This window comes from Cucumis sativus, chromosome 5 (assembly GCF_000004075.3).
Source record: "Cucumis sativus cultivar 9930 chromosome 5, Cucumber_9930_V3, whole genome shotgun sequence".
Classification (NCBI taxonomy): Eukaryota; Viridiplantae; Streptophyta; class Magnoliopsida; order Cucurbitales; family Cucurbitaceae; genus Cucumis; species Cucumis sativus.
Genome location: NC_026659.2, coordinates 31,375,973 through 31,913,682, shown reverse-complemented (window position 1 = coordinate 31,913,682; position 537,710 = coordinate 31,375,973). Strand labels below are relative to the sequence as shown.

Genomic DNA, 537,710 nt, shown 5'->3' with positions numbered 1-537,710 from the left:
TGCACAAGATCAAAGGAACACAACCAAACCATGGAAGAAAAGTATCTGGAGCGAAAATAAAAACTGAGTCTGGCATCTCCGAGTGTTTTTGTGGGAAAAACTTCAATATTACTCAAAGTGAGGCCGCCTAGTAGTTATCTGTGAGTTTTCGGGACGTTTCTCGCATGGTTAAAAATCGGCCGATTTTTCGTATGGTAAAGCCTTGGCCATTTTTGGACTGTTTTTGGGCGGCAACCGTTGTGCACCCCGAACGAGCCCCACCCGACCCCTATGCCCTGAGATTTTTTCTGTGTCATACTGGGTGCAATATAGATGGGTTTCTCACACCTATCCGCGGCTATCATCGTCTAAATAGGCTGCACAAGATCAAAGGAACACAACCAAACATGGGAAGAAAAGTATCTGGACGAAAATAAAAACTGAGTCTGGGCATCTCCGAGCTGTTTTTGTGGGAAAAAACTTCAATATTACTCAAAGTGAGGCCGCCTAGTAGTTATCTGTGAGTTTTCGGGACGTTTCTCGCATGGTTAAAAATCGCCGATTTTTCGTATGGTAAAGCCTTGGCCGTTTTTGGACGTTTTTGGCGCAACCGTTGTGCACCCCGAACGAGCCCCACCCGACCCCTATGCCCTGGGATTTTTTCTGTATCATACTGGGTGCAATATAGATGGGTTTCCACACCTATCCGCTGGCTATCATCGGTCTAAATAGGTTGCACAAGATGAAAGGAACACAACCAAACCATGGGAAGAAAAGTATTGGGACGAAAATAAAAACTGAGTCTGGGCATCTCCGAGCTGTTTTTGTGGGAAAAAACTTCAATATTACTCAAAGTGAAGCCGCCTAGTAGTTATCTGTGAGTTTTCAGGACGTTTCTCGCATGGTTAAAAATCGGCCGATTTTTTCGTATGGTAAAGCCTTGGCCATTTTTGGACCGTTTTTGGCGCAACCGTTGGGCACCCCGAACGAGCCCCACCCGCCCCTATGCCCTGGGATTTTTTTCTGTGTCATACTGGGTGCAATATAGATGGGTTTCCACACCTATCCGCGGTCTATCATTGGTCTAAATAGGCTGCACAAGATCAAAGGAACACAACCAAACCATGGGAAGAAAAGTATCTGGACGAAAATAAAAACTGAGTCTGGGCATCTCCGAGCTGTTTTTGTGGGAAAAAACTTCAATATTACTCAAAGTGAGGCCGCCTAGTAGTTATCTGTGAGTTTTCGGGACGTTTCTCGCATGGTTAAAAATCGGCCGATTTTTCGTATGGTAAAGCCTTGCGCATTTTTGGACTGTTTTTGGCGCAACCGTTGTGCACGCCGAACGAGCCCCACCCGACCCTAAACCCTGAGATTTTTTTCTGTGTCATACTGGGTGCAATATAGATGGGTTTCCACACCTATCCCGCGGGCTATCATCGGTCTAAATAGGCTGCACAAGATCAAAGGAACACAACCAAACCATGGAAGAAAAGTATCTGGACGAAAATAAAAACTGAGTCTGGGCATCTCCGAGCTGTTTTTGTGGGAAAAAACTTCAATATTACTCAAAGTGAGGCGCCTAGTAGTTATCTGTGAGTTTTCGGGACGTTTCTCGCATGGTTAAAAATCGGCCGATTTTTCGTATGGTAAAGCCTTTGCCATTTTTGGACCGTTTTTTGCGCAACCGTTGGGCACCCCGAACGAGCCCCACCCGATCCCCTATTGCCCTGGGATTTTTTCTGTGTCATACTGGGTGCAATATAGATGGGTTTCCACACCTATCCGCAGGCTATCATCGGTCTAAATAGGTTGCACAAGATCAAAGGAACACAACCAAACCAATGGAAAGAAGTATTGGGACGAAAATAAAAACTGAGTCCGGGCATCTCCGAGCTGTTTTTGTGGGAAAAAACCTCAATATTACTCAAAGTGAGGACGCCTAGTAGTTATCTGTGAGTTTTCGGGACGTTTCTCGCATGGTTAAAAATCGCCGATTTTTTCGTATGGTAAAGCCTTGGCCATTTTTGGACCGTTTTTGGCGCAACCGTTGTGCACCCCGAACGAGCCCCACCCGACCCCTATGCCCTGGGATTTTTTTCTGTCATACTGGGTGCAATATAGATGGGTTTCCACACCTATCCGCGGGCTATCATCGTCTAAATAGGTTGCACAAGATCAAAGGAAACAAACCAAACCATGGGAGAGAAAGTATTGGGACGAAAATAAAAACTGAGTCCGGGCATCTCCGAGCTGTTTTTGTGGGAAAAAACCTCAATATTACTCAAAGTGAGGACGCCTAGTAGTTATCTGTGAGTTTTTCGGGACGTTTCTCGCATGGTTAAAATCGGCCGATTTATCGTATGGTAAAGCCTTGGCCATTTTTGGACCGTTTTTGCCGGCAACCGTTGTGCACTCCCGAACGAGCCCCACCCGACCCCTATGCCTGGGATTTTTTTCTGTGTCATACTGGGTGCAATATAGATGGGTTTCCACACCTATCCGCGGGCTATCATCGGTCTAAATAGGCTGCACAAGATCAAAGGAACACAACCAAACATGGGAAGAAAGTATCTGGACGAAAATAAAAACTGAGTTTGGGCATCTCGAGCTGTTTTTGTGGAAAAAACATCAATATTACTCAAAGTGAGGCCGCCTAGTAGTTATCTGTGAGTTTTCGGGATGTTTCTCGCATGGTTAAAAATCGGCCGATTTTTCGTATGGTAAAGCCTTTGCCATTTTTGGACCGTTTTTGGCAGCAACCGTTGGGCACCCGCGAACGAGCCCCACCCGACCCTAGGCCTGGGATTTTTTTTCTGTGTCATACTGGGTGCAATATAGATGGGTTTTCCACACCTATCCGCGGGCTATCATCGTATAAATAGGTTGCACAAGATCAAAGGAACACAACCAAACATGGGAAGAGAAGTATTTGGACGGAAATAAAAACTGAGTCCGGGCATCTCCGAGCTGTTTTTGTGGGAAAAACTTCAATATTACTCAAAGTGAGGCCGCCTAGTAGTTATCTGTGAGTTTTCGGGACGTTTCTCGCATGGTTAAAAATCGGCCGATTTTCGTATGGTAAAGCCTTGGCCATTTTTGGACCGTTTTTGGCGCAACCGTTGTGCACCCGAACGAGCCCCACCCGAACCCCTATGCCCTGGGATTTTTTTCTGTGTCATACTGGGTGCAATATAGATGGGTTTCCACACCTATCCGCGGGCTATCATTGGTCTAAATAGGCTGCACAAGATCAAAGGAACACAACCAAACCATGGGAAGAAAAGTATCTGGACGAAAATAAAAACTGAGTCTGGGCATCTCCGAGCTGTTTTTGTGGGAAAAAACTTCAATATTACTCAAATGAGGCCGCCTAGTAGTTATCTGTGAGTTCGGGACGTTTCTCGCATGTTAAAAATCGGCCGATTTTTCGTATGGTAAAGTCTTGGCCATTTTTTTGACCGTTTTTGGCGCAACCGTTGGCACCCCGAACGAGCCCCACCCGACCCCTATGCCCTGGGATTTTTTTTCTGTGTCATACTGGGTGCAATATAGATGGGTTTCCACACCTATCCGCGGGCTATCATCGGTCTAAATAGGTTGCACAAGATCTAAGGAACACAACCAAACCATGGGAAGAAAAGTATTAGGACGAAAATAAAAACTGAGTCTGGGCATCTCCGAGCTGTTTTTGTGGGAAAAAACTTCAATATTACTCAAAGTGAGGCCGCCTAGTAGTTATCTGTGAGTTTTCGGGACGTTTCTCGCATGGTTAAAAATCGGCCGATTTTTCGTATGGTAAAGCCTTGGCCATTTATGGACCGTTTTTGGCGGCAACCGTTGTGCACCCGAACGAGCCCCACCGACCCCTATGCCTGGGATTTTTTTCTGTGTCATACTGGGTGCAATATAGATGGGTTTCCACACCTATCTGCGGGCTATCATCAGTCTAAATAGGTTGCACAAGATCAAAGGAACACAACCAAACCATGGAAGAAAAGTATTGGGACGAAAATAAAAACTGAGTCTGGGCATCTCCGAGCTGTTTTTGTGGGAAAAAACTTTAATATTACTCAAAGTGAGGCCGCCTAGTAGTTATCTGTGAGTTTTCGAGACGTTTCTCGCATGCTTAAAAATCGGCCGATTTTTCGTATGGTAAAGCTCTGCCATTTTTGGACCGTTTTTTGGCGCACCGTTGTGCACCCCGAACGAGCCCCACCCGACTATGCCCTGGGATTTTTTTTCTGTGTCATACTGGGTGCAATATAATGATGGGTTTCCACACCTATCCGCGGGCTATCATCGTCTAAATAGGTTGCACAAGATCAAAGAAACACAACTAAACCATGGAAGAAAAGTATTGGGACGAAAATAAAAACTGAGTCTGGGCATCTCTGAGCGGTTTTTGTGGGAAAAAACTTTAATATTACTCAAAGTGAGTCCGCCTAGTAGTTACCTGTGAGTTTTCGGGACGTTTCTCGCATGGTTAAAAATCGGCCGATTTTTTGTATGGTAAAGCCTTGGCCATTTATGGACCGTTTTTGCGCAACCGTTGTGCAGCACCCGAACGAGCCCCACCCGACCCCTATGCACTGGGAATTTTTTTCTGTGTCATACTGGGTGCAATATAGATGGGTTTCCACACCTATCCGCGGGCTATCATCGGTCTAAATAGGTTGCACAAGATCAAAGGAACACAACAAAACCATGGGAAGAAAAGTATTGGGACGAAAATAAAAACTGAGTCTCGGCATCTCTGAGCGGTTTTTGTGGGAAAAAACTTTAATATTACTCAAAGTGAGGCCGCCTAGTAGTTATCTGTGAGTTTTCGAGACGTTTCTCCGCATGCTTAAAAATCGGCCGATTTTTCGTATGGTAAAGCCTTGGCCATTTTTGGACCGTTTTTGGCGGCAACCGTTGTGCACCCCGAACGAGCCCCACCCGACCCTTTTGCCCTGGGATTTTTTCTGTGTCATACTGGGTGCAATATAGCTGGGTTTCCACACCTATCCGCGGGCTACCATCGGTCTAAATAGGTTGCACAAGATCAAAGAAACACAACTAAACCATGGGAAGAAAAGTATTGGGACGAAAATAAAAACTGAGTCTGGGCATCTCTGAGCGGTTTTTGTGGGAAAAAACTTTAATATTACTCAAAGTGAGGCCGTCTAGTAGTTATCTGCGAATTTTCGGGACGTTTTTCACATGGTTAAAAATCGGCCGATTTTTCGTAAGCTAAAGCCTTGGCCATTTTTGGATCGTTTTTGGCGCAACCGTTGTGCACCACGAACGAGCCCTACCCGACCCCTAGGCCGTAGGCTTTTTTTTAGTGTCATATTGGGTGCAATATAGATGGGTTTCCACACCTATCCGCGAGCGATCATCGGTCCAAATAGGTTCAACAAGATCAAATAAACACAACTAAACCATTGGAAGAAAAGTATTGGGAGAAAAGTAAAAACAGAGTCTGGTTCATCTCCGAGCGGTTTGTGGGAAAAAACTTTAATATTACTCAAAGTGAGGCCACCTAGTAGTTATATGTGAATTTTCGGGAATTTTTTCACATGGTTAAAAATCGGTCGATTTTTCGTAGGCTAAGGCATTGGCCATTTTTGGACCGTTTTTGGCACTACCGTTGTGCACCACGAACGAGCCCTACCCGACCCCTAGGCCCTGGTCTATTTTTCTGTGTCATACAGTGTGCAATATAGATGGGTTGCCACACTTATCTTTAGGGTTTCAAATGAAGAAGTAAGTAAGCAGCAAATTCCAAGGAAAAAAATGATCACACTGTAGAGATTTTAAATTTTGCAATTATGAAGTGAAGCTTCATAATAATGGCAAGTTTTCTAACTTTATATTTTTTAGAGGAATTTTTTATGTAGCATATGTTATTTCAATTGTAGTGTAATTGAAGTTTATGTTTTTAGGTAAACAGTTTGTATTTTTCAGTTTGGATAGGGACATTTGAGGGATTGTTTTATTTATATATTTTTCTATTTCTTATGTTTTGCTCTTTTAACAATTTGAAACTATTTTTGCTATTTTCTCTAGTAAAACCTATAATTTGTTATTCTTTTTTACAGCCTTTTCATCAAACCCAGTCATCTTTTAGAATCTCAAGCATGTTTAGAAAGCCACAATCACAAGCCCAAAACTAAAAGAAAAACATAAGGGATAGTTGAAAATTTAGCAATTAAATTCAAAATTATTATGTATATAGCAACATTTTAAAAATATTGCAAATATAGCAAAATTTGTCAAAATCTATCAATGATAGAGTCTATCACTAATAGATCATGTTGTAAACATTGGTCTATCACCGATAGATCATACGAGTCTATCAGTGATACAAGTCTATCAGCGATAGTTTTGCTATATTTGCAATTTTTTTAAGATGTTGTTATATCCTTAATTATTATTCCTCAAATGGTCATCCATTACAATTACCCAAAACATAAAAATAAAAACCAAACCAATCTTCATCCATCACTTAATTGAATAGAGACCCGTTGCACTTATTAACTTACGGATCAAATTGACCATTTTAAAACATTAGGGATCAAATCCACCACTTTTCCAAAATTCAGTGTCCAAAATAGTATTTATCCATGTACCAAATATTAAAGGGATAGTTGCAAATTTAGCAATTAAATTCAAATTAATTAAGTATATAGCACAATTTTAAAAAATGTGCAAATATAGCAAAATTTGTCAAATTCTATCAATGATATAAGTCTATCACTGATAGACCATGTTACAAATATTGGTCTATCGCTGATATATCATATAAAGTCTATCAGCGATAGTTTTGCTATATTTACAATTTTTTTAAAATGTTGCTATATCCTTAATTATTATTGCTAAAATAGTCATCCATTGTAATTTTCCAAAATTAAAATTTTGAAGTTCATAAATATAATATGATTTAATGTATGATTTGATAATCCTTTGTCGTTTCTCCTCCTCTCCCTCTGCATCTCATTTTGTGTTCAAACCTACTATGTTTGTTGGCCGTCCTAAAACTTAAGTCCTAAACCTCTCATTTATTCAATTTGTTCTTCATTTCTACGAAGGTTCAAGTGCAAGATTCCTTTTTCACGTTTCTCATTTCTTGTTTATCGTTTCTCGTTTTCTGTTTTTTGTTGCATGTTGACTATTTCTTATTTCGTGTCTCTTGTTTCTCGTTTCTAGTCGTATGTTTCTTGTTTATCTATTTTATATTTCATGTTTCTCATTTCCCTAAACCCTAGATCCTAGGATTTAAGGTTTATTATCCTCAACCCTTTTATTCCAAAACGCAAGTTTTACACACAACCCTAAACCCCAAGCCCCATCTCTAAACCCTGAACTCTTGACCAAACCTCGAACCTCCACCTCTAACTTTCAACCTTGAACCCTAAAGTCATATTAATAAGGAAAAAACTAAATATTTAAAAAAAAAAATGTGACAGTTAATGGAATTAATGATATATTTTTTAAAAAATTGTATAAATGTATTTGAAAATATTGTATTTTTATCTTAAAGTTTTACGAAATTAAGATATGAGAAAATATACAAAACGTAAAATCGTTCTAAAATTTTGTGAAAATCTAAAACGAAATATTATTTGATTTTAGGACGTTTGTAAAATTTTGATAACTGTTACTTGTTTCTTGATTTTTTTAAGATTTATTTTTTATTTTATTCAAATTTAATTCAATTAAACATAAAAAAAATATATATGTCCTCCATTAAACGTAAAAAATAAAGTTATCAAACCTAGATTGGAATGTCTTCTTGTAATCTTATGGTGGTCGAGATGAAGATTGGGATTTGAAGGACAGAGCTGGCAAGAGGAAGACAAAAACTCATGACGAAGAGGAGGACCGAAACCCACGACAAAAAGGAAGACAAAAATTCACGGCTAAAACATAAATCTGGCAAAAACCCACAAATTTTACGAAAACCCATAGTGAAAACACAATTCACGCAAAGAGGAAGAGGAAAACCCATTTCTAGCAAATAGGAAGACGTCTTGAAGAGGAAGACGATGAGAGAGGAAGAGGAAAACAATGATGACGATGAGAGGAAGAGGAAGAGGATGGTTATTGGGAAAGATAATGGAGATAAAAGGAAGAAAAAGGAAACTAGGTGGAGGGTGGTTATTTGGAGAAGATGATGAAAATAAGAGGAAGTAAAAGAAAATCATGAGAGGAAAATGGAAAAGGAAAATGAAATTGAAAAAAATTAAAAAAAAATTGAAAAAAGGAGAAGAAAGCCGATAAAAAGAAGTGAGAGAAAGGAAAAGAAAATCAATAAAAGGAATTTGAGAAAAATGAAAAGTAAATCAATAAAAAGAATTTGAGAAAAAGAAAAATGAAACCAATAGAAATAATTGAGAAAAAAGAAAAAAGAAACTAATAAAAATAATTGAGAAACGGAAACAGAAAAAAAAAATTATTTCCAATAATTTCTTATAAAATGAAAAACGTTTCTATTTTTTTTAGAACGGGAAACAGAAAACGTTACCAAACAAAAAATGAAAATAGAAACACTTGAACATGTAATAGTCACGTAGTATGTTAATTTCACCGTTTTTCGTTTTAAAAAAATTGAAGTTTGATATTTTTTAAAACCACCATCCCGTGTATTATCCTACAATTTCTCGTTAGAAAACGCACAACGCCCCAAACTAAAACAAAAAATAAAAACCAAACCCTAGTCTTCATCGTTCATTTCCCCCCACACTGGGTCTTCTTCGCTCGTCTCTCCCTCTCATTTTCTTTTCTCCGACGACCGACCGGCACTCTGGCGTGCCACTGACGCCACTGCGGGCCTTCTTCGCTGCCGCCAGCTGTTTGCTTCTTCGTTGACTTCACGCCTGACGCCCTGGAATCATCCTCTTCGTATATTCGTGCTTCTTAATTGGTAAATTTCTCTTGTGCTTTTGGTCTTTCTTTTTCTATTGAATAATAAATAGAAACGTGTAATTTGTTCGATAGTAATTTCTGTAATTTTGTTCTGTAAAATTTAAAATAAAAATAAAACGAGAACTTGATTTCAAAGTTTTTAACGGAAAGGTTCATTGAAAATAAGAAATAAAAAACAAGAACAGTCTAATTTCTTTCATTTCTAAATCCATCAACAAAAAACAGAGAAATTAGCGCTGGGCTGCCGCACTCTCAGCTTTTTCTTGGATGTGGAAATCGAGTTGGACTCGGGAAGGGATTTAGCTAATTTTGGCTGTAGCTCATTCTCCTTGTTTTTATGCACTATATTTCTTCTGAAAATATTAGACTAGGTTGCTGCTTTTTTGTATATAAACTAGTTGGTCGGGTTATTTTTAGAACATTTCCTATGGCTTTATTTTTTGGTTCCTTGCATCTGGGTTGGGATTTGGGAAATAGAGAGGGTTGTAGCTGCCCATGGTCACTGAGATTGTGTGGCTGAATGTTTGAAGTGTTGATTATGATGAGAGGTTTGATGTGAAAATGTTTATTCCTCTACGTTTCAATTCTTCAAAAAAGTAATTTCGTTTCAGAATAAAAAAGCTATTGTTTCTTAGAATAATACTTTCATCCAACGAAGCCTTGACTTGTCACAATGCTTCAATGACATCCCTTCTCGTTAAAAACAAAGGTTCGGTGACTTTAGGTTCATTAACTCAAAATTTGAAGTTCAAAACGATGCTCTAAATGGAAGATCCTCAATGATGTCCTTTTTATGGGGGATGGATTGAAGTTAGAAATCTTCCTCTTCATCTTTGGATAGTCGATCATCTTTGTGTGATTGGGAACAAAAGTAGAGGTTTATTTAACATGCAACTAACCTTTCTAATTGCCTTGAACAAGTTGGGGGATCTTTTTGGTTTTTGTGGTTCAAAATGGTGCATTGTGGGGGACTTTAATATCATTTCATCTCAAGCTGAGAGAGCTCCTCTAAGGAGAAGCAATTGTTCAATGAGGATGTTTAATGAGTTAATTGAAGGTGGGAATTGGATCAATCCTCCTCTTTTGAACGGTTTGTTTGCCTGGGCCAATGGGAGAGCAAGAAGTAGGTTAGATAGAGTTTTGTTATCTTCGGGCTGGATTCAATTGTTCCTTGGTGGTAGGTTCAAGAGTCACTTCGGATCGTTAGCCTATCATTTTGACGTCGGAGTTTCAATATTGGGGGCCTTGTCCCCTGTCGTTTTGAGAATATGTGGTAGCAACACGCTTCGTTTAATTCTTAGGTTTCTAGTTGTTGATAGGAGTTTGTGGAGGGGAATTTGGGGGGTTTTAAATTTATGGGTAAGTTGAGGACATTGTAATGAAAGTGAAGAAAGTGGAACAAAGAGGTCTTTGGTGACATCAATTCAGAAATAAGAGGTATTTGCTAAGATTAATGGGTTTGATGATTTGGAATTGGAGGGCCTTTGGATGATTCAATGAAGGTGGAAATGAACTTCTATGAGGTTCTTTTTGTAGAGGTGGTTAGGAAGGAAACGTGGAGTTGGAGGAAAAAGTGAAGGCAGTGTGGGTCAAGTATGGAGATTGAAATTCCTTGCTTTTCCACTGTGTGACGAGTGGTCGTTAAGGTAGGAATAGAATTGGCCCCTTGGTCACTGTTTCTAGAGAGATGATTATGAAAGAGAAAAGGATTAAAGAGGAAGTTATCAGGTTTCCCATCTCGTCGAAGGAGGATAAGGAGTTGGTGGTACTGTTTACTTTAGAAGAGATTAAAAAGGTTGTTTCAGTTGTGATGGTAACAAATCTCCTAGCGTTGATGAGTTCTATGTGGCATTCTTTCTAGAGAATTGGAATCTTATAAAAGAGGATTTAGAGGGTTTTTTTTAAGGAATTCTTTGAAAGAGGGATTTTGAATAGCTCGATGGTGGAAACCTTCGTCTGTTGATTCATAAAAAGCAAAACGCAAACATGGTGAAAGAGTTTCGGTCTATCAGTCTCATTACTAGTGTTTATATGATTTTGGCTAAATCTCTTGCTGATCAATTAAGGAAGGTGCTTTCGTCAACAATTTTTGAAGTTCGGGGTGCTTTTTTTACGAGAAGGCAAATCTTGGATCAAGCTCTTGTAGCTAATGAAGCTAGTGAGGAGTATAGGTCGAAGAATTAGGAGGGTGTTTTGTTGAAACTTGACTTTGAGAAAGCATACGACCATGTGGTTTGGGATTTTCTTAATAGAGTGTTGTTGAAGAAAGGTTTCAGATATAAATGGAGAAGTGGATGTGGGGGTGTGTTAGGAAAGTGAAGTACTCCATTCTCATCAATGGATCTCCAAGAGGGTCAATTCAAGCTTTCGGGGGTTTTGTTCTTACTCGTGGATGTCTTAAGTCAGATTATAAGCAAAGGTGTGGAAGGAAATATCATTGATCCTTTTAAGATTGGCAGGGATGAAGTTACCTTGTCGCACCTTAAATTTGTTGATGATACAATGTTATTTTGCTTTGGAAAAGAGGAGTTCTTCCTCATCCTCAATCATATGGTTGCTTTCTTTGTAGATATGTCGGGGCTGAAAATCAATAGAAGCAAGTGCACTAATGGAGGTGTTTGATTGTAAGGTTGGGTCCTTCCTTTCTTATTATCTGGGGGCCTCTCTGGAGGGTAATTCGAGAGTTGTGTCCTTTTGGAATCCTTTTTGTGAGAAAATCAATAAGAGATTGGCAGTGTGGAAGAAAGGGTTCTTCTCAAAGCTAGAAGATTAACTTTGATAAGATCCATGTTGAGTGAAATCCCGGTGTATTACCTGTCACTTTTCTGGACCCCTAGTTCGGTGTGTAAGAACATTGAAAAGTACATGAAAGATTTTCCGTGTGGGGGTGGTCTAAGGTTACGACTCCCATCTAGTGAGTTGGGAGATGGTGGGGTGCCTTGTGAGTCAAGGGGTTTAGAGATTGGTAATCTTAGAATCTACAACAGGAATTGTATGATTTATTTTCTAAAATTTATATGGTTTCCTATCTTTTGGTTGGATATGAGAATCTTGTGTCTTTCTTTTGGGTTTCGTCATAATTTGACCAATAGATAGAGGTGGCCTCTCTTATTTCTTTGCTTGAGGGGTGCATTTTAGAGAGGGGAGAAGGGATGTTTGTGTTTGGAAGCCTAATCCTAGTCATTGTTTAATTGTTATTGGATCCCCCCCCCCCCCCCCCCCCCCCCCCGCGAAGTCGCTTGTATTTTGCATGCTTTGTTGGAAGGCGGAGGAAGATCTTGATCATCTTTTTTATGATTGCCATTATGCGCTGGCTGTGTGGAGCTCTTTCCTCCCAGAGTTCGATGTTAGCTTTTGCTAGAATGCAGAGTGTTAGAGCAACGATCGAGAAGTTCCTCTTCCATCTGCCCATTAGAGACAAAAGGGGGTTTCTTATGCCTTGTTGGGGTCTGCATTGTTATTTGGGACATTGGGTGAGAGGAATGATTGGGTTTTCTGGGGTAGGGAGAGGATGCATGGTGAGATTTGGTCTGGTTAGATTTCACTGAAGAACTTCTGTAATTATTCCATTGGCAACATTTTACTTAGTTGGTCCCCTTCTTTTAGTGGAGTGTTTTGTTGGGCTAGTTTGCTTTGTATGCCCTTGTATTTTTCATGCTTTTTCAATAAAAGGCTACGAGAGTTTCGAGCCCTAATCCTTTGGAAGGGTACTTGTGTGTCTTTTTTCCAATGTTTGGATGATTCCTCTATTACCAACAAGTCTGCCTTTTCGTTGATGTGGAGGGTTAAGATTCTTAGAAAGGTGAGATTCTTCCCTTGGAAGGTTCTCTATGGTCGCATTAATACGTTGCATAGGCTTGTTTGGAAGTTGCCTTTGTTCGTAGAGCCTATTTGTTGCATCTTGTGCGGGTAGGTAAAGGAAAAACCTGGACCATATTATTTGGCACTGTGATTTTGCGAGCTTTGTTTGGGACTCTTTATTTGGCTGTTTGGTTGGATCAGGATGTGTGCTCGTCACAGAGTTAGAAATATGATTGATGAATTCCTCCTCAATCCACCATTTGGGAAGAAATGCTGTTTTCTCTAGCTTGCTAGTGTTTGCACTATTGTTTGGGATTTAGGGGGTGAGAGGAACATCAGGGTTTTTAAGGGGCAGATAGATGCCAAAGAAATTTGGTCTTTTGTTCATTTTCCTGTTTCTTATTGGGCTTTGATTTTGAAGGTTTTTTGTGATTCTCTGTTGGACTTGATTTTGTATAGTTGGAGAACTTTCTTGTGGTGGGATCAGTGTTTTAAAAGGCTCACTAAGGTGCATGCCTAGGCTCAAGTCGTGCAGATGGGGCTTATTTGTGAAGAAGCGAGGCGTTTTCACTAAAGCTCGGTTTAGGCGCGCGCCTTCCTTGAGGCGTGCCTAGGCTCAAGTCGCATTAAGCGTGGGCTTTTTTATAACTAATGGGCTAGGTTTTAATTAAAAAATTATTATATAGGTTTTTTAAACCTATTACATGAAAGTTAAGAAACGACTCTTCTTCTCCTGCGCGGCTTTTCTTCAATGCATGTCTTCATCTACCTCTTCCGTTCCCTTTCTGCTTCTGCTTCAAAGAATATTTTATACATTTCAAAGAGTAGTTTTCTGTTGTGTTTTGTTTTTTGGGTAGAAAACTAATTTTATAATTTTTATAAATTAGAGTTAAGTTTCAATTCCACCTTGGTTATATACTTATATTTTATACATTGTTGCTCCACTCAACATATGTGTGTGTATATATATATTTTCTTTTTATGTATAGTGCGCCTTCTGAAAAAAAGCCCGCGCCTTGCGACTAGGCTCCAGAGGACTATTGCGCCTTAGTGCGCCTTGAACCTTTAAAAACACTGGGTGAGATTCCCCTTCTCTTTGTATGTCCATGTATTCTTTCATTTTTTCTCATTTTGTCAATGAAAGAGGTTCTAAACAAAAAAAAACCAACCTTTCTAATTTTCTTGAAGCTTCCATTAACGTGGTTGGGAATTTTGGGGGTTTCATCTCAACTTAGGTTTTGTTGTTGAGGATGAATGGTGAGGTGGTATTAGATCACTTCTTTGAAAGGTTTGTGTCGAAATCCATCCGAAAGCTTCTCTTTCCAAGTTGCTGTTGATTTCCTCTATGAATGCAAGAATCCCCGGGATATTGCCTTGAAGTCAAAAGCCCTTGCTCTAAGACAAAGTAAACTCACAGTTTTAGATAATCTTTTGAGGAATGAGAACAAATTTTACTCCTTGGGCAAAGAGATTGTTCTTTGTCCTTCTGTGCAACATAAAGGTAAGCAAAAAGTCACTTGTGAGTCCACTATTCAACTTATTGTTGTTCCCTCTCCAGTTGATCTTGATTCTTGACGAGGCATTCCCTCCAAAGAACTCTCCAAATATTACTGTCATAAAAATGAAAAGCCTTTGGCAAAAATAGGAAGAATAAGTTTGAGATAGAGGACCTTGAAATGAAGCATATTGAGTTTTGACTTTTTAATTAGAGAGCTGGAAGAAGGTGATTTAGAACTTATTCAACAACTCTTAGCTACTGGCATGATGGTTAAATGCATAAGCAATCACTAGGACAATCTTCAGCTTATGGTGATGCCCTCGAAAGCCCAAGAGCTTGTTGTTCAAGAGAATATATCAAACCAAGTCTATAGAGAACTTTGTAACCTATTTACCTCTATGAATTTTGACAAAGGCAGCGGATTTGAGACTTCAGAGTGCATTTCTCGTATTTTATGAAGATCGTCTCTTAGAATGATAGAAATTTGGGTGCTGCCAATGAGGAGCTCTTGGTAAAAGATGCCTTAATCAAATGTCAACCTCATATTGTTATTCTTCAAGAAATAAGTGTAGGTGGGTGGATCGTGCAATTTGTAAAAGCTATTTTGAGCTCTTGCTTCGTGGTATTGCCTTCTGTGGTATGAAACGTCTATGACAGTGGCCGACTCTACAATGGGTGAGTTTTCTATAACTATCAAGTTCCAATTAGTTGATGATTCTTTCTTCTGGATAGCAGGTCATCATTTATAGAGATGACTTTCTGGGGACTTGCACTAAATCAATATTTCCAAATTTTATAGAAAAATCACCAATTTTATGATCTTGTATAACCATTTTGGAATAAAACCACATATATTATGTTCCACGTTTATCAAGGCTAATGAGCAATCTAACCCTTTAAAAGTTTGTGAAGGAATACTCATCAAACCCCCTAGTTGCTTGCTAATGGCTTCAAAAACTGATCTTTTTTGCAAAGGAAGGTTGTTGGTACTAATCCTTATATAATTTCCATTTTCCTCTTTCAAACACAACTTTCAAATTACCCGTACTCAATCTGGTAGAAGGAGAAGGTTTCTACATAACCACGTCGCAACCTTTTCTTAACCATCTTGGGGAGCTAAACGGAGGGCAAGGCTAAAAGGGTTGAGGAAGAAGGAAAGAAGGGAGGAGTGAGGAGAGAGCATTATGTTAGGTACTAGACATTTAGTATGATATCAGTTAAGGGGTACGAGGATAAATTGGATAGATAGGAAGTTACTAGTGGTTATTAGTTGTTATTGTGTAAGTGTGGTTACTTGGGTGGTTACAACTTGTTATAAATAGAAGGAGGGTAAGTGAGAGAAGGGGATTATGTGGAGTGATCTAGGGCTTGGGTGAGAGTATTCAAGAGGGAGGTTCCAAGTGCCTTGTACTTGGGTCTATCTTGTATTCTCTTATAGTTACATTATAATAAGTTCAGATCTTGTTCTTGTTGGGAGGTTTCCTAACAAATTTGTATCAGAGCAACAACCTGTGTGAGAATTGGAAAAATGGTGCAAAAAGGGATGAAAAAACGGCTAAATGTGATTGGTCAAGAACGTGCTGGAATTGTATGAATGTGCTAGCGATTGAGGAGAAGTTGAGATCCTTGGCTAGGAGCGTTGAGTAATTGAGCATTCAAATGGAGGAACAGCACTTCACAACAAATGAAATTAGACATTTACTGATTGGTCATCACGCGTTTGGATCATTGTTAGTGGACGAGTCGAGCGAAGTAAAGAAGGATGACGAAGAATTAGGAGAAACTCCAATGTTGGTCAAAGAAGTGTGGAAAATAGAGACAGATCAGAACAAAACAAAAGAAAGCAAGGAGAAGTCGGTGAAGACTTGAGGAAAAGAGAAAAAAATATCTGCAAAGAAGAGGAAAGGTAGTTGAGAGATTGAGATCTTATTGAAATTGGATGGACGAAGAGACGACCATGTTCACACGATGAAAAAGAAAACCAAGCGCGGGTGGAGGAAGAAAGTTATAAAAAGTACCTAATACTAGCAAAGATATGTCAAAACAAGAGGAAGGGAAAACTGCGAAAACAAACATGGTCGAACATAAAATCTCGTGGACAGCATGGTTTCAACGGCTGTACAGAAAAGGTGAAGAAGTGGGAGAAGAAGTGGCTGCCCACGTGAAATGTCATGAAATGGTGCCAATGTCGTGTAAAGGACGAGGTGTCTTTGAAGGGTGGGGTAATGCTAGGTACTACATATTTAGTATGATGTCGGTTAAGGGGTATAAGGATAAATTGGATAGATAGGAAGTTACTAGTAGTTATTGTGTAAGTGTGGTACTAGTGTGGTTACAACTTTTATAAATAGAGGGAGGGTAAGTGAGAGGAAGGGGATTGTGTGGAGTGATCTAGGACTTGGGTGAGAGTACTCAAGAGAGAGGTTCCCATTGCATTATACTTGGATTTATCTTGTATTTTCTTATAGTTACGTTATAATAAATTCAGATCTCCTTTTTGTTAGGATGTATCCTAACAACACATTACCTTCTCTTTTGCTGTGATTTCTATCACTATCCTGTTCAATGTTGAAAATGAAGCATTGATATCTCTATTAGTTACAATACAAAATAACCTTCTCCTACTTGTTTGTTTTTCCTACCTTTAAGTGTGTATTTTATTTGGAGTCTATTTCAGTCTTTGTTATTTATATGTTGTGGATTTTTTCCGATCATTTTTCCTCAGATTTCTTGCCTGGGCATATTTCGAAATGGGTAAGAATCAAGCATACAAAGCGATGCAGAAAGCCAGACTGGGATCCTCAAGCTCTACTGGGCCAGCTGAGATTGAAGATGGAATGGTTTGTACCTTTTCACGCTACTAAGCCTGAGTATTCACTTTCTATTGAGATATTCATAAGTGAAAATGTCCCTATTGTGATGTTCAATTTTTGTACTGATCAATATGCTCATATTTTCATGCTAGGGAAGTTTATAGATTCATGGTACAAATTGACTTTGATTGTTTGACTTTATACAATGTTAACTGTTAAAAAGAAAACATTGACATCCTTCTTGAGGAAAATAAAACAATTATGATTTATATCAGTAGCGTTTTTTTCCTAGGTGGTACAGAACATATGCTCTATAATACTCATTTTAAGTTTGGAGTATAAAATTTGGAGTGTTTGTGAACCACTCAAAATCATTTTGAAGTGTATTTTGAGAAGTTCTTATCAGAAGAGTTCAAATAAAAATGAATTTTTCTAAAAGCGTTTTTCAAATGGACCCTTAATCTTCTAAATTAGTATTGGGTTTCTTTTTCCATCCTCTATGACATTTATCCTGCCATCACTTTCTCAAAATAAACAAATGGCTCCTGTATGGATTCCTTGTTTAGTTATGGATGGCTTCTGTTTCTCGATTCTCATTTTAAATAAAGATATTGATGACTGTAAAGTTTGACATTTTAACTGGAAGGATTGTTTTTCATCAATCACTTGTTTATTATTATAATACTCATTTTAAGTTCATACTTTTATCTGGCTTTAGTTTTATTGAACATTTAGTGACTACTCTTATATTGGAACTCCTAAAGGAATGAGAAGATGTTTCTTTTGGGGAAACGATATATGTTGACTTAAGTTAGGCTAGTGTTGTTTAGAAATAGCATAGTAACCCTGCATAAAAATAAGAACAAATAGTTATTTTCCCTTTATGAATGATCAATAAAGTAGTCTGACTCTGTCACTGCTCGGATTCGCATTTTGATGACTAATCTGTTGGAGAACAAAATCCAAGTTAGCCCTGGATAATTGGTTGATGATAGGCCTGTTATTGATGAAGTAAGATCTTTTATTTATATATACAGTTTTTTTTTTTGTGTATAAGTTGAGATTCTTATGTTAATTATTTATCAGTATAATAGGGATATTATCTTCTCCTTTATTGTTATTGATGAGGACTATCTCAGGTGGATGGTTCATTTCATTCACCAGCGTGGCATGCTGCTCGTTTGGCCAGCCTTAATACTTCTCACACGATTACCTGGGAGGAGTATAAAAGGAAGCAAAAGGTAAGTCTCTGTGGACTAGATTTTCCAATTGTTTCCTCGTCCATTAGCATCTAAATTTGGTTGTTTCAACTTCGTTAATCCTTGCAAATGCTTTACCCAAGTGTAGTACTATCCATGACGATATCATATTGGTGTCCTTGTTTTCTCAATTTGTCAGCAGCATATTCTTATTCTTAACAACAATAAAATTGCCCATCATTATTTATTATCTGACACAATCTCTTATTGTTAGATTGAGACAGACAGTTTGATAGACCCCCCTATGATGAAAGTTTACACTAGAAAGAAAAAGGGAAGTAATCTAGAACCGGGAAAAGAGAAAAGTGTGGGGATCAAGAGATGGGAAATTGTGTAATTAAGAGTGGGGAAGTGTGGAAAGTTAATGCCCTTGGTCACAAGTAAGAATATGAAGGGTTGGGTAGTAAATACTAGGGGAATACAGGGGTAAACACATGCTTATCTTCTAATTTGTAATCACCGTCTTGTAAGGAGAGACAAGGGACTCAAGTTCCCCTAAAACTATATCACAGCTCTTACTAATTCTATCACAATTTCTCTTTCGGTGTCTATATTTATCCAGATTTGCCCTAGTCCAATATCTTGGTGACTTTTATGTTGCCATGTTTATTAAATTTACCTGCATTTTTTGGTGCTACAGGAAGATGAGTTGAAAAGGGGGGAGCTGGAAGCAGATACAGATAGAATGATGAAAGAATATAGAGCACAATTGGATGCTGAGCGTGCACGAAAACTTGCTCATGGAAGAAATCGTTCCAGTAGCAAGATTGGTCATGAAAAGGGTACGTTTGATGCATTTTGATATTAATTAGATAAATGAGATTTTCTAAAGCGGTCAGCATTACAGATAGGAAGAACAGAGAATTAAAGAAGCGGAGCAAAAAAAAGAGAAAGGTGCTGACATTGTTAAACTCTTACTACCCGATTCAGCTATACTGCTTTTTGATAATGCTTGCTCCTATGAGTTGATAAGTGTTGTTAAACTTGATGCTACTCAAGTTACTTTGGTCATTTTGGTAGAATGAGCACTATGAAATCTTGAAACATCCCACCAGCGTATTTAGGTGTTTAGGTTAATTTAATCTGGTAAAATTTTGGTGATTTTCAAGTCAATAAATTCTTGTAAACCGATTGCTTCCATTTTATCTCCATAGTTACATTCATATAAAAGAGTTATCAGAACTAAATTGAACTCTCAAACATAAGTCTTGTATATCATGCTTTAAGTAATTAAAAATTCTGCAAAGTCTAATCAACCATGATTATTTATTCTCAATTTTATCTTGTTAACCATCTTGCTTCCTTTTTGTCAGTAACTATGAATCTCTTGATTATTAGATTATGTAAAAATACCGTCCTTTTTACTTTTGCTGCCATAGCATTCCAAGAGGAAATTGTCCGAGTGTAGCTCCTCAAGTTCATCCTCTGATTCATCCAGCAGCGACGAAGAAGAAAGAGAATCTAGAAGATCCAAGTCTAAATCAAAGAGATCTAAGAGGGAGAAGAAGCATAGGTCGAGAACCAAGCACTCTTCCAGTGACAATGAAGAAGAGACTGATGGTCCTGTGCCACTTTCAAGATTCTTTGAGAAAGTGAAGAATTAAGGGGCATTTGTTCTGTAACGTTTATAGAATTGCTAGTCTTGAAATAGCATATTTGATCCTGTTCATTTTCTTTTGAATTTGCACTTACACGTTTCAATTATCAGTTTTCTAATGTGGAGTGGTCCATGTCGCAGAAGATTGGACCCACGTGATGATGCGAATTACCGAATGTGAACGACCAAGTGATCAAAACTGCAAATATTTCAAAGTTACTCACACAGCAAGAGTCAATTATGTTCCATTTTCATTAGGATAATGCTTATGATGTAAAAGAAACTATTGCAAGTGAAAATGGGAAAACTTAATAGGTTTTATGGATGAATCAAATGTAATAGACCTCAATCGTAAGGTAGATTGCTTTGTTTGCTTAACTGTAAACATAATGGATTTTTTTAATATTTTATTGTTATAAAAACAATTTTCCATAATGTTGGATTTTTTTTTAATGTATCAAGTAAAAAAATGGACTTTTTTTTTATCAACGTGATTGGGCAAATAACATTGATAATGTGGTCTTATTGATAAAATAAAGATTTAGACAAAACCTAAATTGAATGAAATTCTACAAATATTTTAAATTAAAATTTATTTTCGTCGATAGGATTTTTAAAATTAAATTTAAAAAAGATTTCGTATATTTTTTTGGGTAATTATATGTGTTTTTAAAATTAAATTTAAATTATTTTTTTATTTACATTACATGTCATTTATTATGAAATGATAATTTTTTTATTTATGCATTTAATTAATGTCTAAAATAAATTTAAAATAGTTTTTTAATTAAGTATAAAACAAAACTTTTTTTAATATAAAATAATTTAATAATTAAGGATAACCCTATATCATTTATTCACACCATGTTAATAATCTCACTGCTTTCTATCGACAACAACTTCATCCTTCAATTTTTTTTATCTTTTCTTTCAGCAATGACTAGATATATTTCGGTCATGTTTCTCCCTATTTTTAATTTTATATTTTTCAGTTCATCTTTCTATCATGTTCGATATACCACTCCATACACAGATTATATATCTGTATTTTTTTTCACAGCTATTAAATAATACATTTATGTTTTGTGTTTTATTTCATATATTCTAATGCATATATTCAATAATACATCCACAACTTCTTTTTTAGTTATGTATTTTTTTTTCTTACTGAATTTATATACTACTGCATACACATATTATGTAATGGATCATTATTTTTTTTAATTATTACATATATACTACTGCATAATACATATATTTTATATATACTATTCATAAACCAATTTAACAAGTTGATATCATAATCTTTCATTCATAAAATATACAATGTATTATTTCATATATATTATTCATAAACCAATTTTTCACTCAACCACTTTTTAATACAATTTCCTAGATCTTCAATTCTTTCATCAAAGTTCCTACATCGCAAACATATTCAGTTTTTTTCAACATTACATATACTAGAGAACAACTAATGTTTTAATGACATATATTACATATACTCATCATAATTTTTCTCATTCATGTTTTATAAACATAAGTAACTTTCATACATAATCACTATTGTTTCAAACATAACATATTATTTACTACGTAAGATATGAATATTTAAATAAAATACATAAATAAATTGATATAAAAACTTTTCATTCATAAAATATATACACTATATAGTTATGTGGAATATATGAAACTCAATGCAAAACGAAATAAAGAATGGACGGAGAGAGAAATTGGAAAGTGAGAGAGGGAATAATTTTTTGAATAAAATCATCAAAAGAAAAATAATTAAGGGATAATTTTTATTATAATATTATCATAATAGAATTAAACACTTATCATACTTACATAGGATATCTAATAAATGCAAATCTTAATCATGGTTCACTTTTCGTTTTTCTTTTTCTATTTTTTAATATATTATTAATAATAAAGATGAGCAAATTGGTCATTTGAACCCTATATTTGTGTAAAATATTAGTCAACTTATGATATCTCTAAAAAATTTAAGAAATTTGGTTCAATCTTGTAATATAGTATACCATTTTAGGATCTTAGTTAAAGACTCTTGATAAAATTTAGCAATTACCCACAACACGATACCAGACCACATCTGAAGATTGTTAACAAAAAATATTTTTCAAATATGGTTGGTCACCTAATTTTAGGGGCGGATTGGGAGACATTCTCGACCCAATTCATATTTTTAGGTTGACACGAATAATTTGAATTAAGTTTTCAACCCAACCCAACCGGTAAAATATGGATAATTTTACGAGTGTAATCGGGTTGGGTTGGGAGACATTCTCAACCCAATCCATATATATATTTTTCGTTTCTAAATTCAAGGCGAAGATGAGAAGACTAGCGGCTGAGAAGAGGGAGACCGACGAGGAGAGGGAGGAGACCGACGACGAAGACAAATGGTGAAGACTAACTGAGTCATTGAGATTTCAAATCTGAGAACTGAGAAGAAGACGGATGACACGCACGAGGTGGAGAGGAGAAAAGAGAGAAAACGAGAAATTAAGGAAGAAAGTCACTGAGATTTCATATCTAAGAAACGAGAAGAAGATGGACTCATGCGCGAGGCGAAGTGGAGGAGAGAGAAAACATGAAATTGAGGAGGAAAGGGAAAGTGTGCGGCTGACTTAATTTGTTCTTCACTTTATTAAATAAAATTAAATAATAAAGTAATATATATATATATATAAATTTGGGTTGGATTAAACCGAAAATTTCAACCTCCCATTCGAAAACATTCAATTTTTTCAACCCAACCCACATTTTTATCTAATGGGTCATTTTTTCAATCCAACCCACATTTTTTCAACTCAACCCACATTCTTACACACCTACCTTATTTTCACATGGTTACTTAGGTCATTTTTATCTAATGGGTTGGGTAGTCGAAGTTGTCGGGTTACTTGGTAAGTTGAACTTTATGTAGAGACATAAACGTGAATCAAGTTCGAATATATAGCTCAAACAGTCTATAATATATGAATAAGGTTAGACGCTTTATTATGGGGACACTATGAATGTGACCCGCTTTGTAGTCAGTATAAACAATGTATTCCCGAATCATTTATGTAGAGACATGAAAGTTGGGGCATCCTATGTAAAGAGTTTACATAAGGTTGGAACCATAAAATAGTAACTTTTAAGTTACAACATGGTTGACGGTATAAAATTGACTATTTTAATTATTGATGACTTAAGTAACTTAATTTTAATCTTGAGCTAACTATGAATTTCTGTTGAAACAAAATTATTCAAATTGTCCCATTTTACCTAGTCTAAGCGATCTTGTATCTAGTATAAACAATCTTGCATCTAGTATAAACGATCTTATACCAAATCCAAATGATATTGTACCAAAGCTAAACAATCTATTAATGATAATGGTATATATATGTCTCTTTGGGATATGCAACTTATCGTTTAAATATTGATACACGGTCATTTAATCATGTACCAATATTATTTAGATATTGTACCAAAAAGAAAAAAATAAGATAAGAAATGAATAAGAAATAAATGATGCGAGAGGAAATGAAGAAATTGCAAACAATAAGTAAAAAATGAAGAATGAGAAGTAATAATATAAAAAGTATAAAAATAAATCACAATGAAAAAAAAAACTAGAAAATCGTCCCACAATAATCGAAATCTAATAAAATCAAATTTGAAATTTATGAAAAAGTAAATTACTTCGTAAACTTTTCTTAAATCGTTATAACATTCATAAATATTTAACATTTTTCTTATATTTATGTAAAATTGTCTTTAATTTATATATGATTATAATTAAGATTATAATAATATGTCCTCAATACACAAACCTTCCAACTAAAACAATGAGCACCTCACATGATAATATTGTAATCAGCACCTCACACAATAATATTGTGATTTATTATATTATGCACCCTAATGAGTGACATATCCATAAATTTTATATATGGGACACCAAACACTATATAATAAACACATTGAAAAATGTTTAAAAAAATATCTGGAAGTTTTACTATGGTTCAATAACATTCACTACATTTGTACCAATAAATAAAAACCTACAATTTTCGCATGATTTTTTGAAATGTAAATATGTGAATTTAAAATTTGAATACAAAAAAAAGAATAATATTTTTTTTCGTGAAATATTGTTGAGAAAATGTAAGTTTGGATCACCAACTTTGTTGCATTTTAAAAAAAAAATAAATAAAAAATGCGGGTTAGAAAATAAGTTAGAGTTTTATCTCACGTGAGTTTTTTTCCTCCTTTCAGAAAATCACATTATAGTTCTTTTAAAAAATCATTAAAATTTAGAAAGAAATTTGATATTTTAAAAAAAATAAAATCTATTTTTGATTTTATGACAATTCACGAAGAAATTTGATATTTAAAGAAAGAAAATAATTGATTTTGGAACTCATAATCAAGAAGTTGCGGAAAGGGGACAGAAACTCTAACTTTAAAATTAATATTAAAATATATTAACCTAACATTTTAAAATTAATATTAAAATATAAAAATTAGTAATAGGAATGAGATGGAGGGGTGTCATGGCCCCAACAATAAATGCATTATTATAACCTAAATAACAAATGCATGTTAATGTCTATCTAGATGGAATCTGCCGTTTACGTTAATTTCCCAAAAGAAATTGAAGAGAAAAGAAAAACCTCGGCAGCCCAGCAGCCCTAATCTATTCACCGTGTTCCACGCCACCTCCTTCTTCACACCATCTCCTCCTCTGTTTTAGCAGCTCAGAGTCACCGGTATCTCCCTACCGTTCACTGTTGCCGCCGCAGCCTCCCTCATAGCGGTTTTACATTGATTTCATATTCTCGCGTTGTTACCGGTATTCTCTCAGTCTCCATCTTTGTCTTTCTTCTCAATCGAAAAAATAAATTAGGACTTGCTCAATGAAAGATTGGAGTAGTCGTTTGATTTTCTAATTTTATTCTTTGTTCAATAAAATAGCCGAATATCATTCTTATTTTTGTGGTAAGTAGGGTCGTGGTTTGTGTTTGGCTGTTTCAATTCGAACGTGGTTGTACCGCCATTTTGATTTGTTGCATATGTCTGTTCCCCCCCATTTGAAGCCCGTCACTTCGTCGCACTCATCGAAACTCAATTGAATAGCGGTAGAAGCAAAGAACTGCGCCTCCCCCGCTCGTTACTGAGCTTACACTATTCCTCGATTTTGTTTCTCTTGCTCGGTTCTCAACAGTTGGATGTATTAATCTGTCATTTCTTCTTTTTGATTCACCCATTGCCTTTCCAGGTTCACTTCGTTATTTTTGAGATTTAGTAATGGACTTCGAATAGTCGTCTGCCCATGCTTGCCTTGTATTTAATTTTTTTTATAAAAAAATTGTATCATTTGATGTGTTTTATGCCTATACAGGTGTCAAGGATGCTATAGATTTAATTTTAGATAATGAAACAACAAAATTTTATAGAAAAGTGTCGTGATTGCCTCATTAGACACTCATGTTGGTGAATCAAAGGGAAAACTCCCGGTTAAAGTAGGACTTCTGGGATGGTTTAGATCCCAACTTTATTGAATTCCCACTTCCCATATCTTTCTTCTTAAATACGGGTTTGGCAGATAGAAGTTTTGTCATCTTACTTTCACGTTTGAGAATATATTCTTGAAGTAGAAATGTCCGTATCACCAGTATTTATTCGCATTTTCCCAATAGACCTATTCTACTGTTAACCAAATTTTTGCTCATATTTTCTTACTTATCATTGGTGGATACGATCAAGTACTGGTAGTTCTCGTTATTTTAATGCTTTGTGTATGCACTAAAGATCTTTTTGTGTCGTGCAGCTTTTGAATCATCATGTCTTGGTGCACAATTGAATCTGATCCTGGTATACATTTGTTTGGTCTTTGGTTTTCCTTATTTATTTAATTATTACATTCATGCTTTTCCAATTTCTCTATTTTAACGTTACCTCTTGATTAGATATTAGCAAAAAAAATTGATAACTTGCTCTATAGCATTCTTGTAAAAGTATAACGTCTAATTTATTTTTGTAGCAGTAAAGTAGTCTTAGAAATGGTTTGTATTGCAATTATGATTTTCAATTGACTTAAGGAAATTTTTGGATCATGTTGTTCCCTTTCCAGGTGTCTTTACGGAGCTTATTCAACAGATGCAAGTTAAAGGTGTTCAAGTAGGTTTTATTTGGATGCCAATGTTGTTTTTCTTTTTATATGCCATTGATGTCGTCTTTTGCTCATATCTCTAATTATGCATGCTATTGTAATATGAAGATACATATGTCAAATTCCCCAGAATTAGATTGAAGAGAAGTTGGCCCTATTGAAACGTACTTCAAATACTTTTGATTGATTTATTTGATTTCCTTGTGATTGGAATTTTTGGTTTCACAAAAATGAAAATTGATCAAAGTGGATGTGATAATTGGATATTTCGGATGGAATCCAAATACCATATTCAATCGAAGAGTGACATAAGGCATACATTGGATGGAATCCAAAGCCACTTAAGAACACTTATGAATTTGCATGATTTATGCGGTTTTGTGGCAGATTTGGGGTGAATCAAATGCAAAAATCTTTTAGGATAGTAGCAAGACTTCAAAGGACATTATAGATTCTACCATCTTTAATACCTTTTTTTTGGTGTAAACTTTGAAGATATACTGGCTATAAAAAGCCATAGTTTTCTTTCCTTATTGCAAATGGAAAACGTCTTTTGTATTCCCAATGAATGGTCCCCTTTTGTTTTTTTTTCTTTTTGGCCTTTTTTGAGGAGATGTCGGGGTTAAGAATTAATGGGAGTGAGTGCTGTGTTCTGGGTATTAATAGTGAGGAAGAGAAGATCAAAAGATGGGCTGATTGGATCGGTTGTGGGGTTGGGAGTCTTCCCTCTTCCTATTTGGGCCTTGTGTCTCTTTTTAGGATACTGTGGTGGATAAAATTCACAGAAGGTTGGCTTCATGGAAGAAGAGTTTTTTTTCTAAATCTGCCTGTCACTTTGATTAAGTATATTTTGAGTGGTATTCCGATCTATTTCTTTTCCCACTTTAAACCTTAGGGGAAGTTTGTAAATGTTCGGAGAGGTTGATGTGCGACTTCCGTTGGGAAGGGGTGGGTGAAGGAACAAAGGCTCTCGTCATATAAGATGGGAGGCAATTGAGAAGCTAATATTGTTGGGGCGGGGGGGGGGGGGGGGGGGGTGGGGCTGTGTGAAATTTGAAACCTAAGGACTCGTAATAAAACCCTGTTAGCCAAATGGTTGTGGCACTTCTCTGTTGAGCCCAATTCTCTTTGGCGTAGTATTATTGTGAGTAAACATGGTCTCTATCCTTTTGAGTGGTTAGCTAAAAGGGTTAAAGGCACCTACCGGAATCTTTGGAAGGACATATCGAAAGAGCTTCCTGATTTTATTACTTGGGTTCATTGTGTGGTGGGGGACGGTAGAGAGACATATTTTTGGGAAGATCTTTGGGTGAGGAACAGACCCTTATGTGGGTTATTTTCTTGGTTTTATTAGTTATCTTCTTTGAAAAAGCATTTTGCGATGGATTTTCTATTTTTTGGTGTGGTATGGGAGCTCTTGTTCATTCTCCTTTGGGTTCTATCGGGTTTTTTCCAATTGGAAATGACAGATGTCGTGGCTCTTATTTCTCATCTTGAGAGTCATTCCTTTTGTCTTGGGACCCTTCTGTGTGTAAGTCTTTTTTCTAGTGTTTGGTTAACTCTTCCTCCTTGGGTGAGTCAGTTTTCTCTTCGGTGTGGCAGACTAAGGTCTCCAGAAAGGTGAGGTTTTTTACTTGTCAGGTTCTTCACGACCGCCTTAGCATGTTGGACAGGCTTTTGAGGAAGGTGTCGTTAGTTGAGCCTTTTTGCTAAATTCTTTGTCGGAAGGCGGAGGAAGACTTGGGCTATATTCTTGGGCATTGTGCGTTGGCAAACTTTGTTTGGGATGCCTTTTTCCAGACTTTCAGCATGATGTATGTTCATGCCTTCGTCATAGAGCTGTTAGAGATATGATTGATGAGTTTCTCATGAATTCGCTGTTTGGGAATTGAGGTTGTTTTCTCTAGTGCCTAGTGTTTGTGCCATCCTTTGGGTATTATGGGATGAAAGAAATCAGAGGGCTATCTCACATTCAACTACAGAGAGGAAGAGTTTGAAAGGTAATTTCTCTCCCCTCTCTCCTTTCCTCTACTCTTCCCTTGTTTAGCAAGCCGACGACGAAGCCTCTTCCCTGGAATTTTCTTCAACCGATTGTACCTTTTAGACTAAACAAAAAACATAATGGAAGTGGTCAGCTGTAGAGTTCTCCAGTGGCATTATTGTTTCTGGAAGAAGGAGATAGATTTCATCTCGAAGATGTGGAAGCTCACAGAATTTTGTTAGTTTCTGAAAATCAACTAGTATGGTTCTTCAAAGCAGTCTTTGAATTGTTAAGAGGTCCAACAGATAGATATTACCAAAAGTTTGAGGACTTGGATAGAGGAAGAATTAAGATGTCGAAGTTTAAGACAAAGATTGTTTGGGTTTAAGCTGCAGTCTTGGCCAAAATCAGGAGGTCACTCAATCTTAAAGGTGTGTTCAGAGGAATCAAACAGGGATGGAGGTCTTTTCACATGTTGAAAAATGTCATTTCTAAGGTGGAATATGTTAAATAGTTCTCGCACAAGCACTCCAAGGCTAACATTTTGCCACTAGCCAATATTTCTAGCTATGTAGACAAGGTCAAATCAAAAAACATCAAAGACTTTGTTAAAAAGAAAGGAAAGTTCGATGACAGAAAAACAGAGTCAATGGGTGATTAAAAATACTGAAGTTATTAGAGGAAAGTTTGAATATCTTTGGATTGTTACAAGACTCTTTGCATTCAATGACTGGACTGGAGAGAGATTCGGAAAATGCTGGAAATTTATATTCAAGCAAAAATTATCATCAACCCTCCGTTTGACGAGAATGCCCTCATAAGTCCAGACCAGGGCTTGATAGAGGATTTCACCGTTGAAACAGGGAGATGGGGTCTTTTCATGTCAAATTTGAGAAATAGGATGAATTCAAACATAGTCAGCCGCCTCTTGTTACAAAAGGTTTCGTAGGATGGTTAAGAATAAAAAACCTTTCCTTGGACTATTGGTGTAGAGAAATGTTTGAGTTATTGGTGATCACTTTGATGGTTTGGAGAACATCGCTATAGAAACATCAAACCTCACAAACTGCAATGAGTCATACAAAACAAAGGGTATGAAAGTTCGATTCATCTAAAAATAAACTGCAGTGACGGAAGGATTCAAGTTAAACAAAATTTATGCGGTTTTATGCCTTCTACCATCAAAATTACAGATTTTAATAGGGGCAACATCTTCTTGAATTTTGGTGATATTGAGAATATAGATCCCCCTAGTTCCACCAAAGGTTCTCTTATCATTAAAGACTTTAAAAATCCCATCGATCAATTGAGAGTTAGGGAGGTCTTGAAAGATGAAGAGGTCGATGTTTCCTTCTTCCCCCATGAACTAGACATCCTCAAATCCACCTTTGCAGCTCCCCCCTAGCAAGAAACCCTTTCAAAGCTCTGAATCATATTCACGATCCCTCACCAGCATTGGAGAAGACAACAGAGACGGACGTTCAGACCAAAAAAGTAATTAATGCTCCAGAATATGAAGAGCCACGTTTAAAGGGGATTGACGAATCAGTAGAAGACAGTTGAACGAATAATTTAGTGGCCCCATTTTGCTGCTAACAATATCATTTTTTAAAAGTTTGGTGTTACGAAGATTGGAAAAAAGGAAAGAAAACCAAATAGCACTTTTATTACAGAGAAACTTGCCGCCAGGTCACTGCTAGTTTTTTAGAAAACAAACAGCCTCCCTCCCAAAGGCACTCCAACAACTGGATCTCTGTGTCGTCCTCTGAAGCTGAGGCCCTCAATAAGTCGTGCCACTTTAAAGGCAGAAAAAAAGTTTGTTCCTCGAAGTTCTTCCTAAAACATTTTGCACGAAAAAAGACTTCTTTCAACAATGTCTGGACTGCTCTATTAAAATATGAATCTTTAGGAGTATGCTCTATTGGAGCTCTAAAGTTTGCTCCCCAAGGGAAACAACCACTCAAACCCTCACTCTCTTAAGAAAATCCGGATCTTTTGGAGGTTTGCAGTTCCAAAGCTCAAGCTTCTGTTTGTAATATCATGTCAGTAATTGCTCCCCTGCTCCTAACTTTTTCAATTACTCAAGCTTCACAGTTTCTAATACAAAGCTTTATTGAGAGGTTCTCCATGCCATCCTCCTTTAACCTCAAATTTGTTGTTAGTTGAATGAGAAGTTGGATGGGTATGAAGTTGAGAAAAGGCTTGATTTGTTCTAGGAGAAGTCGGGGAGAAGGGCAATTCTGGTTTCTAACAAGGGTACTCAAAGGGACCCTTTTAATGGGAGCTCATTTTAGTCTCTTATAGTTGTTAATACAAACCGTAAAGCTTGCTAGGTAAGTTCTTTTGCTTGCCTTTGGTGTTTTATCCTTAATTGTTGCTTCTTGCCGGGAGGGGAGGGATCTTTTTCCTTTTTTGAACCATGGCCTTGCTTTTGGCTATGGGTGTGTCGAGGAGGGGGAAGGGGCAGTTGGAAAGGAAGAGTCTTTTCTCATATTTGAGTTTTTTAAAACCTTTTTGTGGTTTTTGAGTATGCTTTGGCTTATTCTTTGGGAGAGAAGTGGCCTATGCTTGCTCCCACCGGCGGATTTAGTATAGGCCCGGGGGGGCTCGAGCCCCCCCTCAACTTTATTGTGTTTATAAAATATGTATAAACAAGACCAATTGTTGTTTAATATTTGTAGGTAGTTTAATGGTAACTATCATTGTCAGCCCCTTCCAATCAGAGTTCAAGTCCCCATTGTGTAAGTTTCTTTTTAGATTTTTATTTTTTCGCTAAGTTACAACTCGAAGCCCCATGTCAATCAATTTTCTGGATCTGCCACTGCTTGCTCCAGTGGTTAATTTTGTGGGTGATGGGATGGGGGGGGGGGGGGGGGGGGGGGGGGAGTATGGTTTTATTTAAAGGGTTGATCGTTGGCAAACCTTATTTTTGATTTAGCTCTTTGGGTTTCCTATTTTCTCCTAGTAATGTGTTTATTAGGGGCGATGGTTCTCACGACAGCCTAGAGTCAATTGGTACTAAACACGTGGAAGCCAAGGAAGGTTTAAAAGGTTTAGTTTTAAAAGGAAATTCTCTTTCAAAAAGGAAAAAAAGGTGGGGAGGGTAGTAATTGAAGCTCAACAATCTTTCAAAAAAGGTGGGGAACTTGAAAAGCTAGATTGTTCAATCAAAATTATATGAGGAAGAAAGCTTCTAAAGAAGCTCAACAATCTTTAGCTCAATGTTGAAGACCATTTTCTGGAGTGTGAGGTTGTGGCATCAATATTGCAGAAAACAAGGTTGTTGAAGAGGCTACTAAACTAAACTGCAAAAAGTGGAGTGCTTCTTAAGAAACTTCCTATGGGAAGGACATTCTTTGGCAAATTGAATCACTTAGTTTGGAAGGTGGTATCACGTTTGCAAGAGGATGGGGGGCTCAGTGTTTGCACTCTAAAGTTAAAAAAAATTTAGCCCTTCTTTCCAAATAGGGATGTAGAATTTTTTAATGAAAAGAATTCCCTATGGGTTCAAGTAGTGAAGAGTATCTATGGAGAAAGTTTATTTGGATGGCATACTAAAGGAAATAGCACTCGTAGTCTTCGTAGTCCTTGGATTAGTATTTTGAGGTGTTGACTTCAAGTGGATTCCTTGGCATTGTTCAAACTCGGTGATGGTTCAAGAATAGCATTCTGGAATAATTCTTGGGGAGATGTTGTTTCTTTAAAAAGTTCTTCTCCAAGGCTATTTAGACTGTCTTTGCATCCTAATGGGGCTGTAAAGGACTTCTGGGACACTACTACTACTTCATAGGCTCTAAATTTAAGGAGACTTTTAGAAGATGAAGAGGTAGCTGACTTTCAAGCAACCATTGGTCTTATTTCTAAAAGGAGGATCTTGGCCAACCTAGATAGAAGAATTGGAAGTTAGAATCAAATGGGAAGTTTTTGGTTCGGTCATTAGTCAACCATCTCTCCACTACCTCCCCTATTGGAAAGCAATTATACTTGACAATTTGGTAGACAAAAAGCCCTCAAAGAGTGAATACCACATTCTAGATAATGCTGAATAGGTTATTGAATTGTGCAGCGGTTTTGCAAATGAAACTACCTTTTGATAGCTTATCTCCTCATGTTTGTCCATTATATTTGCAGGTTTCGACAGACCTAAAACATCTTTTCTTCTCATGCTCATATGCAGAGAACTGCTGACTTGACTTATTTGGCTGTTCTTATATTAGTTGGGTTTTTTATTATAAATTTAAGGAGAACGTGGTGCAGCTTATTTCCCGTCCCAATTTCAAAAAGTCGAGATTGATTTTGTAAAATGCAGTAAAGGCCAATTTCAAAGTGATGTTTCGCTTTAGACTTCGATTTCGAGAATTTTTTGTAATTATTCCTTATTCAATATCTTACGTAGTTGATACCCCTTTCTATAGTGAGACAATAGGTCTCCCAGTTCTCTTTAGATTCATGTTCAAGTCCCAACTTTTACACTTTTTTTTCAAATTATTTTTACTAAACTATAAAGCCCCCCATTGACAAAATTTCTGCACCCGTCACTGTCACCATGAAAAAAATTGTTTCCTTTTTAAGAAATCCAAGAGTGTGGTTGGTCTGGGAATAGCCATTTCCTTTGACTATTATGAACATTTCAAATTAGGTCTCCAATAATTACTTTAAGTTAAGACCATTATAGAGCCAACTTATCCTATAACGGCCTTAAGCAATCTCTCTCTTTTTCCTCCCTCCTTTCTTAGGTAAACTCATTGGTACTTTCTTAAATGCTCCTTCTAAGTCCTCGTTGAGGAAAATATTTTTAATATTCAATTGATAAAAGGGCTAAGCATGACTAAAAGCAAGGGATAGAACACTTTCAACGATAGTTAATTTACTATCAAGTGCAAAGGTTGATTCCATGAATCCTACTCAAGGGTCCTGGTAGTGATATTAGTATGGTATTAATAAGGTTATAAGGGCAATTAACTCAAAGTTAGTTAGGGTCTTTGGTTATAAATAGAGAGGGGGGATTAGGAAGGCAGACAATTGTTACTGATCTAGGATTCTTAGGCTTGGGTTATCATACGCAAGAGGTGAGGGTCCATGTGCTTTAATACTTGGTTTATCTCGTTGTTTTCATCCTTTATAGAATTAGAATGTACCGCAACATCCTAGATGTGAAACCTGCATTAAGTATAAGTGTTGCACGTTTTGAGGAAGGAAGTTAAAAATGTGCAAGGACTAGGCATTTTGAAGAAGTATGCGTTTTGGCTAGGGAACCCGAGGAAGGGTAGTATGCGTAATGAAGCTAGGTGACGTGCTAAGACAAGATAATAAGACAAGGGAAGGCAGCAACGGACACTTTACCAATCAGGAGGAGTTGTTTGAATGTTAAATCTGAGTGATTAGTTAGCTAAACACGTGTTAAGTTTAAATTAAGCATAGATTAAGAAGGATACTAAACTACCACATGTAAAGCACTAAGTAAGAGCTGACGAGCTAAGATGAGATCAAGGATGACTAACTCAGTTTAGAACTATTATAAATAGATCTTGTAAGTTCAAAAGAAGTTATAAGGAAGTTCAAGTGTTAAAGTTCTGCCAAGAGCATATTAGGCAAGAAGAGGAGAGCTTAAGTTAAGTTAGGTGTTAAGAAGGAATTGGGAGAAAGCACTCGACTTTGTGAGTGACCCTTCCAGAGAAAAGAAAAGAGATTTCTAAAGCTTTTCTTTCAAAGTCATGTTATGTTATGTACAGTGTAATGCACATTATAATCTTGTTTATGATTTATAAGAAAAGCATGATTGTTTGAGAGTATATCTACGAGTTAAGGTATGTGTTTTATGTTGTTTGAAAGAAATGCTTGTATGCAAGTAAACCATTAGCTTTATTCCTATCATAAGCTAGTTGTTATGTGCACTTAAGAGTCAAGGCAACCATGCGTTAAGTGGTCTGCGTGGCAAGAAGTTGGTTGGATGTGTTGAGAGGTCCACATTCGAATTGACCATCTGAGCAACTGGAATTGAATGAGGGTCTGCAAAGATGGTGGTGAAACGAGAACCATCATAGTAGTCTATGCGTTGAGGATGTTTAATGTCTAGGCAAAAGGAATAAGTAATGGCTAATGAGGCATTTCTTATTCTCAGCACGTGCTAAGGAGTTGAGGAGTTGACTTGTAAAATGATTTTATGCATGTGCGTGTATTCCCCATGAGGTTTTCTTAATGTCACTCATTAAGCACTAGGCTTACGTTTTAAGTTCCCTTGTGTACGAAAGGCGAGCAACTGCATTGTGCCAGGCGATAGAGTTGTGCAAGGCGTTCGAGTTTAAGTTTAGGAGTTTAGGTTGAGTTTTAGTTTATTTAAGTGTTGCTTTTAATTGTAACAAGATTGTTAAAGAAGGAATAAAGTTGTTCGGTTCTTCCAAGTCTAGAAGTGTTGCATTTTCATATTGCTGAGCAAGTTCTTATTAAGTAAAAGCTTAAGAGCACGCTCTCATCTAAGTAAGGTTCAAGTCTAGGTTCAAAGAGTGGGCGTTTTAGCATTGTGCTTAGAGGCGTCAGAGCTACCCAAGTCGCGTCCACATCTGGAACGCATCCTCTTGCATTCCTGGCGGGGGCGTGACATTGGTGATATTTGTTAATAAATAGTGCAAAGATTTATTCCATGAACCAACTGCTAACTATAAAGGCTGAAGGGGAAGTGGTCTACTATTTGAGTGACCCCTTGAGGTTGCTCACTTGATGTCTGGTGGCGTCTTGCAACTGTTCAACTCACCTGGCATCACTTTGAAAATGCTCCACTCCATCTATGTTATTTTCAGTATTGAACTTGGGCATAAAAAACTTATCCAAAAAATCTTGGACATAATAAGATTGAATGGTTTTTAGTTAAACCAAAAAACAAGTTTCTATTTGAAATATATGTACCAACATATATGTCGTGAACTCCAAGAAAAGAAAAAGAAAAGGTGAAGTATTTCATGGCCATCTCTCAGGAACACTATGCTCAAATTAGGCAACGATCACTTTGATTGTTCAGTAGTTCAATATATTTGGTGTGTGTATTTAGAAAGAGAAATATGTTTACTTTACATGTGCTTCTTTTCCATAATTCTTCTCTTTCCATTTGGGTTAGGGTGTTCTAATATTAAGTAGCTGCTTTGAAAACACTATTTTTTCAGGTTGAAGAGTTGTATTCGTTGGACCTCCACTCTCTTAACAATATGAGGTATGTATGGCGTTCGATTTTTGTGTCTTAACATATTGTTGATAAGATATGTATTTTAATCTTTTCCTTCTTCAGGCCTATATATGGTTTGATATTTCTATTCAAATGGCGTCCAGGGGACAAAGATGATCGTCTTGTTATTAAGGATCCTAACCCAAATCTATTTTTTGCGAGTCAGGTTGGCTTTATGATATTGAACATGGAAGATTTATCACTTATCAAGTGATAAATAGGAATGTATAACTTATTTGTTGACTTTTTCTAACATTCAGTTCCTTTGGCTTTCCTTGTGTCACAGGTAATTAACAATGCTTGTGCAACTCAAGCAATCTTGTCTATTCTGATGAATTGTCCCGATATTGATATTGGCCCGGAGTTATCCAAGTTGAAGGATTTCACTAAGAACTTCCCACCTGAACTCAAAGGTTTGGCTATTAATAATAGTGAAGCTATACGTACGGCCCACAATAGTTTTGCGAGGCCAGAACCCTTCGTTCCTGATGAGCAAAAAGCTTCTAGCAAGGATGATGATGTGTACCATTTTATAAGCTATATACCTATCGAAGGGGTACTTTATGAACTTGATGGGTTGAAGGATGGACCTATTAGCCATGGCCCTTGCCCAGGCAGCCACGGTGACCTTGAGTGGCTGAAGATGGTTCAACCCGTGATTCAAGAACGCATTGAAAGGTACTCAAAGAGTGAGATAAGATTCAACCTCATGGCCATAATTAAGAATCGAAAAGAGATGTATACTGTCGAGCTTAAGGAGCTCCAGAAGAAGAGAGAGCGCATTTTGCAGCAGTTGGCTGCCTTGCAATCAGAAACACTGTTGGAACATAGCAATAACGAGTTTTTGAACAAATCGTTGTCAGAAGTAAATGCTGGGATTGAGAGTGCTACAGAGAAAATCTTGATGGAAGAGGAAAAACTCAAGAAGTGGAGAACTGAAAATATCAGAAGGAAGCACAATTACATACCCTTTTTGTTCAACTTCCTAAAGATTCTTGCGGAAAAAAAACAGTTGAAACCCCTTATCGAGAAGGCTAAGCAGAAAACTGGTGGCCCTAGGTGAAGCTTGCTTTTGGGTTACTCTTGTATTATCTTTGATATGTAGCTTACCTTTTTGGTATTCTTACCCTACACAATAGATAATCTAATCGTTTTCAACTTCTCGTCTCTGGTGTCACTCTGCACAAGACTCTTTTTATTTGTTTGAATATACACTTAATGATCTTCATGCTTTAACTCTGGGTAGTAAAGAAATTAGACTACACTTGGATGTTCGTGTTTTTATTAAACTAGATATATATAAAGTACCCTCAACCCTCGAGTACTTGTTTTGATAATAATACTCCTGAACTTTCTTTGAAACGTTGCATTATTACTTGATCACAATCTGAGCTCTCAAGACTCCACCAGGGTAAGTTATTTGCCACCAGTCTCCATGAGTTCATTACATTTTGTAATTGTGTTACATTAGATGCATCCTTTATATTTTTTCTAACTAATACAATTTGTAGTTATAAATTGAAACATATATGCTTTTTTACTAGTGATTTGTCGCATTGTTGTTATTCTTGAAGTTTGAAATGGTATATTAATTAGTGTGCCGTTAGATACATTTTGTGGTGTTATTGGAGTTTGGACATTGTTTGGGATTATATACTTTCTTTGCATGAAGAGTGTTATCGTTTTATAATTGAAATTTTGCTGCAATGTTTATGATATTCTAAAAGCAAATTTGTTATATTTATGATTGGAGTCTTTTTCAGAAACCTTCGGGGATTGTTGGCTCGAACGTTTAGCCTTGAGTAAGTTAGGCTTCTTGATCCAAGGTTAGTCTTGGCAAATCAGTGGATCCAGTTGTTAAGTTATAGGGGAAGTAGAGTTATGAATTCAGCCTACATAAAAAGAGTTGATTGAAAACGTAACATTGATTTTTTTTTACTATAGAGGCCACAATATTTTTGGTCAAAAATGGAGTTCACTTTCTCTTTTCTAACTTGGTGAAACACATTCAAGAATTGGAATAATTTTTTCGTCGAAGTATAAGATTGTAATTTTCTTATTTTATACTTAAGTACCATTCACCACAAATCAAATTTTTATTTTAATATTAATTTTGAAATGTTAGATTACAACTTATACTAACTAGTGCTGTATTTAAATAAAAACATAGTTGTAGCAAAGTGAAAACATAGTTGTAGCAAAGTGGTTGTGCCCCACAAAACTTCAAAGGCACAAAACTTCAAATCAACCTAACTAAGATAACTCCCTCCATTTCATCTTCTCTTTTCTTTTTTCTTTAAACTAATTCATCTCTCCTCTTGTTCTTTGTAATACTTAGGGGAAGGCAAACAATATGCAAATCGATTTTGCCAAACTTACTGCATGTCACTCTTTGCAATGCCGGTTAAGGTGGTCTCTTCCTTGGAAAGATTACTGAGAAGTCTCTTTTGGGAAGGTCACTTGGGTAGCAAAATTAATCACTCGGTGAAATGGAATAAAGTCACTCGTTCTCAACTGAATGGCGGCCTTGGTTTGGGAGGTCTGAGCAACAAAAATATTACACTCTTAGGCAAATAGGGATGGGGATGGGGATTCATGGAGGAGGAGGAAGAGTCTACGCGCCAAGTAGTTCGAACCATTTATGCAAATAACCTTTTAATTGGCACACCATTAACAAATCTAGCAATAGCCTGAAAAGTTCAAAATGAATTGTACTCATAGTGTTATCGGGATAAGGTGCCCAACACTATTAGTATACTGTATAAACCTTTTAGATTATCACTTGAGCATAGATTCTCTTGTGTCTCTACACAATTTAAGCTATTTAAAATAATTTTGGATCTAAATTTACTAGATTGAGTTACACAATTTTGTCAATAATAAAAAGTTGCTTAAACAAAAGGATAATGTTTCTATTTATAAAAAATTGGAAACTAATCATATTCTTAATTAATCATCAAAACTATTCTCAATCCCAATAAACTAAGAAAACTAATCCTAAATCTATTCAATAGTGGAAACTAATACCAATTCTAATTGATGATTTAACCATAATACTCTAATCCTACTGCATCACTAAAAAAAACTCGTCTTCGAGCTCTAAAATAAAAAATTAAGGGAAAATTAAAAAGATAATCCAAGAGAGTGAAAATTCTCACCCTTGAGTTCAAGGTGATAACATGAAGCTTTCTTGTTTCAGCTCTTCGGGTGTGGTAGTCTTTAACTATTCCAAGTATTTTCTTCAAGTTCGGGTGTTGCCGTGTTATGAGAATATCAAGGGATATTTAGGGAGAGTAACTCTCTTGATGTTATGACAATTGTTTATGCATAATTTATATTTGTAAAGATGTGTGTACTTTGAGCCGTAACATTGTAGTCATGAGATATTGCACAAAGCAATATATAATCTCTTATTATGGATCAAGGATCCCCAAATGTAAATATTGAGTTAACAAAGTCCAAGTTCTATACGTGTTGTTTATGTGTTTTTTGAGTTGTTAAGATCCATTGGATGGGAAGGATATGTGAAATTTTAGGGTCATCCGCCTAAAATTTTCCAAGAGAAATGGGAAAACAGACCGAAAATCAATTCATCCTAAATTCATGTGGGTCATTTTACGGTAATTTTTTTTTTTTTTTTTTTTTTTTTTTTTTTTGCTATTTTCCAGAATGGGATAAGAGTCAATTTCCTAAAAAGAGTTGGATGTCCATTTTGATATTGCAGCCTTCAATCCTTTAAATATCAATGGGCCCAAATACGAAAGAGGCCGGGCTGAACCTGCTTAGCAAACAATGCAATACAGGGGTCCGACGGAAACCCTCGTAATACGGCTATTACCTTTTTCCCCCTTCTCACAAAGCCGAAAGAATTGCAGGAAATTCAGAAGAAGAAGAAGGTTGAAGAAAAGAAGTGGGAGAGGATATCATACAACTTTATCCCTTGATAGCGTCTGACATTTCCTTCCTGGATATGGCTGAGAACAAAGGGGTTGTTCCTCCACCCCACGATTTGAGTGCCAAGTGGGATGCTTGTCTTGATTTGACGCTGCGTCGATTCGTTTACTCTTCCTTCGCTGGTGCATTTGGTGGCCTCCTTTTCTTCAGTAATGATAATCATAATTCCTTCTCACCCTTTCTCTTTTTTTATTTTCACCTTTTTATACTTTCCTAATCTTCACATGGCGGATGTTACAGTTTTAACCCAAGCATTTCTTTCTCTCGCTATTATTTCCTATAAATTGGAATTGCATGTTATTACATTGGATCAATCGTATATTATGATTTTTTTTCGTCTGTCGATTTGGAATGTATGTTTATCAACAAATGAAAGAGATGTACAGATTTATTCTGCGACGAGACTGTAAACTTAAGAAATTTAGGTTCGCTTAACTTGGCTCTTCACATATTTGGTGAGCATTTTTTTCTGTACTACTCGTGTATCCATTTACAAATATCAGGATTTTCTACGTTTTTGTTAAGCAAACTTGTGAATTTGAACCCAGTCAGCCAATTTCGGACATGCAGGATTTTTGCAAAATAAACGGCCTCTTTTGTTGTTTATGTTGAAGTACCGAACTCGTTAATCAATGTTTTATCATGTTTCTGAAACTTCAGTTGTTTGATTCTAATAAACTCACTAATGAGCACTGTATCGTGATTTACGACTAGGGAGTCCGGTGACTCGTTGGGCTTCTATAGCTTTTGGCGCTGGATTGGGCATTGGATCAGCATACACAGATTGTAATTCTTTATTTGAAGGTTCCACCGCCAAATTCACATCTCCAAAAATCACAGAGGCTCAGCCTTCACAGGTGAAATTCAGATGTACAGTAAAACCATCTCCTTGAATTAGAGTGTGTTTTGAATACATTCTCAAATGTTTAATTTAAAAAATAAGTTATTTTGGAAAAAATTTAGGTGTTTGAAAAACACGGGCCCTTAATCTGTTTAATGTGATATTATTTGATCAACCTTTTTTATTTGATAATGTGAAAAACACGTCCTAGAAGTACATACAATTTGTTTTTGACGAAGTGTCTATGTTGGATACGTCACCTTTTTTTTTTGTAATAAATTGCTCATATGGTTGACACATCATGATCATACTAACATTTAATAAATTGTCCATGTGGTTGCACCTTCATTTTGGTAAGTTTAGATAGGTGGTGGGGCTGAGAGTGACATTAGATCATTGGCCAATCATTCTCAGCTCGAGTATTCAGAAATGTGCACCTGACCCTTCAGGTTCGCATATGTGATTAAACATCTTTCCTCTAAGTCCTCTTAATCATTAAGATGGAATGAATCAGTAGCTGGGAAGTGGAAGCATTTTGATTTATTGGAAAGTTAAGATACCTTAAAATTTTGCTTACTTCTTGGAATGCAAAGGTCTTCTGGAACAGTAGGATTAAGAAACAAGAAATCTTTGCAGAGATTAAGTTGATTAATCTGGCAGAGACGAAGGGTCTGTTGGATGATTATTTGAAACAAAAGCAAGAATCGATAAAGGTGGAGTTTGTTGATCTAGTTAGTGGTTAAACAAAATGTTAGTTGGAGGCAAAATATGGTCATTTGGACTAAAGGAGACTAACATCTTTTGGTCATAGGGTGCCCAGTGGTAGGAAAAGAAAAATATATGGGTGTGGCAAATCCCGAGATCCATGTGGGTTCACTATGGTCCTGGAGATTGTCTAGAGGGGGATATTGAGGGACTTTGTTGGATCTTTGGCGTGTGAGGAATGGTAGAATTCCTAAAAGTTGGGAGAACCCTTTGGATGTTTGGTTCCTCGTTATATTTCATGTTTCCCTTTGAGTTTTGATTTCAAAGAGCTTTTTAAATTATTCTATGGGTTCTATTCTGCACAATTGGAGCCCTTTTCTTGAATTGTGTGTTTCCTTTTGAGGGATTGTCTGTTTTGCCCCCTCGTTTTCTTTCCTTTGTTATCAATGAAAGTTATTTCATAAAAAAAGTAATCAACAAACTTTTGAGAAATAAAGTATCTCCAACGTGTCTGCCCAACATTTCCCAAGAAATTGACTTGTTGCCATGTTTGTGTCTGTCATGTTTGATGTTTGTGCTTCTTTGGTCTTAGGTCCCTTGGTGGGTATTATATTGTGAAGTTGTCCAAAAATTAAAATCCCATGTTTATTTCTATCCTTGTTTATGTAGCCTTTGTGAGTAAGTAAAACTGATAGCAGCTCTTTTATTCTAAGAAGCACATACACGGATACGAGACACAAATACGACACAGACACGGATACGAGACACAAATACGACACAGACACGGATACGAGACACAAATACGACACAGACACGGATACGAGACACAAATACGACACAGACACTATGACATGCCATATTTTAAAATTTTATTATACAACACGATAAGGAAATGTTTATTAAAATATTCATTTTCTAAAAATATATATCATTTCTTAGTAAAAGATGCATTTATATGCTTAAAAGACTTATCTCGATGTATTCCACACCCAAAGTTATTATTATTGTCATATGAGTCTTTAGTCTACTCAACAAGTGTTCTATGCATATCTAATGCATTTGTTGCACTAACAAGTGTTCGATAGATGTCCCATCCAGCATCGAAGTGTCCATGTGTTGCACAGGTTCATGGGCACGCTAACCAAACTAAATGGTCTATGCTTCTTAGCTTCTATTTGTTCTTTATCCAGAAGTTTCTTGTACCATTTATTCAGTGGATTTGATCTTTCTTGGTGCGTTGGCATCTTCTTAGGGTAATAGAATAACAGAATAGTCACAGAATAATGACAATATGATGATAGGTGTTCTGATGGTCCTTGTTAAGGTGTGTTGGTAGGGAAATATTGAGAATATTATTTGGGGTTATGTTCGAGTTCAGGATTATAAATAGGAGTTCAGGCTTTGGGAGGGAACTGGAGTTCTGGGAATGCTGTTGTGTGAGTGAGATAGCCTCTCTCAAAAGCTAAGAAAAATACAGATACATAAAAAATGACCACTCAATTTAAGGTGCCTATACTTTGACAAGAGGAAATAAATGGGGTGGAAATTTGGTACCTATTAAGCAAAATATAGGCACCTTAAATTGAGTGGTCATTTTTTATGTATCTGTATTTTTCTTAGCTTGGGGTGGTTTCTAGACACGGAGAAACATGTTGAAGTAAGGAAAAGAACCAAACCCAGCCCACTTAATTATGGCCGTAGTGATTAAAATTAAAATTAAATAAATAAATAAACCCAACTATGGAATTGTTTGTCCTCGTTGTGCAAGCACATTTTCTAAATTTGCTTCACAGGAATAGCTAGTCTTTTAGCTGCTACCTTGTTGTTGTTGTTGTTGTTATTTATTTTAACACATACTTGGGTTTCTAGCCATTATTCTTTCCGTTCACATTTTTTTGTTCATATGTTTGTAATTGAAGGAGAATCCAAATGCCGTTTCCTGAAGTTTCTAAAGCAGATATGATTTGTCTGCACTTTTATTTTTTAATATCTGGTTGGCATTTGGTTTTGTCCAGGAGGGGCAAGATTAAGGACAAATACTGTGCGAAGCAAGCTGTCTTGAGATTGAATGGATGTGAAACCGTAATTTTACTTGAGATTGTTTAAGCTTACTTTTCCCATGTTTGGTTTCAATTGTGTAATGCAAACTTTTTTGCTTGTTGACATTATATTTCACCTCCATGCACGCTACAGATTTTTGTAAGCATCTGCAACTTTCCCCTGTTGCTTATAGAGTTTCGTGAGCTGGAGAGGAAAAAAGAAATCAATAAGTACTCTTCTCGCCACCCTCACTTTGGTTATCTAATTCATGCTTTGACAACCATCTTTTGTATTGTACTCTTTGCAGTTTGATGGCTTGAAGTAGTAGGGAAACGTGATAAAATATTTTGGACTCTGGTTAATGAGACTTAGGTTTTGTTTTTGTTTTTGTCGTTAAAATTATTACTCGATATGGATCATTGAAATTTTAGCAAAATCAATTCTACCCTAAAATTACGTACACATATTGATCTCACCAATTGAAAGTATGTGTTTATTAATGACGGCATCGCATTGCTGAATTGCGTAAAAGTGTGGCATCGCCCTGGCCTTGGGCATTTTGGTATCAAAGTAAAGGGGACCAGAATCATTGATTTCATTTATTACTATATTACCCATGGCAGTTAGCTAAATTATTAATTGCAACCAAGCCGTGATGTAGCCAATTTCTAAGCATTAGAAAAGCCTTTTCAGCATCATCATCTTCTTCTGGAGATCCAGGATTGTGAACAAAGCCATGGCCTCTTCCCCCAAATATCACTAATTTGGAGCCTTCTCCAATCCCTTTCTCCAAATCCTTCATGACACTCACTGGACAAAGTGGATCATTGTCCCCTGAGATGAGCAACACAGGAACCTTGACTTTGGTAGCAAGTGATGGATCTACCTGAGTGCCATAGATGGAGGCTCCAATCAAGAAACAGGTACCCTCGTCTCGAGCTAGAACATCTATTACTCGGCCTCCCCCGTACCCAAATCCAATGATCCCAAGCTTCATTGAGAGGCCTGCTGCTGAAAACTCTTCGGTCAACCATTTTGTTACTGTTCCTATATCTTCTGCAATCCTCTGCATCTCTTGTTTTGCACAGTGTTCAGCTGGCGGTTTCTCCCATACATCTTCGTGAACTAAATCTGGAAGTAAGACACTGCAGTTCAACTTCAGCAAACTATTGTGGCGTGGTTAAGAGGAAAAAGATGCATTCTGCAGCAAAATGTTACGTGATACATAATTTTTAAACCCTGTTTCAAAGTGGACATTTTCAAATATAAAAAAAAAAAAATTATACTTATCCATCAGATAGATTCGAAATTTCTTAAATTCGAAATAAAAGTGCGATGAACATTTCTTCATTATAACATAAATTTCGTTAACTTTGATGTATTATTTTAACATTTTCATATTATTTGATACAAAATTGGTATTGAGAGTGAAATTGAATGTGAATGTTTGGGCAGCATACTTGAAGCCAATGCAAGCAAGACGATAAGCAAAGTCTCTAATGGAAGAATGTTGAAAGGCAAAGAGATCGGACAAGAGAAGAATAGCAGTTCCATTATTGTTCTTGACTGCCTTAAAGAGATATGCAGGGATTGAATGATGAGGTTGTTCCCCAATTGAAAGCTCCATTCCATTCACTAGTTCACAAGCATCATCATCATCATCATCCTTCATTCGGCCCTCTACGCTATAACGCAGTTTACCCTTCCATCTCCAAACACCCATATTACTGTATTTCCTCTATTAAAAAAAAAAAAAAAGGCTCAATCCTTTAACCTTAAGAAAATCAGGATTCCATCATTGTAGCAAACATGTTGGAGAATAGATTTAAGGTAGAGAAGAAAAGGAGAAATAAACATACAGAAGGGAGAGGATAAGCAAATTTGAAGTAAGGTGGTTGAAATGGCTTCCCGACACGGCGGCTACTGCTCCCAGTTGGTGGAAGGGAAATCAACTGCGCTCCAGCAGAGGCAAATCCCATTCTCTCTTAGCCAACAGAAGATTTGCAGTGCAGCCAATGGATGACATCCAAAACAAATATCCTAAAAATATCCTGTTGGGAGTTGGGGGGATAAAACCCACAAACACAACCTATAAGCTTCCATGTAAATCACCAATTTCTTATCTTCATTTTCTTTTAAACTTATCTTCTTCTTCTTCTTTTGTCCTTCCTAAAATATCTAGATGGACTCCATTGACACTAGACAAATGGATCAACAATCAATTTGAGGGGAAAACAACTCAACCCGCGTGTGACAAAAATAATTGTGCGGTGTCTAGCTCTGCACACCCCAACTTGCTAGTATTAAGTTCGTATAAGTTTAAACAGTAGGAATGATTGTAAGTCTCTTTCCATAACAACAATGGTAGGTATTAAATGTCATCAAAACAGAATAGGATGAATTAGACACGAGGTCAATTTACCGCCGTTATTTATTAGGTATACAATGTTATTTACAAATTGCCATAATAACTAATTGTTTAATGGGACGACACTTTTCTTTTATTGTAAACATAATGGCATGAGATGTGATGGTGATGATGATTCTGAACTAAAATCATAGCTAACCTTCGTCACACAAGTATGAAGTCACAAGATTTTATGCTGGTTATGTGTTGTCATCACAAGTAATCGTCATCACAAGTGATTAATGCTATAGCCTAGTGATAGTTTAATTTACATCTAACTAGGAAGTGATTTAATTTTGAAGAATTGCTGGACGTTTTTACCAAAATAAAATGATCAGTGATGCCCCTTGCACAAATTTTATTTTTGCACAGAAACTAGTCATTCTATTTTATCTATTTTGAAGGGCTACAATTGGCCTCCCCAATGAGGTCCTTTCATTTTTCTCTTTTGTAGAGTGCAGATGGGTCTAAGATATTTCCATGGATAAGACTCCACATGTTCAAAACCCATTATTCCTTAATAAAAAACTCGTAACACCAAAAAAGAATTAGTTTCTTTATTTATTTACTTTCCTATATTGATCTTGTTGGAACCTTATATTTGGACGAATGTTTAAGAAATTTAAACATGAATCGAAGAAAATAACATTAGGAAGGGTAAAATGATATCAAGGCCTGATGAAACAAGCAAAAAGGAGCTAAAAAAAGTGTATAAGAAACCCTACAATGCTAACCTTAATGCTGAAAGTCGATGCGGCAACACAAACAGTGCCTCGTCTCTATAACCTAGCACCATCAAGCACACACAATGCCGCAATAATAGAAACACGTTATCTTAATTTTGGGCCAGTATCCCATCACCATTGTTATTTCAGCTCTATACAATTTCTTAGTTTCTTCAAGTTAGGACATGATGAAGACTTGGTGATTTGGAGGCCGAGAGAGAAAGTAGAGCTATTTTCAAGTGCATTTGGAGCCTGAAACAATCAATATTACCTCGAAAATGGAGTCACATTCATGATTGAGGTTGGTTACCACGATTAGCGATTGTAACCCATAGTTTACTAGATCAGTTTTAAAAAGAACAAAATATTTAAAACAGCATAAATACATTTTAGGATTGCATGTATGGCCAACAAAATAATATGAACTCCCACGTTAACAACTTCACAACCTTTCATGATTGGGGTTGGTTATCCCTTATCACGACACCACAGAATGCCCAATCCATAGTTTTCACAGGCTACTAAATTTCAATTGATTGTATAGCAAGTTTGGCTGCCACAATGGATATATTTTCTTTTGTTAATTTCAATGATTTATTTAGCCTTTCATGGGTATTCTTCATATCCATTGCCTTGAGTTTTTTTAGCTGCAAACTCTGCAACTCAGATTTAGTTGATCCTGAAAAATTAATTAAACCATATTAACTTTAAAACTTAGTTTTTTTACTGAAAAGGAAATTGGACCATCTATTTTAGAAACTCAAAATACAAGTTAAACTAGAAAATGAAAGTAAATGGGTGGTGTGATTCAAAGAAAACTTACCTGAAACTGGTTGGAAGGCTGCGAAGGATACTCTTTCAGCCAACGATGGTACAAAATTTTGATCAATGTCCACATATATACCCTTTTCAGCCCAATTAAGTGAGTTCAGTATTTGAGTCTGCAACAATTCGTCCTTGGGAGCCTAGTCATACGTAAAAATACTTCAGTTAGAAGGAAAATGAAATGATGTACAAAAGGGAATACCACCAAAGCAACTACAAAGCTCCTTCATGGCAGATTCCCTGAAGGTGTCTCACTTGAAGGTTAAGTTGTTCATTTTTCCCCAGGATCCCACTGCAAATGGGACATGGCATGGGGAATGGGGGAAAAAATTTCCATTAGCCAATCGGAGATGGGGACAGAAGAATCTAATCCTCCTACCCCCCACCCCTTTTCCCTCTTTACGGTTCAAGATTATGTAACCAAAAATCATGAAATTGAAATTTAATAGAAATGACTGCTGCTGAGAGAGGGAAAAAGTCATACCTTCAATTTGATCTCCAAACTATTCAAATTATGAAGAACGTTTTTGACGTCCATCACTTTTGAACTTAACAAACATTCATCTTGAACAATATTATCCCTCACAGATAAAATTGTGCCACGTAAATAAGGATCAACCTGAAAAATAGTATACCAAAAGATGGTTAAAATAACCACAAATCAGCATTCGAGTTTAATTCATAACTGGTAAATAAAAAACTGGTTTGAATCAATTCACTTGTCACTTGCTTGCAGAAGCTCAATGATTTTGACACGTCCAATTCCTCTGATGGTAACTAATGCCCCCACCTGCAATCTCTCGACCTGCAGTTAGCTGAAACTGATTGTAGATCAAAATATTTTCATGTGTTCCCATTAAAGATATATATGTGTATATACATATTCAATGTTTTGAAACTTACATTCTCAATGAAAACTAAACAAGCATGTCTAGCTGCAAATGATATTTCCCTTGATGAGTCACTGACAGCGACAGGATCCAACACAAAATGCACGAAAACTTTGTTCTTCCTAAATAAAGACTGCAACTAGTATGCTCAAGTCAGGGCTGATTTTGATTAAATAAAGCAAGTAAAAATCTTTTTCTAAAAAAAATGATGACATTACATACATCTCGTTTTTTTTTTTTTTTACAAAAAGCAAAAATTTCATCGGTATATGGAAAGGAAGAAAAAAATCAAAGATAAACTCGCCTCGAGAGAGAGAGAGGGAGAAAAAGAAAAAGAACCAAGAGTAGAGGAACCAAACAGAAGAATAAAAGAACCAAAAATGCCAAAAAAGTAAAACCTAAATACAAAGGCTAACCAACCAATCAACCACAGTGGGACTGAAGCAATCACCACCAACAAAATTAACTGAAGAATATGATAACATCAATAAAGGAAAAGTAGGAAGTAGAAAGATCATCAGCAAGTCGAACAGTTTGCGGGCTGGGAATAAGTTCCATCCCTTCCAAACTAGGAGAAATCACTCATCTTCATCGGCTATTTGCACAAACCTCATTCCTTTGGTTTGCAGCAGAGAAACCAAAAAGAATATGAAATATGTTCCAGGTAGAGGAACTGCATGCAGACTCAAAATCTTATCATAGAACAAGGGCCAAATTGATTCCAGCAGCAGAACATACCAAGGAGTTAAGAATACATGATTACATGGAATTTGAAAGCAAACATACATATATGTATACACACAGAACTTAAGCCACAGATAAGTAGAAGACTTACCTTGTTTCCATCCCACTTCACTCAAATAGAACTTAAGGTCGATTTGGAATGACTTTATAGATTGCCTAAAATACTAACTCTAAGTGCAAACAAAAATATTTTATAAACAGTTCAAAAATAATTCCAAACATGCTCGAAGACTATGAACTTACTAGCACATTAAGCTTATTGGAATTTAAAAAATCGTACTGCAAAACCAAACCCAATTATCATAATAAGTAACAAAAACTTGGTATCTTCCTGTTTTAAATTGTCCCAACTTGTAATGGAGATAGATCCCACCAAGATGTTAATGCATAACAAAAGATTAAAGACGCAGCTGATGGACAGCCTCACAGATCAGAACACAAAACAATATGATTAGCCAATCTAAAAATGAAACAGCTAAATGATGTTAAGATTTGTACACCATAAAAGACAGAAATTTGAAAGCACGTCCATGCAGAACAAACATGCGCAATGTGTACATAGCATCAACCAGACTTAATACACAAATTTGACATTATATAAGATAAAAAGTGTCTAAAAGTGTGTACCTCATCCAATAGAGCTAGATACCTGGCTTCATAGAGATGCAGTGTTTTACTCTCCGACGGAACAAGAACCTGCAAAGCAGGTAAGAAACTGGAATACAATTTTTAACGAACTAGAAAGAGTGGAGTATTGTAGCAGATGATGAAAGGTAAGGAAGATTGGTGGGGATGAAAAGACGTTATATTAAAGAAGAGCTACAGAAAGCATTCAAGAGATAGCTAAGAACAAGAGAAACAAAATCCACCATGGACACAAAATAGAAAGTAAAAGAAGTAATTGACTTTTGTTCAGATTACATATGGTTGGGGATTTGGTGCAGAACTAACAAAACTTGAAGTAAATGCAGAGAAGGGGTTGGTGATTTACGTCATTGACACCAAAGGGAAGCAGCGGAAGGTCTAGAGAGGTGGTGGCATACACGGATAAATTCCATCTTCTCTCGGCAGAAAGTAGGGGAGGTTGTGCTTGAGAATGAAATATTCTGTTCTTGCTGAAGTGGCGTTCAGTAATGATCAGGGGGACCCTACTTATACTTCTACTTCTGGGAAGGAATGAAGAAACTCTCCCCGGATTGGGAATGCCAACCAAAGTGAAGGAACCAGCAAGATTCAGAGAAACCCCAGTTTGAACGCTGCAACTTATGGGACCCATTAGCATTATCCTCATCCTAGATTTACCATTTCTTTTCTTTCTCTCTTTATTTTTATACGATACAACTATCACACGTCACCCAATACGTACAGTTGAGCTCAGAGTTGTATCACCGCGATATGTGGTGGAGTTTTTTCTTTTTTGTAATTTAGACATTGCCAGTATTTTCTCTTTCCACAACCCCTCAAAGTCACCTACAAATTAATTTGTTTGTGGAATCTCTCGACAATCTTCTGCAGATCGGTCATTTAACTCAAGTATCATAATAGAAGCAAATCCCCTCCATCTCACGAACCCTTAAACTCAAAGTAAAAAGTTCAAATTCACACTTAGAAAAGTTTAGAGTGAGAGTTGACAATGAATTCAGAGAGAGCTTGAGAGATCAAATATGATGGAGGAAGCACAAGAGATGGAAAGATCTTGGACGATCAACCGGAAAAAGCTTGACAGATATCGAGAAAACTGAGACCTGATAGAAATTGCAAAGAAGCGCGAGGAACGTGAAGTAGAAACCCCAAAGTTTTATATTTATAAATAGTCAAACCAAAAATCTGGTTTAGTTCAACTTCAACTAGCCAAAAGAAAGAACTTCTCAACCCTCGAATCAATAGAGTTTTAGGGTCATCTATCTATGTATTTACCTTCAAGAAATTATATTTATGATAAGACTTATCAAAACCCATCAACATGAAAAAGAGAAACTTCTGTTGATATGTGCTTTGGCCAACTCTCTCTCTACAATTATTTTGGTTCATCCAACAGAGTCAATATCCTTTAATAAAATAGTCATTTTCCACAATTTCAAAACTCCATTATCAAAAGCCAGATGAGAGAACAAAGACAGGCTGGATGGCTTTGAAACTTGTCGGTCAAGTCATTGGCAAAAAGCTAATCATGCCAAGAAAATACAACTGTATTAACAAACATGAATGATCAAAGAAGAAAAAAGAAACTAAGGGCGACAAATATTTTGATTTAAGATAGAAAAATAAACCAATACACAAATTGAAGGAAATAGAGTAACAAATAAATAATACAACAAATTTACACAAATTTTACAGAATACTATCAAGAGAACCAACACAAAGCCCTCTCCTCTTCCTCTTGTTCCTGGGAGTCCAGACAATTTCAGACAGTTCTCCCTGCCAATTTAGCAGGCAGCGACCTCAAATGATCACAACCAAGCAAACATAGAAAGAAAGAAGGCATACAAAAGAAATCCAACTCCCACCCACCAATCCTGTTTGTAAGACTATCCAAATTGGAGAAATAAGATTTAAATTTTTCAACAAATGGAACAAGAAAAGAAAAAAAAAAAACATTGTATCATTCATAAATAGAGAACCCTGCTTATTGTGTCTGCAGTTTTGTATTCATCATCAAATTGAAATAGATGATTTGATCAAGCTTTTGCAACTCCATCAATCAGAAACGGGTTTGGTCTTTGATCTGTACAACAAGATCTTCTTCTTCTTGGAGCTCAAATTGTCGATGGTGAGCACAATTTTACCAGCTTCACCAACCCTGTAGCTGTTGGAGATCACAGGTTCATCAGCTGGCCCAAGCTTCGTTGTCTTCTGTACAATCACAGTATAGCCACCTTCAGCACTGGGCGAGAACTCTGCCCCATAGCTGACATCCCATCCTACAACTCTCAATTCCCAAACCAGAAGGCTTGGCTACAAAAACAGATGGATCTTCTTTTATAATCAATTCAAATAAACAGAGAAAAAAACACGAGCATTCTGATAAGAACATGTCCTCCTACCTCAGAAATTGGGAATTCAACAGTGTGTTTCGCTGCAGCCTTTATGGCAACTTCAGTAACAGGGTCTTCAACGGAAAATTCTTGCTCGCCTTCCCTGCTTAATCCACCATATTGAACTGGTACTTGTTCAGGAGCAACGTACCTGAGAGAGGAACACAAGGAAACAAAAGTAAAGGCCAAGGCTAGATGAGATTGAGACATAATGGCAGAAAAATGAGAAGGGCAAACAAAACAAATCAAAACAAAATTTGTAATTACACACTCACTTGAATAGGGTCTCAGCAGTCTTCGATGGTCCGGCGAACACAAACTTGCTCTTCGTTCTCTGAGTGAAAAAGGGGCTGATCATCCTGTTCACGGCTAAATACCACCATGGCACGTTGATGAACACCTTCAGAGGAATTAAATCCATCCGTCGTAAGATCAAACAATTACTTAATAAAAATTGTTTTGCAGGGGGAAAGAAAAATGGATTGAATACGGCAATACCTGTTTGGCAGCGAATTCAGGATAATTGTCTTGTAATAGTTGCAGAGCTCGCCTGGTGGCGTTTCTGAGCTCCCACTTTGTGAGTCCAGGCGAGTTTTTGAGGTCGTTGACTTGAACAATGGTGGAGATGCCACTGGGGCTGAAGTCGAGTTTTATGATGCTCTTCTCCAAAAACTGAATCCTCCATCGCAAGAATTTGAGGCTCTTTTCGTCGTCAGAGAAGGTGGCTTGATACAAGTCCTTGTTCTCGAACTCACCGAACACGTTGTAGCAGACAGGGTGGCCTTCCCTGTCGACGCCATGGGAGAACACCACTTTGTCCCACTGGTTGCCCAAGTCCTCGTCCAGAAGAGCCTCGATGCCGAATTGTTTTCGCCAACGAACGGTGTTCTTGATCATAGTGAAAGCATCTTTCACCTTGAAGTCTCTGGCTCGGAGGAATTTCAACAGGATCACATCGCTCCTTTCGTCGCCGAGGAGAGGAATTCCCCAGATGAACACCTCCTCTGGTGGAGGTGGCGGCACAGGCTCTGCCGCTTCTGCTTCGGCCTCTGCCTCCGCCTCTTCCGTGGGAAGGGCTGGTTCCTTCGGCTCCGGGGCGGAGACCGCAACTACAGTTTCCTCGATCGCTTCCACCGTCTTGGCACCATCTTCGTCGATAACTGCCACTTTTTCCACCACCTTCGACGTCTCTTCCGCCTTCTCTTCGGGTTTTGGAGCCAAGGAAGTCTCGGGCGCGGGATTAGGAGTGATTGTATCTTCCACCGTGACCGTGACGGTCACAGTCTCTGGTTCTGGTTCTGGTTGGGATTTGGGAGGCTCTTCGACCACAGCTTCCTTGAGAGGTTGTTCCTGGGGTACAGCTTCGGATTCCTGTTCGATTTTAGGGTCTTCGGCAGGTTTGTCAGAGTCTTCCTTCTTTTCCTCGGTCGGCTTCTCTTCTTCCTTGGCCGGGGGAGGGGGTAGAGGGGCAGTGAAGTCGTGGTTATTGAGAGCTTCCTGAATCAGAAGCTTAAGATCGGCCAGCGCCTTCCTCTGCGACTCCGGAAGCTCAGAAACAACGTTGGTCTCCTCCTTGAAAGAAACCGACTGAGAGATCTTCTCAAAGTCGTCGGCCGCCTTGGGCTTCTCGGCCTCTGCAACTTCCTCCACCGAATCAGGGTTGGCAGGAGCAGGAGCAGGGTCAGGTAGTTCCTTCTCAGGGGCAGGAGGCGGAACAACAGCAGGCTCTTCCGGGACAGGCTGAGAAGAAGGCGGCGGTTCGGCAGCAGCAGGCTTCTGGGTTTCCTCAGCCATGATTAGAAAGAAGGAAGAAGGAGAGAGTGGGGAGTGGGGAGTCGGGAGCAGAGAGAGAGAGGAGAGAAGAGAGAACAAGGAGTATGTTGTGAGACAGAGAAAAGAGGGAAGGAAAATGATGGAAATAGAAATAAGTGGAAATGGATTGGCGTGTTAATGTTGGAAAATGATTTTTTTTAGTATTTATTTATTTTTATTGATATTTAATTGTTTTACGTAAATCAAATGTATGGAATATTAAGAAAATATATGGAAACGATAAATTAGATTGAGCGACACCTCATCATTATTCAAATATTTATATTTTTATTATTTCAAATTAGATTGATTTTATTAATTTGAAAACAGTTCGAAAATCAACAATTGTATGATATTTATTTTATTTTTCTATATTAGTGATTTGCACACCCTAGCAAAGACGAAGAAGAAAAAGTATGTGTGTTGTTTGCCGTTGTAATGATAAGAGAGAACAGACTGTCAGAGCCCTTCGCCAGCTGTCATAGCATTTTGTTTGTGGGCCCTTCTCCTCTTCTCCTCTCTTCTCCCTCTCCTTCTTTTTACAACCTTATTCTCCCTTCTCAAACTTCCAATCATCAATTTCATTCCTCCATTTTTATCCTACTTTTTCCCTTAACCCTCAAAAAGAAAAGGATAACTCTATTTTTAGCTTCTAACCTTTTAAAACTGAACTCATGTACATAAACTACACCACTTTAGTTAACCCAGACTGAAGTTGCTACAAATCTTCAAACACACTTTGGTTTGTGATGATAATCAAGGAATTGTCTTAATAATTAACATATATTGTTGGGGTATGTTGATTGCATAAAAAAAGGGATTGAGATAATTCCATTTCCAGCCCGTGGTTTTGAAAAATGGAAGCAGATGGGGGATTGGGGAAGGAGATAAATTGGTTTTCCTTTGCTGGGCGTTGAACCCGATTTGTATAATGTATAAGGCCATGGGTGTGGCAGAGAATAAAATCTTGGATTCCATTCCTGCTGGGACCTACTTCTATTTGCCACTCACGTTTATCTCTCTACTCTTTCCACACCTCTCCTCTCTCCTTCTCACAGCCTGTCCACTTGCCATACCATCATCATTATTTCCCCGCCGGCACTTTCCTTTTTATATCTTTTTAGGTTCAAATTAAATCTCTAATTCTACTTCCCAAACTTTTAAATCAAAAACCTTTTTTCATCCCATTTTATTAATTCCTTAACAAAATCATTCACATCATTTCTTTCAATTATCTTATTACTTAAGTCCATAAATAATCAATATATTATTTTCTTTTATAAATCTTTTATACTAAGTCATAATCTATACATTTATTTGCAAACTAATTTTGCACTTTCTTTTCTCTAAACCTCAAATCTTTCATCTTCCTTCCATCCACTTTCCACTCTTTTTTTTTCAAATTATAACCTTAAACCAAATCAACACAAATTAGAATAAGAAATAAAATAAAACACATATATTAGCGTTCACATATGTGATGAGATAAAATAAAAAATAAAATAATTACAACTCATATAAGTATAAGGCGAGCCTTTCCAAACGGAGACTATATCATTTATACTTTTTTTTTCTATAATGATTCGAAAATCATTTAGATTATATTGTTTTATAGTATAGATATTAAATATATGAATTTTAAAAATGTGAAATAAATAATTTTTGTGTTTGGATGGAATTATTAATGTTTAGAAATTTTGGTGTTCAATTCAAGGATTTAGAGAAAAAAAATTAAATAGTTATTTGACTAAATGTTAGAGATCAATTAAGTTTAGCATAAATAAATTTATTGTTATATTAATTAATCGTTGAACGGAAGATCAAGCATCTTCTTTCTTTATATGTAATTATCGTACTTGAATAGTCAAAATATTATTGTTTTATACAAATGACAAAATTATAATGTGTTGTACAATAACATAAAATGAGGAAAATTTAAACATTTGACTTCTAAAGATGTAAGTCATTGTTTACTTTGGCTACAATGAACTTTCATCTAAGTGGAACGTGTGAATGTAACATGCATACAAAAAAGGTATGTAGTTTAGACCTTCTTGTTACATTATATATGATCAATTCGAGTTAGCGTTAATTATGCATGTATGTTAACGAGGAAAGAATGTGATCAAAGTCTCACATTTGTTAGATAAATGACGATCATGAATATATAAAGTGACAACTAATGTTATTGAGACATTTTGAAAATCTAAATAAAAAAGTGAAAAGACAATTTTTTTTTATCATAAAGTCATTTGCATCATAAAATTTCTACAATGTGTCTGCTTACAATTTTTAAAAGTTTTTCTCATACACAAGTTTAATTGGTTAATTGCATGTCAAAAAGTATTTCCATTCCTATATAAGAAAACTACTAACCATTTTGAAAAATCATTTCAATCCTATATTTAAAAACACTTTCATTGGCCAAGTTTTTTTGTTTTTATTTTTGTTTTTTTCATATATGATCATTTGAGTCGGCCTTTAAAGCTAGTTATGGGAGATGATCAATTGAGTTGGTAGTCGGAGTTGGTCTCTATAAGTGATTGTTGAAGTTAGACCCTGAAGTTGGTAGTAGCACATGTTGCTATAGGAATCTTCGACCATTAATAAAAGAAAACAACAACTGAAATGTCAAAATAGAAACTTATTAACCATTGAGTTGGATAACTCGCTCTTTTTGAGACGTTTCATTACCACCTCGTCCAAAGGATAAAAAAATAAAATATATATATATATGTGGTCAGTGTCAAACATAAATATAAATTATTTATATTTTTTATAAAACAAAAATTTTGTAACAAGGAAAGAGAAAAATGATTTGTTGTGATAAAAGGAGATTGAGAAGAGATCCTTTTATAGGCCACCAGGTCGAACATATGGTTTGCAGATGTCCCCATAAGGGGTGAGATCCACGGAACATACGTTATAACAACCTTATTTTGAAACGTGGAAGGTTAATTTTTAACAAAAAAAAAAAAAAATCATTTTCTTCCTATCACCAAGCACTTGTCTATCTTCTCACCCTTACTTCTTGGGTTCATCAACAACGGAATTAGATATTAGAGGCCAAAGGTGATTTTCATTGGAGGTAATCCTTATGAAGCATGTAACTAGAGTGAGGTGATAAAGTTGGTTGCTAGAGGTAGCCAGTAAAGTTGGTCATAGAGCATGTAGTTAGACCCTTGGTCGTGGATGGTTATCAATAGGACAGGGAAATATTAAAGCGAGGGAGAATAAAATTTGTTGATACAACATAAATGGTAAAATTAAATTAAAATGAAGTTATTTAATATAGACTTACGAAATTGAGATAGTAGACATTGAATTGAGTTAAAAACCTAATTGAAGTCAGGTTATGGCCTAAGAAAATGTAAATCAATCTATTTTATAACATAGACTTAGTTTTATTTAAAAATAGTTGAAAAATACAATATGGTATAAAGGTAGGGGTATTTTTGTCAGGTGGTTAGATGAATGCCGAGTCTACGGTCTACAAATCTATCTGGTTGCTGCCCCCACTGCCCAAGCAAAGCTGTAGTTTGTTGTTTCTCTGCTGTCGCTTTCTCTTTATTTTGAATTTTTATATAAACCACCATGATAAATTAGGCTGTTCTTCTTCTTCTTTTTTCTTTTTTTTTAATGAAAATAAAGTAAACGCATTACAAAAGCATTATAATATAATTTGAACTTTAAAATTTTAGATTACGTGCTGGAATGAGTTTAAAGGACATAGAGGAAAAATTCATTAATATCATGAATATGACATATAGTCTTATGATGGAGAATTAAAATAATTTATTACAGATGTATTTAAATGATTGAGTTAAGCAATTCTAACCAAACTCTATTAATTGTAGACACGTCTTTATGTTTATCTTTAGAGGTGTATCAGCTTTTTGGATTTTTTTACGGATTACCTATTTATTCCTTCTGCTTATATCATCATACTGTGAAATTCCCCAAAATATCCTCCCTTAACCCTCATCCACTCTCAACCCTTCTCTCCCTGATCTCCGCAAGACCTACCTCTAAACTCCATTGAACATCGTCATGATCATCCGCGATTTCTGCCTCTCTCCACATCGCCCACTCTTCCACTCCCCAACAGCTTAGGCTGCATGCGTTTCTCCACGCACGCTCCTTGCTCCGCTTCACTTTTACCCTCGGTACAAAAAAGCCTCTACTTCTTCTACTCATCTAATCTGCAAACCTCATTACATTGAAATCTTTTGATTTCTTCAAATTTTCACCGTTACCGCCTCTATTTTTATTTGCTGTTGGGAATTTTAAGATTTGTTGCCGATGGGGGAAAAAAAAATCAAATTAGAAAAGGATAAAAAATATCCAAATTAAAAACTCCAACTTGGTGTAGACTACATGATGGCAAAGAAAAAAGAAAAAACTTATGCTGTAACTTGCTGCTGTCGAGGGGAGGAAGATCGTGGAAGAAAGATATTGAAGAAAACCGAGAGAATTGAGGGATGAAAGTTGAGAAATCAAAGGACGATACAAAGACAATGGTTTAAAAATGTAAGGCCAAATTTCATTTCATTTTAACCTCTCAAAATAGACTATCCGTACAAAAAGAAAAAAAACCTCATTTTTCAACCTTCATTACAACTCTCTCAAAATATTTACAATGCATAAAATAATTATTCACGTAACATTAAAGTTGATCGAGCGTCAACAATATATGGTTTATCATTTACTCTGTTCATTCGATCTTCTCTTATTCTCTGTCATCATGTTCAACTATAAAAAACGAAATACATTAATAGGATAACTAATTATATCTTACATATTATCATTAATTGTAGGAGACGTGCTTACATATTTTAGTATAACTCTCGTGGTTGGATTATTTTCATCTATATTTGAAAGTCATCACTTGTCAACTAGGTTCCTTTAACCAGTAAGGTTTTAGCAAAAAGAAATAATAATTAATTGTAGCATTTTGGAAAGCGTGGACCTGACATTCATATTATTTAGGGCATTACCTTGGTCTTTTGTGGTCGTTTTTGGTTCTGTCAAAGGAAGTTGAATTCAATGAAGATTGGTCCTATGCATATTTTAGTATTTTTCAATGATTAGTTACGAGTATTATAAGAAGAGTACAAGGTTATATGTAGTCCTTTGGATACACAAATACAATATAATTCAACATTACGTCTTATCGTTCTAAAGAATGCGTAGGTAAACTACAAGTTCAACAAACAAAATTATTCTAACATCGCAACTAAACTACACATTAGTTGGTTCAGTATGTCAAATACAGTGTAATTTGTAAATTCTTTATAATTCAAATACACAATTCTTAGAAGTTACAGGTTCTTGATGATAACAAGCCTATGTCATTGTTACACTGTAATTCACCACAATCATATTCAATATATTTCAGAATACATGGAGTCATAGACAACAGATATTCACAAATAATCTAAAATACAAAACAATGCAAAAATATCAGTAAGTGAAACAAAACAATGGAACAAGATCTTTAAAGTTAACTACACTTCAAATTATCTCACTCCATAACACATAACACTCCAAACATAATATACAAATACATTGTAATTCACATCAATCAGATTCAATAGAATCTAGAATGGATGGGATCATAGACAACATATATTCACAAATATAGTGTAATTACCCCCAAATACAATGTATTCGATATCAAATAGCAACCACATATCATGTTTTCTACGTATACATAATTCATGCATACAAAGTATATATCACACGTACCTCAGTTTTTTCTTATGTCATTTGTGCTTTCCCTTTCCATCTTTTATCCTCTTTCGCCTTTTCTTCCTTGTTAGCACTCTTAACCTATGTTATAAAAAGGAAATTGATAGCAAATTTCCATATATCTTTTACATTTATCATATGTTATGGAATGTTGCATTCTTTCCCTTTGTTGTATCCTTTTTTCTTTTTTTATTCTCTACTGATTTTTCATTTCTTCGTTGTTTCTTTCGTCCCTACACTACATTCTCCTTTCGCATCTGTCTCACCTTGTCCTTCTTCATCTTCATCTTGTTCTTCTTGTTTATCTTGTTCACTTCGTGTTCAACAAGATTTGTTGGGTAAAGGTTATGTTATGAATTTACTAAATATAGTACATTTGATTAATTGAAGTACAACAACGGAGACAACACACCTTCTCTTCATTCTCTTTGCTTCTTTCTCTTCTTCTTCATGTTTCTTCCTTCTCATAAATTGCCTTTTTGAAACCTACACAGTCCCCAACTTAAAAAATTTCACTGTATTCATTAGAAAACAAGTTTTAATAAGACAGTTCACCAAACTCTTTATCCTATGTTTTTTCTTCATAGCAGTATTTTCATTTGGAGGTTCATTCCTCCCCTCTTTATTGAAGTGTTTTGACTTTCATGCTTGCTTCCCGACCCCTCAACCATTGGATGTCTTGGTCTCTATTGTAAGTATTCATACAAGAAGTTATCAACATTTACAACTTTTGTGTAATTGAAATTTTTTTACATTAATACCTCATCAAAAGAACTTGACAAATATTCAACCTTCTTTGTTAATTAATATCTCATCAGAAGAACTTGACAGATATTCAACCTTCTTTGTTAATGGTTTTTTGGAACAGTGATTCCAATAGCTGGTAATCTATAGTTGGTCTTGTTCTTCCCTTCCTCCTCCACTTATTTTCATTTTTAATTTTGCTAAAAATTATAAAAACAATAAACTTTATAAATATAAAACAAATTCTAGTTGTTGTTCCTGTTGTTCCTAAAATCAAGGGGATATCTTTTGATATATTGTTTCTGTAGTTTAAAAGAATAAATAAATAATTTATATCCATATCTATATACAACCTATAATTAAAAACGAAAAAATATTATACCCTTTACATTTTTGTTTGTGACCTTGACAAAATTTCACAGATCAACTTGAATGTGTTTCGTGAACAATTTTCAGTTAATATTGTTGTACATGCCACAATTTAAAAAGAAGTATAATGGTGTTCGTAAGAATTAAGGTTCAAACAAATGAAGAAAGAACTGCGAAAATAAACATTTGTGTTGATGAAGAAGCTCACCTGAATCTTGATGAAGAAGATAGTCGGCCAGAAGAAAATTCCTTGATTTGTGTGCCGAATGTATTAAGACTTTGAAGAATTTCAAAAGTATTGTTGCGGCCTTCTTTTCCTCAACGTTTGAATGCCTGCATATGATTTGAAGAAATATGAAATATATGGAGAGACCAATAACGTGCACGATTTGAAGAAATATGAAACAAGTGTAGAGATTATATAGAGTTTGAGGATGGTAGGTGTTAATTTTTGGTTTTTAGCCGTACTTTTAAATTCGAGTCGGGGCTAGAGGCAACTTGCCATCGATGGGATGACAAGAAGTCAAAGTCAAATCTCACACGTTACATACGGTTGGATTTAAGTAAAGATCGTATCTCTTTATCTTCCACGTCCCATCCAACTCCATTTCTTCTTCCACTGTTTCTCCTCCGATCAATAATGGAGCTGCCAACTCCACTACTCAGCCAGACTGTGGAGGGCGCCGTGGATTTCAAAGGTCGGCCAGTCCTCCGATTCTGCTCTGGTGGTTGGAGGTCCGCCTCTTTCATGATAGGTTTCTATATTATTAATTTGTACTATTACATTTATTTTACCCACCAAAACTCAATTCCCAGTTCCCAGTTCCCAGTTCCCAGTTCCCACTCACATCTATATATATATATTCTCCATTTGATTTAGGGGTAGAGGTGGCAGAGAGATTTGCTTACTACGGAATCGGCTCCAACCTCATAACTTATCTGACCGGCCCACTCGGCCAGTCTGTGGCCACCGCCGCCGAGACTGTTAACATCTGGTCAGGCATCTCCATGCTACTCACTCTCCTCGGAGCCTTTCTCGCCGATTCCTTCTTCGGACGATATCGCACCATTCTTTTTTCTTCTGCAATTTACGTCTTGGTCTCTCTTTCTGTTCCTTCTTTTTCTTTCCATCTCAATTTGAAGATGATCCTACTCCTGATCCTCTTCAAAATTCCTTTCAGGGACTGTCACTCCTATCTTTCTCTGCTATGCTTCCTACAACCTCCTCCCAGAACTCCCAGTTTCAGCTTCTCTTGTTCTTCGTCTCCCTCTATTTAATAGGGATCGGGCAAGGTGGGCACAAGCCTTGCGTACAGGCTTTTGGAGCTGATCAATTTGACGCCCTACACCCTCAAGAGGCAAAATCCAAAAGCTCCTTCTTCAATTGGTGGTTTTTTGGTATCTGCGCTGGCACCTTTGTAGCCATTTTGCTGGTAACCTATACAGAGGAGAACCTTAGTTGGAGTTTGGGATTTGGAATTCCTTGTATTATGATGATCATTGCATCGTTTTTGTTTCTATTTGGGACCAACACGTATCGTTATAGTATCAAAATATATGCTCAGACCCCATTTCTGAGAATCGGCCGAGTATTTGTGTCTGCAATCAGGAATTGTAGAGCTTCTTCTACAGTCATCTTTGATGAAGAAGGAGATGGTCCAGATTTGTCACAACAGAATGCTGGACAGTTCAGGTAAGAACATTAAAAAATCCTTGCCCTATATGAAGTAATTACAATTTAGTCTATCATATTTATTTAATTTTTTGAACTTTAGATCATGGTTCTATTTTTCTCTGGTTGTCATTACAGCTATTGAAATGCTAACATAGGTTAGAGGTCATAGTGACTTGACTTCAGTAATTAGAGATTTCATTAATTCAATAAAAAACTTCAGTTGCTCTCAACTAATGGAAATGAAATGGGTGGTGTGCAAGTTAATCCAATTGCATAATTACCAACATACAGTGTTAACAATCGATGGATCCTCAAATTTGGCAGATTTCTTAACAAAGCTTGCATTGTGCCAAAGGATTCCGACAAACATGGAGTGATGTGCAGTGCCAGCGAGGTTGAAGAAGCAAAGGCAGTTCTTAGAATTTTTCCAGTATGGATTACAGTCCTTGTATTTGCTATTGTGTTTGCACAGGATTCTACATTCTTCACCAAACAAGGAGCTACAATAGATAGATCAATTCGATCAGGCTTTATCATTCCTGCTGCTGCACTAGATTCATTTGTTCCACTTTCGATTGTTATCTTTATTACCATCTATGATCTTTTATTTGTTCCTATAGCCAGAGCTTTTACAGGATTACAATCTGGTATCACAACACTGCAGCGTATAGGAACTGGGCTGGTTGTGTCTGCCTTTTCAATGTTGGTTGCAGCCATGGTTGAGAGGAAAAGATTAAGAGTTGCTGACGAACATGGTCTGGTTGATAGGCCTGACATAATAATTCCAATGAGCTTTTGGTGGCTAGTTCCGCAATATACCTTGTTTGGTTTGGCTGAGGTTTTTACATTGGTTGGTCTCCAAGAGTTTTTCTACGATCAAGTTCCAACAGATTTGAAAAGCATGGGTCTTGCCTTTTATACTAGCGTATTGGGCATGGGAAGCATTTTAAGTAGTCTTTTAGTTTCTTTTATTGATGAAGTAACTGGAGGCAGTGATCAGAATAGTTGGTTTTCCAACAATCTGAACAAGGCACATCTTGATTACTTTTACTTCCTATTGTCTGGGCTCAGTGTTGTAGCCTTTGTTGCTTTCCTGTTTGTTTCCAAATCTCATGTACACAGCAGGTAAAAAGGTACGACTGCAACAATTCTCATCTATTGTAAGCCTTGTATTATAATATTTACACTTGGCTATACATTTTATGTTGTATGAGACTTGATTAGGTCTGTTTGAACTGACTTTCTATGTGCTCAAAAATTCAATTCTTTTACTACCAGGAAAGTCTCTTTTTAATCTATTGAACAATATACATGAAGATCACATTTATCGTCCATAAACTTTCAGTTGATGCTGAGAACATCTTTGAATGGTTTGTCGAATGAATCTAATGAGGCCACAACCTCAATTTATTTATCAACAAAGGGAGAAGGCTTTGAGAGCTTCTCAATCTCCACAATTTGCAAAGTGAATTCTACTATAAGTCTGTTGACCCAACGAACAATATTCCTATGGGTCCACAAGATAAAACTAACCATTACTCTCTTTTAGCCTCTCTTATTCTTTCTAGTTTCTAGAGTAAACCTCGAGTCCCGGGGTCTTATCAGAATCTCTTAGAAGTCTCTGTTGCAGTCTTGCAGAACTTCATGTTATGCATGAGGTTAAGGAGAAAACCATGGTACATCTGGATAGAACTATGGGAATACTAATTCGTGCGAGGAATGGATGAGGCTAGTCGGCAATGCCTCATCAACAAAATTTTCTATTACGGCGAAGTCCATGATCGTACCTAAGGTTTCTCCTAAATTGGGTCTTTTGGGCTGATGGCTTTGTAATAGGTTATAATTCCAACCTCGTGTTTGGATTGATTTCGTTTGTAAGTCCTATTACATATTCTTCCCATCGTTATCAACCTAGGAAACAGCCAACATTCCCATCGAAATTACCATCAAACTAACTTAATAATTTGAATTTAGAGAAGCAAGATAAATGGTGGATAATATGAAGGGAAAAAGAAAAGAAAAAGTGTTACTGTTAGTGTCCACTATTTCTCCTTCCTTACAATCAACTTCGAAGTCGGACGGCTTTCTTCTTGGAGGTTCCATGTCCTTCTGAATTGGCAGCGTTACGGTGGTTGCTGCTCTTCCAACTATGGACCTCATCGACTCGATGGACCACGCAACTCCGCTGCTTACCGACATGGTTGACGGTGCCGTTGATTATAAAGGTCAACCTCTCCTCAGATCCTCCTCCGCCACTTGGAGATCCGCATCTTTCATCATAGGTGAACCAAATCTCTCTAATATATTATCCCTACTACCTCTTCGTCAATTCATTCTTGATTCTCATTTTAGGGATGGAGGTTGCTGAGAGATTTTCTTTCTACGGAATTGGCGCCAACCTCATAACCTACTTGACAGGCCCACTTGGCATTTCCGTCGTTGCGGCCGCCGAGATTGTCAATGTTTGGGCTGCCACCTCCATGCTCCTCACTCTCTTTGGAGCATTTCTTGCTGATTCCTTCTTCGGACGATACCGTACTATTGTTTTTGCATCTATTTCATACATCTTGGTCTCTACTCTCTCTCCCTCGTCATCATTTTCTTTTTTATTTCCAAATTAAACCGTCTTCTTTGGCTTCTGATTATGTTTTGATCCCCCCGTTCCCTTACTTGGGAATTTCGAACAGGGACTGGGGTTGTTGGTTCTGTCTACGCTACTTCCTACTCCAAGCTCCTCCATCTGCGCAATCCTCAATAAATTCACACCCTGTTCCTCTCCCAAGCTTCACCTCATTTTATTCTTCTTATCTCTGTGTCTAATTGGAATAGCACAGGGTGGGCACAGGCCCTGCGTCCAGGCTTTTGGAGCCGATCAGTTTGATCCCCAAAATCCCCAAGAGGCCAAATTCAAGAGCTCCTTCTTCAACTGGTGGTATTTTGGTGCGTGCTTTGGAATCGTAGCAGCCATTCCGACTGTATCATATGCGCAGGAAAATCTTAGTTGGGCTGTGGGATTTGGAATTCCTTGTGTTTCAATGCTCACTGGTTTCATTCTTTTTCTACTTGGGACCGAGACTTATCGATTTAATACCCTGAAGCAATCGGATAAGAGCCCGTTTTGGAGAATTGGTCGGGTGTTTCTGGCTTCTATTAGGAATTTGAGAGCTTCTGCCTCAACAATCACCTTTCAAGACGAGCAAACTGCCAAATATTTGTCTACTTCTCAACAATTCAAGTAAGAATATACATCCATTTTACCAATGAAAATGAAACTGAAAGTTCTTTGATGGCTTGAATCATGACGGTTCTGTCTTTTTCTTAGACAGAATGCATATAATGCCTACTGAGGATGCAAGTTTTCATGTTTGGTGTGACAGGTTTCTCAACAAAGCTTGTATTATTGTTCCCATTGATTCGAACCAAAATGCAATGACGTGTAGCGTCAGTGAGCTTGAAGAAGCAAAGGCAATTCTCAGAATTCTTATAATATGGGTTACAGTTGTTGTGTTCACCATTGCGTTCTCACAAGATGCCACCTTCTTCACCAAACAAGCAGCTACATTGGACAGATCAATCATGTCGGGTTTCATCATTCCTGCCGCTTCACTGGAAGCACTTATTTCTTTCACAATCGTTATCTTTATCGTGGTCTATGATCTTTTGTTTGTTCCCATTGCCAAAAAAGTTACAGGAAATCCGTCTGGCATAACGACATTGCAAAGAATAGGAACTGGGATGGTCATATCTACTATCTCTATGGCGGTGGCTTCTCTGGTTGAGAAAAAACGTTTGAAAACCGCACTCGATCATGGACTGGTTGATACACCTGAGATGACAATTCCAATGAGGTTCTGGTGGTTGGTTCCTCAATATGTGTTGAATGGTTTGGCTGATGTTTTTACGGTGGTTGGGCTTCAAGAGCTGTGCTACGATCAAGTTCCAAAGGATTTGAAAAGTGTTGGGCCTGCCATTTTTATCAGTATACTTGGTATGGGAAACATCTTAAGCAGCCTTTTGATATCGGTCATCGATACAGCAACTAAAGCCAATGGGCATCGCAGCTGGTTTTCTAACAATCTTAACAAAGCACATCTTGATTACTTTTACCTCTTATTGGCCGCCCTTAGTGTTTTTGGCTTCGTTGCCTTCCTTTTTGTTGCCAAATCCCACGTTTATAACAGCTGACTCAACTTATAATCTCTCTCATTATTAACAATTATTTTTCGGGTTAAATTTAAGTTTAATTCTTAACAATCGATGTTTGTGTCTAGCTGATGAACTTTCAAAATTGTCTACTGGATCCAATTCTGTAGTTAATAGATTCGAAAATAACTGTGTGAAACTTATATACTAAATTTTAAAAAACAGGACAGTTTAGAGTTTCTTTTTCATTTGTGTAAAGTTTAAGCCTAGAACTCTTTCTTAAGCAAGATTAAAAATCAAACAACGATCTATTGTTGATCAAACATCTAATCCAATAAGCATACGTATGATGAAAAACAGTATTATAAATTCAGCCCAAACAACTTTAAGTAAACATCCACATCCTAATTAATATGGATTCAATGTAACCAGAACTGAAAACAAAGTTATCCACCCATGTTCAAAGCATCTTTCAACAACAAGTTGTACAAATTACAAAAGAGAAAAGTAAGAGAAGAAAGAGTTAGCCATTGATCTCGATCTGTTGCCAAGCACTGCATCAACATCTTTCACTGGGTCTATCTACTATCAATGTCGATGTTTTAAGCTTCAAAACTCTCTATGAATAGCAGCCTTCCAGTCGTTTTCCCTTGATAAAAGGACAAAACACTGATCAAATAGATGAATAACCCACAATCGAAGCTTTGTGGTTTAAAATCTATGTCAAAGAAGAGCATACATGAACCCCATTAAGCAATAAAACTAAGGAAATTCTAAGCTTTTATAATAATTAGTGTAAGATGAAGAAAACAGATGAGTAAATGATAAAAGAATGTATAATGATTAAATTTAAAGTAGTGCTATGGTTAAGAAGAGAATCAAGGGAAAGCATGCAGAATGCAGAAGGGGATAATACAAGATAATAACTAGTAGGTGTAGGTGTAGGTGCAGGTGTAGGTGCAGGTGCAGGTGTAGGTGTAGGATAGGAAGAAGGATATTTAGAAATCAACGTTGGAATTTCCGAAACAAGCATGCAGTGAGACATGTATAGGAAGAATAGGAAATGAAGGAAGAGTATGGTGGACACGAGGGCTTCACCCAACTGTCCGTCTCTGCTTCTAATAAATTACGACGGGGATGGATGAGTTTCATTTCAAATTTCGATTCCCAATTCCCGTATATGGATGATTCGCTGATCTTAAACGACGCTGCCCCGGACAACCGACGATCACAGTCGGGAGGGTGGAGAGCGGCGGGGGTGATAATTGGGGTTGAAATTGCGGAGCGGTTCGCATTCTTCGGGATAAGCACCAATCTGGTAAGCTACTTGACGGTGGAGATGGGACAGTCCATGGCCGACGCGGCCCAGAATGTAAATCTGTGGGTTGGAACCGCTTCTTTGCTCCCACTGCTTGCCGCCTCTTTCGCCGATTCCTTCCTCGGACGCTACCTTACAATTATCCTCGCCTCCGCTCTTTACATCCTGGTTCCTTTTCTTTTCTTCATTCTTTTAAACACTTGTATGATTTAGTTTACATATTTACATTTCTCCCAATTCTCATAATTTATCAAGTGTATGAAACTAGATGTAACGATATTTTTTAACAAAGTTTAGTAGTGACTTTGAAACTTTTGAACGTCAAAGACAAAAATTTAGGACATTTTTTTCTTCTTATTTTAGCATACTTTGAAGCCTTTAGTTAATTTTTATCTTATAGCGATTTTTATAGTTAATTTTTATCTTATAGCGATTTAGCTTTATAATTTATAAATAAATGTGACCTTCACTTAGTTAATGATACTTTCACAATACAAATTTTAATTCACTAACTTAGGGACGTTATAATTAATGTAAGTTGAAGCACTAAATAATGAGTGATTTGATATGCAGGGACTTGGCCTGCTCACACTCTCAGCTATACTTGCTTCACCAAGCAGTTTCCAGGGTTCTGGCTCTGCTGCCTCGGGAGCTTCATCTCGGCCTGTTCTCCATGTCTTGTTCTTCTTCACTTCTTTGTACTTGGTTGCATTTGCACAAGGTGGTCACAAGCCTTGTCTTCAGGCATTTGGTTGTGATCAATTTGATGGAGAAGATCCTCAAGAATGCATAGCCAAATGCTCCTTCTTCAACTGGTGGTACTTTTCCACTACTCTTGGATCCTTCATTGCTCTCATCATTTTAAGCTATATTCAAGATAATCTCGGTTGGGGTCTGGGCTTCGGCATTCCCTGCATCTCCTCCTTAGTTGCCCTCCTCGTCTTCTTACTTGGAACTCACACTTATCGGTTCGGTAAGATAGCTAACGATGAAGAGAAACCATTCATGAGAATTGGTCGGGTTTTTTTCAATGCGGCTCGAAACTGGAGAACAAAATCTTCGGAGATTGATATTTTAGAGGAAGGTCAAGACGCAATGCTTTATCAAAGATCTGGACAATTGAGGTAAGCTAATTAACTGAGATTTGTGTTTCATCTATTGCTGTTGATTAAGCACTGTTTCCCCACTTTTATTTCATAAATCTTTTTTTTTTGTTTACAGTTAAAATGTTTCTTAATCTATTTTTATAATTTTATTTCAATTCCCAAAACAGAGAGTTGAGATAAAGCACTAACATGGTCTAGGAAGCAGCAATTCTATATTTGTCTATTCCATGTCTCTTATGTATAATGCTAGGAAGCAGCAACGTAATATATATATATATATATATTATATATATTTCTATATTGATTATTTATATTTTACTCGTACGAGTGACCTTTATATTTTGCTTATTATGAATGTTCGAATAAGATCTGGATTTACCTATTGGACATGTGAATTTTCAATATGGAAGTGTAGCTCTACCCGCAACTCACCCAGCTTTAAGCTGATAGGTTCCTTAACAAGGCTTTGGTTGCTCCAATGGACTCCGATGAAGATGGGAATACGTGTAACATAGTCGAGGTTGAGGAAGCAAAGGGCATCCTAAGGCTCATCCCCATTTGGATAGCAAGTTTGAGTTATGCCATCGTTTTATCACAATGTTCAACCTTCTTCGTCAAGCAAGGTGCCACCATGGACAGATCAATCACACCAAGCTTCAAAATACCCGCTGCTACAATCCAATGCTTTGGCTGCATTGCTGTTGTGTTCTTTGTTCCGATCTATGACCGACTTCTGGTTCCAATAGCGAGAATATTCACCCTCAAACCCTCTGGAATCTCAATGCTCCAAAGAATTGGAGTTGGGATGTTCATATCCACTCTTTCAATGGTGGTGGCCGCTCTTGTTGAAGTGAAAAGGCTAGCAGTCGCTCGAGCACATGGGTTAACTCAAAACCCAAACTCTACAATTCCTATCACCATCTGGTGGCTAACTCCTCAGCTCCTCCTCCTGGGAGTTTCGAGCGTTTTCACAATGGTAGGTTTGCAGGAGTTCTTCTATGACCAAGTTTCGAGCGAGGTAAAGAGTGTGGGACTTGCACTATATCTGAGCATCTTTGGCGTCGGGAATTTACTTAGCGGTATTCTTGTATCCGTCATAGAAGATGCAACTGGGGGAGACGATGGAAGAGGTGGGTGGTTTGCTAACAACATAAACACGGCGCATCTTGATTACTTCTATTGGCTTCTTGCTGGCATTGGTAAGGTAGGATTACTTGCATATATGTATTTTGCTAACTCCTATGTATATAAATACAATGTAGAAAGATCAACGGTTTAATCCTCATCTCCATCAAAACGTGGCTCCTATATTTTTTAACTCAAAAATTAATGATCACATGAACACAAAAATAACCCTAAACTTATCCTTTCAAGTACTTTTTTCGGTTTACCTTGGCTTAAAAGAAAGTACACATCATCCTTTCTTATTTATACATTTTAATTTTCTTCAAGCAAAGAGCATTTCATATTCCTGAAACTGTTATACATGGATGTTATAACCCAACCCAATGCCTATTTTTGTGATGTTTTTTTACATGTTAGAGTTAGAATTCATATTTATGAGTTTAATTTTTTAAATTAAATTAAATGTTTCCAGTCACGAGGTTTGATTGACCCCAAGAACGAAGTAGTAGTTTTACTCCATTACAAGCATGCACAATGAAGTACCATTTTGTAAAGGACTGAAGGGCTATTTTTCTTGTGGTTAGAGCCTCTAATCTCAACATGATTTCTTGGACTTTAACAAACACCAAATCAAAGTAATGAGATGGGACAATTTTGAATGTGAAGTTAGATATTTGAAAAAAGAGGAAGGAAAAGAGAGAATGAAAAAGAATAATATTTATGGATAGGAAGCACCAAAAGGGAATGAAAGTGGAGACCCAAATAAAAAGGCAAAAGCTTTGTGGTGGCAATGAATGTTTGATATGCTATGCTTTCCTTCTTTGCCCTCCTCCTTAATTTTACCTCAAACAAACACACAAACATTTCTAATTTTATTGGAAAGACAAGAAAGTACACTCAATCTTAACCAAAAAGCAATCAATTCTCAACCTTTCCACGCGCCCTTTCTTCTCAACTGTATTGCACTGCCTTTCCTCATTCATTACATTTTTATTTCATCTGATCTCTTTACCTCTCCATCACCAACAAATCTAGCATTTAGGAGAAGCAAAAAATTGATCACTTTTTTTCTTTTTTGTCCTTCCTCAAACTCCTTGCATACCATAATCTTTACTGCTCTTTGGCATAAACACAATCTTCTGATTTCTTATGGTCACGGTAATATCGATTATGATCCTGTTTTGTGGGCTTTAATTTTCATGTTGACTTGTTCCTCCCCTAGGAACGTGTAAATCAAATTTTGAGGGATGATAAAGTGGGTATAGATGCTATTGTTCTGGATGTTTTACTTGTTGGAGAATCACTTTGCTATGATGCATTGAGTGGGTCTCATTGAGACCACTAACCATGTTTAATAGTATCTGCACAGCTTTTGAGACTGATTGTTAGATGATATAGAACTAAATTTATATTTAGTCACTAACTTAAATTATTTTTAGACAATTGGTAATTTAAAAACTCCACTTTGGGTTCAATACGATTAAAAAATCTTTTGATTAGGAATTGTGATTACGTGAATGAGGTTCATGTGATTCGAGATCTCTATTATTAAGGTTTTGTCCATGTTTTTCGTGTGTAACTATGTTGCACTTGAGTTACCCATGCTTGAAAACCTCAACTTTCACCTATTTGACTTGAAGTCCACCTCACCATGATGCGTTCGATTTTAGTGCCTAAGCTTAGTTGTTTTGTAAATAAATAAACAAACTTATGATTATTAATAAAATAATTGTTATTGTGCTTTGTGTCTTAATATTACATAACAACTCACTCAATCTAATAAACAAAATTGAAGGTTGTTTACATGAAACTAATAAACAAAATCGAAGGTTGTTTACATGAAACTAATAAACAAAATTGAAGGTTGTTTACATGAAACTTGAACAACATGCAGGTGTCATAGAATGGATTATCTTCAAATAATAATTTGAAGAGTTTGTAGTGATGGATAAAGTTGGGTGTTTATCCTAATAACATTATGGGATACGACTCTGTGACTCGACTATGGGATACGACTCTGTGACTCGACATATGAGTGAGTATCATATCCAATGAGTTTGTATAAGATTGAATCACAAAATAATAATCTCTTTATAATTACGTCAATATTATTTCAAATAATGATCATATATTACTAGATATTAACTTGAAGGAGTTATGAACTCATGTCTATAAGGGCTCATCCTTTTATTTGCATGAGTGATATGAGTCACTAATTCAATATGTTTATCATTTTGAGAACTCGGTTGAACAAAGAGCTAGAAATGTAATTTCACAAGATAGAATTCATTCATTCTCGTACATAGGTAGGTAGATGAGTAGTTTTCAAATGGTGACTTTAGGATTTGAACAATGGAGTCTACCTTCGCATCGACTAGAAAGGGACTTAGTTTATGATTAGACCATGAAAAGTATTTGTTCATTAGATAAATAATAGTGTTTGGGTTAGTTGCATAAATGACAAAAAAAATAAGATATATAACACAAGGATAAAATAATTGCATATATAACATAAATTAGTAAAATACTAAAATACCCCCGTGCAACCATAATTTTGGACTATTTTTCTTGAATTTCTCAAATTAAAAGCTATATAATTGATGGTTGCTATCTTTAAGAGTCACTTCTAAACTTCTTTTCTATTTTCTCACATTGAAAGATATTATTGATAGCTACAATTAGTTAATATCATTGATAACTGCTATGAGTTGTTATCATTAATAGCTACTATCAATGGTAACTTTTTATTTACCACCATTACAGTTGTTTTTTTTCTAGATTTTCAAATTTAAAACTATCATTGATAGAACTTAGAATATCAATAGCAATTAATAGTTGTTATCACTAATAGATGCTATTAGTGATAATTTTTACTTTAAGAAATGTATTGTTAGTTGATATCATAGATAATGGCTATTAACGATAACTTTTATCAATGATAGTTTGATTAAAGAAATGTGTTATTAGTTGTTTTATTTGGGTGCTATCACTAATAGTTGCTAGCAGCGACTGCTTGGAATTAAGAAATGTGTTATTATTTTCTATCATTGATATCTTTTATGTGATGTTACTACAAGTGAATATCATTTATTGAAATTTGAATTCTTTTTCTCCTCTTATATGTTGTCCAATCAAAGAGGATACATAAATGACATTTAAGCAAAAAATAATTGAACATATAACACAATGATAAAATAATTGTATATGTAGCACAAAATTAAGCTAAAGACTAAAAAGATGAAGACTATCAATAACTATTATCAATAATAGACTTCTATGACAAAAAGACTTGATATATAGATATTAGTGAAGTTGTATCGGGGTCACTAATAGCTCTTCTTAGCTTTAAACTGTTTGATACATAAGTTGGAGAGCATAATATTAGGTAGGGGGTAAATGTAAAGGAAGCTTTGGATCATGAAGATTCAAGCGTTGAAGATGACAGGAGTGATTAGCATATGGTGAGACCCCCACCCGCTTGATTGAAGGTAAATATTGAAGCGGCGGTGAAGTAAAAAGAAGAGGAAGGGGACGCGCTATGAATCGCGTTGGAGAAGCGTTGATTGAATCAAGGCAGTTTGATGAGATCCAGACAAGTAATGAAAGAGGAGGGGGAGGGGAGGGGGAGGGGGAGGGGGGAGTTGGGTTACCTTTTCAATGGATTATTTAATTTGATGATATTAGTTTGTTTGTTGTGTTGAGGCGGAGTTCCCGTGAACACGTCATCCAAACAGATAAAAACTGGGATCATCGTTGATGAGTGGGTTAGGAAATTAGAGAGATGAGGGATACCGTACACCTGAGTAGTAGGGGATCATGGGATTGGGTTTCCTTTCTTTCCTTTTCTTTCCTTTCTCCTTAAATCAAATCTCAACTCAATCCCCTCCTTCTCTGCTGCTGCTGCTGTCGTCGTCGTCGACTCGTCGTCGTCTTTGTGACTGACTGACTGACTGTACCACCACCCTCGGCAGATGCAATCCACAACTGGTGCTGCTTCTACTGCTACTGCTACTGCTAGTAGTCGTACCTCCGCTGGCGGCGCCGGCCTTGCTCGCTTCCGCTCTGCTCCTGCTGCCTGGTTGGAAGCTCTTTTGGAGGACGACGAGGAGGACCCTCTCAAGCCCAATCCCTGCTTGACTCAGCTTCTCGCCGCCAACTCCTCCGACCTCGATTCAGCTCCCGCGGATCACCCCTTGTTCGACCCCAATCCCTCTCCCGCCTTCCACAGGCAGAATAGCTCCCCACCTGAGTTTCTTGCTCCCTCTGGAATTGCTGAAGGATTTTACACCTCCTATCCTCTCAATTCCTCCCCTACTCTCGACATCTCTCCCACCTCCAAGCCATCTACAGATGTCGACGCCCAAAACTTCTTCCCCAAATTTTCACCTCAACTGGTAATCGTTTTATTTGCTGCCTTCTGTTTCACGATGCCCACTCATGATTTCTTTTCCCTTCAAATTATTTATCTGTAAATTTTGGGCAGAAAAGGGAAGGAAGTGGAGTTTCCAGTTTGATAGACATGGAAATGGAGAAGTTATTGGAGGACTCTGTGCCCTGCCGGGTAAGAGCCAAGCGTGGCTGTGCGACGCATCCTCGGAGCATTGCTGAGAGGGTTAGTTCTTTTTAAAAGCTTATATCTATCTTCCTTCACTCTTTTCGTTGACCACTTTTCAATAACCAATCTCACTCTGCATAACGTTTGCTGACTTTTGAGATGGATTTTTTTTTTTTTTTTTTTTTTTTTGCTCTATTCACCATTCATCATCTGTGCTCTCTTGTTGCGTCTGTTTCATTCTTACTTTCTACCCCTTTCTGTTATTTGTTGCCAAGCTATGCTAAATCATCACGTTTGTCTAATCACTATAACAACACACAGCAAAAAAATATTATTTACTTTTTTTTTTTCCTGATGGTAGGTTCGTAGGACTAGAATTAGTGACAGAATAAGGAAGCTTCAGGAAGTTGTCCCCAACATGGATAAGGTAAACTATGTCATGGTTGATCGTTATGAATGAATTTGGATCTATCTTTTATGATACGTATTGAAAATTCTTTTCTGCCATGTGGTTCTTCTTGCAGTTCCTTCCTTGAATTCCATTTTTATTTTTGGCTTCTAGTTTAGGCTGGAACTTTACTTTATGATTAATGAAGTCTAACATGTTACAATTAGTTGAGTAATGGGGACAAGATTGTGTGGTTGGACGTGGACCATCCTTACTAATTTCAGATAATATTTTTTCCCTAACCATTTCTCATTGGTTGATGAAGTAGATTACCCAAAAAACAAAAAAGACTATCAGTGAGTAATTACGAAAACCACCTACATACCTACAGTGTGCTATGAGGGACAGTAGACTATATAATTACAAAATGCATTTTACATCTTCCGAGCAACAAAGCCATCTTACAAATTTTTTGGACTGATGAAGTTTACCAAACTTCACTGGAGTTGGTCTTAAATGGATGTGGCACGTGTGCTAATATATTGAATTTTTTTATCTTCTCATGTATCAGATGTTGGGAATGCCGGTTTATTAATATGTAGGAAATAAACATTCATCTATTTTTTGGATAGTGAACAATTTTACTAAATAATGAAATAAACAAAATCGAGATACTATCCAAAAACGGAGAGTTTACAAAACCCTTCCCAATTGAAAAGGGAAGAATTTAAGCTGTCATTGTTGAAAGGAAGTATATTCTTACACCAGTAAAGAGCTATAGAGACAGTTGTTTCAAAGTTTTCTTGGGGATAAGTTTCTGTCTCTTGGAAAATCCTAAGATTCCTTTTGTTCCATATCTTCCATAAAACTGCTCTGATGATACGTAGCCAAAGAATACTCTTTGTAGATTTGAATATGTATTCTATTTATAGCAATTCAAGTCAATTTGTAAGTTCTAAATGGTGGGACGACATTCCAACCAAAGGCACTAAAGACTTCAGTCCATATTTTTGCAGAGAAGGGAAGGGAAGGGAAGGGAAGGGAAGGACAGGGGCAGTGAATGAAGATGTGCCTTTTAAGATTCTTCAGCTTCTTAATACTAACCAAACGATCTAGACCTCAGCTACATGCATTATGCCAATCGGCCCACCAATGGGGGAGCAACTTAAGATTGAACGTGTGAGGGTGAGGTTAGGATTGTATACACATATGCATTTGTTTGTTGGAATCCTGGAAGAACTTCAATGCATTTTGGTGACTTATCTTTGATGGTTGATTTTGTGATGAGAACTTCTGAATATTTTTATGGAAAGACAAACTTTTGGGTCTCCTCCATGAGGTTTCAAAGGAAAACCTTAGTCCTTAAAGTTTCGAAATAAATTCTAAACAGTGCCTAGGATTTGACCATTAGTTGACTAACGGAAAAATGCATTGATTAATCTAATGGTGCAGAGCTTGGGAGCGTCCACACTTCAACATGTTTTCTTTTCCAGTTGAGCTAAAAATTAGGTAAGCAAGGTGGAATGGCAGAGACGAAATTAGAAGCAGACTGAAGCTTCAATTCAACTAAGAGAAAACTGGAATCTGCCACCAACTTTAGAGCAAAAACAAAGGGTTGAGTTGACTGAAAGAGAGTTAGGAAAGAATTCTCAAAGTCTATTCCTGAGAGAAATCCATGTGCGCTATTCGAAAGGTGTCTAAGTAAATTCACATAATCTTTTTATACCCACCCTGATTCTATCTCTCTACAAACAAATAACCCAAAATAATAATTGATAATAATAATTCTTGTGAACATACATGGGTTTACTTTTAGCATGTAAACAGAGAAATGAGTTGGAACTGATAACTTGGTTTGGGTTTAGTGCTATTAGGATTTTTGGATGGAGGGACTTTCTTTCTAGATCTACTGGCAAACGAGCGTGAAGGTCATCTGCTCAGAACAAGCAAAAATGTGGTGGATAAGAGACAATGATGAAGGCATATGTCTTCAGATGATGATGGTGATAACTAGGAGGCATAGTAGGTAATTGTGGTCAGAGAAGAGCGGCGCTAATGACTAGAAGGGGAGAGAGTGGAGAACGAAAAGGGAGAGAGGGAAGTTGGCAAGTTGGAAAAGCAAGTCACTAACTTAACCGAACACATTTTAATTCCGTTTGCGAAACATCATTTTAAACCGAGGCTCAAACTTCAGGACCGATGATGCAAAATTACCATTTTAAAATTATTATGGGTAGGAAGGATGACATATCTTTCTTATTTCTGCAATGGTTGTTTATTTCAGGCTTGAACCCACGTGGTTTTCCTACTAGACATATTATCCTCTTATATATTCAAAAACTCTCTTTACTGTTTCTAACGCTTGTGAGACTATGTAAGCATTGTTTTCATTTCATATGGACAAAAGATTCATTTCCATTAACTTTAAACTTGAAACTAAGATCTGATTTATGGAAATTGTGAAACTATATGATGTCATCTATATTTGTTAGCTGAAGCATAAATAAATTTATCGATTTATCATTTTCAATCTTCTTGCAGCAAACAAACACTGCAGATATGTTAGAAGAAGCAGTAGAGTATGTCAAATTCCTTCAAAAGCAAATCCAGGTATTCAACTGAATTAGCTAGACGCTGTCTTTAGATTCATCTATGACTACAAGTTTATGTGAAAACTGTTGGAGCCTCAAAAATCGTTTCTTCAATTATTACCTCAAATGATATCAGTTTGGAAACCTAATCTGTAACGGAGAAATATCACTTTGCTTCAAGTTACTACTGAAGTTAATGAAATTTATACGAACTGAATTGTCCCGAAACACCCAACAGGAACTTACGGAGCATCAGCGCAGGTGTAAATGCATGGTGAAAGAATAACAGGTTGAAGGAAGAATACTACTCCAGCCTGCAGAAATCGCCCTTCCACGATTAGTGTAAATTAGTAGGATTTCTGGGGACTTGAAAGGTCGTAAAAAGTAAATGAAGGTGTTTTAGCTATAATATTGTTATCTCTTTGGTTCTAAAGAAAATATCAACCTTGTAATGCATGCATTCAATATATATTGCATTCGTACGCAATAAGCAGGTGTAACAAAATGTTGGGGGACTCTTTTTTTTTTTTTTTTGGGAAAAAGAAATTGTTGAATAGTCCATTAGAACATTAGGTCTCTAATTTAAGGTACTTGTTCTGTGTAATTGTATTTTCAACATCCATCCAATATTATCAGGAGAAAGCTTTAGGAATCGAAATCACAGATCAATTTTTTCGTTTCCCCCTTTTTCCCTTATATTTATTTATAGTTGCATTTTCTTTTTCATTCCATGATTGGCATTACAGAAATACATACCGCATTGGATAAACAAAGATTCAATTGTCACCTTTAATTTTTAAAAAAATTAAATGAAATTAGCTCTCGACACCTCCAGCAAATATGTTTAGTAATTACACTTTTAAAATATGTTTAGTAATTAGACTTTTAAATTTATTAGTATTTTTACAATTTATAATAAATTTAGAAAATTAATTACACTTTTAAAATATGTTTAGTAATTAGACTTTTAAATTTATTAGTATTTTTACAATTTATAATAAATTTAGAAAATGTATTGCCATCAATCTTATTATCATATTTTGTTTTTTTTTACTATTTTTGTAAGAGTTTCATATTATTTTTGGTCTCTACAAACTGCTTTAATTTCTTCTAACTGATTTAATTCTGAAAATAACATTAGTTACATTTTCTCAAATGTCCAAAAAAAACTCATTAAAGTCATGAAAAATAGTTGGGTATAAAAATTTGATGGAAGTATGAAATTTTCCATTTTCAAAAGTTTATCGATAATATAAGCTTATCTTTGATAGATTTGTTTTTTTAGCGCTAATTACAAATTTAGCAAAATTTACCTTTAATTATAGAAAATGTTAAAAAAAAAACTATTGAAGGAATGAAATTTTCGAGTCTTTCAAGTTTATCATTGATACCTATCACTAGAATTTTTGTAGAACTATTATAATTCAATCAACTATCATTGATTTGCAAGGGTAGGAGTGACCTAAGTTGAGTTGCCAACATAGTAAGCATGTCATTTTGGGTACTTCACTAAATAGAGAGGTGAAAACATAAATTCACAAGATATAATTCACTTCCTTCTTATAAGAGTAAGTGAGTAGTTTTCTTATGTTGAGTATTTCGAGTCTTTGAACAAGAGGTCTCACCCTCTCACTAATCCAAGAGGAACTTTATTTATGCTTGAACCATAAGCAAATTGTTCATTATAGAAATAAGTTGTACTACAAGGATAAAACTGAAACATACTATCCAACTACAATCGTGAAGAACTTGTGAAGGATCGAGTTGCTTATACTAATTATATATATGGACACAATTTATCTTACAGTGGGTAAGAGAGTTTAACGTAACTATAATTTATTAATTATAGCTAGATTATTAAATCTACATAAAAAGTTGGTTTAATTTGTTGCATGCATGGTAGGGGATGTTCAAAAGTATTGTTCGGATTCTAAAGTACTTTAAGAAGAGAAAAAGGAAAAAGAAAAGCTGCATTGAACTCTCTAGTGTGTGTGTGCATCATCAAATTAAAGAGAAGAACAACATTTATAAATTGGAATAAAGAAGCAAAAGAAGCAAAAGAAGCAAAAGAAGCAAAAGAAGCTAAGAGGAGGGGCCATCTGCATGCAAATGAATATTCTAATCGATCATACAAAAACAAATTTCCAAAAAGGATATAAATGAGAGGTGAACAACAACTTTACCTCTTTGCCCAATATTCGTTCTATAAAACTTACCTTCCATACTAACTTTATTTTTCTCTCATCCATTTCATTTCATTTAAGATTTACTAAAAGTAAGAAAGATTAAAATTGTATGGACTATGAGATTAAAAATGATAATTGAAAGAATAACTTATAGAATGGAGGATAGAGAAATTGAAATAAAATTAATTTTTTTAGCTATTAAGACGTAGATATATACCAATAATTAAAGCGTGTAATTTGTTAGCTTCTTCTTTCTAACTTTTATAAAAAGTGAAACCATATTGTATGGAAAGGAATTTGATGCAAAGCAAAGCAAAAAAAGAAAATACTGTGGGATATTCTATACTATTTCTTTTCTTTCCCTATCCATTCTTTTCCCATTTGTCTGTTGGCTAAAAGGATGAATCTTTCAATGCATATTTTTAAAGGTCAATACATTTATTATTGTTAATTGTTTTCATGGGCAAAAGCATAATGGTAATTTATAATAGTGCTGACCTTTTAGGCCAAACAAATTAACCATCTCCCTAATTATGTTAGTATTCATATACTTATTATCACCCTAATTCTTTGAAAGGGAGATGTCTATTAATCAAATTCAGAATATTGTTTTCAAATAAATAACATTTTGTTATAAAATAGAACAGAGTTTTCTTGTTCAAATTTCTATTTGTACGAAACTTAATTACTGCATGAATCCAACTACAGATGTTAAAATTAGTTGAGATTAATGAGAGTTTGAATGAATGAGAGTTTTCCCTTTTTTTTTTCTCGACAAATTGAAAATATGATCAACTTAAATCAACATAGTTCTAAAAAGCAGAGAAATATATACAACTAAACTTGATAATTCATTCTTAATCTAAACAAAGTAAGATATGGACCATATTACACATGCTGGTGACCAAAGGTTAAAAGGAATCTCTTCTCCCTAACTGTTGGGTTGTACTTGAATAAAAATCATTTAATCCAAAAATAAAAGATGCTTTCAAATAATAATAAATAATTTCCCTAATAATAATAATAATTCTTGCTACCCCTCTACCTAAATCATTATTTTCATCAACCCCACCATTATTTATCATCTTTTTATTTTTTTCCTTTTTTTTTTTTTCAACCCCCACTATTAATTATTATCATTACGTAACTGCTAATATGCTATGCTGTACCTGTACCGAAAAAGAAAACAAAGAAAAGAAAAGAAAAGAAAATCTGAAATACACATAGAAGAGGGGAGAGGAGTGGCTGATAAAGAGTTTGAGCACATTAGAATCTGTCTCAAACAAAGTCGCAATCCACTTTAACACCACCAAACAAACAAACACACCCTCTCCTCTCTCTCTCTCTCTCTCTCTCTCTCTCAAACCACCATCTGTATCTGTCTTCATACTCCAACAATCCCAAATGATCATCTCATTCTCTTCATCTTCATCTTCATCTTCTTTACTCTCACTCTTCCTTCTACCAACCTCTCTTCTTCTTCACTCCTCTATTACTGATCCCAATCCCTATCCCTATCCTTCCCTCCGCCATGACCAAGCTCGTAGTAGAAATCCTCGACGCCGGCGACCTCATGCCCAAAGACGGCGACTCTGCCAGCCCCTTTGTCGAGGTTGATTTTGACGACCAAAAACAGAGAACTCATACCAAACATAGAGATCTCAATCCTTACTGGAATGAGAAGCTCCTCTTCAACATCTCCCACCCTAAAGATTTTCCCAACAAGACCGTCGATGTTGTGGTTTATAACGAGAGGAAATCCGGCCACCGCCGGGATTTTCTCGGCCGTGTTAGAATCTCCGGCATGTCGGTGCCTCTTTCTGAACAGGAAGCTAATGTTCAGCGATACCCACTTGACAAACGTGGCCTTTTCTCTCATATCAAAGGCGATATTGGATTTCGAATGTATATGATTCACGATGATGATTCGTCTTCCTTTTCTCCTCCTCCTCCTACCCATCCAGCGCCACCACAACCTCCCCATTTCGAAACGCCCCTGCAAGAAATCAATCCCAACATATTCGATCAGGAGGAACTGCAAGTCCCCACTAATGGATACGAGAGTGCGAAGGTCAAGAAGAAGAAGGAAAAGGACGTCAAGACCTTCCACTCCATAGGAACAGCTCCGGCTGCGGCTGCGACCTCGGTGGCTCCACCACCGACAGAATTCAAGCGGCCACCACCAATGGCAACCCGGATGGACTTCGCTCAAGCAGGTCCATCTCCGGCGACAGTAATGCATTTACCAATTCCAAAGCAAAATCCAGAGTACTCTTTGGTGGAGACCAACCCCCCGTTGGCAGCAAGATTGCGGTACGGCTACAGAGGAAAAGACAAGATCATCAGCACCTACGATATGGTGGAGCAGATGCATTTTCTGTATGTGAACGTGGTTAAAGCTAAAGATCTCCCTGTCATGGATGTTTCAGGGAGTTTAGACCCTTATGTGGAAGTGAAGGTGGGGAACTACAAAGGAGTCACAAAGCACTTGGAGAAGAATCAAAACCCAGTTTGGAAGCAGATTTTTGCCTTCTCAAAAGAGAGATTGCAAGCAAGCTTACTGGAAGTGATTGTGAAAGACAAGGATTTGGGGAAGGATGATTTTGTGGGTAGAATTTTCTTTGATATCCCTGAGGTTCCATTGAGAGTTCCTCCTGATAGTCCATTGGCTCCTCAATGGTACAAACTAGTGGACAAGAAGGGAATCAAAGCAAAAGGGGAAGTGATGCTTGCTGTTTGGATGGGAACTCAGGCTGATGAGTCCTTCCCTGATGCTTGGCATTCTGATGCTCACAGCATCAGCCACAGCAACCTCGCCAACACAAGATCAAAGGTTTATTTCTCTCCTAAACTCTACTATCTAAGAGCCCAAGTAATCGAAGCTCAAGACCTCATTCCATCGGACAAATCCAAGCCCCCAGATACATTCGTGAGAATACAATTCTCCAATCAGGGTAAAGTAACCAAACCTTCTCAGATGCGAGTGATCAACCCAGTTTGGAACGAGGAGCTAATGTTTGTAGCATCCGAACCATTTGAAGATTTCATCATCATCTCTGTTGAAGATAGAGGAACAGGGGAGATTCTGGGAAGAGTGATAGTCCCGTCAAGAGATGTTCCACAGAGAATCGAGTCCACAAAACTCCCAGACGCCCGCTGGTACAATCTCCACCCTCCATACATCGCTAAATTAGAGGAAACAGAGAAAAAGAAGGAAAAGTTCTCCAGCAAGATCCATGTCCGTCTCTGGATCGATTCCGGGTACCATGTTCTAGATGAATCAACGCACTTCAGCAGCGATCTTCAGCCATCCTCCAAAGTCCTCAGAAAAGACAGCATCGGAGTACTCGAATTAGGGATTTTAAGCGCTCGGAATCTGCTACCAATGAAGAGCAAAGAAGGAAGAATCACAGATGCTTACTGCGTTGCCAAATATGGCAACAAATGGGTTCGAACCAGAACTCTATTAGACACCCTCGCCCCTCGCTGGAACGAACAGTACACTTGGGAAGTTTACGATCCTTGCACTGTAATCACAATTGGGGTTTTTGACAACGCTCACACAAACGGAAGCAAAGAAGACGCAAAAGACCAGAGAATTGGAAAAGTAAGGATTCGATTATCCACATTAGAGACAGACAAAGTATATACGCATTATTACCCTTTATTGGTTCTTCAGCCCTCTGGACTGAAAAAACATGGAGAGCTTCAATTGGCTTTGAGATTCACCTGCACGGCCTGGGCCAACATGTTGACACAATACGGGAAGCCATTGCTCCCCAAAATGCACTACCTGCAACCAATCCCAGTCCGCCACATCGATCTACTCCGCTTCCACGCGATGAACATAGTGGCTGCAAGGCTGTCTCGAGCCGAGCCCCCACTCCGGCGAGAAGCGGTGGAGTACATGCTCGACGTCGATTACCACATGTTCAGTCTCAGAAGAAGCAAAGCGAATTTCAATCGCATAATGTCGCTTCTCTCAGGAATCACCGCAATTTACCGATGGTTCAACGATGTGTGCATCTGGAAAAACCCAATCACAACCTGCCTCGTGCATGTTCTGTTCTTGATTCTCGTTTGTTACCCCGAATTAATCCTCCCGACCGTCTTCCTGTACCTATTCGTAATCGGAATCTGGAATTACCGGTTCCGGCCGAGGTATCCGCCGCACATGGACGCGAGATTGTCGCAGGCGGAGCACACTCACCCAGACGAACTGGATGAAGAGTTCGACAACTTTCCAACGACGAAGCATATTGACACGGTGAGGATGAGGTACGACAGGCTGAGGAGTGTGGCCGGAAAAGTGCAGACGGTTGTGGGAGATTTGGCGACGCAAGGGGAAAGGGCTCAGGCGATTCTGGGGTGGAGAGATCCGAGGGCCACAGCACTGTTCATCATCTTCGCGTTGATGTGGGCGGTTTTCATCTACGTTACGCCGTTTCAGGTGGTGGCGATTCTGATCGGACTATACCTGTTCCGGCACCCGAGATTGAGGAGGAAGTTGCCATCAGTTCCTGTGAATTTCTTCAAGCGGCTGCCATCAAAAGCCGATATGATGTTATTATAGATTTATAAAGAGGCTCACAAACAAATGACCTCTGAGATCACTTCTCTTGATCTCTATCCATCTTATTTGTTTTATTTAATATTATTGCAAATAAGTTCAAACACAAAACCACCAAAATCATAACAATCTATATATCCTTTCAGCTTTTATTATTTTTATTTTTTATTTTTTATTTCTTTTTAAGTTCAATTTTGAGCAAACTATGTCCATTCTATTTTCTTCTTCTTCTTGTGATTACACATAATATAAATCTTATTGATGCAATTATCCATCATTCATCAGAAATTCTTTTGTTTTCCTCTCTTGCTAAAAGGCATGATTTAAAGATTAAAAGGGAGTTCTTATATGATATGATAAATAAATAGTGAACACCCCACGTTTATTGTGTCTCGTACCTAATTATCATTGCTTTAGACTACCGCTTTTAGATTATAATATAGGCTATAGCTAAACATGCGTGGTTTAAGCTACTCGTGGATTCCATAAGCATTCTAAATTTTAATGTCTTAGGAAAGAACCTTGAGTTTTTATTAAAAAGCATGTCATGTTCGATGAACAATAATTATAGGATAGAAGATCGAACTTTCAACCTCTAGAGAAAAATGTCCCATCAAATACCATTTCATTAATTTTTGTCGTGTTAGATTGAATTCAGATTCTTGACAGTGCGACATAACCTTTCTTTAAAAAAATTATCATTATAAAATCACTTCAGTTAAAAATCTTTTCTAAAACATTATATAATAAATATATAATATTAGAAGTCTATTGATTATTGATTCTAAAAGTGATACCCATTATAATCATCACAGAGACACTTCAATTCCCTGTAACATTTTAAGTTGTTTGACAAACTAAATATGAGATCTAATGTAACCTAACAAATTCAAAGTCAATGCAACTCTAAACAGAACCGTGATATGGAAACAAAATCGCTGAGATCTCAAGTTACATTCGAGATGGTGACCGCGAAAAATATCACATCTCTGGATGAAAAGATGAAACAAAAATTGTTACAAACTTTCTTAAACATGATTAAATACAAATTGGCATTGTATAGTATCACCAACTGGAGGAGAATGTTGTGGATCCAAGATGAAACAGTAGACCAAAAATAGTGAAGGTACTGATTAGTATTCCACCAACAAGAATCTTATCAACCACGCCCCACTCATCCAGTCTTCCTCCAGCCAATGTTTGCTTTCTTTCAGTTACTATGGGATTTTCTGTCTCCTCCCTTTTGGGCAGCACATGGCTCTTCCGTCTCCTCAATACCCATTCAATCAGATTCTTCCTTTTTGGCTCTTCAGGCGAAGGGACATTCCTTGAGGAATTAACTTCATCACCCACAGCGACTGCTCCTTTGCAGCTCTCCAGTCCACATGCACAAGATTCAGGCTCCGTGGAACATGCACAAGTTTCGTGAGTGTTAGAGCAGGGAGAAACTTTGTCTTGAGTCAGCGTGTCTTCCAGAGTAGTTGTTTTATGATGTTTGGTACTGATGATTTCAATCACTTCCCCAAAAACAGACCACCTTCCAATGGATGTTATCTTCACCGTAGCAGAAGTTCCCAGCATAGTTTCCGGGGCAATTACAAGCACTTGGATGTACCCCTTGGTATGGCCAACCTAGGGAAGCAAAATAAATTGAGTTAATCAAGAAAAGAAACAGAAGTTCTTTGAAACATTAGATCACAGCTTACAGAAACAGCAATTTTAAGAGTACAGATCAGAAAATCTAGTTCCATTGGGAATTGACATTTATTAAAAAGAACTTAATGACAATGGTTTCATTTTCACAGAGGAAGAACAAACACAGCTGCCATTAAGAAACAGAGAAAAGAAGAGAGAGGATTTAATCGCAAAAATAATTTCACAAATTTAAAATTAATATCCTTGATGCAAGTATACCAGCCTTGCTTAATAAAGGTCAATGCTTCGGACCATCTTTCTTCCAACGTCAAGTGGTTGTGGGGAATAAATTTATGTTTCCTTTGTTTCATGGCCTTGGTCCATGACTGTATACTGTATAGCTCAATTCTTGATTGACTCTTTGTACCTCTTACCATCCCGTTGATTCCGCTTTCCAAACCTATGCTCATACTACTACGTGTGAGTCTATGATCCATTTTTATGATAATGACTTATGGGTCTAAACTTTTGAGTACTCCCCTAGTACCATTGAAAGGTCACTGATATTTCATGTCCTAACGTTTGGACTTTGGCTTCTTCCTTATTACTTGGTCAACTACATTCGGCGGTCCACTAAAAAAAATAATGAAACCTCGTATCCAAAAAATAGAACCCCAAGGATAAACAAATTATTTCTATTACTATTCAGAGCTCTTCAATCAAAATACATCCTTTGGATCCAACTGACAAGCTAAGTAAAACCCATTTACAAACAAAGGACCAATCAAATACCACCTTAATGTCTTGAAATCCTAATTTGGAATAGGTTAACCAATTCTAATTCACTCCAAGATCAACAGATGATTACCGACACCGTTCAGCTGGGCTTTTTCCCTCCGTCCAAACGCATGTAGAACACTACACGGTGGGTTTAAATGTTTAATTACATTTGCAGTAGATATTTTCTAATGTTAATTTGTTAAAGAACACAGACTCGAATCTAAAATATTTAGATTCTAAAACTGTAACAGTGGATTCTATCAGTTCCCTATTCTATTTTCTCCCTGTTTTGTCTGTAATTGTAAATAAAATATCATTTCCATTAACCTAAAAAGACCAATTAAAAACCTAGCTGTCTAAAAATTTAGGCCAAAACTGATCGAAGCAAATTTCTTACATCGTCCGAACTAATAGATAGTACTTAGTAGTCACCTGAAACTAGCCACTAAACTGTAGGCAAATTACAAGTTGGTAGACTTAGAAAAGATAGACATTAGGCAGTATGACTATCTTACCAAGTGAATGCCATCTGCAGCAATTTCTGTTATCCAAATTCTTTCCACTCTGCCCTCCATTCCATTATATGGTGTAAAAGCTTCAAAAACTGAAGTCAATTCACGGCTTCGTTTCTTGACAATAGCACTTGGAACTTTCTTCATCCTGGCAGCAGGTGTCCCTGAATGATAATAGAGTGTTTTTTCATTTTAAATGTCTGGCTGCTGGAAATATTAGTTTTACAATCACGTTCTATTTAGTTTTATAGATAAGGGAAAAGTTCCAAAAACATTAAGCATAGTTTAGACGGATATATCAAGACAATCAATTTATTGAAAGATATTGCTACAACCAGGGTTCTAAGGTAAGATATATCCAAACTCTTTAATTAATCCACATGCATATTATTATTATTTATTTTCTAGTTCACCAATTACAAGGGTGGAGATAGCTCGAATTGGTTTGCATACGCATACATAACTTGTCATACTGTGGCTATTATCACACCACTTCATCTCAAAAAGTTGATTTAATAATGCAAAGATCCAAAACTAGCGATTGAAATTTGAAAATTCTGCCATTCAACCCAAAATACTTTTTGGATATTTGTTGAGCTCTTTTTTGAGGTTGTTTCTCTTTACTTATTTATTTTTTCATAGAAACAGCATCTTTCATTGAGAAAAAAAATGAAAGAATACAAGGACAAACAAAAAAACCAGCCCACCAAAAAACACCCAAACTAAAAGGGGGTCCAACTAATTAGCCTGGAAGAAAGCCATAGAAAAGCTATCAACACCTAGAGATTTGCTTCTATCACAGCTGAATACAGCCTATTTAATCTCGTCCAAAGTAAACAGGGCCACCAAATCCTCATCTTCCCTTGTCAAGATAGGGTTCCAATCAATGCCCTCCACAAACGGCCCTGACATCCGAGCTATAAAGATTTGAGAAAAAACTAATGATTTCCTCCTCAATCTCCATTCCATCCCTTGTGCTTTCACCATTGTCTGACTCTAAAAGGAAAAGACCTATATGATTCTAGTTCCTTCTACCATTTTCCACTTTATGGAAAAAACCAATATTACAATCCCCTTCCTTAGCCCACTTAATTTTAGACTTTTGGTTCCAACTAACATTTTCCTTCCTAATCATCTCTGCAAGATCCAATTTTAGAATAACTCTCTCCTCTTTAAGGGGACTATCCAAGAGACCTTCCAAATCCATAGCAACAATCTCATCAATCCTAGCAATTGTTTCCTTCTTTTTAATCTGAACATCTCGATAAATATATCTATTCCACCCTTTAAACTGACCTTTAAGGTTGTTTCTCTACACTCTTCTTTTTTTTTTCAAGCTCTGTTTTTCCACTTAAAAGAAAAAGAATCAAATACATTAATATGGGAAAAATCCCTTTTTCCTCACCTAATTAAATAAGCTGCAAGCAAAAATAATATAACTAAATGGGATGGGTTCAAAAAGTGTTTGGACTAACACAATGTGTGCGTGCGTGTGTGGAATCTTAAGCTAGTCCGCATTCATGTCAAATCATTCCCATACTTAAATTCTAAGCAAAGAAATAAAGAGGTAATAAATGATCGCATTTGCATACCGGGTCGAGGATAGAACTGTGAGATGTGAACTTGAGGTAAATTGTACTCTTTAATAAGGTTGATAGTTTCACAAAAATCTTCATCTGTTTCCCCTGAAAAGCACAAGAATTGACAAATACATAAGATAATAATAATAATAATAATAATTGAAAAATAAAGCCTAAAAACTTACCACAGAAAGGTACTTTAATGTGATAAAATCAAACAAAGATCAAAATTACAAAAAGGTCCATGACCTGGCCCTGACAAGAAGGCATAGTATCTAGCCCTCTCCCAAACCTCCTCACACGATCTATCTCTCTCTCTCTCTCTCTCCGATAATCCTGTTATTTCTCTCAATTCAGATACCCCACAAAAAGGGGAAAACAACTCAAATATTAGTATATTACAGGCTACCCAAATGTGAGTAATACTGTATGCAAACATTGATGGAGAAACAAATTCAAGATGATACAAAGACACAAATGGGAGGAAATGGTTATGCAAACAATAAATCTTCACACTGCCGCATGAAGACCAAAACAAACCATTCAGGCTTGACCTTTCAACAACCAGGGACTCCGATGTATTTTCCAGGTGTTTCCAAAATAATATAATTATTTTGTGTATGGTAAAGAGAGTGGGATTAACCAGAGTTCCACTGCTAAAAAAAGGGGATATGAGATGTCTCCATAAGGCCAAAGGGTTACATTTCCATATTAATCAGATATGGTTTCATCATTAGGACAAATTTATATTTTAAAACGTTTTTATGTTAGGTTCAAATATTGCATTCAAAGACAATAATTTATAGATTACACTGTTCCAGTAGTTGATATCTTGTAACATAGAAATCAATGAATGTGGAAGCATATATTCCCAATCCAAAACAGTATGCAAAGAACAAAAAAACCATGCACACCTACAGAGAGACAAAGATATGAGTACAAGAAAATCAATACATAGCCTTGAACCCACTTACTAACCGGGAAATCCACATATTATATCAGTAGCAATCTGCATCCCAGGAACAAGCTCAGTTAAGGTATCTACTACAGTCCTGAACTCACTGACTGTATATTCTCGATTCATTGCCTGGGAGAAAATATAACCATTGTTCCTTAGAACTGTTCTGGCATCAGGAATTCGTCAAAAGAATATATATAAGGAAATTAATGTGGAGACAATGCTTACACTTAAGATTGCATCGCTTCCGGATTGAACTGGCACATGCAAAAAGGAGTATACACATGGATGAGACAAGACCTTTGCTATCTCTTTCAAGTGCTCAAGAATGAAAGGAGGATTTGTCATCCCAATCCGAAGCATTGTGCTTGCATCAGATGGAAGCTCAGAAACAATTGCATTTAATAAAATTGGAAGATTGACCCCGATGTCACGGCCTGAAATTTCATTATACGGCATTAGCAAGAACAAATGTTTTACAATTTTAGCAACCTTGGATAATATACATTATTTCAACATTCAAATTCAATAGTATCATAAAAGATATATCAGCCAATATTTAAAAATTATCGTAAGATTCATGATACAAAACCAGTCAATGGTTAGTCGGCCAACTTGTCCATTTTTTTTTATTATTCTTACGAGCGCCAAGAAAATCGACATAAGGATCTAGACCTACAGTCGTTGGCTAATTGTATCTCAATTTGTAGCTTCATTTTGATCATTAGGCTAACCTGTTTGAAAATACGATAGTACAAACAGAAGCACAGGAAAGCACTAGGAAAGAAGAATAACAAAATAATAATCAACAGTCAAAACTCTCCTCGAAAAGACATGTAAAACTCTACAATAAACCTTTTATTGTGCTTTTGGAAGAAAAACTAATCAAATTGGCGGATGAATCAAAGTTTTCAAGCTCTGTAATCTTGGCTTTAGTTTTACACTTAATTTCTTCTTTAACCTGGAAACTACAATTTAACTATTTCTTATAAATTTTTATAATGCGCATCAAAATTGATAATTTGAAGAACTGATAAATGTCCACTATGATGAAAGAACATAATCTTCATACAAATTTTCATCAAGATTAACTTTTTTAGAAAATCCAACTTATATTTAGGTGGATTCAATGTAATCTTCCAATCTTCCATCACAACAACTCAATCGACACAACAAAAATTTACAATAAAAAAAGTATCAGTTTGTCATATCCTATAAAAATGAAAAGCAATCTCAGATGGATGTAGTGCAATGTACCATAGGCCCCCGTGTCTTCACTGCTCAACCATATTTCCCTGACTCCTTCATTGATGACAGATCTTACACGCCTTACCTACAAATACAGTTTTCACAAATCATTTTTCAGACAGAACAACATAAAGTTTCCGACTGAAAACTGGAGTATACATGTCTTACAAAAGCCATACATTAGTTTAAAGTCCTTACAAGGCTATCAACAGTGTAACTTCCCAAGTGACCACGAGCATGTTTTGTCTTGCAATATGTGCAAGCACCTAAACAGCCAACATTGATTGGAAGTATTTCAATGAACTTGTTCTTTCTCACCTGTTCAAATATCAAATATAAATCATTTATTTATATAGTTAGCCAAAGGGTAAAAAGAAAATATAAGCTACGAAAGCTTTTATTTAAAAATAAATACATGAATAAATAAAAAGTCTCAAACAGCTTGAAAAGGAAACAATTCACACTTTTGGAAGGTCAAGTGCTGGCAGTGTCTTGCGATTTAACAGCCTTACTTCATGACCTTTTAGTGTCTCTTCCACAACTTCTACCACGCGATCAATCTGCTGAACTCCTACGATACTGACCCCTTCTAACTCCTTTAAATCTCGACTACCTTGTGGTACACACCCAGCTACCACAAGAGGCTTTTTTGCATTTTTGCATTTTGTTATTAGAGTGTCCATAGCAGACTGACTAGGGGATTTAACTGTGCAACTGCAGAAATATTTATCAGGCTATATTCCAAATATTGAGCCTTTTGTACATGAGGAAGAAAAATATTTCATGATTTATATGCAAAATTATAGGTCTGTGGTAAAGCAAATATGTGCACAGCTATCTACAACAAAGCAAATAAATGTGGAGCACTATGAAGAGAACGTTGAAGGTAAATGTCTTCAAGAAGATGTAATAACCAACAAGGGAAAGAAACAAAAAATTATTGAATAATTGCTGTCAAGAGCATGCTAAGGCCCACACCCCACACCCAAAGTAACAATCCACGTTATTAGAGGCACATAATTTCTTTGATCACAGAATCAATTACAGCACCTGTAAGCATTCACAGGCAATTTATGATGACACAACTTTTAAACTTGAAGGAGCAGATCATACGTATTTATAAGCCACAAGTCTGCATCTTCAGGATTGTCGCTTAACAAATAACCAAATGCTGAAAGCTGACCAGCCATGTATTCGCTGTCACTCTGTCAATGAGCACAACAATGAGAAAATTGTATCAAATTTTTATTTTAGCAATGATGACACAACTAATCCAGATAATATAAGCAACCTCACAAATTAAAGTTATTGTTAAGATTAATAATAAAAAAAATTGGCGTATTAATACCAAAGTCCAAATATTGGTAACTTCCTTTTCCAATTCAAAACACTAATCTCATAATTTCATATGTTGACTTGGTTTAAGGATTCACCCTAAGATCCATGTATCTGGAATAATTGCACGACCGACCTATTTTAGAAATCCAAAATGAAAAATGCCCCACTTTTTTAAAACAGTGTTAATTGACCTCCTGTTGACGTCATGGTAAGTGAAGTTACGAACTTGCCATTGATTTCTTTCTTCCTCTTTCCAACTTCTTCTCCGGCCGACCACAACTTCCAACATACCATGATGTAACTAAAAAGGCCACCTAGATAACTAACCAAAAGCTGTTAAAGTTGTTACAACTAAGCAATTACCCAACTGTAAAATTCTAGTATAAATAAACATCTTCACCACATTGGGAAGATAAGAGAAAATTTCCAGAAAACATACTTGGATTTACACCATACCAACTTCTGCAAAATCACGGTCAAGTATCGCTTCCCTATTCCAAGAATTAATGATCTCCTTGATCAACTTGGAGGAGCTCTTGTTTTTTCAAAGGTAGACCTAAGAAGCAGATATCATCAAATTAGAATACGGTCAGGGGACGAGTGGAAGACGGCCTTCAAGACTAATGAGGGGTTATTCGAATGGTTAGTGATGCCTTTTGGCTTATCAAATGCCCCAAGTACCTTTATGCGGTTGATGCACCAAGTGTTACATTTATTCTTAAACAAATTCGTAGTAGTCTACTTTGATGATATCTTAATCTATAGCAAGAATGAACAAGATCATATGCAGCACCTGAAGCTAGTTTTTGAAGCCCTTCAAAAGAGTAAGTTGTTCACTAATTTGAAGAAATGTATTTTCTGCACGGAAGAAATATCTTTCCTATGCTTTATTATATCTGAAAATCAAGTGAAGATGGATGAAAGCGAGGTGGAAGCTGTAACTAAATGGCCGATACCTAAATCAGTAAAGGAGATTCAAGCTTTTATGGGGTTGGCATCTTTACAGGACGTTTATTAAGAACTTTAGTTCTATAACAACTCCTATGACTCATTGTTTCAAGAAGGGAGCCTTTTATTGGGGAGAAAAACAGCAGCACAGTTTTGACTCCCTCAAAAGAAAGCTTGCCAGCCAACCAGTCCTCAAATTACCGAAGTTTGACAGCCCTTTTAAAGTGGCAGTAGACGCCAGTGGAGTGGGAATTGGTGCTGTCCTTTCCCAAGAAGGTCATCCGGTAGAATTCTTTAGTGAAAAATTGAGTCCTTCTCGGCAAAACTGGAGCACATATGAGCAGGAACTTTATGCACTCGTTAGGGCCTTAAAACAGTGGGAGCATTACTTATTATCTAAGGAGTTTGTGCTGCTTACTGATCATTTCTCCTTGAAGTATCTCCAAGCACAAAAAAACATTAACAAGATGCATGCCAGATGGGTATCTTATATCCAAAGATTTGATTTCTTAATCAAGCATCAAGCGGGGAAAGAAAACGGAGTTGCAGATGCCTTAAGCAGAAAAGAGACTCTCCTCATTATGCTCTCAGCTGAAATTACAGCCTTTAACCATCTTCCAATGCTATATGAGACTGATGAAGACTTCGGTGAGATTTGGAGTCATTGTACTGCTCATATCCATGATCGAGATTATCATTTGGTGGAAGGTTTTCTCTTTAAAGGAGACCAATTATGCATTCCATATACTTCCTTAAGGGAAACCCTAGTTAAAGAATAGAAGATAAATAAATAAAAGACATTTCATTTTCTCCCCAAAAATTTGGGTCGTCCTCCATACAAATTTCCACATGTATTTTATTAAACTACTTAAAGTTAATCACCAATGATGCAAACAAAGGACTTCTTGTTCAATTTTCCTCCATGATGCCCGATGCATTCTATGTAAAAGGGATAACATGACGAGAATCGTATATTAAACGTTTGTGCTTTTGTTTTGCAAATAGAGTATTGTAGATTTCCACAGAATCAAGAACCGAGTTCCTTGGGCACTGCTCATAATTCATAAAGATAAAGTTAATTCATAAAGATTGCAAACTTTTTAATGCTTAGAATGCTATCAAAGGGCTTTCTATTGTAGTATTATGAAAATCTAGGCAGTGTGCATAGAGTGTCTTCGTAGAAATATAATTTGATGATTTCAATCTTCTTCCATTCAGCTAGAATCAAAGCTTTCTTTTCCAGGACTTTTCCTCTTGCAAATTTGGATCACATCATGATTAAGGAGAAAAATTTGTTCTTCATTAGGAAGAAAAAAAATATATATGTGTGTGATGTGTCCGCGTCACCCATTAAATCTGCTGAAAAAAATTTCTAGTTTTATTGTTATATATTTATCACATCTAAAAGCTTTGATTCTAATCAATTTGCATCATTTGAAAGCCTTAGGTAAAACCCATAAAAGCCAAAACAATGAATACAGGATGGAAAAGTAAAATCCAGTTAAAGAACGCAATAAATAGCAAGGATAAAAAGCTAATGACCAATCAACCTCTAACTGGATTAAGTGTTCATCAGATAACAAACAAACTCTAAAGGAGTTAAAGGCTTGGACCTGCATTTAAGCCCGTGAAATGACAAAATCAATTGAATATGCGGGGATGAAGAACTAACCTGGTTGTGAGAGCATCCAAAGGTTTTGACATAAATTGTCTGCCAAATTACATCGAAGTAGACACTTATTAGTGTCCGCGAAAGAAATGTGAAAATCAAAAACAAAAAAGATACATTTAACGCGATACAAGGAGGCCTGAAGAGGAAGACCTGTGTGCCTGGAATCTTAGGTACAAGTGGATTTTGGATCGGAGAGGGCTCGTTGCTGGAATCATCAGCACTTGCATTAGATTTGAACATGTTCTTTTTCTTCGGCTTTACACCCACTGCGGTTATCGGAAGACGGTAACCAGGGGGAGCTCCGCCGCCGCCGCCGATGAGCAAGTCTTCTATGTCTTCCATGGCTTAGAACTTCCGCCGCTGGAGAGACGAGAGGGCAGGCGGGCGGGTCACTGCTGCTGCTGCTCGTCTTCTATGTGTTGGGCTTAGTAGTAAGTCTTAAAACATATCAACCCAGGCCCATCCTCGGTAGGAAGCTATCAAATATTGATAAATAAATACCCTAATCATAAATGTCTACAAATTGGGAGTATTTCCAATTGTTTTCTTTTTATATGTATAAAATTTTGTTGTGAATATGTATTAAGAAATAAAAATGTACTCAGAGACAAAGTCACAACAGAGATTTACATTCTAATACTAATTTGGTTGTATTTAAACGAGTTTGATTAGATAATAAATAACATATTCTTGTTGATATAAAAAATAAATTCATGGTTGACTACAAAGTATAAATAGTTTTTCTTTTATTAACTTTCACCCTATCTCATAAAAAATGTTATAAACTTGCTATCTTGCTATACTTTTTATATATTTAAAATTAGTTTTACTCCATTTTTAAAACGTATTTTAAAAATGGTAGTTAACAAACTTTAAGTCCATATTTATAATAATAGGTCCATTTGGTACCTCAATTTTTAAAACATACCTTTTAAGAAAATTAGAGCGTAAATAAGTTGAATCTTATAGACATAAAAAGAAAAAATTTAGATGAGACCAAATATGCTTCTTATTTGTCGAAAATGAGGACTGAAAAGGTAAATTTTCTGTATAAGAAGAACTGTGATCGTTAAAAAATTGGAAGAGGCAACATTACACACAAGAACAAAGTTTAGGTAACTAAAGAAAAGAAAAAAGCCTCTCTCTAACCATAGAATCGTTGCATAGCACGAAGCAAAAGTCGGGGAAAAAAGAAAAGGGAAGGAAAAACGAAACAGGAGAATTCTACAGATTCTTTTCTTTGTTGCTCCGTTGCGCTTCCTCTTTCTTTTTCTTCAATTCCCCCAAAACCTCCTTTTGAAATTCATTCAATGGTTCTTTAATTCTAGTGGGAGCCAACTAATCTTGATTGAAGATGAACAATCACAGCAACATTAGCAACAGCCTCAATAACACCACCACTTCTACTTCTCCCCAAGATCTCGGATTGCACTTCTTGGAAATGGCTCGATTGGGGCTCCCTCGAGGGCTATGCGACATGGACGAGGACGAGGATTCTCCTACCGAGCTCAATACCATCAACAGTTCCGGAGGTTTCTTGCTGGTTACCCCCGATAAGCTCTCTGTCAAGTATACAAACGTGAATCTTCACGGCCACGATGTTGGGGTCGTCCAAGCCAACAAGCCAGCTCCAGTTAAGCGGCTTGTTTACTACTTCGAGATTCACGTAAAGGACGCTGGGGCAAAAGGCCAGATTGCCATTGGCTTCACCACCGAAAGCTTCAAGATGCGAAGGCAGCCCGGGTTGGGATATGCTTCCCTTATTTCTTTCTTTATTTCTCCATTCTCTTTGATTGCCTTCATTGTGTCTACCATTTCTCTGTCACTAGGAAGTGGTACCAATGTAACTTTTATTGGAATTGATTGATAAAAATGCATTTGATACAGTATCTGCAATCATCGAGTCAGTGCTTATCTTATAATCTTTGAGTAGATGTAACTCAGTCTGGCTTTCCTTAGATAATATCCCCCCCTCCCCTTCCGACTCCAATCTTCAAAAACACTCATATGCCTTGTCTTGTTAATTTGGACGCGTAGGTGGGAGCCCAATAGCTGTGGATATCACGGAGATGACGGACTACTTTATCGTGGATTAGGTAAGAAAGAACCTTTTGGTCCAACATATACATCTGGCGATACGGTTGGTGCTGGAATTAATTACGCCTCACAGGAATTCTTTTTCACGTAAGACATTGGTGCACTGTAATTGTTCAGTTGTAAGGTATTGTTGAAGGTTATCTTCATGAAACTTTATGATTATTTCTGTCAATGTACCAGAAAAAATGGGATCGTAGTCGGAGCAGTAGAAAAAGACATGAAAGGGCCCTTATTTCCTACTATTGCCGTTCACAGCCAAAACGAAGAGTATGCTCGTCATCAAACTTTTATCCCATTTGATACTTCATCTGCATATACCATGTGTATTCTGACAATTTAATTAGGATTATATGTGCTTAATTAGGATTGTATATGCGTTAGGGTTTTATAACAACACGATGGAGCTCTACTGGTGATCTAGTAAGTCCTGTCTTAAACTAAATAGATGTAGTTGGAAGTTGGAATCAGCGTGAAGTATTTGATGTTTCTTTAGTGAAACAGAAGGCTTTCATTGCTTTTGTAATTCCTTCATAGCAATCCATTACTGATGTTACTAGTGTGAAGTAATTGAAACTTCTACAGCAAAACTTTCATGATTTTTGGGCAGCAATGTGCCTAAATTTAAGGTCCGTTCCTTGGATGGAAAGCTTAACATGTGAGCCCTTTATTTCCCTGAGCTAGCACCAGGCACATGGAATCTTTGTGTGGAGTAGTTGGATGGTGCCAAATACTACGGCTATAAAAAATCCACTCGGCCTAGGTTTTTTTTTTGTTATTTATTTATTTAAATTATATATATAATTTTATAGGGATGAATAACCATACTTTCATTGAGAAAAAAAGAAGGAAAGAATACAAAGCATAAAAAGAAAAGAAAATTATAGAGCCACATACAAACATAGGCTATAGAGCCACATACAAACATAGGCTAAGTGCTAACCAAAAGAAGACCTCTGGTCGAGCAAGTTAGAATTAAGTGGATAATTACAAAAAATAAAACTTCATTATCCTAAATTAGGAGCCAAAACAACCATTCTAAGAACAAATAATTTCAAAAGGTATAATCTACAGAACAAGCTGGGCAAAATACTCCAAGAGGGCCCATGACATTATCAATTCTCCAAATAGAGCTAACCAATTAGACAAATCAAAGCTGGACAAATACTAAATGTTGGGTCTTCCCATTTGCATAACAAACAGAGCACATGACCAGCTTGGTTTAACCATCATTTTAGGAACCTCTTCCGAATCACCTCTCGGATGTTAACTCCACAGAGGAATGAGGTCCACAAAATTTCATTGGCCCTCTCCTTTTCTCTTTTGTAGGCCTCTAAAAGTTTTTCAACTTTTTTCTTGTGATAAATGATGATTGAAGTCTGAAGCCTTTGTTTTTATATTGGCTTCTTTCTGACGTTGTGCAGCCTTACAAGTTACAATGTACAGCTAGTTGATTTTTATGTTATTAATATATTTAAGATCCTTGTGCTACCAAACTGAACTTGTTCATTGTTAATTTTTATGAAACATTTGTTTTATAATTTTTATGGATATCTTGCTTATGAGATACATTTTATTTCAATTTGGCAGGGTGCAAGTCAACTTTGGACAGAAACCATTTGCGTTTGATCTAAAGGTCAGGTTTGCATTTTGGTTCCCATAAATATTTGTTTACCTCTACTATAGTCTAAGTATTTTATATATATATATATATTTTAAAAGGATATGAGTTTCACTATTATTAATATTGAAAATAGAGAGACAAAGCTCAATGTACATAAGGGGTATACATAGAGCAATAAGGAGAGGGGGGATCAACAAGTGTACCCATGTATCTCAACTAGGTTGACACCCCCTTAGCGCCCTCATCACATCTCTTGTACCTTTCGAGTAATGTTGAAATCCCCTCCCAAAATACCAAGCTCCTGGATGGAGGTTTGAAAGGTCTGAGTATTTTATATTCATTCTCGAGAAGCAGAAAATGCGTCTCTATTTTTTCTCCCACATTTTGTTTCCAACACTAAACCCAAGCATAACTAATTATACCAACACAACCTCCGTTTTTTTCTCCCCAATCATGGGTATTTGGGTTGATTTTGTAGGATGCTAAGCTTAATAGTCTATTATACTTCTGGTACTTTTAGGGTTTGTTTGGTAATGTTCCTGCTTTTTGTTTCCTGTTTCTGTTTTTTTTTTTTTTTAAGAAACAGAGGTGTTTGGTAACATTCCTTGTTTCTCGTTCTAAAAAAAATAGAAACGTTTCCCATTTTACAATGAATTATTGGGAACAAAAAAAGTAGTTTCTCCTGTTTCGTTTCTCAATTATTTTGGTTTCCTTTTCCTTTTTCCCAATTATTTCTATTAATTTTTTTTCATTTTTTTCAATTATTTTTATTGGTTTTCTTTTCCTTTTTTCTCAATTATTTTTATTGGTTTCCTTTTCCTTTTTCTCAATTATTTTTATCGGTTTCCTTTTTCTTTTTCTCAATTATTTTTATCGGTTTTCTTTTCCTTTATCTCAATTATTTTTATTGGTTTCCTTTTCCTTTTTCTCAGTTTTTTTATCGGTTTCTTTTTCCTTTTTGTCTATTATTTTATTGGTTTCTTTTTCCTTTTTCTCAATTATTTTTCTACTTCCTTTTCCATTTTCCCATGTGATTTCCTTTTTCTTCCTCTTATTTCCATCTTCTTCCCTAAATAACCACTCTCCACGTGGTTTCTTTTTTCTTCCTCTTGTCTCCATCGTCTTTCCCAAATAACCATCTTCTTCCTCTTCCTCTCATTGTCTTTGCCATCTTCCTCTTCGTCGGATATGGGTTTTCGCCGAATCTGTGGGTTTTTGCCAGATCTGTGTTTTCGCCGTGGGTTTTTGTCTTCCTCTTCGCTGTGGATTTCAATCCTCTTTATCGTGGGTTTTCGTCTTCTTCCTCGCCGGCTCTGTCCTTCATATCTCAACCTTCATCTCGATCTCTATAAAGTAAACCTTTGAATTGTCCTCAACAATTTTTAGACAAACTTTTCATTGACAATATGAAAAGAGAGACTAGAATTTTTAGGAGTTATTATCATAGTTTATTATGTGATATGTCGAGTTTTGAAGTTACAGAAACGGGATCATGCTCCCAAAAATTTCATATGAGCTCACGTTGTTTTTGTTGTTTGGTAATCCATACTTGTGGTGTAGTACCTAAACATAGTGATGGTGAACCGAATTGCATATTAAGATTTTTCCTGTGTTGCATTGTTGTTCGTAGTTATTTGAAGCACAAGAGAGGATGAAGCAACAAACCACCATTGAGAAGTTATCTTTGCCATCAAATGTCAGTTATAGGTAAAGAAAATTGTTTTTATATATCCTTAGATCCTGTGACCCTTATAATTTGACATTGTAATTTATGAAGTTTGACATTGTAGAGTAACCATTTGACTGTACAACATTTGGTTGAGGATTAATTTCTCAATCCATGGGTAGTTGAGGAAGGTCTATTAATAAATTGTAGCTAGCAACAGGGTACCTTATAACCTTACAGCCTTTTCATGAGCTTTCAACCAATTTGGCAACTCTCAACATTCAAATAAAGAGAAGCAGATTTCTCTGGCAGTCATGTTGTACAGATTTATAAAATGATTTGTTATTTGATAAAGTAACAGAAGTTATTGAATTGGTGTTTCAATGATAAAATCTATGAGATTGATTAACTATAATAACAACCTTCCATCAGTCAGAAACTATATTAATTAATTAATTAATTATTCATATTCATTCAGAAGCCAATTAACTAGCAAGTACTGTTGATATATACATGCATGGATGTATGTGCCCACTTATGAATATAAGGAATTAGCATTTCATTGAGCATAGTGACAGTACAGAAGAAAGCAACATGATAGAGCTTGAATGAGGGACCAGATTTTATTTGTGCATATTCATAAGCTACTTATGTTTCATGTCAGAACCGAGAGTGTGATGTGACTGCAGATACTTTTGTTTTTTGTTATCAGAATAGTGCGCTCATACTTGCAACATTATGGTTATGAGGATACCCTCAGTGCGTTTGATATGGCTTGCAAAAGCACTGTCCCTCCTATCTATATAGCTCAAGAAAATGGCTTTGATGAGCAAGATATCATGTATGCTCTAAACCAGAGAAAGACTTTAAGGCAGGTATGAATTATTTCACCAAAGATTCCTGTGGATTAGGATTTGTGAGTTCACATCTGTTCTTTATGTGTGGAGCTTTCCCTCAATTTATCTGCTCTCTCTCTCTCTCTCAAATAAATTTGTTTATAATTGTCAGAAATGTGTTTGAAAAATAATGTTTCTTCCCTGCTTTTTGAAGCACTGTTCAATATTTTATTTGAATTAGAAAGGAACATTCTTTTATTGATTTTTTTTTTAAATGGAAACAAGTCTCTTTATTAATATAATTGAAAGAGAGAGACTAAAGCTCAAAGTATAAGATACATATACCAAGAGCAAAAAGGACTAAAAGAACACATACTCCATAAACCGGGACAAGAGAGAACATAAAAAATTTCAACGAGCTGGACACCCTCTAGAATCCAAGCAAAAAGAATATTCTTTTATTGATGAAAAAAGAATAAGAATGATGAACTTTTATTAGAGGGTGCAAAAACATTTTTGGTCCTTGAACTTCCAAAAAAGTTACAATTTAGTCGAATTTTAATTTGTAACAATTTTGTCCTATAAATTTAAATTTATAATGATTTTGTCCGTATAGAAAGTTAGTCTCCATACTTTCAAAGGCTTACTCTAATTATTCTATTCAAGATATTAGTTAGAATTGGAGTGCTTTTCTTTTCTTTGTTTAATCTTGTTGTATCCTTTGATGTATTTTCCTTCAATTATTGTTTTTTGTACGTTTGATCATTAGACTTCTGTTTCCATTTAAAAAAAAAAACACTTCAGTTGGATATTTCTCATCAAAACTAGGTATCAATGTTTATTTTGTAATGGCCTAGTCTTTAAAGTTTATAAACACATTTGATATCTAATTAGTTTAACAATCTACATGTGTAAGAAATTTTGTTGAATCTTAATAATATTTTGCGATGGGAACTAAATTGTTACAAATTATAAATTAAAATAATTTATTGAGGCTTAGGGACTTGATTGTTACAAATTTAAAAGTATATGGGCTAAATTGTTACAAACTGAACTTCACGGTAAATTGATACTCCTGTAAAAATTCATGGACTGTTTCTTAACCTTTATAAGAAACCTGTATACGTATAAAAATGAAAAAAGAAAACAACCTAAGGGTAGCAAAAACCTTTTCCAGCTATGCAGAAACATAGAAGAAGGATACTTACAAGTTAGAACAGAACTTGCTGTTCATATGGCCACCATGATGTGTTTCTTATTTTCTTGGAGACTCTATCTTGTTCTATTTTCTATATGCTAAAGACAGTGCTCCGACCCATACCAAAAAAGGGAAAAGAAAAAGAACAATCAGATTCAACTGAACTTATATAATCTGCTTAGCATAGTTACTTTCTTCCACCCATCATACCACTTAATTTTGTGTAACAAAAAAACAAATACAATAGCTGCTACATTTTGGAGAGAGAGGGAACTGCTCATAATTCAACGTGTTATGTCAATCTGTTAGCTGTTATAGAACTTTGCTTTTGATCAGTTTTCTTTTTTTGATAAAGCTTATCCGGAAGGGGGAGATTGATGCAGCACTTGGAAAGCTTAGCGAGTGGTATCCGCAGATTGTTCAGGTGAACCATTGTTTTTAATCAATTTCGCACGTTCGTTTTCCCAGCTCCAAAACACATAATACCCAATTATCTATGATTTCTAATGTAACACTAATCTTGGAAGTTTCTTGGAATTATTCTTTATTCCACAATACCTGAATACAACATGTTGGATACCCATTTGCCTTCCCATCTTCTGACATTCCAACTTCAGAAGTTACAATGTGAGCATAATACTTACACGTAACAAATCAGCATTCAATTATTGAGGGAATTTTCTTGAAAAACCTCTAGATGTTCCAAGTTCCACCACATTGGCTTCAATTGGATTTCCTCCACTGCCGACCTCGTGGGTTTCAACAAGGTTTTTCTCAAGTTCGACTAGATGAGTTTGGATTTGATTATTTCGGACCCACAATTTTCTTTCATATCAGTAAAAGCTTCTTTCCACACAAAATAAAAGGGCCATATTCATCAAAATATTCAGAAAAACTTGAAATTCATCTTCTATAGTCGTCACTTCTAATTGTAATGTCTTGGTGAAAAAGAAAAGAAGTTGGGAACAAAGAAGAAAAGGCTAGAGAGATTTAAAAGAGAAGAAAAGAAGAAGAGAGGGAAGATGCCGCCGTTGGAGGAGAGGAAGGAAGAGAGAATGGGAAAAGAGAGTTAATTATTTTGCGGGATGGAAGGAAAAAGAAGAGAGAATCAAATGTTTTGAATAGGGATAAAATCAGTTTTTTTTTGGACAAGGGGAAAACATGCGTGTGTCAGGGGAGAGAAAAAAGTAAAGATTTTAATTATTAAACTAAATAGTGGTTTTTATCCCAAAGATGGGCACACAAGTGGTTTTTATCCAGACTCATGTATATATGTCTGTGTATGTATACACACACACATGCATATGTACATATGTATGCATGTATAACTTGAAATACATGGTTTATGCTCATGCATCAATCAAGGTCGGCAATGACGAGTGTTCGCTTTTTTTTTTTTTGAAGGATGTATGGACAGGAAACACAAACCGTCAACATTTCTTCCCTAGATTTTACCAACACAGAAATTGGGAACTACATCTTTGTAGTAACCTCACAGAGCCTGAGATTGATGAATAAACTTACCAACTATTGTAGTCCCCCCAGCCCCTGCGATAAGCAAATTGTGAAGACACTTAGTATTGGGTTCTAGAAATGGTTTTTTCTTGGTTTTCCTGTTCTTATTTCCGCATTGCCAAATACAAATACATATCCCATAATTTACTTTTCTAATCAAAAGTCAAAGACAGTCTTCTTGCAAAGATCTTTTCATTTATTTATTATTATTATTATTTTGTCTAGATTTCAAGTTTGCTTCTTGCAGGATGAAAAATCAGCCACTTGCTTTCTCCTTCATTGTCAAAAATTCATTGAACTAGTCAGGGTATATTTTTCATTCTAGAAATATGTAAATGTCACATATTTTCCAATTGTAATGTGTTATCGGAATGTTTATGTGTTTTCTGCTGTTAATATTTGCAGGTTGGAGCGCTGGAGGAGGCAGTTAAATATGGAAGGAATCAATTGGGGAAGTTTTATGGTCTGCCTGGGTTTCAGGATCTAGTTCAGGTACTGAAAATTTTCTTCCTTGTAGGAAGTGTGGAATCATTTATTACAAGTCACAATACCTTATATCCAAGTATTTACATGCGTATGCAATAGTTTTAGGATTTTTTTTTATAAAAAGGAAATAGGACGTTTCATTGATAATAATGAAAAGAGTCTAATGCTAAAAAGTACAAGAAACAGTAAATAAAAGAAAATACACCGGATAGCATGATTAAATATAGAAAATAAAAGCACTGCAATTCAAACGAATATTTTTCAAATAGAAGTGTTGATTGCGAAGGTGATGAAACCTTTCTCTTCTTTGTTTACACCACATTGTTCACGAACGACCTACTAGAAATTACCTCTCACCCAACAGATGGGCTTTTACAAATGTTGTATATTATTCTCGGTTTGTTTAGTGTTCTCCATAAAGACTGCAAAAGTTCATGGAACATATTTTGCGGTCACCCTCCAAAGAAAAATTTGAGATTCTTTGGTTTACAATTATACTGAACCACTGTTTCCAGAGATCTCTTTGGGGAAGAAATACAAATTTTTGAGAATTATAAAGATTTTCTAATTTTTGGTCTAAGCGATATTTTTTAATTTTCGCTAGGTGTACTCACTCTACAATTTTGTAATTATGCGTCCTTTTTTAAGACCAGTAGAAGTTCAATGTAATCTCCTTGGTTGCTCTTACTGAGTGGGAGGAGACTGATCTTACACTCTTTTGAAACTTTTTTCCCTTCAATGAACTGTTTGTTTCCTGTAAAAAAATGGAAAATCAACCGGAGTGGTTCTTAGAGACAACATGTTGCAGCTCCTGTCTGTTTTTTGTTGAGTTCAAATGCATGTTTATTATGGACTAATGCCAATCAAAGCCCTCCTTCCAAGTTATGGGTGGAATGGAATCAATGTATATTTCGAAGTTCTTCATGTTCATGTTTTGGGTGTTATGATTCAGCTCATTTAAAGATGTCATGGTGCTCTCGATAAGAAAGTTTCAAGGATTTTTTCATCCCAGACATCAACAAGACATATATAGGGTAACCTAAGTAGTTGAAAGTGAAAAGATGGTAAAGGACACTATGCCAAGGATATCTACGACAATATAATAATATTAATATCAGCACTATAATATACAAGTCCAGTTGCTAAACTTTTAGGTCTATATCAGATAGGCATTTGAACTTTCACAAGTGCATAGTTGGTCTCTGAATTTTTGTTTTTTCTCTAATAGATCTCTAAACGTTAAAAAAGTGTCGAATATGCCCTTTAACTTCCAATTTTGTGACTAATAGGTCCTCGACCTATTCCACATATTTAAAACTCATTGTGGATATTTATCAATGAAATTGTTTCCATAGAGATTTCTTTCAGCTATGGAATTATTTCCATAGAGATTTCTTTCACCTATGAACTTATTCTTAGAAGAAAAAAGAGAACAATGTTGGGAATAAGTTCTAACGTTCTTGTGGGCTTGTCATTGATGTTGTGGAGAGTAATCCACCTTAGTTTTTAAAAATAACTTGGTGTGACAATATTGTGTCAAATTTCATTTAGAATTATTATGCCACGAACGTATTCATAATGGTAAATCCTTGAAGTTAATTGTATGAAACACGAGAGTAAAACCTATTTGTTTTAAGAACAATGTCCTCCATTTGAAACACAGATTTCTAGTGCACGTATTTCTGGTAATGGATCTCGATATGAATGAATAAGATCCTGTAACTAATCAATTGAACTCTCTTTTCCTAGGACTCTGTTGCTTTGTTGGCATATGAACAACCTCAAGAGTCCCCTGTTGGTTATCTTCTTGAGGACACACAGCGTGAAATTGTAGCTGACACGGTTAACGCCATGGTCTTATCAACTAATCCAAATGTGAAAAATTTACAAGGTTGTTTGCATCCGTATCTCGAACAGTTATTGAGGCAGCTGACTGCTTGCTGCTTGGTGAGAAGATCTTTGAATGGGGATCAAGGTGAAGCTTTTCAACTGCACAGAGTGCTTAACAGCATTAAAAAGTCTAAGTGCTAGTGCCTAGGACACGCCCTGTTATATGCCTCATTTACCTTTCTGATCATTATGTTACTGTGCCTGGAAATACTCTATACCTAATAGGGGTCCAGTAGTGTTTCATTTCTTTAGGAAATTGGGGTTCTCTCTGTGTATGCCTGTAATCTTGTAAAGTCAGGACTCTACACTATATGAATTTTATATCTACTATAAACATGATCAGGTTTAATGAAATTCTTATAATGCACATTTATTGCGCACTGTCACAAAGCAAACAATTGTGAATGAGTGGAAATAATAGGCAATGATGTTGTCAAGACAGTGATAAAATGGCCATTGAGCTGTATAGAGCCCTCGGATCGTAGGTTTTTTGTTATTCCTTTACCATCTCTCCTTCACAATGAATCAAACAACAGGTGATAGTCGTTCCGGGCTGTTGAGTTTTGGTCATCTGCTTTCGACTTGTTTTTGTTTCCAGGACCCAAATTTAGGCCACAGCCACACTGTAAGTTGTCAGATTTATACGATTAAATAAGTTGAAAGTTGAAACACTGGTAGGGAAGGAGAGGAAAATGAACGAAAATGATTTGCAAGTCCTCCGAACCCCGAGAGTAGGTATGAAAGAAAATGAATGTTCTGTCGAAAGTGGAAGGATAGTTCAAATCAACTAGGTTGGAATTATTGTTTATAGGTATGGGGGATGTATGACACCTCTATTAGCATGCAATTCGACTAACTAATTTGATTTTCGGGAAGATGAAATATTGTTGTTGGAAATGTGTTTATGTTGAATCTTTAGTTCTAATTTTTGAAATCTATTTTGATAGATCATGTTTTTTGGTTGTTGTATGTTATATTTCTTGTGTGCACATATTCATTACGCTCTTTATGTAATACCATTTCATGAATGAAGATGGAGAGGATTGTCTCTTGATGTTCGTTTAGGAGAAAGTTAGAACACACATCCACGACTGTTATGGTCCCTAAACTTGGTGAAAGTAATAATTTGGTTCATGAATTTTAATTTGGTCTCATACTTTTAATTTTTGTAACAGTTTAGTCCTTAATCTTTATTATGTAACATTTTAGTCCTTGTATCTTTAAGTTTGTAACAATTGCTTATCTCTTGTAAAACAACTCATTAACATTAAATGTCATTTTTTAAATTTATGATTTAGACTTAGTATTTTATTAAAATATCAAGTCTATTATTAGTTAATTAGCTGGTTTATGAAAAATAATAAATTGTCAACAGTAGCTTCAACCATCAAAACTAAATTGTTACAATTAAGTGTAATTAAGGGTAAAATGTTAAATTGTTAGATGTTAAAATGAAACTAGAAGAATTAAATTAGTGCATCTATAAAAATAAATAAAATGTGTTTTTTAATCTAATACTTAAGATATACATGCTTATGCACACAAACACCACAGCTAAGTTAATAATATTATTTTTTTACTTTTTTTTACGACGAAAATCTTAACTTAACTGAGACTTGTACATACATAAAGATAAAAGATTCAGATTCAATTCTTCACCTCAATTTGTGCTTGAAATAAATTAATATTCTTTTACTATACCGTTTTAGTGTATAATAAATTAAGATTAATTTTCATAAATATAACAAAACACAAACTTTCTCCTTTCTTTCGACTCTTTCATTTTTTAAAATATTTTTTAAACTAAAAAGATCTATTTTTTTTCATTGTTTGATTAATAAGATTATTGTGAAGAAATTGTTAGGATATAAAATAGTGGAATACCAAAAATAGCATACTTAATAAGTATTTTGCCATGAATTAATCTATTGGAATTTCCCTATTTTCAATATCTGGAATGTAAGCAAAGGGATTTAGCCATCGCCAAGTTGCGCGCGAATTTGAGACCATTTCCCGCTCCCTTTTAATAAACAAAGTGTAATACGAATCCGATCATGGGTGCTCGGAGAAGAAGGTAACGGCCCTAATCCGATTCTCAATTATGTTAAAAGGAAGAGAGAGCTTGGTCCGATTGGTAGGCAAACGTAGACGCTTTCTTCCTAATCGTCTTGCCATTCTCGAGGTGCCCATTTATCTCATCCTCTTTCTTTTGTTGCCTTTTGAAGATTCAATTCTTTCTTCACTTTTGTCTTATGTATCCCGTTGTTCGAATTTTATAGAGCACTCTGAATCTCTGCTCTGATGACCATTGCAATCCCCTTCCCGCTGAGAAAAATCTGGACCCTTGTGATGATGGGGACATTGAAAGCAGAACCTCCCGGGAATATGTTACTTGCCCAGTTTGCAGTTGCAGAGTAAATGGGGAAGACTCCATTATCAACTCTCATCTGGGTATACTTCTTATCTTAAGATTATTATTATATATAGATACTTTGCTGATAAGATTTGCCTCAGTGAAAGTTTGTCTGCGAACTGTGCTCAGTTGTGAAAGAATTTTAAATGTGCATCTATTCATCTAATGAAGTGTAGCTTTCTATTAGGTTCTATTCTTTGGTAGGGTTTATGTGTCCTTACATACTATATGATGCTGAAATTCGTCAAATCTTTCAAATTTCTGAGATGTTCAGCAGTTGAAAGAAACTAATCTTTGCCATAACGATCAGATTGGTGTTTCAAATTTCAAGTTTTTCGGTGCAAAATATTTGTTTAAATTGGAGTGCGTTCATCTTCCTTGTTCAGTCGTAGCCTTCTCTAATTTTGGATTGTTATGTTTTGCTCTTCCTAAGGTTTATGTTATGTATCACTGTATGTTGAGCATCACCTCTTTTTTAAGCATCTTGTAAGTGCTTCAGATGAAGTTTGTACTTCTTTTTTGTGATGATTTATTAGCATCTGATTACTTACTTCAAAACCTTATCCTTAAATGGAATGGATATATGAAGTGAAAGCAGTGTAGTGCATATTACCAATTGTGAACCATAGGCAATACTGTGACTTGAAACCTTGTATCAACTGTTTCTGGAACCTTCACTACATTCTTGAAGTGCTGTGGAAGCTAAAGACAACTCAAAAGTAATAAACTGTCATTACTACTATATTTGTTTAATATGTCTCCTTTGATTTTTACAACTCAAAAGTAATAAACTGTTATTACTACTATATTTGTTTAATATGTCTCCTTTGATTTTTACAACTCAAAAGTAATAAACTGTTATTACTACTATATTTGTTTAATATGTCTCCTTTGATTTTTATAGTGACTGGTCAGTGTAATATTGTGATTTCCAGATGAATGCTTATCTAGGGGAACGAAGAGGAAGTTGACTCAAAGCACTCTTCTTCAACTAAACTTCTATTCCCGATCAAAAGTTCAACATCAGGCTCATGTTCTGAAATCAGAGAAAAAGGAGTCTTCTGTGGGTCCTGGTGATGGTCCAATGCCCAATAATATCCATAAATTGCCCAAAGATGCATCTTATATTGAAAATGACGAAATTGTATGCGACTCATTAGTAGAATGTGCAATGCGTCCACAAAAGGACTGTTTATTTGATACCCTAAATCATTGTGAAGGAAGTAATGGTGCCTCAGAAATTTGCTGCTCTCCCAAGAATAAAATATCTGAGATGGTTTTGGGCAAAGATGATTTATCTGGGATGATTCTTCAAACTTTTATTGTCGGTCGTAAGTTTAGTAATGAAAAAGAGTTAAATCTTGGGGAAAGAATCTCTCTTGAAAGAGATCCTACCAATGTAAAGGATCCCAATGCCATCAAGGTATGATTCTTTTGTCATTTTCTCTATCTACATTATTGCAGGAAATCTACCTCCAATTTACTTGCTTAATAGAAAACTTATGGAAATCGACTACTTAAATACTGAAGTGTTTATGTTTTCTAATCGTAAACCTATAATGGTTTTAACTGCTGTAAATGGATCCTAAAATAACCCCAAGTATTGGCAAATTATAACACATTTGACCAGGGAAACAATGAACTACTGAACCTTGAGAACTCCTAGCAGGAAATTTTGGAAATCAAACTCTTGACTGCTGGAGATTTATTGAGTTTCTATGATCCCCTGGATTTCTATGTAGTTATCAATTATTCCAAATCCAAGCATGTTAAAGTAGTGTTATAGTAAACTCTTGGTCGTTATACTAGCTAATTTTTCACTGTTTGAACATAAGGTATTGCAACTGTAGCCTCAAATATAGATTATAGCATTTTCGTGAATAAGCCATGGGTATGAGAACTTGCCATATGGCACATGAGGGACGACAGCTAGCTAAGTTCAGAGTTCTGACCAAGAAAGTGTCGATCCCAAAAGCAAATGACTCTTCCTTACTTTTGAGTCACTAAAAGGATGAGAATGTAATATACAGTGGATCGCACTAAAAGCCTTTATTGTTTAGTCATTTTGTTCATGAAAGGATGTTGATGTAAAGGTCTTATGTTTTCGACCACTTTTATTAGCTCTATGTCATTGCATTATCTTTATTTTTGTTTTTGGATATGTGAGGACGCTAAGGGGGTGTCAACCTAGTTGAGATGACCGGGTGTGTCCATTGATCCCCAAATCTTTAGTTGCTCATTGTATAACCCTCTTGTATTTTGAGCTCTGAATCATTATTTAATATATGAGATTCGTTTCCTTAAAAAAAAAAAACATTAACTCTCTGTTGTCATGGGGTTGGGGCCTGAGTTTCTTGTAGTATGTAATGAGCCATGATGTAAACAAGGGACAAGTTGTTTTCTGATAGCAGTTATAATTATTTTGGTTTGTATAGGGTGTAGCCTCTGAGTGAATATGAACTGTATAGTCCATGTAAAATGTACTATTGCTATCAAAACATCTCAAAGAATCTTCATTTCTAATTTGAGTTGGTTCACTGCAGACTAATCATATGGTAGCTATTTGGTCCATCCTTATGCCAGTACAACTCCCTTTTCTTCTATCTTCACTAAAGGTTTCTCGTTTGCAAAGCTCAGGAGCCTTGGATATTTGATGGTGCTTGATGACTCAAGCCTGGTCAATGAGAAAGAGCAAGAATACTGTCCTCTAAATCCTCTTAGGTTGGAGAATGTCAAAATCCTTCTCAAATTTTGGTATAAGCGTCTTTCTTGATAGAGAGAATGTCCATAGAAGACTTCTAAGTTCACCCTTAGGTGATCTCTGGCTCCATGTACTTCGCCGGCCACACCATGAGCTGAATCCAGTGTCTTGAATAGCATTCAAATTTGTGCAGGTTTCTCGTACTTGAGTCCGGTTCTGTACATGAATGCTGTGCAAATGTCTCTTCATTCCGCTTTTGAGTCATCTTTAATGGAGGATTCTCATTGCTATAGCTGGACCACCTGCAACCCTAGCATACTCTGCTTCCTACAAATCTAACTGCTTTGATACTTGCTGAAAGTATGACCTCTATATTAATTTTTTGGTTAAGAGAAAAAATGCAGGAGAATGACCACTTGAGTATAGACCTTCATAGTAATTAAAGCCAAAAAAAAGAAAAAAGAAGAAAGAAAAGGACTGCTAACAGGTCTAGGAGAACTGTTGAACCTGTTTAGCACTTCAAATGAAACCGTTGAACTAGGAATGTAGAACACGCTTGGATGAGTAAAGAAACAATAGTTATGCAACTTCTACTGTCATCTGTACCTGTATATTGTGAATGAATATACTTTTACTCCTGTACATCTGTAAATCTGTATACATTTAAACCTGGAAGATAAACTTTAAGCACCGGGACACAAACAAGACTTTTACTGCTAACAGCTAGAAGAACTCTGATTTTTTACAACATACCAACCATTTTCTTTATTTGTTAAAATAACTGCTGTCCTTTTGATATAGGTTATTTCTGCAGATTCTGAATGTTGTAAGATGCTTGGATATCTCCCACGTGAATTAGCCCAGTTTTTGTCTCCCCTAATTGAGAAGTATTGTCTGAGCTTCAAGGTACTTCTTTGGCCCACTAGACACTTGAACGTTCTCGTGCATAAAAAATTGTGGTATGATTTCAAAAGAGCATTGGAATACTCTAATTGCAGAGGACACAGATATTCAAATAAGGGATAGGAAAAAATAAAATAAAAATGTAATACTGTCATTATTTCTTTGTTGAAATATAAGTATGAATTTTCAAACAATGACACAGAGGAGTTAACACTTTGGATTGACTTTTGAGGAAGTTACCTTGTTAGTTGGACCATGTTGTTACACTCCTTGTCGACCTAGTTGAGATGTCCGAGTGCACCTTCTGATCCTCAAGTTTTTCTTTCGCTTATTTAAACTTCTTTATTACGCCAATTGTATAATTTTCTTGTACATTGAGTTCTTATTGTTAACAAAAGAGTTCGTCTTTGTTTTGAAAAAAACTACCCTTGAGCTTTCAACATCACCCAAGCCCACTATATCTAAAATTTTTTATTTGTTCTCTTGGAACTTTTGCATCTGGGATATGCTGATGGTGCTAAGGAGGTGTTAACCTAGTTAAGATGTTTGAGTGTGCCTCCTAATCCTCTCTTTTTTAGGCTTCTCTATTATTCTCATTGTATAATTCTCTTGTACTTTGAGTTTTTATATCAATAAAGAAGCTTGTCCCATTCTTTAAAAAAAAAAAAATTCAAGGGCACAATAAAACAAGTCCACCAAAGCACCCCAACTAGAGGAAGGGGTTCCAACTAAGTAAAATGTTTCCAAGTGAATAATTACAAAAGGTATTCGTAACTAAAGCCCATAGGGACACGTGAAATCTAGCTAAGAACCACACCTCACAAGGGTCTCTTTCCCTACCTCTAAACACCATATCATCCCATGCCCCCATAAATATCCAAAGCACAACACTCACCCCAACAGGCTACAAAAAATGACATTTTACCTGAAAGACGAATGGAGGAAGAACTCCTCGATCGTCCCACAAACGCTCCTCTAGCCAGCCAAGCTAAGGTCAAACTTCTGCAGAAAAGAGTTCCACACAGCCTGCCTAGGAAGGCATGATCATAAATTTAGGATGTGAGTTTTTGAGATCTATTAGGAGGTCCTTTTAGATGTTGGACTTCAGGCTAGCCCATCATAGAGATATTGGTGATATGATTGGGGAGTTCCTCTTCCCTATGCCTTCTCATAAAAAGGGTTGGTTTTTGTGGCTTGCTGAGGTGTGTGCTATTTTATGAGATCTTTGGGGTGAGAGAAAAAATAGTGTTTGGTCCCTATATTTTAAAAATTGTAACAAATAATATGTTATCTTTCTGTAATTTCATCTAATCAATGAAATTGCAATTTCCTGTAAATTATAACATATATATTTTTTAAATCAAAGATTACATTTCTACAAATTTGTAAGTGCAGAGACTAAACTCCGCCTAAAATAAAGGAAAAAAGTGTTTTTCAACTTAAGTAAAACAACTCATCTATAGCAGTTAAATTTTTGTATAAATGAGTGGTATTGCTGTTAATATATTTGTGCGTGTCTCTCTTATGTGGGTATGGTCTTGGTTCTTTGTGAAATTTTCTTATGCTCTTATTTATCATTCAAGCCAGTTGGTTAGTTTTCTGTGACTTCTCTGGCTAGCTTGGGGAGATGTCATTTGGCTATCAATTTGCTGACAACTATTTTCTTTTGCCTTTATTTTAATTTACATCATAAACTAATTCCTGCAATAAGAGGAAAGAAAAAGAGTTTATAGACTCCGATATCTTTCAGGGACTTGTGACAACTGCTCCCAGAAGTTCTGTTGACGTTGTACCCATTGAGGTCATGTGTGACAACAAATTATTTCATGAAAATAATTTTGACAACGAGGAGTTCAAAAGTTTATGGACAAGCATTCAGAAAGCAATTGATTCAACGAAAATTTTTACTCCTATTGCATTGAAATATCAGAAGAACTTTTCTCTTTTGATACAAGAAGTATTACAAAGTTATTCCCATTTATTGTCCGGTGATGAAAAACATTTTCTAGGTAACTTATCAAAGTTAGTTATCATCAATTATCTAGTTTGTTTCATGCTTTTTCTTGTCTTTTATGGATTCTGCTTTGAACAGATGTCTTCAGTTCACTATCAGATGACAGTCAGAGGCTTTTTATCCGTCTTTATTTGCGTAAAGGTTTGGTTTCCTTTTTAGTTTTCTTTGTATTGAACCATCACTTGCAATTTCCATTTTGTTTTCTATTTTTTCTTTAAGCAACCACTCCCATTGAGAAAAAAAGTTTAAAATATCAATAGCATTGCGGACTAAATTTAAAGATTTATTGAAAGTGCAAGGACTACCATTAGGCAATTAAAAGTATGGGAACAAAAATAAAAAAACTTCTAGGTATAGGGACTAAAATGGTATTTTAACTTGAAACCATACACATACAAAAAGACCAAGCTCCTAATAAAGTGTAATCGAGTCAAGTTGACATGTGAGATTTATGGAGGGGTTCAGATGTTTCAACCCCACTGTTAACCTTCTAATTTGGACATGATATTAGAAGGTTCGGGAGCAAGTAAGATCAAATTAGATTTCTGCATTGATTAGGCGGGAAGATGTGACCAGAAAAGGCGTGGCCGGAGTGAAGGGAGAAGAGGGTGGGTGAGAGGAGAGAGAAGAGAGGCTTGGCTAAACCGGGGGAAAGGTGGAGGTGATTTCTGCGTTGATTAGGATTTCATGCTTTTAAGCTTTTCGGTATTCGGTCCAATAAAAATTAAATAATAACATGCAAGGGTTTGTGCAAGGTGATAATTGCTTTCATATGCTCATATATCTAATAAATTGCACTAGTTGGAGTGTCCTTATTCAGTGGGAACTTTTTGAGCTTAGTTTTGTTTTTGTCTGTGTATTCTTTCATTATTTCTTAATTAAAGCAATTGTTTCTATGAAAAAACAAATAATTAATAATTAATATTTAAATAAAGAATTACAATGTATCTTTTCTTTCTTCATGTGATTGTCCTTCCCACAATCAGCCAATGCACAAGACCACCCAAACCAAAGAAATTTTGTAACATCTCCATTTGGCACAGATCATAGAAAGACCATAATCAAATTTTTGCTGCTTGGTTTTGGAAAAATGTCTCACTGCAGTTTCCCTTTCGCATTCTCACATACATTTTGAGCTAATGCCCAATAGGTGTTTGGTTCATGGGTATGTCACATAAAGAGGTAGCCGTGCCAAATGCTATCTTAATGGATTACCATGTGTATCATAGAAATACTATCGCAAAGAAAGATTAACAACGGCTCAATTTAAGATTTTGTACCAATAAAAATTCAAAGGAAATGGTTGACCTATTTTTCTTCTAATTAATTTCAGTAAGCAAGTAGTCATCATAGCACCCTCATCATATTCATGGTTTTCATGCTCATTGTTTAATTCTATGATTTACTTGCTAGTTGAGATGAGATGTCCAAGTGCACTTTTTGATCCATAATTTACATGCTCATGGTATAATTCTCTTATACTATGAGTTTTTATCTCATTATTGATATATTAATAAAGAGATTGTTTCCTTTTAAAAAAGTAGGCGAGTAGTTCCATTGGCCATTTGAGAGGCAAGTCATGATTAAAGAATGCAAGTGGCGATGGAGTTCTCTATTTAATGAAGCAAATTTTTGAAGAAAAATCCAGTAGTTGTTCGAGAGTCTCCTAACCATTGAAGAAGAAAATTGATAAATTGAAGTGTGCTGTGAGCTGAAAAAAAAAAATGGAGAGCAATGAGTCTTTTTTCAGCATTTTAGGGAGGGGAAGTGCACTTACTATTTGAAAATACAGTGTGTATTTCTATTTGGGTTGAGAATTTCTCTTATTTTATTCCAAGATATGACATGTGGTTTTTGGATTCAAATAACTTTTGTCGATCTATTTGGGGAAAGAGATTTGTAAGCGTGGATTTGGGTTTCTTTCAATCTCCATCATAGTAGAGCCAGCAGCTGCAGAAGACGACATAGTCCCAAGTTTGGGGCGAACCAGTATAATTTTCGATGTTCTCCTTTTTTCCCTTTCGCTTTATTATTTACAATTTTATGATCCATTGCTTATTTGGTTCTAACCTGTGAAGTGGGAATTTGAGATATAATTTAGTTTGTTCCGAGTTTATTTATATCTCACCTAAATTACCAGCAACCTTTCCTAGCCAAGTCACAGTGCAGAAAAAGGTGATCAAGAGTTTCATCACTGTTCCCACATAAGCAGTAGAGGGGGAGAGGCCGATGACCTTAAGCTTCCTCTGGAGTTTGTCATGGACCATAAGAAGAGTTTCACTTTTTTAGGAATTTTGAGCTTCCATACAAGACTGACCAAAGGAATGGCTGGCGTAAAAGTTCTTCTAGCACTGTTCAAAAAAACCGATTTGGTCATAAAAGTCTTGGAGGCATCAATCATCCATCTAAGACAGTCCGGACTGTCAAGAGGAGTCCAATAATTTAGAACCTCCAAAATAGCCACCTTGTCACCCATTTCTCTTTAAGAAAACTCACCTTCTAAGCCCCATATTTCCAGTATTGATTAGCAGCACACAAACAATCAGCAATCATGGTCTCCTTTTTAAGAGATAAAGCATATATTTTGGTGAATTTTGCCGTTGACTATGAGATCAATGAAGATAAATGGAGCGAAGGATCTTTAAGCCAATTAGGTTACTTAAAACAGTTCTGTTTGACCAACAATTTTTGTTAAGAACATCCTATGAGTACTATGTTGGCACAAATACAATTATGAACCGGGATAACTGCTCTTTTCTTTTGGTTATTGACTGTTAATTCACAAAAAGAGAAAGATAAGCTATTATTTTGTTGTTATACTTGCATGTTTTTCTCTGAGTGCCTTCTATTACATCATCTAAGTTTTCTTCATGACTAAAATATTTATTTTCTTGTGTTGTTTTGTTTTTAGGACCATGGTTTCGGATGTCTTGTACTTCTTACAAAGAAGTATTGGATCCTAAACGGGCAGCCAAGGAGCTCTCAGGTAAATTGTCTTCACACACAAGCACAATCTTCCTTGTAAGGGCAATTAAATTTTGGGATTCTCCTTAACCCCAGCCCACTTTCAGAAGCAGGTTATCTATGTTGCTTTGATACAACTGAAGCTGATAACACTGACATGATCCAGATTTTGAATATTCTCGCTGTCTCTGAGCTTCGTGAAATTATGCACCTGCTTAAGAAGGTTTGCTAGTTAGTGCTCCTTTTCTCTATAACTTGCTAGTGAGTGCATCTTACATTTAGGGGGCCTCTGGGGTCAGGTGTAGAGTTGTTAATTCTGGAGAGATATGTCGTCGTGATGTCCACGAGGGGCTGACCAGGAGTGGAGTTTAATTCCACTCTAACTCTAACTCCTTGGGTTAAACACCCCCTTTAAGAGTTGAATAGTACCATAAGCTCAAAATATTTTTTGGCTGTGTCCATAGGCCATTTGAACAAGTCCACAAGGGGCAAGTAGAATCAAAGGTATAATATCTTAAGATTTCATTAAAGCAAAACTGCTGCTGTTTTGTGCATCCTCAATCACCTTTTATCGCGTGGATTTATGTTATTTTTTCATATTAGAAACTAAACTATTGTATGAACTTATATTAAGATGAGCTTTTTGAGTGATTGAAAACTCCACCACATTAAGGTGAATATCTGCAAGTTTTGAAAGAAACCATATTTTTTTTCTAAGGAAACAAGATTGTTTGATCATCCAGAAGTTTGCAGATAAAGAAAATCTCTCTTCAAGCATATTACAACATGAAGAGCTGTGTATTGCATAATTGTGTTTAGATTAAAATATTAGTCTTTTATCTTTTAATGATTTTTTTCTTTGATAATTAGCATACAAAGTAGATATTTCTCTTGTATTGTAGTTTATATTTACTCATTATTATGTTCTTTGTCTAATGAAATGTTATTCCCAACAATGCGAAGCATCCCAACAAAAAGAAATCCTTGAAGGATATTTTAAAAACAACCCCTTTTGATGTAGGCCTAAGTACTAAAAGGAGAGAAATCTATAAGAAACTAACGAAGTCTTTTTTATTATGAATAAGAAGATACATAATTTGGTAATCAAAATGTAATGATTTTACCAAAATATCCCAATCCTATTACATCACCTTTTATGACTTTACTTGAAAAGAATTTGTTCTATAAGTTGTACAACAGTGTCCTTGAGTTCTTTTTATTGAAACAGAGACAGGCTAATGATAATATATGAGATTTAAGCTCAAAGTACAAGAGTATTGTACTAAGAGCAAAAGAAATAGGGAAGAATACAATCTAAAGTGAAAACTTAGACAACAAAAAGAAGACAACTCTTTCAAGAGGAGTCCATTCAAATATAGTAACTTGCACATCCAAAACTTCAATATGAGAAGAGAAAGAGAAGCTGTCGGCCGCCTCCAAACTATTCTTGTCAGTGCCATCCAGAACCCAGAGGAACTCGAATAAATCTTCCAAAACAAGCAGAAACTGATTCCTAAAGAACTCCCCAGAAAATACTAGTCTTTGGCAAGCCATAAAAACGGAAACCAAAACACAAAAGCACAATCAAGTAAGCTACCGCAAACAGCAAGACTTAAAATCATCCACTCATGCGAGAGAAATCTGGGAAAGGCAGCACGGTTCAACAACTGGAGGGTCTTCAATGGACATTTGAAGAATCATACTGGAATAAGACCGCAATCAGCAACTATTGACTTTAGATGATTCGGTATTTTGCAAGGCTGGGGAAAAGGGCGAGTAGCAGAGGCAGTTTTTAAAAAATTGGGTCTTTCTCGCACTATAAAAGGGCATTTAGATCTGTTTCTAGAGGCTCAAATGTCTCTCTCCCTCAGACTCGACTGTCTTATCAAAATGTTCCATTTCCTCACTACTAATGCTGTTAGGAGAGTTGAAAGAGGACTCCCCCTTTTTTCTAGAGAGATGGAGAAGGGTTTTGCTTGGGGAGCCCCTCAAGAATTTCACCTTTGAGTTGGGTACAATGTCTCTCTCCCTCAGACTCGACTGTCTTATCAAAATGTTCCATTTCCTCACTACTAATGCTGTTAGGAGAGTTGAAAGAGGACTCCCCCTTTTTTCTAGAGAGATGGAGAAGGGTTTTGCTCGGGGAGCCCCTCAAGAATTTCATCTTTGAGTTGGGTAAAGAAAACTCCGCATACTTAAACTGCGTAGGATGAGAGGAAATAGAACTTGACTTTGTAGAACGGGCTGGAGCTTGCAATTGGGTACAACTAATTTTCAATAAATTTGGATTTGTCTATAAAAACTCCTTGAAACTGTTGGAATGAATTGAGGGATGGGCAAAGACACGGTCTGCAGTTAACAAGTCTGGAGCTTGATCTTCGAGAATCTGGACTCTTAAGGAACACTTAATCGAGATCTTCCTTGTTTTTTTCCTTTGAATGAAATACTTTGGAAAGGGCTTGAGACAATGTGGGAAGACCTTTGAAGATTTCTTTCTTTCCGGTTTTAATCTTGACCTCGATCTAGCTGATGAGTGGAGGGCAAAAGAAGAGAAAGAGCCTGATACTGAAGAGTTGACAGGAGCTTGGCTAGAGGAAACTTCGAAGGGCTCTAGAGCACTCAATGGGGAGGGGACAAAAGCTAAAGCTTTGATGGTGCAGAAGATGGCTGTTGGTGACTTGAAGAAGTCTGAGCATCATGCGTGTGACTTTTTGCCTTTTGGCCTTCCTTTAATAAGGTACCAATCAAATTAATCTGGGAGGGATTTAATTTAATATTTAATGGCACAGTGACTTTTGGGTTCTCATTAGGCAATGCAAAAGTCTTGGCCGTAATTTTCTCTCTTGTTAATGATTGTAACTCTTCGTCTATTTAGACAGTTTCCCTCCAACATTGAATTCCTTTTTTAGATTCACATCGGAGAGATGAGGATTTTGGTGGGATGAGGAAGGATCTCGATTTGAAAAGCTTGCACCAAGTTGATAATGACCAACAAAGGGGTTTCTTGAGAAGCTTGGCTTTGAAACAGACGAAGTGAGAAAATCCCATTCCGGATTTAGAAATTCAAATCTAAATCTTCATTCAAATTTTCTAATATTTATTTTCTTTGTTTTGAGTAGTCTTATATCCGGGATATGATGTTTTGGTGCTAAGGGGGTGTCAACCTAGTTGAGATGTTCGAGTGCACCTTCTGATCCCCTAGCTTTTTGCTTCTTTATTATTCTCATTGTATATATCTCTTATACTTTGAGATTTTATCATTAATAAAGAAGTTATGTCTCCTTTTCAAAAAAATACCAAGTCAATCGGATTTGAGAAATCCTTGATAAAAAGGGGATTTTAAAGGCCCTTCCTTCCTTTCGTCCCTAACCACAGTCCGCCCCCTTTTTCTCCTTCAGCATTTCTCATCCTTCTTCTCCGGTAAGTCCCCTAGAGCTTGTTCTTCTTGTCCATCCCTGTTTAAGTGGCAGTTTGATTTTGGTGATAGTGGAAGTAGAAAGATGCAAAGTAGTGAACAATCTTTACTGTATTTGGTTTGACAAAGAATACTTCCATATAGAAGACGTGGAAGCTCGAAAGATCTTGACATTATCAGACACTCAATTCAGATGGTTCTTGAAGGAGATTTAAGAATTCTTGCGTGGCCTTGAGAATGGGTTTTTTCTTCGAAACAGTTTTGATGATTTTATAAGTACAAGATTCTTAAAATTTAGGTCAAAAGTAGGTTGGGTTATGAGGTGTGTAGCTTCGAAGAGGAACAAAAAACTATCCTTCATCCATATTTTTTCTGGTGTCTCTCGACAAGGTTGGAAATCCTTTCACAAAATGTTGGAAAGATTCTTGATGAAGCACGATTATTTGATTTGGTGCAGAAAACATCTTTAGACCTTCTTGCAGCTTCCTTCCGGGTCACTAGGGGCAAGTTATGCTGAAAAGGTGGTGCTTAATGGATCCTCTGTTCAAGAATTGGTAAAACAGAGCACTTCTTCCCCTGTTCTGACCTCATAAATTAAGAGTGCAACTTAGCAATGGGTGATTAAAAATCTGGAAGTTTCAAAAGAAGTTTTCGATAATCTATGGATTATTTCAAGATTATTTGCGTTTGATGATTGGAAGGAAATTAGAAAAACCTTGGAGGATCTTTATCAATAAAAAATAATCATTAATCCATTGTTTGCAGAGAATGCTTTGATTAAATTGGTGAAGGATCTCTAGAAGAGTTCGTTGGAAAAGAAGAGTTATGGCAAGTAATGGGTCCTCTTCATTTAAAGTTTGAGAAATGGAGCAAAAGAATACATAGCAGACCTTCCTTTTGATTATTGGAGCTATCAGACTTTCAAAGTTATAGGAGATCATTTTGGAGGTCTGGAAAATATTGCTTCTAAAATGCTTAACCTACTAAATTTGTATGAAGCAAAGATTCAAGTAAAAAGAAACAAATGTGGTTTTGTACCAGCTACATTAGAAATAGCAGACTTCAAACAAGGGAATTTTTTCTTACACTTTGGTGATTTTGAACAGTTTGAGTCTCCTCCATTAACCAAGGGCCCTTTATCATTTGAGGACTTTTCAAACCCATTTGACTTGCAGAGATTAAACTAGGCTTTTGAAAGATGAATAAAGAGAAGAGGCTAGTATGCTGCCATTTACCTGGAGTCCCAACCAAATCTTCCAACTTCCTTTGGGAGAGGCGAATTAATGCCTTATCATCATATAAAGGATTGATGCTGATTTTGTCTTGAAATTGATCCTCAAGAGTTTTGGCAATATGTATCCACTCATTATATACAAAGAGCCTGGAAATAATCTATAGAGTGCTGATATCTTCCACGAAAACCTCATCATCCTTATGCACCCAATAAAGAGAGGTGGATTACCCAAATGGTGAAATTGCAGATGACCTGAGTAAATGCTCTGTTTTGCTAGTGCCCAAACAGAGGTTGAGGAATCTGTATTCCTAACTTCGAAACAGGGGAGGCTGTAAGGATTCAAGCACGCCTTTGCTATGTCTCGGGTTCCCTATATTCTGGTCAATATATGTAAAATCCATGGACTTAACTTTATAAGGCATAAGACAATCTTTGGAGCTGTGAAGGGGGTTGAGTTGGAAAGTGATGGCTCGAGAACCATTTCTTATACTCCAAGTTTGATAAGAACTGTTAGAACATCTGGAGGAAGGATGGCCAACCCTTTTTGTATTCCTTTGAAAAAACCCTGATGGTTGAACGACCACCTGAAGCCAGCCAGAAGTCGCAACATAAAACCCAGCCAATGTTGGATCTGAACTTTGAGAGCTTTGTATTAAACCACCAATTCATCCAAAAGCTTAAGCTAGTGGTTGAAGGCAAATTTAATTATATATCACCAACACTCCCCCTCACTTGTGGGCTTGAAATATCTGAAAGGCCCAACAAGTGGAATCAATTTTAATTGGGGGAGGAAACGACAATGCAGGGGCTTGAACACAGGACCTCCCTGGACCACCTGCTCTGATACCATATTAAACCACCAATTCATCCAAAAGCTTAAGCTAGTGGTTGAAGGCAAATTTAATTATATATCACCAACACTTTGTTCTCCCACGGTCAAGCTCCCCAAATTTCAGAGAGAAACAATCCTTCGAGCCTCTGACTAACTCTGCTATTGCTGTAAGGAACCAAATCAGATGGGCTTCTGATACTACTAAAGATTGTTGAAGTATTTTGCAACTTGCTACTTCCATTGTGCAAGAACTAAGTCGAAGAAAACCCAGAGAAGGTTGAAAAAGATGCCGAGAAATCACTGGAAAGGTGCAGAAAATCAATGGAGAAGACAGTGGAGGAAGGAGAGATGAGAGAGCGTACTTTCCCCATTGAATGGCAGAAAAACTGACTTGGTATGTGTTCGGGGTCCTTGAGTTCTTAAAAAGACATCTTCCCTTTAGAACTATTTCTACATAAAAAATCTAACCCTTTAGACGAAACCCCTCATCACTCAACACTACAATTTTTTCCCTACCAACTCCACAAAAACTTAAAAAAGAATTGAAATTTGTTCTCCAGAAAACTCAAGCTCTCTTAACCTTTCTGAAGAATCTTGGTAATCTTTATGGACTCTAGTAAAGTGGAGAAATGAAGGTCTTGAGCATTTTTGAGAGGAAGCCTGAACTTGGAACCAAAAAATTGAAAAGCTCTTATACTACTAGAAAAAGCCTGAAACTTCACCCAAAGCCCAAAAACTTTGAGCTGACAACGGAGCCTTCAAGTTCCCTAGGCAACCAAGAAGATAATAAAATACAATTTATTTCTGCCACTAAGTTTCAAATCAAACCATTGAAGAGATGATTGAACTATTAGCAAGAAGTTGGATTACTTCAGTTTGAAACGGGTAACTGTGCAATTCAAGCTTGCTCAGACCTACTATCAATTCACTTACTAGACATGTGTACTTTTGCATGTTTATCTGATGTTTCTTCCATACTCCTTTCGAGGTCTCAGAATTGCAATAGCGTCATGAGAAAGGATGATCTTGTTGCCTCTCTTTTGTCGGCTTATGAAGATGGGCTGTGGTATATATGCCTTTTCTTTTTGTTGAAGACATCAATTATGTTGTAAAATTAGAAATTAGAAAATTTTCTTTCACATTGTTTCTGTAGTCCACTACTTCCAGATCTAATTCTGCGCATAGCTGGTATTTGCGCTAGGATAACATCTAAAGCCGAACTGCTTATCTGGCGTGCTGAGGTAGCTGTTATCTGCATTTTGTTTTCAATTTTTCATCTTTTCATCAGAAAATTTTAGCCTGGCCTATTTTTTAACGCAAAATGTTAATTTTGTTCCTTGTGCAGAGGCTTTTCTTCCTCAATGGAGAGCAGAATTTATCATCCTTTCTGCTTGTTGATATGGGAGTAGTCAAGTATCCAACTTACAGCTGCATAGTCTCGGATCAGATTTTCTTGGATCGAAATGATTTGCTTGCTTATGAAGAGGTTTAACTTTTTTCTTATGCTAATTTTGTCTTGTTACTCTTTTTATATTTTGCTTTATGTAATGCTTATACTTTATAGGCTATGGAAGTTGCACAATTAATTGATCAAGCTCTGGATGAGAAGGACGACAAAATGGTTTTAAGATGTGTATCAGTTGCTGACTCTCGTGTGCAGCCAAACCAGTGCACTACCTCTGAATCAGTTCCATTCTTTTCATGCTTTTCAGCATCATGGATCTATTCAAAAGTAGTGTCTCTTGGAGTTTCCTTTCTTGAACGTGAGAATAGGTCAATGTGCATCTTAAAATTTCTGCTTCAGCCCCATTTTATTTACACAACAGAGACACATATGCACAGATACATATTCATGCTTTGGCCTACCATCTTGGCCTTTTCTGCCCTTTGATATTGAACTAACGGTGACTACTGAAAAAAGCTGTATTGGATGAAATATCACCATTGATCGTAAAGGCAGTAAGAAAGGATAGTACGAATGCTAATGGATTGTTATGTTAACGCACCATAGGAGAAGAAAGGGAATAGAGAACACTCCATACATCCTTGCCTTGAGAGTACAACACTTTGCATTTTGACATTAGCCGTTAATATAAATAGAATGAGTAAATCCGCACTTGGCTAGAACCTTATCTATCCTTCCTTTGTTTTGGCAACTATTTGTGATCCCCTTACCCTTGGCACTCAACAAGCTGTTGGGCACTCGAGATTTCCATATAATTTGATTATATCCAACATTTCTCCTTTATACTACTTCTTGTACTCATTTAAAAATCAATATTCTAGTATGGATTTTTCTTTCTTCTTTTTTCCAACTCGTAATGTATGTTTATTTTATATACCACTTATTACATTTATTACGGTGGGAAGTAGAATTCTTCCTCTTTTTATCAACCCTGAGTTCCAACGTTTTGACAAGACCGTTATTGGCACTGATTTATATTTTCTTACGCCTTTACCCATTCTTGTTACCCCAGTTTTTATCCCTGGATCTTTCTCACTTTGCTCCCAACTGATCAGTAGTACGAGCAAGCTATCAGAATTAGCTTCATTTCTTTTAGCTTGATAACCAGAAGGCTATTCTATTTGGTCAATAAAACGTGATAACGGTAAAGTTTGGTGTCCAGTAACTACCTTTCTAATTGCCAATTTGATAAATCATGCAGAAAAGGCTTTCTAGAGTGATCATTACAAAAAATGGTCAATATGTTGATTGGAAATAGTTGCCTGTTCATGTAACTTCATCATTAGGGACTAAAAAGGAACGTGTATTTCTGAGTAGGTACAATGATGCAGTGCTACTACTAAAGCGTTTGCTAAATTGTTACACTCGTGATGGAAGAAGAGGATATTGGACCTTAAGGTTGTCAATTGATTTGGAGCATTTGGGCTATCCCAGTGAGAGCCTGTCAGTTGCTGAGAATGGATTGTTAGATCCATGGGTTCGAGCTGGTTCAAGAATGGGATTGCAAAGGCGCATCCTTCGGTTAGGAAAACCACCACGGCGGTGGAAAATCCCTAGTTTTGCTGAGTCTATCAAGAGGAAAATCACAGAGGTATTAACATATACATGGCTGTTATTCTGAGGTTTAATGTTTATCTGATCTATTATCAAAGTTGTTGGTTCTGGTATATGTTAGTAACTGTAGCATTGCATTGCAAACAAGTAGGTACGCATCCAAGGGCGACCATTGAACCATGAAACAGGTATGAAGAGCAGGTTTTATGGAGAAAGTGGCGAACAATGCTCAGTGGAGCAGCTCGCCCTCGAGTATTATAGTGCGGAGGGAGGTGGATGGCAAGGTGTTCATTCAGAAAGTGGCATTTGGTTAACCATTTTTGGGCTTCTCTTGTGGGATGTCATATTTTCCGATGTCCCAAATGTCTTTCGTACAAAATTTCAGGTATTTTTTAGTAAAGAAAGCCAATAAACACTAGTCTCGATTTACAAACCGTCTGATCCGCACTTTCTTGCGGGTACATGGTTTGCAATGCAGACGATGGTGTGAGCTGGTCAGCTATATTTATTTAGTGGGTTTTACATTCCTTGCAGTCTCATGGAAGTCAATAAATCTCGAGTCAGAGTCACATGCACTTTGAATTGTCATTAAAGGTGTCATGCTGAAACTATGTAAGATAAATGTTACGCATTGGAAAAATGATCTACTCCACTTACTAAGCTTTTATTATGTAAAAGCCGCGTTCGTATTAGTCTGAGGATGAGTATTTTATCGTGTCTGTTGTTAAATATAAGGTTTTATGAGTTCTAATATTTGTCTTTTTTGAGCTAAGAGGTTCTTTAACATTGGAAACCTGTCATTTGCAGACTGCTCCCCTGGATTTTGGAACAGATAGCTTTTATATATTGAGACAGAACAGTATAGAATCTCAACTTCAGAAAATTCAAGATGGCATGGGTGAGGAGATCCTCATTACGTCTTGGGAATCACACAAGGGAACATCATGTAATGGAGTTAACTGGGACCGACACTCACTAGCTGAGCTTCGGGCAGCTGTCACATGTATTGGTGGCCCTTGTATGGCTTCACTATGTCGGCATCTTGCACAAGATTATCGAAGTTGGTCGAGTGGAATGCCAGACTTGTTGCTGTGGCGCTTTAATAGTGAATACAGTGGTGAAGCTAAACTTGTTGAAGTAAAGGGTCCCAAAGACAGACTCTCTGAACAGCAGCGGGCATGGATATTACTTTTAATGGATTGTGGTTTCATAATAGAAGTCTGCAAAATCACCCCATGCTAAAATCAGCTTAAAAGGTCGATGAACACCAGAATAGGCAAAATCGAGCCTGTCTTTAAAGTTCGGCTACCTAAGAAACAATGGTACCTTGGTTGGGAGATGTTACAAGGATGATTGTCATAACGCACTTATTCATAGGTAGAGAAGATGACTTAAATCTGCCAATCAGTAGGCATGAATTCTGGGAAGAAAAAAATGAAGAAACGATCCTTTAAAATCCCAAGTAATGCATTGAATCATACGGTTTGTGAATAGAAGATGAAGCGGTTGTCACTTAATGACATGGAAGTGCTTTTTGGATTGGTGGCTGAAAGGGGAAAACCTTATGAAAAGTTTGTGAAAATCTTTCAAGAGCTGTAACTGAAACAACTAAGAAATGGGGTTTGTGGTAAATACTAAATTAGTTCACTTCATAGGAAAAACAATCCCCAAGTAAGAGAATTTGTTTGGGGATAATATAATGTACTACATTATCATTTGATATTACAGCAACTAATTTTATGATTATACAATTGTTCACTCCTGAACATTGATTTTCACCCTGCACTCTACATAATAAAGCACATTCCATTTCAATTTGTCGAGTATCAACATCTGAGTGGTTTTTGTTTTTTTTTCTCTTTGCTATACAATGTCATTGCAGGTTGGTCAACGTCCTTTTCTAGGAGTTTCTTTTGAGGTAAGAGGTTTGACAACTTCACCAGAGACTAACTTAAAAAATCAATGTCATGGTGTTTTATTTTTGTTATTCATAAATTTTTTTTCATGATCAAATTTTATTGTAATTATCTTTATTGTAGTGTATTTCAATTCATTTTATGTATATTGTCATGTCTTTCACACGTATTCATGAGCCTCTTACTTGGGCTCTACCTTTCAAACTAGATTTGGGGATTGAGTAGTGACATTCATAAATTTTCAATTCTCATGGAGACTCAAGAAATTCTCCACTTCAGCTATCTACATTGTTTGATTAGTTGGGGAGTCTTGAAGACCATTATTATTAAACATATTAGAACCCAAACTTAACTTACACTTTTACATTTTCTCGTTTCCTCCGAATAATGATTGTTCAAGATTCTTGACAAGAAATAATTGAACTTTCAAGAGCTCATCAATTTCAGAAACATTTGAATGATAAAAGCAGTGGAAAACTTCGATAGGTTTGATGTTTTGGTATAGGAGAATTTTCAACTTTTCCCTTTCTTTCAAATTTGAAGTTTTTTTCTTTTTTTTCTTCGATTCTTTTAGGACAATTTGAGATGGAAGAATTTGAACTTGAAATCTATCGTTTTTAATACGTACAAGTGTCAATTGAGTTAAACTCACGTTGACTTTTTTTTCTTCCATTCTTTTTTTACAATTAAGGTCAATTGATATTTCTTAAGGTCTATGAACTTGTCCTAATTACACCAATTGTATAATTTTACATATCGATACATAATTTTATCTCAAAATTGAATCGATATGAGTTATATTTTATTATCCAAAGCTTTCATTTTCAAAGAAACCAAAATGGAGAAAAATAGCATATAATTATTATCAACTTCTCTCAAACATTTTTTCTGTTGAATTTTCACTATAGATCACAAGTGGGTGGCAAAATAATTGTTGTTATTGGTAAATCATTTAATTGACAACAATATGCAAGATATTCCTTAATTTCAATTATAGATCGGATGATCCTAAACAACATTAATACAAAACAAAGCTACGGTCAAAATAGTTGTTCTTACTCAAATTATTATGGTATTTAAAAACTTGACCACAACAATTTTATGTCAAACTTTTCATATCCATTGGAAAGAAGAAGATTATCAACCACCAATGAGATGTATCCACCAATAGATTGTTGTACGAGTTCTATCATTTTCATTTAAGTGACTATTCAACATTTTCAATATAGGATGACATGAGAATATTTTACCCAAAATTATCAAGACTGAATTAGATGCTTCAAGATCATTTTTTGGTATTAGGCAACTAATTCATAAATATTATGTATGCAAACATTGCATTTCCTTCGATTTTACAATTAATATTTCTTCTTTTATTAAATAAAATCTCCTCACATCGACACATTTTTATTATATATCTAACTTCATAGAAATGACGATCAAAATTTCAATAAAATAAAGACCTTAATATTTCGAACCTTGTGATATAAGAAAGATTTACGGTTTAATGTTAGCTTTTTGACAATTGAGGCATGAAACACAATGGAGGAACAAAAACTAGAAACGAGTGTAACAAGTGAATCAATGGGTGCATTAGCAATATTTTGACAGAATTGACTTTGAATGAGTCTTTTGTTTTGGGATTTTCATTTGATCGTTTGTACACGGAGAATTCTTATGACACAATTTTTTTAAAAAAAATATTTATACCCAGAAAGCTATGTTAGCAAATCAGTCATCATTTGTTTGTTTTGATACATTTCCAGATATGTTTCTTTTTCTTCCATCTCAACACTGCCAATTTATGTGATTTCCATTTGCGATATTTTCGTCTATTCTTCATCCACTGCGTATAATCCTTCCCACGCTTGCACTCCACAAAGTCTGCTATATCATCATGGGATGAAGAGCCCAAACATTTTAGAAATATCTCCCCACTCCAAGTTTCTTCCGCTTCCTCTACTTCAATACTACTTTCCTTTTCACTGCTATGAATGGCTGCAGTTCCCAACCATTGTCCTGACTCATCCTGTTTTCTACTATGGCAGCTTTCGAGAGAATTCGTACTGCAAGATGATGGTTAAATAAATATACCCCTCACACAAAATCTCTTTACAGTAATATATGGTCAAAGCATTTCATTCCACCCAGATCCCTTTCTGATATGTTAATGTCACGAGAATGACAAATTAAATACGCAATAAAAAAGTGCTAATAAGAAATGCAACTTAAACAATATAACGTCTTAAAACAAGGCTAACGGTACAGAAGAGAACAATTTAGTCCAGTCAGCTGAAGAATTTGGGTTCAAAAACATTTTTCTCGTTGTTCTACTTGTAAAATGTCATTAAGAGAAACGTTTTGAAATTCTCTCTAAAGAAGAAAAACCAACTATGAAGAATAGTAATCTATGAGATGAGGAAGCAGGAACAAGTACATAAAAGAGAACCACATGATATTTGCATTTTTAAATGTAAGACGGTTATCCATAAAGAGGAGTGGCTGAATTCAGACAACCAGTGACACAAATACATAACAGTAAAGTATAATGAACCCAGAAAATGAGAAAGAGAGCTTCCTTTTGTCCATATACAAAATAGTGCTAAAGATATTGTAAAAAGTGGCTCCCTGTACCTTACGTGAATTGTCTGAATCTTTTTGAACTCCATTGCAACTGTTTTACTAGATTTTAGGTGGTAGACACCCTGTACGAAATGTTAATAGTTAAAAGCAATTGCTGTAATGGAGCCAATGAATGATGAAGTGAAAGAGAGGAAAATTAAAGAGCACAGCAAATCGAAGTGATTAAAAACAAAACAAAATAAAATGTACCTCGTTAGCTTTCTCAGAGCCAATGAATGATGATAGGGCATCTAAATCTCCCTCTTCAAAAACAAACAAGTTCAACGTTACCATAATTACAAGTACACAGTCTTTGACTAAGATGTCAGAGCCTATAGAAAAGCTTAATGCCAGTAGTCCTATAAAATGCAGGAACATCCACTTGGAATTCTTATGCCTCTTTGGGTAAGATTTCATCACTTCAGATATGAGATTCTGATTTGGTAAGAAAACATCAAATTCCTGAAAACAGCTAATGATACTCGAAATAAAATTGTATTCCTTACAAGAAAAAATGTCTCGTAAGGTTTTAAGGCCACCAGAATTTCCATGGTGCCTTAGACACCAGATAGTGGGCAAAAACGATGAACTCATCAACTTCAATATAGAAGCAAGAAGATAAATATCATATTGACTTGAATACCCAGTCTTGTAAATCTCAGTGTCATTAACATCATCCTGAGAAGCGCCAAGAAATATACAATGTAAGATTGATAAAGAATCGTCTTCAAGCGATTCATCCAAAATATGTCTGTTCTCCTCGACATACGAAATCGACAAGGCTAAAAGCTCTGATTTTTCCCTAAAAAACAAACGTGTGTTTTCATATTTGGAAGAAAGATTGTTAATTTTTCCTCTCCTAACTTGATGAATATAAGATTCAAAAGGTTGCTGAATCCATGGCACACTTGGATCGGAAAAACATCCATTGCAATTCAATGGGGTATCTTTCATATAAGAATTAGACATATGTTTATTATACAACATGATTGCCGTTTCAAACCCTATAAGGTACCAATCCATAAGCCTCTGATCTGGGTTTGAGGATTTCAAGAAAATGCCATTGCCAATGACTTCACAAACCAGTGAAATAAAATGAGCTTGGAACAGTTTGGGTGCAGAGAGCATGACAGGATTTAGAAGTAATGATAAAGCTGAGGTCAGGCTTAGTTCAGGAGCTTTAAAATCCCCATAGCGTGCCCAATATAGTCTATTGAGGAAATTATGAAATGCCTGTTGATCAGAGACCGACAAGATAAAATGAGCAGAAATGACCTCCAGCACTGTCCCAATTCCACCATGATCTAGGTTGTGCACAAATACCATTTTATTAGTAGAAGATACAGAATCTACCAGCATAAAGTATTCTCTTAACGATCTATGCATCAGAAGCTCATCCACAAATACCTAAGAATTAATATCCCAAATTAATTGTGGTGACGGATCAACACAGGCACATGAGTAATAATAATATATAAGCAAATCAATAAAGCCAAAATGGTACCCCAAAAATAAGAAGCTTATCACAACAAGGTGAACAGTTTGTGCAAGACAATCATGAGAATTGACTGCCCGCTGAAATCCATTCCTCCACTAAGAAGACATTATGTGAACACACGAAGATTATCAAGCTGAATGGTGGGCGAAGAAAAGCCAATCAAAGATCAGAGAGCAAAAGTGATAATGCTATGAACTAGCCATAGCTGCCCACCCTTTAAACCAAGGGCATTTATTTTTCTTTTGCATAAAACTTGTTGAGAACACTAATAAGTTGATGATCCAACTAAAGAAATTCTTGATATATAAATGTGAACTAGATGATAAATATTAGCAAAAGATAAAAGTGCACTTCATGTGAATTTGTTCAGTTTAGCTTGTGCATTTCTTTTCTCTCTTGAAAATAAACCACGTTTTCGTCGTAAAAAATGAAAAACCTTACAGGGCATACATAAAACACCAGACCAACAGAAAAGGAGTCTTACCCCAACTATAGTCTATAGAAAAGGACTGACCAAGCTCATAATTACAAAAGGATTTAGTGACAAGCATCCACAAAAAGGACGTTAAATCCACCACTTCCCCAGGTGAGTGCAATTGTGCATGTGAGTTGCGCATAATATTCCAACACTACGACATTCTTATCTCATTGGTAAAGATATCAAAATATTATATCTTTTTAATCAAGGTAATCGATAAATAACTTGTTAAGAAAATATATTTCATGCAAGGGAAAAAAAAGGTGAAAATCAGCAAATGGCAGAGAAATGAATAAGACTCTAAAGAGAGAAGGAACTTCTGTAAGAACCTCAAGGACTGCACATATGAATGGATGGCATGGATCAGAAGGTTCTAAAATACACAAGGAAGCAAAAAAATCCTCAGAGACAAAGGTAGTACAATCAGATTCAGTGATTCTGCATTCGTGTAAAAAAGACTTTTCCAAGCTGATAGACTCTTCCTCCTTTCCACTTGTAATCAAATGGAGCAATTTCCTGAGAACTGAAAGAAGGATACCGGCCTTTTCCAGTAAAGCGTCTTGTTCAAAATCAACGAGAGTCATGATAACCAAACAACTTCTTAAGAGCAACATAAACTCTTCAATGGTATCCCAGAAATCAATATTTTTATGAGCAACTTCAGGAGAAGGGCTAAAAGAGTCATTTCTCAAATCATGGAAAACTCCTTTAAACCTCCTACCAAGTTCTTTGAACAAAACATCTGCCAGACCCAAAAGATCCCGAGAACTTCCCTTGAATCCAAACTGACCAAATTCGTGGTTCAACTCGTTCAACGCAGCTTGATTTCTAGATAAATCAAACTGTTCACCTAAAGACAATTGGAGCAGGAGACAGTACACACGTTTCATGACGGCGGGAGTTACAAACCCTGAAGACAACACAATGTAAGAAAAGGATGAGTAACAATCATAGTTACCCAAGATTAATGCAAGAAAACAGAAGAAGGAAAGGAAATGGCGAAAACCGCCAGGATTTGGACCATACTTGTGGAATTCTGTACAGCGGAAGGGGCGGAGATGGACGTTGAGCAGTGCAGGAGGTGGAAGAAGGGCGCGGTTGGAGGGTGTGGCTGGCAGTCGCGGCTCGCTCCATAACTCAAATGTGTTATTTTTCTTTTACCATGGTGACTAAAATAAATCTTATAAAGACCAATTACAAAAGATTAAGAGTATAATTAAGTTAGTAGGGGATATGAGTACATAAATTGTTGGGTGATAAAAGAATAGAGAACAGTGAAAGAAGAAAAAGGAAACTATTTCTATTTTGTGCAATAAAGTGAGGAACTAAATGATATTACCATCTTAATCCAATGTATATGTATTTGTTGAGGATGTGGACAAAATGGTTAATACTCCCTTAATAGAAAAACAAAGAGACACCAAACTTTATATACATTAAAATTTTAAAACTTTATATATAGAATTGGCATTGAAAAGGTTTGTAGTAAAAACAAAAAAGAAAAATGGAAAAAGCTCCGGCGTACGCATTGAACAGTTAACAATCCCAACTGATGAGCTCTCTATCAATGCATTATGCAATGTCCTGCTCTTCCCACTCCAATTTATGAATCCTGTCTCCTCTTCGTTTCTCCCCTCATTTCTTTCTCCCATTGTAAGCAACCATTTACGGGATTCCAGGACTCAACTCTCTGAATCTTGATTCAACATGTGTCGTATGTCAATTGCAACTTCTGGGGGCTGAGAATTGAGGAACTCGAACCCATTTTCACACCAAAAAGAAAAGGATGAATATTCGATTTCATGATGTCAATTTCCGATCTCTGGGAACCGATAATTTCCCCAGATCTTTTGTTTCTTTCGTAATTGTGAGGTTCGTGTAATCCCTAACATCGACCATTGCCGCAATGCATGGCTACAGCCGCTTGAACACTTCGCGTTCCAGTGTCTCGCTGTCGCCGCCGGCCTCCCCTCGGCATCGGCAACTAAGAAGTCGGACTGGCAGTGATAGTGGTAACAGTTCCGGCGGTTTCAGTGTTCGTGACTCGAAGCAGAGCAGCATTATGGAGAAATTGGTTTTTCTTATTTTGTCGGCGGTGTTTAGAAGAAAAGGGCTACTTCTGTTTGCTCCCTTGTTGTATATTTCAATGATGTTATTGTATATGGGCTCCTTGAATTTCGATGTTTCCATTTCCAATCTGAAAACCAGGGTTGTTTCAGTTAGCAAACGCGCTCCGCCGGGGACTGTGTATAGGAGTCCTCAGGTTTTTGAGAAGCTCTGGCCTTTCATGGAAGCTGAGAGCCGAAATAGTACCACACATGCGGTATTTTTGTGCACTCTTTTCTGTTTCTTGTCTTTTTCACCTGGTTCTGTTGTGGGAATGATGATTTCTAAATTCATTGAAAATCTACTTTGTCAGGAAGTTCTATCTCTTTTCCCTTCCCTCCACTATCTCGTGTCATTGTATTGTTTCTATGAAAAGTAGTGAAATGAGAAGGGAATTTAGAGATTTATAGACTTATGATGGTGTAATTAAAAAAATTTCTACCTCGCTGCTAGGATTTAGTGGATTTTTTGCTACAAAAAATCTTAATAGTTTCTCATTTAATTAAATATTTTAGAAACAGTAAGAGTTTCATGATTTCCCGAAGGCTGTTTACACGAAGCATATAGATGCGGAAGCAAAAAATTAAAGATATTTATGTATACAGAAAAAAAAAATGGTTAAAGGGTGTCCCAAATTGAAGGTATTTGTGAGTAAGATTTTGAAAAACACTTCTACAACTAAGACTTTGAAGATTGCTGTTCTTTTCTATGAATTCTGTCTTCTTATTGAAATTTTATGTTCAGAATTCCTATTGACGTTTCTTATCAAAAAAAAAGAATTCCTATTGACGTTGACCTATGAAAATTGATTGGTGGTTGTGCAGTTGTCAACTGCATGGAATTCGAAAGTGCACCATGTTTGGAAACCATGCATCAGTAGCAGCACTGTGACAGGTCTGAGACTTGTTATTACTCAGTTCTAAGCTTTATAATCAAGTTCTAAAGTTACAGAGTTCAACTCACCCCTATTCCAGAAACTCACTTCTACATCTACTTCAGAAAATTGGTCAAAAAATGTGATCTAGGAACTCTCATTTTTCTGTACAACAGTTTGTTTTGAAATAATTGATTTGACTATGTCGAGTTTACTCTAAGTTCATTATTTTATGACGTGATTTTGGAAGAAATATCAACTTCAGCTGTTCTGTAAAGCTGGCCAGGATAAAACAATTTTTAAAAAGTTTCCAAATACACTAAATTAGTTTTCTTAGTTGATCTTCCCCTCTCTTCTGTCAACTTCCAAACAGTCTCTATCACCCCTCATTGTAGTTACCTCTTTATTAAATCGTTTCACATTTTTCCTCTTAAATGATCTGCAGAGTTGCCAAAGTCGAATGGTTTTCTTATCATCGAAGCCAATGGTGGGTTAAATCAGCAAAGATTGTCGGTGAGTTTTAGTTCATGAAGAAGAACACAGCTTTTATGTATTGTTGGTGCGCAAAGACTGTAGGGGAAAAATGATGGTACTGTGATTTGTAGATTCCAAAGCTGCTCTTTAAATTTTTTCTTCCAATACCCTGCTGTTTTGCTCATTCTAAATACTCTGGAAAGTAGCTGATCCTGAAAACAAGAAGGTGAAAGAGGGTGCTCATTCCAAAACCTCTATGCCGAATTAGTCTTCAAATCAATTATATAAACAACAATCTACTCCAGCATTGTAACCTTACATAGCTTTGTTGAAAAGGATATAGGTATAGGGACTGATTTGAGGAAAATACGACAGAGAAAAAAGGCTTGCAACTGCAGGAGATTCAAAGAGACTAATGACTCAACCCCAACCCCCCCCCCCCCCCCCCCACCCTACCAAAAAAAAGTAAATAAATAAATAACGATAAAAATAAATAAAGAGGCAACCTAGACACAGTTAGGTTGGGAGGAACAAAAAGAACCATCTCTTAACCAATGCTTCTCCCGAAACATCCTGTGAAGTAGAAACGGGGGAGATATTTTCATGAATTCTTGTGAGTAACCCCAATTGCTATCCTAAGCTCTCTAATAATTATAGCGATGTCTATACCTAAAATGATTGGTTCCAACAAAGAATCAGGGTCCAAGAGAAATTCCAATTTGAGACACAAAGGCAATGTTGTTGCTAGCCAAGTTTCTACTCTCAAGCCCTCTTGCCTCACGTTTTAACCATACTAACTGTTAAAGAAAATTAGGGTTTATTGCTAATTAGTATTTTAGGTTATTCCAATTTAGTACTTTCCCTTTATGTGTAAAACGTATTTTTTTTTATTATTTCTCATAGAAAAAAAAGAGTTTTCCTAAATAGAAGAAATAGCCAACAAATAAGGAAAATATTAACAATAAAGGAAATAATCAACACTTCCCCTCAAGCTGGTTTGAAGATATCATCCATAGCTATCAATCAAGATATTGAATTGCCACTTTGGAAGACCTTTAGTAAACACATTTGAAATTTGTTCTGTTGGTGGAAGATAGAGGATGCATATTATTCCTTGATCAATCTTCCCCTTTGTGAAGTGTTTATCAACTTCAATATGTTTCGTCCTATCATGAACTATGGATTGTGGGCAATGGGAATTCTGCCTTGTTATCACAATAAATATGCATCGACATTGTCTGAGAGAATTTCTATTCTTCCAATAGTCTTCTTATCCATATCCAAGTATCATGGGCTAATGTCCTAATCAGCTTCTGCACTACTTCTTGCAACCACACTCTATTTTTTACTTCGCCAAGTCTAGATTTCCTCCAACAAATGAGAGCAATAACCAAAAGTGGATCTTCAATCAGTCTTGCTACTTGCCCAATCAGCATCGATGTACACCTCAACATTTAGGTGGTCATGCTTTTTAAACAATATGCCTTTTTCTAGCATAGCTTTCAAATATCTCAGAATTCTACAAACTGCATTAAAGTGAGCTGGTCCAGGAGCTTGTATAAATTGACTTACCATACTAACTGCAAAAGTGATGTTAGGACGTGTGTGAGAGAGATACGTAAGTTTCCCCACAAATCTCTGGTACTTTTCTGTTTCTTTTATCTCTTTTTCAGTAGCGGCTTCCTATTTTAGGTTCTGCTCAATGAGAGTTTCTGTTACCTTGCAACCAATCTTTATCAGTAGATCAAGAATATACTTCCTTTGGTTGACAAGAATACCACTTTTGGACATAGCAAACTCCATGCCTAGGAAGTATCTAATGGTTCCTAGGTCTTTAATTTGGAAATCAATAACTAGTTTTTTCTCCACGAAAGTCAGTCCTGTCTTGCCATTACTTGTAAGTATGATATCATCAACATACACTACAAAAACAATAACCTGGCAAATTCATAGCTTGTGACTGCTTTTTCAAAGCGTTCAAATCAGGCTCTCGGAGACTGTTCAAGGCCATATAATACTTTCTTTAACTTGTACACTTTGTTAATCTCGAGATCCACCTTAAAGCCCGATGGCAAATCCATAAATACCTCTTCTCCAAGATCCCCATTGGAAAGACATTGTTAACATCAAGTTTATAGAGGCAGTAGACAACAAAAGTCTAATAAAATGAATTTTAGTATTTAGAGCAAATGTTTATTGGTCGTCAACTCCATAGGTCTGAGTGAACATCTTAGCAACCAATCTGGCCTTGTACCTTTTGACACTACTATCAACTTTACATTTTACAGTAAACACCCATTTGCATCCCACTGTCTTCTTATCTTTTGGTAAAGCAACTATGTCCCTGTGCAACTTTGTTTCAACACATTCATCTTTTCCATCGTTGCTAATATCCAATTCAAATCATTTAGGGCCTCTTGTATATTCATTGGAGCAAACAAGTTGGTTATTTTGGATGGGAAAACTTTATGACTATCATACAATCTATGATAAGAAAGATAGTTTACAACGAGATATTTGGTACATTTATGAGTGGCTTTGTAACGTCCAAGATTAGGAGGGAGACATGAATGAACCGGTATCACATCTGAATGAGAGGGATCCTGAGGTTATGAAAGTAATGTTAAGAAATACTTAAAAGAATTAAAAGTTAATACCAATAGAAACAAAGTGTACCTTCCTTTTCGATGGCTTGATCATAGGATTTCCAAAGTTAAGCGTGCTTAACTTGGAGCAATTTTATGTTGGGTGACCTCCTTGAAAATTTTTCTAAGATGCATGTGAGTGAGGACAAAGCATGCTGGAAAGACTCGTGTTGGTTTGTGGGAAGAACTTTCACTCTAATAAGCCTTAAAGATAGTAAGGATGATGTTGCTAGGTCGTAGGGGATACAGGGGAATATCGGAGATCCGAATTCCAAATCCTGGTTCGAATCCTGGGCCTGGGGCGTTACAGGCTTGCCTATGGGCAATTGAAATGTCATGATCAGAGACATTAGGTAAAGAATTATGCAAAGAACTGGGAGAATTATGAGAAAACTACTAGAAGAATTATGGGAAGGAGAATTTATGTTACTTGGATTTGCAAAATCATTCATCGGAATATTAGATTGGTTCTATGATAGATTAACTGTCTATTCTTGATCCCTCTTGATCCTTCTGAGTCAAATTTCTTTTAATATAAGCCCAGAGTTCAGGTTTTCGACTTGTCAAATCAATCTGTAGTGTTTCTCCCCCTAAAGAACTTTCCAGTTTTCACACTTGGCATCGAAGGATTAGAACTCACAATTTCAGAACCAGGTGCTTGGGGTAGGTGAAATGTCTTAGAAATTATCTTCAAGGTTTGGTGTCTCCTCCTGAAGAGAATCGGAGCTAAAAATATGGTTGATTTTCCAAGAAAAATACGTTCATACTCTTAAAATACCTTTTCGTCGAAAGGTCAAAACATTTGTAAGCCTTCTTATGGGAGACAGCCTACAAAAATGCATTTAACGGCTCGAGGATTAAATTTAGTCCAATTATCATGACAAATATACTAAATTTTTTTATTGATTTTTGGAAAGTTTTTGGGCTGATTAAAGATCAGCAATGTAACATTTTCAATATGGACTAAGTCTGAAATATAATTATTGTCTTATTGAAGTGTGGGTTAAAAATGGGAAGAAACCTGGTTTTGTTTGCAATTAATATCATCACTCAGATTGTAATTCTTAGAGTGTGTTTGGCCAAGTAGTTGGGAAAGAGGAGTTGTGAACTCCACACCCTATTTGGCTCAAGGAGTTGGTGGGTCCCATTACTAAAGAACATCAATTTTATATCTTATTCAACTCCTTACAGATGTAAAGAAAGAAGGTGATTATGATTTACATATATATGTATATATTGAAACATAATTTTCATTGAGAAAAGAAATGAAGGAATCAGGGGCATTAAAAAACTAACCCCACCGAAAGAAAGAGGAATCCCTCTAAAATAAGGGAAGAGACTCTAGCTATATAAAATAGAACACATAAGAGTAGCCAAAAGGTCTTTGAACCCAAGGAGAAACACAATATCTAACAAGAGACCAAACTCCAAAAAGCCCCTCCCTGGCCGCCTAAACATCCAATTATTCCGTAGTTATAAAAGGTATCAATGTCTATGAATGTTAGTGGTCACTCTCAATCTTGACTTTAATGGACTGAATGATTTTCCTTTATGTTCATAGGGAGGTGGGCTGGGAAAGAGAGGAGGGATATTGATTTGCAATTTCCACGTGCGGAATATCTCATAAAATTGTATATTTGTTGGGCTTAATAACTGATTGCTAACTCTGACCGTGTTCAACACAGATATGTGATGCAGTTGCAGTGGCTGGACTACTGAATGCTTCTCTTGTCATTCCAATATTTCATTTGAATAGTGTTTGGCGAGATTCAAGGTTGAAATCAAGTTTCCATTACTTAATTATTTATAATTTTCAGAATGTTACTTGTTTAGTTAGTTCTAGTGAGGCCTGTCTTCTTTCCCATAAAACCATATCATTGCTAATTAACACCGATTACTTTCTACATATTTTTAAAGAAAAAAAATTGTATTTTTCTTTCATATGAGAGAAATTAAATATTTTTCTTATATTAAAAGATAATCATTATGATTGCTTACTTGCTTTACTTCTCTTGTGAGCATGTTTTTTGTTCCCCCTTCCTCTTTCTTTCTTTATTTTCCAAATACCTCGTTGATGAAATGGGGAAAGAACTTTACTTTTTAAAAATCTGACAACTTCCATTTTGTTCTCTTCCTTCAACTCATTTGGGGGATCTCTAGTTTAATCTGCAAACCCTTTTTTATTCTCCTGCTTTTGACTCATCTCTGGGGAGTAGTTCATTGCCACTTTCTTCCAATCTTATTTTTCTAAATCATCTTTTCTATCGTGCTTCATTTTTCATTGACTATTTTTAGCATTGTTGTTTGAGATGGGAACAAGACTATTGTTAGACCACTTATAATATTACAATACAGCAGAAGGGGGAAGAGAGAGATGGTATGTGTGAAAGGGGGACCACAGTGAGGAAAGTCGGTGGGTATAAATAGAAAGTTAAAAAGAGAGGGAAAGGCAGTTAGCATTTGGAGTGTAGAAATTCTGTTTCATCTTTGAGAGATGAAAGTTTTTTTACTGCGAGCACTGTAAGATATATTCATTTTAAAAATTATTTCATGCAACACTGTTAGGTATCCAACTGCTCCTGCTCTCAGAAAATACCCAACAAGATGGAAAACAGGGAAACTACTTCATTGATATTATGATATTTAATCAAGAAATCCAGCCAAATAACCATAATGAATGGTATGATAATGACAAAATAAAAATAGAGCAAATATGGTAAGGATTCAAGATCACAGAATGTAAATCTAAGGGCTGATGTTAGAGTGCCTCCCTCGCCCGAAACTGCTTCAGACCAAATTCTCCACACCCCAAAATGATCCTCAAAACCTCTCTTAAACCCTCACAAAATTTTCCCCACTATTGTAACTGTAAATTCCATGTCCCCTACATCTTTCTCTCAACCAATTTCCCCTTTTTACCCCTTCTTTCATACGTGTGGATGATGGGAGGGCTTAGGACACACATTTTTGAAATATGATGGATTCTTTTTATTAATTTATATCTTGGTTCTGTGATGTATTTATTCCCAGGCTTGACTGAGAACTTCATTATTTTAATCTTCTCTGGGAAATGTGTCCTCTATGTGTCTTGAGTGTGTCCTAAGGATGTACCTTTTCCATGTCATCTCTGAGAATTAAAAAATAATCTGAAAAGCTAGAGACTTCAAAATGTGTATTTAACCTGTGTAAGGTAAGCAATCTCCATGATAGCTTAATGTTGACCCATGCTTCCTACTTTAGTTTTAAGGCAATAGGTGTTCATTATTCAAGTCCCCATGTCCAAAAAGCCTCCTCAGCTCAAATTCTGCAGGCTGAAGATTATTTTTTACATCAAATACCATGTCCAGTCAATTTGTAAAATGATTTTTTTTGTTTTTGAAATGGAGACAAAAGTTTGTAAAACGATATTATTAGAGGCTTCCTGTAATGTGGTCTTATTTGGCACTGAACACGGTGTTTGCTCCTGGTGCCTAGTTGCCACTGGTAGTTAAATCTTTCAAATGGCAGAAGTAAATGCTTTTTTATTTCTTTAAAATCCCAGACGAGCAGAAACCATTCATGCAGTTTCCTTCCTTTTCCTACTTGTGGCAGCAAATTTGGTGATATTTTCGACGAAGATTTTTTCATACAAGCATTAAGCAAGCATGTTAATATTGTGAGAGAGCTCCCAGCTGATGTGCTGCAGCAGTATAATAATAATATAAGCAGTATTGTGAACTTAAGAGTAAAAGCGTGGTCAAGCCCAATGTACTATTTACATAAAGTCCTTCCGAAGCTCTTGCAATTGAGGTATGTTTTCCTTGTCTAAAAAGAGGATTTTGACTTGAGAAGTTTATCCCATTTAGATCTCTGGCGGTCCCCATTCAGTTTGATAACGTTCATCAAATGTATTAGGACAAAATCTTGTATGTTCTTGATTTCAACAGTTTGAGACAATGACAATAATCACTTCTCATTCTGTGGTGTAGGGCTGTAAGGATTGCCCCATTCTCCAACCGGTTGGCTCATGGAGTTCCTTCTGATGTTCAAGCACTTAGATGCTTAGCCAATTTTGAAGCTTTGAGGTTTGCAGAATCTATAAGAATGCTGGCAGATCTCATGGTTGATCGAATGATTAAAAAAAGCTCTCAAAGTGGAGGGAAATATATTTCAGTTCATCTTCGTTTCGAAGAGGTGTTGGTCATGGCTTCTTTCTTTTCTTTTCATTCATGTTTACTAAATTGCCTTTTATATGTAATATACGACTAAAAGTAAGTATTCTGCTTATAAAAGGATATGGTTGCATTTTCGTGCTGTGAATATGATGGGGGAGAGGAAGAGAAGCACGAGATGGACCTGGCTAGAGAAAGGAGCTGGAGAGGAAAATTCAGAAGAAGGGGGAGAGTAATAAGGCCTGGTGTTAATAGGGTGGATGGAAAATGTCCTTTAACCCCATTGGAGGTGAATATACCTGGACTTCATCTTAATCAATTATCTGTTATCAGTTTTCTGAAATAATATTTTTAGGATGAAATGTGCATGTCGTACAAACGCCATCACTTAAGTACATCACATAATGGACCCAGTGATCACTGGTTATTTCAAAAGGCAACCCACAGATGAATCGAGATATACATCTTTAAATATTTTAACAACTTTATGTGATGAAATTTGGACAGAAATTTCATAAAAATATTCATGTTATAAAAACTGGACCTAGTTCGAAAGACAAAATTATGAACTGCAATTTAATAATAAATTGAACTTCCAAACAGAAAAATAATGGAGTAATACAAGGGCTTCTCAGAAAATCCAAGTTTACAAAAGGGAATCCATCCAACTACAGAGATGAAATAAAATAAGTTAAAGAATAGTTGCAAAAGGCTTTTGACACCTTTAATGGGGTTAGGACTCGAAGAACGGATATCGCGTCTCCCCACCTTGAGGTAAGACTCTCCAATTAAAGATACGAGACCAAGACGTCCATCATTTCCCTATCAGATAATGGATGATGGAAACTAAGTGAAGGAAAGAGAGAGCTCTCAGAAGCCACCAAACAATCTTTCATAGAGCACAAAGTTACATTCCCCTATTCAAGCCCGCCAAGATTCATGGGCATCTTCACCGTCCCCCAACTCACCAAAAATTTGCATTCCTCCCCTCATCAACCTTTCCTACTAAATGTACCTGGTAAGTGTCTCTAAAGTCTTACAAACCAAACAAGCACTAAAGAGAGTAAAGAGACAGAAGGAATATATGGGGGCATTCTTCATTTTGCTTCTTTTTGTAACCTTGTATGGCCTCTTTACCTTTTTTTTTCAATAGTATGTGGTGTTGAGGATGTTAACATTTAACCTCTTAGTCCAAGGTATATGTCTAAACCAATTGAACTATGCTTAAGTTGGTTCCTAACTTTCTTTATGATTAGTGTCTTGATTGGTTGTCGAGAAGTTTCCTTCGGATGGAGTTTTCTCTACCCAAAAACCTTAGCCAGTTTCTTTTTTGGATTTTTGATGCAGTAATTGCAAAGCTTAGGAGTTCTTATGAATAATACTTCTGATATATGATTTATTAATGACAGCTGAAGCCTTTTTATAGGCTGGAAGTTCACAAGAGTTGTTAGAAGTTGTTTCAGAACTAACTTGGAGTTGAGTTATTTTATTTATAACTAACTCAAGATACAAGATTAGTAACTCAAGATACACAAGCTTTAACTAAAGAATAACTAATCCTAAAATACAAGAATGGTAGAATTAGCTAAAGAACTTCAAGAAACATCAAGAAAGAAGAATGTTCTACATCAATTTTGTTGTTTAAAGCACATTATTTGTTTAAACTTCAAGAGAAATTCTTACCATTTCTTATATATTTGTTTGTGAGAGTTAAGAAAGTTACCCTAGAGGTTTGGAAGGGTCTATATAAATAATAAATGGTTTAGAGGGGATAGGTTTAAGCCTATAGTGACCATCTACTTAGGATTTAATATTTTCTTAGCTACCAAATTTTTTAGTTGCATATAAAAGATATATAAAAGAAAATTTAGAACCATTTCATGGTCAGTTTGTTCACGAAATTTCAAACCATCTTGTTATTTTAGAGGTTGTTTGGGGCACTGAGTTGGTTATTATAATTAGTGGTTTTTATAGTTTGTTGGTTATAATAATATGTGTTTGGAGTGCAGATTATTTTAATTTGGGTTTTAATGGTTTGTGTCTGAGGTGTAGACTATTTTAGTCTGGGTAGGTGAAAGTGTAAATGTTGTAACAAAGAAAAGAGAAGATGAGTATTTTAATTTGAGTTTTAATGGTTTGTGTTTGAGGTGTAGACTATTTTAGTCCGGGTAGGTGAAAGTGTAAATGTTGTAATAAAGAAAAGAGAAGATGAGTAGGATCTAGGAAGTAGAAGTAATAAACGCAATAACAAAGAGACTTTGAATAGTAATACTCTAGTTAATTGTAGGTTATAATAGTTTGAAACATCAACTATTATAATTGGAGCCCCAAGCATGGAATTGGGTATAATAGCCCACTCCGCCCACTTGAAGTTGGGGGCCTAAACACTCCATTAGCATGAATATTTCTGAATCATTCTTCATGGCAGTGAAAAAAATCTGTTAGTGTTGATCATTCATGAACCAAAATACCTAGTGTTAGTGATATATAATTCAATTTGCCTTCATCCACTAGCTTAAGCTTTTAGGTCAATTGGTGATTTAAGATGGTATCAGAGCAACATGTTGTTTCAGGAGGTCTTGTGTTCAACCCTTTTCAATGTTTTTTCTCCTCAATTGAATTGATTTTCTCTTGTTGGACCTTTCAAATAATTCAAGCCTACAAGTGAAGAGGAGTGTTAGTGATATATAATTAAATTTACCTTCACCCACTAGCTTAAAGCTTTGTTGATTTGAGTCATCAGTTATTGCTATTTTATGAACATGTTTTTGCTGCTTGAGAATCTTTGTGAAAACCCTTCATTATGTGCTATTGTAAAGCTAGAGCGATCATTCACTCGTCTCCTTATCTCTTGTGATTTTGTTGATAAGTTGCCACATGAAGAGGGCAAGATTTAGAACATTCTGCTGCTTCTTTTGTGGTCCTTGCATCTGAAAATTACTAGAACGCCCATCCTTTATTCTTTCTTTCTTCCTTTGTTGGTTATTTCAAAATTTACTTGTTGATACTTTGTTTTGTATTATTGTTGGATTTGTCTGCCCTCGGCCAATTGTTGTTTCACAATAATGTTCTATTCCGATGAAAACTTTTCGTCCTGCAAGAGATCTATCCAGGGCTAATAAATATAATGCTTTCATAGCCTTAAAACCTGCTTTTCCAGTCTGCTGATTCATAATTCACCTTTATATGATATTGTAGGTCGGAATGATGCTTAGAGGAATGGGTTTTGACAATACAAGTTCCATATATGTTGCAGCAGGAAAAATTTATAAAGCAGAAAAGTTTATGGCCCCACTTAGGCAGATGTTTCCACGTTTAGAAACGAAAGATACGATAGCTACTAAGGAAGAACTTGCTCCTTTCAAGGTATTTTATCAATTTATTCTTAGGTTTATCTGCAAACAAGTTGATCGTTTAGCTCAAAGAAAGTCTGTGATGCAGGGCCACTCTTCTAGATTGGCTGCTCTTGATTACACAGTATGTCTTCATAGTGAAGTCTTTGTCACAACTCAAGGTGGGAATTTCCCCCACTTTTTGATGGGTCACAGGCGCTATATTTATGGCGGACATGCAAAGACAGTCAAACCAGACAAGAGGAAACTAGCGTTAATTTTTGATGATCCTAATATACGGTATGCTGAAGCTTGACACACTAATACTTTTTTCTTTTTTCAATGTTTGCGCCTCATTATTGGGTTACAAAATTGGTTCAATTAAGTTCTGTAACTTTAAGATCTGTATTTTGGATACTTCGAAACTTTTTTACCATTATCTCCCTTAACGCATTACCTGGTTATGTCAGGTCAACTTGTTTGTATTTTCTGAAATAAGAACTATATGCATAACCTTACCAAAGAATATATGAATTATCCAACTGCTTCATTGTCAAGCATAATAATGGTTACTTAAGTTCCAATATATGATTTCATGTATTTCAAGGAAGAGAATCAAATGGACAGTATGCGGCATTGTTACCCAGAAACGTTCACTGTAGTTTTGATTTATTATTTCATGAAGCAATTCATTGATTATATCTTGCTGGTTATACTGACATTTATTTGGTAACAAACTCGAATCTAGATGGCAGAACTTCGCGCAACAAATGCAAGACATGCTTCGCCATAATGATCAGAAGGGAATGGAAATGAAAAAGTCCAGTGGATCGCTGTATACGTTTCCCATGCCGGATTGCATGTGCAAAGTACCGAACTCGAAGAACCATGATTAGGCTTTTGGACATACAGATCTTTTTTTTTTGGTCTGCAAAGGTACACATTTTTCTTTATACCTATATTTTTTTCATCGTATTATTATATGCAATTGGAACACATAAATATTCTTTGAAGTTTGATTTAAGTTGAGAGGGGATAGTTTTGTAGGCTGTGATTGAGTGGGGTCATTTTAGCAGCTGGAATTGGTTAACTGACAAAAAATTCATTGTATATGCAAAAAACATAACATTCTGATGTGAAATGATTTGAAGATATTATTCTTTTTACTCATCCACAATGTTTCTGTCCCACATAGTAGCAGGTGCTCTATGTGCAACCATTTTGTTGTCTTAGCTGTCTCTTAGCTAAACCCACATGGTCAACAACCAATAAAGTATAACACATGTTGATGACTCTGTTTTCTTTTTATTCCTGTCTTCTTCATATGAGTTGAGGAAAAAGAATTTAAATCATAGACTAATCAGAATTTTATCACCCCCATAAGCTTTACAAGTCATGAAACATGTCCATTAGCAATTATTCACGTTCTTCATGTATGGTCTCCCAGATTTTCTCCTGATTGATAAACTAGGTCGTTATTCTTATTCTTTCTTTATGGCTCAGCTAAATGTGAACATTCAGACAAGTGTTAAGAATATATACGTAGAAAAGATTAAACTTGTTCTAGCACAAAATTTATACTTGAATCAGAACTGGGTGTTTCAAATCTAAGCTCCTACATGCTTTTTGGTTCAGTGTTGTTGAAGTTTCTATTATAGTATAGAGATATAGGGATTATGTGTGGCGGGAGTGTTAAGAATATATTGAAAGTAAATTAGATCTATCATAATATATCTATTAAAATTTAGGGTTTATTGGTAAATTTGAATCTCTTCTAATTTATCTTTTGTTCTATAAATCATAGAACTATACATGAACTAGAGTAAGGAGTCCCAAGTTCAAGCTTTTAAGCTGATTTTTTGACCTCGAACTTTTATAATGCCATAGTCGTTTTATTTCATATTAATTGTTGAAGGCTATACCTTCTGGTAGTGTTGTAAGTTCACGAGTGAAGGACTTAAACTTTTCGATGTGTAGTAATTTGGTACCTCGACATTGTACAAACTCTAGGACAGCTTCTTCAATTCTATGAATCTAAGAACGTGCAAACCTAAAATGTTGAAATTGGGAAGCCCAGTTGGTTGAAAATACAATTTGGTGATAGATTTTTTCAAACAACTGAAGGAAAGTTGAAAAGAAAGATTAGGGGAATTTGTTTGTTTGTATGTATTTGAAAGTTTGTGAGCCACAAAAAAAAAAAAGAGTTTGAGAGGGAAAACCAACCAAACACAGGTCTCCAAAACCTAAAAGTTAGGGATTTTGCAATGAGGACAAAAAAGACCGACCTTGCTTGTTCTACCTACTTTTTTTGCTAACATACCCCCTCCTATTTCAGCTCTTTTGTTTTCTTTGATAATTTTTTATATTACCCTTTTGTGTCACTCCACAATTACTTGTTTAAAACTTTTATTCAGGAAACCAAATCTACCAGCAAAACTCCAAAACACAAAGCAACAGCAGAGTAAAATTTATCTTTCCAATTACTTTTATTAATTAGAAAACTATATATATATTAGAGCATGTTTCAACATCTTGTTTAGAAAACTTATTTGGTAGGATAAATCATTTAAAACAGTTCCCATAATATAAATAAACAAAGAAAGCAGGATTATTAGTTTGTTGTTTTCATGTGTCTTCTCTGATGTTCTTGAAATAAAATTTTCTAACAGTAATGATTATTTTCATATAAAGTGTACTATATGTTTAATTAAAATAATGTGGTATGACCAAAATCATATTTCTTAGTAGTTTTCAACGTTAAAAACTAGGAAATATATTCTTCTCTAGTTGGATAGATCTCTGATGCCATATTCATTTCAATCAATTGAAGGTTGTGAGTTGAAAGGAGGGAGAATACAATAAATATGGTTCACGTGTGTGATAATATGGCTTAAATTTACTGACATGAGAAGATGCAAAGATAAATTTACCAAGTTCAAAATTCAAATATTGAAATACAACTTTCAAAGTCCAAGTCCTAAGTTCAAGGATAGTTTCGATATTTAATCTACAAAAAAAAAATTTTCAATTATTTGTTAGAAAACTTTTTTTTTTGTTGGAATTGAAATCAAAGTAGATAAAAATGATGAAACTCTAGTGATTGTACCTACTGATTGATCTTGTTTTGGCAGTTTGTGAATTTTTTGGTTTGGTCCTTTTGTTGATTGTTCTAAGTATCTTTCCTCTTATGAATTGTGAGCAGCATATTATTTTTACCTAAACATCAAACTCATTTTGAAACCCTAAACCTTCCAAACCTTTTGGTTCACTTTTCTTAATCATTTTCTTTAATAAAAACAACCACTAAACACCAACACATTGGTCACCAAACACACTATCCTAAACTAACATTTTCTTTTTTATTATGTTTTTCAAGAAACTTTTGTTTACTTTTCAAATTCAAAATTCCCATTCCATTTATCTTTCCATTCTATTGTGAACCTTTTTTTGGTTTGAATTTAAATTAATTTCAAATGTTTTGACCAGCTTTTGGTAAAATGTACTCGTTGTTATCTTTCCTATTAAATTGTTGATTATTATATATATATATATATATATATATATATATATATATATATTAAAGAAACATCAATATATACACATATGTACACGATAAGAAGAGAGAAGTACAACACAAAGTTAAGGATAAAGATTAAGAAATGAGAGAATATACCGTCGTTGGTGGTGATTTTCAAATCAAATTATCAAAGAATCGAGAATCGATGTCTACCTAACATGTAAAGTTGGCCAATGAGCAATTGATAAAAGGAATGTGACAATTAATTATAGATTTAAAAGGAAACGACCAAAAATAAATCATTACTCACCAAAGAAGAAACAAATAGGTGAAAAAAATTACTATTTTAGAAAAGAAGAATAAAAAAAAAGCAATCAAAATTATAAGGGTGCTTTTGAAGTAATATGATCATAAATTCATAAAAACTCCAAACTTTTGATTAACTTTTCTAGATATATATGTGTGTGTAAATGACTTTCAAACTATTAGTAGAATTAGTCCTCTAATTATCATGTAGGGTATGAATTATGGTAGCTTTGTTCCATTCAATTTATTTGACATTTACATTAATATTAATATTAATATGGATATGTTTGGATTGATTTGTATGAGGAAAATGTTTATGTATCCAAGCCATTAAAAACAAATATAATTGACATATTAGGAATGAAATAATAACAATGATAATTAATTGGATTAATTTTGTTGGTTGGGCAGTCATTTTTGGAGGGGCTCTCTGATCTCTCTCTACACACAACAATTTGTACAACAAGGTCTCCATAAATTTTGCAAAACTTCATAATAATATGCATAAATGTGAATGAGAGAAATAATAATCTCATACTGTTCAAATATATCAAATAAATAAATGCTGTTTTGTTTTTCTCTTTCAATTTTGATTCTTTATTATTTGAAAATGATATATACATTATAAAAAAATGAGAAATAGAAAGGAAAAAAAAGAAGTTCCAAGAGGGTATATTTGGTATGCAAGAATGAGAATCTAGATGTTGGTAATACCAATATGAAATTAGAAAATGGAATATTGTCATGTCAACCAGGTTATTTAATGAATGAAAAAAAGAAAGAAAAAATAAAAAAGGAATTTTTCATTATTCATAAAAGTTTAGGACTAAACTATGTCTTTAATTTCATATTTATATTTAATTTTATGGTGTCAGTTGCTTTGATTAATGGTTAATTATAATGAGATGGTTTGAATTTGTAATATAAACTAAATGTCCTTTGGGAGTAATTGGGGCTTTGACATTGGTATCTAAAGTCTTGGGAATTAGATGTTATTGGGTATGTGATCAGAGGAGAGAATCAAATTCCAAAGGAACTTAGATGTGATTGTACTCAAGAAGAAGAGCTTGTGAAGATAGAGAATTAATATGTGATTATTGAGATTCAAATATTTGTGTGTTGAATTAGAATGTAACCAAAAATGAATATATGTAAACAACACATTATTAATTATTAGAAAAAAGAAATGAAAAGATCAACCATATGTTGTCTCTGAATCTCTAAATTATAGTGAATGCTTTGCTGATATACATGATGAAGATGTAATGGATACAACCCTAATAACTTGCTTCCAATTACAAACTCTTCTCCTCTATATATTTCTTCACGTATTAGGTACATCTTAAAATGCATTATATATGAGAATAGTTAGTCTCATGTTGAGTTTAGTTTTTTATAAAGTAAGAAAATGCACAAAAAAGAAGGGTGAGTGTGAGATGTAGATGGAATGATGAAGTGAGAAGTTGATTGAATGAATAATGAGCTGTAGGTAAAAGGGAAGGAAAAGAAGAGAGAGAAGAGAAGGAAAGCAAAAAAGTCGGATACTTAATGAAAGAAGAGAGAGAGAGAGAGTGTGTGTGTTTGTGTTGTGGTGTGGGGTTGGATTTGACCAAGTTGGTAAGATAGAAAAAGAAAAGAAAGAGAGAAGTGGTTAGTGGTTACACATAGGCATAGCCATACATAACCTCCATTTGCCTTTCATTTCTTCTATATATCCCTTTTACCCCTTTTCTTTTTTCATCTATACACCACATATATATATATGTAATATATATATATATCACAATAATCCCTCATCCCAAATATATATAAGAAAGGAAGAAAAAACAACAATACCCTCTTCTTCTCTTCTTCTCTTCTTCTTCTTCTTCCTCTTTACTCTCTTGTTTTTGTTGATTAATAATATTTGGATTGAGTTAGAGTGTGTGTGTGTTGTTGTTGTTATGGGAAGATCCCCTTGCTGTGAAAAAGCCCACACCAACAAAGGCGCTTGGACCAAAGATGAAGACCAACGCCTCATCGATTACATTCGCCTCCATGGTGAAGGCTGTTGGCGTACTCTCCCTAAGGCTGCTGGTTTGTATTTCTTCTAAACAAAAACTAAATTTTCTTTCTTTCTTTCTTTCTTTTTCTGATCTAATTAATCTTATTTCAATTCTTTCATTTTCTATATATATATTAGGATTGCTTCGTTGCGGCAAAAGCTGTAGGCTTCGTTGGATCAATTACCTTCGTCCTGATCTCAAACGTGGCAATTTCACTGAAGATGAAGATGAACTCATCATCAAACTCCATTCCCTTCTTGGAAACAAGTATGTATCTTTTAATTATTATTTCTCATCTTTTCATTCCTTTTCTTAATTTCTTCCAATCTAATCTCATTTGGGGTTTTCTTCTTCTTCAATTTTCATTTATCAGATGGTCTGTGATTGCTGGTCGATTACCTGGAAGAACAGATAACGAAATTAAAAACTATTGGAACACTCACATCAAGAGAAAACTCATCACCCGTGGCATCGATCCACAAACCCACCGCCCTCTCAACGAACCCCCCACCACCGCCGCCGCCCTCTCCCCACGTTTGCCTTACCAGAACCATCACCATCATCATCGTCGTCATCATCATCATCTCACGCCCAACGACCATTCCTCCTCTTCTTCCTCCTCTCTTCCCAACATCGCAGAACTTCCAATTATGAAGGCTGCAACCAACGTCCAGTCCTCCGACCCCGACGAAGAAGGAAGCGGCACCACCACGGAGATGGATCCGCCCCTGCCTGCGGCGGAACCCACGTTGGGAGTCCATGTGAAAACAGAGGTGAACTTGGAGCTCTCAATTGGGCTGCACCCATTTCAAGCAGAGGCAGTAAGGGGGTCGTCGCTGGGGAGCTCAGCAGAGTCGAGATTACGAGAAGAGAGAAGGGCGTTGGTGAGGTGCTTGTGCTGGGAATTGGGATGGGAGAAGGGGGGAGAGTGTAACCGGAATTGTGAGAGGACATACGGGTGGTTCCGGGCAAGTGCTATGGGTTCTACTTCATAGAGACATTTTTAGAAAGAGGTTGTAGGGAGATGGGAGAGAATAATATGAAATCTAAATCTCCCCCACTTGCAATACCAAAATGATTAATTATTGTTAATGTAGATATAGATATAATAGATCTATTGTAGATTGACAACATTTTATTCACTCAAAACTCACAACCCAAAACCAAAAAAATGAATTAATACTTATTAATTAACTTTGGGTCATTTTCCATTATTATATCTAAACCTAATGTCTAAATCCCCATTTGCATATCCTCTTGTTGTTACTAAAAACAATGATTCATCTCTAAATTTGATCATCATCTTCTCCCTTTCACTTCTTTCTACCCATTTTTACTTATGTTCAATTTGATAATGTGACGAAACTAAATAGTAATTTATGATGACTCTTACCTCTTAAAGATGTCAAAAATGTCAAAAAAGTTTGAGGTGGAAAAGTTATCTACGATACCAACTCAATTAAAAAAGAGGCGTCTAATAAGAGAGTTTGTATCTTAAACTTTTCAATTTGATAAGTCTTTTGATTTCCATCCAATTGGGTTTGCTTGTTTTTTTTTCCTTTTATTTTCTTTACTATAATTTTCATTTTGACATGAAAACGTTTTATTTTGGAAGACTATATAAATTGTTATTAGAAGAGTTGTTCATGAACATGAAAAAGGTCAAAACATGGCTCCATGTTATGAATTGACAGAAGTTTTCTTATAAATTTCTTTATTTAGGAAGAGTGAGATTAAAAAAGAAGAAGAAGAAGAAGAAGAGTATTTTGGGTGGCTTTCTTCTCTTGCAACACAAAGTTTGGTGGAAAGAATTTGGTAATATGGAAAGTGTCAATTCCCAACCCAATAACTATATATATATAGATATATAGTTTAAAATGCATAAAAATAGATTAATTAGGTACGTATATGTTTAGGGTAATGATCTTATTTTGGAATGAGGTAAAAGTGTAAAAGAGAAGGGTATAGATATTTCAGTTGATGGTGTCTTCTAAGTTACATGAAGGGGTGTGAGGTTCGTCATAATGCTAATCTGGAAGAGGAGAATTGAAGAAGTCTGGGGTTTGAATAATAATATGAGACAGTTGCACAAGTGGGAGTGGGGCTTACTAAATTTATTAGCACATGACTTTTGATAATGTGTGTAATTCATTCACCCCTTTGTTTCAACTATTATCACATTTCATCATATTCAATGCACAACATAGATACACCAATAACCACATCTTTAATTTCAAACATGTATATAATAATGTTTGTAAAACGAAAGAGTTGTAAATATGAAGATTCAGTGATATAATAATATATATACACTTTGCTCATCTCTACGGCTCTCTCATTATCTTTCATACTAACCCCTTCTCAATTTAGAATCATTATATTTATTTTAAACATCCAATTCTTTTTTCAATAATTTCCAAAGCAATAGTAGCACATGATCATGGGGCTTATGGTATAATATTAGTTAATTGCTTAAAAGAATTATATTTAATTAGTTGGGTGTTTGGGTTAATTAGAAGGGAGCCATAGGGGTTTTAATTTTAATTTGTTTTATGATTTAATTTGTATATATATATATTACATCGATCTACCTATTATTATCTTGGTTTTATATGTTAATTATGTACTTACATCAATGTTAGGGGGAGAGACGTTTTACTTCTCACATGATATTCCTCTCTTCTTTCATTCCTCCAATAATAATGTTCATAATTATATGTTTGGTGTGATTGAGCTTCAACTACAATCAAATTGGATCCATATAATTATCTCTTGCATATGCATGGATGATGTTATAAAAGTTATTCTCCTTATTATTGAGTATTAATGAATTTAAAATAATTGTGAAATTGAAAACTTAAAATATAGTGATCATAATCAATTCTTTTAATCATTTTAATTTAATTATAAGATATTAACACTAAAGATATAGAAAGTGAATAATAAATGAAATTTTTAGTAAGAAATTGTATATATCCTTTCAACCAAGAAATCAAATCAAATTCAAAACAAATTGAAAAAGTGTTATTTAATATGCCTAAAATTTTCATAAATATTTCTATGTGTTCATGAATTTAACATTATCATAAGAGATGGATTAATATTTATAATACTAAAAGTTTTCTAAGTAATATAGTTTAAAGTTTGAACTTATTTTAAAAAAGTGAAAGGGTTATTTGTGTTCAATTTAGACATTTTTAAGATAATTTTTTAAATGTTTAAAATGTTTTCTAAAAATATTAATCATCCACCTTAATATTTTATTCATATTTTTATAAAATTGAGATATTAAATATATATTAATATTACGTTCAACATTGGCATTTAAAATGTTGTTTGTATATTCCCTCACGACTTAGTAATTGATTTTAGTTCATATTCTTAAAAGCTTAATTACCATCGTTTTTTATTCTAATTATAATTACAACTTAGAAATTCACCCACATATGTTTACTTGTTTAAGCACTGCAATTAACTTCCTCTTAAATTAAACATTAAATATATAATTTAGAAGTCAAACATGCAAATATTGTTCTTAATTACCCCTTAATTCCCAAATCCATGTTTGACACTGTAGAGAATTTTCTTAATAAATTATTTATTATGACTTAATTAGATATTATATCTTTACCATTTGATTGAACAATTATCATATGCCATTTTGGTGTATATATCAATTTTGGTCATAAAAAAGATAATTCATATAACGAGAAAATAAAACACAAAACTTGTCAAAACAAATACACATGTGTTTTAATCAAGTTAACCAAATGATAAACGTAACTTAGATTAATTAAATTAGAGGGATTATACATATATTTATACCATAAATTCAAATTTAGCTAACAAAATATCAAGATTAGGTTATTTTGCTGACAACTAAGACATTAAATATATTATATACTTAATTATGGGGCTATGTGCCCAAGGTGTCAATCACATGATACAACCTAATTGTGTGTAAAATGAAAATATTCATTTTCTCATCACCTAGCATTTTCTTCTTCTTCATACATATATATATATATATATAGCTTGGATGGTGTGTCAAAATTAGTGGCTAATATATTAATCACCACAATCAGGAAGATTAACTTAATATTCAAATTTTATCAAATACCATAGTATTACACATATATTCAATAATATAGTTATATATAAGAGTTAAATTATACGCCTTCATATTTAAAGCCTTAATATGTTTTTAAACTTGTTTAAAATCTAAAACATAACTAAGCCGGTTAGCATAGCTACTTTAGATTCAAATATTTTACACATCTACGTGTCGAACTACAATAAAGTTTCATAACTTAGGTTTAAGATTTATCATATATCCCTAGTTCAATTGATGCATGTGTAATGAATAACAAACTTTTGTGAATGAAGCTAATATATATAACAAGATCATAAGTTTATCCAAATTAGTTGTGATGGTAGATGTCAATATCTCAGTCTAATAAAAAGAGAAGGAAGAAAATATGAATAGAATAAAAAAAGTTAGAAACATATAGGTGGATGAAAGTTAAATAGAGGAGAGGATAGGTAGGTAAAGAAAAAGAAAAGATATATATGATTGATGAGGAGGGCTGAGAGGAAGGAAGGAGAAAGAGGAAAAAAGGGAGCATCTGAATGTGATTGGAAGAGAGAAAGAGAACATGTGATGTGTTTGGAGTTAGGTAAGGCAATGAGTGATTGGAAAAATAATTGAAAAGTAGAAAACAGTTGGTTAGTTTAAAAGGTATTAGATAGACTTAGGAGTTAGGGGGTGGTGACTGGTGACTGCTACGTGACTGGTGACTGGGGACTGGTGGGGGATTAGGGATAGACTATATACATATATATATATGATATTATATATTATATCTATATATATATACACACACATATAGGTGGAGAAAATATATAAGAAAAGAGGAATCATACAAAAAATTAAAGGAATTATTAGAAGTGATGATATGACATGTGCAGTTACAGTTCATGAGTTCAGGGTATGGGATTCTACACATTAATAAATGGGTATGGAATTTCAGATTCTGCTCACCTAAACACAACTCTCCCCTACCATCTCTCTCCTCTGAAATCATTCATTCATTTTCTTCACCTCTATTATCTTCCAAAACCAAATATATATATATATATATATATTACAATATTACGAGGATGAATAAAGTTTAAAAAAAATGATGAAACACCTGGTTTTGGTTTGTACTAAATTCGTATATTCAATACATTCAATACATGACTTCCTTTGATCCAATTACAATCTACATGTCCAGCTCTGTTAGAACATGTAAAGTCGTATACTCGATTCGATGTACAACTTAAGTATGAAATTGTATATGGATTCACGATTTTACTTAAATTTTTAAATTTATTTAGACTTGTGTGAAAATTTTAGTGAGATTTACTATAGATTTCATATTTATTATACTTTTCTATTATTATCATTATTCGATTTCACCCAAAACTCCATTTATATATATATGTTGGGTTGAAATTGTGTTTAGAGGCCAGATGATGTATATTTAGAGAATCTGATGATAGTACAAAGTGTGTATACCCATTCTTTTCTTACACACTTTACCATAGTTTTCATTATATAAATTGTATTGGGAATAAGAACATTATTGGTTGATCTCTACACATTCCATAAAAGTAACACCACCATCAATCTCTACAACACAATCAAAACAATCCATTCCCTATCCTTATGATATTACATACTTTTTTTCGAGTTACATTACATACAAAGGAAAGGAAATATTCTTCCTCTTGATTGACTTAGTAACTTTTTAAAAAAAGAATTGACGTATTTTTATTTAAACTCTTTTGATAAAATAGGTTTAAAATACACTCCAAAAACTATTTACTTGAAAATATATTATCTATAAATCATCCATAGAAATTTTATAAGAATATCGAAATACTTTTTTTCTTGCATGAAAATTATTATTAATTATCACGTTATTACTATTTTGATCGAATTTTATTTTATCTTCTCATGACATTGTCTTCGAAGGTTAGTGATTATTATCTTTATTTCTTTTAAAATGAAATAAAAATGGAGTGAAACTTAAATATAGCAAAATATTGAGTTAAAATTGAAAATATAGACACTAAAACAGTATTTAAATTTTATTATTATTTATTAATAAAAAAAACAAAATATTTTGAAATTACATATTCTAAAATTAAACAGAGTCAAGAATTACACAAATCAAAATTTTATATGAGCATTTTCAAATATTTGAAAGATATATATGTGTGTGTGCTCTCCAATTTTGTAAATTAAGGTCAAGTTAAGAAAAGTGATTCTTCATATATAACTTTCTAAAAATAGGCAATAGTATGTTCAATAAAATAAAAAATAAAAAAAAGAAACCATGTGATTTACTTTTTTATTTTTATTTCTTAAGTATCAATTTAGTCATTAGACTCTTAAAGCAATTCATTATTATTCTTATTCTTCTTTTAAAGTTTGCTAATATCTCTATCATAAGAGAAAAAGAATAACATGAATTTATGCCAAGTTGTTTACGAATATTTAAAAAGAAAAAAACAAGCTTTACAATGTGACAATTCTTTTACTAAAAAGTAGAAAATATGACTAAACCAATGTTGTGTTTTTGAAAGTACTAATTGCAATTAGAATAACTAATACTTTTTAGCATATTACTTAAAAAGTTATACAAAACACATTACATTAAGAATATGTTAATAATCTTTCAATAAAAATATTAATGACATAACTCTCAACTAATGTATATATAAAAAGTAATGGTTCGGGTAAAAAAGAGTTCATCAACTTTAATATTATAGTCTATATAGATTATATGAATGTAAAAAATAATTATAAGATATGGTCGGCTAAGGCAAATGAATTAAAAAGATAAAAGGAAGGAAGAGAGGGTTTTGAAAAAGAAAAAAAAAAGATGAACACACCTAATATGCAACCAACCATGACCATGACCATATGACTAAGAGGGGAAAAGTGGGAAAACAAATAAGATATGCCACACCTATATATTATTACTCATCTCATAACTTAGCTATCTACATATTTTTAAATAAGAGAAGTTACATTAATTGAGGTGAGGTGTTCGTATAGTCTAAACAATTCAATTATTTTATGTTTTTATGTCAACTATATATATATATAAACTTATAATCTTTATATATGTTATATGCTATATGTTAGACGGTGTGTGTTTCTTCATTCACATGTGCCAACTTTAAGCTTCAACCAAAGTAATATATATATATATGATTAATTTTATCTAAACATATATAGAAGTTTATCTGGAGAGATGGGGGAAGAGAGTGAGAAAGTTTTTATGTGAAGATGATGAGTAGTAGATTAGGGTTTGATTTGTTATGTGTTTTAATTGGATATATGAAATGATATAGTCATAATCCACAACAAAATGTGAGAAGTAATATTGGTGGGTGAAAGTTGGTAGGGATATGATGTTAAAAGCATCAACTACCTATTCCACTTTTTCATTAAAATCTTTGGCCTCTACTTTTCTTTCTTTCTTTCTTTTGTTTGCTTCTTTCTATCCTTTTCTCCATTATTATTCAATGTCTTTTAAAGATTGGCCTTATCTTTCCAGTTTCCACCCCCCCTTTGGCCCTTTCCCATTATTCACATAACCTCTCATTTAATTTAATTATGAATATTGATTTTATAGGTAATTAAGAACAACTTTAAACCATTTTTTTAATTATCTTTTTTAGGATTAATTATATATATATATTGATTTTAGAGGTAATTAAGAAATTGGTTATGTGGAAGGAATTCCAATTAATCCACGCCATTCCCACGTTATTTCCTACCTAATTTTCTTGGCTCCTTCCTTCTCAAGATTGCTACACTTTTTTTCTTCTTTCTTCACTCTAATTTTATTATATACTTTTCATTGTATCATACCATCAATTATTTCAATTATTTAATCATATATATAATGTATTATTTTAAGTCTCGAATTTCCAAGTCTCACGTCTCATTAATAATTGTTTGATAGTTTTGGAGACTTCTAAATATTATTGTATTCTTTAAACACAACACAACGTATGTACAAGTTTATTAATTTAATTAAAAACTCCATCAAGACTTCTAACCATCTACCTATTATTTATCAAATAGTTTATATTAAGCATAAAATGAAATAAAGTAATGAAGTTTTGAAGTTTTGAAGTTTTGAAGTATTAAAGTAATGTGTGTGTTGTTGTGATTATTGCTTAGGTAGGCAATTATAAATTAGGTTAATTAATATAGAATGATGAGATAAATAATTAAAACTTTTTTTGGATGAAAAAAATGCCCAAATTGAGGGAAGTTAATTTAATTTAGTTTGTGTGCAAACTTCACCTAATACCTTATCTTAATATATCTTTTTGTCACATGCCATCACCATATTTTGCTCACATTAATTCCATTATTTGATTATTGTATCTTATTACTTTCCCATACCAAACCTCTTTTTAATTTACTTTTATCTTTCCTTTACTCCCCCCTCCAATACCAATAGGGCTTTTTTTTTTTTCTTCAAAATTTTATTTTAATACTGTGATATGTTTATACTTAAACAACACATTTTATCAAGTCATTGTATAACTTGATCAATACGACACAATTATTATCTAAGATTTTAATGAATGTATTGATTTTCCAATCCGGCCTAACAATGGTTGAACAAACAAAAACTTCCCCTTTTAAGATATTGATTATTTTCTTCTTTCAACCGCATAATTTATAGATGAAATTTTGCAAATGAATAGTTTAATTAGGTCTTATTTGTTGAGCTAAAGTAATATAATGTGTTGAGATCTCAAGAGGGCATGGCCTACTCCAAAGTCTAAATGGGTAATGAAACTTTCAAAAACTTGATGCATATTATAACCCAATGTTTCTCGTCTCCTTGGCCCATACAATTCCCAATCATTTTTATAATCAAGTTGTATGTTTTACAAAATAAATAAATTAATCAATCAATCAAATTCTTGTATGAAATTAAATTCTTGTCACGTCAGGAAAGGGCCCATGAATTGGGTTGAGTGGGTTAAAAGTAGGGTAAGACCCATGGTAAAAATTTAGGGCCAAGAAGACATTGTGTACAAACAAAAGCCTAAGCCCAATAAAGCCCTTGGGCCTAAGCCCATTTAAAGTCGGCCTTACCCCTTCTTTTGGAGTGGATAAAGGAAGAAGCAGAGCAAAAGAGGTGATAGCCATTAACAACTCTTAAGATCATTCAACACTTGAACTTTGAACATCTAAACAATAATCATCGAACCTAAAGACTGGATAGGTCAATTCTCTAACAGATCAACAAGCCAACAACCGATGAAAGAAGATGATTAAACTCAAAGATCAATAAGAAGTCGAACAAATTTAAAAAATAAAGTTTATTTTCTTTTAGAGAAAATATAAGAGGATCAAATATTAAGGATGAAACTATATTACTTCAAAATCAATGTTAACACAAATTCATGTTTCTCCGAAAACTACGTGAACATAAACGTTCAAACAATAAGAAAGTAATTTTATTTTAATCATACCGCTTAATTCATTTGTAACTATACTCTTTGATTTTAAAATATTGATCCATAATCATTTGACTTATATTTAATTTTAAAAATCACCATTTTTATGATTTTTGCTAATTATTTTCAAATTTATATTTCAATTTTCACGTCCTCTCATTTAAGCTTTTAATGTTTTTTTTCTTCTTTCAAACTTTCTTTTTTTGTAAATGAAAGTTGTATTATTAGTTCTTTTCTCAAGCCTCACATAATAGGTGTACCTTTTGAAAACTATAAAGTTTTTCGATTCTTTCTTACAACAATTTTAATCTTTCATATACTTCGTTGGAATTCTTTGAATATGTTATCTATATTCGAACGTAAATAACTAATCCCTTAAGTTTATTGACTATTCAGTATCTTTGTTTTATTCTTTTCTCTTCAAATTAGGGGTGTAATCGGATTGACTTCGTAAACATTCTCAACTCAACTCATATTTTCAGTTAGCAACCCAAATAATATGAATTTAGTAGAGTTGGGTTGGGTTGTCGGGATGACCGGAGATGAGATCTAACGACGCGAGGTGGAAACTAATGAGAGAGGAGACTCGCCGTCGGAAACGGAGGTGGACAGTGCAAGGTGGAAATGAAGGAGACTGACCGTAGAAACGAAGATGGACGGTGTGATTGTGAGGAATAAGCCCGAAGACTGAGGTGAGATGAAAGAGAAGAATCGAAAATAGTGAAGAAGGGTAAGCGGTGCACGCGAGGGGATGAAGAGGGAGGAAGACCTAATTTTTAGATTTTATTTTATTAAACAAATTATATATATATATATATATATATATATATATATATTATTATTTTGGGTTGGGTTAAGTTGAGTTAAATTTTTAAACCCTTCAACGTGAGACTCAACCCAACCCAACATAAAAAAGTTCAATTTTTTTAATTCAATCCAACTCTTATAATATGAATTGGGTAGTTGAGATTATTCAGATTCAACATATATTCTTACCCTCTAAAGTTTTTTCCAGAGTTGTTAAGGAGGCACGAGAATGATAAATGTTGTTTTAATGCAGAAAAAAAAAAGGGGTAAATGAGGAGTTTTGGATGGAGAAGGTGAAAAATATGAAAAATGTGGGAGAAATTAGAAGAATGAAAGTGGATGATTTTTGATATATATTATTAATGTTCATTACCTTTGTTACCTTAAACAATAAAATCGTGGAATGCATAACAAACATACATCATTTAATTCCCCTCATAATCTCATTTTGCATTAACCATTAACACTATATCATATCCCTTATTTATTAAATATATCAATACTCCCAACTACCCCTTTCCTTCTTTCCATACTATACAACAAATGTGCCCATTTTTGTCTTTTCATTTTCTTCTTTATCTTTTCCCTTTCCCTTTTCTTTTTGTCAAGAGATCTTTCGACTGTCTGACGAGACCTCTTTAAAACAAACGAAGCATATGCTAACATAAAAGAAAAGCAAACAGTGAAAAAACCTTTTAGAATGTGTTTCTTTTGTTAAAATGAAAATATTGGTTAATTTTCATCAAGTTTTGTACATGATCCCCATAGTAAAAAAATAAAATTTGACGATCCTATATTTTCATCGATGATTTAAGTGAACCATTGCGGTGTGTGGTTTCTTGTTGTTAATCTTAAAATGCAATGGATAATATTCTCTAAAATGGCCAATGTTGTCCCTTTCAAGAACGACAAAAGGAAAAGTGGGAGGAAAATACCTTTTGAAGTATACTTTTTTTTTTTGTTTAAAATATGGATTCACTTTCATGATCAAATTTGAATATCCCCGAGTTAAGCCACAAAAATTATGATTCTAACCACAAGCTTTTAACTACTAGTAATGGGTTTCTTTGTTCCTTCTTGTGCTACAAATCTTTTATTTATAAATTATTGGAACTTTAGTAGTATAATAATCTCTAAATAATATACTTAAGTTAAAATGGAGCATACAAATCACCTTTTACAAATGTATATGTACTCTTGTCAAACAAACGAAAAATGACCAATGTTGAACCTCTAGAAAAATAACCGAAACATTGCTTGAACATAAACCTTCTTTAATGTTTTTTTTACTCAAAATATGAGTTTATTGTCATTGATGTTGAACATCTCCAAGAGCGAGAATGATAAACAGATGATCCTAACTTTGTTTTTCTTTTCACAATGTTCCTTTATTATAATCACAGTGAATTTTTGTTTTATTTTGTGTGCTAGCGCTACAAAAAATGAGAGATGTTTTACAAATTTGGAAACTTTTTTTTTATTTAACCTAGGGTTTTTGGCCAACACTATAATCCAATTTTAGAGTTGTTGTAGGCCTAGACAGACATGTTAAAGTAAAATTTATTGGTTACTTAATCTCAAATTCAAATTTAGAGCATTAAAGGGTGGCTTGTAAATGTATTTATTGTTTTAATTGGTTAGAGAGTTAAACCAATTGAGTTTAAGAATTGGATTGATGAAATTAGTGTGGTAGAAGGTGTGTTTGTTAATAATTTAGTAGAGATGGTTGTGGGGGAAGAGTATTACTATTATAGTGTGTATCATAATTTGAGAAATGGGGTTACCCTTTTGGCCATACTCCTAATATACATTTATGAACCCCACAAAATCCATTACAAATACGGCCTTGTGTTATTTCATTTGAGGTCAATACCAACGAAAACCAAAAACCCTCTGCCAACGGGTGGCAGTGGCACATCACTCATGGCCGCAACTTTAAACCCTTAACCTCCTTCTACAGTTTCTCCATTTCCATCGAAACCCCATTCTTCACCTCCCACTTTCCCGCTCTTTGTTTCTCTATAATGTCCCTCTCTCTTCCCTTCCAACTCTTTGAAACCTTTCTTGCTCATTGAGATGCCCTCAACAACTACTAGAGATGCAGAAGCTGTTGCGATTAAACCCTTCCTCTTCTTCCTCAGTCCCCATTCTCTGTACTGCGGTTAAACCCTTTTCCTCTCTACCTTCCAACACCACCCCCTTCATCTTTAAACCACCACACCCCCTTTTAATGTCTGCTGCTTCCCCATTTCACACCGCTGGCGCTCCCTCCCCCTTTACCTCGCCGTCTCTTTCCAGAAACCCTTCTTCTGCTGCCGTCTCTTCCCGCCTTTCCGCCGCTAATTCCTCAAGAAATTGCTACTTGTGCAGATGCGCCGTTGATACCCCTGCCGCGTTGCGGGCCTGGGCTGTGTTCAAGGATGGTCGAAATGGGTTGCGCCCGGCGTGGCTGCACACGGATTCTGATGGGTTGTTTTCTTCTTCTGGTGAGGGGTTGAAGAGCTCGCGAGTGAGTGTATCTGGTGATAATGGTGGAGGTGAAGATGGATTTTCCTGTGATAATGATGAAGAAGGAGAGAAGGTTTTAGAGGAAAAGGGGTCGAAGTCGACTAGGAGGCAGCGGAGTTTGGCTGGTGGAGGCGTGTTGGTTGGTAATCCTGATTTGTTGACTATTCCAGGAGTTGGTCCAAGAAATTTGAAGAAGCTGGTAGAGAAGGGGATTGCAGGGGTGGCTGAGCTCAAGCAGTTGTATAAAGATAAGGTGAAATTTTTTGCCCACTTGCGCTTCTAAATACTGCGTTTATGAGTATAGTTTTCGAGATTTTTGTGCCTGATGTTAATTTCTTCTAGCTTCATGTAATGCTAGAAGTATAGTAACGTTGGGGGTTGACTGTGTTTCCTTTTGAAGCTGAATTAGGTATGACTTTTGAAAGAGTGGAAGTGTCTTTGGTTGATTAAAGTACTATTCTCAAAAGTGTTCTGTGTAAGCGTGCTTATTTAGAGGCTAGCGATTGCTATTGTTACAGTTTCTTATACATCTATAATGAATTAACAGTTTCTTATACATCTATAATGAATTAACAGTTTCGTATATGTCACAAATTAAATTTCTGAAAAGCCATGTTTGTTTGGCTGATTAACGTGTACTTAGAGAGCAACTAATTGTATAGCTCGAAGAACATTACTTAAACTGTCATGAAAAGCACTCTCTGCCTATTTGCAGTTCTTTGGTGATTCAAGCCCGAAGATGGTTGAGTTCTTACAGAGTTCTGTTGGAATTATCCACAGAAATCATGCTGAAAGTATAACCAGTTATATAAAAGACAGTGTAGATAAGGAGTTGACGGAGGACAGTTCAAACTCAGATGCAAAGTCATCTCTGAAGAAACGTTTAACATTCTGTGTTGAGGGAAATATTAGTGTTGGAAAGACAACATTCCTTCAAAGAATAGCTAATGAAACTCTCGAACTACGTGACCTGGTTGAAGTGGTTCCGGAGCCTATTGACAAATGGCAGGATATAGGACCTGAACACTTCAATATACTAAATGCTTTTTATGCCCAGCCTCAGAGATATGCATATACTTTCCAGAATTATGTATTTGTCACAAGGGTTATGCAGGAGAGAGAGTCATCTGGTGGAATCAAGCCACTCAGGTTGATGGAAAGGAGCGTTTTCAGCGATAGAATGGTAAGAAATTTAATATGTAATTCTTTTTTTTTATTCTCATACATTCAATCATATCTTGTGCCATAGCTTTATGATTATTCACTAATACTGAGTTTTCAATTTATTCTAGAGTAAGTTCTTTTGTTACATTGAGACTGGCAATGATGAACTAAATACTCCTGCATTTTTCTTTCTTTGTCCTTACTTGACTGTTCATTTGAGAAGAAGAAGCACCCTAACTTTAATTTAAAGCATGACGCTTTTGTTTCATTGACACTATTGAAGGTGTTTGTGAGGGCTGTTCATGAAGCAAATTGGATGAATGAGATGGAGATCAGCATCTACGACTCATGGTTTGATCCAGTTGTGTCAACCTTGCCTGGGCTTGTCCCTGATGGTTTCATCTATCTTAGAGCAAGCCCTGATACTTGTCATCAAAGAATGAAGTTACGTAAGAGAGCTGAAGAAGGTGGGGTCAGTTTAGAGTATCTCCGTGACTTGCACGAGAAGCATGAAAGCTGGTTGTTCCCTTTCCAAAGTGGTAACCATGGGGTTCTGTCCGTCAGTAAGCTACCATTACATCAAGACAATTCTTTACACCCTGATATCAGGGACCGTGTCTTTTTCTTGGAGGGCGACCATATGCATAGAAGTATTCAGAAGGTGATTTGCCACAAAAAAGGCCCACTATTTTCACTATTTCAAAATTTATATCCAGGTTAAAGTAGGTTATGTTTTTCTTTTTCCCCCAACTTTTGATCCTATTTTCTGGGGAGCAGGTGCCTGCCTTGGTTCTTGATTGTGAACCAAACATTGATTTCAGCAAAGATGTTGAAGCTAAGAGACGGTATGTTGCATTTTGCAGTACTAATGTTGATATTGAGATGTTATGTTTGTTCCATTTGATTCTTATCCACTGTATATGTGGCTTGTTAAAGGTATGCTCGTCAAGTTGCCGAATTCTTTGCATTTGTAAAAAAGAAGAATGAAGCTTCTTCATCAACTGCTGGCCAAGACGGTGCAAATGTTTCCCAACCACAAGTAATGCTGGGAAATAAACATTTATGGGTACCGGGCAGAAATCATTTCCCAGAATCAGCTCTAGGATCATTGGAATTCAGGCGGGCAATGTCTTACATGTCTGGTTAGAGATCAGAACCCTCCTCGTCGGTGTTTCTTTTCCATTGTCATACCCAGATTCATCTCAACAGCCTACTTGTTCTATCTGTTGTGTTTCTGGTGATTGTGGACCAATGTGTAAAAAAGGCTTGCTGCTTTTAGTGCTTAGGAATGTAGGGAAAGTTGTATGGTTTTAGTGTTGGATTGGTTTAGTAGGTTGTAAAACCCTCTTTCACTGTTAAAAAAGTTTGTGTAGTTATCTTTAATGAGTTGATGGAATCTCGGAGCATCACCTATTTTGTTGCCTTTCCCGTATCCTCTTGGAGATGGCAAGGTGATGGGAGTAGGCCATCAAGTTAACACTATCATACTTGTAGTGCTCCTACATATAAACTGTTTCTTAGGTTGAAATTTTACAAGTATGCTTACTGTAACTTTTTAAGTTTTGAGCTGTTGTGCAAAGTTTAAACTCACCAGGATAGTGATTGTAATTCATGCTTGGGTTGTGCACTGGGGAGTCATTGCGATTGTGAGCAGGGATGAAAACGTAGGTTGATTCTCAAGCCCACAGTCCATCACTTGGGGTTCGATCCGTTATAGAAAGCAACCCATGACAAATTGACAATTGAGAGCAAAGCTGGTCAAAGGCTATAAACTAAGGGGTGGTTCGAATGGACGCCGAACCGAATTCATTAATCTACTTTTTGCCGACCTTTTATACATTTCGTTATTTTAAGTTATGAAAATATTCCTTAGGCATATGTTTTCAAATAATAACAAACTTTTTTTTATGTTAAAATCAAAACTAAAATTAGTCTACTCGTTCGGTTTGGTAGCTTGGGTCCTTGAGGTTGTCAAACTCAACTCAATGGCTTGGTTGATTTGGATGGATGTACTCAATTTGTCTCCTTAGTCCATTCAACTTTGTAACGATTCTAGTTGGCATTCTAACTAATTTGGTTTAGGACAATTTTTATTAGAAGTAAATGAAACTAAGTCGGTCAGATTTGAACCAAATTCTAATTTTTGTTTAAGGACTTTAGCTATAAGTAATGACTTAATTATAAACACTTATATAAGAAATCTTAATAATATTTCAAGTTTGTTTGACCATGTCTTTGTTTTCTGAAGAAAAAAAAGGTTAAATTACTGCAAATCAAGATTTATGGATTAAATTGAACCACACCCAGTTATGGGACTAAATTCTTTTATTGAAGTTGAATGATAAACTGTATTTTAACCTTTAAAACAGCATATGATATATAGTTTTCATTATCTTTCTTTAATCACAATTATTCTTTCAAGCCAATCCTTCTTTTTTTAAATATATATATATATATATATATATATATATATATATATATATATATATATATATATATATATATATATTTATTTATTATTATAGTGATAGGTTAAGAAAGACTAGAAATGGATGTCCAGAGCTGATGTTGACTCAGATTTTGGAAGTGATTACCAACCACAATTTTTAAATCAGATGGAAACATTAATACCTATAGATATTTGTTGAAGTTGTTTGAAATAGACATTGTAATTGGTAGAAAAATCATTTAAACGGTTTGTATGGGAATAATTCTTCTCTTTTTTAGTACATCACTAAGGATGAACATCAAACATTCTTCCTCTCAAAAACCTCCTGCCAATTATATTCAACTAAACCCATTTTAGTGAAATAATTTTTAGATTTATATGTTTAGTAAACTTTAAATGTGATTACTGTTTTTTTAACAATAATAATTTTTTGCCTCATTGATGTGTCTTACAAGATATTTGATATATCACAATATTCCATAGTCCAATACACAAAAACAAAAGCGCTCAAATTGAATTTTGGAGAGATAAGAGGCTTAAGAACAAAGATAGAGGCATGTGATGGCATATTAAGGCCAATAAGATCTACACTTCAACCAATAACTACTCGTGATCTTAAAAGATTGATTCAAGTGGATTGTTCAAGATCCATAGATGAAATACGAAAGAGCTTGAGGGAGACTCAAGGGCTCTAAAAGAACCCACGAAAAAGTTCAAATAACCCAAAGGGAATTAGAGGACCTTTGGAGGATCTTTGAAAAATGCATGGAAGACCTTCAATTTTTTAGCTTGGAAAAGTCCATGTTCTCAACCAACGATCCGTAAATAAGCCATCCACAAGTTGAGTAGATGATGCACTTAACCCTTGCTAGTGTAACAATCCATCGAGTAATGACTGAATGTTTTACAAAAGTTAAGAAGAAAAGTTATAAACCCAAATATTGATTAGTCTTTTTAAACAGTCGAAGTCATTGATGAAAGATATGTTTAAAGTCCTCTGCTATATATTATCTACCGTGAACTTACTGACAAGTCACAAACTGGGCTTCTCATTGAGAAGGAAGGGAATGATACTTCATACTGTGGCAGTTGATGGTAATATATTAGAAGTTTGAAAAGTTATGATTATTGATTGAATGAAATTTGGTGTTTAAATAGATAGCAGCACGATTGTTTGGAGAGCTGCAACCGCCAAAATCGATGGAAAATTGAATGAAAAAGCTGCATGGCTTTAAAAAGTAGACAAGTAACATTTATTATCCTGAATCCGCTGTATTAATTTAACCAAGAGTAAACAATTCTTCTTCCATTGAACTCTCCCTCTCCCCCTTCACGTTTTCAACTGCAATGTTGCTGTTTTTAGCTTCTTCCCCATTTACAACCTCTTCTAAAAATTATCAATGATTCCCAAAATCAAATCTTGCTGTTTGTTACACGTCTGCCATTATTATTCCTTTTTCTTCCGTTGAGTAATACTATTAAGATTCTGAGGTGATTTGTAAACATGGGTTGTTCTTTTCATTTCACACGGATTCACCATTAAAAAGTCTTTTTGCAATTTCCATTTTTTCAAAACCTCAACTCGCCACGACCCTTTTCTTTCTTTTTTGTTTCCTTTCCTCTCTCTTATTCAACAACTCTCCCTTTTCTTCTTGCTTTTCCTTCTTTTTCCACCCACTCTCTCTAACTAAACTCTTGACCAAAAAAAATCTCATGCTGAATCAAATCCCCCTCAAGGGGGTGGACAAAATCCCCAATTTCTCTCCTTAGACTTCGTTTTTTTTTTCTTTTTTTCAAATTCTTCCTGATTTCTTTTGGTTTTGAGTTCAAAAACTTTGTGGGTTTTGTTTGGAATTAGGTTCCGAATAATGGGTAATAGCCTAATTTGTAAGTCAAAGAAGGATGTCAAAGAGATTGGATCTCGAAGCAAGAGAATGGGTCGGTCTCAGAGGAAGTTGCAGAGTGAGGAAGAGTATTTGCAGAAGCAAGCTCTCTCATTGGCTCTTCAACAGCTTCAATTATCTCAGAGGTTTGATGGATCCACTTCCAAAAGAATTGGCTCGACAAGCTCTCGAAGACGCAATCTCTCCGATCCATTCTCTAATGGGAAGCAGGTGGGACTTCATTTTGTTTGTTTGTTTTTTTATACTCTGGATTACATATTTTCGGGATGATTGAATCTTTCAAGAAAAGTGGCTCATCGTGATTAACCTCTGTTTAATTTTATGGTCGATTGCCTTTTAGGAGTTTTTCATATTTTATAATCTTTGTGAGTCTACTTTTCAGTTTTAAATAGTTCCTTTTTCCCTTATGGTTGACCTTTTCAGGTTATCATTACTATGTTCTTTTTATCAGTATGAAGAGAATGAATGATCTTTGCTTGCTTAATTATAGACGTCAGAAAGTAACTTTTAGGTCATTAATCTACCATGTGATGCAAATTATGAGATGTCTACCAAGCCATGAATTAGAAAGTAAAAGACTATTGCAATGTAATCAGTAGGATCTTAATGAGTTTTGGACCTCGTGAGCTATGGTTTCATGGCCATATATTGTAATAATGACATTGATGCTTGCTCTGAAGAGCTGCCATTCAGTCAAGCAAGTTTATCGTTGTTTTTGTGACCAAGATCTATTACATTAGAACTTACAGAGACTCGTGTTGTCTTCCTTTCTGGGTCAGGGGAAGAAAGATTCAAAGTTGTGTGGAGCAGATGTGGCTTCTGGTGAAGCAAATCTGCAGGTGAGGCTTAGAATGTCTACCTTTTTCTTTTTCTTTCTTCGATTTTTCCTTTTTTTGTTGTAGTTTTGCTGAATTTGAATGCAGTTTACATGACATGTTTCATTTTTCTTTTTCAATTTTACTTCTTGCTACTTCAATCACTAGGGAACAAGATAATCTTGTGTATGAATGGCAGCTTCTTGCTTCAAATCTTCTATAATTTTCTTTCTCTTACAATTGTCCTGAACCTTAGTGTTTTACCCAATTGCTGTCTATGCTAGATCCTCACTAGGGGTGTTAATATTTAGTATTTTTTGCACCGGTGAAAAGAATTATGATGAATTTAGTACGCTTTTGGAACCAATAAGAAATGCTTACCTACAAACCTTTTATTATTTTTGGTTATAAAGTCAAAATGTATTTTTTTGAATTCTAAAAGCATGTAAAGGAACTTAAAGATGCTTATAAAAGCATGTCATTGTTGTTTCTGAAAAAGTGCTTATGGAAAAAGTAAGCACTATTCTCAAAAGTTATCCCACACGTATGACATTAAACAAGTGGATTCTTAAGTAAAGTACTTTTTAATATGCACCTTGAGAAAACACTTAAATTTTTATTTCTAGTACTATAGATTGCTTAACTAAATGCAATAAAAAAGTATACACTTTTTAGAATGTAAAAGCATTTTTATCAATCTTGAAACTCATGCATATCCCGTGCCCAATATCCACCCTGGAAATATTTAGCAATGATCAATAATGGTTAGTTGTAATAATTAACCTGCAAATTTGTTAGTTAGTGCCCATACTCCTTACCAAAAAAAATTTTTCTTGATAAAAAAAAAGGAAAAATAAGAGAAACATACAGTTGCTAGCTTACCTGTTATGAGATTCTGTACCCTTAACATTAATCATCTCACTATTTCATGTAGAAAGGAAACATGGTGATCTGTTTCTTCAGTTCCACTTTTTAATGAGACAGACATGTCTGTTAAATTTTGGAGGTGTATAATGTTAAATTTAGCGATCATTCTTACCATGAGTGGGGTTTGCATTGATGGAGTTTCACATCTTTTTTCAGGCACCAGATTTTGTGGAAAATCTGAAAGAAAAAAAGTTTGTTTTAGTTCATGGTGAAGGATTTGGAGCTTGGTGCTGGTACAAAACTATTTCTCTACTAGAGGAAGTCGGATTGTCTCCTATAGCCATTGATCTCAAAGGTTCTGGTATTGATCTAACAGATACAAACAGGGTGAATACTCTAGCAGAGTATTCAAAGCCATTGACTGATTATCTACAAGATCTTCCTGATGATGAAAAGGTTGGATAACAAATAACAAGGGATTGTTTGTTGGAGAGCTTAGTTTAAAGATTTTCTTTCAAACAGTTGTTTTTCTTAACTTAATCTTAAGGTTAAGATGGTTTTAAAGACAATCAACTTCGATGGTTGACTTCTTAGGTGTTTATAAGTATAAATTAATAATGTTTATAAACACTTAGAAAGTCATTCCAAATGGGCTCTTCTTCTAGTTGAAATTTTAGAAAGCCATTTTTTAAAACGCCTGTTGCCTTTTGGTTGTGTATATGTTAACAATTGTTGGTATTTTGAAGGTTGTTCTAGTTGGCCACAGTAGTGGAGGCGCTTGTCTTTCCTATGCATTGGAACATTTCTCAAATAAAATATCGAAAGCAATTTACGTCTGTGCAACGATGGTGGCTACGGGCCAGAGACCTTTTGATGTATTCATGGAAGAGGTATGTGGTTAGATATAGAAAGTCGCTTGGTTTGACATTTTAGGAACTCTCTGTTATTTATATGGATGATATAAACCAACGAGCAGTTTCTATGGCTAAATATTGGACACTCTGCAACTTGTAACTACGGATAACATTTTGTTATATGATATGAGATTATCACAAGCAAATGAGCTTTCATTTTAGGCATACATGGATTTTGTGGTCTAAATTTGTTTTTATATGTTCCCTTACGAATAATTGTTTTGCAGCTAGGATCTGAAGAGATTTTTATGAAAGATTCGAAGTTTTTGATCTATGGGAATGGAAAAGATAAACCGCCTACAGGATTCATGTTTGAGAAAGAGCAAATCAAAGGGCTGTACTTCAATCAATCACCTACCAAGGTATTTTCTGACCTTTTATACATAATTGCCTTGCAACGGTTTTTTGTTTTCTTTTTAAATTGCTTTTGTTATCATTTCCTGAACTATTTGAAACAACTGTGACTAGGTGGCTTTAAAGGTTATTATCCCATTCATAACTTTGGGAAGATATATGTGTTCGATGTTGAAAATGAATTGTGAAACATACCTGTATGCTTTATTTTCCTTTTTTGTGTGGCCTACCGAGGATCGTTGAACAGTGTTATTTTCCAATCAATCAATGATTTATTTTTGGTGAAATATCAAAACTAGGTGTTCATGAACTCTGAGTTTAGTTTAGAATCTCTTCCGGTCATTCATATGTATTTTCTTCTGTTTTTGAGTAGTAGGAAGTTGTTCTACTTCACGTTGTATATGCTAGATTTTGACTAGGGGTTAATATTTATACGTTTGTCCATTGTATATTCGTTTCTGAGTGTAAATATACATGGTGATTTGATGTGAGTGAGCTGAAAACTAAAATGGTTGGTGGCGATGCAGGATGTTGCCTTGGCAATGGTTTCAATGAGACCCTTCCCATTGGGTCCAGTCATGGAGAAACTCTTACTATCCCCTGAAAACTATGGAACTGGGCGCCGATTTTTCGTTCAAACACTAGATGATCATGCACTCTCACCTGATGTTCAAGAAAAGTTGGTCAGGGTAAATCCACCTGAAAGAGTTTTCAAGATAAAAGGCAGTGATCATTGCCCTTTTTTCTCTAAGCCACAATCACTACACAAGATTCTCCTGGAAATTGCTCAAATACCGTAATCTAGGCTCACTCTCCATCTGTCTTATAGAAAGAACAAAAAGAATTTTTTTCCCTTGATTTCATTTCTAAGTTATTTATTTATAGCAGAACCCAAAAAATCAAAAACAAAACGAAAAAAAAAAAAAACTTGGATCCAGACAACTCATCTCCGGGTGTTAGAGTTTTCAGTGGTATAAGAAAAAAAACCATAATCTTTTCTATTGAAATATAAAGTTGAAATAAAATGAGAAGTAAGAATAGGATCACCAGAAATAACAAAATCATGAGTTTGGGATGTGAACATTAGAAACTCAATGAACTTGCTGTTCCTATTAAAAAAAAAAGCATACCATAATCTGTAGGAAATATCTCAATGGTTTTAGAGACCAAAAACGTTTCAGTAAGATGATAATTCAACTCTATAACATAGATCCTGGTATGGTAATGTATTTACTTTTACTAAGTTGACCTATATTACATCTTAGACCTCAAACTATGACAATAAACAGGCAAATGCAACTGATCTTATTAATTCTAAAGCAATAAAAGGATGTTTGGCTCATGAATCTTAATTAAAAAAAAAAAAACTACGTATCCATTGACGGAATCAAGACTGTGATGTAACACTAACATATGAAGGAAAAACCTGTGCAATCAAATGAATGGAGGTCATCAGACCAAATAGTACAACCATAATATGAAATTATAGCACAATGGAAAATAAATAAAACTGATATATATTAGTCGATAAAAACACATCATCATAATCCATCACATTTTTCATATACGACATGAAACAGTATAACTTTGATGTTTCTGATTCACTGCCCCACGCATAGAATCAAAGTACAATTGTGTACCAACCACCCCCAGTGAGATTATGGTAAGTAGAGCACTACTAAGTACTTCCTACATTCAGCTTCCAAGGGAAAAAAAAAACTTGGCTCGTGACCAAAACATCAAGCAAAGGGAAAGTTGGAATCTCCCTCTTGGCTTTGATCTCCTGTCATTCGAGCCACGTATGTATGTACCAGCACGTTCCTCCAGGTGAAGCAGTCACACTTGGTATGTTGGGCAAAAAAATCAGATCATACCAAACCAAAATCCACAACCATATTTGGTCTTCAACCAAAGAAACTTCGATTTCGTAAAACCAAAAATCCATAGAACGCACATTCGGTCTTCAACCAGAGAACCTTGTGTTTTGTAACCACCTGTATACGACGAAACAATTGCAAGTCTTGCAATCCAGTTCACGAAACCTATTACTGTTACCAACTGCTTCCAGGGCGTATCTCCATTTTACATGATGCCTTCTGAGGATGTGCATTAAGTCCTCAGAATGGAGATAATCCCCCTGGAAGTTTGAGGAACCATAGTCCTGTCTGGATGCCACTATCTGTTGGATAACATAGACATCATTACGGTCATGATCCAATGGAAAACAATACACGTCCTTGTTGATATAATAAACAAAAAGACCGAAAGACCTAAAGACAACAAACAACAATATCTAGCCAATGATCGGTGAAAATATGACCGTACAGCAGGCATATGATGAATTCAAGGAGAATGCATAGCAGCAGTGAAGATGGGGAAGTGAGGAATTACATTAAAGGTCATAGTAGGTGAGCAGTACATCTTTCAGCGAAAGAATAATAATATAGAAGTAATATGTAATAACCTTCATAGCAAGACATACAATAATAAACTTCCCCCTTCTGATAAATTTGTCCGTCCATGTTGTGTTTTAATGTACATGCACACTCATATCCTTTAAGAAATAACAGTATATGCCAACTTTTTGTTGATTGTTAGACCTTTCTGTCATTCTCACTAACTTGACGTTTCCTATTTCTTTCAAAAATAATAATAAAATAACGAAGTTCATAGCAATTAAAACATACAAGAAGACATTACCATAAACAAGCTAAATTTACATGCCAAATTATCGAGTACTAAGAATATTAAAAGTGCTAAGAGCCATGAAACTATCATGAGTTGCATGCCAAATTATGTATCTGACAAATTTCAGCATAATGGATTTAACATGTGCTATATGTACTTCAAACCAGAATCTTTAGTTAATTTTGAACTTCTCAGTAATTCAGTTGGATGTCCCTAGAGAGAAAAACCTCATAAATGATACGCTCTTAAAAGAGATAAAAACATTGCTAATTTGTAAAAGAACTCACATGATTTAATTATGCTAAGAACCTGAAGATGACTTCTGAACCCATACTTGTTTCTGCATAGGCATGAAAGAGAATGAATTTTTAAAAAAGAAATGATCGTGTAATACAATACAGACACTAGCTTGGATGCAGACGCGAACCTCATGACCACCAGCAACACCTCTTTTGGATGGCTTCCCTTCATTTGGGTTCAAAGACCCATCATCCTTCATAACATGGCCAGCCCCACGACGTCCAACATGTCTAACAGAACCTAAAGAGAGCACAACGAGTTTTAGATTACCTAAAGTAGAAAGTACCTGGAAATTTTCTTAAAATAGTTGGACAACGTAAGAAAAGTGTGAGAAAGTACAACCATTTTCCACCGAACTGTTACGCCCACTCACAATGGTTGTAACATCCCCAGTCCTGCTTCCATGAATATCTTCTTTCATTTCCCCACGGAATGCTGTAAGTGCATAAAGATATATAGGGTCATAATTTCATATGTGAAACATTAAGTACCAGTATAAATACACAGCTCATCAAACAGGATGATTTGACACAATGATTAAGGTTTGATACTTCAATAATATGATTGTATATTATAAGCAAGTAGTCTCTTTATCTCCATTCTCCAAAGGAGTATAATAGTCGAGCACCTTCAACTGAGTCAGAAAGCAAATGACTAGATTGTGGAACAGAGGATTCCTCAAGTTGTGAGACTGAGGCATCTGAACGACTGCGTGGTGCCCAGACTCCACGATCAGGTCTATCTTTGTTTCTTATTCGTTTCTCTTGCTTCTCACTAGCACTACCCAGGCCATGAAGTTCCTTTTTACTAAACTTATTGTCTGAAGCCCTTTTTCCATCCCCTTCTGAACCAGATGGATTTGGTTCATTACTGGAGATATCATTAGACCCAGATCGAGCATTAGTGGGACGAGGTGGACGCTTCCCGTTGTCCGAGTTCAGGATCTGAATCTTTTGATGAGACTGAGCTACTGATGAACTCTGTCCATGACGTGCTTCATTATTTAAAAGAATGCTTCTGATCACGCCTCCACCAGCCTCACGCCTATGATTATGTTTTGATGCACTTGCAGGAGAATTCCCAGAAGATGTAGCACTCTGCAACTGTAACATGTCATCAGAAACCTGGAAAGTATCATTATCCATCAAATGGATAGGTGTTAAAATTCAAGGAAAGAAAAAGAATGAAATTGGTGCCCTCCCAAAATAAGCCTCGAGTGAGATTGGAAATCATTCATGGAAGTAAATAGTTCTGAAGAGAGAAACAAAAGTTGTAATCACATAATTAGTCAAGAGAACAAAAGAAACATACATGAGATATATCTCGCTCCTTTCCCTTGAGAAGCAGAATTTTTTTCTTTCCAAAGTCAGCTGTTACAGATACATATGAAATAGAGCCTTCAAATTCTAGACTGCAAGTTCATTATAAACATGTAGAACATATTGATGAATTAAAAGAAATAAGTTTGTAGCAAGTCCAATGCAGCAAAAGAACATAATTCAAAATTTCAGACATGTGTTATCTACTGGACGACCTTGTTTATTTTTTCCTTTTCCTGATAAAATAATTTGATAAGACAAAGCAAAGGTGCCCCCTTCCATCTCTCAAATATATCACTTCCAAGTGTTTAAGGTAAGCCAATTGTGCCTATGTTAAATGTAGGTCCAAATATTATAATTCTAAAACCTGCACATCACAATATGGAAAAATCCCAGCAAGAAACAACGTGATAATTATTAATAAGGAGAAAAATTAGATTTTCAAGAGCATTACTACAGGGCTCTGGGTAATTTGAAATGGCAGAAGCGAAAAATAGTTCTGAGAACTCCTCCACAAAGAAAAATAACAGAACAAGTCGCATCATAACAAGCATGCATAGGAAAAAGTTATTTAAAATTGCAAGTTGGCAGCAGAGTAGGGCATAAAGTGTTTATATATTAAATCAAATAGGCAACGTTCCTCTGCTCCTCAATGACTAGTAACACTGAATTGATAAGAGAGTTTAAATCACTCATTCTCAACAGTCTACTAATAAAATTTTGGACCAATAACTTGAACAAAACATGACAATTTAAATGACATAGCCAACCACAAAGACATAAATAGATATACCTGTACCAACATCTGAAATTCCAATTGCACTTGAAGTAGCCGACTGATCCTCTCGCCTGGGCACCAAAATGAAATTTGACTTGTCTCTGCGGTTTGTGTTCTTTACACTGTCCTTTAAGATATACTGCATGTATAACAGAAATTATAACTAAAACCTTCAGACCAAAAATATAGAAGACGCAAGTTGTTCACAAAAAAGGATAGCCAAGTCTGACATCTAAGGGCCAAAAAACTAAACCATCAATTCCAACATTCATGGTTCATGACCTTGAGGTGGTCTAGTTGGATACAGTTTAGGTTGGTTTCTGCACAGTCAACAACTCAACACCATCAATATCATCACTTTCAACTCCACCTCACCGTAAAGGAAGAAACTTCCAAGAATGTCAAGGTTTTAGAGTGGCATGATTAGAAGCAAGGACTTGCAATAGGTAGTTGACATTATAGATTATATCAGAGATGCTTCCTATCAAAAAAAAAAAAAAAGATTATATACAGGGACAATCTTCCTTGGTGTTCGGGCTGCACCAATGCATTCATAGTAGGGGAGCATTTGAGGATTTAGATCATATCACATCCTTTAGAGATGACAGTTTGCTGCCTTGATTTCCAACTTTTCTCGAGGCCTTCAGAGTTAGTTTGGTTTGTAATATAGATTGTGGTCTTATGTGATCAAGGTTGTAAAATATTTCACTAGATTTATTTTAATGGAATACTTGACTAAAGAGCAAGGGTTTTGAGAGGTCTTGGGAGGAGATTGAGACCAATGCTGGTTTGATGCCTCTCTTTAGGCATATGTAACCAAGAACTTTTGTAATTCTCCTTACGGCATTTGTTAGTTAAAAATACTGCCTTACCCCTTGGATCTACGACAAGCCAATAAAGCTTATTTTCCCAAAAACAATAGGGCAGAAATAATGAGACACTAGCGAGAAACAAATTAACACTTGGGATCTTATAACGTTAGGAAAAGAAAAACATTGAAAGTAGCACATGCCTTCTTTTTCTCCATCCCTCGCTTCATGGAATTCGACTCAGGCTTTCTAGATGATGCTGCCCCACCCCTTTTAACCTTCCGAGGTACTGAAGATCCCTATTGAATCAAAACACTTAGCATGAGATAATGAGAAATTGATATATTATAAGTTAGAAGAGGAATAAAAATCTTCAAGACCACATAGGCAACCATCCTAAGACCCTTTGGATTCATAGAATGCATGAAATTAACCCACATGAAAGGAAAAGAAACTGAAATCATTACACAAGCAACAGATAAATTCAAACGGAGGAATGTCACCTCAATGAATGTATTAATATTGATTTCTATATGGACAGAACCAATATCTTGTGAAGTAGAAAAAATAGAGTAAAACTAACTGGTTCCAACCTTCAGTGAACAAGTAGATTCTAGAAATAGCACACATACAGGTCCATTCTATTAAGAATACAGCAATCTCACCTGTGTTCCGCTTTCAACTGCTCGTTTCTGGCGTACAAACTCCATGAGAGGGGTAACAATTGGAGTTTCTTTTGCAGCACCTAAGAACAAAAGTGGATACATAAAACATCTAGAATTATCCAAATTTGGAGTTGATAGTGTCCCTCTGGCAGTTCATAGCAAGGTTACAGAATGACTATTCAGGAACTTTTTGGCCCTCTATTTTACATCATATACATATTTGGTAATCTTGCAATGAGTAATGACTTTACGAATGCAAGTAATGTCAATAATCCAGTAAGTGAACATAATAACAAACCAGATTGCTCTGCTTCTTTCCTTTCCAATTGTATTTCAGCACTTGGAAGATGCTCGGCAGGCTTTGCAATAAGTTTGAGAAACTCCAAATAATCTGGATCTGCTTTCATCGAGAAAAGAAAATTTACAAAACAAGAGCAATCACTTATTCCATCTTCTCACTAACTAATCAATACCTTTGTATATTGTCCCCTCACGACCATCCTTCTTGGTAGATGATCTTGGAACACGCTGTGAAGGTGCATATTCAACTACAGCCTTATACTGAGCACCTGTAATCATTTGATTAGAATAAGTTAACTTCAATCAAAACTCTAAGCATGTTGAACGAAACATGTTTTGAACAATTAAACATTTTCACTGTAGCGAAGGTGATATGTAGTCAATTGGAAAATGAACATCAGAAAACATAAAGGGGAGCAATCTATATTAAGCATTGGTGTCATTCATAAAATTGTTATCTCCCACTTCTCAGAAATGGGTTGAGCTTCAGTGAACCACCCACAAAATCCATAAGAAACAAGAAGCCACCGATGAGTTCAATACAGGAAAAAGAGAAAAAGCTTTCGGCTTTACCCTTCTCATTAACGAAAACATGGCCATCAAAGAACTCGGCAAACTCAAAAACATCTTCAGGTCTGGTAAAGTCTATGTAGGCTCGAGCGTACCTCTGGTCCTTCTGACTGCAAAATTATTTCAGAAGAAACCTCTGAATGAGTAAAAAACCTTCAGTATTGTGAGCTGTAGTCCATAGAAACCAAGAGAAAAGAAGAAAAAAAACACAAAGTATAGAACACGATTTTTTGATTTAGTATCCGGAGATGACAATCATAAACAACAATTGAGCATGAAATTGAAGGGGCGTCCTAAAGCAATCATTCTAATGACACCAGCCCCCAAGGAAACCACGCAAGGGGGAAGAAAGAGGATAAAGCACACAAACGCACAATACGAGAAATACCCAGTTGGCGAAAAGCGTTAAAGAACATCCAGATTTCTGAAAATAGAAGGAGGACATGATAACAACATAAAAGTGAAAACCCAGTTGGGAAGAGTAATTTTATGGAGAATAGAGAAAAAAGGGGGAAACCTGGTCTTTCCGGGACGATAGTAAGACCAATTAAAGCGACCAGCGAATCGATCATGAATATGGTGGAAGAGATCTGAGTGAGAAAGAGAAGGGGGCAAGTGCCTAATCACTACTTTGGTCCTCTCCAACGGGTCCTTCATCTGAAAAACCCCCCCGCACTCGCACTGCGAACACCAACAAAAGAATTCGAGAATTTCCCCTCCGGCTTTTGGTTTCTAAAATCTCAACCAAGTCAAGAACAACAAAATGTTTTTTGGGAATTGGGGTTACTAACGCTAACGACGAGAGTTCGGAGAAGAAGAAACGACCGAAAGCTCGCCTAACTCTTTTGGGCTTCTTTCATCTTATCAGGCCCACTACTACATCACCTTCGCCCCCAACCAAAGGCCCAAACTCTTTTTTTTTGTTTACATCAACATTTAGAACGTGGTCCATCGCCCATCATGATAGAATTTGACAAATTTTACTATATTTATAAACTTTTTAAAATGTTGTTATATACTTCATTGAAATGATAGAATTTGACAAATTTAGCTATATTTGTAAATTTTTTAAAATGTTATTATATATACTAAGTTATTTTGAATCTAATTATTATTCCTTTTCTTTTATCTACAAATCTACAATATTATGATAATTTAGAGTCTATATTTTCAAAAAGAAAAAAATTATAATTTAAAAAAGATATCATTGACCTAGACAAGCCACCCCTAAACTTATAAGATTCACGTATAAAAAAAACAACAACAAAAGTAGATCTAACAGAGGATACAATATCAATACAATAAAAAAATCACAAGTAAACATAAAAATAACAACACTAGGATTGATAGCCCAAAACCCTTCATACCATAGGAAATATAGAGCTTGTTCTCAACACTTTATCGTAGAAAAATGTAAAATCTATTATATTCTTATTTTTGTTTATGTTGTTGAAGCTATATATATTGAAAATTAAAGTCTGAAATGATGACAAAGGTATTGTATATACTATATATGAGCCCTTTTACCTTAAGCCTACCTAAGTGAAAAGCTTCACCACATACCTAAGGAAGAGGAAACAACAACTACTCCAAAATGACAGATAATGGCAGCTACAAATGTTACTTTCGAAACATATATATATAGGAATTTCTATTTGAGACATTTAATGATATCCAAACCCCCCATTAAGTAAACTATATGACAAGGATATGCATATATAACTGCAACACACATAGCAATTGTTAACAAAGACGATATGCACAAATCCTATTCTTTTCATAGCAAAACCACTTGTAATGAACATAATCACACTAACTACTGATGCAAAGAATGACATGTAATTTGTAACCAAATAAGCTGTGTGTAACCATATCGTTACTGTAACCAAATAACGATATGCCATGCCACCATTGTTGCAGTTTCAGCTATACGAAAATTTTCAAGTATTGGTACTGTGAAATCATATTTAGCATATTTTACTTACCAGAAAAATGAGAACTCTGTTTGCATATTTATTATAACACTCTAAGCCTAGGATTCAAAAATCAGATTTAAGCAATGGATCGAAGACTCTAATACTCCTCTACGTCCCATACGATATCAGTAAAGTATATCTCGTTGGTATAGGTAAGTAACTTTTACTTTTTTAAGTCATTATCTTTACCTTACTTTGATCATGTTCTAAGATTTTTCGTATTTAAATATGATATCGGTTCAATCATGTCCCCATTCTAACTTAGAACATTACATTACATTTATACTAGTAATATATATATATAAAAAAAAATATGTGACATTTCATCAATATATGAAGATTCATATTAGTGTCTTTAGAAAATTCATGTATGCAACCATTTGTATATGTAATTAAATCCATTGTCATTCTGTAAAGCCCTATTTATGAATTTTGCATTATGCCTTGATATTATAAAATATACTATACCTACAAAATAATGTGTATAATATATAGCACTTATTTGAACAACAGTTTAATAAGAGAGCTATATATTCTCATAAACAGAAAAGAAAAAAAGCTAAGAGTTGAATGGATTAAACTTAGATAAAACCATATTTAAGAGAAAAAGCAAGAAACTTAAAAGTTGCCAAAGTTTCACATTCCTACATATTGGTCCATGTAGCCACAAAAAATCATCCATAGAATTACATATCATTAGCATTAGAGTCATTGTAGCATATTATATATATCATATCATATGTATGTAGTATATATAATAACATTTATATAGAATTTGAAACACACAAACTGCAAATTAAATCACATCTCACGCTCTGATCATCACTGATCATTGAGTAAAATTAATTAAATTTTGTACTTCAGAGAATGATGGGCATATTTTATTTTAATTCTTTTTTGTAATCTCAATGATTTTCTGAATATTAATTAAAACAAACAATTGTCCCCATCATTTTGGTCTCCAAAACAGCATCACCTGTGGTATCACAAGAGAAAAAAAAAAGAAAAACTCAGAAGATCAGTATTGACTTTTTGGTTTTATCCAATTGAATCTTTCTTAATGTTAACATAGATTTTGAAGATGTGTTGATGAGAATAAATTAAAATAAAGAAAGAATACCCAAGATGAAGCATTTTCTTGTCTTGATGAGAGTAAGAAACAGGTCCAGCAGGTTCCATGATATTGGGAGAGAAGAAATTGCGAGAGTTAGCCAATGCTTGTATTGCATTCAGTTCTTGTCCAGATACCATGTTTGCTTGTTGAACCCTCTCTACTTCTGCTATCTGTTTGATGTTTGAAACACATTATATTAATTATAGTCACCAAATGTAGCATCAATCCTATAATATATATTGTCCATTTCAATCTCCCATCTCTCTGATCTATATGTACATACATATACAAGGAATCATAATGTTTGATATGTATACATACCTTGGTTCTAATACACACATTTTCGTTCTCCAGCTCAATCTCCTAATACAACGAAAAGCATCCCAATTATATATCTAAAGTTTTATATAAATTGAAACAAGAAATTCTTTCGTTTTCTTTTACCAAAAGTTCAGGAATTTAATTAGAAAGGTATATGTGTGTATGGTGGTTTCAGTCTAGATTACTTACCCTTTTCTGAAGGTACTCAATTTCTGCTAGCAACATTTCGTGCTGTTCAACAAATTAAGAAGACAAATATATATATATTACTTACTCTTAACTTTATATAATTAATCATGAGACATTCTTGGAAAAGAAAATATAGCATAGCTTAAACTAATATAGTATTTGTTTTTATCAAGCTCGCAAAAGTTAAATGTTGTATTTTTTTCCCACCCCATATTGTAAAACAAAACAAGACAAATATACAATCTAATGTCATGATCACAAAATTCAAAAAGAGATGTAACGTTCAAATGTTTTGACAAAGAAAACACTCACATCGCCCAAATACTAAATATATATGCATAGAACTAGAATGCATATTGTTCAATCTTCAACTGATAGAGAAGAATGTATATATAAAAACCTTCTTTGATCTGATTCTAGTGATGCCTCTTTCAAGCCTATTTTCAAGCTGCTTGAGTTCTTTGACAGTAAGAGCACTCAAGGAGTCCCCCATCAAGTGCCTAACAAGATTGCTTCAACACATGAGAGTAGCTTATTCAACCCCACCTTTCATTTTTCTTTCTTTTTTGGCTAAATATATAATCTTTTTCTTTTTCAATATTTTATTTCCCTCTTTTCTTTCTTTTTCTTTTTCTTTCTGATTTCGTCCCTAATCTTTGTCTTTAATACCTCTATACTTAACACACACACTCACAAAGAAAAATTAGGGACGAAATTGGAGAGAAAGAATACAAACAAAAGAGAGACACAAATATTAAAGATAAAACTATATATTTAGCCCAATATTATATATTATATATGTTTATAAATGGAATGGCGTATTAAAGTCACTAATAATAATAACCTGTTGGAATTCTGAAGCATTTGTATCTGTTGACGCAGTTTAGCCGATTCTTGCTGATAATACTTCATATATCATATCATAATAACATGTTAGGCTTCATGAATATTAAGAAATTTGTGAAAAAAAATCTATATCATAGCTAGAGAAAACTTTTAAGACCATGAAACCAAATAATTTAACTTGTTATATATTATAACCTTATGAATTTATTGAACATCGTGTATGTGTTATAACACTCACTTTTGAATGTCTAAAATTACTCTCGAGATTTCAAAAATAATTAATTAAGGAGAGGGAGAGAGAGAGAGAGAGAAGCTGACTTGAGTATTTAGTTCAGTGACAGAGCTAGTAGCTGAGCTATCAGAACAAGCCTTCTTGTACCTCTCAATAGTTGTTTTGATGCTGCAATTTTCACATATAATTACACAAACCAATTTCCATTGTTAATATTCTTCATTACCAAACATTCATTCACTCTTTTTTTTTTTTGTTTTTCTAATCAACACAGCATATTTAATCTTAAAATAATTACCAATTCAACGGCCAATTAGTTAATATATAATTGGAAAATGAAATGACATTGGAAACCAAATATCACTATGTACTAATGTAAGAATTGCGGCTTCAAACCCGTTTTACTACTAGACTAGCTAATTACTACTATACACAAACAACATAAAGTCGAAAAGACCTCGAGCTCTTGGATCTACACTCAAATTTTGCAAGTGCATTTAACATGTGAGCTTGCTTTTTTCCATAAATTTAGGGGAGGAAAACTTCAAATAATCTGCAAAACCTTTTAGGTTTTTAATATACTAAACTTTTGCTACCAAATTCTCAATGTTCTGCAACCTTAACTTTGATTATTTTATTTTAGTGTATCATTTAGGAAAGTCTTACACTTCTAATCATAACAAATGAGTTGCCTTTTTGTTCAAAAGCAAGGCTTACCTTTGCATTACATTGTTAAAATGAGAAGAACAGCTTAAAATATATATTACAAGTAATTCTACATACTAAATTAAAAATTTATCGATTAGTAATAATACATACTAAAATTTTGTTATATTTTGGAAATATATTGATTTTTTCCCCTATATTTTGAACACATTCCTATTAAAATTAAAGTGTCAAACATATTTAATCAGAAAAATACAAAAACAACAATAATAATAAAAGTATTGGCTAGATTTTTATTTTCTTCCTTCCCCTAAAGGTTTTTTTTTTTTTTTGAATGGACGACAGATATAGATTTGTACCTTTACTTTTATTTAGTTAATAATAAAATGTCTTAATCAATTGGTTTGTCTTAATTAATTGATGAAAGCAAATAAATGTGTGTGTGTGTGTGTGTGATGAAAGTGACTTTAGAAAAGCTAACAGAAGATATTTAGGAGCAAGATTTTTTTAATGGCCAAAGCAGATGCAAAATCACTTCCAATTATTGCCTAATATATGTAAATGTGTATGTTCAGACACAGATCCTTCAATGAACTGAGCTTTGTCATGAAAATGATGAAATTTCAGAAAACAGACTGTACAATCATATTATTTAACATGCTTCATTCTAATTTCTTTATATTCTTTAATACCAAATTTAATTGCCAGTTTTTTTTAGTCCCAACAATCAATAAATATAGACCAAGATGGTTTGGATCAGCTGTGTTCTCTGAGAAGTTTATAAAAGGCCATCTTAACCCTTCTCTCTCCCCTTATCACGTATTTGCAAAATAAAATAATAAAAATGGAAACTCAAATTTTTAGAATCACTAATAGAAGTCAATTAAGAACAAAATCATCTCATTTTAATATTACTGTACCCTTAGTTATTAATAATATATGGCTATGATAGTAGGAGCCACTCACCCAAAACAAGTTGGAAGGTTTACAGTTTACATATGAAACATTCTTTCTCTCTTTGTATAATCAGTATGTGAGTGTGTTCAAATCTAGATATTCAAAGCATATGAGAAGACTGGTAGTATAATGGGCAGTCTCTGGTATTGGTCATTTATTTTTTCTCCTAGCAAACCCTACAAAAATCTCTCTAATGTCAGGAGCTTAAATTTTTGTTGACATGAGAATAGGCAATGGTACCAGTAGGTTTTGTTTTGGAGGGTTTTTCTATAAATTTGAAAAGAACACCCCATGGAAGAAAGAAAAAAATAGCAAAGAGAGAAAAAGGGAGATATGGGGAATTGAAACAAACTTAAACTAATTATGATAGCTTAAAATGGAAAAGTGAAAGAGAGATGGTGTATATATGTATGGGCTATAGATTCTGTATAGAGATTATGTTTATGGATATTTACACAAAGAGGGAAAAATACAAAGGGGTGTGAAAAAATGGATATGCAAAAGACAAGTGTTTTGAATAGTCCTATAAAAATTTAAATGCCATTGGAAAAGCTTGTTTCAAAGCTGTTTTGTCAGACCTCACACTCTTGGTTTTCTCAAGCTTCACACATAAATAAAACTAATACTGATCTTTTTACAGTTTACAGGTTCATTTTTTTTTTTAAAAAAAAGGTTTAAACGTAGGTTTGAATTAGTACAATTTCAAATCTTAGTTATTAGTATGAATTGATACTTTTCATAATAAAACAGAAAAGGAAAGTTTTGAACAAGTTAAACAATAATACATTTCTGATAAGAAACATTGTTCTAGAAAACAAAATAATTAACCATATATAGTTATTAAAAATATTGATGGGGCAAAAATTTGACAGACAATAATCTGATTCATTATTAAAGAACATTAAAACACACACTCACACAAACAAGAACAGAAAAGCCAAAGAAATAGGAAATGTTCTTGGAAATCAACAAAAACAAGTCCAGAAAAGCAGATGATACATAATAAGAGAAGAAAAAACATCTAAGTAAAAAAAGATCAAAACATAATGAGGGGAGAGAGACTAAGCTAGGAATTGGATATGGAGGACGTTTACAATATATATTTACAAAACACGATGATTAGATTTTCTTAAGCTTATTAATTTGGATACTTTTATAGGTTTCATGATTATTCTAAGAATATGTATACTTTATCAATATTTCTATTTTCATGAAATTTTAAAGAGTTGTTTGTGCAAAATGAAACAAAATATTTACAACATTGATAGATGATTTAATAGATCTTATAATTTAAAACAATGTCTCAAATTTAAATTTGGAAAAAATAGGACAAAAAACTTAATTTTTAAAACCCAATGAGGTTATTTTTAACAAGAGACAAACAAGGTGATTGAGAAGGTGCACTCAAATATTTCAACTAAATTTGTTTACAAAAGGACTTCTAATTCTGTAAAAATTAAAAAAGTTGTTATTTATAATGTTATTTTGAAGGGTTGGTCGGAGGTGTAAGGTTTGAAACCCTAGAAATGAAGGGAACATTGAGTTTGAAAAGGGAAGAAGTGTTTTGTTTTCTTTCCCTTTTAATGTAAAATGAACAGTTGTTTCATTGTTGAAAAAAGATGACATATTTAGGGCAGAATTTTGTTAAACATAGCTCATGCCTCATAAATCTAAACTATACAAGGAAACCACACTTTTGATGAATATCCATTCCAAATCCAACACAATGAAAAATGGGGTTTTGGCAGTCATATATATGGCCAATTTTTTCTTACTTTTTCTTCCTCATCCTTTGTTCATATTTCCCTCTAGGAATAAACCATTAGGAATAATTACAAGTTTAGTCCAAAAACTTTACGTATCGGTGTTGTCATTGACATTGACTTTGACATTCTAGCCGAGATTCCCCTTGCTCACATGTGAAAACTCTCAAGATCCATACTGCTTCTTTTCACAGTGGGTGGGTTGAAAGTCTGTTAGTGAGTCTATCAAATTTTGTAACTTCTTAATAAGTTGTTGAATGTTTAGGTTTGTGTATATTTAGTTGTTAAACATTATAATTTGTTAAATAAATTACCCTGTTAACCATTAAATTTTTGCATCAGTATAATATTTCCTTGAAATTTCAATCTTGTGTCTAATCAAACTTCTTAAAAATTCATGGAAATACTGGGTAGATACTCATGTGAAAGTTGAGGTTAAAAGGGCTTTTGAAAGCAATTTTTTTCAGAAATAAAACTTCCAACTTCGAGATGGCCGATAGAAGAAGTTGTATAAGAGTTGAGTTACAATAATAATGATCATTTTGAGAAAAGCAGTTAGGAATAAGTATAAAAATCTTATTTTTATGGACACAAAAGTTAAAAAGTATATAAACCAAGACTAAATCTATATTATTACTTATGGAGGTGATTAATTAAACACAATATTTCTTCATGTATGCCCCTAAAAACCCAAAAGAAAAAAGGAAAAAAGAAAAAGAAAAAGAGGATGAAGAAGATGAGGAAATAATTAAAAGTAATAATTAAGTAGAAGTTGGAATAATATTAATGGTGTGGTATAGGTGTTGGGGAATGAAGTAAAATATGGATGAAGAGGAAAAGAATAATAATAATAATGGAGGTAGGAATGGAAGAACCTGTTATTGGAGTATTCATAGAGACGGCCACGGCTGGAGAAGACAATGAGAGCAACTTCAGCATCACAAAGAACAGAGAGTTCATAAGCTTTTTTCAAAAGTCCATTTCTTCTCTTACAGAATGTAACTTGTCTATTTGTTGTGTTCTCTATTCTCTTTATCTCTATCTTTCCTCTCCCCATTATTTATATGATCTTCCAATAAAAATCCTTCTTCTGAATTCTTCTTCTTCTTCAGCTTCTTCCTAACAAAAAAAATTAATCAATTTTAATAATTACTAAATTCATTTACAACAATACATAATAGATCTTAACAGATCATCATCAGTACCTAAAGTAGAAGATGATGATAAATGATTTCTTTAGTTTTATGGATGAACACTAGATCTAAATGATAACGGAAAAAAAAAAGATGCATGAAGGGGAAGAAATATAGGAAATTAAAGTTTTTTTTTTTTTTTTTTTTTTTTTGAAGTAGGGGTTTGAAAAAAGATGATGAATGGAAATTAAGAAAAAACAAACCTTGGAGAAATTGGGGTTTGAGGTGAGAAGGAGAAGTTGATGAATGGGAAAGAATTTCCAATAAAAAGAAAGAGAGAAAAATGAAGCTTCTTTACTAAGCAACTTTGTGTAAATACAAAAAAAAAAAGAAATAAAAAATGTGAAGTGGGAGTTTGCCTAAAATTGATATAAGACATTGGAGTTAATAGCTGAATTAAAACTTCTCTGCATCTGCAAATTCCCACCACAACCAGCAATTCTTTCCTTTACTTTTTCTTTTCTTTCCTTTCTTTCTTTCTTTTACCTTTTTGCCCCTTTAATTTCTCTCTTCTTAATTCACTTACTTACTTACTTCTACAACAACACAATCTATTCTTACATATGGTCTTCTCTCTTTTAACTCATCACTTAATGCTCACAATCTAATCAACCCCAACATCACTCATTCCATCCCTTATCTCACCACTCCATATACAAACACACCCAGACCAAAACCCCACTAAATTCTACTTGCAAACCACACACCCTTTTCATTATATCCCTACATATAGAGACTGATCAGAAGAGTCCCTTGATTCAATATGATTCGAACAACTCCTCCACAAGATTAGGATATATCAATTAATTCTACTGCAATGTGTTGATCTTTTCTCATGCAACTTTTTTCTTTTAACAATATATGAAGAAAGGTATGATGGGATCCGTAAGCTCAAAGGCTAAAACTCAATTAAGACATCTAGGCGTTAGTGTGACATAGTTGAGATATATTCTATTGCGTCCATTGTTTTTATTTTCAGTCCCCACTCTCTCCTTTGATTATGTTGCTGGTCATATTAATTATTTACTGTCTAATCTTTTTTGTTTTGGCATGAAGTGCCCTTTTCATTTTTGTAGTTTTTTTTTTTTTTAATTGTATAAGTTATTAGATTCTTCTACAAAATAGGGTTATATGAATGTTGAGTTTTTGTTTGGAGCAAATCAAAGTTTCTGCCATGTGACCTAATCAAGAAAGATAATTCTATAACTATTTTTATGTTTTCTTCCATTTTCATGGTTGTTGTTGTAGATAATAACATAGGATAGAGGATGTTTATATTGAAAAATTATGATTTACAAATTACAATTAGTAGTTTATTCTAACATGATCACCATTACATCATGGATATCGATCTTTAGTATGATAAAAAAATTTGTTTGCTTTTTTGCCAAACATTAGTCATAGCTCAACAACAAACGTAGAATATTTGTTAGTAATGAAAAGAAAATGTATTATTCTCGTCTTTTACGTAACCCTTGAAAGTGTCACAAAAACATGAATATTTATATATAGATTTGAGACAAACTATACCGAAAGATATAGATTTTTTTTTTCCTTTTTTTGGGTTTCTATTATTGAGGTTTTTGGTTTGGTTGCTAAGTCAACGTAGATAAAAAAGAAAAAAAAATTGAATTAATTGATTACTTTTTGTTTGGATCACATTCAACACAACACTTTCTGAACATATAATAATTTAAATAATGTTTTTAAACTTATATAACTAAAGTTATTTACATACAATACATTCCTAAACTACCTAGCTTAGAGTTAAAAGTGGAGTTGTTGATTAAAGTTTGAATGGTTAGTAAAAGAAATTTTAATTAAAGAAATATGCTTATAATAAGAGAGAGGGAGGAGCATATGTGTAAATGTGTGTATAGATAGATATGGTGTTGCTGTTGCTACTGCTGTTGCATGCATGGTGTAGCTAAAGTACGTCTATGACGAGAGAGGATGGTAGTATTATTATTGCTAACAAGAAATTGAAACATGAAATAGTACCAAGTCTCTCAAAACTATTCTCCATACATTATCCCTCTATTTAAATGTAATTTCTATAGATTAGCTGACTCTATTTCTATGTCTATAAGACAATAACTATGTATAATATGAACAAAACTGCAGGTGATCAGAAGTGTCATATATGATTAAGTCATGCATGGTTGTAAATTAAATGTCTCCAATCTATTACTCAAATTTGATTATTATTATTCAAAAAGTCATAAATAATACAGTGTGCAATATTATATGTTTCTATCAGATGCAATGGGGATTATGCTTTTTTTTATTTATTATTTTCCAACTTTAATTGAAAATGTAAATAATTGTCCTTATAATTAATTTGATCATTCATTTAGAGAGAATAATGAAGGAATGAGGTATGAAAATGTAAAGAAGAAGAAGAAGAAGAAGAAGAAGAAGAAGAAGATGATAGATAGATATTGAGATGTTGTGAGAGAAAGAGGACCACTTTGGTTTTGGTTTTGGGTTTAGGGTTACCTGTTTTAGCTAACAAACTCAAAATCTTCAAAATCAATACTTTTATCTAAATTAGGGTTTGGTGGGGGGAGGGGAGTTTTTGATTCCTCACCAAAAATGGTCCCTTTCTTTCCCTTTTCTTAACCCTATTTTCCTCTCCCTTTTTTGGAATCCCCATTTTCTTTTTTTCTTTTTTTTTTCTTTTTTTTTTGTGGTCCATCAAAACAATCAATGCTAACATTTCTTTTTTATTATTCAAAAACCCATTTCATATTTATTCATCAATTAGTATTTAAAACAATAATTAATATATTTTGAACCATAATTAAAACACTATAATTTTAATTTAAGATTAAATAATTCAATTAACTTCCAATCACACAACGGTATTTCTTCTCTCTTTACTTATGCTTTTTAATTAATTTTCTCTTCATATTTTCAAATATCACAAAATAAAAACCAATTACTTCATTTCTACACTTTGTTTTATATTTTTGTTTTACTAAACAAGTTCTCTATAAATAACTCAATGCCACTCAATATCTTACATATATATATTTATATATGTCAAGTCAATTTTAGTCTTATATATAATATATGTTCAATTTTAGTCCATTATTAATTAAGAAATCTTAAATGAAATAATGTAGTTGGTATATATTATTATTATTATTTTGTTTGAACATTTTTCAAACCCTGAAATCTTATATATGTGCATTTGAGAACGGTAAAACCCTAAAATCAAATCAGTTTCTTATGATTTTAATTGTTTATATTTACAAAAATGTAGCAAAATATTATAGTTTATCGACGATAAACCAAGATATACAAACTATGAATTTGTTATAACCATGTTTTAATAAAAAAGAAAACCCATCTTGAGCTAGAAAATGAGTAGGAATAAGAAAGAAACGTTACCTGTTGAAGCTAAGGAAAAAACACTACGAATGATGCTCGTATTAATTACTTTATTTATGCCTTTAACATTCTTTCTCTCACACTCGTCTTTATATCCTTCTTTACATTTGTTTATTATAAAAAAAAATAAATTACAGTTACTAATTAGTAAAAAAAAAAAGTTGTAATCAAATGGAATAAAACCAAGAGTATATGAAATGAATCTTTGAATTAAAGAAATTAGACATTTTTGAATGAATGTTTTTATAAACGAAGCAGCCAAAAAATCCGTTAAATAATATAGATAGATAGATAGATATGAAAAGATAAATTATTGTTATTAAATAAAAAAATTGTAGAAATAAAAGAAACAAAAAGATATAATTGTTAGTTTGTATTTAGAAAGATTTGTAATAGTAATAACAATAATAAAGAAAAGAGGGGGTTTGTTTATTGATTGAAAAATGGGAAAAGTTGTGAGTTAGCTAAAGAAGAAGTGAGACCAATTTAAAATTAGAATCTAGTGGGTATGAATTTATGTAGAAATCTCACTTTCTTCCATCCTTAAATAGAAACCTCTTTTTCCAATATTTGTTTGGGTTATTTTGGGTACTCATTATTACCACAACAACCAATCAATTTGGACCCCTATTGCTCCCTTCATCTCAAAGGTCAACTATTATGATCACCCTTAACAAAAACCTTTTCTTTTTCTTCTGCCCTTCTCACAACCATTACCTAATTATCAACTCTTTTTATAATAACAATTCAAATTTTAGTTTAGGTGACTTTGAATTTCAATCTCTAATGGTTGTTGTTTAATCTAAAAAGATGCTTTTACAAAATGTATCATATTGATCCCCTCCTTGTTTGGGTGGGTTGGCGTTGTGTGTTAATATTCTAAATAGGTGGAAACAATAGAGGATTTAAAAACCCATTCTCTTCCCAATGACTTTCTCTTGTCCCAATAACTATTAGAACAAAGTCAGAGAGTAGTTTGTATTGCCCAAAACTATTGAAATAGCTTTTAAAGCCATCAGAAACTTGCTTCACAAAGGGCCAAACTTCTTAGATGAAAACTACCTGTGCAAAAATGCTTTACATGCTCAGAAAAATCAGAACATAAAATATATTACTTCAAAGGAAATCCATTTACCATATGGCTTCCCAGCTTTCTAACTTTCCAACCAACCTCCTGAAACATTTCTTATGCAAATTTGAAATCTGCAGCCTACAAAATTAGTTCCAATAATAATAATAATAATAAAAGACTTTTTCAATTCAACAACCTGAAAAAGAAAAATAGATGGCTTTGACAGTTTCTCATCAGTAAGCAGCCTTGTTCCAACATATAAGAAAATTGCAATTTGGTGATGGTCATCTTTTGATTTTCATAAGTCAATAATTGGTACAAGTTTGACATTGCATCATGAACATCAACTCTAACTTGGCAGCGCCTTCAACTTGGTGAGATTAGCTTATCTATAATGGCTTTACACTTTCTTAGCTCTGCATCAAAAGGTAACTACTGTCGTATAACAATTTTGCTTATCTAAAGTTTCGGTAACTATTGTTTATTACCAACGATTCTGAAATGGTGAAACTAAAACTTTTCTTCAAGGACCAAATGTTTTGCTCACTTTTCATCCTTCAAAAGCATATGCACCAGAATTGAAGTGCTTAAAGATGGAAATGTATAATAACAAATATCGGCAGGACTTACGATCTACGGTCGTGTAGAATAATATGCAGCAGAAACAGTTAAGAAAGGGATTTAAACTAACAACAAGGTCTTCCATTTTGAAAATGAAAATCGTCTCATTCTTCAGAACATCGCTAGCTCAACAGCATATACTATCAACCACCATTTCCCACTCCCTAGAAAAATGTAACATGTATTTACTATATAACTTGACCAATTCACTAAACAACGATTTATATTTGAGACATGCCTCAGATATCATAAACATGTTACATGTCTAAGATGAATGATTGAAGGAGGAACAACATTATTCAAAACTAATTGACAAGAAAGAATTTGCTATGACATTTTAGGAGCCCAGCTTATCCAAAAACAAAATTGGAATAATAGCTAAGAGCTTGTATGCATCATTTAAACAAAAGGCAATTGAATCCACAAATGTGCACCTCCTCTTAATTAATCGGATAGAGTATGAGTATCACGAAGCTCAATCTCGAAGTCCAAGCTCGACTTCTAGTTCATCATCATCTTCAAACAGCTTGAGAAGACGAGCATGTTGTTCTTCTCTCTTCTTCTTCTGCCATATCTTGAATAGAATTACAGAAAAGATAATAACAGTCACAACTCCTAGACATATGATTAGTATCTTGATCCCCATCGACGGGCTCCTCCGAGCATCGTCCTTTTTAGTTTTACCACCATCTTTAGCACTTGAATTTTCCTTTGCCAACACTAGAAATACAAGAAAAACCAAACTAAAAACCTCGTACGTTCATTCAACTAGAATTTGAGGTCTACAAAAAAAAAAAAAAAAAAAAAAAAAGGAAATTCAAATTGAAATTCATCGACTTTCTTCTTCTGTTTTTTTTTCCCTTTTCACAAAAGTAAAGAACGTATAAAATTAAATCAAAATTTCAATGCTTCATCAAGAAACAAAATTACACAATACACATGCAAAAAGGGTATTTTCGATATTGAAGTAACGCTCAAAGTAATTGCAATGAAATTCTTGAATCATCTCTCCCACCATTCTTTTTGCTTATTTCAATACAAATAGCCATGTATCTTAAAAAAAGACAATTCCCCAAATCATTACAAAACAGAATAATGTTTACCAGAAAAGCAATCAATAATGATAAAGTAATGCGAAAAAAGGTAAGGAAAAATCATGATAGCTACAAATGTTAAAAGCAATTGAGGTGGGGGGGGGGGGGGGGGGGCGGGGGTTTAGGTAGCATAGATTAAAAGAGAAATCGAATTAATTAAGAGAAATTTGAAAAAGGGATATATATGTACCTGAAAGAGAATGGGAAAAGATAAAACTAAAAATGAAGAAGAGGAATTGCAGAGATCTGGAGCTTTGAGATCCGGACATCCCTTCCCCGATCTCTGCAACTTCTTGGAGTAAGATGAATTGGTGAGAAATTCTTCAGAACGAGATCGAGGAAGGATGAAAATGGCGGACTTTTCGTTAAATCTTTTCTATGTGAGGATTTCTGGGGGTTGGATGTTTGGTAACGGTAACGGCCACCTCTCCTAAATTCAATTAAATTCCCAAAACTATATATAAATAAATAAACAATCTCCTTCTTCAATACTTTATAATAATTAATTTTTAGTTGACCAATTGACATTTGAAGATTCAACATTTTCCAACTCCTAACGTTCTTCTATTACAATCTTATTGTTAGATGTTAAATTATTATTCATAATGTAAATTTCAATTTTTTATTTCATTGATGCCTTAGATAAGTAATTATTTTGTTTCCATTAGAATAATGTTTAATCAATTAAAAGATTTCCCCCACTAAAATGGTAACTATTTGATTATCAAATTTATTCTCCCACAAATCCCTATAATGATATCTCTTTTAAAAAAGGGGGCAATTCCATCTTCATATGAACATCCCTCCCCATATATTAGAACTTATAAGTACTTGTAAATGTAAATAATGGCAATCAAAATATTTGCTTCCATAAACACTCGACTAAATTGAGTCCCTTCATTCAAGGGTACAGAATTTTATAGTAAAATGGCTTCTGGGACTTCCTAAGGAGCCTACCTCTATGTATAATTATAAAAACAAATAAAGGGGAACATAAAGAAAAAAGAGCAAAATTGACATGACGATACTAATTGACATACTACCTAATAAGTTAAGATGAGGGGTTGACAATGGCATCTCCAGCTCCTACGGGAACAATGACATCAAAATCACTTACACTCCACTCTGCTGTTGCCCTCTCACTACCAATATCTAATTTATATATCTCTACTCCGACGTTGATTGAAGTCCATATCCGCCTTGCAGGCTTCGTTCCCGGATCCTACATTGTAAACAAAATTCAAATCATCATTTGAACTTCAATTTTATTACTTAGACAACCATGCATGGCCTTTCAATTCTGATCCTATATATGTAGTCTCTGCTATTCATATGGATTGTATAAATAATGGTATGTCAGACCTATTTGAACTAATATTTTATTTGAAGGCTTAGAAAGTGTTTCCAAAAGGTATTTTTTACCTGGTAGAAGTACAAGCGGTTGGACAAGGCTCCTACGTCAAGAACCCAAGTTCTAGGATCTCCAACCCATCCTTCTCCTTTGTTCTTTGGATACCCATGTACAGCCCATTCAGGATGTGGAAGAAGTTGCATCAACTCTTGAGCCATTGGGTTGCTATATGGATCACAAATGTCATATGGTTCCTCCAAATGCATAGCATTTCCAGGGGCGCAGTAGAGGTGATAAGCTGAATATGGAAATCTTGATGTCTCATTCCTATGTATCTTCTCGCCTGAAGCAGTAACATGATAAGGTGGACACGACCTGAGATTGTCTGGACTACACCGCGAACCAGTTTCGGGGTTGATAATCATTTCACTGTATCGAGTTACATCTGTAGTAGTATCACCATCGCAAGCATCTCCATTGTTCTTCCAACAGCTACCAATGTCAACCAGATAGAATTGGCTGTCTTTTCCACCTCCATTTTTAATGTCAAGTGTTAATTTCACTTTGAAATTTGGGGACTCGGGCAACTGATCAAAAGAACAATTGAAATCATGAACATAAAATATAGATAATTAAAAGGACAGCAATATAACTAATATACGGATAATCATGGAACCTTTCTCATAATGCCACGACCATCGTAGTGATATCCACCATTGAAACCCCTTGTTGCATCGGATCGAAGGTACAGCATAAGCCAAGGATACTTACTAGAGGTCGCCAATTGATGTGAAAATATCCAACTTCCTGTGGTAACATTCTTGTGCCATGAGACTGAATAGTAAGAGTTGTTCCCTATACCTTGTCTTAGATCAGCATCAAGTTCATACGTTCCATAGAAACCACCAGTTAAAGACAACTTTCCTTTCCCTAAATACTCCAACCTCGAATAGTTATGGTAAACAAGAGGCTGGTTCATACAACCTTCACCAAAACAAGGGAATTTTCTGTCAGTTATAATTTTACTGATCCTTTTACCATCTTCAGGGCAGAGAGTAGAGTTCACGTCAAAATTCCCATTCTTTAGCATAATCATCCAGAAACTCCATGGATCCGAAGAATCGTCATTCTCACATAGTGAACCAAGATACCTCTCCTTCTCCACAACATACAAATCTGGATTCAGGTATGGCTTAAAACCCTCTGATGGGAACTTCTGACCAGCCCCAAGTTTATTGTCCCATTCATTTACTTTCTGAACTACAAATTTTCTATGACGACCTTCAATACCAAAAAAAACTAAACATTAGATTGGCTTATTAATTTAAACATCAAGAATAATGACTCTCTAATCTAGTTTTGCTACTTCTTAGAAAGCAACAGACAGCTAGTCCAAGATAATCATAACCTTTGTTAATGAACCTTTAATTTTAGAACTTATAAATTCTACTCAAAAGGTCTATTAGAAACATAGAAAATATGCACAAGAGATTCGTATTGCCAAGAATTTGCTCAACAATTAATGTGGAATCCGAACAAGAGAGTCAAAGAAGAGTCACATGCTAGAAGTGTAAGCAGTGACAAAGAAATTCATAATGAATCAAATGCATGCATATAATAATAGTGAACAACTGAATGATGATGTTTAAAAAGAAAAAAAAGAAAAGAAAAGAGAAAAAACAAAGCCAAATTAGAGAGATATACTGAGTTAATGAAAATAAATTAGAAAGCATAAACAGAAGAAGGAAACCAGAATAGCATACGAAAAGGTAGAATTTTCAAATCAGCACAATCAGCCAATCTGGGGCTCCCCATGTTAGGAGCTTCAGCTCCAACTTCATTGCAAAAATTCCATGCCTCAAATCCAACTCTAACATTTGGGTTCTTCATTCCAGGGTCTCCAACAGCAGATATATACTGTGATGAGTCATGAGTGGGCAAACATTCGGTGGATTTATGAGATGAACATTGAGCAAAAGATAGTTGGGATAGAAGAAGGAGGAAGAAAAAGCTTGAAAAATGAGAACCCATTTTGAAAAATGATAATCACACAGAAAATTCAGGTGATTGTAAGTGTTTAAATAGGGGAAGAAGGAGAGTAGAGAAGCCATTGCTTTGAAGCAACAAATATTTGAAATAGAAGAGAATATCTGGGGTTGGTAAAAAATCATAAATTTTGTTGGATAGACAGAATCAAAGATTTAGCTGAAAAACAATTCAATTTTTTTTTATCCTATATATATATATAAAAAAGAATATATTTTAGGAGATTCCGGGTGGTGTTGGTGGAAGATGAAGAAGAATATGAAGAAGAAGATAGTGAAAATAGGGAAGGGTTTAGTGAAGATGCAAATGGGAAGAAAATTCACTTATAACTTCAAAATTCAAACTTGAAGATCACAAATCTCTTATCCCAATACTCCAAATTGAATTATCTTATCAAATAAATTAAATCTTAAGTCTCAAAATCACACACTTCTTTAATTTAAGATAATTGTTCAGTTTGTGGATTGGATGCCACATAATATATTCATTGCCAAAAATACAATAAAGTATATTAAAATAAAACATTATTATAGTTTTTTTTTATTATAAAAATAAATTCTATTGTCTCTAATATTTGATTCTAATTAGATTATAATAATTCACGTTATTTTAATTTATTTAAAATTATTTATAAGTAAACTTTAAAAATTTTGATTATCTTTTTAATTAGTTTATACTTCATTCCATTTTTAATTGGTTTCAATTTTTAATTAACAAATTTTCTTCATCCACCCACCACTCATTACCATTAATAATCTTCCTTTTATTTTTCCATTTTTAGTATATCAATAATTATATTTCAACTCCACCGTTAATTATAAAGTTAAACCTTATTATATTTTATATCTCAATTTTGTTGTTCACACAATTTAATTCAATTAGTGGCAATTTTAAATCTACCAACAATACTTGTCATGATTAAACTAATAATATGTCATTCATTGTTTATTTATATATGTTTCATTTTTCTAACCTAAAAAAGCAATGTGCATTTATAGTTTCCATTATTATTATTATAATTTTAATTTACTTAATAACATATTTTATTGAGTTTTTTTAAAAAAGAATATATGTATAATTTTGATTAAGAAATAATCGAATTAAATTAGAAAAATGAATTTAATAAAAAAGTGGGATAATTTTGATAGTCCATATATATATATATATAAAGAAAAAACGAATAAATTAAAATTGAAAAAGTTAGATATTAATTTGAATAAAAAATATATTTTTAGGATTAAAATGTTTAATATATATATAATTAAGAAAGGAAGAAGTTATGAAGCCATATATATATATATAAAATAAAGAAGGGAGAAAAGTGTGAGATTAATATATATAAATAATAATAAAAAAAAAGTTATGGAGTCGAAAACTAACCTATTTTTCTTAATTTTTATTAGTTTCTCCATTTAGATTATTTTAGAAAAAAAAAGTTCCCTAACATTAAACAAAGACGAAAAAGAAAACACATAAATATCAGTGGGCGGGTCTTCTGTGTATAGGAAGGGTGGATATCACCGGCGGTGAATCCCAGTTTCAGAGGCGAGCAGTGATGTGGGTCCCTTGTTGAAGGAAGCTGGAACGCATGGTGGGTCTCATTTCGCGGGGGATGGTGACTTGCTTTTCCTCCATTACTTCAGGTGGCGTTAGAGCACCATTATACGGTGCAGTTGATTTCTTTTGTTTAATTTGGAGGATGCTTTCTTCTTGATGTTGGTTTGTATAGCTCAGAAGCTGAAACGCCATTGAAGTTGCTTACCTATTTTTCATACCTGGTGTTATAAGCTGGTTTTCAAAGTGGATGAACTCCCAAAGTTTGAACCATTACGTCTCTTGTTCTTTTGTCTCCATTTTATTGCTTTCAGTTTAGTTCTGTGTTCGGCCGGTTCTTCCTTTTGCTTTCAGTTTTTACAAGAATTTTGAAGGTACCTGGATTTAGCATTCTCACTCCCAAATTTACATTCGTCAAATTCTTACTAAGAGGCCAAATGATGCTTCACGTTGGCAATTGTAGAGAATTAGGGCAAGATAGTTTCACTGCTCGCTTATTTCAAACCAACTTTTCTCCTTCATTCATGGACTGTGTCAATGCGAAAGGACAACGCTGCCTTTTCCTTTACACTTCATTGACTAGCCGGGAGCTCAATTTTGTAAATTTGAATTCTCAAAAGCATGTTAATAGAGACCTGAAGGTTTCTTTAGGGTTTAAGCTTCAGTGTCATTCAAGAACGTTGTCCATGGCCTCCCAAAGATTATCGACTAATGGGAAGAAGAAGAGCTACGGTGGCATATTGCCCTCAATATTACGCTCTTTGAAGTCCGCTAGTGATATTGGGAATATTCTAAGTTCCTCGTGCCAAAATCTGAGTCCGAAAGAACAAACTGTGATACTTAAGGAACAGAGTCGGTGGGAAAGAGTCATTCAGGTATTCCAGTGGTTCAAGTCTCAGAAAGATTACGTTCCCAATGTAATTCACTATAACATCGTACTTCGCACTCTGGGGCAAGCTCAAAAATGGGATGAGTTGAGGCTTTGTTGGAATGAAATGGCTGAAAATGGTGTTGTTCCGACTAATAATACGTATGGAATGCTCATAGATGTCTATGGCAAGGTGGGTCTAGTAAAAGAAGCACTTCTCTGGATTAAGCACATGACAGTAAGAGGCATTTTTCCGGATGAGGTAACCATGAACACTGTAGTTCGGGTCTTAAAAGATGCTGGAGAATTTGATTCTGCTGATAAATTCTACAAGGACTGGTGTAGGGGGCTGGTTGAACTGAATGATTTTGATTTGAATTCAAGGGTTGAGGATTTTGGTGTTAATTCTGCAGTTGAACCAATTACTCCCAAGCATTTTTTGTTGACTGAGCTTTTCAGGATAGGCACGAGGATTCCCAATCGAAAAGTGTCGCCAGAGGTGGATAATTGTGTACGAAAGCCAAGACTAACATCTACATACAACACATTGATAGATTTGTATGGAAAGGCGGGACGCCTCAAGGATGCTGCTAATGTGTTTGGAGAAATGCTAACAACAGGTATCTCAATGGATACCATTACTTTTAACACTATGATCTATACCTGTGGGAGCCATGGGCATCTTGCAGAGGCCGAAACTTTGCTCCTTAAGATGGAAGAACGTGGATTATCTCCAGATACCAAAACCTACAATATATTTCTTTCTCTATATGCAAACAATGGGAATATTGATGGGGCCCTCAAGTGTTATAGAAGAATCCGAGAGGTAGGTCTTTTTCCTGATGTCGTAACTCATAGAGCTCTCCTGCATGTATTATCGGAGAGGAATATGGTGGAAGATGTGGAGAACGTGATAGCAGAAATGGAGAAATCTCATATACTTCTTGATGAACATTCACTCCCTCGTGTCATTAAGATGTATATTAATGAAGGCCTGCTTGATCGAGCCAAGATACTTCTAGAGAAGTATAGATTGGATACTGAATTGTCACCTAGGATATCAGCTGCAATTATAGATGCTTATGCTGAAAAAGGATTGTGGTTTGAAGCCGAGTCTATCTTTTTATGGAAAAGAGATTTATCAGGGAAAAAAATGGATGTTATGGAATATAATGTCATGATAAAAGCTTACGGAAAGGCTGAACTCTATGAAAAAGCATTTCTTCTCTTCAAGAGCATGAAAAACCGTGGCACTTGGCCCGATGAGTGCACTTACAATTCTCTGATTCAGATGTTCTCAGGAGGTGATTTAGTGGACGAAGCAAGACGCCTTTTGACTGAAATGCAGAGAATGGGGTTTAAACCGACATGTCAGACGTTCTCTGCTGTTATTGCAAGTTATGCTCGCCTAGGACTAATGTCTGATGCAGTTGAAGTATATGATATGATGGTACATGCAGATGTTGAACCAAATGAAATCTTGTATGGCGTTTTAGTTAATGGATTTGCTGAAATTGGTCAAGCTGAAGAGGCACTTAAATACTTTCGCCTTATGGAGAAATCTGGAATTGCAGAAAACCAGATTGTGTTGACATCCCTTATAAAGGCGTTTAGTAAGGTGGGTAGCTTGGAAGATGCAAGAAGAATATACAATAGGATGAAAAACATGGAGGATGGTGCAGATACCATTGCATCAAATAGCATGATCAATCTATATGCTGATTTAGGAATGGTATCTGAGGCTAAACAAGTTTTTGAAGATCTGCGAGAACGGGGCTACGCAGATGGTGTATCATTTGCAACTATGATATATCTTTATAAGAACATAGGCATGCTTGATGAAGCCATAGAGGTCGCAGAGGAAATGAAAGAATCAGGTTTGTTGAGGGATGCTACATCATTTCGCAAGGTAATAGAATGCTATGCAATTAATGGACAAGTAAGGGAATGTGGTGAATTGCTCCATGAGATGGTAACGAGGAAGCTTTTGCCAGATAATAGAACCTTCAATGTATTATTTACTATATTAAAGAAAGGAGTTATCCCATTAGAAGCCGTATCACAGCTAGAATCAGCATTTCATGAAGAGAAGACTTATGCGCGGCAAGCTATCATAGCTGCGGTATTTTCTGGTCTTGGATTGCATGCTTCTGCTCTCGAGTCATGTGATACATTCTTAAAGGCTGAAGTGCAACTTGACTCGTTTGCGTACAATGTTGCCATATATGCTTATGGGGCGGCTGAAAAAATTGATAAAGCCTTAAACATATTTATGAAAATGAAGGATCAAAATCTCAAGCCAGACCTGGTAACTTATATAAATCTGGTAGGTTGTTATGGTAAAGCTGGTATGATTGAAGGTGTGAAGCAAATATACAGCCAACTAAAATATGGAGAGATAGAGCTCAACAAATCATTGTTCTTTGCAATCATTAATACATTTAGAAGTGCCCATAGATATGACCTTGTCCAAATGGTCAAACAAGAAATGAAATTTTCTTTGGACTCAGAAGTACATTCTGAATCTGAGCTCGATAATCTGTCTGATGAAGATTCCCCGTCTGATAAAGATTCTCCGTCTGATGAAGATTGCCTGTCTGATGAAGATTGCCTGTCTGATGAAGAATCCCCTAGGCTTTTGAAATCCTAAAATAGTGTAATCTTTGCAATTGGCGTTTGTTTTTGGTGTATTGTATATAGTACACGAGCAGCGTTAAGCAGGTATGTATGTTGTGTATCAATGTAGACATGCAATTGATATATCAATATTAAAAATTCTCTCATGCTGTCATGCAGCTTTGTCTTTAATTTTGATTCTCTGAAAGTTTTCCCCTTGTAAGGTTACAAAACCATTCCTCTGCCTGCGTTGATGTGCACTACAAAAAACAAAACTTTAATGGTAGTCTCTAAATGACGTGTAGAAATGATTGCACATCCATTTCCATTTCACTAAGCAGGATTGCACATCAATTGTAACTGTTCAAGTTTTTGCCGCACCAGAGACCACATGCAAAATTCTAGAGCAACCAAACCAGCCACAAAATGTGCGAACAACAACAACAACAACGAGCAAAATCACAACCAGAATAAATATGAGCTTCAATACTGGATTAACGTATCTCTTAACCAATCTTCTGGCTTTCACCTTCCAGCAGCTTTCATAATAGCAATTGATGTCTTTAGCGATTTGAATCTCAGCCATGTTCATGATTGTACAAGACTTATAATAGCTTTTCTGATGAAGCTCCAATACATTTCTTAGTCCACCAAACACTTTAACTACCTCTTCTTCACTGCATGAATGACTCTCAATAATTCTTTCTTGCTTTAATATCTTGACATCATTGGCTGTGGTTATCAACCAGCTCATCAATGCTACATAATAGCTAAAACATGGAGGGTTTAGTTTAGTTGCTGCTTCAAATGCCATCAAATTTCTGAAAAGAACTTCGGAGAAGGCATTTATGGTGATCGTTGGTAACTCTAAACAAATTTTTCTGGGATCTTGCTTGAATCTGGTTAAAGAATATGAATAAATGATTAAATATGTGAACCTTTCAACAACTTAAATGGTAGACACAATAATTAATTCAAAGTTTTTTAAATGGTAGAGACAATAATTAATTCAAAGTTTTAATTGATATAACTTTCAAAGTTTAACGGTATAGGAACCTTTCGAGTTATGCTCTTAGATTGAGTGGTGATTTAACAAACCTAATGCTGTTATGAAAGTCTTGGTAGTTGCCTTGTAACTTCACTCCGACCCTTTGAAGTTCACTGGCGGATGGGATCAATGGCGGGGTGTTGATGTCGTTGTCTGTGGAAGAAGATGACGACCCAGTTCTCCCAAGCAATCCAAACAAGGTTTGGATCAAACCCGCAGCTTCACTCAGCTGTTGTAAGAAGGCAATTTGAAGAACAGAAGCGAAAATATTTAACAGTTCCACACCCAAAGAAGCAGAACATAATGCCATTCCAACAGGACAATCAATACTTGAACTTTTATCCAAAATCAAAAGATAAAGAAAGTGAAGCAAATGATGAGATTGTTCAAGAATTTGAGATAAATCAGTATATCCCCTGTAACGCATGAATTCGGGGATGTCATGAGGAGGTAGTTGGATGGGAGAAACAAAGTCACAAAATTTGAAGAACAACAAATCCAGTTTGTTGCTAAAATTTTCTGGTAAAATGTTTTTGAGAACAAGAAGTGGGATTTGATTCTCAAGCATAAGGATATCTTTCACAATCTCATCATGGGTCATCAAATTTCCTTCAATTAGACAAGAATACAACTTTTGTTCAACAAAGGAAGGAAATGGAGAGGGGAGAAGAACAAGATCAGGAAGCAATCTTCTGGTCTCATCCTTTTCATTGTTGGAAATTGGTAGCAGCTGAATCAAGAACAACCCATCAATGAGCATGATCCAAGCCAAGGCCTCAGACCCAATTTCAAGAAAGTTATCGAAACAAGATCTGATTTTGATATCTAATTTCTTGAGTTGTTGAACAATTTGGTCGAGTTGAGGAAGTTGGAAAGAGTGTGTTGAGTTGATTGCATTATGGAGCTTGTGTAATTCCATTTGATAGAGGTCATTTCTGAAATGATGGTAAGGCCCAAAAGCAATATAGCGAGGGAAGTAAAGTTGTGGGTTGTTGTTGGTGATGGAATGGGGCAGCTTAAAGATTGAAGTGGGAGTTTGTAAGGCTGTTTGAAGGTTATTTGGTTCAATAAGTTGAGTGATTTGAAGAAGCCATTGGGTTTCATGAAGATTTTTGTGAAGTTGTTTGGAGTTGGAGGAGGCCATGGTAAGTGAAGTGAAGATGTTCTGCATTTACAATTGATCAGATAGCAGAGAAGAGATAAGAGAGGACAGGAACCTGTCTACCATCACTGTCTCAACCATAAGCCTTTCGTGCATTAATTACTTCAACCTATTACCTGGCTTAGGAGTTTGCATGGCAAGAAAAATTATCTCTAACCAAATCTACAAAATATGTGGAGCGGAGGAACCGGACCTTCACTCTTGAATGTTGAGGTTGAAAGTATAAACCTTATTTTGGTTGCTTTACGCTAGCTAAATTATACTCATTTTGACAAATCCAAATCCAACACCATGCATAAGATTCCAAAAGAATTAAAGAAAAACATGCATACATAGATGATAATATATATCATTATTGGAAGAAGACATAAGCTTCATATAATTAATGATAAAACTAAACACCATTGGCTGACAATGCAATTAGTAGCAATGTATACATTGTCATTATTTGCATAAAAACAACATTAAAGTTATCAAGTCTGCTAAAATATGAAAACCAACACCCTCAACAACCTTACAAAGAGTAAATAGGTAGGTTTCTTCATGGTTTTTTTCTTTTTTTACATTAAAATAGATAACATGTTTCTCTAAGCTTCTAAACTTTTTAAGTGCAAAGCTGAAATAGCTCATCCTGTATAGTTAGTGGATATTGACAGTTAGTAATATTCACAGGTTCCATGTTAGTTGTGTTGCTAATGTTTTCGGCCTCCATCTGTAAAACCACAATTCAAAGGACAGAGTTAATGTTTCATTCCCTTCTCCAAAAAAACAAATGATAAGAATATATATAAGCATTAAATTCTTAATTAACTTGATTGATTTATGTATGTATTCCAATCTCAATTTAAAAGTCGGTTTATGGGTTTGATATTGACACACCCTACCTCGGGTTACTACCAATCATGATTGAATTCCAAGTAGGTGTTTAAGATAACAAGTGAAATAGTAAAGGGTATAGGCTTATGAAGTTTTACAAATTCCTCAGGCCAAAACAGGCAGTAAATGAAGTTCATAAATCCCTACTTATTGACTTTTACTTCCAACTCTTTAATCCAAACATACTCTAATTGATTATAAGACGTCGTTGCAAGTGAGAATTTAAGGGTTCCGTTTCCTGTTTTCTATTTTTCTTTCCATATTTCTTTTCTTACAACAAGAATCCATGAGATTATGTTTGATAACTATTTTACAAAAACTTGTTTGATAATCCTTTCGTGTGTTATTTTCCTTAACATTTTCTCTTATTTTTATAGTTTAAGTATAATTTAATTTTGTAAAATAAAAAATAAATAAAATTCATTCCGATATAAAAAAAGTAGTTATGAAAAATTAACATTATCAAATACACATATATCTCCATGCAAAATTAATAATTGTAATACAATAATTTTTATTAACTATAGGTTACTAAAATTTGATTTGAAGTATTATTTTTCATTCAATTCATTTGGTCTTAAATGGTGTTGATTTAAATTCAGTAAAATATTAAAGATAACCTAAATAATCTAAAAACAAACTATAAATGCAGACGTCTTGAGCTATATATACTCATCGCTCAAATACCAAACTGTCACACCACATTCTAATTAAGTTGTTACAGACACCATGCAGTACGTTCGATATAACATGAAATTCTATCTCAAAATTGATTGAAAACGACGGGAATTCAAACAAGATTCTCAACATTAATCTCAAATTCAAGTTAAAAGAACAAAAGAAAGAAAATTAAGTAAGTATATTATACTCTAAGTTACCTTATCATGAAGATATTTGTTGGCAGCTGTCAGTATGAATTCCTTCAAACGTACAGAAAGAAAACTTAGACTTGATACCAAAATTACTGTAATGGAAGCACAATTTTAGGGTAGAAACTGATTACAAAACAATCCAATTTTTAGATTTGTAATCAATGGTGCATCATCCAATAATCCATATATAGTGCAATATATTATTATACCACTAAACAAGAAGTGACAATGGATGAGGCTGCTGCTAATTTAGACTGATTTTGAAATCTCATCAACTTCTTTAGTTTCTTCACAATATAACATTAATTTTATCTTTTATCTTATCTATCTATATATATATATTTGAAAGAAAGATTAAAAAAATAATTAACGCCAACGACCAACCTGGTTCCTCAGTGCTTCAATCTCTTCACACATGAACTTCATCTACATGAATGATGATGATGATATGATATCAGGGAGTATAGAACGCAATTAACAGTACAGATTGATTTAATGGGAAACTTAATTAATTTTACCTTTGTAGAACGCACTTGACAAATCCAAATCTCAAGTTGCTTCTCAAAGATATCAAGCTCATCCAATGTCATTATTCCTTCCCCTCCTCCTCCTCCCAAAGCATTCCTAAAATACATGCATGCATACATTTTTTAATATTTATAAACTGTTCTCTCTCAAACTCTCGAAATATATTAGACTCGTTTTTGTATCAAATAAGAGCACAAAACATAAATATTACATGGTTAAAAGATGTTCTTTTTTATACATTTTGCTCCCTATATGCATGCTACTATATATTTGTGTCTACTTTAGTGTATTTGAACAAACAATGCCTAGCAAAAATGTTTGATCAATATCTATTGTGGAAGACATAGATGTTGTGTCCAACAAGTGTCAGTATCCCAAGTGTGCATGACTTGTGTTGAACTTGAAATGTTAGCGAAGCTAAAGCAGAGGCAATTTACAATCAAATGAACATGTTTGGAATGAATTCTTTTAAATTGATAGCTCTATATACCTAGGTAGATCACGTCTCAAAGTTGCACATTAATTATTTGGATATATAGATAAAATATGTGTTATACCTGAGACCCTTTAGGACTTCAATTTCTTGTTTCAGCCTGATGATCTCCTCTTTTACTTCCTATATAAAACCAAAAACACAGGAATCAAATATATACATATAAATGTATATTTTTGTTCATTAAAGACAAACATACAAAAACCAAATATATATAAAACAGTCAGATTCGGATAATTATTTAGATTTTTGAAATGAACTTATGAACCTTCTCATTTTGTGTTTTATGTGTACTTCTAAAAGTATTTCCAACATTAAACTAAGTTTTGATAATACACATGCCTATACCTATTTGGGTCTTCGTATTTTGTTGTCTGCATATATACAAAACATACTTTTAAAATTCAAGTCAAACTTCAGAAAAATATGTGGCTTTTGTTTTCTTATTTTCAATATTTTCCCATTTTCTAGAATGCCCCTATATATATATATAGTGTTATATATTTGTTTTCTTGTTTCTAAAGTGGGGTGTTTGTTAAGTTTGAAATTATATGGTTAGGATTATTAAAATCAGAGATTACAGAACCAATTAATTTCTTTCTCAGAAACATAATATATATATACTTTGATGATTATTTTATCTGAACACAGTCTCTTTTTATTTAATTCCAATGGTGTGAAATCTCATTAATGGGAATACTTAAGAATATATATATATATAGAATTGAAGTAGGCATCAGATTCAGCATATCACTTAGTAAACAAATTCACTTAAAAAACTAAGGACTTTGGTTGGGGAGAAGATGCCTTTCTTTTCTTTCTTTCTATTCTTATTTTAATTTTGATTAAGAAATTTGAAAGAATTGTATATAATATATTATAGGAGTAATAAGCAAATTGTATTTCATTATTAACAATAATGGTTCTTATCCATAGAAAAACAATCAACTCTATTTGTCACATCCAAATTAAAAAGAAGAAAAAAAGAAAAAGGGAGGGAGAGAGAGAGAACCAAAGTTTGGTGATGAATTGGTGGGTCTGGTGGCTGATTCCCATTGGTGTGCTTCATGTACCTTTCAATAAGCCCTTGCATGGTTCTATATCCCTCCAACATGAAATCAAACCAATACTCAAAAAGAATATTTTTATATATTTATTTGTTTATTCTACACACCACCAAAGTTCTTCCATCCCCCTTTTTCTTTTCTTAAAAAAATATCATTGTATGTTAAATACTGTGATATTCATGGTTTCAGTTAACCGCTTTGATCTCATGAAAAGTGTATCAGATCTCTCCTTTGCTTCATTGACATATGGCACCCAATCAAATTGACACTTTTTCGTAATATTTTGGTGTAATTTAAATTGTATCCAAGTGATTATAAGGTTAAGTTGTAACATGTACGTGCATAGAAATGAGTGAACAAGCTAGGTAGGATTTAGACATTCACTGCTACAACATATATAACATAGTTTTTGACTCTTATTCAACAAATGACTATCAAAGATATATATAAATTATGAACTCTCTAGCCGTATAGAAGAGAAGCAGAAGCTGTGTCTGCTGTAATATGTAAGGTAGAATGATGGAGATCAGAAGGAAAAGAGAGATGAATATAATAAGGAAGGGGAGGGGGGCCGGCCGGGTTATATTATACGTACCCTTTAGTGGCGAGTTCATAGAGCTTTCCATGAGCGGAGAAAATGAAGAGTCCAATTTCAGCATCGCAAAGCACAGAGAGCTCCTTAGCCTTCTTGAGGAGCCCAGCTCGACGCTTGCAGAAAGTAACTTGTCTGTGCACTGGATTCTCAATCCTTTTCATTTGAACTTTCCCACGAGCCATAGTTATGAATAATTAATCTGTGTTGGTAATTAATTCTTCCCAATTGATAGTACTACAGTACACACAACCTTCAACTAGTTTGAACTAGCTTCAGGTCGCTGCAATAATAATACTATCCCCTTCTTCACTAAATAAAACCAACCCTTTATAACTCATTAAGCCACAACTCTAAACCCTTTATATACTTCCCTTTCCTCCTACCTCCATTTTCTTTCTCTTTCTCAGCTTTCTCTTTCTCTTTCTCTTACACAGAATATAAATTTGGTCGGTTATTTCATTTCTTTATGTATTATATATATATATATATATATATATATATATATATATATTGTTAAACTCCGATCTACACAACCCTTCATCCATCACTACCACTACCACCCTTTTATTTATTTTATTCAATTATATAATTAACATTACTCATCTTTTTCTTTGAATCTCTAAACTTTCTTTCTTTTTCTTCTCTCTCTCCCCACTACAATAATAATCTATGACCCCTCACATTCTCTCCATTGTTTATTGTTTATTGTTTATTGTTTATTGTTTCTTCTTCTTCTTCTTCTTCTTCTTATATATATATATATATATATATATATATATATATATATATATATCTTAGCTCCTAGCTCATATATATAAACCAAATAACCCATCTTCCGATTATTTCAATGGAAAAATAAATTAATTTTCTCTTCTACAACTCTAATAAATTATATTCATTATTTTCTAACCTTCAGATTTTAAACTACACACATATTGGGATACGAAGCTAATTATATTAATAAGTGTACTGTTACATGGGAGTACTTTACTGAGAACTTAATGAACTCACAATTAATTTAATTTCTTTCAGAAGATATAGCTAGAGACATATAAATATATCAGGCAATTAATATATTAATAAGGCAACACACACACACACATATAAGACATAAACAAGGAAAATATTTTCTGACCATAGGAATGGAAAAACAGTTTCTCTATTGCCTCTATAAAAAAAGCTATTCAAATAAAAATGATCATAAGTGTTGTTAATTCGGACCCGACCGTCTTTGACAAGCTCGGAGAAAGTGCAAATTTTTTCTGTGGACCATTCTCCATGAATGTATCAATACGGCCGACTGTCTCCAAAGAAACTCCCATACTGGTGTTTAAAATCAATCTGGTGTGTTTTATGTAAAGAGACTGATGAAGACATAAACCATCTGTTCATAAGATGCACCTTTGTTAAAATTTTTGGGAGAAAATGGAAACATTATCAAAGTAGAAAAACAACACTTCCAAGAGACCACATCATTGTGCAAAAGCATATACCTTCTCTATCAAAAAAGAGAGAAAAAATCTATCCTGATCTTTTCAACTTGGTGGCTGTCACTCTTTGGTCTACATAGAAAGAAATAACAGAATTTTCAAAGGCACTGTGATTTGGGAAGATGTCAAGGCTCTTACGGGTCATTGGTCAAGCACATCTCCTCTCTTCAAAAATTATTCTACTTTTGTTTAATATTGTACTGACTTTGGGCTTTTCTTGAGCTTTCCTTAGTCCTTTGTTTTCGTTTTTTGCTACTCTGTACTTATCTTTTATATATTAATGAAGCGGGAATGATGGTGCTAAGAAAGTAGATTCTGGTGCACCTACTAACACATTTTATGTCTTTCTTTTTAAAAGGACAAGATGTAGAACACAAATGATTATAAACAATTTCCTTTTATATCAGTGCACTGACCATATGATCATGGTTTTGTTTTATTAGATTAATGGTTTTTGTGATCGTGATCTACTACAACATAGTCTATAGTATAGACCATTAGTCGAAGTTTATATTATAGACAACAACAACCCTAAACACAAACAGTACAAATGCTCCTTGTAACGCTAGCGCTAGGCCAGCAAGTATTTTGAATTAGGATTCAAACAACCTACTTTCCTTGACTCTTGCTCATGAAAAGTGAAGATTTTCCTTATAAACTACAACAATAGTTCTTCTATAGCATGCCTTTTCCTCATATATATAGCTCAAATTCCTGCTTCCTATTTAGCTTCGTCTATGAGAGCTCGTATTAAATAACTGGAGTTGTATCTTCAAACCAATTAAAAAATTAAAGAAGAAACATATATATCTAGTTTACAAGGAGTATGGAGTCTCTTGATTATTTCAATGTGAGACGATTTTGGTCACCGCTATCTAGGGGATCTAATAATTAAGAGGCTTCTACCCATATTCAAATACATACATTATTCTTCCCGCAAGCTAATTCGAAGTGTTGTCAATTTAAGTTGAGATATTATGGTATACACATGTTGATTCCCTTTTCTCCTTTTGTTTCTTGTTAAAAGAAACTTTGTATACGTCAAATTTAGAAGGGAAAAAAAAAAACTTTTAACTCATGAACTATAGCAAAGAATAACAAGAAACTGAAATCTATAAGCTGTGTGCTACTGTTTCTGTCAGCCCAACTTTTGACAGACATTACATTATTTGGATAATCTTAATATAGATATGTTGCCACAAGAAGTGCAATCATAGTCTTTCTTTTGTAAACTTTAAGAATATATAAAGCTGTATAATTAAGAATTGAAGCAATTAAAATCGTAGCATTGAATACTCTCTCAACACACACTATTTCTTTACAATATATATATTATATGTTGGTAGAGTTAGTTCTTTTTATTTATTATTCATATGTTGGAACTTTTTATTCCCAATAACAAAATTTAGGACAATAATTAAGGGAGATTGTAATAAATTAAATACAAGTTGAGGCATGGGAAGTAAAAGTATAATATTCTCATTAAAAACACTTCATTAGTTAATTAGAATTAGAATGAGAAGGGCATATTAGCAATGAGTGGGGATCTAAGGGATCAGATATGCAAAGAAAGCAAAGCATGCCTACAAAAACAGACTAAAATTTTAATAACCCAATAGAAACTGCCCATGATGATCAGTTTTGTGTTTAATTATTATTTGTGTGTTTCAACTTTTTCCAAATTTCTTGGTTGTCACGCTTTCTACTTTTCTGTCTTATGATTATTATTATTATTATTATTCAACTTTTTAATACATTCTACCCTCTTCTTTCTGCTCCTTAATTATACCCTCCAAATATTTCTACTTCAACTATAACTATGACTTTCATTTCAATCTAATGAACTATTCAAGTTGAGGGTAAAATGATAAATGTAGCTCACTGTTCACTAAACATTTTTCTAATAATAATAATAGCAATGAAGTGTAAGAGGAGTTTGTGCCACAAATTGACTACAAATTCGAGAACCTAAATTGTAAGTATGCATATGCAACAAGACATTCTAAGTTAGGAGATTTGTGAACAGATGCTAAATTTTTATTGTTATTATCTAATTTAAATGTTCATCGTGTGGCCAACCTTTGCATACTTTAATTGACATAAAGATTTTATTGTTGATCTCAAAACGTGACAGTTCATTTCCTCTAGAAAAAGAAAAAAGAAATAAAAGGTGAAATCTGTAAAGAGTTTGTTAAGTGATAAAGTATAATGGTGTAGAGGTAGACTCGCTCACATAAAACTATTGCATACAATAATCTCTCTTCCCTTAATTAGCTTAATTAGTTTCCAACTCTCACAATTTAAAATTAAGAGTTTATCACCTTAATTAGTGAACGGAAAATTTAGAATCATGCAAAGTCGTTCAAATAACTTCAAGTTTTTTATATGTTGCTTTTGGGGCTGATCAGAGGGTGCATGCTAAGATGATTGTGTCGACTTTGTTGAGACGTTCGGGTGTTCGTCTTCATCTCTTGATGTGTTTTTGTTAAAAGAAACCTATTGAATAAATGATAGCAATATAATCGTAGTTTTAATCTTCTATATATTGTGAATAATATGTCTTTTTTTTTTTAGAGAGATATGAATTTTGTGTTAGTAGATGTATTAGAATATCTAACTAGGTTTGAAATATTTTTAGCAAAACTGAATCCACAAAAGGGGCTAGAGAGAGAGAAAAAGAAAGAACTAAAGAGAAGCTCACAAGATCAAGTAGAATGAATAATAATAATTACAATGGAACAACAATATGAAGAGCTATTAAGTTTGCAATATTATTGCAGTATTCTGTCATTGAACTTGCGATTATCCCTTTTGAGAATATAATTTAGGTTAAACATGCATCATGTTCTGACTTAATATACATATATATATATACAACTAAGTATGATTAGTATGATAAATTAAATGAATAAAAAGGGGGATGTGAGAGAGTCTTGAGTTGGAAGCCAAGAATATGTTGTCAAATCATACGGTTGCAGTATAATGGAGGCCTTAAAAGAGATCCGATGAACATAAATTCAAAATGCTCATTGGCTGTATCAAGATGCTCCATTGCTTTTAATTCCCATATGGACTACTAAATCCCATTTCTAATTAATTATAATCTAATTCACATTTCTTCCTATTCATTAATTAGGTGTAAAAGCTTAAGATTCCCTCATCAATTTAAATTAAAAACTAAAACATTAATCAATTTAAAGCCAGCCCTTAATTACATATAAGCATTTCTTTAGGGTTTGATATTGAATTCTTTTTTCATTTAAAACCAAAGGTGAAGCTAAGCCAACTAAAGGGGTTTTCCCATCTTTCCTTGAAAGCTTCCTATGATCATCTCTTAATTAATCCAACATACCATAGAATATCTACAACTCAATCTAAATCAGGCCCAGTGGTCACTTTTACCTATAAATTAATAAAACTGAAGTAAATAAATGTAAAATGCTACTATTTAATTAGTACACACAACATATTAAATACTTTAATAGAGAATATCTTCCTCCTGATGTTTTTATGAGTTTGATATAATTGAATAGTACTCTGCTAGTACGGACTAATTTGAAGTTGGCCAAACTTCCCCATTCAGTGACCAATACCATATTTGGTTTAGGATCTTTGAAGGCTTTTAAGCCCCAATATTCTATGATGTGCAGTTCACAACATCTCTATGCCATTTAGCATTAATGTTGTTGATAGGCTCAACTACGAGTGAAATAATTTGTTGTGCAAATGTGTGTGCAACGCCCTAAGCAAGTAAAACATTATTTGTGAATGTTAAACTATCAGATTTGAACTTAGGAATTCAAGTACTTAGTACACAACAATTAAGCTGCATATTATTATAAAATATATTTAAGAATGTGACCGAAGTTTTATACTATCTAGTTAGATAAATTAGAAATGAAATCCATTATTTTTTTTTTTAATTTTAGGTATGATGACTATTGCAGATGATACTGTTTCTACAAAGGAAAAGAAAAGAATTAGTTTTAGGTAATGGAGATGGTTTTAAAAGCAAGCTAAGGAAATTTGCATTCCCATATACATATATATATAGTGTTCATTAGATTTAAAGAATGTTTTAGTAGTTCTTAAATTAAAATGAACATATACTTTGTCTATGAATTTTTTAGGCTTACAAAGATAAAAATGCATGCTTCTGCTAATTTAATACTAACTAGTTTTTGTATGATGCAAATGTAAACTATATATTGTTGCTGTTTTAGCTGTTTGAAATGCCCACAGCTTGTCTTAATCTTTATAACATAAAAGCTAAGGATTTAGGCCACACCTTAATGAAGGATGATCCGTAAAATTGTTGAAATAAAAGTAACCTCATTACGCTATATATCATCGATTGGAACAAACTTTCTACATGTATGAGGTAAGCATGCCGATTAAGTAAGAGTTGTAGATCTGCCAAGCAGGTTTTCCTTTCTTCTTTCACAAAATGCAATGTGACGACTTATGGGCATTCTCTCAAGTTTTGTCTCAGTTCTTTATCAAACAATTCATCATTTTTTTTTTCTTTTTTGGTTAAAACTCGAATTTTTAATGAGATATGCAACTAATACAAATCTAGAACAGTTTTCTTCATTAACTATCAAATAAAAAATGATGTTCTCAAATTTATAAATTTAGTTGTAAACAAACTGATCATGTTCTACCATTTTGAAATCAAGTCACTTTTCTATTGCATGTCTTTTCAAAGCTTAATTCTTCTAATTCATATTTCTTGTCTAAAGCTTCCAATAATTCTATAGAACTTTTAGTTGTACATAAAATATTATAAACATATATATTCTCATAAAATAATATTGTAAATATTATCAGATAACGCACTCAGAACAAAAATATCAACAGTAGTCTTAGTTTACATGGTTGGGTCAGAAGTGTTTCACTAATTTCTTTTCTTTCTTTCTCTTTTCTAGCAGAAGATATTACATTATAAACACATGTGTGGTAGTGAGCCAAAATTTCATCTATATATTGTTGGCATCAATTGAAATACTTGTTTTGTCCACTTGATTTTCAGGGTTACAAGAATTATATATATTTTGACATGGACACACAAACAAAATAGAATTCCACGTTTTCTTTATGGTTGTGGACAAATGATATGATATTGCCTTTTCTAAACCAAACAAATCAACAACCAAAAGTTAATTAATCAGTAAGAAGGTCTGAGAAAGCCTGTAAATGAATTAAGTTGTGGTAGGTTACTGTTGAATTAATAATAATATTCCTGTATTGATATAAGAAGAAATTTGGTTTGTGATTGGGAGTCTCTCTTGTCAAATCAATGTTGATATGTGCTTTGACCATTTTTAGAGGAAAAGACAAGAAGAATCACATTGAGACTTTTGATTATGCAAAGTGTTATATTGAAAGAATGAGATATGGGTTATTGACCACACATTCACTAAGTCTTAATTTCTTCATTATACTATGGTTTTCCTTTTCTCTCTTTCTTTTCTCCTTGTCTCTTCTTTTTTTGTTCAACAAGAGATAAATGAAAAAAATATATGTACATATATCTTCACATTTTCATAAGATAAGAAAAAAAAATGTTAACGAACAAAGATCAAAAGATCAAGTTATTGGTCAAACTGCATTAAAAAAAAAAAAAAGAAGGCTGGGTTTTTGTATGATTCTTGATGAAGAGAATGTATAGGGACAAAAAGTTGCATCTATGCACAAAATTAATGAACTTTTTGGAAAGATAGAGTAGCCATAGCTATATTGTGTAGCCACTTCTAAATGTTTTGGAATATATATAAATGTGTGTTGTGTGTATGAATTCTTTTATATTATCCTTAGCTTTTAACTTAGCTTTATAATAATGTTTGGAGTGTGAGTTTATTCAAATAGAATAGTAGTGTAGTACTAAAATCCAAAAAGTCTATTTTCTTATTCCTTCCAATAAATTGTTGAAATTTTAATTAGAAAAAGGGTGTTATGTTCAAATATATTTTTTTAACATATGTTCTTATATATATCTATCTTTTATAATTGTGTTTGAAAGTAGACGTTTCAATTTTTTATCTTTCATGTGATGATATGAAAAGAACTTCTAAACTTCTAAACAACAAACCATGACAAGCACCTGGAATTATTAATTAAGAGCTCAATTAAACTTAATGTTAGATTAATTAGAGGCAATAATAAAGTTTCGTAAGAAAATCTCAAATTCGGTATGCTAAGACAATTATTAGCCATTTGGATAGCTTAAATGGTATTAATTTAATCGATCTTATGCAATGTTGTAAATTGGATTATTCTAAACGAGTAATGCATCAACTAAGAATTAACACTCAACCATATGTTTCAATTTGAGCTACTTGATAGTTAAAACCTATAGCTAACTATCACCAAGGGTAGATCTTTAGCCTACCAAGTGCTTAAATCAAACCTAAACATACCATAGAGCACTTAAATGAAAATGAGACAAACTAAAACAAAATTCAGCAAGAGATAAAAAAAAAAAAAAAAAAATCAAATTCATTTCTCACAACAAATAAAAGATTTCCTAAGCTAGCAAACTTCCATCAACTACTTAATGAATGTCCAAGGTAGACAGTATCATCCAAATGGCCAATACTCTGACTTAAAAAAGAGAACATAAAGAAAAAGGGTTTAGGCCAATATTCCAACCTAAAAAAGAAAAAGACCACATATACTGGGCCAATAGTGTTGCAACGCTCTAAAGAAGCGTTCCAATGCTGCAGCATCGATCGATATTGCACATTGAAGAAAACCTAGAGCGTTGCAAAATGATTTTGCAGTGGTGTGTTTTGTTTGAGTTACTGCATTGTGCACTGTTTTACTCGTTCTTTCATCCCCTCCAACAATGGTGCATAATGTGATTCACTTAACTACATTATAATTTTGTTTAAAGTTTCTGATGTACTTTCACTAGTTGTTACATTTATCTAGCTTGCATAAAACTTGTTCGGCTATTCTTCTAGTCGTGTAATTTGGTAACTTATACAAAAAAATTCCTGACAAAAATGTACACATTCTAAACTCATGACGAGAAAGAAAATAATTGATTGTCATACAAACAATTCAAACATCGAAGAAGAATTGATGGGGGATATGAAATTGAATGAATATACCATGCTGCATCTAGTTGGTAGACTAAAAGTACACTAAACATGGTTTCTTGCAACAAAGTCTGGTATAAATCTAAGACTTCAAACTTTTGCTTTCTTTGTGCCTGTATTTGAAGCTTCCCCTTTACGCTTTATCCCCAAGAAATGTTCAACCTGAAAATAAAATGACAGGCAAGAATTGAAATGAAAGTCTTGAAAGAAAAAATGCTGATACAAAGGAAGTGCTTTCAGTTTGGTATGCCGAAAAGGTTAAAAATGAGAAGTTTGGTAACAAAAGGCAATTGAAAATTTGAACGCCTATGCTTAGAGTGTGTTGAAATGAGATTGGGATACTATGGAATATAGCATTTACTGTTCCGCATGTAACAATGTTATACTATAATCTACACCAATTTAAAAATGAAACTGTTAGGATACTAACAATAATTTAGACCGAAAGGACTGTATAAATGGCTTAAACAGAGGCGGTACTCTGGTTTACTTTATTTATATATAAAGCCAAATGATCCAGATTCACAAGATGAAAAGAAATAACAAGAAACAACAAGGAAAAATGCAGAAAAGATCATACCAGCCTCTTGGTTTTAAGAGACCCTGGTGGCTGCTGTAGCCCTACCTCCTAAAAGATAAAAATACCCTAGCTACTCCAACCTAATAATCCTATTTATAGACTCACATATTCCTCAGCCCAGTGGGCCCTACCACTCAGAACGTCCTTCCAATCATTTCTCCATAATAATTCCCTGTGCAGTTACTTTTCTACCCTTCCTCCTATAAGTATGGATAATTGGGGGTCTTACAGAAACATATATTATATCTTCTCAAACTGGAAAAAGAATTGGCATAAAGTTGAAATCCATTAGATTTTTTATAACCAGTAGATCTCAAAATGGAAAAAAAAAAAATATTGGCATAAATCTAAATCCAATATTTTTTTTTCTTTGCAGCAAAACCATGGAAAGAAGGGGTGGGTAAATACGAGATAATCTTTAAAGGCAGCCTGACAATATAAAAAAGAATGAAATGCTTGTGTTTCGTTTAGATTACACAAAAATGGGATTGTGTAACAGGGTACGTGAGAGGAGGAAGTTGTTGAAGTTGCAAGCATGGAAAGAGAAACAAGTAGCTAACAAACTTGCCTAATATAAGAATAATTGATACTGGCAAGAGATTAGGCTCTAAATGTGTTATAAACCTCCCACCATATTGAATATGTTTCTAATTTATAAATAGCTATCAAATCTAGAGAATTTCTTCAGTAACATAAATTTAATTAAAAGGATAATACAAGAATACTCACTTTTCTGTCACCAAGCATGGGTGTCAAGCCACCTGGGAGATCCTTTTCAACTGTAGCAAAACCACTTCTTGGATCGCTTGTTTGGCTAGAAACATGGAAGAAATGGAAAAACGGTTATAAGCTGAATGGGTAAAAACCAAAACACAAGGAAAAATACATGTTCAAATGAAGCCAAGCATACCCAGGTTTAACGTGGCCGCTGAGGACAAGATAAGGGGTCTTTAGTTGTGCTTGAGCTTCCCTCATTCTCTCCACTGATAAGGAAGGAGTATCAGCATTTTTCATCTGCTTCAACTTTAACTCTTCTTGGTATTGTTTCATGCGCTTTTCTTGCTTCATTTTTCCAGGTCCCTTCCCATGGAACTTGTGAGAGAGTTGACGAAATGACTCCTTTGGAGTCATCTGGTGCAGTAAAAAGGCACAAATGAGAACAGAAATCTCCTTGATCGTAAGCATAGGAATATTGTCACATTCTACAGCCGCCCATGGCAAAGATAGACTAGAAATAATAATCAAACTCCATTGGAATGGGAGAAGATAAAGGTTTAACAACTATAGGCAAAAGCCCTACCCAAACTGTTATTCTAGGCATCTAAAAACATTTCCCTAACTGTTAATCTAGGCATCTAAAAACAAATCCGTCTATTAAGATTTTAACTTGGCGCACGGCTCCTTATTATGCTACCTTTAAAAATCTTATTCTAGGTCTGTCATAAAAAACACACTCAACTTACCATCATCATCTGTCAATCACCTGGCATACATCGTCTGTCAAATTTACACTACTCTTGCTATTCTTCCTCTATCTCACATGCAGATATAACTCTTGCTATCCTTTCTCTATCTCACATACAAATACACCACTAATACTAAAACCAGTAAGTAAATACTGAATATGTGATGCAAGTAAACTAAATATGAACAACTTGACCAGGTAAATTATACAGTCAAGCTAACTTACAATTCTTCCAAATTCATCAGTCCTCTCAATGTGGATCTCCTTTTTGTAATCCACCAAAGAAGATAAACGAGAATCCTTTGACTTAGATTCCTTTGGTTCATCTTCATCAACTATACCAACAAGTTTGCTCTTTCTCTTGTCCATGTTTCTGCCGCCCCATTCAATGCTTTCTTTCAGAGTTCCTCGGTCTTTAAGCAGCTTCAGTGCACTGGATAATCCCTTTCCAACAGGAACTTCGTGGATTGTTTCATCTGGAGCAACTGCCTCGTTTTCCTCAGGAGTGGATTCTTCCATGGCAGTATCTTTGACTTCGGTCCATCCACCATCTTTATCCTTAACATCTTCATGATATTCTTCTTTTGGTATTTCATCATCATCCATAAAGACATCATCTTCCTCTGGTTTATGAGCATCTGAAAGAAAAAAACTGACGTTAATCTTCATGGTTTTCCTTATGTACTTCACTTTTTGAAAACCATATACAGAATGATAAAGCTTTAAAATGTGACATATCCATTTAGTATAGAAAATAGCATGTCAGAATTTCTGTTTTACTTAAATCAAGGAATAGCCATTATAATTCATATTCAGGAAGCACTAGAAAAAAAATCCTCCCGGGGATGATAAAGTGTACATTGAACATCCAAAAAATGGGCAAGGCAGGAAGCCTACAAGAACCATTAACAAAACCAGAAGCCCAAAGCCCAACGAGGTGGGGAAGGGGGGAGAGAATAGATACCAACAAGTGCCCTGTGTTCAAGATTGAACAAGATTGATTGAGGGACTTGTCACTTATAAGGGCAGTCAATTTGAATAGCAATACATGGTAAATCAAAAAAAGGACCAAGGAAAATGATACCTTCATCAAGCTGGAGACCCCAGACAAATTCTTCCATTTCTGTAAATACAACCTTATTTTCCTGCAACTCTCCAGCTTTTGTGCTTTGATCATCAGTTGCCTGACTGCTAGTTGTTGCCGTAGCAAGAAGAGCAACTGCTCCTGGTCCGGATGCTGCATCCTGTTTCTTAAGAGCTAATTTTCTTGCTCTCTCCAATGACTTGTAGAAATCTTCATCATCATCTGCAATGAGAGCATCATCGTTGTCCTCTAATCTGGCAGAGCTATTTTGAACTAATTGTAGAGATCTTGATGCCTCATCTGCTTTAGCATAGGCTGACTGGTATGCATTAAGTCGCATTTCTGCCTCAGATTTCTCTTGTTCCTCTTTTTTCGCTTGCCTTCTAGAATCATTTCGAGAACCAAGGTCTCCAACACCCAATCCAGCAGAAATCGCTTCCGCTTCAAGGGCATCAATATCCAGCTTTTCTTTCTTACGAAGGGATTTCTTTTTTCTGGGCTTCTTAAATTTAAGCATCTCATCTTGAGTGTAATAATCATGTGAGACTTTCGTTGATACATTAAGATCTTCAAAGTGCTTAACTGACGAAGCTCCCTGTAATCTTCTCCGAAGCTGGCAAAGTGCAACCACAACAAGCTCAAAACAAAACATTATATATACTGAACCATTTCCGATCATCATGGGTAGAGAACAAGGTAGTATATAAGAATAGTTACTGGAATAACATTAGGAAGAAACTCCAATTCAAAATGGAGAAACAATCATCTGTACAAAGGCAAAGTACAAATTACCTCCTCAAGCTTCTTTTCTGCATCATTATTAAAACCCCCTCTTCCATCTAGGGTTAGGCCCTGCAACACAATTTGCAGTCCTTAGCGAATATTTATGATCCTATTCTAGAAATGGTTCGTGTAAAGTGTGTGAATAAGATATAGAGGTCCTTATGTTCATAGAAATAGGCAAACAAATGAAAGAAAAATAGAACACCTCATCTGCATCTGCTGGATCATCATACTGTGGAAGCATCTTCTTCTCACCATAATTTTCATCATTAAACCTATAATAGAAAAATGAGCAAGAAGTGAGGCAGCCTATAGAACACCTCATAGAGCACTTCAATAAATGACTTACTTGTCATCATAAATCCCTGTTTTCTTTTTTGCTGCTTTATAGGCTATGTCTCTCTGCTTCTGTTCTCCAATTTCCACATTCTCAAGCACATCTAACTCTGAGGCATAAAAATATACGAGTACTTAAGAACTTTGGGCAAGAAATTAAAGAAAAGAACCAACGTATTTACCTTCATTAACATTGCCATCAGCTAAGATACTCTGATCCTTGAGGGTTAAGACAACTGCACCACCTTCTAGTACTTTGTCTACGCCATGGAGTACTTTAACTCCAGCTAGATCATGATTATCTGACAATTACATACAGAATTAGATAAGCCACCATTATAGAAACATCAAATAACCTCCCTTGCCTTTTTGAAGCATAAACACCTCTTTAGAAGTTTAAAACCACTTACATTTAATTAGACATGGAAGTAATAAAAAAAAGTAAGATTGCACGAAAAGAAGGGGGTGTGTAAGGACTCATACTAGTTGTATCTTCTGGTGCAATATCATCATCGCTTACACCTTGATCTATATTGTCCTGAGAAATCCCAAAATGTCACAATTACAATCACACATGAGTGTCGTCATTATAAAAGAAAAAACTGCAAATGACTCAGTGTTATGCAGTAAACTAACTTGTTCCTCAAAAATCTTTGAAAGCTGTAAGGCTTTCTCTTTTTCAGAAAGTTTCTTCTCCTCAAGTTTACGACTCCTTTTAACCCATGATAAAACCTCAGATTCTTCAGTTTGCTTCTTTAACCTGTCTTCTTTCATGCTGCATCAAGAATTTGATTGAAATGGAGCTTTCAAGTCAATTCACGTATCGGTTAAACGACAAGTACATTTATATGTAAATTCCTAGTCATAACATTAAGTCAGAAGTTCACCTGTAGGGAGAACAAAACTTTAAACAACTTGCTATGACAAAATAAGTATCCACAAACCATCATAGCATCTAAGATAATCATATAACCCTATGTCCAAGAGAGCACAGGATGTTTTAGCAATGCTAAAAACTAAAAAGTTGTAGTTACGTACTAACTTCAACTTTTTTATGAACTCATTGGGGTGAGGACAACAAGCGCTTCTTTCGAGATCATTTTTCCAGATTTGATCTCTTTTTGGATTTGGTTATTTCTAATGCTTCGTTCTAGTGCAAATTATAAGCACCCTTTTAAAGCTTTTAAGTCTTTCTTATCTTGTCTCTCATTTGCATTATTTTCTGTAATCACCTTTGGGTGTTTGGGCTCTGCCCTTTATTGCATTCTATCAATGAAATGTTTCTATTTCAAAAAAATAAAAAGTTGTAGCTATGTACTAGTGTTTTCTTTTAATAGGAGGTTATGTAATACTAATAGTCTATCAAAACAATAAAAACCAAGAACTTCTGGGTCCCTTATCCCAAGAATTTGATCCAAGACTAACAAGTACTAGAATTTCATTGTGGAAGATGCGTGATTTGAACATGTATTTTGGTAACCACATCACAATTTTTTTTTTTTGGCAATCACTGTCTCTTCTGGATTGATCTCATCTGAGTTTTTCACAATAATCCTTGGTGGGACGTTTCACTTCCCCTGCTTGAATTTGCATCACTTATTTTAATTTTTACCATTTATTTTCTTTTCAAATAACTACATATGGTAATCTTTTCAATTCCATATGATGTTGGTCCAGCTCAAAAGTTTAGAAGTAAGAAGGTCATCAACATGACTTGTTAACAAAGCAGCAAGTCATGTAAACATATTACCAACATTTTCCAAGTTAAGTCTAAAACTTCTCTAAATACTAAGTAGGATAAAATACAGTATAAATACACTTGCATTGATTCAAGTTCAATCTACCGAAGGAAACTCTTATTATCACATTATAATGAAATAAAGAAAAACTGAGCGAAATCTACATGGCATCGCATCATTATCAAATTCTGCTGAAATACACCTCACTGTTCATTTTTACCTATCCATGCACTTGATATTCAAAAACATTGACACAGATGACATATTTATAGAAAGTAAAGGGTGAATAATCTACTCACTTCCGAATGCGCTCCTCAAGCATAGTCGAAGAAGCATGACTTCCAACTTTCAACCCATCAAAATTTTCTTCAACTCCCAAATGCTGGACCATGTTACCTTGGTTAACATCTCTGTCCCTGTTATTCTCACCATCACTTTCTAGCATATAATCCTTACCCTCATCTCCAATCCGACCAATTCTTTCCTCGTCATTTTTGCTGCCAATTCCTTCTTTATCTTGTAATTTCTGCTTGTTTTGATCTGTTTTCCTATCATCTTCCAAAATTCTCTCTTTTCCCCTGTCCTTGTCAATGTTCCTATAGCTTTCCTTGTCCTCTTGGTCTCTGTGTTTATCTCTTCCCTTCTCCCTTTCAATTTCATTTGATCGGTCCTTGTCCTTGTCCTTCTTCTTCCTATCCCTATCCCTGTCTTTGTCCCTGTCCCTGTCTTTCTCCTTTCCCCTCTCTTTGTCATGTCCTCGAACAGTATCCTTCTCCAGCTCTCTTTCCCTCTCACGCTCTCTATCCTTTCCTCGATCTTTTCTATCTCTCTCTCTCTCATATTCTTTATCCTTGTAAATATCTCTGTCATAATCTTTGTCCTTAACTTTGCCCCTGCTCCTTTCTTTTTCATGCTCATCTCTGTCTTCCTTCCTTTTTTCCCGACTACGAATCCGATCCCTTTCTGAATCTTTTGCCTCTTTCTCCTTTTCTTTCGATGCATCATCACTAGATCTCTTAGATCGTTCTCGATCTTTACTTCTATGGTCTTTTTCCTCCCCTCGACTACTCTTTCGATGATCCTCACTCCGATGTTTACTTGACTTTTCTGCTCCACTATAACCAAAGTCATCGCCACTTCTCTCATCAGGTGCGGATGACCGTTCCCAATCCATCTGCAAATGTTCAATAGTTTGCCTCTAAATTTCCATTAATGCCTAAAAAGGATAAGTCATACATAAAGATATATACTGAAAAGAAAATTGGAGCAGACTATAACAACAACAGCATAGGGCATTAGTTAAAAACATTGAATGCACGATACTAGTAGGGGTGGTCTTCATAGCAAACAAGGACATTATGGTAGGCAAAAAAACTCACATATGAAGCAGAGGTGAGAGGGAAAGTAATGCAACTTAGTTGTTCTGTTTTTACATTGTCTTTACGGGGTTAATGTTTACGCTTTATCCTTTCCTTTTACTGCACTGTAAATGTTCTATTATTTAGTGCTTGTTCTCGGTTAAATGGTAAAGATAGGTTAGTTTTGTTAGTTTAATAGTGGACTCCCTAGCATTTAAGGTTTTTTTCTCTATTCTTCTGAGATAAAAAATAGATTTGAGATAATCTTTGAAGTTGAGATGTACATAACTTTTTATAAAACTGAGAAGTGCATAGGAGGGTAACTGCCACTAAACTAAATAAACTACGACATGTAACATGCAATAACGAGGTCCCACAATCAAGCGTATTCGTCATGATAAAAACATGGAAATTTCAAAGTGTCAATTAGCAATGCATTCAAGCTATCATGTACAAATTGGTTGGCAAAGCCATAAGCTCGATCAAATTCTGCCCAACCTAGCACCAGGACATTCCATAAGTAAACCACTAACCTCACAGTTAAACCCCGACTATGAACAGAACAATTCTCCTTTGGCTTACCGAATCCTCAATCTCATCCTAAAGCATAACTTAAATTAGTTTCAAGATTTAGGACCTAAATATAGACTGTAATTTAACTCCAAAAATCATTAAAAATTTTGCCCAACCCGTCTTTGATCCAAAACTTCTCTAAAACCTTTAATTTAACACAATCCAAACCTAGGCATAATGAAATTTCAGATATTAAAGCCCAATTTTCAGCAATTTGCAGTGAATTCCGAAAGGACAGAAAAAAAAAACTTCGATACTTACTGGAAATTCCCCAAAACGTAATTAACTTTTGCTGGAAAACACGATAAAATCCTCCAAAACCTGAATCTAAAGTAAAAATAGGATGAAGTCGAAATGGAGCCAACCAAGGATAAACAGCAGACTTCCACACGGCACTATCAATGGAAAACCAAGCCCGAAAAAACCCACTATATTCTAATCTCCGTCGGCAGCGGCGGCGAAATGGCGCTCGGGCAAGGAAGGAGACCTGTGCGCAAGTGAGAAAGAAATTGAGAAGGAAAAACTAACAGAAAAAAAGGAAAGGGAAGAAGAGAGAGAAAGAAAAGAGGCACTAAGAAGCGTGAGTTGCGGTAGCAGGCGGAGATGGGGAGAACCGGGGGGAATTGAAACAAAGAGGAGGAGGGCGGCGATCGGAGATGGGGCATAAGGAAAAGATGGGAAACCCGGGCGCGTGATGGGAAAAGAAAACCTGAGAGTGAGGGAGAAGACGCGCGAAGGATTAACTAAAATCAATTTCTTTTATGGAAATGATTTTTTTACTTAGTTACTATTTTCATTAGACTAAATTTTTATTTTTGTATATGTATACATATATATATTATTAGAAGAATAGACAATTTAATGGATAAAAATCTCAACTTCGAATAAGTGGTTGCATCCTATCTCGAAGAGTTGCATCCCGGTAACATTGAAAAAGTCGCAACTATTCGATAAAAAATTTGTTGTGCATTTATAATTATCATTGGGTTGAAAATTATATAAAGTAGATATTAAATATTAAGTTTAATATTTATCATTTGATTTTAATTTCCTCACCAATCCAAACATGCCACAATAAAATTTTGAAAAAAAAAGTCTCCATTATTCGAAATTGAACCCAACGGACGCATTCCTTCTAATTGTCATATCTTATCAATTTGCATTGGCATTCATTCCCATGCATGCATGTATATTTTCCAAACCAATCACTTTGCAATGGCCACACTCCAAAAAAATCTCTTTTTCCAATGGCTCTCCTGATCTTTATATATTTATCCCTTAACACTGCCAAAATACAGTATTTCTTCCCCATTTCATGAGCCCATTTGAGACAAACATTAACGATATAATGGCAGATGATGATAAAACCACAACCAATTGCAATATCTGTACAGACGACAAAGCCTTGGTGAACATGTTCACAAACCACGAGTGCTCCCATTCCTTCTGCAAAGATTGCATCTCTAATCATATCGCAGCCAAATTGGAAGATAACATAGCCAACGTCAAGTGTCCACAGCCAGGCTGCGAGGCAGTGCTACATCCGGATGTCTGTCATTCCTTCGTCCCCAAAAACGTGCTTGACCGCTGGGGATATGTGTTATGCGAGGCCTTCATTCTAGGGAACCATAGACTGATCTATTGCCCCTTCATGGACTGCTCGGTGGCGCTTATCGATGACGGAGACGAGGCAACGAAGGAAGCAGAGTGTCCGGGGTGTAACAGAATGTTCTGCGCCAAGTGTAATGTGGTGTGGCATGGGGGGGTAGAATGCGAGGAGTTTCAAAAGCTGTGTTTGGAGGAAAAGGAAAGAGATGATCATTTGTTGGCAATAAAGTTGGCGGAGCAGGAGAATTGGAAGAGATGTCCACATTGTAGGACTTACGTGGAGATGATTGAGGGTTGCCCTTATATAATTTGTAGATGTAGAACTAAATTTTGCTATAGTTGTGGAGCTAAGTGGGGTGGCAGTCATGCATGTCCCGAATCTGCTGAGGCACGAAAGTATCATAAATAAAAAAGAGAAATACTTGAGTGCATTGTCAACAAACTCAAAGTTAGAGCTAGTTGTATTCAACTTTGTTTATTTCTAACAATTCATCATCCGTAAAGTTATTGATAGTAATATATTGATGATACATTAAACTTTATCCAAGTATAAATCATTAGAAAGTTCACATAAATAATAATCCTTTAGTAACCTTAACACACATATGTTTGTAAAAATTATGGCTAAATCTTTACTCGCCACTTATGTCATATTTGGCGAATAGTTGATAATAACGACACACATAGATAGGTAGACTTACTTTTTCATGCACTACAACAAAAATGGACTTTCATTACCCATGAATAATAGTAGCCAATAACAAATATGAAAAACAAGTCATTAATCTTTGCTGGAAAAATGTAGATTTTCAGAAATTTCATCTAACAAGTTTGTATTTTTGCTTCATCAATTTATGATTGAACAAATTAAAAGTACACTAAAATGAAAAAGGCATCAAAAGCACGAGAAGATGAAATTTGTTGTAAGTTTCCAACCTTACATGTTTCTTGTGTTGTAATTTAACTATTATAAAACAAGTTCATTAAAAAGTGATCATTTTGGATAAAAACATCATTTTTTCTCGAGTTTGTCTGTACTTATAATTACAATTTTTTAACATCAATACATGACAACGGTAATTAATTAAGTTACAATCGATTATAGAATTAAAGTTGTGACTAACCTTTTTTAATCAATCGAAAATTATCACAAGGAACGATTCGTCGATACATAATTGTGATGACAATTATTTTCATATTTGATGTGAAATCATTTCATTGACGTAATAAAAGTAAAATTATCGTGAGGGACAACTTATTTGAAAAATAAACTATATAATGTCATGGATCATGGAGGTTTTGATCTTGTGTTGTTATTATCTATTATTATTAGAACTATTGTCTATAAACCTTGTTAAAATTAAATAAGTAATTTATTAGAATATTGGTTAACTAACTATAATATATTATAGTTTATGTTAAAGAGTTAAAAGATAGCAAATAATATTGATGGTAAAGATATTAGTAGAAATTTATTAAGTCTAAATAATATGTTTATATTTAAAAATTAATTTTTAGAAGAAACTTTTCATTTTAAAAAGTTTTAATGCGGATTTGATTAATTTAAAGCCAAATATTTCTTCAAAAACAGTAAGAATAAAAGAGCCAAAGAGACGCAATAATTGTGATTAAAAGACTTCTCCATGCACTATTTCCAATGAGGCCATGCAAGAATGCAATGGAATTGGAAAAGACCCTTTTTTTTGTCAAATGGCTCTTCAACTTCATCCTCTCTCTAGTTATATATTTAGTATATTTAACCCTTGCGGTTGATCACAAACGTAAGGCAGTAAGAATAATAATGGAAAGAACATTGAAAGAAGCGTCGGGAATAATGAAGTTGGCGGAGGAGATGAAATGGAAGAGATGCCCAGATTGCAAGAACTTAGTGGAGAGGATTGGGGGTTGCTCTCATATTATCTGCATATGTGGATCTCACTTTTGCTATACTTGTGGAACTCACTGGTCTCCACACCATGAATGTCCCATCTAAATCTCTGTAACATTACTTTTCTTCTCACTGATTATATATATCTTACTTGTTTCTAATTAATAAAACTCTAACTCCATTCTCATGATGATCATCTTAATTGTTTTTTGTTTGCAGGCAGTGCAGGACTAAACCTATAACTATAAACCGATCACACAAGAATGGAAGGATCCTTGGCTTTTCACTCTTTTTTATTAATAGACCACACAACAATATGTAGTCACAAAATTGTACAAATTTCTACTGTAGATCATTGCAGCATACTTGCAATGACAACAAAATTTGCTGCAAATATGACAAACCTTTGATGCTCATCTCGGCTGTCTATTTTTGCAATGATTTTTTTGGTTTATCCATATGTTTAGTTTAGCATACATGTGAAATTTCAATTTCTAAATCACCACACAACTAAAAGAAGTAACACCAAGAGATCTTGTCATCAAAAAAATTGAAAATTGAAAAAATAAAAAGGTCCTACCGGGAGTCGAACCCAGGTCGCTGGATTCAAAGTCCAGAGTGCTAACCACTACACCATAGAACCTTTGGATGCTCAAACAATAATACCATATGTTATATATACAATAAATTAATATATGTATGGAAAGGATTAACTAATAAGCTTTGATTTTCTTTATAGATTAAATTGAGGTTACTTAAATTAAGAAAAAGATAATTAAAAATGTTATCGCTGGCAACAAATAAGGAAAAGTGTATTCTCCAAAAGAAAAATAATATTACAGATAACAAGAATTACAACACGATGACATACACAATTGCACTAACAAAGTTCATCAACTAGTAGTTGATTTTCAAGTTACATTCTTATAGCAAGTAGTATTTTACAATACTTTAAACACTCATTCTACCTATGAACATAACATAGTAGGAGCTTGAATATAAAATCTCTAGGACGTAATAGTCTAATAACCTTACGTCGCAAGTTACTTATACATCTTGGTAACTTCAATATTGTACCAATAGTACTTAATTAACTTCATAACATTTGGTGAAGAGCAGTGGTATTCATAAACGTTCCAAAAGGGCAGCTCAGGAAATTGCAAACAAATCTAGTAGTGACAAGAACAATGAGGAAGACAACGACAAGAACTGCAAAACACTTGTATACAACAGACACAAACTTCTTCATTTTCATTCTCCAGCAATTACCATAACAATTGTTGATCCTCTCGACCATATCCCCCAACCCCATTTCAATATAGCTGCTTTCAACTTCTTGAATAAACTTACTTCCATTCTCAAAATTAAAACCACTATTGAGATGGATTTTCAAGAGGCTTCCTTTCTTCAATTTGCTGGTTGAGTTCTCAACCCCATAAAACAACTCCGCAGCCTCTTCTTCACTGTTCAAATGGTTATGAACAATCTCTGCTTTCTCCAAAACCTTCAAGTCTTTGGAATTTCTCAACAATCCATTCATCAGCGCAGTGTAATTAGCCAAACAAGGCGGATTCAGCTCTGCCATTGCTTCAAATGCCACTAGATTCTTGAGCAAGACATGAGTAAACCCATCAAGATGAATACAAGGCAATGTTAGAGTGAGTGTTGTCTCATCAAAATTACTCTTCAGGATGCCATTTTTGGTGGACTTGAAAGTGAATCCAGCAGATTTCAAGTCTGATGCAGAAGGGATAATTAAAAGGGGGGTTTTCTCAGCCAAATTTGGTTTAGTTATAAAGCTCAAAAGTCTTAACAAGCGTTGGATTAAACCAATGGTCTCTTTGATCTGTTGAATGAAGGCTATGTTAATAACAGAGCCCAAAATGTCCAAGCACTCGCTAAGAAATTCAACAGAAGAAGAAGAAGAAGAAGAATTATCCATTCGAAAACAATGAGCCACAAATACAACCCTCTCATTGGGAATAAGCAAAATTAGAGAATAGAGAAAATGTAGTAAATGATGAGACAAATCGAAGATTTCAGGCAAATAAGAAGAGAATCCAAAACATTCCAGTCGAGGGTTAAAACAGGGCAATTGAAATGGGGAAACAGATACACAAAATTGGTACAGAGAAGGAGCCAAGAAGTTGATGGGTTCTTCGGGGCAGATTTCATTAAGAACAAACAATGGAATCTGATTCTCAAGCTTTACCATATCACAAACAATCTCAAACTCAGACCATAACTTCCCATAAAATATCTCTGAAGGGAACGTAAGGGGACAATTCATATACTCATTTTGAAGTAGGTAAATTAAAAACAAACCATCAATTAGAAGTAGCCATGATAAGGTTTCACCATTAATTTCAAGGGCTTGGTCAAAACAAGCTCGGATTTTGAGCTCCAATGGCGTAAGCCGATCTGAGAGCTTATGGATTTGGGGACCCCATTTCAGATTCTTGGCTTTGCCAAGTTTGAACAACTCCATCTTGTAAAGCTCTGGCTGGAAATGGTGGAAAGGTCCGAAGGCAACATGGCGGGGGAGGTAAGCAGTGGGGTCGACGTCGTGGACGGATTCAGGGAGCCGGAAGACGGAAATGGGGATCTGAGAGGCTGCCAGGAGGGCATCTTGGTTGACTAGATTGTTGATTTGATGAAGCCACTGAGATTTATCGAAGGTTCCGGTGAGAATGGAGAATCCGGAAGCCATTGGCGAGGAAGTGAAGTACGAGGTATCTGCACAGAGCCAAATTTCTGATTGGATTATTTGAATCAAGTGGATAAGATTTTTCCTCTCAACGTAGATTCTGTCACGTGCTATTTTAGTATTTGATTTATTTATTCCGTCACGCCTTTATGTCTTCCCATAGTCTAGAAGGTGACTTTTCAACATTTTTTTCAAGCCAAATGCTCCCAAGTGTGATCGTAAGAGAATTGAATGCTATGATCTCCTTTCTGTTTTTTTGTTTCACCCTGCACACTTCTATACACGAAGATGATGCATTTTGTTGTTTTGTATTCCAGCTTTAGCAACAGCTTCAGCCTCTCGCAAATAGATGAAGCATAGGAACAATTTAAGAAGAAGTGATCCATGTCCTCTTCCTTTCTTCTACGCATCGTCACACACCAGTTTGGATTTAATGTCATGTTGGGGAGCCTCTTTTGTAAGATTGCAATCTTGTTGATGCTTTCATGTATAATAGACCATGTAAAAAATTTACACTTTTTCGAAATGCAAGAACTCCACAGATTTTGAACTATGGCTGGATCATAAATATTCAAACATTGATCAATGGTGTGAATCATCTTTTTTATAGATGCGACAGTAAAATCCCCGTTTTTGTTTAGGTTCCATAGGGGGATGTCACGACCACTTCCTTGAATCAAAACATGAAGAGAGGATTTAAGGTCGATCCATTGACTGACTTCCTAGCTACGAAGAGATCTTCTAAGATTAAGATCTCAGTCAAGAGTGTCGGTGTTCCACATATCTTTGATGGAGCTATCCTTCCCTAGTTGTGTGCCAAAAAAGCCTAGGCTTGTGAAGATAGAGAGGACTATTTACGTCCTAGAGGGTCATACCAGAAACACATACTATCACCATTTTTTATTTTCCAGTTTGTCAGTTTGTATGGGAGCTGAACCAATCCACTCCTTTAATAATTGTTGCTACGACGGTATTTTCTCTTTAAAGGAAAGCCTTCCAGATGAGATTGTTCATATTTGGCCAATATAATACGTTTCCATAGAGGATCTGTTTCATTTATAAATTGCCATAGCCATTTACATAGAAGAGCAAAATTTGTTTCTTTTATGCGACTAATCTCAAGACCCCTTCTCCTTATGGAGATGTGATAATTGGCCATCTGATGAGATGAATATTGCGATTGTGTCTTTAGAATTTCTCCAAATCTTCTCAATATCCTTACAAACTGATGATGGAGCTTTGAATACCGAAAGAAAGTTGGTAAGTAGGTTGACTAGCAAGAGTGAAGTTTGTCAATGTAATTTTGCCTCCTTTGAAAAGATATGAATATTTCCCATCGTTGATTTTTCTGTGGATTTTTTCTATGGTATTGGCCTAGAAATGCTTTGTCAGTAGTTTACCACCCAAAGGAACACCCAAGTAATTACATTGATGGGTAAGAGTACTATGCAGTGTAATACTCCATATTTTAGCCACCCTATTCAATCTGTTTGAATTCACATTAACCGGAGAAATAGTGAATTTGTTGTGGTTTATATATTGAGGCCAAAAGCAAGTTCAAAGAGGTGAAACCTGTATTTCATAATCATACCATTTAATTCTCTCAGTACACACTATATCTTGATATTTGTAATTACGATTTCAAGTCATTGTCGCATAAATGAATTAAAATATCCTTACCATTTGATATGATATAGTTCATTTCAATTTCCAAAGCTAACTAGGGTAAACTAAAGCTGACCTAGTGGTTTCCACCTTGGTGAAGAAAGCTGAAAGAAAGATAAAAGATATACTCTTCACACCCTTCGTTGACGTATAAAGCATATAGCCAATAATAATAATGGAGTAACTCCATTATATTAAAGCCTTCTCTCTGATTTGTGATCAGAGAGTTGAATAATACGTGGTGCCTCAAAACCAGATTGCTTTTATTCAACTACTACTACTACTTGACCGCAATTAAATTATTTCTCAAGTTGGACATTATTGTTTCTATATGTTTATGGCAATAGTCAATAATAGTACTGATACTATTTCAAGAAATATGTATACTGATACTTGTAGTAAACTCACTCTCTTTTTTTTTTTAATAATTTTTTTTGAAGAAAGTATATTTTTCTTTATTATTATAAAAAATGCATAGAAGCAGATGCAACGACTTAGTATTACTTAGTCAAATAGGAAGATTTTGTTGTAGAAGAAGAAGAATAGAATAGTTTAATAGATGATGATCGAGTTGACTTTGTTGGGGAATGGGAACTTCAGAAAGCCGTATGCATGCAGCTGCTAAATATATATTTATTTCAATAATTCTCTCAACCTTCACAACACTTTGCCACATCCTCAACTTATTCAATTTCCCATCCATGTTTTCAAATATATGCAGTAAAATGAAAAAAAAAAAAATGTCAAATTTTGAGCACATATGTAGAGACATGGTAAAGATTGAGTGGAGTGTCAACAAAATAGGGCAAATGATAAGGAAGAATTAAATTAGTAGGATGAACATAGGCAAGGGACAGGTGAATTCATTTATTACTTCTCTGCAAGCCACCGCCTTGTTCATCCTATATAAATAACACCAGTTCCTTCGTATTTCTTTTAAATTAACTCATCATCATCATCATCATCAAATTAGAAAAAGAAATATCATCATCATACAAATAAGTAGATAATAATAATAATAATTCCATGGTTGAGTTGAGGTTGTTTAGGATATCTTCATTAATAATAATGTCGTTGGGTGGTGTTTTGGTAGTGTTGATTACGGCGGCTGCAGCAGTTTCCGGGCAAAATGGTAGTACATACGAGGGAAAGTGGATGGGGGGAATTGGAATGGTGCCAGCCATGTTCATATTTGGAGACTCTCTGATTGATAATGGGAATAATAACAATCTTCCTACCTTTGCAAAAGCTAACTACTTCCCTTATGGTATCGATTTTCCTCAAGGTCCAACTGGTCGTTTCTCCAATGGTTACACTATTGTTGATGAAATAGGTATGTGCTTTCTTTTCTTTCTTTAAGCTATTCAAAATTTATTTGGTTTATAAGAAAATTACATTTAGAAGTGATTTTTATGCACTATACCCTTTACACACAAATTTAACTCAAAATGATGAACTCGTATTAATTCCCATTTTTTTTTTATTAATTGAATGACCTTTCAAGCTTGATGAACTCTCACATACTATATTAAATAAATATTAGGGTTAATTTTTAAAAATAATAAGCAATATGATTGTATACAAAGATTATGAGAGCATATATATTCAACAAGTCTAAAAAATTGTTGTATACTGTTAAAAATTCCTTTTTCATTGGCTAATTATGGAAAGATTAAAGTAATTAGATAGTTTTAACTATACTTTCAAATAAAAAAAAAAATTAGCTTAGCATTTAAACATTGTTGTTATTATTATTTAAAATCTAACATAATTGTATTGTCCAAAATTATAAAAAATGTGTATTAGAAACATCAAGGGTCTATAGCTCAGTGGTAGAGCATTTGACTGCAGATCAAGAGGTCACCGGTTCGAACCCGGTTGGGCCCTTAAATTTAAGATATTTTTTTTTAAATTTTTTATTGAGAAATTCAAAGGAATAAAATGCAATAACCCAATGGGAAAAGCTTAATTTCACTTAATCACAGTATTTAACAACAATTTTCAACCAAAATAATTGATTAATTAAGTTGTAAAGTTCATGTAGAATGAAATTTAGATGATAATTGGGTTTTGGTTGAATAATTTTTGTTGGTGTAGCGGAGTTGCTGGGGCTTCCTTTAATTCCTCCAAGCACATCTCCAGCAACCGGAGCGATGCGTGGACTCAATTATGCCTCTGCAGCTTCTGGAATCCTTGATATCACTGGAAGAAACTTTGTAAGCCACACACACACACATACTACATTATATGTATAATTGAATGATCAATGTGATTAACAATGGCGAACGTGCAGATCGGTCGCATACCCTTCAATCAACAGATAAGGAACTTCGAGAACACGCTGGATCAAATAACTGGAAATCTTGGCGCCGCCACGGTGGCTCCATTGGTGGCTCGCTGCATATTCTTCGTCGGAATGGGTAGTAATGATTACCTTAACAACTATTTAATGCCTAATTATCCCACTAGAAGCCAGTACAATAGCCCCCAGTTCGCTAATCTTTTGATCCAACAGTACACTCAGCAGCTCACCGTAAGTCAAATTTTACTACTTTAATTTAATAAATTGTTAGATTAAAACAATATTTTGGTGTTCGTAGAGGCTTTACAACCTTGGAGGTCGGAAGTTTATAATCCCAGGGATTGGAACAATGGGATGCATTCCAAACATATTAGCTCGGAGTTCTGATGGAAGATGCTCAGAAGAAGTGAACCAACTGAGCCGAGATTTCAATGCAAACCTTAGAACCATGATTTCAAACCTTAATGCCAATCTTCCTGGTTCAAGATTCACATACCTTGATATTTCTCGCATGAACCAAGATATCCTTGCAAACCCAGCAGCTTATGGTACTGCTTTATTCCAACTGATCAGCTTCTTAAAGTTTAGAGACTAAATAGATAGTTTATATATAAAAAAGAAAAGCCTAAAAGTTCTTTTGGGGTACGTCTAAACTTATTTTGTAGGATTCAGAGTGGTGGATCGTGGGTGCTGTGGGATAGGGAGGAACAGAGGACAAATAACATGTCTTCCGTTTCAAATGCCATGTCTAAATAGAGAGGAGTATGTGTTTTGGGATGCATTCCATCCAACTCAAAGAGTGAATATCATCATGGCAAGAAGGGCTTTCAATGGTGACTTATCTGTTGCTTACCCTTTCAACATACAACAGCTTGCCACTCTTGATCTCTAATAAACTTCAACTGGCCTTCATTATAAATATATATATAAATATGCGTGTGCGCGCAATTAGCTATACATAGATAGAGAGAAAATAGAGATTAGAGGGTTGAATAATTTTAGCTCTTAGTGTGTTGGTTTAGTTGCAATATATATCTACTTGGTTTGGCTGTTTTTACCTTTTTTTAGTGTTAAATGTAAATATACATAGATAGATTGTATATGTTCTTTGAACGTGCTACTTTTGTTTTTGTGCTATATGAATCCCTCTTGACACATGTTTGTATTCGATGACAAGATGTCTCAGGTTCAAATCAATTTTTTATACACAATTTAAAGAGAAGGGTGAGAGGTTTGAACTCGTGACCTATTGTCCTCGGACACATATATGTGTCAGTTGAGCTGAATTCATGTTGGTAATTTAAAATATATTTCTATATGTGTTATGATATATATGGTATAATATACCTTAGTGTATATTGGATATACTAAATGTGATATATTCTTATCAACCGTGGTATTTATTATACGTAATAATACCCGCTTTTGTTTTAATATATACCTAGGTACCATTTTCATATGTTAATTGTATATCCTTTATTGAGTACGAAGAATCAATTATCCTAAAAACATAACCCTCAATATATACTACGGTATATCCTAAATTATTTGAATAATGACTATATAGTATATACCTTAAATATATTAAAAAAAAATCAAATGTGGTTAGAATATATTGTATACCTTAAATATACAACAACATATATTAAAAAAAAAAAAAGCTATTCTAAATAGTAATTGTGCCCTAAGTTTATTGTAATTTAGACGTTGTTGTAAACAAAGTATAAGTCCCTTAATAGAGTTTAATGCATGTAGACAGCTTTGATCTTTTTTGGTTGTTTCAAGAGGTTTAAATGACCGAAAGATGAACAACGTATTGGAGCCTTGCTGGGCCGCTCAAATACCTCACCTTCACACAAGACCATACATAACCTATTCAGTTAAACAAAGTCTGGGAAAATATGCAACATCAACCTGCAAGCACACCACATACAATAGATAAAGTAATTCACATGTCATGATATATATTCAATGAAGAAAACACCCCAGCAACTAACTCACCCATATATTAATTAACCAGCTGAAATTAATAGTTTGACTTGATCTCCAAAACAGTTTGGATTTTGACAAGCTAGCTTCTTCATTCCTTTTTTCACCAGTTATAGTATATGATTGAGAGTAAATCAATGGCTTTGGTATATTTTATTCTTTGTAGTCATTTTTTAAAATTCTTTCTTCTTGTTGCAGTATTTGAGAGAGAGGAAAAGAGAATTGTAATGCAATGTGTTTTATAAAATGTGAACAATCTTGGAACACAATCAATTTTAAAAAATAACAATAAACTACTGCTAGAGCAATTCACTGATATACATATATAAAAATGTTCGATATATCAGTTAAATTTGTAAGAACGTAATAATAGTCTACTAAACATGTGTATACATTATGTCATTGGTGCATAAAAATAGTCTACCAATAAATAATTAAAAGAAAAGTCACCTCTAAAGACACATTAATGTTTTATCGATAATATACATAGAAAAGAAAATAGAGTCTTAAAGCCAAAATCCAAACTGCAAATCCTTTTCTTTTTTGTTGTTGGATGTGTCCATAAAATTAAATTTGTTCATGATGTGATCAATGAATTAAAAAACTCATCAGAAGCAAACTCAGATCCATGATCTCCAAGTAGCCAAATATATATCACGAGAAACACTTCAGCCACCGCTGGTTTTTTAAGTAATTTGAAGGAACCCCAAAAACACTTTTTTGTGAAAGAGAAACATGAGAGCTTCATTAATGCGTAATATATATGCCAGTACCCATCCAGCTCATGATGAACCTAACTAAAACAGGGCTATAAATGCAAAGCATTTTGAGAAGAGCGATTTTGTGAGTTATTCAAAATTTGAAAGATCATATTGGGGATGAACATGAGGACATCATCTGAGCCCTTGATTTTGGCTTCAATGATTTTGACAATTTGTTTGTGTATGAGTACTACTGCAAACGCTTGTTCTTCACCGGGGTATCCACCCGGGAGTGGATCAGTTCCTGGTTTCTTCATATTTGGAGATTCTCTAGTTGATAATGGGAATAACAATGGGTTGCTTACGCTTGCCAGAGCCAATTATAGGCCTTATGGTGTTGATTTTCCTCAGGGTACCACTGGCCGCTTTACTAATGGTCGAACCTTTGTTGATGTCTTAGGTATATATGTTTCCTTACCTTCCATTCTTGGTAGTTTTTTTCTTTCTACAATACCTTGAAGTGCTGACTTTTTGGTCATTAGGTGGTACATTTCGGTCGAACTATGCTGATCTTCTTTTTTTTAACAAATCACTACAAGGGAAAGAAGAGATTTCAATAGGCACATTTGTAACAACTCAACTAGACTGATATTCACATTACTTCTTTCTTTTTTGTCATTTAATAATATAGTTAGCTAGGTTTTTACATAATTTGTTGATGTGGACATGTGAGGTTGTGAGTTTGGTTTTGGACTTGCAAATATGTCAAAAAGCTAAGCTCTTTCAATAAGAAGAATATTGATGGCCAAAAGGACAAGACTGTTTCTGAAATTAAAGGTTTTTTTGGCAACTGTATGTGGGGTGGGGGAATGAAATTATATACGAGTTTTTCACTGAATAAATCCATATATATAGATGAAAGAATATTTTAAAATAAGATAATTGAAAAGACGTCCTCAAAAAAAATCTGAAAAGAGACATTAAATGAAATATTCTATACACTATTGCAGCTCAACTACTGGGGTTTAGGACATTTATTCCACCATACAGTAGAACTCGAGGAAGAGCCCTTCTAAGAGGAGCCAACTTTGCATCTGGTGCAGCTGGAATTAGAGATGAGACTGGAAACAATTTGGTATATACATGTATACATATATAATTTTGATTTTTCATACACAAAATCAATTATATTCTTATTTTAAATTGACATTTTTTGTATATATATATATGTTGGTTTGAATTAATTTGAAGGGTGCTCATTTATCAATGAACAACCAAGTGGAGAATTTTGGGAGAGCAGTGGAAGAAATGAGTAGGTTTTTCAGAGGAGACACTGAAGCATTGAGTTGCTATTTAAGCAAATGCATTTTCTATTCAGGAATGGGAAGTAATGACTATCTCAATAATTACTTCATGACTGATTTTTATAATACCAAATCTCAATTCACACCTCAAGCTTATGCCTCTTCCCTTCTTCAAGATTACGATCGCCAACTCAGGGTAAGTATATTTTCGTCATTGTATGCACCGTGGGATTATGTTTCCAAACGCTCATACACTAGTTGCTTTCAATCCTAAGTGATCAGTTAATTCCAAAACCATTGATTTCATGCCATATATATCATTTTGATGGCATTTGTTTGATTTCTGAAGCCAAGGTTAAAACGGATTTGCATTTTTGTTGTAGCAATTGTATCAATTTGGAGCTCGAAAACTAGTTGTGACCGGGGTCGGGCAGATTGGTTGCATTCCTTACGAGCTTGCTAGATATCAAGGTAATAGTAGTCGTTGCAACGAAGAGATCAATGGTGCAATTACCCTTTTCAACTCAGGCCTCCGCAAGCTTGTTGATCGTTTCAACAGCGGTCGTGTTCTTCCTGGTGCTAAGTTTGTGTACCTTGATACCTACAAGAGCAACATCGACTTGATTGAAAATGCCTCCAATTATGGGTTTACAGTGGTAGACAAGGGATGTTGTGGAGTAGGAAGAAACAATGGACAAATAACATGTTTACCACTTCAGCAACCATGCCAAGATCGAAGAGGGTATTTGTTTTGGGATGCATTTCATCCAACTGAGGATGCAAATATTGTGTTGGCTAAGATGGCATTCACATCCCCTTCAAGAGCCTATGCATATCCCATCAACATTCAACAATTAGCAATGTTGTAATTATTATAATATTTACCCAACCACAAACCCTGCACTGTAATTCTCTTTAATTACTTGTTGCTTTCTATAATTATATATGCATGTCAAATAATCCATCGTCTAAAGTTTCTTTCTTTAAAAGTCTTTGTTTTAATTATGCTGTGTTAGCCATGAATGAAATGAAATCCATTATTTCTTTTGCTTTTTGTTTTTCGTTCGTCCAAGGTGTGTGATAAAAAGATGGGGTCTTTTGTGTTAATTTCTAAGGACACCCTATAATAATTATTATTGTCTTTGTATGTATGTGAAAGAAGGAGATTGAAGAATAACAATGTTATGATTTAGCTCATGGGATGGGTTAAATTCTAATGTAATATAGTTCTAGATTTCAAAATGTTACAATTTTATCTTTCAAATTTAAGATTTGTTTCGTTAGGATTAAATGGGATATAAACTTAATCATTATAATTTGTTTTCTCTTTTCCTTTGCAATTACTCCATTTAATAACTATAAATTATTATCATTATGGTCACCTCACCCACATGGTTCTTTTTCTTCTTGGTCATAATGCCATTACAAGTAGTAGTTAGAAGTCTCATGCTTGTGTTCATATAAAAGAAACAGTAATATGGTGTGCAATATCTTCTTACAACCTTAATCTATTATTTGAAGTAGAATTATTAGAAGAAACGATTGGTCATAGCAGCAGCACCACCAAAGGGGTTCGCAAACTTGGGCATAAGATCATGAATAATTGCAGCATTGCTGAGAACTTTGACATCAGGAACTCCTGCTTTTGATTGAAACCATGATCACCACATACATATGGAAAACAATTAATACCATCCAAGATTACAGAACCAACACGATATATATGCAACGTATTATTATCATACAATTTTAGTATGGCTATTAACGTACATCGTGGGATAAATATTTATAGAATAAAAAGAAAATACTGTTTTAGACCTTAGATTTTAGGTCAAGTTTTCTTTTATTACTTCTGATTTTAGTACCTTTCAATACAGTCCTTACTCATTAGATATATCATCATCAGGTAATTACAATTTAATTTCAATGTTGAGATTCAAATATTATTTCATTTTTTTAGTTCTAGGGTACAAAATATACAATTTTAACTTGGATTTTTTTAACTTAGAGACTAAATTTAAATTAAATTAGTTTGGGTGTATGGGGATGTGGACCTGGAAACTGAGTTTTGTACTGAAAGTAATTCATGAAACAAAAAATTCTCATTCTCTCTCTAACATGCCAAAGGCCTAAACCAGCTTTTCTCTTCCACTCTCTGTCTTACATGCAAAGGATGACCTAATTAACTCATTCCTTTCCCTTCCTTCTCTAACGTACAAACTTCCCTTCTCTCTCTCTTACATGCAACACCAACCCCTTTCTTAAAATCTCCACTTTTTCACTTCTAAGGCAATTTTTTTCTTTTTTAAATATGTTTGTGTTTAATTTTTCTATATTCCATCTGATATTAAAGCTGTTGCAGCTGCAGTACTATTATTGAACAAACAGAAATACAAACACAAACTTTAACTAAAAGATCATATATCCATGCCAGGAATTGAAAGCCATATACATATTCATATATAATGACTGTCATAATATACTTTGGGTATATATAATAACAATATTTTAATTTACATGTGTATTTCTAAATGGAAAATAAGTAAAATATAATCTGGGTTTGTTAATTAACCAATAATTTTAGTAGTAATTAAGAGTGTTGCATGTAGAGAAACTAAAGGAATGAAGTATAATTAAAAAATTGGGTTTTACCTTTGGTAGAGTAAACAATGGAAAGAAGGATGAAGAAGAGAAGTGCAGATAGGAGACGAAGCAAACTAAAACTCTTCATCATCATCTTCACTTGTAAACTTTTGCTATTTTCTTTCACTCTTTTCTTAGGGCAAAGAGATGTTGCTGTTGCTATTTATAGAGTGTTTACGTTGAATGCTATTTTGTTGTCTATCTATACACTTTTTTTAACCATCTCTTAAATGAGAAATGGTTGTATTGTCCTTTGGAATTAATACACCATTTTTGGATTTGGTGTATTATTTTATTTCATTCACACTTTTAAAACGACACAACATATCAAGTCTCCATTTGGTAAAATTGTTTATTTTTTTAGTTTTTAAAAATTAAGTCTATTTTCTATCATTTTCTTACCATATACTTACATTTTAACATTTTTCTTAAGTAAGTAAACTATTAGCCAAATTAGATAATGTAGCAATTTTTATTTTAATATTCTCATATTCTCATATATAAAAAGTGAAAATTTGTTCTAATAATTAAATTATGAAATTAATATGGTAATATTTCATCATAGCAAAAATCCAACTCCAAGTGATCAAGAAGGAAACAAAATAAGTATACTTCTAATTTCACCAGCAACGCCGAAAGGATTCTACCACACGTAGGAAAGAAATTTTGGAGGTGGTTGAAGTTTTTTTTAGAAGAATGGAGGAAAGAGACTACTTGTGTTACGGAACACTTCTAAGTTTTTGTTTGATATACGAATGGTAGGACGACGTCCCTCCTATTTATACTAGTTGGACAGCTAAAACGTTGCAAACACATTCTTGATCTAATAGTTTTTTTTTTTTACTTAGAAAAAATATATGGTTGGATCATTAGGTGTACTATGACATTTTCATTAGGTGGACACCTCCTTATCACCTTCATCATTTCCGCTTCATTAATGAATAAGGGTTGAGTACAGGAAGCAGGAGAGAACAAAAAGGGCTAGAAAAGCCCCTAACCCAATCAAATAAAGGCATTTAAATTTAAAACTATATTACAATTCTTGATCTAATAGTTACAAATGTCTCTCGAGAATATTACAATTCTTTCTCACATTTTGTACTTCAATCTACTATAAATATCCACATGTTTGATGATATATAATTTGTTGATCGTTGAAGAATGTGGGTAGAGGTAGTTGATGATATTTAGAGTACGAAAGGAGAGGGTGAAATTTATGCATTCACAACAGTTTAAGTCGTCATTTTGGTAGGTTAAAATTATGTAACGACAATTAACAATTGAAATCATTTTGCAAAACTAAGGAGAGAAACACAAATTTTAAAATTTGAAGACATTCATAAAACCTAGCAAGAACTAAACAACACATATTATCCGAGGGGAGGTGTACAAGAGAAATAGAAAATCTTTTCCAAAATTTGAAAAGTTAAAGAATTATTGTGAAAAATAGGTGAGACGATCAATAATATCCACAAGCTATGACTAACATGATTAACGGCATGAATAGCTAATGTAACAAAACGAATAAATAACACAGAAGGCTTTGATAACCCAGTTCGACAAGTTCGTCCTACGTACGTCTGACGAGTTTCTTTGCTCAGATAAGAAATATTATTGAGATTCAAAAATCAGCAACTTAAATCTAAAGCTACTTTGATAAGTTATCACCATAACTTAAAACAAAATCAAGCTTCCCCTGAATATAATCGTGAATCTCCTCGAAAATGAATTCAAGCTCCTCTAAGTTCATTGACGGTAGTACAATTATCTCAGTCTTCATTCATATTTCTTATCAATCGATACTCTGTCAAATCACTTAATGATCTTCAATAATCTGTCATATCGCATAAGGTAATTGAGATACTTTCGAAAACTTTCTTCGAATAAAAATCCAGTAACCTGCACACAAAAACTTGCGAGAAGTTCACAATTTAAAGTCTTTATTTATCAAATCTTCAAAATCTTTTTTAAATCTCTTATCTCGTATACACTAAAACCACTTATGAAGATATCAAGAATTCTTCATAACATAAAGAAGATAATCAGTTTACCTTCGTACAAATTCTTCACCAAAAATATAAACTTCTAAACAACAAGTACGAAGAATTAAAAAAGTTTTGTTTTTTAAAAAGCCAAGAAAGAAAAACTTATTTACGATAAAACATTCCTAAATATGATGAATATGTTTTATCTTCTTCTTAGAGGAGATCTCTTAACTATTTATTAAAACATATTTATAAATGATTATAAGGTAAGAAAGATATTTTATCTTTTTTTAAAATAAAAATAAAACTTATTTCATATTCAAACAAAAACAAAACGGTAAGAAATCGTTATGATATATATATGAAATGATTATAAATATATTTGCTGAGTCTCCCCATCTCGAATTTACCATATCTATTCTCATTCAAAGCCTCATATTTTGTTTCCATTTATACAATCTGTCAAACTACTATATATATACGAATTAGCATCAACAGCTTGGATATGTTATCACAACCACAAAGAAACTTAAAGTGATTATGGAGAAGAAGACATTCATTTCCCTTCCTCTCTTATCTTTTCTTCTTCTCTGCCTTTTTTCCATTGCTCATTCTCAAGGTATATAACCTTTTCAATTATTTCCATTCAAATGCTACAAATTGACTATGTTATCTGCATTTTTTTATTGTAATTTGGATAATAACATGTGTGTTTAATTACGTTCAAAATTGATGTATGTATGGCGGGGGGATTGCAGATTCTGAGGATCAATCAAAAACATGCCCAGTGAAATTTGCATCAACAGGGACATGTTCTGGGCCATTTGGAGTATCAGAATGTTACCATGAAGCAATGGCAAAGTATGGAAATATCCCACCAAAGGGTTGTGAATGCATTCCTGATGGCGCTAATTCTCGCTTCTGCCTATGCAATATCATTTGTTAATCGATACGTACCAATATGACAATCAAATAAATGATGGAGTTCTTGTAATATACAAAGCCCAATCAATGCATGTTAACTCATTATATGTTTCATCTACTCTCTCTTCCTCTTTGTTCATGCTTTTGTTAATTGTTCAAAACAATTTATTTTATACATCCATGAATTACGGATCAACACACACACGTATATGTATTCACGGCCCCAAGAGGTTAGACGTTCGACTTTGTCTCTCTCCCCACATATTTTTGGACTAGAAAACAGAAAACAATCAAAGAGTTCAGGAGATATCTAACTGTGATTGTTGGACTCCAAACAAACAAACAAATAATAAGAGCATGAAATGGGTCATGAAGCATAAGAATGTATTATCAATCTCTCCACGGTTACCTCCCTCCTCCTATAGTCCATAATAATAAAATAGTAAGTCAATACAACAATATGGTTACCCATTTTAATATATCAATTTGTCTATATAACATTTCTAATCAATGGATAATTAAGCTACAATTTAGTATATCAATAATACACATTAAAACTTGATTTATAAATAGAACAAATATTGTATGTGTTCCAAACAAAAATCGTTCAATTTTTCGGGTCTCAAAAGGGGCGTGGAAATACATAATAACCTTTGAAATTTTGGAAGTTTAGGAAAAATTTTAGAAGAATCAATTAAGAAAAGAGACTACTTGTGTTATATGAGCACTTCTAGCACATTTTTGATCTAATGGTTACAGATGTCCCTCAGTATATTACAATTCTTTTTCTCATATTTTGTACTTCAATTACTCTAAACATTTAACTCTTTGATGATAATTTTTTGCAACGACACTTAGAACACGAAAGGAGAGGATGAACTTTATGCATTCATAACAGTTTAAGTCATCATTTTTAGGTTAAAGTTATGTTGGGAGTACAAAATTGACACAATTTATTAGAAATATCATTATGCAAAACTAAGGAGAGAAACACATATTATAAAATTTGAAGACACTAATAAACCTTGCAAGAAGTAAACAAAACACATATTATATCCTAGGGGAGGTGTACAAGAAATGAAAGATCTTATCCAAAATTTGAAAATTTAAAGAATCAATTTAAAGAAAAACGTAAGAAATCGTTATGATGTATATGAAATGATTATAAATATATTTGCTACGTTTCCCAATCTGGAAATTAATTACCATATCTCTATTCATTCAAAGCATCATATTTTGTTTCCATTTATACAAACCATCAAACTAATATATATATACGAATTAACATCAACAGAACTTGGATATTATCACAATCACAATATCACAACCACAAAGAAATATAATAATATCACCAAAGCAGCTAGCAGTGATTATGGAGAAAAAGACACTCATTTCCCTTCCTCTCTTATCTTTTCTTCTCCTCTGCCTTTTTTCCATTTCTCATTCTCAAGGTAAGCTTTTCAGTTTCCATTGAATTGCTACGAAAATCGTGTATGTTATCTATCACTGAGAATACCGATCGAACCCATGTAGAAAAATAATATTATTTTTGGTGTGCTTTTGATTGTTTGGATAATACAACGTGTGTGTTGAGATTTGATGCATGTATGTATGGCGGGGGGATGCAGGTTCTGATCAGGATCAACCAAGAACATGTCCAGTGAAATTTGCATCAACAGGGACATGTCAAGAGCCATATGGAACAGCAGGATGTTACGACGAAGTCATGGGAAAATATGGAAATTTCCCACCAAAGGACTGTCAATGCATTCCTAATGGCGATAATTCTCGCTTTTGCCAATGCAATATCTATTGTTAATCAATACAATGTGACAAGTACGTACCAAATAAATAATGAGAGTGCTTGTAACATACAAAGCTCATTGTTAACATTATATGTTTCACATTGTATGTTCATCTTCTCTCTCTCTGTTCATGTTTTTGTTATTTATTCAAAACAATTTATTTTACACATCCATGAATGCTCCAAGAGGTTAGACGTTGAATTCGTCTCTCTCCCCACATATTTTTGGACTAGATAAAGAAAAAAACAATCAAAGAGTTTAGTAGATATTTAACTGTGGTTGTTGGACTCCAAACAAACAAATAATAAGAGCATGAAATTGGGTCATGAAGCATAAGAATAAGTCATTACATATTTCTAACCTAAATAATATAAGTCGATTTTGTTCTTTCAAAACCGTTTATAATTTTGATCTATCACGACAAGCAATGATCTGAAATTTAGCGATACCGGCATAAAATTTGTCACGAAATATATTTTTACTTGCAAAAGCTTTTTAGCGACTTAATTATGTAAATCGTCGCAATTATTAGTCGTTAAATTCAAGTTAGAGAATATCATTTGTGGAGTTGGCGTATTACAATAAAACGTCTGCAGTTAACCCTACAAAGTGTTGCATACGATCTGACGTCGGAATAAAAGTTGCAACATGCCACGTCTTACAATATTATATAACTTCATTTCTCTCATCTTTCCTACAATTTCTCTTTCATTTTTTTTCCCAAGTATTACATCTTGATTAATACATACATATAAAATCAGAAAAAATAAAACCAATTAACATTAATAACTCACTTAAACGACTATTATGCTCTAGATTTATTGTTGATTATATTGGTAAACTTTACAACAATCTATCTAGAACAAAGCGTTTACGAAGTTAAGATATATATAATCAAATGTGGTAGTGGGAAGACAGATGATGATGATAATCAATTCGCTCACTCTGCCTTCAACAAGTATATGATTTACTTAATCCTATAAACATATACACAATTGCATATTAGTCATGATGATATTATCTTGTAGTTACATTGGAAAGAAGAATCACATATTTAACACTGTACTATGCTAAAACAAAGAACACAATCCAACGATTTTTTCTTTTTAAATTTCAAGACTAACATATGAACCTTGTCAACTTTATTAAACCTCGAACTAAAATAGCATATACTGTTGGAGGGAGGTGTAAAAGACAAAAAGTTTATCCAAAATTTGAAAAATTAAAGAAGCAAGGAAAGAAAAGGAAAGAAACCATTCCAATGATCTGGATTCGTTATGATATGATATATATCAATATATTTGCTGTCTCTCCCATATGGGAAACTACCATATCCACTCATTCAAAGCATCATATTTTGTTTCCATTTATTACAATAGCCCATCAAACTAATATATATACGAATTAACATCAACAGCTTGGATCATCACAACCACAAAGAAACATAATATCGTACCAAAAACTATATTATCATATCAAAGCAGTGATTATGGAGAAGAAGACACTCATTTCCCTTCCTCTCTTATATTTTCTTCTTCTCTGCCTTTTTTCTATTTCTCATTCTCAAGGTAAGCTTTTCAATTTCTGTTGAAACAATTTTTTGAATGTGTAGATAGAATGACCACATGCACGAAATGCTATCTAAATATACTGATATATAGTGAAACAAATAAATCTTTGTAGAGAGAATGACCACATGCACGAAATTCTCGATTGTTTCAATAATAACATGTGTGTTGAAATTTGATGTATGGCGGCATGCAGGTTTTGAGGATCAATCAAAAACATGCCCAGTGAAATTTGCATCAACAGGGACATGTTCAGGGCCATTTGGTATCTCAGAATGTTACCATGAAGCAATGGGAAAATATGGAAACATTCCACCGAAGGGTTGTAAATGCATTCCTAATGGCGTTAACTCTCGCTTTTGCCTTTGCAATATTATTTGTTAGTTAATATACAATGTGACAGTTCCACAATAAAATAAATAACGTGTGCATGTACGTAGTATATATATATAGTACCAAAGCCCAATCAAATAATGAAATCATATGTTTCACATTTTTCATCTTCTCTATCTCTCTCTCTTTGTTCATGCTTTTGTTAACTGGTTATTCAAAACATTTTAATTATTTTATACATCCATGCATGCGTGAATTTCTACTACTCAACGTACAAATATATTATCAACCACGAGGTTAGACCACGTTCGAACTTCTCTTCCCTCTCCCCACATGTGTTCTTAGGGGACAAAATAACCAAAGAGCTAGTAGATATTTAGCCCTTGGACTCCAAATAAATAAACAAATAATAGGATACACAAAATTTAATTAATATATTTTGTCTAAAGTTTATTGTCTATATTTTGTTGTCAAATGTATTATCTTAATAGTTAGCTAATATTTTGTCTATACATTTTATATACAATTGATAACTAAGCTACAAAAAATTCATCAAAATATTCCAACAAAAGAACATATAATTAAAACACAGAAGATTAAAACATAAAATGAAGATCTTACATAGTCAAAGAAAAACAAATGAAAATGAAAAATAAAAAATATTTGAAATGGACATTGGAATTTTATTTTAATGAAAATTGATGAAATATTGAATTTAAGGAGAGAGAAAATGGGAAAGGCCAAATTTCAACGGTTTGTGTGATGGAAGTGAAGGTGTGGCAGAGAAATAGAGCACACCGTTTTTCTCTTCTTCCACACTCAACTCCTCCTTCTCTAATTCTTAGTCTCAGGTATTTCGCTATTCCCTTAAAATCTCTCTTTAACACACCCATTACTCAAAAACTTTGCTTTTTCTGCTTTTTTTCCCTCCCCAGTAATTGGGCCAACACCAAAAAATCATTCAACAACCAACTCAGAGGCATTGCTCTGGTATGTTTCCTCTCCATTCAACTTGGGCTTTGTATTCCTTTGTTTTATCACATACCCAGATATTGAATAGTCATTTATAGTTTGAATTTCTTTTTAATTCACCTTTTCCTATGATGTTTTGGGATTGTAAAGAATGAGTTTGTGATTAATGGTTAATCTGTGTTCATTTTGGCAGAGATGGAGGTTTCAACTTCTGGCCGATATATCCAAACATCAACTCTCCACCAAACACCACTTTGTTCATATTTTAGAAGGGTAAGAGGAAAAATAAATATTAGTTACTCTGCTTTAAGAATTTGATAGTATCTGAACTGAAATGTGTTTTTCCCAGCCTCAATTACTTTGCTTTTTCTAGGGTCACTCTCCTTTGTCAAGAACATGAGCTTACCTTTGTGCTTGATTTTCAGTTTAACCACTCAAAATCAGTCTACTATTTGATTTTACACTTGTATATGCAATTTGTATGCAATCAAAATTATTACGGATAGATTTGTTTCTAGTTCCACAGTGGGAGTTACCAATTGAAGTAATTGTTAGTACTTGGATTTCTACACTCCTCGTGGGATTCTACTAAGTTAGCAATATCAATAAATATACAAACTTTGAACACCGTTCAAGTTGTTAGAGTTGAGTTATTTAACACCGATTGATTTGTCAAATTGGTGGGTCAAATAATGAGTGCTATTTTAATCGACGCAAGTCAAATTGGTGGGTCAAACACCCACTTTAGTTGTGAATGTAATGATACGGTGTTTGCTATTCAAGATATGAAAGTATTTAAGTTTCAAATGAGTCATATGGGAATCACATAGTTAAATGAGTTTGTACTTGAGGAAATTCGTTGAATTTCATTTCTAAATTATTACAGTTTCATCTAAGTGTTAAGATATGGTAGGAACGAGAGCTTAACTTCAACTTCAAACCAGAATGGAGATCCTCCACATTCCATTGTCATGGCTAATAAGAAGATAATGGACACGGATCTAGAACAAAAGCGGCAGAATATCAAGATTCAAAACCCTCGAGAAGTAAGAAAGGTTGCACTTTTTTCCCATTTTTAAGCGATATTCTAAACTCTGCAGGTTTTGTTTTGTAACTTTCCTTTTTGAGGTTTCTACTTCTAGCTTCTTGTTGAATTGCTTCAGAAAGAAATTGATAGCTCAAAACTTTTTTATACAAGTCATTTTCCCAACTTTGATATCATGGTTGGTTATATTGTTTAAATGATGATTACGTATGGAATTTAGTTTACCTTTATTGCAACGAGTTCACTAATAATGGGTGCTAGAGTATAAATTATAAGATAGCTGCAAACTAATTGCTGAATGTTCAAATCTTCCCACTGATGTAAAAGAGACAAATCCCATTTGTCTTTAACAACCAGATTTTCTTGAGTTGGGTTCATAATTTCCAAAACTCTGCAATACTTGAACAATTGACAAAAGCACTTGAGCCATTCTGAACTGCAATTTATGGTTGTATCCGGAGTAGTAAAGGGCATTGTTATCAGTTCAAGATTGAATTATTCTTGTTCTTGGCTCCTTTCTTATGTTTTACATAATCACTGCAGATTAGAAATGCATTTCAATTAGAAGAAAAGCTCCAAAGTGCTTTGAATGGACTTCGAATCTATAAGAAGCTTTTTGCGCTAGCCTCTTCTCATCAACCTCCTGTAAATTTCTTTTTTTCACCACAAAATTATATTCTTTCATTAAGAGTTATATATCATATTTGCATACTTATTTGGATACTTCTTTGACGTTTATCCAGAGAAATGATAATTCAACAAACTTATTTGTTCTCTTTTTTCATTTTTTTTTCCCTGTCAGGCTAGAACCACTAGTTTTATAGTTTTGGTTCCTCTTGTAATATTTTGTGCCAGATGCATAATTGGTGCTTCTTATGCTAGAGCTTTTGGAACATTGAAGCTTAAAGCCATTGATAAACAAGAGGGAGAACGTCGCAAGTTTAGAAGCGGGCACTGGAGATCTGCTCTTCGTGATATAAGGGAATTGGATGGTTTGGATTGTGAGGCCCCCATAGATTCTACTGTAAGTAACGTAACTTCATGCTTCTACTTTTACCCCAATTCACCACCCTTCCCTTATATGAAGTTTTTCTTCAGTTTTTTTTTAGCATGATGTAGTTAGATTTCTTATAATAAATGGGGCAGAGGTAATACTTGCAATAAGTAATGGGAGCAAAATTGACTACTACTAAAGTTGTTGAATTGTTGCTTTCATTTGTTTGAGCAGCCATCTCACCATGCCTTTAAAAGCTTATCATTCAATTTTGTCTATTCCTAATGGAGTTCTCTGGCCATCCACTTCCCTTTCTTCTGGTTAGCCTCATCTTTTTGTTTCAACCAGATGATAATACTGCCAAAATGGTAAACTATCTTCAGATAACAACATTGGATTTCCACATGGGAGCGGTGACCACTGGCCACTGACCACTAAACTAAGAAGGGAACAGAGCAGAAACATGTTACTGAGAGTAGGTTTAAAATGGCCAGAAAAACATGGCACAACCTTATTTGAATCGAATCTCTTCTATAGATTGTACAATTGAATTTCTCTAGGTTGTACAATTATGTTCTTGGGTTAAAACAAGAGAAGAGCCAAATTTTGGTGGATGGAACCACTGCCTTGTGACTAGGAGCGTGATTAATGGTTCTGCGGCTATAGAGGATAGTTAACCAGGCTATCTAATCTTGCTCTGTTGTTCCAGACTGAAGAGAAAGAGAGATGAACCTATTAGTTTGATTCAAGCTTTTGAGAGTTATCATTTGTCTTCTAGTCTCCATTCCAGTCAAAAGTTCAAAATTTGATAACAGTTCATGGTTTTTGTTTTGCAGAGTCCTTCAGAAGACGAGCAGATCTCAGTTGAAGAATTGTCACATGCTTACAAGAAACTAGACCAGGATTACGAAAAATTTCTATCAGAATGTGGACTAAGTAAATGGGGTTACTGGCGTGGGGGTACCCAAAGACCTGAGCAGGAATAGGCAATATTTATAGAACTTTTCTGAGTTTCCTTGCCAGCCAACATGGGGCCCCTATGGAGTTGTGAGTTCTCTAGGAGAAAGAAGCATAGCAACAGTTTTTCTTGTGTATTCTGATAGAGTAGATTTTCAACAACCCAACTGATGTAATTAAACTTGAAGTTGAACAAAATTTATGCATAATGCAGCATCCCATTTACAACTCTTCACAATGTTTGAATCCAAATACACTTGATTAAAGAAATTCATCAAATTTCCAGCCATTTCCCTTCTCCAATTAACGAACACGGCGGTCTTTCTCTTCCTGCCCCAGTCCAAGTGATTTCTGAGCATTTGCAATACCTTCAGGGTCTGGTATGGGATCAAATGTGTTAGTGAACAAAACATTGAATAGTGGCAACAGATGATTTCATTACAATGGAAATAAAATATTATCATGATAAACAGGAGCATCAACAGGTTTCATTTCATCGTGGTAAATACTGTACCCGTGGATGTCTCTCAAACATGGAGAAATTAATTGTATTTATTTTACTAACAAGTGAAATGATAAGAAACAAACGGACATAGAAACTCAAGTATTCATATAAGTGCTTATTGGGGGGAGGGGTTAAGCCTCAGAAGCTATAATTATCAAATCATACATTAAAAGGAAGGTGCTCTCTCCTTCGACACTTGAGATGATTCACATTGAAGAAACAATCTCCACAAGACAAACTAAGAACGTGTAATCATTAAGTTTCTCATTTTAACCAAAGCCAGAATCACTGTACACTTAACCAAGCAATCAAATCCTTTGGTAACAATTTGTCGTTCCAGCTCAACTATAGAGGTATTCAGACAAAAAAACAGTGACATGATGAACTTTTGGGATGTGACAGTGTAAATGCAATTAAAAAAATTATTAGCAAGGATCATACCAAAGAACTGCGTAAAAATTCGAGTGAAGAAATTCAAATTCCGGGAGGCATTGTAAGCCATGGCTGGTGGAAGAGGTTTGACAATTGTGTCAATGCTAAATACTCTTTGAAGAAACTGCACCACAAAATTTTAAGAACTTGCAATTTGTTAGAAAACAATTTCATAACTTCATACAAAAATATTCCCAGGGTTATTTACTTCCTAATGAATATGGAATGCACTCTAAGTACAGTCAAAACCTATAATTTGGTGTGCTCATGATTGTCTAAACTAGATTACATCATGCCCTTATACTCCTAAATTAAAGATGATTAAAGTACAGCAAAATAAAAGTAGCCTGTATACCGGTCTTTAACCGCTGGGGGTGAAGCTCAATGTAATGCGTGGTAGAACTATGTCTAGGAAAGAAGTTGCCTAGAAACCCTGCCTGCCTAAGCTCAAGTGCGTAGGCATGATTCCCTAGAGGTAAAAACTCGTCCGTAGATGGCTCTGTAGACTCTTCAGATGATTCATACATAGGCGACTCTGTAAATGCTGGTTCTACAACCTCAAGTTCACTAAGAACTTTTGTCTTGCATGACAAGAGAGATTTTCCCTTCATAATTTACAATGGAAGAAAATAAGAGGAACCGAGAAAATTTCGACCTTTTAAAGCCCAAGTTAAAAATAAAGGCAAGCAAGTCATTGAAAAGAGTTCGCAGTTGGCTCTACTTTCATTTTTATAACCCATAGAGAGCCCCTTGTCGAAATGCCAACCATCTCCTGGATTTCCAACACCACTCTTTCAACTTCTTTTCATTTTCATTTAATGTTTTGTCTTTTCTCTGCTATTCCGTTGTCCAATTATAAATTCCTTCTCGTGTTTTGTTGACCCCATTAATACTTTCACCAAAATCAATCTTGAGCAAAATAAATTACACATTCAAACTATCATCAGGATAACTAAAGCCCACCTCATAAATGCCATCCTCATTGTAAATAGTTGCTTCGTTAATATTCTGAGTAACTTTTTATTTATCCAACATCGTTTACTTTAGAATAATCAATCAGCACCCCTCTCACTTTGGCTCTAGCCTCTTCAACTTCCTTCCTTGGAACTATCATTATTTCATCTATTTTCCTTCTCTCCTCCAATTACTCCAAGCCCTTATATTATATTATCAACTGCCAACTTCCCCCGATATTAATGGACTGTCATTTGATTGGACCAAGCCACCTACATCCCTTTGTTCTTCGAGTCAACTTATTTTCAACACATCTCTATTTCCATTTAGTGTTACTTTCGAATTATCGCCCAAAGGTCCTCCAACACTTGGTAAAGAATCAATCCTTTGAGGTTTTGTTTTGAACTTACTAGCTGTTTCTTGTGAAAACTTTCCATGGGCACTCCAGTTATGATGAGTAAGAGGCTTAGTAAGCTTGTCAGCATGAATTTGGAAGTCAATAATCAAAGAGCAGATTAATTATAAACAACCCTACAATCTAACTATGGAATCTATGACAGAAGGAAGGTTATCATTGAAAAATTAGTAAACATATGCAGATGAAAAGGAGAAATGAATAAAACACATACAACAGCTACGAACAGACGAGAAAAGATGAATTGGGTGATGACTAAAAACGCACAATTATTCACATGAGAACTCCAATGAAACACATACAACAGTCTCAGCAAAAAAACACAGTCGACAATAAGAGAATTAAACCTGGTAATTGCGTTGGAAACTGTAGCGAAGCTCAGGGTCAATCTCAAGAGAATCATCCTCTTCTTTTGTGCTCTTGGACTTGACGCTCTTCTTCCGAGGAACGTGCATTACCGAAGTCTCCCCAGGATTCTTAGTCACTTTAACCTTTGCCCCGGCGAATTCATCCACTTCCTCCTCCCCCCGCCAAGGAGCTGAAGATGCCAACTGCTTCTTCTTCGCCATTTTCGCTCAACCCAAAATTCTGGAGACAGCAGTGAAAAGCAACGAACTTGTACAAGATACGATAAGAGACCTCGTTTGGATAAATGTATAGCACGTCCCTTGTCTGGATAGTTTCATTTCTACGCCGGTTTTGGCCCGTTTAGGAGTGTTTGGACACGACTTTACGGCCCAGGCCCATTAAAATTTTACAAAATTTCCCTCCGTCTCTCCGGCGAGGTTCAATCGGTGACTGAGAAATGAGAGGGCTGTCGCCGTCTACGATCATTAGATCGTTCTCATTGTTGAGGAGTACAAGATGGCGAGATTCTCCAAATTCAATTCTTTGTTGTTCTTTCTGTACTGGTGATGATAATTATGACGGTAGAATTGGTGATGGAATGCAGAGTTCAAAGGTTAAGGTTTTTGATCGTGATCTTAAGCGTAAACAGGTAAGCCAAATTTAATACCTTTATCTTTTTTTAGTTTTTTTTTTTTTCCTCCTTTGATCTATTTGTGTTAACCGGAACAATAGGAGTTTTTTATTTTATATATTTGGAGAAAACATGGTGATATTGTGTAGCTAATTTGTAGTGGTCGTCTGTATAGAGGACAATTCTAGGAGTATTACTTGTCTTTCCGTGATGGGGTTTGTCAATTCATTGGTTCATATGTTCGGATTCTGCTTTGGTTATGCTTATTCTGAGCGAATCACTTTTAACAAGTAAAACTAAATGGCAAGAGCGTTTGTACTACATTACTCCTCCATAAGCTTTCTGATATGTGGTGCCTTCGAATTTATTTATTTGTTTGTTTTTCTTGGAGGATTTCTATATTTTGTTCTTGCTGAAATTGCTGTTTCTTGGTAACAGCGGGACCGAGCTGCTTGGTTGATGCGCCCAAAGGATTCGCTTGTTGACAGTGTTGCAGAAAACTTATTGGATCGTTTGGAGGTATTAGCTTGTGATGTTCTGAAGTTGTGTTCATTTTAACTTGTGAATTCCAGTCAATGATCTCTCAGTTATCCTTTTCTTAAGGAAATGTTGCACTTGCACCTTTTAATGAAATTTTTGTGACAGTCTTGAATATGAAATCATAACTCAAATGGATACTTGACAGAGACTGGAAAACCACTACTTTTTCTTGGTGGTAATAACAGGATGAATGCTCATAGTTGTATTGTAAATGTAACATCTTTTGGAACTTGATTGTATTATCTCGCTAATATCTAATAAATATTACGTTGTTAACTTGGATTAAATCAACTACTCTTTTGTTTGTAGTACTTGTTGGTTCTTTGAAACAAAAGTTGTGTGCTTATTTACAATGTGGAATGTAGTTTACGAAGCTATTCCTTTTTTTCAAAACTTAAGAATGAGAATGGAATGTTTAACCGGGATTTTATCTTATCATGGGTTCAACTTTCAACACACAAATCTGGATCCTATTGACTACAAAATCTCAACTAATTTGATGAAGTCAGTTTTTAATAGGGCAATTATTGTTGAAAATATTTAAAAAATATGTCTATCTGTGTGTATCATTGATAGAATCTGAAACTTAGCTATATTTTGTAAATATTTTGGTTTGTTTTACTGTATTTGGAAATGTCACTTTTTAATATTTTGTATGTTTCACATTGTACGTCTTGAAGGATTGCAAGAAGACATTCCCTACAGCATTATGTTTGGGGGGTTCATTGGAGGCTATCAGGAGATTATTGCGTGGCCGTGGTAATTAACTTATTTCCACTTTCTTCAATTGTTAGGAAAAAGAAGAACCGACTTTGAGAGAACAAGGGGCAATCATTCATATATTAAGTGCATCACATAAGTTTCACAAAATTATGTTGACTTACCTTGAATTAGGATGAATGTTTTGTTTGACCTTTTTGCTATGGTGTGTATCTGTATGTAGTAAAAAAGTGCAGTTTTAGATGGCAAACTGAATCAAATTAATTTGCTATTGTTAAATATTTTTTCTAACCTACAACTGTTAAAAGTCCAATTCTTTTACCTTTTTATTTTTGTCTTCTTTTAAGCCCTTGGGTTTCAGGTTCGAACTCTTGTCACTTTTATTTTTTAACAAATACATCACTCCTCATTTTGGATGTGAGTTATTCCTATGTTAGCCTGTGACCTATTGAAGACTAATAATGAAAGTTTTCATTTCTTACAAAAAAATTTTTTTTTTTTAAAAAATCTTCTACTGAAAATATTTAGGGATTTCATTTTCTGAGTTTAAAGGTTGAGCTCATTCATAGCATCTGATCCAAAAAAAAAAAAAAGCGTGAGCACATTCATTTCTTCACATTGGATAAATGATGTCTTAATGATCTTTAATTTCTCTGGTCAAGGATAGTCATGATTTCTGACCTTATTTTTTCTACATTTAAGTTTCTTTAAATCAATCTTCTGGCTTTTTATAAAAAAAAATAAAATGTATAACTACTGTAGCACAATTGTTATGATAGTTGAATGTTGTAATGTACATGTTTAGTTATGAATTGTGACATTGATGAGTTGGAGCTTGCAAGATTGGATAGTTGGGTTATAGTTGCAATGGTTATATGTTTGGTTTTTGAGTTTTGTCCTTGTCGTTATATTGTATATTGCTCAAGTTCATTAAGAGGTTGCTATTGGCTTTACGTTAAGAGAATTAGTGAATTTGTAAGCACTAGCATCAATAAAATCTAGATAGTTCATCTTGTTGATTTTGTATTGTATTAAATTGTTAAAACAAAATTTTACCCATCTGCCAGGTTCTGTTGAAAAATTGATCATGATGGATGCATCACATGACATGATAAAGTTATGCAAAGATGATACAGATGCACATGTTCAGGACGTTGAAACATCGTTTGTTGTGGGTGATGAAGAGTTTCTACCGATAAAAGAAAGGTGTTCTTAAAGCTTGTTTCTTTTTCAATAATGTACTGTCATTGGTTGAATGAAACTAATGCTTTATCATTTCTTCCATGTACTTCTGGTGTGAAGTTCAGTAGATCTAGTTATAAGTTGCTTGGGTCTTCACTGGACAAATGATCTTCCTGGAGCCATGATTCAGGTTTGTCCCACCACCCCCTGCCAAAAAAAATGGTGCTGCATTGATTCTCATCTTCAGTTCTGAACCTAACGTACTTTAGATAGGCTCAGATTCTGCTAACGGAAATCCTTGTTAATTTACTTTTACAATTTCTTAAAAAATTAGTTTCTTTAGCTTTTTAAGTGTCTTATGTAATAATTGGAATTTTTTATGATTGTTGAAGAAGGAAAAGTGATATCTCAAATTCAACCTTTGTACTAGAGAGAGTTCTTACCAGAGTTGTTAGTGTGATGACTGTTGGATAACAATCCCAAGTGTATTGCAAACTTGTTATGGGTTGATGTCCTGATATGTTTTTCTTTTCTGCATGTTGTTTTTAATCGTCTTTAAATTTTTGCTTGGTCGTTATATGCATCATGTCATGTCTGGGAGGTAGTATGTTTAGTGGTCTTTTCTGCATCTTTTTTCTTGACAGAGTAGATTGGCAATGAAGCCAGATGGGCTATTTCTAGCAGCGATCTTTGGAGGGGAAACCTTAAGGTGTGTCTCATGTTTCTTCTGGTTTGAATTTTTAGTTCATTGATTAAAAACCCCAGCATGATTCTTTTGCATATACTTGCGATTAGAGAACTGAGAATAGCATGTACTCTTGCACACATGGAGCGTGAAGGAGGCATCAGTCCACGAGTATCACCATTGGCACAAGTATGATATTTCAAACTTTCATGCTTTTTTTAATTGTAAAAGACTCAAAACACCTCTCTTTTCTCAAAGAATTCTTAATTGAATCAAGAATTATGAAAAAAATTTTGTGGGTCTTGATTGTATGAGTATCAAAGAATTTCCATTTCTGAATCTAATTGTGGTGGGTGGTTAGATTCTGAAAGAAAAACAGCACATTCATACGTGTATCTTGTATCTGACTGAAGGAACTACACGTTGGTTTACTTCTTTAGGTGAGAGATGCAGGCAATCTTTTGACAAGAGCTGGTTTTACCTTGCCTGGTGTAGATGTCGACGAGTATGTAGTTCGCTATCCAAGTGGTGAGCATGCTTATCTCACTATTTATTGTTTAGTTCCATAAATATCGCCAATTAGAATGTCTGTCTAGTGTATATAATAAGTAGTAGTTTATTAAGCATCTGTCCCATTTTGATTCGTTGCCTTGCCTGCTGCGAGTGACTAATTGGAAGATTACACATTTAGCTTAAAAAAAAACATTGTGAAGATGATTCAACTTGAAATAGTCTCTGCAAAGTCTTATACATTGTGTTTCATGATCTTTTAATTTATTTTTTCTTTTGTTCCGTCAACCTAATATTAAGCACTGGAGCTGGTGGAACACTTGCGTTCAATGGGTGAAACAAATGCACTTTTACAAAGGAACCCTGTAAGATTTCTTCCTTCCTCATCCTTAAGAAGTGTATCATTGACTCTATGTTATCACCTTTAATATTAGCTTGTGTTCATCAATAGGCTTGAGTATAGCTCAACCGTAATTGGCATTAACTCCTTCCCTTCTCTCAGACAAAAAAAGAAACAAAAGAAATTTAGAATTGACAAGTTTGTGTTGTTTATCCAATATCCGTATATGATTGATGTTTAGTTAATGAAACTCAGATCCTGAAGAGAGAAACAGCCCTTGCAACAGCAGCTATTTATGATTCCATGTTTGCTGCAGAAGATGGGACCATTCCTGCAACCTTCCAGGTCAGTTTAGTATAATGCTCCTTGTTAAATAATTTTAGTTAGTAGAATGCACCTTGTTAAGCCTTTCCTATGGTTTGAGCAGGTTAGTTCTGTTCAATGTTAACCCTAATAGACTTAGAATCAAACAATGAACATTTCTGAAAAATTGAACCTGGCTGTATGTCCATAACTAATTGAACCGAAATCAAAACTGACTGAGATCAGATCAAAAGATGTATCAAATTTGAACCGACTTTTTCTTTATTTTTGACTTGCACCCTTTGGTTTTACCCATCTCTGCCTCTCAAATGTAGAATTGATTAGCGATGATGGCATGAGGTATCTTGAAGGAAGTAACTGAGTTACAAATTGTTTTGATTTCAATTACAGGTGATTTACATGACAGGATGGAAGGAACATCCTTCCCAACAGAAGGCCAAGAAAAGGGGATCCGCAACCATATCCTTCAACGACATCCAAAAACAATTTGGAAATGACAATTGATGTTTTTCTATATTTCTCTCACATTTGTCTCCCCTGTTTGTTGTTTTTAGTACAACACAACGTTTGAGTGGGAGCTTGAGATTTAAAAACCATTCTTACATTGACGGTCGCTTTTTCCTAAATAATTTGTAGTTCTGAAAGAATGTTCCAATGGGAAAACAATGGTGTTATGTGGTCAAGGAGGAGATAAGATTAATGGTTATCTCTTCTGAAATCCGTAATTAATGGTTATATGAAACCATTGTTACACACACATTTCCTCCCTCTATTTCAATATATTGTTTATAATTTTCTACTCATTTTCCCTTCCTGTTATTGTCTCCAAACTTAAACTAAGATAGTTTGCATGGTAAACATGTGCTATTATAACTATAATAATTCCTAGTGTTTGCTTTTACTATCAAGGAAGATACTACTTAGTTCATATATTTTACAAACTATTTAATTTTATTCATTTTACTTTAGTTTTTGTATTTTCACCGAATTATAAAATTAGTCTCTCGCTATATTTTTCTGATTAACTCCTCAAAGAAACAAAATTCTCTATTATTCTTCCTTATATAAATTTTGGAGTGATGTTAACTGATGTACATGTCATTTTTAACAGGAAATAACTGCAATGAGTTTACTGTTTTGATAAAAGATTAACTTCAAATAAACAATCAACAATAACTAGTTTTAAGATTTATTGAAAAATGACTAAATTTGGTCGTTCACAAGTACTGAATTCAAGAAAGAAGTAGCTGAACTAAACATTAACAGTACTCAACATTGTTGAACGCAATAAATTTGAGCATGCACCCTGGTTAATAGATACCAGTGTCTAATATTTTATAGATGGCTTGAAGTAGGTATTAAAAGAAAGAAGAAGAGATACGTAAAGTTATGTATTATTTTAATGATGTTTTCTTATGAAGCCATTCCCTCTCTCTATACAAACAAACCAATTCCCCACCCTAAGTATTTTGGTAACAACTACACAACAATTCCTCTATCCCTCTGGCCTTATCAACAGTTAGAAGCTGCTCTGTTCTACTTCTGGGGAAAATTTTAAAAACAAAAAAAAAAAAATTAATAAGAAAAAAAGGCTGTAAAATCCCTGAGGTAGATTTAATTATCAATCCTTATTGTTGATTTATATACAACACTAATATCAATATTATATTGGTCAAGGGTTTTTATGGTTCTTTGCAGACAGTGGCAGCATTCAGTTTGAGAGCAGAAGAACCATCTTCTACCTTTAATGTTACCAAAGTTAGTCTTCAATTCTGAGAATTGTCGAATTTGTTCAAAGCTAATCATCGTAACTCTTGGTCGTCTTTGCTTTGTCAAGTCGTGCCTTTCGAAAAGCCTGCTGTATTTGTCTCTCGTGCTCCTTCAGCATGTCTTCAATGGTTCCCCCTGTAGGCACCAATGGTCCTGAGTAGTGTATTCTGTTCTTCTTTTGAACATAACCCTACACAACGCAGGTGTTTAAAGTCAGATTCGATGTCAACAAAAACTGAATGATATATAATAAAGAATATTGCACTTCAATTGTACCAAAAAATAGACAAAACTATTTCTTCTCGAAACTTGTTCTATCTTGTCATTGATTTTCTGTTAATCATGTGTACCAAGAATCTTCAACTTTCTCAAAATTTGAAACTCTACCAGTAGCATACATATGACTTCAAATACAAGCCCCAAGTAAACTTTATACTAATCATGCAAATAAACAACAAACAAATTTATGAGAGATTTCCTCATACCATTCCGGAATCTTTATTAGACACTGAATCTTCCTTCTTAAGAGAAGAGGCTGATAAATCTCCCACTGACCGATGCATCTGAGATTTCTGTGTCTTCAACTCTGCATGATTTCTCAAGGCTCCAGTAGGCTTACCCCATGAACCTGCAACGGTTGGGTGCACCATAGATGTTGAATGGTTGTACCGATTCTGCACAACTCTCGAAGGCTCACCGTCCTCTTGAGGGTTGAATTTCGTACTCGTTTTTTTCGAGATTGGGAGTGCCTGCAGTTTTAGTCCATGAGAAAGATGTGTTATCGGGTGAATAGTGCTGTTTTCAAAAGCAATGTTTTTTAGTGAAATGTTTGATTCCATGAGTCTGCACAACTAAAAGCATTTTTCACAATTCTTTTCAGTACTCGTGGAAAAACTAATGTGCTTGAAGAAGACAGTACTTTCAAAAGTCAACAGACTCGTAGACAAAAAGTTTCCAATTCTTGGCATATACCTTTATAGGAATATCTCCTTGAGTATTGAATTCGGGAGTAGGAACTGCTTTTGTGTCCCTTGAGCCCCTTCTTACTGATTCAGGATGACGTCCCTTCACAGCTTCTGCTTTTTTCCTGAAATTAAGAGATCTGAAAGTATAATGACATCTCCAAAAGGTAGTTTAGTAGCTTTAGTTTCATTTTTTTTCTTCAATCTTCATAAATATTTGGCTAGAAAATACTGTTTTTAAATAAGATGGATTATGAAATAACAAAAAACAAAACACAAGGACAACTAGAGAAACGAGTTTGGAACCGTACTTTCTTTCTTCTTCATTCCGCAGCTTAGCATCGAATTCTTTGCTCGGAGGATATTTTGGTAAGCTTGACGGGTCGCAAGGGAGAGGTTCTGTTCTGAAAAACTGCAGAACCAGACAACTAAATTTTTATAGTATACCAAGCAGCATCATAAGAAACAACACATCAACAAGAAGCACTTTTATTTCAACTCTAGGTAGGGAAAAAAAAAAGAAGTGTATTGAGGTTAATGCACATGATTGTAGACATACCTCACTTCTGAGGGCTAAAGTAGCCGATCCTCTGTGCTCTGGTTCAATAGCAAGTAGTTTATTCACAAGAGCCAGAGCTGAAGGAGGGAAACTTTTAAATGTCTCAGAAAGGCAGCTTTTATAACGGTGTTGAGGTTTGAAGCTGGTTGCATGTGGCAACTTAGTTCTCCGCCAGAACTCCTCAGATGGTGAACCACAGAGCTTAAAAATTTTATGCATTTGCTCCACCTGATAAAAGAATTAACAATTCGAACAACGAAATGAATTTTATGGTGATTTCAAGAGTCCGTATGAGATGCCATGAACAAATAATTAACATATACATACACAATTCCTGAAAACTAAGAACCTAGTGTTTTCTCGCATGTTCTTAAAAATTACAAGAAACTGAACAGGCAACGAGTAGATGATAGAACCTCCGTTCTTCCTGGCATAATAGGTTTTCCAGCAAATAGTTCAGCGACGATACAACCACAGCTCCAGAGATCTATGCCAGGTCCATATTGGGTAGCACCAAGCAAAAGCTCGGGTGCTCTGTACCACAACGTCACAACCCGACTCGTCAATGGCTGCTTTTGATCAGGCTGAAAAAAGGTAGCAAGACCGAAGTCTCCAATCTTGAGCACACCATTATTGTCAACTAGAAGATTTGAACCTTTGATATCCCGGTGCAGAATTCCCCGACTATGACAGTGTTCGAGTCCATGCAGCAATTGTTGCACATAACATTTAATCTGCAAGCACAAAATGGCATACCTTAATTACGATGATTTTAGTTCCTTCAAATGTCGAATCTTTCTATTAGTTCCTTGTTTTCACTACTTTAGATGGCTCAGTTTGAATAAGCATTCATTTTCAAAATGATTCTAGTTCAAGACAAAAATTTCATATGCTCAAGAGAAGCCAAGAAGATACCTGAGCCTCAGTAAACTTATGTCCAGGAACTGCTGCAAGGCCAGCAAGGTCATGCTCCATGTACTCGAAAACAAGGTACAAGCTGCCCGACATTCTGGAAGTGACTAGACTCTCAAGCTTCATAACATTTGGATGATCAAGTTTGCGCAAAATATAAATTTCCCTAGCCATGAAACGGACACTTTCGGGATCCATATTTACAAATCTTACTTTTTTCAGTGCCACGATTTTACCAGTTTCAAGGTCACGAGCTTTATATACACTGCTGTAAGTTCCCTGTCCAATCTGCATACAGTAAACGATACAATGGGAGAATTAGCACATATTGATGCAAAATGAAATAGAGAGACATTTGTGGCAGATGTTATAATGAAATTAAAGAGAAATCACAATATTTCAGAAAAGAGCTCTTTTTCGAAATAATGAAATTAAAGAGAAATCACAATATTTCTTAGTGATCGAGATCCAAATGGAGACATTGAACCTAACCAAGACCCAAATCTCCTCCCAAGTCTCATGAGTCTTCGCGTTTCTGAAAAACATCCTATTTTTCTTAAGTCAAGTATTGCAGACGATTGCTAAGAAAACAGCATGTGAAAAAAATTCTCCCTCTGTTTCAAAAGGGATGAAAGTATACAACCTCAACTTCATCATAGACCAATCTGTTGAGAGCCATTGAGACACCAAAAGTCTCAAAGAATCTATCCTAAATACCCAGGAAATGTCGTACTCAGAATAGACTAGTCTTTAACTTGGAATTCCTATCTACAAGCTCGTGCCGGGGCTATCATGGAGTTGATCTTTTGTATAATATAAGCTGTATATAGCTCGCTCCACCCTTCTTTTAACGGGGCCAATAATGTCTGCATAACACATTATTCTAAGGATAGCTCAACTGGTAAAAGCTATCCTTCATCTTTTCATAGGCTCAAATCCCCGACCCAGTAGTAAGAAATCCATGTGAAGGGAAAGAACATGCTATACAGAACACTAACTAGATTGTAATTCATTATTGTTTAATAAATACAAATAAGAAGCATTAGACTCATATGACTCTAAGGACACGAAGTAAAAGAGAACATAATGAATGAAACTAACTTTATCCAACTTTTCAAAGGAGTCAGCCCGCCGAGGCACCCACCCTTTGATGGCTTCTCCAGCAACAGAAGCTAACCATGAAGGCCATCCAGCCATGACAAGTTCAGTTTCAGCCCCTTTAGACAAGCTAGCTAACCTAAATATGTCAGGCTGCTTTCCACCTACTGAAGCATTATCGTTATTTGCTTTTGCAGCCTTTACAGATTTATTCTCAGATTCATCATCCTCCTTTGCTCGATGGACAGAACCTCCATTGACCTTTGCTTTATGAACAGAACCTCCATTTGCTTTAGATGCCTGCCTTGTCAACTGAATCTCTAACAACATATCCTCTCTTTTTGAGGGAGAAGGGGCAACCAACTGGACTGATGATTTGTTCAATTCTTTTTCAGGCTCTTTATGACTGCTATCCTCTGGTTCTGAGGAATCTCTTGAGCAAATACAGCCCATACTCCCTCAAATTTTCCACTCTGTTTCCTCACGTTTATTCAACAACGTTTTCTACCATTGATAAACCTGCATTCTCCTGGGAAACCCCAAAGTTTCCCCTCTCTGTCAAAACATTTACACCCTTGTCATCAATCTTCTGTTTCTTCAACCCTCAAATATCCTCAATACCTTGGCATCAATTCTAACAAATTCCAGATTGAACCGAACACAAATTCAAGAATTCCCCAACAAATATTTCTAGAAATTCAATATGCCAAGCATCTGGGAAGAGAAAATGACACCCTGAATGCGCATGAAACAACAATGATCCCACGGATTGCAGAGATAACACAAGAAAACAAAAACCCAGATTAGAAATCCTCTTCCCTGATCAGAAAAACCCAGAAAAGGATTCTGGGTCGAAAAAAGAAAAGAAAAAGAATTAATAACCACGTCGTTGAGGAAATAAGAGAAAGAGAAGGGAAATGGAGGAGGGAAAATAGAAAGAGAAACAAAAAGAGAAAAATGGAAAGGGGAAAGGGGAAAGGGGAAAGGGGAATATTGAAACTGAATGTGATTTGGCAAAAGGGGGAGAGAGAGAGAGTTGAAGTGGGTAGTGATGAGGTCCTAGAAATGCGAAGGACCAAGCATGTTTGGGGTTTGACAGAGTGGCTAGGCTGCCAGAGCTTTTCTTTTCTTCTGTTGTGAAAGATGAAAACAGAAAAGGAATGTGAGCAGTTGAGAAGGAGGCGTAGATTTTGCAAGGAATACAATAGAAAAAGATTGTTGAACCCTTCCATTGACAGTGAGGAAGAAGAAGAGAAGAATTTTTGGGGTCTTGTTTCTTCTCTTTGCGTGCAATGCCGCAAGACGTGCATTCCAGTACTGTCGTGCTCAAAATTCAAATCCTCTCGATTCAACTAACTTCCATGGCTGCTCTATTCTTGGAAAATTCATTCTTCAAAGAAAATCTTACAAAAATCATTTCTTTTTTTATGGATACATAAAAATCCGCTTTAGTGAAGATTTAGAATGTTCCTGTGAAAGCGTGGATGTGAATGGACATTTTATTTAAATAATTAATAAATAAGCCTTCTTCCCTTCTTTATTTTTACAAAAAAAAAATAGCAACAATAAATAAATTAAATTATGAGAATTAAATTGTCCAATGTCACCAAAACAAAATTCTCTTTTATAAAAAATTATAAATATAGCAAAACCAAATGATTATATGAAAATGAAAAAAGCTATATATCTATGCTTGCTTTGAATTGAGAAGACTAAATGTGTAATGAATATTGATAAGCTATCAAAATGTCATAGAGCTTTGACTTGAGTACATATTAAACACTTTGAAATTGTATTTAGAACGAGTGTGTGATAGAACAATGAATTATATTCAACTCAATCATATAGAAATTAGCCAAAATAAACATATCTTGTATTGTATTATCAGATATTACATCAGTTTTCACTGTGCAGTATAGTATTAGTGTGGATATTTATATCAAATTTTCTTTTACTTAGAGCTTTTAAATTAATGGATGATGATATCTGAACACAAAGACATCCATATCCTTAGATATCTGGAAACCACAAACCTCTTCCCTTTGTATTCTTTTAGATAAAACTCCCTAAAGAGAAGATATCAGTTTGCAAGCATTTGTGGTTAGTCTCTCCAAGTGCCCCCCCACCTCTCTCATGCATCTCACCACCTGTTGTTTTTGCACTCGACTTTTTGACTTGATTAGTAAAATTATATTGGTTTTCACAACAATATTATAAACTAGACAAAAGGCCAACTAATATGAACAAACTGATAAACAGAACAAAAAAAAACCCATCTGATATTACATTAGATAATCCTCCTACTCTAAGTTAGACATTGCTAATTTTTGTACATCAAAGAAGTAAAATATAATAATATGCACATCATCATTCCTAATATAACACAACAGGGAAAAGAAACGTCGTTTGTTGTATTAGCAGGGATTGCATAAACGTTGGCTCAAATACACAAGATGCCAAGTAAGAGCCATCAGAGTGAGCAAGTTCAACAATGACGAATATGAATTCAACTTCTTTAGCCTCTTGTTCAACCCCACAATTCTGGACTTCACCACCTCTCGATCTACAACTTGTGTGGGTGTGCTACTTGTTATTGCTGGAGAATTATCAATCACATTCCCAGTTTCTTCCCTGGCTATGTCCTCTATTCCTCTTCCTTCTTCCTTCTCAATTTTTAATCTCTCAAACATTACCTGCACAGTAACAAATATAATATAATACACAACAACAGGACATTAGGACATGGTAAGGAGTCAGAAGATACCTTAGTGGCTCGAGGCTCCATGTAGAGAGAATTGGCAAAAATCATCAAAAGTGCAGCTACAAGAACATATCCTTGAACCACTTCACTATTTTTCGGAATTGGAAACGTCCATTCTGTGCGGCTGAATAGATGCCCCAACAGAGCCATCCCAATGCAAGAAGCCATGGCCTTAAAATACACAGGATATATCTTGCTCTGTACCACACCCAACTGTTGTCTTGGCAGCACACTCGCCAACACATAGCTAGAAATGAAGGTAACCCACACACCCATTCCTAAAGCCATTGTAAATCCCAACAAACCCAACGCATCCATACCAAAACCCAAGTGCCTAAATAAATAATCTATTACCTTAAATCCTCTATCAACTAAACCCATCAAATTCTCCTTCAGCTTGTTTTCCCCTGTTTTTATCTTCTCCCCTGTTTCCTTTGCCACCCGTTCAGCGCCTTTCACAACCTTTTCTTCTCTTGATTTGGCCATTTCCAATGTTTCCTTCGCACCCTCTTTCAATTTTCCTTTGGCTTCATCAAATGTTTCCTTCGCACCCTCTTTCAATTTTCCTTTGGCTTCATCAAATGTTTCCTTTGCACCCTCTTTCAATTTGTCTTTAGCTCCATCAAATGCATCGGTGACAGACTCTCCAACGTCGTGGGCTTCTTGCGCCGTCTCCGTAACCATGACTTTAGCTTTCTCCACAGCGCTGGCTACTTTATGCTTACATTTTCCGTAGACATCGCAAATAAGATCTTTGGTGCGGTGTCTTTCGGAGTTTTTAGCATCTTGGTCGGGTTCGGAAGAGATGGAAACTTTCGTATTGTGTTGACCTTGGTCGTCGTACTCAACCACAACCATTCGATGGCCTTCCTTAACGATAACATTTTGCGGAGGAGGAGGAGGAGACCAGAGTCCGGCGGCAGTGAAAGTAGTGACGATGAGAAACATAGCGAATAGGTTGGTCATATTGAAGCAAAGTGTTGAGAAGAGATTTGGATGAAGAACAAAATACATTTACATATGAAGTAATTGGAAGAAGATTTATGTTGAGAGCGATGGAGGTGTCATGTAAGAGAGACAGATGTTTCAACCATACACTTCAACGTGTTGAGTTAAAGAAGAACAAGTCATACGTGTCTCAATAAACCTCTAACACGTGTTGGCTCTTCCCCATTTCCACTAATGTGAAATGCGTCAACCAACTGAAGCTGACCAAACTTTTGTTCGGAGTGACGACGGTGAAGTACTTCCGGCGAAAGAAGAGAAGGAAAAACGTTCTGTTTTCTTGAGAGTTTGGAATAGGTGGGAGTAAGAAAGAGAACAAAATTAGTTGTTTGTTTTATAAATTTATTTTGGAGAAAGTTACCATTGACTGTAGCTTTGAGCATCAATGAGATGTGATTAAAACATCATTGGTGTCGATAGTGGAATGATCTGTGATCTAATGTAAGAGTTTTGTGTTAGGTAAACTAACAAACTTATTTTGTTTCCATCACTTTCCATCCAACTTTCTTTTTTCACCGTTTTCATACTTTATAGTCTCACTTTTAATCTTCCCAGAGGAATTAGAGGGACCTTATTGCTTTAATACAAAGGGACCAAGGTGGATTGGGTGGATTTTAATTTGGAGAGTTACATCTATTTACGAACCTCCTTTAGACATCCCCAAGAGATGACATGCATCATAGAGGTGGGTGACGCGTGGAGGGACTGAATATCATTTCGACCTTTGATGCTTTTTTCCTTTTTTGTTTAGTTCCATCTAAAGGATTGTAAAGAGAGTTTGTTTCATCATAAACCCCAAACATATATTTTGATCTTTTAAGATAAAACTTTGAGAAGAAAAGAAAAAATCGAAATACTGAATGATTGTTTGAAGGCATTTGTAGCAGTCCCTCCACGTGTCTTCCAGCTCTCTCATGCATGTCACCACCTGTTCTCTCTTCAAACTAATCCCCACTCCATTTTCACACACTAGCTACTCACTACTCTTTACTCTTTAGTTTCTTCCGTTTTTGGGTATTGGAATTGGGACGATTTTAGTTATATTTCTCAGCTGGTTTGATTTGTTTGTGTAAAAGAGGAAAAAAGAGAGATGGAGTTGATAAACTCGTTTTTGAATGTGGTGGTGCCACCGGCGAGTTTGTTCATGCTGGCTTTCTCCTGGCCGGCATTGTCATTCATCAGTGCTTGTGAATGGATTTATAATTCCTTCAATACTGAAGATATGGAAGATAAAGTCGTGATTATCACTGGAGCTTCCTCTGGCATTGGAGAGGTACTATCAACACTACCCTTAATTGTGAATTCCTTCCTATATACCCTTTTTCCATTAAGATTTAGATTTAGAAAAATGGGTAGAAGGGGCAAAAAGTAATCCTTTTCGCTAGAAGGAGGGCTTGAACCTCCGACCTTGTGGTTAACAGCCACACGCTCTAACCAACTGAGCTATTCCAGCATCCTTTGATCCATAGATTACTTTACAACATTAAGTACTTAATATAGTTCATTAGTTGGTAAATCAATTTGGTTCTCCATCAGTTTTCAATCTAAATCACTACTTGATTAAAGTTTAGGGAATAAATTTTTAACATAATTTTTCTTTTAAGGTATGAAATTTCTGTGAATCCATGTCAGAAACCTCTTACAACTTAGTTGAACAGTTGAGGGAGGAGAGATTCAAAATTTTGATTACTTTGTCAATAGACTTTGTTAAGAAAAATACTTGGTGCAAAGTTACATCCATGTGCTCTGACCGTATAATATATATATGTAATTTTAACTTTTTGTTTCGTGTGCCATTAAGAAAATGGATGCATCAACATCTGTAGTTTATGTTAAATGAAATGTGAAAATGCAGCAAATAGCTTATGAGTATGCAAAGAGGAAGGCGAATCTGATGCTGGTGGCGAGGAGGGAGAATAGACTACGAATGATAAGTGAGAATGCTAGGTTTATAGGAGCTAAAAGAGTTTTGATTATGGCCGCTGATGTTGTTAAAGAAGATGACTGTCGACGATTTGTTTCCGAAACTATTCAGTACTTTGGTCGAGGTTGTATCCTATCTCCCTTCTTCCCTTCTTATTATTATTGTTGTTGATCTTTTTGCAACTCTTCTTCTTGTGCAGTGGATCATCTTGTAAATACTGCAAGTTTGGGGCATACATTCTACTTTGAGGAAGTTACCGATACATCGATATTTCCTCATTTGATGGTATGGCATGATGACCCAATAAATCGAAGTTGGGGTCTTGAGAGAAGATTATCAAATGTTCATAAAATCTTTGCTTTGCCTTCTAACTAGTATTTGGCTAATGGTGTTTCATAATGCAGGATATAAACTTTTGGGGAAATGTTTATCCAACTCTGGTGGCTCTTCCATACCTTCGTCAAAGTAATGGTCGAGTCATTGTTAACGCATCGGTCGAGACGTGGTTGCCTCTGCCACGAATGAGTCTGTACTCTGTGAGTTCACAATTATTCACTATCAATAGCCTCTCTCTGGGAACATAACATATCCATTTTCGAATAAATAAGTCTCCATTAGATTTGTTGATTCATGATCATTTGATGTTAGTCTTGATTTCGATTATAAACAGGCTGCAAAGGCAGCACTGGTGAACTTCTACGAGACATTGAGGTTTGAAGTGAAAGATGATGTTGGGATAACAATTGCTACACATGGTTGGATTGGTAGTGAAATGACCCGAGGAAAGTTCATGGTAGAAGAAGGTGCAGAAATGCAACGGAAGGAAGAAAGAGAGGTAAAACAAAACAGCTCTTTAGCTTGGCCAATCTATCAATGATCGATTAATGGTGTACATTTTTCCATTCAGGTGCATGTGGCTGGGGGCCCGGTTGAGGAGTTTGCAAAGTTGATTGTGTCAGGGGCATGTCGGGGAAATACATATGTGAAGTACCCAAGCTGGTATGATGTCTTCCTGCTATACAGGATGTTTGCACCTAATGTCCTGAACTGGACATTCAGGTTTCTACTTTCTGCTAATGGTTCGAGGAGGACGTCCCTTGTTGGGACAGGAATGCCTGTATATGAAGGCAGTGCGAGCGGGAGGCCTGTTTTGGAGGGAGCGTCGCCTAGACGACTACTGCTTCCTGCTAATTCACCACAAAGCAGCCCACAGGCCCAGAAGCTAGAATGAAAACCTTTCTTGCATAGAGGTTACTGCTGATTTTGCTATAAAATCTTGTATATGAATGTTTTGCTCTTCTGATTTTATATGATTGCCAGTTTAATAAACAGTATGCTTTTGAGGTCATCTGTAAACTTCAATAAAAGAATGGAACATTTTTTTTCTTTTTGCTTCAACAAGAGCCATCTAATTTCTTGCTGTGTATATGTATAGTATACAAGAACAGATACTGGTACTTCCCAACCGGAAAAAAACTGAACTTACATCTATTTGAAAGCGTCTGAAACAGAATAAATGAAGTCCAAGAAACCAGTTCCCTTGAGAAGACCCTTACCAGTTAGGAGCTCAAAATCTAACAATAACAAGAAGCCAATCACTGCCGCCTTTCCATTTATCACTTCATTCTTTCCAGTGAAACCAAACCCTTCAAGATCTTCATCAACCACCATTCTCACCTTGAACAAAACACAAGGCAGAAGTTCAAGAACTGAAGAAAACTATGGGAAAGGAAAAAAAAAGAACGGATTCGATTTGTCTTAGGGTTCAGCATTCTCTAGTTACCTCGTCCACATTGACATCAGTTGCAGTTACACCAGGTTGAGCTTTCCCACTGAAGACAATCTCAGCAGATGAATCTGATATTACATTTCCTCTCATGTTGATATAGATGTTATTTTCATCAGTTTTAACAGCGTATATGAAAAGCTTCCTTAAGGCTGGTGTGAGGACCCTGAGGACTGGGTTCTTTGGATACCATTCCTTTATTTCTCCAGTTTGGAGGTCAAATGTGCTATCTGTCGTTGGACAGACAATACAGCCATCCTGAGTCGGGAAAGAGTGATCATTCAATGAAGTGTTCTAAATTGCAAGCATATATTATAACTCATTACTGTTTGAAAAACTAAATGGTGATAAATATTAAGAACATTGGAGTCTTAAAAGAGTATAAAAACACACTTTTCGGAGAAACCCATCTGACAGATACACATAAGTTGGTTTGAATACTTATATTCAAATCACTAAATAATAGACTTAAAAAGTACTTATCAAGGGAAAGAACATCTAAAAGTTAATTTCCACCATGCAGTGCCAAAATTTTGAGATTATGATAGCATACATCTCTACTGTAGGAGGTCTATTAGGTTAAATCAAGCTTGATCCACACTGTACACATGAGAATAAAATTTCGATTATATGAGGCTTTTAAATGAAATCAGTTTGACCCAATTGACAGTATCAAACCATTGCAAGGAAAAGGAGGGATCTACTGTCCAAACTCGACTAAAGCAGAATGGGCTTTTTCAAACTTCGTTGCTTGAAAAAGGAGTATTGAAATACTTTGTTGAATCCAATAATGAACATAATCTTCTCTAAATCAGGACCAATTGAGAGCTCATCATCCTTACATTTTTATCTAGTAACCGTAGGAAATAAGGAATGCAAAGTAGCAAAAGAATAATCAATAGTTCAAGTGTGTGCAACCAACATATCCAAGTCCAGAAAGCACACAGATTTGAAATAAGGAGTTCTTAGTTCTCGATAAAAATCAGAGAAGTCAGAAGCAAAAAATTTAACCTTAGTGAGCTTAGCATTGAGGAGGCCTTCAGTGTAAGCACCTTCAGCAGGGGAGCGATTCTCAATAGCAAAAATCCTATCCTTATACCAAAGAAGCAAAATAGTTTCACCGCCCTGAATAATCACGCGCCGCTCCCCTCTGGGCAGCGCCGACAACGGAACCACCGGCACCCAGTTACCAGAGGCGGAAGATTCCTCGGCCACCGAGATCTCGGAGGCTTTGCAGGAGATTTTCCGGGCAAGGGGCAGAGGAGAAGCGAAAAGGGAGCGGTGAAGGGCGGGTTTGAGAAGGGGCAGTGCGGCGGTGCAAGGAGCGGAGATGGGGTGGATCCGGCGGAATGTGGAGGCAAAATGGGAAGTGAAATTAGTGGAATTGAGGGCCATTGGAAGGTGGAAGTGGAAGAAAAATGGAGAGGGAGAGTGATGGTGAGAGAAGAAGCAGGGGAGGAGAGAGAGAGAGAGAAAATGGAGGATTTTCCATTGACGACCACATGAAATGGATAACAAAAGGGTCAATGAAAAAGGAGGGCCAGTAATGAGAAGAAAGGTGATTTGAATATCGATCAATATGTGCACCAAATTTTTATACGTTGTGTGATTGGTTTCGCATGGACCCTCAAGTTTTGTTGTTCATGCAACATCTTGAGTTCCACGTCTCCCTTAAAACTATCATATTTCCTCTTCTACACTTCTAAACTTTCCAACCTCAATTTCTTTTTATCAAGGTAGGGATTTTATACTTTATCTTGTTACAAAACGTCACACCAAAACAAAATTTGGAATGAATGAGTTTCGAAGTGAGTCTGAAGGACCCCTATGACAGAGTAGTATGAAATCTATTATATTAACATGTGGAATGAATGAGTTTCGAAGTGAAAAGAAAGTCTTTCCTCCGTCCCTCTGACTTGTTTATATTCATAGTAAGAACTTCTGCTCCGCTTCTTTGCTTCTTCATACTTCCAATTGTAGGAAAAAGAAAGAATTCTCCTTTCCATTTAAGAAGCGAGAAAAAGGGAAATGATCATTGATCATAGACCCACTCACACGCTTCTTACCAACTAGGTAACAATATGTAACGACATTAACTGTTTCTCTTAAATGTTTGGATCGACTGGTTAATAGTTGTTGAGTTAACATTGTATCGAAAGAGTAACGAAATAACGAAATTCTAACAACTATTTTTAAGAAGTCTTTTTTTTTTATAGGATTAAATCTTTTAAACTATTTTTATTACTTGTGTAATTTAAAACATTTTTTCTATAAATTACACATTTTTCAACAATTGCCTTAATAATTAACCCTAAAACGTCATCTCCTTGCAATTATATCAAAGTTTAAAGTTTAAACCGCACTCACACAGCACCAACTCTTCATGACCTCCATCATCTCTTCCATAGCTCCAAATTACCAGACTATGATCCAAGAAAAAGAAGGGAAGATGGAAGAAGACAGGATTAGCCTCTTACCAAATGACATTCTCCATCAAATTCTCTCCTCTATGGATACTCAAACTCTCATCAAAACTACTTCACTCTTATCAAAAAGATGGTCAAATCTTTGGACTTCAATCCCAACTTTACTCTTCGACTTTCCCTCCTTCTCATGCCCTCATTTGAATCGTCAACGGGAAAGATGCTTCCGTCGTTTCATCAAACGGGTTTTGTCCCATCGCCGTATGCATCTTACTTCACTCTCTAAGGTCAACAAAATAACTATGTTTTTCGCCACCGAACCCATAGGTTGCCGTGCTAGGGGCGAAGAATTGACTGAGACACAAAGGTTCGCCAAGGAAGACCAACTAGTTTTCAAACTATTGTTTTATTTCGCTGCATTGAACAATGTCGAAGACCTCTCCATCGACGGCGGGGATTTGGATTTTTCGAATTGGTGTCGCCATTTTACGACATGTCGTTCCCTAAAGCTCTCAGGGTACTACGAGGGCATATGGGTTCCTCATAGTTTCGAATTCTTGAAGTCTCTTGAGATTGAAAATTTCTATACAGATTTCTTTTTCGATGAATTTGAAGACGGCATGTTACCCGATTATCCACTTCTTGAACGTTTGATTCTACGAGGCTCTTGTTTCGAACATCTAGACATCTGTGCTCCAAAACTTGAGTACTTGGAATTGGGAATTCTATCTTGTCGTGAATATAGATGCGGCATAGAGATCTCTTTGTGTACTCCTAATCTGAGATTTGTCAAATTAGATAATATTGTGCCTTGTTTGGACTCTACTGATGATTTTCTGTCTTTACAAAAAGTTGAATTTTCTCTGGATTATAAAATACCAATGCTTGACATGTATGAGATAGAGAATGAAATTGTAGAACATCTAAGAAGTGTGTTTTATCTACTTCAAAAGGCAAATTCAATAGTGATTAATACTGTTGCTGTGGAGGTATTATTCATATATACATGTGGTTTGATTATATATTCTTTTTGTTGTAACAATGTTCAACTTTTTGAACTTTTGTTTGGTTTCAGGATCTTTCGGAGTATGTTATTATTCCTTCTACACTGAAAGATGAAAGCTTCATGTTTGAAAAATTGAGGGAGTTGAGGGTTAGGGAGGGAGGCGTTTGTGAAAGTGATATTGAGAAGTCAAATGAAATCTTGAACAAATTGCTAAACAACAGCCCTTCTATGGAGACATGGTATGTTCAGGAGCATTTGGAATATGGATTTGTTAAAACACTACTTTATACTAGGATTTAAGACCATCGTTTTACTACTATCTTTTTAGGATTTTGGATGTTAGGTTTTGAATTCTTGGAGTTGCTTTGTTTGGTTTGAATTTTAGCTATGACCACACACTCCAATTGCTCAGTTCTGAAGAACAGTAACTGAGGTAGCTTTTTTTTCTTTTTTTGTATGTATATATTTGTTTAGAACGAGAAGTTTGTTTTGGTCTGTCTTTGAAAATAGAAAGAAGTTTGTATTGGCCTATCATATCATCTCTTCAACTCTTGATTAAACAATTTGAATGATCCTTTCGTGACGTCAAATTTGCGTGAAATTATCAAAATTCTCTCATAAATCACTATTTTCCTTTTTTGCACTCACTTGGTCGTGCTCTCTCTTCCTTTTCTGGCTCGTGAATCACTATTCTCTCTATCTCTCACTCTTCGGTTTCTTACTCGTAAATCACTTTTCTTTCTCTACATCTCTAGCTCTTTGGGTCTCACTCTCGCCCTCTCTTGTGAGAGCTTATTTAATATGTTGGGTCTCCCTAGAACAAAGAAGTTACATTCCACTTTTTAAGTGTTGTTACATATTTGTTTAAGTCCTTATTTCCCTAGTTCCCCGGTGCAAATGTAGGTTGGGATATTGTTTTAATGATCTCCACATTAAGACTTTAAGTAGCAAATGAAGTGAAGAGATCAATTTAAAACGATAATATAAATCTTAAAATAACATAAATTATGTGGATGACCATGAAAATACGTCTTTTAGGGTATCCACCAATAAGAGGTTTTTAGGGAAATTTAGCTTATAATAACGAGCATAAACGCAAACTACTTCGAGAATGAACTCATAACTACATAAAGAATAAAGAATGTAGAATGAACTGTATGGATGCCAAAATAGGAGAGTTGGGTTTGGAGTTGGATGCCAAAGTGGTGTGGGTGTTCATGGAGTGATTGTCACAATGGTGGCCAAAGATATAGTAATATTTAAAAAAATTGTAAATATAACAAAATTATTGATGATAGATCAATATTTGTAACATGGTCTATCGACGATAGATTTTTGTCATGGATAGAATTTGACAAATTTTGTTATATTTACAATTTTTAATATATACTTAATTATTGTGAATGTAATTGCTAAATTTGCAACTATCTCTTATAAAATTATTATCAAAATATTAAATGCTTTACTACTAACCCTCTTTTTTTTTATTATTTTTTGTTATTAAATGTAAATTAGAATATTTGTATTAATATAATAATTTAATAATTTTTTATAATTTCTTTTAAAAAATTTAGTGTCTCACTTCCGAATGACTTTAGGTTTATGTTTGTCTTGGTCTCTCTTGATTCTCGGTTGTTGGTCTTTTGGTTGCACAGATGACTCCATAGACGCTTTATAGTGCAAATAATCGTTATACTCTTTACGATCACGTTCATGTCCATGTATGTATGAAAATGATTGATTGATCCCTAAACAATAATAGATTTTAATTCAAAGTCTATCGATTAGTCGATCCTTGAACCACAATATCTCATACAAAAGGTTAGTGTCACCATCATTGAACTAGTCTCACTTTCTGTTTATGTCATATGAGACACTACTTTCATGTGATTGTCAACTTCATTCAACTCAAGCACATCCTCTTTAAATTAGTGCAAAAATAATAGGTCCATACATATATAATATATATTGTTCATGCACTATTCATTATCAATTGCATATATTAAGAACACGTTGTGAATCATCCACAATAATACAAAGTCATCTATGAAAATATTTAAAATAAATTTATATTAAAAATAATTAGATAATATTTAAACGCTTAGTAAATGACTCACAATACCGATGAATGTTTTATTACGTCCGCCTATAATTGCTAAAAGGCTCCATGACAACAAATCTCCTACAATTTAACTATAGTATTATTAAGTATCAAATTTAAATAATAACAAAATCACCCTGAACAAAAACTTATGAAAGATTTACTCAAATACCAAATAATGCAAATATCATAACATTAAACCAGCAAATTAAATATTAAATCTACTCTACTATTTGTAGAAAGTTAAACAATCAAAAAGCAACATTTAAACTTATAATATGATTGATTTAACAAATGCATATTAGAAAATATACATTCAGTTAGGAAAACTTACAAATGTAACAACTATACTGTTTTTCTCTTCAAAGTGATCTCTAATTCTTTTGTTTGTTGATAATCCACAACCACAAAACTACACGAAATAGAGTGAGAACATGATCTATATCTTTCTTCTACTTAGTTGGACGAGAATATGTTCTTGCTAATCTGTATCTTTTTTACTAACAGTCACAAAATCTAGAAATAAAGTAAAGGAAAGCACAAAGAAATGAGGCATTTTGAAGATGAGGAAAGACAGTCATGAGTTGATGATAGTGTGGGGAGAAGGAAGTGGGGAATTTGTGAAGGAGAAGATGGGCGAGTCTTCAGGACTCGACCCTCTTTCAATTTTGCAGGTGGCGTGGGAATCTTGATGACCAGCAGCACAGTGAGGCGTTGCAGGTGGCTGTTCATGACTTCTTCCATCAACCTCATCAACTTCCTAATATCAAGAACTTTTCAAATTTAAAACTGTGTACACACCCCATTTCTTCCATAACCCCATCTCCTCCTTAACCCCAAGTTACCAAAACAGAGAAGCCAAGGATAATGGAAGAAGACAGGATTAGCTTCTTACCAAAAACCATTCTCTATTACATTGTTTCCTTCATTGATACCCCAAGTGCTCATCAAAGCCACTCCTTTTTCTTTTTATCAAAAAGGTGGACAATTCTTTGGACTTCAATCCCATCTTTACTCTGACTTCCCCTCTTTCTCATGTCGTCATTCAGATCAACGTGAAAAATGCTTCCGCCGTTTCATCAAACGGGTTTTATCTTGTCGCCTTAACCATTTCGTCCATAAACGGGTTGTATTGCCACGCATACAAGAAAGAAGGTAGACTAGAGAATGACAACCATCTATGTGGGAACTTGATACATACAAACTTACTTAGACCTAGGCATGCTAACATTTTCCACCTTTATGTGAAGTCAATGATTTTATAATGGTACACTTTGAATTTGAAATTGTGTTAAATGAAGATGGTCCATTGGTTCTGTGACCCTGTAAAGTTGAATTCATGAAGTTCCTTGGTCGTTTGGGTTTTGTTTAGCTCGAGGCAGGGTTTGTGGCATTATGACTGAGGAGGTACTCCATTTTGGGATGAGGGCAGGATTTTGTAGTAGGTTTGTTTATTTGTTTAGTGTGTATAATGCCTTGAGAAAAATGGTGGATTATTAGGGAGGTTGAGAGATCATGAGAAAAAGGTTTGAGGTTCTGGTTGCTAGTTTTAATGCATCCATATGGGCGTTTGTAACCTAACACTTCTGTAATTATGAGCTTGATTTGATCTTTTGCAATTATTTTGTGGGTGGATTCCTTTTTTTTTGTATGTTCCAGTATACTTTTATCTCTCCATGAAAGTGCAGTCTCTCACCAAAGATAAAACAAAACAAAATTTGGGTTGTTGGTTGTGTGAATTGTACTAGGAAACCTTTTTAAACTTTGATTGGAAAGAAACTAATGACTTGGAAACTTGAACTATAATGAACTCTGCTGGTTGGAATTGTCTATTGGGCGCCTCTTGAAATTCTAACCTCTAAAATCCCACCTTCAGTACCGTAAGCGCAAAGTATTTTATTTGCCATATACTTCTAGTTGGACAGTTTTTGAAACCATTTATGATTTATTCCACATTTTTGTTGTGGTTCTAGGTGTTGCATTAGTTATTTGTCAAGCAGATCCAGTGCTTAATGATGGTCAGTCTGGAAACGATGATGATGATGGATCGAGACAATCTGTACTTGAAAGTGTATGCCAAAAGATAATCGAGAAAGTGATGAGAGATCATGAAGACGAGAAATTGTGTGCATGCGCATTCCTGTTTCTATCAAACGTTTTGTTATATTAGAATGGTTATGTGATGTATTGACGTTCAGAAGTTTTGGAAGTTAAATGATTTTGGTATTTAGGCAATTGCACCTACCAAACATGAGAATTCAATGAAAAATAGTTGTGTATTGTCATTTGAATTGTAATAATGCCATCTTATCATCATTTCCCATGCATTTGAATTGTAACAATGACTTCCAAATAACTAAATATGGGAACTTTAAACCCTTTCATTTACCTCTTGGCATATCCTCTGTATTTTTAATAATTTTTGTACAATGTGTTCATAAACCACTTCTTAGTTCTGATCATTTCAATGTCGAAAAGAAATGATCTGGTTTATTTGGACAGAATCAGCCCTCTTCTTCATGAAATTTTATCCTTTTTAGACACAAAACAAGTTGTTCAAACTTGTGTTCTATGAAAGAGGTGGAGAACCCTGTGGACTCACATTCCCACACTCGACTTTGATTTCAACTCCTTCCATAATAAATATTTTACATCAAAGGTGTTTTTCACGAACTTCCCAACACTTCATGAATCAGATTAATAATGTTAACAAAGGTTGGAAACATATTTATTGCAAGTTGAAAGACGAGTAGCAGATAGATATAACAAAACTAAGTTAATTAAAAGGCATTGGTTTAAACCACGGCTTCTCGTTTCCACTGCTATGTTTTCCCAAGCCCAATTTGTAGTAATTAATGAATTCACATATTCCAAAATTGCAAAACCAAAAACACTGTTTCAACATCTCTATATAACAATGCCCTGTTCACAAAACTTTTCCAACAATATTTCTGATATCATCATGTCAATATACCAACACGATGATGTGGACAGAATCAGCTGTTTACCAGATTGTATTCTTCATGACATTCTATCCTTTTTAGAGAAAAAACAAGTTGTTCAAACTTGTGTTCTCTCAAAGCAATGGAAAATCGCCACGCTCGTTCTTGGATGTATCAACATCCTTTAACCGTTTCATGTTGAGAGCTTTAACACAACATGGTGGTGAATTTATTCAAAAATTGATTTACTCGTATTTGGAATTTGGTGAAGAGAGTTTCTTGACAAAAGCCTTACCTTATACCCCATTCCACAAGGCTCAACAGCTTTACATTACCACTGACTATGCATTTGAATCAATGTGGTCATGTTTATCAGCTTGTAAATTGCTAACTGTGTTGAACGGTAAATGTTTCGTTGGATCTCACTTGGAATCCATGGTGTTACCTTCTTTGAGAATGTTTGTTTTGGATATTTGTGATGACTATTCTGACTACTACGATTATCAGGTGGCCAATGATCAGGACGTCTATGGCATACTGTTGAATGGAAATAGAAAGACGTTATTATCAGGTTGTCCAAACTTGGAATACTGAATTTTTTTAATTGGCGGAGAAATGCATATTTTTTTGCTCCATAATAGATTATCTACAACTTGTGTGCACAAAATCTTAGGAGTGTAAAGTTTAAGAATGGTTTACATTGTTGGAAGTCTTCTTTTGAGTTTGTGTGTGAAAATAATGCAACCTCCTTCACTCTAACTCCCAATGCAGCACATAAGGTATCTTATCTCTATTATATATCTATCTTGAATTACTTGTTTTATTTCGTTAGAATTTTCTAACTTCACATTTGTATTTTATTCTCTGTTTCTAAAGGTTGACTTCAAAACCACTTGTTCAAAAGAATGTTGTTTTCGCAATATGGAATTCAAAACATATTGGAGCAAAGAGTTGATACAGCTGCATGTTTCTCGAGAAACATACGACAATTTCTTAGACTGCTCTAAGTTACAAACCTATGGCATCGTCAGCTGAATTTTTAGCACAAAGTATAGTATCTAATTCTTGGCTGTATTAGCCAAGTAGTGAATGTTATTTTCTACATGCTGGTTTATTAGTTGAAAAAAAAGCCCTTGTTCTATCATTTTGTTGACTCATCCCAATGGTGAAAAGTTTGATGCAAAGAGTCATCTAGAATCCAAAGAAACATCGTTTAATTAAGCATTTTATCTCCCAAGTCTTATCTAGACATCATAGCAAATCTATTACAAAATTGTGTTACTCTTTCTCCAGCCGTAATGAAGAGGGTTTTGTAACCAAATTCTTATGCTATGAGCAATGCCAAGGGGCTCAACATCTTAACATTGGTACCTATACTATGCTGATGAATCCATGTGGTCATCTTTATTGGATTTCAAATTGCTTACTGTAATACTGAAGATTAGATACCAGTTTGTAGCTAACGTAGAATCTTTGGTGTTACCTTGTTTTTTTTTAGTATTTTAGAGATTAAAACGGTTTTCTTTGAGTTCGGGTTCTGGATTGATGACATCGTGCTCAACACCATCCCTATTAATTGTCCAAGCACATCAAATTAATTTGGGATGTTTAGTTTTGTTTGACTGCATTTTTATATGATGATGATTGTATTTGTGTTCTAAAACTCGAGAATTTGGAGCCAATTTCTTTATTATGTTCAAGTTGAGTTGTGTATACCAAATCTCTAAAGAGTCAAGTTTGGCACGTTGTTATACTATGTGAACTCAAGTCTTGTTTTGACCTTCTGAACATACAAAGTGAGTAGCATTTTCTTATGGTTGTGACCTTGAGAGGGAATTATGCAATAAAGAGTGGTGAAAAGATATAGTTGTGAGCTGCTTCAATTAAAGTTTTTCATAACTAAAGTCTCTTATTCTGCCTACATATATTTTCTTGTTTATCTTGTATAGTTTTCTAACTCAACTCATCTTTTTTAATCTCTGCTTCGTTACAAGGCCATCTTCAAATGGGCTGCTGCTTCAAGTGGATTGTCATTTCAAAATTTGAGGCATTTGAAGAAGTTCCAAGTATAATGGACTTATAAGTAAGTAGTATTGTATCATTAAAAATCCTAATTATGACTAATCATTACTATTACAAAATGTCTTGCACTGTGCTAGATAACGTTAGTAACTGGTGATCACTATATTTATCATCTTACTATAAAAAAAAGTGATTTGTTGGTTTGTAGATGGTTTTAGAACACATGAGATGCCGTCATTAAGAAATAGGAACTTTGAAAAGAAAGTTGAAACGTAATAGGACTACTAATAATCTGAATGATGTTAAAATGAGAGAGAAATCGAGGACAAAACGAAAATGAGATCGTGAAACGTGATGAAAACAATAAAAAGATCAGAATCGATAAAATGAAAGAGTTTAATATTAGCTCAATCCAAAGCTGTGATTTGAATTACATTCCATCAAACTGTGATAGTGAAGGAGTAAACACACACAAAACAGACACATGCGTAGCCGATCCAATCCAACAATCTTCACACACACTCACACACACATAATGAAACAAAGAGAGGAGAATCCCTGCATTAGTTCCTTTGCCATATATTATAAACCCATAGTCCAAAGTAATTAAATACTAAAACAAAAACAACATAAGCCTAAGTAGAAAATCATAAAAAATCCCACCAAAAGAAAGCGTAAAGTTAAAGGGCATTATCCTCCATGCATGGCAAGCCATTCGACAACGACGTCTCAACAAAAGGAAGACGAAGCATCCCATGCAACAATGTTTCTATATATATATACATATATCCTCATTAATTATCCTGAAAAATCATATGAACACAGTGTAACGATTTTAAGACCAGAATTGAATTGAGCTAGATGCCCTTAATTTCATATATAACAAAAAGAAAAGAAGATACATGATTTTATAACCTCATTGATCAAGAACAACAATGGTCTCCAATTTTGGGGCTTTTAGTAAATGCTTCAATAGTAAGTCAGACTCGTTTGTTTTCAACCTCAAATGTCTCATATTGTGAAAAGATAGTTCATTATAGGACGAAATGACCTTGTAAAACAAACAAGTTCAAAGTTAACTAAGAAAGATGGTGATGAGATGATATTAATCACTAAAACAGATCGACCCAATCAATGGAAATAGAACCCATAGACCACATTATTAAATCAAATGGGGTGAAGTAAACTTAATGTATTATATCATCTAAGAAATAATATAATAAATATAAAAAGAAGACAGTTCGATCAAGATGTACCTGTGTTGCCTTCGAAGGTAATGTGAATGACCTTGCATTATGCAACAGTCAGTAAATCTATGAATTTTGATTTTAACTCTTGTGTTTGTGAGCCATCGGTTGTAAAAACAGAATCTTCAAGTTGTATATCTACTTTGTGTATGCACGAAAATTCTGAATCAGACTGGAGAATAGGCAACATATTGACAAAATTGACAGTTTTGAGAGTGGGTGTAAGCAATTCAACCTGGGGAAAAGTTAATTCCATGTCATGAGAAGCACATAGTTTAAAGATCTCAAGTCTAGGAGCAGAAATAGTAGCAGTCTCAAAAAGATAGTCAACCAAAACCAAAGATTCCAAATTTGGACATCCAGAAAACATTGTAATTCCATTGTAATTTGCTCTCTCATCTCGTGCAGACCAATCACATTGGATCTCTAATATTTTCAAGGATGGTCAGGCCAAGACTCCCCAATCATCCACAAACCCACATACCATCTTCAATTCAATGAGTGATGAACACATGGGAAAACAGTAATCCCACTCATAAATACAAATATTGTAAGTATTTATGCAAAGTTGTTGGACTTTGTGGGATCCAGCATAGCATATCAGCAGTTCAACTAAAACACATTCATCTCCGTTTGGAGAGGAAGTGTAGGTGAGCTTATGAATGTTAGTGGCGCAGTGTATTGATAAAACTCGAAAGATGAAGAACTTGAAGGATCTTCGTTTGGATTCCTCGTCGTCATATTTGAATAATGAGGAGGAGGAGAAAGAGTTGTAATCAAAGTTGAGAGTGGGGATTAGAGTCCAAAGGGTTTTCCATCGTTTAGAGAGAAGACAAGTTTGGACAACGAATTTTGTGTTCAAGGTGGATAGAATGTGATGAAGAAGAGTGTCTGGAAGAAGGCTAATTCTGTTGTCATTCATTCTTCTTCAATTCTTCACGTTAGTATTGGTGATTGACCATTGGAGATGGTGGGTGGTTAGATCGTCGTGTAAGGTTAAAAACCGCTTCGAATATCAACGAAATGGGCGGCGTTGTAAACAACTTTGGATTTCTATGGTATTCTCCTATTTGCATAACATCTTTGAATTTTTTTTGTTAAAACATGAAAAATGAAAATGAATCACAAACTAAACATCTGGAGCCATAGTTTCTTAAAATATATGAATTCTAAAGTAAGAGCTAAGTATCTATAAATATATAATATATACCATATGAGCCATTACTTTTCCATAACTATATGCACCTCAAATTTATGCTCGATATGCATATATAACTAACCTTGTATTAATTTCTTTACTTGACTTAGTGTATTACATTACTTTGTATGTGAACAGTAACGTTGATTATACCATTATTTTATATTCATTTTTAATAAAGTACTAGAGGTAGAGGTTGGATTCAGTAGATGATCTTGGCATCTCAACTAGGTTTACACACTCTTAATACCTTCATCATATCCTAAATTATCCAAAATAGTTGTATTCATACAAAGATAATACATATAAAGAAGCATGCATGAGGCTCAAAGTTTAATTCAAAATGGAGAGGCTAGTGGTCTGGTCGAACAATCATCCAATCAAAGATACATAAAAGAAGAAGCATCATTATTACAAAAGAGATCTGATCTAGAACAACTACAGCACACAACAGAGATGTAAAATATCCTCCCAGAGGTGTCTAGCAGTTTTAGTCTAATATATCTTTGAACGTCCTATATTGATTATATATTGTTGTTACTTGGGTTTCATTTTTCTTCTTCTTTGTTTTGCTTCAAAATATTGTTGTTTTATATTGCATACATAGATAAGGTGAATTTTACTAACCCATTTTGAAAAGCACGAATGGAATCTGATCAAGTTTTAAGGAGTATGTTTTTTACCTCAAGATTACATCCTTACACACACACACAAACACCAATTAAGGAAATGATGATCACAACGAAATATTGTGTCTGTTTTGTGCATCCGCATCCATGGATGGAGATCTAGAATTAGTAATATATTCAAACTCTAATAGTTGTGAAAAAGTAAACAAAGCAAAACTGGATACATCATGCATTCAATCCAACTACGTACAATGGAACAAAGAGAGAGGAGAAACCTTTGGTTAGTTCTTAAAGGCCATAGTTCAACATATATATTAAAATAAACATAACCCTAAATAAAGCCTAAAATGTTTAAAAGGAAACCTCCATTTGGTAACGTCAATAAAAAGAATCCCATACAGTTCTATCCTTGTTTTCCTGAAAAACTCATGTGTAACGTAACATTAAGATACAGTTTAAATTGCAAAGTTGAACACAACTTAAATAAGTAACATACAAGTGAGTAAATTAATAACCACAAGTTTTGTAATCAGCAACTATGATTCCAACATAGTTCAAAATTCTCAAGTTTAGGAGTACGAATGATAGTACCCTCAAAAGAAAAGTTAACCAAAACCAAAGATTCCAAATTTGGACACCCACCAAACAGGATAGTTCCATTGAAAATTGCCATGTTTTTATCACAATCCAACGGCAACAAAGACATTCAATCTCTAAAAATTTTAATGATGGTAGAGACAAGCTTTCCCAATCATTCACAAACCCACATACCATCTTCAATTCAACGAGTGATGAACACGCGGAAAATGAGTACATCGAATCAAAAAGATCAATATAGCGAGTCTTGATGCAAAGTTATTGAACATTGTGACATCCAGCATAACATATCAGCAATTCTACTAAAACCAATTCATCTTTGTCTCCGGAGGAAGTGTAGGTGAGTTTTTGAATGTTTTTGCAACAGTGTTTTGATAAAACTAGAATGATGAAGGATTTGAAGGATTTGAAGGATCTTTGTTTGGTTTCCAGGTCTTCAATATCTACTTCCCATGCTAACAATGAGTAGGAGTTGTAATGAAAGTTTAGTGTGGGGATATGAGTCCAAAGGGTTTTCCACCGTTTAGAGAGAACACAAGTTTGGACAATAATTTTTGCGTCAAGGGTGGAGAGAATGTCATGAAGAAGAAAACCTGGGAGAGAAGGCTGATTCTGTCTTCCATCTTCTTGGTTGACATTTGCCTAATTGCTAAAGAAATGAAAAGACATATGAAATTGAAAACAAATAGGAGCAACAAGTTGATAGCAAGACTTGGCCAGTTGATGCATTGGCCTATTCAATAAAGCTTCCCAATTTAGAAAGGTTGGCTAATTAATTAATTACCATATTGTATTTCCAATCAGTTAAATAGCAAAATAATTTTGGAGCCCGCTTGGTAATATTTTGGTTTTTGTTTCTAAAAAATTAAGTCTCTTTATAGCTCCATTCTAATGAGATACAAATGAAAATGTGTACTTTAATTTGTAATTAAAGCTAATAGGTGATAGTACATATTGATCCGCTAATAAGATTGATTCATAAGATTAGTCGATATTCACGTAATTATATGCTAGCCTAGGCATTCACATTTGTGAATTAAAGAAAGAAAAAGTACAAACAAACACGCAAAAGGGACAAATGTGAATATATATCCAAATTCCATATTCCCATGCAACGTATTGTAATTAATGGAATTATATTCACACAGTTACATAATGGAACTCATATAAAGAGCCATAGTTCAAAAGAAACATGAAAACAAACATAACCCTAATTCCTAATAATTAAAAGAATGCATAAAATCAAAGGGCAGTACATATCCTCCATGGCCAAGCCAGCCATGCAACGTCTCAATAAAAAGAATCATCCCATGCAACGTATACAATATATATCCTCGTTAACTATCCTGCAATATATAATCATGTGATGAGTAATTGATGTAATAACCATATATAACACACATAATTTGAATACTTAATTGATCCTTACCTCTTTGACAAAACGAAAGTTCTCTAAATTGGGGGCTTTAAGTAATTGCTCTAATAGTAACCCAGTCTCCTTGGTTCTCAACCTCAAATGCTTCATATTATGAAAACATAATGCATCAAAATTATCCAACGACATCACCTTGTAAACAAACAAATTCAAATTAGATAAGAAAATGTCGACTCATATACAATGAGTGAAAGCAAAGTTAATATTATTATAGAACATATAGTACGTACCTGCATTGTGAGCTTTAAAGGCAGTGTGAATGACCTTGCCATATGAAACACACTAAGCAACTCTCTAAACTTTGATTTTCGTGAGTTTCGGTCATCCCTTTCAAATCTAGAGACAAGTTGTATATCTACTTTATCTATGCGAGAAAATTCATAATCAGACTTGACAGTAGGCAACACATTGACGAAACTGATATTTTCTAGGGTTGGTGTAAGCAATTGAACTTCGGAAAAAGTTGGATCATTGTCGGGAGAAGCACATAGTTTCAAATTCTTAAGTTTAGGAGCAGAAATAGTTGCAGTCTGGAAAAGATGAACAAAGAAAACCAAAGATTCCAAATTTGGGCAACCAGGAAACATTGTAATTTCTTTGTGATTTGCCCTCTTATCAGGTCGTTCCAACCAAAGAGATTCAATCTCTAATATTTTCAGTGAGGGTAAAGCCAAAACATCCAAATTATCCGCAAACACACATACCAATTTCAGATGAACGAGTGATGAACATGTGTTCACGTTAATACAAAAATCCCAAAAATGGGATTCAATAACATTGAAAGTATTGAGGAAAAGTTGTTGAACACTGTGGGATCTAGCATAGCTTATCAAAAAGTCAGCTAAAATGGTCAAATCATAACGGTTTTTGGAAGAAGTGTAGGCTAGTTTTCGAATGCTTTTGGTACGGAGTTTCGATAAAACTCGAATGATGAAGTTTTTGAAGGATGTTTGTTTGGATATATCATCTTCTTCGGTTTTGAAGATCGAAAATGAGTAAGAACTATTGTAATCAAAGTTGAGAGTGGGGATTTCAGTCCAAAGGGTTTTCCATCGTTTAGATAGAACACAAGTTTGGACTACGGATTTTGTGTTTAGAAAAGAGAGGATTTCATGAAGAAGGCAATCTGGGAGAAGGCTGATTCTGTCTTCTTCAGTTTGTGTACTTTTCCTGATCGTCATCTTCTTCTTGAGGTTACGTAGGACACTCTTAATTATATATAATGTGGAGATTTGTATTAGGGTTTCCAAACTAATACGATGAAAATATTAAGGTAAATAATTGAAATGAAATTGGGGAAAATGGGTATTTCACCTAAGAGCGGTTCTTTTTCTCTTTCCTCTTTTATTTTCTTTTATTTTTTTTCACTATTATTGCTTAATAATTATATATAAATATATATATATATATAATAATAATAATAATAGAGTTTATGTCACTCCATTTTTTAAATTGTAAAAGTAGTAAATTTAAAAGTCAATAACACTGTGATTACCGTATGATAGTCCTATGATTAACGTTTGATTGTCGTTTGATATCACCAATTTTACCACATTCTTAATATGCAAAAGAAAAGTATGTGTCATGAGTTGTTTTTTTTTTCTAAATATTTTTATCATTTGATGCAATTTTCTTAATAATATTAGGGTTGCTATTTCAATTCTCTTTTGTCAACTCACTTAAAAGTTACTTTTTTTTTTATTGTGTGTTCTCTTCGACTGAATTTGTGATAATAATAAAGTAAAACGAGAGACTCTCGTTGTAATAAGGCCAAAAATACAACCATTTTTTTTAAGTAGTTTTAAATATATCATTTTCCCGAGTTTTATTTCAAAACTGTCCCATTGCATCGTAGGTATCTATCTATCTTAAACTCTACTTGTTTTTTTCTAAGCATTTTCAAACTCTAATTTGTAATTGAATGTCTCTGTTATGAAGGTTATGTATTTTTAGAAGTTGTTCTTCAAATGGATATTATCGTTTTCACAATTAGAGACATTTGGAATTCAAAACAAATTGGACAAAGCTAAGGAGATGATGGAGCTAAGCAGCAGCATGCCACACTTACTTCAAACACATTTTCCAAATTCATCCTTTAGTACTAAGTAGTCTCATATGATCGAGTTAACATGATACTTCCCTTTGGAGGACACTCCTTTCCTCTTTGTTTCTCTTTATTTAACTAAACATATGGTGTTGATCTGTTAAGCTCTTCATCTTTCTCTTTCCATGTGGATTATTTATGTTAGAATAATATAACCACACTAACTAAAAGATTAATCGATACATAAAAAAGTATAGCTTATGAATGTTGCAATCTTTTATCGATATTTAAAGGATAGCTTAAACAGACAGATGACACATTCAATTAACTGAGGAAAGAGAATCAAAACAAATATATACATGTTAATGATAAAAAAATTCTAACAATGATATTTCTGTCATGAAACTTATCAACTGATGCTATCTTTGATATGAGACAAATACATTAGCAGAATTACAAATACAGAACCACAGTTGTTAGGGCTTGAAAATTAAGAAAAAAACAAAAAGAATTACAAGCCAAAAATAAAAATAACATCTCCTATGATTATAACCCAACTCAAAATGGTTACAACGCAACACATCTACACATCTACGGAAACCGAAGAGCTTGAATTTCAATCAACCCTTGAAGTTGATTTTAAGGGATACTTCAAAAATGAGGAGATGGTGACCTACAAATAAGGTGAGAGAGTCCTAAGTAAAATTTATGGGGAAACACCAAGAGCACAGCATGTAAACCCCACCCCAACAAGTCCATGATCCATTTAAGAGGAATGTGGAATTACTACGGTAATAAACAGAAACGGTGTCGTCATTGTTTCTTGGTTTGCTCGACTTTGGTTTGCTCGACGGTAAAGTTTTCTTCCATTTGCCGTTTCCAGAAGTAGTTTGATGCTTCTATCCACCGTGGATGGACCAGAAACTTCTTCTCCTTCAAAGCCCAACGTGACTTTTCTGTTCCAGCATCTGTCGCGACCACATGTGTCACGGATTGGTCGAGTTCGGTTGAGCAAGTGCCTCCTAACTGCTCAACCATCTTCCAGAGTTGATGGTTCTCAGCCTGGAATTTGGTAGGAAAAACACGGCTGAAGACGACTTTGCATCCCTCAAGAACTTCAGCACGAACTGTCTTTAGTACCTATTTAGTTGAAGGCAATTTCAACATTAAGTCCATGCTAACAGTACCACCATGCCATTGAATTTCTATCTCACGCAAATTTTCAATTTTTATCTCTTAGTACTTTGATATATTAAAATTAAAATTAATTAACCTATTAGACATAAATAAACTTTTCTAATAAATCATCCAACTTAGAAAAATTATTTTAAATGATAAAACTTCAAAAAAAATATTTAGAAATATAACAAAATATCACAAACTATCTACCATATACTATATTAGACCAACTAGAATAGACCAAGATAAACTACTATTAGATGCATCTATCCTTTTTTGACGATGAGATTATTCCTATATTTTAACGTATTAACCGTCCACTCATTGTAGATAGATTATTATATTCCTATATTTTATAAATACTTTGTAGATATTTTATTCATTTTGCTACATTTGAAAATAACCCTACAAATTAATTAATGTTTATATCATGGACAATTACATGATGAAAATAAAAATGTAGGAATCAACTAGAAATGATAGTCATCACAAAAAGTATTGTGGATTATCGAAAAGATAAAACTGTAGGAATCAACTAGTAAGGATAGTCATCACAAGAACTCAAGAAGCATTATAAATTGTCGAAAAGATAAAAATGTAGGAATCAACTGGAAATGATAGATCACAAGAAGCATTAGATATCGAACTTTAAGTTGGCAACAAACTTTTACCTGTCTCACATCTCTATCAACCAAATCACCCGAGACTTCCTACAAAAGAAATCCTAACGATGAGATTGAGGTTAAAAAATGGAAAAACAAGAGTGTAACAATAGAGAGGGAGAGGGAAATACATTAAAGAACATATGATGGACTTGTTTCAGAACTTTCAGGATGGTTGTCAGTGCCCCATCAGTTTCGCTCTCATCATTCTTCAACTCAGATAGAGATTTACAGTTGAAGCCAAATTGACGACAACTTGAAGCAAAAAAGTGATATCTCTCCATCAATATCAAGTTTTCTTTATGTTTTGTCCATGCCTATTGTAAGAATTGATCGTGTTTAGCTCCACATGTGTATAAAGAATAGGTAGTTCAGCAGCCCAAAAATGACAAAATCAATGTTCAAAGACGCAGACAAAAATAACTAAAACTGAATCACAGAGAATATAAAACAAGGCTTATGGGATGTTTTTCTTGAGGAATTAAGACACTAAGTATTCACAAGCAATCCCTTTGCAAGATTCCATTGTTTAACAAGAGGATCATGTTGCATTAACTAATCCTCAGATGTAAAGGAGGGGGTTCCTTAAAAAGTTTAAAAAACACAAAAAAAAAGAAAACAAAGAAAACAAAGAGAAACTAAAGATTATAGAAAACATCCCTAACCTAATCAGTAATGAACTAAAAGTATAATAAAATAAGTTTTGGATTTAGGGAACCAAACTGTAGAATTAAATTTAAGAATTTCAATCCTTCCTTTGCATAACATAATTTTCTTAATCTTCTTATCCATCAAACGTATTTAACCTTCCACTCAAGTATGGAAGAAAACAATTTTCCACTGAGTGAACTACGCAATTTATCAGCTTTTTCTTACTGCATGATGGAAATCTCACGTTACCATTTAATTACAATAACTAGGGTAGCAACAATAGATCAAGTATACAGAAGTATTCATCGAATTCTAGATGCACTTACATTTTCAGTATCATCGAGGATCAGAACAGCACTTTCCTTACCCAGCACCACATCAAGACCTTTCTGATGCTTTTGAGTGCCATCATCCCGAGAAATAACTTTGGAACTGAAGTACTCCTTCTTGGGGTCTAACAACTTTGCCATTTCAAAGGCATATCTTCGCTCCCCCATAGTGTATATATACATTTCAAACAACTTACTAGCTTCTTTCAAAAATGAATGGACAAATGGCCTCAACTTTGTCATTGTATGAACGGAGTTCAATAGGAAAAGGCTTCCTTTCGTGACATCTATTCAAAAATTTTACCACAGCATCAGAAACAAAACGTCAGAAATTTTCAGGAAGCTTAGATAATTAAGCTAAATTTTCAAGATTAATTACTTGACAATATATAAGAAGCCATACAAATTTTAAATTAAACACTGCTGAACTGTTAGTTAAGACCCAAGAAAGGGGGCAATTCAACTTCATGGTTCAACAGAGCGATGAAAAAAAATTTCAGATGCACAATCCAGAATTTATAAAAGGAAATCTATGTCAGAACCCTCATCCCAAAATGGCCCATTCAAACTCAAACTCTTGCATATCTCTCAAGGGGCATTCGGCAAGGGAGTAGGAGTTGAGAGTAGTGAAGCTAAAAAACTCAACTCTTTGCTTAGGTCCAAGGAGTTTGTAAGCCCCACAACTAAAAACATCAATTTAAAACTAAACTACCCCAGGCTTGAGAATTCCACCCCTCAAAGACATTTGTAAGTCAAGATGTGGAGATAGTTCCATACGCCATGCTTATAAAGTGCTTATACTGATTTATTCAAATTTCAGTTCTTATCAAACACAGCAGAAACTAATAGCAAAAAAAAAAAAAAAAAAACAAAAAATCTTTATTTTGAATTTACGCTATCTTTTTATTTTTCTAAAAAATATAAAATAAATTAGAGAATTTCTTATGGATAGCAAATAAACTGAAACAATTTACAAAATATAACAAAAAAATTTAATGGACTATAGAGAATTTGATAGCTTTTGCTATTTTGTAAATAGTTTCAATATTTTGCAATATTTGAAAATGCACCAATAGATTACAAAATAACATTCATTCATATAGTAAAAAGACACGGCAAAACCTAGGTATCTCACTTTTATTAGTAGAGCAAAAGAAATATCCCAACATTTTTATATGTTTCTTGATATTTGGAAAGTTTCAAAGTAATTCCAACGTTCTAAAAGACTAAATTACTAACAAAGAGCCCCTCCTCAATATACATACACAAAAAGAAAGTCCAAATTTGAATTAAGTTCACAAAACTATCGAACTCCATGTTTGCAACTTATCCAATCTGAATTTAAAGTATTTCATTTTAAATAAGAAAAGACTGTTTGTCGTAGCTGATCAAAGTGCAAATAATCTAAAGCAGCAAATACAAAAGCTTAGGATTAGGGGAATGTACTCATTTGTTGCCTGCATATAAAAGAAAAAAGAACACAGCAGACAAAAAACAGCAATGGTGAAAGCAAAAACACGATGAGAATGAAATAACAGTCAATAACATATCGAAGTTACTTAAGAAAGTAGAACTATGTACAGATGAGAGGACAATGTACCATCAAGAGAATCTGTTTGACTCCTCAAATACTCCTCTTCAACTGTCAAATACCGTAGCTCAGTTGAGTTTAATAGTGTGTGATCCAGATCAAGAACCAAGATAAGTTTTTTACGCTGCAACAACTCCTTCATTTCTTTGTTACGCATCCGGTTAATTTCATCATTATTAAGCCTCAGCTCCTACAAGTTTATCAGATGGTCCATATAATTATCCCATAGTTCAATATACCAGCAAATTACTAGTTATTGGTACTTCTCCCGGCATGCTAAGTTAAAATCCAAAGCTAATGTAGTGTCTATTTTGTCAACAGTGAACAAATATAACTGAAGGGAAATATATATATATATATATATTAACAAAACATCTCAAGCTACATGGAAATATTTTTTCACTTTTTCTTTTTTCTTTATTTTTTAAGAAACTGATAGCATATTAAGAAACAGAGGGCGCCTTCGTAGATGGAGATTATGTCTCATTTTTTACCACTAGGTTAACTCATGATCTCATTCATTCTAATTACTGATATGTCATTCTAACCACAGGTGCCCATTTTGTAAACTCCCATTCCTTCTACCACCCCCACTGCGACAAAACATTCTATAAATGGCAACAAAGAATAGAAGACAATCAAATATTCATATAAAGAAAACATACCTTATGTATATACCCAAATGTCACGCCTGATTCCTCATCCAACCTCTGCCCACATATGATACACATATTTCCAAATGAACCAGGATGACTGCATAATTGTTGCTTTGATAATACTTCTGCAACAATTTAATATTTTCAAAACAGAACAATTCAGCAATTAGAGAAAAACCAATGCAAAGATACAAGGAGTCAGATACTAGCTTTAACATGAAGGCTTTTATACTTCAATGCTAATAAGTTACGTTACACAAAACTGAATAGTTAATAGCTTACATTGGTAGGGGAAGAAAGGAACGGAAATAAAGGATATATGGCGAGCAGAAGACCGCTAGACTGAAATAGTTCAAGAAATCAGATGCCACAAAATCTCAGGTACATACCCATCTAGCTTCCCTATAATTATTAGTTTTCAAGGAAACTAAGAATGACTATTTTCATTTAGACCAAAGATCATTCATAAGTATCATATATAAGAGCAAGTCCCATACTATGTTCTTTATTTTTTATCCACTGGCGTTTGAAACATATAGGCAGAGAAATGTTATTTCACTTATGGTTGGACAGGGATGTAGTATGCTTCCTTCCCTTCTCTTTTGATTACATAGTTTCTAGGGAACATTTTCTTACTCAATAACACTAACAGGGAGGCGTTTATATATAGAGGGAGCCAATTTGATACGGTTCTTAAAGAAGTTCATATAATCCAAATAATAGATGCATAAAAAAGGATGGTAAACCTCCAACCAGATTCACATATAAGAAGAGTAGAGGAGGCAAAAACCGAAACACAATATGTAACAGAAGATTAGCAAGAGAAAAAAAGCTCTATGAATATGCAGAGTGAGTAGAAAAAAAAGGACAAACACAGCAAGAACATTGTATAGCTGTCAAAGAAGTAAGAAAGTCGTCCAGTATAGACTATTTAGTACAGCTCAAAGCAACAAATTGGCTACAGTGAAAGTAAAGGGTAGAGCAATATTATAAAATATGGACAACAAAAGGGATTAGTACAAACAGTTTAACTTACCTAAACTTTGCTCTTCAACTTCATGCATAATATCCTCCTCTGAGTTTTCCAGTTTCTCTACCTTACGACGCTTTATCCTAAAAATTGAACGAATTGAATAAAAAGTATTGATATATTAAATTGAGAAAACAAGGATGAACTACCACAATTTAGTTATATGGTTATAACTTATAACCAATCCTACAAACCCTTGCTATTATGTGTAGAAATCATAGTCGCCATTTGCCACAACTCAATGCTGTTATTCATGCAAAAGGAAAAATAATACAAATTACAAACATGGAAATAAAAAATGACTTATTGGATAGGCATCTTGTTTACAGTAGTCTTATACTTCTAATACAAAATAATAATCACTCATGGTATCCTACAAACTTATATGAACTAGACCATTTGAAATATCTATAAAAGAAAATGATTAGATGAAAGTGAAACTAAAAGACAAAAAAAAACTCATTACCTGTTAATTTAAATAATTATGACTGCTGTAAATGTTTAACTTTTTATATTATATTAGTCTTTGTGCTACTTTGCAGTTTGCTCTTATTCTTTTATTCAGCATGGAAATTTGGCTACTTTTCTTAAAAAATCATTTAAAAAGTATTAAACCACCAATTTATCCAAAAGCTTAAGTTAGTGGTTGAAGGAAAATTTAAATTTATATCACCAACACTCTCCCACTTGTGGGCTTGAAATATTTGAAAGACCCAACAAGTGGAAATTAATCAATTTTACCTCATTTGTGGGTTTTAAATATTTGAAAGGCCCAAGTGGAAACTAATTTTAATTGGGGAGAAAACGACAATGCAAAGGCTTAAACCTAGAACCTCCCTGGACCACCTGCTCTAATACTATATTAAACCACCCCAATTCACCCAAAAGCTTAAGTTGGTGGTTGAAGGCAAATTTAAATTTATATCACCAACAAAAAGAATAATCGATAGTTTGAGATTAGAAGCTTAGAATCTACAAATTGCAATAAACTATCACAAATAAGTGAGATGGGGAAATCTGGAGTGTTAAACCAATCATGAAATCCTGTTTCAACATGCATTTTCATGAGAAAACTTATTTCATATTTTTATCCACAAGAAAATTCAAAAGAGAGCCAGCAACTACAAAATACTTTCCATTTAATTCTAAATTACATAATAAAAACATTGATTTTTTTTAATGAGTACAACTTTCAAAGAGAAAAAATGAAAGAATACACCAGCATATAAAAGTCAAGCCCACAAAAAAGGAGATTCCCTTTACAAGAGATACCCATCTAGTACCTATATAACAATGACAAAAAAACTTTGGCATCCAAGCCACTGGAAAACATGAAAACAAGTAAGGGACCAAAACTCCCTAGGATCTCTCTCAACACCCCTAAACACCCGTAATTTGGTTTTCCCCACAATACCCATAAAACCACACACAAACTAGCAAGACAATCAAAACACCCTCTCCCCAAACGGAAATTGAGGAGGAACTCCTTGATAATACCCCTGACATGTCTACCACGAGGGCACATCAACCAAATGTCTAAAAAAAAGAGCCTCAGACTCCACTCACAAAGTCACGATGCCAGAGAATATGGTCGAACTCTTCCTCGTCTTCTGACAAAAAATACAACAAAAATGCCCAACCAACGAAGGCAACTTTCTAACAAGCCTGTCCAATATGCTAGCTCAGTCATGAAGAGCCTGCCAAGTAAAGAATCTTACCTTTCTAGGAACCTTAATCCTCCAAAGCACCAAAAAGACTGAAACGCCTAAAGGAGAAGGATCAACCAAACACTGAAAGAAAGATTTGCACGAGAACCCTTCCAAAGGATTAGGGCTTCAAACTCTAATTTCCTTCCTGATTCTAAAGGAGTGACTCTCAAGTGAACAAAGAAAGAGCTACCACTACCATCGTTTCACTATCGGAAAGAAAATGATGAAACCTGAAGGAAAGGGAACAAGAGCTCTCAGACTACACTAAAAAGTTGGCAAAAAAATTATTTTTGAGGGATGAAAAATAAAATAGCATAACGACATTGAATTAACAAAAAATTAGAACCCTAAACCACTGTGTTTATGCATTACTAGCTTCAAATAACAACAGAAGTTTATTGATCTTAAAAATTAACCGTACCTCACGCTTTCAGCATTATTGTCACCCTCGGTCTCTTCATCAGGTGATGAGTCAGACGAATGGGAATCAAGATCTACAGCAAGAAATGCAGCAAAATCGTCACTGCTTGATGAGTGAGCTGGAGAATTGGTTGCAAGGCTCATCTGAAAAATCCACAAAATAGAAAGGGAAAAAGTAAATGACCTTAGTGGATTTTAGCATTAATATGCAATCCCAAAATTAAAAACAATAGAGCCAAATTCAGAAGGGAAAAGATCTTGCAAAAAATATTATGCATGTAGTCTTATGAAACCTAGACGTGGAAAGAAAAATATAAAATAAATGCTGTGTACCGCAGATGGGCAAAGAATTCTACTACTCTAGGATTATATCAATTTCAACTCTTAAAAAAGCCGACTTCAATAAGAGGTCACGCTTCTTTATTTTTCTAATCATTTCCAAATAAATTCAGGTGTGACTTCAACTAATTTCACATACAAAACACCTACGGCTACAACATTTGGGGTTCAAAAATTCATAAAATATATAATATACTAAAATTTTTAGTATAACCTCAAAACAATCCAAAATTTTTAGTACCAAACTCTCATACCTAATTAATCTCAGGCTCAACATCAAGACAATTAAAAGAAACTAACACTCTAATCTTTGCTCGAAGCAACTAAACAACACTAGAAATTCAACACTAGTAACATTAAATAGGTCACCTGAAAGAACCAATGTGATCCAAACTTAATTTATGAGACAATCAATTTGATAAACCACTAAGGACAACTTATGTTCAAAATAACATTAACAACTCCACACTAAATTTCCAACCCCAAACTTAACAATAACAACCAGATAAATTTAGAGCAAGCTTACAACACGAACTAAACTATAAAAGGTAAATAAGCTAGGGTGAGCACAATAGACGCTTGCATGAAAACATATCATGTAAGATTTTCTAAAAACTATTTGGCAAAGCCAAAAACAATGTTTTAAACTAATGTCGCCTGGCACAAAAGTGTTCCAATAGTAATGTTACTTACCTCAAAGTTGAGCTGAATAACAAGCAATTTATCTTCTTGTTTTTGAGTAATCTTGGATCAAAGCCCCTAATAAAAACCATAATCATACATAAACTTTAAGGCCCAAGTCCAAAACCAAATTTGACTGTAAAAAACTCAAAAAAAAAAAAAAAAAATTACCCAATACGTGGCTTAATCCAAAACCACCTCACAACATCAGCAAAAAATTCCAACCTATTCATAAACCACAAATAAGAATTATAAACCCAGTTTACAACGATTATTCCTAATCCAAAAATGGTTCCAAAATCCCATACTAACCAAAAAATCAACCAATACGGTCCTTAACACCTGCTGGACAGCAAGCTAACGTCTTCCAAATCTTGAATCTAAAAATCCAACATTATGGAAAATCAAATTTAGGCCAAAATCTTAGTGGGTACTCAAAGAACATTAAAAAAAAAAAAAAAACCATAAAACATCAAATCTTACCCAAAACCAAGAATCCCGTAAAAAGAACGATGGCAGCGGCAGTGTTCGATGAAGAATCGGCGGAAATGCTCGACTGTGTCGGCGAGGACAGGTGGAACTCATAAAACAGAGAAGATGGATCGTTAGAGAGAGAGGGAGAAAACGGAAGAGAAAGAAAGCGGAAGATAGAAAGAGGCTGAGCGCTGTCAGAGCATGCGGCGGCGAGGTAGGCGATGGGAAGGCGACGTGAGCACTGGGCGGAGAGTAGTGGCCGGCGGAGTTCGTTGTTGCGTTAGAGAAGGTGTGAGGAGAGTTTGGGTAATGGTTGATTTTGGTTTCCGTTTTCGTTTCTCTTTACTTTCTTCTAAATATATAAACTTTGGGGCAAATCGCGGTAAATCCAAATCGTAGATACCATCATCATACTTTCAAAACCTTACTTCGTATGTATACCTAAATTCATATTTCATAACTTACCTTAACAAACTACAAACTTTGATTAACTACAAAACTCTATGATCAAAACACACACAAATCAACTTTACCAGCTATTATAACCAACTTAATACCCAAAAAGTCTTCATAAATCTATTCCTAGTTTTCTACATTTGTATATACCACATGATTTTAATTGTGTTAGTATGAAAGTAACTCGTTCAATTTCAACTGTTTTAATTAGGTTTTGGTATTAAAATATTTACAAAATACAGCAAACTATTAATGTTATAAACTATTATTTACGTCTATGTCTATTTGTATCACAATAACACAAATAGTGATCGACTAGTAGTTTATCACAAATAGATATAATATTTTGCTATATTTTTAAAAATTTGTTATTAAAAAAAAGTTACCTCAAACTTAAAAACTAAATATCACTAAACAGTTTCTTCCTCTTGAAGTCAGCTTCCAGCCATCCATTGCTTTACATTCACAATTTTTGCATAAGCTATAAGTAATACATGAGGTGTTCAGTAAGCAATGCAGACAAAAAACTGAAGATACCATTAGATCCAAAAATCTAGAGGCGGAATTACAATTACAAGAAGACGATGCAATTTCTATTTGTAATTCGAGACAAGAAAATCATGGTTATAGGCTACCACCAACTCCACTGCATAAACTAACCAAATCCATTAATGTTGAATGCAAAACTTCTAGAGATAAATGCCCCAAAAACTTCCTGTATTCAGGTACAACATCTGAAGTCTCAAAGTTAAGTTTCCTGTCTTCCATCAATCCGTCGTCCATTACCAACCACCATGAAAGACATCCTTGAGGATCTTCTGGGTCCACGTGGGCTACCAGCCGGAGTGTTTCACCTTGTTCAAGCTCAAATGACAGACTTAGGAAGTCACGGTTGGCCTTTATTCCCCAGATTAGAGCCTCCTCGTGAAGCCAAAGAATAATCTGGCTCGCAACCTGTTACGGAAACACAACACTACTTTTACTGCTACTTTCCAGTGATAAAGAAGCTCAAAAGCAAGGAAATCTACTTTGAACTCACCTGCAACAGAATTATAACAGGAAGATCGGCCAAGTCACAGCTGTATCTGTTCGTTGAATAAATATCCTTGGAATTTCCGTTGAACAAGCCAACAACATTAGGTGCACCTTCTCCTTCAATGGTAATGCAATCATCATTTACAACAACTTTAGTTAGAAACTGTGTTTTGGTTACATTATTCATTTGATAACCGTCTGATGTACGAGCCTTGATGCTATTAGGATGAAGTATGGACCAAGGAACTTCCATAAAAAACGTCCAAGATGATTTTCGAGAATTCCAAGTGGGATGAGATATCAATTGAAGAAATGGGACTTTCCAGACCTGAGAACCAACCAAAGTTAAACTTCCAAGATTAATATGCTGGTAACATCAAATGCATAAAGCATAATTCTTGTGAAGCAGTGTGCTTCCACTGGAAATTGATTAATTATCAAGTGTTAGGACTTTACCACATTTTCAAGCTCCATGAGAACATTGTTTGCGAACATTCTGTGAGCCAGCGACAAACAGAAATGACCAAGAAGTCCAGACCCATCATTAGAAACTTGACCAGATTGCCTGCTTAATGATGAAATGGGTCTATCATTTGATTTTACAAATACTAGCTCATGGAAAATTTGTTGCAGATATATCTCAAAAGTTATATGATTAGGATTCCGCAATTTCTTTTCAAGTGGATCACTTCTATCTGGTAATTCAATCCCATCAAGCGAATCAAAAGGCAAACTTGCATTTTCCAGAATCTCGGAATTTGCACCTTCAACAGTTTGGGAACTTTGACCAGATGGCACTAGAGAGATAAAGACCGAGGTACCCTGATCTATACTTAATTGTAAGTAATTTTCTCGTATGCCAGTCACGTTGATACCAACAGATGGATTGAATGCTTCCTGATTCACCAAATCAAACACCTGAAACCAGGAAAAAAAATGGGATATCATGTGATGGGGAACAAAAGTAGGAAGGACTTCAAATGAGCAAAGATCAAAGTATTAAAGAAACTACCTGCTCGCTGAAAATGGCATGGTGAACTTGACGGAGAAGTGAGTTTGTTTCCTTTATGTACTCATCGTCATTTGTAAACTCCTTTTCCCTGTTTACCGAAGACTGATTGGAAGGATTTGTAGACTCATTTTTATCACGTTCCAAAGGATTTTCCACATTACATCCACTGAGAAATCCAAAACGAAGGGAGTGGCATGAATTTGGAGGCAAATTAATTGCCAGCATTCCAGACGAATCATGATCAACACGAATAGTAGATGATGATGGTCGAAAGACGGATGAAGGATCACATGATGAATTGTCAAATAAATCAATGGTAAAGCCTTCATTTGCAGGAGCTGGAGCAGCAACTCGCTGCCTTTTAACCTTCCAGTTTTGCTGCAATCTGATATACATCATCAGAAAATACTGAAAATATATGAAATTGGAAAGCATTGAGAGCATCAAAAGGTTTCCGATTGCTTCAATATATATTGTACTATAATTCATTGATATATACTTGTATTTAACAATGGCATACAATTTTGAGCATAGATTCATAGCACGATGGTCGTTTGATAAATGAAGAGAATTGATTACCGAATTAAAGCACCATAAAATCTTGCTTCCCTTGCAACCTGTCGTTCCAAACCTTTAGCTGACTGCTTGAAATATTTACCAAGATGCTGTAGATGAAGGGGTAAATGATAAAATCAGGCACTTTTAAATTGATAGTACAAATAATAACATAAAATATGAATCGAATAATACTGGCAATTGATGTTTACAACATGGTCGTGCCAGCCCAATCAAAGTAAGGTAATCAAATAAGGAAATAAGGGCGTAAGTCAAGCTCAAGCATCACTTCTGAGAAGAAAAGAAGGATAAAAATAGTACTCGAAAGCATTGTAGTTTCGTTGCTACAGAAACTCCAAGATCTGCTAGAACTTCATTAGGTAATGGTTTTGGCCTTGTCATTCCAGCCACAGTTACTGCATCATTAGCTTCCACCTACAGTTATATCAAGATAGATAATACTTATAATGGCACAATGTTTCTAAATATAATATTCTCAAGAAACCATTTTATTAAAACTAATTCATTACAGCTAGCAAGCAAAGAAAAATAACCACAATTCTAAATCCTGACAATTATGAGTTTAATCCTATCTCCTCCCTAATGAAACCGACAGAACCTGGTTCTCCCAAACAATTCTTGGGAGAGAAAAATGAAAAAAGACATAAAGCATCAAAATCTTCCGCTAGGAGAGATGAAATGGTGATTTACAGAGAGCCTAGTGTAAGAGAACTCAAGTCAACAATATGATTTTGTCAGACACATTGTCAATGTATATCCATAAAGCTAATAAAAATTAAAGATCAGTTTGTAGGTTGATGAATCCTCCGTACAAGACTGTGTTTAGAAAACTACGCCTACATGCACTTTCCAGAGAAGGCACCATTAATAAAGCGCACTTGAGATAAGCCCAATATTCTTTTTCTATTACTTTTAAAGAAACTAAAAAATATTTTACTATAATGTTTATTTTTCTTCCGACGGTCTCCAATAAAATCTCTATATTTTACACTTAATCTTGTATAAAAAAATTATTGCCATTTTCTCGACGATCTTCAATAAAATCTCTTTTCTGCTGTCTTTACACTTATATTTTACACTTATTTTTTTCGCACCTTGCACTTAAGTTAAGTTCAAAAGGACTATTGCACTTTAGTGCCACGCTTTTTGAAAAAGAAAAATATGCCAAGACATATATGTAATGAAAAATCTAAGACAATTTGCCTATACATTTGCTTGCACCTTTTTTCTTTAGAACAAAGAAATATTTGCATGCACATTTATTGATTGAAACTAATACAAGCAACGTTTTCCCATTATTTATTCAAAGAACGTTATGCTAAAAAATATCTAGCAAATTAGAGGCATTGTATGGTAAAAGAATCTAGCAAATTAGAGGCATATGATATATAAACTCACGGTGTTGATAAGGTCTATGATAACAGAGAGCTCTTGATGAGCCAACTGCAAGTTTTCTATCATGCTCTGCCATTGCCATGGTGTTGAACTCTCCTTGGAGCTCTTCTTCTGCTTCTTTTTGTCATCGTCCTTCTCTATTGCCCAAGCAAAGTCAATTCTCCGAATAAGCGACAACCGTTTCTCTTCATAACCAACATCTCTGTTAACAATATAACACAAATCAATCTCAATTAATCAAAGAAATTGAGCATAAACTTTTACCAAGAAAATTAAAAAATACATTTAAAGATCAGATGCAATTTAGCAGAATGCGATCAATTGTGTAGAGATCACTCCAAGTGATCACCAATATACGGACACAAAAGTAAACAAAATTAACAATGTTGAAGCATAAGCAGACATTCATCAACTAAGACATATCTTCTTCTACCATAACGCACATACAAACTAATTAATGTTTCATCTCAGGAAGAAAAATGGGGAGAAAACCAGGGAAGAAGGGACATACGATGGAAATCGTTCGAGACCATTCTCTTCTATGGCCTCCAAGCGCTTAACAGGAAGCTTGTCAAGAGAAACTTTCATGTCTTCATCCATATTCACACTGTACTTTCCCAGAATAATCTTGGGAGGGAAAAGGTTTGGAGCAAGCCCTAGAATGGAAGACAAGTCCGTGATTAGTGAGAGTCCTCAACTCTGTCTCAGCTGATGACCATAAAAAAAAATTACAGAATTGTCCCTGAAAATTTTTATATACATAAGGGGTTTATATGGGTTGAGTTGAGAAGTTTTTTGGACCACTCAAAATTTTCAGTCATCTACCATAAAGACCCAAACAAGGTCTCCAACCTAACCCAATCCTTTAAATTTAGGTAATCTTGGGAGGGAAAGGTTTGAAGCAAGCCCTAGAATGGAAAAGTCCATGATCAGCATGCGAGTCTAACGGAGGGCAAATCTGTCTCAGATGATGACCACAAAAAACAAAAATGACAAAATTGTCCATGAAATTTTTGGATATGCATAAGAGGTGTATATAGGTTAAGTTGAGGAAATTTTTGGACCGCTCAAAATTGAGTCATCTACCATAAAGACCCAAACAAGGTCTTCAACCTAACAAACACAACACTACATCAAAACCCAGATATATATATATGTAAAGAAAGAAAATTAAGCTTACATACCTCACACTAAAGAATAGTTGAGAGGCCTGACTGTGCTGGGAGAGAAATTGAGTTATTAGAAATTTAATGAAACAGTCTGTATTTTCCAATACAACTATTGTGAAAAAGATGCAAAAAAACATTACAGTTAGAAACATTTATAACTTACACAATTCAGCAGAAGCAACTTATTACAAACAATTTCTAAGTCAAGCTATCAAATCTTAAGAGATATCCTTTGATGTCCTGCACCTGAATGACCAACTTCACTTCCTTCAGAACTTTCGCCTGATCCTTATCTGAAAGGATTTTGGAAAAACAAAAATGAGTACCAAAGGTTATTCCCATATAAAACGATGAAATTTTCTTTGAAAACTTTCATAAATAAAAGCATAAAAATCATTGTAGAACTTTTGGTCAAAACTAAATGTTGCAAGCTGAAACTTTCTACTAGTCTTTCAACAATACCAAAACGTTTTTAATAAACTTTCAACACCTTTAATAAACAAAACTTTCATACTTTTAAAATAATAATCTTCCAATACTGAATACAAAGCTTTCAATCGGTCAAAACTTTCATACAATAGAGCTTTGAGTCAATACAGAGCTTTCGATCGGTCAATATTTTAGTACAACAGAGCTTTGACTCATTCAATACTATCAACTACAGAATATAAAAGATGCATATTTGCACCATCCTAATATATATGGTTACCCATTGACAAAGCTAGTCATTTATTTAGTCAGTCAGAGATGTCGATTAACAATTAAATCAACCAAAATAACACTCAAATAACTAATTGTGAGATCACATGAGGGTAACACACACACGAATCTTCATTCTGAAGAAATGCAAACCACTATATGGTGTCATCTCATAGATGTGGGCCATGTGGCTACAACAAAAATAAGCATACAATATCCAAAAACAGAGACTTGATATCTCAAGATACCTTATCCAATTGTTAATAAGCATTTTCAACAACACTTGCAGTCATGTAGTTTCAAATAGCAATTTTAATAAAAGAAATCATCAAATCAACCATTCAAACTTCCAAGAGTTTACAAAAGTAACAAAACCAAAACAGAAACACATTAAGTTGAAAATCATTGAAATACTTGCATCTATCATTCAAAACAGTCACATACTTTCATTTGACAAAATGAACTAAAAATATACAAAACACTTTCAGTCAATCCTCAAACCAATTTTTTTAATGAAAACAACTTACATTGAGAAATAATGAAAGAATACAAGGACATACAAAAAAACCAGTCCACAAAACCACGCTTTTAATGTAAGGGGGACCAACTAAGTAAAATGTTGCCTATAGAATAGTTACAAACATTCTTCGAAATCAAAACCCAAAGAGATAAGTGAAATCTAACCAAAGACCAAATCTCACTATGTCCCCTCTCTCTACCCCTAAACACTCTGGCATTCCATAAAAAGTGAAATAACCATGCACACCCCAACACGCCATAAAAAGCCTCCCTTATCACTGAAGGGCGGATGGAAAAGGAACTCCTCGATCGACACTCTAACACACCTAAGCCGACAAAGCTAACAGCAAAATCGTGCAGAAAGGAGCACCACACGACGCTCGCAAACTAACAATCCCAAAAGAGGTGATCAAGATCTCCCTCTGCCATTTGACACAACATACAACAGAAAGGCTCAACAAGCAAAGTCGTCCTCCTGACAAGCCTATCAACAGTGTTGACCCGGCCAAGCAAGACTTGCCAGATAAAGAACCTAACTTTCTTAAGAACCTTAGTCCTCCACACCACATCACAGACCGACTCCTTAAGGGGTGCAGAATCCAACAACAGACATAACAAAGATTTACAACAAAAACCCCAACTAGGATTAGGATTCCAAACACGAGCATCTCTCCTCCCGTCTCTAATAGTGCACCCTTGAGTACGGAAAGAAAAGAGGCCACTTCAGTCATTTCCATATTGGTCAAGTTACGACGGAACCCGAAAGAGAAAAATACAGAATTCTCAGATCTCAACAAAAGATCTGAGATAGTACAATTTTTGGACAAGGAACGATGATACAGATGTGGAAAAACAGTACAAAGGGAATTCTCCACCACCCATCTATCCTTCTAGAAAAAAGTGTCCTGACCATCCCCAACAAAGTAGGGAGCTCAAATAAAATATTCTTCCAAGGATTTCGGAAAGTGCCTTTGACCCCTCTCAGTGGTCCACTCAAAAGGATGGGAACCAAATAGAACATACTTTCAAAAATCCAAAACAAACTTTCAACCATTTGTCCAATCACAGTAGTCAAAACCTAATTTTATCAAAAGTTTTAGAATGGAAGGGATTTAGAAACTACAATTCTCAATCCAAAAATTCATTTCCTTGAACAAACATCAACTTTTAGAAACCTAGGCCCTAAACACAATGTTCAAATGTTAAGACTAAGTTCAAAAACCTCGATCCAAACCCAGCAGATCTTTCAACAGGAACATTCTTATGCAAAAATCCACCATAAACCTTAATTAGTCATATCTGAATTAGTCCAAAACTACAACCAACAAACTTTCACAAGTAAAAAACTGCTCTAAAATACTTCAGTCGAGTCCCAACTAGTCCAAATACGTTCAAACTTGTTGAAATTCGAACACTTAAAATTTACCCAAACATAATATCAGATGAGTTCCAAGAATTCAGAATAAAATTTGGACACTTAAATCCAATTCGAAAGGAAATTAAAGCAATGAATAATGATCCTTACCGAATCTTACTGAAAGGATTCCAAACCATGCTGGCCATGCTGTTTGGTGTTTGAAAGCATCCAAACTTGCAGATTTGAACCTTATAAGTTGTGAGTAAATTGATTTAAGGCCAATCGAAGTGTGGGTCAATGCCGAAACTCGTCAAAAAGGAGAGGAACCCGCTGTCTTCAAGAACCGCGCATGAATGCGTGGATGTGATACGCAACGACAGGTCGTCGGAGCTGCTCGTTGGTGAGGTTGTGTAAAAATGATTCACAAAAGCTCACATTCGCGGGTGGTCAGAGGCTGATGACCAAGTTTTCGTCTACACAGCGCCGCCGTCGGAGACTCGTCGGCCCCCGGTGGAGAAGAACTGCCCGAGAATGGGAGAAGGGTATGGAGAAATGACGCTTTTAGATTTTCTTTTCTTTTTTGCCAAATTTTAAAAATGTAAAGCTAATTGCTCTATTGAGAAATATATTCGCACGTGTCCTAAATTATACGCTATTTGGTCAAGGGCACGGAGGAGGCGAACGAGGAGAGACGGAGCTGAGACGGAGGAGACGCCGGAGAGGGAGAGTCGGAGGTGAAGTGTCGCGTGAGAACTGAGAAGTGGAAAAAAAAATTAAACTGAGAAAACCTAATCACTAATTTCCTTCTCTTTTTTTTCTTATTAAATAAATTATATTCTTTTAATTAACTTGGATTGAAGTCAAATTTTTTATTTTAATTCGAGAGTCAACCAAATATGAAAAAATGGCAATAAAACCAAATATGAAAAAATGGTAATAAAATGTCATGAATGTGAGCATTTTTGACAAGATAAAAAAATGGTAATAAAATACCAAGATATACTACCATAAGCCTTACTCTAGGTCTAAAAGTACTTTGGAGGGGTTTGGCCCATGGGTTTGGAATTATAGGAGTTTGGCTTGCTAAACTCATATTGTGTTTGGACATTTGTAATAAATTTCCTGGGACAGAAACCAAACCCAATTCTTTTTTATTGAATGTCATGTGTCATATGCTTGGTCGGGTTAATACTCTTCATAGACTTGTTAGGAGGAGGACTTCGCTTGGACCTTTTTGTTACTTACTTTGTTAGAAAGGGTAGGAAGACCTTGATCATCTTTTTTATGTCATGAGTATGGTGTTAGCTAGGGTCGTGGCCTTTTTGAAGCATTTGTGTAAATATCAAAGGGCTCCTTCTCCATCCACTCTTCAAATGAAAATGGAGATTTTATGATTTGACAAGATGCGGGATGTGAGAATCCTACATTCGTTATTTTATAGGAAGATGAGTGACTCCAGGCCTATAAAATGAGTCTACCTTCTTTGTTACAAATGTCTCAATCTAATACACACTTTAGCTTTTGTATATTGATAAAGAGTATAAGTAGTCAATTTTTTTTTTAAGAAAGTGGTTTTGTAACTATAGACGATGATAGAAAAATATTGTGTGTGATTATAATACATTTTGTAAAGGTATACGATATGGATTGTCAAACATATTATTGTATCTAACGAGCAACTTCTTAGTTTGTGTTCTTAAAGTTTTGATTAAGTTACACAGTGTTAAACTAATTTAATTTCTTCTTTTGGATTAATTGTTTGATGCATATTTGTTTTTAATGCTTCTGAAAAATTTGTCAATGCATGTTTTAATTATTCAATCATGTATGATAGTAGCTATACAAGAATTGAAAACTGTCTCCATGAATAGTATGATGATTATACTCAGCCAATTAGTTACTGTTTTAATTAACTTTATTGTTACTGAATGCTAGCACCCTCACATATTACAAAGAGTACTGAGAAAGAGAGGAAACCGAGAATGAGTGAGAGAGAGGAGAGATCAAATATCTATCTAATAGATCCATTTAAGGATTAAGATGTAAGAGAGAGAAGAGATTGAAATTGAAGAATGGATGTTATATCTATGCATGCAAGAGAGAGAATATATATATAGAAGAAGGTGTAAGATAAAGATGATGATATAAGAGAGAGAGCTAGAGAATAATATCGTAAATATACGTTGAGTCATGGCTGCATGTGAGAGAGAGAACTACACAAGACTTAGCTTTACATGATGTTACAGAAAACAGACAAACAAGAAAAAGAAAGTAACGTAAAATTTAAAGAGAGTAATCTTTTCTTCAAGATTGCCAGCTTAGACTCTTTACACTAAAGTATATTACGTGATTTCAAACTAACTTTGTTTTGACTATCTTCAATGCATATTATTATACGTTACATACGCACACAATATTCTATCACTCCACACATGAATGTACAATTAATTAATCTTAGACTAGATACGCTTCTCCTCTTTGTCTACTGCTATAAATTCTTGCACTCTTCACCATAGTTTCTTATGCAAAATATAATTGCTTTGGGTCCACACAAAAACACTTTTTAAAAGTGAAGGTATACATTCATTCTACCAAACTAAAGAAAAGCTTTTATTTTGTACATGCCTTTGAAATAATCTTCTATGTTCTTGTAGTTCTGCCAAAATCTTGTGTCTTCTTGAATCCTATATATCTTAAATTCCTATGTTTTTAACAATGCCTTAATGATCTTTACCTCTTATATATATATATAAACACTATTAGTTAACCACGACAATAAAATCTCTACTTGCAGCACTTTCACGTTGACGTTGCTAGATGTTGTTTTCTGTGATAAACATTTGATCATCACTGAGGGTAAGCTACGTAATTACATGGCCTCTAATGATGAAGTTTTGTTTATATTTTTATCCTTTATTATTATTTTTTTTTTGCAGAAAACAATAATATGATTACAGTAATAGGAGCAACAATTTTACTGGGTATTATTGGACGATGGATTTACCAAAGACTTATAAAGGTTCCACCTCCAAGAATAATATGTGGATTAGCAAATGGTCCTCCACTGACTTCCCCAAGAGTAAAGCTGAATGATGGAAGGCATTTGGCCTATAAAGAAATAGGAGTTCCTAAGGAAGAGGCTCAGTACAAAATTATTGTTTGTCATGGCTATGAGAACTGCAAAGATATGGACTTACCTATCGCTCAAGTACTACTAGCCTACCATCATATTCTTTGTTAATAATGTCTCTAATTAATTTTCGAACTATTTCCACTAAAATGTATACAATATTTGATTTATAGGAAGTTCTGGAGGAGCTTAAGGTGTACTTATTATTGTTCGATAGAGCTGGTTATTGTGAAAGTGATCCAAATCCATCACGTTCAGTGAAGACAGAGGCATTTGACATTCAAGAATTAGCTGACAAATTAGAGATTGGCACAAAATTTTATGTGATTGGACTGTCCATGGGAACATACCCTATTTGGGCTTGTCTCAAATATATTCCACACAGGCATGCACTTCGATATATCTTCACCCTTTCACTATCTTCTCAATGCTTCTTTTTCTCTGAATTGATGAAGTTTTTTTTATACTAATTTCATGTATTACTTGCTATAAACTGTGTATAGGTTTAAAATGCTATATAATTAGTCCTCGTATAAGATCTCTGCAGTTTTAAATGTTTAATTTTATTCAATATGCAAAATTTAAGATTGATTGGAAATCCTAAATTACATGAATCAAATGATTGATGTGAGTGTGTGTCAAATATATATTGAATGAAAAGAAATATGCATGGATGGTCTGATTACTGGGATTTTCTTTTTCGTTTTTGAACTTTGATGAAAAATTGCACAAATCGCTCTTGAACTATGAAATTTGTCACAATTACACTCTCCAACACTAAATTTTTAATTTGATCTATCACTCTTGAATTTTGTGGATTGTTACAATTACACCATTTGAACTTTTAATCTGATCAATTAGTCTCCCCGTAGTTGAGTTAATTTGTCATTTTTTATCGAAGTAACATCCGATGAAATTGAATAATGATCTTGCGAATTAATATAGGGATCTAAGAACTAACATAGGGTTTTATTTTGACAGACTCCTAGGAGCTTCATTAGTTGTACCAAGTGTGAACTTTTGGTGGCCTTCCTTTCCTTCAGCTTTATCGCAACATTCATTTGAGAAACTTCCTAAATCTTTCAAACGTACATATAAGATTGCATATTACACACCTTGGTTGATCAACTTGTGGATGACTCAAAAATGGTTTCCAGCATTTGAGCGTGATGGCCTGTTTCTTGCTTCTGATTTAACCATAGCAAACAGGATGGACAAACTCCCAGGAAAAAAAAATGCATTGCTACAAGGTGAACATGAATCTTTACATAGAGACATAATTTGTGCTAATGGAAAATGGGAGTTTGATCCAATGGAGTTGACAAATCCATTTCCTGATAATAAGGGAAGTGTCCATATGTGGCAAGGAAGTCAAGACCGTGTAGTTCCTATCGAATTGAATCGTTTTATAGTACAAAAGCTTCCATGGATTCAATATCATGAGCTTCCTAATTATGGTCATCTATTAGTTCATGAAGCTCCAAACTTTGAACTCGTACTTAGGGCACTTCTCGTTGTCGACGACTAAAATAATGACGAACAATTTTTGGAGCAAGTTAAGCATACTGACATGAACCGATGAAGTATCAAATTATTAATAAGAGGTTATTTAATAATAAATTGTGATGTAATATTAGTATTTTTAAGTTTGATCTTTTGGATGACATTTAAATAGGAATAGTTTAGTTTTTTTACAATAAAAATTAGGGTTTTATATATTGTGACCGAGGCTATTAGGTTGTTTTAATGAGTTTTTGATGATGAAATAAGTTTTAGCATTTGTGCTAATTGTCTTCAAGTTTAGCCAAAAACTTCTTGAATTTTGCAAAACATTCAAAATGGGATATTGATCATCCTATCTGTGGAGTACTGTTTGAATCGTGGGGCAAAGAACTACACATCCTATGCGTCATATGCTCCTAATTAATTAAAAGGAGTTGCAATATTATTTGAAGATAAGAGAACATGATGAAGTCGTAATGTGGTTGGTTTTTGACAAAATAGTAGAAGTGCAATTTGTCTCACATTGACTAAATTGATCAAGATTAGGAATTGGCAAAATAGTGATGCAAGTGTGTCAATTCTATGAGTTCAGCAAAGCTTGATAGTGGAGAAATTTGATCAACTTTTGCTTGAAGCAAGAATAAGTCAAGGATGGTTTAGTACAATCTTGGTTACACAAGTGCAACTTAAGCAGTTAGTGCAAGTGTTTCTAGTGCAATCCAAAGAGTATGATTTGAGCAGAGGATCATTACCAAAGAAGATAGTCTTCGAGTAGAAGATAAATTAATTGCTTGGAATTTGAACAATCTATGGTATCTTTCTCGTCGTCAGGGGAGACGAATGACTTCCTTTAAAGAAGATGAAATTCGTCCTTATGGTGTGTCCACTTTACCAATGATATAGAGGCCTATGATGTTATAAGAGGTTCCACCAACTATACTTTGCACATAAGCATTGACTTGGCAGTTATACAAGATGTTACGTGGGGGAAAGTTTCGTAGATGGCTAAAGGACTCCCAAGTAATCAACCAACAATAGGTGGAAGTTGCACCCACGTGCAAATATTGGCAAAAATTTGTTAGTATGCGACTGAAGAGGAAGGTGGGTATTCCAAGTGTGGTATACTCTTTATGGTGAAGTGAGAACAGTTCTCTAAGTTGAGAATTTTAATTGTTGATGAAGACGTCTAGAGGATATTAGAGAAGCTGTGAAACCTCGTTTACTTTGTCAAGGTAGAACTTTTTTGGTTTTTGTCAAAATTTTAGAAGTGCATTTTGTTCCACACATCGGTTAAATCGAAGAATAGGAATCAACTTCAAGCCTATAAAAGGACCTTGTCTCTAATTTCAAATCATCCTAATTAGAAACACTTTAAACTTAATTAGTATACTAATACTCTAAAATTGATTTCCTTTTGTATTCTCTCCTAGTTGGGAAAAATGTGCGAGAAGTCAAAAATTTTGACAAAACACTCTCGTAAGGTTGAGAGAGGCAAAATTGATTTCCTTTTTTGTTCGTGATTTTCTTTTCGAGTCAAAAATCTAATTTTTGTGTTTTTAGTTTTTAATGTTTCTTTTCATTTCTCAATTTTCTTTTGCTTTGTTTTTTAGAAGTGGGATGGAAGATTTTTCCCAACAGTTAATTTCACTAAAACATGATCTAAATTTCTATCGTTCACATCATTTTAGTCTGAGGATATGACTGCATTAGAAGCATAAAATCCTTGGTGCACACAAGAGAGATGGATTGATTGAGGAATAATAAGAGATGTAATATAGAGAGAAGAGAAGAAAGCGACTGAGAATGGAGGATGGATGCTCTGCATGCAAGCAAAAGAGAGGATAGAAGAATGTGTGAGATAAAAGGTGACGATCAACATATAAGAGAGTTAGAGAGTGATATCATAACATGTTGGGTCATGGCTGCATGTAAGAGAGAGAGAACACAAGACTTGTCCTTGCATGCATGATAAATGCTATCAAAAGAGACAAACAACCAAAACGAACATAACATGAAAAGAGAGCCCTTTTTCTTCAAAATTGTGAGACTATGTGAGCTCAAACTGATTCTGTTTTGAGTATCTTCAAAAGTAATAATGCATATTATACGTTTTACGAACACAGTACTCTCTCACTCCTCATGGAACAAATAATTGAAAGCTTAGACCAAATTGCTTTTCCTGTTTGTTTAATGCTATAAATTCTTGCTCTTCGATCTCCATGCTTTCTTATGCAAAACACAATATAATTGCTTATATTTGTTGTAGTTGATCTCCACACAAAAGCATTTTTTGAAAAGTGAAGGTATTGATCATTCTACTAAACTAAGAAGCTTTTAATTTGTACACAATAATTCAATTTTTTTTTTGCAGCACTTCACGTTGTCTTGTCGAGATTTTGTTTTTCTGTCATAACATTTGGTCATCATTATATATTTTTAGGTAAGCTAAGCAATTACATGACCTCTAATAATGAAGCTTTATTAGTTTTTTTCTTTTTGCAGAGTACAACAATATGATTACAGTAATAGGAGCATCAATATTGGGTATTATTGGATGGATTTATCAAAAACTTAAGAAGAAGGCTCCACCTCCAAGAATATGTGGATCAGCAAATGGTCCTCCACTGACTTCCCCTAGAGTAAAATTGAATGATGGAAGGCATTTAGCTTATAGAGAATTAGGAGTTCCTAAGGAAGAGGCTCAATACAAAATTATTCTTTGTCATGGCCTTGATAGCTGCAAAGATATGGACGTGCCTGTCTCTCAAGTACAAACTCTACTACATTATTATTATTATTGTTACTCATTAATATCTTTAACTTTTGTGTTATTTCCACTAAAATGTATTAAATAATTTGATTTGTAGGAACTTATGGAGGAACTTAAGGTGTACTTATTATTGTTCGATAGAGCTGGTTATTGTGAGAGTGATCCAAATCCATCACGTTCAGTGAAGACAGAAGCATTTGACATTCAAGAATTAGCTGACAAATTGGAGATTGGCACAAAATTTTATGTGATTGGATGTTCAATGGGAACATACCCTCTTTGGGCTTGCCTCAAATTTATTCCACACAGGCACTTCTATCTTTCCATCATCTCACTATATAATCTTCAATGCAAGTGATTGATCAATTGGCCGACCCACGTTCATTTATTAAGTGTTATAAAAGAAATATTAAGAGTAAAAAGATATATTGGTTTAAAACACTGTATTAGTTCTTCACATGTGATTGATCAATTGGCCGACCCACGTAGTTTGCTAATCGTTGCTGTCAACCTAAAGGGCGAATATATATAGAGATCAAAAGACTAACAAAGGGTTAAATTTTTTCTTTCTTGCAGACTTCTAGGAGCTGCACTAGTTGTACCAATTGTGAATTATTGGTGGCCTTCTCTTCCTTCAGCTTTATCACAACATTCATTTGAGAAATATCCTAAATCTTATAAACGTACGTTTAAGATTGCACATTACACACCTTCGTTATTCTACTGGTGGATGACTCAAAAATGGTTCAAAGTATTGGGTAGTGAAGGCATGTTTCTTGATTCTGATTTAACCATATTAAGTAAAATACTCAAACGTCCAGAACAGGTACCTATCTTCCCTTACTATTTATACATATTATCATATACATACTTTTGAGCCTAATTTTCCACATAATCAAAATCGATTTTTTTTTTTGGCATGATCATGTAAAGATTGAATTGGGTCTAGCTATTCTAGTCTATTGATGATAGAAAATAAATTTTTGCTAAATTTGAAAACGTTCGTGTTCTCTAATAATATTTTTCTTTTGCAATAAAAATCAGAAAAAAGTATTGCAACAAGGTGAACATGAATCTCTACACAGAGACTTACTTTGTGCATATGGAAAATGGGAGTTTGATCCAATGGAGTTAAGAAATCCATTTCCTGATGAGAAGGGAAGTGTTCATATGTGGCAAGGAAGTAAAGACCGTATAGTTCCTGTTGAATTGAATCGTTTTATAGCACAAAAACTTCCATGGATTCAATATCATGAGCTTCCTAATTATGGTCATCTATTAGTTCATGAACCTCAAAACTTTGAAGCCATATTGCGAGCACTTCTCATCCGATAACCTTCATTCGATGTTGGCATCATGGAAGCTTGCAGGCGACCCGACGACCAATATTCGTCAAAAATGTATTGTTGTTGTATTGAATAATTAGTTGTATTGTATTTTACAACGTATAATAGACGTAGTAGTTGAACTTTGCTTATATAGAGCTATGTCAAGGTGAATTAGGTATGTGCATGGTATTCACCATATCCGTTGAAAACAAAAAAACAAAATCTTACTCAAATTTCAAGAGCAAAACCAAGTTTTTAAAAGCTACTAATTTTTCTAACCCCAAATGGTTTTCAAATGAGTATTGGATATATGTTCGATTAATAGACCGTAGTTGGACACTTGCAGTCACTGTAATCAAGTTCTTCTTCGCCTATTTAGTACTTTCCTAACCATCTTTAAGAGTCTCTAAAGCAACTAATTAATACTTAGATAAATAAACTAATTAAGTACATAACTTTGGTGATTCTCATGTAGAGGTTATTCCTTCTTGCCCTATTTCTAGCGTATAAAAAGCAAAGCTCTCTCTTTTTAGATGTCTCTCCTGCATTAAACTCACAAAAACTTATGATATCATGAGTTCAAAGCTAACACCTTTTCAGTATTCAAAATTCTCCAAGTTAATTATACTAAAAGCTATCTGATGAATTTGAAGTTAACAGTACAATATATCATTTTTACTTAGCCAAATGCAATTGTTGAGCACTTGCCAATACAAGGTGTGACTTTGGGTATTCACATGTCTGAATCTCTAAAGGAACAGAAATGAAGAAAGTAAAGAAAAGTTAAAAGGGTACATTGGATTTCAAACTAGTGATATATTTGAATTACGTGACATTAGTCAAGATGAACGTCGGTTAGCCTGAACACTCATTGTACGCTCACCATTCAAAATCTCTACATAAAATATTACTATGTTAAAGACGTTTTGTTCCCCTAATATATTAGTCAACAATATATTTTATAGAAAATGATTTTAGATATAGTTGACATTTCTATTAGTTGTATTTGCATTATAATAAATAGGCAATATATTTCAAACTTTAGTGATGGAAACCCCTTACCTTCCTATTCCACGTTTTAATTTATGTGCATAATACAAAGACTATTAGACAATGTGATGTATCACCTTAGTTGAGATATCTCGGTACACTTTTTCATCTCTACTTTCTTATTTACAATATCCTCTTAAAAAGATGATATCTTCAGATATATAACAAACTGTACTGATAATAAATCACGATAGATCACATACTACTATTTATGTCACTGATAGACACATATAGTAATCTATTGCTAATAAATTGAGACATTTTTATTATATTTGTAAATGTTTTAAACTTTTTTGTTATTTAAAATAATTTATGTATAATAATTGACCAAAGGGACTTAAAAAAAAGAATAAAAGGCTTAGGGTAATTAAAAAAAAAAAGAATTATTGTTGAAGGTGATCAATATACAATAATGTAAGTTGTTTAATAGATCATTACTTTCCCTTAAACAATCTCTTATTAATTTCATGATTGGAAACTTTCTTCTCATCTTCCCATCTTCTTTAATTTCTTCCTCATCTCTTCCATACACAAAATTTAAATATACATCACAAAGTTTCATTACTCATCTAAATCACCCTTTTCTCCTCCACCTTTTAATTATATATTTCTTATATACTTTTATGTCCTCTCATCAAATAATGCTTTCACATGAAAGAAAATTCATCATTCAACATCTCTTTCAGGTGAGTAATATAGAATTTGCTGTGATTATACTTCCAATTGATGAGAGTTATGATAAATTTGATTTTTTTTTTTTTTTAGTTATTCTATGAACTATAAGAAATATTGTCCTAAATTTATAAATAAATCTTAATATTGGGCATAAAAAGATGAGATTATGATTTCTTTAGTATAACATGAAATCAAGATTGATGGTTAATTGAAAGAGATCTGGATATTAGAACAGAAGTTGAGATGTTGATCAGTAGTCAACGTTTGATTTTCCAATTTAGTTTCTCCACCTTTTAATTGATTCAATGCATATTTAAGAATCTAAAATTAAAAGTATTTTAACTTTGATGTTTAGATTATATTGGAATAATACTTTATTGTTAGTAATATCATTTTATTTTTTAGTTTTTTTTCTCATAATAATAATAAAACTAATTATAAAATCATTTTTTATACTTATTTTTTTAAAAAAGCTTAAAAAAACAGCTTTGGTTTTTAGTATTATAAAAAATAGGAAACTAAAAACAATTTTTGTTTCTAAAAAACAGAAGAAAAAATGGGGAAAAAAAATGAAATTGATTAAAACTTGAGATTATGTTTAAATTTCAATTTTGGATCTTTATTATGAGTTTCTTTACCTTTTAAAGGAATCGAAATAGATGTCATTTATAAATCAAACCATCCCGATTCAACTTATACTTATTTTGTATTATATTATTTCTCTAGATAATAAAGTTGATTTTCTAATCTATCTATGAACGTTACTAACACGTTATTCAATGATTCACTCAAATCCGCGAGTCATTCTTCTACTTTGTTCTTCATTCAAAACATATAATTTACATCTTTTACTTTCTCCAAAGTCTACAGATGAAAAAGGATAGAAAAAGAGAATAATGGAAACTGTAATCGCAATTTTAGGGACAGTTTGTGAGTACGCAGTTGCACCCATTGGACGTCAAGTAGGATATGTTTCTTCCTACAAAAAGAACATCAATGATCTTAAAGACCAACTTCAAAATCTTGTGGATACTAAAACAAGGCTACAACACATGGTCAATGAGGCAAGAAGTAGTGCGTACAATATCCAAAGTGATGTTTCATCATGGTTGAACCAAGTAGATAAAATCATTGAACAATCCAACGACATATTGTACAAGAATGAAAATGAATCAAATAGCAAGTATTGTTCCAATAAGCTTAACTTCATTCATCAATATCAAATGAGTAAGAAAGCTAAGAAGATGGTGAAAGTAATTTCACAAATTATAGAGAAAAGAAAGTTGATGTTTCACCAAGTTGGTTATCCTACACCTCTTTCAAGGATTCATGGAAGTTCTACTAGTAGTTCTCATGGCTATGATCAGATTTTGGAATCAAGAACATCAATCGCCAAGCAAATTAGAGATGCACTCGTTGATTGTAACGTGAATAAGGTTGGAGTATATGGTATGGGAGGTGTTGAAAAAACTACGCTGCTGAAACAAGTCACACCATTAGTGATGGAAGAAAAATTGTTTGATCACGTGATTATAGTGAATGTAGGTCAAACATTGGGGGTAGAAGGCATACAAGCTCAAATTGGAGATAAGTTAAGGTTGGAATTAAATAAGAAGGTAGAGAGTAAGGAGGGAAGAGCATCTTTACTACAAAATAAGTTGGAGATGGAAAGTAACGTCCTCTTGGTGTTAGATGATTTATGGAAGGGACTCGATCTAGAAGAGGTTGGAATTCCTTGTAGATCAGAGTCATGTGAAAAGGGATGTAAGATACTCATAACAAGTCGAGATAGAGATGTCTTAACTAATGAAATGGACACACAAGTTTATTTCGAGGTGAAGCCTTTAAGTGAAAAGGAATCATGGGAGTTTTTCAAGAACATGATTGGTGAGTTTGATAATAAATGCATAGAACTAATAGGGAAAGAGATGGTGAAGAAGTGTGGGGGATTGCCAATAGCACTTGCTACAATTGTAAAAACTTTGAAGGGGAAGGAAGTGCCTATTTGGAAGGATGCTTTGAAGCAATTGAAAAATCCTATTGCAGTGGATGTTAAAGGGGTGACTGAGTTATGACTATCTAAAATGTGAAGAAGCTCGATTACTATTTCTTCTCTGTAGTGTATTCCCAGATGATTATGAGATTTCTGTGGAAGACTTGCAAATATATGCCATGAGTTTGAGATTGTTAAACCAAGTGAATACCTGGGACGAAGCTAGAAACAGGGTAATTAAATTGGTTGATGATCTTAAAGCTTCTTCTTTACTTCTAGAATCCAATTCAAGGGATAATCATGTTAAAATGCATGATATCGTTCGTGATGTGGCAATATACATTGCATCAAAGGAAGCTAATATGTCTACATTGAGCTATGGTTTCGGGCTGAGTGAATGGCAAGAAAAGGATAGACATGGATTCTATAGAGCAATCTTTGGAAACTGTCACAACTTCTACAACTTTCCTCAAAACTTAGAGTTTCCAAAACTTGAATTGTTGATATTAGATGGACATGATTGGAGGGGAGAAAAACTTCAAATTTGTTACTCTTTTTTTGAAGGAATGAAAGAACTTAAAGTTTTGAACTTGTCAAGGATGTGTTTTCAACTACTAAGGAGGCCATCAATCCACTCTCTAGAAAATCTTCAAACATTATGCATGTCACATTGTACATTCAATGACATTGATGCAATAAGTCACCTAAAGAAGCTACAAATTTTGAGGATTGATAAATGTCCAATCACATTGTTACCTAAAAGCATGAGTCAATTGACACAACTTAAGGTACTACAAGTGTCAAATTGCCCTTTGAAAGTGATTCCTCCAAACACCCTTTCAAGCCTTTTGAAGTTACAAGCACTAGATATATGGACAAGCTTCAATGGATGGGGAGAAGAAGTATCACACAATAACAAATTGATCAATAATGCAAGGCTATCAGAGTTGAAGTGTCTACCACATCTAACAAATTTAAAGATACATATCTTGGACATCAAAATTCTTTCAGATCTAATATTTCTGAAAAATTTGAAGCTAGAAAGATTTGTTATCCATGTTGGTGAATTGAAAATGTCCCAAAGGTTGCAAGGATGTGAACAATATGCAACAACTTTGATGCTTAAAATCATAACATCATCATCCCAAATTGTTTCAATCGATCATCATGAGGTACTTGAAATACTATTGAAACAATGTGAAAATTTGTGTGTGGAAGGATCAACAATGGCTACAAATATTCATTTCAAACCAAAAAATGGAAATAATTATCCATATTTGAGGCATCTTACTCTCACTAAAGATTCAAAGTTTATTTGATTGGAAATGGTTGCTTTGCTCATTTTCCTTCTTTGGAGTTCTTGTCCCTTGAAAAAATGGAGAGCTTGGAGAATATAGTTCATGCAGATGTGTTTACAAGTCCTTTCAGAAAGTTGAGATCCATAAAAGTAATAAGTTGTAAGAGATTAAGGTATCTCTTCTCTTTCTCTATCTTTAAAGGCCTTGTGGATCTACAAAGGGTTTTTATATTTGATTGCAACATGATGGATGAGATACTTTGCATGGATAGTGAAGACTCAACAATTGCAGTTGAAGGCAATTCTGTAAGTTCCCTTGCAAACTTCGTAACTTAGCATACAGATATCTTGTTTATATTTGTTTTTTTTATTCTTTTTCGTTTCTAAATTTACGTCTAAATACAATTGTGGTCCTTGTACTTGGGGTCGGATTAATTTACCTCAATGTACTTTCAATGAAGAAAAAAACAACCTTCTTGATCCCTAGGTTTTAGTGAGTCTAGTTCACATTTAGTCTTTATGTTTAAAATGTTACGTTTAGTTCGTAAGTTTTGAGTTTTTTTCAATTAGTCCATTTGTTTCAAACTGTTTGGTCTCTTGAAATTTGAGTTATGTTTTTATTTCAATTTGGTCCCTAGGAATCAAGACTTGCTCTCCTAGCTTCAATTTTGCACTAAATACTCAATCCCTGTTTTTAGTGTTAATATCAGAAGAATTATAATTAATTAAGACTATATTTAAGTACATATGAAACTGAAACTGAAATTTTAACCTCAAAATTTGCTATTTTAGGGAAAAAGAACTTTAGGTGTTATTTTTTTCTTATTTAAAAAGAAATTCTTCAACCATATACGGTTACGTTGTAGATTGAGTGTCCTCAATTGAAGGATTTGACAATCATTGGAGCACATAATTTGAAGATGTTATGGCATAAAAATGGGTTGGCTCCAAATTTCTTCAGCAAACTCCAAAGGATAAGTATCAATAGTTGCAACACTTTAAGATACCGTGGGGTTGGCATCAGTGGCATTGGTGGTGGAGTTGAAGGGTGATCAGCAGAATTGGCAGGACTGATGGTGGTAGTAGATTTGTTAAACTTCCTTGTAGTATTAAAAGTAGAGGGGGGTGGGTTTATAAACTTACAAGTGAAAACTTCAAACATAGTTTAATCTATCTATCCTGCAAAGTTAAGTATCACGCAACTAATTAATTCACCAATAAACTCTTTTATATATTAAAAATTCAAATCAGCACCCTCACCAATATGTAATTCTATGTTCTATAATAATAACTATTCTTGGTTTTTATAAGAAAAATAGACCTGCACACACTTGTCATCAGATCTCATTCACGAATGTCTTAGAAAATTAGATTAACTAGAAATTGGGTGAATAAATAATACCCAAGGCACTCACTTCCCATGTGATAGTTAAAACAGTATACAAAATTATGCAGCATAAACTATTGATACCTTCTGCCTAGCATGCCATGCAACGACATCCTTGTATGCCATATTTCCTCCAAAAATATCCAAAGCACTTCCCACAGTAACATCCACACGCCCCATGCCTGCATCTTTTATCCTTTCTAAGTCAGCCATCGTCGTGACCCCGCCTGCATATGTGACAGGAATCTGTCATTTTTAAAGAGCAAGATCAGTGTTTTGGTGCAATACAAGGGCAGGAAATTAAGAAAATGTGTAGGTAATATTAGCATATTATCATTGGTCTTTTGTCTTTTGAGAAGACAGACAAACAAGAACGGAAGTTTGAAGGAAATGTGAAGGAGCAGACAAACTAACCGATGAATACTTGCCGAGCAATGTCACTAGCTCTTCATCAATGCCAAGCCTATAATAATCAATCAACATATGTCAAGATATGTAAATTAATACAACCACAAAAACATAATATCAGCACTATGACCTACTTTTTCCCTTCAACATCCACGCCATGGACCAAAAACTCATCTGCATAGTCAGCCAGGAACGCCAGGACTTCTTCATCAAGAAATACATCGCTGAACTTCTGCCATCTATCTGTCACAATTGCATATTTACCTTCCTACATAAGAACTAAATGTTAATCAATACAAAAGTTAAAACAAATGTTAGTGAAGCCCCAAACTAACAAAGGCAGTGTTAAATCTAAAATAGAGCAAGAAGGTGCTATAAATTTCAGAGTTCTTTTGGTTCATGAGTTTGATAGGAATGGTATTAGAGGGATACTAGGGGTATATAAATAATTAGTCAAGTAGTTTTGGTTCATGAAGACTTGCAGCATTTAATTTCTTATTGTTGTTATGCTAAAAACTGCTTGTTCTGTTTGTTTATTTGTTTAACTTAGTTTGGATATTCAGAAGCGACTTTAGTGAATGGTTTGCAGAGTTTGGTTGGACTTGCTCGGCTAGAAGTGCTCTCTTGATGCTCTCTCTCAAGATCCTTTGAAGCTTACTCTATACAAAATCTAAACATAGAGTACTAAAGAGGTGTCAACCTAGTTGACTTGAGATTCCCAGTTGCACCTTCTGATCCTTAGATCTCTCTTTTCATTATGGCTTGTAATTTGTGCATTGGTCTTTGTTGGAGAAGTTGAGAGTCCCACATTGGAAAAACCAAGGAGACTCATACTTCATATAAGATAGATGGGTTACTCCTCTCATTGTCAATTAGTTTTGAGATGGAACCCCATACTATCAAATTTAACATGGTATCAGAGCCCAGTAAACCCAAACAGGTATTCGGTCCAAGATAGGTGAACCCAAAGAGGCACCATCTTGAGGGGGCATGTTAGAGAAGTTGAGAGTCCCACATTGGAAAAACCAAGGAGACTCATACTCCATATAAGATAGATGACTTACTCTTCTCATTGTCAATTGGTTTTGAGATGGAACCTTATACTATCAAATTTAACAGTCTTATTTCATTATCTTAATGAAGAAGCTTGTTTTACGTTTCAAAAAAATTAGGCAAAAAAGCGTAAAATGTACCTTTTTTCTACAACTAAGATCCAGCACAAGTCTCTGTTTCCCAACAATGCGAACAAGATCTTTAAGCCTTGTAAGATCCATTTGTCCATTGTTGAACACATACTGTTGTGATAGAACCAAGAAACATACAACATTAAAGTCGCTGTGGGCAGTTCCAAAACAGTTCACTTAAGATCAATTAACCTTTTTAATGAAATCTTAAGTATCTTCGATATTCTTGTAGTAAAATAGCTCAAAAAGTTTCGGTGTTGCAAAATTCATAATCATGCTATACTGCCTCATTTCGGCCAATGCATTGACCAATATCATAAATAGATAAAAGAAAAGAGCTTACTGAAGTAACAATGACATGGCTAGCTCCTTCTTCAATATAACTACAAGCATTTCCTGAACTTATCCCACCCCCAACTTGTAAGCCACCTATACGTTTCATCACCTTTTGCATTAGATTAAGCTGAGGTGCGTTCTATAAGTTTTTAAATCTTTGAGGACCATCGAGTATGAGCACAGGAATATCCTCAAAAACTATCACAACTAGATGAAATAAAGGAAATTACCAATATCCAAAAGAAGACCATAAACAAATGCTGATGTTCACTTGGATGCCAAATTGAACACATTTATAGACATCCAAAAATCGATACAACATCCAACATGACACTAGAAATAAATAGAACTAACATTGACCACACAAGAAGAACTATATCATTCAGTAAAAAAATAATAGTAATAAAATAAAAAGGAACAAACCAGGATACGCATGCAACGCTTCATGGGCAGCAACTACGCTCAAAGGATCTGCTCCAAGCATGATGGCATGACCACCGATAAGCCCATCTTGTTTGTACATGTTTGCATAGTATGCAGCCGATTTATCTGTCTCAAAATTGGTGAGAAGAGTTGATCCATCCTGCTCTAAATCTCGAAGAGTTGATCCAACGATTTGTTTCACTTTCCCCTAATAAAAACATACAAAAAATCAGATTGCAACCGAAGGAAACACATCATTTTCTAAATTTAACCGAGGCCTCATTAATTATTATACTTGTAACTTAAATAATTAGTTTAAATTACAAATGCATAATTGAATCCCACTAATTTCACCATTCCAAAATGCAAAACAATATAAATTACGGATACCGAAATGCTCACATCTCTCCTCTCTCCTCTCCTTCCCCCTCCTCCACCTAACTTTCCATAACTGATTTTCTGTCGTGGCCTCCACCGTGAAAGCACCCACCACCGTCTATTGGTCGGAAAATCTTCACGCTGCAGTGTGATGCTGCCTCAAATGAACAATCAGTATTAATCTTGAAACCAGGAAGATCCTCCACCCAGTCCCTCAATCTCTCTTGGAAAGCACTGAACTGCTTGGTATCTTCTTTCAACATGCTCCGTTGAGATCCATGTAACTTTGAGTTCTTCAAGAAGTTCAATGATGTTAATGCCACACTTTGGTTGGAATGACACAACAAAAATGGTTACTTTGATGAATTAACCCATCTAACCACACAGTGTCCTGGACCAAGCTTTTTATCCCATCAGAAGAAGCATGGTTCTCTTTCTTCTCCTTCATCTGACTACAAGATTGATCCAATCCAACGAACTACCAAGCAGCCAAGTTACAGGGTTGCCATTTAATTGCAGTCTAAAGCACTCCTGACGTCTCCTTTACCACCTAATGACCTCCGGTCCCCCTAATTGGACTAGAACTCGATGGTGGTGGTGGTACAACGATATGAGTTACATGACTCTTGGTCAGATATTTGTTCGATGATACAATCCTCTCTATCAACCAATTGCACCATCAATCATTTCCTTGATGAAAAGGCTTTGTAACACGCTGCAAATCTTAGAAATCAAGCCAACTGAGTTAATTGTTTAAAATTCCGACGAAATTTTGGGATGCATCAAACCTGCCCCCATTCCAACAACAATCAACATCTTCCTACAGTGCCTGGACTAATGTCTATAACCTTCCCCTAACTCTATGGAATGATAAGATCTTCAAGTTTATTGGAGACTGATGTGGTGGATTCATCGGTGCCTCAAACCAATAAGAAATGGGCATCAACTTGAGAGCTGCCTGAATGAAGGTTACACAAAGCAACACAATTATCTCTGCCACCAGACATTGTCGGAATGGGATGAACAATTCATATTAAAGGTCTTCCTGTTGGATACCACCACCAAGATTCACACGAAGTGTCAATGCCAACGGTGAAATTGAATTTGACATTAATGAGTAATAACTCACCATTATTATCGACAATTTAAGGCTCCCAATTAACTCGACAAAGGTAAATCTCCAATTAACGAAACTGAGATTGCAGTTGACCGTCCTTCCATGCAGTTGACCCTCCCTCTATATTTGGTGGACAAGATTTTGGCAAATGAGTACTGCACAACCCTCATCCCTAACCTTTCCTATTTTAATCCCTCACCACACCAAATGTCCTTCCCGCTCTTTTACCCAACCATTTCTTTTGGCAATGACATTCCACGATGGCCCATCTTCTTTAAAAGCAACCACCAAAAGTTTTACGAACCTCAAAAGTCCAACCCAACTATATTCTGATACAGAAGCTTACCTAATAAACCCAGTTACACCACAAGATGATTTTGAACACCAACCACAAGATGATTTTGAACACCAACCACTAGATGTTACCGTCTTTAGCGAACACCCTAAGATTTTGAACACCAACCACTAGATATTACCATCTTTAGCGAACACCCTGAGGAAGGACACCAACCTCTTTCCATCCTCCCTCCAATCCCAACTGAGTTTAATTGTCCAATTACCAGCCCCGCACAACCAGCACATTCACCTACCCGAACAAACCAAACATCCAATTCCCAACACCACTCTAAACTTACATGATATGGCCTTTATCTTATCCGAACATGGGTTATGCATCATGGCTATTCCCTCGCTTCCCCCTCCAAGACAAAAAAGTCATGCTCCACAATGGGAAGCGAAATAAGGTACAGTAAGTACTACAGAATCTTCAATCCTCAATTCTGATAAATGACTACTCTAGCCATCATGGAGGGTGAAGAGAATGATCAATGAAGTTCCTATCGTGGAACATACCTGATCTAAATGCCTAGAGGAAGCAGGCCATGGTCAAGACTCGGCTAGAGATATTTTAGTTTTATGGCGTGCACCTGATTTTCTTATTCATGAGGTTATTTGAGGACGTTAAACTATTTTTATTCATGTGGCCTTGGCTGACGGTTTCACTTTTTGCCTTCATGCAGTCTATGGGCTATCAGACAAATTATTGGCAAGAACTTGATGATTTATCAAGCGTGGGGGGTAAATGATGATAAGATCATTGGTGGTGAATTTAATGTAATCTAATCGCCTTAGGAGAAATCTAATGATCACTCAATATCCCCTAGCATGCATATGTTCAATCAATGGATCATCAACTATTAGTTGTGTGGTATTCCGTTAAGTAATGGTAAATACACTTCGTCAAGTATAGGACCCTCCCAATATTTATCTTTGATCGATCGTGCAAAAAACGATCAATTGCCTCCAAAGCTTGGAAATCATCAACTTCTTCCTCCTTTAATTGCCTCATGAGATTTAAAGATCAAGATGTAGTAAACAGACCCAAGAATTCATGAAATCTCCATTTGAGTTTGATGAGAGTCTAAACAGCCTTGGAAAAAAGTCTTTGAATGGAATCAAATCAGTCCAGTGATCATGCCATAAGGCTATTCTCGTGCAACTGTCGAGTTTAAACATAGCCACCAAATCCACAAACTGCGACGGCTGTAAGAAACACTTCCTTTGGTGTGCCAACTGAATTGGCTTTCTCCATGTATGCTCTTTACTACTTACGCAAAGGAAAACTTCATTGAAAAATCTCCATCCCCATTTAGCTAGGAGGGCAAGATTTTTATTTTCCAAGTCTCCAAAACCAAGCTCCCATCCTCTTGCATTCAGGTCACCAAGTTCCATTAAACTAGACGATTCAATTGACCTCCTGAGTGTCCTTCCCAAAAGAAGCTCCATTGATTAATCACCAGCATTAAGAATATTGACATATAATATGTAGGGATATGGTAAAGAACGAACTTGTGTAAAGTGGCACGACCTCCTCTTGACAAGTTTAATCTTTTCCATTTTTCCAATTTTCCTTGAATTTTGTCAATTACTAGAGTTCAGCTTGGATGCCTCTTCAAACAACTATGTTTTCATCGAGTGGTATTAGATGCCGACTGTTTGAGTCAATTAATGGAGGATAGTTTATCCGAGGGGCCTTGTTGCTTCCTACCCTATTGGTGCTTCTCATTTTGTCCTTGGCCATTTACAATTTACATATGACACTTTACTTTCTCCAATAGTTAATCCTTTTGCTTTGCATCGATTGTATGAGGTTATTATATATTCTATCATGCTTCTGGTTTATCCATAAACCTTCCTAGGAGTGAGTTGTTAGGGATTAACCATAAGGTGAATCGGAAGTTAACTCAACCTCCAAAATTAATGGGTGACCTTGGTGTTGGCAATTTTTGTTGTCGAACTTCTGCTTTGTTGGCTAAATGGATTTGGCGTTTTCTAAATGAAAAAAAATCTTTATGGAGACAATTTATTGTGGCTGAATATTATTCTAGCTCGTGTATTTGGTAAACTATTATTCAAAAACTCCACGATGATTTATTTGACAAACTATGGACCTTGTGGCTAATCATACATATATATTGAACTTGGTACTGATACCACTATTCCTTTTCTAAAGGATCATTGGCTTAGTTGTAGTGCTCTCTTTGCTGGCTTTCCCCATTTATTTCAACTTGCTCATTTTCCTAATGTTAAAGGGGCTAACGTGTGGATTGAAGACTTTGTGACCTGGGATTTGCATCTTTGTCATTTTTTTATGAGAAGCACAACTTTCATTGAGAAAAACGGAAAGGATACACATGGGCATACAAAAAATTAAGCCCACAAAAAGGAGGAATCCCGCTATAAGAAGGGACTTCAACTGTACAAAATCATGTTCATAGGATAATCACAAAAGATCTTCAAAATCAAGTACAACGGAGACACGAAGGCAAACAAGGGACCAAAAACCTTCACTCCCCTTCTTAACACCTATAAACAACCTACTATGCCTCTCATCCCAAAGCACTCACAGAATAGCACAAACACTTGACACCAAAGAGCGCGACCTTTCTCCCCAAACGACAGATTGAAGAGAAACTCCTCGATCATATCTCTAACAACTCCATTACAAATACCACTCAAGCAGTCTGAAAAAAAGAGTTCTAAACACGACTCACCAACTCACAATGCCAAAGTCTTCCTCCGCCTTCCACACATAATACAACAAAGAGGCCCAACCAACAACGACATCTTGGAAAGCCCGTCTAATGTATTGATACGGTCATAGACTTTCCAAGTAAAGAAATGAACCTTTCTAGGGACCTTGCTCCTCCAGACCAACGAAAAAACCAACTCAACCAAAGAGGAAAGATTAGCCATGCCCTGGAAAAAAGACTTACACAAGAAGTCGTCCAAAGGACTAGGATTCAAGACTCTCACATCTCTCCTCCCAAGACATAAAGAGTGACTCTCGAGAAGCAAAAGAAGAGAAATCACATCCATCGTTTCTCTGTCGATAAGAGCTACAATGGAAACCAAAGAAAAACGAACAAGAGCTTCCAGTCCACACAAGAAAGTCATACACAAAATTATTTTTAAGCGAGGACAAATTATACAATCGAGGAAAAGCCCCAAAGTGGGGATGCTCCCCCACCCAATGATCCTCCCAAAAATACATCTCTCCCATCCCCCACCATACAACAGACCCAAGGAACGAAGCCAGGGAGCTCTTTGAAATGACTTTCCAAAGATTCTGGTAAGTGCCTTTACCCCCTTCAGCCAACCACTTAAAGGGATGAGGACTATGTTTACTCAAAATAATCCCATGCCAAGGAGAATTGGGCTCCACATAAAAGCGCCATAGCCATTTGGCTAAAAAGGTTTTGTTCCGAGTCTTTAAATTCCCAATTTCTAAACCCCCTAAAGACACTGATTTCTCAACAACCTCCCACTTCATCTAGTGGAAACCTTTACCCTTCTCTTCTCAGATCCCTACCCATAGGAAGTCCCTGATATTTAGAAGCTCTTGAATGGGATTTGCATCTTTGCAATAACCTCAATGATTTAGAAGTTCTTGAATGGGTTTCTCCGTCTCCGTTATTATTTTCTGTCAAAATTCACCATTCACCATTCCTTCTTCTTTCTTTATTAAATCCCTGATGGATGATTTGGTGAGTATTGTTGAGCCTCTTGTTAACGATCTATATTATGCTATTTGGCTGAATCATTTCCCAAAGAAAATTAAAATATTCTTATGGGAACTTTGCCTGGGTGTTGTTAACATTGTTGATCATTCTCAACATCGTATTGCCTACATGTCTATCTCTTCATCTAGTGTGTCTATTTGTTTTCTTTTGGAACTTTAATTGATACAATGAAAAGTGTATAACTCTGCAAAATACAACAATATGGAGACTAAAATTCAACAAATACTAGGGATCAATTGGTGCACTCGACTACCTAAACTAGGTTAACACACTCTAGCACCCTCATCGCATCTAAAATAAAATACCATAATATTAGAGATTGTATGTCATAATGACATATTACATTCCATGAATGAAAGAATTCCAACTTGAACAAATATCTTGAACTGAGTAATCTGAAGAGATAATGGAGAAGGGAGGACCAAGAGGAAGCTTTCGCTCTAGCAATCTCAAAACGATCAAACCATTGAAGAGATTTGTCTTGGAAGATATGTTGGTTTCTTTCAAATCAAACTTTTTATAGCATTAATCCATAAATGATATGAATGTGCTTTTAAGAAGGACCTATTAAGAACTGAGATACGTTTTCCTTATAATCATTGCAAAAAAAAAAAACCCAACGAATATTAAACAGTGTCGATAACTTCTCCACTTTTCCAAAGATATTGGCAATCAAATAAAATATTTTGACAATCTTCATTATTCTTTTTCTGAAATGGATGGGGACTTCATTAGAATAATGAAAAGAGACTAATGTTTAAACACGAAGAAAGAAAAGCAAAAAGGACAAATACATAGAGATAAACAACTAGACGATAAAGACAAAGGTCTTCCAAAATAACCATAAATCATGGATGAGAAAGTCAAACAAAAACCTAATGAGAGAGCACCAAATGGAAGAATTAATCCATGTGACAAGAAAACTCTCTCTAACTCTTGAACTGATTTCATCAAGGAAGACTTTTACTTTGGCTTAGGCACTTCCAACCTCAAACAAGAGAGGAAAGAGATATCAAATGAAGCTTCTGGCTGAATCTCTTGAACAACTATCATCTTTCTTTGCTTCTGATTTCTGAAATAGACTTGCAAGATCTGCGCCAATTTCAATTTCAGATCAAAATTCCTCGCAAATTATCTTGAAATTATATCTATCCTCATAAAAATTCGAGCATCCTTCTATAATAATTAGTGGAGATGAAGATTCTAGATTCCATCTTTCATGTGCTAAAGGCATTCTGGATCTGCAGCTCATCTTTCTTTACACTGTCCTTTGCTGCTTGCTTCTGGCATATTGTTTTGGACGCTTTTGGTTGGTCTACAATCAGTTCGAATAGTATGTTTGATATTCTGGCTTCTTTCATGGTAGGGAATCCTTTTCATTGCTCTACAAAGGAGCTTTGGTTGGCCACTTTACATGCCAACTTCTAGACTTTATGGGGAAAACGCAACAAACGTCTTTTTAGAAACTCTTTTCTGATTTTGTTCATAGTATGAATTTGGCTCCCTCTACTGCTTTGTATTGGTGCAAAAATAAGCATTCGTTTAAGGACTTTAGTCTGTCTTAGTTTCCCATTGAAAATCTTTTCTGTAGTCACCTATAGGTGCTTTGGGTTCCTCATTATTTCATTTGTACAATGAAATGTTCTTCACTAAAAAAAGAACAGAATAACTTTCTCAAAGTCAAGGAATGTAGCCAAACAAAAGATCAAATACCTGGTGTATATCAATACAAGGGCGGAAACTAACTGCACAAACAGTCATTCTTGAGGATTCTGCCCAGAACAAAAACAAGTTAAAATTTTTACAAGATACAATAATGCACAATACATCAGTGGCGGATCCACGATTGGATGTAGGGAGGGCACAAATTCATATCAATATAATTTTAGATGTGTCGATAGAATATTTAAATGGGATAGTTGCAAATTTAGCAATTAAATTCAAAATAATTAAGTATATAGCAACATTTTAAACAAATTGCAAATATAACAGAATTTGTCAAATTCTATCGATGATAGAGTCTATCACTGATAGATCATGTTGTAAAAATTGGTCTATCACCGATAGATCATACGAGTCTATCAGTGATACAAGTCTATCAGCGATAATTTTGCTATATTGGAAATTTTTTTTAAACGTTGTTATATCCTTAATTATTATTCCTCAAATGGTCATCCATTATAATTACCCTATTTAAATCATAGAATGTATCAAAGTAAGTATAACTCAAGTGAGATACGAAAATGTTAGCAACCAATCTATTTGTTGTTCAAATACCCCCACCTCCTACTATATTAAAAAAAACATTATATGATATTAATTTGTTTAATATGAAGACAAAAAATGCGACTTTGTATATTCATAAATTTAAATTAAAAAGAGAATATATTGAATTATTAAAAATAAATTAAAAAAACCATACTAAAGAAAACAAAACTTGAAAAATAGGCATTAAAATCTCTTTTTTGACATGTTACCAAAACTTCAAAAATATTGTTTAACTATCGCTATTCCGTATCAAAAACCCATTCCATATTCTTTTAAGTTAAAATACCATTTTTGTCTTTGTACTTTGATACTTAGTCTATTTTAGTCCACATGCTTTCAAATGTTAAAACATAAATCTTACAAGTTTAATAGTTTTGAAATTAGTCTCTATTGTAACTTTATGTCACAGGGGGGTGGGGGCACGCACAATGATTCTGGGCTTACTGGAAGATAGTGAAGTTGTTACTCCAATGATTCCAAGCTTCATAGCTCCAAAGTTCGATGAGCTCGAAGCTCCAAAACATGCACATAGACTGGAACTTCTTGTAGAACAAAAGCTTTGGAACTTCATTTCAAACTTATAAAACCGATTTCTCGCCTTACAAGCTGTAAAGGGCAATATCAATTCCATCAAAAATAGATTGAAATATCGTTCAACAAGAAATGAAGTTGGAAAGATATACAGTGTGAAAAGTGAAAAGCAAGCAAACAGAGACCTGAAAAAAGAAAGGAACCTAAATTTACAGAAACCTCAAGGTCAGCATAAAACATTGCATAAAACTAATACTTTCACCAAACACTTACTACCAAATACAACTCTCGAACTCAAGTATTCTTCCAAAAAAATCTAACAGAAGTAACCACCACAAGAAAACTTCCAAAACGAAACAACTCTCACATAATTGTTACCTCGCCCAAATAACGTTGATCAACTATGTTTGAAAAGGCCTAACCATAAGTTTAATACTTGAAACTCACCCAAAAAAAGACTTGAACCTTGCTGGAAGCTGCTTGAATGGATTCAAAAAGTGTTCAAACAAGTCTGAACTAGCCTAAGTCCATTGACAAAAATGTCAAAGTAATAGGAACAGTGATAATATTGACCATTGATAATATAGCTACTCCTACAAGAATGCCATTTGAGAATTGTCCTATGAATGAAGCTATATCTAAGACCATTGAAGTAAATACATCAGTTGTTTACCCATCAGTTGAAGTAAATACCAATCCAATAATGAAGTGAGTGTTGAGACTACAACTAACACGTCTTCTCTTCATTTTTTTTTTTTTTGAAACAGAGACAAACTTTCAATGTACAAGAGAATTATACAAAGAGCTAAATAAAGAAGTCCAAACAAGCGGAAGAAGAATAGAGATCAGAAGGTGCACCCAGACATCTCAACTAGGTTGACACCCCCTTAGCACCAAAACATCATATCCCAGCTAAAACTAGCTTATTACAACAATGAGAACAAAATCCAGCCTATTACAATGAGAGCGGAATCCAGCCAATACAGCAAATATAAAAAATCATTGAAAACTAGAAAAGAAAAAAGGCTAGAAACATATAAGCCTTTTTAGTACAACCAAGATACTACTGAGAAAATAAAAAGAAAGCATAGAAATAAGCTCCATGGAAGTCCAGACAGGGAACACCACATCAGAAGTAGTCCTAGGAAACTAACTAAGATAGAAAAACTGCTCAATTGAGACAAAGGTCTTGACTCTTGAGTGAAGTAATTTGCAAAATTTTTCTTTAAAGAGCACCAAGTTGCTGCATTACATTGCACTAAATTGAAAATTTCTGATCTGAGCTTGATCTTTTCTTGTCTTGAAAGATCCGCTGATAACATTCAAACCACAATTCCGCTAAAAGAGCTTTTAATAGATTTAACCAAATCAGCTGAGGCTTCTTAGGAAGAGGCGGACCCTCCAATAGCTGAAGCACCGAGGAGCTGAGGGAGGCGTCGAGTACCCAAGCAATACCAAAGATGGAAAAGAGCAAAGAATGGAATTTTCAAGCCTAAAGTATTTTGGTTAGACTACAAAGAAGTTGAACCGCCAAATGCTAAAGAAGCATTGAAACATGATCACTGGAGAGCTGCTATGAAGGAAGAAAATGGAACTTTTGAATCTTATACCTTGACCTACAGATAGTACGGTGGTAGCCTGTAAATGGTATACAAAATACAGATGGTTCTACTTCTGAGGTACAAGGCTCGTTTAGTAGCCAAAGGCTTTCATCAAACAGTTGATATGGATTATACTGAAACCTTAAGCCCTATTGTGAAATTTGTAACCATAAGAGTACTTTTTACATGTCCTTTATACAACGGATGGAAGTTGAGGCAAGCAGACATCAATAACACATTCCTTCATGGTTTATTACCAAAAATAGTGTATATGGAGCACCCAATTTTTTTTTGTGAAATAGACAACATTCATTGAGAAAGAATGAAATAATACAAGGGGCATACAAAAAAACAATCCCACCAAAAACAAACAACAAGCCTTCTACAAGGAAGGCTTCCAACTCAGTAAGACATTACCAAGGGAATAATTACAAAAAAAAAGAACTTTTATACCGAAGCCCAAAGAGAAACTGTCAAATGTTTGTAAGCTAAATAAAGCATTGTATGGTTTTAAACAAACACCATGGGCTTGGTTTGTAAAGCTTAGCTCATTTCTTTTCTCTTTAGGATTTTCTTCTTCAAATGTTGATCCTTCATTACTTTGACAAGACCTGAAATTTCTTTCTGTGTGAATAAAGCATGTTAGTTTATGCATGCTCCAACAACTCTCCATTGGCAATATGTTAAGAGGATACTAAGATATCTAAAGGAACACTTGACTCTAGACTATACTTTGTAGAGACCAACTAGTCCCAACATCGTTGATTCTACAAATGTTGATTAGGCATCAATCCATTATCTCAAAATTAAGCACACAAGCTGAATATAGAGCCTTAACTCTTGGAGCTGCAAAGATATTATGGTTGAAATCTTTGTTTGAAACTTTTGTGAATCAAGCTCCAATAATCAGGTATGATAACCTTAGCAATAAGCAAATAATTGGCATTGATTAGCTGAAGCATAGAATGAGTAACTTTCAAGCTAAGCTTCCCAATAAACTTGAAGAGTTGCAATGCTTAGAACTTCAAAAGTTATTTGGACCCCCAAAAGTCATAATGAATCTAGAAATTCATATTCATTCACACCTTTAATGAATTATGTACTTATTAATGTTATGTTTTTCACTAATTATAGTAGTTGAAAGGGCATAAAATTAAATGTTGTATCCTTTCATTTAACATTTTTAATTAGTATATTTTTTTTTACAAGAAACAGACATATCCAATGAACAAAAGATAAACAGCCAAAGGACAAGGGACAAGACGGCCCTCCCCAAGAGAAACTAAAGAATAAGGGCCCACCAATTGTTAAAAATCGTAGAAAGGCTATAATTACAAAAGTGTTCGGTGTAATTCATACTCCACCAAGAAGTTGTGTTGCAATGTAGTCCAAAAAGAATCGATAGAATTATAGTTATCTTCAAAAATTCTACTATTCCTTTCTTTCCAAATACACCACAAAAGTGAACGGGTAGCACAACTCCACAAGATATGACCTTTCAGACTATAACCTCTAATTTTGAGCACTTCCAACATCCAACTGTTAATCTTACTAGGAAGACAAACCTCCACGTCAAATATTTTAAACAGAGTGTACCAAACTTTCCTAGTGAAAGTGCAATGCAAAAATAAGTGGTCTAGGGTCTCCTCGTCTTTGAAACAGAGGCAGCACATCGAGGGGTTGAGCATGGTGTGCTGAAATTTCTTTTGAATTTTCTCATGAATGTTGAGGCTTCTATAGGCAAGCAACCATAAGAAGAATTTCACCTTTTTCGGGATTTTAGTCTTTCAAATATCGCGAATCAAGGAGCAGCAATGGAGGGGGATCTCTTGGTTAATTTAAGAAAGGTAGACTTAGTAGTAAAGCTGTCATTAGCATTAAGAGTCGATTTAAGACTCACAATCATCTGAAGGTGCCTAAGAATGAAGATTTTCAGAATGGTGGCCACGTTGTCAAGCTCCTTATCAATCAAATTTCTTCTAAGACCCAAATTTCAAGAATGACTAACATTACACCAACAATCAGCCACAAAATCATCCTTGTTCATCGACAAAGAGAACAAACCAGGGAAAGTTTCTGCTAAAGGTTGCATGCCACACCAACTGTCCTTCCAAAATCTGATTTTTGTTCCCTCAGCCAACAAAAAAAGCCAAGAAATTAAGGAAAGCTTCCTTATGTTTTAGAATGCCAGCCCATAATCTATAAGAACTTCCCCTGTTCGAAGCTTTAGTAGACCACCCATTCTACTCTAAGCCGTAAATAGCCACAATTAAGCACCTCCACAATGCATTGTCTTGCTTGCTAAATCTCTAGAGCCATTTAGTGAAAAGTGCATTGTTCTTATGCCTCAAAGAGTCAATCCCAAGACCACCATAGAAAATCGAGCGAGAAGTACACTCCCATTTGACAAGGTGAGCAGCCAGGTTCATAGGCCCCGCAACATTTTTAATTAGTAAAAATAGGGATGTAGTTTCAACATTTTGGAGGGAGAATACCAATATTAAAAAGCTTGTGCTTATTTAACCCTTTTGGTGTTATCTTTTCAAATCTTGCTTTAGATTTGATGTTAAAAATCATTTCATTGGATTAGTTTTCATCAAGCTAACCCTGGAGTGAGTTGTCTTAGGATCTAAGAGTGACCATCATATATTCTAGGTTTGATCTAAGTTAGCTTTCTTTGTAAGTTTTGAAAAGGATCCTAGAAGAACCTCTAGCTTTGCATCTAACAAACATAGTGGGCGGTTATCACTTGGTGTTCTCCATCTCACTCAAGAACAAAACACAAAGACATTGATATCTACTTTGTTTGTGATTTTGTCCTAGCAAAAAGTATTGGCATATGGCATCTTCCAGCTTTAGCACATATAGTTGATATTTCTATAAAAGAAATTTCTAGATTTTCTAAGAATTTGTTCCAAGCTCAACGATATTTTTACCTAGAAATTAATTTGTTACTAGTTTTCTTGACACTCAAATATTGTAGGGCGCAGGTTGTCCTATGAGATTAGTCAACGTGCGAATAAGTTGGGCTGAAACTCATGGATACCAAAAAAAAGCTCAATGATATCCCAACTACATTCATTGGCTTGAGGAGATGTCAAGATAGCATATTGTAGCCGACACTCTAAAGCCCAACCCATTAGTTTTGTTTTTGTATAATTCTGCTGATTCTGTATTTCTGTTACTTCTCAAACACTATAAGCTCTTGTAATTCTAATTTTTTTTCTTTTTTAGACATTTCGGGTTGGTTGGTTGGTTTGGCAACCGGAATAACCAAATTGTATTCATAAACCAACCCAACCCTTAAAATTTAAGTCAAAATAAGAGTGTTTATAGATAAGTTTCAAAGGCAAACTAATAAGGGCAATATGACTGAAAGTTTTCCCCCAATCTCCCTTCTCATTTTCACTTAAACAAGGTGAAATGAAACCAACTAGATAATAAATGATAAAACTAAAAGCAAAGGCAAAGTGTCATCGAACAATTCTAAGAGCTCGAGGATAAGTTATAAGTGAGAAGGAGAAAAAATAATCAAGTTTATACTTTTGGTCATAAATGTCATCCAAAAGTTATAAGTGGAGCAAAAATACGTACTAACTCAAGCAATGCAGAAACAAATTTATTTAATTGGTTTGTCCTCGAGGATAAGTTGTACACTAGCCGGCCGCAACACAACGCAACGGTGAGGGAGATCGAAAACTTCTGAGAAGAAAAAACGATCGGAGATGAACGCCGGAGCCCGAGAAGGAGAGACGATTGAACGCCGGCGACGGCGTGAGATGAGTGGCCGAGACGAGATGGTGAGTCTGATAGAGGCGGCGTGAACTTGATCTTGAGGTGAAGTGAGGGGTGAGATTTACTATTTTCTATTTAGTATTTACTAAATTAATAATAATGCTATATATATTATATCATTAATTGGGTTGAATTTATCCGAATAACTCGAATTTTCAAACCCGAAAAAAAAAAGTTCAACCCGAACTAAATTTTAAACTAACCCAACCAAATTATTTAGTTTCTCAAGTTATTTCGAGGACCAACTTAGAAATAATGTTTATTTGTAAAAATAGCAAAAATAAAAATTTGTTACAAGAAGGACTTAAATGTATCACTCTAGTAAAAATTACACAAATCAAAATTAGTGGCCGGAAGAGATCTATCTTCTTCATCTCCATCGAGGATCAACGTCAACCTTCCATCAACTCATAAACATACATCCACAAAGATGGGGTCATTGAAAGATTAGTGGTCGATGACGCGACTACAAACCATCAAAAAATACAATAGTATTCTGTCTTTCTGTCATTTTTTGTTTTCTGCAAAATCAACGTTTGAAATTCCTCCTTACTCTTCTATCTACAATGTAATGGAAATATATTATTATATTTTTTTTTTTTGTTAAATTTTCCAATTGACGACCCAAATTTCCCTTATTCTTACACCCTATAACATTTGAATAATAGCTGATCACCATGGATAGAATGTAATTCTCATCTTTGGAAGTAGGAGTTGATAAGATTTGATGATTCCATTATCACATTTTAAGGAGGTATTTGTTGGACGGTAATGAAATAGAAATGTAATGCAATCTTGCTAAGACTCATGTTTAGATGGAATGTTGTATGAACCATCTTCAATTCAACCTTCTTTTCCACTTTTTTCACGCTTCATGATCACGTTTTCGTTCTACTCCTTATTACATTCGAGTTATCCAAACCGCCTCCGAGTGAACAAATCTAAAACATTGAGTTCGAGAAGGCTTTATAGACCCTACCTACCTACTGAACGCGGCGGAATAGCCTCAACATGGAAGTCATTATAGAATGCTTAAATCAAGTGTAAGGTGAAAGGTGATTGTGTATGTGTATATGTGTCAAACCTTGCCGAACAGAAGAAAACGTAACAGACTGCCACTCAGAGATTAATAGATAGATCACTGTGTATATGTGTCGACAGTAGATAGATCGCGCTGTGGCTGGACCGGCAAACACTATGTATTAGATTTTGGAGTTGTCTACATCACACAGATCAACGTTGGAAGAAGAAAAAAGTCGGGTTATGTGGGTCTTGTGCACTGGTGTCGGTTGTTGGAGCCGTCGGTGTCGAGTGTTGCGGCCAAGGGGTTTGTGAGAAGGATTCAGATTTTGATACTCGTTTTGGAAGGCCATTACTACACTCTTGGGTTTAAGTTACCCTTTTCCACTTACAACTAAAATCTATTTTCACAAAACGTTTCTGTTTCTAATTTAGCCAACCTTAAGTTAAAATGCTCAATTAGTATATTTTTTTTTCCAAATTAATTTAAGTTTGGGACTACTTTAGGGTTTACTCAACACAAGAACATCTTTCAAATACGATTAACTATGGTACAATTAGTGGTAGATTATGGTTAGTGTATTATTAATATTCAAATTAAACAAATAATCAATCAAAAACACAGTGATAATTACTAACAAATACGAAGATTTCAGTTTAAGAAAGTACGTTGAAAGAAGATCATAAATCATGGGGAATATTAATTTATATAAAAGACGTTGAAGGAAGCCCCTAAAGTAAGTTGATAGTGTGGATGTGTACAATTACCCAAATGTTATAATCTTCATTGTTTATTGTAGTTGGATGTTCTAAAAAGTTTATACTCTTTTTACCTATATAAAGAAATTTGTGAGATCATATTTGGATTACCAACTCTTTTCTATTCCATATCTTTATGTTGGAAATTCGAGTCACTAGGTGGGATTAGTAAATAACTTTAAATTGTTAGAAAATTTGTTTAATTTGATTTTTATGATAATGTATTAAATGGTACAAATTATTTTTTTGCAAGTAATCCTTCTTGGAAGGATGATCTACCATTTTTCAAAAATAAAATTTTTGGAAAGATAATAAATTAAAAGTTTTTATTTTACTCTATCTTGATTTTAAATCAATAAACATTAATCTAACTTTTTAAAAAATATACATCAAAAGCTTATTAATGTTTTTTTCAAACATCGTAACGTTCCGAAAGATAATAACTTTTTTTATGAGTCTAAACCTAAAAAAAAAAAAGGGTTTGTTTTAAAAGGTTAGATTGAATGGGTTATTAGACCTTTTAGTCCCAACCTTTATTTGAAACAAATGTTTTTGGAAGCCAAAGTTCCTACCCACTTCCTTTTTTTCTAATTTAGTTTGAAAAGTTTGCCAGCCAAATTCCAAACTAACCCTTCGATTGTCATATTCGACAACTTTCGCTAGCAAACCATTGCAAACTAACCTTGGGTTGTCACCGACCAACCTTAAAAATATTAATAAAAACACTTTTAGTGTACAACACACCAAACACGACTTGTATATAAAAGTAATTTTAAAAACTAGTTATCAAATGTGTTTTTATTTTAAGAAGCTCTATAAAAAAATCTATCCTCTAACCTACACTCCAAAAACATTTTTCTTAAATTTTGGACTATATAAACGTTCGAGCTAACACTTCTATAACCTGAGATTTCAAACTAAACAAGGGTATGGTTTGTGGGTGGGTGCACACAAAGCAAAAAAGATAAGACTTTAGGACTTGGGAGTTTGGGCCATATTGTTTTGATTCTTTGAAAACTAAACTACAAATAAGAAAGAAGAAGAAAAATGTAATGCTTCTTTCCTCCATCACTTTTCGTCCCAATCTTTGTCAGATTCAAAGCAAATTAAAAGGGTATTCCATGTTGACCACCGTCATCCACACACACACACATAGGTCCAATAGAATCTTAAGGATTTCATGGCTCGAAATCTGTTCATCTTCTATTGGCTTTAACTTTGAAGTCAAAAAGTAAAATAATGTCGTCTGTCAATTCCTCTATCTTGACAAAGTCAGACGTAGGATATCTTTGTAAGACAAAAGTTACTCTTATATTTGTGTGTGTGTGTGTGTGTTTGTGTTGTTGCTTTGCAGCTGTTTTCCTCTCTCTTCCTCACATAATTCCCTTCATCACCTCAACTCCCCTCATTAGGCCTTTCAAATTCAAATGGGATTACATCTAAACCCCACTAGTTCTCTGATGTTGATTAAAGAAACAAACAAAATATCTTTTCTTATTATAAACATTCACAATTACTATCACAATCACAATCAAAGAATATTCAATTTTGTTATGGCCTATATGTCGTCGAGATACTTCAAAGTTTCCTACCCCATATGACCTTAATATTTTCATGCTCATTTCTAAATTTATGAACAAGTTGTTATTAATTACAAAAAATATTAATCTATACTACATTGTTAATTTTATGGAGAATAATTAGTATACTTACTTATTTTGAATTTACACTAGTGTCTTTCTCTTTCTTTGAAGTCTTTTAAAGTTGGTTAAGGCTCTGTTCGGGTTTGCATTTAAAATAAAGAAATCTTAATTGCTTTGGTTGATGTTCGAGGACAATGCCCCTAAAACCTAAATTTATTTATATATATATTTGTCGACCTTAGGGTTTACATCAAAATTGTTATATATAAACTTTCTAAACCCTAAAAGTGCATTGATTCTACATTTTATAATATTGTAGTTCTCCCTTTGTCACGTGAACATATGTAGATCGATCTATAAGTCTATTCCCCTCTTTTTACATTTTTTTCATATTCCTCCCTAATTGTTGATTTCATGTATTCATGGTGGAGAAGGTTGTACCAAGAAACAATATCCCAAGAATTTATAAAAAACCAAAATGATTAATTAAGATATAGTTGTTAAAGTAAAAAGGTAAAAGATTTTGATATATATATATATACCTCTCAAATGAATATATGTTTAATTATATACTTTTGAGAAGAAAGGAAAAACAAAAAAGAAGCGCGTTATTAGCAGTCGGTAAGTGGAAATTTGAAAATTAATAAGCCATCATTAATATTTCTTCTAACTTCAACATCATTATAAATGTAAATCACTTAATAAAATCTTTTTTCTCTTAAGACTTTCTTTTGTCCTTATTTTAATTAAATGGATATTATTCAAGTTCTTAATTATTCTAATTGGGTATTACATGGTATGAGAGTTAATGATAGCTTTGAGAGCTGTAAACCACATCACCCATCAGCAACCAAAACATAATCAAATATATTATTATATATACTTTACGTAGTGTTTATTTAATTTTTAAAACAATAATATTACGTAACCTAAAAATACGATTGGTTTAGGTTACATAGTCTTAATTACCATTTTATTGTATTTGTATTTAAGTCGGTCATACATATTTGTGTTTTATATACATGATATTGATATTTGTCTAATACCCAATCACACCATATTGTAATTGAATTATGAACTATGGATTTGTTTTCGATTTTTAAAACTATATCTATATATATGTGTGTGTATAAACTTATTAATGGCATTGTCTAAGGTGTAGGGAAAATGAATGAAGCAGCAACAGGACAAGTTGGTACTTCCTGCCTGTACGAAGTCAAGCATTTCTTAATTCTCTATTCGTTTTGCTTTCCTATGAATCCTTTTCTTCTTTTATTTTAAATCATCTTTTTTCATATATATAATAACTTGACTTAAATTCTATTTTAATACTTTTCATTACAAAAATATTATATATATATATATATATATATTTATATCTTTACCTTTTAAACTTATATTTATTTATTTAAAAGTTTAAACACTATACTTTACTCTACTTCAAATTATTGTAAGTTCATATATTTTCTATACCTTCAATTTGTGTTACAAACATTATCTTTCAACTTTAGAAATATTTTATAAGTTATTTAACTTTTAATTTTGCATCTTTGATCGATGTGTTTAATAAGTGTTCGAAAGATTTAAAGATTAATCGATATATATTAGATATAATAGTTAATTTTTGGGACAGTTGCAAATTTAGCAATTAGATTAAAAATAATTAAGTATATAGTAATATTTTAAATTTTTTGTAAATATAGTAAAAAATGTCAAACTCTATCAATGATAGAAGTCTATTATCGATAGATCATGTTGCAATATTGGTCTATCACAAGTCTATCAGCAATACAAGTCTATCAGCGATAGTTCGGCTATATTTGCATTTTTTTAAAATGTGGGTATATCCTTAATTATTATTCCTAAAATCGCCATCAATTACAATTACCTTTGATTTTTTTTTTTGTCTATATTATATGATTCTAAAATTTTAAGTAATGGTCTAGTGGGTCTATGGAATTTTAAAAAAACTGTTTGGTGGTTGGGTGTATTATTATAGCTCACTCGATGTATAGGGTTTAGGGTTATATTAATTACTATTTTCTATTCAAATAAAAAAGGTTTACTATACTCAAAATGCAAACTATTTATAATTTTAACTAAAGAAATATATTAAATACTAATTGCTATAACCCACCGACTACATAATAATAATTAACCACTGACTATAATAACCAACTCAGTGTCCCAAACCCTAAACCTACAAAAACCTATTATACATACAAAATTAAGATTACAAACACCTACTTGGTATAATATAATATTGAGAGAGATTAAAGAACATATATTCTAGTTTTATTGAATTTGTAGAGACTAAATATATAGAAAACTATACACGAAATTCACACAAACTTAAGAATTCATAAACTTAAAGGTTAGGAAAGTATCATATACTTTTTAAGGTTTTGTGATCAAATACAAACTAAACATAATTATCATTTAACCTATAACATAATTATCTCAAACATTAATCTATTTTGTAGGGAAGTATTAAACTTCAAACTTCAAATCAATTTTTAGAATGTATCTCATTTACCTCAAAACATTTTTATAGAGTAATACTCAAATTGGAAACATCTACTCTTTTAGTAAATGTATATAAAAGCATTTGTACATATGGGTTAGATTTATACTAAATATATAGTTTACAAGAAATTAACAACAAGAGGTTGGCTAAATTAAAATATCATTTTGTGCAAAGTTGAAGAACTAAATAAAAATTAATTAGTAGCAAATAGGAGAGAATGAAAGTATTATGAAATGAGGCTTATTAAGTGAAATGTAATCTCAAATTAATTTCATATTTCCACCTAACACATATATTATATGATTGATCAAATTAGGCTCTATTGTATATATCCATTGCATATATAACTATACATCATCATTTATTATTATTATTATTATTTTTAAAATACAACCTATAGATAGTTTTAAAATATGAATGTAGGCTCATGCCAAAACAACATTCAAATCCATATGATTACAATGGAAGCATTAAGAAAGACAAGGAAATAATAATTATCATAAAATATATGTAAAAGCATATAGATAGTGGTGGCTTGAAGATATGTATATATATATATATATATGTATGTCGTTGGAGCTTAGCATAAAACAGCTGTTTGTTTGACCTTTTAAAACATTAATGAAGCAGATTAAGCTTTGGGTACTAAATAAAAAGTGATTAATGATAGTATTAGGAGTTGGAATCCAGAAGAGAAAAAACTTAAACTTTGCCATATGAAAGTTTATGAAAGGCTCATTCTCTTCTCTTGTGTGCTTTATCCACTAACTCCAAGAAGAGTTATTAATTAGTTCCATAAACTTTTCAACCCACTTAATGCACCTTACCAACCACACATCCTCTCTCTTAATTATCCTTTTTTTTCTTTGTGTATTCTACTCTCTAGTATTTTTTTAAAAAAAGACTCAAAGCCAGAGAGATTGAGAGTAGATAATCGCCTAGATCATCTCTTGTCTTCTTCAAAAATTTGATTATCCCTTAGTCTAAGATAATCTATAATTTTATTGTCAGCATGTCTCTTATGTTACATTGAACTTCTTCGAAACTAAGGACGTCGTATTAGTCTTGAAAGCAAGAATGAGCTGAGAGGTGGGTGTTGACTCAAAGCTCCAACTCCCAATTCTTCATGACTTAACTTCGGTTTGATTCATTTTCCTATCTAGGCTCGAAATTACATCAAATATGTTTTGAAATGTAAACGGGATAACTATATATCTTTCTTAAACTTATATACAGGTAAATATAAAGAGTAAAAAGTTATATATATATGTAAGATGAGGTAATTAAATAAACAAAAAAGGTATTGTGGAATTGGATAGAGAGAAGGTTGAGTTTGAGAAGTTCACTTTTAGTTTGACCAATTCTTTTGGTGAACACTTTCCTTTTGAAATAAAAAAAAGGAATAATAATGAAAATATTTGTAGGGTCAAATGGTTTCTAATTTTCTATGTCCCCTCGAAATTTTGTCTCTCTTAATGGTGAGTTGAAGCTTTTAATTTTGAAAATGCCCAAAAAATTTCTCTCCCATATATAGAAATTAAAAAGGTACCTTCCCTTCCCTAACACACACACACATGTGTATATAGTCGGTTGCATGTGGGTCATATAAAACCCTTTTTCATTTTTCCCTCTTTGTCTTATCTTAATTAATTTAAATCTTTATTAATAAAAACTTTATAGATTACTATTCAAAAGATATGATCATTATCATATGCTTTATTGGTAGGGTTTTAGGTGAGATTCTAGTGTTTCTCCAAACATATAAATAAGGTCCAAATTATTCCATACTTACTTTTCTAGCTTCTACCCTTTTATTTATCATGTAATTGTGCACTAGTTTATTTTGATATTTTGATAAATCTAACATTTATATAAATACATGCATGATAATTATAATGAATCTAAATTAATTTACTAAATGTGTCCATTCAAAAGTTTGATTGATAATATTTTGATAAACTTTGTGAATCGTGAGAAATATCAAATATAAACTTTAAAAAGAGTCCACTTGATTCTTAAAACTTTCTATTTTATGTTCAATAAGTTCTTATAATTTAGATTTTATACATCAATAAGTCCTTTAACCTATTCAACATTTTAAAGAAAGAAATTGAAAGTTGATGTATTAGAAAGAACAATATTTAATTGAATGTTGTTTAAAAGAGACGCGTACGAATATATGTTTTGTCATTTCTTATGGTTGTCGTATAATTGTATGTAGACTTAAGTTTATCATAATCCTATCAACTTAAGTTATTATGAATCGATAGTAATTTGACCTATAAACTTTTCACATAGACAATTGTCGAAATGATTTATATATCAATTTAAAGGACATAAAAAATCCAGTGATGGAGGTTGAAACACTATACAGATACACATACGTGACATGATGTATTGATAGAAATATCGATTTTCTTTCTCACCTTGACGTATTTGTATATTTCATAGATTAACACGACAAACAATTTTAGCACCTATCTCAACCATAATTCTTTGTTAAATTTACACAGTAGTAGTAGGACATCTACCCAATTAATTTTATAACCCATGAGGCTTATCCATATATGTTTATTTCATTCCATGAGTCAACAGAGATAAATATATAAAATATATATTTATAAATCTCTAATTTGTTTTATATTTCCGATTTTCACATTTGGTCTCACATGATTAAATATTTAGCTTTCTCATTAAATTCTATATATGAATTAAGCCAATGGGGTGCTAAGGGCGGCTACATCCAATATGCTTTTTCTAAAAGTGTTACCAACCACAATATTAGATTGTGCTTTCCTTTCCATTACATTAACCTTTTGTTTTTTAAGTTTTAGGTAAAATACTCTTTTGCCCATTTCCCTTTTTAACTTATTAAAAAAATATAGTTTCAACTATTGTTTTATCAAATATGATTGACGTTTAATTCTCGTGTTTTGATTCTGTATAAATATTTACCTTGATTATTCTTGTGCTTATTTTAAAAATGATCATTTCGATCTCTAAAAGATAAGTAAAAATGAAACTAAAAGAACATAAAATGTCACCTTATGAAAATATAGAAACATGACAAATGAACATTTCGAAAGTATAAGAGGTAAAACGAACTAAAGTTATTAAACTTAGAGACTAAAATGAACATCTAAATTAGTATTTGAACTAAATATTCATTATATGTTATTTCTTAATGTTTCTCGAATATTTCATCACTTTAGTTTTTATTGTTTAATTTGAAGATCCTTTCACTTTTAGTATTTATGTGAACACTTTTTAATTCAGCTTCACGGTTAGTGTAACGCTCTGAACTTAGAAAAGAGCCATGAATGAATCAGTATCACATCCAAATGATCAGAGAGATTCTAAGAACATAAAAAGTAAGTTAAGAAATATTCAAAAGAATTAAAAGTTATTACTTATACCAACAATTCCTTTTCGGTCATTCGATCATAGGAACTCCAAGGTTAAGCTGTACTTAATTTGGAACAATTCTAGTTTGGTGATCGAAACTTTTCTAGAATATATGCGCATGAGTATGTTGCCACCAGGATACAGGAGGAATGTCAGAGATCTAAATTTCGAAGAATGTTAAAATTAATCAGTTGGTATGCAAAATTGAAGAGTTCATAATCATAACCATGAGATTTCTCCTTTAAATTTCATTTGATTTAGCCAAATTGTATGATAATTAAAGTTGACGACAAACTACTTCTCTTACTTAAATGACAGAGTTGAAAAATGTAAATGATCTATTAATGATTTTGGGTTTGTACATATAATTTATTATTTTGCCAATTATAAAATGATAAATTAAGCAAATTCTTAAAACGTAACAAATCCTAAAAGAAAACATTAGCTAAAAATATTGAAACATATCATCTATATAAAAGAAGACGTGATGTCTAACAAACAACTTAAACTATATTCAATATCCCTAAGATAACATAGACTACTTTAATAATAATCATTATTATCAAATACACACATAATCAACCAATCAAATCAATAAAAAAGACCAACTATATAATATATATATATATAGCTAGAATTTACTACAAATCAAATGTATTTTAAAATTATACAAAAAGGAGATTAGAATGTCCTAGCTTTTATCTAGAGTGTAGATATATAAACATTTGTGTAATTAATGTATATAATAACTTCAGTAAGATGACATCAGTTTGTGACTCATATTATAATCACAACCACTGATTCCATGGCGTGTGGATTATATTACTTTGCTTTCATAAGATGAATATATTAAATTAAATTGATCATATATTAATTGTAAATCAGATAGAGATATTTTTTTTTCTTGTATTGTAATATCCAAAAGCTTGTGGGCTCCATTCACAAATTTCCAAGACTTCAGCCACCTGATTGCAAAACCGCGTCCCTCTACAGTTCCCTTGCCTTCTGCAATTTTCCTCTTCTTCTTCTTCTTCTTCTTCTTCCTCTTCTGATGGAGATTCATTTTTCTCCATCACTTTCAATCCCCATTTCTTTTTTATTTATTATTCTTTTCACCTTTTTAAAATATATAATTCAAAAAACAAAAGCTTAAGCAACTACTTGGAAGCTCACTCCTTGCCATGAGAAGTGTCCACGTTTCATTTGGAACTCATTAACACATCCATTTATCTTTTTTTTTTTTCTCTCTATATATACTCTTTAACTCCTTCACTTACTTCCCCAATAATCAAAATTTACACAAACAGAGAATTACAAAAGGGACAAATTTATTACTACATACATTTTAATTCATTGCATTTATTGTTGTGTGTTATTGTTTGCGTGCATGGGAGAGCCCAGCTCAATGAGGAGTCATGGCGCAGCCACGTCGAGCTACCGTGGTGTTCGGAAGAGGAAATGGGGGAAATGGGTGTCGGAGATTCGTGAACCAGGAAAGAAGACGAGGATATGGTTGGGGAGCTTTGAGACCCCGGAGATGGCGGCGACGGCCTATGATGTAGCTGCTTATCACTTTCGTGGTCGTGATGCTCGCCTCAACTTCCCACATCTTGTCAACTCTCTCCCTTTCCCTCTTAGCTCCACTCCTGATGACATTCGTCTGGCTGCCCATGAGGCAGCTTTACGGGTTCGAACAACGCCTGTTGTTGCATCGTCTGATGATCAGCTGGGTGACGAAACTTCCACCTTGGGGCTTGCGCCAGTCACTGTCCGATTGTCGCCGAGCCAAATTCAGGCGATTAATGAGTCGACCTTGGATTCGCCTAAGATGTGGATGCAAATGTCGTCGGAGAGTTTGCTTATGGATCAAGAGTTTTCAAATGGTAATGTGTTTGTTGATCATGACATGCAGGATTATGATCAGATGTGGGAGAATATGCATAATGATTCACTTTGGGATCCTTAGAGTCATTGGGTGGTAACATTATTTTTTAAAAAAATTTAAAAATAGAACAATGACACATCATTTTTACAAAAGAAAAGAAAAAGATAATTTGAATTTGGGTTGTGTGTTTAATTAACTAAGTTATACTTTGACCATGATTAATTAATTAGGATTAAGCAAGGTGGATTTACTCAAAGATAGATAGATTAGTTAAGAAAATTAATTATTAGGAAATAATTGATTTGGAGTCAAATAAAGGAAAAGGGTATACTTTTCTTTTTACTCTTTCCTTTTTTTTTTTTTTCCAATACAAAATTTACAATATAACCATCAATTTGATTATAGAATTAGAAAACTATAGTAAAGTTGATAGTAATTTTGCAGTTTGAAATACAAAACCAAAAGGGAGTGATTGAGTGTGTTTTTGAGGTGAGAGCCAAATTGTGTCAATTCATGGAAAAGGAAAAAGAAGGGTTTTGGTGAACCTAAATTTGGATATCATGGAATTTGGGTATTTTTTCTTTATGGATTTTGAGATTTAAATTAGATTATTGTGGCATTTCATGGGGTCCATATCAACCACACTTTTAATTAGAATATTGGTTACCCTAATAAGGCTATGTATGTGGGAGAAAAATAGAGTGTGGAGTGTGTGCTTTTTTTGTCCAATCACTTTTGTATAATATAATATATTGTTAAATGAAGTTTCATTATTACCATTTACAATATTATTCATTCTGCCCTTACTTCTTTCTCTCTCTTATTCAATAGTTTTTTCTTTAAGATCTCTCTCTCTCTCTCTCTCTATATATATATATAACAATTAAATCAAATCAAATCATTATAAAATGGATCACAAATTTCTCTTTTTCTTTTTGAGAGTATATTAGATAATATATGGAACAAAGAGTTCAAATCTAATTACAATGTTTTAAAAGAAGTAAAAGATATATATGTCATAATTGCACGTTAAAGTCTATCCTTTTCAAATAAATCAAAGAGGTTGGATTTCTTCAACTTCCATTATCAAACTAAAAAAATAGATGAGAATTATAATAGACAAAATATTTAATTTTAATCTCATGTAATTAATCCAGAATTAAAAACATGCCATACTCTTTTTTAGACATTATTTTAAATAATAAATTTTACTATCTATTAATAATAGTAGACAATGATAGACAATAATAGATTATTAATAATAAATAATAACGTTTTGTTATATAGGTAAATATTTTGGTTAATTTTACTATGTTTGAAAACAACATAATTTTTAATATTTAATATACATTTTGTTTTGTCTCTAATATTTTTAAATTGTAGTTTTGTATCTAGATTTTTAAAACCTATATTTTAAACCCCTTTCACAACGTTTTGATTTTTGAAAATTTGTTTATGGTTTTCAATTTTTAAAAAACAAAAAACATATAATTATAGTTACAATTTTAGATTTTTTTTGTCTAAATAAAAGAATTAAAAACTACTTTTTTATTTTATTTTTAATAAAATCTACTGGATGGTAGTTGATTTTTTTCAAGATTAAAAAAAAAAAATTGTATCAAATTACAAAAAAATACACATATTTTTTTTAATATCGCGAACCTTGAGTTATCAGATGATAATCATATAATAATAATAGAGTTATCGATTTTTAAATTTGTTATTTTTACAATTTATACATAAGCTCTGTTATTATAAACTTTTTTACTATTTTGGTTGAAACTCCTTGAAAAAATATATATAAAAAAATATTTGTTTTGAAGTGAAGATGATATTTTATAATAATTATTTCCACTTATATTATTGTTTGATCATATAAATGATTTTTGTTTAAGAAAAAGAAATGGAGTATACACGGATAAGCAAAGTAATGGCTTTGAGTTGGGTTCCATACTCCATATTAACTCCATACCCAATAGTAATATAAATGCATCATAACAAGTGGTGGTCATAAACACTTCCAATCCCCATACCAAATCAATCATTTCATACCCAATATGTACATAATGTCCCTTTTTCATCCATAAATATCTATATATCTCTATCTACCTATACCCCTAATACACATAAATGGGGACTGCCAAACACACATATATATATATATATATATATCTACAACTTTATGTTTGACATTTAAAGATTGACCTCCAAGGTGGATGCATGAGGAAGTTAAGTTATCTTGTGAAATGTTTTAAATTGGTAATGAATATATTGGATAATATATACTAAATACAATATATATACTTACATATAAAATTTGAATCCAAACAAACACAAACACTGTGGAGAAGACTTTGATATATTTAGATGAGATTGAAATATGTTAAATGCCTATATTTTACGTTGAACTACTTTAGATAATAGAAGAATTCTCTCTAAGTAAGGAGTCTTTCCTTTTCAATTTGTTCTACATATCTTGTTTCAATCGTGTTCATAGTTTTGATATTTGAAATACACAAACAATTAATGAGGATTTGTGAATGTATGTCCATGAAATTTGAATGTAAGTTGATGATTATTTCTATTTCATAATTAGGCTAATCAAGTGTTGACTGATGGATACTAATTAACCTTTAATTTAAACCACATAAGGGTGAATTTAATTACAATTGAATCAAAGTGGTTGTGTGTGATCATATTGGGGAGAGATTTTAGGTATTTCCTCCTTCAAGAACCCTTTCCCTTGCTTTTAAGGCCTGCATGGTCCATACATTTATGGAAAGCATTAAAACCACAATCATGACTACAACTTTATGTTTAATTTGATAACGTAGATGAGAAGATAACACAACAATAATAACTATTATTAATTAATTGGTTCAAATAAATTATTTTTATATGTGACGAGTAAGTCTACATTCATTCTCTAATTTCAATAGCTTAAACTTTTTTAAACTTTCAATTTTGATTCATATATTTTCAAAATGTCCATTTTATATACTTTTAATTAGCTAATTTTGTTCATTTTGGTCCTCAAACTTTCAATCATTTTTTAAAAAGGGAGGGAGAAAGAGGGAGAGAGAGACCTGTTGATGCCAATTAGTGAAAGTGGTAATGAGAGCAAAAAGGAAGGTTTGAAGAGTAGCTCCTGAAACCAAACCAATCCAAAGCCCTTTGACTCTCAAATGTACAACAAAAGCCAACACTGCTGCCAATGGAATCCCAACTATATAATATGATCCCAAATTCACATATGCACCTAAATTTTGCCATCCACTTCCTCTTGCAACACCTAATTAAATAAATAAACGATGACGAAACACGATTGTTTTGTTTGACAGGAGGATGAAAGGTGTAATTTATTAGAATGATTTTAAACACATTCATAAAGATATTATTATATTATGGCATACCTGAAAGGACACCGAGGAAACTATCAATGAGAATGGAGAGGCAAATCAAAGGCCACATGGAAGCAATGTTATTGGCAATTTCAGTGTCACTTGTGAATGCATATCCCAAGAACTTATGACATCCAAACAGAGTTAAACTCACTACAATTGATTCAATGATTCCAAGAACACCCACTACCTTCACAGCTACTTTAGCTCCCTCTGGATTTCCAGCTCCTAGTTCATTTGATACTCTTGTGCTATACACACACACATATATATATTTACATGTATTATACTGTATAAATCACAGAGAAATTGAATTGAGATACACTTCAGTGAGAAACTCTTCAATTTTATGATGTGTTACATGATTTTCCATTGTTCTTTTCTTTTTTTCTGCTAAGCTTAGATATTTTCATGTGTATATAGTAGGGTATAGAAATATGCTAGAAAATGACAAAACCAAAAAAAAAAAAGGGAAAAATATAGAACTCACCTTACTGTGGCCCCCAACCCATATGGTATGAAATAATGCAAATAAGTGATTGAGAAACTGCCCAAATACCATCCACAAAAAATAAAGAAAAAGAGAGTTAAAACACTTTAGTCTTTAGATCTTTTCAAATCTTCTCAACATCAAAACTAAAAGGCATAAAGAAATTAAATAATACCATATGGAAAGCACGGAAGCCTCCACCTTAGGATTTGGTAAAAGCCCAGAAAGCAAAAGAATAACTTCATAAGACCACCACTCAAGGCTATGAAAAAAAGAAAGAGAACACATATCAAATCAAATCGAACCAAATCAAACCCAGATGATCAAATATCTATCACTTACCAAACCATCAAGGCAGAAGGAAGGGCAAGTCGAATGAACTTAGGGATACTCGAGATAGCCTCACTTGAGAATGGAGCTCGAGTCTTGTTACAAGAAGGAGAGAAGAAGATATAAAGACAGAGAAAAAGAGCATTGAGCCAATAAGATATGCCAAGAGCCAAAGCAGCTCCGATAACTTTGAAGTTGAAATGAACAACAAGAAGCCAACAAATGGGGATATGCAAAGAGAGTGTAACAAATGAGAAAAAGAGCAAAGGAAGGATCAAGCTTTGAGTGAGGAGATAGCGCATAAGAGATTGAAGAATTGCATAGGCAAAGAGGTTTGGAATGAGAAAAATTGAGTAACTTCTTGCCACAGAAGAAATTGAAGGGTCTTGGCCAGTCAAAATCAGTAATTTATCTGTGAAAAACCATAATATAGAGATTGGCAAACAAACTAAAAGGAGAGAAATGATGCAACTATAAGTATAAATTCCAAGCTTATGATATTGTTCTGCTCCATATGCTTGTCCACATAGAGTTTCTAAAGCTCCAGCCATTCCTAGCTGCAACAATAACAACAATCATATACAAAATATTAGAAGATATATCCCATAATGCAATTTTTCTTTTTTTTATTGTAATTGTCTTTTGGAATCAGCAGGTGATAAACTATATCACTAGAAAGAGTTTTATTATAGTAATTATATTAAAATCTTACAATACACATAATCATTAGTCATTAGTTCTAAAATATCATATACCATTGTAATTATTATATGAAACAATTTTAGAAATAATAATTACATGTGTAACACCATTTTAAAAAAATTATAAATATACAAAGTTTAGTGATATTTTTTTTTTACAAATATTGTTATTACCTATATTAATATTATGGATTTAATTTTTATATTTACAACTATTTCATATGTATTTTTTGTACGTGAAAGGAGTAATCAAACATTTAGGTTGCTGTCAATATTTTTATTTAATTCAACAGAGTTAGTGATATACACAAATAAAATTAAAGAAAAAACAACTTTTTTTAATCAATTGTAAACATGAAATATTTGACATTTGTTAATTTATTTAATAAAAAGAAATTTACAATTTTGAAAATATAAGGAGATATAATAAACATTTTACAAGCATAATAAGTAGCTCAAGGAATATTAGAGAAAAGAGAGAGGAAAAGGAAAGAGAATAAATGAGAGAAAGAAAAAACACTTAAAAAGGAAATAAATAGTAAAGGATGAAAGGAACTAATTAATATGGGAAGTTAGCAGACAAAAAAAAAATAAATTAACCGAGCCCATGTTACCTATATTTTATAATCGTAAAAATAACAAATTTAAAAGCAGATTATGATCCGATTACTATTTGATTACAGTCTAATAGTATCAATTACTAGTCATATTTGTCAAATTTACGATATGCAAAAAACAGAGGTGTTATGAACTATTTTTTTCTAAATTTTTTTGTCGTCCAATGCAATTTTTTATTTAATATAATAATGGAAAAGAGAGAGAAATATATATATATATACACATGAGACTAACTAGAAAGTTATAGAAAAATTGAATATAACTCATTCATGAATGTGTGTTAATTAAAAGTAAGATTTGTGGTAACTTTTTCCTACCTTCAATGGTATATACTTAAAAAGTGTACAAAAAATTAAAAAAGAGAAAAAGATAAAAACACGTTTTATCATAACAATTTTGTTTCTTTTTCTCTAATGTGTTATTGGTTTGTTAAAGTTAAACTTATCTATACAACTTTATCACTATTATTTTCAACAAATTTTTATCTTAAACCAAAATCAAAAGAGAAAAGAAAAGAAATAGTTTCAAAAAGTTATTTCTTATTTAAGATAAGGTGAAAACTACAATTGAGAAATTAGATAACAAACATAAATTTTGAAAACAAAAAGCTAAAAAAAGGAAATCATAGTCTACCTTAATCTGTCAAATTCCTTTTTCCATTCATTAAGATAATAACAATGAAATAGTGAGAAGCAGTGGATGGAAATAAGAATAGATATCAATATCATAAAAGACAGCCATAGGCTGCTGCGCAGGAAGACAAGTTCTATATCGTAAAAGATAGAAGAAAAGGGAGGATGAGATTAATTACGAGGAGGCTAAATCCAGTAACTCGAACAAAGGAAACGGCAATGGAGACACCGGAAAGCAAAAGCTCGTCGCTGAGATGACCGATGACGATGACAGTGACGACCTGCAGAAGGTACTGAAGAAGAAGGGCTGTGATTATGGGAACTCCTAAAAGGCTCACCTTCTTCACTTCCTTTGTGTAATTTCTCCATTTTTCTCTCATTCTCTTCTTCCAAAATTTTCCTTCCAATTCCCAAACTGATTCCCCCAAAGAAAGGAGATCAATAGTTTATGATACAAATTCCAAAACTACATTCATTTGATGCATTTAATGGGACTAATTGAAGTTTGGACCCACACCAACACTCTCTTTTAAGTTAATTGTCTTTTCCCATCGCATCCAATCCCACATTGCTTCCGAATCTAAACTATGCTTTCAATTAGCTAAAGACAGATTTCATTTCATTAAAATAAAAACAAAAGTCATTCCTTAGAATCCCTTTTAAAAAATAAAAATGAAAAAACGAGCTCGTGACACCTATTATTTTTTCATATTGCGAATGTGATAAAATTAGTGATATCAGACGAAAAACATAAAACTATCAGAAAGCTATCAAAAAAATAATTTACTACATTTACAATTTAAAAAAATGTAGTAACATAAATTCTATTATTATTATTATTATCATCAGCTATTTTTGTCTGAATCCCTTTAAGATGTTTACATACAACAATTCATTTCTAAATAACAAATATAGAAAAATCTAATACACGTCTACAAGTGATATGATTTATCACTAATAGAGTCTTAATAGTGATATGATCAATTATCAATAAAATAGATATGTTAAAAGGTATAAAAAATAAAAAATAAAACAATTATAGTGATTAAGAATAAAATCTAAAATTCTATTTAACTCGAAACTCTTTTACCTTTTCCAATTATTCTATATATGTAATGTGAGATTGCAATTAAAAATAAATTTATAAATATTTTAGTTTGTGCTACACGTGAAGAAAATAATAATAGATTTGTTTTAACACAACTTATATAATATAATAATTGAAGTAAATATGAAAAAAACCAATAGAAAAATAACAATAATTTTCTTCAATGCAATATTTTCTTTATATTATTGTATAAGGATTTTACATTTTTGTCCCTTTAATAAAAAGTGATGTGGTCTCATCTTTGATTGATAAAGGTGTTTACTTTGTCCACAAAGAAAACTTTTCTTCCCCCAAAAAAGAAAAATACTTTTTGTTCTCAAAATTCTTTAAAAGATCAAAGATAATTAGGAGAGAAAAACTAAAACGAACTTAATTCCTAAACAAATCAAGATATGATTAATAGAACTTAATAATGTTTCCAAAAGAACAAAGGTTGTAACGTATTTCGATACATATATAAAGTTAAGTTGCCAACGTTATTATATCTAAATTTCATGAGAAACTAATCACATGTAATAAGTGATGAACATCAACGTCACTTTATAACTTTTACAAAGAATTGTTATTACTATTATTATTTCTTTTAGAGAGATCATTAATTAAAGGATCAAATCTCAATGATATATGTAATAATTAATTACTGGAAATACATAGTAACTTACGAATGGGAAATTTAGACGTCAAATGGAACAAACACCAAGCTCAATTGATCATTAGAATGAAAAATGACCAACATATATAATTGTTGCCTCTAAGGACGCAATCTAAGTAACGTCGAGGGAGCAATGTTGCAAGAGAATATTCCTTCGACGTGACACATAATTGTTGAGATTGATGAAGGATGGGTGTTGAAAATCGAAATTATTCTCTATCTATTTCGTTGACGAAGCCAACACACTATTAGTGATCCACATACATTTCTATGTGAGCTTTATCAAAAAGACTCAACAAGTGGACATAAATGTTGAACGGGGATGAAATAAGAACGTTACGAAGTAACTTGTTTTGAAACCATTTTAAATCACCAATTCAACCCAAAAGCTTAGCTGATAGGTGAAGATACAAAAATTTAACTTTAACTAGATGCACACATTTAATTTTGGAAGAAGTGTTGCTAATGAAAATTGAACTTTAACCACGTGTTGTATTTTTGTTAATGCTCAAATGTGCTGGCAGATCAAAAGCTCTGTGAACATGGATTCATCGACATAGACAAAAATTCTTATAAAAACATATAGAGTTATGGTCCAATTGAAATATATGTATCGTATAGAATGATTGCATCAATGAAAATGTGGGAAATGAGATTAGGAAAGTGTTAAAAGAAAGAAAAGGACTTACAAGAACACTACATCCAGTGACATTGATGAAGGATGAAGCAATGGAAAGTCCAGAAAGCAAAAGTTCATCTCCAAGATGTCCAACCATCATCACTCCAACAATTTGCATTCCATACTGCAAAACTGTGCTAGCAGCCAATGGAGCTGCTATGAAGCTCACTTTCTTCAACTCTTTTCTATAAACCCACAATTTTTCTCTCATTTTCTCACTAAACAAACACACACATATGAATCTTTAACCACCTTTTTTTCTTTCCTTTGCCTTCTCTCACCCTATCTCTTAAAATAGAAAACACATAAAAATGGAAAATTGAGATAGGATGATCTCTATAAGTATATGGAATCTGACACATGAAAGCATTGAACTTAGGGTCCACAACTTTAATGAATCCTATTTCAATTTCCACTAAACCTCATGGTATACAATCGAAGTAAGTTAGATAATGGTTGTTAGGAACATTGACATTTGCACTACTAAGGATTTAATTTTGGAAGCATTTGCTTGCAACTCTCTATTTTTATATTCCTAGAAATTTAAGGTTGTTCAAGTTAATTTCTATATATACATATATAAATTAAAGAAAAAAATTGGACAGAAATGAATATATGTAATGTTTTTTTTATCCTATATCTTATAAAATTGTATGATCTCAAAAAACATTATTGTTAAAAAAAAATTCAAAATATGGTACATCTTCACATGCAAATAATTGTCTTATACTACATTTTAGGTCGTTTGCCTTTTGCAACGTAAGAAAAAGTAAGACATCCTTTAAGTTTTTTCAAATACTTATGATGGTATCTCTTTACATCAAGTTATTTCAACACTTCTCTTCTCTTAAAGATGGTATCTCTTTAGATCATCAAACTTGGTTTTGTAAACTTTAATATCGATATTAGATTACAAAACGTTTTAATCTCAAAATTTGGAACCTCATGTGAAATCCAATAGATAGACTAATCCATAAGAAAATTGATTATCATGGTGTTAATTGAACCAATAAAAAAAAATAAGGGTAGATGGAAGTGTGACAAACTTTATCCATTCCTAGTTGTCTCAAATAGAAAATGTGTATTTGAGTTAACTAAGTGGATGTCATTATTGGTTTTAGGCCGAGTAGACAGACACCATTAACTCACCAAAAGGAAGATCTGTGTTCTTTCTTTGAGTTAATGGAACTTGAAAAAAGTTTGTAGTAAAGAAGAAATCTCTTTAATATTCCCCCTCTCCCCTTTATTAACCACTACAAATTGTTCCATTACAAGAACAAAAGGAGAGGATAATAATTAGATATCTATCTTAAATTAACGTTTTCATACTATTGAATTTATTTATTTTGGTTTGAAGATATCTATTTCAATTCCTCTTTTGCAAGTTTCAAACACATGTGATCGATTTAATAATCCCAACTTATTTTCTAACAGTGAGCTGAATGATTAAGTTTCCTATGTGTCTAGTGATAATAATGAGTATGTAAGAAATAATACTCTACATGCATGGCAATCATATTCCATTAATAATGGTCAATTTGATAGTAAATGTGAATGATTTCGAAATTGCTTCATAAGATGAAGAGCATGAAACTAATTTTGTGGGATTGTTGGGTAATTTTATATGTACAATACTATTCAGACATTAGAAGAGGCAGTATTTAAGAAAAAAAAGGTACAGAAACAAACCTTCCAACACGAAGATCAAGGCGGGTTGTGAAGTTGGATTTCAACGATTCGCCAAAACAAGAATGAACTGCAAGGGTTATCAACTTTTACGCAATTTTCTTCTACTCAATTATCCATCTAACCTAGATCAAAAGCATGAACCTACCCTCTAAAAACGTCTCTCAAAAGTAAAAGACTAGAAAAATACGTTTTAATAAAATTCTGTAAAACTTTCGACAGTATCTCCTTTGAAAAATGAACTAACTACAACTCAAAAAGAAAATGGTTCACACCTCTAAGTTTATAATCTCAAAATAAACATGGGTGTATCTCATCATATACTCCTCATAATCATCCAGAGAAGTGCGATAATGAAAAATAGAAACAATGAAATTACGAAGTGCGATAATGAAAAATAGAAACAATGAAATTACAACCAACCGCAATATAATCAAAAGTATGATAATTAATATTTATAAACTCAAAAGAATTAAGATTATAAATATTAATTTAGTGACCATCTTTGTATATGGTAATTATGAAACCATAATGACGATATTTAAAGTTTTTAAACCAAATTAAAATATTTAAATTAAGACTTTCATGACTAAAGAAAATGTATTAAAGTTAGTTTTTGTTATTTAACTTCATGAATGTTGAGAGATTATTTTTTTTAGTGGTAGGAGATTGCAAATAAAATTGAAATGATGATTTTTTTTATTGACAATAACATGATTTATGCTTCCTCATCATATCACAACAAGATGATGATGGTGCTGTTGACATAGTGTATGCCCATAGACATACTCTCATCTCATCTGGGTTGCACGTCGCTGCATTTGTCAACTAAGCTTCTTTTACAAATACCACCAACGACAATACTAAAAAGAAAAAACTTGTCATAGAAGAAACTTTATTCATTCTAGATGGTTTTAAAGAGACTAATATATTGTGAAAGATAAGAAAAATAATTGAATTGTATTGGATAAATGATTCAACAATTATTTTATAGACTCGTATCAAGGAATGTTCATTTTACATTTTAAGAAAAATGGTTTGCTCCAACTTTTTGGCTATTTATGTGCTATGTATTTAAGCCAATTGGTATTATTTGTTAGTTTGTTAATTAGCTTATTTTAGTTATTTGGTTCTAAACATTGCTCTACCCACGTTGAGTGTTGAACATATACTCGTAGCACTTAGACTACTCAGACTACTCAAGTAGACCATACTCACACTATTAGCATCTAAGTGAAAACCCAAGTTCAACATCAATTGCTCCAACGAATTAGCTTGAACGGAGATCGTATCTCATATTCAACTACAACGCTAAGCCTAGGTAGTTGACCGTATTATTAAAAATAATTTCTATATTCATGTCCATGACAAGTCATCCCTTAAATAAAAACTTAATCCAATTGGCTAATCTCACTCTTAGTGCACTACCCTAACTCTTAATCTAATTTGATAATCCTTTCTACGAAATAGTTATTTAATCATAAACTTGAAGTCCAATGTCACTTCAATCCAAAACTCTTAGATCCTAACTTTTCTTTTTAGGCCGTCCATAGTCTATAGTCTTCCATGTGTTTTTTCCCAATTTCATTTGTATAGGCAAACTTTCTTTTGCCTAGTTCCATGTTCTTGGCAAATCCGTTCATCCTTTAAATAAAAACTTAATTGAATCGATTAATCTCACATTTAGTGGGCTATCTCACCACTTAATCTAATTTAATAAACCTTTCTTTACAAAATGGCAAGAGTTATTTTAATCCTAAACTTGGAGTTCAATGTCACACTTCAATTCAAAACTCTCAAATCATATTTTTTTTCTTTTTAGGCTGTCAATAGTCCTTCATTTGTCTTTTTCCAATTTCATTTGTAAAGTTAAAATTCTTTTTGCCTATGTCTATGACCATGACAAATCAACTCATTTATTAAATAATAACTTAATTGAATTGACAAATCTCACTCTTAACACACTATCTCCAAACAATGACCAAAGTTATTTAATACTAAATTTGAAGTCTAATATCACACTTCAATCCAAAACTTTCATATCCTAACTTTTCTTTTTGGGCCGTTTATAGACCCCATGTGTCTTTTTTTCCAATTTTATTTGTATTGCCCAATTTTTTTCTTATATCAATATCCACAACAAATTTTCCCATCCCTTAAATAAAAACATAACCCAATATGTTATTCTCATTCTCGTATGATCCTTCATACGTCCATTGTAGTCCCTCCAATTTGTTAAACCATTATTGTCTTTAATACAAAACTTGAAGTCCAATATCACACTTCAGTCCAAGACGCTAATATCATAATTTCGTGCTGTTTATAGTCCTTCATATGTCCCTTCTCAATTTCATTTGTATAGCCAAACTTCATTTTGTCTATATCCATGTCCACAGCAAAGCAACCCATCATCACTTAAATAAAAACTTGATCCAATGAGTTACTCTCACTTTTAGAGCGGTATTTGAACACTTGATCCAATTTTGGAACTCTCTCTTCAAAAAATTTGATACTTAATGAGCTCTTCGAAATACATTGGCAGATTGTTTAGAACACTTGTTACCTTTCCGTAATACTCTCTCTTCAACATTTGGGAGATTGGGCTACAAAGCAAACAGAGTTTTATGAAGGAAGTTGAGCGTGGTAAATGATCGAGGTGCTTGAGCATTCCATATTTCCATGCTTCATCCTACGCTCACTCTCAGACTTATTTTGTAACAATAGTCCTTTTGCGACAATCCAAGATGGGGCAGTTTTTTATAAACTCTCAGCCTTTTGGATCTTTCAGTACACTCTTTATTCATACTTTTCTTTAGGGACAAAACTAGCTAACTAACAAAAAGATCGCAGTCGGTGAATCTCCATACATGGTCTTTATAACTGCCAAAGCATCATCTCACATAGTCTGCAAATTTAATAATAATAAAAAAAAAACCTCGTAAATGGCAAATGAGTCCCACCAGTCCACCACAGTCTAGAACTTACAAACTAAATATGGCGGAACAGTGATTAAATTAGCATATCAGTACCTGGCTTGATAAGTCAAGATCATTCTCGGAAGATGATTTTCCAAGTCCTCTGAATCCCAGCACGGGCAACTGCTTTTCTTTTGCCCTAGAAAACAGCGTTCCGAGCCCTAATCTTTCGTATAAAGGGGATGGTGATGAAATTACCCCAAGTCCCTTTTAGCTTTTTGGAAGATTAGTGAAAGAACTCTTGTTGAAGAGGAGAGTGAAAGTAAGGGAGAAAGGAAGAAATATACATGGTTGTCATCGGTGAGGAATTCACTGGAGATAGCTGGCGACAGTAACGCCATGTAACGCCTCTCATCAACGATGTTAAATAACGATACTTATTTTAATTCATTTAAATCTTCCCTTATTATACTTAATTTTGTTGATATATTAAACATTATTTTGTAAGCCTTTTTTTAATTGTTGATATATAACTCTCCCTCAAACAACGGTGCACAGATGACGAACTAAGATAATTATATGTATTTTTTCATTTTAATTTTGTAGTATAAACTTGATATATACTATAGTATAAGTATTCATTTATTTTATATAATTAAGAGTATTTATTTATATCGAACATTAAGTCAATATATATTCATATATTAGATTATAAATGATTTATATATTGTGGTCTATATTTCATATATTAGTTAAAATATTCTAGATAGATATATTTAAAATAACAATACGTAAAACCAACAAAGATTAAAAATAAAATTTCATTAAATGATTCGAGTAACCCAATCCAATTCCAACGTTTCAATCCGTCGTAATTGTGTACATACCAAATATACTTATCGAGTAAAGATACATATTGAAAGTAACACTCACACCCTATATACATATATACACATACACACACACTTGTATTGTAGGTTAATTAATTTGGTAGGCATTGGCATCATTGATATTCTTCAGGTTCATCTCCCATGGGTTAAACTCTTTGAAATATATATATGTCTCATTGATGTGAAAAATCTTTTCTTTTATGTACGTAATGGACCCAAACCCAACCTCCCTTCTTAAAGATCATAGCTAGGGTTTTTGGTGTTAGGTTAAACCCTGCATGCAGCTATTATCATATTCTGCTTTTCAATCTTGTTAGTTTCAAATTCTTTCCAAATTAAACCCATAAACAATCTTAAATAGAGTCCAATTTAATTAATTAATAGTGGCAATCCTATCATATGTTAAATTGGGAAAAAAATGTAGAATAATTTTGACATTTCTATCTATTACCGCTCTAAGGAATAATCAAATCAATATTGTTGTATTAATAATAACTATACTTCCATTTATTTTCATCTTTTAAATTTGACAATGTTCAAGACTGATAATGTTTAGATACATTAGGTAGGGTACGAAATTTGTCATTATAACAATGGCCACAAAGGCCACAAAGGCCACAAAGATTGTACTATTGATGGGCATTAATTTTCAATTGTCCAAATGTAGATTAATGTTTAGGAATGAAAAGAATATAAAATTTGAAATTCTCAAAGAAATGTACACCATTTAATGTATTGATCAGATCCAAGAAGGTTTCCTTCACATATTGGCTTCTAGTTTTAGAAGATATAATTGTCTCGATCACAAACATTTTGTGAAATGTTGAAGTTAAATTGTACATTTGATTCTTATTATAATTATTTGACTGGGTAACACTTTTTGTGGTGAAACTTATAATTAAAAAGATGAATGAAATAGAAAGAGAAAAAAGAAAAGAAATGCACACGTGGGAGGTTAGATTTTGTAAAGTACGGTGAACCGGAAGAGCCGGTGGACGCGGAAACCGTACGTGGGGACGTACGAGAGGAGGTGACGAACGCACCCCTGCCGGCTGCCGGTGCATTTATTATTGGTCTTTGACGGTTGTTGGGTGTACTAATCAAATTATATATATAACTTTGCTTTGCTTCTCTTTTCTTCTCCTTTTGCCTTTTACCAAACTTAGCTTGCTCCAGCTGTTTCACTCACTCACTCCCCTCCTCCCATTCTTTTACTTTGACCAAACAACAACCCCACACCACACCCCCTTCACTTCTATTTACTTCTTTATTTCTTCCCCTTCCTCTCCAATCTTTCACACAAAACCACCCTCTAATTATTTAAAAGAACCCAAGACTTCGAGCTAATCATATTATCGTTCATAACATGATCAATCCCAAGAGTCATTAGATGTTAGACGAGCTAAATTTGATTATATATTTTAGCTAGGGTAAAAATCTTCATTTTATGTTTTAGGGTTTATTCATCAACTGTTTTTTTTTTTAAACCGTGAGCGAAGATAAATTCGATTATATATAACAATGACTTTACTTAAATCTAACTTTCGTCTTTACTTTTTAGATTTATTCTATTTTAATTATTTTTCCTTCCTTTTTGAACATTGACCCACTAATTTCAACGCCATAAAGCTATCATCTTTTGTGTTCCTAAAACACAAAACATTTTAATTAGTGGCTAATCTCATCTCTAATTGCAATGCCACGTGTCCACTTTCTCATGATTATTCAAAATGTTGACACACTCTTTTAATTTAATTGCTTGGTATGAGTTAATGACTTTTTTTTTCAATGCTAATTAATTAACCTTTTTTTACTTTGTTGAACAAATTACCTTTTCTCTCTTTTTTAAAAATGGCAGTTAATTAAATGACTTATAAAAAGATCTTACATCCTTTTAATTAATCCATTAAAGTATAATTGTGGTATATGGATGATCGAACTTTCTACTTCCATGATGAAAAGTTATATAAGTTATTATTGAACTAAGTAAATTTTAATTAATACAATTATCGTCTATGATTTGAATTGATACAACACTTCTAAACTTTATAGATATGAATTGAAAAATTATTGTCTACAACTTAGGAAAAATCCAACAAAAAGTCTTTGTATTTAATTTAGTTAATTATATATATATATATATATATATATATATATATTATATATAATTATATATATATATATATATAAATAAATGCATACAATCTGAGGACATCATCTAACTAGAAATAAATTGTTATCCTTTTTAAATTCTCACACCATCATTCTTTTAATTTGGTTTAAACAGTAGACTTTAGATTCAATAAAATTTAACACACACACATATATATAAATATCAAACAAAGACTTCCAAAAATAAATAAGAAGATAAAATGATTAAAAAATGGCATAAAAACGATTTAAGAATTATATGCATAGAGTAATAAAGAAATCAAAGAGACTGAAAGCAACCAAATTCATTCAAACCAAATGGATAAAGGAAGAAAAGCATATATTTTATTTGAAAATCATAGGAGAAATCAAATCAAATCAAATCAATTTCAATTCATTGGTTCATTAAACTAAAACTAAAGTATTATTCAACATGGATATTTATTTAATTTGTATTATAATTAATTATTATATTTTATGAAATAATAATAATAATATGTACACACGTGAGAATGGAGGAGACAATGCTAAGGAGATTGGAAATTTCCACAACCAGCTGGAAATAATAATAATAATAATAACCCTATGATTTAATTGGTTTTTCTATATTGTCAATTTCTTTTTGGATTTTCTTAGTTTTACAAAAAGAAAAAACATATATATATATATATATATATATGTATGTATAGTTTTTATTGATTAATGAATGGGTTTAATTGAATTTTGATGAAAAGAAAGGTTTTGGAAGGTTTTTAGAACCACTTTGGCGTTTTGTGATAATTGATTTTAGGAGAAGTTATTGCTCTAAATTCAATGGAATAGTTATGCTAAAGAGTTGTTGCTTTCTTAAATGGTTTAGTGCTAAAGAATCAGAGATTATTTATCATTATTTCCGATTAACTATTTCAAGTACTTGAAGTTGAATCATTTCAAGGGATTGTTAGATCAATGAAACTCCAATTTTGTTGTTGATTTAACTAATTGTCATGCATGCATGATGAATTAACGTCTCATTTGAAAACATCATCTCATCTTCTTATAGGATCCATATTGATGACTTCTAATTTGATATCATAACATTGTAAGAAGGAAATTCTAAGTTTTTCTTTTTACCAAATTAGGGAAACAATTTTTACTTTTTAATTGAAAAGAACACATTAATTCAATTCGTTTTTATTTATGAGAAGTCAAATTAATTAATTGGGGAATGTCGGTAGAAATTTTGGTATTTTTTTTTCTCTCATTTTAATTGGGGTCTTGAGAGTGGGTTTGAAATTGGGATGCTTTTGGTAGGGTAAATAGTGATCCTAATTTAAATTTCAAATTAATAGTTAGTGAAAGTTAATTAAATTTTCACCATTAGCCTAACTTTGATAAGTAAGTTTTTACCTTAAATTTTTAACTTTCAACTATTTAAAATAATCTATCTATAATTTGCTAGTATTATTATTTCTTTCTAGTATATCTTGTTTGTTGAATTTTGTATTTTTGGTTTATGATAAATTTTGTAAAGTTACAAGTTTATTTTCTCTCCACCTATCTTACAATTATTTGTATTTTTTTCATTTACAATGGTTAAATTTTAAAAATAAGAACAATTTTTTGGAAGCTACTTCTTTTAGTTTTTAAATTTTTATTTGGTTTTTTAAACCATTAGTAGAATATAGATGACAAAGGAATAAATTTGAGGTGGAAGTAATCTCTATAGACATAATTTCAAAAAAAAACAAGATAGCAGTCACTAAACAAGATCTTAATTTTTAAATTAAATTGAAAACAAAAAAATATAATCGTTACTCATCAAGGTTTTAGGGTTATGTTGGATTTAAGGTTCAATTTATATCTAATTCATCAATTTTTTTTTAAAAAAAATGAATATATTAAATCTCTATTTGACAAAAACAAAGGTTAATATCAACTCATTAAATACAAAATTGAAACTCCCATTCACCCAAACAAGCACATGTTTAAAATTTTAGCAGATGATTGAGGCGACAAAGAGTAAGTTGATATAGTCCTAGTTATTTACATGAAGAAAAAAAACACTAAAAGACAAAAGAATATATATATATATTCTTACACTTGACGATTGTAATTATTTTATCAATTTTTAATTTGTGTTATAATAATATATGTTTAATATGTGAACTTAGAACGAAATAACCAAATACAGTAACAAATCAAAGATTTTAAAATAATGCTAATTGTAACCGATCGATGATCAATTTTAAAGACTAATTACCATTTAAAAACGTCAGACAAATGCATAAAAGAGATGAAAAACACAGCATTTGAACAGTTAAAAAGAGACCATAATTATGATTTTTTTTTTTTTTTGGTTTGAAAATAAGTAAAATTGTAATTTGATATATATATATATATATATATATATAAATGGAAGGATATGGAAAAGTTGGGGGAAATCTGAAAAAAGTAGAAAATGCAGTTTTGGAGTACTGAAATATTATCCAATATTTGTCTGTCTATCTTGAATCAGATACTTTGTACGTAGTCCTCTTTCATGCTCCCCCCAATAATAATGTCTTTGTGACATCAACAACATCAACAACACTCTGCCCTTTATCTTTATTATTTCATCATTTTCTCACTATCTCTCTCTCTCTCTCTCTCTCTCTCTCTCTCTCTCTCTCTCTCTCTATATATATATATATATATATATATAATGCACATGCTCGTACACACGTACGTGCATTAATCATATTACATTGTTGGTAAACATTTTCATTTCATATATCCCCCCATTACCTTCTAATTTTACTGCTTCATACGTACTGTGACAAGAAACAGTATATGCCCACACAACAACAGATTTGCTGGGAGAGAAGAAAATGAGACCTATAATATAAATTACAAAACAAGAAGCATGCACACATCAAACATAGTCTTAGAGATTTAGAGTGATAATCGGTTAATGTACTTTTTTTAAGTTTTAATAATGTATTTATGGGTTCGATATAGATAATCTAGTGTGTATCTCAATTTCCAATGAAGCTTATTGGATGAGACATTTTGTTATCCCTTTATTAGTTGAGCATGATCGAGCATTTTTTAGCTTGTGAAGAAGGCCTTTTGAGTACCAACCCTCTTCCATAGGCCAATAATTTTAGTCATAGGTGCCATATTTGGATGGATTTTTATTTATTTTTTATGTTTCCTCTTGTTTTCGTTATCCAAAAATAAAATCACCCGCTAATATAGTTGTTTTTTGTTTTAATGATTAGTAAACAAGTCTTGAGTGTTCGAGAAGCTAAAGTATAACCTTAGGATTCTAAACGATAATACGTGAGGTTAGTGAATTAGAGTGCATCGTCACATGTCTTATAAAACCAGCCCCTAGCTAGTCTCATTCAAGCTAATTTATACCTTTTAAGAGATTAAGCTAACCTTGTCAAGTAGTTTGTTTTTGCCACAATTATTTGATTCTCCTCCCCCTTCATCTCTAAAAATAGCCAACTACACAAAATATTGAATCATTGATATCACAATCTAAAATTCCAACCAATTTAAAGTGTCAAATTGTGACTTAGGTAGGTGCACATTAATGGCCACTAAATTATAACTTCAAAAGTTCTTCCTCATTTTGTGCATCCCACCCCACGATTTTGTAGGGGATAGATTTTGGCATCAACATTAAAAACAAACTAAAAAATATTTCCAAACTAATCATTCACTTTCTCTCTTATACTTTCTTGTTTTTAGTTTTTTAACGTACAAAAAAAAAATCAGTTTACTGTTTCTTTAAAACTTATAAAATGCATGGTAAATATCAACCACAATTACTTTGAACATAAAATTGTTATAAAAAGAAAAGCAAAAATAATTGCAAGTGAACTCAAATTCTTTTACATATATTTAAGTTAAATAATGAAAGAAAAGAAAAAGATTTAAAGTCTATATATATAACTTTCATTTACATCTCTACACTCTCAAAATATTTTAATTTTATTAACTAGTTCATAAGATATAGTTAACATTAATCACATAAGTGACAATGTTAATGAAAAATGATATAACGCATATGTCTTCCAATTTTTATACATGAATTTCTTTCTTATTATAACAAAACAAACTTAAAGTATTCAACATTATTTTCTAAAGTTTAACCTATATTATATTCAGAAGAGCAACACCCATCCAATCAAACATCACATTTATATATATATATATATATTTTCCCTTACCAAAGAAAAAGAAACTCCAAAATAGAAACCTCACCAAACATGAATACACAATCAATCACATAGACATAGAGAAATAATGATAATGCCCATAAATCTTCTACATGAAAATCTCTAAAATATTTTTCTCTTTCTCTCTCAAAAGATACGTACTATGCCACGTGTCATAGTTTGACTCATGCAAGAAAAATAAACGAAAAAAAAATAATGATACAAAAAAACGTGCCACGGTTCCTACCAATTGACAGCATCTTCCCACTTTAAATAGCAACTACCTCGAAGCCTCACTCTCATCACAATAACTCTCAATATTAAACACAATACACTCCATCTCTCTCTCTATATCTCTCTCTCTATTTAAACCAAAACAACAAACAAACCTTATTCTTACTATCCCTCACACTCTCTCTCACTCCCTTCCTTCCTTCCTTCCTTCCTTTCTTCCTCTATTTCCATAAATATAATGGACCCCAATTATAGAGGCGTTCGTAAGCGCAAATGGGGAAAATGGGTTTCCGAAATTCGTGAACCGGGCAAGAAGACCCGAATTTGGCTCGGTAGCTACCATCTCCCTGAAATGGCTGCTGCCGCTTACGACGTCGCTGCCCTCCACCTCCGCGGCCCTGACGCCCGTCTCAACTTCCCTGACCTCGCTGACTCATTCCCACGCCCTGCCAGCTCCTCCCCTGACCACATTCAGGCCGCTGCCCACATGGCTGCATTGCGCTTCGCTAACACCAAGCCACCCGAACCGGCGCCTGCCCCGGTTCGGGTGGGGCTGTCGGCTAGTCAGATTCAGGCGATTAATGAGTCGCCGTTGGATTCTCCGACGATGTGGATGCAGATGGCGGCGGAGGCGCTTTCTTTAGAGGGTCATGAGTGGGATGATGATGAAGAATATAATTACTACAATAACATGCAACATCATCATGATCACTCTATTTGGGATTATTAATTCATTATTCATCACTCTAATTATATATTAGTAATTATTATTACTATTATTAACTTATTTAATTCTTATTATTAATAATACTAATTCCTTCTTCTAATTAATTTAACTTACTTTTTTTTCCCACTTTAATTAAATCATCATTTTAATTAATATAATTGCACAATCATACAACACTTCTAACCTACTTAATTAAGTAGTATATATCATTTTTACACGTACAACCACATTTTTAATTATTTATTATTAAATTCTTAATTATATTGTTGATATTAGTTAAGATTATTAGTATACCTTAAATTAACTTTGATTTTGATTTGAAATGAGTGTATATAATAAATATGTTATGCAAAGAAATTTTAGGGTTTTACGATGAAGCTAAGTGTGTGTGACCAATATAATTCATACACATACCTCTTGTTCTCTTCCTTTAGTTTAAACTCATTAACATGCAAAAGAGCTAGCTCTCATTACGTATCGATGCATGTAGTTTATTGAGAACGTGAGGTTCGATGACAAAGTAATAGCTCGATTGTATTTCAATTGAGAACGTGAGGGCTTGGTTGTTTATTATCTTTTTTTGTTATTGTGTGTAAAAATAGAAGTAAAAGGGGGTTAGTGTTAGAGTAGGTGTGTGGAGGGAAAAAAGGTTGAATTGTGGTATAAACTGTGTATCAGCCGCCCAATCTTGAAAGTGGGACTTAATCATTAGACTTTTTTTCTCCATAGAACCGAACCTTCCTTCCCATCTCTCTTACCCTTTTCATTTATTAAATTATAACCAAAATATATTAAAGTTTACATCACTAATCAATTCACATATATACATGTATATGTATGTATATGGTACTTATTAGTTATGTCAAATTTCACTCCTAAGAAAACCTCTCGTTGGTATAAATTTGTAATTTAGAAAAGTAACTAAAAGAAAAGTTAGATTTTACTTTATTTATCTTTTATCTTATATGAATTTGGTTCATTTTTTAATTCTTTTTAGTCAAAAGTCACCTATGACCGTCATTAAAAAGTTTTAACTACAATTAGATTTCATAGCTAAATTTATCAAATTGTTTCTAATTTATTAGGTAATTCTAAATGTGTCATTAATTATTTAAGAATTTCAAGTAGATGAATGTTTATGATAAAATTATCAATTTTTATTAATAAAATTAAAATTATATTATTACTTTTGTTAACATTATATATTTGGATATATGAACAAAGTAACTCAAGTGTACATGTCCACATATATATATTAATTAGCTCATATGAATTCAACCTTTGATTATTTGGTATAGATAAAGATAAAATAATATCTTAATTATATCAACTAAGCTATATGGAATGGTTTACTAATCAGAATATTATTAAACATTAATTTGACTATTGTTGATCTTATTGGTTAATTAGTATACCTAATAAAAGCTCAACCACAATTTTAAATATAAAAAATGGATGAGTTGAGAGTGAAAATATTTGGTGAAAGGTTAGTGTTAGGAAATCTCCAATTGAAAAGAACTCAACTCCTCAACTCCTCACCTCCCCATGTGCTGTGAGACTAAGTATAGGGAGAATTTATATATATAAAAAAGGTCAAACCTTTGGCTTTGCATTTACCAATTCTATGTAAAAAAAAAAAAGCTAAAAGTCATATAAATGCAAGTTTGGAATTGGGAAATATGATTAAATTATGTGTTGAATATGAGATTGTCTATCATCAACTAACTCCCAAAGTCCAAATTCCAAATTCACACCCAAATGTAACAACTTTTATTGATTAGAGTTTTCTACTGGTATAGATGAATTATTGACCATATATAGTTGAGAGTTGATGATAGAAGATGAAATATGTTATCTTACTTTGTTTAAACTCGGTTTGATTTTAGATATAATATAATGTGTTTATATTTGATGATTTTGTAGGAATTGATTATTAGCATCTTAGAAATATAAATCGAGAGTTTTATATTTGGTGTGGCATAGACAAATTTTGACATTTTCTAAAAGGAAAAACATTGATCATATATATCGTTTAAACAGAGTAACATGTTAACACCATTTATCATTTGATACGTTATTGAATAATTAGTTATTTTATTATTTATCAATTACATGAAGTCTACATATTGTCTAAATGGTACTTTTAATGAATGAAGGTAGTACATGAACAATCATATAAGCATAGGGTCTACACATTTTCATATAGTACTAGAAATCTACTCATTCAAACAATCATAGAAATGAGAGAAACACAAGAATTGAGAAAATGATTCATTAAAACTGAAAGCAAATTAGATATTTCACATTTTCAAATTGTTAAAATATACATATATTTTTTTAAAAAAAAAATGTCAATAACATAGAAGTTTTTGGATTTTGGGTTAATATGGACAATTTTTCAAGTCCAAGGAAAGAGAAGACAAGGGAGGAAAAGGATTTTTTTTTTTTTTTGTCAACATCAAATATAACAAAATCTATTTTGTTGCATAAGTAAACCGAAAAATTAACGTACTAATCTTTTAAACACATTTTCCAATACTTAAGACAAAAATATACTTTTCAAAAAATTTGGGACCAAATACACGTCACTATTGCTAAAATCAAAACAAAAAACATAATAAACGCATTTTTTTTCATTCTATTTTAAAATTGCTATGAATGACAAAAATATTATAAATTTTCAGATCGTATCGATGGTAGACACTATAAACTTCATCAATAAGTAATTGAATCTAAAATTTCAATGTATTTGTTTTTTTCCTAATTACAAGAAAGAGTAAGAAAAAGGAAAACGAAAGAAGGGGAGGGAGGGCGCTCTCTCCATTATTGAAGTAAAGACAGGTGATAATTGATATAATCTTTCATCTTAGAGGTGAGAGGTTTTAATTCCCCACCGACTAAAAAATACATGTATAGTTGCATCACAATATATTAAATGTTGCAAAAAGTTCAATACATAAGTCAAATATGAAAATTTAAACCATCAAAATACATTTCAACTGCGGTTGAGCTATGCTACAACAGAAAAGCTTGTAGTACTCCATTTATAATTTATAATAAGCCTTCTTCTATATTATGGTTTGTAGTCATCTAAAAGTAGTAGCTGCATCAACAATTATCACTAAGTTGTAATGCATACTTTGATAGGGTCTCATTTACAGTCCTTGGTGCATCACACAAGCTGAGAAAATCAATTTCGCTGCTTCAATTGGACTTTGATTCTTGCAAGTCAGGTGGATGACGCTTTAAGAAATGTATGCTAACAACTAGCTTTACTCCGAAGCAACCGCCGTTTTCAGAACATGGTTTACTCGTCATCTAGCTCAGTTTCTATGCTGCATTGTAAAATAAATGAATAAATTTGATTTTTGTTTATTCTGCTTCGGAAACAATCGTTTAGAAAGAAATTATCCTGCGAGATCAAACCTGGAGGAGAAACTGCAAATCATCTTTTTTCTCCTGTTCACATTCGAAGGTTGCTAATGCTGCGGTTTGCGAAGTCCTGGTATCTGCGACAAATGGTAGAACACAACAAAAAAACATTATGAACAAATGAAGCCTTCACTTTTTTTCTTCATTTAACCCTTTTGTTAAGGGACTCAAAAGATTTTAACGTCACATAGTAATAACGTTTGGAATTTGATACCGACCTCAACCCCATTTGGACCTATCCGATTGCGAGAAATAAAATTTAGTATCAAATTTGAGAACTCATCCGGTGTATCTTCCTGTACAGTTCAAACAAGAACTTCAGCTCAACAAAACATAGTAGTGGCGGCTGCAGGATGGAAGAAGAGGTTTGTCACTTTGAAACAAAGTAAAACCTGAATAGCATGGCCAGTATGTCTGACTACCACCATCTGAAACTTCCCTTGCATTTGACCAATTGTTAGTGTTCTGTCATAAAACATGGTAAAGTTTTTTTCAGAACATCTACTTAAAAAATTTAGGTTCTTTATTCTCTCACATAAGAAAGTAATTACAGCAGAAAAGGCATGAGATAAAAATGAACGATCACATTTTGGAACCTGCTTGAGTGTAAAACATGTTATTGTTCTAAACAAAATCAACTTCAGAATCAAACCAAAATATACAAGTACAATCTATGATGGGTGAGTACTACAATAGATGAACTTGATAGTTTACAGGGCATGTTTACTAACTTGTCCAATCTGTCAGTTCCCGCTAGAAGCAAAAGCTTTGGAACAGGACATGAAAGAAACTTTTCAGAAAGCCCCTCATACCTGCAAGAATATTATCCAATTTACTAAATAGAATGAATCAAGAGGCCACAAAAACCAAAAGAAAGTCATGAATTCGACCAAGAAGTTGTAAGTCATCAGAGAAAAGGAGTTAAAATACTAAAAATCTGAAGTGAAAGCATTTTCAGCCATAATTAACTTGAATTTATCATTAATGCAATCCATATCCTTCACACCTCCTAATTTCACGATTGAACAAAGAGGAGAACACTCTCTGATTTACTGATTTTCATAGGACAAATCTATTTCACCATTATTTCAGATGATAATAATCATTTTTTCTAACTTTTTTGGTAATAAGATGATACTGATTATGAAACTAAAGAACGATTGCTGCATGCTTTCAACCTGAGAAGTTTATATGCATGAGACTAGGAAAGCTTATATATCTTCTTGAACAGCCAACTTAAAAAAATTTCAATTATATATTGTTTCTCCTATTCTTGCCAAGTGGGGGGGCTTTCTGCCTCCTCTCTTTCCTGAATACTCTAATTTAAATTCCAATTGAAGAAAAAAGGAAAGGGGAAAGAGGGAGGGGTTGGGAAATGCAAATCATACATAACATAAGAACCGCTTAAAATGTGGTTGCAAAAGGACTGATTAAATCATACATGACAACAAAAGGACAGATTAAAATCATAGATATTCATTTTCATACCAGCTCTTCCAATACTGTTCTGTTTCTTCCAGTTTTGCTCGGTAAGTATAGCTGCACCACAAATTCAGATGATTCGTGAAGAAAGAAGTAAAAGCGAAGGTAAAAATGAACAAGTTTTTAGCGTACTACTCAAGGAACAATTCGATTACAAGTAACCTACCATTTCTTTGAATCATCGTATGTAAGAGTAGAGGGAATTGACACACGGGCAGAGTCAACATTCCTCAACGAACCTCCTTTTACACTCCATTCAATCTACAAATTATGCATTCTTTAATTGATTAACAGAGTCAAACTATCTACAATAAGCTAACGAATAGAAGACATCATTTTAATAGAAGAATATGGCAGATCAAAATATGATATTTCACCTAGGTCCAAAGACTGTCAGATAAGAAAAACATTAATTTAATATAAAATTTCCTACTGGTGGTGACGATATTAAATAATTAGCTGCATAAAAATTTAATTATAATATCAGATAACTAGATGTAGACAGACAAATCCAGTAAGCAAATGAAACCAATAAGGACCCAAAGCCATAGAGATAAGAGAGAGAAAACACGTCTATATTCTTTTCTTTCCCTACAGGTAAGTAGTAGTAATCCCTGAACCCTTAACAGTTAACATTCACCAAGTAACAAGACACCAATTTCTAGAAACAAAACGTCCAACTAGAGGCTGATGGTGAAGTGCCACTATTTACATTATGATTTATGCAACTAAAACCATAATATACATTATTCTGGGAATATAATGTATTCTACGGGCAGATGCTTATATTCATGTTCTAGAGGCATTTGTTTATCAGTTCTCCTTCTCACAAAAGGAAAAAAAAAACGGTTTTTATTAATTAAACACACTTGCTAACACAAAATTAGGTCACATAGAAGGTATATTATCAACATTTGTTTATCGGTTCTATGCTTTGTTATTCACTTCACTTCCCACTTTGTTTTAAAAAACAAAGCTTTTTTTTTCCTTCTTATTGGGAGTAGTTTTCAAAATTTTGATTCTGTTTTTAGAATTTGATTACGAATTCAAATTTTTCTTAAGAAGTGTGAGGACAATAGTATGAAATTCAGAAGAAAATAGAAAGACTACTTGTCGAGCAAGAGCATTCTGATCTATATTTCAAAAACATTAAACTGAAAACAAATCCATTCAGTCAGACAGCAGATAATGTGTACAAGAAAAATGTCCCAAGTACTAAAATAAAGCTAAGAAATAAGTGTCATCTTGGAGAAACAAATAAAGAAACATATGAATAATGTTCCAGACCAAGGAAAATGGTGTACCGCTTTCTCAACACTAGGAAAATGTTGCATCCTGTTGGATAAGATTTTTTGCATATGAATCAATGAAGCCATGGCAGTTCCCTGAATTCAAAAAGTTGTAGGAAAGCTGAAAATTGCAAAATATGCCCCTAACCTGTTATTCTGGAAATGCCAACACAACAGTTAAACTTACCTCCACAACGTCCACAACCACTAAACCAGCTAGGCTAGGTAATGCTCTCTTGGCAGCAACATGTACAGCAACCGAACCTCCCATACTTTTTAAAACCATTCCAAAGAACTTAATAAATTTTGGCACAAACTTACTAAACAGAACTTAAAGATGATATCAAGTTTTTAAGTTTTACAAAGAAACAGTAGATGTAGTGTAGGGATGCACCTCAGTCCTATCCACCCAAGTAGCACTCAAACACACATTCAACAAAATTTCTCTTTTCTTATTCTTTCTTTTTTTTTTTTTTTTTTTTTTTTCCTATTTAAGAAGTTACTCTTTCATTTAGAAAAAAATAAAAGAGTAAACAAAAAACTAAAAAACTAAAGGAGCCCAACTAACCCCAAGAAGGGCTCTAGTCAAGCAAGATAAGACCAATGGGAAAATTGCAGAAATCTTAACACATAAACCTAAAGACAACTAGACAAGTATGAAATCTTATAAGAACCACCTCCCTTACAGATCTTTAAACCAATCTAAAATATTTTGTTACTTTGGCTCCGAAGCCCCCACAAAATAGCACAAAAAGAATCAAACCAAAGCCTGCTACCCTTGTCCTGTAAGGGAGAGTGGGAAACACGCTCCTCTATCAAATCTCTGCAGCTCCTTGGTCAAGCCATACTTGAGGGAAACTGTGTGTCTGTGACAAACCTTATACCTTTCATTAGACATTGTTTGGAACATCAGGAGCAAGCTCCACGTTATGTGTTTTAGAAATATTGTCTGAACATCATTCCTTGAGTTTAGCCTAGGAGGAGAGGAGACCCGACCTAATCTATTTGTTCATTTACCCTATAGCCAAATTTTGGAACTCCCTCTCCAAAGAATTTGATATTTCATGTGCTCTTCGAAATACATAGTAGATCTTTTAGAACACTTTTTACCTTTCGGTAATTCTCTCTCTTCAACATTTGGGAGATTGGCCTACAAAGCAAACAGAGTTTTATGAAGGAAGTAGAGCTTGGTAAATGATCAAGGTGCTTGAGCCTTCCATATTTCCATGCTTCAACCGGTGCTCACTCTCAAACTTATTTCGTAGCAATAGTCCTTTTGCAACAATCCAAGAAGGGGCAGTTTCTTATAAACACTTAGCCTTTTGGATCTTTTAGTACACTCTTCATTCTAGACATAATTTTTTTGTTTCTTACTTATTCATACTTTTCTTTAGGGACAAAACTAGCTAACTAACCAAAAGATACACTACCTGTGACCAACAAGCACGATTGCAGGAGGTGAATCTCCATACATGGTCTTTATAACTGCCAAAACATCATTGCACATAGTCTGCAAATTTTATATAAAAAAACCTCGTAAATGGCAAATGAGTCCCACCAGTCCACCACTGTAGAAAACTTACAAACTAAAGATGGCATTGAATTAGCATATCAGTACCTCAATTGATAAGTCAAGATCATTCTCAGAAGATGATTTTCCATGTCCTCTGAAGTCCATTGCAACTACTCTAGCCTTTTCCTTTATAATACCAGCTGATAGAGCAAAAGAAAGCCTAGTGAAATAATTTTTGACAATTAGCCAGGTAAGTGAGAATTATATTACAAAAACGCCAGAAATCATATAAAGGAATACTGAAAACAAAAGGCAAAATAAATTAAATATCGACTTAAGTTACTGTACAATACATACATGATGCATTTTACTGGAAATATGGAAACATCGAAACACAGAAGTAGATTTGGAAAACTTAGAATACCCACTTAAAAGGGATGACCAAAGTAATCGTATGTCAAAACCCAAAGTACTTTTGTCTTAACTTGAAGTCTCATGTTAGTCAACATCATTTAATAGCTAAAATAAAATAAAGTGAAGAAACTTTTTTCTTAGATGGAGTCATTGCTTCATTTGGAATATCTGATAAATAAGATGTCGATCATAACTCCATTATGTAATGATCAGTTGTTAGCTAACCACCTACTTTGAGAAGTAGCAGTTAGATTAAGTCAAAGCTGTGGGCCTGTAGCACTTACAAATACGTCTGTCCATGAACATATAACCTAGACAATTTTATAAGGAAGAAAAATTACAAGAGTAACGGATAAATATTACATACCCAGAATAGCCTCCTCCATGCAGACAAAATACAACTGGCCCTTCTTTTCCAGCCATGTAGACATGAAAGACCTAAAAGAATGATGCATATTAGGCAAAACAGAACAATTCCTGAAAGTCCACATCTATCTTTGCATATATGTATGCAAGTCTCTGTAGTCTGAATTCTGAAATATGCATTCTTTTCTTTTCTATTTATTCTTAATTTTTTCTTAAACCAAACTTTCACTGAAATAAAATGAAAAAATAAGAGGCCATCCAAAGAGAAAGGTCCAATCAAGGACTCGAGAGTAAATTAATACTAACCTCATTTGAGTTTGGAATGGAAATATCATCCTCTTGGTCAAAATACCCAAGCCAATCTAGAGGCAAGTATTTCTCTGAAACATTTCTGCGAGACAACAAAGAATCTAAATCTAAATCCAAACGCCATAATAAAAATATATATCACCTTTAAACCAAAATCAATTACGTGAAACCTTATGATAGAAGGATTTCTTTTACAAGAAATAAAACTTTCCCTGAGAAGTGAGAAAAAATGAAAGGGGTGTTTGGGCCATTGACATGAGTTGAGTTTTCAACTCAAAACAATATTTGACCCACTAACTTCATAAGTCGGAGTTAAATAACTCAACTCCATCAATTTCAACACTTTCGTTTTTTTCTCTCTTCCTCCCTCCAATATTTTCAATGACTCCACCCATTGATGACCAACTCTGGCAACAACTGTTGTTGGTGACATGCTCTGATGACCACCTCTATAGCAAATTCCAAAAACGACCACTGTCGGCAACATGCTTCGACTAACACTTCTTGTAGCCAAACTCCGACAACAACCTTTGGCGACTACCTGTGAGTCTCTCTAACAATCATCGCTAGCGACCACCTTGACATCCAACTCCACATAACTACCACCTCCAGCAACCAACTTCGACAATCACCTTCAGTGACCAACTCTATCGATCATCTCCAACAACCAACTCAACTAATCATATATTTTAAATTTTTACTTTTTTGGAAAGAAAAAAAAAAGGTCGAGGGAAGTGTTTTTAAATACAACATTAAAATTATTAGATAATGTGTTTCATAGTCATTTCATATAATAGTTTATAACCTCATGTCTTTACTTTTGGTGTACCCATAAGGCTTCATACAATTGGTAATAGTTGTTATCCTTTTATAGTCATGATCATCCCTTGATCTAGCGAATGTGAGGCTTTGATCGCATTTCCAATACCAACATACATACATAATAAACCATAACCTACTATTTGACACAAGATGACATAAAAAGTTGTAAATCCATTGATGGCCTACTTTGTTTGTGCATACTACACTCAATACATTCCACTAATTAGAAAACATGTATTATCTTGGTTAGAAAAAATTGCACAAGAAACCCTTGACTTCATAATTCGATTTACCACCCCAAACACAAACTTCCTAACTCGAACAAAAGAATTCAGCACCCCAAACATAGACATATAAACTCAAGACTTCAGAACTCAACTCAGTATCCAAAATAAAACAGCTCTGGAAGGAATCTTATTCTCCACAACGGAAGGTAAACTGATCAAGGATGATAAGAGCTTCGTTGTTGTCAGACTTAGACACACATTAACAACTACGATCTTATATTGAAAGAAAAAAACATGATATAGGAAGTAAAGAAGAAACCTCTTGACACTGATTAGAGCAATAACACTTCAGCTTCTTTCTACCAAATTCATTACAAATATCTTTTTTCCTCAAAAATAGCCTGCTGTTGTATTTCATTCTACAATTTGTTTCCAATATATCACCAGAAACTTCTTTCTATGAATCTATCAAAAGATGCTCCATGCATTAATCATGGTGTGTATACAACGACCACATATCCATCCAAGAATGGTTCTAATCCAAATATTTACTCTCCAGAAAGAAAAGAAAAGAAAACAATAGAGCTTTGGGTTACAAGGAGTTAAAATAATTCGAATAAAGAAATTAATTCAAGCAAATGAATGCATTTTTTTCCAATTTTCCATACATTAACAGATCTCTCGATTCAAGTCTAAGCAATTCAGCAGAAATGAAAGGTTGGATAATCCATGCAGATATTCTGAAAACATAGTGCGGCAACATGGGAGTGAGAAAAAGGAGGCAGCGACAAATTTGAGAACTTACTGAGTCGGAGGGCGCTGAGGCTTGGAGGCGAAGACCGATTTCTGATTTCCTTGTGATTGTCCTTGATCTTCAGAAACATCTTCGGGAAGGGAGCCGAGATGGGAAGATGATGATTCCATTGATTGATTGATTGCTTCAAGATCAATTGATTGTTCAGTTTAACAAAAACAAAACGATGAGTACAATGGAAAGAATTCCAGATTACAAACCGAAGTATGTATGCAAAAGTGGAAGAAAACGAGAGATAAGCAGATCGGAGATTCGGCCGTTGCCGGAATGCCTACAGTTGGGCCGTCATCGTCCGGCTAAGCCCAGCCCACTGCCTGATTAGAGTACATTGGGCTTTTCGCTGTGATTTTGGAAAATTTTCTTCATTTTCAACCTTTACGTTAATATTAAACATAAATCCTTCAATGCCTTAATTTTGTAAATGCTTTTAATCTGTTTGTGAAGTTATTCAATTGACATGTTGAGTCGACTTATATGTTTTTCTTGATAAAGTGAACTTTCAATTATCCTCCACATTATTCACAGCTTCTTTTCCATTACTCTCATGGTTCCATAGCCTCAAATTTGCTTTTTAAAACTAATCCCAAGATAGTATGCACACATGAACATTAGGACTAAAAATACCAATTTCAATACTCTTAGAGTTCAAGTCTTTTCTTTTAACTGTTCATCAGTATCTTTAAAACCCCTTGATAGTTACATAAATGCAAAGACCCCTTGATTGGGAAATCTTTAATTAGATTTAAAGAACTCATGAGCCTTGGAATGGACCAAATTACTATTCACTAATAAGCTGTGCGAATAATATCATAGAGACCAAATGAAGTGAAAATAATTCATAATGCGTTGAAATATAGAGAAGAACTGAGTCCTCAAAATAATCCAATATCAAAGCATGAAAAACTGTGGCAACTAAAAACCAAATAGGTTGTTAATAAAATCCCCATAACAAAAAAGGCAAACAAGTTCTCTAATTCAAACATATTTAAAGCAACAAAACTTCTAAGGATGTAACATTCTTTCTGATAAAATAGTGATAGATAGATAACGTTTAAGTAACTCAATCTTCATCCTCTTCATCTCCATCTCCTCCAGCAGCCTTCTTTGCGGCAGCCTTCTGATTCTTTCTCTTCACTCTTCCAGGGCGACCACCTCCGAACGGACTTGTGAGGGAGAAGTCAATGTGCTTCTGGGAGTCTACTCTCACCATGAACGAAGGAATGTTCACCACCTGCCTTCCAACCCTAAGAAAGACAAAAAGAGAGAAATGTGACGAATAAAGTTATTAACAAGTACTTCGGGGATAACATAAACATACCAATAGCAGAAAAATGCACTGAAGATCCTCATTTTATAAAAATATATCTTAGTATAAGAACTAGAATTAAAAAAATGTTGAACAGTAAAGCATTTGGCATTTGGCAATTGGCCCTACGCTTCTAAAGACTTTTCAATGCTTCTATGCCAGCCAAAGTGAGCTAGGCACTCAAATTGGCATGCCCACCATCTCTGAAGGTCGGAGGTTAAACTCCCACACCGCAGTTATACTATAAAAAAAAGCTTCTAGACCAAGCATTTGGGTAAAAGAAATATCAACACCTTTTAAGTGCTTGCGGCTCCCCTTTTCTTAAGAAAATCTAATTATATTGTTTTCAGATCATGAAATGAGTGAAGATTCAAAACCACCAACCCATTTCGTCAAAAGTATCTTACCATGCCAGAAACTTTTGCAACAAATGAATTTTTATCCAAGACAAAAACACTACTAAACATAAAGACATTATTTTGAAAGCAGCACGAAGAATATGATGCCTGTAACAGCTAACAGTTGATCACCGACCAATAAGAATTTCTTAAAATGATAATTAAGAAAACCAAAATAGCTAATGAAAGGAAAAGAATGCAATCAGAAGAAAAGGCAATGAAATCCATTATACCTGATATGCTTCTGCCTGATGAGCACTCTAGCATGGTGGATGGACTTGGCCATACCAGACTTAAACACGAGAGTTTGGAGACGACGCTCAAGGAAATTCTCCACAGTAAGAGCCAAGACATAATCGAGCTTGTTCTGACTCTCATCCAAGAGACCATATCTGTTCATTCTCCTAAGGAGAGCCTCTCCTTCAAAAATCCTACGCGGATTCTTCTCATCGAGTGTTAAGAGCATCCGGGCATTGTTTCGGATTCGGCTCAAAGCATACTGAACCCTCCACAACTCCCTCTTACAACGAAGCCCATATTCTCCAACCAATTTCAACTCTGCATCCAGACGCTCCTTCTCATAAGGACGTCGGGGTTTCTTGAACGTCTTCCCATCTATTTAATGATAGAACCCACACTTAAATCGTCTCTCAGCAAAAGCAACAAGAAAAAAAAAATTGAACTATGCCATGAACATAAACTCCATATGATGCAGTAAGCAAGCAATCAAACAAGAAAAAAAAAATTAGAACATTCTCAGTGATTCTACAATATGTTCCAACATCACCGATTCCACAACAAGTGAAACTTAAGATCAGCAACTCAAAATGAGTTATAAAACTAACGTAAAATAAATCAAATTCATTCGAAATCTTCCAGCTCTACCGTTGGGAAAAGTAAGGTAAACACAATCAGGGAAGCAGAAGAGAAACAAAAGTTGGAAAAAAAATGAGAATGAAGAAAATGATTGAAAGAGATTATAGGGATTTATACATACAATTCCTATAGAAGGAAACGTGCACCATGATCTCTTCTCTGCTACGGCTTCACTAACCGAATGATCTCCACTGCCAGAGAAAGAAGAAGAGAGACGAGAAAAAGAGGAAGAGAGGTATATGAAGAGCGGCTAGGGTTTGCTAGGGTTTTTTACAATTCCGTTCTTTTATTTTTATTCTTTTTATTATTTTGTAAACATGGGCTGGGCCGTGTGGGCCGTGTGGGCCGTGGGTAGAATGCATTGGGCCGAAGAGAACGGTCGGAGTCTTTCAACAAATAGTAGGAAATGAGTATTTAAGAAGATTCAATGTTTGACAAATGCATGATTAAAAATAGCTAGTTCTATAGTACAATTTTAAAAAAATTATAAATATAGTAAAATCTGTTTAAGTTTATCGTTAATAGATTTTGCTATATTTACGACTTTTAAAAAATGCTACTACATATTTAAATATTACTTTTAAAAAATTTATTCATTATAATTACCTTATATTTTAAAATCATTTTGACTTGGATGACTTTTTTTTAAGTTTCAATTTTGGGTCATTTACAAATATAATAAAATAATAAAATCATTTATAAAATATAGAAAAATGTATGAAACTCTCTCTGATTCATTTAAGATTTTTTTTTCTTTTTGTTATATATTGTAAATAGTTTTACTAATCATAATAATTTTTCTTCTCTGTTTTAACATCTATTATTTATTCTTAAAAATGAACTTTTTTTTTTCTCGAATTTGAGAAACTATTGACAAAAATGATATTGGCTTTATTTATTTATTTATTTATTTATTTATTAAATATCGACATATTTAGTTTTGTTATTAAATTCACATTTTCTCATTTATTGTTTCTTAATCAAAATTATACATATCTATATTTTTTTCAAATTTTAATTTTTTTTTAAAAAACACATATATTAACAAAATATGTTATTATAAAATACATTAAACAAAATTCTACACAGTTTTTATTTAATAAACAATATTTTTTATTATCTCATCTAACTCTTACCTTTTTTATATTTGTATTTTATCTAGCCGACTACTTCTATCCTACGTATTTTTTTATTCTTTAAAGAATAGTAATAGTAATAATATGGTTAAGGTTTTAATTTTTTTAAAAAGTACCATTTTTGTAATAATATAAATCTTATAATAATAAGTTTTTTTAAAAAAAAAAACTTTTATAAAAAAATGAAAATAAAACCTATAATTTTAGGGGGGAAATGCAAATCAATTTATATTATACAATATATCATTTTATATATTTATATTATTTTAGAATAAATAAAATTATTTTATTTTACACAAAATCACAAGCTATCTAATTGGATTTTATTCCTATTAAATTTTTCTAACGAATACAACAATAAATTTCTCGTGCAGTTTTCTAATTTAATTAGGTTGGATTTTCTAAATTTAATTTGGAATCCAACCATAATTTTGGATCGATCAGCTTTAAATTATTCCATTATTCTTGTTTTCTTCCTTTCGCTATAAATATTAATTCTTTTATTCAATTATCCACACGAACAATGTGCATTGATGACTTCAATTGTTTTATTATTTTTATTATTATTTTGAATAAGCTTCAACTTCTCTCCATTATTGTTATTATCATTTTAATTTGTTTAATATATGTGTTTTAAAAAAATTAAGAATTAAAAAAAATAATGTATAATTTTAATCTAAAAATATTAAAATTAAATTTAAAATGTGAATTTAATAAGAAGAATTGAAAATTTAACATTCACATATTCAACTTCTCTCAATTATTATTATTATCATTAATTTTTCTCAATTATTATTATTATCATTTAATTTGTTTAATATATTTTTTTTGTTAATGTATGTGTTTTTTAAAAAGAAAAAATTAAAATATATATATATATGTATAATTTTGAACCAGAAATAATCCAATTAAATTAATACATGTAAATTTAATAAGAAAAATTGAATATTAAATATTGAAATATTTAATATATATATATATATATATATATATATATATATAATTAATTAATATTGGAAAGATATTGATTTTAAAAATTAAATATATTTTTATATTTAATATATATAATGTAAATGATAAAGTGTGGGGTCAACTAATATATAAATAATAAAAAAAGAACTACGAGACTCACAAGTAATATATATATATATAATTAAAAAGAATGGGTGGTGTCCAAAACTACCCTATTTTTATGAATAGCCGTGGCCCAGCACCATTTTTGTCGATAGTTTCTCAAATCACTATATTTAATAAAAAAATTCTTAAAAAATAAAAAAGAGATAATTTTTACTTATTTATTTAGACTTTTGTTTCTGTGGTTGCATTTAGATGTGAGTTCGAAACCATGTTTGTGTTTGTATTATGTTTGTTTACAAGTGACATAAATGAATCGATATCAATTTAATTGAGAAAAAAGACAATATAATAGTATAGTTAAGAAAGCATAATTGAAAATCATTACTTGTAGAAAACAAGGTACATTCGCCTTTTCAATAAATCATTTGAAATTTTAAGCCTACTTGACATTCAACAATCTTTTGTTGGTTGATTTGATATGCTAGGAAGATTTGATATGCTAGGAACTTTTCTATGACAACAAAGCATGTCGAAAGAAAAAAAAGATGAGATGAGAGTAGGGTGTACAACAATGGTCCATTAATGAAGTGTCATTGTAAAGAAAAAGATTTAATTAACCATGGTAGTGGACTTCGAGATTAGGCAACATTAATAAAGAATAAATCAATCGCCAAGAAACCATTCCAACATAATTGTGTTAAATGAAAAATAAAAGCATCCATTTATAAGGTTCCAATTTTCAAAAGCTATGAATAGAAAAAGAAGAAGAAAAAAGTAAAGTTGGATTGCAAACAAAATAAAAATTCTACCATTCATTTTCATTTTTCATTCTTATAAATTCTCATACAAGTTTTGGTGTCCGTTAAAAAAACAGTAGAAGTGACTTTTTTAATATTTAGTTTACGTATTTAAAAAGACTTTACAATATTCACATTTAAGTTATATTAACACACAAATAAGTTCATGCAAAAATGTCAACAAAAAAAACGTCAATTATATGAACCATAAATGATATAAGTTGTATTAAAACACAATTACTAGAATTGCTTTTGTGATTTGTGGAGGTGGCTTGGATTGTAACCTAATATAAGTTTGTGGCTTTGTGTGTGTCGTGGAAGGGTGAGTGTGAAAGTCATATATGGATATCATTGTTTGGTTAATTGAATTGTTTATAAGTGACTTCAAGTGTAAGTTTGTAGTTTTGTGTGTGTGTGTGTGTCTGTTCGTGGAGGGGGTGGGTGTTGTGTTGAATCACATAAATAAGGCATTATCTTTGGTTTCTAGAACTCTCTTCAAACAATTTCTTTAAAGTGGTTGAAAATTAATTTTATAACTAAAGTGTGTGAAGTTGTTGATTACTATAATTGTTCTTGAAATTTATGATTGAATTGTAGGTAAATTTCATGGTTTGGAAGTGCATTTTGGAGTCACAAATTCATCACAAGAGGTGAATACACTTCACCTATGTTGTTTAAGATATATTTTCGTGGACGATTGAATATATGTAAATGGTACATTTTAGTATCCTTCTCTCTTATCGACGATTCTGGTTGATTTGCATGGTATGTGTAAGTTTTTTATTTGTTAAATAATTATTAGCTTGATTTCAAGAGATTAGATTAAAAAGACTAAAATTAAAAAAGAATACAAATTTAAATTTTTTAAAAAAAGTAATGATGTTCTGATGATATCCTTGAGAGACGAGGAAGCTCCTAACAGTTAATTTTGTTTTTCAGAGATCCCTAAAGAAATTTATGTTGGGTTTCACATATAAAGTACTCTCGACGATAATGCTCCAGTATGTGACAAATAGTCTAACACCCAATACAATGTCGACGTTGTTGGGAGAGAGTTAGTACTCTCGACGACGTGTGGCTTCAAGCTACGATCAAAGTAAGATTATCAACAAAGATTTTTCGACTATTCTTTCGACGACGTGAATCGTGTTGGGAAATCATCTTCCGACGTGTTTTCTATTATTTTTTTATAGTTTAAGCAGTTAGAAAAAATGTTTTTTTAGAAAAATTGTAAAAATCACTCATAAAGTAAGATAATAGTTGTAACTAAGCCATTAAGCTTCCAAATTGTTAAAATTTGTATAAGTTAAATGGTTCCATTTTAATATTATTTATGTGTTCAATTTTTCTAATTATTGCAAGTTCGAAAGCTAAATTTTAACACTAATAGAATCTTATGAACCAAATTGGTAAAACTAAAATTTTAAAGGTATAATTGCAACGGTCGAAATATTTTATGAGTAGATTTTGTTTTTTTTTTGGTGCCTTGTCTAAATTTCATGAACAATGATATACATTATCTTCCACTAGCCAAAAGTTGGTCCTAAATGGAATATGACCACATAGTAAAAAAAAAAAAAAAGTTAGATTCAATTACAAAGTTACAAATTTCATAAAGTTGTGAATGGAAAATTGAAAAATAAAGTTTAAACCAAATCAACCCAAAAAGAGAAATATAAAAAAAGGACTAACAAAAATGCATTTCCAAACCTAAAATATAACAAAATTTTAAATATATCACTAACAGAAATTGATATTCTATCAATATCTAATTAAACGCTAATTAATAGAAGTCTATCAATATCGATAGACTTTTATTAATATTTATTAGTGATACCGATAGAAATTATGTCATTGATACAAACAAAAATTTTGTTACATCTTTGAAAATATGAATATGAAATTTTGTTATATTTTATAAATATTTTTAAAGGTTTTATCATCCACGACCTTGATGTGATTTCAACCTATAAAAGTTATAAAAGTATTAAAAAAGCAGGGATGTTGATGTGATTTGTGTTAAATGTTGTGTTCATTCAAATTCCCACTTTTGAAATACATTTTTATATTTCTATAAACTAACTTTGCATAATTCTGTCCATTAGCTTTATTGATGCTTTTAATTTCCAGTCACAATGGTAATATCGATCTACAAAGAATATAATCGAGATATATATGGTATATTTTCGATCAAGCATGTTAAAATTGTCGCACACTTTATATGTTGGTTTTTAAAGAAAAGAACGACAAAATGATACATATTGTTAAAAATGATATATTTACTTTGTTGTGAGTTATTGTAGACTAATGAAAAAAATGGGTAAAAGAATCCATATAAGATTAAAAAGTGATTCCATTCGAAATACACACAGGATGAGTAGGAAACGAGCCCAGATGAAGAGCCAACAAGTAGTAGTGGACAAGGCAATCGAGCCACCCACCTCGACTTTAAATGTCAAAGTCGAGAGATCAACCAATCTCTGGATGTGCCTAACTAGAAACCCCTTTTCTGACTCTATTTTATAGCCCTCTAAAGTTTTATTATTCCTAAAAGGATTTAGAATGAACAATAAACAAATTTAGGTGACACATCGTTGAAACTTTAGAGACAAATATATTTTCTTCTTCTTTCCTAATGGTAGGGCCGCAATTGATGGTGTGTGTTTCATCTCATATGTTAATTTATCTTTATGGTGAGTGATTCACCTTAAAGATGTTGTCTTCAGGAAATGCGTACACGTCTTATTTTACTATCAATAGGTGCATCTATGGGTGAGCATGATAGATTAGCAAACCAAGCCGACCAACCAAATAAAAATCAACTGGATTGAAAGTCGTTGGTTGGAGATAAGCATTGATTCAAACAGTGTCTATTTGCAAAAAAATTCAAACCAGCATAAACTGACCAATCAACCCACCGGTTTATTAGTTATTCTTATTATAAATATTATGATACATATGTTAGATAAAGAGTCTATTGCCAATGGATCCACGAGGGACGTTCTTTTGTAGGTTTGTAAGAGATACAAATGTGTTGAATTTCAAAAGAAATTAGAGATAGGAGACCTAGTGGACGTAGTGGAGAAAGTTGGACAATCGTATTTTCCTAATTTCTTCTTTATATTATTGCTTTTATATTTTCTTCATATACATGTTTTCGTCGTGCCTTATTTTTACGGCAATTATTAATTATTAATTATTTATTCCTTTTTTCTTGTCCTATTTGAGATGACAAGTTACGAAATATCCAATCTTAAACAATAATAATTTAATTTCTCGAACCAATTCTTGTTGTTTACCTTTATTTTTCTATTGGAAGATAGAGACACAAATAAATAAATATAATACAATAGGATGTGACTATATATCAATTTTTAAAATACTAATATATTTGTATGGATGGTATGTTAGTTTTTTTTAATGGTAATGCCAATTAATTATCTTTATTAGGGTTTTCTCTTTTATTGGTTATTTTATTTTATCTTTAATCTATTTTGTTTTGGATGGATATGTTTAGGTAGAATTTCAAATGAAATAAGTTTTGGGCTTTACTTCAAAAAAAAAAAAAAAAAATACGGGTGACGGCCATTTGAAAAATAATAATTAAGAATATAGCAACATTTAAAAAAATTACAAATATAGTCGTTGATAAACTTGTATCACTGGTAGACTCATATGGTTTATCTGTGATAGACGGATATTTACAACATGATCTATCGGTGATAGACTTTTATCATTGATAAATTTTGACAATTTTTGCTATATTTGCAAACTTTTTAAAATGTTTCTATATACTTAATTATTTTGAATCTAATTGCTAAATTTGCGACTATCTCAGGTCCAAACCAATCTCAATAGTTGTAAATATAGCAATTAGATTCAAAATAATTAAGAATATAACAACGTTTTAAACAATTTGTAAATATAGTAAAATTTGTCAAAGTCTATCAATAATATAAATCTAGCATTGGTAGACCATGTTGTAAGGATTGATCTATTACTGATAGACCATGAGAGTTTGTTAACAATAGAAGTCTATCACCGATCAATTTTACTATATTTACAATTTTTTTTTAATGTTGTTGTATACTTAAATATTATTTTTAAAATTGGCGTCAATTATGATTACCCTAACTTATATGGAAGGGAATACGTGTATCTAAAAATTATTATTTTAAAGAAAAACATAGACTTCAAATTACGTATCAAACATGTATCTACCTCATATATAGATGATATTAGATACGTATCTTAAATTTGATTATTTACAAAATTAAAAGTATACGTGCTTTTTAGGTTTCTATCTTCTCTATTTTTATCTTCACATCTATCTTTATCAATACTTTTATGCTAATGAATCAAGTTGTTGGATAATACATTTTATGAATTAAAATAGTGGTAGAAAAGATAATCATTCTTTTATTATACACTATAAATTTATGTTTTATCTACAAATATAAATAGTGTTATAGGTAATTTAGACAAAGAGATGAAGAGTATTGGATGTTAAGTTTTGAGTCACCCCGACAACAATGATGTTTAGGTTGATGCACAATCTATCATACGAGGTGTGTCTAACAGTATGTCTACGACACACCTGATTTTGCTTATGTGTTAACTTGGTCTTATAAGAAAAAAAAAAGAAACATACCTAAGTCAAACACTACTATAATTATAATGGATGACAATTAACGAGTACCATAACGATGAACATGGTACGTTTTAACTCTTTCAAATAAATTTATTGTCAGTGAAAAACTCAATTAATTTTTTAAATTATGAAGTATGGGTTATATATTATATAATAATACACAACAAATAATTATATATATATTTATTATCGTTATAATAGCAGTAATAAATAATGAAAAAGAAAATGAAAGAAGATATTTGGTCGCTGGATTTAGATATAAAAGAAATTTGGACAAGTTTTCTCCACTCCAACCCGTCCTTTCTCTCTCCCTCTCTCTCTTGTTCTGTTTCAAGTGAAGAGAGCGAACGAAATGGAAAAAGGCGGCAATGGAGCCTCATCAACTGAGGTCCCTCATCTTCTTCATCCATGGCTTCTTCCTTCAACAAATTTGGATTCTAACAAGCATTATTTGTTATTATCTCTCGCTTAACTACTCTCCTCACAATATTTGATCTATATATCTTCTGATTTTAATTATGCAGGTCGATCCGTCCAAGCCGCCATCACTGACTTGGAAACGAAAGCTCGATTTCACCGGCAAATCTCCAGAGTCTTTCTCTTTCACTCTCACCGATGCTTGGCATATGGTCATCTACATTAACTTCTTAACTCCTTAGGATATTGTGCTTCGACTCGATGTCATGAAATCTGTTTCTTCTTCTTTATGTGATCTGATTTCCGTCGCTTTTTTGTTCAATTTATTAGGGCATGACGGGCTACAGATTATGGCGTAATGGCAAGGAAGAAATCGCTAAAGGAAGAGTAATAATGACTGGCACTAGTGCTAATTTCTTCTGAATTGATTCTGTTTCTCTGTTTCATTTTTGTTAATTTCCTCACTGTCCTACCGTATATTCTCTCTCTCTCTCCTCAGATTCCGATTTATGAATTCTTTTCTGATGTACCAATCACATGCTACCATGGCGTTTCATTAGGTGGAATAGGGTAGGTGTCCTCCACTTCCTCCTCCACCTCCTCCGCTATTGCCGCGCCGTCTGATATTTGCATCTTGTTCTGACATTTTGAAATCGTGAGCATTAATTTTAGTGCAGGAAGCATTGGGCGTAGTTATAGAGGAGAGTTTCAACGCTTTCAAATGTTCTATGGACCGTGTGAAGATGAACCAGTTTTAGCCAATCAATTCTCTGTTAGTCAATCTCTATATTCTTCTCTGTATTCATTTCAAGTTTAAATTACCAGTTTAGTATTGAAACTCTGCTGTTTGTGATTTTCTTTTCCCTTTCTCTATATTAGTTTCACGAATTTAGAAAATTATAGAGATTAAATTGGTAACTAATCTTAAAATTTATGGACCAAATGGATGCAAATGACTAAAACTATAATTTGCTATATTTGTTCTGTTTTAGGTATTTGTTTCACGTCCAAATGGAAACAAATTCTCATCAGTATTATGCTCCGCTAAACCACAGAAATCCAAGTAAGGTTTTGTTTGAAATTTTGGTATCTTCTAAAGTAGTTGCTGGCAAATATGATTTTAGAAATTAACTTTAGTACATAACATAATAAATAAGGATTTCACAAACTTATAATTGGAAAGTGAAAAAGTAGAACAAAATAGGGTAAGAAGAGAAATTTTAAAATTTTCTTTAAAAAGACTAGTGAAAACGTAATGGATTCTATGTATTTAAAGCTACCTTATCGTTTTGAAATTTGAAATGAATCTTGCTGCAATTTATTCTTTTACTCTATATTTCGAGCATTTCGCAGGGATGGAAAGCAGACTGGCATTGAATCATGGGATTGGAATTTGAGTGGAGAAAATAGTACATATCATGCTTTGTTTCCTAGGTCTTGGACTGTATACGATGGTATTGTTTATAATCATTTGCATCAAATTCTAATTCTCTGTTTTTCTTTTCGACGGTTGATTGACTTTCTACGTGTTCATTAACATCTTTTTCACTAGATTACTGTTGTTAATTTTTGGAACTAGGTGAACCAGACCCGGATCTTAAGATTGTTTGTCGTCAAATGTCGCCAATTATCCCTCACAATTACAAGGAGAGCAGTTTCCCAGTCTCAGTTTTTACATTCAAGGTATGGCCAGTACTGAAATAAAAAATTAAACTACTTAGATGATCATTTGACCAATTTGATGTATGAACTTTTGGGGAATGTGTTATGATAATGGCTTTTGATTATTGTTGCTTTTTGTTTATATGGCAGCTATCTAATGAAGGTCAAACTTCTGCACAAGTCACTTTGCTGTTTACTTGGGCTGTAAGTGCTACCAATTCCTTTTTATACGATTTTCTATAGTTCGTTTTGATACAATGGCAAGGCATTTTCTTGCTGAGATTTGGAGCTCTCTTTTCTTTACCTCTTCAGAACTCAGTGGGTGGAAAATCTGGATTTACTGGCCATCACTTTAACTCAAAGATGGGGTAAGGATACGATGTTTTAGGAGTTAGTTTCGAGACTAAGTTGAGTTACAAAATCTACCATTAACGTGTCGAAGTTGGAAATTATGTGTAGGGGATGGAAGGTTGATAGATATACTTTTATGAGAAGTGTGTTGAAGAGAAAATATAAAATATAGATTATAGAAAAATGTGCAAACTTCCATACCAACTTATGAAGGGTAGGTCAAACGCGTATTGACAAGAATTTGGGATAGGGAGAAATTTGTTATACATTACATTTATTCTCTCTAAGATGTGAAAGATGAACTTGTAAACAGGGCAGAAGATGGAGCTCAAGGAGTCCTTCTACACCACAAGTTAGTACTCTTTGATTGAATAAACCAATATCTGTCATTCAATTATGTTAATCTTTTAAATAAGTATATTATTTCCACAATTTATTATTTTGTAATATATATGTGTATGTGTGTGTGTTTAAACATTTTTCACATTTTAATGGTGGTTTAAAAGTAAAAATAGCTAAACCATACCAATTAAATTATCCTAAAAACTATCCCTATTATGATTGGTTTCAGTTTTGCCTTTTCCGTTTGAACAATCTCTCCTAGTCATATTAGATAAATTGTATAGTAAAATAATAATTATAACTAACAAAATAATTATAAATTATAATAAAATTTTAGATCTATCTTAACAGATAAATATAGATTTTTATTATGATATTGTAGAAGTCTATCAATGTTTATCTACGGAACATAGTTTTAACAAAATTATCTTTATAGATTAGTTCTATTATTTTTGTTTGAGAGTGAAATTGGAAACTTTAAAATATAAAAAACGAAATTGAAACCATTAAAGACATTTTGAGTGGGTTGTTAATAAGGACCATTTCGCCTCTTTGCTAAAAAATATCAAAGTAATGTAAGTACTTGAAAGAGGAAAAAGTTTTCAGAACATTAAAAAATATATATATATTTTTTATTTATTATAAAAAACAGATATTTGTACTATGTTCAACAGATCCGCGAATGGGCGTCCAACTGTAACGTATGGTATTGCAGCAGAAGCAACGGATGATGTTCACGTCTCACTCTGTCCTTGCTTTGTAATATCCGGTGATTCCGAGGGCATTTCAGCAAAAGATATGTGGCAAGAAATTAAAAATGTTAGTACATTCTTCCATTACCCACCTTTTATGCTTTCATTTTTTCTTTAAAATAAAGTCTCACCTTATCTTCTTCATGCCTAATTTATCGTAATACTCAGTTTCTTTTTATAAATAAAATAAAATAAAATAAAGGGAAGGCTTATTTGAGCAATTATTATTTCCAAAACACTATTTTCCTTTCGGCAACAAAATTTGTTATAAGTAAAAAGTGTACTTTAAGTTTACTTCTTCTTCTTTTTTTCCGTTGAACTGCTCCTTTTTGTAAATCAAATCATCTTTTTCCCAAAATAATCAAAAGTCAGTGAACTGTCGGTGGTGAATATATAATGCACAAAAGAACCACTCAATTATAATTCTTTAAAACAAAGTAAAAATAAAGAAAAAAAACTAAAACAATTTTGAGTACAAGACGAAACCATGTTAGTCACCAGTTGCAACAACTGTTGTCAGTGTCATTAAAAAATTTTGTTGAGAAAGATAATTCAAAAAAAAGAAATGCAAGTGGATTTTAATCTTAGTCTAAAGGAATTAGAAGACAAATAACATGAGGCAAATAAAGTAATAACATTTATACCTAAGACAAAGTTGAAGGGAGATCGAAATTGTGAGAAGGTTTTTTTTAATGAAGACTTTAGTTTAGTAAAAATAATCTGAAAATTTTAAAAAGTGAAGCCTGAACTTGTATTTACAGATAACTAGAAAACACTTTTATCATTGGACTAGTTTTTTATATTGATATTTTAAAGTTATAAAGAGCATAAAGTTGAGAGGACTCCAAACTTATACTAAATATATGTGTGGTTCCACTTTTATTTCATATTGATCAAATTTTTATATTAGTTTTTGGTAATTGCATATGTGAAACATATTTTCCAGCATGGATCATTTGACAACCTTGGGAGCGTTGGAGCAAATGAGGGCTCAAAACCAGGCTGTAGCATTGGAGCAGCTGTAGCAGCAACCTTGACCATTCCTCCCACATCTGCCCGTACGGTAACTTTCTCATTGGCTTGGGACTGCCCGGAAGTCAAATTTGATGGGAAGACATACCATAGGTCAGCTCCTCACTTTTAGTCTTATTAATGACTAATCTACTACCGTACTCCCCCTAGCCAAAGAAAAATAAATAAACAAACCCTTTTCTTTTATATATAAAAAAAATTAAACCTTAAATCATTTTAGAAATAATACACATGTCACCTTTAAGTTATGATTGTTTGATTATGTAATTAGAGTCTTATAAACACTACTACTAATACGCCAGAATTGATTGACATTAGGAATTAATATGTATTAAGAGTATAATAAAAATTAATTAAGAAATGTATGGGAAACTTTATTATAAATAGATGAGCGAGGAAATTGAGAAGATGAGTAATATTTTCGTGGGAGAAAATTAATGCTTGAGAGTTATCTTAATTAAAAGTGGAAGGGTTCAAATATACGTTGAACACTTATGTTTTTCTTGTATTTCCATTAAATTTTATATATCAATATATCTAGGTTCTACCACAACATTGCTTCCTTCAATTGTTAATTAACTTCAAAATCTAAGGAATGTGTTTGTTATGTTTATATATATATATATTTTGGACCATTTTGTTGTATTTAAAAACTTTATTTAATCTTTTTTTTCTTATAATAATAGTAAGTGTATTCATGATGGCAGACAGTATAGTAAATTCTATGGAACTCTCGGAGATGCAGCTGAAATTATTGCACGTGATGCTATATCGAGTAAGTCATTAATTTCTTTCATATAGAAATTCAAATTTGGTGTTTGGGAAAATGGTAAGTCATTAATGCAAGTTTGGTAATTGGTGAATTAAACTTGAAAATAGAACATGGAAAATGGGAGGCTGAGATAGAAGCATGGCAAAGGCCAATCATTGAAGACAAAAGGCTACCGGATTGGTGAGTGATAGGAATATATAACCTCAAATCTTAATGTCACATTCCTTTCCCGTAGATCCCATTCAATAGTTGGGGAAAAAAAATCAATAAGTTTATGCTTATATTCTTTCCCAAAGTAATTTTTAGATTACGTTCCATAACCATCTTGCTTTGATCTTTTAAAAATTATGTTTATTATAATAATTTTCATCATTTTTTTAGAGCTAAATTTAAGATAGAAAATGAAAAATTACTTTTTTTAAAAAAAGAAATTTAATTTAAGAAACACTCCTAAAAAGTTTGATAAGGAAACCAAAGAAATCCATAGATAAAATTGTATTGTTGTTTTGTGAAGTTAATTTTGAGAAACTAAAAATTGAAAATGAAATGTTAAATTTTAATACAATTGGGTGTGGAAGTTTGAACAGCAAATATGTGTTATGCTTGCTATGATGGATATTTGATTTGGGTCAATGTTATTGTAGGTACCCGGTGACTCTATTCAATGAGCTATATTTCCTAAATTCTGGTGGAACAATTTGGACAGGTAATCTTGTTTGATATTCAACCATACTTAAATAAGGTAGTATGCAAGCCACGTCATCATTATTTTGTGATACAACAAACCACAAACAAAAAATAAATATCAATAGATGTAAGTAAGATTTCATAGATTTATTTATAGAAAAAAGAAAAATCAAATGAATAAGATCTTAACGCGTAAGATTTTAAAATTTGAGAACTAAAACATATGGGTTTTTTTTTGTAAGAAAAAGAAACTTGATAGATATATATAAAGAACAGAGGATAACTAGTGTTGAAAGCAAGATGCTCAATATGAGCCTCGTTACTTCTTGAACAAAAGAAGAAGGTACGGCCCAAAATAATAATAATAATAAAACAGCTTGCTAGAGCCACAAAATTACAAGAACTGGACAATGAACATAAGAAATAACACCACAATGGAGCACATTTTCTCAATGGTGGCTTGAAAAACGTTTTCTTTATATAAATTTTAACAAGTAAAAAAATGTAAAACTATTTATACAAATAACAAAAAATAATTAAACAAATACGGTTAGACTTTTATAAACCTTTATCAATTATAGACATGTATTGATTTTCATCATTAAAAGTAACTAATAGGCTTTTATTATCGTCATTGGTGATAGACTTCAACCTTGTTATAACTTTTAAATAGTGTGACCCATTTTTGTATATTTAAAATCTATTTTTTTAGGCATATTTTCAAAAGTAGTCAAATGAAATAAATATTTAAAGAAGATACAACATTGATAGACACTAATAGACTGTTATTCATGTCTATCATTGATATTGATAGAAGTCTACCGGTGACTATCACTAACACAATATAAAATTTTACTATATTTGATAAATATTTTCAAATTTTTGCTATTTATAATAATTCTCTTTTTTTCGTAAGAATAATAATAATATTTTATTTTATTATGAAACCTTTAATAAAAACATACTAGATTATAAAAAAACAATGTCCGTTACACTTTTGTTTAAAAAATGACTTTAAATTTTAAGTTTAAAAAAATCTCTTAAACTTTAAAAAGAGTTGAAAACAAAACCGTTAAAATTTTGTTTAAAAAATATCCATAAACTTTCAAAAATTTAAAAAGTACTCTTAATAAACGTTAAAAATACATCTATTGTTAGTATTTGAATAGAAATCAGATAAAAATAACTCTACCATTGAAAAAGACAATTAAAAATACTAATATGATCGATATGGTGATCAATTTGTTTTATTCTTTTTAAGTTTGAAAATGACCAATTTTACAACAAATCATACATATATATAATATATATATATATCTTTTTCTCATATAAATATTTTTTTAATTTTTCAATTTTTAGCTTGGGCCAATTTTATCATCAACCAAAATCCAAACTAAAATTTTATTCATACCAAAATGATACATACTCAAATAAAAAACTATTTAGCTATTAACAACACAATTAACTACTAACTTAGATTTGGTTAGAACATTTAAACCTATGTTTCATTTATTATCTTTCTTCTTGTCATAGTTTACCTCAATTAACGTGTGCAATTTTATTTATTTATTTTTAGATAAACAAATGTAAAATAGGTTAATAGTTGTTGACAAAAAGGAATAGAAAAAAGGTATTGAAGAAAGGGTTAAAGTGGAAATAAAGAGGGAAAATGATATTAAGATCAACCATTTCTATTGCGATATTAGAAAAGATATTTAAACTTTTTTAAAGCTGACAATTTTGAAAGTAGAAATATATTTTCTTTTCACACAGACCTAATGATCCAAAACGTGTTAAAGAGTATTTTTTAACTCTGTTTTTTAAACATTAAAAACTTTGAATGACATTTTTTTATATAAAATGCATGATTAAAGACATTTTTTTTTTTATAATTGAGCCAAAATAGTATTTTGAGAAGGATATTTGTAAGATATCAAAATTTGGCTAAATCGTGTTTGATACTCAAATTTGCTGATCTCAGACGGCTTACCTCCTCTACAAAACCTATCGACCATAAGTCATAAAAAATACTTCCTCGAAAGATCAAAGTCAGAGCTCAACGGGGGAGCGCCCAACGGTGACCACCGCAAGGATGTTGCCGTCGACATACTCGAGAGAATGTCACAGATATTGGATCAAACTCACGGTGGCGCCGGACCCTCAAACGCCGCACTCGGAACCAGACTTCTTCATCCCGGTGAAGAAAACGTCGGCAACTTACTTCTTGTCGAAGGAAGCCAATACTTAATGTGGAATACTTACGATGTCCATTTCTACTCCTCTTTTGCTCTCATCATGCTTTTCCCAAAACTTGAGCTCAGCATTCAAAGGGATTTCGCGGCGGCTGTACTCATGCACGATCCCAGAAAGGCCAAGACCATGTGCGACGGAAATTGGGTTCCTCGAAAAGTTCTTGGAGCTGTCCCTCATGATATTGGGTTCAACGATCCTTGGCTTGAAGTCAATGCTTACAACCTTTTGAATGTCTCCAGATGGAAAGATTTGGGTTCCAAATTCGTTCTTCAGGTTTACAGAGATGTGGTTGCTACAGGGGACAAGAATTTTGCAAAATCTGTTTGGCCTTCGGTGTATGTGGCCTTGGCTTTTATGGAGCAATTTGATAAGGATAAAGATGGGATGATTGAGAATGAGGGGTTCCCTGATCAGACTTATGATACTTGGACTGTGAAGGGTGTGAGTGCGTATTGCGGTGGCTTGTGGGTGGCTGCTCTTCAGGCGGCTTCAGCATTGGCTTCTGAGGTTGATGATGAAGCCGCTGCTCATTACTTTTGGATCAAGTATCAGAAGGCCAGAAGTGTTTATGAGACGTTATGGAATGGATCCTACTTCAACTATGACAATAGTAAGGGTCCTTGGAGTTCATCTATTCAAGCTGATCAACTAGCTGGACAATGGTGAGTGAACAACACTTGATTGATCCCCTCTTGCATTTACATTTCTTTACCTCAATCTCATGTGGCCAGGTTGAATTTGCATGACTTTGGTGCAGTCTCCAGTCTCCGTTAAGAAAATGAACACGATCTTATGCTTTGGGTTTAACGAAGTTGTACACTTTTGGTTTATTTACTTTCAAATGATGGTTTTTGTAGTTAATTTTTATCTTTAGTTCATTTTGGTCCATTATTTTAACCTCATTTCGTTTGAGTCCTCGATACTTTTAATAAGTTATCTTCATTTTTATTTTATCTCATTTTTCAAGAAACCAAAATAGTCACTTCTTATAAGTATAGGACTAAAATGGGCATTTTAAAAGTACCAAGGATCAAAACAAACCAAAGTTGTGAGTATAGTGACTAAAATGCACCTTTTGAATGTGAAAGGACTAAATTAAACTAGAGTTAAAAGTCTAGGAACTATATTTTATCCATACCTATAAACCTAAAAGTTCAACATGATATCTATAACTATTATATCAGGGGTTGGATAAGAAGATGACCAAAATGGTCTCTGTTAGTATTTCAATTTGACTATGTTTCACATTCACAAAACACAGGTATGCTAGAGCATGTGGGCTTTGTCCCATTGCTGATGAAGAGAAGATAAGGGTTGCACTTGAGAAGATATACAATTTCAATGTGATGAAGGTGAAGGGAGGAACGCGAGGGGCAGTGAACGGGATGTTTCCAGATGGAAGCGTTGATAAATCTATATTGCAGCCAAAGGAGATTTGGGCTGGAGTTACATACTCCGTTGCTGCCACTATGATTCAAGAAGGAATGGTGGAAACAGGGTTCCAGACTGCAATGGGCATTTATCAAGCGGCTTGGGCCCAAGATGGCCTCGGGTACGTACACTTTCTTCCTTTTATTCTTGAATCCCTCTGGGTTTTAACGATAATCTTAATAGTAGAATTAATATGGGGAGTAAATGTGTTTGAATTTTATGCTTATTTTGAAATTCTCTTTTGAAAAGATCCAACTTCTCTCTTGATTGGTAAAAGATTACTCTTTACATGTTTTGTAACAACTATGGATTCAAAATGACTTTTCTACATGTTTGTTGATTTGAAATTTATGGTTGTTTTCTCTCAATTTTTTTTTATAGTTTTTCACTTTCTTACAGACTATTAGAATTCTTGGTTATTTTTTTTAGTTGTTCTGAACATTGATAGAAAAATAATAAGAAAACGAAGAAAGAAGTGGAAGTATTGTCCATAATTTAAATTTTAAAAATGCAAAAACTAAAAATCAATAACTAGGTTTTAGTCCTTCTGTTAAAAATAAATAAAACTAGATTTTGGTCTTAAAATTTTAAAAATTCTAATTATGTTTTTTAATCTCTTCTATTATTATCTTTATTTAAATGATAGCAATTGACTTATTGATCTATTTTGCTGATTTGATATGGTGCAATATATCAAATCCTGAGATGTTTCATACCGGGATGTTAAATAACTCAAATTCAATTTTGTTCATATTTATCATGAAACTCCATTTTACAAGTTGGCTCTTCAAACATAGACTTCCTAACTCCTAACTCCAAACTTCCTAACTCAACTCAACTAAGCTCTGCAGACACTCCAATTACATCGCTCTTTGTCCTCTAGTTGTATCCACTTTCTACTGAAACTTGTCTTCTACATCATACCAAACCAGCCAATAAACATCTTACTTTGTTAATGTTATTAGCACTAGAGACAACCGTATAGAATCAAATTTCATACTATAGGGACAATTGAGATCATCTGGAAGTAAAATGATAAAGAGGCATGTGATTTTGGCAGGTATTCATTTCAAACCCCAGAAGCTTGGGATGTTGATGACAGATTTAGATCAATAGGGTACATGAGGCCATTGGCGATTTGGGCAATGCAGTGGGCAATGATGTCTGACTCTAAACCTACCAAAGTTCCAACCAAAGCGTTTTCTGAAATGCAAGAATCTGCCTTTGCCACTCAACATGCTGCTTTCTTAAAAGTTGCATCTCTCTTGAAGTTGCCTTCCAACGATGATACTGCACGTAGGAGCCTTGTGGAAGCTGCTTATGATTTCATTTGCAAGAGGTCAGCCTAATTCATCAAATCACTTTCCATTTTATATTTTTCCATGGAAAATATGTATTTAATATTTAGTTTTTGGCTAAATGTATCATGTTGTCTCTATTTCATTTTAACATTTCAATATATTCAGTTTTATCTATCTGACTTTTTGCTGTCTAGTATTTAGTATTTAGTATTATTGCGATGTTTCCAACTTTTGGTTTGGTTTCTTTGTTCTAATATTTTGAGTTATACATGTAATTTTCTACCTATCTTCAACTCACAATAATTCATTCTATTCAAGGAGACAAAGGGTATAGTTTGGGAATACAATTCTTTCATCACACACATTGTCCTAGAGTGTGTTTGAATTGAATTGACTAGAGAAAAATAATTTTTATTCAAAATCTTTTGATTAGAAATTGTTGTAAGATACATTTTCAAGATGTTTTAATCGTTTTTTTTCTCAAATGATTTATTTTCGAAATTAGACATTTAAAAAGTTAAATCAAAGTCATCTATAATCGCTCATCACAATGAGTACTATCATCATTTAATGATGCGAATATGTCATTTCATACTATATATCTCATCGATGCAATTGATACCATCAATCTTTGAATAAAGGCAACAAAAATTTAGATTTAGAAATTGGACTAATACAAAAGGTAAAAGAGTTGTGGAAAAATCTGGAAAGATAAATGCAAATTTAAACTCGCATACCCTACATTTCAAACTATAAAAATAGTTTTTAAATTTTGAACTTTAAATTTGGTAAGCATTAAATGTGCAAATAATATTTAGATATATTTTCCATGAAAATACAAGTTAGTCATTGATATTCAATACATCAATAAATGTAAACAAAACTTCTCTTCATAGTATTTGAATTATGTTTAAGATCTAATTTCTCCCCCTCCATTGTCAACAAAAAGCCCAATTAGGCCCATAAAAGCCCTAAAATATTTATTTGGGGAATATGGAGATTACCTTTAGCATTAGCATTTCCTTTCCCCAATATAAATATCCCAAAACCGCGAAGGCTACATCTTCGCATGATCGCATCACATCCCTTTCTTTCTCTCACTCTCATCTCATCTGAGCCCTAGCTTCGATCATCCTCACCGACGGGGGCATTACGATCTACTACACACACCCCAAGTTCTTGATTTGTTTCTTCACCGTTGCCATTCTAATTTGACCTAAATGATTTCAAGAAGATTATGATAGGTAGGGATTAATTAGTATCGGGGAGGAAGCTACAATGGCGAAGCTTTCAGGGTTGCAAAAGCAAGTGCTCAGTCTCTACAGAGCATTTCTCCGAGCAGCTCGCACCAAATCGGTTGAAGATCGACAGCAAATGGAATCAATTGTCGCCACCGAGTTTCGCCGCAACGCCAAGCAAATTGATCGTAAAAATTTCATCTATATCGAGTACCTTCTTCGTCGAGGTAACAAACAGTTGGATCAACTTAAAAGTCCTGCCACCGTTCGATTGTCTACGCTCGATCCCAATCCTGAGCCTTGAAACTGTGTGTACATTTCTTCGATTATTGGCTATTACTGTTCTTCGTACGATCAATTTTGAACCCTAGAAATTAAACTGTTTTCTTTCTTTCCTTCTTTCCTTCTTTCCTTTTGATGATTTTCTTCATTCGTAATCTTAGGCATGAATGCTTCGTGGTAGTTAGAATTATGTTCGAGTTCGAATATTTATAACGCATCTAATTTCTCTCCATCGATCGTCAACAAAAAGCCCATTTAGGCCCATTGGACTGACAAAGGCCCATAAGTATTAGCATAATCGCATCATATCATTTCTTTCTCCCACTCTCATCTCATCTGAACCCTAACTCCCATCTTCCTCACCGACGGGGGCTTTTGGACCAACACTACTTTCTTACGCGCCTTTCTTCTTGTTCAGCTCTGCAAAATTTGGGGTAACTTTTTTTTTGGCTTTAATTTTCTAAATTTCGTTCTTCATTTGCAAATTTTGGGATTTGTCTCTTGATGTTTGGTTCAAGTGTTCCTTGGCTTTAATTCTGATCGATATTCTTACTGGGAAAACACTAAAATTTAGGCCTTGAGCTCGTTCCTAGAACCTAATATCATATGTTTTGCTTTTCTTTTTATTTGGTTGTTGAACGATTTTGTTCCAGTTTTGACATGTGGGATGTGGAAATGAATTGGTACCGGTGAAGATTAATCGATAGTCATAGGATATGACTGCCTGGTCAATCCAAATCTCTCAATTTACATTCTGGAAAATGAACCCTTTTTATGGAGTTGTCGTTTACGATCATGACTGAAATCTCTATTTTCTGATAATTACTAATTACATATTGTGGTTTTCTGAAGTTCGTCGATGAATCGATTTAAAGTATATTTTCTTTGTTGGTTTTTGAATCATTGGTTAGACCTGGATATTGCTGGCATTTGAAGTGTGCTTATTTACCACATATGCGTTTTTCTATTACTAAGCCATACTCCATACCTCCTCTATCACATCAGGTCATACTACCACCAAAAGTTTCGCCAAATCTATCCTGGATTTATGTAATCTATTATCCAAGTCTCAAGCAGCGGACCTAAAGTCATAGACAATTCGGGCAAGCAATAGATTCTGAGTGATTTTAAGTGATATTAGCGTCTGAGGCACACAGAAGTACATTGGTATTAGGTACTTGGACTGCCTCTCTCTTGAGGTCTCTCTCAAGCGCTAAATCACTCTCCATAACATTACCTCTGGCCTCTGTTCTCAGTCTCATTTTCTTTGTTTAATATTTATAACCAGATTCAATTAAAAAAAAAAAAAACTCACTAACTAATTACTAGTGAACTCCCTCAAGTATCTAACAGCATTCCTATCTTACACCACTTAAAATATAAACGACCTCATAACAAAATGAGGTTCTCCACACTTCTCAACACTCTCCCATATTTTAGGAGAAAGTACTTTCTTTTAGGAAGAGCAGCTTTTTTAAAAAGCTTTCCACGAGTGGAACCAAAAATGATTAGGCTGAGGATTATGTCCTAACAGAAGTTTGAAATATGTCCCAGCAGAAGTAGGCATTACATTGACCTCCTACCTCACACGATTTAATGTAACTCCCTCATCCCATTCTGCCATTTGAGAAAATAGTAACCTCTTTGATCATATCTTTTCTGTAGACATAAAAGCCATGAAAGAACAGGAAGATGGATTTGTATCTGCAGACAAGCATGGTGAGGATAAAGTAGAGCAACTGGTTCAAATCAAGACATTGTTTTTTGCTAGAGCTCGAGATCTGACAGGTACGAATGATGTTTTATTGGAGATCCCTTTAGGTAGTACTACAAAGGATTGTCTGGACAAGATTATAGGCAAATTTCCTAGGCTAGAGGAAATCCTTGGATGTGTGGTTCTGGCTCTGAATGAGGATTATACAACTGATTCAACAATTGTTAAAGATGGAGATGAGTTGGCAATTATCCCTCCCATAAGTGGTGGCTAACCTTTCTTCTGCTACCATTTTATAACTGTATATACACACACATATATATTGTTTTGGTGCCATTTCCAAATGTGGGACTTCATAAGCAAATGGGAACATTGAGCTTCTTCTCCAACTGTGTAGGCAATTTACCTGTATGAGATGTATGTGTTTTATTGGGTACAATTTGTTCTGCCTCAAACTTTCTTACTTTACCTCAAACGTTTTAATCAACTTGTAATCGTCTATGTTAAATTCCACACTTCCACTCCCTTTGTACCTTTCTATGAAGTGTCAAAGCTAATAATGGAAGGGGGACGATCCATGCGATCTGATGAAACTTAAATTAAGAAATAAAATTGGAACGAATCAAAATTTTTTGTTTGCCTAAACAAATTTGTATTACATAGTAATTAATAAAATTAAACTTTACCATTCAACTTTCCGTTAATATTATCATTATTATTATTTTTTATTTTCTAAATGACTTAATCCTACTGAAAGGTGGGTAAATTGTACCCGAATGACGGGTTAGGTAATTGAGTTATGTAGTTTTAATTTAAAAACATTATATCGTATCTTCAAATTAATACACTCATAAAGTGTAACATTAATACGATAATATTGAACAAAAATTTTAAACATCTAGAATTACCTAAGGAGGGTCAAAAATTAACTTTATTCATTCTTATTTACTTCAAACTAAAATTATTATAAAAATATATATCGTTAATATCATTAATTTGGGTTAAAGCCCAATCCAACCCAAATCCTAGACCTAGCCAAAGAAAAAGAAAACAAAATAACAAAGTTCAACAAAAGATAAATTTTAAACTAACTTAATTCAATCTGTTGCGGTTATTCTTACATCTCTACTTTCTATGAATGAACGTTTGGTAAAGATATTTATTCATGTATTCTAACATTGGATCAAAACTCTTTAAATTCTAAAACACTCTCCATTTTCATCCATGGTGGTTTATTCCTCAGCAAGATCCACTGTGTTTTTATCTCTCCCAACCCTGCTTTTTAATGACTATCTCTCACAACCCTTCTTATGGTTAGGCTATTTGTTTTTTCACAAATAGGTGGAATAAAAGATTTGAAGGTGTAACTAATATTATCGATACTTAGAAATATGTTGAAAGATGAGAATTTCTCTTCCAAAATGTCAACAAAAAAAAAGCCCAATTAGGCTTATTGGACTGACAATGGCCCATATGGGATCCTAAGCCCTAAAATATTGATTTGAGTAATATGGTAAAATAACTTTAGCATTCGCATTTTCTCACCCCTATATAAATATCTCAACACCGCTCATTCTTCATCTTCGCATCACGTCCTTTCTTTCTCTCACTCTCATCTCTTCTCATCTCAACCCTAACTTCGATCTCCCCCACCAACGAGGCCTTTTGGAACCAACACTACCTCCATACACGTCTTTCTTAGTCACTACCATGGCGGAGGAAGTCGTCGTAGCTACCGGAGCTGCCAGCCCCGAGCCCTTGGATCACAAGCGCAAACTTGTAGATTTGGACAGTGAACCCACTGAAGCCACCGAGGAGAACCATGCCGAACCCATTGAGGGGTCTGCTGCTCCTGATGCAGCCGACGTTCCCATTTCTGACGAATCGGAGTACAAGCGCCCTCGCCTCGAGGGGAAGCCCGAGGGGAATGGTACTGTTATTTCTTACTTTCTTATTTTAGCATTTTTAGGGGATTGACGATTTTGTGTTCTCGAAATTCTTGGAAATATTGGATATGTGTATTTGTGGATTTTCTTTGTCTTTTTTTCTCTACTTGTTCAAGTACGCGTAGCTGGTAGCAGAAAATGCTGGACGACTTTCCGAGTGAATGGGTTTTTTTTTTTTTTTTTTTTTTTACTTTGGAACCATTACGCGTTTGGAGGCAATAAATGTTTGGATGATGTCTACTTTCTACTGCAAACACTTCGAGTCCTCTTGATTCTTACGACGAAGTGGAACATTATTCTTCGAGATTTATAACTGAATAAGATTTTACTTTTCAGCCCATCATGAAATACGCAGATTCTTTCTAGATATGCGTATGCTTGTATTACTGCTTGCATAAAGATGTTCTATGGCTATTGTCTGCCGTTTGTGTTTAGCTTTCCCTCAATCGATTAATGCATATTTCTTTTTTCATTGGGAAATGCTAAAAGTTAGTTCAATAACAGAATTATTTTATTAGATAATTTGGCGAACGTTCTGACATGTGCAGAACAAGTATCTATTCATATTATGTGTGTTCAACCAGCTCCCTTATTGTTCAACAAGTGTTCTAGTTTAGTATGTTTCGTACATGGGATGTTTCATTCTATGCCTCAATAGATTCATCTGTTTGAGCTTCGTTTTTGGCAGCTAATGTAACTATACCAAAAACTATGTAAGAGGGAGAGCGAAAATGACGATGGATTTGCAGGAAGACTATGTTTGTGGCAGCTAACTTCCTATTGGAAAAGCTGGCTGTATTCATATGTTTTCCATTTCCCGTTTGGAATTTAAGTGCGGATCCGTTTGTATAAATGGCCGTGTAGATGGACGAATGTGTTAAGAACTGAACTCCTTTTTAACTTTGGTGTTGATGTTTCTTTTTAAAGAATTATTACTTGTTTATTATGCAAGGTTTATAATTTGAGTTTTGACATTGATTATGGTTGAAAAGGCTCCTTTGTGAGCTGCTTAATAAGAATCCAATCCTTTTGTTTTGTTTTTGTTAATTTACTGTTTTACTCTTGACAATTCAATCGATGTTTTATCAAGGTAATTTATAATTATTTTATTCTTGCTGTGAAGTCTAACGTCAGATTGTTTTGTTTTCTTCTACAGCTAGTGAGAATGGACATGAAGAAAAGAAGGAAGAAGAGCTGGAACCTAAGGAAGATTATAAGCAATCATCTGAAGAGGAACCGCCTGCTTCAGTGGAGGTGTTGCCTGAAAAAGAGGGAACGGAACAACCCACTGAAGAGCCTCATGAAGCAGGTGATGCTCAGGATTCTGCAGCTGAAATCTCTCAGGATTCTGCTGCCGAAATCTCTCAGGAGGACAAAACTCAAGAACTCTCCAAGGAGGAAAGTCAGCCTTCTGAAGTTGAGGCTGCACCTCCACTGCAGGAGGAGGATATTTCTAATGCTGAGCAAGATCAGCCTTCATCTGAGTCGGAAACAACAACATATAAAATGGAAGTTCCTAATAGTAAGGTGTGAACTTAAGATTTATCTAGTTTTGATCCATGGATTGTTGTTTAAGCTTGATGTTGAGTTTGTTTATATGCTTATTAAACAATATTTTCCAACCTTTGCCTCAAGTTAATGTTATTAATTATTTTTTTGGTCTTGAGCTTTTAGAGTCTATCAGGGTTGTTGAACTGAAGTTACCAATTTTTTGGATTATGATATGCTTTTTAGAAGTTCAAGGGCTCATCAAATACAACATTAGTTGTACAAGGATGCATTTGTCCTTTTTGAAAGTTTAGGGAGTATTAGATTTCTTTTTTAAAGAAGTTTAGTAGGGATCTACTTGATACAACTTCGGAAGTTTGGGGACTGAACTTACAATATGACTGAATCTTTCTCGATATTTCAATTTTCATATGACAAATTTTGGCATATGTACTGCAGGTAGGTGTTCTTATTGGGAAGGCTGGAGATACAATTCGATACTTGCAATACAATTCTGGTGCGAAGATTCAAATTATGAGGGATGCAGAAGCGGATCCAAATCGTTTGACTAGACCTGTAGAAATAATTGGAACTTCGGAAAATATAAAGAAAGCAGAGGAGTTAATTAATGCTGTGATTGCAGAGGTTTACTTTTTTAATATAATTTTTTCCTGTCATTATCATTGTAACTATTCTGTTGCTCTTAGTTGTTTTCAGTAACATCCCAGAATTATTGTTTCAGTCAATCACTGTTTAGCATCTGTTGGAACTTTATTGTCCTGATATTGATTTCTTGATTACATTTGACTTTCTTATAGGCTGATGCTGGTGGATCTCCATCCCTTATAGCCAGAGGCCTCACTTCATCGCATTCTATAGCAACTGCTGAACAGATTCAGTTACAAGTTCCAAACGAAAAGGTTGGAATCCATATATATGTGGATAACTTGTCATCTGGTTCTGCCAATCACTTACCTAAATTTTCTCTGCCTAGGTTGGTTTAATTATTGGAAGAGGTGGGGAGACTATTAAAAGTCTGCAAACCAGATCTGGTGCACGTATACAGGTAGTTGAGATCCTGCATGTCTATCTTTATGGTACATGTTAATTTATTTTTATGATTTAATATAGTCATCGTTTATGACTTATTTGGTTTCCATGTAGTTGATACCCCAAAATCTTCCAGAAGGGGATGAATCCAAGGAAAGGACTATTAGAGTAACTGGTGATAAGAAGCAGATTGAAATTGCTACAGACATGATAAAGGAAGTTATGAATCAGGTATGCTTGTCACTGGATACCTTCTCTCCTGGTATTTTGTTTCTTTGTATCTCCATATCATTACTTGAAATTTCAACTGTGATGTTTGGTTTAATAAATGCTTTTAGCATGTTTATATCCTCCAATGCTGCAATGAATTGTTCTTATTTTTATTGTTCTTATTTTTATTGTTCTTATTTTTTGCATTGGAATTATTAGTAGTATTTTCTGTTTTATACATTAGGTCTCATTGTCTATGACCACACTCTTATCTAAATGGCTTCATCTTGAGTGCATAATTTTGTTGCACGTTACCTCCATTGACTAATGAATATTAAGTTATATGCTGTTTAGTGATTTACCTTCCTTTCTGCAGTTTTATTTTGTATGGTAGTTTTGCTATTATTGGTACTTAATCTTGCCCGTAGTCTTGTCTGAGACTAAAGATAAGGTCTTGAATTAACAGCCTTAGATTACACTTCAGGCTAATCTGCTCAGTGTCAGAGAAGCCAAATATTGGCACATATATGCTATGTGATTTAGTTTAGCTGTGGAAGTGTTGTATATTTTATTCGCTTGATGACATTGATGGATCAGTACTAGATTCTTTTCAATCATGCTGGTTGAGTATATAAATTTGACCAGGTTTAACAATCACTGCTATGGGAAACAGTATGCAGATTTTGTATGGTATAATGTTCTTTGATGGGATTGGGGAAATCTCTTGACTAGTGATCCTAGTGGCTTGTGAAATCAATGAATGGTCTATGAAAAGATCACATGAATGTTCTAGGAAAGATCATATACTGAAATCCAAGATGCCGGTTGCCATAATTTATCTATCATAAAGGTGTCAAACTCGAATTGGTTGGCTTTAAAACTGCAGATTACAATATTGCCTTTTCCATGGGGCCGCTTTCTTGGTGTAGCAATAGACAACTACTATTCACTCCCATCCACCGAAGAGAGGTATCAGGCATTAAATCTCGCGATTGCAGGATGTTAATAGTTGGTAAGATTGCTTCAAGATTTCACACTAAGAATAATTGAGTAAGAATGTATTGCATTAACCTTAGTGCTCATTAGTGGACCCATTTTCTATGCTTGAGATTGTGTTGGAAGAAAGTAATGCCTAGTTGAAGTCATGCTGCTTTCATTTGCATGGGACCTAGTATTCAAAGCTGATACCATTGCTGTGAGACATCATAGGCACGGAGATTTGGTGCATGCCACTCTAACTGCACTATAGCAACAAAATCACTTTGAACTAATGACAAACAAATGCCAATGTAATTATTATTATTGTTTATATTTTCATTTTTACCTAATTGATCTGTCTGATGCGTTGCGACAGTGAAATGCTCAGCATATGTTGGTATTACTTCAGAATGAAAGAATTAAAGATTTAGTTGGAAAGTTGATGCTGAAATATCTGGCATCTGTAGTAGCAGAATTACAGTTTATTTGATGAACTAAACAATGTATGTGTGAGATGCTTGAGTGCAAATGTTGAGCTTTCTCAGTCGCATGATTTTGTCTTCTTTTAGGCTTATGCACTTTTCATCACATAAAAAAAACTCTTCAAGTTTGTTATACCTGTGCAGATTTGAGTGCATGTTTTGTTAGTTGTAATTTGTCTACTACACTACCTTCTGCATTATGTTATTGGCCATCTTTTTCTTTCGACTTTAGAAGCCATGTCATGCCAAACTGGGTGCTTCCTGTTGTAATATTTACTAGTGCTTTTCTACGTTACCTCCCTGTCTAATGATTGGAATGACTTTAGGATGCTGTTGGTACATGTTCCCTTGGCATGCATTGGGTTAAGTGTTATGATATATCTGGTATTTCTTGGTTGTTTGATATTCGTTAATATCATCTGTATAAAGCTTTAGTTCTCCATTTTTTCTTGATCATCTGAATGGCAATTTGTTGTGTTTGTAATGTTTTAGCTTCAACATATTTTATGCGACTAATATGGTTCCAGGGCTATCACTAATGTTCTTGAACAAGAGATCTCGATCACCGTGTTCAAGCTTTTCGTTTTCTCCAGTCTACTTGTATGTGATTGAATCTTGGAATACCTTTTTCCTCTGTTTACTTACTTTCTCTTTGTTTGTCCTTGGATTAGACTGTGAGGCCTTCACCACACTCCACTGGTTTTAACCAACAGGCTTACCGGCCTCGGGGACCTGGTGGCCCAACTCAATGGGGTCATCGGGGTCCTCATCCTTCACATCCAGCAGGATATGATTATCCACACAGAGGACCTTATCCATCTCATAATACTCAGTATCAGCATCCTGGCTACGGAAACTATCCACAACAAATGGGTGGTCCTCGAAGCAGCTATGGTTCTGGTTGGGAACAAAGACCACCTCCCAGCATGCAGGGGCCACCACCAAGTTCAGGTGGTTACGACTACTATGGTCAAAGAAGCCACTATTCGGATGCTCCACCTTCTCATTTTCCTGGTGCCATGCCTTCCCATGCTCCTGGTCCTTCACCTGCACCGACCCACGGTCCACCACAAACTCAGTCCAGTTACAACTATAATCAGCAGCAAGGTCAAGGTTATGGACACACTGCACCTTATTCTCAGGCAGCTCCACATCAGAGCTATGGTCATGGATACGAACAGAAGTACGACCACCATGCTCCAGCGCAGAATCCATACAGTGGACATGGGAATGCCCAACATTATCCACAGGCTGGTACTCAACAGGTTTATCCTGGACAACAGTATGATAATAAGCCTTCATCATATGGTGTTTCGCAACAAGGACCACCTCCCCAATCTTATGGCGCTCCTAGGGTTGGTCAGCCTGCAGAGCCTTATCAAGGAGGTTCTGCCCCAGCTACATATGGACAAAATATGCAACCTCAACAGACTTATCCATACCAATCTGGTGGTTCTACCCAGCAGTATCCTCCTTACGGCGCTGCACCAAGCACAGATGGTTACAATCAGGCACCAGCTGCTTCTGCTGCTGCTGGTTACTCGCAGCAGGGTGCCCAAGCTGGCTATGGTCAGCCTAGTGTGCAGCAACCGTCTGCTTATGGCCAACAAGTAGCTCCTGCTGCAGCATACGGTCAGTATCCAACCTCTCAGCAGGGTTATTCGGAGCAGGCTGCTGCAAACACAGCGGCTGGGTATGCTGCATACCAAGCACCTCAAGATCCCGCAGCATACAGTGGAGGCACAGCAGCTGCAGCAGCAGCTTATACTGCTCCGGCCAGTGGGCAGCAAGGTTATACTCAACAGACCGCAACCCAGCCAACCTATGATCAGTCAATTCAACAATCAGGTGGGTATGGAACAGTGCCTTCAAGTGCTCCTGTAGGTTATGGGAAGAGTGTGTCCCCACAGCCGCAGCCTGGGTATCCGCAGTATGATTCTACTCAAGTCTACGGGGCGAGTCGTTAAAAATTTTGATAATTAGGTTTAGGGTCTGTTGGGTGGGTTGTGTAAGGGGAGTAGGGGGTAGGGGTGTTTATTATTGATGCTATTGGAACTTATTGAATCATTCGGTAAACATTGTCTGTTGTATTTTGCATTTTGCCCCATCGATCGAAGTTATTAAAAGCCAATTTCGGTTTATATAGTAATATCAAATCAGCTCCATCTTAGTTATATTTAGTACATTGAAATGCTTATCATTTCATTTTTGTTTTATTGATGTTTCTTCGTTTATTGTTGGTTGGTGATGAATTGCATATTTTCTCTATTTGCTTTGCCTTCTAAAATTCATTAGGGATTTGTCTTTTCTTTTTTAAAATAATGTTAAATAATTCCAAAATTAAGTTGAGTTGAAATCTGTTTTCAATTACTTGGGTATTGCCATTGGCTCTTTGCAATTAAACTTGGTAAATATAACAAATCTATAGTTAAAATTAGATCCTACAAAACCAAAAAAACAAACAAAGAAGGAAAACTCATCGTTCATTTTGTCATCTTTAACAATTTTTTATAAAATAAAGAAAAAAAATTGAAAATTATTAATTAGTGATAGTTTAAATTCGTGATTATAATTGATTTTAAAATTGAAGAATGATTAGAAATGATAAAATAATTGATAGTATTTACAAAAATAAAAATAGTTGGGTTGATTAGATTATATTTGAAAATTTGCTTTTAAAATTTAGAAAATATAGTACGAACAAAAGAAAGGTTTAGATTACTTTTTCGTAGAACTTGGGCGGTTAGCTTACTACCATCTTCCCACACCAATATTGCTACTAATGGAAATTTCTTCATCCTTCATTATCTCCCTTCATCTTCAACCTTTCACTCCCAATTCTCTCGCCCCGGCCACCGCTATTTGTAATTCAGGCCACCGACTTTCCCGAATCAAATCCACCACAGATACACCGCCGTCAAAAATCAAAATAGTTTCCAAATTTCGGAACCGAAAACGCCCAACTTTTGCCGAGAAAGATGCTTTTCCTTCATCTTTACCACTTCACACCAAGAACCCTCATGCCATTTACGAGGACGTTCAAAGATTTGCACGGCAAAATAAGCTCAAAGAGGCACTTACGATTATGGACTATGTGGATCAACAAGGCATTCCAGTTAATGCCACTACATTTTCTTCTCTTATTACGGCTTGTGTTAGAACAAAATCGATGACTTATGCGAAACAGATTCACGCGCATATTCGGATAAATGGGCTTGAAAACAATGAATTTATACGTACAAGGCTTGTGCATATGTATACTGCTTGTGGGTCCTTGGAAGAGGCACAGAAGCTGTTTGATGAAAGTTCTAGCAAGAGTGTTTATCCTTGGAATGCGTTGCTTAGAGGCACTGTAATGGCGGGTCGGAGGGATTATCGCAGCATTCTATCGACTTATGCAGAAATGCGAAGATTGGGAGTTGAATTGAACGTTTACTCCTTTGCTAATATCATTAAAAGCTTTGCAGGTGCATCGGCGTTTACTCAGGGGCTCAAGGCTCATGGCCTTTTGATTAAAAATGGATTGATTGGCAGTTCACTTCTTGGGACAACTTTGGTTGATATGTACTTCAAATGTGGTAAGATCAAACTTGCCCGCCAGATGTTTGGGGAAATTACCGAGAGAGATGTTGTGGTTTGGGGATCAATAATTGCTGGGTTTGCTCACAATCGACTCCAAAGGGAAGCTTTGGAATATACAAGGAGGATGATAGACGATGGAATTAGACCAAATTCGGTTATATTGACGACCATTCTTCCAGTTATTGGAGAAATCTGGGCGAGGAGATTAGGTCAGGAAGTTCATGCTTATGTTATAAAGACGAAAAGTTACTCGAAGCAGATATTTATTCAGTCTGCTTTGATTGATATGTACTGCAAGTGTGGGGACATCGGTTCAGGTAGAGCCGTTTTTTATGCATCCATGGAGAGGAATGCTATATGCTGGACTGCTTTGATGTCTGGTTATGCTTTAAATGGTAGGCTAGAACAGGCTGTAAGATCAGTTATTTGGATGCAGCAGGAAGGATTTAGACCGGATATCGTAACTGTTGCAACGATTCTTCCAGTTTGTGCTCAATTGAGAGCTCTGAGACCCGGAAAAGAGATTCATGCTTACGCTATGAAGAATTGCTTCCTACCGAATGTATCTATCGTTTCATCTTTGATGGTTATGTACTCAAAATGTGGAGTAATGGACTATACTCTAAAGCTTTTCAACGGCATGGAGCAAAGAAATGTGATCTTATGGACAGCAATGATTGATTCGTACATAGAGAATCAATGTCCACACGAAGCAATTGATATATTCAGAGCGATGCAGCTTTCAAAGCATCGACCAGATACCGTTACCATGTCTAGAATTCTCTATATATGCAGTGAACAAAAAATGCTGAAGATGGGTAAGGAGATACATGGACAAGTCTTGAAGAGGAAATTTGAGCCGGTCCATTTCGTTTCTGCCGAGCTAGTGAAACTATATGGGAAGTGTGGAGCAGTAAAAATGGCAAAAATGGTTTTTGAGGCAATCCCTGTGAAAGGGCCAATGACATGGACTGCCATCATTGAAGCTTACGGAGAAAGTGGAGAGTTTCAGGAAGCAATCGATCTGTTTGACCGAATGAGATCACGTGGTATCTCTCCAAACCATTTCACTTTCAAAGTGGTTCTATCTATTTGCAAGGAAGCTGGTTTTGTTGATGAAGCACTGCGCATCTTTAAGCTAATGTCTGTTAGGTATAAGATTAAGCCATCTGAAGAACATTACTCTTTAGTCATTGCGATTCTTACTCGGTTTGGTCGACTCGAGGAGGCTAGAAGGTATGTACAAATGCTTTCTTCATTGTCATAAGTTTTGTTTTGTGTTTTTGTCCATAACTGAGCTGAGCTCTTGATTGATTATTTGAATCCAACAAAATACAAATGTACACACATATTACATCTGATATGTATGTATTGTATATGCTGATCTTTTTTGTTGTGTATATTTCTTTAGTTTGGGATTGGGAGAACTGAATGATAAATCTTCAAAGTTTGATCAACCTGTGAGTATAATAGGGGGTGAGGTATATAAACTTTAGATGTCAAGGAAGACAAATGTGTGCATTTATTTATTTAGTTTTTCAATTGTGAACAAAGATATGTTTAAGTGGATGAGTTCTACAACAAATTTACTTTTCTTAAAGGTCAAAAGAACATTTTTAGTTCTAATTTCAAGTTGTTTAGATAAAATTTGGTTTTTTTATAATTCAAATTTAAAAATTGGCCATATTTTGTAAATTTTTCTATTTATAATCATTTTCAATTATTTTATTTTATTTGGAAACATTTAATAATAAAATTCTTACATTATAAAAAAAATGCCCCAAATCTCTACTCTTTCGTGTGAAAAATACTTTTAAACTTACAAACGAGTTAAAAATACCCTTATCGGTTTAAATTTTATTTAAAAGTACAAGTTTTAGAAGTACCTCTCGATAGAAATTCAAAAAAATATTTATCATTAGTATTTAAATAGAAATATTGAAGAAACGCTTCTCGGCAGAATGGTTGCGTTGAGACAAAAATAGTTGGTTAAAATATTAATTGCATTAGATAGCTATAACCCAATTCAACTCAACTAAATAGTTAGTACAATTTTCTTTTAGAAAAAGAAATAAGTTTAACATTCCATAATTGACATTCAACAAAGATGGATAAAGGCTCGGTGAGTGAATTTGAATATCTGAATGATGATCCACAGCCCCCAAAAACTCATGTCATATACTTTTATGTTATAGATAGATAGATGGAGAGGTTTAAGTTACAATTAGAGATTGATTATATTGATTATTAATGTAAACATTATACATTATCAGCAACTGGTTGAAGTTTCTCTGAATTGGTCAAACAAAAAATATACAGAGCATTTGCCAATTTTCAAAATTCAATTATGAATTTAATTTTATACCTCCTACTACATTCACCGAGGTGCCATGCCTATTCAATATCCTTCATAGCATCCTGCAATTTTCAAAAATAAATTAAAACAACATTCACAACCCTTTCACATTTAACTAACCAAAGAACCCCATCCATAACTATGTTTGCATATAATATCCCAACTAATCAAATCACACTTTGATTGTGTACATCTTTGTATGCATGTATGCCGACTAATCTTATAGAGTAACTCTTTTGATTGTGGACACCTTTGTTTGCATATATAACCTGACCAATCATTATAGAATGACGGTCTGATCTTATGCAAAATATCCTTGATGTCCGTACCACCTCCCATTCAATTACTGAAATTAAAGAATGATTGTTTAAACCAACAAATTTCAATATCAATCAACTATGGAATCTTTAATGTATCCAATTTATGTGTATTTTTTCACTAATATCATGTAAATATTATTTGATCCTAACATTTAAACCCAACATTCTCAAATACTCATATCCCTTTTCAAGTCCACGACATAACTCTCTAACCACATTCCCTCGTAAAAGAATGGCGAGATAGAGATGTGAATAAGCTGGGGCTATGGACCTATAAACTGTAATATGATGATGATAGAGTAAATTTCATGATTATGAGTTAATTCCATATTGGCTAGATCGAGGTTCCAAAATGAAGATTTGATTGCATTAAGTCTGTAGTATAGCATAGCAATAATAAGACATATTACCTTGGCTAATCGTGTAACGTATGCAGCAGCCAATGCTGTTGCCAACAATCCCAGTCCTAAAGTCCATAGCTGACCATTTCCCCCTCCAAGCAAACCAACTTCAGACTCTTCTTGCTGAAACACCCCAAGTAAAATGAACAGTGGAAAAGAAACCAGACCATAAAATTGAAACTCGAAAACTCAGAATCCAACTAAGAATCCAGATCATAGTTCAAGCAAACACATTGATGTGTTTGTCTTACCTCTTAATAAAAGTGTAAATGCTTTCACAAAAGAGCACTTTAAGGCTTAGTTATTGTAGCTTTTGAAATAATTACTAATAGCTGCACTTTTTAAAATATCGGCTGTAGAATGAAGTAAACAAGTGTTTTGGTAAATTTCAAACTTAAATGAGAAAAAGTATTATAGAATAGGAATAAACTATGAATTTTAGTAGTTAATTAGAAGAGGCATGATATTTTTGGAACTCAATCTCAAAAACTACTCTACATAGATTTTAGAAACAAATTGAATTGAAAAAGTGATTTCCTTTCAATTATCCTGTAATCAGTTTTACCAAACACTAAACAGTTAAAATTTCCTCATAATCACTTTAAACTCCTACAAAATCAATCCCAAATGCACCCCAAGTGCATTCTAGAAAGACTTTAAAAAGCACTGATAATTGGTCAAATGCACCTTTTACTAATAGAAATTTTAAATAAAGAAGCAATCGATCCTAAAAAGCACAAGCACGAACACTTTAAGAACCAAGTCAAGTACACATTTATGAGGTAAGATGTTATTATCACATCTCTAAGTAGTGAGGGGCAACGGTTTGAAAACTTACAATAATTGCACGTCCAAAGGCACCCGCACTCACATATGCCCATGTTCCTGGAAGCATCCCCAGCCAGCTGCATTAAAGAAAATAAATCTGTTTATGTTTTGAAGTTCATACAGCTCATAGCATTCTGTATGCATCAATAAAACTAAGGAGAATCAAAATAGTTTATTGAAGAAAAGAAAGCTACAATCATTTATGAATATAGATATCACTGTAGAAATGAAACAGGGAAAGAGGTACAATTTTGAAATTCATTGAGGAATTGAAAACTGACCTTCCCAACACATAGGGGACAAATTTGACAGATGTGAGTCCATATAAATAATTTCCCAGAGAAAATGGAAGCAATGGGCTCAAACGTAGGAGGGTAACAACTTTGAAACCATTTTCTCCAATGGCTTTGTCAATGGCCGCAAATTTCTTGTTTCCTTCTACTAGCTTAAGAATACGCTCACGAGCAAAATACCGAGCAATCAAAAAGGCAACACTAGCAGCAACCTGAATTAATAAGAGATACTAAGTTAATAACTAGGAGGCACATGATAATCTATCTATTTGCTATATTGGTACAGAACACTCACCGTTCCACTGATGGAAACTATAACAGTCCCAATTACAGAACCAAAGAGGAGTCCAGCTGACATTGTTAATGGAATGGCGGGAATTGCAAGGATCTAGAAGGAAAGAAATCATAACATAAACTTCACAATCGATAGTTGGCAAAAGTAAAAAACTAAACCATGGAGGAAGTATCTCTTGCACCTCCACATGGGCAACCAAAAAGTGGTACAACAACTACAAGTAGAACTAGTACAGGAAAACGTAGTTTCAGGCTTTCAGCATATATGTTATAAATCTAATAGTACTTTTGGTCTACTTCAAGTCCAATTCTTACATTATGTTCATAGCCCCATCACCATTTGATCCCAAAGGGGCGAAGTAGACAAAAAGCTACAAAGGTTTTAATCTATTAAGTTCTCCAACTGGGTCACCCCTACAGCGACCCCAAATATGCCATGCCTTACAACAAAGGGCACCACTATAAATGTAGAAGGTAAATTTCCAAAATAATTGTATTAAATAAAACAGATTTGTACCTCCAGTCCTGCATATACTGCTACAAATAAAGCATATCCTGCTGGACCATATCCTGTTAATCAAAACCTCTACGTTAAAAATTACATGATTGAGAGAGATCCTTCAGAGAAATGGCAACTCCTCAATTATTCAAAATATCCCTTTTTCTCTGGTAATGATTTTATGCTTAAAAACAAAGGAATACAACTATAGTACCACACGCACTTTAAAGTGAATGACACCATTATTAGAATTTGGGAACTAGAATTAGAAAGTAGATAGCTGCAAATGTAGAGAGGTGATAACATATTACTGATCAGTTAATCCATTATGTTTAAACAGAGCCACGTGTAACTATGAGACAACTCATTGGTCAAAGTAATAAGTAATAATCCAAGATGTTTAGGAGGATATGGCCTATGACATTAAATACTACTTGCAAAAACTCTACACCGCAGTGCGTCAGTCTCAAACTTCAGTGAAGGACCACCACAACCATTTGGCCAAAATAACCTTACTATTTAGTCTTATACTCCTAATACCCAAACCCCCAAGTTGGCAGGCTTAAGAACCACCTGCCACTTAACTATATCCAAACCATCTCCCTCCCTCATCAACCCCTTGCCACTAAAAGTTTCTCATCAATGATCGATCTCTCAGATTCTTACAGACTGAGACCAAATCCTAAATAAGGAAAAAATAACTAGGAGCCCCGTCAAAACCTGAACAAGAGAGTCTCCCTCCTTTAGAAAAAGTAAGTCTTTTTCAAAGAAGACAACCTTTTCTAAAACTTTCCAGAGCAGGATTCCAAAACAACTGAGTTCTTGAATTCCCTCCAAACGGGAGCTCTAAATAAGTGGAGGGGAATTGAGTCACTTCATACCCAACCAAAGCAACCGAGAGTCTAACTAACAAGGTCAACAATTTAAACCTACAATGGAGCGCTACCCCCTAGGACTAAAACAGAAGGTCTGAAAGTTAGTACCAAAAAAGAATAAATATGAAAGTACAAGAGAAAAGTAGAATATAAGTACTCTATTAACTATGGAAATTCAAGACGTTCAGCTGTTTTCCCCCTTTTTTGCATAGCAGTAGGAATGTCAAATTAACTCCAGGCATTGTAGAGTTAAATTTTTTAAAAGGGGAATCTAAAAAACTCAAATTTTCGCAAAAATTGAGGTTAATTTGCATCAAAATCTCACGAGACATAGAAGAAGAAGATGGAGGAGCAATATATGATTGCCACACACACACACAATCAGAATCAGCACGAGGAATTTCAGAACAGCCTCACATTACAATAACCAACGCATAATCCAGACCAATTTCAAAACGCGATGAACAACACACCCCCAGCAAAATGCTCATCGAACCACAATGAAATTGATCATTACACCAAGAAATTCATTACCCAGTTCAAAATACACACACACACACACAAAAAGAAGCAAATAAACCATAATAAAATTACCATCAATAAAGGTAGAGAACTGATTCAAGAAGGCGTTAATCGGATCCCTATACACATATCCAGCAAATGCAAATCCACCAATAACCCCAACAAGCAACACACCAGCCAAAAGGGTGCCCTTAACCGCAGAGTCATCTTCCAAAACAGCTCCATCTCCATCCACACCTTTATTCCCTTTCTCACCGGCATCGTCATCGTCGGACTTGGCGCTAAAAAGCCACTTAAAGCTTTGAGGGGCGCTAGTGGGTGTCTTCTGAAGAGTAGGTTTCTTGGATTGCTTGAGAGAGGAACAAGGCTTGAGGAAGTGAAAGCGCTTGTTGGGTCTGAAACTGAAGAGGAAAGAAGAGGCAAGAGGAGGAGAGAAATTGGGAGAAGAAAGACATGGGGGTGGGTTTGAAGATGCCGGCCTTAAGGTCAGAAGGACTCGCATTATAAACAAAACAAAACAAAAAGAAAAAGGGAGGAGAAGAAATTGTGTGAAAGCTGATCACCTCATCAATGGAGCTCACTCAGATAAGAGCAGAGCAGTGATAACGAAGAGGAAGAAACTCAATTTTTCTACAACATTTTTTTCTTCTTCTTCTCTTATTATTATTATTATTATTATTTTCTTTCTTTCTTTCTTTTTATTTATTTATTTTTTTCTGTTGTTATGTTCATTCCATTTATTTTGTTTGGATAGAAATTAAAAAGAAGAAGAAAAAGAATGAGATTAGAGATTATTTGACGTGGGGGAATATAGAACATACATACAAAATATGAAATGAATGGTTTTTTTTCTTCTTTAACTAAAATAGAAATAATAATAAGTGAATTTTCTGGAAAGAAAAAGAAAATTGGTAATTTGGGTATGAATGCTTTTCCAATATATAAGTTTGGATGTGGACACAAATATATGGGGTCTCTAAGACTTCATTAATTTTTGTGCCTTCTTTTTTTACCATTTATATAAAAAATTATATTTTTTAGAAAAAAAATTTGAACATTGAATTAATGAGTACCTATGTCCATCCTGTTATTTTCTCTAAAGAAGATATGTTTGTCCTAATATGTGCATATTTTCTTGACTCATATTATAAGTGAATACATTTTTTGTCTTTGAATTGGTGTTTGAACAAAGGAAAAGATAATGTAAGTTAAGTGTAAGTTTGTACATGATTTTTCTTCTAGAGCAATTAAGCTTTACCCCGCGATTATTGTTGCATTCCAATTTGTTCTTCAATTGTAAAGTCACAACTTAATTGGAGTTAGACTTAGAGTTAATTGAGGATTCAATATTGTAAAGAATCAAGAAATATTTTCAGACTATACAACTTTGAGTTTGATAATCTAAACATAATCAGTACTGCTCACACGTTGAACTCAGATATACAAGTACTTGTAATTTTCTTTCATTTATAAAAGTACAAAGAACTTCTTTTCTATCCTATTTTGAAATGTTATGCTTTGATGTTAGACTGTTTTGAATTAAAAAGAAAAAAAAAAAAAAAGGGCAAAGCAGCTAGAATAGAAGTAGAATAAATAATATTCTTCTCCAAGATGCTTGGGATCTGACCTTTCTATTGTATTTTTCTATTTTCTATTGGTGGTCTAAAAGGTTTTATAAAAAGAAAAGGAAAAGAAAATTAGATTAAAATTAGATTTACAAGAAAATGTTTTTTTTTTCTTCTCTTCATACTTTCTAAAAACAAACTAAAGATCTGAAATGATTTCTCACTTTCTTTTTTAGTTTGTTCAAAAAAATCTTATCAAAGAATTAAATTGAACAAAGAAACGTGGACAAAAATTTAGTTTTAAAGTTTCTTAGCCAATTTATAAATAGAATTAGATAGAAAGAAAGAAAAAATGATTGAAAAGGTTGGTGAGAACATTGAAGAAGAGTTTAGGAAAAAATTGAAGATGGTAGGGATTATAAAGATACTTTCACCTTCATGTTGATATCATCTTCATTTTTCTTTTCTCAAGTACAAATTAATCTCTTCAAGTTTCAAGTGAGTAAGGATCAATATTCATTCAGCTAACTGTGATCAATTTTTTCATCTTGTAGATGCAAGGAACAAGTTGAAACTGAAGGCGCAGTAACTTTCTGGAAGCCAAGGTGAAATGGTGAGTTTTGGATGGACGAAGTGAATTTCTCAAGGCTTTGATGCAGACCTGCTTGTAGTACCTGAGGTGAAAGTAGCTCTGGATTTTCAACAGCTTTAACTGTGGATACTGTTGCAATATTAACCTACAACAAATCGAGAATTACGCGAGTACTTGAGTAATAAATGGTCTCAGATTTATACCCAAGGAATTGCAGCTTAATAATACATACTATGGATAAAAATACTAAACATTTTTGTGCACCCAAGAACATCAAACCCTCTCTTAAACCTTGTTTATGCATCGTTTCAAAATAATCCAAAACGATAAATGATTGAACTTATAGATATCAAAGAAGAAATCTTGCTACATATTATGAGTTGTAACTGGTTAAAAAGAATCAGTACCCCCAGACATTAGCAAAAGCCAACAGTCGTCCCCTTATTTAATATCTGGAACCACCCCAACTGATGACACCTGTATGTGACTAATAGAAGAAATTAGAAACTAACTGAAGCAGTTCACAGTCTTGGTTCTCTCCTCAAATTGAAGTATGAATTGAAGAGGAATCAAACCCAAGGCTCTATCTAATCCACACAATGCCTCATTTATTCCCCGGGCAAAGCAGACATGAGGATAAAAGAAAGATTCTACCAAATAGAAAGGGCTGACTAATACGAGTTGTTCCAACTTCCTAGTACTATTGATCGTAGACATTTTTTTTTTTTTTTTTGCTGTCACCAATACGCAGCCATGCGGTGATTATCAGGCAAGTGGGTTTCCTCATATGGTATGAGAAATCTAAGTGGAAACATACAGGAAGGTTCTTTTGGGCGTGGCCTTTGAGTATTAGAACAATCATGGGAGGATATTTTGAATCCACTCTATCTAATCATTTTTTGTAATCTTCCTCTTTCCTTAATTCCTTACAAGTGGGCTCCTAGCAATTAATTCCTAACAATAGGGCATTGCTTTATTGAGTCACCTCCATTGAATTCTTGTACTCTTCTTAATGGGAAATTTTCTTATTTACAAATATAACAAAATACGCATCCAAGGTTTCAAAAAAATAATGGAAAAGGAAGAAGGAAAGGAATGAATCAAAACTGAGGAACCAGACCAAGATAAACCACTTGAGTAACTAACTAAACAATGGATTTTGGAACTTCCCAACTGTCTCGGAACTAAATACTTACACAACACTCAAATAATTATTTACATTGAAGAGTCTATGCACCAAGATCTGTCTAACCCAAACACCCCAAATTCAATCAAGCCACAGTTCACTTACAATTGCAAATTTCTAAACATTCATTGCAAAGGGTTTTCTTTAACACGTTTTACTACATGGGAATTCTACTTCTTACATTTTGATTAAATTCAATTGTTTAACAAAAAAAAAAAAAAAAATACAACAGCAACAAGAACAACAGTGAATAAGGTTAGAACCATACCATCTGTGTGACTGAGTTAACCAAACTTTTGACGAGAGGCACTATGCAGAACCTAACAAAGATATAACATAAAGAGGTCAATCTAGAGTTTCAATTTTCTGCTTCATAAACAAGTAAACTAGAAAAACCAGCAAATATAAGAGAAAGCAGAAATGGTAGCGAAAATTAGAAACTATGCTAATCACAGAAAAAAGAGCATCAACCCAAATGAAAATGGAAACAACGGAAAGCATAACTTCCAAAGCTGATGAAATATACATGCAAAAAAAAAAAAAAAAACAGACATACATTCCTCGGCCACCGGCCAAAGCTTCTTCCGAAGGGTCTTTCCACTCATCAATCCTGGAAACCAAAGGTAAAAATCATCAAAATCCAAATTAAGAATTTACAGACCGGGAGCTGAAATCGAGAGAGGGAAAGAGAGACTAACACCCAACCGTAGCGACGATCGAAGAGAAGGCGTTTGGATACCGTAAAATTTCTCTCCATTTCTGTCTCCTCAGGATGGTTTTTGTATGTTCTTCGACTATATATATATATATCTCTTCAGAAGTAGAGATAAAAGGAGAATTTGTGAAAGTAGCACCAACAAGTTTCTCATCTTTCAAAATTAGCATATTTTCGAGTTAATTGTATTTTTGGCCCACAATCTTCACCAAAATTTAAATTAAAACAAAAAGACAATTATGCCCCTTGATTTTAGTGTAAATAAGTATTCCAAAAGGTTTCTGCAGTTGTGATATAGTTTGGGCATTTTCGGAAATCATTTTCGGAAAATTACCCTTCTCATTTTAAATTTTGTGTGTATAGATTAGGAACTTTTTAAACCTAAAATCTTCATACTTGAATATAAGATTCGTAATACCCAAATAATAAGTATGGTATAAAAACAAAATTTAATTACAAAAAACATTACTTAAGAATAGCATTTTTAAATCCATAAGCAAAAACATTCAAACGATAATCTAAGTTTAAGGTTTGTAATACCTTATAAAAAACAAGAGACCCTTCGTTAGATAATCGAAAAACATGGTTATCTCCCGTTAATAAGTAAGAGTTTTTGTATGTTATTCTTTGTTCATCGTTCAAGGAAGCAAATATAGACATATTTTCATTGTTTTAAAGGGGCAACATTGGCATTTTAATCTTCATGTATAGATTAGATAATATGCTAAAGCTAAAACTCTATATTCTAAATATAAGAATGATTAAGCCTGATAAAACAAACAATACAACTCAACTTTAGGAACAGTCAAGCTCTATCAATTTCATTGAGGAAAGTTTGATTCATATAGTCCCACGTTGAAGTCAAACAAACATATTCCAAAAGGTCCTTTTTCACTCGTCACTGTTTGGTACTTTTTCAAAGGGATAGCATACACAAACTTGTCAATTTTGAAGGGTTAACACTGTCCTGTATAAAATGCATCCATTGGATGATTGGATGAATAATCAAAGCATGCATTGAACAATGTTTCAAAACTCCCATTTATCAAGCTAATTATCACTAAGTTAAGCTTGCTTTACAAAATAAGCTAAATGTTAAGCATCTTTCAATTTCAAACAAAGAAGGGATAAAGTAGAACTAAAAAAAAATAAAAACAGGTTAATTATTTTTATCTTCTTTACTATGTTTGTAAATAACTTCCATCTTGCCATATAATACGAATCTATGTAGTGTATCAATAGAAAATTAAGAGGCAAAATTAATCTAGAAACCTAGAGATGAAATAGAAATTGAACTCAAAACTTAAGAGTGGCATTGTTACATTTTAAAGTTAAGGACTAAATAGAAACTACGCTCAAAATTTAAAAATAAAAGGATGAACATCTACTCGATTAGTGATGTAAACCTTTTAATATGTCAAATGCAGATCAAAAACTATATTCCATGATTAGTTGTGACATAATTATAATGCACATACAACCAAGATGGAAACAAGCTTATTTTATTAAGAAATTGAAAAGAAAAATCCAAAACAGAGAAGGAACTTACAAAAGGATGCAAGGCATAAGAGACAATCCCAGCAAGCAAAAGAGAAAAACAAAGACTAAGAGAAGCTAATTTAAGGATGAAAGAAGAGTTTATGATGGAGCACCAAGGTAAGATGCAAGCCGCAAGATATCACTGAAGATTCCACCTGCTGTCACTTGAGCCCCAGCACCAGGTCCCCGTACGATCAAAGGCTGTTTTCGGTACCTTGTTGTCGTGAAAGCGATGATGTTGTCGGACCCTGAAAGTTGTGCAAATGGATGATCATCCTTGTACCTCTGCATTTCGACGAATCCTTTTTGATTTACAACATCCACCACCCCGACGTATCTCAACACCTTCAGAAAATAATAAAGTACATAAACACATGATCAAGAAAATCCAACTAGTCAAATCTTCTCTTGGTCTAAACTTTCCAATGTTTTTTTGGTCATGGGTAACCTAAATGTGTTTAAAAACCTATACTTATCCTACATATGACTTTACATACTTGTCCATGTAGACATTAGTAACTAATAGATCAATTCATTTTAGAAAATTTTGAATTTTTTGGTGGCCCATAGATACAAAATAAAAAGTTTAGGAATTTATTAGACATTTTTTAAAGTTTAGGAACTAAGTAGACACATACTTAGACTTCAACTCATAAGTGAACCAAAACTCTTTGGCAAAATAAAAGAACTTAGTTCCTAATCATTTTAATAGCTAAGATACTGAGCTTTGAAGAAGTATTTCTAAAAACATAAAAGTTCTGAAAAGAAGTAAACTTGAAGAACTATTTTGTAGATGCTTACTTCCCCAGCATTCTCAGCCTCCTGTCGTTTTCTAGTCATATCGGCATCAAATTGTGGCAGTTGTTGCATAAACTCCTCAGCAGATGCACTGGCCTATAATACATTGGAAGTCCAGTTCAACCTATGGAGTATAAAATTTAAGCACTAAAAGTAACATGGTTAGACATTATTAAGTCATACTCTTAATGGTTCGGGCACAAGGTTTTCCACTGGGATATCGGCTAGTTCTAGCTTCAAACCAGATTCTCTAGCAAGAATGATCACCTGAAACACGAAAGCAATTCAAAGCATGAATAATTTCGTTAGGTAAGGTGTACTCTATGCTGCCCATACTAATCAGTAGATGAAATGAAGAAATGAATAATTTCTTCTTAAATAGTTTCAGCTAATTAAATTCTTTCGGATACTTAATATCTAGCTTGGTTTTAGAAAGCTTTAAAAAATCAAAATCAAAATAATTACAAACCAAATTGGATTCTAATGGCTCAGGTTCCAACCTCAACGTCTCATAAAAAAGAAGGTTACAACCTTCAAGGAATTTACATTGAGAATACTTCTGAGAGTAATGTGTCAAAACAACAGCAAACAAGGACAGGAATTTACATTCCTTAAAGTTTTCATGGTTTTGAATTTTGCACAAGCCATTCAGAAGAAAAATACTTAGGTTCATTCGGGGCTGCACCATGTTTGTGCAACTCGCCTTAGTGCCCAATTAAGTCATGTGGCAAACCTTTATTTTTATAAAAATATATTTAATATATTTTTTCCCTTTTATGATTAAAGGGGATGCTGGAGATGAAGAAAGCAAAGTATTGCTCTATTCATAACACATCTTTACCTTTCTGGCAACATCTGTTCCAGATAGATCATCTCTTGGATCTGGCTCAGTATAACCTGCTTGTTTTGCTTCTGAAACGATGTCGCTAAAAGATTTATCACCTGTAAAGTTGTTGAAGATGTAACTCAACGTCCCACTGCAGTAAAAGTAGCACAAAAGCAAAGATTGTCAAATTCGTGGGGAATACAACATTACTCTTCCGTGGCAGTCCCCTTCCAGACATAATTAAACACGTAAGGATTTTAATGAGTGTTTTAGACTTTTTCACACCCATATTTCACCGATGACCAAGAAATAAATCTTCAACCTACCATCGCTACACCTCCTACTCTAAAAGCTCTTGAAATCCACAGGAAGAATAAAGTAGAAGATTTGCTGGTTGGATAATCAAGAAAATGGAGAAGAGTGGATGGGGATGTTCAGCCCACATCAAGTATAAATGTGTATGCATGGCTTATTAACATTTTTTTTTTAAAGAAACACCACCTTCATTTCAAACAAACAAAAAAAGCCCACAAAAGGAGAGCCAAACTACACAAAAAAGCTTCAGTCATGTAAAAGAAGACTAGGAGTAATTACAAAGAGATTGTCACTAAAACCCAAAGAGAAACGTAGAATCTAACAAGAAACCAAGCATCACTTGATTCTAGAAGAACCCCCCACCCCCCACCCCAAAGATCCTATCATTTCTCCCGCACCCTGCCTACCACAAAAGAAAGAAAGAAGGGGAAAAATAATAATGAAGTAAAACTTTATCCAAAGAGAAAAGAGGAGTAGTGAATATATCCAAACCTGAAAATGCCTTCAATTCGCAATATTTTGTCTCCAGTTTCAAGCAAAACACGTAGGGTGCTAATAATTGGAAGACCGGCACCGACAGTAGCTTCATAAAAGTAATGAGTATAGGACTGTCGTTGAAGAGCTCTCAATTTCAAATACTGGATTGGACAGCAAAGATGTAGCCAAAGAATTAGTATGTCACATTCTAAATAGTAATTTGCAATCTAACATTAAAGAAATGGTTTAACCATTCACGATTTCATCACATTCTCTTGAATTTTTTGGTTAAACAAAGCCGTACCAAACTAATTTCTCTGAAGTTCACAAATTATTAACAGAAATTTTATTCTTCATCCAGAAACCTCCTTTATTCCCCATAAAACTTGAAAACTTCCACATTATTACAGCCATCACTACTTTTTTTTTTTTTTTTGTGTGTGTGTGTGGGGGGGGGGGGGGGGGAGGTAGGGGGGTTCAAGGTACAAAGCGAAGTAATTTCCATATAGGAGGTACCTGATCGAGTGGTCCAGAGTTAGCCCTTTTATTAGGAGTAATGACATGAATTCCTCTTCGAAGCCAGTTGTAGTAGTTGCTAGCAATATCAGGATTGGCCGTGCAATCCACCAAAACAGTATTCGGAATAAAATGATTTTGATGCACATGCTGCACAAACCTTTCCATATCTGCCACTTCACCTCTCTCGTTTTGAAGTTCTTGCCAATTAGATAAGTCAATTCCCCTACAAATTATATCGCAAATAATTGCATTGAGTAAATGGCAGGACTGTAAACTGAGTTGTGCCAAACTTTTTTTTCCCTTCATTTGGGAAATGTAAGATACAAACTTCTATTTATATATACATTAAGAACAAGAGAAGTGAAATTCTCAGCCAACCACGAAGGAGATTACAGTAAACTTATTTGATGGACATGAATCAAAAGAGAGTTTCAAATACAAAAGGATTCCTAGAGAGTTTCAAACACAAAAGGCTTCTAAATCAACAAAGGAAATGAAGGCTGATGCTTATCTAAATAAGCCTTGATCCTTAACCAATTTTGTAAACTTAAGCACATCCATATCAATGAAAGGAATTTAAAGTGAGTTTAAAACTTACTCATCACACAAAAGCATGGTTCTGGAGCTAATAATTCCCATGACACGCAAGTCAATGTTAAAATCTTCTTTGAGAACTGATGCCTGGCAAAAAACACAGGGTATGCGGCAGTTTATGAGAAAGAATACAATAATCCAATTATCAACCAAAGCATAGTTCAAAAGGTGCAGGATTCAAATCTCCCACCTACATCACTTCAATAACCAATTATTGCAAAAGAAGCTGCCGATATTTAATTGATAAAAAAAAAAATCATAAACACTGTACTTTGACTTAGAGCAAGCTTAGGACGTGGACACTTGCACATTTGTAACCAATGTTAATTATATTTTAAGTTTCAGATACATTGAATAGCAAAATATAGCAAAACTTTTTTTTTTTGTTTTTGAAAATTGGCTAAGCTTTCAAATGTTTACATGGGAAATATGAATACCATGAGTTAGATATTGAGTAAAACCTGAACTAACTTCAAAAACCAAAATCCCAAAACCAAATGGTACCAAACAGGACTTAAATTACCGACATGGATTGGATTTTACAATCTAGCAAGCACAATTAAAGGCACTCATGATTGTTGGTAGCTAAGCAATATCTTAAAATATATTTATAATAATCAATAAAAGATACCGTTCATCAAGATCACCTGATCCTTTATCTGCTCAAGTAATGTGGAACCAATAAGTCCAGGTCCAATGATTCCCATTGCTATTGTTGTTCTTGACAGATAGAATCTTGAGTGTACAGCTCTCAAGGCTTTTATACAATCTTCTCGCCTAACAACTACCGTAATGTTGTATTCAGTGCAGCCTTGGGCAATAGCACGGATATTTATGTTAGCCTGCATTGTAACTTACCATCATTATTCTATGAGATCAAAAGAATAATTACAAAATCTTGGATTAAAGATAGAAGCTAAGAAATAAACTTTCATAAACTAATTTAAACAAACCATGTAGAGAGGAAAATAAATTACCCCACATAAATAAAAAACTAAGAGCTAACTGAGTTAGAACCATAAAGTTCTGATATAATTATTATTTTAATGATAAACGACAAAACTGAATTTCATTGATCGTAAGGTATAAAACTACAAAAGGTGCCATAAAGATTACAAAACGCAATTACACTGTCCAATAAGATAGGTAAGACTATAATCACAGAAGAATAGAATGAATTTACACCATGATAAAGAAGAATGTACGAGATGTTCAAATACTGCTCACATTTAACAACTCTATGATAAACACTGCTCAAGCCAAACATCTGGAAAAAAGTGTCCCAAACAAGGCTTGCCAGGTTGATTTACCAAAGATAGAATTTAACCTTCTTGGGGTCTCTCCACAATATTTACGTAAAGATCCTTTTGGAGAAGATTTCAACTCGAGGATAGACTGTGAGAGAAATTTAGTCGTGTAAATCTCGAATATCTCAAGGTTCCATTTCCATTAATCCTCCACCAAATTTCTAGATGGGGGGTTGTACAGATAGAATGGACCACTCAATGATCTTGGCTTTAGTGAGGCTTCTTCTCAAGCCAAGGTTCCTTTCCAAGAAGCGTTCTCTCTATTTCAACAATCGGCCAAGGCTGAATTCTTACGGTTTGTGAGAGCATAAAGTCTGGGGACAGCATCCTTGAGGGGAAAGGAACCAACCAACTATCATTCCAAAAGGAAATGGATTCTCCATTGCCTATAATGCTCACCATATTATTGAGACTAAAAGCTTTCTGTTGTACAATATGTTTCTAGAGACCTTTATATAAATTAAATTAAAGTTCATGAAGAGAGGGAATTTCCCATATTTAGCAACAATGAGGCACCTCCATAGAACAATTTTCTCCCTTTGGAAATTCCAAATCCCCTTGGCCAAAAGGCTACGATTCTTTATTTGAGGTCAATTAATCCAGGGCCTCTTGCAAAGGCATCTTGTTTTTATGTCATTTCAAAAAGTGAAAGCCTTTTCCATCCTAGTTACCCTTCCATGAGAAAATTCGGTAGAGTTTTTCCAAGAAGATTGTTGCCTTGGATGTTAGCTTAAAAAAAGAGGTAATATGTGGGAAGGTTAGTGAGGGTTGTTGTATCAACTTAACCTTCCTCCTCACGAATTATGAGTGCCACTACAACCCCCAGTGGAATGTTTGGTGCCATGCATAAGGAAAGTTTATTTTCCATCAATGATAACAGCATTTTTGGCAAGACAGATAGTCAAATGCTTTTTGAGGGCTAATTCCACCGGTGATTGGTTGGTGGGTGTATCTTAAAAACTTGGGTCATGGGTGGTGGTATAGTATGGTGTGATGAGCTCAAAAGAAGAAGTTGGGTGTCCAAGGAGAGGGCTGCCAATGGGCAGGGAGAGTCAGGTGATATAATGATTTTGGGTACGGAGGGGAAAGTTAAAGGTTGGGGGATCTTATTGCATATCAACATGGAGTTCGTGGCATTGTAAAGCTCAGTCTAGTTATAGACTGCTTGTTGCATGTGGTTTTATTGCTCAAAGGCTTGGCTTCAACAATAACAACCAGCTCTGTTGAGGAAAATGAGGCAAGCACGGCTTCACAAAACTCATCGTACTCATTGCCAATATATTCAAAGGTATCAAATGCTCCAGGCATTCAATGGAAAGCTTCAGATATTTTATCCAACCTCCATAAGAAGGGACTTCATTCTCTCGAATAAGAATTGTGCCCCCATCCTTCAAAGCTCACCTGGAATTCTAAAAGTATATGCTGACCACTAATAGTTGATAAGCTCGTTGCTTGTACAAGATCTTCACAAATAAGGATAGCTCTATTGCCTGTATAGGGCTAATGAAGTAATAGTAATTGATATTCTGTTTGAGGGCATTCCAAAGTAGAAACCAGTGATTGTAGAAGTGTTCTTTTTGAATGGTGATGACAAAGGGTAAATCCAAGGAGGCAAGGTCAAATGGACAGAGATTTAAGGGAGGTTTCGCAGTAGGAGGAAGAGACTCAATTATCTAATTTTGGAGGATGGTTTTGTGAGAAGCTGCATTAATGAAAGGTGGGGTTGCTAAGGAGGTTGGGTGGCTGGGTGGGCATTTATGGACGTAAATGAGGAGTAATGGAGGTAGTGAGAGCAAATCTATAAAAAAAGGTGTCATCCTCTTCCATTTATCCCCTGCAAGAACAATGATCTTAGAGCAACCTCCTTAACTTTTGAGATTGCAGCCTCAACGGTTAATTTGAAAGTTTATTCACCCATAAGACATGACCTTGAAGTGTTCTTCCTTGAAAATTTTCCGATTCAATGGCAAATCGAGCACTTGTTTAACAGTCAAAGAAAGCCACAGTGGACTGTTGTGGTGAAGGTTGAAGGAGAAAGAATGGCTGTGTTGATGTTCAGTGAGACAAAAGGCTTGGCCTTGGGTTTCTTTTGTCCAGACCAATCAAAAGAAAAGGAGCAATGGTTATTTGTCCCAGCCATTGGGGAAGGAATGGAGGCCCTTGCTATCTCGATGGCAGAGGATCATATTGTGTCTGTTTGAGAAGAAAAAGTGAGGGAGCAGTGGGATAGTTTCTGGAGACATTTTAGAGAGGTTTAAGGTCCTCGATAAGTTCTGATATAATTAAAAATAAAAAAATAAAAAGAAGTAATTTCTGACCTTTGCCAGTGCATTGAAAAGGGTGGCACTAACTCCAGGAGTACTAGCCATTCTCTGTCCAACTGCTGCCAAAATGCTACAGTTCGGAATAACTGCAACCTGAGGATTGTATCATATTATGATTAATGGAATAGTACAAAGGGCATACAAAAGAACAGCCAACAAACAAAGATGTATAGAAAGTTGGGTTTACATAAACAGCCATACATTTTATATTCTGTTTTCTTTCATTTTACCCAATCAAAATGCAGTTTCTTGTTATAATAAATAAACAAACAATACATAGTATATTCTGATGAAAGCAGAACCTTAAGTGGATAATAGAAACAATATTCCAAAAAGTGGGCTTTGGAGAAGAGCCTCAACCTAAGCCAAAGAAACTTAGTAACCCCCAACAATCAGCATATAATCAGAATAGAGCCATAAATAGTTTAGTTTAAGTCTCTATACTTCTTTTTATTTGCATAAATCCATTCAGTTATTCTTAAAAGTATTCTGTTTGGGCCTAAAAGCTAACTTCAAATTTCAACAAGGTACATTTTGCTTAGTTTAAATTAAGAAGATGTGGGACTTGGGAGTACTAGTTAGGGGTATAAGGACAAGATTAGTATGATATTAGTAAGGGCATAGGGTAATTAGCAAGGGTTGTCTTGGTTATAAATAAATAGAGTTATGAACCTTAGAAAGGGAGGATCATTTTGGTATAGAGTTCCATTGTTAGACTTTGGGAGAGAGTATTGAAAGGTTATGGTGTATTATAATTTCTTCACCGATATTGCAATATGTTCTTTCTGCTTGGACCTTTTTATCAAATCTCTCATACACTTCTTTTACAAGAGCAATAGTTCTTCTAAAGAAAAAAGGAGAATAAGTGAATCTATGCATTCATTATATATGAGCTATTCCGTATTATATATGTGATTATTCCATTTGCCCAAAGCATCAGACCGATCTTCTTCACAGATCAACAAAATAAATTATCCAAATCCAGATTGCATCCATCCACTAAAGACGGGGAAGGAAGGAAAAGTTTGAACTTTTACGTATGCAAGAAAGAAACATATGGAAGGAAAGAAAATTTGACTCCTCAAGGTCAAAACAAGTAATCAAGCCAAACAAAAATACCTGAGAAAGGCGCCCGGCCTCTAAGGCTTGACGGAATCTAGATTTCAATGCCTCAGCAACAGCTTTTACTTCCTTCTCAGGCACCGCAAAACACACGGAATGTTCACTACTGGCCTGCATAGATCTTCTTATAAGCTTCATACAATAAAGTCTAGACTAAAGATAAAACAGAAGAGTCAATGCTGAAATACCTGAGAAATCATAACAACATTAGCTCCTACATCTTTAACGGCACCAAAAATGGCATTGGCTGTACCTGGGACACCAGCCATACCAGTGCTGGAGAAAAAATGGGAGAGGTGTACAGAAATGAGAATAAGCTATCAGTGAGGAAGAGAACTTAGAATTAAACATACTTCTAGAATAGACAAAGATGGATAACTAACAAGCAATTAAACTCACCCTTCAACATTTACAAGGGCAACATTGTCTATTGTTGCAAATCCTTTAACAAAAGATACTAGACTCTCACTTTCCTCATCAACTGGTTGACGACAGATCATTGTTCCAGGTGCAGAGAGATTGAAAATATTTCTTATGATAATTGGTATGTCATATCGCATTACTGGAATAATTGTACGAGGATGTAAAACATTTGCACCAAAATATGACTGCATGTCAATAAAATATACATTAGAGAACCAAAATGCGGAGTTCTATTTCATTATAGAATACAACAATCAGATTACCATCTCCCATGCTTCTTGATAGGACAATGTCTTTAAAACAACGGCCTCCTTAACTGCACAACAAATAAACCTCATGATATAGCAATATTTCATACTAATGTTACTTTGACATTCCTCAAAAAACTGCTTTGATGAGATTAAGCATGAAATAAACAGAGCAGAAGAGAGGTTCAATTCCCCTTTCACTAACATGTGGAATGGGCGAATTGAACCTCTAATCTCGAGGTTGATAATGCTTTATACCAATTGGCTTATGCATACATTGACATCCAGAATTTTTTAAATACAAACATAGATATTTCAAGTACAACGTACTTTAATGTTTCTTCTAGTTATGCAGTTAAGCACAAAAGTAAAACATATACCTTTCCTTGGATCTGCACTATAAACACCATCGACGTCGGTCCAAATCGTGACTTGCCGAGATGTTAGCAGAGCACCCATTATTGCAGCAGAAAAGTCACTTCCATCTCTCTTTAATGTAGTTGGTATGTTTTCATGTGTACTCGCAATAAAACCAGTTGCAATGATTATCTTGGATGAGTTTTTGGAATACCATTGCTCAAGTCTTCTCTCAGATTCCAAAAAGTCTGGATCAACTTGATTTGAAGAAGTGGGATTTACTATCAAAACTTCCCTTGTATCCATCCACTTGCAATCGAGCCCCCTCTGAGGAAACAGTTCAAAGAATCGGTATCACATATTGAAAACAGGATTGGCTAGCTGCACCAAAAAATAGAAAGAAAAACAAGTGCTACACCTTTCTAATAACAGCTGACAACATACTAGCGGACCACAACTCCCCGTGTCCTACAACAAAATCTGTAAAGGATTCCATGGCATGGCCAGCTGCAAGATGATATGAAGCAAGTAACAGGTCAATGTATTTTCTACCTTGGAAGGTCAACCAGTCAAGAGGGAAAAAAATGCCCAACCATACATCAAACATTAGCAAGGGGATTAAAATTATACTGAACTATATAGCAGAAATTACCACTAAAATACACTCAAACCTTAGAAACCACAAATGTATTTTACCTTCTTTTTCATATACTCACGAGTATTTAGCCATCTTGCATACTCTTCAACTATCCTTAAAGGCCAACTATCTAAAACCGACTACATTTGGTTATCAAAGAAACTCATAGGATATCAAATCTTAGGTAGTTGGTCACCATGACTTGGACCAATTCTCTCTAAGCCCCTTATCAAGGGTCTTATTAACCATTAAGCCAACCATGGTCACCACAACTTTTGGTCTTTATGCCAAAACTGATCAATGGATAGCCAATGATGTAAGAATATATCCACTTACCAATATAAATAGCTCGAAGCATAGCCTTCAGATTATTAATATCATGATGCAATTGTGATAAGAAACTGGCCAGTTCATCCCCATCAAGCAAATCATGCGCTGTCGATTTATGCTTCTCTAGAACAGCATCCAAGGCAGATACATAAGACTCGTCCCTTGATTGAGCCTTGTTAATGAGGTCATACATCATATCCGTCACTTTTGCCATTGCGGAGACAACTACTAATTTCCTCTCGGAATCATCATTAACTACTATTTCAGCAACGTTACTGATTCTTTCTGAGCTACCCACACAAGTACCACCAAATTTATGGACAGACCAAACATCACCCTTGGGAAGTTGAACATTTTCAGTGGATTTTTCCAATGAGACATCTGCTAAGAAATGAAAAATCATGAAATGAATGGGTAAATGTATATTGTCATCCTAAAGGAAACCCATGAACATTAATGAAAAAGAAGGAAGTCAATGGACCTGCAATGGAAGCACATATCTTTTTACTTTGCGACCCTCTTCTAGCTCGTTGACAGACAAGGGCCATTCTATAACACAAAACATACCATCCTCGTATTCAAAATCAAAATGAATTTAAAGTAGAGTAAAATCTTTGCAAGTAGTATAGATTAGTATTTACAATTTATCAGCAAGGAAGTATCAGTAAAATGGTGGATGAATTTTAATTAAAAGACTTGTACAACATTTACTGTTATGTTCTACTAGGCGACTACCCAAAGCTGGTTTGTATCATGAGCTAGTAGTTGTGGCACTATAACCATAAACAGCATCCCCTCAACAGATGGGGGGAGTGCATGAGCCACAAATAGATGACCTCCTGTATGATCAGAACTCATAAGTTTTCCTTTTGTCTCTCCTAATGGACATCTAACTTTCGAAATTGTTAGAAATATATATCAATCGGATTATGATGCTGTGTCCAAAAACCCTTGATATGGCTTCTGTTACCCATAGAAAGTTTGGCACTCGTACTTAAAGCAAGGACGAGCTTTTTAAATTACTAAATACATCTGTGTATTTGTGTGTGTGTATACACAAACATTTTATTAATATAGACACATGATTCATTCGGTGTCATCTAACTAAGAACTGTCACCACATACCCTGAAAAGACGAAAGCTGACATTGCTCATAAAATCTAAATGGAGATCTCCATGCACAACCCCGGTTCCCCCAAACCCACGCCAAAAACATGATATGATAAAAGAAAACAGAGAATAAATTCAAAAATTCACTAGATAATCATGGTTTGTTAATCTAATTCAACACAAGAAAAGCAAACCCCAACAGAAAATCACAACAACCGAACACAGAAGGATCCTAGAAGTGAGAACAATAAAAACTGTCTGGCAAGCTATGCAAGCACTACAAAAAAGGAAGCCTCAGCTCTTGCAACAAAAAGAAAATTTTCTGATAAGCTTTACCCTAGTGACTTATACCAAAGAAATGACAGTAAACTGCAGGATACAAATGCTCTGTCAATCAGAAGCATCAGCTGAGAACGGTGCAACTTCACAAATGTTTACTGTACCACAACTAACTGTTACATAGCACATTCTAATACACCACTGTCCTCTTTTGACAATGAAAAGTTAATTTTTACCAAAGAAAATATTTTTTTTTTAATCACTAATTTCAAAAGGCAACTACCTTCAAATTTACAACATAACAATCCTCAACCAACAAGTTCCACCCACAACACTCGTCCATATGTTTCAATTAGAAGAAGAAGAAAAAAATCAAAACCAAGAAAGAAAGAACCACTACAAGCAGAAAGAAAAATAAAAAGAAATGAAAAAAAAAAAAGTGAATGAGTTTAAACAAAAAAGAGAAGAAATATGTTCAAGAAAAACTTCTAAACGCCAAAACAACTGTCAAACTCTAAAAGAGCCAAAGAACCAAGCTGCAACCACAACACAACAGATCTTCCAATGCTCTAAACCACAAAAACAAAAACAAACAAAAAAACCCAGCTAAAACTAAGCTCCTAATTCCCAACCCATCTCAACAAATCCAGTTTTCACCACACCGAAACAGGAAATTCATACCTATGAAGCTTAGAACGAAATAGCGAAATGGGTTGTCGGCATTTTGAGTGAGAGTATAAGATGGGTTTGGGACTAAACTCAACGGGCGGCGCTGTTTGAGGTGATAGAAGGTGAGATGAATGAGATAGCACATAGGAGAGCGACGCCATTAGAAATCGAAGAGAAATGAGGTTTCACAAAGCCGGCGGCGGCTGTATGTAATGTAAAATGTTAATCAGTGTGTATAGTATAGTTTCTTCCTAGTGGACACCAAGATTTCATTCAAGTTGATGGCCGCTGCATGACGAACGAGGGAAGAGAAAGGGAAGGGAGAAATGGTGATGGGATGATATACAATGCTTCAAATTCGTCGGATAGCACTTTCAAAACCAACCAAACAAAGCCACGCGGAGATATTGTCAACTTGCTCATACGATCAATGGTGTGCAATGATGTAGCAAACCATATAGAATCTTTTTTCCAATTCTATATTTATTATGTTGCATTTTATTTTTTACATTTTGCTTTATTCCTTTTTCCTACTTACTTTGTAAAATTGTATTTGTTTTCTTACCCTTTATGTAAATCATATATTAAATTAAGAAACATTTTAAATGTGAATATCCACTAAGATGCGGATGTCACGTTTTTTAGGAATTTTATATCAGCAACGTCCATCAGTCATATAACCTGAAATTTTGTTATATTTTGTAAATAATTTTAAAAAAATTTCATTTACAATGACTTTCCTTAAAACAATAAATAATCATTTCATTCTTTAAAATATTAAATTCATTTACTTTGTTTTCTTTAATTTCTCATCAATGTATTAGGTCAAAGAGGTTTTGTTTATATTTTTCGTTTCAATGGGATGAAAGTTTTGATAATTGACAGAGATATATGGTTATTGTGAACTACCGTTAAATGTTTACTTTAGTTAAAATCTTAATATCCATTTTCGTTTCAATTTGTTGTTACTTAACTTTGATTTGACTAAGATTTCTTTCTTTTAAGATATATATGATTTGACTGATACTTTTTTCTTTTCATGAAGTGATTTGAAGTGATGGTTTCAAACTTCTAGCGTTTTGGTCAAAAATATTTGTTTTATATTAATTAATTTGTATTTAAAGGTTTAATCACGAGCCTTTCCTAAATTATTGATGTATTAGCTATCAAATGTGTAAGTAGGGTATACCTACACAATTTTCAAAAATTGTCATCTAGCATGGTTTTAAAATTAACTATGGTTATTAAATGAATAATGTAGATTAATAAAGACAAAGATAGTTGTTTGTATGTCCATTTGTATTGTGAATGCTTTGTTCTTTCACATTTCAAAAAATTCTCCACTTCTAATTAGGGTTTTGCACTTTCTTACATCTAATAATTAACTATGGTTCCAAAGCTACTTAATAATAATAACATGTTGTTAAGATAATAAAGAGGCATATTTCAATATATATGTTTATATACAATCCAAAAAGATAAGCCAAAAGTTTGTTCTCTTTGATCCACTTTTTTGAATACACACATGTTGTAATATTGATTTGGTAAAAGTAAGTTGGAATAAAGTGATATTTTTTACTTATCTATATCTATCACTTCAAATTTATAGTTTATTTGGTATGTACGAGAAAATAAAATTTAAAAAATATATTAGTTATTGATATTTCATATGCACTCGATATTGCATTTAACATTGAATGAACGTAGGGAAATCTAAACTAGGTTGAAAGTACGAAAAGTAAAATGAACATGAACGTATTGGAATCAAAATCAGTGTATACTGTTATCTTATAATGAATCGGTATTTAACAAATTCAACTCTAGAAAAACAATAATGACTTGAAGGGAAGTAGAAAATAAAAAATAGAACATCTAAATATAAATGTAGTTGAACTCTTTGAAAAGAAGAGAAGTGTAGCCCATTACATATGGGTTAATACAAAACAATTAGAAGTGTTGAAACTAATGGTTTTAGCCCAATGTTTCACAAAATAACACACAAAAAGGGGAACTGTTGCAACTCCTTAATCATAAATTTAATAAGAAATCATAGGTTATAACAAAAACATGATCCCATCTACCAAAGCACCTTAAACTCAAATATTTCATTAGCTCGAATGTAACAGATACCTTTTGAGTTCAGGAATTCACATCACACAAAAAATGGAACATGCAATGAGCTTGTAGGATTAAAACGACACATCTGGTCGGCTAGCATAACACACTAAAAAGAGGATCATGATCCACTTTTAGACGAGCCAAACTAAACGTGTAAACCGAGCTTTGTTAAATAGTAATTTTACATATGAAAGGTTACAAGCTCTATTTGTTTATGTATTTTGATGTACACCAAGGATTAAAACCAACATGTCTACTGCTAGTTTCAGCAATAATCAATTTAATGTTTCCTCAAAAAATGTTGTCACCAGTATCGTAACTATCTGTCATTATTAGACTACCGTGTTTCATTACATCATACAAACTGTCTAACAAGAGCTTCGACTCAAGGGCTTGAGGACTAGATGTATCACCAACTGAGAATGAGATGAATTCAGACCCAACATCAACCCAAGAACAACCAGGAATTTTTGCTACACCAGAATCCCTCATAAGAGTCCTTATTTCTGCCAACTTACTCCAAGAACCGGCAGCAGCATACATGTTAGCAATCAAGACATAATAACCAGAATGTTCAGGCCGCATTTCCAGAAGTTTCTCTGCTGCCCATTCCCCGATATCCATGTTTCCATGGATGCAACATGCTCCAATAAGAGTGGCCCAAATAGCAGACGTGGGTCTGTAAGGCATTCTTGTGATAATTTCCTTTGCTTTGTTCAACAGACCAACCCTCCCAAACAGGTCTGCCATGCAAGCATAGTGTTCCAAACGGGGGCTTAGACCATGCACACTTTGCATCTCTGCAAATAAAAGTTCAGCTTGATTCACGAGACCTGAATGACTACAAGCTGATAGGACAGCAATCATAGTTATATGATCTGGTTTGATTTGAAACCTTTTCATCTCTTCAAACAGTCTTACAGCTTTCCCCCCCTCTCCTTGCATACCATAGCCTGCAATCAGAGAAGTATAGGTCACTTCATCCTTCTTGCTTAACGAATAAAAAATTCTTTTTGCTTCTGAAACCTTGCCCGCCCTTGCATACATGTCCACCAAAGCATTCCACAACAACAAATGATCCCTAAAATCACGATGTTTAGTAATGTAGCAATGAAATTCTCTCCCATGTTGTAAATCTGCAACTCGAGCACAAAGAGGAAGGATGCTAGCAAATGTCACATAGTCTGGTTCAACACCAAACAGTAACAATTCTCTAAACAGACATAAGGCCTCCTCAACCCGTCCCAAGTGTGTGAGACCAGAAAGCATGGAATTCCATGTGATTCTACTTTTGTCGTCATTTAATCGAAACAGCATATACGCATGCCTAATGTCTTTACAACGAGCATACATGGTAACTAAAGCATTTTGAACAGTGGATAACATATGATGATAATGTCTGATAGTAAAGCCATGGATTTCCTTTCCCAATCTAATGGCACCAATGTGGGAACAAGCACCTAAACCAATTATCATTGCTACGTCGTCCAAATGAATGCCAAAATTTCTCATCTGAGACAGTAACTTCAGTGCTTGAGTAAAATTACCAACCCGTAGGCAACCTCCAGCTATAATATTCCAAGTTACAACATTAATTTCAAGACACTTACTTTGCATGCTCTCAAATAGTTCAAATGCCTCCCTCCACATACCCCTGGAGGAATAACAAGAGATCATTGAATTCCAAGATACTGCATCCCGCTCAAGCATATTGTCAAACAGGTTACGTGCAGTGTCCACCTCTCCGCATCTTCCATACATAGATATCAGTGCATTATGAACAAACAGACTCCATGGAGTTGACCAAGAATTAATAGACTTGTGAACCTCTAAACCAAATTTCAAATTTTGTGTTTCCCCACAAGCCTTCAAAATGGAGGGAAAAGTGAAATTATCTGGTCGGACCCCTTTACTCACCATCTGTTTATATGCTAAAATGGCTGCCTCATAAAGTTTATGTTTAACATATGATGTGATAAGTATATTCCAAGAACAGGGGCGAAATAAATTAGAAGTCTCAACAAGGGTATGAGCCTCAGGCAGAAATTCAAGGCTCGAGTAAAACATGACAAGCTTGGAAACCAAAAAAGAGTCTTCCACAAGACCCGACGAGATAATGTGACCATGAAGTTGCTTACCTGGTGGGAGTGAGCTAGACTTGGTGCATGATACAAGAAGAATGGAGATGGATTGCAAGATGAGGTCAAATGAATCATTATAACTTGTGCGCAATTGAATGAGAGAAAAGGCTTCAAATGATTTAGACAATTGACCATGAGAGGCAAAGTCCTTCAGGGAAGAAAAAATAGAACCAATCATAAATTCACTACTATTGCTCACAGGTAAATTTTTCCATGATTTAGGTATGAAAGTTTCGAGCTTAGATATAGAAAGACCCTTGAGGATGCATTGAGAAGGAGAAAATGACATACAAAAAAGTCGCGTGCTTTATTTGCAAGGTCATGGTAAGCAAGAAACAGTAACATGGTTTATCCCCTAGCTGTAGTTTAGAGCTGGCAAGCAAGAACCATAACGTGGTTTATCTCGGTAACTAGATTATGTGCCTCGCAATGGAAATCCCAAAACCCACAAAAACAAGTTGTCCCTGAGAAAACACCAAGAAGTAACCAAACAAATGTCAAAATACAAGAAGAATAAAGAACTATAAGAGAAGAGCAACCATTGCATAAACATTAAAATTGAACTATTCATCAAATTATTCCTAACATCTCTTCTTTTGAAAGAGGAATCATATCAATTCTAATTGTTCCTATAATTTACAGATACAGTAACACAAGCCATCGCTCACATTCTATTTTTATCATTTTTCTTTCACAAGACTCATCTTATCATTCATTTAACATGATTTTTCAAACCTCATTCTTTTCTAATCTCCCCATGGGAACCGCAAACAACACTAGAGTAAAGCTACTCTAAGCTTTTTCCCGCCACCCCTCCAGAACACCCACACACAAAAACCCCTTCTAAACCCCTTTAAATCCCAAAATAGATTGAAAATCGTAGGATAAGAAAACCCACCATTGGCATTCAACGACAAACTGAAGGAGCGAAGGTTAAGACGGCGGATGTGTCCAATGCAAAGAGCTTGTGGCGGCTTCACATCCCTAATATTCACAGCTTCATGTTTGGAAAATTACCAAAAGTAGGGATTTCTTTTTTGGTTTGAGAGGCAATCACTTTTGAAACAAGTTTCTAAAATGTTGGGTTTTGGGACAATGGGAACATGAAGAGTCTAGAACGCCGTTTATGTAAAAAACCCTAAAAACACAAAATCAAATGAATGGCGACAACGTCGGAGTTCCGATCGGTGAACTCATCAAACGCCAGTGGCAACCGATATATGATCTTCATTCACCATCATCCAACCAATCTACACGTTATCTACAATGTATAAACTTAATTCCTAAATATCCTACATCCTTTATTACCAAAAAAAAAAAAAAAAGTATTGAAAAGTTTTAGGAAGTACTATATACATGTTGAAAAGTTGAGCTAAACAGATAGTTCAAATTTTCACTCCAACTCCCAAAAAACTATACAATATACTCATATGGATATATTTCAACTTAGACGTTTGCGAGATAAAACAATGATACCTAAAATACTTTACAACTTACGTTTACAAACAACTTTCAACTTTAGAAACTTTTTTTTATTTTCTAACGAGGATATTTTAAAAGTAAATTTGAAAACTAAAAAGATAAAATAATTTTTCAAACGAAAAATTCACGTGGATAGAAAAAAAAACTATGAAATTTAATTACTATATGTTGTAGATAATTTTATTTATTTATTTGCTATATTTGAAAATGCTCATTTTAACAACTTAAAACTCATGTCTATTAATATAAATCACTTGGTCATTAAAATTCTAAAAGGTATTCTTCAAACTAAAATTGTTTAATTTCACAAAAAGCATTTATCACTGTTGAACAACTTGGTACAAAAATACGAATCTCTTAGCAAAGGAAATCCAACTGTAGATCTCTTTCAAGTATTTGAAAATTCGATATTTGCCAATCATACAAAAAAAAATAGTCTACATTCTAAACTAAAAATATATTCAACACTTTTGCAAACTTAGTTAAACCCTATTAGTAATTTGACATTAGAGAACAATGATGAACAAATGTAATCGATTAGACAGGTATCACTTTCTTCCGCCGCCCCCAACTCGTGGCTTGCCTTTAACCTCAACCTCCTACATCCAAAAGCCAAAATTCATTATAAGCAGGTACAAGAAAAGAAATAATGAGTTCAAATACAACTTTTCGATTCATTATGGTCCCTTTATTTTTAAAATGAATAATTCATTTTGATTCCTGTACTTTCAACATTTTCTCATTTTCATTCTATCTACTTAATGTTCATTTTGATACATGTATTTTAAACTTCTAATTTTGATCCTTGAACTTCTAAAAAGTGATTATTTTGATCCCTTAGAACATAGATAAAAATAAAATAAATGGACCACAATAGTCCTTTTTCAAAACTATAGAGACCAAAAAAATGAACTAATGTTGAAAGTATAGGGACTAAAAGAAGCATTTTGAAACTTTAGGAATCAAAATGAATCAAAACCAAAAACTATAAGAACGAAAGTGGTATTTAAACCACAATAATAACATTACACACGCAACCAAGTACCTGTGGAAGGTGCAAGTAGATGTAAGTCTTTGCTGTTGCTGGGTTGTGATTTTCTGCCCCTTTACTCCAATCGTAGCACACCTATACAAAATCCACATCTCTAATTCAGCTCACTTGTAACAACTTTCTAGCGTTCTTTAAAACTATGAATAGAAGAATTCCCACAGTTTGCTAGCAAGAGATGTTAGTCTCAAGGGTATCATATGCATAACGGTAACGGTTACAGTAACAGACGTGAAACAGTTGAACACCAAGTCATTTGTATAACTAACAGTTGCCCACATTGGGGTCTAAAAATACTTTCAATCAAGACAGATCAGTTGAGGCGTGACACATTAGCCAAAGAAGGAAAAACGTTAGTGGGAACAGAACAAAGAAAAAACTTTTAAAATGTTGAAGAAACTCAGGAGCCCCTCATGTGGCCCCGACTTACAAACTACTGGGAATGTTTATCAACTATTTTCCAAACAATCAACCCACGAAGTCTATTTATTACAATTACACAACCCACTGCCAAATGACTGATATACACCTAATGAAATGCACGTTGCTAAATAAATATAGACATGTTGAAAATAACGGTTATAATAGGTGTTTGTGTAACTAATGAGTGGACAGTGGTAGCAAAATTAAAGAATCGAGCATCAGCAATTAAAAAAAATAATAAATTATACATGAAATGCAATTTTAAAAAATGAAATAATAATAATTAACGTGATACGTACTGAATATGCAAATATCGACCCATCCTGGTTGAAAGTGCTACAACTTATGGGCTGACTACACCGTGACATTGCCTGAAAGCAAATAAAAGATAACCATTCACCATTCATACATTAAGAACAATCCTCAAAATATTTTCAAGATGTTAATAAGGTCAAAGGAAAAGGTAGTATCATATCTGGTATACAAAAGTCATACACTTAATAAAACAGTTTAAATGATCGTGAGATGTACATCTAATTGTAAAACTAAGACAAATTATATGCAGACATGTTCTTGCATGTTTTTCTCTTTCCTCTTTATCTTTATATGTGCAATACTGCCAAAAAATGTTTAGATGCTGAACTGAAGGTATTGCGCAGGTTCATTTAACTCAAGTACATCAATGCATATAAAGTTTCCCGTTAGTTTTTGTCTCAATTAAATCGTGTGATAAATTAACATAGTGATCTCTGTTCATATAGCTAATAACCGGAAATGAAGATCTGAGGAACCTTCAGCCTCAGACTTAGGGCCCTAGGGGCAATTTGTTTTGAAGCATTATCCCACAAACAAGTTCTGTGCCAGAAAGTTGTTTATAACGTAGTTCCCATGCAACCACAAGCTATTTTATAAATATGGAAAAAGACAGACTAATGCAGTTAAAATCTAATAAAGATCTGAGGAACCTTCAGCCTCTGCTTGCTATCCTTGTCCCAGAAATTAAAAGCACCATCCGACCCTGCAGTTGCAAAAGTGTGATGCACCTGAACGAAAGTGCAGTTCAATTAGTAGCAAGATTAGAGAACCATCGATCAACATACAGCAAATTATAGTTAATTGCTAGGTGATAATCAATCAAAATCAGAAAAATAACCACCACAACACCACGCCAACAAGAAAACATACTTGTCATCTTAAAAATAGTCAACAGTCCACTATTCCTGGTATCAATTTTTGCCTGTCTAGGTTGGAAGGATGATTTCATCACATGTAATGCAGTGCTTTCTAACCTCATGAGTATTTAAGCCCGTTTACCAAAAGCCAAGGTGGCAGAAATGGAAAGGGTCGAGTGTATTTCTTTGGAAGGGAAATGAAGAGAATAGGTCAAAGTAATTAGTTGGAACATGACTACTAAGCTTGTGTAATGACAGTCAGGGTCGGTAACTTAAAAAAGGATAAATTTTTTCATTAGCCAAATGGTACACCATTTCTTAGAGAACCCAATAACAACAAAACAAAGTGATGGCTAAACTTAGAATCCAAGGAAGATAAGATTTTGGAGAGTAATATTAAAACTAAAAGATCAGGAGACAAAAGCCATCCATGGTGAATGATCGTCACTGGAATAAATGTTTGAGATTTTTTTTCTTTGAAACGGAAACCAAATCCTTAGCAGCTAATTGACGGCACTCATCTTGATTGGAGGTAGAAAAATCCAGGATCTGAACTCCACCAACATGAAAATGCTTTTCGTTGAATTCATCATACAATAATTGGTAGGTAGATTTTATTTGATCTTGAAGGAGGTGGTAGACTAGATGTATTGTTGGGATTTTGTGTTAAGATTTTGGAGTTTCTCGGATTTTTTTATTCAGCAATAAATAAATAACTCAATACATTCTAAACCTTTTTTTTTTAATAGAAATAGACAGCTTTCATTCTAAACTTACAGGATGGAAGTTCAAGGAGTTGACAGAATATATCTCAGACCCATCCCTGTGGCACTTGAAAGTGAAGTTCTTATTTGCCATAGACTCGTCAAGGTGATGGACACCAACCCTTCCCTCTATTGAACCAACCTGGAATGGTTAATGAAACCAGATCAAGCAATTTGACAATATGAATAAAATTATTTGATTGTGAAAAGAAATAAGAACCTCAAAAAAGTAGTAACTAAAGTATGGTCAAGATAGAATAAAAGAATCATAATTGAAGAAAAGTAAACATTTAAACAATGAGTACGGGGGATGGAAATATTACCAAGAAACCTTGCTGATCAGGAAAGGCGGCTACACATCTTGTTTGATACTTCAAGGGTGAAACAATTCTCTTAAATTCACTCTGTAATCACTTAACGGCATTAGACTTCAAATATGAAAGATATAAAGAAAAATAACATTTAAAAAAAGAAGAGAGAAGGACCCTGTAAACAAATATAAAAAATTTAAATTTAAATTAATAAACAACTTCAACTATTACATTAGATGCAGAGATAAAAGGAGGTGATAGGAAAAATAGAAAACAATACCTGAGGATTTTGCAAGTTAAATACTATGAGATTTCTATCTGCAGTACCAACTACCATTAGGGGATGTCTCACTGCCATTGAATAACAGCGATCAGGAAGTTGTTGCGTGTGTACAGGGTTTGGCTGCCTTGTATCCCAATACCTGAATTGATAGAAAAACCATAAAAGAAGTTTCATCATAATTAGAAACATAGGTAATTCACCACTATCTAGACAGACAGAAGGCAAAGAGTAAACATGTAGACCAGAAATCGACAAATTGTCTCCTTCTCAAGGGCACATTTGATATTCTTCATGGTATTAACAAGTGAACGGTGTGATGCTAGTTCCAGAGTATCAAACCAAGAGCAAATTCTGAGAGAGAACGAGAAACAGGTGCTTCATGGATATGAACAGGCTTGTTTCTAGCAACATCTTAATGAGATGAATCTGACTAATTAAGATGATTTAACATATGATTTCATGCTAAAAGAAAATATGCACCTGTATTCATAGTTAATCTTAAGATGAATCATATCACAATGAAACATAACAGGAAAAAATTTAAGGAGCAAGACTACATCAACTCATACCATAAAAAAACAGAGGTCAAAGGCACACATCTGGCATACACATGCCTTAATTTGAATAAACACATGCCCACACTAATGAAACGAGATCAAAACAGGCAAGCGAGACAAATCATGTGAATCTGACTCAGCGTTTTCAATGTTCCACAATACTGAACTGAGCTCTAATAGTGAAATCGTGCAACTCATATTGAAGAGAATATATGAATGTCACAGAATGTTCAAATTACTTTAGGATAAATTAAGAATCAACAAATTAATTTTTACTTTAATGTCTTGTCCCAACTTCCAGAAACCAATAGGTTCAATTCAGGGATCCAAGCAACTTCTTTGACAGGTGCATCGTGCATGGCTACAGTCATGGCTTGACCACCTGACAATAGGGGCCACATTTTAACTTGTTTATCACAGCCTCCAGAAAACACAGTCGTTCCATCATCCTTCCAGGCTGAGCATAAAACCTAAGCCAAAAAATAAGTGCAAAATAACTTAGCCACATTTTGGATCTTACAGCAAACTTTTAATTAAACCAGAACATGAAAGCTAAATTGTTATATACCGGTTGATCGTGGGATATAGAAGCCTTAGGCGTACTGGCAAGATTACCTGCATTTTGCATTATTTCCCAGCAACGAACCTTCAAAAACCATTAAAATATAAAATTATGGACTTCGTAAACCTCAAATTCTATATCTCAGTTTGACACTCTCCTAGGTAATTTGCTCAACATCCGATGACCAATTGAAAATAGCAATCATTAGTACCTAATTTTCATAAACATAATCCATCTAGTGACAAAGTAAAAAGTAACAACTAAATAAGCAAGTGCACAAGAAAGAGGGAACAGAAAAGGACCTGATTATCCCATGAAGTCGCAACCAAGTGATTCGCCTTTGGACTAAAACTAAGGCTCGACACAGAATCACTAGGAGGCTGAGCAACCTAAAAACAGTATTTAGAAAGAAACAAGACATTTTAGTTTAGACCACACAAACCTAGTCGTGAAGCTGATTTACAAATTAAGTTGAAATACAAAATCTACAACGCACAAGGCACACATCAATAATTTCTTACCTCAAAGGATTTATTAGGATTGGGGTTAGCAAATGCAGCCATTTGAAGCTATCTGAAAGTATCACAATGTGCAACATCAAGAGATTTGAATGAAGCATGCGTATATTGATATCGTTCTAAACAGCATCAAACATAAGAGAGATATTTCAAGAGCAGATGTGATGACTGGACTTTGACTGGGCCATTACTACGCGAATGAAATTTAAAGCTAAGAACTTCAAGGATAACTTGACTTTATTTATGAAGCGAGTAAAGGAAAATGTCCATAACTCTAGCCATGCTAAAACATGAAACTGTTAGTGAATATCATACATAAATTTACATTACCCAACACATGAAAGATATTTATTGATTTGGAAAAACAAAAAATACATCAATAATTCACAACCTACCAAAATAACTATCTCAAACTAAATTTCAACTGTTACCAAAACAATTTTCTTTTGGCTTACAGAAGCCTCGGTCCAATACTAAACTTAAATTAGCTTCAACATTTAGTACCCACATACATGATGTAAATTTTTTCTTTAAAAACTTCAGAGAATTACCCAAAAATTTAGAATTATTTTAAATGAAAAAACTTCTGAAAATATTTACAAATATAGCAAAATATCACAATCTATATGTAACAGACCACGATACTACTATCATGATTGAGTTAGACACACATAGTAGTCTATCTTGGTCCATCACGGTCCATCGTAGATTGTGATAACCCTAATTTTCAGGTATTCTTCTATTTATTGGATTCAAATTATCTGGAGTTGTAACTTGGATTTTTAGATATTTAAAATTGAATGGGTATAAGAATACTCAATCAATTTTAAAATCTTCCTAACAAAATTATGTGCATCTTGACATTGTCATAAACATAGGCACGAGAGTGAACCCAAAGGCACACTCCCATAGGTAGTGATCCACAAAAGATCACGAAAACATAATCGTAGGTGGTGATCCCAAAGGACACTATCAACATATGAGATGCATACAACTCGTTAAAATAGTTAACAGTCACCATCAGTCCAACACAACCATAGTCATGTAATCATAATCTTAATACCTAACTCATGAATTATTCAGAACAACAGTCCATCCATCAATCAAACATAGCAACACATACATATAATATCATATTTAACATAACTACAAGTCTCAAAACTCCCTCAAGTAGCACAACAATTCAATCCATTGCAATAGAATCATACTTCCAAAGCAATCACCGTCTTAACATCAACTTAGAATCGAGGGCAAACCGATAGTAAATCACTTACTAAGATTAGAACAAAAATTCAACCCAAGCTTACAAGCCCTACCCACCTATACACACAATAATTTTAGTATTTATCTTAACAATCACTTAAACTCAAATTCCAACACTCAAACTCCCAAAACCTTACCCAAATGTCGCTGGAAAACACTTCAATCTCGCTGGACAGCAGCGAGAACTGCTCCAAAACCCCGAGTAAACCTTCAACATAATGTGGGCATCAATGAGAGGAAACAAAAAACTAATGGGTAAAAGATTTCATGGAACCTTCAAGAAAGCTTACTCACCAAAACTCAACAAATCTCCGACGAAACTTGACGGCACAACGGGCGGCACAGCTAACAAACTCCAACAGCGGCGAGGACCAGAAGAGAGAGAGAGAAATGGTAGCGAAGGGGAGAGAGAGCGCTGGCGGCAGAAGGCCGGCGGAGCAACGGCGTGCGGCGGGTGCAACCCTCGGTGAAGAATAAGAAAAGGGCGGGGGGTCGGCGTTGTTTTCACGAGAAAGAATAAGAAGAAAAGGATTTTATTTTCCTTTTATTTTTCATTAGATAAATATGTGCTCTTAATTCTATTTTGTTGTCTTAAAACAAAAACTTACTTTGGAAATTACTTTTATAAACTTTTTACTATATTTGTTATTAAATAAAGAAAACCAATATACCTTTCTAATTTATTCGATAATTTTGTTTGCTACACCACATACTATCAAATTAAGTAATAACGTTCGAGCCAACTTCGATTGCGGATGATTGAAAAGAATCACTTTGACGACTTTTTAAAAAATGTGCTATTTTCAAAAGGTGAGGACTAATATTGGTTATTTTGAACAATTTTTCATCTTATTCTTTCTATCTTTCCTTTTTATTTTGAGTACAACAACTGTGATATGCGAATCAAAGCTTTCATCTCATTAAGAATAAAAGCCAATGGAATTTTTTTAAGAATAGTACATTTTTTGTTTTATATTTCAAAAGTAACATAGTTGTATAAAACTTCTTTCTCCAGGTCAATCTCAATCGACCTCGAGGTTCTTTTAAATTTTTTAAAAACTCTTCAAAAGATTTAATGGGCACCTCTTGAGCGAGTGCATCACTAAGATAATGTGTTTTTTTATTAAAAGTTTGAAATAAATACAAATAGGCTAAACAATATAGCAAGATGCTTTTGATATTAGAACAAAAATTTCTTGCATGCTTTTGTTTTTTTAGAGCATCAGCACGAACAACCATAAATAAATGGGGATTGTTTGATGCTTTACAAGGTCGTTTGACAATGCCATTTTGAATGTGACTAGAGGAAACGATGAAGAGAATGTCTTGTTTAAGAAATTCCATAATATTCTTGGGAAATTACCAAAAATAAGCCAAAAATGGAGGAATAAAAGATTTATGAGATTGATTTTTAAAAAGTTGATTTCTAGGACAAATTATGTGTGAATTGTCTAAATTACCCTTAATTCATTTTACCTTCCATTCTTCTTCTCCTCAACGCAGAAACAAAACGCAAAAAAAAAAAAAAAAAAAAACACACACACACACATTCGCTTTCTTCTCCTTCTACTTCGGTGCATATCATCGCTTCTCGGATGTCGTTCGTCGCTCCTTCCGGTGTGAACTAAAAGATCTGAACAAAGAGCCAAAGCTACACTTGTTACTTCTCTAAGGAAAAAACTAAACCCCCTAATCTTCTTCCTCCAAACTTTCCTCTGATTTTCGACTCAAATATTCAGCAATTTGGTGGGTAACTATTTCTTTGTTTATTTCTGTTTTTCTTCCTTTTTAATACGTGAATTAGGGTTGAATCAAAAGACCGCTTACTGAGTCGAATCTTTGATGATGGCACACACAGAGATCACGGTGAATTAGTACATGATAGAAAAACATGTTTAAGATTTTGCCGAAATTTTAAATAGAGACCTAGGTAAGGATGGATTAGCTTAGGTGAAATTTTGTGATCATTTTATGATCGTTATAATGGTTACAATTTTACTTGTTTCCAATTCAGTCTCCTATTTTTTGAACTGAGTAAGAGGGAGTGGATGAATATTCAATGGTAGCATTAGAAATGTATTTGTTTCGAAAGCCCATATAATTTTTTTCCTTTTGGGTAGATTCTGTTTTGCAATCTGAACGGACTTTATATATAGGGTTGGTGCTTCATTGTGATTTCTTTTTTTTTTCAGTTGCTGCTAAGATAGATTTTGGTGGAAGAAAAGAGACGGATCAATGCCAAAGGGTTTGAAGAGTAAATATCAATCTACTTCTCATTAGGTTTTGAAGGAAAAAGAAAAGAATTGTGTTAATGACCTTGAAGGGATATTCACTAATCTTCAAAATGCAAGGAAGGAGAGTCGTACTACTGACATTGCACGTGTCTCTGTTTTACTTTCGACTTCAACTCCGGCGGACGCTTCTCCACTTCCATCCATTTCGATTTCAGGGTTTGTTTTCACCGGACCTCTCCATTTCTTATCCACTCCTCTACGTTGGCAGTGCCGTATCCATCATTTCCTTTGCAATGTACTGTAATAATAGAAAAACCATACCTTGGAGTTTAGAACTTGAATTCGAACATATATTTGGTATCCCATATAAACTCTGCAAAGCTACCAGTACAATAGAATATCATAAGCTGCATTGTTGAAAGACCATTTCCTTTGCAATTTGTTGAAAGACATTATCATAAGCTGCATTTGTTGTTCTCTACTTTGTTAATGTTTTTAGTGATGTAGTTCCAATAGAATACAATCTTTAGAATGCATGTTTAGCTAGTCTAGGTAGTCTACTAGGTGTTAAGGCTTTAGGGTTAGCAATTTTATTAGACTTAGCAACTTTGCCTTGAAGTTTTCCAGCATCTCGCACCTATCAGCACCTATCTCTCACCTTCCAAAATTTTGAGTAGAAGTCCCAAGATGAGAGTGTTAACCTTCCTAAACCGTTTAGAATGCATGTTTAGCTACTCTACTAGGTGTTAAGGCTTTAGGGTTAGCAATTTTATTAGACTTTAGCAACTTTTGCCTTGAAGTTTTCCAGCATCTCGCACCTATCAGCACCTATCTCTCACCTTCCAAAATTTTGAGTAGAAGTCCCAAGATGCTAGTGCATCCATGTTTAGTAAGTCTCTTATGCAATTATATTTAATTAGTTTTTTTTTATGCAGGTTTCAGTATGGCTTCGACATCAACTAACGGTCCCATGTACAAGATTGACCCTGCTCATCATTTTCAGTCTATAGTAAGTAGTTTATCACATTTAGTAAGCAGGTTGACTATGTTGTCGGATCAAAACAAGACTGTCAAGATCCTTGGGTGAATGTTGATTACATTTACTCTCCATTCAATATCCATGGCAATCATTGGATTCTATTATGCTTGGACTTGGTACGTTGTCAAGTTAAGGTATGGGATTCGCTTCCGTCGCTGACGAGTGCCGAAGATATGAGAAGCATATTAGAGCCAATTCAAGAGATGGTGCCAAATTTGCTCGATGCTACTGGATTCTTTGTTAGGAGAGGCGGATCATCAACACACAAGGAACCTTGGCCACTTGTCATTGTCGACTCCATTCCACTTCAACGCAACAATAGTGATTGTGGTGTATTTACAATTAAGTATTTCGAATATGAAGCTTCTGGTTTAGATGTAGCTACATTATGTCAAGAAAACATGTCATATTTTAGAAAACAATTGGCATTTCAATTATGGACCAACAATCCCATGTATTGACTTTTAGTTCCAACTTTTGAAGGAATTGTATATGTTCCAAACTATGTACATAAATAGTTTTATATAATGGAATGAATACCATTTTTGTTTTTTGGTATGCAATTTTTATTTCATTATCTTGGAAAATTGTAAAGTGTGCAGAACTTTTATATAATGTACAACAATGCAGGTGAGAGCAACATTTTCATGCTCTTAGAATTAGGAAGGCCAATTTATCCCACAATGTATGAAAATGGAGAGAGATGAGAGAAAAATGAAATATTCTTTTTGGAAGTGAGAAAATGGAGAAAATGGTTTTCAAAGGCCGGTGGGAGACCATGGGAAGAGCTTCAGAAAGAAATTTCAAGAAAACGAATTAAAGAATGGAAAATGAAGAAAAAGGAAATTTTCGTGAAAATGAGGGAAAATGGAACACCAGAGGGAGGGATGAGAGAAAAATGAAACATTTTTAGAAAGTGAAAAAACGGAGGGAGAAGGAGAAGGAGAAGAGAGGATTCATAAATTGATTTTAGGATATTTTTTAACTTGAGGGTAATATAGACTTTTTCCAACTAATTTGTCCTAAAAGTCATCTTTTTTAAAATTCATCTCAAAACTCTTTACATCCTTCCAAATTATCCTATTTTTGATAATTCCCCAATATTGCTTATTTCTACGACTAAAAATTGAACTTCAATTTAAACTCATTGAAAAATGATTAACCCCCAATAAAAATGATTTGATGGAGTATAAGTGTTGGATAAATTTTCATGTTGGTCATCTTCTTTAATTTATGGCTAAGATATTTTCCTAAAAATAACTAAAGAGTGTCTAGGTCTTAGTTTTTAGTTTCCATTTTAGCTTATGTTTTTAAACTCAGTAACATCTGGCGGCAATCTTAGCTTGATATCATATTACATAATACTTATATTCTTTAGCTTGGGGCCGTCTCTGAACAACTTTGACGTGGGATCAATGACATAATTGTTTATGTTTTTAAACCCGGAACAATTTTAGCTTGATATCATATTACTTACATGCTTCTATTATTTAGCCCAAGGATATAAAACAGCTCGATGCATCTCTGAGCCACGATGGGTCAAGAACAATTAACCTAAATGCATCAATGTTTCAACTTGGAGACTCTCGTGGTAAATTTGGCATGAGAAGAGTTAACCTAAATTTGGCATGAGAAGAGTTAACCTCAATTTCTAAATCATTAAAGTTACGTGATTTCAATATATAAATATTTGTTAAGCACACCAGGCTGAAAGTCGTTTGAATTGTAGGAGCGAAATCTACAAAATATTTATAGTTTATTGTTTTGGAAGACCATATAACGTTATGTTACTTTTGAAATATAAAATCAAAATGGGTTTAGCTTTGTCAAGTTTTGAAGATAATGTCAATTGCGACCGTGGTGAGGTTCAAGATGAGTAAAATTTGTGAGTGACAGTATGTATGAGAGTTTAAAGATAATTTAATTTACGAGGATTGGACTGTTGTAGTTACTTGAGACACCGGCAAGTGAGTTTATCCAAACCCAATCCGATCTTCCATTTTCATTCCATTGTCTTTTTCTCCACCACTTCTTATTTTTGTCTTCGAACTCTCTCTATCTTTCTGTCGAATTCAATCAAACCCAATACACCATATCCCAATTCTTCTCAATTCCCCTGTTCTCACCTCCACATTGCTTCCCCTATGCCTCTTTCTTCATTTCCACTTTCCTATAATCCTCAAAACTCCCCTCTGCGCCTCTGATTTTTTACACTGTATTTGAATTTTAAGATTCCAGCCAGTTTGGTCAGATTTCGATTCGTGGGGTTCTTCGCTTTTCTTAAATTTTCAGTGGGTTGGATCCTTTTCTTTTTTCTTTTTTACTAATTCTCATTTGATTTCTGATGGGTTGTTTTCCCTTTTTGTGTTTTGGCTGCTTGATTTCGTATAAGTTGTTTCTTGTGTTTCTCCCTTTTTTGTTTCAGTTTGTGGGTTGAGGAACTTAAGTGTTGGCCGCCATGGAAGGAGCAGTGGGAGCTGAGATTCAGGATTGGGAGGTGCTGCTCCATGATTTGAACCCCGAAACTGCCTTAACTGCGGCTGAGTTTTCCGGAGAGAAATCGACCCATTTTGGGGGAATTGAAGGTGAGTCAGATTCTGATAGCATAATTAAATCCGACTATTTCTCTCTTGATAATCAGGGACGGCGAGGGAGAACTGTACCTGAGCGTGATCTTAATGAAGAGGAGGGCTCGGTTGAATCGGATAATCCTAGTTGGATTGATCCAAGTTCGGAGAATCGGTATGGTCGGGTAAATTCGAGCGAATTATGGTCTGATTCTGGCAGTGATAGGTCGGATGAGCGTAAATTTAACGAACTTGATTCGAAAGCTGAGTCCGGCATCGCAGGATCTTTTCAAGGTGACGAGGAATTGAGTGGTAGGATTCTGAAATTGGAGAGTTTGAAGTCCCATGAGAACAAAATCACTGGCTCTGATCCCAATATTGAAGTAGGTTTAGAAGAGTTTGATGGAATTCAATCCCAAAGCAAGGATTTGAACAGTTTCTGGTCTGATTCTGGTGAGGATATTGTTCAAAATGGCTCAAAAGTAGTGAAGTTGGAAGAAGGGAAAGAGCATTTGGATGAAATCAAGAATCTCCAAATTGAAGAAACCAAAGTCAATGCAGAGTCCGGCAGTGAGGTTGGAGATAAGAGGAAAGTAATTTGGTGGAAGGTTCCATTTGAGGTGTTGAAGTACTGCTTGTTTAAGGCAAGTCCTGTCTGGTCATTCTCTATAGCCGCTGCTTTGATGGGTTTCATTGTTCTTGGAAGGAGGCTCTACAGAATCAAGAGGAAGAGCCAGAGCTTGCACCTGAAGGTTATCTTGGATGAGAAGGTAAATCTAAATTCAGCAGCGAAGAAATTAGCTGCTCAATTTTTGTTACTGCTAGTTTAATTTGTTTATTCTCCATTGCATGATGATATTGTTTTTGTTTTTAGTGGTATGATACTGCAGTTTTGTCAGAGTTTAACTAATTGATTGGTACACACTGTGAAGAAATTCTTAAGTTGTTGCTTCTTGGGTTTACTGTGTTGCATATTTCTGGTTCCCTTGGTATAGTAACAATTTGGGTGACAATTCAGTATTTTTCTTTATAATGGGATATGTAAATCCAGTTTCATAGAGTATCACCCGTGCTCGTAGTTAGAGTACGTGAGTGGTGATTTAGTACTTTGGATCAATAGGGCTTAGTGATCAGGTAGCGAATTGTTGGTGTTGGTGTTGGTGTCAACTCCTCTTCACTGATGTGTACCATTACGAATCAAGTTCAGTACATTATCTTGTTTAGTTGACTTGCTGGGAACCTTATTTTCTTATTGGAGATTATTTTTTTTAGAAAAATTTAATTTAGCTTAGTTTAGAGGGAGATATTAGCTTCTCCATCTATTGAATTTTAGCATTAAATTTGGATGAAAATGATACCTTAAGAGACGCTTGGGCAGTAGCCAGTCCTCTTTTTGTGGCTGACATTCAGCAACATAAGGCAGTAATTCCCCTCCCCCTTTTAGGGTGTCAATTTTTAATGTATCTTGAAAGTTTTAATGAACTGTTATTACTTGCAGAAGGGATCTCAATTCTTGAGTCGAGCTGCTCGTCTTAACGAAGCCTTTTCGGTTGTGAGGCGTGTTCCAATTGTTCGACCCGCTCTCCCTGCTGCCGGGATAAACCCATGGCCTGCAATGAGCATGAGTTGAGGATTCTTTCCACAACAGATGCAGATAAAATTAAAGCAAATAGTTTGTCTCTTAAGATATGTAAAAGATGTAATATCCTGCAGGTTGCAATCTATGTTCTGTACCAATACAAAGATCTTCGGCTTCAGCTGTGTGCCAAGTAAATTTAGATATTGGCTTGTCTCTCATAAAAAATCTCCCCTTCTTTCTTCTTTACCATAACGGCGGTTTGATTTTGATTTCAATACCTTTCTTATAGGTAGAATTTTCATAGGGTAAGCCTGTGCAAAAATAGAAAAAAAAAAAAGTTATGATAAGGAAGATCATTTTATTACATTTTCTATTGCAAAAGTAACAAATTTAAATGTGGATAACCCTCTAATAGCCTTACGTTGTCATCTAATATCATTAGTTATTTATCATATTTTGTTATATTAGCAATATGAAGAAAAAAAATGTTGTAAGCTGATTCTTTTTTAGAAAAATTGTTATTTAATGCAATTTCTTTTGTTTTAAATACCAAATCGGTTGAAAATTTTATGGATATACCAAAATTTCATTGTTCATTGTCGATAGACATAAGTGTTATGATCGTAATCTATTCACATATACTGTCGATAAAATTTTGCTATTTCTATAAATATTTTTGTTCATGTTGATGGGTAATAATTAATAATAGGGACATTTTTAAAAATAGCAAAGTAAATTAAAATATTTACAAGTTATAACAAAATTTTAGATTCTATTATTGATAGTCTTCTATCACTTTGTATATTAATGACTATCCGTGATATAATTTATTATAAGTTATAAATATTCTGTAAAATCTACTATTTTAAAAATTCCTCTAATATATATACGTATTATTTATAATTAATAAATTTTAAATAATTCATTAGTCATTATCAACTATTTATAAATTTATATTATTTTTTTTATATACACGAGTGTTTGAGTTTACACACTTCAACTAATCTTATAAGACAACTTGAAAAATGTCATTGTGTTATCAAGTGATAGACCTATACTAATAGAAGTGTTTATCATTGTTATTAACATTTTGTTATATTTATAAATATTTTGATTTATTTTTCTATATTTGAAAACAAATCCATAAGTTAAAATTTGATCATATTGACATTAAATAATGTGGTTTAAAAAAATGATAATACAACCTATCTATAGAAAAAATACCATTAAAAACAAAAATTAGTTACAATTAAATTTTTTGTTAGGATTAATTTTCATAAATATAACAAAAAATCAAAACTTTTAAGATCTATGTAAATAAAAAATCTATGAACTCAACCATTTTTTTTTAAATATCGGAGAGATCTTCAAAGAAAAATAGTCTCGTTAATGATCGTGTCCAAAACTAAAAGATAATAATGTAGAAAATATATTAGTAGTTGGATATTGATTTTTTGGATTTGGAACCCAAATCTAAAGTATGTTGACGGGCCATTTTGTATTTTCTAACGTGACTTTGTGAGCTTTTTTCGTTTTCAAAATTTTTCTATAAATATTACGTCGATTATTAGTTTTAAATTAATGTTTATATTTTTATTTTAATTGATTGAGGAATTAATTGGGGGTATTAACTAACATTTAAATTTCAGTAATTGCATACAAATTGATGAATGCATTTTTTTTTCCCCACTCCAATTTGAGATAAAATTGATGAATGCTTTTTTTTTTTTTTTTTTCATCTTGAGATACAATTGATGAATGCATTCTATGGATGGCTCAAAAGTCACAATAGAATTGTCCATTTATATAATAAGGGACGTTTTAGAAAGTATTGTAACATTTATTATAAGGTAGAAGTTGGTTGGATTTTAACCGTTCTCTTTAGAAAAAATATAAATGAAGCTAATATGAACTTAGTTTAACTAATATCGATATGTTTTTTAGGACAAGAGGTTATGTGTTCAAATCTCTCGACTCCAAGTTATACTCAAAAAGACATTTTCAAAAAAAGAAAAAAGGTTGTATCAATTATTTATAAACTTTGGATTTTGTCAAATTTATATATTAAACTTATATAAATATCGGAATTTTAATGTTAAACTTTAAAATAAGTTGTAATATTAACTTTTTAATAAGTTTTATTTTCAAATATCGTCCCAATAATGTTTTATCTTTTGCATTTAATGAATTTCATGAGCGATAGGTATGAAGAAAGAATACCTCTTCGAGTTAATTTCTTGTGAATGAGTTTTGATCTATTGATGCCAAAGTTTAATTGGACTAAACTACATGCAATGGTTAGTATAATACTATAGATTTTTCATTCACATCTCCGTGTCAAAGTTTATTAAGATGATGGTGTGATGTCATCATGAACACACTTCTCGTCATTGCGGATAAAAAGACAAGCTCGTGGGCAAATATATTTGTAAAAATTGAAAAAAAAAAAGTTCACAATTTAGTTATTTGAGTTTTGTTTGATGATTATCAAATTTGGTTCTACATACAAAGATATAAATTACAAAGTGAAATTATGTAATTTAAGACAGTGAATTACAAAATGATTGACATGTTTGAACTCTTAGTTTGTAGTAAGTTTGAACCACTTGGTACAATAATTTCTAAACAATCCTCGAACCTCCAATAAAACGTCATTCGTGCCCAGCGGATCTCGAGCTCTAGTGAAAAAGAAGGTCTTGATTTGAACTAGTTGCTCTACTTTGTCCTCGCTTGACTTGTCAACAGATCCAAATCCATCTTCGTGTCCTTTCATGTCTACACAAAAGGTATTAGTCCTCAACCTACTTGCTTTTTATTCCACTTAGTGGAAAACTTTTTCAAGGAGTTGCTCTTCTTACATGAAAGTACTTTCTCTAAGAACACAACGGTTGAAAAGAGTGGATGGAGAATCTCATTTTGTTAGGAGGTTTATTTTTTAAACAGGAAAAAACATCTTCAATGAAATGAGACTACTACTCAAGATACAACAAATGAGACAACGCAAAAACAACCAAAAGATATGAAATCAAGTACAAAGCATATACCTCAACAAAACAACGACATATAGCAGGACGTTTCTATTTAGAGTGGTATATGATACGAATGTTGTTAGAGTACTAGATTGACCCTTTAATAATTAGTTAGGAATTTTTTTTCTAATGAAAATTGATTATAAATATTAAAAAGAAAAAATGAGAATGAGGACAGAGGTAATGTTATGGAGAGTGGTTTGGTGGTAATGTTATGGAGAGTGGTTTGGTGGTTGGGAGAGATTTGGAAAGGGACAGTCCCAAGTACCTCGAATACTTGGTTGATTATGTAATTAGGTTAAAACTATAAGGTATGAGTTAAGGTACCTCGAACGTTAGTAGCGCTTAAAATTCCTCATAGTCTTTGGTACAAATATTTAATTTTATTTACAAGCTACGAAATTCAACCACGGAGAAAAAAAAAGAAAGAAAGAAAACAATAACAAACCAATTCATACCTATGAACAAGAATGCTTTAATTAGAAGTATAAATAATTTTCAATTTTTAGTGATTCACTTTTGTTGTTCATAAATTTAGTATTTTGTAAATATTTTGATAAGTTTTATTATTCAAAACAATTTATTTATTTTTTGTTTATAGAAAAGAGTATAGTTTTAACATTCAACGGTAAACAGGAAATGAATGAAGTAAGCAGAATAATTAAGAAAACCAAACCACGGTACGGTCAGACTGAGACGAGAGAAATGGAAGAACCCCAAACACCAACACTGTAGCTTTGATCCAAATTTCCAAATTTCCTCGTTCTCCTTCCAATCACATCTCAAAATCCTTCTCCCGTTCTCCCCAAATTCATCTTCTTCATCCTCAATTCTTCCTCATTTTTAGTGGGTCAACTTCTACTGGTCGGTGAAGACGAACAAAAATGGCGTTGAATATGAAAACCCTCACCCAAGCTTTGGCAAAAACCGCCGCGGTGATTGAGAAAACCGTTCATACCACCGTCCAGGAGGTCACCGGACCCAAGGCCCTTCAGGATTACGAGCTTCTTGATCAGATCGGCTCCGCCGGTCCCGGCATGGCTTGGAAATTGTACTCTGCCAAGGCTCGTGATTCTTCTCGGCCTCAGCAATATCCCACTGTTTGCGTATGGGTTTTGGATAAGAGGATTCTCTCCGAGACTAGGACTCGCGCGGGGTTGTCGAAGTCTGTCGAGGATTCGTTTTTGGATCTGATTCGAGCCGATGCGGGGCGGTTGGTGAGGCTCCGGCATCCGGGAGTGGTTCATGTGGTCCAAGCGTTGGATGAGAATAAGAATGCCATGGCAATGGTTACCGAGCCGCTGTTTGCATCCGTGGCAAATGTTATTGGGAATGTGGAGAACATTGCTAAGGTTCCTAAGGAGCTTAATGGTTTGGTATGTAGAGCCACAATTCGCTGAATTTTCTTTATTTTTTCTTTTCCCTGGGTGTTCTCCAATTTGGAATTAGTATAGTAAATGCAAAACCCGATTGAGTTTGAGGAGCCTCTTATGTTACTCGATTGAATTTCACTCTGAAAGTTGTGATATTTTAGTTAATGCCAAAATATTGTAGGAATTTTCTTTAATTTTTGTGTATACGACGATCACTGAACTTGGTGTTTAGACGATTTCTTCACGAGTCTCCAATTTCTATGCTCTTGCTTTGAAGAAGTTGTGAAATGATAGAAGCTTGTGCTGTTCCGTCAATTGTATATGTGTACCCTCCTTTTTATGAGAGACAGAGACCATCTCTTTATTGAAAAGTAGACTATCCCAATCAAATAAAGCTTATGACAAAGTTGCTCACATTGATACTTTTAAGAGTATAGAGGATCTTGAAAGGGTACACTAAGAGGAGATCATAAGTAAGTGACATTTGAACTTCTGCCTAATTTTTAGGTTTTTTTTCCAGAAGTCTTTAGGTTTGTTTTTGACGAAGTTGATATTCTATAGAAATTATTTTTTCCCATATTCATGTCTCCAATGGAAAATAGAGATGGTATTGCTTCTTCCCATGGGTTGCTACCTAGATTTGGTAATATTCAGAGAAGAAATGAATATGTTGAGTGGTTCTGGAGATTCTCCAATGCAAGAGAAGCATCATTGGCCATAGCCCAAGATTAGTGGTTCTGGTAAAGATCTTTTTGGGTGACTAATCATTCACTGCATCTATAACTTTTAGCCTGGTTGTCGGGTTGTCATTTTTAAATGTAAATGTTTTAGATGAAAGTGTTTTTAGTATTTCTGATAAATTTGTTGGGAAAGAGCTTCTATTCTTTTCATAGAACTTTTCATTTGTTAATTTAAAAATGAATTCTGACATATACCTCTCATATGTGTCATGCTTATGATTTTTTATGTGTTTGGATCTCTAATCATGTGATACTTGTAGTTTTCATAAAAGCTTCTCTGTTCTCATCGGCTTGTTCTTCATTGACATTTTACAGGAAATGGGACTACTGGAAATAAAACATGGTTTGCTTCAACTAGCAGAGTCTTTAAACTTTCTTCATAGCAATGCACATCTCATTCACCGTGCTATATCTCCGGAGGTATCAATTTTATTTCAACTTTTTTTTCTTCCTTTTTCTGGTAGTTTAAAACTTTTTATTAAGTTTCTTGGGATTATTTGGAGTTTTTTCTAGTGCTTCATTTGAGAACGGAAGTGTTGAATGATACAAACTCCATACAAATGGAGAGAGAAATTACCCCCCACCCTCTACTCCAAAATAGCAAAGAAGATTGATTAGTATCAATCGAGCATAGTTGTCACTGCTACGGTCTCAGATCCTCAAACATGTAGGCTGCATCAAAGATTTAATACTTGCAGTCTGCAGATTATTTGGCTCACAAACAGTAACTAGATACAACCCCCCACCCACCCACACTGTGGAGTTTCTAATAGATTTGATCTGTTTATGTTACTTGAAATTATGGCTTTGCAGAATGTCCTCATCACTTCAAATGGAGCTTGGAAACTTGCTGGATTTTGCTTTGCAATTCCAGCCGATCAGACTTCGGGTGACATGGCTACCATGCAGGCTTTCCACTTTGCCGTGAGTTCATTATCCACTGGTTGCTTGTTAGTTCTAAACATTGTAAAATGACAATAAGGGAAACAACTCAATGGTTGGATGATGCCTTTGTCAGGGATTTGAAATCTGAAAAGGAGGTTACCTCTTTTTGATACAGAACTTGTAATTATACTAAATTTCAGTCTTTTATAATATTTTTCATTTTATTCACTCTCTATAATCCGGTTTCATTGGTTTGTAAAAAAAAAAAGAAAAAAAAGAGAGAAAACCTGTTTCAGTTTCACGCTCCAGCCTACAATTTAGACATAACGTTAACATCCTATTAGTGTGTTTTATATATATAAATAAGTTTGCAGTTTTTATCCTTTGTGTTAATGTACGAATCCATCCTTCTATAGCTTTCCTTTTCTTTATACACATTTAGCTCATACAATAATATGGTATGAATTGAGGATCATCATTACCAGAACTTCTTGAGGCTTCTACGTCTATGCTAAATTTTGTTGCATTGCACAGGAATACGATGTTGAAGATTCTGTACTGCCTCTTCAGCCATCTCTGAACTACACTGCTCCTGAATTAGTGAGGAGTAAATCGTCTTTGGCTAGTTGTTCCTCAGATATTTTCAGCTTTGGATGCCTTGCTTACCATTTGATTGCTAGAAAGCCTCTGTTTGACTGCCACAATAATGTTAAAATGGTATTTCCAAGTTCATTCTTTCTAAACTCAATTGCCTTGCACAATGGTGCATTGGAAAATATTTAAGTGGTTGTCCTCATTTGTGCATTTAAACCACATTACATATTATAATGCTGATTGCTATCTTATATTGGTTGGTTTTGTGCCTGTGTAAATGGTGCAATGAAGCTTTGTTTTTGTATCAAGTGGTCATTTAAGAGTTACTTTTCATATCTATATCTGAATGCATAATTTTTCAATAATATAGGTATTGACTGAGAGCATATATCTGTTGGGAGAGCTGTCATAAGAAAATGAAAGGGAATTAGCTCCAATATTCTTGTAAATTGTGTCATTTATCGAATTTCCTAATTCGTGTTTTTTTTTTGTTTCTTCCCCATTCCCCCTTAGTACATGAATTCCTTAAATTACCTGTCAACTGAGTCATTTGCTTCAATTCCTCCGGAGTTAGTTCATGACTTGCAGAGAATGCTATCATCAAATGAGTCTTTCCGGCCAACAGCAATGGAATTCACAGGTTATACAATTTGAAATTCCAATCTAATTGATACATTCTCCTTTAGCTTGAACATAACTTGTGGTGATGTCAATTGCTACTGTAACTTTGAATGTTTAATAGATACTGTACATGGAATTTGAAAAATCGAAAGGATGACACAAATTACCAGATTACAATGAAATCTAGTCTGAGATTTGAATCTCATTTTCATTTTAACCATGTCTCATTTTATAACCCTCTTGTACTTTGAGCTTTGTCTCATTATTATTTATAATAAATGAAAAATTGTGCAATCTCATTATTATAACCCTTTTTTTTAACCATGTCATGTGCAATGCTTGATGACAGGTCCTTAATGATCCACTTCATTTCATGAAAAACTTTGTTGACATACTTGGGATGTTAATGAACTGTCAGATATTTTTTCAGAAAAGAAACGCAAAAATAGAATCGTTGTATTTGATTTCATTGTTTGTGCTGTCATAATCATTTCAAATTTTTTTTGCAGGTTCCCCGTTTTTCCGAGATGACACAAGGCTACGTGCTCTGCGTTTTCTTGACCACATGCTTGTAATTGTTTCCATTTCAGCTTTCTGATGAGTTTGACTGCAGTTTTGTTGAAAGCAGTTGCTTATAATGAAAGGGCAGTTGAAATTGAAAACCTATTAATTTATCATTAATACTTTTCAGGAAAGAGATAACATGCAAAAGTCCGAGTTCTTGAAAGCTCTATCTGATATGTGGAAAGATTTTGATTCCCGTATATTGCGCTATAAGGTCTGAATTTCTCATGGCCAATTTAGTCTATCAATCTGCTGGTTATTCTCATGTTTTCTGATTTTGATTATAAATTTTTTGGCTCTTTTGTTCGACACAAAAATTCATTGATTGAATGGCATATGCAAGGGGATATGAAACAAGATAAAATTAAATTACTGTTGGTTGACCAAGGGCCTAGTGGTCATGAGGACACGGTGACATGCCACAAACATTATGTTTGATATCATGGATTTAAATTATGTAGTACTAGCCACTGCAAACTCTGTTCTCTTGTGCCAAAATTTGTAATATTTAAGTGGTTGTCCTCTGTGGTTGGTGAGATGCATCTAAGCTAGAAAAGAACAGGAACATCCAAGGGTTCATAATAAACTTCCCCAGTTTGTAGAAATGAAATGAAAGACAAACTTTAATTGAAGAAACTCCTTATGGATGCTACAACAAGAGGAAGAACGATTTCTCAGTGGTGAACATAACGGATTGCAATTGTTGTCCCTCCATTCTTTTTCTTCTCTTCATAGCTTCATAGGATTCATGATTAATTACACACGCTTAATACTGCAATTTCAAGCAACACATTTGTCTTCCTTAGATGGTCCTATGTTTCACTGTCACAAGTTATCTCATTCCAATTACTCTACATGTTAAGGATATGAATAAGTTCATCAAACAAGGAGTTTGCTTGTAGTCTTACGCTTTCAACCAACACAAATGCCATTAGTATAGGAATATTCATGAAGTCATTGATCTCCAGTTGTGAGGGTTTCCTTATGTCTTTTGCAGGTCCTTCCACCTCTCTGTGCAGAATTACGGAATCTGGTTATGCAGCCTATGATACTCCCCATGGTACTCACAATAGCAGAATCACAGGTACAAAAACCTTTATGTTTTCAGTATTTATTTATTAACCTTTCCAAGGTTTAATGTTAAAGTTGATGTTTTGTTTGGAAAAAAATGCTAAAATTGACGTTGAAGATTTTAGAATTGATGACCCCTGTGGAATTAATTTTGTGTCATCCTGGTTTCCAATTATTTTTTCTAACGAGTTTTGCTTGCATACAGAAGTTCTACTAATAATATGACGTTGCCCTCTGTAATTTTGTTTTTTTTCATTTCATTGTTTTTCTTTCCTTCTTTTGAAATTTGTATCTTTCGACCATTAGGTTTAGATTGTTTTTTGCTTTGCTTTGGGGTCCCATGTATTTAAACTAGCCAAGGAGTTGAGATTTGTCTAGATTGATTTGTGGATTCCGGGATTGAATTTCTTTGAATTTGTGAGGAAATACATGGATTTAGTGCCTTGAATCTAGTACTTATTGAAATTATCAAATTTTAGCTCTATACTGTCGCTTTATTTATTTGTCTTATGATAAAAAGTAGAGACATTTTATGGTTCAGTTACAAGAGAGGAAATGATGTTTAGGTGACTGACATACTGTTGTCTTCTCTTCTTATTTGATGCTTCCTCTTCTCTGTTTTAAAAAACAGATTTTTTTTTCTTTGATGGGATGAAGTGTAAAAATAGGAAATCTATACCCTCTATATCAAGGAGCTTACATAAATATTCTTTCCACATATAAATGATGGGTACTAAATGAGACGAGGGTTGTTGGTGGTTCGTTGTTGATCAATTGGAGATTCTTTTCTTGTATAGTCTACTTGTTAATTATGAGTCTATGACTTGTTTTACTTTTGTTGTCTTTCGCTGTTCATCTGTTTCCTAATTAGTTTTGTTGGATCGTATTATTGGAACATAAGATTAATTTCTTGAAGCTTGCAGGACAAACATGATTTTGAGCTATCAACTTTGCCGTCTCTTGTTCCCGTCCTGAGTACTGCTGCTGGTGACACATTGTTGCTGCTTGTGAAGCATGCTGATCTTATAATTAACAAGGTATATTCATGATTCAAGTAATTGTTATTTTTGTGTGATGATGCTTGTTGGTTGATTTACAAGCTAAAATGTAGCTATTTATGTGTATTGCTCTAGTCCACATCTGGTTCTTCAGCCTCCAGTGTTTATATTCCTTTTTCCTCTGTTTCTCAATCCTATTTGAGGGTATCTTCAAGTGTAACTTTTCTCATTTAACCAGTCTTTCATTTTTTCAGACCAATCAAGAACAATTAATAACAAGTGTCCTGCCATTGATTGTTCGTGCTTATGATGATAATGATGCTCGCATACAAGAGGAAGTTCTGAGGAAATCAGTTTCCCTTGCTAAGCAACTTGACACACAGGTGAGAGCCCCATATCTTGTGTCTATGATCTCTTTCTAGTTTATCCCCTAAACCCCCTTCATCATGGAAGTAATTTGAAAGCTGTTTTTGTTTTTGTTTTGATAAGAAACAATTTCATTGATTTATGCAACCCTCCAAAGGATGTACAAAAATCTTTTGTTAAGGGGAGTACAAAAGATGTGGCCAATTTGCAACAGGAAAATCTAAGCTGTTTGGTCTTTGAGAGGTTGATAATCTTTAGATAAAAAAGCAATAAAAATAGAAGATTCAAGATTGTCTCTGGTTGGATTTGCTCTGTTTCTGATAATGCAACCATTTCTCTCTTCCTAATATTTTGACAAAACCACACAAATGTAGCTAATCCATAAGTTAGCCTTGTGACCCTTAAAGGGTGGTCCAAAAACAATAATTTGATCCAATCCATAGTGTGTAGAGAGGGAGCCAAGTTCCACAAAAGGCACTGATTTTTTTTTCCATATAGCATGAGCAAATTGGCAATGGATGGGGAGGTGATTTACTGATTCAGAGCTATTCTGACATGGGCAACACCAAGGAGAGAGAAATCCATGGGCATCTTGCTTGTATCCATGGTATTGAGACAAGAGTGACAAACTTACTAGAAGAGGAAGCTGATCCTTTTTTTTAAATTTATTTTTTTATTCGTCTTTACCTATTAGGTTGTCTCATCAATTTTTTTTAGTTTTCTTTGGTTTTCAAACTCTGAAATGAACTCACGAAGAAGGGAATTGACATATGCCACAACCTACCATAGAAGCTCACAAGCTTAACTTAAATGTACAACCATTTATACCTAACAGGGAATTCTTACCTCTATTAGTCTCAAGCCTGAATTTCTCTGCAAAAAAACCACAAAAACGTATGTAGATTAATGATGGTGCTTTCCTACCCTAAACCAAAATGACAGTGTCATTTGCAAATTGGAGGTGGGTTAGATGAACTAGCTCCTTAGCCAGTTTAAACCCATCGATCACACCCTTCTTTGATCTTTGAAGGGGCTAGTCTGTTCAGAACATCAACCACTAAGATAAAGAGGAAGGGTGACAACCGTCTCTTTGTCTCAAACCTCGTAGGCCAAACAGGCTCTAAAAACGCAATCCACGTGCAATAATTCAATATTTTGATTAACTATTTCAACATATAATATCAAAGATCATCTGTTTTGACCTTTTTGGTATGCAGGCTTGCATTCACATTTACTTAAATTGTCGTGTTCTTACAGTTAGTGAAACAAGCAATTTTGCCTCGTGTTCATGGTTTAGCTCTAAAGACAACAGTTGCTGCGGTAAGTATGCATCTGCAGGTTTCATGGCTTTTCATGCTTTGAAGTTCTTTTCTATTTGTTTATTTATTTTGGTTGTGACTTGTTTTATGCAAGTTTTGGCTTTTCCTCCTATGTACAGGTTAGAGTAAACGCTTTGCTGTGCTTTGGAGAATTGGTTCAAACGCTTGATAAACATGCAGTTCTAGAAATCTTGCAAACAATTCAACGTTGTACAGCTGTGGACCGATCTGCTCCCACGCTCATGTGTACCCTTGGGGTTGCAAACTCAATCCTTAAGCAGGTACTTACAATATCTAGTTCAACCTCTTGTCTGGAAGAATACTGTTGCAGAGGATTTTTATGCATTACTTGTACTAATTTACCTTCTGTCAAAAACTCGTTCTGTTCAGTATGGAATCGAATTTATTGCGGAGCACGTTCTTCCTTTACTCACACCTCTTCTTACAGCCCAACAATTAAATGTTCAGCAGTTTGCTAAATATATGCTTTTTGTCAAGGACATTCTCAGGTAATATTGTTAAACACTGCACATGCATGCGACCTCATGGTTTTGGAGAGTCTTAGTACATATCTGATTCTAACGGTGTTTTTCCATCATAGGAAAATCGAAGAGAAAAGAGGAGTCACTGTTTCTGATTCCGGAGTACCGGAGATGAAACCCACTACGGTTTCTAATGGCCAACTGTCCCAATCATCAACCAGAGCAAGTGATACCGTCATTCCAACAATAAAAAGTCGACCTGCTTGGGATGAAGACTGGGGGCCTATTTCTAAGGGACATACACCCCCACAAAGTTCTACTAGTAATATCTTATCTGCTCCTTCTGTTCATGGTGGTCAATCCATAACAGGAAATTCTGTAAAAACAAATTCTGTTGTGACATCTCTGTCTAGTAATCAAACCGTTGCATCCTGCCTTCCAGTGAATGTTGAGTGGCCACCTCGAAACTCTACAGCGGGTGCACCCAGAATAAGTGATTCTGGGATGCAAGCAACTTCTGGAGCATCATCCACTTCAAACTTGGATGATGTGGACCCTTTCGCTGACTGGCCTCCACGCCCCAGTGGCTCATTAGGAGGTGCTTCCTTAGCTTCGAACAACGGGGTGATTGGGCCATCCATGAACAAATATGGAACTAGTTCATCCATGAGTACACCGAACAGTTTGAACTTTCAAACGAACAGCAATGCCAGTTGGACCGTCAACAACAAAAGTACTAATGAACCTATGAGACAAAATCATGGGTCTTCGACTTTCAACTCAAGCAGTCTGGCGACTGGGGGCCTCAGTTCCCAAAGTTCTATCGGATTCCAGAAGCAAAACCAGGGAATATCGTCTCAACATGCATACGATGCTGACAAAAAATTCACTGATCTTGGATCCATATTTGCACCTAGTAAGAACGAGAATAGCATTGCTGCACCTAGACTTGCCCCGCCTCCCTCAACTGCTGTCGGTAGAGGAAGAGGAAGAGGGAGAGGGGTTTCCTCAACACATCGTTCTACACAAAACAAATCATCAACTGGACAACCTCCCCTGATGGACTTACTGTAGTGGGTGAAGAATTCAATGTTAATCAGAAATATTTGGAAGATGCAGATGTCTTTTGTAGATTTGTCATCTTGTGGCACCTAGAGATGGATTTGACGAACTGCATATCAGGTATGAGAGTATATTTTTTTGACCCTTGCATGTAAAGCTTAAATTGGGGATGCGAGTTGATATTAAAGCGGTCATTATGTTATGCATGTAGCTGATTTTTGATAAATGCATTTTTTTTCTGTTTATAGTCAAAATTTGAACTAGTCTATATTGGAAATTATTTTTTATTCTCAAAGTGTATTACTATTCATATATAGTCCCACTCCCAGTTTGTGACTAGATTTTGAAAAGACAATAAAGAAAGTTGAAAAGAGTGTATGATTCATGTCTTCACGATGCTTCGAAAGGGTTCTTTCATTCTCTCCCCTATATAGACTTTTCTGCTGTTCATTTAAGCATTAACTATAGGCACAATAAATTGGTGCGCAGTTATAAGCGATGAAAATTCTTTTCTATAGATTATCCACAGCTCAAACATATGAAAATTTTGTACTTTTTAGGCACGGAGTACTTCCATAAGCAGGTGAAAATAATTTGATTTCTTTAACCTTGAGAGATGTGGAGATAAGATATATTCATTTTTATATCTTACAATGTTAGCACCCATATAAAACAATTTATTGTTTTAATACGTGAAAAGACAAGAAATAAATAGAATTTAAATTTGATTGAATCTAAAATAGAATTAAAAAAAATAAAAGTCAAATATCAATTTATAGCTTGAACTATAATCTCAAACTTAAATACTTAAATCCAACATGTTATTTTAAATCCATGAAAGTAATTTAAATTGTGAAATTTTCATAAAAAGAAGTAAAGAGAAAAAAGAAAAAATGGGTATTGGGATATACTTATGAAAGTTAAAGTTTAAATTAAAAAGTTAAAATGTTACGTTTAGATTCATTATATAATTATTAGTTTAAGATTTAAATTGGTGGATTCATTATATAATTATTAGTTTAAGATTTAAATTGGTGGAGAAAATTTTCCTCTTCATATGCTCTTCTAACCGGCAAATATGGATCTAATGAACAAAAAAAATAAAAAATAAAATTGAAACCGAATCAAATATTAAAAAAATAAAATTGGAAACCAATACATAAATGATTAATGTTCATTTTGCATTAAAAATTGATTTACACATCGTTCTTTTGAACACAAACATTTTAAATTTCTCCACCTAATTCACTTGCATTACTTACTTTTCATCACTTTAAAGCAATTAATTAGAAGGTTTCTTATCATCCCTTTGAAGCAATTAATTAGAAGGATTCTTATGATCTAAATTTTGAAACCATACTACAACTTAATATATAGTTGAAGATGTCTCTCGTGAATTAGAAAAGTAATGTGAGATTTGCTATAAATTTTTTAAGTTTTTTTAAAAAAGTGAAATTTGTATGTCTATATATAGTTTTAGTACAAATAAAAATGCATTATATTTTTTTAATAATTCTACATATAAATTGAAATGTATATGAATAACAAATTTGATCTACAAACTAATTATTATCTCGTCTTCCTCTACGACACCATTGTCTTGTTGTCGTCGTTTACGTCGAATGCGTCTTCGATCCGTGTCAGCAACATTGAGTCGTCTGGTTTGCTGAATAATTTGTTCTATATCTTTCAAGACTTGATCGCACATTGAGCTCAATTCTTTTAAGTTGTGTTCCATTGAGTAAGCATGTATGTCTTGAACAAACTTATTCTGAATAATTACAAATAATATAATTAAATAATATGCATGTTATAAAATTATAAAACAAATCATATTAAAATTCATACCATGCGATAGGGTAAAGCGCCATCAGGTGTGATAAATCGTCTTGTAATTGATGAGTACCAAGGAAAATAGTCATCTGATACTGTTGGCTTGTGTGTTGCTACTCCTTGTACATGTGAATCATTTCACGAATGCCACATTGTGATATACTTTGCATGAATCTTAGACCAATCTTGATCATGTTTGCCTCGTAAATCAATTTTGTGTAGTGCAGGGTTTGTATTGCAAAATGATGGAAGAAGTTGATGCATACCAAACTGTCGCAACACACGATCTGGTGCATGCAACTCAACGATATGGAAGCATATCAAAGGGCCAACGTAAGTCCATATCAATTGACCATTATGACATCGATCAGGAAGCAATGCCATAATATCAGGTGTATATGGTGTCCAATTAATCTGTTAAAGAAACAAACATAAGTAGACAACAAAAAAATAAGTAGATAACATTCGCATAATGCTTTATTACCTGAGTGTGAATCAAACGGTCAAATATTTGTCGATACGTCAACAACATATTTCCTGATTGTTCCGATGTAGGTAGGACACCACTCCATCTAATGTGTGAAAAAAAAAAAAAGTTATAGAGAGTGCACATTTTATTATGAACATAATATATGAATAAATTAATACCTAAAACCAAGTGGTCGATTAACTGGAGCCTGTAATGCAACTTGTGGTGCGACAATAGAAAATCGGTCATATGCCCACATTTGCAGTAACATTAGTGGCCCAGCTATTTCTAAAGACTGTGCATTACTGGCTCGACACAATTCCCTATAAAGCCATGCAAGGCATGCTGAGCCCCAAGAATATGTACCTGCCTCGTCAAAATCGCTTAAAAGCGGAAGAAACATACAATGTACCAGAGTATTTGATTTGTCAGAAAACAAACAACCTCCAATGAGTTGCATTATGTATGCACGAGCATATCTCTGAATACTCACAACATCAGCATCTAGTGGTAATTTTGTGAACTGTTCAGCCAACCATGGAAGACTCAACCTTTGACCTTTCATGTCCGGCGGTAGAACTCCTAAAAAATCCTCACATACTTGCTTCCAATTATAAATTAACGATCCTACAACAGGCTCTCCATCCACCGGTAACCCTAACTGAATCGCAACGTCCTGCAATGTGATTGTGCATTCCCCACAAGGCATATGAAACGTGTGAGTCTCTGGTCTCCAGCGCTCGACCAAAGCAGTAATTAAATGCCAATCCAATTGCATGAATCCAATCTGGGACACTCCAAGAAATCCAGCAGCCTCTAAGTATGGCTCAATACGCTCATCGAAAGGGATCGTGCGCTGAGATGCTGCCTCTCTCCTTCGACAACTCAAAACTACCGTGGAGGAAGTGTCCCATATAAACTGCGAGCGATGAGATGGTTGTTGATATAACTGTGTAGGATCAATAGGGCCAGGTTCCATTGTGCAAATTTCCTAAAAAGTATTTCATTAATAACATAGATGTATTGCAACAATAACATGAAAAAGAAAAGTTCAACCATATAAAAGTGATGAGTTAAAAATATTTTTATCCAATTTATGATTCAAAAACTCACAAGCATAAAATTCAATAATTAAACAAAGTCTAAACCGTTCAATACCCAAATTTAAACTATACGTATACCTAAATATCCCTAATCCTCAAAACTCACAATACCTAAAATCAAATTATTCTCAAATAATTTTTCTAAAATTAAATAATTTTAGGAATATTTTTAAAAATAACAAAATAAATTAAAATATTTACATGCTATAATAAAAATTTTGGATTATCTCAAACATAAAAACTAATAGACTTTTATAATGTTTATTATGTATACAATGTAAAATTTTATTATAATTAATAAATATTTTATAAAATTTGTTATTTTTTTTTAGAATACTTTTCATTTTACTCAAACCAAATAATTTTAGTAAAACCAATAACATACCTAAAACCAAATAATTTTTACGAGTCTTAAATTACCCAACCTTAAGTTCACTAAATCAAAATATAATATAATAAAACCTTACAAGAAGAAAATAAACCTTTCTACGTGAAGGCCGACTGCGAGGGTCGACGGAGCCTCTTGCTGCGGACTTTTCCGTGAAGAAATGGAAGGATTGCGGTTTTTATGATGATGCAAGACAGAATAAAGTAAATGGGAGAGTTGCTACGATTTTGTGAAGGATGAAAGGTAGAATCGCGAAGGAAAGAAGGGTTTTTGTGAAGATGCAAGGCAGAATCTGAAGTAAATAATGGAAGGGTTGCTAAGTTTTTGTGAAAGATGGAAGGCAGAGTAGCGGAGGAAAAGGGGTTTTCGTGAAGTGAAGATGGAAGGCAGAAGGCTCGGCGGTAGGTTATAAAGGCTCGTTGGTAGGTTAAAAAGTGAAGAAGTCGTGTACCGGGTACACGATTTCTTCACGTGATCCGGGTCCACGATACGACAGATGTGTGTCAGTAGCAGTGGCAGTCAACAGTAGCGTTTGGATTTGAAATTTTGAAGGAATTTGGGGGACTGTGCAGCGGAATTTTGACCCTTGCCTGTAGATGATTTTTGATAAATGCATTTGGTTCTGTTTATAGTCAAAATTTGAATTAGTCTATATTGACATTTTTTTTTATCCTTCTCAAAATGTATCGTTCATATACAGTCCCACTCCCAGTTTGTAACTAGATTTTGAAAGACAATAAAGGAAGTTGAAAAGAGTACGTATGATTCATGGCTTCACTGGGTTTCAAAAGGGTTTATGCAGTTCTCTCCCTATCTATTATATATAGACTTTGCTGCTGTTCATTGTTACCTTCAAAGCATTAATTATAAACATGATGTGATTGTTTTTTATATTATATTTCCTCGTAGTACCAATTTTCACAATCTCTCTCCATGTCTTCCTGTCTCTTCTCTCTCTTTGATCTCTTCCCTTCCATCCCTCTTGTCCCTTTTCTCCCTTTCTTTCAGAATTAGTATCATAAAAGAGTTGTTAAGCTATATACTTGAAGAGACCTGCGTAAAATGTCATACCAGAAGGAAAACAAAGATTTTATAAAATTTTGGGTTGATTTAATTCAACTTGGACTACAAAAGTACCTAGTACATACACTGAAAAATCTGAACCCCCATAAACCAGGGTAATCTAACCTATAGTGGGTCAACTTTTACTTAACCTGAACTTATTATTACCGTATGATTAGTAACTACTTCTGAGGTGGTGTTGAGTTCTAGTATTTAGTGCAGCCATTTTGTTTGACTGTTTTGTTATAATGGTGTTTGTTGAAGGATTCTGGGAAAGAACGATCTCGTATCCATCATAATAGGACTCCATTCCTTCAGCCATAACTTGCCATACCAGACCTCCAGCCATGGTTGCTCCTTTTCTTGCAAGGTTGTAGATAATTGAATAAACCTTACTCAAGAATGCATCGCTGTCCCTTACACTAAATGTTTGGTTTTGGCCTCTGATCGACTTTCCAAATTCTTCTAAAATCAATGGCTTCTTTAATATATTCTTTGAGTCCATCCAGTGCAGTGCCATCCATTCTTCAAGGAATGCCATTCTGGTGGCTTCACTCTTCCCTGGTAGCCTGTAACGAAAGAAAACAAAATTACCATTGAGTTAAACTCCATTTCATGTTTCATCAATTTTTGTCAAAGTAAGCGTTAAGTACAGGTCGAAAATTTAAATCTCTTTGATAAAAAACGAAATAGGTGATAAGTGAGGAAGAAGAAACTAACCAAGCATCAGGATATACATGAATTGTTGCAAAGTCGATGGCTTTGTTGAGATTATTGGTGACAAAATCAGTGCCAAATTTGAAACTACCTGGGTTGGCTTTGATTTTATTTGGACTTGAATCTCCATAGAATCCTTCCATTCCAATCCCCACCAAATGTTGTTTGTCAATTGATTTCACATATGATCCCATCTCCTCTACCCATCTCTAATTTCATTAGGAAACAACCCTTACATATAAGTGTATACTTTTTTTAAAAAATAAGAGCACAAAAGGGTATAAGAACACAACCATATTTGACATATGGCCACGAGATAGGAAAATTGGGGCACATAACACCATTTAAGAAATAAATTTAAAATATAGCAAAAGGTTGATAAAATATTTGTAAAAATTGAAAATATTGTTGACTAATCAACTAGTATTTTTTTTTTTTTAAAATGACTGATAGTCGTTATAAATGATAGAAACAATGATAACAACTGATAACACATTTCTCAAATTGAAAGCTATCGTATTGAGATGACATCTTTTAATTAGAAGATCCTTATGAAATAGTACTTGGACATGCACTTTTTAGTCTTTTACCAATTTTTATGTTATATATATGCAATTACTTTTAGTTCAAATATAATACTATTAATGCAACTTGTACCGAGAGATACTATGCACACCAAGCAAGTCAATAATGGATGTGTCTATCTCAATATAGTTTAGTGAATAAAACATTATCATTCTAAAATTCGTTAATGATTTAATGTCTTATTTGATTAACAATTACATCAAATACTACAATAGTCTATACATAAATTAGATTAGATTTTCGTTGAACTTTTTTAAAATGAAAACTTAGGCTATAATAATAGGATTAGGCACTAAAAATAAAAGTGATTAATTAAGGAAAAGAAAGAAAAAAAAAAAGGAGAGAAATAAAATAATGAAAGGTTACATTGATAGTGTTGCCGGAGGAATCAACTTGACAACGTGCTTCATTCATAAGTTCCCATCCCATAATGGTTGCATCTTCCATATATCTCAAACCATTCATTGTGTTCTTCCTTCTCAATACTTTCTACAAAACCAAAACAAAAATGTTATATTATTGAGTTCTGTTTCATTTTTAGTTTACTACTTTTCAAGTCCAAAATCATACAATTGCTAGTTTTCAATATACATATATAAATGGGGTATAGATTTGATCACCTTAACGTAGTTTTTGTAGTATGTTCTGATAAGTTGATTAGTGTAGAAGTCATCGTCGCTATGAACTTGAACGCCGGCGGCTTCGGCCCACCGGACATACGCTGCTCTTCCACCGTACTCTTCGAAATTATTCACCAAACTTAATAGCATTCTAATTCCGTACTTTCTTGCTTCGAATATCACAAAATCAAGAGCCTGCAGTACTCAACCAATATTCTAAATTAAAAACTATCCAAAGATTGTAAATAAGTGATGAACTCTTTTTATATTTCAACAAAGAGTTCATTTAATAATATGTTTATAAACACTTTAGATTCTAGAGTTTAGAATCCTTTGGTAATAATTATTTCTTTGTTCATTTTCTGTATTTAATATATTTATATTTTTTCTTCTTCTTTGCATTCTTTTTTCTATTTTGGTGTCACCCCTAATGTACAGAGACAAAATCAGTTTTGAAAACTACTTTTACTTTTATTTAATTTGACTTACTTTTTAAAAATACGAACAAAAAAATGGATAATAAAGCATATATATATTATTATTAGATATCATTAAAAAAAATAAAAAAAAAAGAAAGAAACAAAAGATAAAAATGGTTTCCAAAGTCATTGGAAACCTGTTTTTATATTTAGAGGATCTTAAAAGTGCTTAAAAGAAACAAAAGGGTATATGCAAAAGAATTCACAAACGTGTGTACGTCTAATTCTCATAATCTTATCTTTAAAGGAAAATCAAAGAAATTATTCAACTTGAAAAGTATAGCAAAATAATAATAATAATAATAAAAATAACAACTAAAATTATTATTTATCATCCATCACTTCTTACATATACATATACATATATATGTATTATAGAATTAATTATTCACATATTAGATTAATAAAATAAAAGATTTAAATTTACTATGTAAATAAAATATGACATTTAACTTCATGATTAAGAAATTATTATTGTTATTATTATTATTATTATTATGATGATGATGATGAGAAGAAGTCATGTTTGGAGCATATGACTTTTCATAAGATGTATTCTTTTGATTTTGTTGTGTACACTTGACGTCTATTCTCAGAGTTTCTTTATTCAAAAGGAAAGTCATATAAAATTATTATAATTCTAAATATTAAAAATAACATAATATTAGAAACAATAAATTACTAAAAATGTTAGATATAAAATTCGTATTAAATTGTAAATTTAATTCCTCATATTTAAACTTGTATTGGATAAATCTTTAAATTTTTAATTTATATCTAACCTTTACAAACATTTCAAAATTATATGAAAATACATCAAAGTTAAAAATCATTATTTAGGATTATGTTAGACTTTGAAATTCAATTTTATAACAAATAAATTGGTTTGTTTTTTAAAATTTGAAGTAGATAAGATATCTAATTAGAAAAAAAAGAAAAAGAAATAACTATAATTTTAAATTAAAAAAAAAATTAGCTGATTTTCTTGTTGTTCATCCAAGTGTCAATGATATTCGATAAGTTTTTTTTTTTATTATTAGAAAAATATAATTTTTGAATACATTTTTGGATTGAAGATTGTTGATCGAACTGCATGGAAGTATTACTTTTTTTAAGTGATGAAATTACATATTTATCTTTAAGAAAGGAAGAAAGAGAAAGTAAAGAAGAAAAGAAAATTAGTAAAAAGTTAACCTGAAAAACTGATTCATCATAAACGCCGGGAGAGATTTGGAGGGCATGGAGGGCACCGTCGTTGAAGGCCCAGGTTCGGCAGACGGTGAGGCCGGCAGTGGCGGCATCACGAAAGACTTGGGTTACTTTGTGGCGTTGGTTCGGGTCAGCAGCGACAGACATCATCCAATAAGAGTTAAAGCCATTGAACAAAAATGGCGAACCATTTAGCTGAAAATGGTCGTCTTGAACTCCAACGAAAGCTGCCGGTGCAGGAGAAGATGAAGAGGAAAGGGTACTTATAAGGAAGAAAATTCCCCATATCGACCACCTCATCATTTTGCTTTCACCATGCATAGCTTAGCTTTTCGGCTTCTTATTTTATTTTGATGAATATGAGAGAGAGAGAGAGAGAGAGAGAGAGTTAATTTTTTAATTCTATATTTTGGGTAAGCGAATCATCTTAGGAACAATATTTATAACAACAAGAGAGATTTAATTTGTGGAAAAAGTTGAATTTGAGCATAAGATTTATAACAAAGTTGTCCATTAGAATTTTAACACTTGGACATAGATATATCAAAATATATAGATTGTGTATGATGACATGCACATAGTTAGAAGCTTGAATTCTAACTTTGAATCTCTAGCCTCTAGTATACATGTTGTGGTATGTATGTACCTTTTGTGTATGTCTACCGTTGAATAATATATCTAAGAAAAATCAAATATGAATATATAATTACTTAGTTGATAAAATGCCAATAATCAACTTAAAAGGTTGATGCATGGATAATTTTGATAAATATATTTATTTATTTAATTATGAAAAATAATTTTGATAAGATTTGTGTATGGTTTGAAAATATAATCATGCCACCATCTGATGGCCAACAAATTAAGATTGTATCAACTTTTGGCCAGTCATAGTTGTTCTTTCTATAATAATATAATATGTATTTGTTAAAGCATATTGAGTATATAGATCCAATCAACCATACACAACAAGTGTCTTTCAAGCATTTTTTATAATAATTAATTAAGAAGAATGAAAGAAAATGCATTTTGAAAACCATTTTTTTTCATAAACAATTTAAACATGACACAATTAATTAATGGTGCAATACTCAATGAAATTAAATAATTTGGAGATATATTTTTTAATTAGTTTGATGTTAGTGAGCCTATATATATATGTTAAACTTTGAGATTTATTTATTTACATATAAAAGAACATTGTTTTATATTAGGGTTTAGGGTTTTACTTTATCTAAATAAAAACTAATTTCAATATAATAATTGAGGAACCACAAAAGAAACCAATTTGTTGATATGATAATAATAATTTCTAAACTTTGTCCAATTTTACTTAGAGTTATTCTTCACCTTTTTAATTTATTATCTAATATGTATTTGACCTATTTAATATATATATATATATATTTACCAGTTTAGCATACACAAATTTGATGTGTTTAACGTCCTATACTCATATGAAAAACATAAAATATGGTGCCTTCTAAGACATCCGATAAAATTGGAACGAGAGACACAAAATATGATTTTAGATTTTCAATAAATTTGATCATTTAAGAAATGTTGAATGGAGACCGAGAGAATATTTTCATACATGCATTACAAATTATGATATTTTGTAAATATTTTGTTCACTTAAAATCCTCTTTAATATTCTCACATGTTTAATAAACTATACGTATTTTTAGATATTTTTTTCCTTTCATTTATTATCACAATTATCCGATATAGGAAGGATATGACTTAATCTATAGTCAATTTTGGGATATTCAAAATTTATGAAGAATATTGTGACTCAACCAACCAACCATTTGAAAAACAAAGAAAAAAGAAAAGAAAAAATTTAATCAACCAAATGTGAATAAATTATGGATAAAATTATTGTAAAGGATTGAGTGAAGATATACATTCATTATCTATAAGGGCATATTAGGAATTTCCTTATCATATAATACTTTTATTTCACTTTCATCAAAATGAAAGAGAGTGTGGATTTAACTATTAATTATCATGGAAATGACACGTGTACATGACCATAAACTTTATTTATTTATATTTTAAGAAAATTATTATTATTATGATGATGATAATTTAAGGATGTTGCAAATAATAATAATCAATGTATTATAATTCCCCGTAGTTTTTTCAAAAATAGAAAACATTCGCAAACTATTTATACTTCATGAAACAAAAATACTAATGAACAAAATTTATTATACTTTAATTTTATTTGAAGTGTAAATATTTTATCACATGTTTGACAATTTTCTTAATTATCTACTTGATTGATATATATATTAATGTTATGTTTGAAGATGAATCTAATTGGGTTAAAATTAGTTTTTTCATTTTCGAACACGTTAAGATAAAACAACGATGAATTTTTAGTAATTAAAAAAAAAGTGTTTTTAAATATGTATAAGGAAAGTAATTTATAACATGTTCAAAATCACTCGAAAACATACTACATAAAAGTAACAATATATGGTTTTATAATAATAAAAAGTAAACCCTAGAAATTAAAACAATGAGAAGCTTAGCTTTGGATAATATATGAATAATTGATGGAATGTTGAGTGACATTTTTTGTGACTAAAAACAAGACGTAAGGGAACAAACATGTGTTGAATCAATGACAAATGTTGAAGATTTTGATACCAATGTCAACATCTCCATAAAAAATGAAGAAAACTGATCTTTTGTTGATATGATAAAATGTACAAGCAAAATTTTGAAAAAAAAGTAAGTGTTGTGTTGTGTTGTGAAAGAATCATTTATTGTAGTTAAAGAAAATTTGGTAGAATTTTGGTGTTATGGTTCTTCAAACGTATAGAGTTTTCTGCTGTTCATTGCGTTACCTTCAAAGCATTAACTATAGACATAATATACATTCGTGTAGTTATAAGAGATGAAATTATTGGTTTCAAAAAGTTCTTTACTATATAGATCATCCACAACACATATAGTATGCAGTTTATGAAAATGTAGCTTTTAGTTCCTGTCATCAGATGTTTAACTTAAATACCTTCCTTTAAGCTCTCTCCATCTCTCCCTGTCACTTCGATCCCTTCCATCCCTTCCATCCCTTCCATCCCTCTTGTCCCTTCTCTCCTTTTTCAAGAATTAGTAGCATAAAAGAGTTGTTAAGCCATATACTTGAAGAGACCTGCATGAATTGTCATAACACAAGGAAAAACAAAGATTTTATAAAAATTTTGGGTTGATTTAATTCAACTCGGACTGCAAAAGTACCTAGTACTTGGACATACACTGGGAAATCTATCATTTGCCATTACTCTGAACCCATAAACGACCAGGGTAATCTAATCTATAGTGGTTCAACTTTTACTTAACCTCATCTTATTATTACAGTATGAACAAGAGTCTTTAGTATCTCAGAGGTGGTGTTGAGTTCTAGTATTTAGTGCAGCCATATTGTTTGACTGATGTGTTATAATGGCGGTTGTTGAAGGAGTCTGGGAAAGAACGATCTCATATCCATCGTAATACGACTCCATTCCTTCAGCCATAACTTGCCAGACCAGACCTCCAGCCATGGTTGCTCCATTTCTTGCAAGGTTGTAGATAATTGAAAAAACCTTACTCAAGAAGGCATCTCTGTCTCTTACACTACTAGATGTTTGGTTTTGGTCTCTGATCGACTTTCCAAATTCTTCAAAAATCAATGGCTTCTTTAAGATAGTCTTTGAGTCCGTCCAGTGAAGTGCTATCCATTCTTCAAGGAATGCCATTTTGGTGCCTTCACTCTTCCCTGGTAGCCTATAATTAACGATGGAAAACAAATTTAAAGGCTCTCTTGATTTTCTTTCTTGCATGTTTTAATTTTTAATTTATTTATGTTTTTACCATTTTCTTCCCTCACTATGTTTTGGCTTTTTACTTACAATGCATTTTTAGGCTAAAAACATTCATCTAATTAATGTTCGACTTGTGGAAGGTGGGGGAGTGAAGAAGTAGTAAACTCAAGGAGTTCATGGACCTTTAAAACTCAACGGAATCAAACCTTTCATTTCTAGATTTTAGGGTTACTATTAATATTTCTCAATTATATCTTTACGAAAACAACGATTGAAAACTTTCTAGATCTACGAATGAAATTCAACTTGCCAATTAACAAATTAATTGCACTAGTCAATTGTCAAAATCTATTTGTTTTTTTGTTCTTTTTTTCAAGTGTTATGTACTCCAACATGCTGAAGATGTTAATAAACACACTCTTCTTAGTAACATACCATCTAACTTTAACAAAATTTATCAAAGTGAGTACATGATTCAACTTTAGCTATCATACTATATTTTTTGAGGTCATAATTTCAAATTTCTGTGTATAGAAAAATACGTATAAAGTAATAAGAATAGAGAATAGGAGATAAGAGGAAGAAGAAACTAACCAAGCATCAGGATATGCATGAATTGTTGCAAAGTCGATGGCTTTGTTGAGGTTATTGGTGATAAAATCAGTGCCAAATTTGAAACTACCTGGGTTGGCTTTGATTTTATTTGGACTTGAATCTCCATAGAATCCTTCCATTCCAATCCCCACCAAATGTTGTTTGTCAATTGATTTCACATATGATCCCATCTCCTCTACCCATCTCTATTTTCATTAGGAAACGACCATTACATATAAGTGTATAATTTTTTCTTAAAATAAAGGCACATGTCTATGTCCGATAGAAACAATCACCAATGGTCGTTATCAATAATATAAACTAATAGCTCATTTCTTAAATTAAAAGCTATCAACAATGTGATGAGAACTAATACTAGAAATGACACCTTTAATTTTTGATAAACCATAAAAAAATCTTTAGAAATGATAGTTGGACATATACTTTTTAGTTCAAATATAATGCTATATAATGCAACATGTACCAACAAATTCTATGTACAGTAATAATTAAGTCAACAATCAATATGTCATTCTAAGCGTGTTCGATTGATTTTATTTGGACTTGAATCTCCATAGATTTTCCTCGATTTCTTTGTAATGAAAATTTAGGTTATAAAAATAGGATTAGGCACTAAAAATGAAAGTGATTAATTAAGGAAAAGAGAAAAAAGAGAGAAGTTAAATAGTGAAAGGTTACATTGACAGTGTTGCCGGAGGAATCAACTTGACAACGTGGTTCGTTCATAAGTTCCCATCCCATAATGGTTGCATCTTCCATATATATCAAACCATTCATTGTGTTCTTTCTGCTCAATACTTTCTACAAAAACAAAATAGAAGTAATATTATTGATTTCTGTTTGATTTTTAGTTTAGTTTTCAAGTCCAATAATAATATAGTAGCTAGTTTTAGGTATAGATTTGATCACCTGAACATGGTTTTTGTAGTATGTTTTGATAAGTTGATTAGTGTAGAAGTCATCTTCGTCATGAACTTGAACGCCGGCGGCTTCGGCCCACCGGACATACGCTGCTCTTCCGCCGTAGTCTTTGAAATTATTTACCAAACTCAATATCATTCTAATTCCATACTTTCTTGCTTCAAATATCACGAAATCAAGACCCTGAAGTCAAACAATATTCTAAATTAAAAGTCATCAAAAGATTGTAGATTTTGATTCTTGTAAACCTCGTAAATAATCTATATGATTTGATGAACTTTTAATTCTTATATTTCAACAAAGAGTTCATTTAATAATATGTTTATAAACATTTTAAATTATAGAATTTAGAATCGCTTGGTAACAATTATTTCTTTGTTTATTTTCTGTATTTAATTAATATTTATGTTTTTTTTTTTTTTTGTTATTAAGAAAATATAATTTTTCGTTTGTAATTGAAGATGGATCGAAGTATTACTTTTTTTTTTAAGTAATGGAATTACATATTTGAGAGAGTAAAAGAAGAAAAGAAAATTAGTAAAAAGTTAACCTGAAAAACTGATTCATCATAAACGCCGGGAGAGATTTGGAGGGCATGGAAGCCACCGTCGTTGAAGGCCCAGGTTCGGCAGACGGTGAGGCCGGCAGCGGCGGCATCACGAAAGACTTGGGTTACTTTGTTGCGTTGGTTCGGGTCAGTAGCGACGGACATCATCCAGTAAGAGTTAAAGCCATTGAACAAAAATGGAGAACCATTTAGCTGAAAATGTCCGTCTTGAACTCCTACAAAAGCGGCCGGTGCCGGAGAAGATGAAGAGGCGGAAAGGGTACTTATGAGGAAGAAAAGTGCCCATATCAACCACCTCATCATTTTGCTTTGATTACCATGCATTGCTTTAATTTTATCTTCTTATTTAATTTTGATGAATATGAGAGAGAATTTTTCCTTTAATTCTATATTTTGGGTAAGTGAATCCTCTTAGGGAACAATATTTATAAGAACAATAGAGAGATTTAATTTGTGGAAAAAGTTAAATTTGAGCATAATTCATTTTTGAATGTGGACTTGAAATGTTAAACATGAGAATCTCCACCTCATATATATTATTGTGTTGTCAATTACAATGTTAACACTTCCACACAGATACATAAAAAAATATATAGGTTAATGTATGATGACATGCACATAGTTATTAGAAGCTTTAATTCTAACTTTTATTTGCATTTTATTAACCAGATTCTAATCTTTAACCATTATTACATGAGGTGCATGTTTACCCATTGAATGATAGATATCTACAAAAGAAAAAAATCAAATTTAAATATGGTTTAGTTGATAAAATGTCAATAATCAACTTAAAAGGTTGATAATATCATCGTGCATGCATGCACATCTACAACGGTTGAATCGAAAATTAAAAAATATATAGATTTAAATTTTCAAATATTTAATTTTAAAAGTTAATTTTCCTAAAGTTTGTATTGTTTACGATATTACTCACCACCATTATTATCTCATAGCGAACAACGATTGTATCAAGCTTTGTGTAGTCGTAGTCAGTCATAGTATTTTAAACACAAATTTAAAGTTATTTAATTCATTATGTTTTGCACTTGTTCTTCCCTATAATAATATAATATGTATTTGTAAAAGCATGGTGAGTATATAGATCCAATCAAACAAAACATACACAACAAGTGTCTTTCAATCAATTTCTATAATTTAGATAAATGAAGAAAATAATTTTTTTTTTTGTTTTTTGCAAAGGTATTGTAATAAATGTTGGGTGGAGATTTGAACACGGACCTCTTGTCCACATGAACATATTGGATAACAAACTTTTTTTTCATAAACAATTTCAACGTGACATTAGTTAATGGTGCAATGCTCAAGTTTACCTAAAATTTTACGCTCTAAATGTTAGGTTTGAAATTTTATTTACATATAAAGAAGGAAAGCCTGTGAAAGTGAAAGAAAGAGATGAATTTTTAGTGAATTTTTAATATTAATTACAAATTATTATTATTTATTTACTTACCCTGCTCGAATATGAATTAATACATGAATTTGATGTTAATTGAACTATGTTTTTTTTAACAATTTAGTGAAGAGTTAACAAAAAAAAAAAAAAACCACTCATAGTAACACGGATTATAATAATTTTCATTTTAAAGTTTCGATTAAGTCATATAATTTACGTTAAATCATAAGTCTAATATCTACCTTATAAATTATAAGCTATTAATTTTGTTTCTAATACATTACTATAATGGGGTGGGTGAAGTTCTCAAGTCTCATGTCTCGTTAATTCTTTACGTTCTAAATATATATTTATTGTAAAAAGTTTTGATAATATTATAATATGAAATTCTTACAAAATTAAAGTGTCTCTATTTATTATTTGTCATGTTAGTTTACTAATATTTACAAAAACATAAAATTTTAGTGTATGAACAAAAAATAATTATGATACTTTTTCAATACTATATAAATTTATCTAACGACAGCTCTTTCAAAACTTAACAAATACTTTCTTTGCTTGAAAGACTCTAAAAATAATTAAGTAAGATAATAATTTTTAATACTTCCATCAACTTTATATAGTTAAAAGTTCTTTACCTCCTAAGTTTGTATCACATATGTCTTTGACCTATTTATTATATATACATTTATCACACACAAATTGGAAGACATAAAGAATACTATTCTTATTGCGAGACAAATAGATCACATTAAATTGAAATATTTTATGGATGATATTTTGGAATAATTTATAAAATTAGAGCCTCTTAAATATTTTCATATTTTTAATAAACTATATATATATATATATATATATATATATATTCCCTTTCATTTATCACAACCCATATAGCCAAATTTAGGCATTATATCCAACAACTTGTATATATATGTATATAAACAATTCCTTTTGTACTTTATAAACAAAATTTAGGTGTTATATAATTTTTAAAGTTTCCTAAGACTTGAATGATTTGTTTTTTAATAAAACTAAATTAAATTATGTGATTTAGAATCTAATTAAGAATATCGAAATATAATATTCTTAAAATAAACGAGAATTGAAGAACCAAAGTAAGAATAAAAAGAGTTGAAGATTCTTTTAAGAAAACTATAAGAAATTAAAATAATAATAGTAGAATATTTAAATCAAGAGTTGAGCTATAAAATTTGGTTTAGATTTAATATGTTAGTGATAGTAAATAAAATAATATTGAATTAGAAATTTATTAATATCTAAAATTTTAAAAAAATATAAAATAGAAGGTGTGACATTAATAGTGCCAATTAATACATTCAGGCAGCCAACACCATTAAATATTTGTTTTTATTCTTCTTTTATCACTTCATTATTTTTTCGAAAAATTATAAGGTGTGTGAGAATAAATAAAACTTTAAAAGTTTTGTACTAAGTAGGTAAAACGATCGAAATCTTTATTTTGAAAGACAATTTCAAGCTATTTATTTCTAATTTAATAAAAAAGGGTATATGTTTGGGTGATCGTTCCATGAGATTTGTAGGTATAAAAAAGAGAAATTTAACGACAATAAGCTACTAAAAAGGATATATTTACACACAATATGATCATCATGATAAAAGCATATAAATCATTCTTAAAAAAGATTTACGAACAATCGTGACTCAACCAACCAACCATCATTTCTTTTTTCTTTAAAAAACAAACAAAAAATAAAAGAAAAAGAAAATTAATAAACCAAAGGGTTATTTATTATAATGAATGACTATTTTAGAAATAATAATTAAGGATATAGCAACATTTTTAAAAAAATTGCAAATATAACAAAACTATTGTTGATAAACTTGTATCAATGATAGATTTGTATGATCTATCAATTATAGGTCAATATTTATAACATGGTATACACTTCTATCATTGATAGAATTTAACAAATTTTTGCTATATTTGAAATTTTTAAAAAATATTGTTATATACTCAATTAATTTCCATCTGATGGCTAAATTTACAACTATCCGCTGTTCATCCCGAAAAACGTTCATTCCGACCCTTAAATTGGGATACAAATGTTTTTTTATGAGAGTTTCATTTTTTGAATAAATTATGGATAAAAAACTTAGAATATACATTAAATTAATTATCTATAAGGGCATATTGGGAATTTTACCTTATCATTCAATACTTTTATTTCACTTTCATCAAAATGAAAGAGTTTGGATTTAACTATTAATTATCATGGAAATGACACGTGACATGACCATAAACTATATTTATTTATTTATTTATTTTATTTTAAGAAAACTATTATTATTATTATAATTTAAGGATATTTGTTATTAGGCCATGGCTTGTGAAAATAAAGGAATTACATGTTGCAAATAGTTATAGATAAAAACTTGTATGATAATTATCTACTTTATATTAATATGAGTTTTCTTCTTTTCAAAAAATAGAAAAAAGTTGATGAACTATGTACACGGTATAAAACAAAATCACTAAAAGACAATTTATTACACCTGATTTTTCTATGAAGTGTAAATATGTTGTCAAGCGTTCTATTTTTGATAATTTCTAATATATATATATATATATATATATATATATATATATATATATATATATATATATATATATATATATATATATATGTATTTTGTTAACGTTATGTTTGAAGATGAATCCAATTAGGTTAAAATAAAACAATGATGAATCTAATTGATGAAATGTTGATGACATTTTTTGTGACTAAAAACAAGACGTTAAGGGAACAAGTTCGGTAGAATTTTAGTCTACTTACGGTTCTTCAAATGTATCGCTGTCAATTGTGTTAAATTCTATTTATATATTATACAGTACAAGTTGGTCAGTCGATCGATTTTTTAATTATCAGTTTGAACTTTTTTCAAACAAACATCAACTAAATTTCCTCTCTTCTCTGACAACCAGTCTTCTATTTGATTGATTTTGGTCCATCAACTTTCTTTTCAATCTATATATTATGTTCATCTCACGAACTCAAAATATTTGAACTTATTCCACTTAGAATTTTAGAAAAGAAAGTGATTTCCAAATACTAACATATAGAAACACTTATTTAGACCTAAACTAAACCATAATATACATTACAAATGTGGGAGATCAAGTTGTTATCCTCAACAATAAAAACAACCTAATGGATTGGGTCTTCTTCATTGGATAATGACTCTTTCTTTGTGTATATATATTTCTACCCAGTTTACCAATTTGTGGCTGAAAAAGTTTGAATGTTTGAATTTTTTGTTTACATCTAAATTAGCTGAACTATATATTGACAATACATGAATATGATCGTACACCATTGTAATAGAAACTTTAATAGCGTTGTGTTTTTTTAATCAAGAAGATCAACACTTGTTTTTTTTGTTTTTTATTCATACAAAAGTTCATATGACACTTGACAACGATGTTGCATAATCAATACATATCATCTCAAGACAATTTTGTTAAATGCGAAAGCTTAACACTTGTAATGATACAAATTTATTTCTTTCCTACATCTCCAAACAAATTATGATTTCAATTTTAATTAAATATTTTTTAAAATTTTTATAAAATCTTGATCTTGGTTACAAACTTCTTTATATTTGTCTTTCTTTGTAGGATTATCTTAATTAGATAATCATTCTTTGTGTCACACTCAGAGGATCCAAAATCCACTAAACAATTCTTTTTTGTTTTTAACTTTTCTTACCATTTTGGTATTTGATGAACATAGACTTGGTCTCTATTGTTATTTATGATTATTACGTGCACGTTTTGTACTTTATGGTTAGTGTTACTTATTTCTAATCTCATAATGTGATTCTATACGTAATATTTTGTGAGGTATATTATATTTGGTAAGGTTAAATTTGTATACTATCTTAACCTTTTAGTGTTAGCTTGAAACGCTTGTAAGTTCGAGTTAATTGATGAACGTGGATGATTTTATTTAGATTTGAAAATCACTTTTACTCTAAATATACGTATAATAACAATTTAGTCCCTAAATTTTGGTTTATAACAATTTATTTAGTCCATTTTACTATGCAACGATCGAGTACTTAAACACTTTGTAATGATTGAGTGTAGGGTAGAAATAAGTATGATTTTTTTCACCCAATAAAATAGTAAAAATTTGTTTATGTTGGAGACTAAGGGCTAAATTGAATAAAAATTAAAAGTTGAGGGACTAATTATTTTAAATTTATGTGTTAGAAGAGAACTTATTTGACCATTCAAAGGAAAAATCAACAAATAGTCAATTGGGTATTTTATGACTTTGTCCACAATTAGAAATTACTGATATTGAAAATACATATTGAAGGAACTGTTTGGCCATTCAACACAAAAGTGAACAATTAGCTATTTTATGACTTTGTTCATCGTCCCCAATTAGAAATGATTGACAATGTTAATTTCTCAATAAGTGATTCGAGAATAACACTACATCATTGAGGAATTCAATGTAATGTAAAACAAAATCATTTTAGTGTTAGCTTGAAAGGCCACAACTTTTGAGTAAAATTTTGGAACATTTGATGTGATTGCAATCCAAGGATTAATAAAAGATAGTTTCCCCCCAAACAAAAGAAATTTGTTGTTAAGTCAGTTTAAGCAATTTCCCCATTCCCTACCGGCTCGAATATCAGGTGTTCCAATTTCTACCTTCCAAGGCACCATGTCCAATTTTCGAACGAGCAGCAGTCGTGCAAGAGAAGTAATTTAGAACTCGAAGACATAGTTGTACAACATATAGAGAATATTCTGTTCACAATCTTGTACTAGAACAGATTCTATTCATCAACAAAAAAAATTGATTGGAGATGATTATTTTAGTAAAAAAGTTGATACCATGATAATATGCACATGAATGAATAAAAAGAATGAAACTAAAAGAAAGCAAGTTCTTTCAAATATTTTGGAATCTTGCATCAGATTTACATATCAAGCAATACATGACATTATAACAAATTAAAAATAATCTCTTTTCTATTCTGCTTCTGCAATAGCCTAAGAAATGAAAAGTAAAATCTTGGGTGAGGTTAAATTTAAAAACATATGGAACATGAACCTCCTTCAATCTTGCTCATCAAGCTTACTAGACCTTTGATATGGTATGTATCTACGATCCTTTGCAGCATTCTTCCTCCTCTTTCTTTCCACATAAGCATCAAGCTTCCCAGTGGACTGTTCAAACTCAAGAGTGGTTAATTGCAAATTCAGATGCATAAGTAGCATTAAACTGACCGTGTTGAAATATAATTATGTTGTGAGAAATGGCAGATTTATACCTTAAGATTGGTGTATTTTTCGACAAGCCTTTGCTTTCGAATTTCAGCTGAAACAATACCAAAGACAGTGTCAACAGCTATTACAAAGGCAAAACTACCAAGTGAAGCATCTTAAAGAGCTGAAGACAAAAACAATCATAATTGTTAACATTTAACGGGCTTTCCCATTGACCAAATGAACTCTTTTAAGAAATCAGTATTGTTTTTCAATGAATAGTTGAATTTTTGTGGTATAAAATGAAAGAATACTAGAGCCGATAGAAGACCAAAGAGACTCAAACTATGAAAAGAAGCTCCAATCTAATAAAATAAGACATGGAGGTAATTTCATAGAAATCGAAGAGTTCAGAGTCCTACAGCTCCTGCAACAGGAGCTACAGAATTCAGGAAATACCAAAAAGATTACTCTCTCCTATCTGGAAGCACAACTACCCAAATCCAATTGTCACCAAAAAATCACAGCTAACGAGATCCCCCACCTAACCTTCCCTACGTCAAAGCTGAAGTAGAAACATAAAATCTAACAAGAAACCAAATATGACTCTTCTAATGAATCCCCGTGATTACCATGATCACTGAAAACCAAGAGCATGCCAATCATGTTTTCATGTTTGAAATGTGTAATTATACTTTTTCCCTAGAAACTTCCCTTTCCCTTGATGTTAAGGCCTGGTTTTTTCTTTCTTTTTCTTAGACAGCAAATTAATACCAGCGTGAGACCAATGTTCTGCAACTCAGAGTAATCAAATTAAATCCCAATTAAAATACTAGTGTCTTGTGCTAATCACAAGCACATAAGTCCAATGTTCAAAAGTCCCCCGCTTGCATAACTACCATCAGAAAATAATTACCATCGGTCACCCAAGGTTTAAAAGTTTCAAGCAGAAGATCTAGACCATACCCTAAGCGCACACCTTTGAGGGAAAGAGTCATTCAAAAAGAGAGGAAGAGAAATTTTACATTTCTTAAGATAGAAGGGCTTTTTCCCATGTTTGGCTGCTTCTCTCTCTTTCTTCTTATGTTTGGCCAGAATTGCAGCATCAACACGTTTTGTGGAGTCGGATTTGAATTGCTTGTCCTGAAAATACATGAAAACAATAAAAAATCAACATACAGTGGACCTGTGTACACAAATAATAAGACTATGATCAAACAAAACTTGGTGATAAAGAAGTAAGAAGTTTTTGTCTTTATTCTATAAAATAAGTTTGAGCTTTTTTTTTTTCCCTAATTCTCACCAAGTACAAACTTCATTCTCATTTTTCTTCCAGACCATAAAACATCTCTTTTTATGGCATTACATTAGAGAACATGAGACTCATTATATATGAATCAAAAGAATTATACTTACAATCCAAGATAATTGCTTTTTTAGTTCTTCAGCAACATTTGGATCATTTGTTTTCCTTAACTGCTTTTTCAGTTCCTGTTGTGCCAGTAAACGTTTCAATATGCAAAATGCATCCAAGTTAGCTGAATTTAGGTTTAGAATATAAAATTAAAAACGATATCACTAGAGGGATATATCAAGGAAAAGGAGAAGTATTGACCTCTTTTTCAGCTGGAAGAGTTTTCTCGTATATGAAACTATATCTCTTTTTAAATCTGTAAGATTCAAAGAAACATACAAACATACCATTACGATTTCAAACAAAGAAGTAAGATGATTATAAAGTAAATAGCCTGTATGAAAATTTAAGAAGAAATTTTTTTATGATAGATGACAACATTCATTCCACCATGTCAAAAAGTTCATCAAACCATTCAAACCTTGGATCAAGAAAAACTCACCCATCAGCATCAAGAGTACCAGATAAAGATTCAAAACGTGGATCACGTACCATCTGAAAACCAAAAAATAACCAATGAACCAAGCTCCAGTTAGTGTGGAGAGAGAGATTTAACTATTTCTTAGCTTGCACTAGAACTCCATTAAAGTGAGATGTGTCTTTTAGGATAATGAACAAACAGAAAAGGAAATAAACAACTCACATTTTTAGGAGCCTGAATGACCTCCCTAAACCTACTAACTGGTTTCCTGCTGCTAACCTCCATTGGCCTTCACAAAGAAATTACAATCATGCACTTCATCAACTTCCAAGTTGTAAGAGATAAATCAAAAAACAATAATTAGTACCCACAAGCTACCTGTTCTTGTTCGCCCGCCCACTTTTCTTCTCTTGTTTGGTCTTTTGGTACATGGAATGTGATCCATCAGACCGTGCCCTTTGTAACTCTTCAAAAGTTACATCTGCAAGCTCACGCTCTATATTCTCCTCTTCCTATACAATACGGTGAACATCAACTTACAAATAAAAGAATTCCTTTCAAAAAATGTAACACAAGCATATATAATTTAACTGAAAAAATACCGAGTCAAGAGATTCATCTGAGGAAGAAGATTCAAGATCTTCACTTTCTTCCTCCACGATCTGTTTGCCAGAGCTAGGAACAGAACTACTGTATTTCTTCATTCCAATCCAAAGCTTGATAATATTGGCCCTATAGCATTGATGTTACACAAATTCTAAGTTATATACAAATCGTAAAACCAATTTAAACAAAATAGTCTTTATGTTGAGACGAGGTCGACGGTGACCGGAGTGAGGTGGCAAAGGCAAATCGGGGCGGCGAAAGCAAACCTAGAGGTGTAAACAGGTCAAACCAAATAACCAGAATTAAGTTTCTAACCCAACCCATAAAATATGGGTTGAGTTGTCCTTTTTTTTCTTTTACATTCTAATGTTTGTAAAGTTCAAAATGGTTCCTTTTCAAAAAAAAAAAAAAAATCAAAAATTTTGTACATTCAAATTTACAAAATTTCACCCATACAACAACAGAATGTAAACAGCAAGACAACCAACAATGAAATCTTAAAAATGAATTGCTGAAGTGTAAACAGCAGCAATAACCCACATAACAATAACCCATTCATTATGATTTAGACAAGTCAGTAGCAGCCCCTTACTGTGATGTTAGTAGCAGCTCCTTACCCATTCATTGCTTTCAATATTGAACTCAACAAAGCCAAAACATAAAATAGTCTACAACATACAATAATCCACAACATTATTTGAAGGGGAAAAAAATGGAGTTTAAATTTTATTTATACCAAAAACTATAAATAAATAATTTCATACCTGTTAGGATGGCCGTCAGAAGTCGGAAGGAGAAGATGAGGAAAACAGACGGCGAGGAGGAGACGAACGGCGCAAAACTGAGGTGAGAAGTGAGAAGAGGAGCAGAGGAAGAGAAACAGAGAAGAAGGAACGCACAGCGCGAGGAAGAGAAGTTGTTAGCCTAATACAGTGGCGAGACTGATCCGGAGGACTCTACTGCGGCATAAATCAACGGAATTCCGAGAGAAGTGAAAGAAATAGGAATTCTGAGTTTCATAAATGGCTCCCCGATATCAGTCTCCACCAAGCTGTGTAACCTAAAATCAAAACGAAGGAGAATTACGGTTCGGTTTACATTTGGTTCATATTTTTAAAATCGAACCAAATCGAAAATTTCAATTCGGTTGAGTCCCAATTATGTTATCTATTATGAAATTGTAAACCAATTTTATTTAAAGTAATCCAAATTTAAATACAAAAATTGAGGATTAAAAACATTACAACATGTTTGAATCAATTATCAATTTTATGGATCTAATTCATTGTCATCACGTAAATCTAGAAGCTAATTTTTGGATTAGTATAATTGATATCTCGTGATCAACTAAGTCACCACTAATTTTCTAGTCCTTTTAATGCATAGTCAATAAGTGGTTCAAGATTATAGGTTTGATTGAATAAGAACTCTTTTAAATAATTAAATCAGTCTCACAATATGGATGGTCAATTAATGACAATTTTCTTAGTAAAAATGATGTGTCATTCAAAACCATTTAATTATATGAATAGAGGAAAAGTAGAAAAAACCATGCATGTGTTACATACATGTCTTTGTTTCTAATAAAAGAATATAATTCTTTCTCAGTTTCGTTCTCGAGTAAATAAATCCTTCTCAATTAAGGAAAAAAAATACACCGAGTTCAAATTTGTGTCTTATCTACTAAACCATACAATATAAAAATAAACAAAAGGCCCAAGATAAACAAACCTCTTGACACCCAAAACCTTAAACCCCTTTTATTCATTCACTTTTGAGATAAAAGCATGGTAAGGTACATTGGAGGGATAGTCTTCCTAGACATCATGATGAGGTTCCTGATGCATGTAGAATGACTCCAGCTCCAATCTCAGAAAAATTTGATCAAGAATTTGTATATATAAAGTTTCTAATATGATCTTGGCTTTTTACTCACTTGACTCGATGGTGCTTAGTTGGTACGACCTTTCGTAGAGGTCGAAGACTCGATCCTCCATCCCTACAGTTGTACTTGAAAGAAAAAGTGATATTGTTACTGCACAGCAACCTCAGTTAGGACAAGCTTTCCCAGAAGAACTTATCCTCCGAAGATTGCTAAATCTAAAGTTCCTTAGCAATCTCACAAGGAATAGCCTCCCTCCAAATTGTGATTGAAGACTATGTATGAACATAGAAGACAGAAAAAGAGAATAAAAATGCTTCGTGTCTTCATGCTTGCAGATAGCTTAGGATCCTTTTAGATATGAAATAGCCTAGAGAAATTTGGATTCAGCCTTTTTTCAGTCTGTTGAGACTTAAACTACAAATATGAATCCATTTCAACTACCAGTAGTCCCCACAAGAACAAGACCCGTCTTTGAAATGATGGAATCGAACTGAATCTCTAACAATTAACTCTCTTTTCTCAACTATTGAGAAGAGCTTCATTGTCATGTGACAGTCCAAACATATTCTCAGGTTCTTCATCACTCTCACCGGAGCTGATTCTGACAAATAGAGAACCCCAAAAGCCACAGCCAACTTTTCACTGTGATAGTTCACATTGGTTAGGTGTTCATGTTCAATTTTGTAACCTAATATGTCCTTTGCCGAATCTAATCTCTTTGTCGTTGCTAACATTTCATCCAACTTTGCATATATTTGTCCACTGTTTTTGTGAGATCGATCACCTGAAACAAATGAGTAGACTTTATCTCCTATTTGTATCCAGCTTAGACCAGGTTCTTTCTTAATTCTCCGTTCTTCCATTAACGTTCTAACTTTTGAGGCAGCTAACTTGTTTCCAGCATCCATATAAATGTTATAAAGAAGAACATAAGATGCAGATGCGAGAGGTTCAAGCTCTATTACTTTCTGTGCTACACGTTGTGCAGTAACTGTATCTTTGTGAATCCTGCAGGCACTTAGTAAAGCTCGCCACATCACTGGTTCGTGCTCGAACCCCAAGCGTAGGATTAAACTTTCTGCATCGGCCAACCTTCCAGCTCGACCAAGTAGATCAACAACACAGACACAATGCTTGACATGAAGTTTCATTTTGTAGTCTTTTTCCATGGTATCAAAGTACCTTTCACCAACAAAACCAGATGGATGGAAAAACGGTTAGAAACATATTCATGCATAAGACTAAGACACCCTCCAAAACAGCAGAGAGCTAAAATACTCCACACTTTTGGATTGGAAAATAAACCAAATAAAATATATTTAACCACATATGATACAAGAGAGCTTTTCGGATTAATTTTAAAGGGGAAAATCAAACACCAAAAGAAGGCACCAGCAATATCTTTGCTTGAGAAACTAAATACGAAAACTAGAAACTAAATACGAAAACTAGAAACTAAAAGGAGCATAGAACAGAAGTCTACACCTCCAAACCCTGTTTAAGCCTTGAAAGAGCAGAAGATAAAAGCCGAACCAAACAACAAATCCTTTTCATAAAATTATAGGACCAAGTGACTTTGGATTAGACTAATGCCTTCACAACACCTGACATAATATTTCTATCACTAAGCCTTTCAACATTGAATAACAAGAAAGTAGAGTTTCATGGCGTACCTTAATCCTTCTTCAACAAGCCCTCTGTGACTACACGCAATTAGAACTCCAAGAAAGGCAAAGTGGTTAGGCTCAATTCCACAACTCTTCATGAGCTCAAAAAATCTCAAAGCCTCCATTGCATGCCCATGCTGTGCATTGCTGCAGATCATTGTTGACCAAGACACAATATCAGGATTTTCCATCTGTTGAAAGGTTAGATTGGCAGCATATAGATCTCCAGATTTTGCATACATCCAAATCTGTGAATTCTGAAAAATGGTGAATCTCGAGATGCCTACCTTGGTTGCATGCCCTTGGATCTGTTCTCCAGATCTTAACATGCCCATATTTGCACAAGAACTCATGATTGTGGAAAAAATAAATTCATCAGGTTTCTCTTCGTATGTCAAAAGTTCATAGAACAAAGACAACGCACTTTCAAATTCTCCATTTTGAAGATAACCAAAAATCATGGCAGTCATTGGGACAATGGTCAAATTATGAATTGAGTTAAAGCACAATAAAGCATCCATCATTGAACCTAACACAGAATATAAATCAATAAGAATACTCCCGATGTACTCATCCGAAAGAAGACCGTTCTTGCACATTAAGGCATGAACTTGCTTTGCAAATTTGAAATCCTCAACAATAATACAAGCTTTTAATAAGCTTGAATATGTAAACATGGAAGGTTTTATTCCACAGCTCTTCATCTCAAAGAAAAGATTGAGGGCTTTGTATGCACATTTATCTTCAATGGTCTCTTGTTGGAGCAAGCCAGCCATCATTGCATTATACATCACAACATTTTTGTCCACCATTTGGTCAAAGATTTGAATAGCATCATCCAAACTTCCTGTTTTTGCATACATATCAAGCAATGCAGTGCCAACAACAACATCCAGATGTAGGCCAAGTTTGATTGCGTGGTCATGTAGCATTGTCCCAAACATTTTACAACCATTGAAGTTCGAGCTACAAGCCTTCAGGGCACTTCCTAGAGTATAAGTATTGAACGCCAATCCATTTTGATGCATTTTCTGCAGAATTGTCAACAGCTCCTCATATTTTCCATTTTGTACATAACCAGCAATCAACGAATTCCAAGAAACGCCATCTAACTTATCAGAATGGTCAAACAAAATCCGTGCATAATCAACCTGGCCGCATTTTGAATACATATCAATAAGAGAATTGGTCAAAACAACTTGGGAGCCTAATCCATAAACTAAAATTAATCCATGAATCATCTTACCCGCAGAAAGATTCCCACTTTGACTACATGCTGTAAGAGCTCCTGCACAAGTGTACTTATCAAGTTTCAAACCAAGTCTTCTTGCTTTGTCAAACAAAATCATGACCTTGTCAAGGTTGCTCATCTGGACATATCCCGAAATCAAAGAGTTGTAAGTTACAATGTTTGATTTTGACATTTTATCAAACAATTTGTCGGCAGAACGTGTATCCCCACATTTGCAGTACATGTTAAGAAGATTGTTCTGCAAAAATAGACAGGGCCTGAAAGAAGTTTTAATCATATGGGAATGAACAAGTTTGCCATGGTTCAACTTCCCAGTTTTAGTAGCTGATTGAACCAGTTTAACATAGTCTACAGATTCTAAAAGAAAAGTCGAAGAATATGCTGGAAAAACTTGTGATGAGCTCAATGAGACAGACCCCAAAGTGGCAAAAGACTCTATGGATTGTCTACTGGAAAAAGGAAGCATGTGAAACATTAAGGGAGTGGAGAAAGGAAAGAATCTCCAAAGGAATTGTTTCTGAGGCAACATTGTTTCATATTGCTAAAGAACAAACCCATACGGAGTCTATTGTGTATCAACTGCATAAAGATCAGCTCACTCTCCTGTAATATCTTCAACCCTGCAAGTTAACCAATCGAGTAGTCAACAAAGAGGGAAATACAATTAGAATTTTAAGCTAGCATAACAAAACATATAATAATTGAAGATGAATTTAGATCATATCTACTTTTTTAAAAAAAACAAGTTGAAATGAAAAGATCTGATGCAAAAGAAATACAAACTTCGAATCAAAGAACTTCATCAGAATTTAAATTTTCAAAAAAGGCTCGTGGTCTTCTTTCCAACTATAATCCATCTACACAAATATAACTAAGATTGAGGTTGTTGGGACTAGAGATAATTGGATAATGCCATAGAACATTTCGACTCGATAAATAAAGAAGGGAGATGCTCAAAAATTAGAGATATACAGACAATGCAACAAATCAAAAGGCTCGAAAAGTGTTTTCTTTTCTTTTGTTTTTTTGGAATTCCTCCGTTCTTACATTGAACGAGTTCCTAATTGTGTTTTTCAAGTGAGATAAGATAACATGGAGATTGGAAGGATACCAGTGGCAACAAAAAGAAGAAAATTAGTGCAAATCTGCTAGAAGGTAGGCGGTGACCTAAGAGGGAGGAGGAGACGGCGGAAAGGCGAAGGTGGAGCTCATTCGTGTGGGGGAGAGGAAGGAATAATTTTGCTTACAAAATTTTCAAAGCAAAATGATTGAAATTCACAAAACCAGATGGAAGTGGAACTTTGTGGAGATCATTTTTTAAACAATGGTTTCCTCTTCTAGAAATATATGTTGAATTCTTCAACCTTACAAGCACCAAATGTATCCGTGAATTGACAGTGACATCAAACTCAAATGGTCAAAAAATAAACAATAATAAACCTTATCCATCTTAATCTACTACTATCCAATTCCAACGAGAAATTATAAACTATAAACTATAAAATTGTTAGTTCTGAAGCTCCAACACAGAAAGAAAAGAACGAAGAAAGAGAAGGCAAAATAGGCAAAACAAGAACAGTAGTAATGGGGTTCTTCAGCAGTTCCAAAATAGGGAGAAGAATAGTACAAATAGCACCAGTACTCACAGTAAGGGCGTAAATTGCATATCTTCTAACATCGTCCCAAAATTCCTCAACCAAAGGGCCTTCAGGGCCCAAAGCCGTAAACCCCTTTCGCCGTCGCAACCAATCAGAAACAGGGCAACGCCCACCGAGACGGCTCGATTGTCTTGAAATCCAATGGGTGATTTTTAGCCGTCGCCGGAGAAGAGAAAAGACGAAAGACGGAGAGAAAAAGAGAAACGGAGATAGATAGAACAAGAAATGCAACAACGGAAACTTTTTTTTTTTCCACAAAATTTTCACTTTTTTCTCCAACGTTTCTAATTATTTTAAAATCAAATTCCATTTTATGATATAAAAAAAAAAAAAAAATTGATAAGATTTGAATCTCTTTCCAATTTATGATTCAATATATAAGTTAAAATCAAAATTTTATTTTACAATTTAGATTATAGATTAATTTTAGCTAGTTGTATATTTACAACTAATATTTGTTTAAGTTAGTAGATTATTCCTCCATTTGTACTATATAACTTTAATATATATATAATTCAACTAATTAATATGTACTTTTACTTTGATTATTAAAAAATTGAATCTATATTAAAGTATCAAATGTTAATCAAATAAAAAGGGTTTGACAACAATATGGTTAATTATATGTTTGAATGCATATGACCTAAAAAGGGGATGTGTTTATCCATTTTTGGTCTTCATTCATCCCATGCCTTTACCATATAACAAAGCTATCCAAATTCTTCACTTTTATTATTATTATTATCTTTTTAATATCCTCTTTCCAAGAAACTTTGACTTAATTGGGTGCACGTTTGGTGTATTTAACTTCTAAGTATTGCGTCATCCGAAAATAGATAAGTATATTGATAATAAGCGTTAAGTATATTCAAAATATTTGATTGCAACTAACATGAACATATTTAAGTAATGTAACTTCCTGTGAATGTAGTGTTCAACTATATTTAAGAGATAACAAAGTAATATAACGAATAAAAGTATATTAGAATAAATAGTATATGTGACTGTTGCATATTTTCAATTCTATCCGTTGCTTTATTTTATATGATATGGATGTGTTTTTCCCCATTTAATTAACCAACTTGAATAAGAGTTCACCATAATTTGAATGGACAATGAATTAGTCTGTAAAACGAGATGTTGCACTCTCATTAGAAAGGTAATTTTGTTCTATACTGTGACTCATAGTATATATTATATAATATATATAGTGAGTAAAATTGTCTAGACAAAATGAAGTGTTTATTGGATTTAGATTTTCTCTTATATACTGGGTTTTGAAACTTTTGATATTATGTGATCGTATTCACATAAAAAAAAGTCAAAAGAAAGGGAATAGACACAAAAAATTATATAGTAACTTTGACGAATTATGAAGAATTTTTCTTTTGTTAAAGATCACATTCTCTAATATAACCTAACTAAAACCAGCATAGCTAAAAGGTGAAAACTTACGGGGCAAGATTGTAAAGTAGTAGATACTGTAAAGGTGAATATTGAATACAGAGAAGATGATATTTGTCTTACAACACTCGATTGATCTAAAAACCTAAGTTGATAGGTGAAGACAACGTTAACATCATATCATCTAATACTTCTTTTACTTTTCCGTTAATACATTTAGTAGAATAAAAGGAAGAAGGGGGCAACATTGGAATTTGGAGAAGACCTCAAAATTTGGAATCTTTGGAGTGAATAAGTTGGACAAATCCACACTTTTGGGTGATTACCATATCTTCATTTGCAATCCCTTTTCTCTAAGATTGTCAATTGTGAATTGTGACTTTGTCCCTCTAGCATGCTTTGCAACCCTAATTATGTCATATCAAAACACATGCCCTCCATTTCTCACTTTTTACTCCAATTTTGTTAATTAATTACTACTAATTTGTCACAAACAAACTTATAAACTTAAAATTTTATTAGGTATACCTTAAATTTAAAGTTCAGACATATACAATGAAACAATTTTCAAAAACTAACACAAGTCATTTTAGCATATTTTATAGAAATGTTCAAAACTAAACACGTTTAACTAGAAAGTTCTTACAACTGAGTTAACAAAAAGAAAAATGTTCATCTAGTTTTCAACTGAGTTAACAAAAAGAAAAATGTTCATCTAGTTTTCAATTCTTTTAAACATTTTTCAACCGTATGTACTTTCAAACTTTCTCTCATTCGATCGTGGTATTAGTTGTTCATTCATTTCAACTTTCTTTAAGCCCGAGGCAATACAAAAACTGAAGTTGAAGATTGAAATTGAAAGTAAGGAATAGCCAATCTCTAAGTGGGTCCCACTCAAAAATACACATGGGGAAACTAAAAAAGGGGAGAATAGAATGAATAGAATGAAGGAAGGAAGATAATAAAAGTTATAAAGGGAAGAAAATGAAATCAAATTCTTTGTTATGAAGGGATTAGGGATTAGGGATTAGGGTTTAGATTCCTTTCTTTATCATTGATCTCTCACTCCCTTTCTTCTTTTCGATATGGAATTTGCCCTAATTGTTTGATTACTTCAACGCTTGCTTTGGGCGCCTATTTCTTCACCGTAATCCAAGGCCTCATTATTAAATAACCAAAACCAAAAATGCGCCATTAGCGCCATTAGCGCCATCTCCCTTCCTTTCCTTTTTCTTCTTTTCTTTCCAATTATAACTCATTTTCAAATTTGACCCAACCCCTCCCATTTTCTTCCCATTTCTCCTTTTAGTCTTCTTTCATTCTATTATTTTCCAACAATACCATTTCATTACAACCTTTTAATTAAACTTGAGTAAACACCCTACATATACCAAAATCTACCTACACTATTATGATTTCTAATTATATTTACAATTTTTAGATAAAAGTGTTGTTATATACTTGATTATTTTAGTATCGCTTTTTCTCACATTCATCAACCATAACTAAATTAGTTAAGATTCAATGTTTGACTTACAAATTTGCTCACTTGTTGTTTATATCATTATCTTAATACTTTTATTATTGTTTATTTTAGGTTTTACTTTTATATTTGATAAACATAATGTGTTGTTAATTTTGTTAGTTTAGCAAGCCGAGTATAGAACGTTCATATTAATAGTAGTTTAAAACGATGTTGAGTTTACGCAATAAAATAACATTCCTTAACTATATGTCAAATTGTGATGAAATAATGGTTTCATGTATTATTTAAACATATTAAAAAATTATAATGAAGAGCGAAAAGAAAATATATTAAAAGCATGCTTACAAAGAAAAAGATTAGTGAAATGTTTGGGAATGATTTGAATGTTAATTTAGGGTTTAGTTTAAATTAAAGAACCCAAAATCATGGAATCTGCTTTCCTCATAAACGAGACCTTATTTTTTGGGGATGAAATGGTCGGACATAACCCAAGCACTTTGAGCCAACCGTTCTATCAAAAAGTGCTTTTTCTCTACATTAGTGCCCACCATTTGTTCAATCACCATCACCCAAACATTTTATAAACAAACAAAAAATATATATACATTTTATAAAAAATTATCATTATTATTGTAGAGAGTGTGAATAATAACTATAAATAATTATAGAAATAGACTCTCTCGTGATGTTATAATCGTATGTTATATTAATTATTGAACAAAAGTTGTATGAGCACTGGATGAATCTTCCATATAGGGGGCTCTATAAAAGTGTAATAAATTCTTAGCATGGGTGAGACATATTGAGTGTACATTAAAGAAATATTGAGTATACTCTAAAAGGTATAATAAATAATTCTTAAACAATGTTTAATTACATTAATAATACATCACCTTCATATTTAATTTTCACTCATTCCAATATTCTCCAATAATCTATTGTTAACCTTCTCCAATGCCAAAACTTTGATCAATCAACCATTCCCATACAAGGTAATTCCTATCCATTGCAAGTTTGCAACACCCTTTATATATATGTGAGTAGCAATTTAAAAAATAATTTATTAGCGATATATTTTTATCTCTATAGATTTTTACAGTCTATCGATAATGGATCAATATTTGCAATGAATAAAGTCTATTTGCAATAAACGACTTCGATCGCTATATTTGTAAGTTTAAAAAAATTGTTATTTATGCTAATATTTTGAATTTAATTGTTTTATTTACGATTGTTCCTCTACAAAGCGGAGTTAAATATGCATAGACGATTATGAAAGAAAATTATATATATCTTTCATTTAATATAACTTATAAGTTGTGTATGAGCTTTTTCAAATTGAGCATAATTAAAACGATAAAGCGATAGCATTTTAATTTTTAAAAACTCAAATAAAATTTAAATGAATACAATTATGTATAGACGATGAAAACAGGAAAGTTAAATAAATAGTTAGAAGCAAGAAAAAGAAAAAGGGAAAGTTTAAATTTAGAAAGAAGCATGCAATATAATATATAATATGTATAATGTATAAGTCTTATTGATTTGTCACACAAAAGCCTAAGATTGCGCCAATGAAATATCATCTAACTCAATATCCCCACTTCATTTCTTCTTCTTCTTCTTAAGTCTCTATATAAACCAATACTCTCTTGGTATCAATTTCAATCTAAATTACTATAACAATTAATATCTCTCTATTCTTCTTCTCATGGCTTCTGCCATCTCAAATTCTTCAACTCTCTTCTTACTTTTCTTCCTCTTGCTTTCATTTTCGTTTGCTGGTCGTGCTCTAGCTGGCCCCAATTACCGAGACGCCTTGGCCAAGTCGATATTGTTCTTTGAAGGACAACGCTCCGGTAGAATCCCGGCTAACCAACGGATCACTTGGAGGTCCAACTCCGGCCTCTATGATGGTGAACTTGATCATGTATGTGTTCATCGTCAACTTTAAAGAGTCCATTCCATAAGACTTTGTAGTACTCATTTCTTGCTTAATTGTTTTTTTCTCACACTTCGCAAAATAAAAACTAAAAATTACTTTTGAATTTCAAATGCAAAATCCAAAATATATTTTACATTAATTCAAAAAATTCAAGTCCCTGAGCTTTTGTGAAAGCAACACTTTAAAAGTACAAATTTTGAATTAGAATATTCAAATTTGACCAAGAAAATAACCAAAATGGAATAAGAATTAGCTTAAGATTCTCATGAAACTAAAAAAAGCAATAATGGAAATGTTTTGTAATTAATAGGTGGATTTAACCGGCGGCTACTACGACGCCGGCGACAATGTGAAATTCAATCTCCCGATGGCTTTCACAACCACAATGCTTTCATGGGGAGCACTCGAGTACGGGGCGCGTATGGGTAGCGAATTACCCAACACACGGGCCGCCATTCGTTGGGCCACCGATTACCTTCTCAAGTGCGCCACCGCCACTCCAGGCAAGCTCTACGTAGGCGTGGGAGAGCCTCACGCCGACCACAAGTGCTGGGAACGGCCTGAGGACATGGACACTGTTCGAACTGTATACTCTGTTTCTGCCGGGAACCCAGGATCGGATGTTGCCGGAGAGACCGCGGCCGCACTGGCCGCCGCGTCGTTGGTGTTCCGGCGGGTTGATAGGAAATATTCAAAGGTGTTACTAGCGACGGCGAAGAAGGTGATGGAGTTTGCGTTGGAGCATCGTGGATCGTATAGTGATTCGCTTTCCTCTGCTGTTTGTCCTTTCTATTGCTCTTATTCTGGATATAAGGTTAGTAATTAATTTCTTATTATGCTCCTAATTATTATTATTCTTTTTCTCTTTTATGAGCAAAAAGAAAATTATTTTAAAATAACACAATGATTGAGTTTTAAATATTTAAAATTACTTTTTGAAAGAAATATTATGATTTGTTGTGTGGGATACACAATATATGATAAAACTTGATATTTTGTAAATATTTTTGACAATTTTGTCTTTTTCAACGGTTTTTCTTAGTATTTTATTTAATGTTTAATATATAAAGATGAATGAGTTAAAAAGTTAGATGATAAAACGTGGGTTTCGAAATATGAAAAATAGGATGAATTGGTGTGGGGAGCAGCATGGCTTCTAAGAGCAACAAATAATGTTAAGTACTTCAATTTGTTGAAGTCGTTGGGAGGTGATGATGTGACTGACATCTTTAGTTGGGACAACAAATTTGCTGGTGCTCATGTTCTTTTGTCTAGGGTAAGTTTTTAATTTTTTTTATTCTCGATTATGTTCCTCGTTTAATATCAATATCTGATACTAACCATAACTTTCGATTATATATATAGCGGTCATTGTTAAACAATGATAAGAACTTCGATTCGTACAAACAAGAAGCTGAGGCATTCATGTGTCGAATTCTACCGAACTCGCCCTCCTCAAGTACCCAATACACTCAAGGTATGCTATACAAGTATCTTGAACACAGTGAACAACTTTAAGTGTTGTTTGATCAAGTGTTCATATATTTAACATATGAATGTTGTTGGTTTTGTAGAGTTAATTAAGAGCATGTTCGAGAGTGATTTCAAAATGATTGAAATCAATTTTGTTAGACGTTTTTTATTTTTTTAATTGATCGTTCTTTTTTCTTTTGTAGGGAGACTGATGTTCAAGTTGCCAGAAAGTAACCTCCAATATGTGACATCCATAACATTTTTGCTCACCACGTATTCCAAATACATGTCTGCAGCGAAACACACGTTCAATTGTGGCAACCTTGTTGTTACTCCAGCTTCCCTGAAAAACCTGGCTAAGATTCAGGTACTCGCCTAAACGCGTTTTTTGTTTTACTCTATGTTGTATGTATCTCTTTAGTAATTAAAAGAAAACTTTAAAATGTGCAACAAATAGATCTGTAAATGAACTTAAATTACAAAATGAAATTTGAATTTATATGTAATGAATTTAATTAATATTTTAAAATTAATTAATATTCAAGTTCTCATTTTTCTTTGTCTTGGGTTGTGAAATGGCAGGTGGATTATATATTAGGAGTGAACCCATTGAAAATGTCATACATGGTGGGATTTGGAAAGAACTACCCAAAGAGAATTCACCATAGAGGATCTTCGTTGCCTTCCAAGGCCACCCACCCTCAGGCTATTGCCTGCGACGGCGGCTTCCAACCCTTCTTCTATTCCTACAATCCCAACCCTAATATCTTAACCGGTGCTGTCGTCGGTGGCCCGAATCAAAGCGATGGCTTCCCCGACGATCGTACTGATTACAGCCACTCTGAACCTGCTACGTACATCAATGCTGCTCTTGTTGGGCCTCTTGCCTTCTTCTCAGGCAAACATTGATTCAAAAACACGAGTCGTAATTAGAGATCTATCACTTCTCAAAAGTTGAAAGCGTTAGATCTTTTACTATAGTAATGATGAATATATATGGCTATAGCTAGATTGATCCCCAAAGGGTGGATGGAAATTAGTCTTTTCCTCTATTTTTATCTTTAGCAGTTTGTCATTGTTTTGTCCTCTCACCCAAAAGGAATATATGTGACAAAAATGGCAAATCAAATTAAAATTTTACCTTTTTAGTTTTTTCTATACTCTTATTTCTTCATAGTTATTATTTTTGAAACTTTAGCTTATTTATTTCGAGGGATTTTTCAAATGTATCCGAATAAACTAAAATATATAAAAAAAATGTAACAAATTTTAGAATACATTAATGTCTATAGTTAATAAATTTTAAAATTTTACTTGAGTAATTTTGTCATTTTTTAATAATTTACCTTAAGTTTTTAAATACTTTATATATAAATATATAAACAATAGAATTCTATATATATAACAGAAAAATAGGAATTAAATTTTCTTTCTTTGAGAATATTTTAATTTTTATGTTTTGTCTTAAATTATATATATGCATAGATAAATCCTTTTCCACTAACAAAATATAATATACATAAGAAATGAGTTTCAACCCAATTTAGGAAAAGTATTATTTTAAGAATTTACAATTAAAAAGTTAAAAAATAAATTAGTTTCAATTTAATTATAGATCCAAAAAATTAAAATTTGATTATCACAAAAACACTTAAAAACTTTGTTTTCTTCTTTAAAAAGGCTATCCTCAATCACACCTACTCGTCTAAGTGCAATTAAATTATCACATCATAGAGGATAATGGATTTGGGAATGAAAGTAAAATATTGCACTATTTTTCAAAAGGATCATTTTATCCGAAACCAAAACATAGGGCCATTTTTCATGTTAAAAAAACTCCTCCACTTCTCTCCTCAACCTTCCGCCCGTCAACCTCCTTCCGATCTCCTGCCTCTCTCTTCTCCGGCCACCATTTCCAAGCACAGATCACGCTACTCCTCCGAAGAACAACCAACAACCAAGCTCCTTCTGATTTACCCGTTCCTGGCGCACCCTACGAAGTGACTCCTCTCCTGAAACCCACGAACGAGCGAAACACTCTAAATTCCTTTCGAACTTAGCCTGTGGTGTTCGGTTTTGTGAAATTGAACACAATTAAAGAACTTCTGGCTTCCTTTTTTGGTAAGTTTTAAGTGAGTAAACACTCTAAATTTCTTTCGAACTTCAATAGAGTGGTTTAGAATTATCCCCAACACTTCGAAAAATCTTGTTTGTAGAGACTGCGATTTACTGATTTGATGAACTTTTTTGAAATACTAATGGGGAATATAGTTGAAATGCAAACCACAATGGGAGAATCGAAATCGAAGCGATACTAAATAAAGGTTTATTGGGTTACTTTTTCTTATCTTTCCTTTTTGCTGCTGAACTTGCAGAGTAATCATGTCAGGAAGGTCAAATGGATGCACCATTTACATTGGTAAGTTTGTTATTATCTGTATCTAACTATCTTAATTCATGTTCTTTGTACTCTAATTTGTTTTTCTTTCATGAGGATTCTGTTTGCGGGTTAAGCTCCATGTTTTTACTTCTGTGAAGCTTCTAGTGAAAATTATGATCTTGAGTGGTTGGTTTTATAATAGTTGTGTTTATTTCTTTCTATTATGATTTGCTATTGGATGTATATGACACATGGCATTTGACATGTTTGTTGCTTCTCTCACACTATTGGATTTCTTCCTCTCCAACCTTTTCCTCTTTTGTAAATATGTTTGATTTCTCTTTATATCATTATTGATTTGGTGCCTTTGGTGAAGAGAGTTGATAGTTAACTTCTTTTTGTTTTTCATTGATCTCTTAGATTTTCTTCATTTTTGCTTTAATTGGTACAATCTAAAATTTTCACTTTCACCATCGTCTTTGATCTGCTTCTATGTGGGCTTTACCTATTTGAGTATTGCCGCCAGTTTGTCTGTAATATTTCTCTAACATAACTGGTTGTTCGGTGAACTTAATTTTTTGGGAAAATTTTCTTCCCCGTTTGTACTTGATACAATGTTATCTATTAAGTTTTAAGGATGCAGTCTACTTGAATTTTAGATGCCACATATTTATCTGAATTTGATTTTGTTACTTTCTTCACATTTTTTAGGTAATTTGGATGAAAAAGTAAGTGACAGGGTTCTTTACGACATTCTAATCCAAGCTGGACGGGTTGTGGACTTGCACATTCCTCGAGACAAGGAATCTGGCAAGCCTAAGGGTTTTGCTTTTGCAGAGTATGAAAGTGAGGAGATTGCCAACTATGCTGTTAAGCTTTTCTCTGGTCTCGTGAATCTTCATAAACGTACCTTGAAGTTTGCAGTATGTCATTTTTATTTCCTTCTCAACTAAATTTTTTCATTTTATCTCCATGTTTCTTGATGAACTTTGTATTCTATTCGAACGTGTACGTTTGCATGCATATATATTTGCTTTATGATCCAGTATCATGTTGTACACCATCTCCTCTAATTTGATCCATTTTGCTCAGTAACTCAGGTTTTGATCTATATAGTGTCTATTAAAATGTGAGGTGCATTTGAAATTTTTTACCTTTTGTTTTATCTTTAATTAAAAAACCAAGCCTACAAAAAGAGGAAGCTCCCCCTACAAAGAGAGATAGACTAAAATCTCAATCTATAGATGCTTTCCTTTTGATACATTATCGTTTACTGGCAGCTCATTCCAATTTTATAATCAGATAATTGTGTAATCTTCTTGTAGCATCTATGATTGTGAATTGTTTAGTGGGGTACTAAGTTATGGAAATGACACATTGTTTTTGACATTGTGCGAGCAGGTATCTGGGCAAGACAAGCCTTCACCTGGTAGCAATGCAATCACTTCATCATCGAGGTCGCATGAAATATCTCAGTATTCCAATCGCTTTTCCCCATCTTGCAGGTTTCCAACATATCCTGAGAACCATCTTGAAGGTGATTTTTCTTACTTTTCTTTATTTTTGTCTTTGTGTTAGTTTGCTAAAAAATTGTGTGTTTGTACTTTATTGGCCTTTTTCCACATAGCTCAACAAACTTTTATTTCTTTTATTCAGCTCTTCTTAACCCTGGTTTAGTTAACCAATTTAATGGGTATGGATCACATTTGGATAACTACAATAAAGAATACAGTCAGAGGTATTCTGGGACAAATTTGGATAGCTTTAACCAACCTAAATCACGCCGCCATGATTCGAGTTTTCCTGTAGATTATCCTCCTTACTAACTTTTGAACTAATGCAGCCAGTGCCGTCCATTGTGGTTAATCTTAATGATAATATAAGTGTTAGGAAAAGTTGGACCTCTTAGATGGTTGTAGATGGTTTGGAGGAAAATGATGCGATATTTGGCTATTTGCTACGGTGCCTGCTAGCTTATGTTATTGAATACGTTGTCATTTTGCCAGGATTATGTGTTCATATGATTTGGCTATGTTGTTGTAAACTTATAGTTGATACCCTAACTAAGTATTGTAACCTATTTGATTAAATATTCAGATTTTCTATAATTCATGTTTAATGTTATTATAAACGATATTTCCAAGGTGACTGAAAAAGTTTGTGTATGTTGAGTCTTTACTTTCTTCTGAAGTGTTTTACTTGAGCCAATATATAAATACCATTTAGCATTTTGGTTTTAGCAAAGTGAAAGCTAATATTACATGTAAAACCAGGCATTTTGGTTTGCCATTTCTGCGTTTGGGTATGCCTGTAGGCTGTACTGAAATTCTTGGAAGGTTAAGTCGTATGTTATTGTCCAACTTTGCATTTTTTAGACCTAGTTGATTTCATTACGTTTAGTTTACCTCTAATTTTTAATAATCTAAAAATTCAAGAATCTAAAATACCCTTTCTTATTTGGGCTCAAAGTTCATATTTGGAAATTGGAATTGTGAGTACAAGTGTAGTACAACAAGAGAGAATGAGAATGAGGATTTGAACCTCTAACCTCAAGGAAATGATACAACTCAATTACCATAGAGCTATATTTACTTTCCCATTAGTTTTACTATTCTTTCTATTGTAATATGAATTTGTTCGTTTTCTTTTATTCTGCCTTTGTATTGGTGTTGTGAGACCTGTTTTTGATGTTTGTTGTTGTGTATGATAAACGACCTATCTTCGATTGCTTTGTAAGATTTGGGATAAGTTGATATAGTCAGTTTTAGTAAGCAAGTAGTGTTTCTAACTGAAATGCTTTTGTATGAAGCACGAGTGGAGAACAGTACATCTATTAAGTGCTTTGTTCAAAAGGGTGTGTTGTAGTACAGAAATTAAATCAGAATGAAAAGAGTGGTATCGTACTGGATGGGATGAAGGCTCTCACTATCTCTGGCTGTATAGGTTAAAATACTACGGTACACAAGTTTACTTGTATGAAATACATATGTGATGTCATTGTTAATTATTATAGTTAATGAGATAATTATTAGTGTTTGGAGTGAGTTTGTGTTAAAAAATAAAATGAGAGGATGAGTGAAAATAGTAAATACGGTAACATATATGGTCTTAGTTTTATTTAATATATTTAATCGTAGGATATAAGTAGTTGCACACTTCACTTTTATATGTGGTGCTCTAAGTAAGGTGTAGGCTTTGAAACCAACTTCTATTAGCATAAGCATATGCGGTTTGTTCCTTGAAGAAGATCACTTTTGTGCCATCTTCCATGTAATTCTCTTAGGATTGTTTAACAATCCGACTTCAACGGTAGCAACAGGAGCCGTTTATTAAATAACGAAGAAAATCTCGAGCTCATATCGGTCATGAGTATGAGTTCAAGAAGCTTGGGCATAGAAGAAGATTTTATAAAGCTGTGTTTTCGTATGTTGGTAATGTTGTACGATGGTCGCTAAATATAGTTGGAATTAGTTAAATATTTGTTATTTTTCTTTTTCATTCAAGTTATGATGGAAACTTTGTTCCATTATTACTTAATTTTTCTAATTTATGTTTGTTTACTTGCAATAGTCTACATTTTATAGTTGACATCTAGAGCCTATATTTAGTAGGAAAGCTAAAATTAAAATTTAAAATCAACGTATCAAATGAAAAAAAAGTTTTATTTTATGTTTTTAAATATGTGTATGGTAGTAAATTTATAAATTGGATTCTAATTTCAACCATAAGTATAAAAGATGTGTTTGATATCAATTTATAAACACTAAATCATTACTTTATTTATGAATTGTTATAAAAATCTACAAAATCTTGCATTAATATATTATTTAAAATACATATTTTAATTTTAAAAAATTAACGAGTTTATAACACAATTAATATCAAAATCAGGATAATGAAAACATAAAAATATTATTTTTTTAGAGTTCACATCGTTTATTATTTCACATTATTGGAAGGTCCAATTAAAATAGTTCATATTTTCTTTCATAATTAATTATTTTACTACTACTCCAAATTTGTTATCATTTTGGTATGCATCTAAACACTTAAAATACAAAATATTATAATCTACTTATTTTAATAAAACAACTCCTAATTGTTTTTTTAAAATTTAAATATTTAATATATATATATATATATATATATATATATATATATATATATATATATATATATAAATAAATAAATAGTTAGTGAGAAAAAGAAGATGGTGTGAAATCCACCCATAATATATATAAATAATAAAAAGATGAAAAAAAAGGAAGGATATTTGGGTGAAAGTTTGATTGAAAAATAAAATTCTATAATTATTAATTATTAAAATTCAATTTTAAAAAGAAAAATAAAAAAGAAAATTTAAACGTCAAAGTTCTATTTCTATTTGGAATAGGTTTATTTATCCAAAACCAAAACGTAAAGGGTTAAATTTACGTATAAAAATAACTCTCTCTTTAACTTCTCTCCCTCCTACACCTTCCAGCCCTTTCAAACCTCTGGCGCCATCCGCCAATAAACCCACGCAATCGATTTCGAAGCACCGTTGTTTTCAAGCTTGGCGGTCTCAGCTTCCGGCGCCTACACACGCTTCAATCGTTTCTCATACGGACTACCCATATCCTCAAACGGATTACAATCAATTCACTTTTCGACTTTTTTTTGGGTAAGATTTAGTGAGTATGGACACTCTAAATTCCTTTCGGACTTATATAAACTGCATTCGAATTGTTCCCAGCATTTGAAAAATTTAGCGGTTGAAATACAAACCGCATTTGGAAAATCGAAATCGAAGCAATATAAATAGAGGTTTTGTTTGGTTACTTTCTTCGCCGTTTTACTTTTTCTCTTTTATCCTTACCTTTTTGCTTTTTCAAATTTCGGTTTAGGCTTTTGCATTTGAACTTGCAGTACAACCATGTCAGGAGGGTCTAATGCATGCACCGTTTACGTTGGTATGTTTGTTTTTATCTCTATCTCTATCTCTATCCATCTTTAATCATGTTTGGATCTTTCGTTTTCCGTTCATGAGGATTCTGGTTGCGTTTAATGCTTCATGTGTTAACTTTTTTTTAAGTTTTTCGTATGGAAATATGCTTTTTGGTGGATCGTTTTGTAATAGCTGTGTTGTGTTTATTTGTTTCTATTACGCCATATTTATTGATTCTCTGACAAAGCCATGCTTATATTTTTAATGGTGGGTTCATAATTGAATAGAAGGTGTAATGGGGGAGTTTAGGAGGGAGACATGGATAAACAAAGATCATATTTGATCGAGAGAGATCCTATCTATACCAACAAGGTGCAAAAGCAAATCGCATTTGTAGGAACTTCAAGTGTGCTTAGCTTGGAGCAAATCTATGTTGGATGACCTAAGAATTGATGACCTAAGAATTTTCTAAAAATTCATTTGAGTGAAGATAAAACATACCGTCTTTAGAAGCATTCATGACAAGCTAGGATGACATACCAAGGTTAGAAGGGAAACATTCATTACAAGCAAGGATGACATAACCGGGTTGGAGGGGATGCAACGGGATGTTGGGGCATTAGTTGCTAAATCCAAATTTTGACTGTTGGGTTGGGGCGTTACAAATATTATTTTGTTGGCTAAATCTGTTCCTTCCCAACATTTCCCTCGGAAATTAGTTTGATTTATGTTTATAGCATATTTGATTTGTTGCTTTTTGGTGAAAGAGGATTGGGGGTTGAACTTATTTCGTTTTTGTTTTTCTTAGATTTGTTAGATTATCTTCGTTTATTGCTTAACTGGTTTGATCTTAATTCTCATTTATTCAATCATCTTTGATCTGTGTGGGCTTTGCTCCATTTGAGTATTGTTGACAGTTTATTCTTTAATATGTCTTTAACATAACTATATATTTCTTAACTTCCCCAGTAGTCTTTAACATGACTATATATTTATTTACTTTGATACAAGGTTATGAATTGAAGTGTTTAGGATGCAGCCTATCATTTTGAGTTTAGGATGCAGCCTATCATTTTGAGTTTAGGATGCCGCATTTTCTTATGAGTTTGATTTCGTTACTTTCTTCACTTTCTGTAGGGAACTTGGATGAAAGGGTAAGTGATAGGGTTCTTTATGACATTCTAATCCAAGCTGGGCGGGTAGTGGACTTGCACATTCCTCGGGACAAGGATACTGGTAAACCCAAGGGTTTTGCTTTTGCAGTGTATGAAAGTGAGGAGATTGCCAACTATGCCGTTAAGCTTTTCTCTGGCCTTGTGTCTCTTCATAGCCGTATCTTGAAGTTCGCAGTATGTTTTCTTTCTCAATGCAAATTTGTCACGGTTTCCTTAGTTTCTTTTGTCCTGATTTTTCTTGATCAACTTTGTTTCCTAACTTCAAAATATTGTTTAATTTACTTTATGATCCAAAATTCGTGTCATATACCATCTTTTCTTGTTTGACGCATTTTGATCATTAATTCACTTTTAGATATATATCATTTGTCTTTTAACATGTGCATTTGCAATTCTAGTTTTCTTGACTTTATATAATAATAAATTTTGATGGACTTAACTTTAATATATTGCATGACTTTATTGAGCTTTTAGAAATTACATAATAATTATATGGCTTCGTTCTCGTTGTTAATTAAAAATCTAGTTTGCGTTTAGAAACAAACCATGTTTTCGTAATTAATTGACGGGAACAACCAAGATATACATGGATCATCATGATGAATCTACTCTAGTTTAGTTCATGTCACCAGAAGTTTAAATGACATGGTTGGAAAACCTTTGGCTTCCCAATTTTTAGGGATGAAACATGGGTGTTAGTACATTATTGACAAAAGAAAAAAGAAAATCTATGGTTTTCCAATTTAAATTATAGATTGTTTCTTTTCAAATATTTTTATTTACTGTGTGGTTTCGTAGTTCAATTTTATGACTCAGATGATTGTGCAATTTTCTAGTGTTACCTTTGACTATGTGGTAAGTTGTTAACTTATGGGAATGATGCAGTTTTTTTTTATTTTATGCAAGCAGGTATCTGGGCAAGACAAGTCTTCACCTACTAATAGTGCAATCACTTCATCATCAAATGTATCTCATAAATCAAGGTCTCATGGTTACTCTAATGAAATATCTCAGTATTCCAATCACCTGTCAACATCATGCAGAACTTACCCTGAAAACCATGTACAAGGTGATTTAACTTTTCTTTATATTTGTCTTTGCATTGTTAGTTTTCACTAAGAATTGTGTATTTTTACTTTCCTGGCCTTTCCCACATCAATTCAACAAAAAATTATTTCTTTTATTCTTCAGCGCTTCTTTACCATGGTTTAGTTAACCAATATAATGGGTATGGATCACATTTGGATAACTACAATAAAGAATACAGTCAGAGATACCATGCAACAACTTTGGATAGCTTTAAGCAACCTAAATCACGCTGCTATGTTACAAATTATCCAGTATACTATACTTATGATCTTTTGAAGTAAGGCAGGCGCAGCTGGTGCCTTCCATTTTGGTTAATCTTGAATGGTAATTTAAATCTTAGGAAAAGTTGTATCGCATAGTTGGATGCAAATGGGTTAATAGTCATTTTGTAGATGCACAAGTTCATATGATTTTGTATGTTGTGTCGTTATAATCTAATTAAAGTATTGTAGTGAAGAAGCTAGTTTCCTTTCTTTAATTCCTGTTTAATTTTATGGATTATAAATGATAGTTTTCACTGATTGAAAGGTACCATAACCGTTTTTTTTTGTATATAAAGCATTTAGTTATCAATTTCTTTGTCCAGTTTTCAGTTTTTTAGGCCATGTTTGAAAAGATGACCAAAGTTTGAGAGTCAAATGAGATTTGAAAACTATTTAAAAGAAATTTCTGAAAGTAGTTTCTCTTCAATCAAGCATAATTTTGAAAACAGAGAGAAAAATCTGTTATCAAGATCTACTTTTTGTTTGTCTTGTTCCTATGCCTTTATTTGTTGAAACTTCTAATTCTTATATCTTCAAGTGTGGCTTCATCTGAAATCAATGTATTGCATGCCATGCTTGAATTTTCAAGATGCAAACATTTGGTGATCAGTCTAGTGGAAGTTCTGCTATCAGAGGATCATTATATTATATTGGTTTCTATCAAAATCCAAGATTCTAAACCCCTTCTCTTTTATATACACTCTTCTTTATTCATAATAAGAATTTGTAATTTTATTTCTACCTTTTTATTGGTTGTGAAATCTGTATTTGATGTAATATATACACATCTGTTTCTGTGTATAATAAAATGATCTTCTTTGGCTACCTTGTAAGATTTGGTATGATATACATATGTACTAGGTATACAAAAATCAAATTTAGAAGTACATAATTAAAATGATTTCTTTTAATAACACAACTACATATCCAAGCGATTCCATCAATTAAAATTTGATTATTCATCTCAACAAGAGTTGTTGTTTTGTTCTTTTATTTTTGTTTCTTTCTCTTTGGTTTTAAGCAATTGCTATGATAAATTTGTTTGTACTTATTTTTATACGTACATTGACTAATTTGCATTCATATGCAATCATTGAAATGGTCTATGCAAGAGATGCACATATAAATTAGCCTTCATATTTCTCATCTTGTTTCAAACATTAGTCATTCATTTCTCTTGCGTTCTCACCTTAGTTAACAATCATGGAGGCTTCACCATCTAATCCTCCAAACATGATATACGAAGTTTTCATAAATTTCAGAGGGATAGACGTTCGGAGCACACTCCTCGGACATTTGTCCCAAACGTTGTGTAATTACGGATTGATAATGATCTTTGTGGATAGTGAGGAACTGAAAATTGGAAACCGTTTGGATGAGAGGCTGGAAAGATCAATTGAGGAATCAAGAACTGCTATTGTGATTTTATCACCAAACTATGCTATTGCAAAATGGCCCTTGAGAGAGTTGGCGAAGATTATAGAATCCATGGGCGATGGAAGGACAACTCGAGTTTTTCCTCTGTTCTTTCATCACCAAACTATGCAAAGCAAATTGAAGCTTATCGAAACTAAATTGAAAATTTGAGTTCAAGCCAAATATAGCTGAGAAAGGAAGCATTTCAATCTCAATGATGCGTCAAAAAGCTACTGTTGCACATGGATCATTTTAATGACTTGTAGAAAATATGTATAGATTATATAGAGTCAAGCACTATCATAGCTTTTCTGTAAATGGTCATAAATTTTGGCCTTAGAATATGCATGATAAGGATGCTAAGGAAGTATCAGGTAGGACTCCTTATTTTTGTTATGAAACCAACAATTAAGAAATGCAAAAAATGTATGCATTGACAAATAGATATATGTGGTTTACTAACTGCGATTTCTGCAATTTCTAATTGACAAATACATCCCGAATGCAATTTCTGAAATTTCTAATTGGGTCGCTCATGATTGTTGAAATTAACTAAGTTTCAGTACAGAACACCTGGTTGAATCACCAATATAAACAACTGAAAATTTTATAGTAATAAGCTACATCATTAATTCAACAATAAGTTCTTGTTTCTTAAGATAATGTGAGAAGCATACCGTTTCATGGCTTCCTTCTCTTCTTCCAAATTTATCAAACCAACTCCACACTTCTTCACTTCGACATTTGGGGTAATTGATTGTCTATAATTAGCTGCTTGTAACAGAAGAAGCAGAATTTGGGAGAAAAGATTTACTGACTGCAGTAAATTCTTTATTTCTGTATGTCTAGGATATTTACATCAACCAAGCTTGGTATTTATAGATTCTTGGCAGCAACTGATAACTGTCTAACAGATTAACTAACACAACTAATACAACAGAAAATAACAGATTAACTAATACAACTAATACAACAGAAAATAACAGTCTAACTACTTTTATTGTTAATAGCTTGAAGTAAGAATCTAAACTTAATCTCTTTATAGTTGCTAATCTTTCTTAGCAGAGTCCCAGTTCGTGGCAAAACAAACATCCATATATGGTCTAACTTCTTCATCCCTGAAACAAGAAATCCATCAACCAGAAGATCATCTCCATTCTTCAAATTCGTGTCGTTACGGTCTTTTCCAGTCACTGATGCGATAATGGTGAAGGACGAAACATTGCAAACGTCGCTTTTGTCACTCAGACCAATAACGACGCAGAGCGCAAATCGAATCATGTTGGTGTTTGGGGCATCTGGATCCCACTCCATGCATACCGAAGATCCCATTTTCCTTGTTGTAAACCAATCGGGAATCTCACTCCCCGGAATCATGATGTTGAATGTTCCTTTTCGAAAGAACATCTTCTGCATCGAAGAAATGATCAATCTATGGAAGTCTTTGTTGTTAGCCATCTGGTAGCAGTTCAAAAGGTTCACTTCTTTCATTATGTATAAATTATCAACTTTTGAAATATCTATAAAATCTTTCAATGAAATGCAATCCTTTGACGTCAAAAACAAGATCCTTGGAGGTAACTTTGGGAAATGTACAAGCTTTTTGCATTGGTTTATCCTCAATCTTTTCAAGTTATGAAGTCTTGATATGCTTGTTGGAAGATGAGAGAAATTATTGCCACTCAAGTCGAGCTCTACCAATGACACCATACACTCAATCCCTTGTGGGATTACTTCAAGGTTGCAATCCTTCAAGTTTAGTTTTGTAAGAGAGTACAAACCAGCTAATGATGGGATCCCAAAAATGCCAGTAGCTGGAGTGTTGCATAACCAAAGGAAGATTTCTTTGAAAATATTGTTACAGTCGTCGTTTCTTCTTCTTCGTGTGGTTTCTCTCACGTTGACCTCCCCCAATTCGACATTGTCCCCCTTTCCTTTTCTACTTCCAAGCTTCGAACATCCAGAAACATCTAAGCTTTGGAGAGATGTCATCTCAATCGCGTTCGAAATGTCGATTAACATTTTGCAGTTGGCTAAACTCAATATTGTTAGATGACTCAAGCTTGCAATTGATGAAGGTAGGTTTGATATGGAGGTACCATCCAAATGGAGTTGGAGTAATCTATTAGTGTTACCTGAAAATTCAGGGACTTTTTTTACTTTTGAACAACCAGAGAGAATCAAGACTTCAAGAACCTTGATGTTAATGTGAGAAGGAAGATTGGTGAGATTGATGCAATCTTTCAAACTCAAGAATATGAGTTTTTCTGCAGTGAAAATTGATGGATGAATGTTGACTAAACTTGTGCAATCTTCAAGCTCTAATCTTTTGAGATTTGGAATGTTTGCAAAGTTTGGAGTTTTGGACAACTTTTGAGAACTATTGAGTTTGATATACTTCAGCTCCACCAAATTCTGTTATAAGTAAAGATTGTTTGAAACTAAAAGATATCATAATAACTTCTTCCAAAACTTTAGATATATGGGTATGAGATTGCTACCTTTTCTTGTTGCCAAAATTGTTTGAGATTGCTATGGCACATGTGAAGCTCAATAAGCTTACATTCTTCAGAGCTATCGATTGGCAGAAACTCCAACGGATATCCTTTCCACTTCAAATACCTTAACTCACTTGGAATGCTATATTCCAACTTGTTTTTCAGTCTCACATTGCGAAAATTAAGCAGCCTAAGTTGGTGCATTCTTGAAAACAAAATTGGAAATTCCACCATATTCTTTGAACTTGATTTGAAAAATATGCTTTGGATCAATGCCTCTGTCACCTGAAACCATTAGTTTTTTTTAAAAAATAAACTAACATAAAATCAAATGGTTACCATCTAAACATTTAAAGATACTATTCTTTTGCAGTTTTTTTAAGAATTATGTAGAAAGTCATTCCAACCAAATAGGGTCACCATTAATATATATCTTACCACACTTTTTATATCTTTGTGGCACATTAATCGATCTCGAACATGCTTATCCCGAACAATCTTTCGACCCATTTCTTGCAATAAATTATGCATATGTAACTTATTGTCATAAGAAAGAGTTAAGAGAGACTTTTGAATAAGAAGTTCAATCCTTGTTTTGGCATAGAAACCACATCCATTTAATATCTCTTCTACAACTTCTCTTCTCTTCCCATTGAAGAAGCAAGCAACGTCAAGAAATATCTCTCTCTCCCTTTCATCCAACCCATCATAACTCACTTTAAGACACTTGAAAATTTTTTCATGAATATTCCCACCTCCTCCAACCTCTTCTATCACCTCATTCCACACACTCAAATTTTTGTTTCTTAGAGACGACCCTAACAATTTGAGTGCAAGAGGGTGGCCTCCCACAACCTTTACAATCTTCTTGGAGTGTTCCAAGTAACCTTCTTTTGGACATGTTTTCATAAAAGCACTCAAACTAAGAAGTTGAAGAGCTTCCTCATATTTAAGTTCATCCATTTCAAAAATTCTTTTCACCCCAAATTCATTCGAAAGAAAATCCGCATTCCGTGTTGTGATGATGACTCTACTTCCATTGCCAAAAGAGTTGTTGTCTGGAATCAATCCTTTGATTTGATCCGAAGAATCCACGTCGTCAAGGACGAGAAGTGTCTTTTTTCGAAAAATGGCTTTATTGATCATAGCGGTACCTTCTTCAACATCCATTATGTGATTGTTTTTAAGCGAAAACATGCTTGAAAGGAGTTTGGTTTGTAAACATGAAAGGTTCCCAAGGGTTCTGATATAATTCTCTCGAACGTTGGAGAGGAAGCAATGAGCTTCAAATTCGTCACGAATTCGCTCATAACAGACCCTAGCTATTGTGGTCTTACCAATGCCACCCATTCCATGTATTCCCACAAAGATCACATCATCATCAGCATCATCATCATCTGAGTTTGGAATCAAAAGTGAAGAAAGTTTGTTTATTTTAGAATTAATTCCAACTAGTTGGTCTTCCTTAATGACTGTCAAATTGGGTTTCAATCTTTTCCATATTTTTGTGGTGATTTCTTCAATGATATTTGATTCATGTGACCTAATGGCAAGAAAACAATTAATGAAGATACATAAATCTTTCACAAATATCATTTCAAATTTGCCATTTATAATCGAGGTATAAAATACAATAAAAATTACAACACATGTAAATATAAGTGATTACATATACACTTGGATAGTTTATTCACACATTCATTTGATAACAACTATATACAAAAACTATATAGTGACATGACCTATTGATTTATGTTCAACATATATAACATTATCACATAAATAAAACACATGTTGACTTTATTATTATCACAAATGCTAATTATTTATTAATAAATAATGGTTTCTTAAAATATTATATTTACAATTACAATACAACTTTCAATTTTTTTTTTCCACTTCAATCACAATCAAGAAAATTTGATAGTTATAATTAATTAATTCAATATGTAAGGCAGTTTACTTTTATATGATTGGTTTGCTGACTGAGTCTAACATATATATATATATATATATTGCTTTTTGGGTACCAAGAAAAGTCTTACATAGTTATTGCTTTTAAAATATTTATCAACTTTTGTCCCTAAATATTTAAAATGATTCTGATGTATATGGATGTGCAATTGTGACCTGAGAAGAAATTACGCGTTTAATTGTGAATCTCTCATTTAGACGCAAACAAATAATTTTAACGCATACTAAATAAAAAACAAAAGTAGAATGTGTGATACGTTCCTATTGGGTGCTAGTTGGATTGCACAAAAGACGGATGCAATCCATCTCGAAGTTTTTGACTTTCTGCTTGGTGTGATCATCGAAACATATAATAATATGCATACAAGTGGGCATCCTACACTCGCCTTTCCTTCAATCCTTGCTCCTGCTTATCCTTGGATCTTAGGTTTAGGTTTTTGGACTCTTCCAATCGTTTTTGCTCATGTTTTTTTTTTGCCTCACTAGCTCTCGTTCCTTTTTTTCCGTTTTCTCGCCCCTTGAAATCTCTTGCTTTTTATTATTATCGAAAGCAATGATTTGTAGTGGCGAGTGTTAAGTGTAAGAATCGAGAACGGTGACGCGTGTAGTAGCAAGAGTTGAGAGTTGAGAGCCGAACAAGAATACACAATCATTCATCTCAATAATTGTATACAAATACATAGATACAAGCTAAGATAAAGGTTTGTCAAAACATTTCAAGCTTTAGAAAAAAAAAAAAAAGTAAAACTTGGATTCTATTCTAGGTCTCAAAATTGGGGCAATATATACATTATTTCAATTTAAATAACAAATAATTAAACTATATGGAAGAGATCAAAAGGGAAAATTTTATATATTTGATTAAAACTAAAATGCATATATTAATTGTGAAAGAGATCTAGAAGACAAAAGAAAATTAGAAGAAAAAGAAAAAAAAAATGGAGCAAATTTTTTGCCTAAATTTCTCTTCCAAATTTCAATCCAAGTGGCTACATAAAATATATTAGGATATCACCATCTATATTTACAATATACTAAGAATTTAAATGATAAATAGTTAAGTTAATTACCAAGATTGAGAAAGCCAAGCTTTGGTGTTAGCAAGCTCGGTGAGAAACGTCCTCCAACTTTGAACCTTCCCATCACCTCTTCCAAATCTCTTTTCATGTTTAACAAAAGCTTCTTCAAACGTTCCACTTTGGTTTTTCACATGAGAGGGATCCACTTTATAAAAAATTGGTAAAACTTCTTTTTTACATTCAAACATCCTAGCCAATTCCTCGAGGCACCATCTTGAAGATGCATAATCTTCCGAAACCACAACAATGGCAAATCTCGAGGCATCAATGGAAGCCAGCAGATTTGAAGGAATGTGTTCACCTTCTTCGATCTCATTTTCATCTCTAAATGTTGAAATTCCCTTTCGTGTTAAGGCTTTGTAGAGATGATCCGTGAAGCCACCACGTGTATCTTCGCCTCGAAAGCTCAAGAACACATCAAATTTCCATTTACCAATTGAAGGAGAAGAAGAAGGAGAAGAAGAAGAAGCAGCAGAAGAAGAAGGAGAAGAAGGGACCATTGAGAGAAATTTGGAGGGTTTGATATTTTTTGATGTGATCTACACAGCCTTCAATGCATTTGATATATTGCATTCAAACGTGTGGTTGAGTGAGATTCTTTCTTCAAAAGTGATGTCACTTTCAGAAAAAATGTGTACAAATTTCATTTTAACCTTTATAAATATTACACTCAAATGATTATTTTGTTTACTTTAGTATTAGAGAAAGAAATGTACAAATTTCCATAAAGTTTGACGAAAATGTACAAATTAACATTTGAATGAACTTATAAGTGCCTTTTTTTTTTCTTTCCTCATCCTTCACTTGTGTCCCTTTGTGGTTGCAAGTTAAACATCATTGTTATTTTTTACCTTTGGCAATCATTTCAAAAAAAGAAATTATAAAAAAGAGTAATGCAATAGTTGGCCATTTTTGTTAGATATATATTAAAAGGTAATTAGAACGAGTAGCAATTTTAAGAATATAATAATCAACTATGTACCAATGGTTTTTAAATATTATAGATACATCAAAGTCCATCAACGTAGACTTTTTCTACTGTTGATAGTCTCTTACTCTCTTGTGGTCTATTTGTGTGATGAACTTATATATCATTGATAAACTTTGATATATATATAGTAAAATAGAAGCATTTTTAAAAATAGCAAAATGAATTAAAAAATTTACAACCTATAGCAAAAATTTTGAATTCTATAATAATAGAAACTGATAGACTTCTATCACTGTTTATCAATGTCACTGATAGAAGGAGATTAGTGTTTATCAAATGTTTGTTATTGATAGAATTTGAATTTTTTTATAACTTGTAAATGTTTTGTCAAATTTTCTATTTTTGACAATTCCTCTTAAATCTAATTGTTATATTTGCAATTGTTTCTAGTGGAGAGAGCCACATTTTGTTTTCCTTCATTTAATATTGATTTCCATTTATTGGATCTTTCTCATATTTCAAGCTTACAAGTGATGACAGTGTTAGATATTATATTAAATTTATCACTTCATCTACTTAGTTTAAGTTTTTGGGTCAATTAGTGATTTAAGAGACTCTAATTCGTGAGGAAAAGAGTGAAATGAAGTGCGTTAATGAAAGACGACACTATCATTGAAGCAAACATTGAAAACGGAAGGAGAACTGTGACCGTGGTTGGTGAAGCTCCGTGATATATGTGTGGGCGCATGCGCACGTGCGTAAACGAATCCAAACTAGCCAATTTCTTAAAACGGTAGAATCGTAGCATATCCCAAACTTAAAAAGCTCATATAAACTAATGCAAACCTTGTAGGTTACATTTGATTGCTAGGGTCTTCTAGGTGTTGTCAAGTTGAATGAATAGTACCCCTAATGTCAGATAGCTTTGGGAGCCATATATTTGACATTTTAAAGCTGTGGGTCATACAAAATTGAATACTCATATAGTACTTATTAATTAACATACTTTATACAGTACTTTGTTAAACTATTAATTAGATCCAAACATGAAATTTTAGAAATTAAACTTGAGTTTGATTGCATTACATTTCAACAATATAATACTGATGCAATGCCCTTCAAAACTATCTTCAAATTAAATCTGTCCTACTTCAATGTTATTTAATCTTCATGTATACATATATTTCTTTTCTTCCTAGAAAGATACTAAAAATTTCAATAAAAAAGAAAAAAATGAAAGAGAGTAATGGTGGAAGATACAAAAAAGATTACAACAAGAAACAAAAGCTTACTATCTTCCTTCGTTTATGGAGGCAGAGGAGATCGGACCAACAGACATGGATGAAGAACGATCAGTCATTGTCAATCTTGAACTGGATTCAAAGATACTTTGAGAATTAGTCCATGCATCGGATGCTGGAAGTGGGTCTTCTCTATTAAGGAACCTCATAACTTGTCTCATTGAGGGTCGAGCTTCTTGTTTCCAATGAGTACAAAGAAGACCAAGTTGTAATACCATCTCCATCTCTTCTACCTTATAAATGGAATCCAATTTTGGATCAGCCACATGAAGAATGTCCCCTGTTTCATACCATTCCATCACCCAATCCATCAATATGAATTGGTTTGATCCTAGAGGCTTTCTTCCACACGCCACTTCCAGAAGCAAAACTCCATATGCAAACACATCTGCGCTCTTTGACGCCTTCCCCGTGCGAAACAACTCTGGGGGTATGTAGCCTATTGTCCCCACGACTCGAGTTGTGTGTGACATTTCGTTGTGGTCGTATTGTCTTGACAATCCGAAATCACTCAATCGTGCATTCATGTCGGCGTCAATTAGAACATTGCTCGGCTTTACATCTCGGTGGATCACTACTTGCTCCCAATCTTCATGAAGATATAGTAATCCTGCAGCAATGCCTTTGAGGATGTTGAATCTTTGTTCCCACTTCAATATCACGCTCTGTTTTGAAGTGTGGAGAAGAGAATGAAGACTTCCATTTGGAATATAATCGTAAACTATTAGAAGATCGTTCTGTTTCTTGCACCATCCTTGAAGATTAACCAAGTTCTTGTGTCTTAATCGTCCTAAGCTTTCGATTTCCGCAGCAAATTCCTTCATTCCTTGGCTTGAGTCCCGTTTGACTCTCTTCACAGCAATCTCAGCACCTGTTGAACTTAACTTGCCTTTATATACTGACCCGAATCCCCCAATTCCAATTTGGGCGCTGTCATTAAATCCATTTGTTGCTGTGTAAATATCCTTGAAGTTGAATCTATGAGGGCAATCCTTTTCCCAATCCTCCAAGCTCTCTGCTTTCTTCATTCTTATAAACAAGAAGGTTAAGATAACAATTGCCATAAGGACTATAATAGATGACACTGCTAAAACAGATTTCAACTGGGAATTGTTATTGGAGGAAGAAGAAATATTTTGCTCATTTGGTCTGTTGGGAAGTTGAGAGTACTTCAGTTGCCGTGCCGTTGCATCCACTGCAAAGCTCCATCCCAAAATGTAATGAGCGCTTGTTTCGATACCGGTCGATGCAGCGAACCCCACGAACATTTGATTCTTCATAACAGAAGTTAGATCAATATGACATAAAATGAGTGGCTTCTCTGGCTTTAGCTCCAAAAGACCAATAGTGACGCTCAAATTTTTACTACGACCATCATAATCAATCCAAGCAACGATTGGATCACCAGAATCAATTTGGATTTCTTTCCAAACCGTATCATCAACATAATAGCTAGAAGCAGCCAATTGAGATTTAACTGAGGAAATGCCATTGATGTTAATCCCAATATGGTTGCCTCTAGAATTCGTTACTCCACCATGCCCCTTAACAGTGTCGAATTCTACAGCGAATATATGGTTGGATGGATTTCCATCGTTGAGAGGGTTGAATAATCCAAGGTAATGTCCACTTTCAGCTTCATCAAACCTGGTTGATGGAGCCAAGGTGAAGGCCAAGCCGTGGCCGCCGTGACCGGGGATTGAAGGATCAATAGCAAACACAAAAGTTGTGCTGAAAGATGAAGTATTTGAAGGAGAGCGTGGATCAAACAACATAACTGGATCAGGATAAAACGCATGGCCAACTACATTTTGTGAATTGCTGGTGAGGCATAACGCCCCAGATGGCTTAACAATAGCCGCCCCATCAAGATTCAATCCTTTTCCTTCATGAAATCCATTGTATAAAAATTTAGAGTCTGCAAAAAAGTAAGGAGGCACAGTGAAGAACAGTATAAGAAAAGTTAAGGGAGCCATGTTTTCACTTTGGAAGAAATGAAAGCTGAATTGAACAACAGGGTTTTTCTTTACAATGTGTGTAATTGACTTGGAGGCTTAAACCAAAATGACCATAGTGACTTTGAAATTGAAAAGTCGAACGTCAGAAAATTTCACGGAAATGAGCAAATGGGAGAGCCGTGTCCGGCAATGAAATGGTTTGATGGGGAAATTTTGAAATATCAAACCCTTTGAACAAATGAAATAATCCTCTCAAAGTTTCATTCGAAAACATTTTTAGTTTTGCATGAAAATTTTTATTTTAAAAACATTTCTTAACTATTGAAAAGTTTTTTTTAAAAAAATCGACAAAGATACTACTAGGTGAACACCCCATAGCAGTCTCATCATTTTCGTTTCATTAATATAGAAATATGGAGAAAAGGGCTAGAGATAAGTTCAATAAAGTTATACAAAAGCATTGATATTTAAAGCGATAGAACTAGCAGTATAGTTTGTAAAAAGCTTAGATCTACTAGTCCAGAAGCAAGTGGTAGCCTGAATATGTCATCCCATAATTCGGTACAACATTTTTCGGTCCCTTTAAAAAATTGTTGTTTTTTCCTAGCCATATAATCCAAGAAAAGTTTCAAAATTAAAATACCCTAGAAACTTCAAAAAAAAAAAAAAAAATAAAAAATAAACTACTCCTTGTATATGAACTAAAACTGATACTATCTTCTTGAACAAACAACTCGAAATAAAAAAATATCTCTATTTGTTAGTATAGTCATTTCAGAGCTAAATTGGGCAAATATGAAGTCAAGTGACATCAGTCGAAGCTAACAGACAAAGAAATGAAGCTTGAACAATTTTTGTCTTTTCAGCCGTGCAGTTGCCCCAAGGTGACATGCATGGTGTTTTAAGACAAAAAGGTGCATTATGCGAAAATGTCACGGTGTTCGAGCACTCCAAAGTTGTGTCGTGCGCTGTGAAGTATCAGTTTTATAAAAGAAAATTTGCGTTAGTTTTATAAATTACATACTTGAAGATATATTTCAAACACACCTTAATAACTTGGATGTGTTTAGTATGTAATGTTTAAAAGTTAAAATATAGATTTTGAAATAAAGGAAAGAGACTAAAACGTAGTCAAAAGTTAGATATACGTCCCAACCACAAGTTTTTAATAATAATAAATGTAATTTGCTAACAATAGTTTTGTTCAACTAGTATTTCTATACGCTGAAGATATTAAAAGATGAGAAATTGCATATGGTAGCATTTTGAGAATATGATATAACAATTATAGCACATTGTTTTAGAATTTTGCAAATATGTCAAATTTTCACTTCTCAATCTTAAATTTGATATTATTGCTAAACTACCCTTCAATAGCTTATTTCTTTTCTTCTTTTTAATGTCTTACTCATTATTTATTTATGCTTCTACTTTTTAAGGTTCTAATTATTTGTTTATTCTTATACTAGAAAAATTATTTATTCTTTCTAATCTTAATTTTAAAATATCAATAATAGTACAGTAGTTGTAATATGAATAATATAATTGTTGTTGAGTGGAGTAATTTAACTTCATTTGTGATTTTTTTTTTTTTACTTTCTTCGATGTGTATTTTGATGTATATTTTGAGTTGAATTTGATTTCAAATGATTTTGTTTTATTTTTTTACATTAATTTTTTGGTTTTACTCTATCTCATATACTTATATTATATGTATTAGTTGGTTAATATATTTACTACGTAATTTTTCATTTTTTCAAATTTTATGCAGTTCATTAGAGTATTATTAAGTATATGAATGATGTAACTCAATGTATAATTATCAAGTATATCAATAATATATTGTTAAAACATATCAGTAACGTGAATCATTATCAAGTATATGAATCGAGTTTATAAGTGTATATCAATAGTATACCAAGTGTATAAGTAGGACTTCAAGCATATCAAGTGCATTTAATCAATCAATTGTACAAGTGAAGAATACTAAATGTATATGCAGTGTATCAGGTGTATCAAACATATATTAGTATGTTTCGGTATCGAGTGTATCAAAGAGTATTAGGTGCATCAAGTGTATCAATCAAATGTATCAGGTGTATCAAGAAGTATCAAGTGTATCAAGGAGTGTATTAGGTGTATCAGACTTGTATAAGGTGTACCAAATGTATATTAGTAACCAGAGCATTTGTGACATTTTACCTCTTAATGTGTGGGCTGGACTTCGTTTTTGCCATTTTCACAAATAATAAAGTGTGTGTGCTATGGACTTAGTTATTAACTTATTTTGCCATTTTTGCAAGTGACCCTTAAAAGATCGATATATATCGATAGGTGGTTCAAATCTCCCGACTAAAAAAATTGCAATATGAGTAGGTATTGATAGAATGCACTTGGATTAATGGAAATTTTTGTCCAAATTTAAAGACAAAATATCTATTAAAGATATTTTGCTATATTTGTAAATATTTTGGTTCATTTTATTATTTTTGAAACACAATCCTAAAACTCTAAAGGAAAACCGTTGCGCGAGCAAGACCATGCGCTACCCCCATCAACCGGTCTCTCGAACACCAAACAAACGACCTAACACGATTATAAACCAATATAAAATAATAATATTTTTCGAAACCTTAAAGATAAGGATGTGAGGGTTTTATCTTTTTAATTAAATAAGAAAAATATATATTTTAATTTCCTCGTACTAACCTTAATTAACTTAGATCATTGTATTGAGAGTATCAAAAGGGAAAGGGAGAGATACCCAAAAGTGGAGCCATTGTGTCCACCACAGTAACGACACATATATAAAGTATTCAAACTCACATGCCCCTATATCTCACTACATGTCCCTCAAACTTATCTTAAATCTCATAGGTCTACATATTGATCTCTCAAGTCTTTGTTAACTATATATATAACTTCGTACTATCCCCTCATTCTCTCATTTGAACGTTAACTATCCTCTATTATATTATGGTAAAGTAACACATACCCTATAAGGATGAACTCTGTCTGCCTTTAGAGATTGTTTTATTGTCTCCCTTGAGGAGAGATGCAACGTTAGAATGCACATATTTCTAGTAGCTTAATTATCTTCTGCATGAAAACTTTCTTCTTTGAATCTTCTGCAGCTATATCACTCCTAGATTAATTGTACGTACTGCGCTTGAGTAAATCATATTGTGTTAATATTGCATCACTTTGGACTATATGCTACAAGCAAAGTTGATATTTCCATCGTCCTTTTCTTATGTGGAAGTTCAGGTGATGTTGCAACCACAAAACATACTTTGAAGTTTAGAAAACTATATAAGAACCTAAACCTGTAATACTGTTTATTAGTTAAAAAATGCTTCCACACACTACAATCACAAAAAAAAAAAAAAAAAAAAACCCAAAAACAAAAAAAACTTTCCCTTAAAGTACTTTTTTGTCTAACTAGAATGATTTTGAAACGTGGAATACCATAGACTCCTTTTAGTGTTTACAGCCCATAGTTTATGTGAACTTTTGTAACGTTGGACAAGTACTTGTAAATATGATACCAATTGGTAGAGGGAGATGAAGTTTTGTCATCATCAAATAATTAATCTAAAAATTGGTATAGGTATCTCCATCTTTCTTGTAGAATCTTTATTGGATAATTGTAAATATAACAATTAGATTCAAAATATTTGCAGATAGAACAACATTTTTAAAAAAAATTTGTAAATATAGCAAAATCGGTCAAAAATTATAAATTATAAAATTCTATACATATAAATCATGTTGAAAATATTGTTCTATCACGGATAGAATATAAAAGTGTATCGAAAGTAGAAGTTTGTCATTGATACTTATTGCTCAAATTACTGTCTATTTAAAATTTATCTG

General features: G+C 33.9%; 70 protein-coding genes, 2 long non-coding RNA genes and 3 other non-coding genes across 128 annotated transcripts; 37 read left to right on the top strand and 38 right to left on the bottom strand.

The window, feature by feature from the left end:
* Nucleotides 1-8,631: 8,631 nt before the first annotated feature.
* On the top strand, nt 8,632-20,295 carry LOC101211256 (protein FAM133). The gene is made up of 6 exons (XM_004141524.3): nt 8,632-8,890; nt 16,917-17,031; nt 18,144-18,245; nt 18,904-19,045; nt 19,111-19,157; nt 19,643-20,295. The coding sequence occupies exons 2-6, from the start codon at nt 16,942-16,944 to the stop codon at nt 19,865-19,867; spliced, it is 606 nt and encodes a 201-aa protein (XP_004141572.1). The 5' UTR covers nt 8,632-8,890; nt 16,917-16,941; the 3' UTR covers nt 19,868-20,295.
* A 4,195-nt stretch (nt 20,296-24,490) lies between these two features.
* LOC101211006 (ubiquitin carboxyl-terminal hydrolase 2) lies at nt 24,491-36,587 on the top strand. Of its 2 annotated transcripts, none has more exons than XM_031885793.1 (6): nt 24,491-24,730; nt 25,709-25,752; nt 26,012-26,050; nt 35,189-35,235; nt 35,311-35,413; nt 35,534-36,587. In XM_031885793.1, the coding sequence occupies exons 4-6, from the start codon at nt 35,231-35,233 to the stop codon at nt 36,308-36,310; spliced, it is 885 nt and encodes a 294-aa protein (XP_031741653.1). In that variant the 5' UTR covers nt 24,491-24,730; nt 25,709-25,752; nt 26,012-26,050; nt 35,189-35,230; the 3' UTR covers nt 36,311-36,587. The 2 variants fall into 2 exon arrangements, with proteins under 2 accessions (XP_031741653.1, XP_004141571.1); XM_004141523.3 differs by having other exon boundaries at nt 26,012-26,058.
* Nucleotides 36,588-39,019: 2,432 nt separating this feature from the next.
* LOC101210763 lies at nt 39,020-43,167 on the top strand. Of its 2 annotated transcripts, none has more exons than XM_011657826.2 (3): nt 39,020-39,350; nt 39,916-40,071; nt 42,763-43,070. In XM_011657826.2, coding segments are annotated over exons 1-3 (291 nt in total). In that variant the 5' UTR covers nt 39,020-39,217; the 3' UTR covers nt 42,765-43,070. The 2 variants fall into 2 exon arrangements, with proteins under 2 accessions (XP_011656128.1, XP_004141570.1); XM_004141522.3 differs by having other exon boundaries at nt 39,021-39,350; nt 39,916-40,058; nt 42,763-43,167.
* Nucleotides 43,168-43,253: 86 nt separating this feature from the next.
* On the bottom strand, nt 43,254-46,004 carry LOC101210518. Its single transcript, XM_004141521.3, has 3 exons — nt 44,647-46,004; nt 44,248-44,525; nt 43,254-43,932 (listed from the first exon to the last, which is right to left on the bottom strand). Exons 1-3 carry the CDS (start codon nt 44,764-44,766, stop codon nt 43,398-43,400), a joined length of 933 nt encoding a protein of 310 aa, XP_004141569.1. The 5' UTR covers nt 44,767-46,004; the 3' UTR covers nt 43,254-43,397.
* A 182-nt stretch (nt 46,005-46,186) lies between these two features.
* On the bottom strand, nt 46,187-49,965 carry LOC101210271. 3 transcript variants are annotated; one of them, XM_004141520.3, is made up of 7 exons: nt 49,370-49,965; nt 49,006-49,074; nt 47,648-47,767; nt 47,475-47,549; nt 47,229-47,363; nt 46,743-46,884; nt 46,187-46,598 (listed from the first exon to the last, which is right to left on the bottom strand). In XM_004141520.3, exons 1-7 carry the CDS (start codon nt 49,667-49,669, stop codon nt 46,441-46,443), a joined length of 999 nt encoding a protein of 332 aa, XP_004141568.1. In that variant the 5' UTR covers nt 49,670-49,965; the 3' UTR covers nt 46,187-46,440. The 3 variants fall into 3 exon arrangements, with proteins under 3 accessions (XP_004141568.1, XP_011656127.1, XP_011656126.1); XM_011657825.2 differs by having other exon boundaries at nt 49,006-49,093; nt 49,370-49,961; XM_011657824.2 differs by lacking the exon at nt 47,648-47,767 and having other exon boundaries at nt 49,370-49,675.
* A 637-nt stretch (nt 49,966-50,602) lies between these two features.
* On the bottom strand, nt 50,603-53,329 carry LOC101210020 (patellin-3). Its single transcript, XM_004141519.3, has 4 exons — nt 51,912-53,329; nt 51,689-51,813; nt 51,423-51,564; nt 50,603-51,333 (listed from the first exon to the last, which is right to left on the bottom strand). The coding sequence occupies exons 1-4, from the start codon at nt 53,205-53,207 to the stop codon at nt 51,076-51,078; spliced, it is 1,821 nt and encodes a 606-aa protein (XP_004141567.2). The 5' UTR covers nt 53,208-53,329; the 3' UTR covers nt 50,603-51,075.
* Nucleotides 53,330-57,743: 4,414 nt separating this feature from the next.
* On the bottom strand, nt 57,744-60,475 carry LOC116403866. Of its 3 annotated transcripts, XR_004216776.1 has the most exons (4): nt 58,974-60,460; nt 58,223-58,284; nt 58,056-58,128; nt 57,744-57,977 (listed from the first exon to the last, which is right to left on the bottom strand). It is a non-coding gene; the product is annotated as an uncharacterized LOC116403866 (long non-coding RNA). The 3 variants fall into 3 exon arrangements; XR_004216777.1 differs by having other exon boundaries at nt 57,744-58,284; nt 58,974-59,462; nt 60,298-60,475; XR_004216775.1 differs by having other exon boundaries at nt 57,744-58,284.
* A 125-nt stretch (nt 60,476-60,600) lies between these two features.
* On the top strand, nt 60,601-63,041 carry LOC101211419 (protein NRT1/ PTR FAMILY 5.10). 2 transcript variants are annotated; one of them, XM_011657823.2, is made up of 4 exons: nt 60,601-60,844; nt 60,970-61,187; nt 61,271-61,782; nt 62,089-63,041. In XM_011657823.2, the coding sequence occupies exons 1-4, from the start codon at nt 60,730-60,732 to the stop codon at nt 62,891-62,893; spliced, it is 1,650 nt and encodes a 549-aa protein (XP_011656125.1). In that variant the 5' UTR covers nt 60,601-60,729; the 3' UTR covers nt 62,894-63,041. The 2 variants fall into 2 exon arrangements, with proteins under 2 accessions (XP_011656125.1, XP_031741542.1); XM_031885682.1 differs by having other exon boundaries at nt 60,686-60,824.
* A 144-nt stretch (nt 63,042-63,185) lies between these two features.
* Nucleotides 63,186-69,707, top strand: LOC105435629. The gene is made up of 7 exons (XM_011657822.2): nt 63,186-64,046; nt 64,117-64,334; nt 64,452-64,999; nt 65,142-65,946; nt 66,968-67,393; nt 67,799-68,349; nt 68,782-69,707. The coding sequence occupies exons 1-7, from the start codon at nt 63,914-63,916 to the stop codon at nt 69,608-69,610; spliced, it is 3,510 nt and encodes a 1,169-aa protein (XP_011656124.2). The 5' UTR covers nt 63,186-63,913; the 3' UTR covers nt 69,611-69,707.
* Nucleotides 69,708-73,107: 3,400 nt separating this feature from the next.
* On the top strand, nt 73,108-77,671 carry LOC101209773 (transcription factor bHLH81). 4 transcript variants are annotated; one of them, XR_004217033.1, is made up of 6 exons: nt 73,108-73,850; nt 73,940-74,068; nt 74,373-74,438; nt 75,416-75,584; nt 76,941-77,009; nt 77,229-77,671. XR_004217033.1 is itself a non-coding variant. In XM_004141518.3 (5 exons), the coding sequence occupies exons 1-5, from the start codon at nt 73,428-73,430 to the stop codon at nt 77,274-77,276; spliced, it is 735 nt and encodes a 244-aa protein (XP_004141566.1). In that variant the 5' UTR covers nt 73,115-73,427; the 3' UTR covers nt 77,277-77,671. The 4 variants fall into 4 exon arrangements, 2 of the variants coding, with proteins under 2 accessions (XP_011656122.1, XP_004141566.1); XR_004217032.1 differs by having other exon boundaries at nt 75,416-75,589; XM_004141518.3 differs by lacking the exon at nt 75,416-75,584 and having other exon boundaries at nt 73,115-73,850.
* Nucleotides 77,672-80,271: 2,600 nt separating this feature from the next.
* LOC101209530 (FT-interacting protein 7) lies at nt 80,272-84,023 on the top strand. Its single transcript, XM_004141517.3, has one exon. It carries the CDS (start codon nt 80,708-80,710, stop codon nt 83,747-83,749), a length of 3,042 nt encoding a protein of 1,013 aa, XP_004141565.1. The 5' UTR covers nt 80,272-80,707; the 3' UTR covers nt 83,750-84,023.
* A 498-nt stretch (nt 84,024-84,521) lies between these two features.
* Nucleotides 84,522-94,863, bottom strand: LOC101209285 (threonylcarbamoyladenosine tRNA methylthiotransferase). The gene is made up of 11 exons (XM_004141516.3): nt 94,568-94,863; nt 94,418-94,456; nt 91,573-91,664; nt 90,924-91,173; nt 90,658-90,777; nt 90,469-90,544; nt 89,440-89,648; nt 89,232-89,340; nt 88,266-88,358; nt 86,677-86,837; nt 84,522-85,378 (listed from the first exon to the last, which is right to left on the bottom strand). The coding sequence occupies exons 1-11, from the start codon at nt 94,757-94,759 to the stop codon at nt 84,812-84,814; spliced, it is 1,908 nt and encodes a 635-aa protein (XP_004141564.1). The 5' UTR covers nt 94,760-94,863; the 3' UTR covers nt 84,522-84,811.
* A 629-nt stretch (nt 94,864-95,492) lies between these two features.
* On the top strand, nt 95,493-106,106 carry LOC101209040 (ran-binding protein M homolog). Its single transcript, XM_011657817.2, has 10 exons — nt 95,493-96,160; nt 96,455-96,601; nt 96,695-96,781; nt 98,102-98,147; nt 99,766-99,842; nt 100,514-100,676; nt 102,191-102,259; nt 103,598-103,657; nt 103,756-103,842; nt 105,586-106,106. Exons 1-10 carry the CDS (start codon nt 95,772-95,774, stop codon nt 105,865-105,867), a joined length of 1,407 nt encoding a protein of 468 aa, XP_011656119.1. The 5' UTR covers nt 95,493-95,771; the 3' UTR covers nt 105,868-106,106.
* Nucleotides 106,107-107,665: 1,559 nt separating this feature from the next.
* LOC101211168 (fanconi-associated nuclease 1 homolog) lies at nt 107,666-127,038 on the top strand. 4 transcript variants are annotated; one of them, XM_031885258.1, is made up of 15 exons: nt 107,666-107,908; nt 108,006-108,177; nt 109,075-109,562; nt 111,642-111,746; nt 113,494-113,752; nt 113,836-113,898; nt 116,669-116,743; nt 116,835-116,944; nt 123,198-123,268; nt 123,356-123,443; nt 123,548-123,688; nt 123,767-123,975; nt 124,985-125,258; nt 125,373-125,606; nt 126,029-127,038. In XM_031885258.1, exons 1-15 carry the CDS (start codon nt 107,828-107,830, stop codon nt 126,461-126,463), a joined length of 2,805 nt encoding a protein of 934 aa, XP_031741118.1. In that variant the 5' UTR covers nt 107,666-107,827; the 3' UTR covers nt 126,464-127,038. The 4 variants fall into 4 exon arrangements, with proteins under 4 accessions (XP_031741118.1, XP_011656116.1, XP_011656117.1 ...); XM_011657814.2 differs by having other exon boundaries at nt 116,829-116,944; XM_011657815.2 differs by lacking the exon at nt 111,642-111,746 and having other exon boundaries at nt 116,829-116,944.
* A 1,667-nt stretch (nt 127,039-128,705) lies between these two features.
* Nucleotides 128,706-133,020, bottom strand: LOC101210920. Its single transcript, XM_004141602.3, has 5 exons — nt 132,762-133,020; nt 132,065-132,645; nt 129,970-131,166; nt 129,772-129,842; nt 128,706-129,203 (listed from the first exon to the last, which is right to left on the bottom strand). Exons 2-5 carry the CDS (start codon nt 132,623-132,625, stop codon nt 128,876-128,878), a joined length of 2,157 nt encoding a protein of 718 aa, XP_004141650.1. The 5' UTR covers nt 132,626-132,645; nt 132,762-133,020; the 3' UTR covers nt 128,706-128,875.
* Nucleotides 133,021-133,207: 187 nt separating this feature from the next.
* On the top strand, nt 133,208-149,673 carry LOC101208796 (O-fucosyltransferase 9). 3 transcript variants are annotated; one of them, XM_031886029.1, is made up of 11 exons: nt 133,208-134,058; nt 134,666-134,735; nt 135,161-135,228; nt 139,520-139,608; nt 141,426-141,623; nt 141,803-142,007; nt 142,107-142,274; nt 145,184-145,351; nt 145,427-145,617; nt 146,066-146,253; nt 149,552-149,673. In XM_031886029.1, the coding sequence occupies exons 1-10, from the start codon at nt 133,642-133,644 to the stop codon at nt 146,211-146,213; spliced, it is 1,722 nt and encodes a 573-aa protein (XP_031741889.1). In that variant the 5' UTR covers nt 133,208-133,641; the 3' UTR covers nt 146,214-146,253; nt 149,552-149,673. The 3 variants fall into 3 exon arrangements, with proteins under 3 accessions (XP_031741889.1, XP_011656115.1, XP_004141562.1); XM_011657813.2 differs by lacking the exon at nt 149,552-149,673 and adding an exon at nt 147,732-147,941 and having other exon boundaries at nt 133,209-134,058; XM_004141514.3 differs by lacking the exon at nt 149,552-149,673 and having other exon boundaries at nt 133,209-134,058; nt 146,066-146,487.
* A 1,292-nt stretch (nt 149,674-150,965) lies between these two features.
* LOC101210677 (transcription factor MYB8) lies at nt 150,966-152,435 on the top strand. The gene is made up of 3 exons (XM_004141601.3): nt 150,966-151,216; nt 151,323-151,452; nt 151,559-152,435. The coding sequence occupies exons 1-3, from the start codon at nt 151,084-151,086 to the stop codon at nt 152,178-152,180; spliced, it is 885 nt and encodes a 294-aa protein (XP_004141649.1). The 5' UTR covers nt 150,966-151,083; the 3' UTR covers nt 152,181-152,435.
* Nucleotides 152,436-163,391: 10,956 nt separating this feature from the next.
* On the top strand, nt 163,392-166,766 carry LOC101210433. The gene is made up of 5 exons (XM_004141600.3): nt 163,392-164,296; nt 164,759-165,226; nt 165,491-165,868; nt 165,985-166,052; nt 166,144-166,766. Exons 1-5 carry the CDS (start codon nt 163,634-163,636, stop codon nt 166,352-166,354), a joined length of 1,788 nt encoding a protein of 595 aa, XP_004141648.1. The 5' UTR covers nt 163,392-163,633; the 3' UTR covers nt 166,355-166,766.
* Nucleotides 166,767-168,966: 2,200 nt separating this feature from the next.
* Nucleotides 168,967-173,571, top strand: LOC101208555 (putative methylesterase 14, chloroplastic). The gene is made up of 6 exons (XM_011657812.2): nt 168,967-169,770; nt 170,340-170,399; nt 171,459-171,698; nt 171,989-172,132; nt 172,384-172,518; nt 173,038-173,571. The coding sequence occupies exons 1-6, from the start codon at nt 169,525-169,527 to the stop codon at nt 173,308-173,310; spliced, it is 1,098 nt and encodes a 365-aa protein (XP_011656114.1). The 5' UTR covers nt 168,967-169,524; the 3' UTR covers nt 173,311-173,571.
* A 433-nt stretch (nt 173,572-174,004) lies between these two features.
* On the bottom strand, nt 174,005-180,736 carry LOC101208317 (regulator of nonsense transcripts UPF3). 2 transcript variants are annotated; one of them, XM_011657811.2, is made up of 13 exons: nt 180,457-180,736; nt 179,943-180,049; nt 179,543-179,638; nt 179,368-179,466; nt 179,070-179,149; nt 178,608-178,703; nt 177,611-177,734; nt 176,810-176,868; nt 176,127-176,622; nt 175,841-175,933; nt 175,626-175,738; nt 175,486-175,538; nt 174,005-174,689 (listed from the first exon to the last, which is right to left on the bottom strand). In XM_011657811.2, exons 1-12 carry the CDS (start codon nt 180,594-180,596, stop codon nt 175,500-175,502), a joined length of 1,542 nt encoding a protein of 513 aa, XP_011656113.1. In that variant the 5' UTR covers nt 180,597-180,736; the 3' UTR covers nt 174,005-174,689; nt 175,486-175,499. The 2 variants fall into 2 exon arrangements, with proteins under 2 accessions (XP_011656113.1, XP_004141560.1); XM_004141512.3 differs by having other exon boundaries at nt 176,127-176,601; nt 180,457-180,735.
* A 1,840-nt stretch (nt 180,737-182,576) lies between these two features.
* Nucleotides 182,577-189,549, bottom strand: LOC101208072 (agamous-like MADS-box protein AGL11-like). Of its 5 annotated transcripts, none has more exons than XM_011656123.2 (9): nt 189,400-189,549; nt 188,879-189,122; nt 184,704-184,785; nt 184,384-184,445; nt 183,940-184,051; nt 183,540-183,581; nt 183,351-183,392; nt 183,036-183,199; nt 182,577-182,891 (listed from the first exon to the last, which is right to left on the bottom strand). In XM_011656123.2, exons 2-9 carry the CDS (start codon nt 189,058-189,060, stop codon nt 182,888-182,890), a joined length of 690 nt encoding a protein of 229 aa, XP_011654425.1. In that variant the 5' UTR covers nt 189,061-189,122; nt 189,400-189,549; the 3' UTR covers nt 182,577-182,887.
* Nucleotides 189,550-194,344: 4,795 nt separating this feature from the next.
* LOC101207585 (hypothetical protein) lies at nt 194,345-199,107 on the bottom strand. Of its 2 annotated transcripts, none has more exons than XM_031886439.1 (5): nt 198,494-199,107; nt 197,407-198,011; nt 196,802-197,317; nt 195,570-196,601; nt 194,345-195,067 (listed from the first exon to the last, which is right to left on the bottom strand). In XM_031886439.1, exons 1-4 carry the CDS (start codon nt 198,759-198,761, stop codon nt 196,431-196,433), a joined length of 1,560 nt encoding a protein of 519 aa, XP_031742299.1. In that variant the 5' UTR covers nt 198,762-199,107; the 3' UTR covers nt 194,345-195,067; nt 195,570-196,430. The 2 variants fall into 2 exon arrangements, with proteins under 2 accessions (XP_031742299.1, XP_004141557.2); XM_004141509.3 differs by having other exon boundaries at nt 194,345-195,005.
* A 1,133-nt stretch (nt 199,108-200,240) lies between these two features.
* LOC101210183 (pentatricopeptide repeat-containing protein At1g73710) lies at nt 200,241-203,989 on the top strand. The gene has a single exon (XM_004141599.3). It carries the CDS (start codon nt 200,768-200,770, stop codon nt 203,846-203,848), a length of 3,081 nt encoding a protein of 1,026 aa, XP_004141647.3. The 5' UTR covers nt 200,241-200,767; the 3' UTR covers nt 203,849-203,989.
* On the bottom strand, nt 203,967-206,099 carry LOC105435627 (putative UPF0481 protein At3g02645). The gene is made up of 2 exons (XM_011657810.2): nt 204,913-206,099; nt 203,967-204,713 (listed from the first exon to the last, which is right to left on the bottom strand). Exons 1-2 carry the CDS (start codon nt 206,031-206,033, stop codon nt 204,179-204,181), a joined length of 1,656 nt encoding a protein of 551 aa, XP_011656112.2. The 5' UTR covers nt 206,034-206,099; the 3' UTR covers nt 203,967-204,178.
* Nucleotides 206,100-206,376: 277 nt separating this feature from the next.
* On the bottom strand, nt 206,377-210,891 carry LOC105435626 (agamous-like MADS-box protein AGL12). The gene is made up of 7 exons (XM_011657809.2): nt 210,456-210,891; nt 209,806-209,890; nt 208,858-208,916; nt 208,291-208,396; nt 208,157-208,198; nt 207,779-207,820; nt 206,377-206,736 (listed from the first exon to the last, which is right to left on the bottom strand). The coding sequence occupies exons 1-7, from the start codon at nt 210,635-210,637 to the stop codon at nt 206,629-206,631; spliced, it is 624 nt and encodes a 207-aa protein (XP_011656111.1). The 5' UTR covers nt 210,638-210,891; the 3' UTR covers nt 206,377-206,628.
* Nucleotides 210,892-218,808: 7,917 nt separating this feature from the next.
* LOC101207335 (SART-1 family protein DOT2) lies at nt 218,809-227,697 on the bottom strand. Of its 7 annotated transcripts, none has more exons than XM_031885180.1 (15): nt 227,228-227,697; nt 227,083-227,134; nt 226,927-226,993; nt 225,335-226,209; nt 223,933-224,071; nt 223,780-223,834; nt 223,479-223,598; nt 223,310-223,406; nt 223,166-223,235; nt 222,970-223,029; nt 222,178-222,790; nt 221,319-221,731; nt 220,539-220,759; nt 220,358-220,442; nt 218,809-219,210 (listed from the first exon to the last, which is right to left on the bottom strand). In XM_031885180.1, the coding sequence occupies exons 4-15, from the start codon at nt 226,207-226,209 to the stop codon at nt 219,139-219,141; spliced, it is 2,820 nt and encodes a 939-aa protein (XP_031741040.1). In that variant the 5' UTR covers nt 226,927-226,993; nt 227,083-227,134; nt 227,228-227,697; the 3' UTR covers nt 218,809-219,138. The 7 variants fall into 7 exon arrangements, with proteins under 7 accessions (XP_031741040.1, XP_031741043.1, XP_011656109.1 ...); XM_031885183.1 differs by lacking the exon at nt 227,083-227,134 and having other exon boundaries at nt 227,332-227,453; nt 227,539-227,697; XM_011657807.2 differs by lacking the exon at nt 227,083-227,134.
* Nucleotides 227,698-228,314: 617 nt separating this feature from the next.
* Nucleotides 228,315-228,983, top strand: LOC101209933 (probable E3 ubiquitin-protein ligase ARI3). Its single transcript, XM_004141598.1, has one exon. The coding sequence runs from the start codon at nt 228,315-228,317 to the stop codon at nt 228,981-228,983; it is 669 nt and encodes a 222-aa protein (XP_004141646.1).
* A 2,050-nt stretch (nt 228,984-231,033) lies between these two features.
* Nucleotides 231,034-231,105, bottom strand: TRNAQ-UUG. The gene has a single exon. It is a non-coding gene; the product is annotated as a tRNA-Gln (tRNA).
* Nucleotides 231,106-231,558: 453 nt separating this feature from the next.
* Nucleotides 231,559-233,172, bottom strand: LOC101209690 (putative UPF0481 protein At3g02645). Its single transcript, XM_004141597.1, has one exon. The coding sequence runs from the start codon at nt 233,170-233,172 to the stop codon at nt 231,559-231,561; it is 1,614 nt and encodes a 537-aa protein (XP_004141645.1).
* A 2,618-nt stretch (nt 233,173-235,790) lies between these two features.
* On the top strand, nt 235,791-238,454 carry LOC101209444 (GDSL esterase/lipase At1g71691). Its single transcript, XM_004141596.3, has 5 exons — nt 235,791-236,167; nt 236,932-237,050; nt 237,128-237,367; nt 237,435-237,684; nt 237,802-238,454. The coding sequence occupies exons 1-5, from the start codon at nt 235,861-235,863 to the stop codon at nt 238,026-238,028; spliced, it is 1,143 nt and encodes a 380-aa protein (XP_004141644.2). The 5' UTR covers nt 235,791-235,860; the 3' UTR covers nt 238,029-238,454.
* TRNAC-GCA lies at nt 236,650-236,721 on the top strand. Its single transcript has one exon. It is a non-coding gene; the product is annotated as a tRNA-Cys (tRNA).
* Nucleotides 238,455-239,963: 1,509 nt separating the features above from the next.
* Nucleotides 239,964-242,182, top strand: LOC101209198 (GDSL esterase/lipase At1g33811). The gene is made up of 4 exons (XM_004141595.3): nt 239,964-240,286; nt 240,837-240,961; nt 241,078-241,326; nt 241,514-242,182. Exons 1-4 carry the CDS (start codon nt 240,004-240,006, stop codon nt 241,997-241,999), a joined length of 1,143 nt encoding a protein of 380 aa, XP_004141643.2. The 5' UTR covers nt 239,964-240,003; the 3' UTR covers nt 242,000-242,182.
* A 4,083-nt stretch (nt 242,183-246,265) lies between these two features.
* On the top strand, nt 246,266-246,795 carry LOC116404140. The gene is made up of 2 exons (XR_004217063.1): nt 246,266-246,377; nt 246,517-246,795. It is a non-coding gene; the product is annotated as an uncharacterized LOC116404140 (long non-coding RNA).
* A 4,302-nt stretch (nt 246,796-251,097) lies between these two features.
* Nucleotides 251,098-254,734, top strand: LOC101208955. 3 transcript variants are annotated; one of them, XM_011657800.2, is made up of 7 exons: nt 251,098-251,239; nt 251,324-251,378; nt 251,554-251,633; nt 252,274-252,415; nt 252,949-253,050; nt 253,208-253,429; nt 254,236-254,734. In XM_011657800.2, exons 1-7 carry the CDS (start codon nt 251,151-251,153, stop codon nt 254,383-254,385), a joined length of 840 nt encoding a protein of 279 aa, XP_011656102.1. In that variant the 5' UTR covers nt 251,098-251,150; the 3' UTR covers nt 254,386-254,734. The 3 variants fall into 3 exon arrangements, with proteins under 3 accessions (XP_011656102.1, XP_011656104.1, XP_011656101.1); XM_011657802.2 differs by having other exon boundaries at nt 252,265-252,406; XM_011657799.2 differs by having other exon boundaries at nt 252,265-252,415.
* LOC101206859 lies at nt 254,472-257,303 on the bottom strand. The gene is made up of 3 exons (XM_004141507.3): nt 257,010-257,303; nt 255,303-255,417; nt 254,472-254,733 (listed from the first exon to the last, which is right to left on the bottom strand). The coding sequence occupies exons 1-3, from the start codon at nt 257,229-257,231 to the stop codon at nt 254,660-254,662; spliced, it is 411 nt and encodes a 136-aa protein (XP_004141555.1). The 5' UTR covers nt 257,232-257,303; the 3' UTR covers nt 254,472-254,659.
* A 31-nt stretch (nt 257,304-257,334) lies between these two features.
* Nucleotides 257,335-262,745, top strand: LOC101206614 (putative methyltransferase At1g22800, mitochondrial). 2 transcript variants are annotated; one of them, XR_004216435.1, is made up of 11 exons: nt 257,335-257,659; nt 258,080-258,160; nt 258,862-258,940; nt 259,969-260,107; nt 260,204-260,273; nt 260,728-260,792; nt 260,879-260,957; nt 261,209-261,296; nt 261,579-261,643; nt 261,860-261,963; nt 262,333-262,352. XR_004216435.1 is itself a non-coding variant. In XM_011657804.2 (11 exons), the coding sequence occupies exons 1-11, from the start codon at nt 257,468-257,470 to the stop codon at nt 262,444-262,446; spliced, it is 1,062 nt and encodes a 353-aa protein (XP_011656106.1). In that variant the 5' UTR covers nt 257,343-257,467; the 3' UTR covers nt 262,447-262,745. The 2 variants fall into 2 exon arrangements, 1 of the variants encoding a protein (XP_011656106.1); XM_011657804.2 differs by having other exon boundaries at nt 257,343-257,659; nt 261,874-261,963; nt 262,333-262,745.
* Nucleotides 262,746-263,318: 573 nt separating this feature from the next.
* On the bottom strand, nt 263,319-268,687 carry LOC101208709 (probable serine/threonine-protein kinase At1g09600). Of its 2 annotated transcripts, none has more exons than XM_011657797.2 (8): nt 267,247-268,687; nt 266,149-266,433; nt 265,650-265,967; nt 265,234-265,461; nt 264,986-265,086; nt 264,685-264,799; nt 264,198-264,461; nt 263,319-263,902 (listed from the first exon to the last, which is right to left on the bottom strand). In XM_011657797.2, exons 1-8 carry the CDS (start codon nt 267,694-267,696, stop codon nt 263,741-263,743), a joined length of 1,923 nt encoding a protein of 640 aa, XP_011656099.1. In that variant the 5' UTR covers nt 267,697-268,687; the 3' UTR covers nt 263,319-263,740. The 2 variants fall into 2 exon arrangements, with proteins under 2 accessions (XP_011656099.1, XP_011656100.1); XM_011657798.2 differs by having other exon boundaries at nt 267,290-267,473.
* Nucleotides 268,688-269,462: 775 nt separating this feature from the next.
* Nucleotides 269,463-271,447, bottom strand: LOC101208468. The gene is made up of 2 exons (XM_004141592.3): nt 270,008-271,447; nt 269,463-269,936 (listed from the first exon to the last, which is right to left on the bottom strand). The coding sequence occupies exons 1-2, from the start codon at nt 271,016-271,018 to the stop codon at nt 269,658-269,660; spliced, it is 1,290 nt and encodes a 429-aa protein (XP_004141640.3). The 5' UTR covers nt 271,019-271,447; the 3' UTR covers nt 269,463-269,657.
* Nucleotides 271,448-271,952: 505 nt separating this feature from the next.
* Nucleotides 271,953-274,331, top strand: LOC101206377 (11-beta-hydroxysteroid dehydrogenase-like 5). The gene is made up of 6 exons (XM_004141505.3): nt 271,953-272,282; nt 272,865-273,057; nt 273,133-273,218; nt 273,338-273,469; nt 273,604-273,768; nt 273,841-274,331. The coding sequence occupies exons 1-6, from the start codon at nt 272,100-272,102 to the stop codon at nt 274,162-274,164; spliced, it is 1,083 nt and encodes a 360-aa protein (XP_004141553.1). The 5' UTR covers nt 271,953-272,099; the 3' UTR covers nt 274,165-274,331.
* TRNAN-GUU lies at nt 272,389-272,462 on the bottom strand. Its single transcript has one exon. It is a non-coding gene; the product is annotated as a tRNA-Asn (tRNA).
* Nucleotides 274,291-276,267, bottom strand: LOC101206141. Its single transcript, XM_004141504.3, has 3 exons — nt 275,731-276,267; nt 274,717-274,977; nt 274,291-274,610 (listed from the first exon to the last, which is right to left on the bottom strand). Exons 1-3 carry the CDS (start codon nt 276,112-276,114, stop codon nt 274,422-274,424), a joined length of 834 nt encoding a protein of 277 aa, XP_004141552.1. The 5' UTR covers nt 276,115-276,267; the 3' UTR covers nt 274,291-274,421.
* An 803-nt stretch (nt 276,268-277,070) lies between these two features.
* Nucleotides 277,071-278,738, top strand: LOC105435625 (F-box/LRR-repeat protein At3g26922). The gene is made up of 2 exons (XM_011657795.2): nt 277,071-278,131; nt 278,218-278,738. The coding sequence occupies exons 1-2, from the start codon at nt 277,103-277,105 to the stop codon at nt 278,446-278,448; spliced, it is 1,260 nt and encodes a 419-aa protein (XP_011656097.2). The 5' UTR covers nt 277,071-277,102; the 3' UTR covers nt 278,449-278,738.
* Nucleotides 278,739-289,972: 11,234 nt separating this feature from the next.
* LOC101208226 (F-box/LRR-repeat protein At3g26922) lies at nt 289,973-291,500 on the bottom strand. The gene is made up of 3 exons (XM_004141591.2): nt 290,550-291,500; nt 290,314-290,451; nt 289,973-290,230 (listed from the first exon to the last, which is right to left on the bottom strand). The coding sequence occupies exons 1-3, from the start codon at nt 291,498-291,500 to the stop codon at nt 290,222-290,224; spliced, it is 1,098 nt and encodes a 365-aa protein (XP_004141639.1). The 3' UTR covers nt 289,973-290,221.
* A 1,207-nt stretch (nt 291,501-292,707) lies between these two features.
* On the bottom strand, nt 292,708-302,437 carry LOC101207983 (RNA polymerase II C-terminal domain phosphatase-like 4). 3 transcript variants are annotated; one of them, XM_011657794.2, is made up of 12 exons: nt 302,094-302,437; nt 301,923-301,990; nt 301,782-301,835; nt 301,623-301,688; nt 300,592-300,734; nt 298,468-298,544; nt 297,441-297,556; nt 296,785-296,965; nt 295,182-295,471; nt 294,336-294,521; nt 294,214-294,252; nt 292,708-293,503 (listed from the first exon to the last, which is right to left on the bottom strand). In XM_011657794.2, the coding sequence occupies exons 5-12, from the start codon at nt 300,732-300,734 to the stop codon at nt 293,177-293,179; spliced, it is 1,359 nt and encodes a 452-aa protein (XP_011656096.1). In that variant the 5' UTR covers nt 301,623-301,688; nt 301,782-301,835; nt 301,923-301,990; nt 302,094-302,437; the 3' UTR covers nt 292,708-293,176. The 3 variants fall into 3 exon arrangements, with proteins under 3 accessions (XP_011656096.1, XP_031741149.1, XP_031741150.1); XM_031885289.1 differs by lacking the exons at nt 301,623-301,688; nt 301,782-301,835; nt 301,923-301,990; nt 302,094-302,437 and adding an exon at nt 298,656-298,705 and having other exon boundaries at nt 300,592-300,731; XM_031885290.1 differs by lacking the exons at nt 301,623-301,688; nt 301,782-301,835; nt 301,923-301,990; nt 302,094-302,437 and adding an exon at nt 300,180-300,400 and having other exon boundaries at nt 300,592-300,728.
* A 496-nt stretch (nt 302,438-302,933) lies between these two features.
* Nucleotides 302,934-311,093, bottom strand: LOC101205902 (mediator of RNA polymerase II transcription subunit 17). Of its 2 annotated transcripts, none has more exons than XM_011657790.2 (11): nt 310,471-311,093; nt 307,891-308,020; nt 307,743-307,777; nt 307,070-307,214; nt 306,562-306,760; nt 305,464-305,577; nt 305,167-305,252; nt 304,588-304,972; nt 304,032-304,493; nt 303,580-303,903; nt 302,934-303,494 (listed from the first exon to the last, which is right to left on the bottom strand). In XM_011657790.2, exons 4-11 carry the CDS (start codon nt 307,156-307,158, stop codon nt 303,165-303,167), a joined length of 1,989 nt encoding a protein of 662 aa, XP_011656092.1. In that variant the 5' UTR covers nt 307,159-307,214; nt 307,743-307,777; nt 307,891-308,020; nt 310,471-311,093; the 3' UTR covers nt 302,934-303,164. The 2 variants fall into 2 exon arrangements, with proteins under 2 accessions (XP_011656092.1, XP_011656093.1); XM_011657791.2 differs by having other exon boundaries at nt 307,743-307,772.
* Nucleotides 311,094-313,249: 2,156 nt separating this feature from the next.
* On the top strand, nt 313,250-314,960 carry LOC101207737. The gene is made up of 3 exons (XM_004141589.2): nt 313,250-313,510; nt 313,606-313,817; nt 314,414-314,960. The coding sequence occupies exons 1-3, from the start codon at nt 313,250-313,252 to the stop codon at nt 314,958-314,960; spliced, it is 1,020 nt and encodes a 339-aa protein (XP_004141637.1).
* A 976-nt stretch (nt 314,961-315,936) lies between these two features.
* On the top strand, nt 315,937-319,256 carry LOC101207495. Its single transcript, XM_004141588.3, has 5 exons — nt 315,937-315,955; nt 317,438-317,703; nt 317,803-318,014; nt 318,282-318,531; nt 318,750-319,256. The coding sequence occupies exons 1-5, from the start codon at nt 315,937-315,939 to the stop codon at nt 319,038-319,040; spliced, it is 1,038 nt and encodes a 345-aa protein (XP_004141636.1). The 3' UTR covers nt 319,041-319,256.
* Nucleotides 319,257-321,531: 2,275 nt separating this feature from the next.
* Nucleotides 321,532-341,618, bottom strand: LOC101205670 (1-(5-phosphoribosyl)-5-[(5-phosphoribosylamino)methylideneamino] imidazole-4-carboxamide isomerase, chloroplastic). Of its 6 annotated transcripts, none has more exons than XR_969671.2 (10): nt 341,358-341,618; nt 336,076-336,237; nt 335,077-335,135; nt 327,787-327,994; nt 327,371-327,456; nt 327,037-327,138; nt 325,978-326,111; nt 325,850-325,898; nt 325,520-325,662; nt 321,532-321,737 (listed from the first exon to the last, which is right to left on the bottom strand). XR_969671.2 is itself a non-coding variant. In XM_004141502.3 (10 exons), the coding sequence occupies exons 2-10, from the start codon at nt 336,200-336,202 to the stop codon at nt 321,717-321,719; spliced, it is 948 nt and encodes a 315-aa protein (XP_004141550.1). In that variant the 5' UTR covers nt 336,203-336,237; nt 341,358-341,618; the 3' UTR covers nt 321,532-321,716. The 6 variants fall into 6 exon arrangements, 5 of the variants coding, with proteins under 5 accessions (XP_004141550.1, XP_031741685.1, XP_031741686.1 ...); XM_004141502.3 differs by having other exon boundaries at nt 325,520-325,681; XM_031885825.1 differs by lacking the exon at nt 321,532-321,737 and adding an exon at nt 324,852-325,227 and having other exon boundaries at nt 325,520-325,681.
* On the top strand, nt 321,636-341,153 carry LOC116403893 (probable disease resistance protein At1g51480). Its single transcript, XM_031885824.1, has 2 exons — nt 321,636-324,354; nt 340,747-341,153. Exon 1 carries the CDS (start codon nt 321,655-321,657, stop codon nt 322,831-322,833), a length of 1,179 nt encoding a protein of 392 aa, XP_031741684.1. The 5' UTR covers nt 321,636-321,654; the 3' UTR covers nt 322,834-324,354; nt 340,747-341,153.
* Nucleotides 341,619-351,870: 10,252 nt separating the features above from the next.
* LOC101207243 (ethylene-responsive transcription factor ERF021) lies at nt 351,871-353,603 on the top strand. The gene has a single exon (XM_004141587.3). It carries the CDS (start codon nt 352,300-352,302, stop codon nt 352,876-352,878), a length of 579 nt encoding a protein of 192 aa, XP_004141635.1. The 5' UTR covers nt 351,871-352,299; the 3' UTR covers nt 352,879-353,603.
* A 1,630-nt stretch (nt 353,604-355,233) lies between these two features.
* LOC101205435 (protein DETOXIFICATION 8) lies at nt 355,234-361,701 on the bottom strand. 3 transcript variants are annotated; one of them, XM_031884987.1, is made up of 8 exons: nt 361,419-361,611; nt 359,149-359,384; nt 357,031-357,575; nt 356,864-356,950; nt 356,689-356,745; nt 356,211-356,449; nt 355,884-356,089; nt 355,234-355,553 (listed from the first exon to the last, which is right to left on the bottom strand). In XM_031884987.1, exons 2-8 carry the CDS (start codon nt 359,347-359,349, stop codon nt 355,509-355,511), a joined length of 1,380 nt encoding a protein of 459 aa, XP_031740847.1. In that variant the 5' UTR covers nt 359,350-359,384; nt 361,419-361,611; the 3' UTR covers nt 355,234-355,508. The 3 variants fall into 3 exon arrangements, with proteins under 3 accessions (XP_031740847.1, XP_004141549.1, XP_031740846.1); XM_004141501.3 differs by lacking the exon at nt 359,149-359,384 and having other exon boundaries at nt 361,419-361,701; XM_031884986.1 differs by lacking the exon at nt 361,419-361,611 and having other exon boundaries at nt 359,149-359,632.
* Nucleotides 361,702-373,545: 11,844 nt separating this feature from the next.
* On the top strand, nt 373,546-374,257 carry LOC101207003 (ethylene-responsive transcription factor ERF022). Its single transcript, XM_004141586.3, has one exon. It carries the CDS (start codon nt 373,713-373,715, stop codon nt 374,202-374,204), a length of 492 nt encoding a protein of 163 aa, XP_004141634.1. The 5' UTR covers nt 373,546-373,712; the 3' UTR covers nt 374,205-374,257.
* Nucleotides 374,258-377,027: 2,770 nt separating this feature from the next.
* On the bottom strand, nt 377,028-385,223 carry LOC101204951 (protein phosphatase methylesterase 1). 2 transcript variants are annotated; one of them, XM_011657786.2, is made up of 15 exons: nt 385,070-385,223; nt 384,861-384,993; nt 383,004-383,088; nt 382,699-382,769; nt 382,023-382,137; nt 381,835-381,914; nt 380,592-380,676; nt 380,420-380,500; nt 379,282-379,376; nt 379,122-379,172; nt 378,365-378,445; nt 378,026-378,098; nt 377,852-377,929; nt 377,628-377,710; nt 377,028-377,536 (listed from the first exon to the last, which is right to left on the bottom strand). In XM_011657786.2, the coding sequence occupies exons 2-14, from the start codon at nt 384,977-384,979 to the stop codon at nt 377,681-377,683; spliced, it is 1,044 nt and encodes a 347-aa protein (XP_011656088.1). In that variant the 5' UTR covers nt 384,980-384,993; nt 385,070-385,223; the 3' UTR covers nt 377,028-377,536; nt 377,628-377,680. The 2 variants fall into 2 exon arrangements, with proteins under 2 accessions (XP_011656088.1, XP_031741407.1); XM_031885547.1 differs by having other exon boundaries at nt 384,861-385,079.
* Nucleotides 385,224-385,690: 467 nt separating this feature from the next.
* Nucleotides 385,691-387,729, bottom strand: LOC101205193 (40S ribosomal protein S9-2). Its single transcript, XM_004141500.3, has 3 exons — nt 387,571-387,729; nt 386,807-387,188; nt 385,691-386,113 (listed from the first exon to the last, which is right to left on the bottom strand). The coding sequence occupies exons 1-3, from the start codon at nt 387,596-387,598 to the stop codon at nt 385,930-385,932; spliced, it is 594 nt and encodes a 197-aa protein (XP_004141548.1). The 5' UTR covers nt 387,599-387,729; the 3' UTR covers nt 385,691-385,929.
* Nucleotides 387,730-395,356: 7,627 nt separating this feature from the next.
* On the top strand, nt 395,357-406,396 carry LOC101204709 (non-lysosomal glucosylceramidase). 3 transcript variants are annotated; one of them, XM_004141498.3, is made up of 19 exons: nt 395,357-395,498; nt 395,635-395,739; nt 395,858-395,914; nt 396,027-396,097; nt 396,200-396,299; nt 396,520-396,590; nt 396,881-396,981; nt 397,107-397,210; nt 397,340-397,393; nt 397,502-397,557; nt 397,854-397,892; nt 398,557-398,701; nt 399,581-399,759; nt 400,374-400,441; nt 400,546-400,618; nt 401,083-401,144; nt 403,107-404,040; nt 404,640-404,930; nt 405,870-406,396. In XM_004141498.3, the coding sequence occupies exons 1-19, from the start codon at nt 395,463-395,465 to the stop codon at nt 406,156-406,158; spliced, it is 2,835 nt and encodes a 944-aa protein (XP_004141546.1). In that variant the 5' UTR covers nt 395,357-395,462; the 3' UTR covers nt 406,159-406,396. The 3 variants fall into 3 exon arrangements, with proteins under 3 accessions (XP_004141546.1, XP_011656086.1, XP_031741904.1); XM_011657784.2 differs by lacking the exons at nt 395,357-395,498; nt 395,635-395,739 and having other exon boundaries at nt 395,852-395,914; nt 396,205-396,299; XM_031886044.1 differs by lacking the exons at nt 395,357-395,498; nt 395,635-395,739; nt 395,858-395,914; ... (1 more) ...; nt 396,200-396,299; nt 397,502-397,557.
* Nucleotides 406,397-407,020: 624 nt separating this feature from the next.
* On the top strand, nt 407,021-409,845 carry LOC101204051 (succinate dehydrogenase assembly factor 1, mitochondrial). The gene is made up of 2 exons (XM_011657783.2): nt 407,021-408,064; nt 409,296-409,845. The coding sequence occupies exon 1, from the start codon at nt 407,389-407,391 to the stop codon at nt 407,650-407,652; it is 264 nt and encodes an 87-aa protein (XP_011656085.1). The 5' UTR covers nt 407,021-407,388; the 3' UTR covers nt 407,653-408,064; nt 409,296-409,845.
* Nucleotides 407,240-409,865, top strand: LOC105434411 (molybdopterin synthase sulfur carrier subunit). Of its 3 annotated transcripts, XM_031886045.1 has the most exons (3): nt 407,956-408,064; nt 408,636-408,804; nt 409,296-409,865. In XM_031886045.1, the coding sequence occupies exon 3, from the start codon at nt 409,307-409,309 to the stop codon at nt 409,616-409,618; it is 312 nt and encodes a 103-aa protein (XP_031741905.1). In that variant the 5' UTR covers nt 407,956-408,064; nt 408,636-408,804; nt 409,296-409,306; the 3' UTR covers nt 409,619-409,865. The 3 variants fall into 3 exon arrangements, with proteins under 3 accessions (XP_031741906.1, XP_031741905.1, XP_004141543.1); XM_031886046.1 differs by lacking the exons at nt 407,956-408,064; nt 408,636-408,804 and adding an exon at nt 407,240-407,656; XM_004141495.3 differs by lacking the exon at nt 408,636-408,804 and having other exon boundaries at nt 407,960-408,064.
* Nucleotides 409,866-410,910: 1,045 nt separating this feature from the next.
* Nucleotides 410,911-417,678, top strand: LOC101203078 (far upstream element-binding protein 1). Its single transcript, XM_004141491.3, has 7 exons — nt 410,911-411,274; nt 412,447-412,817; nt 413,238-413,423; nt 413,597-413,698; nt 413,773-413,844; nt 413,943-414,059; nt 416,170-417,678. The coding sequence occupies exons 1-7, from the start codon at nt 411,055-411,057 to the stop codon at nt 417,463-417,465; spliced, it is 2,364 nt and encodes a 787-aa protein (XP_004141539.1). The 5' UTR covers nt 410,911-411,054; the 3' UTR covers nt 417,466-417,678.
* A 533-nt stretch (nt 417,679-418,211) lies between these two features.
* LOC101206766 (pentatricopeptide repeat-containing protein At1g71460, chloroplastic) lies at nt 418,212-420,537 on the top strand. Its single transcript, XM_011657782.2, has one exon. It carries the CDS (start codon nt 418,281-418,283, stop codon nt 420,345-420,347), a length of 2,067 nt encoding a protein of 688 aa, XP_011656084.1. The 5' UTR covers nt 418,212-418,280; the 3' UTR covers nt 420,348-420,537.
* A 712-nt stretch (nt 420,538-421,249) lies between these two features.
* LOC101204460 (TVP38/TMEM64 family membrane protein slr0305) lies at nt 421,250-426,121 on the bottom strand. The gene is made up of 7 exons (XM_004141497.3): nt 425,541-426,121; nt 424,090-424,142; nt 423,574-423,666; nt 423,267-423,490; nt 422,996-423,062; nt 422,167-422,280; nt 421,250-421,498 (listed from the first exon to the last, which is right to left on the bottom strand). The coding sequence occupies exons 1-7, from the start codon at nt 425,968-425,970 to the stop codon at nt 421,475-421,477; spliced, it is 1,005 nt and encodes a 334-aa protein (XP_004141545.1). The 5' UTR covers nt 425,971-426,121; the 3' UTR covers nt 421,250-421,474.
* A 1,283-nt stretch (nt 426,122-427,404) lies between these two features.
* LOC105435624 lies at nt 427,405-429,627 on the bottom strand. Its single transcript, XM_011657781.2, has 4 exons — nt 429,510-429,627; nt 429,368-429,421; nt 429,080-429,131; nt 427,405-427,770 (listed from the first exon to the last, which is right to left on the bottom strand). The coding sequence occupies exons 1-4, from the start codon at nt 429,566-429,568 to the stop codon at nt 427,558-427,560; spliced, it is 378 nt and encodes a 125-aa protein (XP_011656083.1). The 5' UTR covers nt 429,569-429,627; the 3' UTR covers nt 427,405-427,557.
* A 1,368-nt stretch (nt 429,628-430,995) lies between these two features.
* On the bottom strand, nt 430,996-443,778 carry LOC101202843 (bifunctional aspartokinase/homoserine dehydrogenase 1, chloroplastic). Its single transcript, XM_011657780.2, has 18 exons — nt 443,413-443,778; nt 441,824-441,891; nt 441,349-441,723; nt 440,794-440,882; nt 440,399-440,702; nt 440,034-440,086; nt 439,747-439,955; nt 439,536-439,623; nt 439,345-439,458; nt 438,220-438,318; nt 435,242-435,436; nt 434,599-434,681; nt 433,998-434,223; nt 433,497-433,642; nt 432,705-432,840; nt 432,047-432,130; nt 431,867-431,959; nt 430,996-431,410 (listed from the first exon to the last, which is right to left on the bottom strand). Exons 1-18 carry the CDS (start codon nt 443,559-443,561, stop codon nt 431,165-431,167), a joined length of 2,757 nt encoding a protein of 918 aa, XP_011656082.1. The 5' UTR covers nt 443,562-443,778; the 3' UTR covers nt 430,996-431,164.
* A 1,700-nt stretch (nt 443,779-445,478) lies between these two features.
* Nucleotides 445,479-449,004, bottom strand: LOC101203316 (pentatricopeptide repeat-containing protein At1g71490). Of its 2 annotated transcripts, XM_011657779.2 has the most exons (3): nt 448,558-449,000; nt 447,951-448,123; nt 445,479-447,807 (listed from the first exon to the last, which is right to left on the bottom strand). In XM_011657779.2, exons 2-3 carry the CDS (start codon nt 448,002-448,004, stop codon nt 445,810-445,812), a joined length of 2,052 nt encoding a protein of 683 aa, XP_011656081.1. In that variant the 5' UTR covers nt 448,005-448,123; nt 448,558-449,000; the 3' UTR covers nt 445,479-445,809. The 2 variants fall into 2 exon arrangements, with proteins under 2 accessions (XP_011656081.1, XP_004141540.1); XM_004141492.3 differs by having other exon boundaries at nt 445,479-448,123; nt 448,558-449,004.
* A 416-nt stretch (nt 449,005-449,420) lies between these two features.
* Nucleotides 449,421-456,565, bottom strand: LOC101203561 (protein RAE1). The gene is made up of 13 exons (XM_011657778.2): nt 456,337-456,565; nt 456,180-456,250; nt 454,783-454,834; nt 454,564-454,650; nt 454,268-454,345; nt 453,976-454,169; nt 453,140-453,281; nt 452,872-452,952; nt 452,562-452,690; nt 451,578-451,655; nt 450,912-450,983; nt 450,187-450,267; nt 449,421-449,740 (listed from the first exon to the last, which is right to left on the bottom strand). Exons 3-13 carry the CDS (start codon nt 454,822-454,824, stop codon nt 449,690-449,692), a joined length of 1,035 nt encoding a protein of 344 aa, XP_011656080.1. The 5' UTR covers nt 454,825-454,834; nt 456,180-456,250; nt 456,337-456,565; the 3' UTR covers nt 449,421-449,689.
* A 4,736-nt stretch (nt 456,566-461,301) lies between these two features.
* On the top strand, nt 461,302-463,783 carry LOC101203805. 2 transcript variants are annotated; one of them, XM_011657775.2, is made up of 3 exons: nt 461,302-461,606; nt 461,741-462,652; nt 463,381-463,783. In XM_011657775.2, exons 2-3 carry the CDS (start codon nt 461,774-461,776, stop codon nt 463,510-463,512), a joined length of 1,011 nt encoding a protein of 336 aa, XP_011656077.1. In that variant the 5' UTR covers nt 461,302-461,606; nt 461,741-461,773; the 3' UTR covers nt 463,513-463,783. The 2 variants fall into 2 exon arrangements, with proteins under 2 accessions (XP_011656077.1, XP_004141542.1); XM_004141494.3 differs by having other exon boundaries at nt 461,318-461,610.
* A 3,591-nt stretch (nt 463,784-467,374) lies between these two features.
* Nucleotides 467,375-476,958, top strand: LOC101223115 (SCY1-like protein 2). Its single transcript, XM_004141489.3, has 14 exons — nt 467,375-467,866; nt 468,919-469,023; nt 469,417-469,527; nt 470,023-470,205; nt 470,596-470,722; nt 471,213-471,274; nt 471,395-471,481; nt 472,265-472,351; nt 473,262-473,375; nt 473,591-473,719; nt 474,960-475,022; nt 475,141-475,302; nt 475,412-475,530; nt 475,623-476,958. The coding sequence occupies exons 1-14, from the start codon at nt 467,375-467,377 to the stop codon at nt 476,575-476,577; spliced, it is 2,796 nt and encodes a 931-aa protein (XP_004141537.1). The 3' UTR covers nt 476,578-476,958.
* Nucleotides 476,959-478,045: 1,087 nt separating this feature from the next.
* LOC101206521 (serine/threonine-protein phosphatase 7 long form homolog) lies at nt 478,046-480,905 on the bottom strand. Of its 4 annotated transcripts, none has more exons than XM_031884979.1 (5): nt 480,438-480,905; nt 479,047-479,858; nt 478,883-478,970; nt 478,414-478,812; nt 478,046-478,336 (listed from the first exon to the last, which is right to left on the bottom strand). In XM_031884979.1, the coding sequence occupies exons 2-4, from the start codon at nt 479,844-479,846 to the stop codon at nt 478,537-478,539; spliced, it is 1,164 nt and encodes a 387-aa protein (XP_031740839.1). In that variant the 5' UTR covers nt 479,847-479,858; nt 480,438-480,905; the 3' UTR covers nt 478,046-478,336; nt 478,414-478,536. The 4 variants fall into 4 exon arrangements, with proteins under 4 accessions (XP_031740839.1, XP_011656076.1, XP_031740840.1 ...); XM_011657774.2 differs by having other exon boundaries at nt 480,453-480,903; XM_031884980.1 differs by having other exon boundaries at nt 479,047-479,816; nt 480,453-480,898.
* A 218-nt stretch (nt 480,906-481,123) lies between these two features.
* Nucleotides 481,124-485,459, bottom strand: LOC101206286 (mannan endo-1,4-beta-mannosidase 1). Of its 2 annotated transcripts, XM_031884977.1 has the most exons (6): nt 485,016-485,459; nt 483,343-483,537; nt 483,089-483,211; nt 482,141-482,346; nt 481,589-481,989; nt 481,124-481,411 (listed from the first exon to the last, which is right to left on the bottom strand). In XM_031884977.1, the coding sequence occupies exons 1-5, from the start codon at nt 485,349-485,351 to the stop codon at nt 481,596-481,598; spliced, it is 1,254 nt and encodes a 417-aa protein (XP_031740837.1). In that variant the 5' UTR covers nt 485,352-485,459; the 3' UTR covers nt 481,124-481,411; nt 481,589-481,595. The 2 variants fall into 2 exon arrangements, with proteins under 2 accessions (XP_031740837.1, XP_004141631.3); XM_004141583.3 differs by lacking the exon at nt 481,124-481,411 and having other exon boundaries at nt 481,431-481,989.
* A 2,485-nt stretch (nt 485,460-487,944) lies between these two features.
* On the bottom strand, nt 487,945-491,351 carry LOC101222882 (mannan endo-1,4-beta-mannosidase 1). Its single transcript, XM_004141488.3, has 5 exons — nt 490,935-491,351; nt 490,373-490,567; nt 490,142-490,264; nt 489,443-489,648; nt 487,945-488,810 (listed from the first exon to the last, which is right to left on the bottom strand). The coding sequence occupies exons 1-5, from the start codon at nt 491,274-491,276 to the stop codon at nt 488,426-488,428; spliced, it is 1,251 nt and encodes a 416-aa protein (XP_004141536.2). The 5' UTR covers nt 491,277-491,351; the 3' UTR covers nt 487,945-488,425.
* Nucleotides 491,352-497,277: 5,926 nt separating this feature from the next.
* LOC101222639 (ribosomal RNA processing protein 36 homolog) lies at nt 497,278-501,151 on the bottom strand. Its single transcript, XM_004141487.3, has 10 exons — nt 500,838-501,151; nt 500,070-500,199; nt 499,846-499,979; nt 499,690-499,756; nt 499,489-499,541; nt 499,248-499,302; nt 499,049-499,123; nt 498,658-498,775; nt 497,698-497,744; nt 497,278-497,593 (listed from the first exon to the last, which is right to left on the bottom strand). Exons 2-10 carry the CDS (start codon nt 500,169-500,171, stop codon nt 497,483-497,485), a joined length of 762 nt encoding a protein of 253 aa, XP_004141535.1. The 5' UTR covers nt 500,172-500,199; nt 500,838-501,151; the 3' UTR covers nt 497,278-497,482.
* Nucleotides 501,152-501,613: 462 nt separating this feature from the next.
* LOC101206045 (pentatricopeptide repeat-containing protein At3g13880) lies at nt 501,614-505,406 on the bottom strand. Its single transcript, XM_031885912.1, has 2 exons — nt 503,632-505,406; nt 501,614-503,140 (listed from the first exon to the last, which is right to left on the bottom strand). Exons 1-2 carry the CDS (start codon nt 505,404-505,406, stop codon nt 502,396-502,398), a joined length of 2,520 nt encoding a protein of 839 aa, XP_031741772.1. The 3' UTR covers nt 501,614-502,395.
* Nucleotides 505,407-511,070: 5,664 nt separating this feature from the next.
* LOC101222401 (endoglucanase 9) lies at nt 511,071-514,001 on the top strand. The gene is made up of 6 exons (XM_004141486.3): nt 511,071-511,355; nt 511,681-512,184; nt 512,497-512,646; nt 512,736-512,847; nt 513,047-513,210; nt 513,426-514,001. Exons 1-6 carry the CDS (start codon nt 511,137-511,139, stop codon nt 513,750-513,752), a joined length of 1,476 nt encoding a protein of 491 aa, XP_004141534.1. The 5' UTR covers nt 511,071-511,136; the 3' UTR covers nt 513,753-514,001.
* A 617-nt stretch (nt 514,002-514,618) lies between these two features.
* On the top strand, nt 514,619-522,281 carry LOC101222164 (RNA-binding protein 7). 2 transcript variants are annotated; one of them, XM_031885591.1, is made up of 9 exons: nt 514,619-514,964; nt 515,219-515,262; nt 515,935-516,146; nt 516,625-516,760; nt 519,707-519,886; nt 520,132-520,175; nt 521,288-521,304; nt 521,414-521,499; nt 522,235-522,281. In XM_031885591.1, exons 2-8 carry the CDS (start codon nt 515,226-515,228, stop codon nt 521,418-521,420), a joined length of 633 nt encoding a protein of 210 aa, XP_031741451.1. In that variant the 5' UTR covers nt 514,619-514,964; nt 515,219-515,225; the 3' UTR covers nt 521,421-521,499; nt 522,235-522,281. The 2 variants fall into 2 exon arrangements, with proteins under 2 accessions (XP_031741451.1, XP_011656074.1); XM_011657772.2 differs by lacking the exons at nt 519,707-519,886; nt 520,132-520,175; nt 521,288-521,304; nt 521,414-521,499; nt 522,235-522,281 and adding an exon at nt 516,880-517,388.
* Nucleotides 522,282-524,501: 2,220 nt separating this feature from the next.
* On the bottom strand, nt 524,502-530,198 carry LOC105434389 (TMV resistance protein N). The gene is made up of 5 exons (XM_011657768.2): nt 529,636-530,198; nt 527,030-528,134; nt 526,595-526,876; nt 525,103-526,508; nt 524,502-524,866 (listed from the first exon to the last, which is right to left on the bottom strand). The coding sequence occupies exons 1-5, from the start codon at nt 530,142-530,144 to the stop codon at nt 524,722-524,724; spliced, it is 3,447 nt and encodes a 1,148-aa protein (XP_011656070.1). The 5' UTR covers nt 530,145-530,198; the 3' UTR covers nt 524,502-524,721.
* Nucleotides 530,199-531,597: 1,399 nt separating this feature from the next.
* LOC101205100 (probable L-type lectin-domain containing receptor kinase VI.1) lies at nt 531,598-533,914 on the bottom strand. The gene has a single exon (XM_004141578.3). The coding sequence runs from the start codon at nt 533,850-533,852 to the stop codon at nt 531,867-531,869; it is 1,986 nt and encodes a 661-aa protein (XP_004141626.1). The 5' UTR covers nt 533,853-533,914; the 3' UTR covers nt 531,598-531,866.
* Nucleotides 533,915-537,710: the final 3,796 nt, after the last annotated feature.

What these genes read in the sequence shown, in the direction of transcription:
- LOC101206766 (XM_011657782.2), top strand. Translation starts at nt 418,281, where the DNA reads ATGGAAATTTCTTCATCCTTCATTATCTCCCTTCATCTTCAACCTTTC.
- LOC101205100 (XM_004141578.3), bottom strand. Translation starts at nt 533,852, where the DNA reads ATGGCTCCCTTAACTTTTCTTATACTGTTCTTCACTGTGCCTCCTTAC.
- LOC105435624 (XM_011657781.2), bottom strand. Translation starts at nt 429,568, where the DNA reads ATGGAGAGAAATTTTACGGTATCCAAACGCCTTCTCTTCGATCGTCGC. An exon ending in GATCGTCGCTACGGTTGGGT is followed by an intron (nt 429,422 to 429,509) that starts GTTAGTCTCTCT and finishes TTTGGTTTCCAG; the next exon opens with GATTGATGAGTGGAAAGACC. An exon ending in TTGGCCGGTGGCCGAGGAAT is followed by an intron (nt 429,132 to 429,367) that starts GTATGTCTGTTT and finishes TATCTTTGTTAG; the next exon opens with GTTCTGCATAGTGCCTCTCG.
- LOC101206141 (XM_004141504.3), bottom strand. Translation starts at nt 276,114, where the DNA reads ATGGCCCTCAATTCCACTAATTTCACTTCCCATTTTGCCTCCACATTC. An exon ending in TCAATGCTAAGCTCACTAAG is followed by an intron (nt 274,978 to 275,730) that starts GTTAAATTTTTT and finishes TTCCCGACTCAG; the next exon opens with GATGGCTGTATTGTCTGTCC. An exon ending in CTGATGTCAATGTGGACGAG is followed by an intron (nt 274,611 to 274,716) that starts GTAACTAGAGAA and finishes GTTTTGTTCAAG; the next exon opens with GTGAGAATGGTGGTTGATGA.
- LOC101207585 (XM_031886439.1), bottom strand. Translation starts at nt 198,761, where the DNA reads ATGGGTTCTCATTTTTCAAGCTTTTTCTTCCTCCTTCTTCTATCCCAA. An exon ending in TTTGAAAATTCTACCTTTTC is followed by an intron (nt 198,012 to 198,493) that starts GTATGCTATTCT and finishes TTGGTATTGAAG; the next exon opens with GTCGTCATAGAAAATTTGTA. An exon ending in ACCGCTTGTACTTCTACCAG is followed by an intron (nt 196,602 to 196,801) that starts GTAAAAAATACC and finishes TTTACAATGTAG; the next exon opens with GATCCGGGAACGAAGCCTGC.
- LOC101206859 (XM_004141507.3), bottom strand. Translation starts at nt 257,231, where the DNA reads ATGGCGAAGAAGAAGCAGTTGGCATCTTCAGCTCCTTGGCGGGGGGAG. An exon ending in GTTTCCAACGCAATTACCAG is followed by an intron (nt 255,418 to 257,009) that starts GTTTAATTCTCT and finishes TTTGTGGTGCAG; the next exon opens with TTTCTTCAAAGAGTATTTAG. An exon ending in AATTTTTACGCAGTTCTTTG is followed by an intron (nt 254,734 to 255,302) that starts GTATGATCCTTG and finishes ATCCCATACCAG; the next exon opens with ACCCTGAAGGTATTGCAAAT.
- LOC101209198 (XM_004141595.3), top strand. Translation starts at nt 240,004, where the DNA reads ATGAACATGAGGACATCATCTGAGCCCTTGATTTTGGCTTCAATGATT. An exon ending in AACCTTTGTTGATGTCTTAG is followed by an intron (nt 240,287 to 240,836) that starts GTATATATGTTT and finishes ACACTATTGCAG; the next exon opens with CTCAACTACTGGGGTTTAGG. An exon ending in ATTACGATCGCCAACTCAGG is followed by an intron (nt 241,327 to 241,513) that starts GTAAGTATATTT and finishes TTTTTGTTGTAG; the next exon opens with CAATTGTATCAATTTGGAGC.
- LOC105435629 (XM_011657822.2), top strand. Translation starts at nt 63,914, where the DNA reads ATGGACCTCATCGACTCGATGGACCACGCAACTCCGCTGCTTACCGAC. An exon ending in ATCCGCATCTTTCATCATAG is followed by an intron (nt 64,047 to 64,116) that starts GTGAACCAAATC and finishes TTCTCATTTTAG; the next exon opens with GGATGGAGGTTGCTGAGAGA. An exon ending in CCTCCGCTCTTTACATCCTG is followed by an intron (nt 67,394 to 67,798) that starts GTTCCTTTTCTT and finishes TTTGATATGCAG; the next exon opens with GGACTTGGCCTGCTCACACT.
- LOC101210020 (XM_004141519.3), bottom strand. Translation starts at nt 53,207, where the DNA reads ATGGCTGAGGAAACCCAGAAGCCTGCTGCTGCCGAACCGCCGCCTTCT. An exon ending in CTGAATTCGCTGCCAAACAG is followed by an intron (nt 51,814 to 51,911) that starts GTATTGCCGTAT and finishes ATTCCTCTGAAG; the next exon opens with GTGTTCATCAACGTGCCATG. An exon ending in ACTGCTGAGACCCTATTCAA is followed by an intron (nt 51,565 to 51,688) that starts GTGAGTGTGTAA and finishes TTCCTCTCTCAG; the next exon opens with GTACGTTGCTCCTGAACAAG.
- LOC101206045 (XM_031885912.1), bottom strand. Translation starts at nt 505,406, where the DNA reads ATGTTGCCTCAGAAACAATTCCTTTGGAGATTCTTTCCTTTCTCCACT. An exon ending in CTTGTTGAAGAAGGATTAAG is followed by an intron (nt 503,141 to 503,631) that starts GTACGCCATGAA and finishes TGTTGGTGAAAG; the next exon opens with GTACTTTGATACCATGGAAA.
- LOC101222401 (XM_004141486.3), top strand. Translation starts at nt 511,137, where the DNA reads ATGGCTTCTGCCATCTCAAATTCTTCAACTCTCTTCTTACTTTTCTTC. An exon ending in ATGATGGTGAACTTGATCAT is followed by an intron (nt 511,356 to 511,680) that starts GTATGTGTTCAT and finishes TGTAATTAATAG; the next exon opens with GTGGATTTAACCGGCGGCTA. An exon ending in AAAACCTGGCTAAGATTCAG is followed by an intron (nt 513,211 to 513,425) that starts GTACTCGCCTAA and finishes GTGAAATGGCAG; the next exon opens with GTGGATTATATATTAGGAGT.
- LOC101204951 (XM_011657786.2), bottom strand. Translation starts at nt 384,979, where the DNA reads ATGGAATCATCATCTTCCCATCTCGGCTCCCTTCCCGAAGATGTTTCT. An exon ending in CATGGAGGAGGCTATTCTGG is followed by an intron (nt 382,138 to 382,698) that starts GTATGTAATATT and finishes TTATTTCACTAG; the next exon opens with GCTTTCTTTTGCTCTATCAG. An exon ending in GGAACTGACAGATTGGACAA is followed by an intron (nt 378,099 to 378,364) that starts GTTAGTAAACAT and finishes GTTTTATGACAG; the next exon opens with AACACTAACAATTGGTCAAA.
- LOC101210518 (XM_004141521.3), bottom strand. Translation starts at nt 44,766, where the DNA reads ATGGGATTTGCCTCTGCTGGAGCGCAGTTGATTTCCCTTCCACCAACT. An exon ending in TTGCTTATCCTCTCCCTTCT is followed by an intron (nt 44,526 to 44,646) that starts GTATGTTTATTT and finishes TTTTTTTAATAG; the next exon opens with AGGAAATACAGTAATATGGG. An exon ending in CTTGCTTGCATTGGCTTCAA is followed by an intron (nt 43,933 to 44,247) that starts GTATGCTGCCCA and finishes GTTGAACTGCAG; the next exon opens with TGTCTTACTTCCAGATTTAG.
- LOC101207983 (XM_011657794.2), bottom strand. Translation starts at nt 300,734, where the DNA reads ATGAGCCTTGCAACCAATTCTCCAGCTCACTCATCAAGCAGTGACGAT. An exon ending in AATAATGCTGAAAGCGTGAG is followed by an intron (nt 298,545 to 300,591) that starts GTACGGTTAATT and finishes TTCAATTTTTAG; the next exon opens with GATAAAGCGTCGTAAGGTAG. An exon ending in TCCTCGATGATACTGAAAAT is followed by an intron (nt 294,522 to 295,181) that starts GTAAGTGCATCT and finishes TTCTTACAATAG; the next exon opens with GCATGGACAAAACATAAAGA.
- LOC101209444 (XM_004141596.3), top strand. Translation starts at nt 235,861, where the DNA reads ATGGTTGAGTTGAGGTTGTTTAGGATATCTTCATTAATAATAATGTCG. An exon ending in CACTATTGTTGATGAAATAG is followed by an intron (nt 236,168 to 236,931) that starts GTATGTGCTTTC and finishes TTGTTGGTGTAG; the next exon opens with CGGAGTTGCTGGGGCTTCCT. An exon ending in ATATCACTGGAAGAAACTTT is followed by an intron (nt 237,051 to 237,127) that starts GTAAGCCACACA and finishes GCGAACGTGCAG; the next exon opens with ATCGGTCGCATACCCTTCAA.
- LOC101210433 (XM_004141600.3), top strand. Translation starts at nt 163,634, where the DNA reads ATGCAGAAGCTGTTGCGATTAAACCCTTCCTCTTCTTCCTCAGTCCCC. An exon ending in AGCAGTTGTATAAAGATAAG is followed by an intron (nt 164,297 to 164,758) that starts GTGAAATTTTTT and finishes GCCTATTTGCAG; the next exon opens with TTCTTTGGTGATTCAAGCCC. An exon ending in GCGTTTTCAGCGATAGAATG is followed by an intron (nt 165,227 to 165,490) that starts GTAAGAAATTTA and finishes ACACTATTGAAG; the next exon opens with GTGTTTGTGAGGGCTGTTCA.
- LOC101210920 (XM_004141602.3), bottom strand. Translation starts at nt 132,625, where the DNA reads ATGAAACGTGTGTACTGTCTCCTGCTCCAATTGTCTTTAGGTGAACAG. An exon ending in TCATATGTGCAGTCCTTGAG is followed by an intron (nt 131,167 to 132,064) that starts GTTCTTACAGAA and finishes ATTAATTCTTAG; the next exon opens with GTATTTGTGGATGAGCTTCT. An exon ending in ATTCAGACAATTCACGTAAG is followed by an intron (nt 129,204 to 129,771) that starts GTACAGGGAGCC and finishes ATCATCTTGCAG; the next exon opens with TACGAATTCTCTCGAAAGCT.
- LOC101203561 (XM_011657778.2), bottom strand. Translation starts at nt 454,824, where the DNA reads ATGGCTGCATTTGCTAACCCCAATCCTAATAAATCCTTTGAG. An exon ending in CTATATCCCACGATCAACCG is followed by an intron (nt 454,170 to 454,267) that starts GTATATAACAAT and finishes TTTTTGGCTTAG; the next exon opens with GTTTTATGCTCAGCCTGGAA. An exon ending in GGTCGATATTTGCATATTCA is followed by an intron (nt 450,268 to 450,911) that starts GTACGTATCACG and finishes GATTTTGTATAG; the next exon opens with GTGTGCTACGATTGGAGTAA.
- LOC101208072 (XM_011656123.2), bottom strand. Translation starts at nt 189,060, where the DNA reads ATGGGGAGAGGAAAGATAGAGATAAAGAGAATAGAGAACACAACAAAT. An exon ending in TTGAGTACCTTCAGAAAAGG is followed by an intron (nt 183,393 to 183,539) that starts GTAAGTAATCTA and finishes TCGTTGTATTAG; the next exon opens with GAGATTGAGCTGGAGAACGA. An exon ending in ATGTGTGTATTAGAACCAAG is followed by an intron (nt 183,200 to 183,350) that starts GTATGTATACAT and finishes AACATCAAACAG; the next exon opens with ATAGCAGAAGTAGAGAGGGT.
- LOC101208468 (XM_004141592.3), bottom strand. Translation starts at nt 271,018, where the DNA reads ATGTATTTTGTTCTTCATCCAAATCTCTTCTCAACACTTTGCTTCAAT. An exon ending in TGGAGCCTCGAGCCACTAAG is followed by an intron (nt 269,937 to 270,007) that starts GTATCTTCTGAC and finishes GTTACTGTGCAG; the next exon opens with GTAATGTTTGAGAGATTAAA.
- LOC101204709 (XM_004141498.3), top strand. Translation starts at nt 395,463, where the DNA reads ATGGAAAAAGGCGGCAATGGAGCCTCATCAACTGAG. An exon ending in ATGGAGCCTCATCAACTGAG is followed by an intron (nt 395,499 to 395,634) that starts GTCCCTCATCTT and finishes TTAATTATGCAG; the next exon opens with GTCGATCCGTCCAAGCCGCC. An exon ending in GATGGGAAGACATACCATAG is followed by an intron (nt 399,760 to 400,373) that starts GTCAGCTCCTCA and finishes TCATGATGGCAG; the next exon opens with ACAGTATAGTAAATTCTATG.
- LOC101222882 (XM_004141488.3), bottom strand. Translation starts at nt 491,276, where the DNA reads ATGCATGGTAATCAAAGCAAAATGATGAGGTGGTTGATATGGGCACTT. An exon ending in ATGATGAATCAGTTTTTCAG is followed by an intron (nt 490,568 to 490,934) that starts GTTAACTTTTTA and finishes GTTTGACTTCAG; the next exon opens with GGTCTTGATTTCGTGATATT. An exon ending in ACTACAAAAACCATGTTCAG is followed by an intron (nt 490,265 to 490,372) that starts GTGATCAAATCT and finishes TTGTTTTTGTAG; the next exon opens with AAAGTATTGAGCAGAAAGAA.
- LOC101209933 (XM_004141598.1), top strand. Translation starts at nt 228,315, where the DNA reads ATGGCAGATGATGATAAAACCACAACCAATTGCAATATCTGTACAGAC.
- LOC101208796 (XM_031886029.1), top strand. Translation starts at nt 133,642, where the DNA reads ATGCATGGCTACAGCCGCTTGAACACTTCGCGTTCCAGTGTCTCGCTG. An exon ending in TTCATCTTCGTTTCGAAGAG is followed by an intron (nt 142,008 to 142,106) that starts GTGTTGGTCATG and finishes TGCTTATAAAAG; the next exon opens with GATATGGTTGCATTTTCGTG. An exon ending in AAGAACTTGCTCCTTTCAAG is followed by an intron (nt 145,352 to 145,426) that starts GTATTTTATCAA and finishes TCTGTGATGCAG; the next exon opens with GGCCACTCTTCTAGATTGGC.
- LOC101211256 (XM_004141524.3), top strand. Translation starts at nt 16,942, where the DNA reads ATGGGTAAGAATCAAGCATACAAAGCGATGCAGAAAGCCAGACTGGGA. An exon ending in AGTATAAAAGGAAGCAAAAG is followed by an intron (nt 18,246 to 18,903) that starts GTAAGTCTCTGT and finishes TTGGTGCTACAG; the next exon opens with GAAGATGAGTTGAAAAGGGG. An exon ending in CAAGATTGGTCATGAAAAGG is followed by an intron (nt 19,046 to 19,110) that starts GTACGTTTGATG and finishes TCAGCATTACAG; the next exon opens with ATAGGAAGAACAGAGAATTA.
- LOC101203078 (XM_004141491.3), top strand. Translation starts at nt 411,055, where the DNA reads ATGGCGGAGGAAGTCGTCGTAGCTACCGGAGCTGCCAGCCCCGAGCCC. An exon ending in GGGGAAGCCCGAGGGGAATG is followed by an intron (nt 411,275 to 412,446) that starts GTACTGTTATTT and finishes TTTCTTCTACAG; the next exon opens with CTAGTGAGAATGGACATGAA. An exon ending in GATCTGGTGCACGTATACAG is followed by an intron (nt 413,845 to 413,942) that starts GTAGTTGAGATC and finishes GTTTCCATGTAG; the next exon opens with TTGATACCCCAAAATCTTCC.
- LOC105434411 (XM_031886046.1), top strand. Translation starts at nt 409,307, where the DNA reads ATGAAAGAACAGGAAGATGGATTTGTATCTGCAGACAAGCATGGTGAG.
- LOC101209530 (XM_004141517.3), top strand. Translation starts at nt 80,708, where the DNA reads ATGACCAAGCTCGTAGTAGAAATCCTCGACGCCGGCGACCTCATGCCC.
- LOC101210271 (XM_004141520.3), bottom strand. Translation starts at nt 49,669, where the DNA reads ATGAGGATAATGCTAATGGGTCCCATAAGTTGCAGCGTTCAAACTGGG. An exon ending in GTTTGGAGATCAAATTGAAG is followed by an intron (nt 46,885 to 47,228) that starts GTATGACTTTTT and finishes ACGTATGACTAG; the next exon opens with GCTCCCAAGGACGAATTGTT. An exon ending in AGCCTTCCAACCAGTTTCAG is followed by an intron (nt 46,599 to 46,742) that starts GTAAGTTTTCTT and finishes TTAATTTTTCAG; the next exon opens with GATCAACTAAATCTGAGTTG.
- LOC101208226 (XM_004141591.2), bottom strand. Translation starts at nt 291,500, where the DNA reads ATGACGATCAGGAAAAGTACACAAACTGAAGAAGACAGAATCAGCCTT. An exon ending in CTTTAAAGCTCACAATGCAG is followed by an intron (nt 290,452 to 290,549) that starts GTACGTACTATA and finishes TTTGTTTACAAG; the next exon opens with GTGATGTCGTTGGATAATTT.
- LOC101207335 (XM_031885180.1), bottom strand. Translation starts at nt 226,209, where the DNA reads ATGGATTGGGAACGGTCATCCGCACCTGATGAGAGAAGTGGCGATGAC. An exon ending in CAAAGATTTTTGAGGAACAA is followed by an intron (nt 223,835 to 223,932) that starts GTTAGTTTACTG and finishes GGGATTTCTCAG; the next exon opens with GACAATATAGATCAAGGTGT. An exon ending in TGCACCAGAAGATACAACTA is followed by an intron (nt 223,599 to 223,779) that starts GTATGAGTCCTT and finishes TGTAATTGTCAG; the next exon opens with ATAATCATGATCTAGCTGGA.
- LOC101223115 (XM_004141489.3), top strand. Translation starts at nt 467,375, where the DNA reads ATGGCGTTGAATATGAAAACCCTCACCCAAGCTTTGGCAAAAACCGCC. An exon ending in TAAAGACAACAGTTGCTGCG is followed by an intron (nt 475,023 to 475,140) that starts GTAAGTATGCAT and finishes TCCTATGTACAG; the next exon opens with GTTAGAGTAAACGCTTTGCT. An exon ending in CAAACTCAATCCTTAAGCAG is followed by an intron (nt 475,303 to 475,411) that starts GTACTTACAATA and finishes CGTTCTGTTCAG; the next exon opens with TATGGAATCGAATTTATTGC.
- LOC101204051 (XM_011657783.2), top strand. Translation starts at nt 407,389, where the DNA reads ATGGCGAAGCTTTCAGGGTTGCAAAAGCAAGTGCTCAGTCTCTACAGA.
- LOC101222164 (XM_031885591.1), top strand. Translation starts at nt 515,226, where the DNA reads ATGTCAGGAAGGTCAAATGGATGCACCATTTACATTG. An exon ending in TGGATGCACCATTTACATTG is followed by an intron (nt 515,263 to 515,934) that starts GTAAGTTTGTTA and finishes CACATTTTTTAG; the next exon opens with GTAATTTGGATGAAAAAGTA. An exon ending in TCCTGAGAACCATCTTGAAG is followed by an intron (nt 516,761 to 519,706) that starts GTGATTTTTCTT and finishes TACACCTTCCAG; the next exon opens with CCCTTTCAAACCTCTGGCGC.
- LOC101207737 (XM_004141589.2), top strand. Translation starts at nt 313,250, where the DNA reads ATGATTACAGTAATAGGAGCAACAATTTTACTGGGTATTATTGGACGA. An exon ending in TGGACTTACCTATCGCTCAA is followed by an intron (nt 313,511 to 313,605) that starts GTACTACTAGCC and finishes TTTGATTTATAG; the next exon opens with GAAGTTCTGGAGGAGCTTAA. An exon ending in CTCAAATATATTCCACACAG is followed by an intron (nt 313,818 to 314,413) that starts GCATGCACTTCG and finishes TTATTTTGACAG; the next exon opens with ACTCCTAGGAGCTTCATTAG.
- LOC105435626 (XM_011657809.2), bottom strand. Translation starts at nt 210,637, where the DNA reads ATGGCTCGTGGGAAAGTTCAAATGAAAAGGATTGAGAATCCAGTGCAC. An exon ending in GAAGTCCTAAAGGGTCTCAG is followed by an intron (nt 208,397 to 208,857) that starts GTATAACACATA and finishes CATGTATTTTAG; the next exon opens with GAATGCTTTGGGAGGAGGAG. An exon ending in GTCAAGTGCGTTCTACAAAG is followed by an intron (nt 208,199 to 208,290) that starts GTAAAATTAATT and finishes TCATTCATGTAG; the next exon opens with ATGAAGTTCATGTGTGAAGA.
- LOC101209773 (XM_004141518.3), top strand. Translation starts at nt 73,428, where the DNA reads ATGCAATCCACAACTGGTGCTGCTTCTACTGCTACTGCTACTGCTAGT. An exon ending in CTCGGAGCATTGCTGAGAGG is followed by an intron (nt 74,069 to 74,372) that starts GTTAGTTCTTTT and finishes TCCTGATGGTAG; the next exon opens with GTTCGTAGGACTAGAATTAG. An exon ending in TTGTCCCCAACATGGATAAG is followed by an intron (nt 74,439 to 76,940) that starts GTAAACTATGTC and finishes ATCTTCTTGCAG; the next exon opens with CAAACAAACACTGCAGATAT.
- LOC101205435 (XM_004141501.3), bottom strand. Translation starts at nt 361,619, where the DNA reads ATGAGAGAAAAATTGTGGGTTTATAGAAAAGAGTTGAAGAAAGTGAGC. An exon ending in GCTTCCGTGCTTTCCATATG is followed by an intron (nt 356,746 to 356,863) that starts GTATTATTTAAT and finishes GTATTTGGGCAG; the next exon opens with TTTCTCAATCACTTATTTGC. An exon ending in TTTCCTCGGTGTCCTTTCAG is followed by an intron (nt 356,090 to 356,210) that starts GTATGCCATAAT and finishes TTATTTAATTAG; the next exon opens with GTGTTGCAAGAGGAAGTGGA.
- LOC101222639 (XM_004141487.3), bottom strand. Translation starts at nt 500,171, where the DNA reads ATGAAGAAATACAGTAGTTCTGTTCCTAGCTCTGGCAAACAGATCGTG. An exon ending in GGGCGGGCGAACAAGAACAG is followed by an intron (nt 499,757 to 499,845) that starts GTAGCTTGTGGG and finishes TTCTTTGTGAAG; the next exon opens with GCCAATGGAGGTTAGCAGCA. An exon ending in TCATTCAGGCTCCTAAAAAT is followed by an intron (nt 499,542 to 499,689) that starts GTGAGTTGTTTA and finishes TTTGGTTTTCAG; the next exon opens with ATGGTACGTGATCCACGTTT.
- LOC116403893 (XM_031885824.1), top strand. Translation starts at nt 321,655, where the DNA reads ATGGAAACTGTAATCGCAATTTTAGGGACAGTTTGTGAGTACGCAGTT.
- LOC105435625 (XM_011657795.2), top strand. Translation starts at nt 277,103, where the DNA reads ATGACCTCCATCATCTCTTCCATAGCTCCAAATTACCAGACTATGATC. An exon ending in TTAATACTGTTGCTGTGGAG is followed by an intron (nt 278,132 to 278,217) that starts GTATTATTCATA and finishes GTTTGGTTTCAG; the next exon opens with GATCTTTCGGAGTATGTTAT.
- LOC101204460 (XM_004141497.3), bottom strand. Translation starts at nt 425,970, where the DNA reads ATGCGAGTCCTTCTGACCTTAAGGCCGGCATCTTCAAACCCACCCCCA. An exon ending in CAGTATATGCAGGACTGGAG is followed by an intron (nt 423,667 to 424,089) that starts GTACAAATCTGT and finishes CTTTCCTTCTAG; the next exon opens with ATCCTTGCAATTCCCGCCAT. An exon ending in GTCCCCTATGTGTTGGGAAG is followed by an intron (nt 423,063 to 423,266) that starts GTCAGTTTTCAA and finishes TCTTTAATGCAG; the next exon opens with CTGGCTGGGGATGCTTCCAG.
- LOC101206286 (XM_031884977.1), bottom strand. Translation starts at nt 485,351, where the DNA reads ATGCATGGTGAAAGCAAAATGATGAGGTGGTCGATATGGGGAATTTTC. An exon ending in ATGATGAATCAGTTTTTCAG is followed by an intron (nt 483,538 to 485,015) that starts GTTAACTTTTTA and finishes TGAGTACTGCAG; the next exon opens with GCTCTTGATTTTGTGATATT. An exon ending in CCTCCGGCAACACTATCAAT is followed by an intron (nt 482,347 to 483,088) that starts GTAACCTTTCAT and finishes TAATGAAATTAG; the next exon opens with AGATGGGTAGAGGAGATGGG.
- LOC101207243 (XM_004141587.3), top strand. Translation starts at nt 352,300, where the DNA reads ATGGGAGAGCCCAGCTCAATGAGGAGTCATGGCGCAGCCACGTCGAGC.
- LOC101211419 (XM_011657823.2), top strand. Translation starts at nt 60,730, where the DNA reads ATGGAGCTGCCAACTCCACTACTCAGCCAGACTGTGGAGGGCGCCGTG. An exon ending in CTTCTGCAATTTACGTCTTG is followed by an intron (nt 61,188 to 61,270) that starts GTCTCTCTTTCT and finishes AATTCCTTTCAG; the next exon opens with GGACTGTCACTCCTATCTTT. An exon ending in CAGAATGCTGGACAGTTCAG is followed by an intron (nt 61,783 to 62,088) that starts GTAAGAACATTA and finishes CAAATTTGGCAG; the next exon opens with ATTTCTTAACAAAGCTTGCA.
- LOC101205670 (XM_011657789.2), bottom strand. Translation starts at nt 336,202, where the DNA reads ATGAAGTTCCAAAGCTTTTGTTCTACAAGAAGTTCCAGTCTATGTGCA. An exon ending in AGCGTTGCATGCGTATCCTG is followed by an intron (nt 327,457 to 327,786) that starts GTTTGTTCCTTT and finishes TGAAACGTATAG; the next exon opens with GTGGCTTACAAGTTGGGGGT. An exon ending in GTGGATGTTGAAGGGAAAAA is followed by an intron (nt 325,899 to 325,977) that starts GTAGGTCATAGT and finishes TGATTATTATAG; the next exon opens with GCTTGGCATTGATGAAGAGC.
- LOC101203805 (XM_011657775.2), top strand. Translation starts at nt 461,774, where the DNA reads ATGGAAGGAGCAGTGGGAGCTGAGATTCAGGATTGGGAGGTGCTGCTC. An exon ending in AGGTTATCTTGGATGAGAAG is followed by an intron (nt 462,653 to 463,380) that starts GTAAATCTAAAT and finishes TATTACTTGCAG; the next exon opens with AAGGGATCTCAATTCTTGAG.
- LOC101211168 (XM_011657814.2), top strand. Translation starts at nt 107,828, where the DNA reads ATGTTAAAAGGAAGAGAGAGCTTGGTCCGATTGGTAGGCAAACGTAGA. An exon ending in AGTATTGTCTGAGCTTCAAG is followed by an intron (nt 111,747 to 113,493) that starts GTACTTCTTTGG and finishes GATATCTTTCAG; the next exon opens with GGACTTGTGACAACTGCTCC. An exon ending in TCTTTCGTACAAAATTTCAG is followed by an intron (nt 125,607 to 126,028) that starts GTATTTTTTAGT and finishes TGTCATTTGCAG; the next exon opens with ACTGCTCCCCTGGATTTTGG.
- LOC101207495 (XM_004141588.3), top strand. An exon ending in TGGACGTGCCTGTCTCTCAA is followed by an intron (nt 317,704 to 317,802) that starts GTACAAACTCTA and finishes TTTGATTTGTAG; the next exon opens with GAACTTATGGAGGAACTTAA. An exon ending in CTCAAATTTATTCCACACAG is followed by an intron (nt 318,015 to 318,281) that starts GCACTTCTATCT and finishes TCTTTCTTGCAG; the next exon opens with ACTTCTAGGAGCTGCACTAG.
- LOC101209285 (XM_004141516.3), bottom strand. Translation starts at nt 94,759, where the DNA reads ATGGAAGACATAGAAGACTTGCTCATCGGCGGCGGCGGCGGAGCTCCC. An exon ending in CAGCACTTGACCTTCCAAAA is followed by an intron (nt 90,778 to 90,923) that starts GTGTGAATTGTT and finishes ATATTTGAACAG; the next exon opens with GTGAGAAAGAACAAGTTCAT. An exon ending in ACAGTTCTATCCTCGACCCG is followed by an intron (nt 86,838 to 88,265) that starts GTATGCAAATGC and finishes ATTATCATTCAG; the next exon opens with GGACACCTGCTGCCAGGATG.
- LOC101210183 (XM_004141599.3), top strand. Translation starts at nt 200,768, where the DNA reads ATGATGCTTCACGTTGGCAATTGTAGAGAATTAGGGCAAGATAGTTTC.
- LOC101207003 (XM_004141586.3), top strand. Translation starts at nt 373,713, where the DNA reads ATGGACCCCAATTATAGAGGCGTTCGTAAGCGCAAATGGGGAAAATGG.
- LOC101211006 (XM_004141523.3), top strand. Translation starts at nt 25,722, where the DNA reads ATGTCTTGGTGCACAATTGAATCTGATCCTG. An exon ending in CACAATTGAATCTGATCCTG is followed by an intron (nt 25,753 to 26,011) that starts GTATACATTTGT and finishes TTCCCTTTCCAG; the next exon opens with GTGTCTTTACGGAGCTTATT. An exon ending in CACTCTCTTAACAATATGAG is followed by an intron (nt 35,236 to 35,310) that starts GTATGTATGGCG and finishes TTCCTTCTTCAG; the next exon opens with GCCTATATATGGTTTGATAT.
- LOC101209690 (XM_004141597.1), bottom strand. Translation starts at nt 233,172, where the DNA reads ATGGCTTCCGGATTCTCCATTCTCACCGGAACCTTCGATAAATCTCAG.
- LOC101208955 (XM_011657799.2), top strand. Translation starts at nt 251,151, where the DNA reads ATGGAAGTGAAGGTGTGGCAGAGAAATAGAGCACACCGTTTTTCTCTT. An exon ending in TTTGTTCATATTTTAGAAGG is followed by an intron (nt 251,634 to 252,264) that starts GTAAGAGGAAAA and finishes CTAAGTGTTAAG; the next exon opens with ATATGGTAGGAACGAGAGCT. An exon ending in CCTCTTCTCATCAACCTCCT is followed by an intron (nt 253,051 to 253,207) that starts GTAAATTTCTTT and finishes TTTCCCTGTCAG; the next exon opens with GCTAGAACCACTAGTTTTAT.
- LOC101206521 (XM_031884979.1), bottom strand. Translation starts at nt 479,846, where the DNA reads ATGGAACCTGGCCCTATTGATCCTACACAGTTATATCAACAACCATCT. An exon ending in AATCGACCACTTGGTTTTAG is followed by an intron (nt 478,971 to 479,046) that starts GTATTAATTTAT and finishes TTCACACATTAG; the next exon opens with ATGGAGTGGTGTCCTACCTA. An exon ending in ACCGTTTGATTCACACTCAG is followed by an intron (nt 478,813 to 478,882) that starts GTAATAAAGCAT and finishes TTTCTTTAACAG; the next exon opens with ATTAATTGGACACCATATAC.
- LOC105435627 (XM_011657810.2), bottom strand. Translation starts at nt 206,033, where the DNA reads ATGCAGAACATCTTCACTTCACTTACCATGGCCTCCTCCAACTCCAAA. An exon ending in GACTTTCATAACAGCATTAG is followed by an intron (nt 204,714 to 204,912) that starts GTTTGTTAAATC and finishes TTCTTTAACCAG; the next exon opens with ATTCAAGCAAGATCCCAGAA.
- LOC101210763 (XM_004141522.3), top strand. Translation starts at nt 39,218, where the DNA reads ATGGCTGAGAACAAAGGGGTTGTTCCTCCACCCCACGATTTGAGTGCC. An exon ending in TGGTGGCCTCCTTTTCTTCA is followed by an intron (nt 39,351 to 39,915) that starts GTAATGATAATC and finishes ATTTACGACTAG; the next exon opens with GGAGTCCGGTGACTCGTTGG.
- LOC101210677 (XM_004141601.3), top strand. Translation starts at nt 151,084, where the DNA reads ATGGGAAGATCCCCTTGCTGTGAAAAAGCCCACACCAACAAAGGCGCT. An exon ending in TACTCTCCCTAAGGCTGCTG is followed by an intron (nt 151,217 to 151,322) that starts GTTTGTATTTCT and finishes TATATATATTAG; the next exon opens with GATTGCTTCGTTGCGGCAAA. An exon ending in CATTCCCTTCTTGGAAACAA is followed by an intron (nt 151,453 to 151,558) that starts GTATGTATCTTT and finishes TTCATTTATCAG; the next exon opens with ATGGTCTGTGATTGCTGGTC.
- LOC101202843 (XM_011657780.2), bottom strand. Translation starts at nt 443,561, where the DNA reads ATGGCGTCGCTCTCCTATGTGCTATCTCATTCATCTCACCTTCTATCA. An exon ending in TTTTCAATGCACTGGCAAAG is followed by an intron (nt 435,437 to 438,219) that starts GTCAGAAATTAC and finishes GTTACAATGCAG; the next exon opens with GCTAACATAAATATCCGTGC. An exon ending in ACCATGCTTTTGTGTGATGA is followed by an intron (nt 434,224 to 434,598) that starts GTAAGTTTTAAA and finishes TATAATTTGTAG; the next exon opens with GGGAATTGACTTATCTAATT.
- LOC105434389 (XM_011657768.2), bottom strand. Translation starts at nt 530,144, where the DNA reads ATGGTCCCTTCTTCTCCTTCTTCTTCTGCTGCTTCTTCTTCTTCTCCT. An exon ending in AATTTTGGCAACAAGAAAAG is followed by an intron (nt 526,509 to 526,594) that starts GTAGCAATCTCA and finishes TACTTATAACAG; the next exon opens with AATTTGGTGGAGCTGAAGTA. An exon ending in TTTAGATTCTTACTTCAAGC is followed by an intron (nt 524,867 to 525,102) that starts TATTAACAATAA and finishes TCTGTTACAAGC; the next exon opens with AGCTAATTATAGACAATCAA.
- LOC101208317 (XM_011657811.2), bottom strand. Translation starts at nt 180,596, where the DNA reads ATGAAGGACCCGTTGGAGAGGACCAAAGTAGTGATTAGGCACTTGCCC. An exon ending in TATCGTCCCGGAAAGACCAG is followed by an intron (nt 180,050 to 180,456) that starts GTTTCCCCCTTT and finishes ATAATTTTGCAG; the next exon opens with TCAGAAGGACCAGAGGTACG. An exon ending in AATTTCAGATGTTGGTACAG is followed by an intron (nt 176,869 to 177,610) that starts GTATATCTATTT and finishes TATCTGTAACAG; the next exon opens with CTGACTTTGGAAAGAAAAAA.
- LOC101206614 (XM_011657804.2), top strand. Translation starts at nt 257,468, where the DNA reads ATGAGAGGGCTGTCGCCGTCTACGATCATTAGATCGTTCTCATTGTTG. An exon ending in GAGATTATTGCGTGGCCGTG is followed by an intron (nt 258,941 to 259,968) that starts GTAATTAACTTA and finishes CCCATCTGCCAG; the next exon opens with GTTCTGTTGAAAAATTGATC. An exon ending in CCATTCCTGCAACCTTCCAG is followed by an intron (nt 261,964 to 262,332) that starts GTCAGTTTAGTA and finishes TTTCAATTACAG; the next exon opens with GTGATTTACATGACAGGATG.
- LOC101203316 (XM_004141492.3), bottom strand. Translation starts at nt 447,948, where the DNA reads ATGTCATTTTCTCCTTCTCAATGCATCCTCAAGGGTCTTTCTATATCT.
- LOC101205902 (XM_011657790.2), bottom strand. Translation starts at nt 307,158, where the DNA reads ATGGATGAAGACATGAAAGTTTCTCTTGACAAGCTTCCTGTTAAGCGC. An exon ending in CGAAACTACAATGCTTTCGA is followed by an intron (nt 305,253 to 305,463) that starts GTACTATTTTTA and finishes CTTCATCTACAG; the next exon opens with CATCTTGGTAAATATTTCAA. An exon ending in TTTTATGGTGCTTTAATTCG is followed by an intron (nt 304,973 to 305,166) that starts GTAATCAATTCT and finishes GATGTATATCAG; the next exon opens with ATTGCAGCAAAACTGGAAGG.
- LOC101205193 (XM_004141500.3), bottom strand. Translation starts at nt 387,598, where the DNA reads ATGGTGCACGTTTCCTTCTATAGGAATT. An exon ending in CGTTTCCTTCTATAGGAATT is followed by an intron (nt 387,189 to 387,570) that starts GTATGTATAAAT and finishes ATCATTAAATAG; the next exon opens with ATGGGAAGACGTTCAAGAAA. An exon ending in ATCAGGCAGAAGCATATCAG is followed by an intron (nt 386,114 to 386,806) that starts GTATAATGGATT and finishes TGTCTTTCTTAG; the next exon opens with GGTTGGAAGGCAGGTGGTGA.
- LOC101208555 (XM_011657812.2), top strand. Translation starts at nt 169,525, where the DNA reads ATGGGTAATAGCCTAATTTGTAAGTCAAAGAAGGATGTCAAAGAGATT. An exon ending in CTGGTGAAGCAAATCTGCAG is followed by an intron (nt 170,400 to 171,458) that starts GTGAGGCTTAGA and finishes ATCTTTTTTCAG; the next exon opens with GCACCAGATTTTGTGGAAAA. An exon ending in TTGATGTATTCATGGAAGAG is followed by an intron (nt 172,133 to 172,383) that starts GTATGTGGTTAG and finishes ATTGTTTTGCAG; the next exon opens with CTAGGATCTGAAGAGATTTT.
- LOC101209040 (XM_011657817.2), top strand. Translation starts at nt 95,772, where the DNA reads ATGAACAATCACAGCAACATTAGCAACAGCCTCAATAACACCACCACT. An exon ending in TCACAGGAATTCTTTTTCAC is followed by an intron (nt 96,602 to 96,694) that starts GTAAGACATTGG and finishes TCAATGTACCAG; the next exon opens with AAAAAATGGGATCGTAGTCG. An exon ending in GGTTTCAGGATCTAGTTCAG is followed by an intron (nt 103,843 to 105,585) that starts GTACTGAAAATT and finishes CTCTTTTCCTAG; the next exon opens with GACTCTGTTGCTTTGTTGGC.
- LOC101206377 (XM_004141505.3), top strand. Translation starts at nt 272,100, where the DNA reads ATGGAGTTGATAAACTCGTTTTTGAATGTGGTGGTGCCACCGGCGAGT. An exon ending in CTTCCTCTGGCATTGGAGAG is followed by an intron (nt 272,283 to 272,864) that starts GTACTATCAACA and finishes GTGAAAATGCAG; the next exon opens with CAAATAGCTTATGAGTATGC. An exon ending in AACGGAAGGAAGAAAGAGAG is followed by an intron (nt 273,769 to 273,840) that starts GTAAAACAAAAC and finishes TTTTCCATTCAG; the next exon opens with GTGCATGTGGCTGGGGGCCC.
- LOC101208709 (XM_011657797.2), bottom strand. Translation starts at nt 267,696, where the DNA reads ATGGGCTGTATTTGCTCAAGAGATTCCTCAGAACCAGAGGATAGCAGT. An exon ending in CCTTTGAAAAGTTGGATAAA is followed by an intron (nt 266,434 to 267,246) that starts GTTAGTTTCATT and finishes TACTGTATGCAG; the next exon opens with ATTGGACAGGGAACTTACAG. An exon ending in TTATGCCAGGAAGAACGGAG is followed by an intron (nt 265,462 to 265,649) that starts GTTCTATCATCT and finishes TTCTTTTATCAG; the next exon opens with GTGGAGCAAATGCATAAAAT.